Raw genomic sequence first — 487587 nt, forward strand, 5'->3', positions numbered from 1 at the left:
CTGGCATAGGGTTCTAGCACTTGGAGGGGTGGGGTGAACTTGCTTTCCCCTTTTCTTTTGAGCGTAGGTATCTTCACTCTCACCCAGTCGCCCTTATCCAATGTCACTCCTTGGACGCCATGTCTTCTGTTGAAATGTTCTGTATAAGTTTCCTGCGCTCTTTCCAGGTTTCTCTTGACCACCGCAGGAGACCATTTGCTCTGCACAACCATCTTCATCCACACAGCATTGTCCTTCGTGAAGGGTTCTCTTCCACGTAGCACCTTAAACGGGCTGTATCCCGTGCTGCCCGGAGTGATGCGGTAGGCCCATAAAATTTTTGGTAACTCCTTTTCCCGGTCCAATCCATCATTGATGGCCGCCTGAATGGTGCCCATGATCACCCTGTTAAAACGTTCCACTTGCCCATTCCCTGAGGGATGATATATTGGCGTGTGTTTTACCTCAATGCCATTCCTTGCCACAAACGCTTCCCATTTCGTGGACGTAAACTGTGGTCCATTGTCACAAACAATCACTTTCGGGATACCTTCCTTGAGGAACGCATTTCTGAGCAATGATATGACGGCTTCCGTGTCCATAACTTCCTGTACATCAATCTCCGGCCATTTGGAGTACTTGTCAATCAACACTACCACATATTTTTGTAGTCCTTCCCTGTTTAGAATGGGTCCCATGATGTCGACGGACACCATCTCCCAGGGTCCTTCTGGAATCGGGAATCGGCCCAATGGAGGTCTCATTACACTCTGGGATTTGTCTGCCCTTGCGCACGACTCACATTGTCTCACATACCTCTCTACCTGGGAGTCGATGGCTGGCCACCAGTACATCTGTCTAGCCAGGGCTTTGGTCTTTGTGATTCCCTGATGACCTTCATGCAGCAAAGCCAGTAAATGGTCTATCACCCCTTGGGGAGGCACTACCTTGTCGCCCCTTAGCAGGAACACAGGATTTTCTCCCAGTGACATCTCGTCCCGCACTTCCCAGTATCTTCGTAGCGTTTCTCTGAGATGTCTCTTCTCGGGCCATCCATGGACGACATACCCTTTTACTGCTTCCAGATCATCGTCCACTTTGTATGCCTCTTCCCATTCTTGGGCACTTATCACTCCTTCCATGTCCTGAATGGTGGCCACCACATACCCATCCCATTTGGGGGTCTCTTGTCTGTCGGTTCCTTCTTTAGCTGCCGCCCGGCTCAAGAAGTCAGCCACTTTATTTTGTGGCCCCGGTATGTGCTCCACCTCATACACGAAGTCCAACAGTCTCAATGTCATTTTGGCTATCCTGGGAGTGGCGTGAGCGTGGCCACATGATGTCAACACCTTTACCAACGGCTTGTGATCAGTTCTCACGAGGAATTTAGCTCCCCACAGATATTGTCTGAATCTCTCCATTCCCCACACCACTGCCAGCATCTCTTTCTCAATGACACTGAACTTTTCTTCATTCGGCCCCAAGGACCTCGAAGCAAAACTGATTGTGGACATCTCTCCCTTCTCCGACTTCTGCATCAGCACTGCCCCCAGGCCTTTTTCACTGGCATCTGTGGTGAGAACAGAGTAGGCATCAGGGTCAAACCCAGTCAGCGGAATCGTCGTACTGAGTTCTTGCTTGAGCTTTGCGAATTCTTCCTGTTCCGCCTCCTGCCATTGGAAGCCGTTCTTCTCCTTCAGTAGTTGTCGCATGCAATGAGTTTTTGTGGCAAAGTTGGGAATAAATTTACTATAGTACTCCGCCATCCCCAGGAATGATCTGACGTCCTCCCTTTTCTCTGGGGCTGGCGCTTCCACGATTGCTTGCATGTTGGCCCTCTTTGGCTCTATACCTCTCTCACTCACCTCATGACCGAGGTACGTTACTGATGGCACCCCCAGCTTGCACTTGGACCACTCTGCCGTTAATCCATTTGCCTGCAGCGTGCGTAGCACCTGATGCAATTTTTCCATTGTGATCTTGTTTCGATGTACCCATGATCAGGATGTCATCTTGGAAGAACTGGACGCCACCCATTTTTCTGAAAAGTCTATGCATTAGGTTTTGGAACACCGCCGCTGCTGATGCCAACCCGAATGGCATTCTAACGAACTTGTAACAGCCGAACGGGGTGATGAAAGATGTGAGGTGGCTGCACGAGGGATGTAGTTTCACCTGGTGGTACGCAGATGATAAGTCTAACGTGGAGAACCCCTTGATGCCTTTCGTTTTTGCCAACATCTCGTTGATGCGGGGAAGAGGGAATTTGTCGACTAAGATGTTTTTGTTCAATTCCCTCAGATCGATGCATAGCTGCACCTTCCCATTGGGTTTCTGGGCCACCACGAGGGGCGAGAGCCACTCCAAGCTCTCTATGGCTTGTATTACCCCGCTTTTCTCCAGTCTGTCCAGTTCTGCCTGGACCGCTTCTCGACATCTGAGCGGAATGTTCCTCACTTTATGCACAACTGGCGTAGCTCCCTCCTTCAACTTAATGAGGTGTTGGTATTTGGCTAGTTCTCCTATGTGTGCCCCGAACACCTTGGGGTACTCTCTGCACCATGCTTCGGTGTCGCAGTTCTGTTCCATGTCCATCAATAGAATCTTCTCCACTCCTCCAGGGTTGAGTTGTATCCCTAACGCTCCCTGGTCCTTCCAACTGAGTACAGACGGTCCTTTCTCCGCCACGTACAGCTTACACATGGCTTGTTGACCCCTGAACTCAAACAACAAAGGGCAATACCCTAACATCGGAATCCTCTGCCCTGTATACGTGACTGGTCGCAAGTCCATGGGACGTAGCTCTTCCTGCACTTTCGCCACAAATTCCCTGTCCCACACCTGTCTTCGTATTATGGAGATGGGTGCTCCACTGTCCGCAATCATTTCTATCGGCACTCCACCTATCTGCATGTCCAATCTGGGTTTGTCTGATTCCGTGCCTCCCACGTCTAGAATTTGGGCATCAATGTATAGAAACTCTTGCTGTTCGTCCTCATCCGTTCGGCTCGCCTCCTCTTCCTGTTGCTCCTGGTCCACATACCTGACTGTGGTCCCTCTTGGTTTGCGACGGCACACCTTCTCGTAGTGACCGAAGGTACTGCAGTATGCGCATTTCGCTCTAAATGCAGGGCACGCCTTGTCGTTCCCCAAATGCGCTATGCTCCCACACCGGTAACAACTTGGCCTGCCACCTCTGCCTGCCTTCTGCGCTGTCCCTCTGGACTGTTGCGGACCTTTCCTGTTGTCTTGATTCCTCGTCGTGTCTTTTTGCTTGGTCTTCTCACTTCTCTGGTTCGTCATGATTCTGCAAACTGTCTGAGTTCCCCCAACGTCCTTCCTGGCCGCTTGCGCACACCGTTTCGACATTTCCGCTTTCTTCACCATGGCCCAAACCTCCTTCAAGGGTGCATCACCATTCACCCACAGCTTCTCTTGGACGTGCGTGCTCGTTGTGTGCATGATGATTTGATCTCTGACGAGTTCATCGTGGAGAGGACCAAATTTGCATGTGAGGGCCAGTTTTTGGAGCGCTGCCACATATTCATCCACCGTCTCACTTACTCCCTGCTTCCTATGGGAAAAACTGTGCCTGTCAATTGCTACGCACACCACGGGTCTGTAGTGCGCGTCCAGGTCCGAAACAGCGTGGCTGAAAACATCATCATCGTTATCGTCTCTTTGCCCTTTGACGATGGTATCGAACACTCTGATGCCCTCCAGCCCCAAGTTGTGCAATAGTATTTTCAACCTTCGCTTACTTGAATAAGCCGCTCCGCTCTCCTCTTCAAGCGCCTCCAGATAGTTCTGGAAGTATCTTTTCCAGTCTTCCCAGGGCATCGCCGGCTCCCCTCTGGATGGAAGAAACGGTACCATCTGTGTGAGCGATGTGGATTGCGCCGCCATTTGCTTGACCAAGTTGGGGTTTGTTGGGACTGTGTTGTCGCAGTTGGGAGGACTGCCCGGAGCTTGGCGTTGGTCTGCGTCTACCTCACCGCTTCCTCCCGTCGTCGCACTCCCTGACGCTGCGGCTGTGTCTCTTTGGGGACGTGGCCCTGCGCCCCCGTCACTCTCCGACCGTCCGCTATGGACTGGTTGCTCCGCCAGCTTGCAAGTAGCGCCGGCTACGAGGTAGCGTGCCTGGCCTCACCAGCTACCCTGCACGGTTATAGATCATTCAGGCAGTGTGTGTTGCAATGCACTTCTCCCCCGTGCTCGTGAATAGGCCCTTGTGCCTAGGGCGAGGGGAACACGTGGCGAGCTGCCACCACTGCCAGGATAGGGAAGCAGGATTTGATGTGCAGTCCGTGAATAACTGCTACGGTGGCCCCCTGCGGGCTGTAGGCACCTCAGGTGTGGTATCAGGCGTGACCGGCGCCTCGCGCCATCCTCTGCCGCGCTCCGGGTAGGGATGGACTTCCCTCGCACTGGCGGGAACGTCCGATGCGTGAATCTCGGCACCACGGCGGGCTCCGTATGTTTCAAGAGCCGCCGCGGAGAGCACTCCTCGTCGCCACTGTGGAGGTCTGGAAAGATGAGGACCACACAAGGTTTATCAGGTAATTATCTTTTATTCTACCCGGAGCGCCGGGAAACACCGCTGATTACTATTGCGGTCGGCGCCAGCAAAGATGGCCGCCTTCCGCTTCCGCAAGCGCTCTTCCGGTTCCGGCCCGCAACAGCTAGACCGTCACCACAGACAGGCTTTCTGATACAACGGAATCAGTATTTTATCTATCTGAACAGACTATTTCGTAAGGCCACAGGCACAAACAGCGTACTGAAAGCTGGCAGAGCACGTCCCAAGTATGTCATCAACAGTATCCCTTATGGGGAAAGGAGGATAAGGCACAATTGTAGTGAGGACACAGATTTTTGGGACAAAATTCAGAGCTTAAAAACAGACTAAAGATAAAAGGTTATGATGATAAATCTTGGGGGTCAATAGGAGTACAACTTTAAGGAAAATGACCCGTATGGCAAAAGAAAGAAAAGTAGCATTTGTGTCAGCTTCCAGTGCTGAACATAATGAGGTTATACGAACTTACAACAGCATTGGGGACTGCTTTTGGGAGTATAGGGTCTGACCAATACACTCACAGAGAAACCATTGATGACCTATAGAAGAGAGTCACGGTCAGGAATTTGGTTACATGCAGTTACATACCTTCCATTAAAAAAAACAACAGCTAGCTACCTGGACACCCCAAAGGCAGCTTTACCTGTTCAGAATGTAATATATGCCAGCTGGGGATTATTACATTCAAAACCTTTTGTTATAACTCTGTTAGAAGGTATAACATAATTAAGTTTATAAACTGTAATAGTACATATGTGATTGTATGTAACTGTCAATTAATCTACATGGGCAGCACAATTTGAATGCTCAAGCTAATGATACAGGAACATCAGAGAGCCATCAGGAACAGAGATACTAGAAGTCCTATCTATCAGCATAGGAAAGAAACGCCTTCCAGTGACTTTAGGTTTACTCTTCATGATATCCAAAGAATGGATCCCAACCCCAGAGGGGGTGATCAAGAATTGATTCTAAGACAGAATGAGGCTAAATGGATAGCTAGGTTGAGATCAGTGGAGAACTGTCTCAATATAAAATGAACTTCACTATTTTCAGTGTAACTCAATATGGGGTAGAGCTGTGCTAGCTATACGGGAGATGGTGAACCATCTCACTAAAGAATCTATACCCATATCGGGTGAAATAAAGAATAACAACGTTCGAGGATCCATTGATAATGCAACAGTAGGATAGAATGATGCAATAATGCATTTATTTGTACAGTCCTGTATACATAGAGTTAAATGAAAAAGTAGATGCAACAGCTGAAATCAACTGAATATCCCATGTGGTTTAGGATGGTGTGACAGATTGGCAGTTCAGTATGAAGCCACAGTGGATGGAGTCTTGATGAATTTAGTATAAGAAAGACAGAATAAAAAAAATTATACATTGGTAAATTAAATATCGAATTCAAATATTGAAAAAAACAGCTTGTTGAGCGAATAAGATATTAATCTTGATTATGTGATCAGATAGAATGACAACATTGGAATATCCGCTGATAATGCAACAAAAGAATATGATGATGCTTTATGTGTATATTTGTATAGCCCCATATACGTAGAGGTAAATGAAGATTAAATGCAACAGTTAAAATCAACAGGATATCCCATATGGGCATGATGGTGTGATAAATTGCCAGTTTTAGTATGAAATCGTAATGGATTGAGACTTGATGGATTTAGTAAATCAGAGACAGAATAAAAAAGTTCCTAGATAACTTAACAGAAGTTTCAATTGTATTACGGACTCGGAGGGGAGGATTATGCTTCTCTTTCTCCACTTTAATCTTCACAGCCACCATTTTCACAAAGCATCAAAACCACAGTTTCCAAAACTCCAGGGAAATTGGAGAAAACAAACAACAGAAAAGCACAGTCTATGATGGGCCATTATCCAATCAGAGTCCAGGATCCATCCTATAGCCTCTCTTCAATGTCCTGGTCCTCCTCTTTCATCGCACGAGTCAGGCCCTTCGTCTTTTTCTATGCATCATGCTTTCCAGACTCTCTTCCTAGAACCAAAGAAGAGGGATCAGTACTAGAAGTGAACCAGTGATGAACTGAATGCATTTCAGACAACCGTCATTCAACACAGAGAGGAGCATGCCCTCAAATCATAACTAACTGTTCTTTAAATCGAGATACATTTCCATATGCCACCACTCAGGAATTATGAAACATGCAAGGATTCCAAGAAGACACTTTACTTTCTATCTACGGGCCGTGTACTCGGTAACACCTTCGCGGATGGGCTAATCCTCGTCTCTGAGTCCTTAATAGAATTTAAACTTTCCTTTACGTTAGCTAGGAAATGTTTCATTCTGTGTCAGGACTCGAGGCTTTGGATTTTCCTAGTTTAAAGCTTACTTACCACCAAATAGGCCATATCAATAATAGGCTTGAAATAGAACCCTTTGAAGGTTGAGTATGAGGACCAATCGGCCGCATTCATTATGTTTTCCAATCTCACCCCTAGAGTGAAGGTCTTGAAGGCCATCACCCCCCTAGCAGAATGGGCTCCAAATGCCAAAGATTAATGCCCGCCTCCTGCATGGCCTACTGCATCCAACGTGCAATAGTGGGGGATGAAACCCCTTTAAGAGGTTTTCAGAAGGCGATCAAAAGTAGCCTCTCTCCCAGAGATATAAGCTCTCATGGCATCTCCTCACATGCCTTTAAACAGTGCAGCACACACAACTTAGGAGAGTCCGGAAATGCAGGGTACTCGATCACTCTGGTGTGGCATTTAGTTCTACGACAGCTTTGTGAAAGAAACTCCAGTAGGGAAAAAAACCCTCCCTGTGATATCCAGGGCTCTAACATCTGAAACCCGTCAACATGAGATCAGACAGAGGAGCATCGCCAGTTTAGACAATTCTTTTCTCAACAAGAACTCATTTGTTTGCCAGGACAAGAAGAGGTTGAAGACCTTGTTCAAATCCCATAGCTCCGAGTACCGCGATTCAGGCGGCAGTGATAACCTGATCCCGGTCAGTAGTGACACACAAACGGATGTTCTCCAACTTATGACCGGTCCACTGGAACATGTCCTTCCAAAACGAATGGGATTGACGGAACGATTGGCCAATCCCTGCTGGGTCAGGCTCTCTAGAAAATTCAAGATCTGCACTATGTCCGCGCCCACGGGATCACAACCCCGTCGCACACACCAATGACACACCGTCTCCAGACTGACCGGTATCTCTTGACCTCCAAATTGAGGTGATGAGAACCACCTCCCCCTCTTTCCACCTGATCTCTGCCAATGCTCTTGGGATCATGAAAAATGCCTTGAAGGCGTAGGCGTGTTCCTGAGCCTAATCCTGCAGGAAAGCGCCCTTGGCCACTGCCAGAGGGTCCGGTTTCCAACTAAAGAACCAGCGAATCTGTTTATCCATTCTGGAGGTGAAAAGATTCCTGGAGAAAGAACCCTAAAGGCTCTGCAGTAAGGCAAAAACCCCTGGATGTAAGTTCCAAAGACTGGAATCTCGGAAATATCGTGAGTGCTAGCCCGCCACTTGATTCTCCCACCCGGGGAGATACACCCCCATCACTGAAATGTGGTGGTTGAGACAGAACTGCCGGAAATTTGTCACCAGGTCTGACAGTACCTTCGATTGAGTGCTCTCCAGGTGATTTGTGTACCTGACCGCCAAGAGATTGTCCACCTTGAGAAGGACACATGATTGAACACTGTCTCTGATGTGCAGTGTCTGTTCCTGCGGGGACTAAGAATCTCCTGTGGAAAAATCCCTGCAACTGGTGCCCCATATTGATCTGCTGCCATGGGACTCGATAACCAGGTATGGGGTGGAGCCAAATATTGCTCGGCCATTCCACGCTTCCATATGGGTGAGCCACCAGCAAATCTCTTCCAGCGCTTCGTCCGACATGGTCACTGAGTGAGAGAAAGGAAGGCTTTTCCGCAGATGCCCTGCTTTTAGTCTCTGTAGGGCCCGATAAAGCAATGGGCCTGGAAAAATGGCCTGTATGGAGGCCGACAAGAGCACAACCAACCAGGCAATCTGACTGTGTGGCACTCTCTGTTTGAAGAGCATACGGCGGAGCCTGTGCCAGATTTTGGACATCTTCCGTGAAGGAAGGCTGAGAGTCGCCTCGATCACTAACCCCAAGAAAGTGTTTTTTTGCACCAGAACCAACAGCGACTTTTTGATCCTGATGACAAAGCCAAGTCCTTCCAAAAGTCGACCACCTGTTGCAACTGCTGTCGCAATGGTCAGAGATCCCGCGGCAAAAGAAGCATGTCATCGAGGTAAATAATGAGGCGAGTTTCCTGTGCCTGAAGGTGTTCCATGACTGGTTTGAGCACCTTTGCAAAACACCCAGAAGCGGAGGAAAACCCGAAAGGCAGAGTGGTGAACGGGTATGCCTGTTGGCGGGAAAGAAACTGCAGGAACTTCCTGTGTGGTGGAAAATTTGGGATAGCCAGGTATGCATCCTTTGAGTCCAGACAGACCATCCAATCTTCTGGGCGTAAGACGTACCTCAAGAGGTTGAATCCCTCCATTTTGAAATGGCGGTAAACCAACTACTTGTTGAACTCGCGCAGGTTCAACACCGGGTTGAAGAACCGGGGTTTAACCCAGCGGCGTCAGGGGCACGCCTAAGATCTTCGAGTTCACCTGTCTTGGTATTCAAAGACACAGAATACTTCTGGATGGCGTCAGAGACCAAGTTTATTAGCTGCAGCTAGTAACAGTAATCCTAGAAATACAACACGGTTTAAATTCTCAGGAGACTGCTCATTTTACTAAGGCCAGACGTCTCCTTTTATACCCAATATTCACATTATAAATGTACACCCACTGCACAACATTCTAGCCAATAAGATACATTTTCAAACAAAGTATCACATAGCAAAAACTCAATTTACAGTTTCCCAACCCAAAAGTTAATTATTATGAATGTCCCAAATTCAATCTCCACAAGCCGGACAAACCTATAATTGAAAGCATAACCCATGTAATGAAGAAACATACAAAAAGAAACAGTAACAGATACTGAACAAGATAAGCACGAGCAAGGAAACTAAAAAGTTAACGATATCCTGAACATTGATTGGCAATCTCAGAAAAAAGATCGATCAGGGAAATTGGCTTTGCGAGGTTAGTTTCAGGTGAAGAGGTCAGTTTCTTACAGTTCATTTCAGAGTCAAAGAGAAACCTAGTTAATGTATACATGAACTAAGAAGGCCAGGCCACTTCGTTCGCCAGATTACCTTTACAGGCCTACGTGAGGGCAACACAAAATGGTGGCACAGAACAAAATGGAGTCAGACTCGAGAATTACAGAACCTCAGAACCCTCCTTTTGCCATTACGTAGGCAATAACCTAAGACTCATGTTAATCTGAATCTAGGTCTATATCAATATTCATTAGGTCATCAAAGTGTTGCTGTAGCATCATTTTATTATTCTCTACTTCTCTCGGAACAGATCTCCCAACAAACATAGTAGCACAAAGACTACAAATGGCGGGACCGCACTGGATGCAAAGACAACAAGAGAAAAGGATGGCTAAAACCATACCAAGGAATGTGAGAATCTTCCATCCCCACTTAGACAGCAGTTCCCAAAACCATCCCGTCAATGACCAGTCTCCTTCGTCTACATGGATAGACTCAGAGATCTTATGCAACCTATAGATGGCTTGGTATACTGTAGGGGCATTATCTGGTATGTAAACACAACAATTGGATCCAATCAATTTACATACTCCTCCTCGATCTGCAAGTATGATGTCTAATACCATACGATTCTGCAAAGTCATAAGGCGGTCCGCTTGAAGCTCACCTGTAACATTACTAAGAGCACCTGCTGTCTCATTAATAGTAGCTTCAACAACGCGGAGAAGCTGTCGAATATGCCTACTATTGATCATAGGACCCCAAAAGGGCAGGAAGCCCTTGAAGAAATCTCCTACTTCATGTGCTGCAGTATCTTCCTGATTGAAGACACCTCTACCATATCTCGTTCTATGATAGTCTGAAGCAGTAGTGTATGTAGGGGGAAACAAAAACGCCACATAACATGTTCCTGAAAAATCAGGTGGCAACCATGTGGAGGCTCTGTCGTGACAAACAAAATATGTGCCTTTAGAGCTGGTACGAATGGTGGAGAAGTCTGGGACGAATAGACATAGGTGTGAACACACACACTCTTACCTAGCTGAGCTTTCGGATTTCGACCAGTGCCTTGCAAACAAAAATAACCTTGATGGGGCACAATCCAAATCGGGGGAGACCTTTTTCGTCTCTCCTTCTCAGTCAAGCTGGTACTATATCCGGTCAAATTCCAACCAACATAAGCCTGCATCTCATCCTTGGGGATAGCATTATATGCATCGATATCTTGGATCATATCTACTATTCCCTTTATCAAGGCACTATTGCTGGAGTTATCCTTAAGGGAACGTGAAGGGCGTATCTAATTTGCATAGATAAACATAGTCTGTAAAGCCCACACAGACCCATTAAAAGAAAAAGGCAAAACCAAATATGGCATACCCTTATCGGTCGTATGCGGCATAAGACCACAAACCCAACAGTTAATGGTATTCACTACTAACTGATGCTGAGGCAACAACTGTATGAACGAGTTGTTGACAAATTCTGACCTCCTTGTCTGTTCATGTTCAGGCAACGTATAGAACTGATGCAAAGAAACAGTAGTGTAAGAAAGCATAGGTTGGGAAGTGGGTGCAAACGTCTGTTGTGTAGCATAGACAATCCATCCCACATAAGCTATCGTAATACTTAAAAACATTAATGTACAGAATTTCATTTTAAGGTCTATTTTCTCAACATCTCTCTCAGGTACAAAAGACTCCACCCTCTAACGTGCTGCTCACGGCAATTTTCCTTCTTCACTCAAGTGTGCGTCCAGGCGTCCTAGACAACCTAGAACCACAGACCTTTTGTCAATTCGCGGTTCACCCCTTAAGTCTTATATCACGACCCTGCAGCTGAACCCGGATGGTGGTTCGAAAAAGCAAAAAGAAAAATAGTCTCTTGTCTGAGAGAGCACAATACACAAAAAAATATTACTTTATTTGTCCTTTTTTAGACCTCGGCCTTAAACTATAATGTTCTTTATTCGGCACAGTTTGATCCTGGAAAAGAATCTCCGGATGCGTAGTGCCCAGTCTCAAATGCTGATACAAAAAGTGAGCAACCCAGATTACCCTTGAGGGCTTGGGTAATTCAATGAAAAGGTAAAAGTGCCTTCAAGGGAATTCGTTTAGACAAATATTTACACTTTCAGTATGACTTGTAAGAATCAATTAATAATCCTCATCAGAATTCAATTCAACTGAATGCAATTTAAATCAAACAAACAAAACTACATATATGACAAACATAAACACAAGCCAGGTGTATAAGGAAAGAAGTTTATCAAAAATTTTAAAACAATTCATCTGATATACAGAAAATAATATCATAGGACTGCAGGTTGACACTTAGTATATGTACAAACAACTCAACAGAACCTATTAACGCCTATCCCAAAAGCATAATGAAAAAGCAAACAGGATGAAGCGGAGGTCAACGTTTCGGTCTCCTACAGAATACTTGGCGAGACCATCTTCAGGACTGATGACACTTTAAATCTGTATATTACAAAGTGTAATAACGAGTATTGTGTATGTTGCAAATTGAATTTCGACAACAGGAACACGTCACGTCATTGGATAATGGGCATGGATACTCAAGTAAGTATATTGATATCAACCACTCTTTAATTATGGTGACAGCGTGAATGCAGAATAACGCTTTCACTGTAACGTCAGTCAGACAGCGCTTTAAAACGAATAAATCAAAGAAAGGAGAGACAATCCTATGATAGGACTTTCACTTGCATCAACTTCAAGTGGCTTCCGTCAGTGCGATAGCTTACTACCGGCGGTCCTCAAGGCGGGGATCCTGCTTCTATCAAATAGGCGGAACAGCTTCTTGCAAAATGTCATCATCCGCACGTTCCGACTGAGTCCATTTCAAACGAGCATCACTAAAAGGCACAAATCTCGGGACATATTCAGTCTCAGAATCGGCAACACCTTCCCGGACCCACTGATCATACGGTAAGGGCAGAGGTAACCTTTTCGTGTGGGTGGCATGCACCCAACTCTTTTTCCCGAAGACTTTCACAGCGGTCCTCGTTGCTAGCAGCACTTGATAAGGACCAGTCCACCTCGGCTGTAGGTTCTTGGACCTCTGGAAGATCCTGATCAGAATCCAGTCGCCGGGTTGGATCGCATGTCCCGCGTCAACAGAAGCTGAAGGTAAGGCATCATGAACCTGTTGGTGAAGAACACGCAATTTAGCAGTCAAATCATGTAAATAGGCAACCTACATAGGGTACTCAATATCGCTGTATTCTCTTGGCCTCGGCACACCCCAAACATTCGCCGGGCATCCAAAAACAATCTCGTATGGGCTAAGTCCCACGCGAGAATGTATTGTCGTTCTTGTGGACAAAAGTGCCGATGGTAGAGCATCGGGCCATGTGAAACCAGAGCTCGCTTGCACCTTGGCCAACTTCAGCTTTAACGTGCCGTTATAGCATTCGACCAGGCCTGCTGACTGGGGGTGATTCGCTGCGTGGAACTTCTGTCTAATTCCCAAACCCGCACACACTTTCTGCATAATCTGACCCACGAATTCACTTCCGTTATCACTCCAGACCATCCTCGGCAATCCATACCTCGGGAAAAACGCTTTGAGCAAAACCTTGGCTGTAGACAAGGCAGTATTATCCTTCAGGGGGTAGGCCTCTATCCATCTGGAAAAGGCACAAACAACCACAAGGACATACTTCAAGTTATTGCATCTTTCCATATGAATATAGTCTATCTGCAACACCTCGAACGGATACGTTGGAGGAGCAAAATGACCAGCTGGAGTTGGGGTTCCCTTGCCAGGATTATGCATCAAGCAAGTCATGCAGTGTTTAACCAAATTCTCAGCACAGTTGGGAATTCCACTATTCTGCCATACCGGAGCCAACAACTTGCATATCCCTTTTGAGCTGATGTGAGCCATCCCATGAGCCATAGTAACCACTGGAAGCACATACGCATCTGGCAACAACCATCGACGATGCTCTGACAACTCAACCCAACAGCCTGTCGAATCCAACATTCCCATACTCTCTCTCCACGTACTCAATTCTTTCTCAGTAGCTTCTGCCTGAATCATCTTCACACTTTCTATTGTATCTTCACACATTCCTCTTTCCACAACCCATCTTGCAGGACCTGCAACATACATTCGACTCGTCAAATCTCTCACTGTTTCTCTCGCTACTTCATCCGCAAACGCATTCCCTCGACCCACATCATCTGTAACCTTTTTAGGTGCACTACACTTTACAATGGCGTTTTGTGTTGGCAAAGTAAGCGATTCAAGAAGCTGACTCACTAATTGGCCATGCTGGATTTTCGTACCATGAGAAGTAAGAAATCCTCTTTCGTTCCACAATCGTCCAAAGCTATGAGCAACGCCAAACGCATACTGGCTATCAGTAAAAACATTCACTCTCTTTCCTTTTGACAACACACACGCTTTAGTCAAGGCTATCAATTCAGCTGCCTGAGCTGAATTCTGTGCAATACGCGCTGTTTCAACAATCGCGTGCAAAGTTGTGACAGCTTATGCTGCAGTCGTCTCTCCATTCGGAAGCTTAAAGCATGAACCATCTACCCATAGGGTACCATCAGGGTTTGAAAGAGGAGTATCTTTCAAATCAATTCTACCCTTTGTTTCCTCCTCTGTCCTAAGAACACAATCATGCTGTTCTTGATCATCTGTCTCTACACAAATCGGCAACAATGTAGCTGGATTCAATGTGTTGCACCTCTTAATGTGCACATGACTAGCCAAAAGCGTCAACTCGTAACCTGACAGACGTGCACTAGTAAGGTGCTGAGTCTTCGTCCTGTTTAATAAGGTATCCACTGCATGTGGGACCATCACAATCAATGTATTATCCAATACCAAACCAGCAGACTGTCGGATAGAAACAGCTGCTGCTGCCGTACCTCTTAGGCAACCAGTCAACGCCCTAGCTACCGGATCTAAAGTTGCCGAAAAATACACACATGGGCGCTGCTTGTCTCCAAACTGTTGTGTCAACACTGACAACGCACAACCTTCTCTCTCGTTCACATAAAGTGTAAAAGGTTTACTATAGTCAGGGGTACCCAACACCGGAGCAGAACACAATGCATCACGCAATTCAGAAAAACTCTTCTGAAATTCATCAGACCAAGGAAGAGGGTGTGGTGTTTCTTTGAGAGTAAGTGCCAACAAAGGTTTCGCTAGCAAAGAAAAGTTCGGGATCCACTGCCGACAATACGAGGTGATACCCAAGAAAGCACGCACTTCTCTCTGTGTGGATGGTACAGTCATTTGGGCAATCACTGGAATACGCTCTGGGGTCAATCGTCTTCCCTCCTTCGATAAGAGATGACCTAAGTAGGTCACTTCTTGTCGACAATACTGCAACTTGGAAGGGGAAACTTTATGATGAAGGTCAGACAAATGTCATAGCAAAGAAAGAGTAACCTCTTTACAAATCTCCTCATTATCAGCAGCCACTAGCAGATCATCAACGTACTGGATAAGAGTAGCACCAGAAGGCAACACAAGAGTATCGAGTTGAGTTTTCAAAGCCTGACTATAAATGAAGGGACTCTCACAATAACCTTGAGGAGCGCGTTTAAACCGGAAACTGCGACCTCCTAAAGAGAAGCCAAAAATATCCCTACTTTCCTCAGCAATCGGAATACTGAAGAAAGCGTTCTTCAGATCAATAACGGAAAACCAAGCAGCTGAGGCTGGGGTCATAGTCATTAAAGCAGTAATGTCTGGAACAGCAGGAAACTGTGGCACAACAATCTTATTGACCTCTCGAAGGTCAATCACAAACCGATACACAGGTGGCTGAGAAGAGTCAGTACGCTTAAGGACAGGCAGAAAAGGACTATTACACACATTGCCTCTCGTTTTTTCAACCACACCTTTCTCAGCCAAATCATAGATGATCGCTTAAAGAGCTCTTTCGCCATCACTGGAAATTGTGTACTGAGGAATGCGAGGTAATTTAGCTTTCGACTTAAGGGTAACAACGTAAGGTGGAATCTACAAGAGACCAATATCAATTTGGACCTGTAGCCCAAAGTGTATCAGGGAGAGAATGCAGTCCCAGTGGAAGGTGATCCTTAGACAGATACATCGGGGAAATCACTTTCTTACCCACTGTAAGATGTACTCCCAAAGGAGAACAATGTAATGTCGCATGCAATCTTTTCAATAAGTCCAAACCCAACAAATTCTCGCCACAGCCAGTCGTTAGAATAAGGGGAGCCTCCAACTCACAAGGACCAATAGAAAGGGGCAAAGGACAAGAAACCGGGTTACGAACTGGGGCGCCAGAAAATCCTACCGAAACATTAGTCAAGCCAGACAAGGGTGCGCCAGGGAGTTTAGAGTGCATGATAGAACTCTTTGCTGCACCAGTATCCAAAAGAAAAGGTTCTGCCACACCTGATGTAATCACTTCAACATAAGGTCCACTATGGTCTACTGGAACAGACACTACTCCCTCCCTTTGTCCATGGTTGTCCTAGCTATCATTAAAACCAGCACTCTTGCTTCCAACATAATAATCATCAACGTAGTACTGAGCAGACTGGACGTTCGGAACATTCTGTCGGTCAAAATAATTTGCAGAATTCTGGGGGGGAAAGGAACTTTCATTCTGAGGAAACGTACCACATCCCACACCCCTAGGTACTTGTTGGTAACTGTGGTTCTGAAAATCTGGACCCTATTGTTATCCCAATATCGAGGTCCAATACCCGTGTCACAAAATATCAACGTACCATGACGAATTTAGTGTCCGTGAACCGATAATGATTAGGACATCATTCCTATGTATTTGCGTGACAATCGAGGGTAGCCAACACCCCTAAATCGTAGTTTCCGTCCCAATCCCTTAGACTCCATTTTGTGAACGGCATCCATCTTACGTCTTGCCCTCATGTTAAGTCAATTAAAGGTCGAGCTTGATCCAAAAGGACACGTCCACCTTCCCTGACTTCCCCCTGACCTGTCCAAACTGACTCCATTGCCTTAAGCCAAACCTGTTTGGGCGGCTCCCCGCCCAGTGGCCGAATACGATACTATTGACACATAACATTCCACAAACCATTCACCCCATACAGAACATGCTTTCTACAAACATGCACCTGCCCATACTTCTTCTTTATGGCCAGTTTTATGACTGGGTGGTACCTGCCTTTATTGGTGTTTCATCGATATCTGATGGGAGTCCCGGATCTTGCTGGGTAATCTGTCACGAACTGGACATCTAAAATGTGGGTTTGCTTACGTGACGCCGCACTTTGTATTATTACAGAAATATGTTTACAGCCATATCATAAACTCAAGAATTCTTGCTTGAAGCCATTATTTCTGTATAAAAGGAGAAGACTGGTTCTGTAAAAACGAACACGTACAGTCTCCTGAGAATACATGACCCGTGTTTGTCATGCTTCTAGGACACGTGTTACTTGGTAGCTACCAATAAAACTTGATCTCTGACTGCGACTAGAAGACTCATTGTTTCTGTGGTCCGGAACAAGGGAGAACTCAGAGGTCATCGGGTGTTATCCCCTGGCACCACCGGGTTCCTAAAAACCCGGCACCTCAATTGGCGCCCAACTCGGGGCAATATCAAGCGGCGACGGTCCAAGCCAGATGTTCGTGAGGAGCTTCGTGTGAAAATTCCGGAGGACGGCCAGCCACTTCAGCGACCCCTGTATGTCGACGTGGTTCCGAAGGTCTTTGCTGCGAGGTTCCCCGCGTCCCGACGGCTACGAAGGACTGCTGCCCTGACTATCGCCTTGTTTTGGACCCAGTGATCCTTGGTAGAGCGAAACGATAGACGAGTCTTCTAGCGAAGTCACCGATCTTCAAATACTTCAGTTAAGTATAAGTGGAGCGTCTCCCAGTCCTTAGTTTGTCCTTAGTTTTTGGTATCCTGGAGATACGACTTGATTTGGCACTTGCAAGCCCCAAAGCCGAAGGACTCGTGTTTTCACGAGAAATATCATAATAGATAAACCTTTGAAGTTTGAAGCTAGACTAGTGAGCGAAGATGCCTGGTTTTAGCAGACTTGGAAACTTGTTTTGTCTTGGTTATAATAGGGACTCCCGATTAGAGGATTCGTGTCCGGTTCCTCCAATTGGAACTCCAACGTATGAGCTCTATGTAAAACATGGCGTAGGTCCTATCACATATAATGAAGTGTGGATAAAATACACCCGTAAAGATGGTGTTTTAAAATGGCCCCAATATGGTAGTTTCGACTCAGAAATTCTAGATAACCTAGAGGTCAAACTGTTCAAAAAGAAAGCCCGACCGGCGATGTTTGACTCTTTCCGCTTATGGCGTAAAGAGGCCAAACAAAAGGCAATTAAACTAGAAAAGAAGAATAAGAGGGAAAGGAGTATTTCAGTAATACAAGCCGCGATAAAATTTAAAGACAACGAAGAGGATCGAATAAGTGAACAGTTGCACAGGCAACGTAAAATGGCAATAGATAAATGCTATCCTGTTTTTACCATCTCTTCAGCAAGAGACAGTAAAGGAGCGTGAGAAAGATCCATTAATGGCGCATTTGCTGAGTTCGCCACCACCCTATGCGCAAAATGCCACAGCACCTCCGCAACCTTTAGTTGCACCTCTGGTAGCTGTTATACCAGCTCCTCTACAGCACTCACCAGCTACTCTTCAGCTGGCTTCTATTTCTCTAGTGCAGCCTCCTCAAGGCTCACCAGTCACATCTACTTCTCCTACTGTTCCTTCTACAACTTCGCCTAGCGCACCTTCTATTTCTTCCGATACTAGTTCTGCGAACGCTTCTGTTTCTGCTTTGCGTGACTCTGTTCTGACACCAGTTATTCCTCCACTTTCACCTTCCGTCTGGCATAAAACGGCCAGCATTATTACTAACATTCCTTCACCACTTTTTCGGTCGCCTACAACGACCCCTAATACGGGACTAAGACAGTTACGAAGCCAAATGCCTGATTATCGAGAGAGGGAATGCCTGAATAAGTTAGCACGGAATTGGGCTCTGGATACAGCCAGATATGATGTAGAGTCCGTTATGAACGTTTTCCGTCAATGGGATGAACCGACGCAAAGATATGTTTTTGAACAGATGTGTGTTTTTCTGTGTGAGGATTTGGAAGATAATGGTCAAGAGAGCAACTCTCGAGAGTTGTGTAGTATACGATTTAAATTCGGGGAAGGCATGATTGTAGGTCCCGATGTCGACAAAGCAGTTGAGGTATTATTATCATATCGAAGCACAGGTGGTAACTCTGGGTCATCGTCTGAATGTGGTACGTCTAGTAGGAAAAGAGCGAGACAGTACCCCATGAGAGAGGTTCCTCCTGTTTGGAGGGAAGGTGATGCGAATGCTAATCCACCAATTCTGCCCCATTTCCAGCGTGTATGGGTACATGTCCCATGGAAAAGATCGGAAGTATTAGCACTCAAACAGTCACTACCTGACCCTCGTAAGAACCCAACTGGGTATTATAAGGAGTTATCGCAAACTGCAAGCTCATGTATAATGAATTTAGCAGATGTAGACATGTTCTTTGGGAACGTTGTTCCACATCCTTTATGGAGCAAGATACGTCATACGGATCACGATCAGGAACTAGGTGACTCATGGGCGAACATTGCGACTACAGATGCTAGACAAGTCGGTGGTTTTAAACCTGAGCCGTTAATAGCTGAACTTCCCGGTAGAATTATAGCGTACATGAAGACAATAATGCCTGAAGTACGCGTAAATTGGGACAAGCTATCAGCATGTAAACAAAAGAAAGATGAGAATGTGTCTGACTTTTTCACGAGATTTGAGGAAACATTCACCGACCACAGTGGCCAAGATATGGCTACCGAGGGTGGCCAAAGATTGTTTGTGGACAAGTTCGTACATAATTTGTTCCCTGAACTATGTAATAAACTAAAAGACTCTGAGAGTGCTTGGGCTGTCTCTACGTCAGCACAGATTTTAGCTACAGCCCAGTACTATGAGAATAGGCGTAAAGACGAGCTAGACAAGGCAGATAAAAAGACGAAAGATTTGAAAACTAAGGTTCTCCTCCAGCAGGCCTATCCGCCTCGCACGGCTAGTCAGCCCGACTATCAACCGCGACAGCAGTATTCGAGGAACGCGCAAGGTAACGAGTTTTCCCACCAGCGTCCTACATATGGCCCGAATCAATGTGCGTATTGCAAAGAAGAGGGTCATTTTAAGGATAATTGTCCGGCTCTTGCGCGACGTTTAAATGGTGGTCAAGGTGTAAGGGGGAGAGGTGTTCAACATGCCCCTAGAGGTAGAGGCCGTGGAAATTTCACTCAGAATACAACTTCTTTTCCGCCTCAGAAGTCCATGAATAGCTTTGACCAACAGAATAATTCATCGTCTAAATCAGCTCAGTACTATGCTGACGACTATTACGCTGAACACGAAAATGAGGGTAACGATTGCTAGGACAGCCATGGACAAAGAGAGGGAGTTGTCTCAGTTCCGGTAGATCAGAATGGACCTTATGTCGAGGTAATAGCCTCAGGAGTGTCAGAGCCATTTCTGCTGGATACTGGTGCCACAAAAAGTTCTATCATGCACTCGAAACTTCCTGGCGCACCTTTGTCTGGCGAAATGAATGTCTCAGTAGGTTTCTCTGGCGCCCCTGTTAGAAACCCGATCTCTAGTCCTATATCCCTTTCTGTTGGCCCATGCGAATTAGAAGCACCCCTCATTTTGACAAAAGGTTGTGGTGAAAATTTGCTAGGTTTGGATTTACTAAAAAGGTTATATACGACTTTGTACTGTTCTCCCTCGGGAGTACAACTTACTTTAGGCAAGAAGGTAATTTCTTCGATGTATTTATCAAAGGAAAATATTCCAACTGAATTATTGTCACTTCCTGATATACTCTGGGCTAATGGTTCTAATGATGTAGGTCGTTTGGAGATAACACCATATGTCATAACGTTGAAAGCCGACGTTAGGTTGCCACGTATTCCCCAATACAAAATATCTAGCGAATGCGAAAAAGCGTTGTTGAAAATTGTTCATGATTTAATTGATAAAGACGTCATCGAAGAAACGACAGGAAATGTCTGTAACAGTCCGGTTTTGCCCGTCTTAAAACGTACTGATCCTTCACAACCCCCTGTGTATAGGTTCGTGATCGACCTCAGAGAAGTAAACAAGATAGTTATCCCACAGTTTCCAGTCGTCCCCGACATTACTGCTTTATTGACAATGGTTCCAGCTTCAGCAAATTGGTTCTCGGTGATTGACCTGAAGAACGCTTTCTTCAGTATCCCGATTGCCGAGGAGAGTAGAGATATTTTCGGATTTAATTTAGGAGGACGAAGCTTCCGCTTCAAGTGCGCTCCTCAAGGCTACTGCGAAAGCCCATCCATATTCAGTCAGGACCTGAAAACACAACTAGACACGATTGTTCTACAAAGTGGTTCAACTCTGATTCAGTACGTAGACGATCTGCTGATCGCTGCGGACACTGAAGAAATTTGCAGGAAAGCTACGTTATCATTATTGCATCACTTATGTGACATGAAGCACAAAGTCTCCCTTTCCAAACTACAATTTTGCCGACAAGAAGTAACCTACTTAGGTCACGTCTTGTCGAAGGAGGGAAGGAGACTGACACCAGAAAGAATACAGGCAATTGCAGAACTAAGTGCCCCAAGGACACAGAGAGAAGTTCGAGCTTTTTTGGGCATTACATCGTACTGTAGACAATGGATACCGAATTTCTCACTGCTAGCTAAACCCTTGCTGGCACTACTCCGTAAATATACGCCCAATCCTATGCCCTGGTCTGAAGATTGTCAGACGAGTTTTCACAAGTTGCGTGATGCATTGTGTTCAGCCCCTGTGTTGGGAAACCCCAACTACAGTAAGCCTTTCACATTATATGTCCATGAGAAGGAAGGCTGTGCATTATCAGTCTTAACACAACATTTTGGGAACAGACAGCGCCCATACGCGTATTTTTCGGCAACTCTGGATCCTGTGGCTAAGGCACTACCAAGTTGTCTGAGGGCTACCGCCGCAGCAGCTGTCTGCATTCGACAATCCGCTGGATTAGTCATGAATAATACTCTGATCGTTATGGCTCCGCACGCAGTAGACATTTTACTAAACAGGACGAAGACACAACACCTTACTAGCGCTCGACTATCCAGTTACGAACTGACGTTGCTAGCAAGCCACATCCACATAAAGAGGTGTGATACGCTAAATCCCGCAACGTTATTACCCATTCCGACAGGAACAGACAAGAGTGATAAACATGACTGCTGCTTTAGGACAGAAGAAGAGACAAAAGGGAGAGTAGACTTACAGGACACAGCCCCTTCCTGAATGCAATGATACTTTATGGGTTGACGGTTCATGTTTCAAGTTACCGAATGGTGATACGACTGCCGCATATGCTGTAACAACATTACACACCATTATAGAGACCGCACGTATTTCCCACAACTCTGCACAAGCTGCGGAAATTATTGCACTTACCAGAGCATGCGTGTTAGCAAAAGGAAAGCGAGTGAATGTGTACACGGACAGCCAATACGCCTTTGGCGTGGCTCACAGTTTTGGGAGATTATGGCGTGAACGTGGTTTCCTTACCTCACATGGTGCAAAGATACAACATGGTCAGCTAGTTAATGAGCTCCTTGAGTCACTGACCATGCCACTACAAGTTGCCATTATGAAATGCAGTGCACACAAGAAAATTCAAGACGATATTGGCCGCGGGAATGCATTTGCAGACGAGGTTGCGAAAGAGACCGCAAGGGACACGATGAGTCGAATGTATGTTGCGGGTCCCGCTAGATGTACTGCTGATGTGGGAATGTGTGAGGACACCATTGAAAGCATAAAATGCATACAAGCTGAGGCAACTGAGAATGAGTTGAATGAATGGAGAGAAAGTAAGGGTAGATTGGATGCGAATGGTTGTTGGGTCGAATTATCGGAACACCAGCGATGGCTACTACCTAATGCATACGTACTTGCAGTAGTAACAATGGCTCACGGCATGGCACACATCAGTTCGAAAGGAATATGTAAGCTATTGGCCCCAGTATGGCAGAATAGCAATATCCCAAAATATGCAGAAAATGTGGTCAGAAACTGTATGATATGCCTAAAACACAATCCCGGTAAAGGAACTCCAACTCCAGCTGGTCACTTTGCGCCTCCTACGTATCCGTTCGAGGTTTTGCAGCTCGATTTCATTCACATGGAAAGGTGCAACAATCTAAAGTATGTGCTCGTTGTTGTTTGCGCTTTTTCAAGGTGGGTGGAAGCGTACCCCCTTAAAGACAATACTGCTATGACAACTGCCAAAGCCCTTGTCAAAGAGTTCTTCCCGAGATTCGGTATGCCTAGAATTGTCTGGAGTGATAATGGAAGTGAATTCATAGGACGAGTGATGAAGAGAGTGTGTGAGTGTCTAGGCATACACCAGAAATTCCACGCTGCAAATCACCCCCAATCAGCTGGATTAGTAGAGTGCTACAATGGCACTTTGAAACTCAAGCTAGCCAAGATCCAAGCCAGTACAGGTCTTAAATGGCCTGACGCCTTGCCCCTAGCACTCTTGTCAACTAGGATGACCGTCCATTCCAGATTAGGTCTTAGCCCCCACGAGATCGTGTTTGGCCGCCCAGCCAACGTCTGGGGCGTGCCAAGACCAAAGAAACTCCGTGAAATAGAACACCCCGTACTGCTTGATTATTTGTGCGAATTGACAGCTAAATTGCGTGTTTTACACCAACAGGTTCACAGTTCCTCTCCGCCAGCCTCTGACGATCCAGGTCATACCATCGAACCCGGCTCGTGGGTCCTGGTGCGGAACTTCCAGCGCACCAACAACGGACAGCCGAGGTGGACCGGACCATACCTGGTACTTCTTTCCACGAGATCAGCGGTTCGGGTGGACGGCAAAAAGAACTGGGTGCATGGGACCCATTGCAAACGGGTCCCTCTGCCCCTTCCATACGACCGGTGGGTCGATAAAGGACTTGCCGACTCTAAGACTGAATCCGTACCTCGTTTCATCCCTTTCAGCGATGCACGTTTAAAAGAGACTGGTACCGAAAAGGAGTGTGATCGTATTTTGCAAGGACGTGTGTCACCATCTATGCAATTGGACACTACCGGACCTGAGACATTGTTTAAAGACCACACCGTACCTGAGAAGCGACGATACCACCTGAGATCCAGCCCCAGGGACTAATAAAACCTTGATCTAATGTGATTTCCCTTTTCCCCCAAGAACTATTTTTATCTTCCAGCTCTCTCGTCCCAGGGAACTAGCTCATTTTTGATTTTCGAACCGCCATCCGGTTCTGCTGCTAGGGTCGCGGTTGAAGTGTAGGGAGTGCAACCAAGGAAGTTTTAGGTCCACGGTTCTGGTTGGTCCGAGGGAGCCACCCCGGACCGAACAGAGCGCGCTCCCTGGCAGAATCGACCTACCACCGCGGGCAGCAAGTAGAGGATGGAGTTTCCAAGGGTAGAGAGACCTGTCAAGCTTACGAACTTTGAAAAACAATTGTGTACTATACTGTCCAAGAAAAGATTTTTAATAATATGTGTTCTAATGCTGTGTAGCACTGTGATGCTTTTGATTGGTTATGCTCTATTCGTATTTCAAGTTTCCCTACTCTCAAATGACACTCTGCCGACGCCTTCTCCCACTCTCTCCCCACATTCTTTTCACCCTCTACCTGAACACGAGTCTGCCAGAAGGCTCGAATTTGTAAATAACTCTTTCATCCAACTCCTACACCAACACCAGTCTATAATGAACACATCAAACTGTTGGATATGCGGACTCATGCCGCACACGACGGATAAGGGTATCCCATACTTCATCCTGCCATTTAGTTATTATGGTTCTCTGTGGGCTTTTCAGACCATGTTCCTATTCGCCCTAGAACCATACCCGACCCGTTCCACTGAAAGCGATTCCAGTAACAAGGCACTAATAGCAGGGATAAGAAATATGAGTAGAGAGTTCGACACATATCTGACTATCCCCAAAGATGAACTGACTCCATACACTCGTTGGAACGTAACCAAACATGGCGTTTACCTGATCAAGAGCCAGGCAGCAAAGAAATCCCGCCCAGTTTGGATAGTGCCCCACCGAGGTCACCTATGTTTACAAGGTATTGGTAGAGATCCCACTGCACAGTTAGGAAAGAGCATTTGCACAGAAACATATGTGCTCGCCTCCCGAACTTCCCCTATACTCTTAGCAGCCAAAGGCACGTATTTCGTCTGCCACGACCAAGCCTATACATGGTTACCCCCTGACTTCTCAGGCACGTGCTTCATCTCATTTCTGCTGCCTCCTACCTACACGGCCCGAGCAGATTACCATCGGACAAGGACAGCTAGAGGTGTCTTGAGTAAAGACGACACCGCGGGTCAGGAATTCGCTGACTTCGCAAAAGGTTTTCTGCCATTTTGGGGGCCTATGGTGAACAGCAGGAATATTCGCCAGTTAGCAAGGATAGTTGAATCCGCCGTGACTACAACGGCCGGAGCACTTGGCAATTTGACAACCGAGCTTCAGTCGGATCGACTTATGACCCTTCAGAACCGAATTGCCCTTGATATCATACTCGCCGATCGTGGTGGTGTGTGTAGGGTCATCCAATCCAGTTGTTGCATATTCATCCCTGATAATGCACCGACAGTATACCAGGCCATCTCTAAACTACATGAAATATCTGGTTCCATTCACGTTGAGAAAGGGGATTGGTCCTTGCTAGGGTGGTTCTGGGCACTGATCGCTGCCTGGAGATGGAAAACGCTAATCTTCATTGGGATGATCTTAACACTTCTGTTTATGTTCTGCCTATGTGTCCAGTGCGCTCCTGCACTCTGTGGCCTCTGTGCTACTTCATGTGTACGGAAGCCTGCGTCAAGGGACGAACTAAGCAACAGGATGATGTTACAGCAGCATCTCCACGAATTCCTTCATACAGATTTGGACTCGGATTAACATGAGTTATTGCCTTACATAAGGGCAAAAGGAGGGTCTGTGGTTCTGAAAATCTGGACCCTATTGTTATCCCAATATCGAGGTCCAATACCCGTGTCACAAAATATCAACGTACCATGACGAATTTAGTGTCCGTAAACCGATAATGATTAGGACATCATTCCTATGTATTTGCGTGACAATCGAGGGTAGCCAACACCCCTAAATCGTAGTTTCCGTCCCAATCCCTTAGACTCCATTTTGTGAACGGCATCCATCTTACGTCTTGCCCTCATGTTAAGTCAATTAAAGGTCGAGCTTGATCCAAAAGGACACGTCCACCTTCCCTGACTTCCCCCTGACCTGTCCAAACTGACTCCATTGCCTTAAGCCAAACCTGTTTGGGCGGCTCCCCGCCCAGTGGCCGAATACGATACTATCGACACATAACATTCCACAAACCATTCACCCCATACAGAACATGCTTTCTACAAACATGCACCTGCCCATACTTCTTCTTTATGGCCAGTTTTATGACTGGGTGGTACCTGCCTTTATTGGTGTTTCATCGATATCTGATGGGAGTCCCGGATCTTGCTGGGTAATCTGTCACGAACTGGACATCTAAAATGTGGGTTTGCTTACGTGACGCCGCACTTTGTATTATTACAGAAATATGTTTACAGCCATATCATAAACTCAAGAATTCTTGCTTGAAGCCATTATTTCTGTATAAAAGGAGAAGAACACGTACAGTCTCCTGAGAATACATGACCCGTGTTTGTCATGCTTCTAGGACACGTGTTACTTGGTAGCTACCAATAAAACTTGATCTCTGACTGCGACTAGAAGACTCATTGTTTCTGTGGTCCGGAACAAGGGAGAACTCAGAGGTCATCGGGTGTTATCCCCTGGCACCACCGGGTTCCTAAAAACCCGGCACCTCATAACCACCACGACCTCTCAGACCAGACATACCATTCACACGTTGTAGCAAGACCGGACAACTACCCTTGAAATGACTTTCCTCTTTACAATAAGCGCACTGATTAGGGCCTAGCGGGAATCGCGAAGCAAAAGACTCAGGCTTCTGCAACAGTTTCTGAAACTTTCGGGGTTGCTGAAACTGACGCTGATTAGGGCGAGGCGGATAAGCCTGCTGCAGAAGAACTTTTGTTTTTAATTCTCTAGTCTTCTTCTCTACTTTATCTTTCTCATCTTTATCTCTATTCTCATAGTATTGTGCAATATCTGGGCTGAAGAAGAAACAGCCCATGAACTCTCAGAGTCCTTTAACTTATTAGAAAGTTCAGGAAGTAAATTAAAAACAAACTTATCTACAAACAACCTCTGACCACCTTCTGTACTCATGTCCTGACCACTATGATCAATGAATGTTTCCTCGAACCTAGTGAAGAAATCAGACACACTCTCATCTTTCTTTTGTTTGCATGCTGCTAACGTGTCCCAATTCACCCGCAAAGGAGGCATCATAGTTTTCATTAAATTAATCATCCTACCAGGTAGTTCTGCAACTAAGGGTTCAGGTTTGCCACCTCCTACCTGCCGACCATCTGCAGCAGTAATATTAACCCATGTATCTCCTAACTCTGGCGCGTGGTCCTCATGACGGATCTTCGCCCACAAGGGTTGAGGGACTACATTACCCATCAACATATCTATGTCAGATAAATTCATAACACATGCATCAACTGTCTGAGACAACCGTGTAATAACCAGCAGGATTTTTACGGGGGTCAGGCAAGGACTGCTTAAGAGCCAGGACCTCAGCTCTCTTCCAAGGGACATGTACCCACACTCGCTGAAAATGAGCCGGTGCAGCCGCAATACCATGTGCGGCATCAGCGGCATCAGCCAAAACTTCTTCTCTCCATACAGGGGGAACCTCTCTGATAGGTTACTGCTTGACTTTTCTCCTAACAGAAGGGTCAGGTTCGAACAATAACTGAGGTGGAAGTCTAGACCTAAAAGTGAGTAGTGTCTCTACCGCTTCCTCAACATCGGAACCCACTATCGTTCCTTTAGCAAATTCAGACTGAACATTAATCAATTCCAATGGAATTGAACCCAACTCATTATCCACCCATTCCTGACGGTGTACAGTCATAATATCGAGTCAATTATTTCGACTGGACAGAATATCGAGTAAAAAATATAGAATGGACATAATATCGACTAGACATAATATAGACAACAAAAATATCGACTAGAGAAAATTAATATCGAATAGAATGGACATAATATCGAATCAAAAATATAGAATGGACATAATATCGACTAGACATAATATAGACAACAAAAATATCGAATTTAAGGTAAGTTAATAATAATTTTTATTTTTTGTGTAATATAAGTCTGTAGCGGGTTGTGGGTTTATAGGGGAATAGGGTGGGAAGTAATTTAATTCTAATTAATTAAATATGTTAATTTATTTATTGATATATATTTAGAATTAATTGTTAATTAATTATTAATTGGTAATTAATTAAAATATAATTGGTAATTAATTATAATTGATTAATTGATAAATATTTTAATTTTAGTAATTTATTTTCTGTAGCGGGTTGTGGGTTTATAGGGGAATAGGGTGGGAAGTAATTTAATTATAATTAATTAAATATGTTAATTTATTTATTGATAATAATTTAGAATTAATTGTTAATTAATTATTAATTGGTAATTAATTAAAATATAATTGGTAATTAATTATAATTGATTAATTGATAAATATTTGAATTTTAGTAATTTATTTTCTGTAGCGGGTTGTGGGTTTATAGGGGAATAGGGTGGGAAGTAATTTAATTATAATTAATTAAATATGTTAATTTATTTATTGATATTTTTAAAAAATTAATTGTTAATTAATTATTAATTGGTAATTAATTAAAAAATTATTGGTAATTAATTATAATTGATTAATTGATAAATATTTTAATTTTAGGGTTCAGGGTCAGTTGTCAGTTTTTGGGTAAAGGGGTATTTTTAGGGTTCAGGGTCAGTTTTCAGTTTTTGGGTAAAGGGGTATTTTTAGGGTTCAGGGTCAGTTTTCAGTTTTTGGGGTAAAGGGGTATTTTTAGGGTTCAGGGTCAGTTTTCAGTTTGTAGGTAAAGGGGTATTTTTAGGGTTCAGGGTCAGTTTTCAGTTTTTGGGTAAAGGGGTATTTTTAGGGTTCAGGGTCAGTTTTCAGTTTTTGGGTAAAGGGGTATTTTTAGGGTTCAGGGTCAGTTTTCAGTTTTTGGGTAAAGGGGTATTTTTAGGGTTCAGGGTCAGTTTTCAGTTTTTGGGGTAAAGGGGTATTTTTAGGGTTCAGGGTCAGTTTTCAGTTTGTAGGTAAAGGGGTATTTTTAGGGTTCAGGGTCAGTTTTCAGTTTTTGGGTAAAGGGGTATTTTTAGGGTTCAGGGTCAGTTTTCAGTTTTTGGGGTAAAGGGGTATTTTTAGGGTTCAGGGTCAGTTTTCAGTTTGTAGGTAAAGGGGTATTTTTAGGGTTCAGGGTCAGTTTTCAGTTTTTGGGTAAAGGGGTATTTTTAGGGTTCAGGGTCAGTTTTCAGTTTTTGGGGTAAAGGGGTATTTTTAGGGTTCAGGGTCAGTTTTCAGTTTGTAGGTAAAGGGGTATTTTTAGGGTTCAGGGTCAGTTTTCAGTTTTTGGGTAAAGGGGTATTTTTAGGGTTCAGGGTCAGTTTTCAGTTTTCGGGTAAAGGGGTATTTTTAGGGTTCAGGGTCAGTTTTCAGTTTATGGGTAAAGGGGTATTTTTAGGGTTCAGGGTCAGTTTTGGGTTTTTGGGGTACAGGGGTACTTTGTAAAAATAAGGTAAAATTACATTTAAATTACATTTATTTAATAAAATTAAATTATATTAAATTATATTATAATATTTTTTATTAATTTATATTCAAAAAATTATTATATACTTACCAATACTTATGTTGTAATGGTATGCGTTGTAAAGGTATATGCGTTGTAAAATCTTGCGTTGTAAATGTATGCGTTGTAAAAGTTTTTGCGTTGTAAAAGTTTTGTTGTAATGGTAGGCGTTGTAAAAGTATGCGTTGTAACGTCATACATCCCTGGAGTGGGAATAGTAATTTTAACCTCTACGCTATCCAGCGCTTTCCCTACTGTTGCACCCACTGGAGTGGGAGTAGTAAATTTTACCTCTACGCTATCCAACACTTTTGCTAATGTTGAACTCACTATAGTTGTAACAATAAATTTTAAACATTTTCTAAAATGTTATATATGTTTATTTAATAATATGTTTAAATATATATATATATATATATATATATATATATATATATATATATATATATATATATATATATGTGTGTGTGTAATTTTTGGTGATATAATTTTTTTAATTATATAAATTATTTATTAAAATTATATTTTTTTAATAATTATTTCTAAGTTTATATTAAATATATTTATTACTATATTAGTTTTAACTTACTTTTAAGACATTTTAAAAAATCGATATTTTGACAGTCTATATTTTTGTAAGTCGATATTTTGGAGTCGATATTTTGGTACTTACCTGTTTGAAGATAGGGAGTCGATATTTTGTCAATCGATATTTTTGACTCGATATTTGTGTATCTCGATATTTGTGTCGTCGATATTATGTCAGTGATCCATTCCTGACGAAGGAAGGTACACATGACATCAAAAACATACCTTTGTTTTGGTGTCTCCCACTGTAGGAAGATATCCATAACCACTTGTGGACCGTACTTGGAGGCATTCGAAACCCATCTACGAGCAAGGAGATCTAACACTGCCCGCTCTTTGGGACCAGAAAGCTGACTACATCTCTGCTTACATTCAGAAACAGAGGTCATATTTAGTGACCCAAAGAGAGGAGACAAAAGACTAGTGACAGTCTCAGTCATTCGTTGCCGAGCAGAAGGAGAAGAAGTGGACATGAGGACAGGAGACAAAGTGTTTTGAGGCAAGAGAGACGGAGGGACAGAAATAAGAGAAGTCGAAGATAAAGGAGTGTAAGGCAAAGGAGTTTGAGGCAAGGCTGGTGACAAAGCTGGTGGCCCTGGAGGGGGCTGCGCCGCGGAAGGAAGAACCACCTGTGAAGCAACAGGTGGCGGAACAACAACAGGGGGTTGAACGACAACAAGGGGTGCAACAACTGGAGGTAACGGAGGTGCAGTAGCACCCTGCACATAAGGGGGTGGTAATCTCAGTAAATGTGACATCAAAGGATCCTTTTCAGGGTCTTCAGTCACATTTGAAAGGGGAGGTGGCAAAGTCGGGTAACATTTGTCAATGGCCATGCAATGTTGTCTATCTGACACTTCAATCGCACGATCTTCTTCATCTTCCTTAAACTGCCTAGCAGCTTGCATTACCGACATATTCCTTTCCTTCCTATATCTCTTAGCTTGCTTAATTTCTCGCTGTTTGGCTTCCTTACGCCAAAGGCGGAAAGAGTCAAACATCACCGGCCGGGCTTTCTTCTTAAATAGTGCAACTTCTAGGTTATCTAAAACATCTGATTCAAAACTACCATGTTGGGGCTATCGTAAAACACCATCTTTCCTTTTATAACGGACCTATACTTCATTATAGGTAATGGGACCCACACCATGCTTTGAATAGAGCTCATAGGTTGGAGTTCCAACCGGAGGTATCGGACACGAGTCCTCCAATCGGGAATCCTTATTACAACTACAACAAAACCATTTCCTAATTTTGCCAAAACCAGGCATCTTTAGCTCACTAGTCTTGCTTCAAACTTCAAGGGGTATCAAAAAATGATACACCCGTAAATATACGAACCCCTCGGCTTTGACTATTGCAATGGCGGCCGAATCAAAACCAAGAAACAAAACAAAGTCGTGGGAGCGACCCACTTATACTTAACCAAAATGTCTGTCACGCCACCAGAAGACTGTCTAACGACTCGCCTTACAAATCATCACAAGATGGTCCAAGACAGGGCGACAGTCAGGGCAGCAGTCCTTCGCAGCCGTCGGAAAGGGGAAGCCTCGCAGAAAAAACCTTCGGTCCACGGCGACATGCAGGGGTCATTGAAGTGGCGGCCGTCCTCCAGAATTTCCTCACGGGGCTTCTCACAATCTTCGGGCTTGGACCAGTACCGCTGAAGTCGCCCCACGTTGGCCGCGCCAGTTGAAGAACCGGGGTTTAACCCAGCGGCGTCAGGGGCACGCCTAAGATCTTCGAGTTCACGTGCAAGGAAACTAAAAAGTTAACGATGTCCTGAACATTGATTGGCAATCTCAGAAAAAAGATCGATCAGGGAAATTGGCTTTGCGAGGTCAATTTCAGGTGAAGAGGTCAGTTTCTTACAGTTCAGTTCAGAGTCAAAGAGAAACCTAGTTAATGTATACATGAACTAAGAAGGCCAGGCCACTTCGTTCGCCAGATTACCTTTACAGGCCTACGTGAGGGCAACACAAAATGGTGGCACACAACAAAATGGAGTCAGACTCGAGAATTACAGAACCTCAGGATGCTGCCCCTCATCTGCTTTATCTACCAAGAACATGTTGCTTTTGAAACCTTGCGGATGCGACGACGTAGGGCAAATGGCTACTTTGTCGAGGAGGATGGCAACCTTCAACTCGATCAGCTCTGCCTCCTGCCATGAAAACTGGATAGGTCTCGGGCTTCTGTCCTGGGCAGAGTGCTGCAGAACTCTATACGAAAACATTGCACCATTTGTAACACCCAAGCATCGCTTGTGACTGTTTCCCACTCGTGCACTAAACTGTCCAAGAGGGAAGAGGTAAAAACACTTCCGAGAGTTTGAGTCATTGTTGCTTCCTCTCAAGCCACGATGCCTTGCCCGTCTTCTGCGGGTGGGGTAGAAGTTGTTATAGCGGGCTTGATCCTGAAACTGCCCATGCTCAGAGCCTTGCCCCCCGGAGTTTCAGAAAGACTGGCTGGTCGAGTGGCCCCTACCTTGAGTGGCCCAACTGAAAACCCTGGAGGAGAAGACCCGCTTTATAGATGACTGGGCCTTATCTAGGGATGTGAATGTATTTACAAATTTTATGAGCTCTTTAATAAAAAGGCTTGCAAAACAATCCTTCCTGGAGTCACCCTGGCTTCGGAATCAATTAAGTCACCCAACTTTGGGTCTACCTTGATAAGGAAAGAGCGTCTCTGTTCAGTAGCGAGCGGACAGTTGGTGTTACAGCTGTGCCCAGCTAGAGAAGGCCTACGGAGAACTAAGGGTACCCGAGGCTTTGGCATCCTCGACCATGTTCAGAATCATAGTGATAGGACCCAAGAAGTTCAAGCGTTTATCCTGGCACGCCCGCCAGGACCTATTGATCCCCTTTTTGGGGTCCATAATAAATTTGGCTAGGAAAGTGCCCATCCTGGGGTCCAACTCAGGGGTCTGGGCATCCTTACCATCTAGGGAGGGGCAAGGACACTCCGTTAGGAGGCGACTATGAGCCTCTTTTCCCATGGGGGTGCGAATCCTACTAGCTACATAGCTTGCCACGTTCAAAGATGATGTCCACTCAGATGACCAAGGGTGCAAGATCCGTTCCGGGTCTAGCATTTCTGACATCTCCTTTGCCCCCTGAGGGTCACTAGGCAATAGGGTTGGTGCCCGGCACCATGGCCTGGATGGATAAGCCTCCTCATCTGTATCTCCCTGGGCGTCGTCCCCGCACCCCTTGTGCTAGGCCGTTGGTGGAGGCAGAGCAGGTGGAGGTACAGGGTCCCTAGGCACTGTTAATGACTGGTTCTGGGCAAGAAAAGCCTCAGGCAAACTAGCAAAGGTGTCCTGGTCCACTCCGTCCACCTGGAGGTGCTTTGTTGGGGCTTGTGTTACCTCACCCTGTGCCTTTAGTGGGTTGTTAGTTGCATTCGCTGGAGGCGTAGCCCATTTAGCACATTTGAGTGCAATTTGCTGCGCTAAGCGCTCCACCACGGGGCCATGGCCTCCTTTACAGCCCTGTAGATTGACACGTCTACCCTGTCATAAAAATCATCACCCTTCAAATCTGGGCAAAGGGATCCTCATCCCACTGCATGTCTGCCTGCTCTGACATGCCTGAAACCCAACTAGTCTCACAGTGGTTAAGCTAGGGGCCCTTCTGACGCTTGAGGCAAGCAGGGCAGCATGATACCTCCCAGCAGTCCTCTGCTACTGATGCTGAGGACCAGCTAATAACAGGTATACGGCACAGCCCCATTTCCAGGGCGGTCTCAGCCCCAGGAACACTGCCCTGCTGCCGGTAAAATTGCAAAGAGGCACAATAACCCGCCTGGGATTGTGTTCCTGCCAGGTCAGTAGCGAGACCTGGCAGCAATTAAAGACCCAATGGGCACCTAAAAGGCTCACACAACACCTTCTCCAGTGTAACAGCCCAGGGGATTCAACTCAATGCAGGCTTCCCAGCCTTTACAGACCCTTAAGAAGGGCGTCACTCTCCAGGGGCTAAGGGAGGCTCTGGCAGGCGACAGGCGAATTTGGATCCTGACAGTAAAACAAAAACCTGGCCGCCATGGGCCTGTTCTTGTCTGTTCATACAGTAGTAAATCATAAAAAGCATAAAAATAAAAAAAATAGCAAGTCTAGTGAATAACATACAATAATGATGCCCAGTGAGAGTGAAGTGGAACATCGATTTGGACAAATGGGACCCAAAATAGTCTATTATTTGTTAAATTGGGACTATGTTAAAAAGTTGTAAATATTAAAAGTAGTAAGACATAATAGGATATGAAGCACTCCACTTTAATTGTGAAAGATAGGTCTGGTCTACTATCATAAACAAACTTAGAGTGAGGTATTTAAAAGTGGCGCTCGCCAGTGACTGGATATACATATTGCGCTAGGGCGGTTTAAAGATGTTGCATATGCATTTGGTTTTGGATAACAACAGGTTGTGATGCTGTCCCGTCAGCCGTTACACCTAATGTAAAAAGAACTCTTAAGTACAATATTGTATTAGGCAACGCCTGAAGAAATGTAAAATAAGACATTTAGAGCTGTCATTCAGTGAAATAGCATAATACGGATAGCGACTCTCCCTTTTTACCTTGTTGCCATAATAATATCATGACTGTAGCGAAATATACAGAGACAAAATGTTCATAATGGGGAGTACCAAGATGGCGCCCATTGGTGACTAAGATTACATTGTGTCTTAACGGAGCCCAGGTGTTAGACATAAAACGGATTCAGTGTGGGCTTTAAAAGTTGTAGCACACTCTGCGCCCTTGATACCGATAGGAAATGAGGTTGTCCCTTTGCCTAGCACACAAATAGATCTGAAATAAGTAGGCTTGAATTGTTACACAGTGTAACATCATCATATGGGTAGTGGCTTGCACCCCTGCTCTAACTGTTAGCAATACCATCCGATAGAGGTTTCTGTGCTTAGTGCACGAAGAACTCTGAATTAGTCTGCTAAAAATGTTGGGAAAGTATAACATCGTAATATAAGTAGTGGCTGGCCACCTTTCTGTAACTGGTAGCTATAGCAATGCCCCACAAATTGACTCCCAGCCGTCTACTGTTGCTAATATTTGTTGATTTGTATGGTTCACAAGAAGTAACAGTGTACTGGCAATCAGCTAGACTGCTATTGGCTACGTATAATGCAGCTGTAACACTGGGTTACGGTGCACTGCTTCTTGGAACATATTTCAGTCATAAAACATATATTTATAAATTAATACCATGTGGGTAATTGACATTTAAGTTGAGGGATATGTCTGATGAAGTGTAAACCACAATGGGATTATGATAAAATGTCGTTAACGTTTGCAAGGAGAGTATGCTCTTAAAATACAAGCCCAATGAAGATAAACACTATACCATGATGATGGGACGAACAAATGAATGTATGAGAGTTGCAATACATTGCAGGATAGAGAAAAGTGAAATGACAGTGTTATTAACAATATAGTTTTTATTGTAATTGATAATGACAGCGAGAACTGTATATGGATTTATTTGGCAACCATTATAACTAGAAGTAAGTGCAAGTTTGCACTAGTGTGATGAAAATGCTGAGTCCGTGTGAGATTTGTGATGATCTAAATATTTCCATAATATAGATTTTTGAAAGTTTGAAAACGATGCCAAATTTTAAAATAATATCATGTCCAGAAAGGTGATGGTTAGGATATATGAACAAAGGAATGCTTCTTTTCTTTCTTATATTAGTGAATATAAATAGACTTGAATAGAAAATATGCAAATTTGATGGAATTTTACAGGAAATTTCACTTTGTGAGTCATTTATTTTGTTCTCCTTTATAAATAAACTGCATTCATATACTTACCATGGAGTGATAATGATATGAAGAATGGATCAATTGTGTATTGATTGAGTTGTAATCAATGTTGTTAAACTGTTGGGGGCAAGGCTGGTCACTATATTATGGTCACAGAGTGAATTTGTGATAAAATTGGGGTGTTGAGTGATTCTGGATTTAGAATATGTATGCACTAAAGGTATATATTCAATTTCACATAAAAAACTAAAACACTTTTTAAATAAAAAATATTAGGAACAACAAGCAAAACATTTTAAATGTGTGTTTATATGTTGATTTTTGTACATATGTATTTTTAGACTCCCATGAAATCCCTTTATTGAGACGAAACGTGTTGGCTGGGTCTGCCAAAATTGGAAAACTGGTTTGAAAATAAAGAATATTTGAAAATTCCAGCACTTGGAGAGCACATTTTTTCAGACAGAAATAGACTTTGATTAATGACCATTTGATTACAAGTGATTACATTTAACACCATAGATGTTTGCAGAAATTAAATGATGACCGTTGCCCTCCCCTACAGTTAATTTTCTACAAGCTGATCAGGTTTTATTGGCAGTCAAAACTGAGGGGGTGTGCACAAAAGTGTAAAATAAATTGTGATGCTGACCACTGAGGTCTTTGAGAATCTCTACTGCCGTTGTTTTGTGTATTATTTAAGCATTGACAGATCGTTTTAATTGGGAATCTCCAAATGGACACCACACATTTTTTTACTGGTTCCGATTGTGGTTAAAAAAAGAGTTCTAAAATAAGAATAAACTAAAGGGGGTATTGTGGTCTTCCCTGTCGTACTCCTCTATGGAGTTAACAATATTCCAAAATCATATCGCTGGCAAAAACAGCAGTTTGAGGAGACCAGCAAAGAGGAGAAATTAGATTAAGAATTTTAGTTCCAAAACCAAACTATTTCAATGATTCAAACATAAATTGATATCCAACACAGTCAGAAGCTTTACCAAGGACATCAAAAAGGCATTGAGTTTTATGAGAAGCAAAACAGCCTTTTATAAATCTAACTTATTCCGGACCGATGATTTTAGACAACAAGGGCTCCATAAGGAGTATTAGATTTTTGGTAAACAATTTATAATCCACATTTACCAAAAATATGGGGTGACAATTTTTACATAGCTGTAAATTCCGGTTTTCTTTGGGAATGACACAAATAAGCGACTCTTGAAAAGTACCTGAGGGATCCTGGGAATTAATAAAATATTGGTAGAATTTAAAAAGCCAAGGAAATATGATTGTAGAAAAATGTGAATAAAATTCAGATGTAAATCCACCTGGTCCTGGCATCATATTAGATTTTAATTGTTTCACAGTAGTTGTGATCTCAGTATGGGATATATCGTTTTTATAGTTGGGAAAGTTTACATGTTCCAAGTTAGGCTTTTGGATGAAACTCAAATAAGCATTAATTTGATGGATCAATGTGTAATGTTCAGGGGTGTGTAAAGATTTGTAAAAGGTGACAATCTAATTTAAGCTGTCTTCCTCCTTAATAACTGATATGCCCCGAAAGTTTATAATAAATTCGATTTTTTTCATTCTTGCTTGACTTTTAAATAATTGGCTAAAAGTTTTCCAGTTTTGTTCTGGCGACCATAACATCTAGTATTTTTTCTTAAAGGGAGGCTTGTTGAGTGGTTAATTTATTGAAGTAAAATTTTGCTTGCATTAGGTCATGAAGGGAAAGTTGGGATTTTGAGATATAAAAAGCATGTTCTAGATTTGTGATTTTCTTTAGTAATGTTCTGGATTGCTTGTCAACCTCCATCCTTTTACGTTTAGCAAAATCAATGATAAAACCTCTTGCTGATATTAAAGGCATCCCAAAGGATAGGTAAAGAAGTGTCTTGCGTGGGATTAAAATTGAAAAATTCAGTCACAAAAGTCTTAAAATGCGCATTGAATGAAGAATCTAGAAGCAAAGAGTTATTAAGTTTCCATAGTCTTTGGTGAGGTGGAATGGGCAAAAAAATCAAAATCAGCAATAGCGGTGGCATGGTCAGAAATGAAGATAGATCCAATTTCTGCGATGAAAAGATTTTAAGCCAAGATTTAGATGCAAGCAAGTAATCAATTCTGGAGTGGGTATTGTGAGGAGGTGAAAACAAGGGATATTTTCTTGTGGTTGGATTAGTAACTCGTCATGTGTCTATTAATGTTTTTTTGGGAGTTGGCAGAACAGAAAGACATACATTTTAGTGGGGAGAAATCTAAAGTGAGAAGCCCTATCCAGAAGTGGATCAAGTACTACATCCTCCACCCATGTTAAAGTATTCTCCAGTAATGTTTAATATTTTGTTAGTGATATCAGGCCCCAAAAAAATATTTACTGTGGTGGGTTCATACACATAAAAAATTGAAAGAGGAATTTTATCTTTTGAAAGGTCAACTATAAACCATATGCCTTCTGTATCAATTGACTGTGATAATGTTGTGACAGTTAGGTGTTTATGAATTAGTATGTCTGTACCCTTTTTCTTGTGTAGTGCAGAAGAGAAATAAACAGAACTCACCCAATACTTTTAAAGTTTTAGGGCTTCAAACTTAGTTAAATGTATTTCCTTTAAAAGTGCGATATCTGAATGCAATTTTGGAAGATGAAAGAGAACTCTTTGTCATTTGATCAGATTATTCAGAACTTTAAGATTTCACAATATTACTCTGAATTAAAAAGCTGTAAAATATATATACTAAAATAATGCTCACAAGTATAAAATATTGTTAAATAAAAAGGATACGGAAATGAAAAAGTTTACGTGATAATGACGATCCAGACTTCTTCAACCCAGTTAGGCTCATTGATGTACTTTTTCGCATTGGTGTCTCTCCCAGACTCTTAACCTTCAAGGTTACACAAACATATGTCACTAACAAGGACAAACTTAGGTGTAAATACAACTAATAATGGCAAAACAGGAAAAAGTTATAGACAGTGTTACCAAATCACAAAAGACAGAAAACATTCAATGCTTCCTCTGATTTTTAGGTCTCGCCTAGTGAAGCAGCGCATGTGCTGCACGCCTTGGCAAGACCTATAGTCGTCGCTTTTGCTAGCGAAGGGAGACAGGAGATGGCATGCACCCGGAAAGGCGATGTGCATGCGCACGCACATCTCCTGCCGTGCTCGCGGCGTTTGAGCAGAACACGCGCCGTGCGCGCTTTCACTCTCACGGCGACAACTTGTTAGGAGAAGAAAGGGAGATTCCATTGACAGGGTTTTCAGGTTCTAATCGATAAACGGAACGCACGCTTTTGTGGCACGAGGTACCATCCAACCCAGCTATACAAGGAGTCTGTGGTGATTACATGCGCTGTAGCTAGAGCACCCAGTACTATTCACTTTTCTGTAATGAAATGTTCCTGTAATTAAAAGGACCCCTTGACGGAGTGACTCGGTTTTCACTACTCTACACTACTGGTAAATAGCGGGTAAAGTTCATGAGTGTGATTCCCTTTGGTAGAATTGCAGCAGGGCCAGTTGGTAAGCTTATGACCGTGCACCATAGTCTATAAAATTCTGTCTGCTGCCCATAGAACATTTTAGTTAACACCTATGTCTACTCCCCTTAATCTAGTCCTGCAATAAAGGTTACATTTGAATGAAATTAAAGTTCCCACGGGACCAGTAATAACACCTCACTGTTAGAAGGGATGTATGTTTTCTCCTGCTACCCTGGATGGCGTTAATCCATTTGGTGCACATATGATAGCAATCTGGGTGAAATATGAAGAGTCCAAATTTTAAAATCCTGATGATTTTCCTTTCACTCTTCCACAGTTGTTGAAATGAGTACCACAGAGTTGCTCGATAGTAACATATTTAGTCATATAATGTTTATGTTTTGTATAGGACCAACAGCATTCACATCTATAGTAATGGGTAATGGTCTAAGATTGCTGGCCTAAATATTTTGCGCGTACCTAATTTCCCTGTTAGGTTAGCTGACGCAAACTTATCTTTAACAAACAACTTTTGTTTAGGTTAGTTATATTTTCTACACTGCTCTTTCTTTATCTGTTTTTGTGTGGAGTGTTTCAGGTCCGCAGTATCCGGGGCTATAATTTACCAAAGTTGTTTACTTTCCACGTATGCAGCGGCCTTCGACAAACTGAAGTGCACATTTAGGCCTCACCTGGTAGTAAAACAGGATATCTGGGTCTGAGGACGCAATCATGACGCTGCAGGGCAAGGTCCGTACCCTAGAGAGTCTCACGCAAGGGTTGGCATTTCGAGTCAAAGATGCTGAAGGAAGAGCCAGACGCAACAACCTGCGCTTCTGGGGTACCCGGAGGGTTGTGAAGGCTCCGACATGTGCGCATTTTTAGACCGCCGGCTCAAATCATGGATTCTAGATGGGTCTCTTACCTCCTGCTTCGTGCTAAACTGTGCCCATCGAGTGCTCGTGACTAGACCACCGCCAGCGGCCCCCCCTCGTCTTGACATAGCGCGGATCCTCAACTATCATGATCACAATGTAATTTTGAGCCAAGCACAGTACCAGAAGATCTTGACCTATGATGCCCATCTGATCATGATCTTTCAGGACTATACTAAAATCGAGCAACAACAAAGGCCAAGGCGTGCCTCTGGGATCTAAAAATATCTCACATGCTCCTTTTTCCGGCATGGCTCAGAGTCACCTACAAAAACAGTACAATGTTCTTTGATACCTTGGAGGAGGTGCTCCAATGGACAGATGAGCGTATGCTGGTCAAAATACACACGCCACTGCCCCGAGAATCAGATTTGTTGTCTGAGGACCCTTGCCAGCAGAGATCGTCATTCCCAAGGACAAACAACATCACCGGTCAAGATCATCCTGATGTTCTTGTTCCTGTAGGGATAAACAACTCAGAACCCAACTGCTGGACTCGTGAGAGACGTCAATCTTGGTATTAACAGAATTACACGCTCATCGCGGATTCTTCAACCTCAAATAGATCACTAATTGCCAATGTCATAGGCTACTACACAGACACAGACTCCTTACAGGTCCCACGGACATGCAATAAAGATGAGACCCTTGGTGGGGGGTGGGGTACAGGTTCGACTCCATAGGCCCCCACCCCCAGTTGAGGCGGCATCAAAATGAAGTCTGTGACAGATACTTCAGTCTTCTTTGAAGTACGGGTACGAGGGGGGGTATGTTACTGTTTTATTTCTGGTTTATTGTTGTAGTTTTCCACATCTACAGAATGTTGTCTGATGGTGAATGCTGCGTCTTACATGCATCCAACTTTCACACCATATATGATGTCTCTGCCCTCGAATGCGTCTGCTCCCCTCGGTGAAGTGTTTTTTTTCAAACATACTTTATTGAAAGACCTCGTCAGCGTAAAAGTAGGATCATTTACAACACATAAGGTATTTTGTTTTTGTTGTTCTCATCTTATACATAATACGTAATTGACCATGGAATAACTACTGGTTACAATTGTAATTCGTCAGTTGTCCGCTGTTGCAGCATTATAGGTATTTTCACATAAGCGGACAATAACTTGACCTCGAGATCAGCAATACCAAGCATGTTTATGTTTAAACTAACTCTAACTTACTAACTGATCCCAACCCACCTCCAGCCCCTCCCCCTTCCTGGTCTGCCTGAGTCATATGTTCATCTAATGGGTGATTACCGTAGTACCGTTCGTCCTTCCCTGTCTGAGATCCATGGAATGTGGTCCGTGGTCCGTGTGGGTCTATCCATGTTTCCATGAAGAAGGAAAGTAGCTTATTGTGTAGGAGTGTGTTTTGTTTGAATTATATCTAGTTGTTTGAAGTCCTCTAACATAATGTCCCATTCCATAGAGATAGGCAGTTTCCGCAATCCCTTTGCCTCCTCCCTACACAGCGCCGAGCTCTCCGTGCCACCCCATTGTAACATGTCATCTTGCCAGGTAGTTAATGTCGGGCATCTGGGGGATTTCCATCTCATGGTGAGGGCCCAAACAGCTAGCAGAAGAGCCCCCTCAGTGAACTTAAGGTTGTCTCCTGGAATGTGTGAGGCCTCTTAGATAAGATTAAGCAGGGGGCAATACTTAAAAGTGCAAAGAGATTGGGGGCTGATGTCTTGCTTATACAGGAGACCCACTTATTGGGGACCCACGCATCTTGCCTTGTCTGCTATCGGTATATTGACGTTCATCGTTCAGGGTTTACAAGAGGGTCATGGAGAGTTGCTATAGCCATCCATCGTAGGATTCCATACACTCATACCCACACCTGGACTGATATGCAGGGTCGATATGATACCTGGGGCTCACTGCCAGATGTACTGTCACTATTGGGAGGCAATTGGAACTACGTAATAGACCCCGTTCTGGATAGACGTCGCTCCGCCTCGACACTTGTCCCGACGAGGTCCCTTGATTCAGACATTTGCATGGGCCAACACATGGCGGATTTTTCACTCATTAGACACTAGCTTCACATATTTCTCTGTTGTGTACGGTTCCTTCTCTAGGCTGGACTCCATTTTCGTCTCCAGTGCTCATGCCTCCAGGGTGTATGCGGTGGAGATTCTTCCAAGAGGCTTGTCGGACCATTCCCCGGTCCAAATCCAGCTACAAATCAGGCCTGGGCACTCAGCATTTCACTGGCATATGTCGCCCTGGAATCTACATAATCCCACTTATAAAACAAATCTTCACACTACATTGGTTGAATACTTCTCGCTCAATACGGAATCGGCACCCTCCGCTTCATCCCTGTGGGAGGCTATGAAGGCCACCATTCGAGGGTTGATATCAGCCACTGCACATCTACTAGATGTCAAAAGAGAGCGGCCCTGGTACAACTCGAGGCCTTGATCTTTAGAACAGAGCACGATGCCTTGGCGCCGGTAGGTAACAATGCCCGCAGACAACTGGTAGTACTGCAGAGGCAATACTAAAGTCTCCTTCTTGATGATGCTAAATTGGCCTGGTAGGCCACACAAAGCCGTATTTATCAATGGGGGGGTAAATCCGGGAAATCACTGCACAGATTGTGTCATCAGGCCCTAAAGCCAGTAAAAGTCCCCGTGATCACGTCGCCACATGGAGAGATGCTGTCAGACCCCACCTACGTTGCCTCGATTTTTGCGGAATTTTATCGCGAACTGTACTCTAAACGGGAGGTCATATCTCAATCCTTGATTGAGGAATTCTTCCTTGACATTCTGCCTCAGGTGTTTTCTGACTCGGTAGGAGATTCCCTAGACAAACCTATCATGCTAGAGGAACTCACCTCGGCAGCGGCGGAGATCGCGACTCTGGTGGACGCCCTCCACGAAAAGATTCTCCCCTTGGACTGGAGGCATGCAGAAATCGTGGTTTTTCTTAAACTGGGACATCCCCCAGACCTTTGCTCTTCCTACAGGCCTCTATCCTTGCTCAATTTTGAGGCCAAACTCTTTGCCAAAAATACTGGCAAATTGATTGCTCCAGCACTTAACAGACTTAATCCATCCTGACCAGGCCGGCTTTATGCCACACAGGTCGACCCGACACAACATCTGTAGAATCCACAATGCCATTGCAGCTGTAGACAGACTGGATGGGCCAGCCGCCTTGCTCCTCGTTGACATGGACAAGGCCTTCGATTCGGTAAGCTGGACTTACATGTTCATCTTGCTGAGACATTTAAATATGGGTCCCTGCCTAATGACATTCATCCCACTGCTATATACCGATTTAACGGCCACCGTACAGATATCTGGCACAATATCTGACCATTTCCCAATAAATTGAGGTACTCGCCAGGGCTGTCCCCTCTCACCCCTTCTATTCGCCCTGGCTGTGGAGCCGCTTGCACCCTGGATAAGATGCAATGCTCTTTATAATGGATTTGAGTGGACCGTCGGCATTTCTGACCACAGAGCCTTATATGCAGACAACATCCTATTCTTCCTGGCCCATCATCATCGCACTGGGCCCCGGATAATTCAGGTCATGCGTTTTTTCGGCGAGACAGCTGGTCTTTACGTGAACCCTACTAAGTCTCAAATCTGGCCACTTCGGGGCTGCTCATTGGGTGGAGGGAGATGGACAGACGACGGCCTGCAGCATGTATCACAGGACTTCACATATTTAGGTGTATTTGTATCTGACAAGCAATCACTCTCATGGACTGAGAACTATGAAAAGATTCCTATCAAAGTTAAGGCAGAGATGGAAAGCTGGGCTTCGCTCCCTCTTTCACTCTATGGTAGGTGGGCCATCTTCAAGAAGGTCTCCCTACCGAAACTACTGTATCAACTGCAATACCACCCATATCCGATTCCGATTACCTGGTTCTGACAAATAAATACTGCCCTTGGTCAATTTATGTGGGGGGGGCTCCACAGCTAGAGTCGCTCTGCATACATGTATGTAATTGACATACTGACGTAGCATAGCCACGGACAACATACACTCCTATTATGTGGCATCACAGCTACATGTACTGAATGAGTGGTGGTATGGGCCAAGGGACGAACCGGCCTATAGGACTGAGCGGTGGAAAATGGGGGAACCATTTCTATACCTCTACCTATATAGTAGAGCTATCCTGAGGGTTCTCCCCCCGCCACACTGGTGGTAATTCTGTCTTGGAGACAGGCATCGCAGCTCATGGGCTGGTGGGGAAGCCTCACTAGGGAGACCCCACTGTGGAGAAACCGCCTAATTCCTCAGGTAGCAGACTTACAGGGGTTTGTTATATGTGATAAACAGAGGAAGGAGACGTCATGCGGGGGCCCATCATGAAGTCCTTCCAAGCTCTCCAAGAGGTATTTTCTATGCCTCATTCTCAATTTTACAAATATTTATAGTTGTGCCATGACCTACAGCCCTACATTGGCGGCCTTTCGACCCTGCCCGAGTTCAGCCCACTAGAGGGCAAGCTCTACCACCCTAGCATACCTACGGGCCTCATGGGACACAGACATAGGGCCCATAGATGATGACGATTGGTTTGAAAGCACTCCAATCACCACGAGGTGCTGCAATCCCCACCTGACTCCGCTATATAAAATTGTAATACTTACACAGAGTATATTACACTCGACATAGACTATGGCGGACTGGGTTTATTGCCTCTCCCCTATGTCTTCGATGCCACCTAGAGTAGGGCACCTTCCTAAATACAGTCAGATGTGCCCTACCTTAGACAGATTTTGGCGAGGGGTTTTACAATGCTTCTATGAAGTTTTAAAATGAGATATTCCTCGATCCCCCAAACTCACACTTCTGCACTGAACAGATGAAATAGGAGTCCATCTGTATAAAATACATTTACTATTCATGGGCCTGACACTTGCTAAGAGAGACATCTCACAACACTGGAAAGCTGAAAATCCCCCTCACATATCGAATGGAAGGGTGGCTTGGACTAAGCCATGGAGCTTGAAAGGCCAGCATTCATTGCCCGGGGCTGTTCCTACAAGCACACTAAAATCTGGAAGCAGTGGGTCACATAAAGGAATATACCCTCTGAGACGCACAACGCAGGAGATCTTTTATCACTGCTCGATGTGGGTACAATCCGCTATTATTGTCACTGCACACTATCGTTTTACACCCGCAACAGAGACACATGCAATTACGAGACGTAGGCAAGAGCTCCAGCGCTGATCCCAGCCAGGTATGATGCGGTTGTTGATGTTGTTTTGTTCAATGCATGCTATCCTTTGATATTGGATATGCTGTGGAATGTCACATCTCTCCTTTCACAAAATGTCATTATTCAAATGTCCTTTATCGTACAGTAATCTTGTATTGATCTTCATAAAACCAATAAAATATGCTACTGGAAAAAAAGTGCTCCTATAGCTTGGGTTTGGGCTATATAAAAACTTCTGAAAAATGCACAAAGAAGTAAAAACAAAGCCCTTAACATAAGGAAAGACAAATACCCATTTCCTGGCTAATTTGTACAAAGGTAAACTAGAAAACCAGGATAAATTGTGGCTTCCGTGCCTAAATTGTGTGATCTTAGGCAAATGTGTTACACCAAACCTTTTTTTCTTCATTAATGCATATGAAAGCACTTTCAAATATAGCAGTTCTGAATGCCAGTTGTATAAAAACCTATTGTTTTTTTATTTAACAGACTTTAATGCTATGTATTAACATCAAGGCTTGACATGTTGAAGAAATTCACTTCTTTTGAACTATATCCCATTTTACATGATGTTTGTTAAATGATTTACACAGCAAACATATCATGGCATGGTTCATGCACTGACTATAAGATCTGAGCCAGACCCTTGGCTGTGCACTCCTAGTTATTTGTTGGCTCCTCCACCTCAAAGCTATTCAATGCAGCAGTTGAAATGCATTAAAAAAAAGTATGAATATTGCCTTGTGGACGGAGTTAGTAAGCGCAGAGGTGTAATCGAAGGATTGGCTAAAAAGAGCAAAATATTTTGTAACTATTTTGCTGATCTCTTACCGTCAGTTGTCTACATGTCAACTAACGTAGTGAAGAATGAATAAACATTAAACTAATCAGTGAGATTATTTTATGTTATGAAATCTCTATTGCTTAATGCGTTCACTACAGATGTATATCTGTGCAACCAGAGGGCCACAGAATTGAATCCTGTTTGGTGCAGCAGGGAAAAGGGGCGTGTATTTTTAGTGCTAGGAGGTCCCTTGAAAGCACTATGAATGTTTAAGTCATTATTTTAAACGTGCATTAAACACAGTATAATATATGCTGCTACTAAATGCACATATACATTTAGGTTAAAGATAAAAAGTGCTTCTAAACCATAGAATATATTAATATACAGAATATAACTAGTGCAAATTTTTTTTATAACTGTCCATTAAAAGCATAAACGCCGGGGGAGGAGCCATGCACCTGACTGAGATGGCTGCGTGAGCTCTCGGCTCCTCCGGGACCGTCCCCCGGCCTCAGCATCCTGCTCAATATCCTGCCACCTGAGCGTGGTGACCAATGACGGAAGACGCGCGGTGTACCTAGAGCCTGGTTTGACTCCCCCGGTACGTCGGAAGCCTGTGATACTGGCGGCGCGACCTTGGACCTGCTCCGGGACTGAAGCCGGGGCCTGGCGTGTTAGGAGCAGCTGCTGCGGAGAACGACAACAGCGGGGACCCGGACCAGAAGTCGCCGGTTGGGTCCACCCGCGTGAGTCAGCAACTGCGGGACGCGATGGCGGTGAGCGGCGGGGGTAAGCGGTGACTGCAGGGGTGGTCCCCCCGCTCAGCCGTCTGAAGGACATCGGGGGTGTGTTGGAGCCCTTTGCAGTCACCGTGGATGAGGGGGCAGCTGCGGAAGGGCGGGAGTGGCAGCGGGCTGCACCCTGTGAGGAGTCTGGGGGTGTGCTGAGCTGGTGCTCATTGGTCCTCCTCCCCACGTGGCAGTAGTGGAGAGGGGTGAGGAAAACAACTATCAGGCCCTGCTCCTTGGGTGGAAGGGGGTCCGTGAATGGGCACTTAGAGGAAGTGAAGTGCCTCCTGCCTGCATATAGGCCTGTGAGGTGAGACCCGAAGGATTGGTGCCCCCGACTGCAGGTGGAGGAGAAAGTGTTGCGGTCGACAGTGCTGGTGCTAGGAGTAGAGATGCGATCCTAGTGGGGATCCAGGCGCACGAGAGTCCCATATCGCAGTGGTTGTCTGCTCCTGGCCCCCCCGGCGAGTCACACACTATCGATTTTGAGTGGACTGGAGGACACATCTGGGTAGATTTAAAAGGCTATATCCCGCAATTAATTCTCGGATCAAGGATAGAGAGAGGGGCGAGCAGCTCAAGATATGGCGACCAAACTGGATAGCGAGAGGTACTCATCCAGGGTGTCGAAGGGGCCTAAGCACGTCCAGACCAATAAATTAGACCGCTACACTATGCCTAAGGGTTCCCCATCTGACTAGTCTCGGCATGGCGCGGTGCGCGAAGGAGATTAATCGGGCCCGGTGGCAGAATTGAAGCTGCTTGATGTCAGGGGGGCAATAGAGGGGATTAAGTCTTCCCTGGGGCAACAGATGGAAGCGCTGGACACTAAGCTGGACACGGTGTCGATAGAAGTAAACCTAATACGCGCAGACCTTACCAAAGTAAATAAAAAGGTCAAATCTCTGGACATTAAGTCTGCCAGTCTGGTGGAGGACGTGGCGCAGTTGCAGCAAGAAGTACGTGATCTTAAACTGTCTCAGGACAAGCGGAGCGTAAGCTGGATGAATATGAAGGGAGAGCACGGCGCAATAATATCCGCATCCTAGGTGTGCCCGAAAAATCCAAAGGCCCGGCCCCCGACCTGTTTGTGGAAGAGTTGGTTCTCCAGCATCTCAAGCCCAAGGGGATTTGAAAATTCTTTACAATCGAGTGGGCACATAGGGTTCCGGGGGGAAGACCGAGGCCCGGAGGGCCCCCGCGTCCCATGATCACCAGGGTCCTGAATTTTAGAGACAGAGACGCTATCCTGCAGGCTGCCCATCTGGGAGGTCCCCTACGTTACGAGAATGCCACATTCTCCTTCTTTCCAGGCTTTATTCAACTAGTACAGAAGCAGCGCTGGAATTTTGTGGCAGTCAAGAAAAAACTGCGAAAGAGGGGGTACAAATACGCCAAGATGTTCCTGGCGCGTCTAAGGGTGGAGGCCGGGGGAAGGGTGTGACTTTTTGATTATCCGGACACCGTATCAGACTAGATAGACAGCCGCCACCCCCCCCCCCCCCGATGGCCCTGTATCCCAAGTCCGAGAGGGGGAGGAAGCCGCTGAAGAAAAGGATTAAGTCCGAATATGCTTGAATGGATTGTCTGGACTCTGTCAGGTATTGGATGGGTGCACGATCGCCTGCCTGGTAAGATCCTCCCGGGGAGCTTGGAATTGTATCCAGACATGTGAGCTCAGATGGACAATTGTTGTTGTTTTTTGAGTGCGGGGTTGGGGGGGTGGGAACCGGTTGCCGGCACCTCCCTTTTTACTACCTTTTGTAGCTTTGTAGTTTTTGTGTGTAGGGCGACAGGCACTTTGCTAGTTGGGGATGGGCGTATGCCGTGGGCAGGGGTGCAGGGAGGGGGGAGGAGGGTAGGGGTTGTATTGCTTTTTGTGTTTATGTTAGATAGGTTTGACTCTGGGAATTTTTCAACACTACTGGATAGCAGCGCAGGGCTAGACTCTCATTTACGGAGGCGTTGGGTCGCTTGGTTGCGACCTTGCAATAGACACATTGATGTGCACTAAACAAGAATTAGGGATCAGGGTGCTTGCTTGGAACCTGAATGGCCTGGGGGACAAGATAAAGAGAGGCATGGTTAACCAATTTATTAGGAGGCACACTCCAGATGATGCCCTTTTGCAGGAAACACACCTAGTTGGGAACAAATGTATGGCCTTACATAGAAGAGGGTATAAGCTAGTAGCGCCCGCAGGGTTCACCTCGGGGTCACGGGGTGTTGGCATACCGGTTAAAAACTTGTTCCCCTTCACTGTCCAGGCAACGTGAGCAGTCAAGAGAGGCAGATATATTGAGGTGTCAGGCCAATGGGAAGGAAAGACGGCCACATTTATGTCTGACTATGTCCCACCAGCCTTGCAGACAGACACATTCAAAGACATAAGTACAATTTTCCTCTCACTCCCGATGGGTCCTCTGATCCTAGTGGGGGATTTCAATGCAGTGATGTAAGGAGAGCTTGATCGCCACTCACCACGGGCACTTAGACCCGCGCTGAGTTGGTTAAAGAATTTCCCAGAGACAATGGGGCTGGTAGATGCGTGGAGGATACACAACCCGGTTAGGTCACAATACACCCATGTGTCAAGCGTGTACAATAGTCTTTCTCGCATAGACTATGTTCTCGTCCCGGCGATGCAGGCGCGGACTATCCAGGAAGTTAGACACCTGGGTCGGGGCATATCAGACCACTCCCCAGTGTGGCTAAGCATCGGGATAGAACAGATGAGCGTTGGTAGGGTGGCTCCTCTCAGCCCCATGTACTTTAAGTCCACTCGTGAGAAAGTAGTCAAAGCCACAGACAATTACTTTTGGGACAATGTGGGCACAGTGGATTCTGCTCAAACCATGTGGGAGGCCTTTAAAACAGTCATCTGTGGTGAAACTCTCTCCCTAGTTGCGGGGAAAAAGAAGGAAAGGCAGGCAGATCTTGAGTAGGCGGAGGAGGAGATGGTGAAGCTGGAGGAAGAGTTAGCCAACGCAGTAATCCCTGAAAAAGTACACCTCCTCAAGCTGAGGCAAGACGAGTTTAACAGCATTGCCAGAGATAGAGCTAGGGCGCAGAGCAGAGAGGTCCAAGGTAGGATATATGAACATGGGGATAAAGCTGGAAAACTTATTGCATGGTTGGACAGGAGGGAGTGGGCGTCGCGATTGGTGACGGAAGTCCAGGGAATAGACTCCATTCCCACTACAGACCCGCAAGAGATAGCAGATACATTCACGGAATATTATCAAGGGGCGTATAGTTCGACGGGGAGATACACCGAGGAGGAGAATGGCGATCTACTCAGGGATATAGGGTTGCCCGTACTCTCGGAAGAAAACGTCCGATTCTTGCAATCCCCGCTGACAGATGATGAGGTGGCACAGGCAAATAGGGGGGTGAATTCGGGAAAGCAACAGGATCCAACGGTATTCCCATTGAATTATACGAATTGGCTTTGAATAAACTAGCGCCCCATATCCGCGCAATGTGGCTTGAAAGTAAAGACAAAGGAATACTCCCATATGATCAACGAGCCTGACCTGGTCAGTCCGGTCGCTCCTCCTGCCGCGTGACCCACCCCAAGTGTGGCCGTTGTCCTCCCGCTGCCGCCGCTGCTGCCAGGAGTAGTCTTGTGCCCCTGTTAGGTCTGGCCCCCTGCCCCTGACTTCCCTCTGTGCCTGCTTCGCTTGTAAATTGTTATCTGTATTGTAAATCGTATTCTGTATTGCTTCATCGCCGTTTTTTCTCTGGCCCCCTGCCCCTGACTTTCCCTCTGTGCCTGCTTCGTTTTGTAAATTGTATTCTGTATTGTAAATCGTATTCTGTATTGTTTCTTTGCCGTTTTTCTCGCGCTCCTCCTCGTGTTGGATTTTCCTGCCCCGTGTCGCCCAGTTCTCCCCTGCCCCACCCCGCTCCCTGCCGCTGCTCCCCGTGGCCCCACCCCGCTCCCTCTAGCATCACCGCATCGTTCCCCCCACTCGCCACCCCGCTCCCGCCTCCCAGCTGCTCCTCCCTCCCACTAGAGTACTTAAGGCGAGGCTCACGGGCAAGGAGCTGTGACCTGACCTGATCTGGTCAGTCTGGTCGCTCCTCCTGCCGCGTGACCCACCCCGAGTGTGGCCGTTCTCCTCCCGCTGCTGTCGCCGCTGCAAGGAGTAGTCTTGTGCCCCTGTTAGGTCTGGCACCCTGCCCCTGACTTCCCTCTGTGCCTGCTTCGTTTTGTAAATTGTATTCTGTATTGTAAATCGTATTCTGTATTGTTTCTTTGCCGTTTTTCTCACGCTCCTCCTCGTGTTGGATTTTCCTGCCCCGTGTCGCCCAGTTCTCCCCTGCCCCATCCCGCTCCCTGCCGCTGCTCCCCCGCGGCCCCAGCCCCGCTCCCTCTAGCATCACCGCATCGTTCCCCCCACTCGCCACCCCGCTCCCGCCTCCCAGCTGCTCCTCCCTCGCCCCGCCCCCCCACTCTCCATTTATGGCAGAGTGCACGCGTACGCGCAGCGGGCGCGCCGAAGGCGCGCCAAAGGTAAGCCCGTCTGCGCCCGTCCGCGCATGGACCGCGCCCAGCGCCAGGAACCCTGGCCCCCGACAATGCCTGCCCACATGACGGACCTACGACGCCGCCACCCTCATCGCACTCAAACCCGACCGAACAAGAGCCTGCCACCGAGCCACCCCGAGACGCACCCATGGACCCTTCACCTGCCAAGCCTGCAAGTTCACCTGCATCCGGACCTGCAGCACTACCACCAAGCCGAGTACCAACAACAGCCACCTCAAGTGCATCCTGCTCAACACCCGCTCCATACACAGACACGCCATCGAATTATGGAACCTGCTCGACACTACCGCACCAGACGTCGCCTTCCTCACAGAAACCTGGATGAACGCCTCCTCCGCACCCGCCATCGCCATCCCAGACGGATACAAGATCACCTGGAGAGACCGCGTCAACCAGATTGGAGGAGGCATCGCCATCGTACACAAGAACACCATCCGCATCACGACCAACTCCAACGACAACTTGGCCGCCGCCCAGCACCTCCACTTCCAGATACACACCGACCCAAAGACGACCCTCAGAGGCACCCTCGTCTACAGACCCCCAGGATCACGTACACAATTCAGCGAAGACATCACGGACTTCATCAGCCCACACGCCCTCCGCTCCGCTGACTACATCCTCCTAGGGGACCTCAACTTCCACCTGGAGAACAACAAGGACCACAACACCTCCGCCCTGCTGGACAACCTCGCGAACCTCGGACTCAAGCAACTGGTCAACACCCCCACCCACTACGCCGGCCACACGCTTGACCCAGTCTTCTCATCCAGCAAGCACATCACCTTCAGCCACTCCACCGGACTTCACTGGACCGACCACAGCTGCGTCCACTTCAGCTTCAGAAGAACCACGACCCACCACCACCCGCAACAGGTACCTCGTAGGAGTTGGAGCAAGATCACCACCGAGCAGCTCACCACCTCCCTCAGCCAGAACCCACCCGCCAGCACAACGGACCCCAACGAAGCAGCACGCAACCTCACGAAATGGCTGACCGACTGCGCCGACGACCTCGCGCCACTAAAGAACTCTACCAGCAGACCCAGAATCAAGAACGCCTCCTGGTTCACCGACGAACTCAAGGACTCCAAGAAAAACTGCCGCACCCTCGAGAAAGCCTGGCTCCTCGACCAGACCACAGACAACAGGACCGCCCTCAAACACGCCACCCGCAAGCACCACCAGCTTATCCGCACCACCAAGAAGAAATCACTGAAGGAACGACTGGACAACAACGCCCACGACAGCAAGGAACTCTTCAGCATCGTCAAGGAGTTCTCCAACCCCAGCACCGGCAACAACGACATCACCCCTTCACAAGATCTCTGCGACTCTCTCGCCTCGTTCTTCCACCGCAAGATCACCGACATCCACAACAGCTTCAGCGCACCATCCACGCACCCAACCGCCGAGCCAACGTCCCCCACCGCCACCCTCCGCACCTGGACCGCGGTGACCACCGAAGACACAGCCCGCACGATGAACACCATCCACTCCGGCTCTCCGACCGACCCCTGCCCCCACCACGTCTTCAACAAGGCTGAATTCATCATCGCACCCCAACTCCGGAACGTCATCAACGCCTCCTTCGACACCGCCACCTTCCCGGAGAACTGGAAGCATGCCGAGCTCAACGCCCTGCTGAAGAAACCAACAGCTGACCCCACCGACCTCAAGAACTTCCGCCCCATCTCGCTCCTCCCTTTTCCTGCCAAAGTCATCGAGAAGACCGTCAACAGACAGCTTGCAGCCTTCCTCGAAACGAACGGATCCCTCGACCTCTCGCAGTCTGGCTTCCGAGCTAACCACAGCACCGAAACAGCCCTCACCGCAGCCAAAGACGACATCAGAACCCTGCTCGACAATGGGGAAACAGCGGCCCTCATCCTTCTGGACCTCTCTGCAGCGTTTAACACTGTCTGCCACCGCACCCTAGTTCAACGCCTGAGCAACATCGGTATCCAAGAGAAGGCGCTGGAGTGGATCATCTCGTTCCTCACCGGAAGAACACAGAGAGTCCGCCTCCCCCCGTTTCGCTCCGAGGCCACCGAAGTCATCTGCGGCGTTCCGCAGGGATTATCACTCAGCCCCACCCTCTTCAACATCTACATGAAACCTCTTGCAGCCATCGCACGCCAGCACAACCTCAACATCATCTCCTACGCCGACGACACCCAACTGATCCTCTCCCTCACCAGAGACCCCACCACCGCCAGAACGAGCCTACACGAAGGGATGAAAGACGTCGCTGAGTGGATGAAGAACAGCCGCCTGAAACTGAACTCAGACAAGACGGGAGTCCTCATCCTGGGACCATCGCCCTCCGCCTGGGACGACTCCTGGTGGCCCCCCGCCCTGGGCGCCACTCCCAAGCCAACAGACCACGCACGCAACCTGGGCTTCATCCTGGACTCCTCCCTCTCGATGACCAGACAAGTCAACGCCATCTCCTCGTCATGCTTCAACACCCTACGCATGCTCCGCAAGATCTTCCGATGGATCCCGACCGAAACCAGGAAGACGGTCACCTAGGCACTCGTCACCAGCCGACTGGACTACCGAAACGCCCTCTACGCCGGAACCACAGACAAGCTACAGAAAAGACTCCAACGCATCCAGAACGCCTCCGCCCGACTCATTCTGGACATCCCCCGACGCAGCCACATCTCCGGCAACCTGAGGGACCTGCACTGGCTCCCCGTCAACAAGAGGATCACGTTCAGGCTCCTCACCCACGCACACAAATCTCTCCACGACCTGGGCCCCAAGTACCTCAACGACCGCCTGACCTTCTACACGCCCACCCGCCAGCTACGTTCTACAAGCCTCGCCCTCGCCGCCGTGCAACGCATCCGAAGAGCCACCGCCGGTGGCAGATCCTTTTCTTACTTGGCAGCCAAGACATGGAACTCCCTCCCCATCCATCTTCAGCTGACCCAGGACCATCTCGCCTTCAGGAAACAACTCAAGACCTGGCTGTTCGAGCAGTAGCGGACCCCTCCCCCAAGCGCCTTGAGACCCTGCCGGGTGAGTAGTGCGCTATACAAATGTTATGATTGATTGATTGATTGAGTTGCCAATATAGTTGTAATATACAAGGATGGAAAACCCAGGACCTGCTGTGCCTCATATAGGACAATTTCACTATTGAATGTGGTACCTAAGGTCCTGGCGAAATTGCTGGCGACACGTTTAGTCAAAGTCATAGACACCCTGGTGCACCCTGATCAATTGGGCTTTATGCCGCACCGTAACACGGCCCTTAACCTGCGTAGGTTGCACGGAGTACTCGGTAGAGCTCCCACAATACAAGAGCCGGCCACAGGGATATCGTTAGACGCTACCATGGCATTTGACATGGTCGAGTGGCCCTACTTATTCGCGGTCTTGTGCAAGCTGGGGTTAGGTCCGGAGTTTACGGGATGGGTTCGCCTTTTGTATTCCGGCCCCATGGCCCGAGTAGTGGTTAACAACCGCAAATCCGCAGATTTCCAGCTCACGAGAGAGACACGCCAGGGTTGCCCCTTGTCACCGCTTCTTTTTGCGTTGGCTCTGGAACCATTGGTGGCCTGGATTAGGCAAGATCGGGTAATCCGGGGAATGAGGTGGTCGCTTGATTGGGAGGATAAGATATCTCTATATGCAGATGATATCCTACTCTTCGTGACTTCCCCCAGGGTGTCGCTGATTGTCCTTCTGGATATACTGGCTATATTCGGGAGATACTCCGGGTTTGCTGTTAATTGGTCTAAGTCAGTGATTTATGTCATCTACGGGGACCCACCCAGGATTCCGTCAAACTGTCCAATCCAGATTGCACCTGAGGGCTTTCTGTATCTCGGCATATATGTGACGCTGGACTCGAGGCTCCGATTTGCCCGTAACTTGGATCCTCCTATGCAGCGCCTTAAAAGGGATGTGGCTCACTGGAGATCCCTCCCCTCTCTTTGTTAGGAAGAGCAGTCCTGTTTAAAATGATGGCCTTGCCTCGCTTCCTATATGCACTCCAAAATGCGATGGACCCGGTCCCAGCGTCTTCCTTTAGGGATGTGGAGAGCCTCCAGAGGCTACTCCTTTGTGAAGGTAGACCTCATATAGCGCCTTTCTAAACTAACTCTTAATTGGTACGACAGAGGGATCAGCCTTCCAGACCTTAGGACATATTATTGGGTGTCCCAGCTTGCGGCTATCAGTCATGGTATATATGGCCGTCCGGAGGACCCGGGATATGCTATGGACGGTGGCTGCTCCCTGGCGGTGACTATAATAGAGCTTTGTATTCCAAGCTGCGTAGATTTCCCCTGACTGGACCCACGGCTCATTCCACTCATGTATGGCATGCAGTTAATAGGAACATGCAATGGGAAAATAAACTCACTCTGGCTACACCACTGTGGGGTTCGGAGAAACTTGGAAGCCTTTGGCGTACTAGGGGGTTTGATTAGTGGGACACCATTGGGATAGCACGGATAAAAGACGTCTGGGGGGGAGGGTACCGTCCTTCCCTTTGCCTCACTGAAACAGCAATACGGTCTGGCAGAGAACGAGCATTACAGATACCTCCAGGTTCAGCATGCCTTACTCTCCCAGGTACCTAGGAATGCCACGCTCTCGGAAACTTCCCCTATGGAGGATAGAATATTAGACGGACATCTGCTTGAAAAGACAATCTCCCTTATCTACAGGAAACTAAGTAATAATATGTCGGATCCGCTGCAGGCCCTCAAGGGGAAATGGAACAGTGATGGGTTGAAACTTGATGAGGAAGACTGGCAGGTGGCGCTATCATCCCCACGGGTGCTCACAATTCCGGCCAGATTACAGTTAATACAACTTAAAATACTCCACAGAACGTATGTGACAGGTCCCCGTCTGGTCCAGATGGGGAAGACAGACAGTGCAGAGTGTAAAAGAGGGTGTGGAGAACCAGGAACGTTCCTCCACATACTGCGGGTAGTATTGGGGGTACACTTGCAACCAGAGGCGAGAAGGTGTATTCTAAACGTTTGGGAACCCACTCATCTAAATACAAATAGCATGCGGTGGTAACCCTGGCATAGATGATCGCAAAAAGGAATATTGCGCAGTTGTAGGGGGCGCACCAACCGCACCTCATAAGGAAATGGGAGGAAGATTTAGACTGGAGTATGTATAGGAAAAAGTCGGTCTATGTGGCCAGCAGATGCCCTGGGAAATGGAGCAGGGTGTGGGGAGCGTGGAACCACTACAGAGGTGACATTTGTGCCCCGCCGACTCGACAGGTTGAAGTAGGCACTCTAGAATCCCCTTGATTTATGTACTTCATTAATTCTGATTGCTATTGTAATTGCAATGTTAATATGTTAATAATGTGGAATGATGGGTCACTCGCCTAATTGTAACTGCGATGTTATATGTCGGAAGTGTTTAATAAAAAGAACTATTAAAAAAAAAGCATAAATGCCATAGCTCAGCTTGGAACACTCTTAAAGTACCTCACAAAAAGAAAATATCTTTCTGACAGTTTCAAGGGATTCCATCAATGAACAGCTCCTAAGCACCTTTTACATTTGCCAGTTAACCAATTGCACTGTGGTAATAAAAGGATCCTTGGAGCCAGGTGTATAAAATAGGTTGGACTTATTGAAGCTTAGTTCCAGGTTAAGTTCAGTATAAGAAGATGGGTAGATGGAAATTAACCCCACCAGGAGCAGCCTCCCTGCCACTCAGCCTGCCTACCATCAACTGCCACTCCACACACCAGCAGGCACCAAACATTCCATTGTGTCATCAGGCATTCTAACACTCACACTAGTTGAGCAACAGGGAAGTCACAGCCAGGGAAAGGAAAGACACAAGTCAAATATAACATATCCGGCTTCCTTAGGGAAACAACAATACAGAAGTGAAGGAAGGAAATGTAAAACATCCATCAATATATATACAATGCATTCTGAAAGGAAAGCATTTACATTGCATTCTAAAAACATTGTGATTAACCCCAAATAAAGACATCGAGATTAACTCCATCCCCCTCCCTTGGGGAAAACCCACAACACACCATACCGCACAGAGATGTGGGACAGGACACACCGCCCCATAACTAACGCATAACAGGGTACACACCACCCTGTGGAACAGCAGTGGGACACACAAGGCCCCCACTACCTACACGGGTACACACCACCCTGTGGAAAAGAACTGGAGCACTTCCACAACTTCACCGCAAAAGGGTACTTACCACCGTAGGAACAGAACTGGGGCACTTGGCTCCCAAAACCTTTTTCTGTTTTAAACTGAACTGGGGCACACAGCTCGTACAACCATACCAAAGTAATGGGTACTCACCACCTTAGGCACAGAACTGGAGCACTTAGCTCCCACAATCTCACCGCAAAAGGGTACTCACCACCCTAGGAACAGAACCGGGGCACTAAGCTGCCACAACCTCACCGCAAAAGGGTACTGACCACCCTTAGGAACAGTACTGGGGCACTAAGCACCCAAAACCTCACCACAAAAGGGGACTCACCTTCCTAGGAACAGAACTGGGGGACAGACCAACCCAAAACCTCACCTCAAAAGGGTACTCACCACCCTAGGAACAACACTGGGGCACTCAGCTACACCACCCCACAACCTCCCCGCAAGAGGACATTCCTAACGCAACCAGGACCAAAATAAACAAGCTAACAAAATAGTTCAGGATGCACACTAAGATGACATGCACATTATAATGACACCTAACACTCCTAGTTACAATAACAGTAAATGATGATTTGACTAAATAATTGCTAAGTACACCTTGATGACTGTTAATGTTGATCAGTAACACTGCTAGTTCATTCACTTTAAGTGGTGAATTAACTTAATAAATTGTCAAAGTGTTCAATAGTTGCTAACACAACAAACTAAAACAAAAAAAGTAGACACCGTTGTCATCATCGAGGGGTTGTACGAACAAAATTACCACCATTTAACAGTTTGAATAACAATCCAGTCGTAATGCTCGCTCCACACTCTGCTAACTCTGTTCACTGAGTGTGCTATCGCCTCCTTGCTGCCTCCCGGAAACGCGCTGCAAATCGCACCACCTCTGCGTCAGTGACAGAGACAATGTGTACTGGTTGTCTCTGAAAATCAGAGAACGTGTAGATGATACGAGTTTAACTCAAAGCTCCCCAATCTTTTAAAATGGCCGCCGAGTGCGTTGTCACGGTTAATGCGTCGTAGCGTCAGAAGCGTTCCTTTGTCAGACCCTGAAATCAGGATTCCTGGAAAACCGCATCAGCGATGGAACGTGGTGACACAGACCACAATGACACATTGGGGGAACTCGCACGACTCCACTCACTCGCAACTGCAATCTCTGAAGGCAACAGCCAAAACAAATTCAAATAATCACTAGTTTCCAGGCCAATGGCAAAGTCTTTAATTAAAGTGTAAATTTTCCCGCTTTCAAAATATTTGCTCAACACCGCAGCACTGTCTCCAAGACTCAAACAACTGACACATCTGCATACTTCCTCGCAGTTGCAGTTTTACCTTTTCTACCTCTTTTTGAAAAATCGATCACTGGCAGGTAATGCCTGTAGACGCTCCTCCAAAGCAGTAGAATGGCAGCAATCTCCATAGTGGCAGCCCGAAAACCGGCAGTATAAAGTCAAACTCCTTGGGGTGCAGGCTGTCCAGATGAGAGAGGACACTGGTGGGGTTGACCCAGGCGTTTCCTTTCTTTAAGGTTACAGTAGCTCCAATATTTTTTAGTGAGATCCTTACTTCCAGTAGGCTCCTTTAAACACAGACTCTTTCCTCAATGCTGTAGGTTCTTTTCAGTAGTTCCAATTTCTTTTTCTTTGTAGGTTCCTTAGTTGCAGTAGTTCCTAAGCTCCTTTAAACACAGTCTTATTCCTTCATGCATAGGTTCTTTAAATCATCGCCAAATGTGGTACGAAAAGGATCCTTGGAGGCAGGTGTATAAAATAGGATGGATTTATCAAAGCTTAGATCCAGGTTAAGTTCAGTATAAGAAGATGGGTAGATGGAAATTAACCCCACCAGGAGTAGTCTCCCTGCCGCTCAGCCTGCCTGCCATCAACTGCCACTCCACACACCAGCCAGGCACCAAACATTCCATTTTGTCATCAGTCATTCGAACACTCACACTAGCTGAGCAACAGGGAAGTCACAGTCAGGGAAAGGAAAGACACAAGTCAAATATAATATGCACGCATTTGCATTTCTTCAGGGAAGCAGATACCCTGATTAGAATATTTCTCTTTTTTGATGTCTGCCTCTCCCTCCGGCCTGCAGCACAGGAGATTCCTTCCCTTGCACTTCAGCAGGGGAATTTCAGTTGTGGAAATTAACGTTTGTACTTTAGCTGAGATGCTAAAATTATAGACAAATGCTGTTCATTAAGACATCAGTCATGGACAGATGACTTTAGGAAATGTAGGGTCAGTCAGTGAAAATTACGTCATCCTAGAGCAGAGGTCTTCAATCTGTGGGGCACGACCCCCAGGGGGGTCGTGGAGTCCTTGGAAGGGGGTCGCAGATTCTGTCAGAGCATGCAGTTCCTGGCGTTGGGCTGATTGAGGGAGCTCATGGCGGAGGCCTAATTCACACCGAGGGGTGAAAAACATCAAAGCCTCATTAACAAGTCCAAGGTCTTTTAAAGACCTGTGAAGTACTCGGGTGTGGCTGTGTGTGTGCCCCTGAAGCTGTTTCAGCCGGGCTCACATACATGAGCTGGGGGGGGGGGGGCTGGGGGAGGAGGCTGTAGTGTAGCCCTTTGAGTTCAATGAACGTTGCGCGCCTGGAGCTGTGGGTCCCGTGACACGTCCCATAAATCATTGGTTTAAGTCCCAGGAGCCCTCATACCTGGCGCCTGTGCGGGAGAAATGTGCCTGAGAGTCTGTTCTTCATGGTGAGTTGTTGTTACATCCTATCTGCCCCCTCCACCCCCACCCGCCCCCAGCAGAGAGGCACAGAGATGCCCTCCCATGAGCGGGAAAGAAGAAGGAAGAAGACGCAGAGAGATACTGACCCCCCCATGAGAGAGGCACAGAAAAGGTGGGAGGATTAATGATGGGTGGATGGATGGATGAAAGGGTGGACTGATGAAGGTTGGATGGATGGATGGATGTAAGGATGAAGGATGGATGGATGGATGTGTGAAAAGGTGGGTGGATGAATGATGAGTGGATGGATGAAAGGGTGGATGGATGGATGGATGAAAGGGTGGATGGATGAAGGATGGATGGATGGAAGGAAGGATGAAAGGGTAGATGGATGAAGGATGGATGGATGGATGGATGGATAAAAGGTTGCATGGATGAATGATGGATGGATGGATGTGTGAAAAGATGGGTGGAGGAATGATGGGCGAATGGGTGGATGAAAGGGTGGATGGATGAAGGATGGGTGGATGGATGGATGAAAGGGTGGATGGATGGATGGATGGATGAAAGGGTGAATGGATGAAGGACAGATGGAAGGATGGAAGGATGAAAGGGTGGACGGATGAAGGATGGATGGATGGAAGGATGAAAGGGTGGATGGATGAAAGATGGATGTATGATGAATAAAAGGTTGCATGGATGAATGATGCATGGATGGATGTGTGAAAAGGTGGGGGGATGAATGATGGGTGGTTGGATGGATGAAAGGGTGGGTGGATGTATGGATGAAAGGGTGGATGGATGAAGGATGGATGGAAGGGTGGATGGATTAAGGATGGATGTATGGATGGATAAAAGGTTGCATGGATGAATGATGGATGGATGTGTGAAAAGGTGGGTGGATGAATGATGGGTGGATGGATGGAAGGGTGGATGGGTAAAGGATGGATGTATGGATGGGAGGATGAAAGGGTGGATGGATGAAGGATGGATGTATGGATGAAAGGGTGGATGGATGAAGGATGGATGGATGTGTGAAAGTGTGGGTGGATGAATGATGGATGGATGGATGTGATGAGGTCTAACAGGCGCATTTATGGTTGTCAAAAGTTGAGGATGAGGAGTACCAGTTTCTAGAAGATTTTGGCGGAAGGGGGTCCTTATGCCTAAAAAGGTTTTACAAGGGGGTCTCAGCATCAAAAAGTTTGAAGACCTCTGCCCTAGAGAAAGGGAGCACCAGAGATGTGACATGGAGAGAGGCGGTGAAACAGAGAGAAAGAGGGGCAATGCAGTTGTGCTGACAGACCTGGTTTTGGGGTCCCGAAGAGCCCCCAGTGCCTGAATATTTCTGCTTCACCATCCAGTCTTTTATCCCCTTGCGAGCCAGCCAAGCATTCACCGGAAAATGTCCCCTGTGAGGAAACAACAAGACAGGCACTTCAGGGCATCGGTGAGGTAGACCATGGAAGCAGAAAAACAACAGTGGGGCAGGCAGAAAGAAGCAATGGGGCAGGTAGATGTGGAGATGCAGAAAACGAATCAGGGAGGACAAAAAGTGCTGGGGTTGCAAGTGATAACCCCCTTCGGTCCCTATTTCTTGGCCCCAATGTTCGTGCATCTCAGAACAGTTTACAGGGACCGCTGACAAACCATAGGCAGCTATCCGCACCACCTGTAGGTGCGTAAATTAAGGCATGTAACGGAAGTGACGTTTAATGGATGAAGACCTCACTTGACCCGGGTCTCTGAAATCATGTTTCCCGACGCTAGCTGCTGTTCAGTGTGTGGGTGTGAACAGGAGTTACAACAGGTGTTAGTTTAACAGGATTCAGTGTATTTTCAGTGATTTCCTGAGAATGAATTCCCTTGAAGTAGAGAGGCTATGTTTTTGCAAATCAAAACTGGGAACACAACTCAAAGGCACACTCACCTTTTGGCCGAATACCTACGTAGCTACGCCAATGTTGTAGATCGTTGTAAAAAAGTGTAATCTTACCACCTCTGTGTGTGCGAGCCCCGGGGGCAGAGAAACGCAACAGGCACTGCCAGCAACTCCATGATGTAAGCCCATGAACAGCGCAACTCTGGGGAGTTTGCTTTTGAATGGGGGGAAGGGGAGGGAGGAGCTGGTAAAATTCCCAATGAGGAGCCAGCGTTTCCGCTAGCAGCACACCCTCCTACGTCATGCCAAACAAAGATGGCGTTGGCCTGTCCACATGGGCCGTCCTAAAAGTGGACAAGCCGGTAACCCAAAAGCTGGATTTTCAATCATACGCCAGCGTTTAACATAAACAATGACGCAAGCCAAAGGAAAACAAGGGCGTGGCTTAAAGTCTTCTTTTGAAACTGTATCGATTACAAAAGGCCCTCGCAGAGCGTCCAGCGAATGCGCGCTGCAACGCCAGGCGAGACCTAAAAAAGATAAGGGGGTAAAGTTAAACTACATGCATTATATGATAAAAGACAAGGGAGAAGGCTGGTAAAATAAGAAGAAAAAAACACGGATCATGCTTGTAATAAAGTTGCCCTATATCTCTAAATTGGTTAGCAGTTCCAAAGCTCACACTATATGTGTCTGAAAACTCTTTATGAGCCACGCCTTGTCAACCAGTGAGGCAGTAGCACTGAGAAAACCTCTTTTGTGAGATTCGGCCATTATCCAAACAATGAAAAGTCTTGAGCCTTACCTGACGTGGGTCCTGAGCCCTTGGGAAAGATTCCTTGCAGCCATATTTCAGCTGAGAACCATTAAATCCTTACTTTGCTTTTCCCTGGGCCAATATGATAACGGATCTGTTTTCGTTTGGCCATGTGATGAGCCTTCTGTGCAATCCTTACAACACCTTGATTTTTTCTTCAAATTGTATTAATACAAAACTAGAAACTTTTTTAAACCTTTTATCAAATTTCATTGCTTTTGTCAACCAAAGGATGCATTGTATTTTTTTACGTATGTTGCCATACATTATGGTTTATTTTAATGTCGGAAACTGTTTTTATAGAGTCAGCACTTTATAAATGTAAACTATTACCTAGTTGATTCATTATTTTAAATGCATATTTCTTCTTCTTGATACCTGTATTTTTATGACTGCAATGCTTTCATTATTGTATTGCAATAATGGAATGAAGCTTTGAATTGAATTGTAGCTTTTATTGAAACCTATATTGATGACTGACATTTATTCAATATGCGTTATATAAAGAATTTAGATGTTACCTAACAATATAGGAAAACAAAGAAAGAAAAAGGCAAAGGAGATAAGAAATAGAAATGGAAGAAAGAAATCATAGGGCATACAAGAAGCTGAAGGAAGTCAAAACTTTAAGAAAAGAAAATAGACGCCACATCAGGCAGAGAAGAGTGCACCTTAAAGGCTCATTTGTGGAAAATTGTGATGGTTATTCGAACTATTAGAGGGAGGGAGTTGTTGCTATGAAATTTCCTTTTACAAATAAAAATGCACTCAAGTAGGAAAAGTGCAAAATGTCTGTTAAATAACACATGTAATAAGAATAAACATTTTAGGTAGGTAATCATACCTAAGACAATATACGCATACATAAGAAATAATATGGGCGGATTTAAGTTAGCCTAACTGCTGATGCTATATTAACTGCAAATAATACACTAGCATTGAAAGGCTGTTTTCCCCATTGAGCTGCTGTTTTGCACAATATGTTTTTCTCTTTTGCTGCAGATACTGTAACCAGAAGCTTTCCTGTTAGTTACTGAATAGGCACTTGTTTATTATTAGTCAACTGAGAGCAAGGTTCTCATGGGAAGAACTGTCTGAACCACAAAATATAGACAAAGTTTATTTGGAAGGACCTGTGTCTGTGGCCCACTGTAAAGATGTGAGAAACTGGGGAGTTTACCTACTGCCAAGGGATTACTGAAATCCTATTGGATCTTGTAAACACAGAAGTGAAATAGTTTGTGTTTATATTAGTGTGTGTTCCTAGACTAGAGGTGTCTTCTCTCTCTTGCATTTTCTGGACCATCTCTGGATTTCTTGAGACCATACCTCTCTTTATGAGGGATTACTTTGAGATTATCCCTTGCTTTTCTATATGCCTGCTGATTTATACCTGAGAATATTTTCCAGCTTGGCATTTTCTTTATTAGATGTGAAAATGCGTTCTGCTTATGCATTTACTCTCATCAGAACTCTTTATTGGGTTTCTTAATGTAGATTAGGGAAATCCCTTTATGGAGTACAATAAATATAGGAAATTTAGGAAAGTAATTAATAAAAACCTTTAACACACACAAATTCTCTTTATTTACTGTACCAAAGTCTTATTTTTATGTAATACGAGGGATTACTTTTTTGCAATTTATATCGACAATCTTCCTAATTTATTTTTTAAAATAAATTTCTAAGTATTTCAGAGTAGATTGATTCGAAATAATATTGGCATTACTAACCATATCTGGAGTATAATAAACATTGAGTGGCAAAAATTCAGTTTTATTAATATTCAGTGTTTATCCTGAGAGTGAAGCATAATCTTTTATAATGTGCTGAATACTGGGATAGTGGTTATGGGGTCACTAATATAGAATAAAACATTGTTAGCATAAGCAGAAGTATTTAAAATAACAATATTAACTTTAATTATTCTAGTAACTGACAAATTACGTAGGATACACACTAAAGGTTCAATGGCTAGTAAAAATAATAGCGGCGAAAGAGGGGAGCATTATCTCCTACCTCTATATAGTGCAAATGACTCAGAAGTGGTGCCATTAACATATATAGTAGCTTAAGGTGAAGAATATAAAACTTTAACCATTGAAAGAAATGTTGCTCCAAAATCAAATTTCTCCATAGATTTGAACAAAAATGGCCAATTAAATGTAGCAAATGCTTTTTCAGCACCTGGAGCTAAAAGACCAATGGGGTGCTTTATTTTAGATACTAAAGCAATAGTATGACAGACAAGTCTTTTATTATATGCTGATAAATGTTCTTTCATAAAATCGGGTTGGTATGGGTGAATGAATTAATTTAGTACTCAGGATAGTCTAATTGTGATGATTTTTGCATATATTTTGCAGGCTTGATTAATAAGCAAGATAGGGTGAAAGTTTGAAATTAGAGTATGATCCTTATCTGGTTTGGGGAGCACAATAATTATGGCATCTTTAAATGTACCCTCAGCAGAAGCATTTAAAGCAAAATCTTGAAACAAAAATAGGAGGACTAAGCCTAATTGAGTAGAAAATGTTTTGTAGAATTATGTTCCAATTCCATCAGAACCAGGTCCACTTTTAGAGTTTGAGGATTTAATTGCAGAGTTAAGTTCTTCAATAGTTAAGGGGGGAATCGAAAATGTTTCTGTCTGTAAGGGGTAGGTTACAATGGAACATGAATTGGGTAATTGTATAGTCAAGGGCATCTTGGGGTTTACTTTATAGGTTTGAATACAATTCTTGGAATTCGTGAGCTATTTCTTGGTGGATAAAAGCCGGCGACCATTTGAGGAACAAATGGCAGGAATGTGTATCTTATCCCTTTTAATACGTAGATATCTTGCAAAAATGTTACTTGCTTTATTAGCATTTAACTGTATATTAGATTTCTGCTTACGCATATAAAGATTCACTCTTTTAGTAAGCAATGTATTGTATTAATATTGAAGGGTTTGCAGCATTAGCTTGAATTGTATATCATTAGAAGATATAAACTGTTGTTCCGCTGTACTAATTTGTTTCTTAAAGTAATGATAATTTAGAACTAAATAATGTGTTCTCATATGCCATTATGGAGATGGAAACTCCTCATATGTAAGTTTTAAAAGTATCCATGTGATTAATTTTCAAAGTATCTTCAATTTAGTTGTTTTGGAACTAATCTGAAATAGCAGCTGCCAATTTGAGTTGATTTTGATCAGAAAGTAAAGTGTTAGTATTCATTCTCCACCCATATGTATTTTGAGGAACGCCAGCTAAGGTTAAAGAAAAAGAGATTAAAGCATGATCTGATATACTGATGGGTATTATATTAGATTTGGAAATCATATGAATTAAATGTCTGGAAGATAATAGATAGTCAAAGAATCTCTGACGTTACATAGCGGTCGTTACACCGCGGTATGTTACATCGCAGTTATTACAACGCAAGCCGTTACAACAACTTGCGCTGGAGGGTGCTGGAATTAAGAATAGTATAATTTACTATTTCAACTCCAGCCTACGTAACTGTAGGTAAGGTGTTGGAATAGTACATCATACTATTCCTTAGTGTATAGCGCCATCCAGCGCAAGTCATTGTAACAACTTGCGTTGTATTCACCGAGATGTAAAAGTACAATGGTGTAACGACCGCGTTGTAAAGGTCGTTCGCCATAGTGATTACATGAATATGTAGTATGGGCATTGGAGAAGAATGTAAAGTCTTTGTCAGTTGGGTGTGCGAGTCGCCAATGATCTAATAATTGAGTAGTTGACAGAAAGGTTTTAAACAATGCACTTGTTTTTGTAGGATAAAAGTTAGTTTTGGAAACTTTATCTAAGAGTGGATTAGAAATTATATTAAAGTCACCTCCCATAATATTAGGTACAGATCCTACAGCTAGGATTTTAGATGTAATTTTTTGCCAAAAATGGGGATCATCTTGAGTGGTAGCATAAATATTGACTAAACGGAGAGAAGATTTATCAATTTGAATATGAGCATAAATATAACGGCCATCTAATTCAGTTTTATGATTTAAAATGTTAACAGCAACAGGCTGAATAAGACTGCCCTCTTTCAGAAAACCTCCCTTAGTCAGCCTCTGGGAAAGCAGGCTTCTGACTGGAACTTTGAAAAAGCAGAAGCAAAGGCACCAAGGCAAGAAAAATAAATGAAAAACATTAGGTAGGTGCTAAAGTCCATGAAATATCAGAATGTATGCAGTAGCAAGTGTAAAACTGTCATTTATCAGTGAAAATCAGCAAAAAATTGCAGGCTGTGACAGAGCTTAACATGCGTCTACCATCTTGGATCGCACAAGTTCCCGCAGTCCCCAACTGTACCAAAGTCTTAAATGTTTTATTGCCATTGATGTTGATGATTGCTCCTTTTCACTTCTTATCAACAAAACAAATGTCCATGCAACCAATAGAGTGAGTTATTTAATGATTATACCCAAAGATTACAATATAGAAAACCCCACTCCGTCAGTCTCTTCCAGGATGCAAGCACAACTGCTGCCCTGTAAATGAAGGGAAGGTCCAGAAAGCTGCAAAGAAACATGTGATTTTGAGGTCTGAAGCATGTACATATGTTTGGAAGCACCCATGCAATGATTATTCAAGCTCTTCCAGAAGAAACCTAAAATATTTATATTTTTTTACCGAAGCTGAGACTATGAGAAGTTAAAATTCTACCATAACCCCACCCACACATCTCTGATAGATCTTAATGGTTTGAAGGGAAACTTATTAAGTGAAAATGGGGAAGCCTTGAAATCTGCCAACAACTATTTTGAGAATCTCTACTCCACTGAAAGGGCTGCAGAAAGATCAGGTGGGTAAGTGTCTCATGAAGTTCTCAGGGATAGAGAGTTCAAAAGAGAGAGAGGGGAGACTGAAACCCCCTTCTTATTGAAGAAGCTATTCCCACCAACAAAACTGATGGTCTGGCCTTTTTTTTTCACACCGCAATGTAGTAGTTTCCATCTTTTCACCAGTAGTATGTGGAGCAGTGTTGTTGCAGTCACAAAATTTTGGACCAGCAGGGGGTGCTATATACATGGTTCCCAAAGTCTGTTGAGCGAATTCTATTAATTTAAATGTTGCTGCTTTTGGCCTGTTTTTAGGTCTTGCCTGAGCCAGCGCGCATGCGCTGCTCTGCGATTCTTCTAGTTAGGACTTCAAACTCCGAAAATGCGCTCGTGCGTTTGCTTTTTCACGCTATTGGCCTTTGCGTGCGTCTTTCTAAGAAAGACAGCATGCAATTGGGGGCTGAGCTTGCTCGCGACCGTTATGGCCGCTTGGAGCCGAGAGCTCCGAAACACCGTTGCAATATCCGCTCATTATCCTGCAGCTAAATCGATTGTGCTACCCCTGACAGTTGTTCCTGGTCACCGGAATGCCACAGTTACGACCTTGTGTGCCCTCGGCTGTTATATGGCCTCCCTGTGAAAGTGAATCTGACATGGTAGGCCTGGCTAGGCCGCAGGCACCGGTTTCAAGTTAGTGCAGGGGGCAGAGCGCTCCTGAGTCTACGGCTTCGCGAGTGCGGAGCATTGTCACACGCACACTGCTAACCCTCGCCTCTGCCCACACTAGCATTGCCCCATGGGGTGTGGCAATTGAAGCTTGGTTGCCGCATTGATCGCGGCACAGCCCAAGAGAGAGCCTCGCCGAATTGCACTCACCAAGTGACGGAGACCTGTAACGAACAGAGGTGGCTCTCGCGCGCTGTATCCTTGGAGTTGCGCTGCCCTCCTTGGGCACATTGTGGACCTACAGCTGCACTTATCTGCGGCGGCTCCCTCTGCAATACTGCGTGACGCTGCTCCAGGGACCTTTGATTTTACAGAGTGTGCAGGGCCGCCATTTTGTCTACTGAGCGACTTGGATGCCCCTGGCCTGCACATGGGAGGTGGCTAATCAGCTTTGTAGTGGTGCTCCTGGTAAATCCTTGTTGGTGGCTGTGTGGTGCGCCAGGAACAGTGCCCGCTATCTAGGTTCTGCTTGCCTGGTGTGTGGAAATATCTTACGTCATCATTTGACTTCAGGAGCTGGGGCTTCTTGCTGGGACGCTTGCCTTGCTGTGCGCGGCTGAGATTGTTGAGCCTCAGCTGGGGGAGCAGTACAAAAGGGGGTGGTGATGGACGGAGCATCTGAACCAATCAAACACTCACACCCAGTCAGCTGGGGGAGCAGCCTGGACGCATCTTCTACAGCCCGGGGCCCCTCTTAGCTGCTGGCTGCAGTGCGAGGGCCCTGAGATTGCCTGTACTTCCCAAGTCTGTGCGGTTGCCATACTTTAATTTGCTGCAGTTGGAGTTGCTTCAACCCGTGCTACATAGTGCTGAGGAGCCTGCCTAAGAAGATCACTATAAGAACACACGATCGCGCCCGTGATCCTAGGGTCTAGCGCTGAAGACCTGAACCCACCCCGGAGTTTGCTCTCTCTCTCTGTACTACTGGTCGCCACTCCCTTTATCCTGCGGAGCTACCTGGGTTGCTTCATTAGGGCGCAGGCTGACCATAACGAGATGACGCCTCTCCTGTAGTGCCAAATCCCTAGTGCAGTGTAGTTGTGTCTATCTGGCGCCCCGCTGGAGGCTAGGATGGGCAGAGTAAACAGGCCGCAACCGAAGATATCGTTCGAGCAAAAAAGGACTAAATCCCAAGACACATCCGCCGAAGACGCCTCAAGAATGCAGGAGCAGCCTGCAGAAGACTTGCATCAGGATATCCCCGGCCTGCTGGTGGCAATGGAAAAAAACCTCCAGAGCGGTATCTCAGCCCTTGGCACTAAGATGGATGCATTATCCTACAGAATGGACCGCATGGCTGAAAGACTTGACAAGCATGCTGAGAGGTTAGACATGTCGGAACGGAGGCTGACAGATGTGGAGGAAGCACACACCGCCCTTGACTCAGAACATAAACAACTTGGCAGGGTGCTGCGGGTTTTGCAGGACAAAACCGAAGACATAGAGTCAAGGCGCTGCAACCTCAGAATTACGGGACTGCCGGAGACAACCCACACGGGTAACATGGAGCAATTCACTGAGAAGCTTCAGAAGACGCTGTTGGGCGAGAACTCGTTCTCCGCCATGTTCGCGGTAGAGAGAGCGCACTGTTCCCTGGGACCCCGGCCACCCCAGGGGCGCTTCCTCACCCGATTATTATAAAACTGCTCAACTATCGTGATCGGGATGTGGCGCTCCAACTGGCTAGAGAGAAGCAGCCATTGTGGTTTGAAGGCTCCGCGATCTCGCTATTCCCGGACTTCACGATCCGGGTCCAGGAGGCACGCCGACATTTTGCCCCAATGAAAAAACACCTACGTGACCTTGGTGTGGATTATGCTTTGCTGTACCCTGAAGAACTGTAATCTTCATTCTCAGGGAATACTTACTAATAAAAAGAGAACTTGGCACAGAAGCTGAAAATATGAAAAGACATCTTTATTAAATTCTAATAAGTGAGGCCACGTCACACAGAAGCCGTAGCAACTGAATGAGGTAGTCTGAGGAATACAGAGAACAGAGGCCTTTTATATGCTCTCAGGGTTACAAACTTCAGCATACAAGCAAGGGGCAGTCCTAGCTTTTGCAAGCATGCAAAATACCTAACATTCCTTCTTACACAAGCCGGCCAAACCCATAATAAAAGACCACAACCCATATCGTAAACAGGTCATAAAAGAAGGAACAGAAACAGATGAGAAGTAGGATAAGGGGTGTGTATGTGCATACCAAACTTTACAATCTCCTGTGCTCTGATCCTTAATCTTGATCAGCTACTGGGCAAGGAACTGGCCTAACAAGGTCAGCTTCAGGCAACAGGGTCAGTTCACTCAGGTCATCTAAAAGTCAGCTAAAGTCATCGGCCTACGTGAGGGCAACCACAAAATGGCTGCCATGCACAAAATGGAACCCAAGGGTTCAGAATAAAATCTTCAAATACACAGTGAATCCATCGGTGTAACATGACGAAAACACTCATACTTGCTGAGCTCACTGTTTACGGTTCGCTGTTACCAAAATCGTAACAGAACCACGACCTTTATGACCCAGGTTCAGAATTCACGGAACCTCAACCCGGCAAAACTGCGTGTCAACAGACAGGGGCGATCCCACATCTTCACGGACCCAAAGGCCCTCCAGAAGGCGTTAAAGGAATGGTTAAGGGAGCAGCATCACAGTCCGGAGCGGCAGCTGCTTGACGAGGCAGCGGGGGACAGTTAGATGAGCAGGACTGAACTCTGCTTGGTGCCTCTATGTGATAAGTATATTGATGCTCTATGATAGTGATGGGGGTGTTAACCCGAGGGGCCCAGGGGGTGGAGTTGTGTTTTTTTAGCTGTTCTTGCTCGTCATGGTGGTTGGGATCGCACCTCGGATGCCTCTGCCACCCCCAGGTGTTATGGAGGGTACAATGCAGGGAGGGTCTCCGCTGCTGATGAAGGGCTGAGTTTGTGCGTCACACCGTGGCGTCGATTCTATGTTGGGGGGTTGGAACTCGGGAAGTGGCGTCTGGCCTCACAGGCTTTGTATTCCAATGTAGTCATGCATGGCAGTCACGTCTACTGAACTGAGGTTACCTTTGGGTGGGGTTGTGAGAGATATCCTATGCTTTGTAGTTGCACAATATGTTTTTAGACAGTGCCATGAGAGGGGCCTTGTGCTGGCCTGTTAGATCTCCTTGTTTGGTGAGAAATCTCTGCCCACGTATAAAACACAACTGGGAATGTTCTAGGGGAAGTCTTTTTTTGGGAGGGAAGGGGAAGGTGGGGCGTTTGGGTACAGATGGGGAAGAATAGCAACCTTGTTGGGGATGGTCTGCTGTGGGAGGGTAGGGTTGGTTGTTTTGCAATGTGGTTTTCATTGTTTGACGATTTCTATCTGTATGCACAAGATGTACTAGTTGGCTGCTACATGCTTGGGTCAGACTGCGCAATTCACTTACGCGCACGCGATGACAGGACCCAATAACGGTGACGCCCCTATGTCAGCTGATACCCTTCAGGTCCTCATGTGGAATGTTAGGGGGCTTAACGATCACAGGAAGCTCCAAAAAGTGTTGAATAATTTACATAGACAGAATATAGATATAACCCTGCTTCAGGAGACGCACCTTCCCCCCAATAGCCAACTGCTTCGACATAGAGGGTTGTTAGAGAACACACACACTTCAGGCTTCACCTCTCATGCGAGAGGAGTGCTGACATGGCTTAACCCTAAATCTCAAATCTCATTGACACCATTAAGTACAGACAGCGATGGCCATTATGTTATTTCCAGGTGCTGTGTGAAAGGTATGGAATTAGTGATTGTTAATATATACGGCCCTAACTTCGACCGCCCGCAATTTTATAGAACACTAGCACACACTGTTGGTAGTTACACGGAGGGGAGTTTTCTGTTGGGGGGGAGCTGAACCTGGTCAGACACCCAAGTATAGATAAATCGGGGGGCCCTGCGAGACGTCCCTCTGCCACAGCTAGTGCGCTTGAGGATGCCATGGTCAACCATGACCTATGCGATGTCTGGTGCTCGCGGTATCCAGACAGGGGAGGTTACACTCACTACTCTGCTTATAATAATTTGCACACCCGGATTGACTACTGGTTGGCTTCCTCCCCACTTACTGCCCAAGTTAGAGAATGCTTAGTGCTTTCTCGCTCTCGCTCTCTATCGGATCACTCCCCAATGCTAGTAGTTATTGCTGCTGCCCGGAAGACTATTCCACCGTTCACATGGAGGTTTCCCCCTTACTCGCTTCTAGATCCGGTCTTTAAGGAAGACCTAACTGAAGCCATAGAAACTTTCTTCACCACTAACGTGGGGTCCGTAGTTAGTTTCCAGGTGGTTTGGGAAGCCTTAAAGGTATATATACGTGGCATAGCCATGGACAAACACTCTGGGGTTCTCCGCTATATTCAACAGCGACTAGCTGATCTGGAAAAGAAATTGGGAGTTTTTAGAGAAGCGTCAACTAATGCATTCCGATTAAATAATAACACGCAAAATAAAAGACTTGCTGGTAGAATACCATGATGCAGCCGATAGCGAAGTTAAACACTTAGGCAAATACACCTCGCTGCGGGTTTACGGCCAAGGAGATAGGCCAGGCACTGTTCTGGAGCAAATATTGAAGAAAAAGCATAGTAAAACACAGGTCCCCGAACTTTTATCGTCGGAGGGTAAAGTGCTTACGTAGGAAACGGAAATAGCGGATAAGTTTAAACAATTTTACACCGACCTCTACACATCTCGCTCGGCGCGATCGGAGGAAGAAATCACAGATTACCTCGCGCATATTAAATTGCCATTCCTCACCAACACTCATCATGAGTTTCTCATGAGGCCCATAGAAAAAGATGAAATTCAATTGCCACTTTCGGGTATGAAGGCCTCAGGGGTGCCTGGCGTAGACAGCCTTACGGTTGCCTTCTCCAAAGCATTTATCAAGGTCTTACTCCCGCACTTATCTGAACTTTTTGATGACATTTATGTCTCTGGCACAAAGCCGCCCACGATGTGAGAGGCAATCATAGTCGCAATCCCCAAACCAGGAAAGCCCACGGAGGAGTGTAGGTCTTATCGCCCACTCTCCCTGCTTAATGTGGACACTAAATTATTTACAATGTAATGAGAGGACCTGCACACTTATTAGTGTGTGCTGTTAGTGTCTTGTGACCAAACTTTAAAAAATACTTATTTCTATATGTGTGCGCTACCCTGATAAGAGGTTAAGCCCTAACCCCTGTGTCTAATCTAAACTAAAAGAGGAGTGGGGGAACACCCTAGACCTTCGTGAAGCACAGCTTTTGACCCTGCTGGTCTATACGTCCTTAGAACAATCATAAACAAAATATTTGCATTATATAACTGATTTTCAACACAATGTCAAATCTTGATTGTGTGTTTTTAATAACATTGTAATCTCAAAGTTTCATAATTCCATAATCATAAACAAAAATTTCATGCATTGCCATTCCCATTTGTAACAGTGTAATTACAATCTGTAACCATCACATGTTTCATTGCATAAATGAAACAAAAGGTTCTTATAAATCCCAATGCATTTCGGGTTCTAAAAAAACCTTCTTCAGGGGTGTCCTAGACAGTCGAAGTTTAGAACGTTTATCTTGTAAACTTGTCGGAGTCCTCCGTATCGAACTACAAACAAAAACAGTAAGAAGGTATTTGGTAGTACAAAGTAAAATAGGATTTGCACTCCAAGTGAAATCTGGTGTGTCTCACGCCAGAAAACTAATGTGTGAACCGTGTGAAGTGCACCATCATAAAGCGATTTCAAAAGTTTGCGATGTCATGCGTCACACCCGTTCTAATATTTAGAACAGGATCCAAAATAGTTATCACAATCCCAGACCTATATTTGTCATGAAAGAGACTGAGGTAGAATCTTTCACCCGCGTCACCCGATAAGTGTCAGTGAAAAGATGTATCAAACAAACTGAAAACCTGCCCAACATATGACACCCCAACTCTGAAAAAAGTGAGTGACAAATGATTCTTGTGGTAAACGTGTCCGATAGGAAAAACCACCAGTGCTGTAATGTGTACATATTGAATGCTCACCGATCATACCACGTCAATGCACACTATTGCATGTATGCCGAGATATCCATCAAACATACAGGTGTGCCAGAGCTACAGAAGAAATATCACGAAATGCATTAAAACATGTGTTGTCCTGATAGTCTCAGAACCATATTTTATCATCACAGCCAAATGACGCTTCTCTACGTCTCACCTGGATCTTCCTCCGTAAGTGTTATGTGTAACGCCTGTCCCAACAATTCACGTCTGTGATAAATATACCCGCTGCGCGTAGTCCCAATTCTAACAAGCATTTCCAATGCAATAGGTTTCGCATTTCCGAGAGTTTGAGCTATTGGCATTGTAAACGACAATCGCTTTTATTTATATGCTGTTTTTAAAACATAATAATAAATGGCATTGTCATTTACAATGCCAATAGCTTAAACTCTCGCAATTGAGAGAACAATTGCATTGCACATACAGCCCCCCCCCAAGCTTTGTGTACACTTGTGACGTGCATGCTAGCAACATACAAGGTATTAGGGAATGTGGAATAAGTGGATAACACAATAATCGATTGCGAACTACTTTAGTTACTCTCCATGGATATATTTGATTCCCCCCTCTCAACAGCTAGTCACCAACTGTTTGGCTGCAAGTAATTGTTTGCAATCACGGGTAAAACATCCACATGCTCTCTCTAAGCAAATTTAAACAATTTAAACGCAAGCTAAAGCTTATTTACATGCAGGTGATTTAGCTAGGATCAACATTTCTGGGGTGTCCTCGACCTGCCAACCATCACGTGGAACCCAGACCTCGAAAGATTTATAAAGTAATCGTATTCCTAAAAAAAAGGAGGCCCAAATTAAGTCATATTTAAAGTAAAAAAATAAAACTTCATACAATTATCAGAATAAAAAAAAATAACAAGAGGAAAAATGCGCAGGGAGTTTCCAAGATAGGTGACATGTTAACAGGCTAGTAAGCTCCCATTTTATAACTCAAGGCATATAAGAAAAATTAACTAGTGATTGGGAAATTAGACCTGACGTGGCAGAAGGGAGCTTACTAGGGATAACATTAGATAATATATTTTTTACATTATGGGTAGATAATGCATGAAACAGTCTCTCAGATCAAGTGGAGGACACACAAATGGTAAACGACTCAAACATGTAAGGGACACATACATGGATGCACTAGAAGTTACCAATCAAAGATTCAAGCAAACACCATGTAAGAGGGTTGATGTGCCTAGCTAGATTAGGCAAGGATAATGGTAAACCGGATTGACTCCGCAGGTTGAAGCTCCTTTCAAGTCCGGGTAAACCGGATTGACTCCGCAGGCTGAAGCTCCTATCAAGTCCGAAGTTCCTATTGGTTACCAGCAGGCCCCAAACTCACACTCCCCTTCATGGAAAACATACATAAGACTTGAAAGGCAGTGCTTCTATGCTTGGGAACAGCTGCCCCTTCTCAGCATCAATGACGGAACAGAACATGTAGCATTTATTAGCCTTTAAGGTAGGCCGGTGATACCAGCTCGCTTGAAGTTTTTTTACACATATAGCACACAACGTAGGAGGGATTGGCTTCGGTAGCAATCTCCTCCGTGGCTCTGCTCCTCCGTGGCTCGGCCTTTCACAGCCATTACCCTTTACTCCTGCTGCTAGATACAAGGGAGCCTTCATGCTCAAAATCCTGGGCCTCTCTGGAGAGACTGTCAGCAGGAGGGCCAATTAAGATTGTAGTTTTGTCAAAAATGAGGTGGGATAGAAAGGCTGGTTTTGACAATCGAAACGCGGACCATGCAACAGCAACAGAAAACGTATCACTGCCCTGTTTTTAAAGGCATGACTGACTACGGCGGCCAGGGGAAATACTATTTCGGCAACCAGTTTTCTGCACGTGCGTGCACAAGAACTGGGAATTGCCACATTTCTTAAAATCAAACAGCAAAACACTTTAGCAAAGTAATTCTCTTTTCACGGTGCAAGTGCATGTTATGAGTTTTCGTTGTCTGTTATTGCACATGGGGCACGGGCGCCATGCTGTAACCCAATTCTCACCTCTGCAGTATCATACAGGTCATTCCTCTGGCGATGTTGCGGACACTGCACAGGGACCGAAGCAAACTCTCTTACCGTAATATATATTTAGTGCCGGCAGACGCATGCTGAGCCATGGAGCAGTACCGAGGCGGCCGTATGTTGTGCGGCTGCGACCGGGATTTGTGTGCGCGCGAGCAAGAATAAAACAAGACAGGTCCCGGGCCGGCAGCCAATGACAGCGCGGCCCGGGAATGACGTCAGGGGGTGTCCCGGGCCGGCAGCCAATCACAGCGCGGCCCGGGAAATGACGTCACGGGGGTGTCCCGGGCCGGCAGCCAATCACAGCGCGGCCCGGGACAAAGGGGCGGCGCTTAAAAAAAGCCCGAGAAACGCCCCCGAATCGCGTTTTCCCCGAGAAAGCGCGATTGACAGCCTCTGTCTCCCAATGGCTAGCCTCCATTTATGGAGCTAGCCAATGAGAGACAGAGGCGGTGCCGACATCCATACTGTTGACAAAAGTTTTCGATCTGGCAGGGGCACTTCGTGCCCTCGCCAGGTCGAAACCTAAAAAGAAGTTGATAATAGCACCCGCATTAGTTTTAACAACACAGGGTCACTTGTCATTAGGCTAGACGGTCCCCATGAATCCAGAGTTTTTAAACTCACCGCTGTGTAAATGCCTGCCTCCGTAGCGTTCTCACTTTCCCAATACGCCCGCAATCTCGCTAATGTATGCTACGTGCCCCGTAGGCCCTCTTAAAGGGACTGTGCTCAATTAGCGCTGTCAACTAACTTTATTAAACCCTATACTCGTCATCTTTTATGCACTCTATAAACTATGAACAAATCCTCAAAACAAATTGTTGCTCCTAAAAATACATGACACGTGCATAGTGTTGCGTTAGGTATTCATGTTATGATATGAATACGATGTCATTTACATGAGGTTAGAAAATAGTCTAAAAATGGAAATAGTGGCATGTGGGATGTGCGTGATGTCTGATAATGAAACTGAGTGCAAATCATTTACAATGTTGCATACATAATCTAAAACATATAACCAAACAAAAAGGAAGTCTAATGGTATTTCTATTTAAAGCCATCATGAAGGATATGGAAGCTTCTTGTGTACAGTGCTTCTTTCATTGTATTTCAACGTTATAAAAAACATAAAAACTCGTAGTGGTCATTCAACCCACCCGGGATAACTGTCCCAAGTGATTTTATCCAAGCTGTTTCTCTTCTAGCTAACATAGTGTGATGGTCAATTCCCGGTACCGGCTCTACTTTTTCTAGTATTGTGAATCTTAACTGTGGTATTGTGTGTGCTGCAGTAACCCAGTGTGTCGCTAGTTTGGAACTAAGGTTCTTGTTTCTAATTGTGCTTTTGTGCTCAATCATCCGTGTTTTTACCTTCCTGGCTGTCCGGCCGACATAAACTAATCCGCAGGGGCATCTAATTGCATAGATTACCCCCTCAGTATTACAGTCAGAGGTGTGTTGTTAAGAGATCTGTTTGCCAGTGTGCGGATGTGAGAAAGTTTGTCCCAGAATCACATTACTGCATTGCCCACAGTTCCAGCATTTCCGCATGCCTTTGAACTGCTGTCTGATATGTGTGCGACCAGGTTTAAGTAGTTCTCTAAGATTTCTGTATCTGTTGTGCGCAAATAAAGGTTTGTTTGGAAATACATTCGCAAAATCCACTTCTTGTTCAATCACCTCCCATCTTTTTGTGATTATAGTTTTGATTTGGGAAGATTGGAAAGACTGTTTTAGAACAAACACCTCATGTTTAGAGGAAGGTTTTTTGGTCTGAATCAATAGATCTTCACGCTTCTTATGTGTTACAGTTTCGACAGCTTCTGCAAGTATGTCATCCGGGTAGCCCCTCTCTTTGTACCGTGTGCAGTGTTCTTCAATCAATCTCAAGGTTTTTTCAGAATTAGAGGTTATTCTATTGATTCTGATGAGTTGCGACACCGGTAGATGTTTTTTGAGAGAATAATGTAAAAAAATGTCAGATACACACAGATTCGGAAATAGTATTCCGTGAAAATGATGGCACCACGGTTAGTAGACTAGAGGATGATGTGGACGTTTGGATCAGACTGCCCCTGTCTCTCATAGGTAGAATTTCCATAATGAAAATGGTGGTACTGCCCAGGTTCTCTTTCCTTTTCACAAATATCCTCATAGTCTTACCTTGCTCCTTTTTCCAGAGAGTCACCAAACGTTTGATCAAATTGGCCTGGGCGGGTAAAAAAGCTAGGGTGAAATGGCAGATACTTTCTCTACCATATCACATGGGAGGGCTGGGTGGGCCAGACCTGAATTTATATTATAGAGCAGCACAAAGCGCCCTGGCTTATTATTGGATCCACAGATTGCCAGAAGTCCCGCATATTCGCTTAGAGACGATTGTTGCTGATCCGCTCCCATTGCCGGTCATGATTTTTGAAACGATAGATCAAAGAACAGGTATTAACTCGACCCGCCATGCGTGGCATCACCTATTACAACTAAAAGCAGGCGCCCTCTTGTACGCCCAGGCCATTCCAATTGAATGAACCTACTGGCTACCGCCACTCAGAGACAAAGGATTTATACACGCGTTGCAATCCTTAAACATCCAGATGGCTGGGGACCTGTTTACTAACCGGGTAGTTAGAAAAGGGGAGGATCTTGAGTCCCTGGTGCCAACTGTCTTGCTCCTACAGAGGTTCCAGTTCCACAGAACATGGCACGCATTGCAAGACATATTGGGGGAGGACCTACAAGAACACCCTGAGGTGACAGAGTTGACCTATATCATCAAAGCTAAGTCCTCCAGTAAGATCGTCTCTAATATATATATATATATAAACTATCGATGTCACATAGGGCGAACCAGTACACCAAAGCCAGGCTGGCCTGGCAACGGGACTTGCAGCTCACCATAAAGGACAACATGTGGACTTACTGTTGCACTAACACGCAACGTCTCTCCTTGAATGGCAGGCATAGGCGTGTCCACTTCAAGTTCTTAAATAGGGTATCCTATACCCCAGAGAGGCTACATAGGTATGGGCTAAGAGACTCCCCCGTGTGCGAATGGTGCCACGCTCACCTGGCTGACTTTTTACACCTGGCCTGGTTATGCCCGGGGGTACAAAAGTTTTGGGATTTAGTCTTCAGTGAGCTGGGGAACATCACGGATTCGACTTTGTCTCTGGACCCTGCACTGGCCCTTTTGGCATAATCCAAGCAGGTTCCCAGGAACATACAGAGACTGTTTGATATAGGGCTCCTCATGGCAAAACAGAGGGTGGCGATCAGTTGGTCTAGGGGCCCTACACCCACTATAGCACAATGGTCACGCGACATGCTTTATTGCAGTACGCAATCCAAAAATTTCAGCGAGTTACACCCCCCCAGAGTCGCCCCAAGAATTTCAGGGAGCTTTACACGACGTACCGGGTTACCAGAATAACTGACATGAACGAAAGGGGTAACACCACTCCGGATGACACTAACCCTCCCGTTCTCAAATAACCTGCTTTTGGATTTCCATCACCAGAAGCATATCTGGGCATTGGGTGGCCAGAGTACCCCCTGTATCACATATAACATACTTGAGCAGAGGTGAGGGTGTAGACTTTAGAATTCAGTTCATTAAAGGGGTCTGCTGCCTTTGTATTTATTTTATTTGCAGATGTCTTGTTTGGTTTTTGATATATCTGTACCTAACTGACCTCAGCTGACTGTATATATGCTTTTGTTATGATCCTACACTGTGCAACAAGACTGTTTCTATTTTTATAATTTACAGAACGAAAATAAATAAAAAACATTAAAAAAAAGACAGCATGCAATTGGCGAAAGGCGGGTGCATGTCCCGCCTTCTCTCTCCCCTGGCCTAGGGAGCTCGGGAACGAGTAGCAGCGCGGCCGGGTGCCAGGCAGCTGCATACTCCACATTCCTTTTGCGCCTGCGTGGCCATGCTTGTTTTGTGTCTATGTCTTTAGGTTGCGATGTGTCTCGTCCCCAGGCTGTCTCTTTTTGTAAAACATTTAATGTATGTTTTTGCACTTGTCTCTGTCATCTAAAGGGGGTTAATTTACAAGCCCCTTGTGCCGCCGGTGCATCACTTTGAATATGGGAAAAATTGACGTACCTGTGGCGCAATGGGCTTGTAAATAAGCCCCCCCCCTCTCTTTATCCTTCTATTTGCTTATCTTTATTCATTTGTTTGTCTTTTTATTGGTCTGAAATCTTCGTCTACTTGTATACAGCTCTGCACCTGCGTGTATCTCTCTATGTCGCTCTGTGTTTGTCTGGGTCTCTCTGCTCCTGTCTGTTTCTGTTTTTATCCGTCTCTCCCGCTCTCTTCTCCTGCCCCTGTCTCCGTACCTGGTCGTTGCTGAGCGCTCCTACGGCGCTGCTATTATTGCCCTGGGCGTTCATGCTGGCGGCCTTCCTGAGGGCTCCTGTTATATTTATCTTTGAAGAATAAATCCACTTGGAAATATTATGAGATCTACTTGGTATATATATCATAACAGCTCCCTCCAATGGTTTCTCTTCCGTGTTGGTCCACGGACACTCTGCCTTGCCGTCCTGCATGCTCTCTTCAGTGCTCTGCTAGAATCTGTCTTCCGTGCCCTCTCCCCGGGGTCTCTTCCGTACTCCGTTAGAGTCTCTCCACCGTGATCTCCTAAGGGCTCTCTTCCGCACTCCGTTAGGGTCTCACTTTCATGATGTATTGATGTCTCATATCCGTGCTCTACCGTGGACTCTGTACGTGCTCTCTTGAGTGCTGCGGGCTCCTGGCTGACACTTCCAGTCTGTGCTTCCCGCTCAGTCCTCTCTTCTCTACAGGGACTTTCCCCACCAGGGCTCTGTCAGGGCAGAGGAGGACGGGCAGCAAACAAACCTCTGACTGGGAAACCCCAGGGCACTCCCTCACTGCTCCCGCCCTCCCTGACTTCATTACATAACATATACTGTACAGCACAACACTGCAGTTGCAGGATAGGTCATACATTTCAACAGGATCTGAAATAGAGACAGGACAGGTTGATGCCAAAGGACAGGAGAAAAAAGACCAAGACACACTTACTATTAACTTTTGGAAAATCAGCATCTCTCAGTGCTGTGTCTGGACCACACACAACCCCATAGTGTTGGGTTTGGATCACACAAAATCCGAGAGTGCTGTCTCACGATCACACACAGTCCCCTATTGCTATTGGGGTCAAGATATTATGTGGACCCTTAGTTTTGTACATTCCAAAACCCCACAGCAGTCTTTATTTCAGGATCCCATTTTGTATGTCAGGATTTCACAGTAGTGTTGTATGTGTCACAGCCCCATAGTACTGAGAGATTGATTGATTTATTGAAGTTCTTGAGCGAAAACTGACACTGAGAACAGTATCTCATCACCCAGTCCATCAACAAGCACAGCTGCATCAATTGCTTCTTCATCACTGGGATTAACAAAATCAGATTTCACATTGATAACCACATCAACATCCACCTCCTTCGCTACACACGCCAGGTGGGCAGCCATCAGTCTTGTGTCACACACCAAACTCACCAATTCCTGAAATCACTGAAGGCCATCTCATATGAAGAGGATATCCCATCACCACCCCCTCAACATTGTCAATTTCTCTGTCAGTTTGGAAACATTCCCAGAAGCCATAAAGACAACACAGATCCATCCGCTGTTGGACCCAGACAACCTTGGCAACTTTCATTGCGTCACCCTCCTACCACTAATGGATAAGGCCATTGAAAAAGCAGTCTCCAACCAGATAGAGTATCAGATCAACAAGAACAATCTCCTACAGGACTGCCAGTCCGGGTTCAGTTGACTGCCTGTGTAATCCAGTACTCTTCAAACTGTTGCTGATGCCACACTCCTCCAGCCCCATTTTCAAAAACACAAAAATTGCCCTTCTAAAAATAGACAAGAAAATGGAGAACAGCATTAAAGACTTGAAATGGGAATCGCTCTGGGCTAATTGCAAGATCAGATACAAGGGGAAATTCCTAGCCCTCGACACATGGATAGAGAAAGGTATCTCCCACCCAGCCCAACTAGAGGAAGGGGGATATCCCACCACATTTGCCGTATTGAAATCTAGACATAACTTAACAGACATCGAATTCTACAACTTCCTGAAAATCAAAACAGCCCTATCCAAAGCCAAACTTTCACCTGCCCATCCATCAATCCCACAATACTTGACAAAGATCTATAGGCTAGGCCATCAGGTATTACACCTCTATAAACTTTCCAGTCCAAACTCCACCAAACTTAAAGACAAGACAATTAACTATTGGTTAAAATAAGGCAGGATCTCACTTAATGTACAAGAACTTGCTACATTATGGTCCTCTCCTTTACGTAATAAAATCACCCCGGTTCTATCACAAACAAAATTCTGGCTACTCCACAAGGCCTTCTGGACCCGCGCGCGATTATTTACACTAGGCCTCAGGGAAGATGAGATATGCTGGAACTGTTTCAAGGAGAAGGGAGACCAAGCGCATCTTATCTACTATTGCCCATCGCTCAAACCGTTCTGGGACAAAATCTTTGGGTTCATAAATAAGGTACTGAGCTGCACTCTAACAGCTGAATTCTCCTCCCTCGTCACCGCATTCATGACCACAGGACTAAGATCAGAGCACGACAGAGACCTACTTCTCACCGCCGCAGTGAAAATGGTCCTGACTAACTGGAAGGACACAGCCGAGACCTCATACAAAGGCTGGCTTAACTGGGTGGCGTACCTTAGAGGCGCAGATAACATTGCTCTGCAGAACTCACCCTGGAGGCTAGCAACCAGAGGGATGTGGGAGTCACTCGACACATACCTAGACTCTTAAGAACCCCCTTGAATAAATTCCAACTCCTTTGTCCCGCATCCCCTGTCGGCGGAAGGGAAAGTTCGAGCCTGGAATGCCCTCACCAAAGGCCGAAGCGACGCCATGGGTGGGGGACCTTGTTGGTCTGCTATTTTTGCCGCAGGTTAAGCAGTAGGATGTCAGATGACTATAACCCCAATTAGACTCATTGCTACAGAGCCTTTCCCGTACCCTCCTTTCACCCCTTTCTTTCCTGTCTCTTTCTTTCTATCAACCTGTGCCTATTTCCCCTGAAAGCTATGTTGAGGGGTTCAGCTAAACATATATCTCAAGTACCTGTAATCACTGCAATACATACTAAGGGGCTCATTAGGATGGCGGACGGAAACGGGTGCCGTCCGCCATGCTCGCGGCACAATTACTCCCGACCGCACCGCGGAGAATCCGCGGTTGCGATTAGGATATTTAAGTCAAGAAACTCCGACCGCGGCGGACGGATCACATCAAACACCGTCCACGGCGGACGGAACACATCATACACCGTCCGCGGCGGACGGAACCAAAAGAACACCCACCGCCACGGACGAACATGACCGCGGGAACAGGACCAACCCCCACTATACCTGTGGAGGGTCCGGCTGCGCGATTAGGATAACACCGCCATTCCAACGGAACTCACCGCCGTCCTCCACCGCCGCAGAAACAATGCATCGCCAAACGGACCATGACTGCGGAAGGACCACACAAACACCATCCCTGCCGTCAAACCGATTACAAAATGGCAGACGGAAGTAAATAGAAAACACACTAAACAGAACACCCAACCACCCGAAACACCCAACCCCAGCAACTACACACCCCAATGACACCCCCCCCAAGCACCGAAAAATGCACCAAAATCACCACACCCACAGAACACCTGATTGCCAACAACCATTGGGACACCACCACCACACAGAGTATAAAAAGAATCCCTCCCACTACCACAGTCCTTTGCATCACAGCATAGCTGCAAGCAAGAGCCACAATACCACGAACAGCAGACACACACAAACACACATACAACCTGCATACAAACACACACACCACACAAACCCACACAACACCATCCCTACACACCACACACCTGCACACCCCACCCCACCAGACACACACCTTGCACATCACACACCATGGCACCCAAGAAAAATCCCAAATTCACAGACAGTGAGTTGAAGGTCATGGTGGATGAAATCATCCGTGTCGAACCACATCTCTTCGGCTACCTAGTCCAGCAGACCACCTTGGCAACCAAAAACCACATGTGGGACAGGATAGTGACCAGAGTGAATGGGTCAGGGACCGTGCCACGCACCAAACACGAGATCCAGAGGCGGTGGCATGACCTCAAGGCAAGGGTGAAAGGCATCAGGGCGAAGAACCACCTGCGGGCACACCACACTGGCGGCGGCACTCCCCCGGAGCCCATACCATATGCAGAATGGGAGGAGAAGGTGCTGGGCATACTGCACCCTGAGAGCCTGGAAGGAATCGAGGAGGGACAAGAGGCTGGTAAGTACAAACCAATGACCACTATCACACTGACATGGTCTGCCATGCACAACTGCCAACACACATCTCCCTGGCCCCAATCCATGCATGTGGACCACACAGTCACCCAAATGTGAAGTCCTGGCCTCAAATGCACACACCATGACCAAACATAAATGTTGCCTCCTACCTTCCCAGCCTTGCATGTTGTCAAAGCAGCCAGCACTACAACTCCCAACAGGCCCCCATGCCAAAAGGGAGGGTGGTGGTGGGTGGGGTGTGTTTGCGAGAGGTGGGTGGGGTGTGTGAGAGACCAGCACTACAACTCCCAACAGGCCCCCATGTCCACAGGGAGGGTGGTGGTGGGTGGTGTGTGTGAGAGACCAGCACTACAACTTCCAACAGGCCCCCATGTCAAAAGGGAGGGTGGTGATGAGTGGGGTGTGTGAGCGAGAGGTGGGTGGGGTGTGTTAGAGACCAGCACTACAACTCCCAACAGGCCCACATGTCCACAGGGAGGGTGGTGGTGGGTGGGGGGTGTGAGAGAGGTTATTGATTTGTAATATTGGTACCAAAAACATGTCATGTCCACAGCATTGATCATGATAATCTTGTCCCTCAGGTGATCGCAACTTGACTGGCAAAAGTAGCAACCGCCAGCACCAGTCGCCCCCCTCACAGCACGGACTCTCTGGGGATGAGCCCATTGCCAGCTCAGGCGCAGAGGACGATGCGGGGCCAAGCAGACTTCCAGGGCCATCCGGCTCCCAGGACATCCCTGCCTCCACCACCTCGGCCTGTGTCACCACACCAACACCTGCCATTGTGAGCTGTGCAGCCACCACCCCCACCACCACTCCTGCCTGTGCCACCCTGCCTGACCCATCGGCCGATGATGGACCATCAACATCCCAGGCAAGCAGGGAGAGTGGACGTGAGAGGACACAGGTGAGGGCACAGCTCACAACCAGGAGTGCAGTTTTCAGGCGAGGTGGGGAAGGACACCCACCCCATCCTGGCGCCGAAACCCTGGAAGCCATCGCCAGAGTCAATGCCTCCTATGAGAGGTCGCAGGCACAGTCAGATCGGGCCCACCAAGACTCACAAGAGAGCAGTCAACTGTTGCGATCAATTGATACCCGCATAGGCCAAATTGTGGACCTCAAGGTCCAGCAAACTGCTCTGTGGAGGGACTGGCTATCTCGCGCCACACCACCACCCCCTCACCCAAGTGCCCAGCGGGACCGCTCACCAACACCACCGCCACCCACACCTGAGCCCACGGACAGGGAGGTGGCCCCTGACCAACCTGCCCCCACAGCTGTCTCCGCTCCGGCTCCAAGACGGAGGGGCCGTCCGAGGCTGGATCCAGGTGAGAGCAGTGGTGTTGCCCCATCTACCCGCTCTAAGAGGGGGCGCCAATGACTTCACCCTTGTCTGAGCCTGCCATTCACCCTGCAAACTATCCTATCCCACAATGCCAAGCATTGCCACACGTCTGTTGGACTAGCTGGACATCACACATTGTGGTGTCCCCACGGTATTTCATCTGCCATGACCTTCAACTCTCACTCCCCCACCAACACTTCTTTGTAAATATACACCAACATCAATCCTCAACCTGTAAATAAACATCACGTAAACACTCAATGATGTGTGGCCTCCATGTTTTAATCACATGATTGTCTTAGAATGTAACGTTACCAGGTGCAGGGATCAATGTTGTTGAGAATCATGCCTCTGTGGGAGTGACATCGGGATAATGAGAGAACAACAAACACAGGTCAGGAAAGAGATGCACACCCATCACAACACACTGTACTGCAACATCCCACAAACCACACTCATCACCAATTAAGTGGATCACAGGACACACATCAGGGAGCATTGCATGTGCACCATCTTCCACACACATTTGCAAACAGAACATACCAGAACAGGCATCATAGACACAACATATCCACACTCCACCACCAAACATACATCACGCATTGTCTGGCTGCACAAGCGGTAGTTACTCACATTCAAGGGAAATAGCGATCAATGAGCTGACGCCTCTGGTCCACACCTTCTTCCTCACCACTATCCTCATCAGTCGACATGGGTGGGATGGGAGGCCGAGCAACCTGTTGGTCTTCAGGGTCCATGATCAGTTCAATGTTATTGCGCAAGGCCAGGTTGTGGAGCATGCAGCAGGCAATCACGATTTTGCATACTTTGCCTGGTGAGTATGGCAGCGCCCCTCCGGTTTTGTCAAGGCAGCGAAACCTAGACTTCAGCAGTCCAAAAGTACGTTCTATCACTCGACGTGTCCTCCCATGGGCATCATTATAACGCAATTCACCAGGGGTAGTAGGATTCCTGATGGGGCTCAGCAGCCACGGCCGGTTTGGGTACGCAGAGTCACCTAGGTGGGGGGATGACAGACACAAATTTCATTACCAGGATTTGTGGGAACACCATGCCACACATACAACACAATTGTCCTCACAACACACTGACAACACAATTGTCCTTTCAGCACACTCACCTACAAGCCACGCACATTCTGGAAGCAGATTAGCCATCAGTTGGGGGACAATGCTGCTCCTCATGATGTGGGAGTCATGGGCAGAACCGGGAAATCTGGCACACACATGCGAGATGATGTTGTCAGCCAGGCACACCACTTGCACGTTGATCGAATGCTTCCGATTCCTATATACAGCTTCACGTGCCTGGGTGGTATGAGACCAATAAGTGTTTCATCAATGGAACCCACTACGTGTGGTAACTGGGCCAGGGCATAGAAGTCCCCTTTGACTGCTGCCAACTCTGCCGGACGTGGAAAATGGATGTAATCATCCTTGTAAAGCATCATGGCATTCAGAACATCCCGCAGTACCATGCTGAACATGGATTGTGACATCCCTCCGGCATGACCAACTGTGTACTAGAAAGTGCCAGTCGCAAAGAAATGAAGTGCCGCCATCACCTTTGCTGTGGGTGTGAAAGCTCCAGGATATGTCCTGCGTGGCTGCAGATGAGATGACAATTGTGTGACAGGCTCCTGCAATCTCAGTCAGTCAAGCCGGTTTTTGCGGAACACCTTCTCGTCAACCATGTTCTCCAGCACAGTGTATGGTCGATGCACATTTGGAGCCCTCCTGTGTGGGAGTAAATGGCAGCAGATGTCAAATGACCAACAACGCATAGCTGTGCAACACTATCACATCTTGACCAACACAATGCTGATAATACATGTTGCAGACAGTGATAATATGTGTGACCGGACCAATATATAAGGCAATACAGCTGACTACACACACAATGTACAACCACAAAGAACATCCTGTGGGATAACATGTACAATGTAACGTGCACACATGTTCAAACATCTTGCAACAACACATGACTGAGGGCCCATATGTGGACAAGCGTCCCCACAGACACACATGTACGTGCACACACAACATGAAATTGGAACACACCCTCCTTGTCTTCATGCACCCATGAACACACCTACAATGCCCCCTCAGCTGACATGCATGGGCACACAACAACAGACACGCATACACAGAATGCATGTACACACACATCATTGTTACTTGCACACACAAACCACACACTCACAACAGCTAATGAATGTGTGTACACACCCTTGCGGTACTGTGTAGATGTGTAGAAATGAAAACGTGTGTCCCCAAAACCAAGACGTCAACACGTCGCCATGCACATCTGACGCAACTTGGGCCCACATCACTAGCCTTTGTTAACCACTGGCAAGGTCAACAATATGAGCACACATGCAACAAATAGACATGAATGTCACACGTGGACACAGTCCATAGACTTCACATCAATATTCTTCCAGCATTCCGGACATGTCCTGACAAACACGTACAACTAAGAAGATTACATGTGTGCGGAGACAAACAGTGTGTGTACATACGCCATCTGGGGACGCCTTCCACCAACACAGAGGATGATCGTTTACACAGCAATTAAGCATGACATATGCCGTATGGTCAAGGACCATCCCAGTTACACCCCGCAAAATGCATGTGCGCACTACCGCGACGGTGCATCATTTGAAAATATCCACTCACTGGCGCCGCTATGGCGGTGCACGCATTCCGCGGGGGCGGTGCAGGCCAGCACATACATTTGATGATGCAATCTGAGATGGTAGTTGAGAAACCCCCTTACAGTGTTATTGCGGCACCCACCGCGAGTCCAGGCCGGTCACCCACCACCAGGACTGGGCGGTCACCCACCGCCAGGACTGGCCGGTCACTCACCGCCAGGACTGGGCGGTCACCCACTGCGAGTCCAGGCTGGTCACCCACCGCCAGGACTGGGTGGTCACCCACCGCCAGGACTGGGCGGTCACCCACCGCGAGTCCAGGCCGGTCACCCACTGCCAGGACTGGGCGGTCACCCACCGCCAGGACTGGGCGGTCACCCACCGCCAGGACTGGGTGGTCACCCACCGCCAGGACTGGGCGGTCACCCACCGTGAGTCCAGGCCGGTCACCCACCGCCAGGACTGGGTGACCGCCCAGTCCTGGCAGTGGCTGACCGCCCTGGACTCGCGGTGGGTGACCGCCCAGTCCTGGCAGTGGGAGACCGCCCAGTCCTGACGGTGGGTGACCGGCCTGGACTGGCGGTGGGTGACCGGCCTGGACTCGCGGTGGGTGCCGCAATAACACTGTAAGGGGGTTTCTCAACTGCCATCTCAGATTGCATCATCAAATGTATGTGTTGGCCTGCGCCGCCCCCGCGGAATGCGTGCACCCCCATAGCGGCGCCAGTGAGTGATTATTTTCAAGTGATGCACCGTCGCGGTAGCGCGCACATGCAGTTGTCGGTGTATGAACGTGACGGTCCGTGCACATGCAGCCAATGGGAACAGGTTACGCGTTGCGCGTAAGCGCATTCAAAAATAGCGGAAGACGTGCACCGCCACACCAGTGCGAGTCATTGGCTCTTTTTGAATGATGCATCCAGGGAAAACCAATTGCTGCAGACGTGTGCCACTGGTATGAGCTCAGGGCCCTATATATGTGTGAAGATTTTCTGCACACATTCACTGCTTCCAGCCACTGCTGCCTGCGACCGTCACCTCCACCTGCTGCTCCTGAGCTATCCAACAACTGCTGCCTGCGACTGTCACCTCCACCTGCTGCTCCTGAGCTATCCAACAACTGCTGCCTGCGACCGTCACCTCCACCTGCTGCTCCTGAGCTATCCAACAACTGCTGCCTGCGACCGTCACCTCCACCTGCTGCTCCTGAGCTATCCAATAACTGCTGCCTGCGACCGTCACCTCCACCTGCTGCTCCTGAGCTATCCAACAACTGCTGCTGTAGTGCCACAGTCCAGGACCTTGCCATGTCGAGAGTGCGAGAGATCCGGTCTCGTCCATTCACCGCAGCGGAGCTGGATGTCCTTGTGGACGGTGTGCTCAGCCACTATGAACGGCTCTACGGTGCCCCCGGACAGGTGGTAAGTGAAGTGGGTAACATGTTGGTGGTCACTGACTCCTTGCTTCTTCAAGCTTGGCGGTGTGGTGTGGGACCTTCACATGTGTTGTACTGCGCATGGATGCATGAAGATACGTGTTTCTGCAATGTTTATGAATGTCAAACAGTCCACTGACGTTCCCCTCTTGTCTCCCATCCTGGTAGGTGAAGCTGCACCTTCGCAAGGTCGTGTGGAGGACCATAGCACGTGATGTACGGGCAGTGGGGGTGTGCAATAGATGACATACACACTGCCACAAACGCTGGGACGACATATCCAGGCTCAGCAAGAATGTTGCGGAGATGACACTGGGGATCATTCCAAGAACAGTCCGCCTTGCCCGACGCACCATGACCCCTCTAATGCACCGCATAATTGCTGTGACGCATCCTGAGCTGTCCGCCCGGCTGAGAGGGGATCAACAGCAAACTAGCGATAAGCAGACTGTATGTGTCTGTAACTTGTGAGTGCATGCATGTATTCGTGCTCAGACACAGTGTTGACATCCGTGGTGCGTATCTTTTGCATATATTGCATGTTGGTGGCATCAGCGGAGTGAGCGGTAGCACCCATGTCCGCCAGGTGGACATACCAGTTGATTTGTATTTGAGGGTTCCTGGACATGCCGTTGAGGTCTGGTGTCCCATGGCATGACATGTGTGGTGGTCTGCATGCACTTGCCCTGTTTGTATGATGTACATGTTTCACAGACACACACGGATCTATGATGTGAGAATGTGTGGTAGGGGTGGTTCGTGTACAGGATGGGTGCTACATGTCAATCGACTGTAAGGAACGGTGTGACTTCGTAACCTTCAGTACGTGAGTGTGGCACTTAGGTTCACATCTCTTCCCTCTCTCTTCCAGCTGTGGCCGAGGGCACTGACACACAGACGACGGAGATGAGTGGTGGCAATGCATCCGGATCCGAGATGACACACACGCAGACTGACACTGAAGAGGTCAGCCACGGAGAGGGGGACAGGACCGTCCCTGAGGACTCACATGTGGAGACACCATCGTGCTCATCCTCAGAAAGTGTTGGTGAGTCAGCACTGTTGTCACAGACAGGGAGTGGGCAATCGACACCTTCAGTCGGGACACAGCGCACAGGGCCCACACTGCCACCCACTGCAACATGTACTGCTCGTGCTCGCCAGAGGAGGGGGAGCAGAGTTGCCTTCGGTGCAGGCACCGCGGAGCCTGCCCCTGTGACACAAAGTGCACTTTTTGCTGAGGCAGTAGATCTGCTGCGACAGCTGTGTGTAGGGCAGACCAACATGATCAATGCATTCCAAGACCACGATAGGAAGTTGGGGAAGGTGGTGGCATTCATGGAGGGGATGCATGGCGATGTTGCTGGTCTCCACAGAACAGTTCAGTTATTGGCAAACACTGTGTCTTCAGCCATTGTACAGTCGCATAGACAGGGTGCTACTTCTGTACCACCATCCACACCACTTGATGTTTCAGGGGAGAGTGATTTATCAAACCATGCCTCTTATTCAGGTTATTTCACTAGGAGCAGCCACAGGCAGCAAGGCAGGGCACGGAGGGCACAGACACCATCCCCTAGGACTGGGATATCTTTCTCCGAAGACGACGTGAGCTACACTGGAGTTGACACACAGGATCATCAAGGGGTGTTGGGGGAAATGGCTTCACATGCTACACAGGCATCCCCCACAAAAGGATCTCCCAAGGCAAGGGCACCTCCCAAGAGCAGGGACACTCCCAAGGACAAGGACACTACAAAGGAAAGGTCAGCTCCCAAGAGCAGGGACACTTCCAAGGACAAGGACACTACAAAGGAAAGGGCAGCTCCCAAGAGCAGGGACACTCCCAAGGACAAGGACACTACTAAGGAAAGTGCAGCTCCCAAGAGCAGGGACACTCCCAAGGACAAGGACACTACTAGGGAAAGGGCACCTCCCAAGAGCAGGGACACTCCCAAGGACAAGGACACTACAAAGGAAAGGGCAGCTCCCAAGAGCAGGGACACTCCCAAGGACAAGGACACTACAAAGGAAAGGGCAGCTCCCAAGAGCAGGGACACTCCCAAGGACAAGGACACTACAAAGGAAAGGGCACCTCCCAAGAGCAGGGACACTCCCAAGGACAAGGACACTACAAAGGAAAGGGCAGCTCCCAGGAGCAGGGACACTCCCAAGGACAAGGACACTACAAAGGAAAGTGCAGCTCCCAAGAGCAGGGACACTCACAAGGGCAAGGTAGCTTCAAAGGAGAGGGACACTACAATGGACAAGTCTGCACCCAGGGACAGGGCACCGCCCAGGGATCAGGGACATTCCAGAGACAGGACATCTCCTACGTCAAAGGCACATCCCATGGCCAAGGGTTCTCCCATGGACACGAGCTCCATCAAGGGCAGGCATATATCACCCCTGGCTGCACTGAGGCTGATGTTTAAGTAACGTACAACACATGTGTCAGTGGTGGAGTCCCCCCATACCTCTACTCCCATCCACGCCCCGCAGAAGCAGAGGAAGGAGTACACTGTTGTTGCATCCCCCATTACACATGATGCAGAGGGCAGAAGGCAGGCCCACAGCAAACGAAAGGCAGGGTCCAGCACGTCCCCAGAGAGCAGACCACCACAAGCACATGATCCACCTTTGATGTCTGATGATGCCACTCCACTTACCAGTCCAGTCATGTCCGGGGTGCCCCTATATTTCACAACGAAACGGAGGCACACACCAATGACACCTGGCCACCTCACTGTCGCTCCAGTACAGCTTTCCCCAGCTCCCAGGGCCACCCTGCCTCCTGGCCCATACAGCCCTGTGGCTCATCATTTCAGTGGTCCTAGTGGGTCAGCTGCAGTTCACTCTCATGTGTCAGATAGTGGCACTGTGTCTGTTGTTTGCTGTCATGCATCATGTAGTAGCACTGTGTCAGTTGTGCCCCCTCCTGTTGCAGGTACTGGCACTGTGTGTGTCCGCCACTCTCATGTGTCAGATGCAGGCATGGTATTTGTTGGTCAGTGTACAGGGACATGTCCTGGCAGTGTGTCTGGGTCTATGGCTCATGTGTCAGTCAGTAGATCTGTGGCTGTGTCTCACACTCCTGTTTCTGGTTCTGGCGGTGTGTCTGGGTCTAGGGCTCATGTGTCAGTCACTACAGCTGTGGCTGTGTCTCACACTCCTGTTGCTGGTGCTGGCAGTGTGTCTGGGTCTATGGCTCATGTGTCAGTCAGTAGATCGGTGACTGTGTCTCACACTCCTGTTTCTGGTGCTGGCGGTGTGTCTGGGTCTATGGCTCATGTGTCAGTCACTACAGCTGTGGCTGTGTCTCAAACTCCTGTTGCTGGTGCTGGCAGTGTGTCTGGGTCTATGGCTCATGTGTCAGTCAGTAGATCGGTGGCTGTGTCTCACACTCCTGTTGCTGGTGCTGGTGGTGTGTCTGGGTCTATGGCTCATGTGTCAGTCAGTAGATCGGTGGCTGTGTCTCACACTCCAGTTTCTGGTGCTGGAAGTGTGTCCGAGGCGAGTAGTTCAAGCACTCCACCAGATTCTGTGGTGTGAGGTTTAGTTGCCATCACTCACATGTCATTTTACTTTGTGTGTAGATTGACGAATGTACCCACCCTGACATTATTATTGTCCTTGTGACGGGTCGCTTAACACACGTACTTGGGTAGCCAGTGATGTACCTGCTCTGTTGGCCACAATGCCCTGTTGCTGTTCTGATACTGCATTCTGCCCTCTCACGTGCTGCTTTAGATGTACCTGTTCTGTGCAATGGACTGTTGATGCACATTGCCCCTCTCACATGCTGCTTTAGATGTACCTGTTCTGTGCAATGGACTGTTGATGCACTTAGCCCCTCTCACGTGCTGCCAATGATGTACCTGTTCTGTGCAATGGACTGTTGATGCACTTAGCCCCTCTCACGTGCTGCCAATGATGTACCTGTTCTGTGCAATGGACTGTTGATGCACTTAGCCCCTCTCACGTGCTGCCAATGATGTACCTGTACTGTGCAATGGACTGTTGATGCACTTAGCCCCTCTCATGTGCTGCTTCAGATGTATCTGTTCTGTGCAATGGACTGTTGATGCACTTAGCCCCTCTCACGTGCTGCCAATGATGTACCTGTTCAGTGCAATGGACTGTTGATGCACCTAGCCCCTCTCATGTGCTGCCAATGATATACCTGTTCTGTGCATTGGACTGTTGATGCACTTAGCCCCTCTCACGTGCTGCCAATGATGTACCTGTTCTGCGCAATGGACTGTTGATGCACTTAGCCCCTCTCACGTGCTGCCAATGATGTACCTGTTCTGTGCAATGGACTGTTGATGCACTTAGCCCCTCTCATGTGCTGCTTCAGATGTACCTGTTCTGTGCAATGGACTGTTGATGCACTTAGCCCCTCTCATGTGCTGCCAATGATATACCTGTTCTATGCAATGGACTGTTGATGCACTTAGCCCCTCTCACGTGCTGCCAATGATGTACCTGTTCTGTGCAATGGACTGTTGATGCACTTAGCCCCTCTCACGTGCTGCCAATGATGTACCTGTTCTGTGCAATGGACTGTTGATGCACTTAGCCCCTCTCATGTGCTGCCAATGATATACCTGTTCTATGCAATGGACTGTTGATGCACTTAGCCCCTCTCACGTGCTGCCAATGATGTACCTGTTCTGTGCAATGGACTGTTGATGCACTTAGCCCTTCTCATGTGCTGCCAATGATATACCTGTTCTGTGCAATGGACTGTTGATGCACATTGCCCCTCTCATTTGCTGCCTCTGATGTACCTGCTCTGTTGGCCACAATGCCCTGTTGCTGTTCTGATACTGCATTATGCCCTCTCACGTGCTGCCTCTGATGTACCTGCTCTGTTGTGAAGACTGCCCTGTTGCTGTTCTGATACTGCATCGTGCCCTCTCATGTGCTGCCTCTGATGTACCTGCTCCGTTGTAAACACTGCCCTGTTGCTGTTCTGATACTGCATTGTGCCCTCATGTTCTGCATCTGATGTACCTGCTCTGTTGTAAATACTGCCCTGTTGCTGTTCTGATATTGCATTGTGCCCTCATGTGCTGCCTCTCATGTACCTGCTCTGTTGTAAACACTGCCCTGTTGCTGTTCTGATACTGCATTGTTCCCTCATGTTCTGCCTCTGATGTACCTGCTCTGTCGTACCCAGTGCCCTGTTGCTGTTGTGATACTGCATTGTGCCCTCATGTTCTGCCTCTGATGTACCTCCTCTGTCGTACCCAGTGCCCATGCTCTTGGGGAGTGTACGATTATACCAATATTATGTTTAATAAAGCAAGTCAATCATGTGTCGTGGTTTGTCGTTGTCATTCATGGTTGTGTACTTGAATTGTTGATATATTGGTGCGATCGTAAAGGCAGTTTCACATACATGACACTCCCCCTCCCTACGTCACAGCCCTGGAAGGTATTCCCCTTCTGACGTCTATTGGTGTGTTGGCGTACCTGCGTCGTCGTCGGTGATGGGCCATGACTTGCTGGTGGTGGAGCACGAAGAGTATCGGAAATGCGTGTAGCGCTGGGTCCATGACGGCGATCTGCTTGTGGTGTGTATCTCCACTGTGGTGAGTCCGCCGTGTTCAGGCAGGTTGTTTTTCCGCAGCGATTTTATGTGTGTTTTCCGCCATCGTGATTTGGAGGACGGTCGGAGACGTCATTCCGTACGGCGGTGTGTCTGGATTGGGTGCGTCCGCCGCGGGGTCGGGTGTACTTCCGCGGCGGTGCGTGCTCTTCCGCCGCGTATGGAAATTTGACAGTGTTTCCCTTCCTAATATGGCGGACGGAGTGTCCGTGGCAGGCGGACAGAAAAAAGCCTTTTTCCCCCTACTCCAGGACGGCGGTCGTCCTTCCGTCCGCCATCCTAATCGACCCCAAAGTTTGGCTAACCCTGCGACAGAAATGCTAATGTATCTGCTAATTAAAAATCAATAAAATACTTCGAAATGAAAAACAATCATAACAGACAAAAAAAAGCATTGGCATAGCCAATAGGTCTCGCCATGCAACAGTTGATGTTGTTGCACCAAGGATATTGTGCTGGATAACTAAACACTTATAAGGTCCCAAAGGCGAGACCTATTGTGTAATAAAAGAGGAAAGGACTTCCAGGAAGCAATTCGAATTGAATAAGTAAGGAGAGCCTTTATTTGTGAAGCTTGCAGGTTGAGCGTAGGATCTTGAATGTCAGTCAACTGCTCGGCAACTTTACATCAGCAGTGCATCCCCGTTTGAACATCAACATACATACACGCGACTCTCACACGCGACACAGATACGCATGCATACATCAACATTCAAGAAACAACATCTCAGCTCGTGGCACGCGACAATTCACATTCAAACCATAACACGATATTTGTTGTTGTGAATGACGCGCATGAGCACACGCGCGTCATTACTAACAACAACCTCTTACTACATATTGGCTATGCCAATGCTTGTTTCACTTACTGTTGCTATAGGGGTTGATAGCGGAAGATGTAAATTGTCAATTAAGATTTATAGAGCACATGCTTGTGCTCAAAAGGGCATCATAGCTCTAAGAATTCAGCTACTTCAGGACAGCACATGCACGCACAATCAAAGTTAGAAAAGCCAGGTATAACTACATTTCGGAAATACTTCGCGTGGGCACTGTTGAACGTGGAGGGGTGGTGTGTTCCATATTTTGGGCACCAAAAACCTACAACAGTGACCTCCAGCCTGGCATGGTTTATATAGGGGTATTGAGCCAGCCTCCGGTTAGAGGTCCTGGGCGGGTATTATGGCTGAATTAAATCCTGATGTAGCACGGCCCCGGGTTTGCGAAGAGCTGTTACAGTCCTGCCACGCGTCACTCATCCCCGCCTTTGACAGATGTGTCACACATATTAAAGTCTTCCTTCCGAGGACCAGCTGTTTTGAAAAGTCACTAGTGCACGCAGACCGACGCTGGCTCCTCAAGGGTTAACCTAATTCTGTGCTGTACTTGACTAGCATTTAGCTGCTGCCCAGAAGGCGCGTGGAAGGTGGTTGTCATAGTTACAAACTGGGGCTGTGACTTGCGCATAAGAGCTCTCAAAAGTGAAAGCAAGAGGAAAGGGGAGCGGCTGGCTTCCTAGGAATTGCGCATGGGTAAAGAACCTTTAAAATTGTGTGCCTGTTTCTGCTAGACGTCTAGAGATGGTGAATGAATTAGGTCCTTCCTGCCAGCTATGTCTGTGCAACTAGCCCAACCTCGCACCCCAACAATCATCGTCAGGTTTGGTAAGCTGCCGCACTACTGCTCAAGTAACTAGTGCTGTAATTTCTTGTCTGGTCTGTGGAAGCTCTGGGTTCAATGGGTATGAAATCCCCCTTTTTTCCTGCAGCTCCTTCTTGTACCAGGAAATATTATCTGATGCCTGATGGGCTGGCACAGGAGCAGGTGGTCCTGATTGAGGCTGCTGCTGTGTCACGCTGATGTCAACAGAAAACAGAGATTCACAATGCTCCAGTGTTATATGCCATTTTCTTTATAACTCACTAAATGAACGAGTGTCGTTATTCCCACCACCTTCTGTTGTAATTGTGTGTTTTTGTCTTATTGATCAGACATTAGAACGCTGTTGGCAATTAACTTAGTTCACTGTACGAGGACCGCATGGCATTTTCCCAAGCCTCCCTGGAGGCTGCCTTTGCTTTTCATTTCTCCCAGGCCGCGCCAGTAGGCACTGTGCCACATGGTGATCTCAACAGAGACCATAGCCTGGCATGCTTTTAAGACACGGCTGTGCAAGGGTGCTCCCTGTTCCCGCCAATCAGGGTGTACAGATAAGGGACTGTGCTTACCAGAAACTGCCTGCAGGCCCTGACCATGTATTGTGGCCCTTCACACATGGTGTCAGCAACATGTACAAATGGGCTTCCTGGTGAGTGCACAAGATGCGGAGCATGATATCATGTTCAATAACACAACACATTCCATGTCTTCTTGTCTTTAAAGGAACTTTTGTTTATCATTGCTCAATCTGGCGTATCAAATATATTCAGCAAAGTCTTGCTTTTTAGTCAACAGTACACAGAAAAAATAAACGAAATTTCCCAGAATGCAACTTTATATTGAATAAATGTCATAAATGGCTGGAAATGTAACACAATTATATGGCTACTTTTGGAAAGCAGTTCACCTGTTTTGGCATGACTTAATGTTGCTTTACAGCCATCAGCGAAAGTCAAACTCCCTGACCTTCGCATTTGTGCACTGGCTCCCTAGATGAAACCGTCTAGGTAATCGAATTCAGCAATGCAGCTATGCTTGCACTTTATGCTACAGTTCATATTTGCATTTTTCCTACCGCTTCTGCTCACATCACCAATCCAGGACTGTTAATATCATGGTTACACATTTGTTTACTACAATCAGGCTACAAGGGCACTAGGTTAGTGTGTTCCATCAGTTTTAAGATCTTTGAGTTTCTCTTTGCTCAAACGTGTGTAATTTTTCATATTTATATATGTTTCACTCGTCTTCATTGCTTGATTTTGCTCACGAGAAAGTGTCACTCACAGTCGTTGAATGCCACTCATAATAACACTGAAATTATGAAAATGTAACACCTAAGCAATCTGAAACTTTGGCAGCTATGCTGGTGTGCACAGCCAAAGCTTTTAAATGTGATCTCTTTGTCCAAAGGCAGTCAATGCAGAGACCATAGCTGAGATGAGACGGACTGTGGCCCAGAAGTCGTGCTGCTGCATTTTGAATTAGTTGAAGTCTTTTTAATGATGCCTGTGTGATGCCCAGATATAAAGCATTGCCATAGTCTAAGCACAATGTTATTATGGTGTGGACCTTAGCTTTTTGGCTGGAAGACCAGCGTCTTTCTTTTGAGGTGCTTTCTGACTCCAGCCACAGCTCTCCGCTCAGGTAAACTGTACAGGTTTGGAGCACTGGCCTTTTTGCAAGGTTTACTCTTGCGCTTCTCTTCTGTGTAGCATGCACTGCTATCGCCTTTGAGGGCAGCACAGCAGTGGTAGATCTCACTTCTAGAGGAAGTGAGACCAACTGCCTTCAGCAAAGGGGGATCCTGGTTGCAGGTTATTGTGATGACGCAGTCCACAGGCACACACCTGAACTGTGGTTTAGACAGCGACTGCATGAGGAGGTGGGGTGGTTTTACTTAGCTTTATTATGCTATACTTGACTTGTATGACCTGTGCAATCAGGGTCAGAGTGGCCTAGAGAGCAATCAGTCAGTGCCGGACGTGCTGGTCTTACAGGTCCGTATCCTGGGGGATGTTTTTTTTTGTGTGTGTGTGTATATATATATATATATTACCTACTGACAGTCGCCAGTAGGTAGTTATAGTTAGGATTGATTTCCATAGGGAAATCGCAACATTCTATTGGGAATAACTTTGGCGCCGGTTGAGGAATCTGCCTGAATTTTTCCTCAACTTTGCCTCGCGGCTCTCCGCTTCTTCCCTGAAAGTTTGGGGGGGATTCGTCAATCCGGGGCTGAGATAAAAGGGGGGTCCCAAAACGTGTTTTCCCCATGTTAATTTCCATAGGGCGGTCGAACTCACTTTTAGCTCGAACGGCTGAATGGATTTTCACCAAATTTGGCAAAATTGTAGGGACTGGTAGTCCGATGTGCCTTTGCTATGTCTCAAGATATGTGCTCCAGAGGATTTTGAGTAATTTAGGTTAAAAAAAAATTATATATCTGTAAGCGCGCCCCGGTACGCGCACCGGGGAGCGCTCCGGGCGCGCCACGCGACTTGCGCACGGAAAGCTGATTGGCTCTCGGGTGTCTGTAAACATTCGAAACAGTCCGCAGCGGCCGCCATCTTGTGTCTCGGTAGGATCGAGACACAAGAGGTGGCAAAAAACAAAGGGGGAAATGACCAAAAGGGGGCAGGGTACACCCCCCCTGACCCCCTAGGTTTGATGTGGGGGCCATAATAGGGTCCCGCGGGACAACATTTTTTAAAAAATTTTTTACGATTTTCGCGGGGTGAGCGCCCGGTACGCGCACCGGGGAGCGTACTTTGGTGAAAAATAGTGGAAATAATAGTGTAAAATAATCATTTTGAGTGATTACAGGTAGGGTAGCTCTGAAAAGAGCTTTTGGGTTCTGTGGCTGTTTTAGGTACCTACAAGTACGTCCCACGCACACCCACACGCACACAACCCCACACCCCCACACCCACACACTCCCCACACACACCTCACACACGCACACCTCCACCCACACCGAAACACCCCACACCGACACCTTACACATCCACACCCACACCCACATCCCACACTCACACACACACCTCACCCCCCAACACACACACACACACGCACACACAGATACTTCACAGACACACCCCACACATCCCACACACACACCTCCCCCCCCCACACACACACACACACCTCACAGACACATCCACACATCCCACACATACATACACATTCTACACACATACCCCCCACACCCACACACACCCCACACCCACCTCACACACCCACCTACACCCAAACACCCCACACACTCACCCCCACACACACACCTTACACACCCACATCCCCAGCCACACTCACACCGAAACACCCCACACCCCCACACCGACACCTTACACATCCACACCCACACCCACATCCCACACACCCACACACCCACACTCACACACACACCTCACCCCCCCAACACACACACACACGCACACACAGATACCTCACAGACACACCCCACACATGCCACACACACACCTCCCCCCCCCACACACACACACCTCACAGACACATCCACACATCCCACACATACATACACATTCTACACACATAACCCCCACACCCACACACACCCCACACACACCTCACACACCCACACTCCCACCTACACCCAAACACCCCACACACCCACACCCACACCTTACACACCCACATCCTGAGCCACACCCACACCAAAATACCCCACACCCCCACACCGACACCTTACACATCCACACCCACATCCCACCCCCCCACACTCACACACACACCTCACCCCCCAACACACACACAGTCTCACACTATCTCTACTTTAGAGTTCTTCCTCTCTCTTCCTTTCTTTCGCTCTTTTAGTCATTTTACTTTTCTCACTTTCATCCAATTACACCTTCTCTATTTTTTACTATGTAATAAACAATCCCTCTGTGGTCATCTTGTAGCTCTTTTTCTCTTAACATAACTCTGTTTGTGTCCTTCCCTCATGCTAACTGCTTCATTAATTTTTTTTGGGGGGGGGAGGGCGCGCCCCCGTACGCGTACCCTAAGGACAAAAAAATTGACAGAGATCCTTTAAAAATATAGGTTTAATTTTATAAATGTGAGGTAGTTCTGAAAATAACATTTTTTTTATTGTTTTTGTAGTTTTATATTTTTTTATTATTTTACTGAACTTTTTTTGTATTTTTGAACAATTTTATATATTTTTTGTGTTTTTTAAGGGAACAAACAAAAAACAGGGAAGTGGAAATGGCTCAACAGGAGCAAAAAAAAGAAAAGAATTAGTGCTTCCTTTTCTTGTTGCATTGGTGGTTGTCCACAGCATTATTTATTAAGGTGACACTAAGTTCACCATAACATAATGTTTTGCCACAGAAAATGCAAACATGTTTTATGTTGCCAAATTTTGGTTGTATATTTGGCACCATTTGGCGTGCTTCAGGACCAGAAAGTGAGTTTTCAGTAGAGGAGGTGCTGGCCACAGGGGGTGGGTTGTTCTGAAGTTCCTGTACTTCAGCGTGGGCTAAGTTATTGGGATGAAACCTCTCCATGTGGCGGATCATGGTAAAATTACCAAATGAATATTTCTTTAGGGGATTGCCCCTGGAGAGGACTGAGCCACAAATTAGACTGGTGACTTTGGGGGCGTTCACCTTTTTTTGGCCTTCAGGGATGGAATAGAATTGCCAAATATAGTGCACTTTAACGTGCCTTTGCCTTCGTTCTTCAGGCAGGAAGGGCCTTGATTGTTGCTCCTCCTCCTCTTCTTCCTCTTCTTCTTCTTCTTCGTCTCCTCCAAGGAACTGTGGTGGTGGACCTTCTTTTCTTGGTGGTGGTGGTGGGGGTGCACCAGCTGCAGCTACAAGTGATGCCATTGCAGTGATCAAAAATAGCTCTTGCTCTCTCAATGAAGAAAGTTAGAATGAGGAAAAAAGGAGGGGGCTTTCATCATTTGGAGAAAAAAAATGATGAGAACCAATGAAAAGTGTTATTTTCAGGTCACATGACCCGACACATGACCCGGTGCGCTTACGTTACGCGCTCCGGCGCGCTTACGCTATGCGCACCGGGCCGCGCCGCGGAGCGCTTCCGGGTGCGTTTACGAAGCGCGTCATAAGACACATTGCGCGGCAACGCGATATGTCGCGCTTACGCGACGCGCCATAAGACGCATCACGTGGCTACGCGATACGTCACGCTTACGCCAAACGTCACAATGTGGTTGTTTCGATCGCGGCAATAGCGCTAACGGGACGCTCCCCGGTACGCACCCCGGGGCGCGCCGTAACATTGCGCTTACCCGTGCGTTCACCGGTACGCGCCCAGGGAGCGCCCCAGGGCAAAAAAAATAAATCATAATTACATAATTATACAATATAAAATTCGTTATAAAAAATATTACTTTTCATACCTATAGAGATTTGCTATTAAAAAACCATTGAAATTCACTGAAAAAACCATAGTCATGAGTGATGTAATATGTGACGTCATCAGCAGTGCATTGCACGCGCAAGTTATAGTGAGTCCAACTAACTATAACGTGGGAATTTCAATGGTTTTATGCGAGTAAAATTTCCAGCTAACTATAACTGGTGTAAAACCTATGTTTTTTTCAGTGAATTTAATAGGTTTTTTAAATGCTAATTCCTAACTATAACTGGTGTGAAACCTATGGTTTTTTCAGTGAATAAATATATATATATATATATATTCACTGAAAAAACCATAGGTTTCAGGCCTTATATAGTTAGGAATTAGCATTTAAAAAACCTTGCAAATTCACTGAAAAAAACATAGGTTTCAGGCCTTATATAGTTAGGAATTAGCATTTAAAAAACCTTTGAAATTCACTGAAAAAACCATTGGTTTCAGGAGTTATATAGAAAGGAATTAGCTTTTAAAAAACCTTTGAAATTCACTCAAAAAACTATAAGTTTTAGTGGTGTTATAGTTAGCTGGACATTTTACTCATACAAAACCATTGAAATTGCTCCTATATAGTTAGTTGTACTAACTATTTTTCGCGCACCCGCAATCCACTGCTGATGATGTCACATATTAGATCATTCATGACATGGTCAGTGACATCACTGATGACATCTCAAATGACATCACTGATGTCATCACTGATGACATCATCCAGTGAATGTGGTTTGCTTCGTTATTTAAATATGCATTATATATATAGCAATTTGCATTGAAGAATAAGTGGATATATATAAATAAATATTTGGATGGAGGATTTAGTAGCAGTGTAATTGACTGTTTACTTGACCAATTTATAATGTCTCACTAAATATAGTGGATAGTGACTAAACTGTGTGAATATCTGTATCACTTTGTCAGTTGTTGTGTAAACTGATTCTACAGTTGGTTACTAGCTATGTGAAAGTCTATATTAGTTATTGATTAGTTAACTGAGTATTTGTATGGGAGTGTGAAAGTGTGTGTGGTTCGGTGGGGGGTGTGTGACTGTCCAAAGATGTGTGAATAGTTGATTCAGTAGATATATGAAGTTAAAACTACATGTTCTAACAGTTGTTTGGGTGAGTGAATATCTTTATGGGTGTGGTGATGAGCAAATATATTTCTCAATGGTACAGGTCCAACAAACTAGAAAAATAAAAGGCAGTGTATGTGTCAGTTGTTGTATATAAATAAGTATACATAAGACACAATGATTGTGTGAGTGACTGTATGGATAACTGTATACTTGTAATAATGATTTTATAATTCACTAAGTATGACTTACTATCTAAATGAATAGAAGAAGTGGTGTTTGTATAAGTGTTTTGCTAAGTAAATATGTAAGTATGATCCATTGTTTGCATAAGTGAGTAGGATGACTTCATATGTGAATAGGATGCGTGCTGTTGTTTAATGTCGATATAGATGTATAAGTATTTTTGATAGTGTTCTATTGTTCATTGACAGCACGTATGAGTGAATCCATAGGTAAGTGATTAGATGTGTCTATACATCTATGAATCACTGAGTGGATTTTTAGATACTTGTATTGCTGTGACAATGGATTTAAATATGATACTCTGTATTTTACAAAGAGTGATGAAAAATTGTAATAGTGTATGAAAAGGTGTATGTGATTGTCACGTGGATGATGTCATCAGTGATGTCATTTGAGATGTCATCAGTGATGTCACTGACCATGTCATGAATGATCTAATATGTGACATCATCAGCAGTGGATTGCGGGTGCGCGAAATATAGTTAGTACAACTAACTATATAGGAGCAATTTCAATGGTTTTGTATGAGTAAAATGTCCAGCTAACTATAACACCACTAAAACTTATAGTTTTTTGAGTGAATTTCAAAGGTTTTTTAAAAGCTAATTCCTTACTATATAACTCCTGAAACCTATGGTTTTTTCAGTGAATTTCAAAGGTTTTTTAAATGCTAATTCCTAACTATATAAGGCCTGAAACCTATGTTTTTTTCAGTGAATTTGCAAGGTTTTTTAAATGCTAATTCCTAACTATATAAGGCCTGAAACCTATGGTTTTTTCAGTGAATTCGCAAGGTTTTTTAAATGCTAATTCCTAACTATATAAGGCCTGAAACCTATGGTTTTTCATTGAATTCGCAAGGTTTTGTAAATGCTAATTCTATTAGCGGATAACGTTTTTATATATTAAAACGTTTTTTAAATCTCAAATGCCTGCTTTGCTAACAGTTTTTAAGCACAGGCTCTTTTGTCTCGGGTGGCCATCTTGGGAGACTGCATATCAGAATTTTTTTAATGAAATATAAGAGGTTTTGAGAAGTCACTCAAAATGTGCCCTAATTTTTCTTTCTTCAGCACTAATCATAATTTCTATGGCAAAAGGAACCCCCTCATTTTGCTCCTTTGCAAATTAAATGTTTTAAGTGTTAACACTTTATTCCAATCAAGATGACTTCAGGTGTGCCATACTTTTGTCATAAGTAAGACTGTTAGCGCTCTAGTTGTTCTTTAGAACACTCTGGGACATTCTGTCATTGGGCTATAGTTGGGCTACATCTGGCTGATATTTGGGCTACATTTGTTTTTTTTTGTCTCTGGTGGCCATCTTTGGGCTACATTGGGCTACATTGGGCTACATTTGGGCTCTAACATATATATAGCCCAATGTAGCCCAATATATACTTTTTCAAAGTTAATTTTCGTAAAAACCACTGGAGCACATATCTTGAGACATAGCAAAGGCACATCGGGCTACCAGTCCCTACAATTTTGACAAGTTTGGTGGAAAACCATTCAGCCGTTCGGGCTAAAAGTGAGTCCAACCGCCCTATGGAAATTAACATGGGGAAAACACGTTTTGGGACCCCTCTTTTATCTCGGCCCCCGCTTGACGAATCCCCCCAAACTTTCAGGGAAGGACCGGAGCGCCGCGAGGCAAAGTTAAGGAAAATATCAGGAAGATTCCTCAACCGGCGCCAAAGTTATTCCCAATAGAATGTTGCGATTTCCCTATGGAAAACAATCCTAACTATATATACCTACTGGCTATCGCCAGTAGGTAATATATGTGTATATATATATATATATATATATATATATATATATATATATATATATATATATATATATATATATATATATATATATATATATATATAATCACTCCTGAGTCAGGTGGCACAAATCAGCCGGCAGAACCCAAACGCCGGTACTTGTAATTGTCAACAACCAAAAAGGATTTCAATGCGCACTCGGAGAAGTATAAGAAATCACCAGTTTTATTTCATAGATTATCGCTACGCGTTTCGACACCCGGCGGTGTCTTGATCACACGATACTTTTTCGTGAAACACCAACGTGTATAAATAAAGTTTTCAAAATACTTTGTGTAAACATAAACAAGGTACCAAATACCAATACAATAAGTCTGTAAATCAAAGCGCCATCTTGGAAGGGGAAACATAACAGGGGATTTGTTAGCAATTCCTTTCTGCAGTATTTCACCAATCAATGTAACATAGCTCATTTAAAATCAAAATGATATAATAAAACGTATAATTGATTAGATTAATAGCGTTATTAATTTCATTGCACCCCGGCCCCAACAGGCTAGATATTGCAACCTTTCCGAGTGCGCATTGAAATCCTTTTTGGTTGTTGACAATATATATATATATATATATATATCTATCAAATCAAATCAAAATAAGCTTTATTCGTTATCACAAGGATATCATGAAAGCATACATTACATTAATTAAATTGTAAAAAGGCAAATATAAGCCAAATGAAAAGCACAAGAAACAGGAGATAAAACATATATCATAAAAACAATATAAGTAACATGGATAAAATCGCAGATATATATAACCTATGCTATCGAGTTCCTAAATTTTAACAGCAATTTTAAGAACTTTTCCATGGTGGATATCACATTCCTATCCTCCAACTGTTGCAATCAGTCAAAAGCATCTTTACAAGACCTCAATCCCCAAATCTTCAGTAATGGCTTCAATAAAGATTTTCTAGGGGCTACGTAGTATTTACAAAATAATATAGAATGGATGTTGGATTGGGGTGAGGTGTCATCACATGGACAGGGGGGCCAATTTTGGGACCAGTCATTGCAGGAAGGAAAGGTCACTAGCCGAAAGAAGGAGCCCAGTCTAAGTCTGGAGAGGAGCATTCTTGAAAAACAAGGAATATCAGTTAAAAGATATAGTTGTAGCCCCTGGGTCAAAGTAATCCTTTGAAAGTCCAGAATCGATTTCTTAAGTTTCTGAGTAGTGCACCTCTTTGCTTCTAGATGGTCCATTAGAATCTTTCTCAGGGCTTTCCTTGTAATGTGCTCCATGGTCAAAGGGTCGGTAAAAAACTCTGGGCGCCCAATTTCACAGCAAACATTTTTAACATATAACATCCATTTTGTATGTTTTGCCCCCTCCAATTTTTGGTTATCCAAAATTATTTCTCGATTCAATGCAGTCTCAGTGGTGGTCCAAATCTTATGCCACAAAAGAAGGGGCTTAATTACGTCTGCAATAAAGGGTAACCCCAACTCAATGTGGATCATATAGATTGATGTTGACTTTCGCACCCCTAATAAATACCCAAGGAACTGATTTTCCACTATCTGAATGGATGATATAATATCAATCCCCCAGAGGCCAGCCCCGTAAATAGCGGTTGAGACACATTTTGCTCTGTAGATGGTAATGAGCTGCTTGACTGGTCTCCCCCCCAATTTACTGGCAAAGTCTCGGAGTGCCCCAATAGCTCTAGTAAAAGCAAGTTTCCTTGCTTTAACAGCAGACTGCCAGGTCACCTTTCTATGAAAGTGGATGCCCAAATATGGGAAATGTTCAACTGTATCTATTTTTTGGCCTTCAATAAATATTGGACATGGGGTTTTCTTTGTTCCCTTACTACAAGCCAAGGAGAACGTCTTACCAATGTTTACTTTCAGGCCCCTTTCATGCATAAAGAGTGTAAATGTGGTGACTGCCCTTTGCAGCCCCAATCTTGTTTGAGACAGTATAGCCGCATCATTGGCATACAGCAGGATTGGGACGGCATGACCCCCCACCTTCGGATAGTCGCATCCCACGCTCTGCAAATGATCACCAACAGCATTTATGTAGAGAGAGAAAAGCAGGGGAGCCAAAATGCACCCCTGCCTTACCCCTCTCATAATATTGAATCTTGGGGAACACTCCCCCCTCTGGCCATACCGCACCCTAGCCCCCGCATCCCTATACAAATTGATAATAAAGTTGAAAATAGATAAATTCATCCCCTGATGCTCAAGAGTACTCCATAGCTGTTCATGGTCCACGCAGTCGAACGCTGAGCTCAAGTCTATAAATGTTACAAAAAGATTACCCTTTTTTGCCTCCACATATTTCGACATTAAAAAGTATAAGTTCAAGCTCTGTTCAACTGTACCCCTACCCGTTCGGAAGCCATATTGAAGTCTGGAAAGTACATCCGCCTCCTCTGTCCATTTGTGGATGCGTTTTGAGATGATGCGTCCCGCAACCTTCATTAACGAGTCAAGAAGAGAGATAGGCCGGTAACAAGAGGGTACATGCCCATCTCCCTTCTTGTATATGGGTACCACAATCGCCTCAGCCCAAGTTGGAATCTGGCCATACGCATTTGCAGAGTTCAAGGCAGAGGTTAATAATGGGGCCCAAAAGTCTATTTCGGCCTTAAAAACGTCCACTGGAATGGCATCTGGGCCGGGTGCCTTCCCAGAAGGGCTCTCTCTTATAGCGAGCATAACTTCCTCACATGAAAAAACAATGCTAGAAGGACCCCTACTCAAGCCCAATGTGGTGCCGTTGGTAAAAGGAGTTGGGACCACTGAAGAAATATTAGAGGGACTTGGTTTGCTATATAGCTGTTGAAAGTAAGCGGCCCATGTGTCTCCATCAATTGCCAAGTCCAACCTCCTCTCAGGCAATGTGACCCACGGAAGTGGGGCATTCACAAATTTCCAGAATGCTGAGGAATCGCGGCTTTCACAAGCTAATAACATAGTCCGCCAAGCTTCCGCCTTCAGAGATTTTTTCCTATTTTTTATGGCAAGGCGGTATATATATATTGATTTTATTGTCGAAACATTGCAACAGAAGCAAAGAACACCATACATTAACACTGGCGTTCAACTCCCCTGATCGCCAAATAATAACAGTAACCATGAACGTCCCACTACCCTCCCCGCCCCATCCTCCCCCCAGATGCCAGTCAGCCCAAGAAGAGTCAGCCACACGATTAAACACCAAGATATATACTTCAGTACAATGGTCCACATCACACGTGCTTCCATCATTTCACCTCTTATCTCTGTATCCCAGTATTCTCTGATATTTCCAAAGAATAGTACTGTATCCATTTGTCACAGCACCTTACAGAATTTGCATGGACGGATATTTTTTATTGTTTATTATAGTAGTGGAAAAAAGTGGAAAGTAGGGGTATTCCCCCCCCCCCCCCCCCCTGCCCCGGATCCAGATTCTGGCAGCCAGTGGTGTAAGAAGACTTGAGGGGGCCCCGTGCAAAATACATGGATGGCTCCTCCAGGCTCCAGACCCAGCCTGGAGCTCTCAGACACTGCTCGTGCACAGTGCAGTAGCCCCCCCCCCCCCCGCCCCCACTATTGTTACGCCACTGCTGTCAGCTCTTTTCTGGGCATGATCTGGGATAGGGCTGACTCATGGAAACATGCTGAATATGTCCTAGTGTCATTTTCTGGCACCAGGACTTAATTCAGCAGTGCCTACATGTCTGCTTTTCCTCCCGAGCACCAATGTACAATTAGCAGGGGGGGCTTTCTTACATTAACATCTAGCTAGGCCTACAACCAAGACCTGATTTAAAGCGCCATCAGCCCTCATTTTGTTTAAGGTTCACACTGACTTGAAGCCATCTGTAGCCTAACACTAGACGCCAATGCAATGGAAGGAAACAAAAAGCACAAACGTATTACATTCACAAATGCTTTACAGTTCAAATTTTTTTTAGAGAAACTATGACTTGGAGGCTGGTTTTTAACGTTCTTCGGTTGCCTATGTAAGAGTTGTGATTGCACTGTAAGAATGCAAGAATTATCTGTCTGTATGAGTGATTACACAAATTTTGATTTAAACTGCACCTCCTATTTCTTTATTTAATTATTTTATTGCACTTACCATTCTAGTGTAGGGTGTAAGTCAATTTACAGGAAATATTACATAAAACAAAGAGTGTTGTTAGATGTTGGAATCACATTTCAGTCATACTTGTAGAGATTATGGGTCATTAGTAATAGGGATTACCAAATGTTGTCACTCGCTATTACTAATGTACCAAAGTTATTTCCTATTGAGTTATTTGTAGTGAGTCGCAAATAGACCTATCTTATGAATTTTAATAATGTTGGTCGAAATTTGTGACCCACTAGGATTCACAGGAATCAAAGGGATGGTGTCCTGCCGTGGTCCACAGACCCTTATGTCTGCGATTTCTTTTAAATAGAGCAATCTTTTTTTTTAAAATGCAGTCCATTTTCCTTAAAGGAAAACAGGATGTGTTTAAAATAAAAAAGTAGTTTTTTTTAAAAGCAGGCGGTGGTCTTTGGGACCACTGCGTGCTCCTACAAAATATGTTTTTAAAATATTTTTAAAAAGTGAAGGCGTCTCAAGGGGACTCCTACCCATTTGTGAATAGGTTACCACCAACTTTGATTTGGTGGTAAAGCACGAATGCTTCGCGACCTCATTTCGGTCACAAAACATTGGCACATACCATTCAGATTCCCTATTTGGAAGGGATACCCTGCACAAGCCTCTTTCAAATAGCGATTCTGTTTTTGGTCACCTGACTCTTTTGCGTCACGTTATCACTGGTTAGCTGTGGTGAAGTTTACAAAGTCCTAAAGCCACCAAAAAAGAAGTCGGCAAAACAGGAGGTGTGAAGGCAAAAAGTCAGTGGAATAAACCACGCCAAGGATGCCAGGTGTAACATGCACCACGTAAATTCTGTGCATTTACTCCACCCTTATTTATCATGCTCCTTAAATTGGAAGATTATCCCCATGTGGCAGTTGGTCTTCAACATTTACTAGAAGGCAGACTGTGTTTGCCAAGATTCATCTAGGTGAATATTTAAAAGTGCATATCGTCAAATCAGATGCAGCTGTACAATCAGAGGGGAAGAAATCTGGGTTCCTTGCATGCAGTTTTCCTCAATACAAATGAGGGAGAAGGGGCGCATATAGGTCCAGCCTACAGGCCCCAATAAATACAATGTAGCACCGAAGGAGTATGCAGTTCCTGTATGCTGGGGAAAGAAAAGGAGCTTGGTTGGTCAACACCCTTACTCAGTAGTGAAGTGTGGGTGTCTCCCAATTTGGGAAGTGGGGCCCTCACACACCCATTTGTGTGTCATGCTTCATCATAGGACTTGCTCCTCGTCAGGCTGTGTGTGTAGTCATGGTCAACATGTTTCTTGCTTTATGTGTGTAAATCACTCGGCAATTCTTCAGGACCTATCTTGATGCACTATACACAAAATGAGGCAGAGCGAGGGGTAGGTTCCTATCACCTGTTTTCCAGGAAAAATTTTGTTCTCATGATTCGTATTATTAAGGTACCTCATTGAAAGATCATCAGAGTGATTGGTTCATTTTCCATAACCAACCACCCGTGTAGATAGTACATCAAGATAGGTCCTGAAGAATTGCCGAGTCATTTACACACATAAGGCAAGAAACATGTTGACCATGACTACACACACATAGACACCTCCAAACATTATAATCTGTGGTATCCCATTTCTGGTTTTAATTAAGATGAGTGGATTTGTAGATTAAAATTCATTTTGGAGCACCACCTCGCCTCATTTTATTTCTCTTCACATCACCTCACAACTACACCACTAGGCCCCTCACACGCACCTCACCTATACGGCTTGGGAAAAAGATCTCCGACAAAGAGCCCCTGATAGAGTGCCCATCAGGCATTGCAGCGTGACTAGGAGCAAGCCCTATGATGAAGCATGACACCCAAATGGGTGTGTGAGGGCCGCACTTCACAAATTGAGAGACACCCAAACTCCCCTACTGAGTAAGAGTGTTGACCAACCTAGCTTCCTTCACTTCTTTCCCCACCCTACAGGAACTGCATGCTCCTTCGGTGCTACATTGGATGGAATTGTGCATGATTCCATCTAGTTGCAACCAAGTACTGTTTATTGGCTGCGCCCACGAGACAGTGATGTCCAATGGTAAGGCTTTGAACAGAATGCCACAGATGTCAATGGCCCTGGTGAGTGATGCTTAGAAGAAGCCTGGGGGTCCAATGTTTCTTTGGTCTTTCATAGCTCCAGAGATCCCAAATGAAAATAAAACCAAAACAAGTAGAATAGTACTTGCTTAAGGGCGAGGCACAAGAAGGTGATTTAACCAATGCGAAAGTACTGAGGGGACTTGGTGGGAGGGAGGGGGCAGAAAGACAAGAGGGACCAGTTGAGCATGAATAGGAATACAGCGCGGACTGCAGAATGCTGGGGAATGGCGGGGGCATGGTAGTATGCGTGTAAAGTGCATGGCTTATTTCCAACAGTGGTCGTCACACCATCGCCACCAGACTCCTGTTCAATCAAGGGCATGTCTATCAACAGTGCAGCGTGTGCAGTGGCACCATGGCCAGAGGTCCTAAGGGCCCTCTGCATCTCGATTATGTGTGTAAAGTGGACTAAATGCAAAAAATACATATTTACCTATAACATAATCACAGGGCATTGCAGCTAACTTGCACTACCGCTTTGAAATTTCAGCGAGTTCTCGACAAGAATTATTGTACATGCGGGTCAGTGTTCTTTACAAGTTGAACATTTGCCCCGATTTGCAAATGTGGGCCACTTTTTTAGCCAATTGATTTGCTAAAGGGGTTCACTTTTTTTATTTTGGTGCCCGTGCCAGTGGTGCTTGCTTACTTACATTAACCTGATTTTCATAAAAGGGAATGATATCACACGTTCATTGTCTCTGCGCGCTGTAAATGTCAATCGTTACTAATTTAATGACAGTAACGATAGTGGAAAGATTTTACCATGATTCGAACGTAGCTGCGACGAAGGTTTAACTCTTTATCCACCTGCACCTTACACTGTTTGGCGAGAACCGTAACTCCTCCGTTCCCATTTAAAGCACCGTGAGAACCCTCTTTAATCTATGAAGTCTGGCTACGTGAAGAGAACTGTCACGGGCTGCAAGGCGGGCGTTGCAGCGTGCAGGAACAGAGGAGTTGCAGGGCCTCGATGACGCCCACGTCCCTCGAAATGGGCTGTTTAATGTGGCTCCTCCCTCTAGCTGTCGGCCTTATTTCTGCTGCCTTTCCACTGAAGGTTTTCCAAAGGCGCGGGGCGGCGGCAATTTACGTGAATCATCAGGACTGACCCGCCTCTCCCATTGTCCGGCAGCGCTTCCAGAGGGGCTGCTCCTACAGTAAGTTTGTTTATGTATGGAATTGACTCGAGGGAACAGGGATCCGACCGATCCTTTTTACCGGCCATGCGGTTGGGAAGGACGTAGTTGACAGAGAAGATGAAAACTTTTTTTTTGTTGTGGTGTTGGCGAACAACATTCTTGCAGCACTTCTGTCTAGTTCTCTCGCACTGTTTGCATTGTTAGTCATGGACACCTAACCGCCAGTCTTCTAGGCGCGGACCGTCCCACTCCACTTTGTAAGCCGTAATATTGCTGATTGCCGGAGTAGCCTTTTATACAAGTAGCACGGTCATGGTAAAATATAAATCTGTATTATACACTTAATTACTCCGACGAAAACCCAACCTCATGCTTTGAGCAGACCGAGGTATTTTTCAATTGCACACTCCTTCTTTTTAATCCAAATATAGACGGTAACATAGCCCCAAATATACCCAGTAACAATAACAACATAAAAGGTGTTTTTTCGAAAGTTTCCCCCTTAACGCATACGCCCCAGTGAGCTTTTACAGCACACGCTGCATTTCACTGTATTGTCAGATTGTGGATTGTTTTATGCTGATAGTGGACAGAATTGTGTAAGAAATAATACGGTTGGTCATCATTGTCAGTTTGCAAATTAGGCCTTGTGCACGGCATGGAAAGATAATTCAGTGGGGTAATGCAAATCTTGCAGAGAGGTACGTGTACCATGCAGGTTCCAAAACTAGCAAGATAATACAAATATCTAATATAAATAGGAATCCTAGTAAAATAACTTAGGGGTTTAATGCACTTGCTGCAGATAGCCATTTCTAACTTGGAGGTTACTTATACCAATCCCAGATAACACAGCTAAAAGCAATGTAATTTTTGTTGGCATCATGTACAACATCAAGGTCAAGGGTTTCAGGTGAGCGTGTCTTTGTATGTGTGTCACATTTAAATCACAGATTACAATTCTATTAAGATATACTAGTAGGCTAATGTGCCTTGTGTCCAGAACTGTATGTAAAGTATAGGTCGCAGGTTGACATCATTGTAAGTCAGCTCAGTATATTAAAATAATTGCAGTAAGGACCGACTGCCTTAACTTTTAACTTTCAGTGTAAAATTGCCCAACGCCCCCCTCACACCACCCTTTGGCAGTGCAATTGGGCGCTTCTCATTTTCACCCTCCCCAACTCTAACCGAAATAAATATGCTCCTTTACACAATATTGAAATTACCTGTCACAAAGTCAGCAACAGCAATAGCACTAAAATTCTAAACATGCTTAAAAGTAAGTAGGTAGTTTGTCGAAGATAAAAATTGATTACAATACTAATGCTACTACGGGTGGTAGGGCTTTGTTGATCTGCAACCCCTGTGATGGACTAGAAAATATCCAACAGTTATAAATCTCTAAGTACATTTTGACTCTCAACCATAGCTTTTTGGAGGCTGAGTGGCCAAGTGACATAAATGTAATTTTAAATTGTTCTGGGACAGAAAAGTCCCTCGCATGGTGACGTACTTGTACCCCTACACTGAGTGCGCCAGCTCCAACGATATTTGGATCCCTGGTGCTGACTTTTGTTGTCATGGGTGAACACGGATCATGTGTGTGCGCCATAACATAGTCCTGTCTCACGGGTCTCTAGCTCCATTCCCTGTCCCTCACTGGGGACCTTTACTGACAAATTATTTTAATTATTTCTAACAAGGGCTCCTGTTCTACCTGCAGCTCTTAACTTCTGATGTTCTACCTTTATTTTTCTTTCTCTCTCCTTCTCATTGCTACATATTTGTATTCCTCTCCCTTTCAATTATATCCAATTCTAATTTCTTTCCGGAGTCTAGCCCTAATGATTTCACCCTACGTCCAATGTAGCAGCTCCATTAAAGAATCAACTTGCTCCAATTAATAATAACTCAGATAAAATACCATCTTTGGCCACCACATATATGTGTTTATCATTATCAGAGACCTACTAGTCGTTTAACATTTTATGAGGAAGGAACAAAATAATCATTCCCTTCACCTACACACATTCAAAAAGAGAAATTCTGCTATTTCCTGTGTCCTCGCATTCTTCTCATTGTTTTATCCCACTTTAACTATTTTTTTCTCTGCTTCTGAGACCCTCGTGTCCACAAACACCCACTTTGGTTCTGCTGTCTCCATTTTCCAATTTCTATTCAGTTCTTCATCGGGCTCATTTTCTGACCCCCCCACTGACCACTTGTCTCCCTTTTTTGCCTCTCTTCATTGACTTCCCTTTCACTCTTGTCTAATGTATCGTTTCTTCTTCTTGGTTTGAAGTTTGTTCATGGTTTCACCTTTCCCTGCCATTTGTCCCTCATGTTTGTGATTTATTACTCCGTTTCCTTGCACTCGTTTTTAGGTCTCACACCTGCGACACAGGGCGAAAGCCCTGTCGCAGCGAGACCCTATTGTCGTCGGCTCTGCTTACAACGAGCTAAAAGGGAGACAACAGATGGGCACACGCAGCATGCCGGAATCTGATCAGGTCGCGTGCCTGAGCACCCAGACGCGCGCGCACACACACACACGCACACACCGACGCACACACGCAGACACGCGCACACACATCCCCTCCCTCTCTCCCCCCCCCCACTCACCGGGCTCTTTCCGCGTGTCCCTCTCCTCTCCCTCCGCAGCGGGTCAGTCTCGGCAGCAGGCTCCAATTCAGACTCTGAGCTCGGCGTGTCTTCTCCGGCGATCCTCAGCTTGCACCGGGACAGCCGATGTGCACGCTCACGGCGACGGCGTCTCGTGCGCTCCCTCCGCGGTTTCAGTTTTGCGCCCGGTGATCCTCAGCTTGCGCCGGGACAGCCGATGTGCACACTCAAGGCGGCGGCGTCTCGTGCGCTCCCACCGCGCTTTCAGTTTCGCGCCCGGCGATCCTCAGCTTGTAGTTATGGGTAAGGGTGTACAGACAACGTTCGGTGGCGTCAGAGCACTTTTCATTTACAAAGGTTTTGAGAAACACAAGCAAATTAACATATATGCAGATGTACTTAGTCAAGCTAGAAAGTCAAATTATTTCGTTATATTTGTTCTTCATTTTTTTGGTCTAAATTCAGAGCCAGGCATTGCCCCATGCCAGTCACATACACTCCCTATGCCGGTGACAGGCACTTCATGTGCCGGTGACAGGCACTCATACACGCGACAGACACTCATCCTACCACCCGCAGCAGACACCACTCACGATCACCTGCATATAACCAGGAGCATCTTGAACTACAGACATCCAGAGCTGGTTCGGAGTCAGGTCTTCAGCATCCACAAAGCCACACCCTCAATTGTGTTGACCAATCAACACGCTCACCAGTGCCAGACACCTTCGTCAGTGCTAAACTAGCACCTCCCACACCACTAACAGACACCCAGTACCCCGCCCACGGCAAACAACCAGCACCCTCAACCGAGCTGGCCCTCACAAATGCAAAACAACCAGCCCCCACGAGTGATGAGTCAATGAGTACCCCGCCTGTGTCAGACACCCTCAGTAGGACACCCAGCGCCCTCACCCCAGACCCCTCAATATCCATGCTTTGCCAGACACCCTGCCCTCTATCAGACAGCCAGTGCCCTCACCTATGCCAGACCCCTCAATGTGCAAGCTTTGCCAGACACCCTGCCCTCTATCAGACACCCAGCGCCCTCACTTGTGCCAGAGCTGCAGACCCTCTCCTTTGCCCGATTGCTTGGCCTCCGTCAGTCACCAAGCATCAAGGCCAGTGTCAGACACTGAGCGCTCATGCATTGTGGCCTCACTATGTCAGCCTCATCCCCGTGCCCTCCCCCGTACCAGACACCCAGCAGCCCTCCGAGGTCAGAGCAGACACCTCTACATGTGTCAGATTCCCTGAGCTGTCAGACACCCTCGCCTGTGTGACCTCTCACATGTCAACACCTACATCCGTTGCCAGTGCTCCAGCACTCCTCCAGCGTCAGCTCCCCTGGAATTCTTCCCATGCCAAGCACCAGTGCCAGACACCTTCACGTGTGCCAATCATCCAAACCCCTCTATGGTCAGAACGCTCAGTATCCGGCCCATGCCGGAAACCCCCACCTGTGCCAGACACCCCCCACCTGTGCCAGACACCCCCCACCTGTGCCAGACACCCCCCACCTGTGCCAGACACCCCCCACCTGTACCAGACACCCCCAACCTGCGTCAGACACCTACACATGTCACAGTGAACCAGAACCCTCCAGCGTCCGTTCCCTCGGAATTCTGCCCATGCCAGACATCCCCATATGTGCCAGATGCCCCCCACCTTTGCCAGTCATCTAGAACCCCTCCAGCGTCAGATCCCTCAGTATCCTGCCCATGCCCAAACCCCCACCTGTGCCAAACACCAACATCTGCGTCAGACACCTACACCTGCGTCAGAGATCCATGACCCCTCCAGGGTCAGATCCCGCAGTATACTTCTCATGGCGGGCACCCCACCTGTACAAGACACCTACACCTGGGTCAGACACCTACACCTGGGTCAGACACCTACACCTGTGCCAGTGATCCAAGACCCCTCCAGGGTCAGATCCCTCAGTATCCTTCTCAAGGCGGGCACCCCACTTGTACCAGGCACCTACACCTACGTCAGACACCTACACCTGTGTCAATGATCCAGGACCCCTCCGGGGTGAGATCCCTCAGTATCCTGCCGTGCCGAGCACCCCCACCTGTACCTGACACCTACACCTGGGTCAGACACATATGCCAGTGACCCTGCCAGGGTCAGACACTTACCTACACCTGTGTCAATGATCCAGGACCCCTCCAGGGCCAGACACCTACCTACACCTGTGCCAGTAATCCAGGGTCAAACACCTACCTACACCTGTGCCAGTGATCCAGGGTCAGACACCTACACCTGTCTCAGAGACCCTCACCAGTGACCCCTCCAGGGTCAGACACCTACACTCACCTGTGCCAATGATCCAGGACCCCTCCAGGGTCAGACACAGGTGATGATCCAGGACCCCTCCTGGGTCAGGCACCTACACCTGCCTCAGACATTGTTATTTGTAATATTATTACATCTAAGTCATGTAAATACAACACAGATTGCATTACAAATGCTATAGGTGTCACGTTTGCGAAAGTTAAAACTATTGGCATTGTAAATGACAAAGCTATTAATATCGCTATTTACAAAACCAACACATAAATAAAATATTTGTCATTTACAATACCAATTGCTCACACTTTCCTAATGCGAGACCTATTGCATTGCAAATGCTTGTTTACTCAACTTTTCTCACCCTTACACTTTTAAATTCTTTTCCTCTTGGATTTTTTAATCCTGCTCACAAGGAGTGCCTCTCTGTCATCTTACCTTATAACTTTCTATGCTGTGGTCTATTGCCTGTTTTGCTGTTATTACACTGTTTATCGCCAATTCCATACAGCGCTTTGGGAAAAGTATTCTCTAAAATGCTTTGGAATTTTTTTTGTTGAGTTTTTAAACAAGATACAAAGCTTTGTAATACACTATATTCTGTGGTTCAGACAATAAGCTAAGGTAGTAAAACAGGAGTATTAGATCTGAGCAATTGCATCCGCGTTACTTTTAACACATTCTTGTTATACATTAGTCAACTTTCTACTAGACCTTATTTGACTACAATGTCATGAGATATCAACAGGTAGTTGCAAAATAATATCCAGATGTCTGTGGGTCGTGTCGCATCTGGAAGAAGGTCAATATAAAGTTTGGTCTGGTCATTACAGTAAGTACATTTGTGTATCCACTGGTTGGTGGTGGCGGATTTGCTACTTCCCCAGTACCACGTCACCAGCTGCTTCGCCAGTAATAAGGTTAAGGCAACAAACCTATGGTCTGTATATGGGATCTGTTAAACCATCCCAGTAGCACTCTGAGAGATTTTGGTTGAATGGTAACATTTGTCACTTACTTCCAAAATTAAAACATTTGAACGAATAGTTCTGTATGTTTCCAAATGGTGTGACAAAGGCCGCTTTATTGGAAGCAGGTGCACCCTAAAATACCAAACCTTGTCCTGTGCTGTACAAAACAAATTATCACTAAGTACATCCCTGCCTGTCAGCCCCCCACCCCCACCCCTAAGTGGTTCCCCAACATTGCAACAACAACACAACATTCCCCCTGCAACATGACTTCCTGCCTACCCAACTCTAACATAACATCAGTAGTCCCCACCCTCTGCCAGACAGCCCAGACCTCCTGCCATGTCCCCCCTTTTTAACTAGGAGGAACGCCACCTCTGGCTCTGCACACCAGCACCTGCTCCAGCGACACGAGCAATCCCCCACAACCGATCATCACTCTAGTGCACCAGCTCCCAAGAAAACCCCTCCGAAACAAAACAACCCTAAGACAAGCTACCCCCCCCGCTAAACTGCCCACCAAAACAAGGGAGGGAGGGCGGGAAAAAACTCGTGCCCCAGGGACCCTCCACCGGCTGCCGTGTCACTGCCACCAAAATGGTGGGCAGTGACACAAAATGTCCGCTTAAGTAGCCAGCCAGCCCAACAGGAGCCCAAATCTAGCCCAAGCCCCCCGGACCAGCCCTACCAGCCCAACGCTCCGTGCCCGTGCCCCGGGCACCCCCCTACAGGCCCCAAAAACCCCGGGGGAGGCAGGCCTCCCGTTGGTCGGCCACCCCCCCTAAGCCCCATTTGAGTAGCTTCGCGTTGGTGCAGAATAACCTATGAACGTATCTACAATGTATTAATCGCAGCCTACTGCTAGAGAGTAGTTCACTTATTTGTGCACAACACTAGGACCATGTATCATCTGGCAGTGATTGATCCAGGTCCGCCTCCAAGGCCCCCTTAGCAGTGTAACTTCTTTCAGGGAGCACCCTCGGTATGGCTCTGTACAGTATGGAGATACGTTTTCTGGGATGAGTAGCTGTATCTATTGCATCTAGTGGTCCAGAGCTGTCTAGCTCCTGGGGGAAGTTAGCTGTGAGTTTTTTGCCTGTAATTTTAATTATATGGACTAGATAGTGATGTAGTGGAGTTATAGTGGTTTGTTGAGCAATGTCGTTTAATGTTATGAATTTTTGTCTTTGTAGAGGTTTCTCCATTTGGTTATCTTAAGGCTTCCAAATTGGGAGTGTGCTTTATTCTTCAGCCAAGTATGGAGGGAGGTACCCTTTTACTGGAAAAGGAATGGGTCACACTATTAAAACAAATTTCCTTTTCCAAAGTTTTTTTAGAGGATGGAAAAATCCTGGCAAGTCGCTAAACTGTATAGCCACCTACCCTTCAGTGTGAAGAAAGTCTTTGCTCAGGTTACCAAATTTACAAAACTCTTTGTAACAATTATTCAACAGGAGCACATTATCACACATGAGCTTAAAATTTCAATTATTTATTAAAGGTCTTGTTAAAATATCAGTGCAGTACTGGAATCATGTTATGCATCATTTAAAAACAATTAGTCACAATTGTAAAAACATCTTTAGTGAAAAACATTCAAATTCACAATTTATTGCTAAAAAACCCCAAGCGATATTTTCATGGGTGGGATCCCTCATTTGCATGGGGGCGTGCCCCATGCAAATGAGGGAATCCATTTGCACCTACGCTGTGTACAGGCACAGAGGCAAAGAAGCCCTTAGCAGGTGCACTGACAGTGCGTCATCTAAAAGATGGTGCACTGTCAGTGCGCCTCCTGAGAGCAGCCTTCTGCAGGGGCCAAAAGGGGTCCTATGGACCCCTCAGACATCCCCTTGCAGGCGGGTGCAGTCACCGACTGCACCCGCCTGCAAGGGGCTCTCTAATCCCTCTTTAAAAGTGGAGGAGGGTTGTTGCCTGCTTGCAGCCGCTCAATCAATCAATCAATCAGGTGTTTGTTAAATGCTACTACTCACCCGTAAGGGTCTCAAGGCGCGGTGGGGGGGGGGGGGGGGGGGGGGGGGGGGTTCGCAGGTTCCAGTCCATCAAGGAGGGGTTCTGTTGAAGAGCCAGGTTTTGAGGTTTCTTGCAAAGATGGGGAGCGATGTTGTCTGTCTGAGGTGAAGCGGAAGGTCGTTCCAGGCTTTGGCCACGAGGAAGGAGAAGGAGCGGCCTCCAAATCTGTTTTTTCTGCTAGGGGGTACCACAGCATAGGAGAGCTGGGCTGATCGTAGGGTCCTTTGGGTGCGTGGATTTTGAGTCGGCTGTTCAGGTATGCTGGTACGGTGTCGTGGAGAGCGTTGTGAGCGTGGGGGAGCATCTTGAAGGTGAACTAACTTCGATGGGCAGCCAGTGGAGTGTGCGCAGGTGCTGGGAGATGTGGCAGTGTCTTGGAAGGTTGAGGACCAGTCTTAGGACGGCATTTTGGATGTTCTGTAGCTTGCGGGTGAGGTTTTTGTTTATTCCGGCATAGAGTGCGTTGCCGTAATCGAGTCTGCTGGTGACCAGGGCGTGAGTGACAACGGTCTTTCTGTCTTTGAGGGGGATCCATTTGAAGGTCTTACGTAGGAGGCGAAGGGTGTGGAAGCAGGAGGACGAGACTTAGTTGATCTGGCATTCCATTTTGAGCTCTGAGTCCAGGATGATTCCCAGGTTGCGTGCGTTGTCTGTGGAAGTGGGCGGGCTTCCGGGTGGGCCACCTGGTGTTGTGCCAGGCGTCTGGGTTTTGGGCCCATGATGTGTACTTCCGTTTTGTTGGTGTTTAGTTGTAGGCAGCAGTTTTTCATCCATCTGGCGACAGCTTCCATACCATCTTAAAAGTTGTGTCTGGCGGTGTTGGGTTCGTTGGATAGGGAGAGGATGAGTTTGGTGTCGTCTACGTATGACACAATGTTGAGTCCGTAGGTTCTGATGATGGGGGCGAGCAGAACCATGTAGATGTTGAAGAGCGTAGGGCTGAGGGAGGACCCCTGGGCAACTCTGCAGGTGGTTAGTGTAGGGTCTGAGAGGAAGGGGGGGGGGAGGGGAGTCTGACCCGCTGTATTCTGCCGGAGAGGAACGAGCAGATCCAGTCGAGCCTGAACTGCCGCTGACAAACAATAAACTAGTGTAAATCCTGGGAACTTCTCAGCCGACCGCCGGTGCACCTGAATCAAGCGAAAACCATAATACAAAATTGTTCCCCCTTAGTTCACCGGTGCCAATGGAAACGACCGGCCAGGATGGAGGAGACACCCTGCATTAATTACATTGTATGCTAATACTAAAGGAGGAGGGGAGGGTGAAGGACAAAAACCTAGCTGAAGGTGCCAGCCACCGTGCCACCACGTTAAAATGGAGACTGGCACTTAAAATGAAAGGATTATATAGCTGGGCTATAAGGTAGCCCAAATAAAGCCCAAAACCTGTGGTGCAGTCCTCTGGACTGCACCACTTCCCCAAAGACCCTGGGTAGCCGAGCTTTCTTCGTTCACCTGCCCCCCCAAATCCCCATTGGGGGAAGATGGGGGCAACACAAACCACTGACCACTGGGATGTGTGAAAAAGGCAGGTGCACATTGCAACATAACCTGGGCCTTTGCCTTACAAAACTTAATACCTCACTAATCATCATTACTCGCCTAAGATAAACTACCCCCATCCCTAAAATAGCCCTGCCTTCTTGATAACCTCTTCAAACATGAATAACCTATTTGCAACAGAGCTGCTCAATAGAAAGTGGGACACCTAAAAATCGTTCCCCTTTTCCTAACTCAACTACCCTTTGAACTTCCTACCTAACGTTTTTATATCCTATGTCGTTCAGGCATGAACTTCCTACCCATTTCCCTTCAGCATGAACTGCCGCTTACAAACAATAAACTTATGTGAATCCTGGGAACTTCTCAGCCGACTGCCACCCAGGGCCAGGGGCTATGCCCCTTGTTTTACACCCCCACCCCTGCCCTTCCCTCTGTCCCAATAGTGCTTGCTCCATACCTGCGGACCCTGCCACTCAACCCCTAACACTTTAGCTAACGCCAACTTCAACTGGAGCAAGTAAATCTCCATCCCCATAAAGGATAGGTGGACTCCGCCCCCCCCTAAAAACCTCCACATCCTCAAATCTTGAGTCTGAAGGCTGTATTCGGCCAATGCCGTTATCTCTGCAAAAAGCCCTAATTTCTTTATTCAGTTTCCTTCTGGCTTTGTCAGTGGCCGACGGTTTGACAGCTCCCCGCCAGACTCTCCTGTCCACATAGTGTGCTAGCCTGCCCACAATTTGCATGTCTATCTAAGGTCCCATTTCATTGCTTTCAATAACGCCAGTGCCTTTTGAGCTACCAAATTGTTCTCCCCTAAATGAATGACGAGCACGTCCGAACATTTCCCTCCCCCTATGTGCTTATTCAAAATTGGTATCAGCTCCTTCCACCGCATTCCACCTTTCCCTTTCCAGGAAATGGAATACAAGTCCCTATTAAAACCCAGGTTGGCACCGTGAAAGCTCGCCCTCGCATGCCGTTCGGCCCATTTAACAATACGATCCATACCGCGAAACGCGACTCCGGCGGACCAGCAACCGAACCTTCAAGAGAAATAAAGATGACAACCAGACAATTACAACCCTGCTTTACCCACCCACCTGACATAGGCCCTAAAACAACCTGATTTCCATCTACCCAGCTCCCTTATTCTGTCTAAACCCCAACCCAGTCGGCTGGCCTCTGTCTCAGCACCAGTCCTGAAAGAATTTCTTCCAAACTGGCTGGGGTCTAGGCCCAGTGTCCTTAAAGTCTTGCGTAGGACCACTAGCAGTTGAAACGCTGTTACTGGCTTACCATCCCTGTGGGTAAAGACTCTTCTCGCGCTAACCACCCCAATCCTGAATATTTTTGCGCAGCGTACTGAGCAGATTGCCTTACCCGCCGCTCTTTGGTCATTCTTGGACTTATATAGCCATACAGTAACCCCGCTATCCTCTATAACCACTTCCTCCCCGCATAAGCCTCTGCTGCTCTTGCCCCCAACTTGCTCTGAAACTCGAAATGCCCCAAAAAACAACCAAGACCTGATGGTCGAAAACATTCCTGTTTCCCCGTCAGAAGTGCTGCTTTAACTACCTGCTTTAATTAAGTATCTGTGCCAGACTGTGCCCCCGATCTCGCCCTGCATTGTTTTTGTTGATGTTTGGTGCCATTTTGTTGTCCCATCCCGTCTCTCCTCCCCGCTCCCCCCCGGGCTGCTCCCCGGCGCCCCCTCCCCCGCTCCCTACAGCATCGCCGACCGATCCCCTCCCCACTCGCCACCCCGCTCCCGCCTCCCAGCTGCTCCTCCCTCGCTCCGCCCCCCCTCCGCTCTCCACTTAAGGCAAAGACGCATACGCGCAGCGTTCACGCGCAGCGGAAGCGCCCAATGCGTGCCGAAGGCGCGCCAAAGGTAAGCCTGACTACGCCTGTCCGCGCCTGGTCCGTGCCCAGCGCCAGACCCCCTGGCTCCCGCAGAGGCCTTCCCCCCCGCCGAACCTACGACGCCACAACCCTCACTGCACTCAACACCGGCCGCCTCCACAACTGCCACCGAGCCGCCCCAGGACGTACCCATGGACCCTTCACCTGTCAATCTTGCAAGTTCTGCAGCATCAAGTCTCACTCCACAACCACAAACGCCAAACTGAGCTCCAACATCAACCACCTGCAGTGCATCCTGCTCAACACCCGCTCGGTCTACAAACACGCCATTGAACTATGGAACCTACTCGACACCACTTCGCCGGACATCGCCTTTCTCATGGAAACCTGGATGAACACCTCATCAGCGCCCGACATCGCCATAGCCATCCCGGACGGTTACAAAATCATCCGAAGGGACCGTATGAACCAAACAGGAGGGGGCATCGCCATCGTTCACAAGAACACCATCCGCATCACGACCAGCTCCAACGACACCCTCGCTGCCGCCGAAAACCTTCACTTCCAGATACACACCGACCCCAAGACCACACTCAGAGGCACCCTCATGTACAGACCCCCGGGACCCCGCACACAATTCAGCGAAGACATTGCTGACTTTGCCAGCCCACATGCTCTCCCTTCTGATAACTACATTCTCCTAGGGGACCTCAACTTCCACCTGGAAAATAACAACGACAACAACACCCCCACCCTGCTGGATAACCTCGCCAATCTCGGACTCAAACAACTGGTGAACACCCCCACCCACTACGCCGGACACATGCTCGACCCAATCTTCTCCTCCAGCAAGCACATCTCCTTCAATCACGTCACGAGACTCCACTGGACAGACCACAGCTGCGTCCACTTTAGCTTCAGAAAGACCACGACACACCACCACCCACAACAAGTTCCCCGCAGAAGTTGGAACACAATTACCACCGACCAGCTCACCACATCTCTGAACCAAAACCCTCCCGCCACATCAAAAGACCCAAATCTAGCAGCCATCAATCTCACACAGTGGATCACCCACTGCGCTAACGAACTAGCACCCTTGAAAAACCATCCCAACAAGACTGGAAGCAAAAAAGCCTCCTGGTTCAACGACGACCTCAAAAACTCCAAAAAGAACTGCCGCACCCTCGAAAAAGCCTGGCGAAGAAACCCAACCACAGACAACATGACCGCCCTCAAGAACGCCACCCGCAAACACCACCAGCTAATCCGCACCACCAAGAAATCAGCATTCAAGGATCGACTTGACAACAACGCACGCAACAGCAAGGAACTCTTCAACATCGTCAAAGAACTCACCAATCCCAACGCCGGCAACAACGACATCACTCCCTCTCAAGACCTCTGCGACTCTCTAGCCTTGTTCTTCCACAGCAAGATCGCAGACATACACAACAGCTTCGGCGACCAGCCCACTCCCCTCACCATTGAACCGAAGCCCCCCTCCGCGCCTGGACCCCGATCAGCACCGAAGACACCATCCGCTTGATGAACTCCATCCACTCCGGGTCGCCAACTGACCCATGCCCCCATCACATCTTCAACAAGGCCGACTCCGTCATAGCACCCCAACTCCGGGACATCATCAATTGCTGCCTTCCCAGAAAGCTGGAAACATGCCGAGCTCAGCGCCCTCCTGAAAACACCTACAGCTGACCCCACCGAACTTAAGAACTACCGCCCCATCTCGCTCCTCCCGTTCCCCGCCAAAGTCATCGAGAAGACCGTCAACAGCCAACTTGCCGCCTTCCTTGAGTCTAACAGTTCCCTCGACCCCTCACAGTCCGGCTTCCGAGCCAACTACAGCACCGAGACCGCCCTCATCGCAGCCACAGACGACATCCGAACACTGCTCGACAACGGGGAAACAGCGGCCCTCATCCTCCTGGACCTCTCCGTAGCGTTCGACACGGTCTGCCACCGCACACTTGTACAACGCCTCAGGGACGTCGGGATACAAGACAAAGCATTGGATTGGATCATTTCTTTCCTCGCCAGAAGAACTCAGAGAGTCCGCCTCCCCCCTTTCAGTTCAGAGGCCACCGAAGTCATATGCGTTGTGCCACAAGGATCATCGCTCAGCCCCACCCTCTTCAACGTCTACATGAGTCCCCCCAAAGACGCAACCACCGCCAAATCCAACCTACACGAAGGGATGAAAGACGTAGCCGAGTGGATGAAGAACAGTCGCCTAAAACTGAACTCTGACAAGACGGAAGTCCTCATCCTAGGATCATCCCCCTCTGCCTGGGTCGACTCATGGTGGCCCCGGCCCAAGGCAACGCACCCAAACCAACGGACCATGCTCGCAACCTGGGTTTCATCCTAGACTCCTCCCTCTCAATGACCAGACCGGTCAATGCCGTCTCTTCATCATGTTTCAACATCCTGCACATGCTCCGTAAGATCTTCCGATGGATCCCCACCGAAACAAGGAAGTCAGTCACCCAAGCACTCGTCACCAGCCGACTAGACTACGGAAACACCCTCTACGCCGGAACCACAGCCAAACTGCAGAAAAGACTTCAACGCATTCAGAACGCCTCCGCTCGGCTCATCCTAGATATACCTCGCCACAACCACATATCCGGTCACCTAAGAGACCTGCACTGGCTCGCCGTCAACAAAAGAATCACGTTCCGTCTCCTCACCCACGCACACAAAGCCCTCCACGACCTAGGACCCAAATACCTCAACACTCGCCTGACCTTCTACACCCCCACCCACCAACTACGATCGTCCAACCAATCCCTCGCCGCGATTCCTCACATCCGAAGAGCCACCATGGGAGGAAAATCCTTCTCCTACTTAGCGGCCAAGACCTGGAACTCCCTGCCCACCCACCCCGTCTTACACAGAACCACCTCTCCTTCAGAAAGCAACTCAAAACCTGGCTGTTCGATCAGTAGCGAACCCCTCTCCCTTAAGCGCCTTGAGACCCTCTGGGTGATTAGCGCGCTATACAAATTTCTAACTTGAACTTGAAGTGCACATCAATGAGAGTGCTTGAATCACCTGCACCAGACTATCTAGAGTCACGAGCCTACGCTTGGGCCCCACAGAGCCAGGCTCGCTCGCCCAACCCTCCAGGACTCTTTTTCCCAGCTCCCCAGCTGATGGGGGTACCCCCACCATAGTTTGCCCATAAAGGAGATGCTTGCCCGTTTACCTGAGATCGTCACCCTGGATTGCCCCTTCTCAATGAGCCCGAGTATGAATCGGACAACATCCTCCACCATCTCCCACTCGCGTTGCCTCTTCTGTGCCTTTCCCCCCCAAGAACTCCCCCAAGCCTGGAGATAAGCCCTCCTCGTTGACGGAGCTAAAGATCTGGCTACCAGATGCAGCAACCTCTCTAGCCTACGAACCATAAGTCTTGTGGCATGTGAGTCTTCTCCTGGTCCGCCTCCGTGGTCAGCCCATGGAACCTCTCCCACTGCGAACGAGACAAGACAAGGCATCAGCAATGTCATTGTCCACACTGGGCTCTGAAAGTGATATGAAATCTAAGGCAATGCAGTACAAAAATACGCATCAGCTGCATCAGCTGTGGCTCCCTGGCCATCTGTCTGTTGACCACTTGTACTACTGACATATTGTCTACCCGGAAAAGGAGTTTCTCTTGTGAGACAGCTGGTCGCCACATAGTCTGACAGCCACTACCAGGAAATAAGAATTTAAGAAAACCGGTTCTGTGCCTGCCCTCCTTCCATGCCGGAGGCCATTTCTCGGCACACCAATGCCCATGCCAGAAAAGACCAAAACCGCAGGTGCCCGTGGCGTCAGAGAAAATTTGCACGTCCCAGTCCATGTCCATCCAAGAGGTCAGGGGAATGCTATTAATGTCACCCCTGCTGACAGTCTGAGGTGATGATGAGGCAATGGGAGGTCGAAAGGGACAAACCTAGGCATCTGCAAAATGCCCTCCCCGGTCTGACCACACTACAGGCAGAGTTCAAATGACCTAGGAGCGTTTGCACCTCCGGCAGCCGGTCCTCCCCGTATACCGAGTCAATTTCGATACCCAAAAAGGCCAACTTGGTTTTGTGCCCCACTGTCTTCTCCGGGGCCAAGTACACCCTCAAGTCCGCTATCAAAGCCTGAAGTGCCTCCAGGGAGCCCTGGCAGTCACCAGTCCCTGCCGTCCCTACAAAGAAAAAATAATGTGAGTAGTGCTTGATGTGCTCCCTCCCTATGTGCCTGGTGAATAACCATTTCAGAAATGCACTAAAACCCTCAAAGAGGGCACACAAGATGGAGCAACCCATGGGGAGTGCCTTTTTCACAAACCATTGGCCTTCGAACTGAATGGCAAGGAGTTGGAAGCTGTCAGGGTGTACCGGCAACAAACGGAAAGCTGACTTGATGTCGCTCTTTGCCATCGGCACCCCCTGTCCGACCATCTCTACCAAAGACAATGCTACATCTACTGACGAGTATGTCACTGTCTCTTGCTCTGCGGGGATGAAGTCGTTCACTGGCTGGCCCTCCGGCCATGACAAATGTTGAATCAGGCGATATTGGCCTATCTCCTTCTTGGGCACTACCCCAATGGGTGACACCACCAGCTGATCCATGGACCAATCGTCAAATGGTCCTGCCATTCTACATTCCTGTATCTCTTTGAACAATTTCTCCCTGACAACCTGTGGATGCTCTGACATGGATTTCAAGTTGGGCGCCCAGCGACGTACTCTTGGGCCTTCGTAGCCCAGCCTGAAACCCTCCTTGAACCCATGTATCAGAACCGCTGCGTCATCTGTCTTGTGATAAAGCCAGATAACCAATTTCTCAATGTTAATGGGTGTAAGAGCATTTCCCTCCAGGTCCCTGTCCCCCCCCCTTCCTGAACCAAACCCTCCCCCCTGATCATACTGGTTACCTTGAGGTGTAATAGATGGGCTAGCTGTAGCCCCTTGCTGTTGCCCGTAGCCTGAGGCGTTGGCGGTGCCAGGCGAGAAACAAGGGACCAACGGGTTTCTACCCGTGCATTTGGAGCATTCGTGCCGGAATGTGCAAAGTTCCCGTGTACAGAGGCCCTTGTTGTAGTCCGAGCAGGCTGCCATTTGCGTGCCTTGTGAACTGTTGTTCTCCCCCCAGACTTCCTTGGATGGGCCGACATGAAAGGGCTTGTATACTATTTGTTGTCAACTGGCTGTGAATATAGTCTTACCAAATTTTGCTGGCCCCATAGTGTGTTGTCATAAATCCGTATCTATTTCACCCCATTGCGCATCCGAGTCTACCGCTAGCCGGGCTCGTAATTCTTCGTCGTATTGGGCCCAGGCATTGCCCCTGAAATTCAAGTGTGCCTTTCTAATGACATCCATATACTTGAATATGGCCACCACCCTCTCCGGAAACATTTCACAGGACTCTCTTGTGAATCTGTGGAACCCTGTGAGGGAAAATCGGCGCTTGAACATTTCACAGTAGATGCTGGCATAGATTAGGAAAGCTGTTGTCCGAGATTCAATAGACACGGGGACCCGCAGGCGTTTGGATAGCTCTAGCTCTTCCTCTTTGGAGCCCTCCTTAGATCGAAGTTCCCTGTGCAGTAATTTAAGAATTTCTACATATTCCCCTTTCCAGATTTTCTTCTTCATTGACGGCATTAAGTGTGCTCTCAACGGTTTTGTTGTGCCCGTGTATGGGAGCTTCTTAAATCTCACGTCTATACTCTCTTTTTTGTCCCCAGGGTCTACTTTGTCGCCCTTGTCCCTGTGTTGCACCCTAGTACCACTCGTGCGCCCTTCCGTCTTTGCTGGGTCTGATATTGTGTGCGCTGTGCGCACTGGACTGTCCTTTGTCCCTACACCGGTGTCCTGCACGTATCACCCTTTCCGTAAGCGGGCCTCCCTGCTGTCTTGGGTCTCCCCAGCCTCCACCCCTACAGATACAATGGCAAAGTGGACCTCTCCACTTACTAAAGGCTCTCTGGTCCCACTGAGACCGCATAAACGAGGGCCTCCCCACCATTCGTAGCACCCACCTCCCTGGGACCCAACCTACCCACGGCACCCGTCTGTGCTCCTTGCTTTGACCTCTTACCTGGAGCCAACGTCATAGCTGCTCCAGGGCCCGTCATTTCGACGCCAACTATGGACCAGAGCAGGGGTGTGTAATTAAAAAAAAAAAAAATCTACTTGGCCAAGGGACAGAATGTTACAGAAATCTACTTGCCCTCTGTAAATATCTGATTGCCCTACCTACTCCATAAATCACTAAGCTAGGTCTGCACACAGAGAGCCTGCACTGCAATCAATATAACATACGTGCAATTAATATTTTAAATGCCAGTACAATTGTGCAGTGAATGGTGATGCACACTTATATGTATATTTTGAACTGCCTACTTATACAGCATGTGTGAAGATGTCATCGTGCACTGCACCCACGTATCAGCAAGTTTGTCTGTGACAAATTTTCATACGTTAAGAAGTTGTACCTAAAAGCAGAGTGCAGACTGTTAATTGACTACATTCCTTGCTGTCTTTGGGGCCCGACTGTGTCGGAATATGAACCTGTAGGACAGAAGGGATTTCTCCTTGGTAGGGCCAACTAATAGCTCTCCAGCTTCAAAAATATGCAATAGATGTTCTGATAAACATGTGTGGATGAAAATAACTGTACTTCTTGGCTGAGCTTATCAACTCTTCATGGGGCGGCAAAATCACGTAGCAGAGGTACTGCGGTTCACTGACAATGTATCCACAATTCTTGTCAGGGTTTCTATACTTTTAATGGGGAAGTTAAATCAATTTCTCCTTTTACACTCCTGGTGAGGCGTAATGTGGTAATATTATGGTGTATGCAAGGCAACATCTACACAGTCTTCTCCCACACAAGGATCATATACAAAACTGGCAGTATCAGTACAAGGTTCTCGTGCACAGTACTGGTGTAGTAATGGCGGAAGCAGCAACGTAAGCTTCACTGACATGAACAGATCCAACTCTTGAGTAGATGTGCAAATTTTTCTAACTCAGAATAAACGTTATATAGAACATATAACACACGTGCTTACATAGCAGCAAATACAACTTCGTTCCCTTCTCACAGCAAAGGGAAGGACAGCTGAGTTAAAGAAACAGCCAATCTAGAAGTAGAGGGATCAGGATCATTGAGATGGAGGGGTAGTGAGTCACTGGAAAGAGTCAGCATTCCATGTCACACCTAGCAAGGACACCTGGGCTCAATCACAGTAGTGTTGAAAACCCTTTCCTGGGCTGATGGATATTCGAGGTAACTTTGATTAATTAAGATTATTTATGCTTCAGCTACCAGGATATCTAAATCCAATATTAACTGTTCAGCTGAACAAACATACAAAAGTGCCACTACTCGTTTTCATTTCTCTGTCATTGTGGTCTGTAACCATCATCTAAACCCTTCTGCAGACTGATCCACATCTAGTATTTCCCTGAAGGACCACAAAAGGCTGTAGGAGGAAGGGAGCAGGGGTACACCAAATCCATGTTTAGAGCACGGACCAACGCACTGCACAAATGCCAACATGTCACACGCCCATCTCTCCCTACTTCCTAGCCCTGACCATAAGAGGTTTAAGGGTATTCAAATACACACGTCCCCATCATGTATAGTGCATTTGATACTTTAGCAATTAAGGAAAATCTACAACTCCTCTCAACATGAACCTACCCACCATTTCAGACACAATAGAAACACGCGCCTTGCACTGCAGCAAATACAGTAAACACCCCTAATTAATAACTGGAACATAAAGCAATGTATATAGCACCTACTGCTGATGGTTGCAGGCTCAAGACCCTTCAGTAGTTGCCCCATCCTTCATTCCAGATAAAATGTAAATACAATAACCCACTAATGTGCTGCTGTTTCTTCACACACGTGACATCTTTAGCCAGAAGTGATTTGGGGGTAGATTGCTAAAATATAGATTCGTAGCAATCTAGGAAGCAATTAGATCTTAATAGCTGCCAAACACACTTTGGGAGTGAGCCTTTAGCTGGAGTGCTACTCAACCAGATCACATCCAATATTTCCGGGCAAAGGCAGAGAGAAGACATTGGTAATGTTGGAGCACCTTGTTAGAGTGCGGGTGAACTAAGCAATTACACTCATGGTGGCAGCAGGCGTGTGAACTCACTGAGCTTTTTTTCTTGCTCATTCACACTGTATTCCCATTCCTGCAGGTGCTCTGTTTTGCAACGTGAAGGATAAGTGATAGGGTGTACCAGGTTCTTCGACCTACATTTAAGAGATGCATAGCACAGGAATTTTACAACAGGTGCACTCACAGGCTGTGCTATCTTACTGGTGTGTGTTCTTCTCTCACACACCATAGAATGGCTCTTACCATCCCACCACTAGCCCTGCTCTTAATCAGCTACTACATTCTAATGTCGAAAGGTCCCAGGGTCAGGGCACAGCATTTCTTTTCAGTTGAGAGGAAGACAAAGTTATTAGGAACTGGCAGAAAAATCCTTGCACATGTGCGCATCAGCTGCATATTTGTTTTAATGGGTGCAGAAGCAATTGGGTTGACAGGCCAATACTGCAGCACTAAATAAACACAGTGGCCCTGCATCTGCACTTACATTTCAGATACCGCCACTGTCTGATGCACAAGGTTTTCCGAGGCAGGCAGTTTAAGTGAAACTGCAATGCATACCCTGACTGCTTCAGCCTCCGTGTCAGAGAGACAGCTGGGAAGTGTAGGCACTGTGAAAACTAACTTTCGTGCTTGCAGCACTACATGGAGCTTGTTGTATATCCTGTGAGCATTCAGCAATGTAGAGAGTGCCAAGGGGGGGGGCAGAACTCTGAGCACAGGGCCACACAGACTTAAGGGGACGACAACACAAAAAGACAGTAACCTACATTCCTAGAATGAGAACGGCGCCAAAGCAAATTACAAAGGGCAGAGGGCGAAATGACAGGAATGAAAAGCTCTCTCCCCATCCTCCCCTCCCCAGACTCTTACTAGTGAATGCTGAAAGTTCGTAGCATTGAAGTGATGTTTTCTAAGCATGGGCGTAACATCTGTTCCGCTTGCGGATTTTTGGCAAATTCGCAATCCGCGAACTCTCGCGAACTTGCCGAAAATTCGCAAATCCGCGCAAAGCGTTTTTTTTTGCTTGGTCGCACTTGCCAACTAGAATACTATACAATTTTGCGGCGCGCAGCGTTCACTTACCGTCATTCAGCGTTTGCAGAGTTGTTTTTCTCCATGTTTGCGTGTGCTGCGCCATTTTGGATCTTGCTGCGGGATTCCGCGGGAGTTTGTCGACGTCATCGCGGCTTGCCACCTTGCACAGCGAGAGTTTGGCAACGCGAGTACATCATAAACACTTGCGAACACGTAGATGCGGCGGGAAGCGACGATCTCGCAATTGCAAGATTGCAAAATTTGCAATTTCGCACAAGAAATCCACCAGCAGGCAGCATAAACCTTGAAAATTATGATTTTTATCAGAATAACTCCTCAGGTTGACATTTGCCTGCACTTTTTTTTGCAAGGAGTCCATTTTGGGAGGGGGGGTGGGGTGGGAGGAAGGAAGTGCCCCACAGTCTCCAACTTCCTGTTCCTGTCCAGCAGGCTCCTCCCAGTGTTTTCTTCATGTGCTGGTCACTTTGATTTGGATCTTGACCTGGAAGGAGTACTTTTTGTGGATGCTGCTGGATATTTGAATTTTTGCAAAACTGAAAGCACTCAGCAGGTGCAAAAGTTCAATCTTATCATTAGTAACCATTCCCTGTAGTGCTTCCTGAGGGGCCGCCCCCTTCAGAGTTCAGTTGCCTACTTGCAACTATTCTATGACCCTGCTCTGACCCTCACAGCAGGCTCAGAGAATAGCTACAAGTATGCCACAAAGGTCCTGCTAAAAAAAATTACACTGCAACAGAAAGTAATTACAGATAAGGAAGCAGGTGCCAGACTGGAAGTTCAAATTCAGTGACACATTAATCAATCAGCCCCTAATTCATTCATGTCAGTTGAGGCAGGGCAGGTGTGCTTTTCCCCCCATAATCTACAGTGATGAAACAGAGGGTGGCATGGGTGAGCCAGAGGGTGGCATGGGTGAGCCAGAGGGTGGCATGGGTGAAACAGAGGGTGGCAGTGGTTTAACAGAGGGTGCTGTGATGAACCAGACGTAGAAACAACATGGTCGTGACCGTTGCTACCCGACAAGTAAGTTCGCGTTTGCGAACTGGTAAAAAACCCTTGCGAAATGGCAGAAACACTTGCGAACACAAAAAGAAAGGAATCCGCAAAATTAGCGAGAGTTCGCGGATTTTGTGGATTGCGAATCCGTAAATACGCAATTTCGCGGATTGACAATTCCCAAAATCCGCCCATACTTAATGTTTTCCTGCTCCCCTATGTGCAGCTTTTCTGGGGCATCCAGATTTCCGATATTTCCTGACCTTGGGAAATGCACAGACCTTTTTTTTCTGCTGTGTGCCCCATAGCCAACGACCAGACTGAGGGAACCAATAGTCTTAAATCAATATCACCCAGAACCCCGTCTAATAATAAAAATACACTCTAGACATCACCAATTCCTCATACACAGACCCACTCATCTCAACTCGCCCACATAACTGTAAAGACCACGAACATCCTTTTGATACAGACTTCCGTTGCACTGGCAAATGATGTAGTGCAGTGTCAAAAATGTTAACAGCATTTCGGAAAAAACAGCCTAATCCTGAATTTTTCTTTATTTGTGATCCTGATGAAATGAGTTCACCTTTCAGTTGACCTGTCAGCTCTCCTGAAAACCGTTGAAAATCAAGCTAAATGTGTCAATGGCGCATTCTATAAATAAAGGACATTTGGAGTCACAGCCTTGAAAAAGCCCTGGCGCAATTCGCCACAGGGGCGAAACACGTGTCGGCTGTCTACGTTTTATCTATATAAATAAAGAGCAACTTTTCATAAAGAACGGACTCTTCTGATTCTATTCATATAAAAAGGATTGAGCCTAAGGACATCAAGATGTAATGTCCAACACACTCATCACCCCTTTCAAATACTTTACTGTTTGAAAACTCAAGAGGTCCAGAGTTTTCTTGAGTGTGTTAGTACTATCAAAAATTTGTGAAAACTAATGTGGACTTGGATTCCTTTGTGGACCACCCCTCTTCTGTATTAAACATTTGGAGTCACAGTTCACACACAAAAAGTGACACACAAAGTCTCCCACACTGACGGGTGGCACATATGTCTACGGCAGAAAAGGCTATGTAACACACTCAAGCAGGCTCACAGTAGACACCTACATGCCTCAGGAGCATGCATCCTCACAATCCTGGCCTCCCCACCGGCCTCTGCAACTCACCGCCAAGTTTCTTATACGCCTCGGTGCTCTCTTCAAAGCACAGAATATTAGAAGTGACGGCGGGAGGCTCGGGCCAGTGCACGGCTGACCTTCAATGCGGCAGGCACTTACTCCATTCCTTAGGGGTAACCATTTACTCCATTCCTCAGTGGTGGCGAATAGGGAAAGGCAGCCAAAGGGCAATGTTAACTTGTGTGTTGAAACGCGGAGTCGCGGACAGCGCTCAATTCATGTTTAAAAGGGGCAAGGGGTGCAGATTGTTCCTGTGCCTATTAGCATGATGGCGACGCGGGGAAGGGGAGCACGGTCCAGTGCTCATGTTGATCAAAGGCCTCCAAAGGTTCTCTGAGTTTTTGTTACAACCTGCCCTGCCGCCCCAAAGGTTTCCAGCTGCAGTGGGTGCCCGCACTTGACCCGACAAGGTAGAGTATGCCCGGAATCCTTCCCCCCCGGTGCACCGTCGGGGTTGCGCTGTACCCACATGTGGCAGTGATCTTTGAGTCCACAGTCGCATGCCAGCTAGCCTCATGGTGCTTCACTGACTTTTCTCATAGGGGCCGCCAAGCTGCATGGGACCCACCCAAGTCGGGCCCCCCGCACCCCTGCCACATTGTAAAATTTTAACATCTTCCGGTGTGCTGGTCAGTTCAATATCTAAGGAACCCCCTCAAACCCTGACGCACCGCTCTGCTTAGGGGAGAACTGGTACCCCGGCTGGTGTACCACTTCTTATCCCGACCCGCCCCCAACCCCCCGCCCCCTATTTCTCAATCAGCTGAGTGCCCTGACCCCTTGCTGAGCCATGAAACATACTCAGGGGCTGCACCACCCTCTACCTGCCCGGCGAACCCGCCCCACCCCCCTCCTCCATTTCCTCCCCCTCGCCCCATATAAGGTCCACTATCCCTCCGGACTGCCCACCAGGGCCCCAGGGCCCCCCAACCCGACGGCCCCCATGCTAGTACCCACCGGGCCTTCCTCCGAGCCCACCCCATCAAAACCCCTGCAAAACCCTGCCCGAGCCCCTGAAGGTGCCCTCTCCAGCCAAGAGTCCCACACACATCCCACTCCCTGAACTACCTCATGCCCAGAATTTCCAGCTAGCTCATCCCACTCTCCCCCTCCTTCCCACCAAGAGCTGGCCATAGGCGTCCCTGAAGTTCACCTCCTGACTGGGGGCTGCGCAGGACCTCAGTGCCCTGAGGTGGCTGATCTTGGCCTCCAAGTCCACCCCTTCCTGTGCATGGGGCTGGGCCTGTGCCACTTTCCCGTGACATGTGGTGCTGCCCTGGGCCATTGACCCCTCGTCTGCTTTCCTGCCCTTAATTTGGCCTATAGAGGCAGGCCCGGCTCCAGGAATTCTTCTTTGGTTGGGCCAAGGGTGCATTTGGGTGGGCCACTGCAGGCTCGATTTTTCGCATATATGTCTGGGCAGGCCTGCTTCAGGGCCCTCCTTTATTTCTTCTTAGTCTTACAAGGCTCAGTAAAACGCACTCTTTTCCAAATCTCTTTCTAAATATTATCACTCTCAAAAGTGTTTTTTCCATGTAATGTCCCTTTGATGGAAAGAGGAGGTTTCTGAGGTGGGAGTATCAGGCGAGTGACACTTCTCGGGCTCCCTCTGTGCGAGCCTTCAGGCAGAATCCCTCTTCATTACTACCTGCAGCTGACCACGGACTCTGCAACGCACTCCCTTACAGGCTTGATTATACCCACTTTTCTACAATGCACCTTATCTCACAGCTGACCTTGGGCCCCAGCCCCATATCAGGCACCATCGGGCTCCACTTTCATTTTTCCTGGTAAAAACATTATTAAAATCACCTTCAAACTTAAAACCTTGACTATAGCAGTAAATATAATTAGCAATGTTCCACAGTAGCCCTTATGACCAGACTGCTAATTAAATAAACAAAAACAGAAAGGCAATGACAAGGCTGGCTTCAGCGCTGATGCGAAAGTCTTTTTTGGCGCCCCACCACTGACCTATTTCTCTGTAAATACCTTTACTACCACCTTCCAACAGTGCTCCTCATCCCTCCATGCCCCACTCATTGACCTGCTCCTCGGATTCCCTCACTGCCACGCCACGTGCCAAAAGTGCCACTCATCTCCCCATAACCCCTCCCCTTATGACCTCCTTCTCAGATTCCCTCATTGCCACCCTCCACCAGTGCCCTTCATCTCTCTGTAGCCCCTCCCCCACATGATCTCCTCCTCAGACTCCCTCACTACCACCCTCCACCATTGCCCCTCATCTCTCCCTAGCTACCCCCTCCACCCCATGACCTCTTCCTCGGATTCTCTCACTGCCACCCTCCAACAGTGCCCTTCATCGCTCCATAGCCCCTCCCACTACCTCCTCCTTGGATTCCCTCACTGCCACCCTCCTCAAGTGCTCTCATCTCTACGTAGCCCCTCTCTCATATGCATTTCATTTGTTGTATCGCGCTACTCATATCAGTGTAGTGTGTGTCAGTACTTTACACCATGCACACATTAAACAGAGACAATGAATCATACAAGTATGTAAATCATTCTACAGGGAATGTCACATTAACCAATAAGAATTACAAGGTGTAGGAATCACATGTCATCTATAATGGTGGGCAGTATATTTTAAAAGGGTTTGGTCTGGGGAAACACAAACTTAGGATTTAACAAGCATTTGCAATGCAATAGGTCTCGCATTTGCGAGAGTTTAAGCTATTGGCATTGTATTTGACAATGCCTTTTGTTTATGTTTTAAAAACCAACACGTAAATAAAAGGCATTGCCATTTACAATGCCAATAGCTCAAACTCTCACGACTGCGAGACCTATTGCAATGCAAATGCGTGTTCATTTATCAAGTTAAGCATAGGCTAAACAACATCAAAATATGATGAATAATGCTGGTTTATAAACCAAGACTTCTGAAGTTATTGCATATCACAGATTCCCTTGGCAGTAATACATATTGCCAGGTCCATAAACTTTACCCAAGAGAGCCAGACTGTAAGTAACCCACTCGGTGTACCAAAGGGCACAAGTAGTGTTTCGGGGTATCACCCCTCGTCAGCAGGGATAGGCCGTGTACTGGGGTTGCCGATGGCTGCCAATATCTGCCAGGTATAGTACCACTCAGGCGCGTCGGTGCGGGATCCCAGGCTCGTCAGCCCACTGCTCACGGGAGCTTTAAAGTTACAAATGGTGGTGGGGTCGCACACTACTCACACACCGGCCCCTAAGGACTCTGGTCAATGTAGTAAAGTGTTCGCGATGCATCATCTTTCGATCTTCTGCTATCTTCGCTGTCTTCGCCATCCCTGGACACGTGTTTCGGGGTATCACCCCTCGTCAGCAGGGATAGGCCGTGTACTGGGGTTGCCGATGGCTGCCAATATCTGGTATAGTACCACTCAAGCGCGTAGGTGCGGGATCCCAGGCTCGTCAGCCCACTGCTCACAGGAGCTTTAAAGTTACAAATGGGGGTGGGGTCGCACACTACTCACACACCGGCGGTGTCGCCCCTAAGGACTCTGGTCAATGTAGTAAAGTGTTCGCGATGCATCATCTTTCGATCTTCTGCTATCTTCGCTGTCTTCGCCATCCCTGGACACGTGTTTCGGGGTATCACCCCTCGTCAGCAGGGATAGGCCGTGTACTGGGGTTGCCGATGGCTGCCAATACCTGCCAGGTATAGTACCACTCAGGCGCGTAGGTGCGGGATCCCAGGCTCGTCAGCCCACTGCTCACGGGTGCTTTAAAGTTACAAATGGGGGTGGGGTCGCACACTACTCACACACCGGCGCTGTCGCCCCTAAGGACTCTGGTCAATGTAGTAAAGTGTTTGCGATGCATCATCTTTCGATCTTCTGCTATCTTCGCTGTCTTCGCCATCCCTGGACACGTATTTCGGGGTATCACCCCTCGTCAGCAGGGATAGGCCATGTACTGGGGTTGCCGATGGCTGCCAATATCTGCCAGGTATAGTACCACTCAGGCACGTAGGTGCGGGATCCCAGGCTCGTCAGCCCACTGCTCACGGGAGCTTTAAAGTTACAAATGGGGGTGGGGTCGCACACTACTCACACACCGGCGCTGTCGCCCCTAAGGACTCTGGTCAATGTAGTAAAGTGTTCGCAATGCATCATCTTTCGATCTTCTGCTATCTTCGCTGTCGTTGCCATCCCTGGACACGTGTTTCGGGGTATCACCCCTCGTCAGCAGGGATAGGCCGTGTACTGGGGTTGCCGATGGCTGCCAATATCTGCCAGGTATAGTACCACTCATGCGCGTAGGTGCGGGATCCCAGGCTCGTCAGCCCACTGCTCACGGGAGCTTTAAAGTTACAAATGGGGGTGGGGTTGCACACTACTCACACACCGGCGGTGTCGCCCCTAAGGGCTCTGGTCAATGTAGTAAAGTGTTCGCGATGCATCATCTTTCGATCTTCTGCTATCTTCGCTGTCTTCGCCATCCCTGGACACGTGTTTCGGGGTATCACCCCTCGTCAGCAGGTATAGGCCGTGTACTGGGGTTGCCGATGGCTGCCAATATCTGCCAGGTGTAGTACCACTCAGGCGCGTAGGTGCGGGATCCCAGGCTCGTCAGCCCACTGCTCACGGGAGCTTTAAAGTTACAAATGGGGGTGGGGTCGCCCACTACTCACACACCGGTGGTATCGCCTCTAAGGACTCTGGTCAATGTAGTAAAGTGTTCGCGATGCATCATCTTTCGATCTTCTGCTATCTTCGCTGTCTTCGCATCTGCATCGCAGAGAACGGTACTACAATTACCATGGTCCTTAGGGGCGATCCCGCTGGTGTATTAGCAGTGTGCGACCCCATTTTGGTGAATGTTTATGCTCCTTCGAGCTTTGAGCTGACGAGCTCGCGACCCCGCACCTGCACGCCTTTGTGTGGTACTATACCTGGTAATATTTGGCAGCACGCAGCAACCCCAGAAGATAAGAAGATGGCCTAATCCCTGCTGATGAGGGGTAAATACCCCGAAAACACGTGTACAGGGATGGCGAAGATTTGAAGATACGCGAGAATTCGAAAGAAGATGCATCGCAGAGATCGGTACTACAATTACCATGGTCTTTAGGGGCGATCCCGCTGGTGTATTAGCAGTGTGCGACCCCATTTTGGTGAATGTTTATGCTCCTTCGAGCTTTGAGCTGACGAGCTCGGGACCCCGCACCTGCACGCCTTTGTTTGGTACTATACCTGGTAATATTTGGCAGCACGCAGCAACCCCAGAAGATAAGAAGCACTCTGTACCAGGTGCATAAAATATATTCTTGGAATATCGTCCCGAATTTGACAAAAACTGCACGTCACAAAAGATATTCTCTCATATTATAGAGGTTAGTATCATATAAATAAGGTAGTGTGAGAATGTGAGAAGGAATGGTATGAATGGAAAGAGCCACGTAAGATAAATTTGCTGATTACTAAAATGTAACGTGGGTTGTAAGGTATCTGTCAAAGAAACAATGGGAGCAATGTATTAGAATGTGCACAATGAAACTGTTTCCTCCTTAAAATAAGACGTATCGTATAAATTGGTGTTCTAGATAAAATTAGAGATGTTATCTTGGGCAAAAATAGGTAGGAAAATGCTCTATAAACCGGCCAGTTTGTAATTGCTTATCATAAATGTAACACATACTGTGAAATTTATGGTCTAGAGTTGGGCTGTTACCCAGATGAAAGGCTACTATCTGTAATAGGTTGCTGTACGCCTAAGAGTTGCATACTAGAGATCTCCCACTGTGGTAGAGTTATCGATATATAGAATGTACACCATGAAGTAATACGTACTAAGTGTATGTCTAGTACAGAATGTATCACATAGTAATTCACTGATGAATTTATTTTGGTCAAATGAAACATGAAGGCTGTTTCTCACAATTCAATGCTTATTCTCGTCTTTCTATATGTACAGAAGGAATCGAATATATTCAGAAAAGTGACCCCATAAGAATCACTGTCCTGAAGAAGGTGGTCCCACATCTATTGGCCCTAAACACTGAAACGCGTCGATGCATATATTTTGTATAAAGAATCCAAATAAAGCCTAGGAAGCCTCAGATACTCGGGAATTTGGGTACTGAGTGCTCCATACAAAGTATAGAGGGTTATTGGATCTAAGTAAGGTCTAGTAAGAGCATGAGATTTGCTTAACGAGGGGGGTAACTAGCATTAACTGTGATTTTGTGCTATACATTGTATGTTGAAAATCTTTTTATAAATGTGTTTTATGATGAAATGTAATGGATAAACTGTACTTCTGATATGTACTGTATTTTATTGTTTATTGTTGATGTAGATGTTTTCGGGAATATTTCCGGAATTTTAAAATTTGCAGAAAAGATAAAATCTTTTAAATAAAAAATATTGTAAGCGCTACATTTTAGTTGGCAAATATTTTGGAGACAATAATTTGGGTCTACAAGTCTGTGGCATGAAAGAGTGAGAGGATGATGTGAATAAGGATTTATTGTGGTTTCCATGGATTTCCCTTTTTGGCTTTATATGTCCTGAGTACCCTGTTCCCTGGAACTAGTGGGGTTATCTCTTTCCTTGGCTAATGTTATTTGCACCATGGTGATTCTACAACTCTTCGTACCTCTGAGTACAAATGACAGTAGCAATATTAATGATACCTTTTTAGTTGGAGCCTAACAGACAGCGCATGCACTATCTAATAGGATGTGTGCCCCTTGTTTTATTTCTAACATGAGGTCATTAAAGGGCATCATGTGCCCTCCTCCTACCTCATTTCACTGTTCCCTGCCCTGCAGTGAGTGCTGCACTCATGTATGACCGATAGTGCACTTCTCAGCACATCAGCGAATGGCAGCCCTTGTATCCAACAGATTTATAGTGCACGGATCCCTCGTGTAGTTAGTGTCCTGTCACAAAGTGCACACATTGTGACATGATACAATGCACATAACACATTACCCCTATAAATGTTCCTCTGCAGCCCTTGTTCTTCCTAACCAATGAGTGAGTGACTTCACTGTCAGTGTTTTGCTTCTTCTTTATTTTTATGGTTTTATGAATCTTCTGCGTAATACCTGTGAATTAAAACTAAAACAAAAACAAAAAAATTACATAAAGCACAGGACGGTTAATCAATCTCAAAACTTAAACTTGGTTCACCTGTTCCAAAGTCTGCTGCTTTACCTGTCACATTACTCCACTGCAAACAAAAAAGTAAAAAACATTTTTATTTATAATGCCAATAGCTTTAGCTTTCTCAAAGGCAAGACTGTTTGCATTGCAAATGCTTGTTCTTGTTTTAATTGAAGTTTCAGTGTCTTTTGGTTTTTTTCTTTATTAATAGTGTAATCAGACGAGCGTTGTGATTCCTTCTTCGGTTTTACGTACTCTTCCGATCTGCCCTCTCACCGTCCACCTCTCTCTGAATGTGTATTGAATGACTTGAAGGGTACGAGAGGAACATGTATCAGTATCCTGATACCTGTGAGGATTCCTAATGTTATCACGGTTTCTGGGATTATATCTTTTTTTCAGTGTCTTCCTGCTGAGGACACACACCCCTTGATCTTTGTTTGTCTTTATTTTATTGTTTATTATCCTAATTTTTATTTGTTGAAGAATCGGGTACTTGCTTGGAGTGCTCCTTTTCAGAATTTCTCTTAAATTGCTGTTTCCCAGGTCTGGCTCCCAAATTATCTCTACCCAAGGTAGCATAAGTTTCTTTAATAATTCACACTTCTGTTCTGCAGGAGTGAGATCCCTCGGGCTTTGGCGTATAGCCAATGCAACAGCCTCCCCTTTTATGTTACTTAACATAATGGCAGACACTGCGGCCACATTTCCCATCAGTTTCATTGCTAAGTCCAGGGCAGGGGGCTGCCCTGTACTCATTCTGTATTTGCTTCAACACATCAGGTAAAACAGCCAAAGAAGGGCTAACATGTGCTCTGGTATAAACAGCAGTGAAGCCTTTACCCCAATTGATGCAGTCTTTCACTGGGGGAGCCATCCCCATCAGCAAGCAGATAGTCAGTATTCTGTGTTTTTCTTACGAGTCCGTATGGAGAAATACTGCTTCAAGCTGGCTTGCTTTTTAAACAATTCAGAACAGAATTGTCTCACGATTGGTGGGAATCTTTCCCATAACCGCATTTAGTGTTTGTAGGTTGATACCCGTAGTAGCCAATTGGGGTTGTGCAAGCTGAACAGTCCGCTCAGAGTTTACTTTTGGTGTTTGCATTATGAATTGTTTGAGATTTCTGGATATTTTCACTAAATCTCTGTATAGTGACTGCAATTAAATTAGCACTGTTAGTATGCTGTGTCTATGCAGCTAAGACCGGCCATGTCGCTCCATCTTTACTGAGCGGACTGAGTCTCACATGCTCTACTGCGTGTGGGAGGGTGCCTTTAAACCAATTAATATGTTCTTGGTAAAACATAGTCCCCAGCACACATTGCAATAGTAGTTGATATGTATATCAAAGTTCAAGTATACAATAAATCAATCCTCTTTAGTTTAGTTTTTCTTTTAATTCTTTTTTTTCTGTTTACTTTTTTTTAAAGGTAGATACTTAGCCAACACGTGTTTCTTCGCCAGGTGGGCACACTGTCCTGTGACTTTTTCAAAGCTAAGGTAGGAAAAACAAACTGTTTTGGCACCAAACAAATATATAATATATATTGGGCAGATAATTCACTTCACAGTGATTTAATGGAGTCCAATCATAGAGTGGGAGTTACATATTATGCACACTCATGGTGAAACCCATGCATATGATCACATAGTAACTACCATATGTCATCAGTAATCACCATCAACATCAGTGTGAAGCCAAAGTTTCGCCTTGGTGACGTGTAAACTGAATTCATATTTTAAAATCCTGCAATATTCGTGACATATTGGTGGATCAGCCAGAGTGAAATTAAATCACAAGTACACATGGAGAGTGCTATGTTCGAGGCATGTGGGCTGCTAAATTCATATCTTAGCATTAGATCGCCGCCTAGTGTTGGGTCCGGATGATCGCACATTGTTGTCCTGGAAGAGTCTTCGAAGTATCCTGAGATAGGTGGCTCCTCCCCTGGACTACAGTGCGCATGGGCATCGGCTCCATCCCCAGATTGTTTTTTTCCGCCATTGGGTTCGGATGCGGTCTCGACTTCTCTCTGTCGGAACCGAGTAAAACTAACTTTTTAAGGCCAAAAGGCCTTGTATTCATAGCGTCGGTATTGTTTGCGCACGGTCTCGAGTTCTTCCGTCTCTTGGAGTCGGATTCAGCGGAGTTTTTTCACTCTTCGGACATCGAGGCCTTCTCATCGCGACACGACCGCAACTTTTCAACAGGGAGCGGAGTCCGTTTAAGTTCTGTCCGCTCTGTGGGTCTAAGTACCCACATATAGACCTGCACCCGGTCTGTAACAAATGCCTTTCACCGGACCATGACGACGGCAAGTGCAAGGCCTGCGCACAATTCAGGTCTAAAAGACTCTCAAGCTTCGGCGCGCGGTGCGCCTAGAGGCCAGACAAGCGGCCCCGGATCCAGAAAACATCTTCGGCGACCAAGAAGAAGATGAACAGGGTCATCATCTCCAAATATCCCCACCCGAAACGGAGGTCGAGGCGGATCCGGTAGACGACGACGGAGTCGTGGGTCAAGGCCTTGAATACGACGACGAGGTAGGGGACGTCGAAGAGATTTATGGGGCCGCGGCAGATAGCTCAGGGGACGAGCTATGCCCCGAAGGTTTCGAAGATCACGATCGGGTCACGGGATCGCCAGTTGGCCTTACCCAAGACCCCGTGCCGCAAGCCACGGCCCCGCCTTCAGGCCCGGCCACGGACATACTTACTGGGCAGGCTGGATCGAAACCGAAACCTACGGTATCGACTACACCTAAAATGGCCGACCCGAAAACGAAACCGAAACTTATGGACTCGAGCGTCCCTAAAATGGCGGCCGGGCCACAGAAAACTACTGCACCCGCTGCCGCATCGGCTCCGTCGGCCTCCGGTCCACAGAAGTCGAAGAAATCGGTTGATTCCACAGGGTCAAAATCGGCGCCAGAGGAGGGCTCCTCTAAAAAGGGTGGTCGGCACGGATCGACCACTGCGACACCGTCCAAGCACGCCAAGGCCAGCGGCACGGCTCCGGTTCCGACTGGGACTCCGTTAGTCGGTCGCGTAGTGGAGACGGAGGCGACACAAGCACACGGATCGAAGGCTGGCACGTCTGCGCATCGATCCAAGGACTCTGGGTCGGCGGCAACTGCATCAGCGTCCAAGACTCAGAAAGGCCACCATGAAGTCGGATCCGAGGGGAAGGTCAAGACATCCTCGTCAGCGCCGAAATCCACTGTAAGTGATGCGTCCCTCATCGCCGCTTCGCTACAAAGAATCAGGGAAAAGGACGCTGCTCCGTCGGCTCCGATGCCATCGCCTCCGACGCCGAAGGACACTCCGGCAAAGCCTAAGAGTAAGCTTCTCTTCCTTCTGCCGCCGAAAGAGGCTCCAAAAGCCTTTTCTACGAAATCGACGCCAAAGCCGTCGGATTCTTCTACGGCAGGGGTACCTTCAAGTCAAGTACTCGAATCAGGGGACGATTCTGAGCACTTCATCGACGCCAACACAGGCAAATTAACCCTATACAAGAGGAGGATCACTTCAGAGCCTGTGGACTCCTATGTCATCCCACTAAAGAAGAAAAGGTTTCCTCAGGACGCTTCTAGCCTCATAGAACCTACCCAGCCTCCTCCAAGAAGGAGCCCTACTCCCTCACCAGAACACTCTGAGGGTGAGGGATATAATGAGGATGACCAATACACCTTCCCCATCAATGAACCAGATGCACATCCAGATTCATATGATGACATTGGTGACCAAGGCACCCAAAGTGTGGGGCAAGACCCACAGCCTTTCAGTGCTCGTGCATCCCCAACGGAGGATTCTGCAGGTTTTCATGCACTCATTGAAAGGGCAGCTGCTAATCATGATGTGGACATGCATGCTGACCCAGTGGAAGAGGACTTTCTCTTTGATACTTTTTCAGTCTCTGAAAGAACTGTGAAAACGCTGCCTATGCTCAAGGGAGTCCTCAAGCATGCAGCTGACATCTTTAAAGAACCTACCAGAGCGAGAGTGGTCAATCCACGTATCGAGAAAAAGTACAGACCAGCACCTGCAGACCCTGCATACATTCGGGGACATTTGCCACTAGACTCTCTTGTGGTCGCAAATGCCAGAAAACGGTCCAACTCCCAGACGACGGGTGAAGCTCCTCCCCCCGACAAGGAGTCCAAGGTGCTAGAGGCAGGGGGCAAAAGAGTAGCTGCACAAGCTGCCAACTTTTGGCGTATTGCAAATACACAAGCACTCTTAGCACGTTACGATAGGGCGCACTACGACACCCTAGAGCAAGTTGTACAACATCTGCCTCCGCAGTTTCAAGAGGCCACCAAACTGCTTATAGAGGAAGGGAAACTGATCTCCAACGCAGCCATCAAGTGTGCACTTGACGCCGCAGTCACAGCAGCTAGGGCGATCAACACTAGCGTCATGCTGAGACGACAAGCTTGGCTCCGCATATCAGGGTTTAAACCTGATATTCAGACAACCATACTTAATCAGCCAGTCAATCCTGATAGACTGTTTGGTCCAGATGTTGACACCACCCTCGAAAAGATAAAGAAAGACACAGAAACTGCTAAGTCCATGGGAGCCCTACAATCACAACAGTTTCGTGGCAATAATTTTCGTCGCTCAGGTGCACGTGGAGTCACCAGAGGACAAATGGGTCAACAATCGCAATTCTCCAGGGGTGGAGCACAATCCTCGTTCACAAAACAGAACAAGGGAGGTTACAGAAATAACAGCAACAGAGGTCGCGGCAGAGGAAACCACAACTCCCGCTCCTCTACCCCAAGCAAACAGTGACTCTCTGTCACTGCCCCCCGACCACTTAACACCTGTCGGGGGGAGACTGCAGCAGTTCCTGCCCGTCTGGAGAAACATCACCACAGACAGGTGGGTGCGACAACTAGTCCAGTATGGTTATTGCCTAGAGTTGAAATCCACTCCACCCAACATTCCACCAAGGCAAAGGCCTATGTCCGCAGAGCACTTGCACTTATTGCAGCAGGAAGTAGTGGCGATGCTGCACAAAGGCGCAATCGAGCTCGTGCCGGTGGGAGAGGAAGGCACAGGGGTATATTCCCTGTACTTCCTTATTCCAAAGAAGGACGGATCTCTCAGACCCATTCTGGATCTGCGTCCCCTCAACCTGTACATACTATCAGAACATTTCCATATGCTTACACTGCAACAGATTCTTCCCTTGTTAAACCAAGGGGACTTCTTAGCAACCTTAGATCTCAAGGATGCTTATTTCCACATTCCACTACACCCGTCCCACAGGAAATACCTCAGGTTCACTATCCAAGGCAAGCATTACCAGTTCAAGGTCCTACCCTTCGGAGTCACCACAGCCCCAAGAGTGTTTACCAAGTGTCTGGCGACAGTAGCAGCGCACCTCAGGAGGCAGAACATCCATGTCTACCCCTACCTGGACGACTGGCTCGTTCAAGCCAAGTCGGAACAACAGTGCGCCGCGGACATGTCGACCACCATTCACCTCCTTCACAATCTAGGTTTCTCGTTGAACTACCCAAAGTCGCATCTTCAGCCGGCACATGTCCGGCAGTTTCTAGGTGCGACGATCAATACCCTGACGGCCATGGCTCAACCAAACCAAGTCAGGATAGACAGCATGCAGTCTCTAATCCAGAAGTTCAGACCACAACACTCGCTTCCAGCGAGAGTGTTCATGCAATTGATAGGCATGATGGCCTCCTGCATCTTCATAGTCCCTCACGCACGGTTACATATGCGCCCGCTTCAGGAGTGCTTAGCAAATCAGTGGACACAGGCTCAGGGAAATTTAACAGACCTAGTGTTGGTTACCAGTCGGGCATACGACTCTCTGCATTGGTGGACTCCACACAACCTTTGCAAGGGCCGACTGTTCCTGGAGCCAGTGCCACAGATTATCCTGACAACGGACGCATCTCTCCAGGGATGGGGAGCTCATCTGCTCACTTACACAGTGCAGGGACTATGGACGACGCAGCGACAGAAGATGCACATCAACTATCTGGAACTGATGGCAATCTTCATGGCGCTCAAGTCTTTCATTGTACATCTGTGCAACAAGGTAGTGTTAGTCCGGACGGACAACATGACCGCGATGTACTACATTCAAAAGCAGGGGGGCACACACTCGCCACAGCTGTCTCATCTGGCTCAGGGCATGTGGCGGTGGGCCATTCAGAGGAACATCTTCCTCATGGCAGAACACCTCCCGGGCAAGGACAATCAGATGGCGGATCTGCTCAGCAGATACAGCCATCAAATGCACGAGTGGGAGTTACACCCATCTGTACTCCACCCGTACTTCCAGCAGTGGGGTCATCCGGAGATAGACCTGTTTGCAACAAAAGAAAACGCAAAATGCCAACACTTTGCCGCCAGGTTCCCTCACCCACAGTCGCAGGGGAATGCGATATGGATGAACTGGTCAGGCAAATTTGCGTACGCTTTTCCGCCAGCCCCTCTGATACCGCTGGTGGCAAGAAAGCTAAGGCAGCACGCGATGACTCTCATCCTGGTTGCTCCAACGTGGGCTCGCCAAGCATGGTACACCACGTTCCTCGAACTCTCAGTGGTGCCGCATCAAAGACTGCGCCTCACGCCCAGACTTTTGACGCAGAACCATGGAGAAATTCAGCATCCAGATCCGCAACAGCTCAACCTGGCGATCTGGCTCCTGAAGTCCTAGAGTTTGGATACCTTAACCTACCTCCGGAATGCATGAACATCATCAAGGAGGCAAGGAAGCCAACTACCAGAGCATGCTATGCTGCGAAATGGAAGCGTTTTGTCATTTACTGTACAGCCAATGACATCAACCCGCTAGATGCATCTATCCCTGACATCATTTGCTATCTGTTGCATCTTTACAAGTGCAATCTAGCGTACACTTCCATTCGGATACATCTATCCGCCATAGCGGCTTATCTTCAGAACAGGCAGCATCTCTCTGTCTTCAGAGTGCCTGCCATTAAAGCTTTCCTTGAAGGTCTGAAACGAGTCATTCCCCCAAGAACACCACCAGCTCCGGTGTGGAACCTCAATGTGGTCCTCACCAGACTGATGGGACCACCTTTTGAGCCTCTGCACTCGTGTGAACTCCAGTTCCTAACGTGGAAAGTAGCTTTCCTAATAGCTATTACGTCACTAAGGCGTGTTAGTGAGCTGCAAGCGCTCACAATCCAAGAGCCTTTCATTCAAATTCATCCAAATAGAGTGGTGCTACGCACTAACCCCAAATTCCTTCCGAAGGTGGTGTCACAGTTTCATCTCAACCAAACTATTGACTTACCGGCATTCTTTCAAAACCCACAAACGGTGGCGGAAAGAATGCTCCATACCTTAGACGTACGGAGGGCGTTGATGTACTACATAGACAGGACACAACCCTTTAGAAAAACAAAACAACTTTTTGTTGCCTTCGCACCACAACACAAAGGCAACCCTATTTCCAAAGCAGGAATAGCCAGGTGGATTGTTAAGTGCATCCAAATATGTTATCAAAAGGCCAAGCGCACTCTAACGATACCCCCAAGGGCGCACTCCACACGCAAATTGGGGGCATCCATGGCTTTCCTAGGGAACATTCCTTTAGAGGACATTTGCAGAGCAGCCACGTGGGTTACACCACATACCTTTACAAAACACTACTGTGTTGATGTGCATTCCAAGCAGCAAGCTGCTGTAGGACAGGCTGTTCTCAAGACACTCTTTCAGGTTTCTGCAGCTGGCACGGGCAACCGCCGCTGATGGAGGGACTGCTATGTATTCTATGCTAAGATATGAATTTAGCAGCCCACATGCCTCGAACTGAATATGCTACTTACCAGTATGCATCTGTTCTTGGCATGTAGGGCTGCTAACATTCATATCGCCCACCCTCCTCCCCGGTGCCTGTTGCAGCTGCAGATATACTATTGTATTCAGACATTAGCATGGACATCCTTTACACTTTTCACTCCATCTTCTGCCACAATGGCGAAAAACAATCTGGGGATGGAGCCGATGCCCATGCGCACTGTAGTCCAGGGGAGGAGCCACCTATCTCAGGATACTTCGAAGACTCTTCCAGGACAACAATGTGCGATCATCCGGACCCAACACTAGGCGGCGATCTAATGCTAAGATATGAATGTTAGCAGCCCTACATGCCAAGAACAGATGCATACTGGTAAGTAGCATATTCAATACAGCTAACCAATAGAAAGCACAACATGCACACAGTAGAATATCAAGAAAGTTCCTCAATCTTTAATTTGTATTGCCTGTAAATAAGTACAAAAAGTGTAGTAAATATCTTCACTCTTTCACTACCTCCATCTAACTACGATTGGTACATTCGGCCAGGTTATCACCTGCTTCTCCTTTGGTGATAATTTCGTCCCAAAACGATATTCTTCCACAAATAGCTTCCGTATCAGGCAAATCAATCCTCTATACTTTCTACACTGGTCTTCCTTATGTATACATTTCTACACAGTATAAGGGTAATGAAGATATCTCCAATGTCAAACCTAAATTAAAATCAAAGATTTATCTATATCAGTATCGACATTTCACATAATGCAAACAGGCAGCCGTGAGACATTAAATGTATCCTTACTGAAACTAATTAAAAACCGTGAACGTCGTGTAACTTCTATAGACCCTTCGCCAATAAGCCTGGGCCTAGCACCGCCCCCAGCAAGGGGAAGTGAATCAGTCCTATTTCTGAAAGGGTGAACTAAATTGTATGAGATCATATACTTTAGGGCCATCCTTATGAAAGTGACAATACCTCTCAACCATACAGTAGTCTTTCACTTTAAAATTCTATCTTATCTTACCGGGAAACGATCAGTCCCTCTCTGTCCTATTTCCGTGTGTGTACACATGCCACAGTCGAGAATGATTTAAATATAGCCCATGTAAGTTTCTGGCAATAAACATAGAGAAGGGACAGGAATCCCACACAGCCTTATCAACAACCAATGCCATATTGTAATGTGCATCGGAATAATCGCATCTACTAAATCCGGCATCCACTTCAAGTACATTTCCTATTCGGTATATTAATACAAATAAAATAAAAATATAAAGCCCTAGTATCCAGGCAGGAAGCTACAAGCACCAAACCTTGAACTCGTTCTATGGTAAGATAGAGAAATCTCTCTACCTTCATAAGGAGTGTATTCCTCTGGTGTTTCACCTTCAATGTAATCCTGAAATAATTGTGTTTTAGCATGTGCAGCTGGAAATTCAGCCCAGGAATGGAACACCTCTGTCTTAAATGCTTTGTGTGTCTCAACCACGAAGGGAACGTCTCCACCCAAAGCCAGGAGACCAAAATGTAATAATTTGAGAGTAATGGCATGTCTGCAGTTCTCTGTGATGTTTAGTGCCTGGTCATCTTCGTCCTCAGGCATAATTTAAAAAAAATGAATTCCTGAGAGGGAATATGGGAAGCTTATCCTTCATCCTGCCAGCTTGAATAACTTGCAGCCAATACATAGGGTTTACCTACTCAGCTGAGGTGGATTTCCTTACCACAACGGACGTCTCCGGTTTTGAAGGTGAGAAGGAGTCTCTGAGAAGGCATGATGTAACCACTCTGTGAACCATAAAATAAGAACCCATCCAGCTTAGACTAATTCTTTGCACCCCCGTAGTATTTGTTGGCCTGGAGACCAGTTAGCTCACATTGCCCCTATAAACCCCCCCTAACCTAAACAGAGAGTGGTTGGCTCTGGTAACCACTGAACATGACAACCCTGTGATAACGGAACTAGCACCCTTTTGCTCAGTCACTCGTGTCCTCAGAGAAGTATACTGAGAATACACAGTGGGGTGTTTTAAGTACATTTATTGAACCAACGTTATTCTTGTATAGAAGACATGTGCTGCATTAATCAGTAGACACAAGCATATGAAAGTGATTACAAACACTAAAAAGAGTTAATAGTAGATCTAGTTCTACCATGGTGATAAAACTGTGTATATATGCAGCCACACAAAACAAGGTGGTTATCAGGCGTACTCCTACTATGCAATCTCTACTCCATGTGTGTCTAGTGTAGGTGTGTATATCTAGAGTTTAGAATCCCCCCACGGGATTATCCAACCTCATTACCTGGTGGAACAGAATGTTGGACCCAGTCTTGGTCATGAATTGAACACCCCTCATGGAGATGTCAGGCAGCTGCTTGGCGAAGCCTTAGCAGGTACCCCTCGATGTCAGCTGAAGTGTCTCCTCTGCTAACCCTGGGAAATGCTGCTTTATTTATGATAAAAAACATCCCTGCGATGTTATGCAGATAGACCTGTGGCCATGTGGATGACGATAGAACAACATTTGTACTGTGTGCGTAAAGGCTTGGTACTCCGTGTTCGAAGCATGTTGCGTGAAGTCAGATGTGTTAGCATAGCAGTTTCAAAGAAATTAATCCAACATTGTCATGCGCGCTAATATGTGCAAAAGGTCACAGTCAAATGTTATTTGTGCAGAAAGAGGACAGTGTTGCGTCGTTGTTACATGGGCCTAACCGGGGCATAACAACCCTACTATGCAAACCCAGGATTACAGAGAGGTCTGCAAGGCATGGACAGTCCATGTTAACCACCATACTACACACACAGCCATCATCTTCGAGAGAGGTCTGACAGGAGAAGCCGGTCCATGTAACACATCCCAATACACACAGCAGCCATCTGAAAGACACATCTGAGAAGAGGCCAGCCCATGTACACATTCTAATACGCACACCTGTAATCTCAGAGATATAATAATAAATGGATTTAAAGCAAAAAAAGGAGTATCAATGTGTGCTATCTACCAGTGTTGATCTCATGTTCATAAACCACATCGTTTTTTTCAAAATCCAAGTGATTTATTTTTCCCCACAATTGTATTATGGATTGCATTTCATTAAAATAAAGACTGTTACTATTCTGATGTATGTAAATTGTCGAAACTACATCAGGATATATTTAATGTAAATGGAAATTCCATTATAAAAAGTACATTGCTAGAGGCTCACAAGAGCAAACAAGGAAGCACTAACCCCCTCGGACTGCAAGCAAGGGATTGTCTCCCTGGCTCTTGCAAGAGCCGCTGGTTATGATGAGCTTCTCTGACTGCAGAGTTTTGCGAGTGAATTTAAGAACACAAAGAAAAGGGAAACGGTACAAAACAACATACATGATAAAACTAGAAGGTAGCTCTTATGAAAGGGACTCTACCTCCTGGTGGAGGTGAGACTTCGTGATGATGCTACTGACTAAAAGTACTCTGGTGGAGAATATATACCAGGGACAGCTTTCATCTGTATCAAACTTCAGACACACTCCAAACCTACATTACGAAATAAGGTTGCTATCAGTAGAGCACTAGTTGTGGAAACCGGGTTTACTCTATGAACAGAGTTGATTCTGTACTACACAGTTTGCAAACAGTGAAACTCTCATGGAAAATATATAACTGTGCATTCAAAAGCATCTGCTAAGAACAGTGTATATTCTATGCAACAGTTGTAAAAAAAGACACTACTTGTTAAAAAAAAAAAACAAGATCTGAAGGTGCTAAAAGATCATACTACCTGCTCGCTTCATACTGTATACTTTACAGATAAAACATTTTCTGAAGTAAAATAAGCATATGTATATAGTTTAGTATCTGGTGCACACACTCTCCTATTTTAAGTGTAAATTATTATGGCGATGCAGTTCTCTCTAATAACTCAAAAATGTTTAATAAACTTAGTATCTACTACATGGAGTGTTTCTCCTGTTTGAAAGGTTTTATGCAGAACCAAAAAATTGTATAGACTATAATGAATACAACTCAGCTACTCCTTGCACACAAAGTTAATCTTTAATGCAAAGATTTAGAATATGTTCATGCGTTTTGTACATACTTATAACCATTAGCTTGACCAAGGCTTTACACATTTAGGTAGAAAAATATTATTGTAGTCATCTCCCACTATGTAATCTGTAAAACAAACTAGGACACTCATTGGAGATGTTATCAGTGATGTCTTTTGAGATGTCATATATGATGTCAAGGAACACGTCATGAGTGACGTCTTCTGTGTGGTCATAAGCAGTGCATGGTGGGGTGCGCAGGTTATAGTTGGTGCTGTAACTATAATTGGTGAATTTCTGTGTTTTGTTTTGTTCAAAACGTTAACATTGTCACTGAGGAATTTACCTACCTAGAACATTACGTTAACCTTTGTTTTTTTCAGTGAATTTATAAATATATAAATTATCCATTAACTATCCTAATTCTTTCCCTTTTCTACGTAAGACCCCATTCCTTCCTAGGAAGTGTATTGGAAAGTGCATTTTCAGATATTACTGTATTCAGAGGGAACACCAGTGTTTTAAAACAAACATCTGGCTCTTATCAGCCCATTCTGTTAAATTACAACACTCGTAATTGAACTTTGCTCACTGTACTCTGTTCCTGAGCCTCATGACAGGGCTATTGTAATGAGATGCAATATTATCCTCATGTAGGTGGGTGAATATGTTTATCGAAAAAAACATATATTTGGCTAACTCTTGGCTGCTTTTAAGAAAGGAATTTAAAGAAGCTTCCAATCCTTCCATTCCCATTGGCAAACTAATCCTGCATCAGATCTTCCTTCCAGTTAAGTTGAGCGAAGATTTGCAATAATCTTCACTCATTATGCCAACTACAGGGAAATCACTCTAGAACCCAGTACTTCTGTTTTACTCATGTGCATGTCACGGCTACCTCTATGATAATCTACATGATAGAGATGAAGCACTTACGCAGGGCGGGTAAACAGAGTTGTCCTCAAGAATAGATGAGGAAATGTGCCCCTAAAGATATGATTCAAAACAGCATTTTAAATAAGTCTGCGAATAAAGATGGACTCGAAAGGGGCTTGAAATTAGTAAATTAGGAAGAAAACATGAAGGTTTATTAAGATATTAAAGTGCAAAACAGAAAACAACTTCTAGTTAATCTACATAAATCAGTCGTAATGATCAGAAATAAATTGCCATGAATTCTCTTAGGGTTTTAAAATAGATGCAGTAATGATTACTTTGGAAAATACATTCTATCATTGGTTCTGCCTAAATGTTTATCCCACAAGTAAGTGGGGGTCATAAACGTTTGTAAAATTCCATGTTATAGAATGGTCATAGACTATAAAGGAGACATACAGTTCAACGTAACAGCTGGGTTTGTTGGCTTAGTGGACTAATGCATCCACTGTAGGAGCCTGTGTTTCATCCTTCTGAGGTCGAAAAAATGAGCACAATTGAGTTGGGTTAGAATAAACTTCTGCTACCCAGTGGCAAGATACACTTTGTGGAAAATGTGCAAATTACAAATATTATTTATTTATTTAGCTTATAAGGCGCAAAGCTACCCGCAGTGGGTTTCCCGCCGCCAAGGGACAGATTAAGAGAGGAAAAAAGAGCAACCATAAATCATTACTGAAAGAGCCACGTTTTAAGTCCCTTGCGGAAACGAAGGAGATTGGTTTCAGTTTTTAAGACAGCGGGCAAAGCATTCCAGAACTTCGGACCCAGGTGGGAAAACGAGCGGCCGCCCATCTTCACCAACCTGAATCTCGGAGTCACAAAATCACCTTTCCCAGAGGATCTCAGTGAACGACTAAGATGATAGGCTTGAATGAGGTCATGTAATTATGCAGGGGCTAAGCCTTGTATAATCTTAAAAATGTAACAAAGAGCCTTGAATTTAATTCGACTGGCAATCCTAAACCAGTGAAGATCATAAAGTGCTTGGGAGACGGAGGCTCTCCGAGGAACATGACGTAGGAGCCGTGCAGCCGCATTCTGCACAACCTGAAGTTTGTTTAAAGTTGCTAGATCGGCTCCACTTCAATTATTCAGACGCCGACACCGTTCAGCCGCATCGAAGCCCTTGCGAATTTTTTAATCTTTTCTGGCTGTCATCCTCTGTTACCCTGCCTCTACTGGAGTATCGTCAAGAGTTTCTTTCAGTCCTTCAACTCTCTTAGTCTTTAATTTAATTAATTTTTCGACCAATGCCATCCAGCTTTGTGGACATCTGCCTTGAACCCCGTGCTGTACGAACACCTCCTGCCACACTCTTCTCTGGGGCATGATGTTATACGACGTGCAATGTGGCGGCCATCGTGGTGCAGTTTTTCCTTCATAACTGCACCAATAGTATTTATATTGTCGTAAACCCTGCTCATTTGAATCTATTTTGTCTGCAAGTGTATTCAGCCGTTTCTACTCGTCTGTGCGCTTTCATTCTTCAGCACACTGGTTTCTCACAAGTTGAATTTTTTAGGATTTAAAATAGAAAAAAAATTCTTATTTTCTTTTTGTCTTTTTCCAGATACTTTTTATTCATTTTTTTCTTTTTCTCTTTTCTCACAAATATGGCAACTCCTTGCAAATCACCCAGCTACCTCCTTTTTTAGCCAAACCACTTTAACCCGCCATCAAATGGTCAGAGTGGCTTAGACTTTTCAAACATTATCTTATAGTGATCTGTGCTGGCAATTACAATCCTCAAAGTAAGTCAGTCAATGATTACTTTTATTTGATTTTGTAAAAAAAATCGTAAAAGATTGTAAAAACACGTTAGACACAGTTTTTAAAACAATGATTTAAAAGGTGCAAAGAGGTAAAAAAAAAACACTGTCGTCATGACGCAATCCCCGTTAAAATTACAAATAAGAAATGTTATGTTTTTAGTCGGAGAGGTATTTAAATGGTAGGATATTTCATTTTGGAAACAATCAAAAATTAGTGCCTCAAAAGGTGAGGTCCAGTTAGTCTGTCTTGTGAGGGCCACTCACGTTAATTCTTGTAATTTACCTAGTTCTTTGGCTGCCATTTCCAAGAACGTGATAGCTTTGCAGGACCGTTGCACTGACAGGCCTCCCAGGCATTCTATGACAGCAGCTCTGCATGTCCTTAATTGTTTTTTCCTAAAAAACTCTCGAAGGCTGATTTTCCGGCTTTCTAAAAGCGAAGGGCAGATGCATAGGATGAAGTAGTGTCTCATCTCCCTGTCCACACAGTCTGCATTCTTTAGTCGGCCATGTGCGTTTCCATTTCGGGGTCAGATCCTTCGTGGGGAAGTGCCCCAACCGTAGCATCGTCAGATAGTGCTTTTTGTGGTGTGAGAAGTGTTCTGACAAGTATTGTTGTGGTTTCAGCGTCTGATAAGATTGAATCACTGCCCATGCATGTTTTTTTGTTGCAAATGCCGTTTTATCCATTAACAAAGACCGTTGTTTCGCAGCTGTGTTCGCCACTTTTTTGAACACGGAATGAGAGGTGATTGTATTCCAGGCCTCTTCAAGGTGTAGGTCTGCAAGTGATTCTTTTAATATGCTGACAATGGAATTATTTTGTCTCGCTTGCTGTTCAATTTCTGCCCAGCAAGAGTGGGCTAAGGTGTTTTCTTCTGCTTGCCTCATCCACCAGTAATATTTGACCACCACTCCTATATCGTGGAATTGAAAATAGATTCTTAAAAATACTCGACTGGGCTTGGTTTAAGGCGGCTGCATCTTTTGTATTCATCAGTTCTGAGCCATATGAAATAGTTGGAATGAATTTTGCTGCAATTACCTTTAACAGGTGACCCGTTGAGCAGCCTTTTACCTTCCTCTTTAGAATTTTAAAGGCGTAATGGAGTTGTTTTGCCTTTGTTTTTCCTTGGTTCAACTGGTTGTTAAAGTTGAGGTTGTGTTCAAGTTGAAACCCTAGGTATTTGTAGGAATTCACCTGGGATATTGGTTTGCCATCTAGATTCCAGATGAATTTACCTTTTGACCCTATTTTCCGAAGTTTGGAAAAACATAGCACTTTTGTTTTCTTGTGATTTATTGTTAGTTGGGCTGTGATCATGTATGCTCCTAGTTGGGCCATTGATCGCTGCAGGCCTATAGGTGTTTGAGAAAGGAGAACAATGTCGTCTGCATATTGAAGGCTAGTGATTGGCGTGTTGCCCAATTTTTGGGGGGTCGGTTCGAACTTGTTGGAGATGTTTCTCAAGGTCAGCAGTATAGATGTTAAAAAGACAGGGGGCCAACACACACCTCTGTTTTAGTCCATTTTTTGTGGGAATCTTGCTTATTATACTGCGTCTGTCTCATTTCTTTACTTGTACCCACGTTTTTGTATAAAGGTTCATTATCGCCGACAGAAGTTTGGTTGGTAACCCCCAATTTTGCATTTTGGCCCATAATCTTGCTCTTGGTACTTTATCGAACGCTGCTTTAAGGTTGATAAAGCACGCGTGCAGAATCCGGTTTGTGTATTTGTCATTAGATTTGTACGGCTCACCCATTCTTCTAGATCTACCAACAGGTTTGAAGCATAGATCTTCGCCTCAACGTCAATTAGTGCAGTCATTCTATAATTGCCGGGGTCCGAGCGTGGGCCTGATTTATGTATAGGATTGAAGATGCTTCCATGCTACGAGTCAGGGATAGTGCCTGATGTGAGCTCGTGTGAGAAGAGCGGAGTGAGAATACCTGACCAGAACGGGGGGTCGTGCCGGAATAAAGCGTTTGGCAAACCATTGGACCCTGGAGCTCCTTGAGGCCTTAGATTTTTTGTGATGTTTAGGACCTGCTCTTGTGCGATCTCCAGGGTAAAATCAGGGTGTTCTGTCTTTGCTTTGTCATGGGATATTCCTACATTAGAGACTCCGTAGTTTGCAATATCAGAGGGTGGATTGACGTTGTATGTATGTTCGATGTGTGCTCTCCAGGCATCCTCCATTATATCTGAGTTGAAATGGCGATTCTTGCCATTTGATTTCTGGTTAATGACATCCCAGAAGCGCTTGGAGTCTCTTTGTTTGGTGGCGTGATGGAGTTTTGCCCAGAGCTGTTCGCTTTAGTTTTTCTTAGCCACCTTGATGTCCCTTTTTAAGTTTTTCCTTAATTTTGATATTCGGGCGAGAGTGCCCTGTGAAGGGTCTGAACCTCGAGTTCGTAGTTGTCTTAATTGTTTATTCAGTTGTTTTTTTTTGTTTCCTTAAGTTATTATCAAACCACGCCGACTCTGCAGACCTTCCTACTTTGTGGCCGATGTCCTTTCTTGTGAATTCCATATTTAGAGCATGTGTGAAGGACTACCAGGCCGTTATACTTGATGGTTCGACCTTAAAGTTTTCCAAAAGGGCAGTACATGTGGCCATGATATCACCTATATTTTCCTTTTTCCAGGTGAGGCGTTTCAGGTTGTAACATTGTGTTTGTTGGGACATTGCTTTGTCTGGTATTGGAATTGCCGTGCTTGTGTGCAAGGAAAAGGTTTGAGGGTAATGGTCACTTTCTGTCCTTTCTATTATTTGGAAATTTGAGATGTGTGAGAGGATGTCGTGATCTGTTAATGTATAATCAATGATAGATCCTGTTTTTTGCGTGACTCTGGTGTATGCTGGGAGACACCCCGGCGGGACTTGTCCGTTTAATATGCACAGACTGTTCCTCCAGCAGGGATGCGCATCTATTACCGTGAGTATCACCTCACTTGCTGGGTCAAGTCTGGCCTGTTGATCTTTTTTTGCAGACTTGTAGTAGATTCATGTTGAAATCTCCTGACAGTATGATATTGGCATGAGGGTGGGCAAACTTGAGGGTAGCTAATGTTGCTGATAATGTCTCGATACATGCTCTCTTTTGTTACGGTGATGGATGTATGTAGACATTCAATATTATAAGGCTAAAAGACGGTGCAGCCTCTAGTTTGAGACATAACATCCAAGCTGAGTCGAGGTCTACTTCAGAAACTTGCCATGAGATGTATGTCGAGACAAAGATGGAAAGGCCCCCTTTTGCTCTTCCGTGTTTCGATTCCTTTTTCGCCGGAATTAGATATTCTTTATATCCCACCATTGGTGAGGGGTTTATCTGCCACGTGTCTTGAAAAAGATGAAGGTCATACTGTTGAATGAATTCCATGAAGTCGGGATCTTCTAGTTTTGCGCTTAGGCCATTGACGTTCCAGGAACAAATGGTACAGTCTTTATCTGGTTTTATTCCTCTGGTTGATTTTGTTCATGCCAGTCTGTCAATGGTTCCGGTTGTGTTTGTCTGCCTATGACCAGTATGCTTGTTTGCTTCAGGGTGAGCAAACATGATAGTTATTTTCCTTCCGGTTTCGATTGTGCTCTTTATTGTGTTGTGGTTTTCCGGGCCTTTCGCGCCTCTCCGCATTCTCTCTGGGGAGTTTGATAGTTGTAGTGTGCTTTTTTATTTCTATGCCCCATTTTGCAAATGACTCCTGCTGCCGCCAGATCTGCTCGTTGGTAGGATTATCAATGAAAGTAGCTGTGGTGATTTTGTGGCCTGTTGGGTCGGGATTAGGTTTAAACTCTATGCTTTCTAGATTACTGGTGTTAATGTGACTCAAGGAAGGAAGTGCTTTAAATAGTTTTAGTAATACACTTCTATTGAGAATATCGTGGGTTCCCCTTGAGACGTAATGAGGGATAAAATCCAACTTTTTATAGTCAATGATGAGGTCAGGCCAGACCGGCCACTGTTCAGTTTCCACGCTGTTACTAATTAGTTTCTCTTCCATGATTTGTCCTGGAATGATCGGATCGTGATTATGAACATTTTGATCATTAAATGTACTATTTTAGTTGTATGTGTCATTATAATTTACAATCGTTGCTGCGCCTCTTCCCCCACGGTGATTGGTTGTTATTTTATGTTTGGTCCTGGGCTCGTCGTCGCCCTTCTTGTGCGAGATAAAATCCTTTGCACTGGTTGAGGTTTCTTCTGGCATATTTAGGCCCATTGTATTGGAGGTTTTATGGTTTGTGAGGCCTGGGTTGATGCGTGCCGTTTCTTTTCCTTTTCTATGGGTTTGAATATGCTGTATACGTTTGGTGACTGTGAGTGTCCTGTTATGGGTTCAATTTGACTTTTAGAGATAGAGATCTTGTTGATGGATGGTGAAGTTTGGACCTCTAGGCTGACACCCTCAAAGTTTTTAGTTAATGTCTCAACTTCGCTTTGAGTCGCATCTTGCATCTTTATAATACTAGATGCGTGCTGTATCTGTCTTTGCTTTATCCTATTTCTGGCCTTTCTCAAGCGTTTTCTTTCCCGCTTGGATGGTGGGGCTGTTCTTTTTGGTGACTTGGTACTATGATCAGTTGATGGAGTGGCCGGGGGGGCCTGGGTTGCTTATGACTGCTTTTGGTGGAGATTTATTAGTGTTTCCTGGTGTTTGGGCTAGGTTTGACTCCAGTACTTCTGCAGTTTGCTCCTTTAGGGGGCTAGGACAAGCCGGTTCCTCTTCCCTCAGTGTTTCTTTCACTTTGTTGACCGGTGGGTTGGTCTTTAATGCGTTGTCCCTGGAGACCCCCAGTAGTTCGGACATAAAACCTGGGACTACAGCTAATTGATCTATTACTTGAGTGCAATGGCAATGACTTGTTTGAAAGGTGGTTTCTTGGTCTTGCCGCACCCTCATGATCATGTCGCTGAAGTTTTGCAACTTTTGTTCAACACCCTGTACGTGGGTTGCTAAGATGTTTAAAAGATCCACTTGGGTGTCTAACTTGTCAGCGTGAAAGATCATAGCTTTACCAATGGTGTTCAGGGTGTTTAGCAAGTGCGTCCAGACTATTGTCGGTGGTGATCTAGCTTTCTCCTCCTGTGGTAATTGGAGGTCCGGAGACAGTAGATTCAGTGAATCCGGATTCCCATTTGATTTTTCCCTTTTTTGTGACTATGGCACATTGGGGGAATTTTCAATGTTTTTGAAATTGAAGAACGTGTCATGATATTGGTTAGAAAATGGGAGATCCTGGCCACTTTGGTACACTGTTGCCAGTAGGTGCTGAGATGTGGTGTGTTGGTGTTGCTTTTTGTTATTTATTTCAACAGGGTCCAAGTTGTCTGTTAGCGTAGATATATGTTTGTTTCCAAATGGACTGAGGATGTTTAAACTCGTCTCATGTGTTGGAACTGCCTCATTGCTGCAGTGACGACTGGGTGCTGTTTGTTTTTCCTGCTCCAAGTGAGATTCTGAAATGAGTGGCTGATAATGGTAGTGTTTTAATGGCTTTGGTTTTGTGGCTTTGTCCCCTATCTAGGGGACTTTTGGTTGTGTGGACTTCCCTGTTTGCCGGATTTTGGTGGCCTGGACCAGTTTCCCGAAAATCCTCTATTTCATGATTTTGGCTCTCGCCGCTGCTTCTCTTCCAGAGAGGCTTTGTGGCGACTTCACTTTGAGTGTCAGAGGTATCTTTGCTGATTTTGTAATATTCAGGGCGTTAGAGTTCAGTCTGATCCTGTTTATTCTTGATGGTTTTTGTCGCCACTTTTAAAAAGTCAGTGATTAGTGCCCGTTTACTTCTATTTGGGCATGAATGATGCCTGGGTGGTTCCGGTGGAGTGCCTTTCTTTCCACCTTCGAGAGCTACGTGTGGGGCTGACTCGTTGAATTTTTTGCTTGTGATAGGCTCAATGCTTGTCTTTGCAGGGGTCCCTGTGTTGATCGTTGATGAAAGTCCAAACATGTTCTGCTTGTCACGGTTTATTTGCGTTGGCTCTGTTTGGCTCACTCCTCCCTGCAATGAGCCAAGTTGGCTGCTGGTTTCCTCCACGGTCAACACCGGGGTGCTTTCCTTTTCCGCTTCCTTTTCCGCATCTTTTTTGGAGTTGGCTAGCAAGTGTTGGTCTTTTTTCTCCCCACCTCTTGTCCTTCCTGACCTCATGGTGCGTTTGGTGCCCTTTCACCTAATGATCTGTGGTTGTGTGCTTGGTCAGTGTCTCTTGGGGAGGGGTTTGCTTGACAAGTTTTGGTGCTTGGGTCGCTTGCTGGAGCTTCCTGCAGCTTCCGGTGGCTCCCGCGATGCAAGGACTCTGTACCTGCTCCACCACCTCAGGTCTTTAAAGTGCTGAGGAAGTTTTTACTGAGTGTGATGGGGAATGAGATGGGGAACGTTCGGTGCTCACCTCTCCACGCACCACGGCACTTTAGTTATCGCTTGGGGTGTCCTGGTTAGGGCTGTGGTAAGGATTCCCCAGAGTTGATCTTTCCGTCTGCCTATCTGGCTGCCTTAATGCCTAATGGTTGTGCCACCAGAGAAGGCTGCCTCGTGTCCTCACAGGTCCTCATCTCCACGACGCTCCTCACAGCGTCTCTCTCTGAGGGTGCAAATCAGAAGGGGGCAGAGGTAGAGATTTCCAGTCTGTTATTTGTTCACTCCTATTACCCCTTGTTGCCCCGTAACCTCCCCCCAGTACGCTGCGCGGGGTGGTGGGTGGCTGCAGGTTATATCTATTCTATTTTCCTCCTCGTGCAGTGTGTCTTTAAAAAGTACGATTACGTTGTCAAAATGTGGCAGTTCCTTGTTGATAAAGTTTTGTTCAGAACAAAAAACATTTTCTTTCTTGCATTTTTGCAAAACCTGGCCTGGAATCCGCTCGTCGTTAGTCTTCGTTCAATGGAGTTAGTTCAACCCTTGCAGAGAAAAACAATGTATCAGCACAATCAAATATTTCCTTTCACATCCTCCATTTAACTCACAGGCTCCACCGGTGTGATACCACTTTTTGTCTCCAAGCGCGGTACCAGAGAGTTTTCCGGCGCCCTGGCGAGGCTTTGACTCACCGTTTATGCCTCCTCCAAGACGCACACTGTGTAATCTCCACCCCGCCCGGGACACGGCGAGTTTCCTCCCTTTTACCGGCGATGCCTACTTATCACTACCGCTTTCAGCCGAATGGCAGAGACAGGTCTCCACGTAAACTCCTTCGGGTCCACTCGAGGCCGGTCAGTGAGTCCCTTCTCATGCGGCAGATGCTTGTTTGTGTGCAATCCGGCAGCACGCCACCTTGACTGCGGTGTTCTTGGCTGTGGCTATGGTGTTCTCGGCGGCCGCGGGTGCGGGTGTGGCATTCTCGACCCCTGTTCCTCTCCTGCTCCTGGCTGCTTCTTATGTTTACTTATGCTTGCAACACTTGAGGTCTCCCGCCAGAAGATGTTAAAAATCCAGTTGTATCTGCTTTGCTTCATATAGTAACAAACGTCAATGGATGAAAGCAATCCTCAAAGGAAATTCGCTCTATTATTTGGCAATCATTGATAATTTACCACGTATCCAAGCCCGTGATGGCCGTTCCGGTGATTCGCAATGGAATATTTATATCAAAGCTCTTGAATGTTTAAAAAAACAATTTGCAACAGAACCCAACATAATGTTAGAGCGTCACAATTTCTTCAAAACCAAACAGGCCGGAGGAAAATGTGTGGAAGAATACGTAGCAGAACTCAGGATACTAGCGTCCACTTGCGATTTTGGTCCCACTATTTATTCCAGCATACGTGACCAGTTCATATTTAACTATGTGTCATGGAAGATACAGGAAAGAATTCTAAGTTGCCACAACCCCACCCTCGATCAGGTCATCGATTTAGCCAAGAGTATCAAACGGTCTCTCATTTCCACCAAAGCTTTGCATACTGATGCTTCAGTCTGCACTCTAACAACAGAGGTCCAACTTCTAGGTGATCACATTTGTGCTCTGAACACCAAGTACAAAAATACCAGACCTACTCAGCTTAAAAATGGTTGTTTTTGTTTCAGATATGGACCCAAAAGTCACATTGATAACTTTGCTGGATATCCAACTTCAGGAAAACACTGTATTTCTTGCAAGACATTGGGCCATTTTCAGTCAGTCTGCAGAAGTAATAGTAACATCATAGGAGTCAGTTCTGTTGACACACAAGTGGATGAGTGCACTGATTCAATCAACAATGTACTTTTAACAATAGAATATAATTCTGCAAGCGTTTCAATCAAAGGTCCCACTTGTGAAGCTAGCATTGATGGTATAACTTTGCATATGATGGCAGATTCCGGTTCCCCTGTTAACATATTGAGAGACACAACATTCCACGAACTCTGGGATAGAGAACTGTTCCCTTGTGACGTCAACCCAAAGGCATTTAGCGAAAAGAACATTGACATGCTAGGATTTTTTTCCGCCAAATTAGTTTGCTTCGGTAGAGACACTGTGACTAAGATTTACGTGGCTGTCAAGGGTAAAAATATCATCGGACATCGGAATTTAGCAGATGTGGGTATTATTCTGTAGCCTGGTTCCGATATTCCTATTATCTTTGGAGAATTACCTGTGAATTACGTATGTAACCTCACAGATCCTGTACAAGGCATACTCGCACAATTTGAGAATGTATTTTGAGAGGAGGTGGGCAGTGTAAAAGGTTTTGAGCATGTTATAAGGCTCAAGCCTCATGCTCAGCCCTTTGTTCATAAATTAAGACCCGCCCCTCTCGGTGTGAGAGTGTGAGAGAAGAACTCAAAGCCATGTTGCAAAGCTTATGATCTCAGTGGTTTATCGAACCATGTGATTCTTCACTTGTGGTTGCACGCAAAATGTCTGGAGAAATCAGACTGCGCTGATTCAAGGAGTCTCAGTGCCAACATTTTCATAGACTGCCATCCCCTTCCTAAGATACATGAGTTGTTGGCCAATTTGGGTAGTTCAAAATGGTTCTCATTAATTGACTTGAAGTCTGCCTACCAACAAGTTGCCCTAGACAAAGACTCACAGTAGCTCACCACGTTTATTACACCGTTCAGAGCTTACAGGTACCTTAGATTTCCTTTTGGGTTGGCGTCCGCTGCAAGCGTTTTTAAAAAAAACTGATTGATTATCTGTTTGGCCATCTCAGGGCCATACAGGCTTATCAGGCCGAGTTTCTAATTCATGCTGATATCCTAGAAGGACATAATTAGTTGCTATGTCAAGTTTAGGGCACTTTCTCTAAAAAAACATGACAATCAGTAAAGTTAAATGCAAGTTTGCTACAAACAAAATTAGATTACCTAGGTCATACCATTTCCTTCTCAGGCATGATACCCAAATTGTCACTTATCAAGGCCATCAAAGAAGCTAGAGCCCCCATTGACAGGGACTCTTTACGCTCCTTTCTGGGTCTAGCCGAATACTATGCCAGGTTTGTTCCCATATCTGCACAAGCTGTAGAATCCCTCCGGTCCTTGTTAAGGAAAGGAACTAAATACATGTGGTCACAAGACAAGGAAACTGCATTCATTGAGGTTAAAGCACTCATTGAGAAAGCTCCTGCCTTAAGCCCCTTTCAAGAGAGTCTCACTTCTGTTATTACTGTTGACGCAAGTCAAATGGATCTTGGGGCTATCTTCACCCAGAAACAGACAAGTAAAGAAAAAATGTTGCATTTGCCTTGCGTGCCCTCAAACAGTGCGAGACACAATATAGCACAATCGAACAGAAAGCGTTGGATTGTGCCTGGGCCGTTCACAAATTTAAAATGTACGTTTGGGGTTTTAAGTTTACAATTCAAACAGATCACAAACCCCAGGTGCAGATTTTTCCAATGGTATTAATACGATTTTTCGGCAAGATTGGTGTCCAAATGATGAGAATTTGTCTATGAAATTAGGCATGTCCCAAATGGAAAAAACTTTTGTGCATATTGACTTTCACGCATGCCTGTAGGAGATGTGGAAGAGGATTACTTTGTTGATGAAGTAGTCAGTGTGGCATCTGTGGATGTCATTAACCTCGAATTTTATGCAGGTTTGAGTGAACTGAACTGGGTGACTGCTTGTCAGCAGGATGAAACCTGGGGCAAAGTCTGTGAGTATGTGGTTCAAGGTTGCCCAGAAAAAAGAACACTACGTGGGTCTTTAAAATTACATGCACAAGTAGCTGATGAACTGTCTGTAGCCAATGGATTGCTTTTGAGAGGGGTTTTATATGTACCTCTTAAAAAAGCAAGGAATTCTATCATTAAACATGCACATCAAGGGCATTTAGTTTCTACCAAAACCATCATGAAAATTAAACAGTACTATTGGTGACCAGGTATTGGTTCCCAGGTAAGATTCCGGATTAATAATTGTCCTGAATGTTTCACCTCCGACAAACACCGGAAGAGACGTAATACTCCTTTGCATCCTGTTGAGTATCCTAATTTCACTTGGGAGAAATTAGAGTTAGATTTTTCAGGACCGTTCATCTTGTTACCAAACCATATGAGGTATTTGCTGCTTTTGATTGATTATCTCTCTAAATGGATGTACTTTTCTTTTGTAAAATCTGCGGACTCTAAGTCCGCTATTGAATTTTTAAGACCAGTTTTTTTTCATTGAAGGTTCACCCCCCAAAAAATTGTCACTGATAATTGTTGACACTTTACCTCTGATCGTATGTCCAAAAAGTACTGCTTTGTATGCTCCTTCATCCAATGGCTTGGTAGAAAGGGGCAACATATTCATCAAGGAAGGTGTACAAACTGCATTGGCAACATGGATGTCAGCGTGTTTACTAAACAAAAAGTGTGGTGTTATAACACATCACCACATTGTAACACAGGTGGTACACCATTTTCCCTGCTTAGAGGCAGAGAAGCTCACGCAAACCTGTTTCCCTCTTGGTTAGATAAGCAGTTAAATAAAGTTACTATTCCGAAAGGGAAACCGGTTTCCAAAGTGACACACTTCCAGTATAACATGGAAGAATATTTTGACTACAAACACATTGCGTCCTTTCAACCATTTATGGAAGGTGACTGGGTTCTTATAAAAAGTCCTTGTCACCAGTGGCCAATCCACCTATTCAGTCTCTGTCCAGGTGGAAAGGGCAGGCATAGCTTCTGTGTTATTAGTGGGCAGAGAGTGGTGGAACAAATGTTAGTCAAATTGACTCCTCAGTAGGCCAATATTATCATTAGCAGGACTAAACCCATTTTAGAATCTGATTGTGCAACATGGGTGCAACCATTTACTTTGGCACAGCCATCTTCATCTGAGTGCTGTGTTTCAGCCTCTACTGATAAGGGCATTTCTGGTAGTTCATTTGACCCATTGCCCATTTCAGGCAGTATCCTGGTGTCTAATCCTACTGACATATCAATTTCCAGGTCCCGCACCATAAAAATTCCTTCAAAATTTAAAGATTTTGTAATGTACTGAATTTTTGGTTTTAGTTTTCCCCATATTTAGGCTTTCAATACTGTATGATATTATACTTCTCAATTTTCCTTAGTAAGGTGTGATGTGGACACTAGTCGTAATGTGAACTGCTATTTTTTCTCTTTTTTTGTTGTATTTTGACATTGTAAAGGGGAATTTATTTATTTACTCATTTGTATGGCGCATCGAATCATCCCCAAAGGGATCTCTTGGCGCCTGAGAGAGGGACTCCAAAAGGGTAGTAGAATCTAAAATAGCCACATTTTGAGTATCTTCTTGATCCGTGCGAATGTAGAGCAGGCCCGAATATCCTCCTGGAGCCTATTCCAAAGCTGAGGGGCGAGATGAGCAAAAGCCCGGCCACCTATTTTGACCTTGGAAGGTAATGTAGTAAGTGTTACATTTGTATATGCTTCATGTAATGTTCTTTATTGAGGACCCGCGGCAGCCCTGTGCGCCCTCGCATGGGTTTACTTACAAAGCCTCCCGGGATTCCTAGGCAGCGGTTTGGTTCCACAGCAGTTCCTGCTGCTGGTGGATTCCGACTGGCTGCTCTGGAGCGTCGTGGGCTCCTCTCTAAGAATAAACTCTTTTAATCTACACACCGCCTCCGCGTGCATCGATCCATTACAATGACTTTGAATTCTTGTAGGATTTTGCAGTGCTTACTACTGGTGAGATGAAAAATGGTTTCCAGGACACTATATCCAGACAACCATGATCGTTAATTTTCTTCAGTGTTCTGTTGTATGTTCTGTTCTTCATCCTTACAGGTGTTGGGCCAATGCACACGGGTAATATGTAACTCCTGAACGTGCATCATTTTATGTCAGTCAATTTTCACTATTACATCACTAATAGCTATCACTGATACACTGAGTATAGGATATTGTCTCCACACTTAGGAGAATAAGATCTGCCAAAGAGCGGTCCTGAGGAAAGCCATGACACCAAGCTTGGGCCTAGGTGGCTGAAACATGTAGAACGTGATTGTTTGGAGACATAGGGGATCATTGATATGTTCCCAGTTAGCATCCCTTTTTGTTTTCAACTTTACCCAAATTCCCAGAAACTGAATCAATCATGTTGGGATATTTGAGTTAATTTTACATACACCACACATATCCCACTGACAATTTCACTAAGAAGTGCTCTCTTCTCAGGGATGCTTGGCCCACTCAGTCACACTAGGTGTCTTGAGTGTCGACCCGATGATGAAACATGACACTGGTGAATTCTAGTGGGTATGGGACTCTCTACAACCCCTGAGAGACTCCTGGTTTTTGAAAGGTGTTATTCGAGTCCATACCCCTTTGACTTCTATCTCTCCTCCTTTTTATTCTTACAGGCTCACTTGAAAAACCAGTGCTATAGCTTCTTGCGAAAGTCAAGAAGAGAGGAGGCGGCTCTGATGTCTTGTGAGAGGTCGTTCAAGCCTTTAGTTGCCAGTTATGAGAAGGGACGACCGTCCTGCTCTGCTTTTGTTCATACCTTGGGTGTGTGCTAGTGAGAGACCGGCAGAGCAGAGGTGTCTGGAACATTGTTGTAAATGAATACAGCTGTTCAGGCAGGCAGCACCAGTGTCGTGGGTTTGGTGCAGGTGAGGAGTTTAAAGTGTGCCTGCATGTGTATCAGGAGCCAGTGGAGTTCCCTAAAGTGTTGTGTGATGTGTGGATGGCATTGGAGGTTTGAGACTAGTCTTGCTGCTGCATTTTGGATGGTTTGCAGTCTTCTTGAGAGCAGGTTGGTAATCTCTCTGTACAGGGTGTTTTCATAGTCTAGTCTGCTGGTGTTGGGGCATTGAGTATTTGATTTCTTGGTGTTGTCTGGTAGCCACTTGAAGATTTTCTTCAGCATCCTTAGCATGCTGAAGCAGGCCGAGGCCACTGCTTTGACTTGGGTGGTCATGCCCAGTTTATTGTTTTATTCCAAGGTTTCTCGCTTGCCAGTAGGGCATGGGGGTTGAGCCAATGTCTGTGGGCCACCATGTGGAGTCCCATGGTGAGGCGTTCATCCAAAAACTACCAACTCTGTCCTATCCAAGTACAATTTGAGGCAATTTGATTTTATCCAGGTCAGGCCTTGATTTGGGTCTCCAATGTCTGTGGCGGTTTTTCTTACCATCCTGATTTCGCTAAGAAATTTTATCTTAAATATATTTAGGGCCCGTTTACCAAAAAAGTAGCAAATCTGCACTCATAGAAGTACTCTTTGAGTGTTGCAAATTTAAAACTTTTTAGAATTTACAGAAATTGTCAGTTGTAGGCTTGTAAAGCTATGCAAGTGTTAGCTTTCCAGGCATACTAATGGCCATCAAACACCCAAACGGCAATGGGATGATATGTTTATAGTATGACCACTGGGAATCCCTCAAAGTAGCATTCCAAACCATTGTCTTTTTCACCTACTGTGCCACTTAAGACAGAGGGCCTGATTTAGGATTTAGGCAGACAGATGGTGGAGGACTTTACTGTCTTTATGTCTGCAAAATTTAGAGATGTCCACCAGCCCTATGGACGTCTCTGTACATTGGCAGGAACCACCATCATGGCGATTCCTGTCCATGTGGTGCCTAAGTTGTACTGGAATGAGAGCTGGTGCCCAAAGCTCTGCTCAAAAGCTTTGAATTGTTGTGTGTCAAATACCAAGGCTGCATAGCCTTTAATCCACTGCCAGACACTCCCTGCCCCTTTATCTCACTCTTGCAGGTTCCTGCTTTCTCCCTTTGCAATAGATCTTTCGTCTTAATCTTCCTCCTTCTTTCCTCTTTGTGTGTTTTTCCCTCTCTTGATTTCTGGAACTGTTCAATGAGGAAAAATAAGTGCTGGTTCTCAAAAATGAGTGCCTGTAACACCCATTGGCTCCGATTAAGCACTGTGACAATGTAGGAAAAGTTTTGACGGACAGCTCCTTCAAACATGACTGTCAAACTTTTCGAAAGTGTTTAATTTTTCAAACACAAACTCTCAAAATGGGAATTTGTTTTTGAAAGGTAAAAAAAAAAGTATGACCTCCACACCGTAAGAGTTTTACTCCCAAGGCTACGGGGATCATTTTTCTCTTTTTTTTTTCTTCTGTCCCTTAGCGCCAGTATATACCTGGCAGTGACGGACAGTAAAAAAGCCATCTAGCCATCCACTGTAAATAGAGCAGACGGTCGGATGGCTTACTTCGGACTTCACCTCCGTCGGCCGATCAGAGGACTTTTTTTTTCCGAAACCAAATTTTATTGATTTTTGGCATATCCTGACAACAAAACACAATCAAACGCCACAGCCCACCAATTCACAACACAGTACAGTACGAGTATAGGCAGTCCCCACATCCGGTTCGTGGTTTGTGGTAAACCCACCATTTGCCCCCTAACTTCTCCTGTTTCCGGGGGCAGCCCGGAGCTTTGTAGATGGGCCGTTCCTGTTGAGCACACCAGTCTGCCCTGCCACTTTGCCACAGAAGGGGGGGGGGGTCAGAGAAGTACATTTGCAGGCGATATCATGCTTCCATCAGTGAAAGTTTTACACCATCAGAGAAAATTTTACACCGTTGCTGTAAAACCTGCCCGCTTGACTCAAAATTGGGCAATCCGATCTTGAGTTTGGCAGAAGTACCTGTCCCCTAAACTTTAAATCTGCCCCAGATTCCTATCTAATGCATATCCGTACTGACTCTTCTCATGGGAACAGGCAACACCAAACGTTGGTCACCTCACATATTCAAACTATAGCCCACTGATTTTTTTGTCGTGACATTGGAGATTTCAGAACATCTGTTGAAACCTGTTTTTACAGTTATAAAAGCAACTGTTATTCCAGCACTCTATTATGGGAATTAGGCCTTGTTTGGAAAATTAGGTCACTGGTTTGATTTAATGCAGATTAATTTCCGTAGACCCTTGTTTTTATTACAACATGCTTCAGTACCAGAGATGTTTGAAATAGAAGTAATTTGAAGCAGACTGTAAGAGCTTCTCCATCAAAGTGTACATTGTCTTGGTGCTACGTTTGTACCAACCAATATTGTTTAGAATGACTTTGAATTTTTCCTAATATGTGAGAATGATAAATGTTTATGCATGTGAGTACTCCTAGGAAGCTGCTGCAGTTACAGCTTCTGTTAAGTATTCTTGGAATTCTTTGGCCTGGATTCACAAAGGTGTGTTCTCATATCAGTTGATCTTATGTGCTGGATTACTCTACCATGTTGATTTATTCACTGTAACATTACAGATGTATATAGTAATTTGACATATCAATAAAACTGCGCTTGTGAGTATTCCTCTGCAGGGATACCTGCCAACATAAAGTTATATCTTTGGCAGGCACAATCCAGCCCTGAGGCGGTCAGAGATTTACTTTTGTCGAGGGAAAAGCACTACGCTATCCAATGTGGATATTGGCCGTGGTGTGTGGTAAAGATGTCTTGCACTAAGAAAAACATTGCCCCATTAGAGGATTAAAAAAGAGTTACATCTACTAATAAATGTACACTTACACATGGGAAAATAGACATTCAGGTCTGTGACCTGGAATTCATAAAGAATTACAGAAATCCTGTTCGGAGACTGTGATTATGAAGAAAGGATAAGTCTACAGAAGGATAAGTCTACAGGAGCAAATTTCTGACTTATGATGAATTGAATGTAATTCATGAACACAAACTAAAAAGCAGACTGTTAAAAAATGTAACCACTCGTTTTTTGCATTGACTTAAACAATGAAAAGTGCATTTTCTGAAAGAAGTGTTATGATTTTTCCATGTACCTTTGCAGAAAAGAACCATGAAGAAAGACTTTCCTTTTTGGGTTAGCAAACTTCTATGGCTGCTTCCATTATGCATCCTGTGCACTTCAGCCACAAATCCATGCAAGATCAGCCAGGAAATTGCCGACTGCAGCCACCTCAAGCTGAAGGTTATTCCGCCTGATTTACCGACCAACATATCTGTATTGAATCTTTCTCATAACCAGTTGACCGCATTACCATCAGCAAATCTTTCACGATACAGCCAACTCACTCAATTATTTGCCGGATTCAATGTTATTTCCAAGTTGGAGCCTGAATTATGTGAGACCCTGTCACTGTTAAAGGTATTGAGCCTGGAACACAATGAACTTCATCGACTGGGTGAAAAATATTTCAGATTTTGTGGGAACCTGACTGAACTCAGATTGGACTCCAACAGAATACCCGAAATTAAAGGGGATATTTTCAAGGACCTCAAGGTAAGGTTACAATTTTCAATATAGTGACATTATTTGCCTCTTAGTTCAATAATAAGCTCTATTACTTGTAAACTAATGTAGTGTATTGAATTGACATAGCTAAATACACCAGGTGAAACATCTTTGTTGTAAACCTCAATGCAAAACTCACCCTTGCCTGAAACAATGATTGGGCCAGAGACTTATTTGAATGAAGGATACTTCCTGGAAACCTTAGGAAGATGCTCCAAAGCTAATATTTCTTTTATGTAAATGTATATGATGACCACTTGTCTAGGACTAAACTGAAGGAAATACAATATAATTAGCATCCATCATCTTCAAACATTGTTCAAGTGGAGGTGGTTAAGAAATACATATATCTAGGCCTGTTATTTAGCCACAATCTGGACTTCAGGCTTATGTCTCGTTCCAAGAGTCTAGTGCAAAGTGATTTCTGTTGCACTCCAGAGATTGGGTTCTGCTTTGTTCCATAAGTCTCTTGAAGTGCTGAGGGAGGCCTATAATTCAAACATTGTTACTCTCTTGCTCCATTGTTGAGAGATTCTGCTAGGAAAACATGTTAAGCATTTGCAAATTATAGAAGCAACTATTTGGCAAAAATGGTTAGGATTGCCTCCAGGCTCAGTGAATAGTGCCCTGAGGCTAGAGCTGGGCCTTACTAAAATTCTTTTTAAATGCAGACAGAGGGTGCTCAACTATTGGACCGGTCTCTTAAAAGTGGAAGAAGGCTCCTTGAAGCATCACATAAAACTCCACTTACCAGGGACGCACTTAGGTCAATGGGTAAATAACATACAGGGTATCAAGGCTTCCCTTAATTTTCCTGCAGGGTATACTCCCTTAAATATGTTGGTGTTCCAACAGAAACAGGCATTATAATGCTTATAAAAGAGTTCGCTACACAGCGACTTTGCTGATGTTTGCAAGAGAATCAACTTGCAACATGTATGAGAGGCATATCACAGGGGTCAAATTCAGCCCTACCTGAGGGATATTAAGAGCAGATTTGTTAGACGGTGTGTCCTGAAGGACCGGTTGGGTCAGGTCCGATGACACTCCGCTGTTTCTCTTCTTCATCAACTAACCCAACGTCACCAGGCACAACTTCCAAGAAGGGATGAAAGCCGTTGCCACCGGGATGAAGAACAGCTGCCTTAAGCTCAACTCAGACAAGACAGAAGTCCTCATCCTGGGATCCACCCCTCCACATGCAACAACACCTGTTGGCCCTCTGGTCTTGTAACTCCCCACAGGACCACTCACGAAACCTCTGCATCATACTAGGCACATCACTCACTATGGACCACCAGATCAACTCAGTATTCTCGGCCAATTTCAATACCCTCCACCTGCTCCTCAGATGGATCCTCACCGAATTCATAAAGACCATCACTCACGCGCTCATCAGCAGACTCGACTACGGATACGCACTCCATGCAGCGTAACCCAGAAAAACCTCAGCAAGCTCCTGAATATCCAGATCGCCACAGCCAGACTTGTCCTCAACCCCCCTTGGAAGAGCCACATCACGCAACATCACGCAACACCTCTTCGAAGTCCACTGGCTCCTGGCGCACAGAAGAATAACCTTTAAACTCCTCACCCACGCTTACAAGGCCCTCCACAACACCAGACCAGCATATCTGAATAGCCGGCTCTCCTTCAGTGCACCAAAACGGCCCCTTCCCTCTGCCCAGCTTGCCCTGGCCACCATCCCACAGATCCGCAAGAACAGAACCGGAGGAAAGTCCTTCTCCTTCCTTGCAGCCAAGACCTGGGACACCCTGCCCCTCCACCTCAGACTATCTCCCACCCCACCCCAGCTCAGGAAGGACCTCAAGACCTGGCTCTTCGAATGACCCCAGCACTTAGATGGATCTGCTCCTCATCTCCCCCCAGCACCTTGAGACCCTCACGGGTGAGTAGTCCCCTCTTTCATCAGGTGGAGGGCCGTAAGGCAGGGGGGATTGGATAAGGATCCCTGCCCTCTCTGTAAGCTGGATGTATTGTCACTTTCGCACATTATTGTCTTCTGTGACTCTTTTGCCACAATTAGACATAGTCTGCTTGTAATGATTTTTAGCAAGCTGCAGGTATGCCATTTTAGAGATCTAGTGAGGATAATGCTGCAATGTAATAATATGTTGATATGCTGGGCTTTAGCAACATATTTGTCCATTGCATCAATAAGGTTAACTACTGCGCCCTTGTCTGCAAAATAATGGTATTTGCTTTTTGCGCAATACTGCCAATTGTGGGCATGTAAGCACTTTGGGGCCGATTATGATGGCGGACGGACCTGAGTCCGTCCGCCACCATAGAGCAGGAGGGAACCTCCGCATTGCCTGTGGAGTTCCCTCCTGTGCAATTAGGATGTGACCGCCACCCTGGCGGTCACATCCTCTATTTTTACCATTGCGGCGGGTGCGGCTTCAAGCTGCATCCGCCGCAATGGTAAAAATGCATACATTGCATTTGTATGCAGAAGCGGCAGGCACCATAGGTACCCCCCATGTGTACCCCCACCCCCCTTCACCTAGGGGGCCCGCAACGGGCCCCCGCAGTGAAGTTACACATGCTTTTCCACAGCAGAAAACCCGCCGCGTAAAAGCATTTTTTTAAAGCCCTTCCTAATATGGCAGACGGTGTCTGAGAGACACCGCCACCATATTAGAGCTTTTCCGCCGCGGTTGTAAGCCAACCGCGGCGGAAAAGCTGCGGACGGAAACCAGGACCCACCAGCCATCCTAATGTGGCGGTGGGTCTTTGGTGGGTCCGCTGCGGTTTTTCCGCATACTCCGGGCCGGCGGTGGCTTCCGCCGGCCCGGAGGATGCGGAAAAACCGCAATCATAATATGCCCCTTAATTCGGTTGCAAACTTTTAAACTCACGGCAAATTGTTATAATAATGGTCATATTTGTTGATAAATATCCGGTATCTCTTGGGTTTTGGGTCGGATGGCTTATATAGTATGACCGATATGGGGGGGATTGGGTATGATGGAGCTCAGATTTTATCTATAGATTTTATCATTACTGAATGACAAAAAAACTGCTTAGATATTCAGACACAAACTGGATTTTAAAAATGACACGCAGAGTTTTGGTGCATGTGCTTTCAGTCTAATGAATCATGTAAAACCATGCTCAATTAATGAATTCATTGTTATTTAATTATGTTTATTTTAGATTTAACCTCACTATAGAATGTACATTTTATTTAGAAAATGTGTTTTGAAATATGTGTGCTGAATTAACACGCATTTTACAGTGTAGAAAAACTGAAATACGGAGCTCGTGATTCATTTTGCTTTGGAAGGCTCACAGTACCAGGCCTTGAGATAGGAAATGGAATGTGCTCTTCCTCCCTGTTTCATGAAAGACCTTTCTTATAATTTACGCTTGTGGTTTACTTTTGATCAGCAGGCAGTTGTTTAGACAATGCTCTTTTCACTTCATAACGTAGAATGAAAAACTGCAAAGCACACATTTTTCTTATAATAATTATTCTCTGTTTCCGCATAATTAGTACTTTTTGGGTTGAAGAAAATGCAATTGTTTTCAGGATGTTACGAGATTAAGTAATTTAGCACAAGACTCAAATGTGTTACAATAAATCCACTGATTGAGGACGTGTCCAGTCAGCCCATGATGTGTCCATGTGTTCTGAAACTCCTATTCTACAAACAATGAAGACCAAGTCCTATGTGTTTTTGTTAGAAATATTGGTTGCTAGCTGAGATGTGAGGGCCTTTTTTCCTTATTTTTAGGGCTCGGCCTACGCCTCCTGCGTCAGCAGGAGAGGCGGAGCTCCGAGCTCCTTATGTTAGGGCTTCTGGCTAGCGCAGGAAAAATTCCTCAGTGCGCGAGATTTTTCAGTCGTTTAAATTGCCATGTGAATAGTAATTGGTCCTCGCGGTGCCCTATTTTTAGTAGCCTGCACGTAATAGGCCATATGTTTTTCAGCTTCAGCACTTCCGCCATATATTGAGTGGTTACGAGCACGGCAGTGCAATAAATTAACAATTAGAGCTATCAGGGCGCTGCGGTAATGGAATCCAGATGGTCTGGGCGCGTTCACCAGTCTGCCGTGAGTTTAGCGTGCGCGCGTCCCTTTGCCTCCTGCCTCTCCCTGCCTGTTCCTTACTGCAGCCCCCACCACTGGAAACCACAGCCTGGGAGCTCACAGAAGCCTCTATATATCCTCTCCCAGCCTGCTCGTCCTTTCAGCCCCCACCGCTCCTCACTGCAGCCCCCACCACTGGAAACGACAGGCACAGCACAAGCAGCAGTTCAAGCTTCACTCAGACATACATCAAACAGGTACAGCACAAGCAGCAGTGCAGTCTTCACTCATACGTACATCAAACAGGTACAACACAAGCAGCAGTGCAAGCTTCACTCATACATACATCAAGCAGGTACAGCACAAACAGCAGTTCAAGCTTCACTCAGACATACATCAAACGGGTATAACACAAGCAGCAGTGCAAGCTTCACTCATATATACATCAAACAGGTACAGCACAAGCAGCAGTTCAAGCTTCACTCAGACATACATCACACCGGTACAACACAAGCAGCAGTGCAAGCTTCACTCATACATACATCAAACAGGTACAGCACAAGCAACAGTGCAAGCTTCACTCATACATACATCAAACAGGTACAGCAGAAGCAGCCGGGCAGGCTTCACTCATACATACATCAAACAGGTACAGCACAAGCAACAGTGCAAGCTTCACTCATACATACATCAAACAGGTACAGCACAAGCAGCAGTGCAAACTTCACTCATACATACATCAAACAGGTACAGCACAAGCAGCAGTGCAGTCTTCACTCATACATACATCAAACAGGTACAGCACAAGCAACAGTGCAAGCTTCACTTATACATACATCAAACAGGTACAGCACAAGCAGCAGTGTAAGCCTCACTCATACATACATCAAACAGGTACAGCACAGGTACAGCACAAGCAGCAGTGCAAGCTTCACTCATACATACATCAAACAGGTACAGCACAAGCAGCAGTGCAAGCTTCACTCATACATACATCAAACAGGTACAGCACAGGTACAGCACAAGCAGCAGTGCAAGCTTCACTCATACATACATCAAACAGGTACAGCACAAGCAGCAGTGCAAGCTTCACTCATACATACATCAAACAGGTACAGCACAAGCAGCAGTGCAAGCTTCACTCATACATACATCAAACAGGTACAGCACAAGCAGCAGTGCAAGCTTCACTCATACATACATCAAACAAGTACAGCACACGCAGCAGTTAAAGATTCACTCATACATATGTACATCGATCAAACAGGTACAGCACGAGCAGCAGTGCAAGCTTCACTCATACATGCATCAAACAGGTACAGCACAGGTACAGCACAAGCAGCAGTGCAAGCTTCACTCATACATACATCAAACAGGTACAGCACAGGTACAGCACAAGCAGCAGTGCAAGCTTCACTCATACATACATCAAACAGGTACAGCACAAGCAGCAGTGCAAGCTTCACACATACATACATCAAACAGGTACAGCACAGGTACAGCACAAGCAGCAGTGCAAGCTTCACTCATACATACATCAAACAGGTACAGCACAAGCAGCAGTGCAAGCTTCACTCATACATACATCAAACAAGTACAGCACACGCAGCAGTTAAAGATTCACTCATACATATGTACATCGATCAAACAGGTACAGCACAAGCAGCAGTGCAAGCTTCACTCATACATACATCAAACAGGTACAGCACAGGTACAGCACAAGCAGCAGTGCAAGCTTCACTCATACATACATCAAACAGGTACAGCACAAGCAGCAGTGCAAGCTTCACTCCTATATACATCAAACAGGTACAGCACAAGCAGCAGTGCAATCTTCACTCATACATACATCAAACATGTACAGCACAAGCAGCAGTGCAAGCTTCACTCATACATACATCAAACAAGTACAGCACACGCAGCAGTTAAAGATTCACTCATACATATGTACATCGATCAAACAGGTACAGCACAAGCAGCAGTGCAAGCTTCACTCATACATACATCAAACAGGTACAGCACAGGTACAGCACAAGCAGCAGTGCAAGCTTCACTCATACATACATCAAAAAGGTACAGCACAGGTACAGCACAAGCAGCAGTGCAAGCTTCACTCATACATACATCAAACAGGTACAGCACAAGCAGCAGTGCAAGCTTCACTCATACATACATCAAACAGGTACAGCACAAGCAGCAGTGCAAGCTTCACTCATACATACATCAAACGGGTACAGCACAAGCAGCAGTGCAAGCTTCACTCATACATACATCAAACAAGTACAGCACACGCAGCAGTTAAAGATTCACTCATACATATGTACATCGATCAAACAGGTTCAGCACAAGCAGCAGTGCAAGCTTCACTCATACATACATCAAACAGGTACAGCACAGGTACAGCACAAGCAGCAGTGCAAGCTTCACTCATACATACATCAAACAGGTACAGCACAGGTACAGCACAAGCAGCAGTGCAAGCTTCACTCATACATACATCAAACAGGTACAGCACAAGCAGCAGTGCAAGCTTCACTCATAAATACATCAAACAGGTACAGCACAAGCAGCAGTGCAAGCTTCACTCATACATACATCAAACAGGTACAGCACAAGCAGCAGTGCAAGCTTCACTCATACATACATCAAACAGGTACAGCACAAGCAGCAGTGCAAGCTTCACTCATACATACATCAAACAAGTACAGCACACGCAGCAGTTAAAGATTCACTCATACATATGTACATCGATCAAACAGGTACAGCACAAGCAGCAGTGCAAGCTTCACTCATACATGCATCAAACAGGTACAGCACAGGTACAGCACAAGCAGCAGTGCAAGCTTCACTCATACATACATCAAACAAGTACAGCACACGCAGCAGTTAAAGATTCACTCATACATATGTACATCGATCAAACAGGTACAGCACAAGCAGCAGTGCAAGCTTCACTCATACATACATCAAACAGGTACAGCACAGGTACAGCACAAGCAGCAGTGCAAGCTTCACTCATACATACATCAAACAGGTACAGCACAGGTACAGCACAAGCAGCAGTGCAAGCTTCACTTATACATACATCAAACAGGTACAGCACAAGCAGCAGTGCAAGCTTCACTCATACATACATCAAACAGGTACAGCACAAGCAGCAGTGCAAGCTTCACTCATACATACATCAAACAGGTACAGCACAAGCAGCAGTGCAAGCTTCACTCATACATACATCAAACAAGTACAGCACACGCAGCAGTTAAAGATTCACTCATACATATGTACATCGATCAAACAGGTACAGCCCAAGCAGCAGTGCAAGCTTCACTCATACATACATCAAACAGGTACAGCACAGGTACAGCACAAGCAGCAGTGCAAGCTTCACTCATACATACATCAAACAGGTACAGCACAAGCAGCAGTGCAAGCTTCACTCATACATACATCAAACAGGTACAGCACAAGCAGCAGTGCAAGCTTCACTCATACATACATCAAACAAGTACAGCACACGCAGCAGTTAAAGATTCACTCATACATATGTACATCGATCAAACAGGTACAGCACAAGCAGCAGTGCAATCATCACTCATACATACATCAAACAGGTACAGCACAAGCACCAGTGCAAGCTTCACTCATACATACATCAAACAAGTACAGCACACGCAGCAGTTCAAGCTTCACTCATACATACATCAAACAGGTACAGCACAAGCAGCAGTGCAAGCTTCACTCATACATACATCAAACAGGTACAGCACAAGCAGCAGTGCAAGCTTCACTCATACATACATCAAACAGGTACAGCACAAGCAGCAGTGCAATCATCACTCATACATACATCAAACAGGTACAGCACAAGCAGCAGTGCAAGCTTCACTCATACATACATCAAACAGGTACAGCACAAGCAGCAGTGCAAGCTTCACTCATACATACATCAAACAGGTACAGCACAAGCAGCAGTGCAAGCTTCACTCATACATACATCAAACAGGTACAGCACAGGTACAGCACAAGCAGCAGTGCAAGCTTCACTCATACATACATCAAACAGGTACAGCACAAGCAGCAGTGCAAGCTTCACTCATACATACATCAAACAGGTACAGCACAAGCAGCAGTGCAAGCTTCACTCATACATACATCAAACAGGTACAGCACAAGCAGCAGTGCAATCATCACTCATACATACATCAAACAGGTACAGCACAAGCAGCAGTGCAAGCTTCACTCATACATACATCAAACAAGTACAGCACACGCAGCAGTTCAAGCTTCACTCAGACATACATCACACCGGTACAACACAAGCAGCAGTGCAAGCTTCACTCATACATACATCAAACAGGTACAGCACAAGCAGCAGTGCAAGCTTCACTCATACATACATCAAACAGGTACAGCAGAAGCAGCAGGGCAGGCTTCACTCATACATACATCAAACAGGTACAGCACAAGCAACAGTGCAAGCTTCACTCATACATACATCAAACAGGTACAGCACAGGTACAGCACAAGCAGCAGTGCAAGCTTCACTCATACATACATCAAACAGGTACAGCACAAGCAGCAGTGCAAGCTTCACTCATACATACATCAAACAGGTACAGCACAAGCAGCAGTGCAAGCTTCACTCATACATACATCAAACAGGTACAGCACAAGCAGCAGTGCAAGCTTCACTCATACATACATCAAACAGGTACAGCACAAGCAGCAGTGCAAGCTTCACTCATACATACATCAAACAGGTACAGCACAAGCAGCAGTGCAATCTTCACTCATACATACATCAAACAGGTACAGCACAAGCAGCAGTGCAAGCTTCACTCATACATACATCAAACAAGTACAGCACACGCAGCAGTTAAAGATTCACTCATACATATGTACATCGATCAAACAGGTACAGCACAAGCAGCAGTGCAAGCTTCACTCATACATACATCAAACAGGTACAGCACAGGTACAGCACAAGCAGCAGTGCAAGCTTCACTCATACATACATCAAACAGGTACAGCACAAGCAGCAGTGCAAGCTTCACTCATACATACATCAAACAGGTACAGCACAAGCAGCAGTGCAAGCTTCACTCATACATACATCAAACAGGTACAGCACAAGCAGCAGTGCAAGCTTCACTCATACATACATCAAACAAGTACAGCACACGCAGCAGTTAAAGATTCACTCATACATATGTACATCGATCAAACAGGTACAGCACAAGCAGCAGTGCAAGCTTCACTCATACATACATCAAACAGGTACAGCACAGGTACAGCACAAGCAGCAGTGCAAGCTTCACTCATACATACATCAAACAGGTACAGCACAGGTACAGCACAAGCAGCAGTGCAAGCTTCACTCATACATACATCAAACAGGTACAGCACAAGCAGCAGTGCAAGCTTCACTCATACATACATCAAACAGGTACAGCACAAGCAGCAGTGCAAGCTTCACTCATACATACATACATCAAACAGGTACAGCACAAGCAGCAGTGCAATCTTCACTCATACATACATCAAACAGGTACAGCACAAGCAGCAGTGCAAGCTTCACTCATACATACATCAAACAAGTACAGCACACGCAGCAGTTAAAGATTCACTCATACATATGTACATCGATCAAACAGGTACAGCACAAGCAGCAGTGCAAGCTTCACTCATACATACATCAAACAGGTACAGCACAGGTACAGCACAAGCAGCAGTGCAAGCTTCACTCATACATACATCAAACAGGTACAGCACAGGTACAGCACAAGCAGCAGTGCAAGCTTCACTCATACATACATCAAACAGGTACAGCACAGGTACAGCACAAGCAGCAGTGCAAGCTTCACTCATACATACATCAAACAGGTACAGCACAAGCAGCAGTGCAAGCTTCACTCATACATACATCAAACAGGTACAGCACAAGCAGCAGTGCAAGCTTCACTCATACATACATCAAACAAGTACAGCACACGCAGCAGTTAAAGATTCACTCATACATATGTACATCGATCAAACAGGTACAGCACAAGCAGCAGTGCAAGCTTCACTCATACATACATCAAACAGGTACAGCACAGGTACAGCACAAGCAGCAGTGCAAGCTTCACTCATACATACATCAAACAGGTACAGCACAGGTACAGCACAAGCAGCAGTTCAAGCTTCACTTATACATACATCAAACAGGTACAGCACAAGCAGCAGTGCAAGCTTCACTCATACATACATCAAACAGGTACAGCACAAGCAGCAGTGCAAGCTTCACTCATACATACATCAAACAGGTACAGCACAAGCAGCAGTGCAAGCTTCACTCATACATACATCAAACAAGTACAGCACACTCAGCAGTTAAAGATTCACTCATACATATGTACATCGATCAAACAGGTACAGCCCAAGCAGCAGTGCAAGCTTCACTCATACATACATCAAACAGGTACAGCACAGGTACAGCACAAGCAGCAGTGCAAGCTTCACTCATACATACATCAAACAGGTACAGCACAGGTACAGCACAAGCAGCAGTGCAATCATCACTCATACATACATCAAACAGGTACAGCACAAGCAGCAGTGCAAGCTTCACTCATACATACATCAAACAAGTACAGCACACGCAGCAGTTCAAGCTTCACTCAGACATACATCACACCAGTACAACACAAGCAGCAGTGCAAGCTTCACTCATACATACATCAAACAGGTACAGCACAAGCAGCAGTGCAAGCTTCACTCATACATACATCAAACAGGTACAGCAGAAGCAGCAGGGCAGGCTTCACTCATACATACATCAAACAGGTACAGCACAAGCAACAGTGCAAGCTTCACTCATACATACATCAAACAGGTACAGCACAGGTACAGCACAAGCAGCAGTGCAAGCTTCACTCATACATACATCAAACAGGTACAGCACAAGCAGCAGTGCAAGCTTCACTCATACATACATCAAACAGGTACAGCACAAGCAGCAGTGCAAGCTTCACTCATACATACATCAAACAGGTACAGCACAAGCAGCAGTGCAAGCTTCACTCATACATACATCAAACAAGTACAGCACACGCAGCAGTTAAAGATTCACTCATACATATGTACATCGATCAAACAGGTACAGCACAAGCAGCAGTGCAAGCTTCACTCATACATACATCAAACAGGTACAGCACAGGTACAGCACAAGCAGCAGTGCAAGCTTCACTCATACATACATCAAACAGGTACAGCACAAGCAGCAGTGCAAGCTTCACTCATACATACATCAAACAGATACAGCACAAGCAGCAGTGCAAGCTTCACTCATACATACATCAAACAGGTACAGCACAAGCAGCAGTGCAAGCTTCACTCATACATACATCAAACAAGTACAGCACACGCAGCAGTTAAAGATTCACTCATACATATGTACATCGATCAAACAGGTACAGCACAAGCAGCAGTGCAAGCTTCACTCATACATACATCAAACAGGTACAGCACAGGTACAGCACAAGCAGCAGTGCAAGCTTCACTCATACATACATCAAACAGGTACAGCACAGGTACAGCACAAGCAGCAGTGCAAGCTTCACTCATACATACATCAAACAGGTACAGCACAAGCAGCAGTGCAAGCTTCACTCATACATACATCAAACAGGTACAGCACAAGCAGCAGTGCAAGCTTCACTCATACATACATACATCAAACAGGTACAGCACAAGCAGCAGTGCAATCTTCACTCATACATACATCAAACAGGTACAGCACAAGCAGCAGTGCAAGCTTCACTCATACATACATCAAACAAGTACAGCACACGCAGCAGTTAAAGATTCACTCATACATATGTACATCGATCAAACAGGTACAGCACAAGCAGCAGTGCAAGCTTCACTCATACATACATCAAACAGGTACAGCACAGGTACAGCACAAGCAGCAGTGCAAGCTTCACTCATACATACATCAAACAGGTACAGCACAGGTACAGCACAAGCAGCAGTGCAAGCTTCACTCATACATACATCAAACAGGTACAGCACAGGTACAGCACAAGCAGCAGTGCAAGCTTCACTCATACATACATCAAACAGGTACAGCACAAGCAGCAGTGCAAGCTTCACTCATACATACATCAAACAGGTACAGCACAAGCAGCAGTGCAAGCTTCACTCATACATACATCAAACAAGTACAGCACACGCAGCAGTTAAAGATTCACTCATACATATGTACATCGATCAAACAGGTACAGCACAAGCAGCAGTGCAAGCTTCACTCATACATACATCAAACAGGTACAGCACAGGTACAGCACAAGCAGCAGTGCAAGCTTCACTCATACATACTTTAAACAGGTACAGCACAGGTACAGCACAAGCAGCAGTGCAAGCTTCACTCATACATACATCAAACAGGTACAGCACAAGCAGCAGTGCAAGCTTCACTCATACATGCATCAAACAGGTACAGCACAAGCAGCAGTGCAAGCTTCACTCATACATACATCAAACGGGTACAGCACAAGCAGCAGTGCAAGCTTCACTCATACATACATCAAACAAGTACAGCACAAGCAGCAGTTCAAGCTTCACTCATACATACGTACATCGATCAAACAGGTACAGCACAAGCAACAGTGCAAGCTTCACTCATACATACATCAAACAGGTACAGCACAAGCAGCAGTGCAAGCTTCACTCATACATAAATCAAACAGGTACAGCACAAGCAGCAGTGCAAGCTTCACTCATACATACATCAAACAGGTACAGCACAAGCAGCAGTGCAAGCTTCACTCATACATACATCAAACAGGTACAGCACAAGCAGCAGTGCAAGCTTCACTCATACATACATCAAACAGGTACAGCACAAGCAGCAGTGCAAGCTTCACTCATACATACATCAAACAAGTACAGCACAAGCAGCAGTTCAAGCTTCACTCATACATACGTACATCGATCAAACAGGTACAGCACAAGCAGCAGTGCAAACTTCACTCATACATACATCAAACAGGTTCCTCTAAGAGAAAATGTTTTGATAAATCACAGAAAGATTCAGAAAAAAGGCATTTAAAAACCAGCAGTGGTCGTGCCCACCAGTATTAATCCAGACAGACCTTATATTGCATTTTAGCCATGGTATTGCCTTGATGTATTCATTATTGTTAACAAGTTTTACTTTTGATTACATTTAAGGGGCTATCACTCTTGTGAAGCATAGTGGTGACTGTTTTATTCAAACACATCATTGGGTGTGGCCTCGAGGCAGCTTCAGCAGTTTCACCATTATTTGAGCCAAGAAAAATCATAAATTTCAGTGCGGTACTTGAAAACCAAAAAGCTTTTCGATACCAGTGCTAATAAACTTGCCTGCTAGCAAGAACCCACACTGTTCTATTAAATTGTATACATTTTCCTTATTGAAATTTGTTATCGCAAGCATTTGCTTCATTTTATGACCTATTTTTAAGAGTGCTGAACTCTCGAATGCCTATATTTTACCAAAGTGTGATAAAGTAAAAGTTCTGCTCATCAATCTGTTCTTGCACTGCTTTTGTTACCTGTTGGGCCACTGATTGTAAATACAGAGTTGGGGATCTCAAGGGGTAAACCATGCTTCTCAACTCCGACCCCTAAATGACATCCATGCTTAAAATCTTTGAATAGACCGTCATGAAGTCCCGGTTATTTAATAGAAGTTCTAGTATTTGGCATAGGCAAACACCAACACAACTGATTGTAATAAACTGTAAAAGACGTGTATTTGTAGCTGCAAGTTTATAGTTCAGGGTTGGTCCTGGGGCAGGACACACACTCAAAGGAGAGGTATGTGATGGCCTACAAAAGCACAAAATATGGTCTCTTCTACAGAGAAAGAAGACGACAAAATGTAACTTGGTATAAAATGCCCAAAACTGCTGTGGTACGAAGGCAGGTGCCCCCCTTTGTGATGACTGAAAAGCACTGTTCTTTGCTGACACTTTGTCTGATTCCTCATCAGGGTACTAGGGCATGCTTGGAAGCAGGCCTCGTTGTTGAGGGCGGACCACGCCTTCCCAAGGGAGCCCATTGGCCCTCCCAAGGCCAATCCAGAAGCAGAAGAGTGTCAGTTTGTATTGTGTGCCTGCAGCATGTCCTCTGTACCTGGTGTCTCACTTGCATGAGAGCTGAGGGGAAATCACTTTGTTGCTGTAACAAAGTGATTGCTTTGTTTAGTAGCCCACAAGGATGGGGGCATTCTCATTGTCAGTGAGGGGAAGTTTTTCCATCAAGACTTTAACCTGTTAACTACCAATTGAAAGGGTTGTCTCTTTTTTTGTGAAATAACTAACAGCAAGTTCTTCCCTTTAGGAGATTCTGTAAGGACCCTAAGCTGGTGTCTGCATATGATCAATCTGGAACTTCTTCCCTGTTTGTTTTAAAGTTCGCCTAAGAATAATATTAACAACTGTAAATCACTTTTAAAGTGATTTGTTCAAGCCTGGGCTGTTTTAACTTTGCCATGAAACAAAAACACAGTCTGTTTTCATTTTCCAATTTACTTTCCCAGCCTAGACATGAACATGCATGCTAGGCCAGGTAGTGACCTACCCATTGATGGTCAATGAGGAAACTGTGAATCTGAAAGATTGATAGGGCTGGGTGAGAGTCAATCACATGCCAGGGAATACTCAGTCATATTGTTGCCTGGCATGCGACTTGACCTGTTTCAGCCTGTGCCGTCTTACATAGGCCGCAAACTGTTATAAAACCTTCGTAGTTCTATGTGCATTTTAAATCATTCTCTTGTGTGCCTTTTTCTAAAACCCTATTGCCACAAGTGCTTTAAATGCACTTTACCTTTTTGTGAGTATTTCTTTGGGAGAAACTACAAGTCTTATGTAAAATGGTATTTAATTCCTATTGGGTTAAGCTGTGTTGCTGGCCCAGTGTGCATTGCAATGCACCATTCACTGGTGTTCTCATCAATGTTACTTGCCCACGTTGTTTTATAAAGCTCAATTATTAGTCTTCTCTTATACAACAAAACGTGAGAAATTGGCCAGTGGTAGATTGATGGATTCAGGAACTTTGATATAACAAGTGAAGCAGACTAGAGTCCTGCAAAAACTGATTTGTCTCCCCACATGATTCAAATCCCGACCTTGGCACTAGACTCAACAACGGATGATTCTTGGCAAGTCACTTAGTCTAACTCTCTGTGCCTAAGTGTGTGTAAAATTTATTTTTGTAATCCTCACTTAATGTGCAAGATCATTGTAAGTAATTGGATTAATATTGGGGTAGGTAACTGCCCACTTCATGTAATAATCACAACTCTTGTCAGAATGAACCCTCAAATTCACTAAACTAATCTGAGTTTGACCCCCAAATAGCTATGGCTCAGAGCAGTTGGGCTTAACTTAGGGCAAAGTGTAAAGTATTTATTCAGTACTAAAACAAAGTCAGATCAGCAAACAATAATAATCCTAAACTGAATTAAAAAAATAAAGTACATTTTAATAAATAAAATGACACCAAAACAACTAAAAGCAAGTATGGGGAACTGCTGTAGTTGCACATTTTAAAAAAAATATAAGGCAAAATTGCACTTCAAAGTGCAAACCGCCAACGGTAGTCAATTGTCTAGGTAGGCCAAGACCTAGGTGCGATTTCAGGGTGACCACCATGGAACGTAGGTTGGATACACCAACCGACTTGGTCAGAAGTTTCAGTTGGGGGTTTAGTCATAAAAACGGAAGACAAAATCCTTCAGCAGGGCAAGGCGGCATGCTGTATCCGAAGACGTATTCACAAAATCAGATAGACCTTGGTCGATGTCCAGCCAAAGCACTTGGTTTTGATGTAGAAAGCACAGAATGAGAAAATTCTAAATTTGGACCCAAGGAGATCCTATTGCTGGCTGGATAGTTTTGACACATTCAACCGGTCAAGGTTTCTATCTTCGGACTTAGAGCCTATTCAATATTGTGGGTTTGGCAGTAGGTATACTCACTTATAATGGCGATGGAGTATAGATACCACTTGCCTAATTTAAAAGCAGACAGACTTTAGGTAATCATGGTGAAGACTACTCCGTCTCAGCCATGATTAAAACCCGCCCATTTTCCTGCCACCTTTGCGGTACTTTCTAAATTTGATAGACGGCACCTCGGTCAGGGCGACCGAGTGATTTATTCCATCTCCTTGGCTAAGAAATAGGCTGCCCGCCAGAATATAAATCCGGCCCTTTGTCACCTCCGTCAGGGCGACAGAGTGATTTATTCCATCTCCTTGGCTAAGAAATAGGCTGCCCGCCAGAATATAAATCCGGCCCTTTGTCTCTTTTTGGCAGCTTTAACTTCCAGTCCCTAGGTGCACTTTCTAAACCAGTGGTTCTTAACCTTTGGCTTCTGTGAACCCCACTTAATCATTTTGTACACCCAAGGATCTCCAATTTTTCATTTCTGGAAGCCGGGGACCCTGGCCTAGGCATTTTCAATGATTTGAACTGCAGAACAAAACACTAAAAATGCAGAAACAGGGACTAATCAACAAATGCACAAATTATGAAATATTCACAAGCAAAAAAAACATTTTAATATGAATGGGAAGGTTGGAGCTTTTCTAAATTCAATTGAGGCCACACATTGTCCTTTCTGTATTTTATTTGATGAGCTTGCACTGCTCCACAAATCAATCTGAGGATACTAACTTCCTTTTTAGCCTCCGATTTCAAATTCCTTCACATTTACAGAACATTTCATTTTCATTTTTACATGTGGCTTCTTTATTTACATACACTTTATTCTGTTAATATTATTTAATTTTCTAAGCAGTCACAGACCCCCTGAGAATCTTTGCGAACCCTGAGGGGTCCCCGGACTACAGGTTAAAAACCACTGTTCTACACCACAGAAACGAGGTAATTTAACTATATGTACAGGGGGAGCACAGGCACTCTACTACTAGTTAGCAGTGGTAGAGTGCACAGAGTTCTAAAGCTAGCACTGCAGCAATATAGATAGGGCAAAAATCTGGGAGATATCAAACAAAAGATGGTATTATTCCACAATCATATAGATGTGCTCTGTTCTTACCTAGCTAGGTTTGTGCTATATAAATATCAATACATACATGGCGTCCTTGGGAGACACCATGGAGAAAAGGTAAATTGTAGAAGCTGCCGCTGGTGATGTTTTACCGCCATTAGAAACGTGTCTTTACAAATTTCAGCAGAGAGACATAAGAAGGCAGGACCTCCAAGTCTGAGAAGAAGAAATGTGCTCCTCTAGGCACAGAGACAGCACTGGTATGTTCCACAATCATATAGATGTGCTCTGTTCTTACCTAGCTAGGTTTGTGCTATATAAATATCAATACATACATGGCGTCCAGACACCATGGAGAAAAGGTAAATTGTAGAAGCTGCCGCTGGTGATGTTTTACCGCCATTAGAAACGTGTCTTTACAAATTTCAGCAGAGAGACATAAGAAGGCAGGACCTCCAAGTCTGAGAAGAAGAAATGTGCTCCTCTAGGCACAGAGACAGCACTGGTATGTTCCACAATCATATAGATGTGCTCTGTTCTTACCTAGCTAGGTTTGTGCTATATAAATATCAATACATACATGGCGTCCTTGCGAGACACCATGGAGAAAAGGTAAATTGTAGAAGCTGCCGCTGGTGATGTTTTACCGCCATTAGAAACGTGTCTTTACAAATTTCAGCAGAGAGACATAAGAAGGCAGGACCTCCAAGTCTGAGAAGAAGAAATGTGCTCCTCTAGGCACAGAGACAGCACTGGTATGTTCCATTATAAAAGACAGAAGGTGCATGGTAAGATTATAAATTAATTGAGTGGATTAAATGGTTACAATATATTCAGGTAAAGATACTTGTGATTGTGAGCCAAAAATATATATGTTCCTAGCAATAAATATTCACAGTTACGGTTTTAAAGTTTGGCAGTACCCGGCCTCACTAAATAAGCTAAAATAAATCGTTACTCATGGGTAATCTGCAGTGCATATTAAAAAACAATATTCTTCAGTTTAATAGGCTACCATTTACATCCTGGATTTCAATATGGCATCAAAAAATTTCCCAAAACTACTTGTTATTTGCGGGCATTGCCCACCTAACCAAGGAATTAATGCAAATGCACAGTTTAGATTTGATGCTCAGTCTTGTGAGGGGAGATTATCAATTCCTTCTTCATTCGTTTTGTAGCTTTCGAAAACATGCATGCATTGAAAACTCTGATGTTATTGTAGAATCTACAGCAACCTGTGTGGTTTGGGTTTATGCACGCTTGGCATTGTTCCTCCAATGAGAAAAGCCCAAGCCTTAATCCTAAAAGCAAAAGCGAAGAGCACAAGCCTTAATCTAAAGAAAAAAAAAACAGATACCTCTACACCTTACTGCAGGAGTATGTTAGCCCTAGCCCAACATGTTTTATTTCAGCAAACTAGTTAGTTCTAGTCAGCATGATTAGTCATTTAGATGTTTTGTCAGTACCCTTTTAACTACACTTTGTGTCAATCCAATTTACATATCTGCTGCCTATCCAATGATGTTATTATGCAAGTATGAATGTAAACCATGGGAACATTGGGGAAGACCTTACATTAAGTAACTCAAACAAAAACGGAGATTTTATTGTGTGCTATTGTGAGGAGTAACCTGACTAATCTGAGCAAGCTACATGGTTCAATATCCAACCTCTTTAACCACATGCGCGCGGCGGTTTTTCCCGCTGCGCGCTGAAGTTTTAAAAACCCCGCGGTTCATGACGAGCTCAGCTCGTCATGAGCGCACGACAGGTAAACCTCATGACGAGCTGAGCTCGTCATGAGCGCAGAAGGGGTTAAAGTTTTCCTGGATATGCCTCTGCACCACAAGCCAAGGTATTCAGAAGTAAGGCCTATGCAGCATCTAGGATTGGCTTTGCTGTTTAGTCAGCAAGGTGAGTAAATCGTTTGTGCAACACATATATTTAAGAAGCAGCTTTCAGGTTTAGAAATACTTGTTTATCAAGATGAGTTCCTTTTCATTGAACTGAACCAAAGTATCTGTAGACTGGTTTCTTGACCTTTCCTTCAAATGCTAAAACATTTGTGTTCATTGTTTTCACTGCTGTCTTGTTGTTTTTGAGGTATATGAAGAGCACTTAATTGATGCTGCCGGATGATACTAATTCTATTCAGTATGATTGTTTCTGCTCCGTACTATAATATTGGTGTCAAATTTCACTCCTACTTTGGAGATCAAGATCTATAATTAGCCAAACCAGCCCCCAAGTCTCCTACGTGGAGGCTGAACCAGAGAAGAGTAGGCATACATACTTGTTTCAACCTCTTATTAAAACGGATCAGTGGTTCACAAACGTTTTAGAATCATGACACACTTTTTATAACAACAAACTTTTTGCGAACCCAACTGCCTTTAATGGGCATGAGGCAGGAGATTTTTCAATGTAACTAAGGCATTGTGTGGTATTGCATTGCCATTTAGACATTACGGGCCAGATGTAGGTAGGCGAATACCGGTCGGTAACGGCCCAAAATCAGTAAAATCGGCCCTTACCGACCGGTAATTAGAAAACGGGATGTAGGTGTCTAAAAAGTACCGAATCGGAAAATATGAGTCGGTAAAATACCGATTCTGTATTTACCGATAACCTATTTACCGAGTCGGTATTCCCCGACACCTTATTTACCGAGTCCTTATTTACCGAATCGGTAAATAAGAAATTGGAAAAAATGCCCATCGAGATGTAGGAAAGGAAAAAAATACCGATTTCACCAAAAATCGGTATTTAAGAGTCGGTAATTACCACGGACTGAAAGCAGGTGGTAACCAGGTGCAGGCTAAAAAAAGGGCCCAAAATGCAACACTGTTGGCAAAATGGCGGCACTCTATGTGATTGCGAGGAGGAGAAGGCTACAGGCTGCAGGGAGGAGGGTATGGCAAAGGGAGGAGCAGGTGTACAGGCAGAGGATCACTCTGTTCCAATTGACTGAGCCTGAGATACTCCAGAGGTACAGGCTGCACCCCAGGACCATCATGGACCTAATAAGGGACCTCCACCCATACCTGGATCATCCAACACCCAGGGCCCACGCCATCCCTCCCCATGTCCAGGTGCTGTGTAGCATACACCTGCTTGCCTCTGGGAGATACCAGAGTGTGATAGCTGCAGTAGGAGGTGTATCCCAGAGCTGTCTGTCCCGTTTCTTCAGGACATTCCTGGATGTCATGACTCACAGAATGGGACATTACATACAGTTCCCTGACACACCTGCGGAACTTGCCAAAACTAAAACAGACTTCTATGTACTGGCACACTTCCCGCATGTGATAGGCTGCATCGATGGCACCCACATTCCCCTATGCCCACCTGCAGCCACCGAACACATATACCGAAACCGTAAGATGACGCACTCCATCAACGTGCAGGTGATATGCAATGCAGGGAACATCATCACAGACATAGTTGCCAAATTCCCTGGCAGCACGCATGACTCCTACATATTCCAGAACAGCGGAATATACACCAGGCTATTGAATGGAGATTTTGGAGATGGATATCTGCTAGGTAAAAAAGTTGTACACACCCTCAAGTAGACCTCATCTAAATGTGCAATGTGAATGTAACTCATGTACCTCTTGTTCACTCCCAGGTGACAGTGCATATGCCCTGCGTTCCTTTGTGCTGACACCGTACCTGAACCCAACCACCAGACCAGAAAGGCGATACAATGTGGCACACAGGTCCACCCGCAATGTAGTGGAGAGAACTTTTGGACTCCTGCCTGAAGAGCAGGTTCCGGTGCCTCCACAAAAGTGGAGGTGCGCGACAGTACACCCCATCCTGTGTTGCAAAATAATAGTGACCTGTGCCATCTTGCATAATCTTGCTACCAAGGAAGGCACAGAGGTTGAGATGACCCATCATGAGGACATAGATGACGACCAAGAACGTGCAGAGCCCCAGGCACCAGGACCAGCAGCACTAGATGGTAGAATGAGACGGACAGATATAACACAACGCTATTTCTAGGTAAAGTATGACACATACACAGGTTTACTACATGACATGTGTAGTTTAATCAGCACTACATCATCATTGTAACAACTGAAGAGGATCCATGAATGTACGTGACTGTCACTGGCTGCACCTTCTCAGTTCCAGTCACTGTGTGCAGTATAGTCAATCTCCCACATAGGTCAGTGCTTGCGTCCTCGCACTACATTGCGGGATTTTGATGCCTGACCTTCCAATTCCCTGCTGGTGCCTGACTCAGCTTGGTTGTGCCTCCCGCTCCTGCGCACCTCCTGTACAGGTGTACTAGAGCCACTCCTGCTGGTTGACCCCTCAGTCTCCTCCACACCCGTGTCACCAGCATTGACTGTGTTGGAGTTCAGCATCTGCTCCACCACAGAGGTCACTCTACCCATGCCCCGTGTTAAGTCTGTGCAGCAGTGCACTAATGCTTCCTGCATAGAAATTGAGCGTCTGCAGAGGAGAGCTGTATTGTTAGCAAACCTGTTCATGGCCTTAGTATGTTGGCGCATGTACTGATGTTCCTTGGCACGCTGGAGATGATCCCTGTCTAACTTGTCCGACAGGACTCCCAAGTATGTCGAAATGTCTGTGATCCCTTCTGCCATTTGCTCCAGGCTAGATGCCATTTGGCTTATGCCCTTGTACATGTTGGACATTTTGGTGTTCATACAACGGACCTGCCTATGCATGGCTTGCATTGATTTGGCCTGCTGGCGCTGGACTTTTACCATTGTGCCCTCCAGGCCGCAGAAGTGTTTGTGAGCTCAGGTGATCCGAACAACAGAGGGGACAGTGGGACAGGTGTTGTGGCTCGGACAGGAGTTGATGGCTCCTGGGTGTGATCGTTTCCTCCTTCAACTGCACTCTCACAACTTTTCCTCTTTGCTTTATCCCCTTTCTTAGTTGCTGCTGCACTCTCCTCCCTCGGTGGAACAGAACTGCGTGAGGACTCTCCTGTAGAAACAAATTGACATAGGGTCAATGTTGTTGTTCATGTGTTTGTGTCTCTCAATAAAATAGTCTGCACACCTTGCATCTCTGTTTACATGACTACGTCTACCATGATGCATTGATGTTAGTGAGTATGAGCTCATCTGCAGTGTGATGAGTGTACACAGTGGGGTAGGGGTTGGGGTTGGTGGGGGTGGATGTGGGAACATGCCTCTTACCTTGTTTTTTGGTTGCTTTCGCTGTGCTATCCAAGTCTCCAATCCCATGGATGCATTCTGCCTCCATGGTGCTTTCCACTAGCTCCTCTATCGGTGTAAGTTTGGGTGCTTTGCTCCTGCCACCTCCAGTCAGACCAGCATCCTTTTTCTGCCCAGCAATCTTCTTCTTTGTCACAATTCGCAGGTCGTACCACCTCTTCTTGATGTCCTCTATATCCCGGTGGGTGACACCTATGGCATTGACCTTAGCTTGAATTGCTATCCAAGTGTTCCTTTTCACAGTCTCTGCAACATGCAGAGACTGCCTCCCAACATTTTTTGGATAGTGGGCTACTATCTCTTCCACAGCCACCTGTAGTTCCTCTTGGCTGAACTTTGTCTTCCTTTTTCGCTCGCAACCTTCCTTTTGGCTTTCCTGTACCTCCATTCTGTCACTCTGCTTGCCTCTGGATGCTGTGCTCCTCTCACCTCTGAAGATTTGTTTGTTCTGTTGGTTTCCACCTGCATGGGTGTGGCCACACCCAGGTGCTGGGGTGGGGTGCTTCACTCTCATTGGTTGGAATCACAGGGCCTTGGTTGTGGGGTGTGTAGGCTGTCCCTGATTGGTTGGCAGGCTCACATGGCGTTTTTCAAAATCCCGATTCGGTAAATACCGAATCGGTAAATACCGAGTCGGTTTTTTCCGCCTCGGATTTCTCCGATTCGGTGACTCCCATTCATTCCTATGGGCCATGTGGCCCATAGGGGTGCATGCCTATCACCGACTCGGTATTTACCGATTCGGATTTTTCCGAATCGGTGGTTGCCAATTTGGGTTTCCGACTCAGACCGAGTCGGTATCTTTTACCGATTTTTTTTTTTTACCAACATACCATTTACCGATTCAAGAATACCGATTCGGTATGAGTCGGTATTTATGAATCGGTAAATGGCATTTACCTACATCTGGCCCTACATCTTTCATTGAAATGGCCAGTGAATTTGCAGACATACAGTCATAGATACAACTAAATAGCACACAAATGACAATGTATGGGAATCTAGTTTCTGTGAATATCATTTGTGCATTAGTAAGTAATTGTCTTGATTTGTTTTGATCTTAATAAAATCTGTTTCCAGCACACATCAGAATTACAAAAAAGTGCTTCATTTTTGCTTTCCTAACTGCTGAATGCATACAGTTCATTTAAAGGTATTTACATTTTGTTATGTATTGCAAAAACTACATCTTCCATTGTAATGGAATTCACTTAAAAAGCTCCTCCCACTTTGCAGTTAGAGAAAGAAAAGAAAGTAACCCTGGGCGAAGTACTACGCTACGCTCACGTACTTCGCATTACACGAATTGCACGTAGCACAGTGCAAACATGCGTAGCTGTAATTTTTTGCTTGCTCGCGGTTCTCAACGTCAAGTTGGCGACTGCGAGCGAGCAAAATGACATCCCGGGAGACTTTTTCCTCGTTTGCGATCAGCAACATCAAGTAGCCGATCGCGAGTGTAGAAAATAAACCTCCCGGCGAGATTCTCAAAGGAGGGAGGTCAGGTTTCTCACTGCGAGTGGTCGCATATGCTCGCGACCGCTCGCGATGAGAAACTACCAGTCCGCGTCGAGAAAGCTGCAGCTTGAGTAGAAATCTACTTGAGCGTCACAAAACGACCGCTTACACTATGCAAGATGCGGTTTGCACTGATTACACAGTGCGGACAAGCATCCGGCATCGTGCAATCAGGGCGAACAGCATTTTGCACAGTGCACTACGCAGTTCGCGTAGCTCGCGTAGGGCACTTCGCGTAGCAACGCATAGCGCTACTACGCGACCTACGCCCAGGGATAAAAGTAAGCACCAATCCCCATGTTAAAAGAATAAAGTAGCCTGACATTTGACCTCTGTCTTAGAATCCCCTGGCAAATGTGACATGTTAAACACAGAATATAAATGCATCTTTATGTATTGCTCTGACATCTTGACTGACCAAAAATCAGCTTGTGACCCTCCAGTAGGCCGTGGCCACAGTTTGGGAAACACTGATGTAGAGATCCTAGGGGATAAAGCAGTGGCACTGCTAAGCTTTATTTGAAGCAAGGTTCCACTGTATAGCTGCTGGAAAGCCTCAACCTGTATGGAAATCCCAAGCTATACATTTTACTGGATAATAATTCCTATCAACTCCAACAAATGTTGTTTTAAAGTCCATGAAACAAGCATGTAGTAGTTCCTCAGCAGTAAAATATTAGCGACCAATGAAGATGCTAAAATGTTGTCCTTTCAAGAAAGCCTGTTTAAACACTGGCAAAACATTTTGGTGTGCAACTCAAGTTTATAGTTCATGTAATAAATTCAACATCAAGTAGCCCGTCAGGCATTCAATAGTTTGGGTCTGTTCGGGAGACTCTTTTATATTGCGGGGGCAGCAATGCCCCCACCCGCCATGTAGCTGTATCTATCCCTTCACCTAAGCTGGTCCGAGGGTGTTCAGACTAAAATGCTCAATAAGACATGATTCTGTGCATCCAGAAACACTGGGATCACTATATGAAGCTAGCTTGCATCTCCATGCTAGTGCTGAGATAGTTTCGTTTATCCATTCCTTAAGTAACTCGAGTGCTTTCATCTCTCAGAAACCGGAACCAGTTCCTAGTCATTGCAACCGCAAATGTTTCACTTCCACTCTGGCTCGTGAACATCAGCAGTGTTTTCTGTAGATGGCCGAGCTAACAATGTTCTGTCTTTAACACTGAAGGAGGAGATAGAAAACGTTTTTACCAGTATTAACTAGTGTTGAGCACACGTTGATAATGAGGCAGACTTTTAATAACGCTTAGCTGTCAACCCAGACATAGAATAGTTCGATACCCTAGAAAGGGGTTTAAAATTGAAAGAAAATATGTAGCCAGAGATTGGAAAAACAACAACACATGAAGACTATTCAAATCCTAAATATAAATATTGTATTGCTTCCCTCTTTTTCATGACTCACTTCACTCATACCAGTATCCTCATGTGGTTAGGCGCAGTATTTTGAATTTGTCAGCAAAGTATATACCCGACTTTGATAGCCAAAAACCGGCATGGAACTTGGAAGAAACGTGAGAGAAATCATGTAATCAGGGTTCTTAGATGCAGTACAACATATGAATTTCTGACTGCATTGTGGCTTCTGCAGTGCAGATGCTCCACAGTCTTTGAGTTGACACAAAGCGATTGACTGCAAATACCTAGTGAGAATTTAGTGAAAGGAAAGAGAAGTATGAGGAATGTAATATTTTAGAAATATTTACTGGACACTGATTAGGGACAAACCAGAAGGAAGAGTTTGAAATAAACTGGTGAACCAAGGTTTCTGACAACCTTACAGTTTGTTAAACAGCTGCACTAAGGTAGGCCTTAGATTGACATAATAAGCCAGTCGGTACACCGGTTCAACTTTAAAACCATGTTACTCATCACCTATTCTTACATCACATGAATTTGGACACACGTAGCACCCCTTGAACATGCACCGTGGAGCCATGTGGCGTTTCTCACCGTCCGGGGGCTTCCTAATAGTCCACCGGAGGACTGCGTTGGGCCCGGCGGGGACGCTGGACAAAGTAGTGGACCAGGGCAAGAATGGTCAAGCACGGCACGGGCTGTAGGCAGGCAGAGACTTGCGGCCAGAACCGCTCTCCCAGGGGGGGGGGACGCCTACCTCACGGAAAGGCCCCTTTCACTCCTGCTGCCCAGATGGTTTTAGGGGTCAGTAAATAACTGCCCTAGGGGCTCATGAATGGCAGAGGCCAGTGATCAGTGGGTTGCCTCCTGAAGGGACACCGAGCTCTGAGTGTGGTGTAATCGCGCTGGAGAGGAACCATGTGTTGCACTCGCTCTCCCTGGGGATTCCTGGTGCGGCTCCCCGAGGACTGCACTAGGCTGACCGGGGATATCCTATTATGTGATGGGCCCCATTGAATTCAGTCCGGCAACGACGAGACAAAGCGGGCCAAAAGCACACAGAGTCTTGTGGCCTCCTCCACTCCCCTACACTGGTTATGCATACATCGCGGCAAGGAACTACTCCCTCCATACAGCCTAGACTGTGCTGAGGGACAGCAGGGGCCCAGGGCTGTTAATACCATTAGGCAAGACTAGGCAGCCGCCTATACTCACTTAAGTGAAGAAGCTTAAGTCTGAGAAAAATTCCCTTTGGAATATTCTATTGTCATACACTGTGTCCAATCATACCTCAGTATTCCACAACACTCAAAAACATAATTTGGGTCAGTACAATCAACACCAGAAAGTCAACAGCTAGACAGGAATTATTTTCCGTGAAGGAAAGAATTTTTTATTTTTGTTAAGCGTATTCATATAAAATGATTAAAAAATATCTTGCTAAAAATAGCACAACAATGTACACATTACATTTTTTTTTTAAACCAAGTCACAGAAATACAACAAAATTAATAACAACCTCCACAAAAATATGACATTGTTTGCTTATACCAAAAAAAAGTGTGCAAATACATTCAGCAGTTCATAAGCAAAAGATAACAATACATTTACTAGTTTGTGAGCAAAAGACAGGGATGCGTTTCGGAGGATTGAGTTGATCCACCTCCTTCTTCAGGCTTGCTACACATCTATTTCAACACTGCACATCTATATAAATATACATACAAAAACATTTTATTTATATTGTTTAACAACAGCAAAGTACATTATACATAATTCTTTTAATTTAATTTTTAGAGGTTTTCAGTAGATTTGTGGACTTAGTTAGACTGACAAACACTACTAAATTTTGAATTTACTGGTGTTGTTAATAAAAGGACCCAACTCAAGAAACTCTAGATTCATTCTAAACACACATTCAGCCTTTGATTTTTCTTTTATTACAAGAGTTTGGTATAAATTCCCAAACGTATATGAACTAAGCACCCAACTCACTCTTAGTTAATACTAATGAGTTGTTATGTCTGATAAAATACATTCTTATTTATGGGCTAGGTGTGGAAAAAAGGGGATTAAACAACCTCCTTCATTTGTACAAACACATAAAGTGTCAATAATACCCACCATAATCAGCACAGGTTGCCCAAAATAATCCTCAAGGGATATCTTCCCGATATTCAGTATGGTAAACTTTATTATCTCAAATTGATATTTGGAGAACACTTCTTTCAATTGCCTGTATACAAAATGTATAGGATCCGAGTAAGATATCTCAAATATTATTGGGAAATGATCAATCTACTACTCTACATTCTACCTATTAAAAATACATACCATGGCTAATAGGCCTTAAGCGTACTAGGAGTCAATTTCCACCAGTAATAGGCGAATAATCCTAAAACAAAAAATACACCTTTATTAATAGAGCTGTGTACATACATAGCCATAAAACTTATATTACTTGTTCTACATTTGAATTACCTGTGAGTATAAAATACCACGTCTTCCTTTAATTTTTCTCACATATGTGGTTAATTTTTGTCCTATTTTTATCCAACTCAAGTTTGGCAATCCAACCTAAAAACAATAGTATTCATGTGTTTAGGGGAACTGATCACAATTGTTTTTTATCAAGATGTTTTAACCAAATATAAAAAGACTTTAAATAATATGAATGCTCGATTGGCCTTTGTTCAAATGTTCGTCATTCTCAAGTCAATCCATACTAAAAGAATCTTTATCAATACGGGAAACTTACTGAGAACAGTAAATATGGCCAATATGCTCATTAATGTGCCGATTTCTCCTATATGTTACCCATGTTTATCGCTGGATTACAGCACATGATAGCACTCATATTTTCCATATGGAACTTTTTGTTAATCATATATTTTCTATAACAGAGCTCTAACATCTCTCCTATCTTAAGTTGAGCACCAGAACTATCTGTTAAAACAATATGCCTTACCTACCAACGAGCGCTACATGCACCTAGTCTACAAGTGTGCACTCCAATTTATATGTAAATAATACCAAAATGTTCTGCCACATTTTTTACCTAACTAATGTTACATTTTTAAAAACCCACATACTCGCGCTTTTTAATGTGCCATCCTCTAATCTTCGATTCTAAATGAATGGCATATACCAAGATGCTGCGGGGTTGTCAGACACAACATCCTCCAACGGTTATTACGCTCCACGCCCTCCTCGGCTATTATAGTTTATGGTATAATTCCCTTACTGCTATGCTCACTATACTTTTCTTATCAGCTTGTTTATTTAGCAAGCTGATAAAAAAGTCTTCACAAGGGCTCTCTGTTACCCCCACGCATTCCAGCCCAGGCTGACATTCTGGCAGGAAGAGCGCCTGACGGGCAGCTGAGGCCGAAGCCAAGGGGTCTCTGCAGCTGCACAGAGCTGGGCTCCTGTGCGAAACTGCCGCCTGCTGTCTCCCTCGTGTACCGGGATGGCTCCCGGAGTGCACCGTCCCCTGGGCTCTGGCTGCTGCAGGCCTCTCAGCTCTGCACCGGCGGTGGGGGGGCCTTAGACAGCCTGCCTGCGTGACGCGGAGCCTTCATTGTGGTGCCAGCCCTTCTGTGAGTACAGATGCGGCGCCTTCCACTGCCAAGGCTCTTAAAGGTACTACCACCTCCCCGTGCTTCATTTCTCCTACCCGTTCCAATTGAGAATGCAACTTAAGTATTAATAGAGGACACGGCCCCCGTGGGACATCTTTGCGATCTTTTCATACGGATACGTATTGTTACGCTTTTTTGCTTAATTTACATTTCATACGCACTTCAAAAGTGGTCTGCCTCCAAGGAACACGAGCAACAAATTACAAGTGGACAAATTACAAAAGCAAACGTTAAGTTACATGAATCAAAAGTGACAATAGTGAGCAACCAAAATACATGAGGTAGCAATCGGTACATTACAGGAGGAAAAAGTGATATGTGTGCAGGTGACAAAAGCGTACAAAGTACAAGTATAGAGGTATAATACTGCAATAAATGGCAGACACTCCAGCACAAGAACAAACGTTACGTAGGCAATGGTGGCACTTGTGCAAGTATCTAAAGCAAACAAAAGTGAGAGGTAGCATACAGTGTGATACCAGAGAAAAGTGACGTGTGCAAGTTACAAAATGGTACCATACACTGTAAAAAGGTCAGGCTACCAACCAGAATAAAAGATCCTTAAGTATTGCCCGGCGGTGTCGCCTCTTAAACCCACAAGATATTAACCAATGAAGAGGCAGGCGCTGGAGACTGGAAGGCAGGAAACAAAGGTTTATTCTCTCCGGAGGAGAACACATCAATTCGGACAGCATGTATCGTCACGAGGTGCTCTAACCGCATCTCTGAGGCCTGGCCTCTTATACACATTTTCATGATCTTTATTGCAGGTAACACATTCTTGTAATGCTTTGAAGTATGAAAGGACATCCTCTGAATCTCCCCTTCAGGCCCGTTCCCACACACATTTACAGTTGAAGTCCCCACCCCGGTCACAACAGGTGATGATTATCGCGCAGCTGGACATCCCGCCGATTCACGGGATGTGGGGGGTTGATCGGATCTCATAGGGTGGGGGCTTTGATCAACTCGAGGGTCCTTTGATGAGAGAAGCTTCCTACTATACGGGGGGGGCAATAAACAGTATCCGCAGAGCTAGGTGGCGGCCTGGGAACGAGGAAGACAAACGGGCATACAGGAAAGGGGGTTTGTATCAAAGGGCCTGGGACCATGAAAGGAATGAAGGGAGGTGTCGCGCTGGGAACAGGATGGGGTACTGAGGCAGAGCTGCGTTGAAGGGGGGTTTATGACCCAAGGCATGCGAGAGCGGGGGGGGTTTGTGAGGGCGAAGGGCTGTGCTGGGGCCAGCGGCGTGCAGAGGGTGGTTCTGATCGAGGCACCTAATAATGGCGGGTGCGCACGACAAAAAGTGTGGCATCAGGGGAAAAGGCACGATGGCGCAGATAATGTTTACCAAACCGTACTAATTTTCCACAGTCCTCCCTTTAACATATCTAGCCAACTTGCCTACTCAATGTCAATCTTCATCAAATTCCTAACCTCGACATCATATAATGCTCCCATGCGTTCATTTCCAAAGTCCACAGTCTTAGGGCAAATACAGTTTGCACATAATGAACACAGGGGTGGCAGACATTGAATTCCTAAGCATAGACCGCATATTACAACTACAGGAATCAGGATAATGGTGAACAGTCTCCAGCCCCAGTTCTTAACAGTGTTCCAGAACCAACCACCAAGCGACCATTCTTCCTGATCCTGGTGGACTTCTGAAGAGAGTCTGTGAAGATGTTCGATGGCTTTGTACACTGAGGGTGAGTTGTCCGGTATGTATGTACAGCAGCTGGACCCAATAATGCGGCATGCTCCACCACGGTCTGCAAGAACCACATCTAGGACAAGGCGGTTCTGGAGGGCCACCAAGCGGACCGCTTGAAGTTCGGCGGTGTTGTTAGCAAAGATACCAGCTGTGATGTTCATTGTTGTCTCAACTGCCTGAGTCAGATGTCGGATGGCACGGCTGTTTGCCATCGGGCCCCAGAGAGGAACAAGTCCCTTCATAGCATCGAGGAACTGTGCTCCTGTTGAGTCGGCTTGCTCAATGTCCTTGGCTCGTTTATGTCTATGATGATTCGCTGGGGCCACATAAGTCGGAGGGAGGATGAAGGAGATGAAACAAGTGCCCCCCCAGCCTTTGGGGAGCCAGGTGTAGGCCTTGGTGCCGCAGACGAAATACATATTTGGGGACGACACAAAGGAAGGTGGATCCGTGGAGTCCAAAGTTCTGGTAAACCGGCAAGTACTGCGGCCCACCAGCTGTGTCCCATGTCCTTCTATGCACATGTGGCCTGTGACGTTGATGACTGACAGGGCCACAGTCAGAGTGGCAGCCGTTCGTTTCCGCAGGTAGGAGAAGGTGGGTCTGGTTGGATTGTTGAACACCTGCATTTCAATTCGTTCTTTAGCAGGGATGTCCATGTGGATCGAGTCGTTGGAGGTCTGCGGGCAGAAGTGTGCCTTTGTTTTGTTCCGCCAGACCCCGTGGAAGAAATGCGTTACGGTTTTGCTGGAGGTGGCATTGTCCCTATAGCTTTCTTGCAGGAGGATCAGCCAAGCAAGGCAGGAGCCATGAACTGAGAAGGGGGAGGGGATGAATGGTATCGAGTGTCCAGTGGCGTGGGGTAGCAGCCCACAGATCCAACAGTTGGTGGCATTGGTGGCGAGATTGTGCTGGTGAAGGAGCTGTACGAAAGAGTTATTCCAAAACTCCTTTCGCCTCTCTCTGAGTTGAGGAGAGAGCGAAATCAGATAATGTTCCTTCATGGTGGTAGGCTGAGCAGTGGTCAGGAATGTTTCGTGAGCAGGCGCATTTTCTTCCACAATCCAGAGTGTGGTCATGAGGAGAAAGCAGAAAAGGATTGCGATGAAGAGTGCAATTGTCTTTGAGCTATGGAGTCTGTCTGTCCTTGGGTTTCTGTAGTGGGTATTTCCTGTTGCCTCCATCATCTTCTTATTTGGCGCTTCCATCGTCTTCTTATCTGGCGCTTCCATCATCTTCGTTTTCAAGGTGCTCGGTAGTGGGCAGAACCACAGACTTAGTTTAGCTTCTCTCCAGGTAACCCTTGGTTGCTTTGGGTCACCGTTCTGAGATTTAACTTAGTTCGTGGTCTGCTTAGCCGAAGCTCCCTCCTTTCGACGCAGGAAATACCCTTCTTCGGATGGCACAGTGGGATCAGAGAATTTTGAAAGTTCAAGTGTTTCGGTATCGGGATAGCAGGTTAGCGACGGTCGGTCTTTGTTCAGGAGCTCTTCTTGGTTGTCGATGCTTTCCGTCGTGGCCAGGGTCGAGGAGACCTTCTTACAGTGGTGTGCGTGCAGCCAGTGCCGTTTCCCCTCCACACGAAGAGCCGTCCGGGTGGTGATCAACACTTGCCAGGGGCCCGTCCACCGGGGTTCCAAACTCTTTGACCGCTGAAAGTTCCGGATCAGCACGAAATCTCCAGGTTGGATGGCGTGACCCGGACCCCTGGAAGCATCGGGGATGGCCTGCTGCACCTGCTGATGAATGACAGACAGAGTTTCAGTCAATTTATACAGATAATCAGACATTAGGACGTCCGGGACGTCATGAATGGAAGTTGGTTTCGGTGCAGACCAGACACTCATGGGTCGACCGAAAACAACTTCATAAGGTGTCAAGTGATGTCGGGTGGGGGTGGAACGCATCGATAGCAATGCCAGTGGGAGGGCGTCTGGCCATTTCAGACCCGTGGTAGCCACTATCTTGGCCAGTTTAAGCTTTAGTGTGGCATTGTGTCGCTCAACAAGTCCAGCAGACTGGGGGTGGAAGACTGCGTGAAATTTCTGGTTGATGCCCAACCCCTTTAAGATGAACTGGATGACTTCGGCTATGAAGTGGGGGCCATTATCGCTCCATAAAATACGACAAAGGCCGTAACGGGGGGAAAACTCCTTTAACAGTACTTTTGCAGTGGCCATAGCAGTGTTGTCACGGGTTGGATATGCTTCCACCCATTTGCTAAATGCGCACACCACGACAAGTACATATTTCAGGCCTTGGCACCTGTCTAGCTGGATGTAGTCCATCTGCAGGACTTCAAATGGGTGATTTGGGACCCCAAATCCCCCCCGGGGTACTACAGTTCCTTTCCCGGGGTTGTGTTGCAGGCATATCAAGCATTGTTGGACCAGACGTTTGGCGGAATCTGTGATTTTATCATTGTGCCAAACTCTGGAGACAAGTTCAATCATGGGGGCTGATCCTATGTGGGCAGGGGAGTGTGCCATAGCCAGTATGGGAATCAGGTACGAGTCAGGTAGCAACCATTTGTTTGTGTCTCTTGTCCGCCAACAGCCTTCATCATCTTTTAATCCCACCCGTGTCCATTCAATCAGCTCGCGTTGTGTGCTAGCCGTTTGAATGTCTTTAATAGTGTCCCTAGCGTCAGTCCATTTTTCTGCTTGTGACCTGGTCACGTACATACGTGTTGTCGTCCTATTTTCAGCTGTCGTTCGGGCCGTGATGTCGGCTAGCGCATTTCCCTGCCCAATGATGTCTGTCACCTTTTTGTGTGCCTGGCATTTGACGACTGCAAGCTTTTTGGGGAGAAGGACAGCTTCGATCAAGGCGGAGACTAGATCCCCGTGCAAAATGGGGGTGCCGTGTGAGGTCAAGAATCCCCTTTCCCTCCAAAGGAGCCCAAAATGGTGAACCACCCCGAAGGCATACTGGCTGTCGGTGTAAATGTTCGCTGTGGTTCCTGCTGCCAGAATGCAGGCTCGTGTCAGGGCAATCAGTTCCGCTGCCTGGGCAGATCGTTGCGTGATGCGGGCTGTCTCGACTACAGTTCGAGCTGTGGTGACCGCATAGGCAGCGGAAGTGGTGCCATCGGGGAGTTTGATGCAAGAACCGTCCACCCACAGCTCCCCGTCAGGGTCAGGGAAAGCCGTGTCTCTGAGGTCAACCCTGCTTCTAGTCTGTTCGTCCGTAAGAGTCACGCAGTCATGTACAGGGTGCACATTGGGATCGTTCTCTGGCAAGGGTAACAGAGTTGCCGGGTTCAGTGTGGTGCATCTTTTCAGGGTGATATGGGGTGCAAGCAAAGTCAGTTCGTATCCAGTCAGTCGTGCACTCGTCAGGTGTTGCGTCTTGGTTTGGTTCAGGAGGGTGTCAACTGCATGGGGTACCAGTACCGTGAGGGAATTCGAGAGTACGATCCCCTCACTCTGTCGGATAGAGATTGCAGCAGCAGCAGCAGCTACAGCTCGAAGGCAGGCAGGCAAGGCTCTGGCTACAGGGTCAAGAGTGGCAGAGAAGTAAGCGCACGGTCGTTGCTTTGGGCCAATGGCCTGGGTCAGGACAGATAAAGCGCGCCCCTCCCTTTCGTGAGTGTAAAGGGAGAAGGGCTTTTTGTAATCGGGGGTACCTAGGACAGGGGCCGAACAAAGGGCATCTCGTAGTTCCGTGAAGGAGGTTTGACACTCAGGGGTCCAAGGGAGTGGGAAGGGGCCGTCTTTACCTAGCAGAGAAAGCAGCGGTTTCACAACGAGGCTAAAGTTCAGTAACCACTGTCGGCAGAAGGAGGTGAGGCCTAGTAGGGAGCGAACCTGTTTCTGGGTCTTAGGGACAGGAGTTTCGAGAATGGTTTGGATTCGATCAGGAGTGAGTTTCCTTCCTTCTTTGGACAAAAGGTGGCCTAGGTAAGTGACCTGGGGTTGGCAGAATTGCAACTTCTTCTTGGAGACCTTGTGGCCATTTTCCGCAAGGAAGTGCAGGAGTTGAATGGTGGCTGTAACTGCTAATGGAGTGGTGTCGGCTGCCAAAAGGATGTCATCGACATATTGCACTAACACCACTCCATCGGGTAACTGGACTTGATCCAGTTGTCTCTTGAGGGCCTGGCTGTAGATGCTAGGGCTTTCGGTGTAGCCCTGGGGTGCTCGGCAGAACCTATATGAGCGGGCCTTTAGGGTGAAGCCGAACAGATATCGGCTGTCTGGGTGGATGGGGATGGAAAAGAATGCGTTTTTGAGGTCAATGACAGTGAAGGTGGTGGCAGTAGAAGGAATCAACGTCAGGATGGTGGTGATGTCTGAGACCACAGGGTACTGGGGTACCACCACTTTGTTGATCTCTCGAAGGTCAATGATAAAACGGTATGCTTTCTCATCTCCCTCTCCCTGTTTCTTGATGATGGGCAAGATAGGGCTGTTGCAAACGTTGCTAACCACTTCCTCTACCACTCCTGCGTCTATCAGTGACTGAATAATCTTTACCAATGCCTTCTCGCCCTCGGGCGATATCCGATATTGTGGAAGTTTTGGGAGTGTTGCGTCTGGTCGGACAGTAATGTGCACTGGGTCAATCAACATGCGCCCTACGTCCGAATCCGCCTTGGCCCACAGATACGGAGGCAGAGTGTCAAGCAGGGATGTGTCAACGTCGGTGATGGAAAACATGCGTCGGGGAGGGCAATGTCTAAGCAGAACGGGGTTGTCGTAAAGGAAAACTCGAACTCCGTCTTGAGAACATCTGATCGTCGCTCGGAAGTGTTTCAATAAGTCAAGTCCCATAATGGCGTCGGGGCTATTGGAGGAAAGTAAAAACGTGGTGTCAGTGGTGTTGTTTTCCACGTCAAAGAGGATCGGGCGGACAAAGAGTTAGTGGAGGGCGTTCCATCGAAACCCGTTGATGTTATAAGTGAGCCAGACAAGGGTGCCCCCGGAATCAGTCGTTTAGATAACGCACTACGTGTTGCGCCAGTGTCTACCAGAAATGGAGATTTTGTACCTAGGACCTTAGCAGTGACGTAAGGGCCTTGCTGGTCAACATAGAGCTCGACTGGATCCCTCCCTTGCCCTTGGCAGTCCTATGCAAAGTTGTGGGCGTCATCGTAGTCAGATTGCTGGTATTGGTTCTGTCTGGGTCGATCAAATGTATTTGGTCTGCCTGATCTGTCGTTAGTCGTGTCATATGGGGGCCCTCGCTGTTGTCCCTTATTTCTCGGTCCACTTGTTATGTCCTTGGGGTCTTTGTTCCTGATTATTTCCAGAAGAACTGGGCACTGGGATTTCCAATGGCCAGTTCCTTTGCAGAAAGCACACTGGTCCTCTCTAAGGTCTGTACGTCCACTGTGGGGAGTCAAAGTGCGGTCCTGGGGAAATGCAGCCTTAGGGGCGTTTGTCTGATAGTTTCCCCCGGTATTGGTCTCGCCCTATAGTCACCCCTTGCAGTTGGGCCATCATCACCCTCTCTTTCAAGTCCTTCTTCTTTTTCTCTGTTGCCCTATCGTTTTCATTTTTCTGATGTTCATAATATTGGGCCATCTGGAGGATAGCCGTAGGTTTGGAGGCTGCCCAACTACTCTCGCTAGCCTGCAGTTTCTGGGAGACCTCCGATGACAGACCCTTAACATAATTCTGGACAAACAGATGGTGTCCGGTTGCAGTGGTCATGTCCTGGCCGCTGTAATCGGAGAACACCGTTTCAAACCGGGAGAAGTATTCCGATACATCCTCCTGGGGTTTCTGGCGACAGGCCGTTACTATCGACCAGTCCACTTTCTTTTCTGGGATCAGGGTTTTTAATTTCTGTACGATTTTATCTGGAAGGTCTAGAATGGATTTCAAAGGCTTTTGTCCAGGTCCTCGTTGTTTATCGATGTTATCGAGTTGTGACCAGGTATGCCCAAACAGCTCAAGGTGGTCGACTTTCCGGATTTGCTTCCACACATCAGCTGGTAGACATAACCCGAAAAACAAGTCGATGTCAGCCAGGGTCATGATCGTTGAACCTAGGGCTGTACCCAATTCAGTGTAGAAGGCCGTGGGGTTTTTACGTAGGTCAGGCAGAGATTTCCGGAATGTCAGAATCTCTTGCCGGTCCCATGGCTGGTAGACCCAGTTGTACACTACCCTTCCCTTTGCATCTGGGTGGTTTGCATCATCGTTAGTCCCTGCACCTCGTGGAGGAACCCAGTAAGGGGCAGCCTCTCGTATCGGCATCATGGTGTTAGATTGCTCAGTTTGTGGCTCGGTCGCTACGGAGGTCGTGGGTTTAGTTCCCGATTCCCGTTCAGTGAGGTGGCGGAAAACCTCAAGCGTACGCGTAAGGAGGTCCGTCACATCACACTCGCCCTCATCCCCGATATCGACCTTCCGGTACAGAGTCGTTAGGCTCTCGGGACCTTTGTCTCGATATCGGTCCTCGTATGCGTTCAAGACATGGTAACACAGTCGTACGGAAAAATGTTGTCTGTGACTCCCGGTATACGAGTTAAACATATCCGTGATGTACTCTTCATCTTCCTTCCTTTCTACCAGTGTCCTTGCTATCTTGTCGATCCCTGTTCGCTCATCTTTGCTTAGTCTGTTTGTTCTTGCAGAACCAGCCCTTCGGGTCTCGGGGTCGCCCGACGTTGTCGTTTGTGTAGTATTTACTACAAGGGGTTCGGCCGGCACAGAGGCCATGGGGGCCGAAGCTGTGGCGCTACCCTCGTTTGTACCTGGGGGTGGGGAGTGCTGTGCTAAAGGTTGGGAAGGGGCATATGGAGGGGGCATGTAGATGGTCGGAGGACCTAACAGCAGATCATCGTTGGCTTGTTGTCTCGAGGGTAAATCGGGGTAGAGCATGGAAGATGTTCTAACCGGACACTGACTTGATGTTTCCATTTCTAGTTTCTGTTTGGCTTTCTCTCTTTCCTTTATCTCTCCTTCTAGTTTCTGAGCAGCTAGGTGGGCTGCTTTTCGCAGCTCTTTTCCCAACCTACTCTCAGTTTTCTTTTTACGTTGTTCAGTTTCTTTGCGCCACATGCCGAAACTATCAAGCATAGTGGGCGTTGTCTTGTTTTTACCAAGGGCTGTTTCTAGCGCATTTATTTTGTCATCATCGAAGGATCCTATCAGTGGCCACTGACTTTCTCGGTCCTTTTTCGTATATCTATGCCACAGCTTGTTATAGGCTATAGCGGTCAATCCATGCTTCATGAACATGTCCTTATTAGGGGTGCCTTCCAGTGGAGCCGGATGGTTCATCTCTAATAAGCGGTCCGGGCTAAACAGGCTACCAATCAGTGGGGAGAAGACAGACATGACGGAGCACAACGGGGACAAAAAGTCAGCACTGCCTATCTTATCACTGCGTGCAAAGACTAGACAGAATATTCCTATTCTACGTTGTTTGCAGGCAGTGAATACCTCATGAACCAATATCAAATAGTCAACGTTCGGTCAAAACAATTCAGTGGGGAGAATAAGTAGGCCCGCAAAGGTCTGCGTCACCTACCCTTTCACTATCTGTAAAAAGGGGGGAGGGGGGCTCTTTCCTGTATGCAGACAGAGAATCTCCAGAAAACAGTCTGCGAACAATAGTTCAGTTTCAAGTAATTAATCAGTGGGGGAGAAAGATAGGCGCAACAGTTGCATTACCTATCCTCCACTGCTTGCAAAGAGAGAGCCTGTTGTTTCTCCGTTCGCAGACAGTGGATCTCCAAATAAATTAACAAAGAGTAATACTAGTATTTTCTAAACAATTCAAATAATCATTTCGCAATTCGTCGTGTTTACACGACCTTACCCGGACCGCATGGACAGTTTCTTGTCTTCCGAATCCAGCGCCCGATCGTCCTCTTTTCTTCGTAATCCTCGCGGCACTCCTGATGGTTCCCAGTCAGGACCGTAGATCACTCGAGAGAGGTCTGTTCGGAACCAGTGAAGTTCGGATGATCGGCTGTCAGACGAGGGTCTATCGGACAGGTGCACTCCCGATCGTTGCAGTCATTCACTCCGTCGTCAGGACCTCTCCCACTGGACCCACGAGTCACTGATGGGCCCCACGTTTGGGACGCCAATTGTAAAAAGGTCAGGCTACCAACCAGAATAAAAGATCCTTAAGTATTGCCCGGCGGTGTCGCCTCTTAAACCCACAAGATATTAACCAATGAAGAGGCAGGCGCTGGAGACTGGAAGGCAGGAAACAAAGGTTTATTCTCTCCGGAGGAGAACACATCAGTTCGGACAGCAAGTATCGTCACGAGGTGCTCTAACCGCATCTCTGAGGCCTGGCCTCTTATACACATTTTCATGATCTTTATTGCAGGTAACACATTCTTGTAATGCTTTGAAGTATGAAAGGACATCCTCTGAATCTCCCCTTCAGGCCCGTTCCCACACACATTTACAGTTGAAGTCCCCACCCCGGTCACAACCGGTGATGATTATCGCGCAGCTGGACATCCCGCCGATTCACGGGATGTGGGGGGTTGATCGGATCTCATAGGGTGGGGGCTTTGATCAACTCGAGGGTCCTTTGATGAGGGAAGCTTCCTACTGTACGGGGGGGGGCAATAAACAGTATCCGCAGAGCTAGGTGGCGGCCTGGGAACGAGGAAGACAAACGGGCATACAGGAAAGGGGGTTTGTATCAAAGGGCCTGGGACCATGAAAGGAATGAAGGGAGGTGTCGCGCTGGGAACAGGATGGGGTACTGAGGCAGAGCTGCGTTGAAGGGGGGTTTATGACCCAAGGCATGCGAGAGCGGGGGGGGTTTGTGAGGGCGAAGGGCTGTGCTGGGGCCAGCGGCGTGCAGAGGGTGGTTCTGATCGAGGCACCTAATAATGGCGGGTGCGCACGACAAAAAGTGTGGCATCAGGGGAAAAGGCACGATGGCGCAGATAATGTTTACCAAACCGTACTAATTTTCCACAACACAGGTACAAGGGTAATACTACAGTAAATGGTAAACACTCAAACTGCCAGAACACACTGGGAAGGCACTTCCCATGCACCAGCTCCACCTCAGCCTCCCCCTGGCTACCTGGCTACCTTGGATGACCCAGAAAGCTGTGTTTTGTGCTCCCCTGCCAGGACATTTTCCGGAGGCCTGGAGGGCTGATTAATTTACTAATTGCAGGGGCCTTACCTCTGTTCATGTGCTCCTGAGCTGAAGGTCTGGGGAGGGCTAAGTAGGTTAGTAATAGCAGGGGCTTTGCTGCTTTTCAGGTGCCCCTGTGCTGGAGGGCTGGAATAATTTTGTGACAGAAAGGGGCCTTGCTATTTTTTTTAGTTGCTCAGCATGTAGGCCATTGTCACCTTGGCCCTGTGTCCTGTGCAAGAACAGTATCCTCCCACTTTCATTCCTTGTCTGTGCAAATGGTGTTTCATGAAAGGGCACGCCCCTTGAATGTGGGCCTCGCCCCTTAAATATGGGCCACGCCTCTTGAATGTGTGCCACTTTTTTCGTCAGTGCCCGGGCCGAATTGTGATCCCAATCCGACCCTGAACACAAGGATGTGATTTGTGGCATTTGCAACCCTCTTACTCTACCACAAAAGCCTCCCCACCTTCGACGGTTCTCACAAAAGCAAGAATGTAAGAACGTTTTTCAATATAGGATTTGTCAAGCGCTGCTTATCACCCCTGAGGGCACCCACTCTCACTATTCTAGAGACCCTCTGAAAAAGAGTGGAAATGCTTCTAAAAAGTAAGCTGGCTTTCCTGCGTCCCCCTACCTTTGCACATGAGAAGAGACAGATAGAGCAGTATGTTAGTATGCACGCGCATGGTGTCTCCTCTCTGCCACACACTCCTCTAGCTTTAGGGGCGTGCAGCAGCGATGCTGTTGTTATTCCATGAAATAATAAACCACAGCTGGGCTTGATGGTTCACTGACTCGCGCCGACCCCCCCCCCCCCCACCCCACCCCCCCCACGCTCCCCCAAACATACCCACAGCTGACCCGGACTAACAGCCAAGGCAAGTATATTAACAATAACAATGCATCCCCCTGGGCCCCAGTAGAGGAGCGCCGAGCGCAGCAGCCACGCACCCACCTTAATTTTTATTTTACTGTATAAAGCATACTGTGCAGTGGCTGATCTTTCGTGATTCTGTGATGCAACTATGATACTCTCTGCAGTCAGAATTAGTTTCTTTAGTTAACAGGCCAGAACAGCAGTCAAGAAAAATAAAATACATTAGGTTTAAATATAGCCACTCCTAAATAAAATCGTTAAGGCTAGAATTTCGATTAGCAGTAGCAGTTACAATTACTGTGGTGATTCTGATCTAATAACAAATGCCCCATACATCTGCCACAAGCACACAGTCCATGAGCGTCCAAGTGATACTTGATGAAAAATGTGTCTTCTTAACAGGTAATGGGGGAGCTGTTTAGCCAAAGTCCTTATTTGCTGGATTCAATGTCCGATGATAACTTTATTTGGTGTATGCAGAGCTATAAGGTCTGATCAAGAAGAGACACAACGTGTGCATAGGGATATTTAAAAAGTCTCGCCAAATTTGATCTCCTGGCGTTTGGATAGGAAAGATGATTTGTCAAGAATGGTACTCTGACACATCACAGGGCTAGAGGTTCAACTACAGAATTTGGATGCCAGCACAGTTTCACCTCACTGATCTAATCCATATTAAGAGCATTTTAAAAGATGTATATTTCTGTTGCATAACCGGTTTATGCTTTCAGGGAGTAGGTTGTGTAATAAGTGAATGGACAGAACTTACTTAACAAGCGCTTTCAATCTCGGATTTTGATTTCTCCTATCCCTTTTCATCTCTAACCCAGTTTCTGAAGGTGGACCTTCTTACACGCTCTGTCCCTTTTTGCCAACACTTTAATTTTCACGGCGTTGCATCCTTTTAGCAAAGGCAGTCTCCTGACACAACCCTTGGTTGCATAGCTTTTCAGCTCCAAATAAAGTGTGTTGTGTTAAAGGCTAACGTTGCCACCATCCAACCGATAAGATAAATGTTCATGGCTGGCTGAAATTTGATCTACACCATATTGAAAAGGGAACAAAATGCATATTCACAAATGCAACGTTAAAGTGTACTGATTTTTTTTCTCCCTCTTTAAAACATGCTCTTTGCTGCACAAGCCTACATTTGCATTTTCCGGATGCGCACAAAATACAAACTTTCCCTTAACGGAGTTTGTATTGTAAGCAAGTGTGCACCTCCGACTTAAGGTACAGTTTTCCTTCCAGTTCAGACGAGGAGATGCTCCTTCCTTGGTAGGAAAAAAAAACAAGGATTTTTACCTCGAGCCGAGATGGCTTTGCCTGTGAAGGCAGTACTTAGTAGTGTGTGATAGTTGGAATGGCAGATGAGGGAGACAAACCTTTTTATCTTTTCAGGGTGGCACTGGTGCCCTTCAAGAAAACATTCCTTCTTTAAAATATTAGACCCTTAGCAGGAATCCTAAGTGGGTATTGGTGTTAGCCATCTTTACTCTGTTACTATCCTATTGTTCTAGCTACCTTGTGTGATGGACCCACTGACACTGAAGCCCCCAACTGCATTATAATCCTCATACCTTCATAGGGTAGTATATGAGTAAGTCAGGCGATAATACTGAACAATATGGTGTTAATCTGATAGTCTTCTAACCATAGACTGGGCCGGGACAAATATAGGATTTGTCAAGCGCTGCTTATCACCCCTGAGGGCACCCACTCTCACTATTCTAGAGACCCTCTGAAAAAGAGTGGAAATGCTTCTAAAAAGTAAGCTGGCTTTCCTGCGTCCCCCTACCTTTGCACATGAGAAGAGACAGATAGAGCAGTATGTTAGTATGCACGCGCATGGTGTCTCCTCTCTGCCACACACTCCTCTAGCTTTAGGGGCGTGCAGCAGCGATGCTGTTGTTATTCCATGAAATAATAAACCACAGCTGGGCTTGATGGTTCACTGACTCGCGCCGACCCCCCCCCCCCCCCACCCCACCCCCCCCACGCTCCCCCAAACATACCCACAGCTGACCCGGACTAACAGCCAAGGCAAGTATATTAACAATAACAATGCATCCCCCTGGGCCCCAGTAGAGGAGCGCCGAGCGCAGCAGCCACGCACCCACCTTAATTTTTATTTTACTGTATAAAGCATACTGTGCAGTGGCTGATCTTTCGTGATTCTGTGATGCAACTATGATACTCTCTGCAGTCAGAATTAGTTTCTTTAGTTAACAGGCCAGAACAGCAGTCAAGAAAAATAAAATACATTAGGTTTAAATATAGCCACTCCTAAATAAAATCGTTAAGGCTAGAATTTCGATTAGCAGTAGCAGTTACAATTACTGTGGTGATTCTGATCTAATAACAAATGCCCCATACATCTGCCACAAGCACACAGTCCATGAGCGTCCAAGTGATACTTGATGAAAAATGTGTCTTCTTAACAGGTAATGGGGGAGCTGTTTAGCCAAAGTCCTTATTTGCTGGATTCAATGTCCGATGATAACTTTATTTGGTGTATGCAGAGCTATAAGGTCTGATCAAGAAGAGACACAACGTGTGCATAGGGATATTTAAAAAGTCTCGCCAAATTTGATCTCCTGGCGTTTGGATAGGAAAGATGATTTGTCAAGAATGGTACTCTGACACATCACAGGGCTAGAGGTTCAACTACAGAATTTGGATGCCAGCACAGTTTCACCTCACTGATCTAATCCATATTAAGAGCATTTTAAAAGATGTATATTTCTGTTGCATAACCGGTTTATGCTTTCAGGGAGTAGGTTGTGTAATAAGTGAATGGACAGAACTTACTTAACAAGCGCTTTCAATCTCGGATTTTGATTTCTCCTATCCCTTTTCATCTCTAACCCAGTTTCTGAAGGTGGACCTTCTTACACGCTCTGTCCCTTTTTGCCAACACTTTAATTTTCACGGCGTTGCATCCTTTTAGCAAAGGCAGTCTCCTGACACAACCCTTGGTTGCATAGCTTTTCAGCTCCAAATAAAGTGTGTTGTGTTAAAGGCTAACGTTGCCACCATCCAACCGATAAGATAAATGTTCATGGCTGGCTGAAATTTGATCTACACCATATTGAAAAGGGAACAAAATGCATATTCACAAATGCAACGTTAAAGTGTACTGATTTTTTTTCTCCCTCTTTAAAACATGCTCTTTGCTGCACAAGCCTACATTTGCATTTTCCGGATGCGCACAAAATACAAACTTTCCCTTAACGGAGTTTGTATTGTAAGCAAGTGTGCACCTCCGACTTAAGGTACAGTTTTCCTTCCAGTTCAGACGAGGAGATGCTCCTTCCTTGGTAGGAAAAAAAAACAAGGATTTTTACCTCGAGCCGAGATGGCTTTGCCTGTGAAGGCAGTACTTAGTAGTGTGTGATAGTTGGAATGGCAGATGAGGGAGACAAACCTTTTTATCTTTTCAGGGTGGCACTGGTGCCCTTCAAGAAAACATTCCTTCTTTAAAATATTAGACCCTTAGCAGGAATCCTAAGTGGGTATTGGTGTTAGCCATCTTTACTCTGTTACTATCCTATTGTTCTAGCTACCTTGTGTGATGGACCCACTGACACTGAAGCCCCCAACTGCATTATAATCCTCATACCTTCATAGGGTAGTATATGAGTAAGTCAGGCGATAATACTGAACAATATGGTGTTAATCTGATAGTCTTCTAACCATAGACTGGGCCGGGACACTTTTATGGTAATTCCCTTGCATGTCGACAGGTGGTGTCGTGCAGTTTTGCATTGGGTGTGGCCTGCCCCAAAAGGTGATGTCAGGTCATCTATGCACCATATATGTATGCTGGCGTCCGTTTTTTTTCCTTTCCTGCTGACTAGGATCTGGAGCTTTTTTTTACAATTCTGTCACTTGGACAGAATTTTCCTTCATAATTTTTAGTAAGTGTGCAAAAAGTCTGCCCCCCTAAGACTACAGGATTCAAATTGTGCATGGACCTGGCAGATGTGTGTATGTTCACCCACAATGTCTGTGTATGGAGCCTCTGCTCCAGGTATGACTGTCATATCTGCGCTGCGCCAAGATGACTAACAAGCAGACCACGAGGCAACACTTGTGGCGCTACACTCCATCGGTCGAAAAAGCGATTTGGGCTTAAGGAAAGGATATATGCTTCAGAGGAGGCTCCCTGAAGTCAAACGTGACACAAAAACCACAGGAAAAGTGTCCTTCCACTGTTCAAAGTTGTGTGATTGTAGGCAACTGAGTCCTTCAAAACACTGAGGCAATTGCAAAGCAGGTCCTGTTTTAAACCTACCCAGAGCAAACTGGGACACGGACTGCTCCAGCAGCAAAGGTTGGACATGGTCCAGATCATGAGTACATCATCTGAACCTTCTAGAGCACTTCTGGCCCCATTGAACTTGGGGAGCTCCCAGTTGGTTTACTAGTCACTGATCTGTGTCCAGTGCATTGTGCTCATGACTTGTCAGAAGCAGCCGCTTTCAACGGCTTCGGTGCCACCCACAATTTCACCATTGCTGCCTTGACTGGCTCTAATGTCTGCCGATACTAACATCAGACACTGTAAATGGAGCGGATAGTTTTATCAGACTTTGGAATCCACGGCCCACTGGCCAAACCTAGATTTTATGTCCACTCTAAACCACACTATGTCCTAGAGAATAATATTGGGTACAATGCTGGCAATATTTTTGGTGACTTCTAGGATACTTTGCCAGACGGTGTAGTCCTAATCCCACTGTGGCAGCTGCCTTTACTACAGTAACTCTGAAAGCGACTGAGGTACATGACCGTATTCTGAGGCCAAAACTAATATGCTTATTGTGGTCCTTAACCCAGAAACCTCAGCTCCCCTTTACTCAGGCCCTGACTGATCCGGATAGCAACTAGGATCTGCGTTTCTCTCTTCTTCCCGTTTTGGAAAAGATCATGAAATAAAGGGCCAAAGTCATCCTAGTGGCTCAATCAGGTGAAATGAGTGGTACCTGGACCGTCTGGTTAGCAGCACAAGTTTCCCAATGTGGCTGAGTTTTCACCCCCGGAAGCAGTGACAGTTAAGGGTTTTCTATCGCCTTCTAGTTATTGTCATCCTAGCAGCCAGATGTGTTCTTCCAGTAAAGGTCTGCTGGTGAACGATCAATTGTCTGATGTTTTCTTGTCTTTGGTGTATCATTGTCAAGCCTTGACACTTACTGGTGGTGGTTCTGACCTTTTGGCTTATGCATGCTCGATCAGCCAAAAATATTCCTGCCAATATCCTTTGTGACACCACAGTGGGACCTCAATTTGGTTCTTTCCTACCTATCTTCACACCTTTAAAACTGATGCCCTCTTAGCCCGATAACTATCAAGCAGGCATTCCTCATCACATCAGCCAGATGACGGAGTGAACTCCATCATACACTTCGTTCTTCCCAGCCAAACTAGTTCACTGCGTGAAAACTATTACTGCCTTTCCACATAGGGCAATCCATCACTTGGCTGTCTTTCTATATACACCTCAATTGTCTTGAGGAGGAAGATGGGCTACGTTCTTGACCCAACAAGGCACTCAGCTCGGTGATCAGGCCAGATTGATCTGCTGCTCCAGAGTGATAAAAGGTGAAGCAGTTAAAAAGAGAAGTGATGTCTGCGAACAGAGGTGGTGCATATATAGGGGTCCTGATGTCACAACTGGGATGGGATTTACCTGACTCGGAACTGTGGGATGTAATTGCTGCAAAAGTTTCTAGATCTATTGTGGACATCACAAAGTGCTGAAAGTTATATGGGTTTTTTCTCTCTCATGTTTTATATAGCGCCAACTAGACCCGAGACATTGGTTATCAGAGTGGTTTAAATGAGCACCCGTTTCGTTACACATGGACCCATTCATGTTTTTGTTAGGCATGGGGAGATTAAGTGATTGCCCAGAATGACAGGATGTTGAGCGTCGTTGCCGAGACCCCAAACCTGTTCCTCATCTTCAAGGTCAACCGCTCTAGCTGCATGGCTACATTCTCTCCCCAATATATAGTCTCTACCAGAAAAGGTGTTATCAATGGTAAGCAGCTGGCTCTTTTGGGCAATTCAGTGAAACTCCCTTTGTCTGCTCACACTGGAGCAATTATAAGTTGATGGAGTCAGTAATTTCCAATCTGCATTCAATAATACAAGGTTCACACGCCTTCCTCCTTTCCATGCTCGCTTGGTCATTGAGGTATTGAACAAGCACTGGCAATGCCAATAGGTCAGCCTTATGAATGGAAATGTCAGACTGATTTGGGCGTTTATGTATAAGCTATCCCTTATCTTTGCACTCATTTTGTCAACTAACTTATTCTTGCGTTCACCCTCTTTAAAGCCACATAAAATACGCAAGCTCAACATGTGTGAGACATAAAAAAAGATGCAAGTAAAAGAAAATATCCAGGTATCTAAACGTAGCAGTAATATGCTTGCAATAATGAAACAAACATGACTGCGGTATGTTTTATACTGACAAACAGCTAAATCGGGTCTTCTGAAGAGATTCTATCTGGAATGAAGTATAGTGCTTTATTTAACATTTCCACATGGAAATGGGGTGTATCGTATGGTGTGGCTATATGACCGCAGTGTCTTACACTTACAAACTCCTTTACATCCAGTAGGTTTTGTGTATAAAACCCTCAGCTCAACCCTATGTAGCTGTGACACTGAGCTGCAAGGCTTCCACAGATGAAGCCAGTGTAAAGCATTTAAACAGCACCAAAACAAGTTGACATGACAAGAATTCTGACACCAATTTATAAAAATAGACTTTTAAAAATAAGAATTTAGAAACTAGAACAAAAAAGATCTGCTGGAGCGCCCTAAAGTGATTGATTTTACAAGCAATGATGAAGCAATTTTAATCACCCGCGAACAAACCCTGGCATGGTTGGCAAATTGGACACGTAAGAACCTCTTCCAGGAACCTCTTCCAGCTTGGATAAGTGGTCAGTTAGAAGTACTTGGGGTGTCCAGCTCCTGCAGGGCGATCAACCAGGTCCTCTAGAATAGTTACCTTCACAGAAGAAGCAGTCCTTCAGCAGTTCCAGGCACTTTATTCACGTTGCAATGGAATCCTATAAAGTGGTCCTGATACAAGGGATGAAAGATACTGTGCATGGAAGGTGGTCAACAGGTTCTTTCTCGGTCCATGAAGATGGTGAGAGGGTCCTGGTTTCAGGGTCGACCTCATGAAGTCCAGTCACCACTGGACTACCAGTCTCCTGTTGTCACAGGCTAATCCTTTCTCAGTTGATAATTCCCCTGAGGATCCCAGCAACTCTTACCGCACTTCCGGGCTCAGTGAACTGTGTTGGGTCTTGGGCCTCGGTGCTGCGGGGTTAGCAGCTTGATGACTTTGGGCTACACACTTTCCCTAGCAGACTTCTTCAGCTGTTGTGTGCCTGTGCTGTGAACAGGAGACCAGTCAGCTGGCCCTTGGAATTCTCTTGGCTTGACTGGGCTCTGAAGGCAGCTACTCCTAGAGCAGAACATGGCAGGCACAGCCTTTGCTTTGCTAGCAACCAGGTACTGCCTCCATTTGCTGGACCCTCTGTACAGCACAGCATTCCTCCATTGGTCCTTCCATGTTGGCTGAAATGGAGGTTCTGGGTGTTTGGAGTGTCTTATTTATGGTCAGAAAATGCCCTCTGGGTATGATACAGTTGGTAGCTGTTGGGCTACTAGGTCCCATTCTGCCTGATAACCACTTCCTTGGAATTGTGGCATGTGGTTGTCCTAGGGTGCACCATTCTGCCAACTCCCAACATGACTAGACCCCTCTCCCGGCACTCGAAGCTTCTTAGCCAGAGGTGTGGCTACACGCCCCTGCCCCTGCAATAAAGCGGTTTGACAACTTGCTTCTCATCTAAAGGTCCTATTGCCAACCTGTATACCTAAATAATTGAGTGTGCCTCTCTTAAGTGTTAGCCATTTGCCCTTTGAAGTTGCCTTCTTTGACGCTTGTTGTGTATTTGGAGAAAGATGGAGAATTAAGGACATAATTTAATTTACAGTGTAACCCTGGTAGCATTTCATATTGTCTTGTTTGTGGTACAATATAGCAGCTTCTTCAATTTCTGATGCTAATACAGCAGACATTTTGCAGGAAGGAGTTAGTGTGGTTCCAACATGGTTGCATCCTCTTCCACAGCAGTAGTCACCGAGGGAATACGCTCCAGTCTATAGGCATTCAACAAATGATCCTGATCCAGCGGCCTATAGGAAATATGTCATAAGCTACGCTACCCAACTCCACAACTTACACTATAAATCACTAATCAAACACAAGGCCCATTATCAAACATGACATATTATGACCAACTGAATCATGTGGCTTAATTAACCTATTCACAAATTATATACATTTATATACAATCGCGGTAAATGAAAACCATCATTTTAACAAACCTCACTAACTATTAAGCCACTTATGGCGATAGAATCTAGCTAATGGTAACCTGAACCCATGAAATAACAAGACCAGCTTGTTTTCAAAAGTAAGATTTTTATTAGCTACTTATTTTGGAATTGTAATTAAAAATCTTTATTAATGCATTTTTATTAGAATCATTGCAAGTAAAATTGACAGTATCATGATATTTAATATTTATTATTGCAAATGAAATTATTAGTTTGGCATTTTTCAAAACCTAAGTCCCTAACTAAGCTAAATAAATGGAAATAAAAAGTAAAGTTTTTGAGGGTTCTTACGTGCTCCAAGTAAAGTCCGTCAGCATGACACCCTCATCCAAAGGTCAGTTAAGCAGCAGCGTAACCCTTCCACGGGGAATGGGTTTTTATACCTTTCTGAGCTAAGCTAATCTAAGTAAAAGTAAATCTTTTCTGCAAAAGTCGGAGTCCCATTGGTTCACGAGTGACAAGTGACATGTCACCACATTTTTCAAAACATCAGTTCAGTCACTTTCTTAGAGTCCATTGTCTCTAGTATTCGAGCAGCGAGGCTTCCTCAAGTTGAAACATTATTTAGAAAAAATTTCATTAAGTCATTTGCTTCCTCGGATGCAGAATAATCGTACGTTCTTTTGCCGGTTGCTGGCCTTGGCCTTGTCTGACTAGGAAACAGTCAGAGACACATTTCTTTTGCCAAATGTTGTTACAACAACGGAAACTTTTCTTTGTGAGGACTCTCTCTTGCTCCGTGCAGATTTTTAACAGACTCGAGTAAACTAGGCCCAAAGCAGTCAAGTTAACGAAAACTAGCATATAAACAAACAGAAAAGAATAATTAATGCAAGAAATATAATTTGTTCTGTTGCCACCCACCGTTGCTAATTATTAACCCATTAGTCTAAAATTACCTAGCTGAAGCGTACAAATAAAGCAGCAATTATATCTACCATTCTTCATTAAGTCCAACAAAATTCTTTATGCACCTGTAGAGAATAGAATGACACCACATAGACAAGGAAAGCAAAATAAGCACATGTAACTTTTTAAATCAGCCGCAATTAATTATGACATGACAAATGGACAGAATTAATTTATTATTTTGCACGAACAGAAAGATGCAACAATAATGCACGTTTATGAGCACACATGTTAGTAACCCACGTGTAATGTAATCTAAATCTAGGTTGAAATAATACACTCACAGTACAAAACGTTAATAAAGTTATTTCTTATTATGGAAGTGTGACTTCACGAGTTGAAATAAAAATTATTTCCAAATCTCGCTCCATCAACTCCCTCATCTGGTGATTACCAAATCACCACACCACACCCAAAATTTAGCAAAAATGTTAACTAAATGAAAATTGTTCGAATTCACTTGTATTAGTATTTCTAAAGACTTGTTTCAGCAAAATCTTTACAACTGTCATATTGAGCTCTACGTAACTCCTCCAGCTCAATTTCCCTCTCCTGTTCCTTTTTGATCTTATAAATTCTTTTCTTTTCTTTCATGTGTTTCTTTCTCTTGTGTAAAATGCAACTGATTATTGTCAAAACTATCACAAATATTATTACAAACAAAGGTGTCAAAATCTTGCCAAGAATTGAACCACCGATTTCTTGAAACCAGTTTTTAATAGCTTGAAACCTTTTTGAAAGTCGTTCTGAAAAATCATCCTCTTCTAAGGGGACTATTTCAGAATGCATCTCTGTGATGTTCTTAATGTACATCTCAATATTCTTACTTTCATCAGGGATGTAAGTACAGCAGTGCTGAACATGTAAAATACCACAGACTCCTCCCTCTTTTGCCAGGAGTATGTCTAATGCAAGGCGATTTTGCATCACCATTGATCTAACAGCAATAACCTCAACATCCACTAATTGAAAACCTCCCGCTGTGTCAGTTGATAATCTGTCAACAATTGTGGATAATTTTCTGATTCTTCCTGCATTTAGGGTTATACCTACTAAAGGTATTACTGCTTCAAAAATGTCTCCCAAAATTTCTGTGAAGCTTTCTCTCTTATACCTAATTGCATGGTTGCTAATTTCAAATGCTCCATCTGTATTTCTGTCAACATGAAACATTTTCGGGAAAACGAGTCCAACAAAACATGTCCCGTATAAATGATCAGGGAGATTATAGTAAGCTTTGTCACCACAGATAAAATAAATCCCAGGGAAAATTGGATCTTTGCCACCTTTGAATCCCCAACCCCCCATGATTTGGTAAGTATCTTCACAATTGCTAGCACCTACAAAGTAATTATCAAATAAAGTATTATCTCTCCTAATGCAGAGTTTACCACTAATTGGTTTGTCTATGTGAATTGCAACATTATCAAAAGTTTTGCCATTAAGCTTCTCATCCTCTTTTTGCCAGAATTTGGATTTGGTCTGTTTGACCATTTCATTTCTTTTATAAATTGCCCTTCTCTCTTCAACCAAGTTCAGAAAAGTCTTTTCCTCAGCTCTCAATTTGCAGGTTAAATTATTTTTGTAAGCATACTCATAGGTGAGTTCATTAGTAACTAAAAATAATTCCCTCATCTGTTTAGCTCTTTTATGTTTATTCAAAGCACTCTCAATTTTCAAATTTGCAAAAATTTCATCAAAATTAGAATAGTAATATTCTAGGCGACCAGTTTGATAAAATAAGCTAGCTATCACACTACAGGTCATTCCATATGTAAGAGGAAGCATATTGTATGTTACTCCCTCAGAAACAGAAGCTGGTAGTTTTACACAGATATAACAGTCTTTGACATCCATTACTTTAAAATATTCTCCTAAAAGCCTTGAAAATGTATTGCTTGAAAAATCACTAACAGACCTATCCTGATGAACCTCAGGTTTGTGATCAATAACTTTGTTAGCTTTGCCTGTTGCACTATGCTTGTTTTGACTAACTGAAGCTTTGCTTGTCATGTTGCCCTTATACAACTCCTTATTGATCTCAAAAGGAACATCAACAGCTAAAATCAACCAGAGCAGAATTAATATGAGTACACACACCAGTGTCATTTTGCAGCATTTCTTAAAAATGGAACATTTTGAAGTACCACACTCCATAACATAAGGCATTTTTTTTTTATCCCAAAGAAGTAAAAAGAAAAAACAACATTTTAAAATATGTAAAATATATGACAAAATCTAAACTAAAATATACACCCCCCCTTTGAAAATCTTTTTTATTTTTTTAAACCTTCTAACAACTTTTCTTCGACCTTGCGTCACAAGTTATTATCCAACTAAACAAAATTTCTTCGACCTTGTGTCACCTAACACAATTTCTTCAGCCTTTTGCCAAAAATATAGAAACCAAAAATTTAACAAATAAGTACCTCAATCATTGTCACTGTTTTCCTCAACCTCCTCTTGACTGCTACTGTTGATTTCAATAACAGGAGGTATTATCAGATAAGTCCACTCAGGAGATTTATATTTCTGATTAGGTCTCAAAACCCTTTTCGTCTTTCTAGTCACTACCTCTATTTTTCTTCTCTTTTCTGGTTTCTTTTCAGGATCCTCCTGACTAGTAATCTCGTTCACCTGCTCCTTTGATCTCTTAATTAACCTGACTCTCAATCCTCCATTTTCACTTGGCCAAGTTTCAACTTTTCTCAGGATTTTTCTTTTAGCCTCAGTCAAATTAGATTCTGTTTTCCAAGATCTCTTTTTCACACTTTCTCTTTGACAATCTTCATCGCTTTCTCCGGAATCACTGTCAGAAATTTCAATTCTTGACTCAGGAACTTTTCTAATCGGCAGTCTCACTCCGTTAGGAACTATACTCTGTCTTCCATCACTGGTACTTGGCAATTCGTCTTCCTCCTCCTCTTCAATTACCTTCAACTTCCCAGTTTCTGGTTTCTTGTTCCTTCTTCCAGAGCTCCTTTTCTGCTTTTCGATACTCTCCTGGTCAGAAATTTCTATTATTTCAACTTCTTTTCCTTTAATTTTATCAGTTTCTTTTATTCCATCTGCTTCATTATCAGACTCTTCTGCTGATTTCTTTTCTAGCAGATCTTCATCATTTTCAGAGTCTATTTCAATGATTTCTAAATCTTTTCTAGTCAGATTTCTATTTACAGGTACATTTTTCAGATGTCGACCTCCCTGTCGATCTTCAATATCTGGAACTTCTTCACCATCTACTTCAGAATCTGAATCAGCTGTTGTATCACTCTCTTCATCAGAGTTTTCAGGTGTAGGTATTGGAATAGTGTGACTTGGATGAATCCACCTTTAAATTCCTCTACATTTCACTGCATTCGTTGTTACAAGAATTACCTGTCTAGGTTTCTGCCACCTTGGTACCAGACAGTTTCTTCTCCGATGAACTTTGGTTCTGACCCAATCTCCAGGTCTCAGATCATGTGTTAACACTTTGTCTTTCGACTGTACTTCAGTTCCAACCTGATTAGATACAGAAGCCACGACGTCAGACAACTGTTTGCAGTATTCCAAAATTGCACTGTCATTAATGCTCAACAGTTTTCCTACAGGTACAAAAGCTTGTCTCATGACTCTGCCCATGATAATATCATGTGGACTCAAACCTGTCTTTTTATCAGGTGTACTTCTTAGAGACATTAGAACAAGTGGAAAAGCATCTGTCCACTTTATACCTGTATCTAGAAACATTTTTCCAATTCAGTTTTTTATTGTGCCATTAATCTGCTCAACAATTCCAGAAGCCTCTGGTCTGTATGCACAATGTAACTTCTGCTCAATGTTTAATGCTTCACAAATCAAACTCAACAATCTGTTGTCAAAATGTCCTCCTCTATCACTCTCAATGGTCACTGGAAATCCATACCTAGGGATTATCTCACGTAAAAGTAACTTTGCTACAGTGATTGAATCATTGTGACATGTGGGGAATGCTTCTACCCATCTTGAAAATAAACAAACAATCACTAAGACATATTTTAATCTGTTATGTCTGGGCATCTTTATGAAATCCATCTGTAACCTAGTGAAAGGACCACCCTCCCGACCTATGGTTCCCGTTCCCACAACTGATTTCCTGTTTGGGTTCATTTGTTGACAGACCAGACACCTTTGGCAAAGAGATTCTGCAATTGTTCTGAATTTGGTATTAAACCATGTTTCTTTAACACCTTAGGAGCTAGTAAACAAACCTCCCCAGTGCTGCGCTGTCCATTATCCAGTGCTGAACTGGACGTCCAGCGGTCGCACGCAGCACTGGGGAGGTAGTGCCCGTGACGACCGTTGGCCGACGGCAGCACCTAAAGGGTTAAAAAGCCGAATCATTGAATCCCTTCCAATATGACCAGGACCATGATACAATCTAGCCATGTCAGCAATCATGCAATTTGGTAAAACTACCCTGCCATCTTTGTAAGGCCAAATTCCATCCTCATCTCGTTGTCTGCATTCTGCTTTTAACCATGTGTTTTTCTCTTCATCATCAGCTTCATTTTGTAAATCTCTAATTTCCTGCCATGTCTCAACAATTGATGTTAGCATTAGTGAATTCGAAACATAATCTCTGTTTTTCCCCGATTAAGTGCATAATTTTTCCTTGCGCAATACTTTGCAACTTCATCTGCATAAGCATTGCCTTTGGTCATAAAATCCTCACCTTTTTTATGTGCTGCGCATTTTACGACAGCAATTTCTCTTGGCAACTGTATGTCATCAATTAGTCTTTTAATGAACACTGCATTTATAATCGGTGACCCTGCTGATGTTAAATAGCCTCTCTGAGACCAGAGCTGTCCATAATCATGAACAACTCCATATCCGTATTGACTGTCAGTAATTATGGTAACTCTCAAATCCTTTCCCAATTCGCAAGCACGAATTAAAGCAATCAATTCAGCCACGGTGCTGAACGAATTCCTTCAAGACATGATGCTTCTTCAACATCTGCCACTGTGCAGACTGAGTACGCTGCTTTTAAAACACCTCCCTCTGATCTCAAACAGGAGCCATCTACAAAGTAGACAAAATCTGATTCAGGCAAAGGTTCATCTTTAATTTCTTGCCTTGGCTTGGTACAGTATTCCATAACATCCAAGCACTCATGCTCCACATCATTTTCATCAGTTATTTCAGTATCAGGTAACAGCGTGGAAGGATTTAAATTCACACACCTTGTTATTGACACATTATCTGCTCCCAGAATAATTTTCTCGTATTTTGTCAATCTGTTACTTGTCAAATGCTGTGTCTTACTCCTTGTTAGAAGAATTTCAACTGAATGGGGAACATAGACTTTTACAGGGAACCCCATTATGATTTCTTCGCTCTGTTCGAGGCTTATGCTTGTTGCAGCAGCTGCTTTCAAGCAACCTGGTAATGCTTTTGCAACTGGATGAAGAACTGCTGAAAAATAGGCAATAGGTTTTCTCAGATTCCCATGTCTCTGTATTAACACAGACAATGCACAACCTTCTCTTTCGCTGCAATACAGCTCAAACCCTTTCTCATAGTCTGGCATGCCCAGAGCTGGAGCTTCACATAAGCTTCTTTTTAATTTTTCAAAAGCTTCCAACTCAGTTTCAGTAAGAACAATTGGGTCTTTTACATCTGCTTTTGTCAATTTCTGCAGTGGTTTCGCAATTACCGAAAATCCACTTATCAATTGACGACAGTAACCAACCATTCCTAGAAACATTCTGACCTGTCTTTGTGTTCTTGGAGGTTGCATTGCCTGAATCATTTTGATTCTCTCAATTGTCACCTGTCTCATTCCTTTTGCAATTCTATGACCAAGATATTTTACTTCTTGTTTACAAAACTGCAACTTTGCAGGGGACACTTTATGTCCCTTATCTGCCAGATGATTCAAAAGAGTGATTGTATCTGTCACACACCTTTCTCTTGTTTTTGCTGCAATCAATAGATCGTCAATATACTGTACTAATGTCGATCTGCCAGGTAAATTTAGATCATCCAATGATCTTTTCAACAACTCATTAAAGATAGAAGGACTCTCTGTATACCCTTGAGGAATTCTGCACCATGCGAGGGTCCTACTCTGGAACCTGAAAGCAAAGATTTCCTGACTCTCTGGATGCAATGGAACAGTAAAGAACGCATTGCAAAGATCAATGACAGTATACCATTCTGCATCATGTGGAATCTGATAAAGAATAACTGCTGGGTTTGGAACAACTGGACAACAAGGAACCACAATTTGGTTAATCTTTCTCAAATCCTGAACAATTCTGTACGTTCCATTTGGTTTTTTGATTCCCATAATCGGTGAATTACAAGGACTGCTCTCAATTTCTTTCAAAACACCTTGCTTAATGAATTTTTCAATCACAGGAATAACACCCTCAATTGTTTCTGCTTTCATTTTATACTGAGGAACGTTTGGAAATTCTATTCCCTGCTTCACTGTAATTTTGACTGGATCGACATGTTTCATCAGACCCATCTCATTTCCTGTTAAATCCCAAATCTCAGTTTTAACTGTCTTTTTTAGTTTCTTCTGGTAAAATTTATTTTTCAAATGCAGGAAACAATTTTGTTTCTTCTGCCTCCACCAACAACATTGTCATTCTATATAAAGCATCTTCCTCCATTGTTTGCAATTCAACTCCCCCAGGAGACCAATATATTCTACAATTCATTTTGCACAATATATCTCTCCCCAGCAAATTCACTGGACTGCTGTTACAAACCACAAATCTGTGTTTGTCTTTAAAATTTCCAATTTCAACCGGCACTGGATCAGTCAGATCCGTTTTAATTTGCTGATTACTCACTCCGACTACTTGGATGGTATCCCCAGAGAGAGGTAGGTTTTCAATTTCCACTGATCTAACAGTAGAACGGGTAGCACCAGTGTCCACTAGAAATGTAATATCTACATCATTTACTTTCCCATTTACAAATGGACCAGACTGGTCAACCTCAAGAGTGGCTCCAATAACACACTCTTCCCCCTCTCTCGGGCACCATCAGAAGCAGTCTTCAGAATCACTTCCGCCTGGCCGCCTAACCTCGAGCTCCGCAACTCAGGAGAACGACTCCATCAGTTTCCTGCTGACCCGCTGTCCTATCCAGCAGCAAAAACGGTGATCCTGATGCCTCACACCTTGCTGAGCCCTCCGGTGCCTTGATCTCTCCTCTCGAGGCTTCTGACGAGGAGTTTTGCATTCTTTGGGGCGATCGCGCGCCAGCGCCGATTCTGCACAAAATGGCGCCGCGCCGTCACGGCGGAGATGCCTGACGACCTCTCCGGTCTCTTGTACCCAGCAACACCTGGACGAGTTTATCGCAGCCGGGGGTGTCAGCTGCTCCCCAGTTTTCCCCTCATGCCGGTAAGAAGCGAGAGCTAACACGCTTTCACAGCGCTGTGCTGCCACTCTCTGCCCTTCTCGCCTGACCTCAAGATGGCGGCTGCCATCGGAAAAACGCTCCGATTCCTACTTGCTCCAAATAACTGCAATTCAGCATGAAAGCGCCTGTAAAGAGAAGCGGTTCTCCTCTGCCCTCATGCAGAAGACCACCTGTCTACTTTCTGTGAGGCTTTCCTCGATCCTTGGGGGGTCGCATTTCTAAGTTACCTTGGCATCGTGCCCCTGGCCAGCACCTCACTACCAGCACCTAACTTTGCTTCTCCTATCAGCTATACAGGGTGGCCTTGGTTCGAGAGGTCAAGAGTCAGCACAGGAAATAGCACACCCACACTAACAGCGTCAATCAGCTAGCCAGCACTAGGCTCGCCTGGCGCTGAGAGAATCACCGCGTGGAGCCAGCCTTGAGCGTCTTAACAGCCCTAGCCTGTTTGTCAACTCCCTGTCTGATCCCACCATCGTTGACCCAAGACAGGTGTTCCTGACAAGCTAACTGATAATCACATCTCTTCTCAAACCTCACGTCCAAAATGGCGGGCAGAGATGAAAAGACAAATTCTAAGAAGGTGAAACCTGGGCCGCATATTTCTGACTCCCCTATTAAGAGCAAACCAGACATGGCGGACACGATGGAAATGATTTTGAAAAAATTAGGAGACCTCACTGTTATCTCCAAATCCACTAAGGCGAATACTGATGCTATGCAGCTTGAGCTAACGGCCATCAGAGCTGATATACATGACCTAAAATCCGGGCTGAACACAGCGGAACAGCGCATCAGCGACGTGGAGGACCTCGCACGTCAATCAGCTACTAGAATACAGCGCCTTGAAGACACCACTAACACCCTCAGACGCCAACATGCTGAGTTGGAAGACCGCAACAGGCGAGGGAACATTAGAATTTTTGGCATACCCGAAAACGCAGAAAAAGATGCAGACTCTTGCGTGACTTTCCTGGAAGCATGGATCCCCATGATCACCGGCATTGCTTTCCCGCATGGTCTGGAGCTAGATCGTGCGCATAGAATCCCCACATTCACTACTAACCGCGAGAAGGGCCCCAGACCAATGATATGCAAACCACTGAGATATCAGCACGTCGATCTGATCCTACAATGCGCAAGGAAGCAGCACTCCATCATTTGGGAAGGTCAGAGGATCATCTTTACACAGGACTACTCCAAGGACACAGTGGAGATTCGCAAGGGGTTCCTGGAAATCCGCGCCAAGCTTAGATCCAAGAGCATACCCTACTCCTTTGCAGGTCCAGCCAAGTTCAAAATCACAATAAACGGCCGCGCAAAATTCTTCACGGACCCGAAAGATCTGGAAAACTACCTGCAAAATGGCCCACCTCAGGAAATGGACCAATCGAATGGCCCTTCCAACAAAAGGAAGACCACGTGACTATCATGACAAAGTAGAGGTCTATCGGATCTCTATCCTTTCCAGGTCGCACTATTGTGTACTTGTGTACTTATGTACTTGTGTACTTGTACTTGTAGTTTTGTAATAGCTTTGTAATAGTTGCCTTCTCTAGTTGTTTGCTAGTCCGCCCACTCGATAAGTGACGTTTTATTATCTCCTTTGGTTTGCAACAGGGTTGGTGGTTGCTTGCATAATGTCGAGCAGGTTCTACTCTTGATCCAGCGGGCTATAGAAAATATATCATAAACTACGCTACCCAACTTCATAACCTATAAACAAAATTTCTATATTATATACGGACCCATCTATGAACTTGATATATTTTGGGCCTACTGAATCAGGTGGTCAAAATAAATCTATATATACATTATTTACAAACTATAAACATTTTATACATTTGCAGAAAGAATATTGTCATTAGAATAAAACCCAATCATTTAAATGACCACTATAGGCGACGTGATCTAGCTAAAGGTAACCTATACTTCTAAATAACCAAGACCAGCTTGTTTGTCAAAAGTAAGATTTTATTTTCTAAATTATGGTATATATGTTGTAAGTCTTATAAATGAAATTTATTTGCAATAAAGCAAGCATGATGGTAAGAAATAAGAAAAATACAATTTAAGCAATTGAATTAACTTCAAAGAATTATATAAAGTTTAGCATTTCTAAAACATATTTTCCTAACTGAGCTAAATAGACAGAAATTAAAGTAAAGATCTTTGAGGATTCTTACGTGCTCCACGCAAAGTCCAGCAGCACATCACCCTCATCGGAAAGTCAGAAAGCAGCAGCCAGTCCAACCCTAAGGGCATGACTTTTTATACCTTTCTACGCTAACTAAACTAGCAAAGGAAAGTTTTCAGAAATACTCGACGTCCCATTGGCTGAGAGTGACAAGTGACATGTCACCCGATTCTTAAAAAGTTCCACAAAATCATGTCTTACAAAGACCATTGTCTCTTCCATGTGAAGCCAGAGGCTTCCTGCGATTGCAACTTTGTTTTAAGTCATCCTCGCAGCTTCCATAGTCTTACGGTGCAACTTCCGCGGATGCCAAGTTAAGGACTGACAAAAAGTTCACTTTCGACCTTGGCCATGTCCGACAGAATGATGTCAGCTCATCAGTTTTTGCTTTGTGAATGCAGCTTCAATAAACGTTTTAATTCAGAATGGGCGTCTCGTGACTTTCTGCAGAATTATAGATCAGCTTTTATTTTGCGGCTCAAATAGCTAGGCCTCAAAAGCAGGCAACTTATGATTTCTAGTATAAAACAAACACAAGAAAAGTATTAATGTAAGAAATAAAGTATTTTCTGTATTCACCCCATGGTTTACTAAATAATTTGCCCACCCGATTAATCAAAATGTTACCTAGCCATTGCAAACAAATAAAGCAGCGTTTATATTTACCAGTCTCCGTTTTTCTATGAGACCCATATGCACCTAGAATAGTAGAAATGACATCACACAGACAAGAAAAAGCAAAACAAGCACATGCTTATTTTAAATATGCAGCAGTTAGTAATGACAAAAACGAAAACAATAAATTATTCTATTATTTTGCACGAACAAAAAGATGCAACATTTATGCACGTTTATGAGCACACATGTTAGTCCCCCCACGTGTAAAGTTTAATCTAGGTTGTATTAGCACGACATATCACAAATCATTAATAATTTTATTCATGTTATGGAAATGTGACTTTGCGAGTTTAAACAAAATTTTGTTTTCTATCTCGCTCCATCAACTCCCTCATCTGGTGATTAACAAATCACCACACCAGCACTCAAAATTTTGGTAAATTTAATTTATAAGAAATCGATTCAAATTCATTGTATTAGTAAACCTAAAAGTCTGTTTCAGCATAATCCTTGCAATTAACATGACGCTCTCTATGTAACTCCTGCAACTCAATCTCCCTTTCCTCTTCTTTTCTGAGTTTATAAATTCTCTTCTTTTCTCTTAAATGCTTCTTTCTTTTATGCAACAGACAACCTACTTTAGTCAAAATAAAAATAAATATAATTATAATCAAAGGTGCCAGAATCTTGCCAAGAATTGAACTTCCGATATTATGAAACCAGTTTTTAATTGCTTGAAACCTATTTGAAAGTTTCCCAGTAAAATCTTCTTCTTCTAAAGGAATTATTTCAGAATGCATTTGTGTAATATTCTTAATATACATTTCAATATTTTTACTTTCATCCGGTATATATGTACAGCAATGTTGGACATGTAAAATGCCACAGACTCCTCCCTCTTTTGCTAGGAGTATGTCTAAAGCAAGACGGTCTTGAATTACCATGGATCTAATTGCAATAACTTCAACATTCACTAATTGAAACCCATCAGCAGTGTCAGTTGATAATCTATCAACTATAGTGGACAATTTTCTGATTCTCCCTGCATTTAGGGTTATACCAACAAAAGGTATTACAGCTTGGAAAATATCTCCCAGAACTTCAGTAAAAGTTTCTCTTTTAGCTCTATTTACATAATTATGAATTTTAAATAATCCTTCTGAATCTCTGTCAACATGAAACACTTTAGGAAAAACAATTCCCACATAACAAGTTCCATACCAATGGTCTGGAAGGTTGTAGTAGGCTTTGTCACCACAAACAAAATAAATTCCAGGAAAGATAGGATCTTTTCCACCTTTAAATCCCCAACCTCCCATAATTTGATAAGTATCTTCACAGTTGCTTGCACCTACAAAATAATTATCAAAAAGTGTGTTATCTCTTCTAATGCAAAGCTTTCCACTAACAGGTTTGTCTATGTGAATTGCAATATTTTCAAGCATTTTGCCATTTAGTTTCTCATCCTCTTTTTGCCAGAATGATGACTTAGTCTGCTTGACTAATTCATTTCTCTTATAAATTGCTCTTCTCTCCTCAACCATATTCAGAAATTTCTTCCCTTCAGCACTTAATTTACATGTTAGATTATTCTTGTAAGCATACTCATAAGTGAGTTCATTAGTAACAAGGAAATATTCTCTCAATTGTTTAGCTTTCTTATGCTTATTTAAAGCATTATCAATCTTGACATTAGCAAAAATCTCATCATAATTTGAATAGTAATATTCTAAACGACCAGTTTGATAAAATAAACTAGTTAATACACTACATGTAACAGCATAAGTGAGAGGAAGCATATTATATGTTACTCCCTCAGAAACAGAAGCGGGTAACTTAACGCATACATAACAATCCTTTGCATCCATTACCTTTACATATTCACTCAAAAGCTTTGTGAAAGTATTGCTTGAAAAATCACCTATTGATTTATCTTGATGAATGTTAGGCTGATGATCAATTACTTTTGCAGATGCACTATGTTTAGTTTGGCTAACCAGAGCTTTGCTTGTTAAGTTAACTTTGTGTAATTCTCTATTCATTTCTAAAGGTATAATCACAGCTAGTATCAACCAGAGCAGAACTAAAATGAGCAGACACACCAGAGTCATCTTACAGCATCTTTTAAAAACAGAGCATTTTGAAGTGCTCTCCTTAATGTAAGGCATTTTTAGGTTAGTTTTAGCCTCAAAAATAAAATTAAAAATAAATTTTAAAATTTATATACACCCCCCTTTTAAAATATATTTTTCTTTTATAACCCTAAACAAGATTTCTTCGACCTTATGTCATACATAAGTTTTCTTCTATTAGACAGTTTTCTTCGACCTTGTGTCAACTAACAGGATTTCTTCAGCCTTATGCCAATTTAATAAATTTGTACTTCAGTCATTGTCACTAATTTCTTGGATTTCGTTTTCTTCTTCACTACTATCATATATGTCTATAACAGGTGGAATTACTAAGTAAGTCCACTCAGGAGACTTGTATTTCTGGTTTGGTCTAATTATTCTCTTCCCTTTTCTTGATATCACTTCTATTTTCCTTCCAACTCCAACCTCTTTTCCAGGACTCTTTTGACTACTGATTTCTTCAACTTGTTCTATTGGCTTTTTAATCAATCTGACTCTCAATCTTCCACCAGGCCAGTAGTCTGCTTTTCTCACGTACTTTTTCTTTGGTTCAGAATTATTCGATTCAGATTTCCAAGTCCTTTTCTTTCTGCTTTCACTTCCACCTTCCACGTCACTTTCCTCAGTTTCGTAGTCTGAAATTTCAATTGACTCAGGAACTTCTCTATACGGCAATTTCACTCCTTCAGGAACTTCACTTTGTCTTCCATCACTGGTACTCGGTAATTCGTTCTCCTCCTCTTCCTCAATTACCTCTAGCTTCCCAGATTTCGGAATTTTGTTCCTTACTTCAGAGCTTGTTCTCTGCCTTTCGATACTCTCCTGGTCTGAAACTTCTTTTGGTTCAGCTTCTTTGTCTTCAATATAGACAACCGAATCCTCAGTTATCTTTCCTTTTAACAGATTCTCTTCACCTTCAGAATCTATTTCAATTATTTCTAAGTCTTTTCTTGTCAGATTTCCATTCACTGGCACAGTTTCCAGATGTCGACTTTCTTGTCGATCTTCAGAATCTGGAATTACTTCACCTTCTGTTCTGTCTTCTGCTTCAGAATCAGAGTCATCTGTGGTATCACTTTCAACATCAGAATTCTCAGGAGTTGGTATTGGAATAGTATGACTTGGATGAATCCAGCGCTTCAATCCTCTGCACTTTACAGCATTAGTAGTGATCAAGATTACCTGCCTAGGTTTCTGCCATCTAGGAGATAGACAATTCCTCCTCCGATGTACTTTCGTTCTGACCCAGTCTCCAGGTCTCAGATCATGTGTCAAAACTTTGTCATTTGATTGTGCTTCAGTTCCCACCTGATTAGACACAGAAGTTACCATATCAGATAACCTTTTACAGTAATCCAAAATTGCACTGTCATTTATGCTCAACAGTTTACCTACAGGTACAAAAGCTTGCCTCATAACTCTTCCCATCAAAATTTCATGAGGACTCAAACCTGTCTTTTTATCTGGTGTACTTCTTATTGACATCAAAACAAGTGGAAGAGCATCAGTCCACTTCACTCCTGTCTCTAGACACATTTTTCCAATTCTGTTTTTGATAGTTCCATTTATTTGTTCAACTACACCTGATGCCTCTGGTCTGTATGCACAGTGTATTTTCTGCTCAATGCTCATAGCTTCGCAAATTAACTTCAATAGTTTGTTATCAAAATGACTTCCTCCATCACTCTCAATAGTAACTGGAAAACCGTACCTTGGGATGATTTCTCTGAGCATTAGTTTTGCTACTGTAATTGAATCACAATGTCGTGTAGGAAAAGCCTCTACCCACCTTGAGAATAAGCATACAATTACAAGTACATATTTCAAACAGTTGTGTAAGGGCATTTCAATGAAATCTATTTGTAACCTGGTAAAGGGACCACCCTCTCGACCAATTATTCCTGTCCCCACCACTGATTTTCTGTTTGGATTCATTTGTTGGCATGACAAACACCTTTGACAAAAAGATTCTGCAATGGTTCTAAATTTGGTATTGAACCATGTTTCTTTAAACAGTCTGACCATAGAATCTCTTCCTAAATGTGCAGGACCATGATATAATCTGGCCATGTCAGAAATCATGCAATTTGGTAAAACTACTCTGCCATCTTTGTAAACCCACACTCCATCTTCATCACGTTGTCTACAATCTGATCTTAACCACTGGTCTTTTTCTTCATCATCTGCTTCGTTTTGTAAATCTCTAATCTCATTCCATGTTTCTACAATAGTTGTTAGCATTAATGAATTTGAATCAGTTTCTGTACTTCTATTCCGATTGTAAGAATAATTTTTCCTTGCGCAGTACTTTGCTGTTTCATCTGCGAAGGCATTTCCTTTGGAAATATAATCAGTCCCTCTAGTGTGTGCTGCACACTTGACTATGGCAATTTCTTTTGGCAATTGTATTGCTTCAATTAATCTTCTAATGAAAACTGCATTTTTAATTGGTGATCCTGTTGATGTCATGTATCCTCTCTGTGACCAGAGTTGTCCATAATCATGCACAACTCCGTACCCATACTGGCTATCAGTAATGATGGTAACTCTTATATCCTTTGATATTTCACATGCACGAATTAAAGCAATCAATTCAGCTACTTGAGCTGAACGAACTCCTTCAAGACATGATGCTTCTTTAATGTTTTCGACTGTACAAACTGAGTATGAAGCTTTCAAGACACCACCTTCGGATCTTAAGCATGAGCCATCTACAAAGTAGACAAAATCCGATTCAGGCAAAGGTCTGTCTTTGATGTCTTTTCTTGGTTTTGTGCAGAATTCCATGACATCTAAACATTCATGTTCTGTCTCGATGTCATCAACAATTTCAGAATCAGGCAGTAATGTAGAAGGATTCAGATTCAAACATCTTGAAATCGAAACATTATCTGCTCCTAGTATGATTTTCTCATACTTTGTCAATCTGCTACTTGTTAAATGTTGAGTCTTACCTCTTGTCAGTAATATTTCAACTGAATGAGGCACAAAAACTTTCACAGGAAATCCCATAATGATTCCTTCACTTTGTTCAAGACTGATACTTGTAGCTGCAACTGCTTTTAAACAACCTGGTAATGCTTTTGCAATTGGATCAAGAACTGCAGAGAAATATGCAATAGGTTTCTTTAGGTTTCCATGTCTCTGAATTAACACAGATAATGCACATCCTTCTCTCTCACTGCAATACAGTTCAAAATCTTTCTCATAATTTGGCATACCCAAAGCAGGAGCTTGGCATAAGCTCTTTTTCAAGTTTTCAAAAGATTCCATCTCAACATCATTGAGAATAATTGGATCTTTTACATCTGATTTGGTCAGTCTTTGTAGTGGTTTCGCAATTACTGAAAATCCACTTATCCATTGTCGACAGTAACCTACCATTCCCAAGAACATTCTGACCTGTCTTTGTGTTCTTGGCGGTAACATTGCTTGAATCATTTTTATTCTCTCTATTGTTACTTGTCTTTTTCCCTTTGCAATTCTGTGACCAAGATATTTCACTTCCTGTTTGCAAAACTGTAGTTTTGCTGGGGACACTTTATGTCCTTCTTCTGCAAGGCGATTTAACAGAATTATTGTGTCTGTTACACAATTTTCTCTTGTCTTAGCAGCTATTAACAAATCATCAATATACTGCACCAACGTAGACCTACCTGGTAAGTCTAAATCTTCTAATGATCTTTTTAACAGTTCGTTAAAGATTGAAGGACTTTCTGTATAGCCCTGAGGGATTCTTGTCCATCCAAGGGTCTTACCTTGGAATCTGAAAGCAAAGATTTCATAACTGTCTGGGTGTAGAGGAACAGTAAAGAATGCATTGCAAAGGTCAATGACTGTGTACCATTCAGCATCATATGGAATCTGAAATAGAATCACTGCTGGATTTGGAACCACAGGACAACATGGAATAACAATTTGATTAACCTTTCTCAGATCTTGTACGATCCTAAATGTTCCGTTAGCCTTTTTAACTCCCATAATTGGTGAATTACAAGAGCTACTCTTCATTTCTTCCAATACACCTTGCTTGATTAATTTTTCAATTACAGGTGTAATACCTTCAATTGTCTCTGTTTTCATTTTATACTGTGGAGTGTTTGGAAATTCTATTCCCTGTTTCAATGCAATTTTAACAGGATCTACGTTTTTCATCAGACCCATCTCATTCCCAGTAAAATCCCATATTTCAGATTTCACTGTTTCTTTTAGCTCTTCAGGTAAATCTTTTTCTTCAAATGCAGGAAACAATTTTGTTTCTTCTGCTTCCATCATCATCATTGTCATTCTGTACAAACCATCTTCCTCCATTGTTTGTAATTCAACTCCTTCAGGAGAACAATATATTCTGCAATTCATTTTACATAGTATGTCTCTACCTAATAGATTTACTGGACTACTATTACAAACCACAAATCTGTGTTTGTCTCTGTAATTTCCAATTTCAACTGGTACTGGATCAGTTAAATCTGTTTTAATTTGCTGATTACTTACTCCGACAACTTGGATGGTATCCCCAGAGAGAGGTAGGTTTTCAATTTCCACTGATCTAACAGTAGAACGGGTAGCACCAGTGTCCACTAGAAAAGTGATGTCTACATCATTAACTTTCCCGTTTACATAAGGACCAGACTGGTCAACCTCAAGAGTGGCTCCAACAACACACTCTTCCTCCTCTCTCGGGCACCGTCAGCAATAATCATCAGAATCACTGTCTTGGCTTTCTGTCAATAAAAACTGTTGTGAAGCATTTTGCATTTGAACCCTTTGCTGCTTTTGCTGTTTTTGTGGTTTTATTACCTGTTCACATCCCTGAAATCCCACGTTTGGATTATATTTTTGAACTCCCCCACAATTCGGAAAAGGTGGTTGTGGCAACTGGTCCTGACGATTATTCACCTGTTGTTGTTGCTGTTGTTGTAATTGTCGCTGAATATTAAATTCATTTAACCCCTGTTGCATCTGTAGCTGTTGCTGCACGTTAACACCATTCTGCATCTGTGGATTCAATAAGGGATTCTTTAAGTTTCTAGGAGGATGAGGACACTCGTCCCTCCAATGTCCAATTTCGCCACAATTAAAACAAGGTAATCTTTGTTTCAGCTCTTCTATCTTTGGGCTAAATTTCTTTTGGAAATTATTACTTTTAAACTTTCCTTGTATCTGGTTCGTATTTCCAGTTTGAACAAAATTAGTGTTCTTATTTCCCATGCTGGCAATCTGTTGCTCAGCCACTTTTACCTGTGCCCACATGGCTTTCTCCTTCAGCTTCTTCTGTTTTACTTCTAATTCATCGCTACAATATTTTGCCTTTCTCAGAATATCATCAATAGATAGTGCTTGCCATCCGACAATACTAGTTCTGATCATTTCTCCAATTTCAGGTTTTAGTCCATAAACAAATCTATAGATAAAATGACTCATGTCTTTCTCATCTAATTTTTCATAACCACTGTATTGTTTAAAGATTAACAGTAGTCTTTCATAAAAAGAATGAACTGATTCTTTTGTTTCCTGCTCTGTTCTTTCTATTTTAACCCAATCAACTTCTTTGGGTGGAATTTTGTTTTTCATCCAAACAATTACTTTCTCATAAAAATCCATTACGAGTGGATTTGGGGCACCTGTTTCTTTAATTCGCTCAGGTTCTGTTTTTGGCCAACTAATAGATATTTTACATTCTGTCCAAAGATCAGATGGAACAACAATGTCAAAAAATCCATCCAAATCAATCCACAGAACTTTTGATACTTTGATAAATCTATCGACTTGCCTGTACCACTCAACAGGTTTCTCTCTTAATTTAGGAAAATCATTTGTGAATAACAGAATGTCTTGTCTCGACCATGGGACATGAACATATCCTCCACCTGCAACTTCTCTCATTGGAAATTGTTTTGACATTCTTTCTAATCTTTCATCTTCCTTCCTTTTAGTCCATTTCACTCTCCATTTGTTCAGTTCTCCTAGCTTTTTGATATAGACAATTAAATCTTTAATGTGAACTATTCTTCCCATTGAGTTCAAACTCTCAATGTCGCTTTCTGAGAAATCTAATCTGTAATGTTTTGCAAAATTCTTTTGTTTACTCACATCGATTTCAAGTTCTGCAGCTAGATCCTCTAATTGATCATATTTATTTTTCGTTTTCCATTGAATACTTTTGCAAATGAATAATAGTTCATCATCCCGATAGTAATTTAAACTATCTGGGCCAATTGTTCCAATTATTAATTCTTCAATATTTGCTTTTAATTTGGCCACATCAAGCTTTGGTGTAGTTACCCTGACTTCAGGACTTCCTACATCTGACATAGCACCCATTGGTGTTTTTGGAGATAAATCCTCATTAAAGGTTAAATCAGGCATTCTCGATCTAGAAGTGTTTAATTCTGTCAAATCTGAATAAAATTTTTCAGCAGGCTTTTGAATTTCTGTATTTAAAGGAATAGTTAATCCAGTTTTGTTTGTATTTCTTTGATCAAATACAGGCTGAACAGGACCTATTGTTACTGGAACTGTGACAGCTTCCATGCCTTTTGTCATTCTTTTAATTAATTCTTCTTTAGACCTTAAGTATTCATTATAATCGACATCATCAACATTTCTTGTCTCTCTTGCATAATCTTTTGGAGGTTCCCTTGCTCTTGGAGTCATTGAAAAATGTCTACCTTCATTTCGAGCATTCTCAAATTCTGATCTTCTAGGAGTTTCAGTGATTTCACTATTATTTGGGTAAAGTTTAGGAGCTTCGCTAATTGGAGGTGCACTCGGTGAAGTTTCAGTAGAAACCACCGGAGTAGACCATGATCTAGGAGGTCTCAAAGGCTGATTAGGCTGTTTCTTTCTAGCAGTTGTATATATTTCTTCCATAACTGCATCCTCAGATTCACTTTCCATAGATTTTCCTGTAGGAGAACCCATTACCATTTCATGAATTAAATACAATCCTTCACTCATGTTTCCCTGTCTCCACATTCGTAATCTATCTTCATAAGTTTCTCTTTTCCATGATGGATTTTTAGAAGGTCTTTTAAATCCACTAGCTTCTCTTTGTAACTGATACATTTCATCTTCCCACTCAACTAAAGCTTCAAATTGGGTTGGTCTCGGTTTTGGAACAAGAGCATTCATTTTCTCTCGTAAGTTTCTTAAAACTCTTACATTAAATGAACCATCATCAGGCCAAGCCAAAACACCATCGTTTTTAGTATAACGTTTCCAACTGTCGAACCATAAGACAGTATGATATCCGTATTCACCTTCCATGTACGCTGCAGGTGTTTTATACTTATGAAGTAGTTTACCACCTCGCGTTTCGATTTTCTTGTCAGGTGAAAATAAATTCTTAAATTTCTGAAATAATGTTGTCTTTTTCTCAACATGTTTAAAATGATAACTCATTTTTAAAAGTTAAATTTAATTCACAAAATCGTTCGTAAAATATTTCCGGGATGTTCCGCAAACAACCAATCCGTGCGCGAAACACACCAACAAGCCAATGGCAGTTGAGCTACGTCAGTTTCCTGCTCAACCAATAAATTTGGAGAATTTCCGAAGGACCAATCAGCTCACAGGCCGTCAGAGACTCAGGAGCCAATCAGAAAACAGTTTGTGACGTAGGTCACCCAATCCCAGCGCGGCTCTGTGACGTACACAGCAGCTGCGGTTTCTCGCTTCTCACTCCTGGCGCTTACCCCTCCTTCACAAAATCTTTTCACAGCGCCATTTTAAGAACACTTTTCAGTGTAAATTAATTCTTAACAATGACTTATAAAGACAACATCTGTTCGTTTCACTAATTAGGATAGTTTACATACATTCAAGTATCCACACTTCGGAATAGACGGCGCTATTCACACTAAGGATAATATTCAATTGTCAGTAGAGTATCCTTACCCCACCCTTCTAACACGTATAATTATGAACTCGCTTTGCTCTGAACCCACCGCGAAGTGAAAGTTCTAAGAGTTCCACTTGAACATAAAATACAACTCAAACTCGCACTTTTACACGGAAAATTCCCTAAATTCAAACACACACGAAATCCGTACAGGACTCTCACCTGTTTATAGAAATCATGCACCGTTAGCAAAATAACGACGTTATCCGTACAGGGCTCTCACCTGTTTATAGATATGAAACATGTACCCGTACAGGACTCTAACCTGTTTATAGATAATCATGCACCGACGTTAAATTTTACCCTTCACTCAAGCTTGGATATAACTAATACTCTCATCACAGTGAGTTTTATGGAAGGCGCTTTGTCCCTATTCTCATGCTGCTTTGATTTCTTAGAAAATCCTCACTATACAAGATTCAGACCTAGCCCTAAAACTGTGCTGCTCGGCGACAACACTATGGTACACGGCGATACCTCTTGTGATACTCGGCGATATCACTACAAACTGAACAGATGGCTTGCGTGACTAATTTCTCGCCACACAATCTATACCGGTATAGCTTACAGATAGGCACGAAAAACGAACTTAACGAGTGTTAAAACATTGATCCTATTTTCATACCATGACGCAATCCTTAGCAACCAACATGTTACCTTGGTTACCGCTTAGCAACCATCAATTTCTGCTACCAGATAATTGATCCAGCGGGCTATAGAAAATATATCATAAACTACGCTACCCAACTTCATAACCTATAAACAAAATTTCTATATTATATACGGACCCATCTATGAACTTGATATATTTTGGGCCTACTGAATCAGGTGGTCAAAATAAATCTATATATACATTATTTACAAACTATAAACATTTTATACATTTGCAGAAAGAATATTGTCATTAGAATAAAACCCAATCATTTAAATGACCACTATAGGCGACGTGATCTAGCTAAAGGTAACCTATACTTCTAAATAACCAAGACCAGCTTGTTTGTCAAAAGTAAGATTTTATTTTCTAAATTATGGTATATATGTTGTAAGTCTTATAAATGAAATTTATTTGCAATAAAGCAAGCATGATGGTAAGAAATAAGAAAAATACAATTTAAGCAATTGAATTAACTTCAAAGAATTATATAAAGTTTAGCATTTCTAAAACATATTTTCCTAACTGAGCTAAATAGACAGAAATTAAAGTAAAGATCTTTGAGGATTCTTACGTGCTCCACGCAAAGTCCAGCAGCACATCACCCTCATCGGAAAGTCAGAAAGCAGCAGCCAGTCCAACCCTAAGGGCATGACTTTTTATACCTTTCTACGCTAACTAAACTAGCAAAGGAAAGTTTTCAGAAATACTCGACGTCCCATTGGCTGAGAGTGACAAGTGACATGTCACCCGATTCTTAAAAAGTTCCACAAAATCATGTCTTACAAAGACCATTGTCTCTTCCATGTGAAGCCAGAGGCTTCCTGCGATTGCAACTTTGTTTTAAGTCATCCTCGCAGCTTCCATAGTCTTACGGTGCAACTTCCGCGGATGCCAAGTTAAGGACTGACAAAAAGTTCACTTTCGACCTTGGCCATGTCCGACAGAATGATGTCAGCTCATCAGTTTTTGCTTTGTGAATGCAGCTTCAATAAACGTTTTAATTCAGAATGGGCGTCTCGTGACTTTCTGCAGAATTATAGATCAGCTTTTATTTTGCGGCTCAAATAGCTAGGCCTCAAAAGCAGGCAACTTATGATTTCTAGTATAAAACAAACACAAGAAAAGTATTAATGTAAGAAATAAAGTATTTTCTGTATTCACCCCATGGTTTACTAAATAATTTGCCCACCCGATTAATCAAAATGTTACCTAGCCATTGCAAACAAATAAAGCAGCGTTTATATTTACCAGTCTCCGTTTTTCTATGAGACCCATATGCACCTAGAATAGTAGAAATGACATCACACAGACAAGAAAAAGCAAAACAAGCACATGCTTATTTTAAATATGCAGCAGTTAGTAATGACAAAAACGAAAACAATAAATTATTCTATTATTTTGCACGAACAAAAAGATGCAACATTTATGCACGTTTATGAGCACACATGTTAGTCCCCCCACGTGTAAAGTTTAATCTAGGTTGTATTAGCACGACATATCACAAATCATTAATAATTTTATTCATGTTATGGAAATGTGACTTTGCGAGTTTAAACAAAATTTTGTTTTCTATCTCGCTCCATCACTCTCACACTTAGACTCTATTGCACGACGCAAATAGTCGCTACTAGTTTGTCATTATTGCTATTATATGCTTCTGTGCACATATATTGCCCTTACTACAGGGAGTTCAATCCACTTTAACGATTCAAGTTTTCTTGACGCAACATTTAGCTGGTTCTAACCTTCTTACTGCTTTCGTCTGCACGTTGCAGACAGTCACTCCTGGTTTAATACAGCATATTATTGCGCACAAACACTATCATTACGCACGTATTATTGCTGCAGTAAATATTACCCGCTGCCACACAGTCTGGACATCTAAATCCTCTTACGTTTTGACATTGGAACTAATGAATATCTATTGCTAATGTTTAATAACTCCTGTTTTGCCTAGCTAGGTACTGTCGTCGTACTCCCTACGTACGTATTGGGGGGGGAGGGGGGGAGGGAGGATTGGGAGGGCTTGCATGGGGATTGGGAAAAAGAGAGAGTTTTCAGCAGATAATGATTGTTGGTACTTTATAGCATTGTATATCTTTTTGTGTTATTTTTTGTCCCTTTTTCTGTCTGTTTCATTCCGCTACAACACAAGGACGCTAGTTATATCCCTAGCCATTTCGCTAGCTCTGTCCACTTGTTATTGTATTAGCACACAGGCTCCCACGGGGATGTTTGTCTAATTGTTCTGCCCACCACCAGATCACCACTTAGCGATAACCTTGCCCACTAATGTCTAACACTAAGTCAATAGCGGATGACCTCAACATAGTTTCGTTAAATGTTAAGGGTCTTAACCACCCTGTAAAAAGGAGGAAAGTGTTCGACTACATCGCCAAAACTAAGGGGGATATTATCCTCCTACAGGAAACTAAACTATCGGAAGAGGACACACGTTTCTTAAACGTCCATTGGTCTTCCCATATACTGTCATCCCCTGCACCGCACAAGAAAGGAGGTCTAATTACCCTGATATCAAAGAAGTCAAACATAACACTAGTTTCACACACTCATGATACGGAGGGAAGGGTTCTGGTGGCCCATCTACGCAGGGAAGATGACCCAATACACGTAGTGAACATTTACGGCCCTAACTCAGACGACCCCGGGTTTTGGGACTCCGTTTCCCGCTCGATGGAGCATATCCCTCAGGACGACCTTCTCATTGTGGGAGGCGATTTTAATCTTCCTCTAGACCCCTTACTAGACAGGCAGTCCAAATGCGCTTTTCACCCATCACGCTCACATGAGGCACTCCTGCGGCTATGCGAAAGGTACTGCCTTAAAGACTCATGGCGTCTACAAAACCCTGATGGGAGAGACTTCACCTTTTACTCCACTCCCCACAACTCCTACTCGCGTATTGACTTTATCCTAATATCCTCCACATTTGCACACCTAATCGAGGAAACCGACATCGCCCCTAAACTGATCTCCGACCATGCATGTATCCACACCAAACTTGCAGGCTCCCGCTCAATCAGACCGCCCAGAAGATGACGTTTCAACGATGAAACGCTAACCAACCCTGACGACAAACTACAGATTACTAAAGCCATTGAAGAGTACTTACTCTTAAATAATGTCCCTGACACAGACCCAAACATCCTCTGGGATGCGCTCAAAGCCACGATCCGTGGAGTTATTATTAATATAAGAACCAGAGCCAACAAAGCGATAAACAAAGAACTGGAGCAATTGGAGCAGGAGATCAGATCACTAGAATCCTTACACAAAACCAATCCTCAAGACTCCAAACCCCTTGACCAACTCATAAAAAAGAAATACGAGTATAATTCCATTGTGAGCAAGAGAGCAGGCGTGTGGATCAACCGCTTCAAAGCCTTGAAGCTGTGTGAGGGAAACAGAGCCGGGAAGCTGTTGGCCTCCTACCTTAAACACAAGCAGAAACTAACAACCATATCCTCTATAAGAGATCCCGCTAATAATACGCACACCAACCAGTCCAAGATTCTTGATACCTTTAAGCAATTTTACGAAGAATTATACAGGAATGATAAGCCCCTGGACCCACAGACATGTATAGAGTACCTAAAGGCCCTAGACCTCCCCAGACTCTCAGAGATAGACGAATTAAATCTAGGGTCCCCCATCAGCATCACAGAAATCTCGACGGCCATAAAAACACTCAAAAGCAACAAAGCCCCGGGCCCTGATGGCTTCTCTGCCTCTTTCTACAAAGCCTTTGACAGCCAACTCTCCCCGACACTCCAAACCGTGTTCAACTCCACCGCCACCAGTGGGAGTATCTCTCCCTCGATGAGTGAAGCCACAATAATTGTTATACCCAAGGAAGGGAAAGATCCCCTCCAGACAAAAAATTACCGCCCCATTTCACTCATAAATATTGACTGCAAGATCTATGCCAAGATCTTAGCAACTAGACTAAACGCCGTACTGCCCAAATTGATAAGTCCGTCACAAGTAGGATTTTTGAAACACAGGATGTCGAATGACAACACCAGACTCCTATGCCACATACTTGAAAAAGCGAAAAACTGCAAAATGCCGATGGTTGCAATAACCCTAGATGCTGAGAAAGCATTCGACAAAGTCTCATGGCCATTTCTTCAGCATTGTATGGGCGCATTCAATCTGGGTAACTCTTTCATTAAAATGGTGATGGCCTTATACTCCGCCCCCTCTGCCCGTATATCTATGAATGGAACACTCTCTGACCCGTTCCGCCTATTCCAAGGAACTAGACAGGGTTGCCCACTTTCACCGGCTCTATTTCTGCTGGCTCTTGAGCCACTACTCACCGACATCAAGAAAAATGAGGACATCGCAGGTGTCACATTCGGAAACACTCAGATAAAACTAGCGGCATATGCCGACGACATCTTAATAGCCACAGAACACCCAACCCTATCAATTAAGGGGCTTATGTCCTCCATCAGTAAGTACTCGGCATTGTCCGGCTATAAGTTAAACAAGGACAAATCCGAAGTTAAACCCCTTAATGTACATACTACCAAAGAGGTCCTTGGAAATTCAGGTCTAGCCTGGCAACCGGATGTCATTAAGTACCTAGGAATAGAATTCACCGACAACATACTAAGTACACTCAAGCACAATGAATCGACCACACTAGCGAAAATTAAAAGAATCTTGGATGGTTGGTCGCCGCGATTCATTACATGGTGGGGTCGGATAGAGACGATAAAAATGATGATCTCCCCATTGGTCAATTACCTGAGCTCGATGCTTCCCCTAACGCTCTCTAACGATTTCCACTCAAAACTGGATAAGGTAATTACCTCCTTCCTCTGGCAGGGAAAAAAAGCCAGGATCAGCATGAAAAAGCTACGACTAGATAAATCCTTGGGTGGCGTCAATCTGGCCGACTTTAGACTATACCAGACCGCCTTCCTGGCCAGGCAAGGTGCGATCTGGCTCACACCACAGCCTGATTACACACCTGTGTGGTTACACATCGAAAAATCCCTAGTGGAAGGCCTTGACCCCTCCTCCCTCCTTACCATCAAAGTGCGTCCCGATATCGACTCTAATATCATATTTAAAAACACTAAGAACTCCCTCCTCCATATAAGTAAATCTCTACCCCATCAATTTCGCAATTCAAAGTGGGAATCTCTATGGCGGAATAACGCTATAACATACAAAGGTAAACCGCTGTATAATCCTTCTTGGATCAGGAAGGGAATACACTTCCCTCACCACCTCTACGAGGGCCAAACACCACTCACATTCAAGGAATTACAGGATAGATTTCAACTCGAGAACATGGACTTCTACTATTTTCTACAAGTTAAGGTGGCCCTAACCAAAGCAAACTTGGGCAACACATCCCCCTCACTCCCTGGCCTTTTATCCACCCTTAATAGACTTGGCCACCAGGTATCCAGAATGTACAAAATGATCAAACCACAGACATCTAACCTGGTCTCTGCATTACAATCCTATTGGGAAGCATTTTCCTCCACTCCCACATCTGATAACGAGTGGGCCAGAATTTGGGAATCGACCACAAGACACAAAATTAGCCCAACTCTATCCCAAACTAAATTCTGGCTCTTACACAAAGCCTTTTGGACCCCCAGGAGACTTTTTCTGCACAACATCAAAGACAATGACTCCTGCTGGAACTGTTTGGAAGCGGGAGGAGACCTTGAACATCTAATATTTAAATGCCCCCGGGTTGCCACATACTGGGACAGGATATTTGACTTTGTTAACAAAGCCCTGCACGTTTCTCTCCCGAGAGAATTTGCTACTCTAGTTATGGGTTCTTCCAAAGCTGTCACTTTAAATGAAAATGACAAAGCCCTACTTGATCTTTTACTGACGGCGGCGGTTAAAGTCATAACGTCCAACTGGAAAAATACAGCCAAAGCCTCCTTCCCCCATTGGCTCAACTGGGTTTCTAACCTCAGGGGTGCCGATACCATTGCACTTGCCTCTCACCCATGGCGCCCACAACACAGGAAATTATGGGTCTCACTTGACGCTCACTTTGATCTCTTCAAACCTCCGTGAGACACCTAAAACTTTGTTGTGGCAAGCAACTTCTCAATATGTCATTTGATGGTTGTGATTCACCCTGCTGTGCTATATGACCGATCTATCTGCCGGCTGACATATCCCTTCGTGTTGTACGGACTTGATGCTTAATTGTCATTTTCTTTATTTACCTGTTTACTTTTTTCCCCCCGCATGTTATGTTTACTCCATATTATGTTACTTCACCGCTTCTCGATTTATTATGTACTTGTACCATGGACTTTATCTGCTATTATTTGTTCTGTTCATATCACTACCAAACTCTCTCAATAAAAATTTTGTGAAATAAAAAAATAAAATAAAAAAAAAAAAAAGAATCACTTCCTTGGTTTCCTGTTAACAAAAATTGTCCTGAAACACTTTGCACATTTTGTCTTTGAGTCCTTATTACCTGATCATCTCCTCCAAATCCCACACCTGGATTATATTTTTGACCTCCCCCACAATTTGGAAACGGGGGCTGTGGAAATTGATTCTGCTGTTGAATTAACTGATGCTGTAGCTGTCGCTGAAGACTCAGGTCATTTAGTTGACGTTGTAGCTGTAGCTGTTGCTGCAGATCAACATCATTCTGCATCTGTGGGTTTAATAATGGATTTTTAAAATTTCTGGGTGGTTTTTTACACTCATCTTTCCAGTGTCCAATCTCGCCGCAATTAAAACAAGGCAATTTCTGTTTTAGTTCCTCAACTTTAGCATTATACCTTGGTTTATTATTATTACATTTGAATTTTCCTTGGCCCTGATTCTGGTTCTGATTCTGAACAAAATTTGGATTTTTATTTTCAAGACTGGCAATTTGCTGCTCAGCCACTTTCACTTGTGCCCACATCGCTTTCTCTTTCAGCTTTTTCTGTTTGACCTCTAATTCATCACTGCAGTATTTTGCTTTTCTCAGGATATCATCAACTGAAAGTGATTGCCATCCGACAATATTATTCCGGATCATTTCTCCAACCTCTGGTCTAAGACCGTAAACAAATCTATAGATAAAATGACTCATGTCCTTTTCATCTAATTTTTCATAGCCACTGTATTGTTTGAAAACCAACAATATTCTTTCATAAAATGAATGAACTGACTCTTTTGGTTCCTGATTAGTTCTGTCTATTTTAACCCAATCAACTTCTTTTGGGGCAATCTTTCGTTTTAACCAGTAAATCACTTTTCTGTAAAAATCCATGACTATTGGAGCTGGAGCACCTGTTTCTTTAATTCGCTCCGGTTCCTCTTTTGGCCAACCCACAGCAATTTTGCATTCTGTCCAAAGATCTGATGGGACAACAATGTCAAAAAATCCATCCAGATCAATCCACAGAACTTTCGAAACCTTGATAAACCTGTCTACCTGTCGATACCATTCAACAGGTTTCTCTCTCAAACGAGGGAAATCATTTGTGAACAGTAAAATATCCTGTCTCGACCAAGGGACATGAACATACCCTCCACCTGCAATTTCTCTTATTGGAAACTGTTTTGACAATTTTTCCAATTTTTCATCTTCCTTCTTTGTTGTCCACTTCACTCTCCATTTACTCAACTCAGCTAACTTTTGATGTAAACAATCAAATCTTTTATGTGCATTATTCTTCCCATTGTGTTTAAGTTTTCAATGTCCCTCTCTGTAAAATCTAATCTATAGTGTTTTCCCAAATTTTTCTGTTTGCTCAAATCGATTTCCAGTTCACATGCTAGTTCTTCCAACTGATCATATTTATTCTTCGTTTTCCATTGAATGCTTTTGCAGATGAACAGGAGTTCATCATCACGATAACATTTTAAACTGTCAGGACCAATTGTGCCAATTATTAATTCCTCCAAATTTGCTTTTAATTTTGCAACATCAAGTTTTGAATTTGATCCTCTTTTTTCAAAAGTCTCAGTATCAGATTCTGCACCCATTGGTGATTTGTTAAACGAACCTTCATTGAAAGTCAAATCAGGCATTCTTGTTTTCTCACGATTAATTTCATTTAAATCTGAATAAAGTTTTTCAGCAACTTTTTGAATTTCTGCATTTAAAGGAATCGTTAAACCTGTCTTGTTGTTCTCTTTCTTTTCAAAAACAGGCTGAATAGGACCAATTGTTACTGGAACTGTCACTGCCTCCATGCTTTTCGTTATTTGTCGAATTAATTCTTCTTTTGATCGCAAATATTCTAAAGTATCTGCATCTTCCTCATCTCTGACAGTTCTCATTAAATTTTTAGGAGCTTCCCTTTCTTTTGGAGTTATTGAAAAATGTCTGCTTTCATTAACACTAGAATTTGTTCCTGCTTCTAATCTTTCTGAAGTTTCAAAAGAATTAGAATTATCTGGGTACAATTTGGATGTCTCAATAATTGGAGGTGCACTCGGTGTGGTTCCAGTAGAAACCATCGGAGTAGACCAGGAATGAGGTGGTCTCAAAGGTTCTTTCTTTTTATTAGAAGTAAAAATTTCTTCTAAAACTGCATCCTCAGATTCACTTTCTGTGATCACATTATTTTTCTTTTCAGTTCTTTTTTCCCCTGGAGACCCTAAAACCATTTCTCTAATTAAATAAAGGCCATCGCACATGTCTCCCTGTCTCCACATTCGCATTCTATCTTCATGCGTTTCCCTTCTGTAACTTGGTGTTTTCGAAGGCCTTTTAATCCCACTCGCTTCCCTTTGAAGTTGAACCATCTCATCTTCCCACTCAACCAGAGCTTCAAATTGTGTCGGTCTAGGCTTCGGTACAAGAGCTGACATCCTTTCTCTCAAATTTCTTGCAATTTTCATATTAAATGAACCATCGTCTGGCCAAACCAAAATGCCGTCGTCCTTTGTATAATGTTTCCAAACATCAAACCACAAAACAGTATGATAACCATATTCACCTTCCATATACGCTGCAGGTGTTTTGTATTTATGAAGTAATTTACCACCTCGCGTTTTTATTTTCTTGTCAGGTGAAATAACATTTTTAAACTTTTGAAGCATTGTGGGCTTTTTCTCAACATGTTTGAAATAATAACTCATTTTTCAAATCAAATCCTCTTAGTGGAAATGATCGTGAATTATTTCCTGGATGTTCCGATACACCAGCCAATCCGTGCGCAAAACACACCAACAAGCCAATCACAGTTAAGCTACGTCACCACCTTGCTCAACCAATAGAAATAGTGCTTTCTCAAAGAACCAATCAGCTTACAGCTCGTCAGAGACACGAGAGCCAATCAGAACACAGCCTGTGACGTATGCTACCCAATCACTGCGCGAACCTGTGTGACGTACACAGCTGCTGCGGTTTCTCGGTCTCCCTCTCCGCACTCACCCCTCCTTCACAAAAACTTTTCACAGCGCCATTTTAAGAACGCCTTTTCAATTGAAAATTTATTTAACAACGACAAGAAAGACTCATCTGTCTGTTTCTCTAATAAAGTGACAGAATTTCAAACGTACAAGAATTCTTTTGCGTGGAATAGACGACGCTATTCTCACAGAATATACATTCGCCGATAAAGTAATCCCTTTACTCTACACTTCAAACAGGTAAAATTGAACGCGTTTCCCTCTGAATGCACATTAAAGTAGCAATTCAAAGTTTGACTCGAACGAAATTACAAAATCAATTACGCACTTTCAAACGGAAGGTATCCCTAACCATACACACATGAAATCTTTACAGGACTCTCACCTGTTTATAGATAATCATGCACCGTTCGTAAAATAAGCCACGTTATCTTACCCTTCACTCAAGCTTGAATATATACTATTACTCTTTTCACAGTGAGTTTTAGAACGGGCTCATTGTCCCTATGCTCATGCTGCTCAAATTTCTTAGATAATCCTCACTATACATACATTCGCACCTATGCCCTAACTTGTGTTGCACGACGACAACACTTGTGATACACGACGATACCACTACTCTGAAACAGATCAAATGTACTGTGTGACTACCTTCTCATTACACTATTTGTACCGGTACAGCTTACGTATAACACGAGAACGAACTCAACATATGTTAGACATCGATCCTATATCAATCAATCAATCAATCAATCACAGACATTTATATAGTGCACTACTCACCCTAGGGGGGGGGAGAGCTGCTACTGCTCGAACAGCCAGGTCTTGAGCTTCTTTCTGAAGGAGAGGTGGTTTTGGGTCAGGCGCAGGTCGGTCGGAAGGGAGTTCCAGGTCTTGGCGGCCAGGTGGGAGAAGGACCTTCCTCCCGCTGTCGTTCTCCGGATGCGGGGGACGGCGGCGAGGGAATACCATATAACATGTTGGTTACCATAGCAACCATCAAATCTGCTACCAGGGTAATTGATCCAGCGGCCTATAGGAAATATGTCATAAGCTACGCTACCCAACTCCACAACTTACACTATAAATCACTAATCAAACACAAGGCCCATTAATCAAAAATGACATATTATGTCCAACTGAATCATGTGGCTTAATTAACCTATTCACAAATTATATACATTTATATACAACCGCGGTAAATGAAAACCATCATTTTAACAAACCTCACTAACTATTAAGCCACTTATGGCGATAGAATCTAGCTAATGGTAACCTGAACCCATGAAATAACAAGACCAGCTTGTTTTCAAAAGTAAGATTTTTATTAGCTACTTATTTTGGAATTGTAATTAAAAATCTTTATTAATGCATTTTTATTAGAATCATTGCAAGTAAAATTGACAGTATCATGATATTTAATATTTATTATTGCAAATGAAATTATTAGTTTGGCATTTTTCAAAACCTATGTCCCTAGCTAAGCTAAATAAATGGAAATAAAAAGTAAAGTTTTTGAGAGTTCTTACGTGCTCCAAGTAAAGTCCGTCAGCATGACACCCTCATCCAAAGGTCAGTAAAGCAGCAGCGTAACCCTTCCACGGGGAATGGGTTTTTATACCTTTCTGAGCTAAGCTAATCTAAGTAAAATTAAATCTTTTCTGCAAAAGTCGGAGTCCCATTGGTTCACGAGTGACAAGTGACATGTCACCACATTTTTCAAAACATCAGTTCCGTCACTTTCTTAGAGTCCATTGTCTCTAGTATTCGAGCAGCGAGGCTTCCTTAAGTTGAAACATTATTCGGAAAAAATGGACTTAAGTCATTTTCTTCCTCGGATGCAGAATAATCGTACGTTCTTTTGCCGGTTCCTGGCCTTGGCCTTGTCTGACTAGGAAACAGTCAGAGACACATTTCTTTTGCCAAATGTTGTTACAACAACGGAAACTTTTCTTTGTGAGGACTCTCTCTTACTCAGTGCAGATTTTTAACAGACTCGAGTAAACTAGGCCCAAAGCAGTCAAGTTAACGAAAACTAGCATATAAACAAACAGAAAAGAATAATTAATGCAAGAAATATAGTTTGTTCTGTTGCCACCCACCGTTGCTAATTATTAACCCATTAGTCTGAAATTACCTAGCTGAAGCGTACAAATAAAGCAGCAATTATATCTACCATTCTTCATTAAGTCCAACGAAATTCTTTATGCACCTGTAGAGAATAGAATGACACCACATAGACAAGGAAAGCAAAATAAGCACATGTCACTTTTTAAATCAGCCGCAATTAATTATGACATGACAAATGGACATAATTAATTTATTATTTTGCACGAACAGAAAGATGCAACAATAATGCACGTTTATGAGCACACATGTTAGTAACCCACGTGTAATGTAATCTAAATCTAGGTTGAATTAATACACTCACAGTACAAAACGTTAATAAAGTTATTTCTTATTATGGAAGTGTGACTTCACGAGTTGAAATAAAAATTATTTCCAAATCTCGCTCCATCAATCCTCCCTGTCTTTTGAGCCAAAGCTGCTGCCTCTGCTCCTGATCTGAATCACCATACTACATGCCACTTTGAAAAATGCATGTTTGTGCATTTTTCAAAACTTGCACATGCTTACTATCGACTTGGAGTCGATGCTAATAGCATTTTGCTAAATGCACAGTTTGCATTTAAAAAATGCTTTGTACATGTGCTAAGGGAATCGCAAATTGAGATTACCTACTTGTAGTCGCAATTTTACGTAATAGCTAATTGTGCGATTGCCTAAAATTGTGACTGAAAAGCCTTTCATATATTTGAAAGGCTAATTTAATTCACAAACGGACGAAATTACTGATGCGCACTGTTTGCGAATGCAAAATTATTTGATACATGTGGCCCCTTGTTACTTACCAGATGCACTAAATAGTTCTGACTACCAGTGCTTGTTGGATGTTTGTATTTTTACCTACAAGTTGAACTAATGACTTAGCCAATGTTAACAGGCGGAGGCACAGGAGCTGCAAGGACAGACAGAATGGCACACAGGGGCTGCACAGAGATACGCCAGCACCTTATTGATTGCAAGTTGTCTAAACCTAGAAAGCTTGCTGAAGAGGCGGACCGCTGGGTCTGCACCAGGGTCGACAAGGGTCTTGTGGGAGACTCCGCCAAGGGTGGGCAGGGTCCCCAGCAGAAGAGTGGGGGGACAAGGGTAAAAAGAGGGAGTTCAAAAAAGGTCCCCAAAGTAATTCCCAAGGGAACCAAGGTAAGGGTTCACAGCCTCCCCCTGAAAAGAGGCCAGGACCCCGACTGATAAACCTGTTCATAGGGGGCCTGTTACCTGCTTTCACTGTAAGCAGGTGGGACACCGTTGGTATGATCCTCAGCAAGGACAGTATGTGCCACCCCGTGCACCACCCCGTCAGATAGACAGTGTAGCCCTGGGTGGGGAGGAGATGGGTGCCCAAAGTGGGTGGGGGCCCGCACAAATATCCCTTGTCTCATTAGGAGACTTTGAGATGGTCCCTAAAACTCAGCTGCCTGAGAACACAAAAAAATACAGGCAGTGGATGACCACCAATGGCCATAGAGTGGAAGCTCTCAGAGAGCTGTCAAGTGTCACTTGATCTCTGAAGAGCAGGTAGTCCCTCCTGCATTCTTCCCAGTTGTTGCTGCTGACAACACAGAGGGCCATTGCAAAGTGGCTCAAGTTCCCTTTGAGTGGGGGGTGGTCTCTGGTACTCTTCAAGTAGCTGTGAGGCCATCCATGCCTGTTGACTGTCTGTTCGGCAACAATATAGAAAGCTCCTCTTGGGCTAAGGTGGAGAGGAAGGTGCATTTAGAGATGTTTGGTCTGCCTGAGTGGGCATGTGTGACCACTCGGTCTATGGCAGCTAAGGGTGTTCAAGAGACCCTGGAGCCTGAAAGTATGGCCCAGGGACTTGCCTTAAAGAGAAGTGGTAGGGGGCGCGGGAAACCAGCCCTCATTGTTCCCACGGTCCAGGAGGAGGCAGACCTTGAGGGGGATGCCCTGGAGCCTACAGGGGAGCAAGTTTCTGAACCTGGGAACCTACCTGAGCTGACCCATTGGCAGCAAGAAGGGGGTCCCTCCAGGGAGGAATTTTGTGAAGCGCAGAAGTGCCCTTCTCTTGTGGGTTTGAGGCAACAGGCCACAAACCAGGTAGCAGGTGATCGGTCTGGATCACATTGGATCTACTGGTAGAATGGTCCCCTGTATAGCGAGCCTAAGGTTGCTGAGCCTGGGTCAGCCCGTGTGCTGGTGGTAACCCAGCGTTCAGAGCCTTCCAACTGGGTTTGGCTCATGATGTTCCTTTAGCTGGTCATCTGGGGCAGAACAAGACCTTGAAAGGCTTGTCTCCCCCTTTTATTGGCCCCAGTTGCGGAAGAGTTCAGATACTCACTCATTGTAGGACCTGTCAAACTAGCCAGGCAAGAGGGAAAAGTGGAAGGAGGCACAAAGCCCCTCTCCAACCTTTCCCTGTAGTCAGTACCCCCTTTGAACGGGTTGGGGTTGACATTGTGGGGCCACTGGACCCCAAGACAGCCATGGGCAACAGGTTAATCCTGGTCTTGGTGGACCATGCTACCCGGTACCCGGAATCCATTCCGCTCAGGACAGTGACGGCCCCGGTGGTGGGACGTGCACTGATGGGGATCTTCTCCCATGTGGGGTTCTCCAGAGAGATTGTCTCTGACCGAGGTACAAACTTAATTTCCAATTATATGAAGTCTCTGTGGAAGGGGTGTGGTGTTACTTACAAGTTCACCACTCCTTACCACCCACAAGGAAATGGGCTGGTTGAACGATTCAACCGGACCCATAAGGGCATGATCATGGGTCTTGAAGAACCAATGAGGCGTAAGTGGGACGTCCTATTGCGATGCCTTCTGTTTGCCTACCGTGAGGTGCCACAAAAGTCTCTAGGGTCAGCCCCTTTGAGCTTTGTATGGTCACCCGGTAAGAGGACCTTTGAGTCTGGTCATGGAAGGCTGGGAGCAATCTCCCAGAAAACCTCCCCAGGATGTGTATAGTTACATGCTGGCCTTCAGGAACCAGACTCGGCGTTTCAGGGATCTCGCTCAAGCGAATCTGGAAGCCAGCCAAGAGGAAATGAAGCAGTGGTACGATCCGAATGCCTCTCTGATTGAGCGTCAGCCTGGACAGAAAGTTTGGATCATGGCCCCCGTGGAGCCTTTGCGCTCCAGGACAGGTGGACCGGTCCATATGAGGTGGTGGAGCGCAAGAGTGATGTCACTTATCTGGTGAACTTGCGGTCTCCCAGGAACCCCTTGCGAGTCCTGCATGTTATCCGCCTAAAGCCCCACTTAGAAAGGTCCGAAGTGGGCATGCTCCTTACGACAGATGATGAAATGGAGGAGGAGACCGAGCCTCTTCCTGACCTCCAGTCTGCAAAAGAGCAAGATGGGTCCGTGGATGGTGTCAGCCTCTCTGCCACACTGACCCCTGATCAGCAGCAAGATGGTCGCCAGCTGTTGGGGCAATTCTCTGATCTATTTTCCTTGGTTCCTGGTGTCACAGAGTGGTGCGTCCATGATGTGGACACTGGTGACAGTTCTCCTGTCAAGCACAAGGCTTACAGAGTGACTGACCAGGTTAGGGCTTACATTAAGGAGGAAATCTCCAAGATGTTTGCTTTAGGGGTCATTGAGTCCTCAAACAGTCCTTGGGCCAGCCCAGTGGTCTTGGTCCCAAAGGCTGCCTCACCGGGTGCCACACCCGAACTTCGGTTCTGTGTCGACTACATAGGGCTCAATTCAGTCACCAGGACTGATGCACACCCCATCCCCAGAGCTGTTGAGCTTATTGATCGGTTAGGGCCTGCACGGTACCTCAGCACGTTTGATTTGACATCTGGGTCCTGGCAGATTGCCTTGACTGATGGGGCTAAGGAGAGGTCAGCATTCTCCACACCAGATGGGCACTACCAATTCCGGGTTATGCCCTTTGAGATGAAGAATGCACCTGCCACCTTTCAAAGGTTGGTCAACCAGGTGTTGGCTGGGCTGGAGGATTTCAGTGCCGCCTACCTGGATGACATTGCAGTGTTCAGCGCCAGTTGGGAAGAACACTTGCAGCACCTCTGGGAAATGTTGATGGCACTGCGAAAGGCAGGCCTCACAATCAAAGCAAGTAAGTGCCAGATCGGGCAGGGCTCCGTTGTGTACTTGGGTCACCAGGTAGGAAGCGGCCAGGTGGCACCCCTACAGCCCAAGATTGATACCATCCTGGCATGGGAACCCCCAAAGACTCAGACACAGGTGTGAGCCGTTTTAGGACTCAAAGGGTTCTACAGGTTTGTCAAGGGGTATGGTAACATTGTTGCACCCTTGACTGAGCTGACTTCCAGGAAGCAGCCCAAGAAAGTGAACTGGACTGACACCTGTCAGAAGGCTTTTGATGCCCTGAAGACTGCCATGTGCACAGCACGCATGCTTCAGGCGCCCAACTTCTCAAAAGAATTAATTGTACAGACAGACGCTTCAGAGCATGGTGTGGGGGCTGTTCTATCACAGATTAATGAAGAGGGCCTAGACCAACCTGTAGCCTTCATCAGTAGGAGGTTACTTCCACGGGAAAAGAGGTGGAGTGCAATTGAGCGTGACGCATTTGCTATGGTCTGAGCACTAAAGAAGTTGAGACCATACTTGTTTGGGACTCACTTCCGGGTTCAGACAGACCACAGGCTCCTCAGATGGCTGATGCAGATGAGTTGTTGAGGTGGTCCATTTCCCTACAGGGTATGGACTTTACGGTGGAACACCGCCCTGGTACAGAACACACCAACGCTGATGGTCTGTCCAGATTTTTCTGCCTTAGTGAAGAGAACTCCCTGGGGGAAGGGTAGTTCTCCCCACATTTCAGCTGGAGGGGACACGTGTTAGACCTGAAATCATTGGCGTGAGTCTCCCTTCCATTTTGATGGATTGCCTCCTCTGTTTTGATATGTTTTTGCTGGATTTATGCCTTAGACACTGTGCCACTGGTAATTAGTGCCACAGTGCAAGTGCTCCCCATGTTAAATTGATATACTAATTGGATTCCATGATTGGGTTATTTGATTTATCTGTCAGCCCCTAGTACAGTGCACCATGTGTGCCCAGGGTTTGTAAATCAAATGCTGCTGGTGGGCTTGCAGCACTGGGTGTGCCACCCACAGAAGCAGCTTGTAAAGTGTGTCTCAGGCCTGTCATTGCAAGGCCTATGTGCAGTCTAGCACTGCCATGTCGACTTGGCCAAGTGCATTGAGGAAAAAAGGGAACCCCCTCTAGTACACTTACTTTCTGGGTCAGGGAGAAGAGGGGAAAATAACAAACAAACCTGGAAAAAATTCTCCCTCACGACCCATTTATGTTTAAGGCTCTATATTCAAGATTCCATCTAGGGCACACAATTAACCAAGAAGAAAAACCAATTCTTTCTTTCTACTTTGTTATTTCATTTTATTTAGTTCTTCCTTATTCATAGTGATTCTTATAAACTCTTTTTTCTCTGTTTTAGTCTTTTTTTTAAAAAAACATTGTTTTCTTTCATAGAACAATTTTTCTTATAAATCAGAGACAATTACTTTACAATTTTTTTTTACTCTATGACAATATTATTTACACAAACAATTTCTATCAATTAGCATCCATACCTGGGTAGAGAAACCATGCATACCCCCTCATACATACATACTACATGCACCCTATACATACAACACATTCCATCTACACGAGCTAACACGTTGCGGTTGTTTGTCTATAGATCTCGGTAAATTCACTACATTCCGTAGGATTCAGTAATAGGCTTGGTCAACATTGTTCGGTGGGATAAGCGATGTTGACAACCAACTTCTTCAGGACCCGTCAGATAAATGCATAGAGATCTCTAACCCAGGAAAATCTATAAGAAGAAATATATATATATAAGTAACAATTCTTTTATGGTAAAGTGTCCCTGTAATACTAACAATGTGACATCCTATTGGACCAAAGTGACACACGTGTTTTGTGCTGTACATATCCATAGTCTCACTCGTGCTGCACCCAAGAGAGTTTACATCCCCCAAATTCATTCCATTTCCATTTCTGTGCATCTATATACATTCTACCTCATCCATTGGCCCTTCTTACTTGGGTCAAGGGCAGATTGTATCAAATAATCACCTTTAACATATTCTAGGTTTTCCTGCTCTACGCAGACCCCCACACCTACTTGGGGCAATCGCTCAGTAACTTATTGACATGGGTCCTTTATCTATAGCTCCCTCTTCCTACATGTTTAATTTACATCATCCTTATACTGGGAAAAAGGTTTGCTACACACTTACTCTTGTCTGTGTCTGACAATTTTCTTGTCCCAACTTGGTATTCTGTTTCTAGTGCTCTTTTTCATTTTCCTTTTCCTTACTTTCTAGCTGAAAGGAGATATATATTACTATTATTATAGATATTGTTGCCTTATTCTATTTGTATTTATCCATTCAAACTACACTACTCTTCTTACCTCGATTCAGCGTGAATTGAGTATAAATTCGATGTGGTTTTGGTCTCTTTCGTAGAACACTCTGTATACATGGATAAGAAGCAAAAATCTGGCACTCTACCTTAGGCATTCACTGATATCTGTTGAGATGCAAACTATAGAGCGAGGATACCTTTCATCGGAGTTTCTCCCGTCACACTGATGTTCACCCAACCATCTGTTGCTGAGTCTTGAATTTATTCTACTTTCTGTCTTTTTCTTTTTCTTAGGTTATAAATCCAAACTTTCTCCGAAATATTTAATGATTCCTAAAAGGACATATATCATTTTCTGTTATTAGCAATGTGACCTCTTCCCTTGGTCGACATGCTTTCAGCAAACCGATTCTGCTTTTACTGGCCACCCCATATTTAGTCTCAGCTTACATCCTTGTAATGAATCTGTTTTATCTACTACTTTTACAGGTAAAACCCCCGACTATAGTAATATCCTACGCTCATTTCCTTTGTTAATTTAACCAACACAGTAAAGGAAACAAGTTTGTTTAGAATTAGCCACCAGTGTGTTTCAGTTTACCCACTAGTCTAATCACGGGTCTAGCGGGGAAATGCTTCGGCATTCTTAAAATGGTGAGGAAATTTCTCCCATTGCTCTCCCTACAATACCGCAAGAATATTGTTCAAGCGCTTGTGGGATCGCGTTTAGATTATGCTAACGCACTTTTTGCCGGACTACCTAAATATCTGGTGTCCAGATTACAAACTGTCCAAAATTCAGCGGCCAGAGCAATTTTCGGCCTTCCGCGGAGAGTCAGTGCCTCTCTGTTGCGTGGTAGGTTGCATTGGCTATCAATGCATTGCAGAATTAGGTTCAAAATCCTCACGCTGGCATTTAAAGCCCTCCACTCTACGGGCCCTGCTTACCTCAGGAAGCGTATTGCATTTTACGTTCCCCGGAGGAAATTGAGATCTGCTGATTTGGCGAAAGTGGAGGTGCCAGTGATCAAACGAGTGCGGATGGGAGGCCGGTCTTTTCAGTTCATGGCAGCTCGCTGCTGGAATGAGCTCCCTCTTTCACTTCGCAACGCTAATAACCTTCTGGCCTTCAGGAAGGAGCTGAAGACCGTCCTTTTTTCTGCCTAACCTGCGCGCCTTTAGTGTTTCCGCCTCTGGGTTTTCTTGGTTCTGTTCAGGCCTCTTTTGCTAAAGCGCCGGGACACCCTTTCCGGGTAGCCGTGCGCTCAAAAAGTTTGGTTTTAACATAACATAACATAGATACTTAATCCCCTTTGAATTAAAAATACCCTCAGCAGAATCCTAGCTTGTACTTACTTTTTATCCATACGATCGTCAGTGCCCGTGATACAGCATCCATCCACACTATCGACTTACTGCTAGCTGACATCCACTATTTATACCGTTGCTGCAAGAGCCTAATCAACTCGTAATTGATTTACACCGAACACCTGTAACGGGATGCGGAAGATCCAAACTTAGTTTGCAATCACATGATAAGTTTTGGCCAATCCCTTTTCCTTATATGAACATGCTCCCTGCATCATAGTTGTTATGAGAATATCCCCGCCATTTTGTAAGGGAGGTTTTGTGAGGTATCACACTATCCTCTATTGTTAAACGAGCCAAAGCAAGACATATTATTTACTCTATCACAACGGAAAATCATATCTAGTTATTCCGTAATAATTAATCAATACGAGAGACCTGTTGACGAATTAGAAAGTTTCTACTTGATTCACAATCACGTGGTACATTTTAGCCAATCCCTTTTCAAGGTACGATCAGGTTCCCTACATGTTTGCTATTGTGAGAGTAATTCCGCCATTTTATAACGGAAATCTATGGCATATCCTCCACTATCCTATATTACTAAAAGCTCAAAAACGGTGTCATTTTTATTCACTTAATCACAAACGCATCTACTAGTGACTGTTCCGTTATTAATCTGATGTTCATCAGGGTATTTGATATAAATGATTGCCATCAGTTTACTCCTCTACAATATTCTGATTCTACCCATATGAATATATAGATCATAAATCGCCAACATATTTATGGCTTATACAACCATTTCGTGAGATTACTCTTCCCTCCCCCCGATCTCGTTGTTAATGAGAAACAGAAAAGAGGACAGTGTGGTAGTGGCCATCTTGGATCGGGTCCAACGATGTGTTATGATATATTATAAAGTATAATCTCCTGCAGTTAGCTATTAGCGAAAAATACCTTTTCCACCTTGATTGTGATCCTTTCCTATATCTAAGGCACTTGTAGATATAGCAGTAGTATCTTTTATTCTCTTTATAATATTCACACGCTTATTTCACTTAGAGGTAAAATAAAGAGCATGCTGCGTCAGGCTTCTTTGATAAAATTTCACAGCCTATTAATAGGGAATCTATTTCTATATGTAAAATTACAAAAGGGTAAATTACAATGAGCCTAGGTCATACGTGTCCATTATCTCCCAGATTGTTATAAGCAATAAGAAGAGCATAGCATTCAACTTTATCTTTTTCTATTTCATTTTAGACAGATATATTGCTATCTTTCTTCATGTAACCCCTACTTCAATCCTAAATTGAGGCATCATAGTCCCTATCTCTGTCCATCCAGGCAAATGGAACAGATGTCTCATGCATACTGAGGTTACCATGTCCTGGTAACGTTCCATTGTATTTCTTGATTCAATCCCTGTTTTGCACTATCAAGGGTGAATATCCAGAAGGTTTCCCTTCTTTTTCGGATTTCCTCCATTGGTGTTCCAATCTGTCCTTTAATTTTTTCAAGAATACACCATCTCATCTCCAACTCTGAATGTCCTTGTGTCAGAAAGTGTTGGGTCAATGGCACTTCTGTCCTGCTATTTCTTATTGATGATTTATGTTCGATGTAAATTTCAGATTGGCATCGCTAGCATTTAACCACAGGATATATTCCTGTAGGGAATCGTTGTTTCTTTTCCATATGAATAAAATGTCGTCAATGAAACGCCTCCACGTCAAGACATTGTCATAAAATGGAGCCATCTCATTGAAGACATTCCTTCGTTCCCATTCTACCATATAGATGTTCGCAATGCTAGGAGCACAGGAAGCCCCCATGCTGGTGCCCTTAATTTGTTGGTATAATTCACCATTGAATTCAAAAAAGTTATTCATGAGCACAATTTCCAAACACTCCAAAATGAATTGGATAGGTCTCTCTCCAGGTGTCCTCTGAAGGAGGGCAGCCACCGCTTGTAACGCTTGACATTGAGGAATGCTGGTGTACAAAGCCTCAATGTCAAGCGTTACCAAGATCTCAGTACTGGGATTAAATTGCATGCCCTCCAATCTGGTTATCATGTCCCCGGTGTCACGGACATATGAAATATAGGTTTTCGTAAGGGGGCATAAAAAAGTGTCCACGTATTTAGAAAGTGGCTCTGTACTGGAGCCAATGGTGGAAATAATGGGCCGCATAGGTGGATTTAGCGTATCCTTGTGAGTCTTTGGGAGGCCATAAAGTACCGGAGTCCTGGGATGGACATGTTCAAAAAGTCAAATTCCTATTGACATATGTCACCCCGTATTAGAGCTTTTGATGTAATATCCTCTATATCACACTTCACCCTTCTAAGCTCCCTGAGATGAGCTTTTTTGTAATGGTAAGGTATGGCCAACATTTCTTTTATTTTCTCATCGTAGTTTGTTTTACTCATTACAGCAATACCCCCACCTTTATCACATGACTTTATCACGAGGTCCTTGTTAGTTTTAATCATATCCAAGGCCTCATTTTCTTTAACTGATAAGTTAAGCTGTACTTTCACAGGATATTTAAGTATATGAGTGATTTCTTTGAGAACTTTGTCTGGTGGCAGAGGGCCAGTGCGCGATTGCTGGAGCGCTGCTACTAATCTTTTTAATCCTTGTCCTGCCGATTAGGAGCAGTGACATTCATTTTCTGTGATCACCGTCCTGCTGACAACGAGCAGCGACACCCATTTTTAAATACTTTGTCTATTGTCCCGCTGATTACTAGCTGTGACACTTACCTCTTAACTTTGGTTTTCACCCTCTTCGAAGGCAAGCTGCCTGCTGTGGGCTGACCGCTTAACGGGCTCCCCAGCGGCCGCGGGCGCCATCTTGGGTTGGGGTGGTGGCGAGTTAGAGCTTCGCCACACCCCCCTCGTCATTCTCCTATTTAGGAGTGATCCCTTTCCCTACCAAGTGATCGCAAGCTGCCTGGTGGCAGAGGGCCAGTGCGCGATTGCTGGAGCGCTACTACTAAACTTTTTAATCCTTGTCCTGCCGATTAGGAGCAGTGACATTCATTTTCTGTGATCACCATCCTGCTAACAACGAGCAGCGACACCCATTTTTATATACTTTGACTATTGTCCCGCTGATTACTAGCTGTGACACTTACCTCTTAACTTTGGTTTTCACCCTCTTCGAAGGCAAGCTGCCTGCTGTGGGCTGACCGCTTAACGGGCTCCCCAGCGGCCGCGGGCGCCATCTTGGGTTGGGGTGGTTGGCGAGTTAGAGCTTCGCCACACCCCCCTCGTCATCCTCCTATTTAAACGCCCACCATGTGTCAGCGCAGCGGACGAGCGCAGCGGGCGCGTCGTAGGCGCGCCGGAGTTGCGCCTGAGTTAAGCCCGTCTGCGCCCGTCCGCGGCCGGCCGGGGCAAGGGGCATGCTACTCTGCTTCTTTCCTCACATATTCCCGCTCCTCCCTTATTATGTGTCACGACCTTGCACTTCCCCCACCTGAGTCATCCCCTAGGCTTGCCTCACTTGGCCTGTTCACGGCCAGAAATCTCTTTCCAGAGATTATCCTCCCCTCACCCACCGCCAGGTCACCAGCCTCGGGGCCTAGGTCCTGTACTCCTCCACTGGTAAGAGCCTTCAAATCATCTCTATCAGTGATGTACCTTAACACCCGGTCCCTGGTCAGCCACCAGTCAGACATCTTTTGTCCTCCTGGGGTCGGAACAGCCGGACATTTTGTTCCTGACCGAGACCTGGCTCACAGACGACTCTTCCCCCGATATCCTGGTGGCCATCCCCCCTGGATACTATATATTGCAAGTCAATCGTGCCTCTGGCAAAGCTGGTGGGGGGGTTGCAGCCATTATTAAGCACCCAATCCGTTTTTTCCCAGCGCCTACTATCACCATCCCCATGACTGATTGCCTGGTACTTAGACTGGAACAGCCAGGGTCATCTCTCATATGCGCCCTAGTCTATCGCCCCCCCCAATCCATGCCCAGTTTTTCGGCCCAGTTTGGTGACCTCATCTCCCAGCTTACTATCAACAACGCCAACGTTTTGGTCCTGGGAGACTTCAATTACTGGCCGTCGGATGCTCATGAAACTCCAGGCTCACTGGCCTTCTCAGACCTTATGCTAGGCTTAAACTGTACTCAACACATTCACTCACCTACTCACGTCAAGGGTCACACCTTAGACCAGGTTTGGACTTCCTGCCTGGACATCTCTGCTCCCCTCATTCTCCCCTGCCTTTGGTCAGATCACTTTTTAATTACTTTCTCCTTAGCTATGCCCCCCCCTGCTACCAAGGTCTGAGCAACTAATTTCTTGGCACCTAATTGGAACAGGGCCGACTTAAATGAATTTACCTCCCTCCTCAGCTCATCTGCCCCACCTACCACTGGATCATCTGTTCCTATCGATTCTCAGACACAGGCCCTCACTCATTGGCTTACCACTGCTGCTGACGTGGTAGCCCCCTTAAAACTAGTCAGAGCGAGGCGCTGTCATGACGCACAGAGGTGGTTCACCGAGGACCTCAGAGCCCAAAAACGTGGTCTTCGCCAGGCAGAACGGTGTTGGCGCCGGGGGTACTCCCCCGAGACCAAAGTGACATTCTCCTCCCTGCTTAGAAAGTATAAATCAGCCATAGCTTCGGCCAAATCCCTTTATTTTTCTAACAGAATTTTGGACTCCTCGAGCAAATCCAAGGACATATTCTCAATTGTCGAGGAATTGTCTAATCCAGCGAGAGTCACCATTGCGCCTCTCCCCTCCCAATCCCTGTGTGATTCCTTGAACCAATTTTTTGTGGAAAAAATTGTCAAAATTAAAACCAGTATCTCTGTCCAAGTCCCGCTGGCCCCCTCTCCGCCTATTGATTCCAGCCATCATCTCAGTGCCCATATCTTAACTCAGATTCCCCCCATTTCAACAGCCAACTTTCTCTCACTCTTGCACAAAGTCTCTTCTGGCTCTCCTCGCGACTGTTGCCCTCCCTCGGCCCTTCGGGAAGCTTTCACTTCCTGCTCTGAACCCCCCTTAGCCCTCTTAAACAACTCCTTGGCCACTGGGGAGGTTCCTTGTTCTTTTAAACAGGCCGAGGTGGTTGCCATCCTGAAAAAACCTTCGGCAGACCCCTCCATCATGAGCAACTATCGCCCTATATCCCTTCTCCCTTTCCTTAGCAAAGTCCTGGAATCGCATGTAACCCATACTCTCAGTACTTTTGTTGAAGATTCACGCGTCTTGGACCCCCAGCAGGCCGGGTTTAGACCTGCGCACTCCACAGAGGCAGTTATACTCTCTGTGATGGATGAACTGCGCAGAGGGGCCGACGCCAACATCTGTCAGGCCCTGGTCCTCTTGGATCTATCGGCCGCCTTTGACACGGTCGACCACGGTATTTTGGTCGACCGTGTCAAAGAGGCTGGCATCCGGGGTACCGCCCTGGACTGGGTTCGGTCTTTCCTGACCAAACGCCAACAAGCCGTCAGGCTGTCCCAGTTCTCTGCTACTCAGGTCGAGCTGACCTGTGGCGTCCCGCAGGGCTCATCCTTGTCCCCTCTTCTTTTTAATTTGTACTTGGTCCCTTTACTTCGTTCCCTTCGTGGGTTGAGTGTCACCGCGTTTAATTACGCGGATGACATTCAACTGGTCTTCACCATTGATTCCTCTGCCGATTCCATCACTACTTTCCAAAACACGCTCTGCTTCATTAGTAATTGGATGAGCTCAAACCACCTGAAGCTCAACCCCGACAAGACCGAACTGGTTCTTGTCGGGGGACTCTCCAATCCTTGGCAACCCTCTTTCTGGCCTGCAAGTCTGGGTAGTCCTCCTTCCCCAGTTAATTCAGCCAAAAGCCTGGGAGTTGTCATTAGCAACGATCTTTCTATGACACCCCAGATCACCGCAGTAGTGTCTTCCAGCCATTTCCAACTCAGGAAAGTTCGCAAAATCTCTCGCCTACTCACTACCGAAGCCCTCACTTTGGCTTTGCTTGCGTTAGTCATTTCTAGGCTTGACTACGCAAATGCATTGTATGTAGGCATACCCGACTACCAACTTAAGAGACTTCAGTTGATCCAAAATCAGGCTGCTCGCCTGATCTACCACCAACCTAGAGATCAACATGTTCGCCCTCTCCTAAAAAGTCTCCACTGGCTTCCGATACGTGCTCGCTGTAAGTTCAAGTTAGGTTGCATCATCTCAAAATCTCTTGCAGGCCAAGGCTCTCTTTTCATTTCCTCTCTTCTCCACCCGTATGCTCCTTCTCGCAATCTCCGGTCATCTCACATGGCCCTGCTATCAGTTCCTAGATTTAAGAGGAAAAAACATGGCGGCCTCAGGTTTTCATTTTTAGCTCCATTTTTCTGGAATTCCCTTCCCCTCTCTCTTAGGCTGTCTTCTTCATATTTTGGGTTCAGATCCCTTCTTAAAACCTTCCTCTTCACTGAGTCCTATATTTAGTCTCTGTCTCATGCTCTCTTCACTGCTCCCCCAGCATAAGCGCCAAGAAACCTAATGGTGTTAGTCGCGCTCAACAAATTCTTTTAACATAACATAACATAACATAACATTGTTTTCAAAGATTTGAACTTCAGGGCCTACCATTTCCAAAGTCGGTGTAAATTGAGAAGGAGGTTTACAACTCGATTGATTAGCATTTTTATTTTCTGTTGATCTATCTGAAAAAAAATTTTTTAGTCTCACCTTCCTAAAGTAGGCGAAAAGATCTTCATGTAGTTTGAACAAATTGGGTCGTGTGCTAGGGACAAAAGATAGTCCTAGACTCAGAATGGAACATTCATTCTGGTTAAGTTGTATAGAGGAAATATTAAAAATGGGTAAGGTTTTCCATTTTATCTTCATGCTGTCCCTCTAGCGCCAGTATTGCTGATTCCTGGTTTTTACTTATGGTTGTTGATGTGGATGGGCCATCTGGGGAGATTCCCCTTGATCCGGCGTCCATCTCCTGCCTCTCCCTTGATATTGGCCCCTCGGTAAAAAAATGTGATGACCTTGAGAGGATTGAAAGCCTCTAGATCTACCTCTATAGGGACGGTTGTCATATTGGCCTTCACTTATATCCTGAGCCACATCATTATCTGAGTCAGATGAATATGTATCTGAAAAGTTTAGTACTCTTTAACGAAAGTTGTTCGGATGGCCTTGATACCCCTGACTATATGTTGAGTCTTGATAGTAAGTGGCATTAAGGTAAGGTTAGGCTTTTTCTTGTGTATACCAACAGATGTCTTTTTTTAACTTTTCTGTTTTTTTGTTGGTGAGATATAAATCAAAGTCTTTCATATCAAGATTTATTTTGTCTAACCTTGCCTTTGCCTCATCTAGGGCTGTAGAGGTATTCAGTTTTTCTTCCAAGGCTGCAATCTCCTTATTTAGGACTTCCATCAAGTCCTTTCCTGTTTCAATTATGAGGATCATCCAGTCCCTGGAGCAGCGGTTTGCAATCAGTGACCACCGCTCCAGGAACTTACGGACTTCCACAAATAAAGTAGGGACATTACGTACTCTTAGCCCTGATGGAATCACCCCTGATCGTAGGTATTGTAACATGTAGAAAGCATGAGACTCCATGCGTTTTAGTTTTTTTTTTAGGTTGAGTAAATTCGTCCACTCACCACTGTCACTAGTTGATAAAAGGGTCGAGCTACTATCAGTTAAGGCTCTACCAATTAGTGCTGAAAACTCGTCATCTGAAAAACCAAATGTTTTGATACCCTCCATGTCTTTCAGTACACCACCATGCACATCAATCAGAAAAGAAAAGAAAGGTGGAAAAAGAAGGACACTCACCTCGTGAATGGAAATTTAGTGCTCCCCACCACCTACAGAAAATTTCAACACAATAAGTGAGACTTGGGTCCATAAAACAGATATCACAGATTTTACAAAATTTCCAATATTCAGAAACCCAATTACTATTCTGGGTATTGAAATCCCACAGTTAAATAACCGCGAATACCTTGAGGAAAAAAGGGAACCCCCTCTAGAACACTTACTTTCTGGGTCTGGGAGAAGAGGGGAAAATAACAAACAAACCTGGAAAAAATTCTCCCTCACGACCCATTTATTTTAAGGACTTGGCCAAGTGCACCCACTTGCCAGTCTCTAAACCTTCTGTTTACTTCATATTAGACACCCCTATGGTAGGCCCAAGAGCAGGGTGCATTGTAAGTATAAGGTAGGACATGCCCTGATGTGTGTAGCATGTTCTAATAGTGAATTACAGCCATTTTCTTTTTTCACTACTGAAGGCTACTTGTTCTCATAGGCCAGAATGGGCAGTTAAAATTATTACATCCTTATAATCCTAACTGACTCAGGGAACATGGTAGAAATTCGAATTTAGTATGCCTGAACTCAGAATAATAAAGTACATCTTTTAGTAAAGTTTATTTTAATATTCTGTGTTTGCAGATACCACTTTTAGAAAGCAGGTATTTGTTTGCCTAACCATTTGAGCCTGCCTCTGCTGGGTTGTGTATTCCTTGTCTGGGTTTGTGTGTGACAGGGCTGGGGGATTCCAGGAGACAGGCTGGGGCAGCCCGGTGGTGAATAGAGAGATCTGCATCTAGATGGGAGGGAGGAGTTGCACCTGGGACCTGAATAGGGCTGGGTCTTCCCTCTACAATGCTGGCTCCACCACCTATGGTGTGGCTGATGTCTCTGCCCTGCACTATGAAAGGAGAGGAGGAATCATGTCAACAAAGTGCTCCAGAGCTGTATCTTCCCTCCCCTGTGCTGGCTCCACCTCCTGTGGGGTGGCTGATGTGAAAGGAAGAAGAGAATCATGTCATCAAAGTGCTTAGGAACTCGTTTGAATTAGGCAGAGGCCTCTCCGCCTCCAGAGAACAAAGGATTCTGGGGTATAAATATTGGGACCCTTATCCCAAGAAATTAGATCACTTCTGGAACAAGAAACATTTCTGCCAAGGAGAAGAACCAAGGAAGCTGCAGGAGTTTTGACTGCCCCTCTGCCAGTGTGCTGTTTGCTGGGTTGGCCTGCAGTGGTTGCTTCCTTGCCAAGGGAAAGGGGAAGGAACTTTGTAAGGACTTTCATCTACAGAATATTCTCCAAGGGCTTGAACTGTGCTTGCCTCCTGCTGAAGTCTCAGGGTCAGGGATTCCGGATCAAAAGACTTCACCTCCAGCTCCCTCCTGAATTTCCTTGCTGGGAATTCTGACTCCAGTCACTTGCGTGCCGCTGTGAGCTGGAAGAGCGATGCATAGAAGCGGGTCCCCGCCGCAGCTGAAATCGTCGCAACGCCCGAGAAGCAAGCCTTCGCCGCATCTCCCTTGAAGCGTGTGTTCATCGAAGCTGCCTGCTGTCGCATCACCGGAGAAGCGCGTCGCAGGGCCTGTCGCGGCTCCAAAGTACAGAGTCCTCGCAAGGCTGCCAGGGCGTCATCGCATCGTCATCGCATCGCTGCATCTGGGGCGCCTATTCTTGCATCGCAACCGGATCATCGCATCAAGGCGCCATCTTGCACACCACAACGGGCCTGCAGGCCGAGAATCTACACATCACCTCCGCACCGGTAAAGCTCAAGACGAGTCCCCTGCTCTGTGCAAACATTGAGGAAGGATGCAAGCGTTCCCCTGGGTCATGGAACCGACGCATCTCCCCTTTTGCGAGCCTTTTGTTCACGTTGCGTTACACACCCAGGTACTTTGTTGAGAACTCTGTCGCATTTACCAACACATTTTATCATCTTTTAAGTAACCTTAAGTGTAGTATTGTGGATTTTTGTCGTTTGTGATCTTGTGTTTAAGTCTATAAATAATACTTATTTTTATAAAATTTGTTATGTGTCCATCTGTAGTGTTTTCACTGTATTACTGTGTATATTCACAAATGCTTAAGACTCTGCCTCTGAGATAAGCCTGTCTGCTCGTGCCAAGCTACCAAGGGGGTGAGCAGGGGTTATTAAGGAGTGTAATCCCCTTATCCTGACTTAGAAGTAAGGGTCCCTATTTGGACAAAGGTGAATACCATTACCAACTAGAGACCCCCAGATCTAACAGTCACACAATCCTACATCCTTTTACAGATTTACAAATATAATAAACAAATCCTTCTAACACATCACATTGCAAAAAGCTTACTCAAGTAATAATATAGATGAAATAGCCTTCATCCTACACCCCCACAGTCATAACTATATATCAGCATAATCTAAATACACACACAACAACCAACATATGTCTGCACCAACACCATTATATACCGATGCACCAACCACCATGCACTACTCCAACACCATTTAAAAGTGTCAGTTCAAAATCATGCCATAAATGTTTTGACTATAAACATAATCAAATAGTCTCTAAAACACATGTATATCAGCTCACATTTTATTGAGTAATGACAGTATGGTTGACTTAGTATGGTTGCGCTGCAACACGTGGAAGGTATAAACTTAACTTGGGAATTTCTTAACTTTTTAGTTAATGGGAAGACATTTTAAAACATATTTAGCAACCCTAACTCCTTTTTGACTTTAGGTTACCTGCCAACTACTAAAACAGTCCTATGAAGGTTTATCATAATGGGCCAAAGGAATATATGACGTTACAACGCAACTTTTACAACGCACTACCATTACAACGAAATTTTTACAATGCAAAAACTATTACAACGCATGTTTTTACAACGCATGTTTTTACAACGCAGATACCTTTACAAAGCATACCATTACAACGTAAGTATTGGTAAGTATATAATAATTTTTTTAATGTAAATTATTTAAAATTAATATAATTAAATTTCATTAAATTAATTTAATGTAAATTTAATTTTACTTTATTTTTACACTGTACCCCTGTACCCCAAAAACCCAAAACTGACCCTGAACCCTAAAAAAAACCCTTTACCCAAAAACCCAAAACTGACCCTGAACCCTAAAAATACCCCTTTACCCAAAAACCAAAAACTGACCCTAAAACCTAAAAATACCCCTGTACCCAAAAACTGACCCTGAACCCTAAAAATACCCCTGTACCCAAAAACTAAAAACTGACCCTGAACCCTAAAAATACCCCTTTACCCAAAAACTAAAAACTGACCCTGATCCCTAAAAATACCCCTTTACCCAAAAACTAAAAACTGACCCTGAACCCTAAAAATACCCCTTTACCCAAAAACTAAAAACTGACCCTGAACCCTGAAAATACCCCTTTACCCAAAAACTAAAAACTGACCCTGAACCCTAAAAATACCCCTTTACCCAAAAACTAAAAACTGACCCTGAAACCTAAAAATACCCCTTTACCCAAAAACCAAAAACTGACCCTGAACCCTAAAAATACCCCTTTACCCAAAAACTAAAAACTGACCCTGAACCCTAAAAATACCCCTTTACCCAAAAATTACAAAAATTTACATTAAAAAATTATTATATACTTACCAATACTTACGTTGTAATGGTATGCATTGTAAAGGTATCTGCGTTGTAAAAACATGCGTTGTAAAAACATGCGTTGTAATAGTTTTTGCGTTGTAAAAGTTTCGTTGTAATGGTAGTGCGTTGTAAAAGTTGCGTTGTAAAGGATGTTTCCCGGGCCAAATAATGTAATGTTGCAGCTATTGCTATCACAACTTTGGGATTTTCTCCAAAAATGGCAATTTTCTACTGTAAATGAAACTGATGCTTGTAAAAAAGCAGTGCTGCAGAATGAAGCTTATACATGTCTGTTAGAAGTGGGGTCGAAGTATCATTCTCCAGACCACACACTTTTTCAAGGTCAGTCACTGGAGCTACAGCGTTTAGTTTTAGATATTAGAGCAAACCTGCCCTATTTTTTTTTTTTTTTATAAATCTTTTTATTATTTTTAAAACCAGAAAATAAACAGACATATCCGGTGCCATACATACATACAATGATAATAGGGTGGGTTGGTACAATTTATTTATTTATATTCTTATATAGCGCCTGAATAGACCCCCGAAGGGGTATCTCCGCGCTTTTGCCAAGGAAGAATTGAGCTCATGCTAATCCATGGTCAGAAGAAACAGTTGGGTTATGATCATGGGTTTAGATGTTCATAAAAAAGTGAGTTTCAAGGGATTTTCGGAAGGCTAGGTGATTAGTGATTTGTCTCAATGTATGGGGCAGTGAGTTCCAAAGAACAGGTCCAGTGTGGGCCAGGGCACGGCCTCCCTGTCTCGATTTTTTAATTCTGGGTATCTGTATTAGCTGTTGATTGCTGGAGCGTAGGGATCGTCCGGGAACATAAGGTGAGAAGGCTTTCGTCAGATACTTGGGACCAATACCTGACAGACAGGTGTGGATAGTACATAGGATTTTTTATTTTTTTTATTTTTTATTTTTTTTAAAACCTTTATTTGTACAGATAGGATATACAAGGCTGGGCCTACAACCGATCTGGCCGGCCACGACATGTTAGAGCAGTCAAAAATTCCAAAATAATAGTCACAGAATCTGAGTAAAATTGTACATTCAATATAGTCGCTAAAAAAGAGGGGAAAGTATGAGGATCTATACGGCCAGCAATCAGGAGTAATATAGGTTAATTTTATAATATAACGATAGGGCGCATGGCAGGCTCAGCGAGAACAAAACAGTGTCCGGATACCCCACACAAATCATTAACAGCCGTAGGATAAAGGGCAGCAATGTAAAAATGTCAGTACTATACACATCAGTAGAAGGACAGACGTAGGAAGCACAAACCAATATGCAATCAATAATAACTTGGCGTACCCACCACCCAATAGCACTCGGATACAGAACAAGGGGGCCGGAATAGTGATATCACTAAAACTAGCCCGCCATACTAACCTAGGGAGAAAAAGAAAGGGGGAGGGGAAGAAGAGGGAAAGGAAAGAAAGGAAGAAAAGAAAACACAGATTAAAAGAGAGGAATGCCGCGTCGGAACAAGCTCCCCATAGCAAGGAACACACATAGGAACAGGGGAATCACAACGATGAGGGCATGGGAGTCGCATCGGAAGCAACAGAACTGTAAGAAGAGGAACAGCGACGTCACATATCCCACCCAATCATACCACGGGGGGCAAAGGATAGACGCGGCACCCTCATAAAGATATACAAAAGGGCCATAGAACTAAAAGAAAAATAAAACGACAAAAGAGACCCAACCCACCCATCACCCCTGCAGAAGGCTACGGCCTACCCTCCAAACAGCGCGCCTGTCGCCCTAAACCAGAACCCGAAATATAGTGAAGATAAGAGAGAAAAGAAACGGAAGACAAAAAAAGGTTCGGAAACAAAATAGTAAATAGGAGGGAGGAGTATAAGATCAGAAATAAATACGGTCGGCCACAGCCCTCCACCCAACCATACTCTACAGTACATGTATACCAGAACGATATAGACTCGAGCACGATAAAACTTTCAGAGAGATTTCACATAACACTATGAATATGGGCGACTCCGCCATGAATTCGTAGACCAAAAATCGTTCGGGGGCCATGCATCTCACCCCAATCCCTTCTTCACTGCATTTACCACCCACCAAACAACAGCCTGAAGCGTGCAATACGATGCGAGGCAAGCACACAAATGAAAAAGAGTACGATACAAATGCTGGTCAGAAAGGTCAATGAAAAAGCAAGTGAATAAAAATTCGAATAAGCAATCCAAATATATCAGCGACAGCAACAGGGGCAATAAAAAACAAGAGTGCAGTCTCGCTGTTCGAAAAGGCGGGAGTATACTGGCAAAATAGAAACAAGACCTCATCAAAGTAAAAACAAGCAGCAGTCCGCCATCTTTCTCAGGGACCCGGGGATGATCGGGCCCTCGCACAGTAACTAAGTCTCCAGTTTCCGAACATCGAACAGGAGGTTCTGAAGCCGCCGATGTACAAATCCGTTGGTGGATAACAGCGCCATATTTCGGAGCCATCGAGGGGGGTGAGGCAATGGTATCATCGAAGCAAGAGGGGACCTTGAAGGAGCGTTCATCCAAGATGGCGGTGGATCGGGACAAGTCCTCAGGAGCACCGGGGGCCAAGGTCGCGTGCAAAGATCTCAAAGCTGCAAGAACGTCGCCGATCGTAGGCTCACGTCCACATGGCCATATTTCCGCGCAATCGAGCAACCGGAGATCGCCATCAGGAGGAAATCCACAGTTCCAAACCGCGGCAGCCATTTTGTAAATTCAACCCCTTCCTCACTCTCCGTCACCCCCGGAACAGTCCACAAATGTAGGCCTTTACAGATTTCTGAGGGGGTCCCGGCAATGACCACCGCGGTGCAGAAAAGAGAGCCCCGCCAAGCGGAAGGTCGCACACGCTCGAGCCGGCGCTCCTCAGAAGTATAGCTCGAGCGCGAGGGGCCAGGGTCGATGGACGGAGCGGCGGCGGGGAAACCCCTCTACACGGTTAGCCCATGGAGCACCGCGCCCCGCACCAGCCTCACGGCCGTCAAGGCAGGCCCGGTTCAGGATCACCGGGGATTTCTCACAGCGGCTCTCTCTCGTGATGCAGTCTCTCGGCCGGGGCCAACAGTCACCACAACGCCAGGCCGGATCCAATAGGCGAAGCCCCGGTCTCAGCCTCACAAGGGCCCCGGTTTCGGCGAGAGGGCACGACTCCGGAACCACCGCAAGTTGGAGCCTCCAGGCCAGACGGTGAGTGGGAGCGAAGTGTTGCGTTTCTCTTTCTTCGAAAATGTATCGTCTCTGGGCAGGATATGTAGCAGGATATGTGAGTCAGGCCAGAGGGCTGACGGAGCCGAGCTACAAGGCGACCATTTCGCTCGCGAGCTTGGCTCCTCCCCCGTACATAGGATTTTAAACTTAGTGCGTTGCCGCATTGGGAGCCAGTGAAGTTTAGTTAGCACAGGGCGGGAGGGAGTCCTAGGTGGTAAATTAAGGACAAGCCTCGCCGCGGTGTTTTGGACTATTTGCAATTTGTTTATCTGTTCTTCATTAGCTGATAAGAGAAGACCATTGCAATAGTCCAATCTGCTGTTGACTAACGCCTGGACCAGTGTCTTCCTGTGACTGTCAGGAATGGAAAAACCCTTCTCAGCAATCCAATGGCACGCAGGATAGTCGTAGAGCAACAAAGAATCTGCGAGAGGTCCGCGGAATTGTGTGCAAAATAAGATTTGCATCCGTATAATCGAGAAACATTTTAGATGCGGATCCTCAAAACCCTCCCACCCATTAAATCAGAGCAACAGGAGAGTCAAAGCAACCAGATACTAGAATTAAGGACCAAAGTCAGGAGATTATACAAAGATTACGAGTAAAGAAAAGGCTAAGAAAAAAAAGAAAATGAGAAAAAGGAAAAAACCATATGGGCGATAACAAAAAGAAAACAAAAAACCCATCCCCCCCCACTCTGCACCCCTGCAAACGGATATCGCCTAATCCCCAGTAGCAGCGTACCTGTCACCCCAACTAACTAAGTTCTAAAAGAAGAGACCTACAAAAGTAGAGAAGTGGAGGAGGGCAGATTTGTACGGGCTCCCGGTCACCCCTCCCCCCGCCAGAACTAAGAATCCCCAGAATGAAGTCAAGATCTATCTGACAACGAATATTTTTCACAATAAGGGAAACTTCAAACACCGCCCAGCCATCCGAAAGCATAAGTTTAGCAGACCCCGTGTCCATATTACTTGAAGTCAAACCCAGTCTTTCAATTTCATCCTTGTCCCTTCCGATCGAACGTGTGAGCCTCCTCCGGACAAACCCCTTCTTCAACAGGACAGTCCGAGTACAAAGAAGCTGTAATAATAATCAGAGCAGGACACAGCAGAAGTACGTAAGTGCCGTGAACATCGTCAGGTCCAGAGACTCCCCTCTCCGTTATGAACTCCCGACGTTGAGCCGTCCGCCATCTTAGCGGCGCCGATGTATAGGGAAGTGACGCAGTTTGAGTCCGATTACAGTTCTCATCAAAAGTCTCTGGAGGGGGAGCATCAATTAGTCCTTCCATTGTCGGCAACGATCGTAGGCTTAACAATCCACGTGTGGCATCGAGCTTGGTCTCACCGCCCAATACACTGGTCAAAGACACCGACACCTCCCATAGTACGGGGTCTGCTTCCTCCATCAATGCGGCCATCTTGGGTATCTCGGTCTTTCCCATTTCTGGTGGTGGAGTAGGGTCCGGTCCAATTCGTACAGTCTCAGACAAGCGCGCTATCTTCTTCTGAATGCGGCCTTCGACGTACCCATGAATTGACTCTATGGCTGCCAACACAGTTCGTAGTGAAGGGTCACTCTCGGTCAGTGCCTCCGCTCTTCGCTCTGTGTCGGTCATAATGGCTTCCCCCAGCGAGCTCGATCTCTCAGAGGGGGATAGGTGAATAGGGAACAGACGACAGCAGAGGGGGACCTATCGGTTGTCTCGACAATATCCTGGGTCCGCCACCGTAGGTGGAGATCCCAACCCAGCGAACACCAGCGGGCCCGTTACCGGGTCACCAGGCAGGACCCCCGTTCACAGCTGCAATCGTAGGTCGTCACTCCTCCTTCGACTTTCACCAAGGCAGCCAGACGTCATCCACATCAGTCCGAAAGAATAATAAAAAAAAAAAAAAAAAAAATTCGCCTCAGTTGACCGGACCCAATCACACCACCACAGCCGATGTTGTTGAACTGTAACCCGGATGGGCCAGTACTCGAGACCCCGGCTTCCAAGCAGATCAGGGCCGCAAACTTCCACTCGACATATCTTCATCTGCCGAACAGGTAGAAATCCCAAGATAGCACCATTAGTGTCACGGCAGGTTCATACACACGGTGGCTGGGCGCAAGAACAGGATAAATGACAGGATTTTCAGGCGGGAGACGGAGGTCGGAGGAGCCGGGAGCCTACGCGGCCATCTTGGTTGCTAGCGTAGCTCCTCCTCCCTGACCCTATTTATTAAGAATGCAGTAGCTAATGCATATATCAATCAGTCAATCAATCAGACTACTTTTAAAGCACGCTACTTACCCGTGAGGGTCTCAAGACGCTGAGGGGAGGGTGTGCTGCTACTGCTTGAAGAGCCAGGTCTTGAGGAGTCTTCCGAAGGTGAGTAGGTCTTGGGTCTGCCGTAGTGGGTAGGGAGGGTGTTCCAGGTTTTGGCGGCGAGGTAGGAGAAGGATCTGCCGCTGGAGGTCGTTCGTTGGATGCGGGGGACAGCGGCAAGGGCAAGGCTGGCGGAGCGGAGCTGGCGGGTGGGGGTGTAGAAGCTGAGTCTGCTGTTCAGGTAGGCTGATCCGACGTTGTGGAGTGCTTTGTGTGCGTGGGTGAGGAGCTTGAAGGTGATCCTCTTGTCGACCGGGAGCCAGTGCAGGTCTCTCAGGAGGGGGGGGGTGATGTGGCTGCGGCGGGGCACGTTGACGATCTTAAGACGGTTGAAGCTGCTGAATCTACTGTGTTATGTGTTTGCCTGCAGGACATGTATTTATAAACCAGTCATCGCAGCACTGCTTGAGTTAATTTACCTAGGCCAGGCAAACCGTTGTGACTTACATTAGTGTATACCAACTACTTCCAGACATTACCCTTTTTAGGCTGCTATATTTAGTAAAACAGAATCTCAAAAAAATCTTTGGCAAATGTAATTTACTAAAATGCAGCCAATGAGACAATACAAGTATAAATGTTAAAAGAACGCCTCAGAATTATAAGCTGGTTAAGACATACTTGCATACAGAACAAGCATTTGCAATGCAATAGGTCTCGCATTAGTAAAGTTAGAGGTATTAGTATTGTAAGTGACACATTTTTTATTCATGTTTTTGTTATGAAAATAGAGAAATTAATAACTTTGTCATTTACAATGCCAATAGTGTTAACTTTTGTAAACTTGACACCATTAGCATTTGTAATGCAATATGTGTTGTATTTACATGACTTAGATGTATTAATATTAAAAATAACAATGGGTTGTATTTTTTCAATAATTAATAAGTAAATAAAAGTAATTGTAATTTATAATGGCAATAGCTTAAACTTTTTGGAAGATTATGTTTAGTGTATTTTATTGTGATGAAAATATAAGAACAGAAATGAAATATTAACATTTTTTTGTGACATTTATAATAAAGTTTGAAACATTGAGAGAACATATTTGAATCAGTTGTTGTTGAATGGTTGCACAGATTGATGCTGTGGTGGCTCTGAATGATGTTGTGGCGGCGATGAGTGATGCTGTGGCGTTCAGTGCTGCTGTGGTAGAGCATAGTGATGTTGTGGTGCCCCTGAGTGATGCTGTGATGATGCGATGAATAGTGAGGGCGATAGATAGGTAGAGGGAGGGCGAAAGATAGATATAGGGAGGGCGAGAGATAGAGGCAGGGTGATCGATAGAGGCAGGGCAAGAGGGCGAGGGATGGAGTGTGGGGTGTGGGAGGGATGGAGTGTGGGGCAGGGGAGGGATGGAGTGTGGGGCGGGGAGGGATGGAGTGTGGGGCGGGGAGGGATGGAGTGTGGGGCGGGGGGGGGATGGAGTGTGGGGGCAGGGAGGGATGGAGTGTGGGGCGGGGAGGGATGGATGGAGTCGGGGGAATGGATGGATGGATGGAGTGCGGGGATGGATGGATGGAGTGGGGGGATGGTTGGATGGAGTGGGGGATGGATGGATGGATGGAGTGGGATGGATGGAGTGGGATGAATGGATGGATGGATGGATTGAGTGGGATGGATGGATGGAGTGGGATGGATGGATGGATGGATGGATGGAGTGGGTGGATGGATGGATGGAGTGGGGGGATGGATGGATGGAGTGGGATGGATGGAGATGGACAGATGGAGTTGGATGGATGGATGGATGGATCAATGGATGGAGTGGGATGGATGGATGGATGGATGGAGTGGGGGGATGGATGGAGTGGAACGGATGGATGGAGTGGGATGGATGTATGGAGTGGGGGGATGGATGGATGAGTGGGTGGATGGATGCATGGATGGAGTGGGGGGATGCATGGATGGATGGATGGAGTGGGATGGATGGATGGATGGATGGATGGAGTGGGATGGATGGATGGATGGATGGATGGAGTGGGATGGATGGATGGATGGAGTGGGGGGGATGGATGGAGTGGGGGGATGGATAGATGGATGGAGTGGGGGGATGGATGGATGGATTGATGGATGGAGTGGGGGAGCAGAAGGCAAGAAAAACGAGTAAAATCAGGGAAGCAGAGAGAAAAGAGGGTGGAGAACGATAGATAGCGGGTCATAACTCAGACAATTCTTATTAGAAATACGGTATGATATCTAATAGTAAGTCTGCTGTATGTTGGTACGTGATCAGTAATGACATCCAGCTATGTCATCATCTCTGAGAAATTTAGATGATAACACTCAATGTAAGTAAATAAGGCACATTAAGTAAAGGTAATTACTTTGCTGCACAGAGAATATGGCCCCTCACATCCCAGGAAATTGGCAGGACAGCAGATTAGAACAAAGCTGCAGAAAAATCGCATATTGTGAGTGAGCGATCTTGTGGCATTCAAATTTTAAAACGAGTAAAATCACCCAGCACGTACCTATTTGGCGTAACGTTCTGTCATATGCAACGGTTGGATGACCAGCGTAATCTGTCCAATAGGATAAGGGAGAGCAAACACTATAGTGGTCGAAATACAGTGTAGCATAGGCGAAGGAGCTCTTCAAAACAAGGTATGTAGCACTTACTTATAGGGCGGCAGCGTTGTGCCGTGTACACTAAGTAATGGACCAGCTGTATCTGCCCAAATTAAGTAAACGTATACCGAAAAGGAAGGATCAGCGAACACAATTTTCTGTCAAAACCGCACGCAGTTATGTAATGTAGAATAGGCGTGGCCACTTACTTGTGTAAATCTGCGACCGCGCCACGTCTGGAAATGCCCTTCCCGGTCTGGGTATGGACGGCTACTAAGCCCGTGATTAAGTAACCAAATGCCGGCTCCGTGTAATTAATTAGGACTACTTGTCATGTTGCACTGCTCGCTAAACAGTTCTTTTGGTGATGTAGACATAGAAGAGGTATTTCTGCTGATAAGTTAATGATACACTCAATGTAAGTAAATAAGGCACATTAAGTAAAGGTAATTACTTTGCTGCACAGAGAATATGGCCCCTCACACCCCAGGAAATTAGCAGGACAGCAGATTAGACCAAAGCTGCAGAAAAATCGCATATCGTGAGCGAGCGATCTTGTGGCATTCAAATTTTAAAACGAGTGAAATCACACAGCACGTACTTATATGGAGCAACGTTCTGTCATATGCAACGGTTGGATGACAAGCGTAATCTGTCCAATAGGATAAGGGAGAGCGAACACTATACTGGTCGAAATACAGTGCAGCATAGGCGAGGGAGCTCTTCAAAACAAGGTATGTAGCACTTAGTTATAGGGCGGCAGCGTTGTGCCGTGTGCACTAAGTAATGGACCAACTGTATCTGCCCAAATTAAGTAAAGGAATACCGAAAAGGAAGGATCAGCGAACACATTTTGCTGTCAAAACCGCACGCAGTTATGTAATGTAGAATAGGCGTGGCCACTTACTTGTGTAAATCTTCGACCGCGCCACGTCTGGAAATGCCCTTCACGGTCTGGGTATGGACGGCTACTAAGCCCGTGATTAAGTAACCAAATGCCAGCTCCCGTGTAATTAATTAGGACTACTTGTCATGTTGCAATGCTCGCTAAAGAGTTCTTTTGGTGATGTAGACATAGAAGAGGTATTTCTGCCGATAAGTTAATGATATTTATAAATGCGATATTCCCAATTATTTTGATCTCTTAGAGTTGTAAAATTGAACAAGAGCACGAGAGAAAGTTATATGCGGGCATTTTGCAAAGAATTCACAAAAGAAAAAAAAAAGACGGCCTGGTGCCCGTGAATAATTAGGGGGGGAGGAGAAATGCGAGACACGGCCTGGCGGCCATGAAAGTGAGTGCGATGTGCAGGTGGGGGCGGGGAGCGGAGCCTTTGAAGTGTGCGAGGCACTGAGAGACAAATGGTGGTTTGTGACGTAGCTGGTTTGTGAACGCGCACAGAGCACGTGCACTCGTCGAAATCCGCCGCCTGGTTTAGCTTTCCTGATCCAACACTATAATTTTACCCTATCCATTCCTTGCAGAATGGGATAGGCGAGACCTAAAAACACTTAGGAAGGCAACAAACTCTGAATTGTCATCACATTTCTAAAGTTATTTTCCAAAGTATATTTACACTATAGCACATGCTAGATTTAGACATTCACTACCCACTTGTACATAGTTAGGATACAGAGGCTTAAATAAATTCATTCATTCGTTCATTCGTGGTGAACAAGCACTTATCTTCTAGAATCTCTTATTTTTTTATAATACATGGCAATAGTATTCTTTAGCAGAAATGATTAAATATTATGAATGTATTCACATCATATTTGCCTGGAACAACTGAAGAACCAAACAACTTGTTGGTATTATGACTTTCATGAAATCACATTTTTACATTTGTTGATTATTTGATAAACCCACATTTCATATCAAAATCCTCAGAGGGAAAAAATAGACCATTTACGACAACAATCTATACCTTATATCTAACGTTTCATTGATTACCCTGCCATCCCATGTACAGCATTTGATATTCCTCTATTGCTTTTAAGTAAAGCCATCTTGGAAAGCACAGAAGTACTTATAAATTACAGAGAGGGGCTAATTGAGATTTTAAGATTAGATGAGCAAACAACACTGCAGTGGGTTAGACACATGCGTATATGGTTCCGTAAACTAGGTCTAAATTATTTCTGGGATGCTCCTAGCTCACTAACACCTCTTTCAAACAAGCATTGGAAATGCAATCGGGCTCGGATTTATTTGAGTTTGAGCTAATGGCATTGTAAATGGCAATGTGTTTTCGCCATGTGTTATGGAGTGTGTGCATGTGGTGTGTAGTGGAATTATGTGAGTTAGATTGGAATTGTAGCAATGGTGGAATGCTGTGCTTTACATGAATATGTTTAAAAGTAACGTGTCCCATACTGAGATTGCTACAATAGTTAATTGTGGATGCGTTAACAATTGATGCATGCACTGATGGCTGGTGGTGTGTGTGACTGCCTGTAGAAATTGTGCACTGATGGCTGGTGGTGTGTGTGCTTGGTAAAAGACTGCACTGCTGCCTGGAGGTGTGTGTGCCTGGTGGAAGGGTGCACTGACGGCTGGTGGGTGTGTGGTTGGTAAAAGCGTGCACAGATGGCTGATGGTGTGTGTGTTTGGTGAAAGCGTGCACTGACGGTTGCTGGTGAGTGCGCCTTGTAAAAGAATGCACTGACGGCTGGTGTTGTACGCCTGGTGGTGTTTGTGGTTCATGAAAGCGTGCATTGATGGCTGGTGGTGTTTGGCCCTGGTGAAAGCGTGCACTGACGGCTGGTGGTGTGTTGTTGTGTGTGTGGTTGTGTGTGTGTAGTGGTGAGTGTGTGGTGGTGAGTCTGTGGGGGTGAGTGTGTGGTAGTGAGTGTGTTACACCAATGTGGTGCACTGGTGCCACTGCACCTGCTGCAGCAATGGTAGCTACGCCACACTGGTGCCACTGTACCTGCTGCAACAATGATAGCTACACCACACTGCTGCCACTGCACCTGCTTCAGCAATGGTACCTACGCCACACTGGTGCCACTGCACCTACTGCAGCAATGGTACCTACGCCACACTGGTGCCACTGCACCTGCTGCACAATCATAGCTAAGTAAAACTGATAACACTACACCTGCTACACAACGCCATCTACCACACACTGGTGCCACTGCACCTGCTGCACAATCATAGCTAAGCAACACTACCACTGCAACTGCTCCACCTATGGTAGCTACCACACACTGGTACCACTGCACCTGCTGCACTAAACTGGTACCACAGCACCTGCTCCACCAATGGTAGCTACGCCTACGCCACACTGGTAACACTGCACCTGCTCCACCAAATATACTTACACCACACCGGTACCACTGCACATGCTGTCCCAATGATAGCTACGCCACACTGGTGCCACTGCACATGCTGCACTAAACTGGTACCACAGCACCTGCTCCACCAATGGTAGCTACGCCTACGCCACACTGGTAACACTGCACCTGCTCCACCAAATATACTTACACCACACCGGTACCACTGCACATGCTGCACCAATGATAGCTACGCCACACTGGTGCCACTGCACCTGCTGCACAATCATAGCTAAGTAACACTGATAACACTACACCTGCTACACAACGCCATCTACCACACACTGGTGCCACTGCACCTGCTGCACAATCATAGCTAAGCAACACTACCACTGCAACTGCTCCACCTATGGTAGCTACCACACACTGGTACCACTGCACCTGCTGCACTAAACTGGTACCACAGCACCTGCTCCAACAATGGTAGCTACGCCTACGCCACACTGGTAACACTGCACCTGCTCCACCAAATATACTTACACCACACCGGTACCACTGCACATGCTGCACCAATGATAGCTATGCCACACTGGTGCCACTGCACCTGCTGCACAATCATAGCTAAGTAACACTGATAACACTACACCTGCTACACAACGCAATCTACCACACACTGGTGCCACTGCACCTGCTGCACAATCATAGCTAAGTAACACTGATAACACTACACCTGCTACACAACGCCATCTACCACACACTGGTGCCACTGCACCTGCTGCACAATCAGAGCTAAGCAACACTACCGCTGCAACTGCTCCACCTATGGTAGCTACCACACACTGGAACCACTGCACCTGCTGCACTAAACTGGTACCACAGCACCTGCTCCACCAATGGTAGCTACGCCTACGCCACACTGGTAACACTGCACTTGCTCCACCAAATATACTTACACCACACCGGTACCACTGCACATGCTGCACCAATGATAGCTACGCCACACTGGTGCCACTGCACATGCTGCACTAAACTGGTACCCCAGCACCTGCTCCACCAATGGTAGCTACGCCTACGCCACACTGGTAACACTGCACCTGCTCCACCAAATATACTTACACCACACCGGTACCACTGCACCTGCTGCACAATCATAGCTAAGTAACACTGATAACACTACACCTGCTACACAACGCCATCTGCCACACACTGGTGCCACTGCACCTACTGCACAATTATAGCTAAGCAACACTACCACTGCAACTGCTCCACCTATGGTAGCTACCACACACTGGTACCACTGCACCTGCTGCACTAAACTGGTACCACAGCAGCTGCTCCACCAATGGTAGCTACGCCTACGCCACACTGGTACCACTGCACCTGCTCCACCAAAGATACTTACACCACACTGGTGCCACTGCACCTGCTGCACAATCGTAGCTAAGTAACACTGATAACACTACACCTGCTACACAACACCATCTACCACACACTGGTGCCACTGCACCTGCTGCACAATCATAGCTAAGCAACACTACCACTGCAACTGCTCTACCTATGGTAGCTACCACACACTGGTACCACTGCACCTGCTGCACTAAACTGGTACCACAGCACCTGTTCCAACAATGGTAGCTACGCCTACGCCACACTGGTAACACTGCACCTGCTCCACCAAATATACTTACACCACACCGGTACAACTGCACATGTTGCACCAATGATAGCTACGCCACACTGGTGCCACTGCACCTGCTGCACAATCATAGCTAAGTAACACTAATAACACTACACCTGCTACACAACGCCATCTACCACACACTGGTGCCACTGCACCTGCTGCACAATCATAGCTAAGTAACACTAATAACACTACACCTGCTACACAACGCCATCTACCACACACTGGTGCCACTGCACCTGCTGCACAATCAGAGCTAAGCAACACTACCACTGCAACTGCTCCACCTATGGTAGCTACCACACACTGGTACCACTGCACCTGCTGCACTAAACTGGTAACACAACACCTGCTCCACCAATGGTAGCTACACCTACGCCACACTGGTACCACTGCACCTGCTCCATCAAAGATACTTACACCACACCGGTACCACTGCACATGCTGCACCAATGATAGCTACGCCACACTGCTGCCACTGCACATGCTGCACTAAAGTGGTACCACAGCACTTGCTCCACCAATGGTAGCTACACCTACGCCACACTGGTAACACTGCACCTGCTCCACCAAATATACTTACACCACACCGGTACCACTGCACATGCTGCACCAATGATAGCTACGCCACACTGGTGCCACTGCACCTGCTGCACAATCATAGCTAAGTAACACTGATAACACTACACCTGCTACACAACGCCATCTACCACACACTGGTGCCACTGCACCTGCTGCACAATTATAGCTAAGCAACACTACCGCTGCAACTGCTCCACCTATGGTAGCTACCACACACTGGTACCACTGCACCTGCTGCACTAAACTGGTACCACAGCACCTGCTCCACCAATGGTAGCTACGCCTACGCCACACTGGTACCACTGCACCTGCTCCACCAAAGATACTTACACCACACTGGTGCCACTGCACCTGCTGCACAATCATAGCTAAGTAACACTGATAACACTACACCTGCTACACAACGCCATCTACCACACACTGGTGCCACTGCACCTGCTGCACAATCATAGCTAAGCAACACTACCACTGCAACTGCTCCACCTATGGTAGCTACCACACACTGGTACCACTGCACCTGCTGCACTAAACTGGTACCACAGCACCTGCTCCAACAATGGTAGCTACGCCTACGCCACACTGGTAACACTGCACCTGCTCCACCAAATATACTTACACCACACCGGTACCACTGCACATGCTGCACCAATGATAGCTATGCCACAGTGGTGCCACTGCACCTGCTGCACAATCATAGCTAAGTAACACTGATAACACTACACTTGCTACACAACACCATCTACCACACACTGGTGCCACTGCACCTTCTGCACAATCATAGCTAAGTAACACTGATAACACTACACCTGCTACACAACGCCATCTACCACACACTGTTGCCACTGCACCTGCTGCACAATCAGAGCTAAGCAACACTACCACTGCAACTGCTCCACCTATGGTAGCTACTACACACTGGTACCACTGCACCTGCTGCACTAAACTGGTAACACAGCACCTGCTCCACCAATGTTAGCTATGCCTACGCCACACTGGTACCACTGCACCTGCTCCATCAAAGATACTTACACCACACTGGTGCCACTGCACCTGCTGCACAATCATAGCTAAGTAACACTGATAACACTACACCTGCTACACAACGCCATCTACCACACACTGGTGCCACTGCACCTGCTGCACAATCATAGCTAGATTTTGGCAGAAAAGATTCCCCGAACACTTGCAGTGTTCTAAAGAGGATGAAAATGCATTTATGCAAATAAAAGAAGGTCAGACCTAAGCACCCCCCTCCCCGCCTTTTGGGCTCCCCGATTATGTAAAACCCTTTATTCTAAAATTAAAAGTTTTTTACAGAAATAATGAAGAAAGAAATGTGGACAGCGGTGGGGACTGAAAGGACGAGCAGGCTGGGAGAGGCGATGTCAGAGGCTTCTGTGAGCTCCCAGCCCGTCGTTTCCAGTGGTGGAGGCTGCAGTAAGGAGCAGGCGGGGAGAGGCAATTTAGACGCCTCTGCGAGCCGGCATCTGGCGAAAGGCCAACACTTAAACATGAAAGGAGGCAAAGGGACGCGCGCACGCAAAACTCATAGCAGACTGGTGAACGCGCCCCGACCATCTGGATTCTATTATCGCAGCGCCCTGACAGCTCTAATTGATAATTTATTGCACTGCCGTGCGCATAGCCACACAGGATATGGCGGAAGTGCTGAAGCAGAAAAACATATGGCCTATTGCGTGAAGGCTACTAGAAAGAGAGCACCGCGAGGACGAATTACCATTCACATGGCAAAACAAACTACTGAAAAATCTCGCGCACTAAGGAATTTTTCCTGCACTATCCAAAACCCCCTAACAAAAGGAGCTCGGAGCTGCGCCCCCCTGCTGACGCAGGGGTGACGTAGGCCGAGCCCTAAAAAGATCTTGAAAAATACATATTAGGGATATGTGCAAAACAGCATTCACCACTGCATGTAACTAGGCAGGGTAACATCAGGGTAACATCTCAGTTCTTATTAATAAAACCGCTCCCTCTCTTTGAACAATATTTAATTGAAGTTCAACCTCAATTGGCCATGTATTTATATATGAAGTTTTGCTTTGACGTCTTACAGGTCAATTGCAACACAGCCAAATGGTTACGCAATAACCTTGATGACAGAGAGGTCTACAGTCCTTTATGCCAACCTAAGGCAGTTGAAAATGACGCATCAGTTATTTTTTGCCCAGCGCACACTATCTCTAGGAAAAAATTGATTAAGCCTATTTCTTTAAATCTGGAAATGAGGTCACAATCTGGAGCTATTATAATTCTTAAAACGGATACAACCCAGGAAATTATTTTTAGTGTAAGCAGATATCGATATGCTGTTAATCTAATACGCAAGGGAAAAGGCATGACATTTTGAATCAGCTGCTGCTGTCAATATTTTAGATGATTTTAACATTGTATACTGCTGAATATGTAAAAAACACTTTCTTGCACTTCATTTATTAATTTCTGCCTTTATCTGGCATTATCCAAATGATAGGAAATTATACAACTAGTATCATAAATGATAGGAAATTATACAACTAGTATCATAATTTATTTTTAATATTTACAATTGTATCCGTTTATTTATTAATTCACTTCTCTTAAAAAAATTATGAGTCTACTGATTGTGATTGGAAGATCATGGTTGGTGTATGTCGTTTTTAAATTTCTATGCATATATGGATTGTATAAACTTGTATCTTTTATGGTTTCTTTTTTTAAAACACATTTTATTGTCAGACTACACACATTATGCAGGGCCCTGTAACCCAGTGACGGCTGCAGATCGCAAACATGACAGTATCAAAGGGCTATCAACTTTTCACTTTACATGCTCAAAATAACGAATAGATAACCAAGCACTCTTTGAACAACCTCCTTCCCTCCCTACTCCCACCCCCAACCCCGGCTCCCTTCAACTCCCCCCCCCCCCCAACTACCCACCCCCCCCTGAGTCACACATCCTACGCCAGGCCCTACCCACCCATATCGAGCAACACACAACAAGAAAAGGTAAAACATGCTCAAGCACACCCTCCGCCCTAACCCCAAGTCCCTTAGGTCCACATCACCTGCCCTATCACCCCTCCCCGGGAAGGTCCTCCTGCTCCACAGGGGGTTCAAGCCACAGACCCCTATAATCTGCCCAGCGCTTCCAGATTTTATAATGTTTCCGCGGGCACCCCCTGGCCACAAACATCGGTGGCTCCAGCCCCATGAAACCGCTCGGTGACCGTGCGTTATACAAATGCTTTCAACTTCAACTTCAACTTCCTCCCTATTGCAGCGGAGGCAGTTCCGGCCTCCAGAGCCGAACCCTGGTAAAATAGACTCTGTGGAGATACTTTAATTGGATGAGGCGGAGATGCATGGCTATGGCGACACCCCTGGGAGCAGCCAGAGCCTCCCTCCAGTCCTCCTCCTCTAACTCGCCTACGTCTGCCTCTGCAGGGTAGGGGACCAGTGCGTGGCTGGTAGATGCAGGATATTTTCTTCGTCTCCAGGTCCCCCATGAATACTTTCGCCTCCAGCGGGCTGAACTCAGGGAGGGACTCCAACCCCTCCAGACTGGGGGACAATGCATGGCGAAATTGGAGGTACCTAAAAAACTGGGACCGAGGCATAGCAAATTCCTGGAAGAACTTAAGTGTCGTACCCCGTAGTACATCCCCCAGAGTCGAAATGCCTATGCTGTCCCATCCCCTAAAGCCCTGTAAAGTCTCCAGGCCAGGAAACCGCCCATTGTTCCATAGGAGGGTCTCTGCCGTCAGGGTATTCCACCACCCATCCGGCGCAATGCCTGTCACCAGATACGAAATACCATTCGAGTGGCCGCCAGCAACACATTCCGCACCGACGCCGTGTAAAGGAGAGTGTGTAGCATGTGGGAGCCCATCAAGTAGCGCTCCATCGCATACGCCGGTTCACCCCTGTCGCCATACCACCATTCGTTCAATACCAAAAGATGGGATGCCTGATAGTAGGAGAGAATATCAGAGGTTGCCAGTCCCCCACAGTAGGTGGATAGAAAACAAGAGCGCAATGCAACGCGCACCGCGCCTCCACCCCACAAAAACTGCCCCAGGGCGGAGTCCACTTGACGGAACCAACCCAACAATATCGATACGGGTGATTTTGCAGTTGATACAGCAGGCGGGGGAGCACTACCATATATACATATATAGTAAGCGGCATACGCGACCAGGTTCTTAGGTCAGCCGGCACACGTTCCCAAACCGGCGCCAGATTTCGCTCCCAGGACACAGCCGGGACCTCCGACAGGAAAACCCCCAGATACTTGAAACCCCCCACCGCCACCTGGAGTGAAGATGCCCAACTGCCCACTTCTGGTGTCCGCTACCCCAGCACCCATAGTGTGGACTTGCGAGGGTTCATATAGAGCCCTGATGACTCACCAAAGATCGGCATTATCTGCAGGAGACGCGGCCCCGATCTATTAAGATCTGTAAGAAAGAAGAGGACATCATCTTCGTACAATGCAATCCTGTCAGTCGGCCCCTGTGTCCACTCAAACCCGCTCAGCTGCGCATCTATGCGTACCCATACCACCAGAGGCTCCATGGCCAGGGCGAAGAGGTAGGGCGAGAGGGGGCACCCCTGCTGGGTACCACGCGGAATCGGAAACCTGGATGTTACCGCCACTCGGACCGAGGCCGTCCAGTCACTGTAGAGAAGACGCAGATAGGACAGGAAGTGAGGCCCATGATTGATCTGGGTTAGCAGCGCGAACAGATAGACCCAGCTTAAGGAATCAAATGCCCTGTCCATATCTGCAAGGAGGAGTGCAGCCTGACACCCCATACAGCGGATCGCTTCCACCGCCACGTGAGCCCGTCGAATATTGTGCCTGGTCGCCCAATGATTTACAACAAGGGGTGGTGAGGGACAGAGTCTCTGAATTAAGCAGAATACTCTCACCCAGTCCAAAGATCAGGGCTAGATCCAACACCGTTTTTTAGCTCATTGCACCATCCCAGTTTCAGAACCTGGCTGTATGCAAATTAGTCTGTTCCTGTCCCAGTGCATGATGGGAACAGGGCAAACCAAACTACAAAAGCCAATTCTTACACTGGGAAGGAAACAAGCTTCCGGGGACCGGTTTCTGGCATTACAGCCGTCTTCGGCCCGGCTTGCTTGAATCCTGATGGTGCAATGAGCAAGGGACTCATGTCTGAGTATACCCTTCCACGCTTAGGGTGGACAAAATAATTTACAACAAGGGGTGGTGAGGGACAGAGTCTCTGAATTAAGCAGAATACTCTCACCCAGTCCAAAGATCAGGGCTAGATCCAACACCGTTTTTTAGCTCATTGCACCATCCCAGTTTCAGAACCTGGCTGTATGCAAATTAGTCTGTTCCTGTCCCAGTGCATGATGGGAACAGGGCAAACCAAACTACAAAAGCCAATTCTTACACTGGGAAGGAAACAAGCTTCCGGGGACCGGTTTCTGGCATTACAGCTGTCTTCGGCCCGGCTTGCTTGAATCCTGATGGTGCAATGAGCAAGGGACTCATGTCTGAGTATACCCTTCCACGCTTAGGGTGGACAAAATAATTTACAACAAGGGGTGGTGAGGGACAGAGTCTCTGAATTAAGCAGAATACTCTCACCCAGTCCAAAGATCAGGGCTAGATCCAACACCGTTTTTTAGCTCATTGCACCATCCCAGTTTCAGAACCTGGCTGTATGCAAATTAGTCTGTTCCTGTCCCAGTGCATGATGGGAACAGGACAAACCAAACTACAAAAGCCAATTCTTACACTGGGAAGGAAACAAGCTTCCGGGGAGCTCGATGGAAATAGGCGAATGCTCAGAAAGGCCTCGTGGAAGGATTGCCGCCGATTCTACCCGTCCAGCCGCCACCCCGGGTACGAAAATATAGTCCAACCTGGAGAAGGATTTGTGGACGGCAGAGAGAAATGTATACTCGTGTTTATCCCCTTGAAGGCGCCGCCACGTGTCCACCCAGTCCAGCCTCACCACCATGTCCCGCAGGTTTGTGGAATGGCCAACACTCAGGCCCGACCCTGGCCCCCCCCCCTCCCCCTGGCCTGTATCAATCCTTGGTGACATCTAGAACATCGTTCCAGTCTCCCCCAATTGCTGCTAGCGCGTCCGCGATTTCCGCCCAAGTCGCTAACAATTTCTCCAACAAAGACCACTGCAGTGGCGGCGGGGCATAGATGCAGCCTAACACTAGAGGGTCCTCCCCCAGCATGCCCTTGACAAACAGATATTTCCCCTGTGCATCGGCCCATAGTTTCGTGTGGATGAAGGGAATTCTACCGTGCACCAGGATAGCCACTCCCCTGGACCCTCTCACAAAGCTTGCATGAAAGACCTGCTGAAAGGCATAGAGGTGCAAGCACGGGGCCTTAGTGCTTAGTAAGTGCGTTTCCTGCAGCAAAAGTATGTCAGCCCCAGCTTGTTTCGCTTGGCGCAGCACCGCTCCCCTTTTGATTTTGTCTAATACCCCACGCACATTCCATCTAAGTATACGGAGGGTATTTTGGGAGCCCGAGGCTTTATCCATATAATACGCTATCAGAAATCAACCCTGTTTGCCACCCAGATGCCGGGGCGCGCGAGCATGCATACACCAGATGGAAGGAACCCCCCGTGACTGTACGACTCAACCCCAACCAGAATAAACCCCTCCCCAAACAACGGACCCCCTCTCCCCATACATCAAAACAGCTGAAGTACCGGTCACGGCAAGGTTGGCTTCCGACCCCCAACGAGAGGCCCAAAGTCCCCCAAGCCAATGGATCCCCACCCTACAGCCCATACTTCCTAGGTCCACCCCCCACCCGTACTAAGCCAGGCAAAGGTGGGGAAATCAGCCCATATCTCACCTCCCTCCCTCTTACAGGGAATCAGACATAGCTATCAAACCCCGAGGAGGAGGAACCCGACATCACTTAAACCTTAGGATACAAGAGTCATGGCTCCGCCATTTGCTGTCCAGAGGCAGTGGATTCCTGGGCCGAGGCCCCACCGGATGCAGAGCATCGTCGCGACCGGGACCGCCAGTTTCCTTCCCTGCGAGGCCCCCTGGAGTATCTCAACTGGGCCTCGCTCACGGAGGAGTCCGAGTCAAGCCCCAGCGGTGTTTGGGGACGCACCCTCACCGTCTAATCAGTCCACTTAAAAACTTCCTCCGGCGTGTCAAAGAAGTGGGTACGCGACTGGAACACCACCCGCAGGCAGGCTGGGAACAGCAGGCCATATGGAAGCTTGAGATCCATCAGATGGGCCTTGGCCGCCTGGAACGACTGACGCTGTTGCTGCACCAGGCGTGTGTAGTCCGGTAAGATCATGATGCAACAGTTCTCAAACAGCAAAGGTTCCTTGGCTCTGGCCTGTTTCAGGATTGCGTCGCGGTCGTGATAGTTCAACAATTTCGCGATCACCGGCCGTGGACATGCCCCTGCCGGAGGTTTCTGGATAAGAGCTTTGTCGGCCCGCTCTACCACAAAGCATCGGGACACAGCATCGGGGGGGGGAGCCAACCCTCAAGCCACTGAGTCAGGAACTGCCCCATATTGTCTTTCAAACAGCCCTCCGGAAATCTGACAAAGCGCAGGTTGTTCCGTCGCGCCCGTCCCTCTGCATCTTCAGCCTGCTGCGCCAGGCCCTTCTGGACGCTTTCCATCTTGGCCACCTGCTGCTTCAGGGCCACGACATTATCTTCCACCCCGAGATCCTGGTCTCGGCCTCCGTAATGCGGGACAAGGCGTTCCGTAGATCCTGTCGCAGGAGCGTGACATCCGCACCCACCGCGCCGATCTCTGCGTGCAACATGTCTCGGGATTGCGTGATGGCCGCCCGGGCTCCTGCTGTCCCCCAGTTGCTCCAGTCCCACAGCCAGGCCCGGTAAATTTATCGATAGGCCCATGGGCTGTGGCGCCACTGCTGCCCTGGCCCCTCATCATGACCACCTGCCTCAGAGCGCCACTGATTTGGCTCAAGTCCAGAACACTGCCTCCACCAGACCTCACTTAGCAAAGGCATCCCCACAGTCCGCGCCGACCGTGATCCACCAGCAGGCCCCCCGCTGTGAGTCGGCACCTCCAGTCTCTCCGCCAGTCACCGGTCGCTCACTAGGCCTTCTGCCAGAATTCCACAGGCACCGGTGCGGGACCACTGGACACCACGCTGGCCCCACCTACACGCTTCTCTTCAGCGAGGCACGGACCAGTCACCGCAGGGCCGTCTCCAGTCCAGCGCCGCAGGTCAGGCCCTCCGCAGCCACCACTAGTCCGGCCAGACACACTGCACCCCACTCCCTGGATTCCCAGTTAGGGTGGCACCGACATCAATGTTCGCCACGGGGCGCTGCTCCGACCCTTACACCACACCCCTCACCTCTGCAGCCCAATACGAATGCTGCCGGGCGTGCTTCAGGCCAGTGTCACCCGTGGGGCCACCACTCCGCCTATACCACCAGGCCCGATGTTGCTCTGCAGGCCCAGTCCACCTGTGGGACCACGACCCCCTCCGCTCAGGGCCAGCTGTACCCCTGCCTCGCTGCGGTCTTCCCCAGAGGGCCAATGCGCCCCCGAGCACCTCTCTGCTGGCCCACAGCTCAGGGACCCCACCAGGCAGAGTGCGAGCACAGCGCCCTCACTATGCTCCCTGGCCGTGCCAAACTTCACCTCCCGGTTCCTCAGCCAGATGCTGGGCCCTACCTCACGGAGGCCCTAGGATACAGCAGAAGGCCCTCCACTCCGGGACCGCTGCCCCTCTGCCGCACTGCGGGAGCTGCCGGGGTGGCCGATATGCCCCTTGATCACCTCTTGGGGGGCCCACTTCCCCAGGATCCTGCCAGCCGAGAGCGCGTCTCCGTCCCAGCAGCACGCCACTCTCCCGGGGCACTCCAAACTCGATGCCCCGGCTTCTCCGGACCACACCAGGCCTCACTACGCCAGGACCACAGCTCCGGGACCTGGCCACGCCAGACCACAAAAATGCGGTAGGATAAATGTAGGATAATTGATAGGCTGGACGGAGCGTAGCTAAATCACGTCCGCCATGGTGGCTCGTCTAGCCACGCCCCATCTTTTATGGTTTTTAAAACGGAATTAAGACTATTGAATTGAAATTGAATTGAAAGCACAGTGGTATTCATATTATGACTATAATTTTTCTAATTCTTTTTAGGTTTTGCTTAGAGATAGCGTCTAGCTGTCTGTGCTGACGATCTATCCTGTACAATACCCGGGGTGTGGCTAGGAGCTGAGGAAGATGGTTGCTTGCTAAAAGGGCGCCGTGTTGCCCGGGATTTATCCCCTGAAATCAGCTAAGTAATCCTACTGTGTCTTGTCCGGTTCAGAGAGAATTGGGGTGCTGTGACCTTTGGCTATTTGACCCGTGGGCTGCGGTGGGCTGCGGTGTGGCTGGGTGGCGTCGCTGAGGCACAAAACTGCCTCATAGCTGGCTGAGCAATCCCAGGAAAATGGCAGCCGGGTCCCCTTTAGATGGAAGGCTCTGTGACTTGCCCACTGTCCCCACACATGGTACACCCACTGAGCCCGTGGCCGATGTCAAAAGCTGGCAACGTGGGCTGCTTACCTGTCGCGATTGCAGGAGGCCAGCCCATACCTGGGAGTTGGAGGTGAGAGTTCTGGGCGGGGCCTGAAGACGTTGAAGGAGGCGGGCGGCAGGAGGGGTGTCTGGGAATGAGGGTGTCGCTGTGGACCCTGCCCCTGTCTGCTGTCGAGACAGGGAGCTGTGGACATCTGCGAGAAGCCTCGCAGCCTCTGAGATGGACGCGGGTGGCCAAGGGGCCTGAGGATGGCAGTCTCGAAGCCGTGGCCCACATGGACGACGAGAGCCGCCTGGGTGGACCCTGCCGGGAAAGGGCCAAGCGACTTGAGCAGCTGGGGTAGAGAGCAGAGGTGGACTCAGCCCAAGGTAACAGAGCGGTGGAACGGGCGGCTTCCCCTCCCCTCTCTCCTCAAAGTGGCATTGTGATGGACGGATGGACCCTGGTGTGCCCCAGGGGCCGGGCATAGAGGTCTGCAAGGCCCCAGCTTTGCATGTGGAGTGATCTCTGCCAGCTGTATGGAAGTTCTCCTGCCCAGGAGCCTGGAGTGGTAATAATCCTGTAAGCAGATAGGTCGGTGGTGATTCCCATTGTAGGAATTGGTTGGAGTATAGCTGAGGTAGCATGATTAAATGCACTCCTGGACCCTGGCGTGTCTAGTAACCCCAGAGATGTAGACTGTGAGCTGGATCCTGCACTCATTGCTAAGACTGAAGTCAATACTACAGTGGGAAATGAGAGGATCAGCAGGGCTGGCGAGCAGGGCGAGGTGGGAGGGAGTTTAACCCGCTTGTGTCCAGGGGGGTCAAGTCCGGCTGTGGGGTGAGCAGGTGTGGAAGGGGCCCCTAAAATGGTGAAGGTCCTCAGAAACCCCTGCAGCAGAATAACCTGGATAAAAACACAGTGAGGATGTCTGCGGCGGGGACTCTGTCCAAGGAAGCAGAGAGTGTGGCTCTGGGAGGACAATCGCATCAAGAAAGGAAATCCTCCCTGCGCTCAATTATGGTTGTCATACAGAAGCTGCAAGGCTCCATTGCACCTATAGAGTCCAAACTTGATGCCGTAACGGTGGATGTCAATCTACTCCGGGCTGACTTTCACAAAATTTCAGAAAAGGTAGCACTGGCAGAAAGCACATAAACAGACTGCTTTCCACAACAAAACACATGGAGGAACAAGTACAGATCTTAACCAAACAGAGGACGGCTATGGCCTCAAGACTGGAGGATCAGGAAGCAAGAGCGAGAGGGAACAACATAAGAGTGGTTGGTGTTCCTCAGGGTTCTGAGGGTCCCAGTGCAGATCTAATCCTGGAGGACTTTATCCTCAATAAGCTGGGTATTGAGGTGTTGGGGATTTAGGGAGTTCACTGTTTTGAATATTGTTTATAATGGCTTTACAATCACGTAACCCTTGCTTTCACAGTATTTTGTAGATTACTCTCAGGTGACATGGGAGGATGGTGGAAACCAATGGCAGATGAGAGTAGACATCCTTGAAGCTTATAATAAAAGGAACCCAAGACACTTCCCGGGGCTGACAATATGGTCCTGGAATGTTAATGGTCTCAGAAGCAGCATTAAATGCATGTTAGTTCTACAGCATCTGTTACATCCTGACCCTGACATAGTACTACTACAAGAAATACACCACCGGGGCCACAACTACAAGACTTTAGATAAAATGGGATATGTGTTCATGGCCCATGCTGGATACACAACTGACTCACAAGGAGTGGGCATCCTTGTCAGGAAATCATTACCCTATATCTCCCAGGGATGTTGCATGATATGCAAGGTCGATATGGCCCTTAACGGGATGTTGGAAGGGGTTGCTCTAAATCTTTGCTCGGTCTATGTTTCACCATGACTCCTGGGGACAACTCTCCCTGACCTGGGGGACTTACTGTTGAAGCTGCCCCCTAGAATATTGCTGATGGGAGGCAACATGAACGCAGTCCTAGATGTGGACGCGGATAGAATGAGTGGTGCAGCTTGAGGGGGAAGGGTGGGTTCCCTTCCCCAGTTCATGCAGCAATGGGTTGGCGGATCAATGGAGGGAGCATAACCCTGAGCGTTGTCAATACACTTAATTCTCGGCCCCACATGACAGGTTCTCCATGATAAACTACTTGTTAACACTACAGACTCAGGTGCTTTGGGTTCGAGCCGCAGCATACCTGGCATGTGGTATATCGAACCCCTCTCCGATGGAGGTCCAGCTCTTGGGTCCAACTACGGGCTTCCGGATATCACAGAGATTGGTTACTTGGTATCTGAAAGATAGAAGGATATGGGAAAAAGTACATGCTTTTGCGGAACAGTTTTTCAAAGAAAATCAGGGGTCGCTGAATTCGGCAGTGATCCTGTGGGAGGCAGTCAAGACTGTGATCGGGGTGAGGGGCAGGCATTAATTGGGGGAAGGAAAAAGGAAACCGGTCTGAAATGTGCAGACGCTGAAAAAGAGATAGTGGAGCTGGAGAGACTGGTGCAGGAGGAGGGGGTAGAGGAGTACAGCCACCGACTGCAACTTTGCCAGCAAGACTTACGAGCCCTAGGGGAACATCTGGCACGAAAGCATGCACTAGCGATGCAGCGTCGTCTATACAATGAGGAGGAGAAGGCAGCCAAACTCTTGGCGTGGCTAGAAAGCCGAGAGAAAGAGAGAAGATGGGTACTTGAAATACGGGACGAGCAGGGGGAAACCCATACCACAAACGCAGGTATAGAAGAGACCTTTTCCTCCTATTATGAGGTTCTGTATGCATCCTAAACCACCATGACAAACATAGGCTATACAGACTTCCACAGGGATGTAGCTCTCCGGGTGCTCTCGGAGGAGGAGCATGGGACTCTGGAGACAGACCTGACTGAAGACAAGCTGTAACAGGCATTGCTCGAGATTCAGTCGGGTAAAGCACAGGGACCTAACAGTCTGCCGGCTGAATTGTACAAAGTGTTGGCAGATGGTATAATCAAAACAATGTTAGCAATGTTCCACGAAGCAAATACTAAAGGCTGCCTCCCCGTAGAGCAAAGGATGGTGACAATAGTGGGAATACATACAAGAAGGCAAGCCCCTTACCGACTGTAGATCATACAGACCAAAAATACTGGTTAAGGCCCTGATGACCAGATTGAGGGAGATCATACCCTTGATTGTTCACCCTGATCAGTCTGGGTTTATTCCCAAATAAGTGCCCGGCTTAACCTCCATCGCCTGTACGGGGTACTTCACCTAACTGAACGGTACCAGGAGACGCAGACGGTTGCGATTGCTTTAGACACCAGGATGTCATTTGATTCAGTGGTGTTTAACTACATGTGCATATTGCTAAGGAGGCTGGGCTTTAGGCCAAAGTTCAGTGTGTGGGTCAGGCTGCTGTACCCGGCCCCATGGCCAGAGTCAAAGTCAACAGAGCATCATCGCAGTTTTGATCTCAGAAAGAGTACTTGACAGGTATGCCCGCTGTCCCCTTTGATGTTTGCCCTTGCGCCACTGGCACCTTGGATCCGACAGGACTCCTTTAATTTGGGGTGTAGGGGCACTGGGGTGATGAAAGGAGAGGATCTCTTTTTATGCAGATGATGTCCTTCTGTACGTCACACTCCCCCAATACTCAATCGTTAGGATTACGCAGATGTTGCGTATTTTTGGGGATAAATCCGGTTAAACAATCAACTGGTCCAAGTCAGTGATATACCCCCTGTCTTGAGAGACTCCCCGCCTGCCCGGTACTGCCAGGCCTTGGTGAGGCCTGAAGGGCTCCAGTATTTAGGGATCTCTGTCACGCAGGACCCACAAGAGATCTTCCACAGAAATATCGAGCCACAATTGTAGAGACTCGGAGTGGATGTGACGCATTTAGGAACCCTTCCATTGACGTTAATGGGTAGAGCAGCCCTGTACAAATGAGGAGTCAACAAGGCTGCTATACATAATGCAGAATATTCCCTACAAGATTCCGCTGGCAGTGTTCAAAGGCATAGACCAAGAAGTTTGCAGATTGTTGTGGAGGGGGTGAGCCCCAGAATAGCTTTGACCAAATTGCAACAGGGTGTTTATGATTTGGGGAGGGGGGGGGGGGTGCAGTCTTGAGTCCCTGATATATTGAAGTATTACTGGGCCTCTCAACTCCTGGTCATTAACGAATGGGTATTTGCTGACCAACAAGACCCAGCTTTGAGAGTAGATAGAGCATCCATGGGCCGGAGTAGGTACAAGGAACATCTCTATGGCAAAAAAGGGAATAGGTGCATGCCACCCCATACACAGACCATAATCAATGTAAGCCACCCGGTTTCTAGGTTGGAAGGGGAACCTTACTGGTTTGACGCTGCTTTAGTGCAGTGACCAGCTGTTGGAAGTGGGAGGACTGAAGGGATTCCGGAAATGGGAGCTCAGGCATAGAATATCTGGGAGACATCTGGAGGAACCAAGTCTACATAAGATTTGAGGACTAACGTGGAGTGCATAACCTGGCGGAGTCGGATCGTTTTCAGCATTTGCAGCAAGAGCACTCCCAGCACGGCCATCTGCTGGAGGGCCAGCAGATACCAGAGTCCTCACCTCTGGAGGACTGGATATTGACTGAGGCATTGGCGCATAGGAGTATCACTGATTTGTAGGTAACTAATAAATAATTCCCCTGACATATTGGGCCCCCTAAGGTTGGCATGAGAGGAAGACCTGGGTGAGTTTGAATATACAGATTGGGTGGAGGCCCTCTAGGGCCCACGGGAAATAGCCATCCAGGTATGGTTCAGACTGATCCAATGTAAAGTACTCCTCAGGGCCTTATTGTATATCATAGGTAGGGCAGAATCTCTGCTGAGCAGCAGAGGGTGTGCGAGCGAGGGGACCTTCTTTCATACCCTCTGAGAATGTCCACTGGTGCGGGGTTACTGGGATAAAATGACAGCTAAATTGTCATGGTGATGGAGGTCTCTCTTGATGCAAAAGGCTTACTCCTGGGGATAAAGGGGGAGCAGGACTGTCCCAGATACACAGAGGCTTGGTTGAGATTGGCATCAGGAGTCACTAAACGAAACATAGCAAGACCTTGGGGGGCCATTGCCACACAGAGAGAAACTGAGTGGGAGGCTGACCTTGACTGGTGCCAGAGGGTGGTACAAGTGGTATATAAGGCGAGAGGTTGCCCCAAGAAATGGGAGAACGTTTGGGGCATGGAGAGAGTATAGATGACTGGGACGACTAGATGTTGAAGTAGGAACCAGGATGGGAGCGATCATGAAGGTGGTAATTGTTGTAGGCTCTACTTGATTGGCCATAAGCCTTCTGAACTATCAAGGCTCAGTGTGTATGTATTTATTGCAAGTTAACCCTTTTATCAGGCAATGTGCGAAGCCTATGTTTTTGTTTTCAATCAAAAAGAATAAAAAAAAAATATTTATATGTATTCTGTACAATACCAAAACTTAAAGAGGTATTTGGTCGGCCCATTTCTTATCATTGGTTAGCTTTCTTGTCAGTCTCATTGCTAATCTTCTTGTTCTGTGGCTTACCGTAATCCTCTTGTTTTTGTTCCTCCACTGGAGCAAAACTTCTTTACCATCATTTTGTTTTGATCACTTCTATCCTTCCATGGCTCACATCAGGAAACTAGCTTTTTTTTTTTTTTTTTTTTTTTTAGCAATTAATGATCGTGGATATGTTTTTGTGTCTCATCCCCATGTGCTTCTTCCTTTTACATCCCTGGTGTCATGCTCTCTGTTTCTCCACTCGCCTCCCAGCTTCTCCATTAAGGCACAGCAACAGGAATATTTTTTCGGGGGTTTTACGAAAGAGCAGACTTTATTGGGTTGATTTTGTTTTATCGCCTGCTTTCCAAATGTCGCATTAAAGCTGCAGTAATTTCTGGTTCTGAGGCAGGACAGGCTGGTGCACTCATTCAACATGGTTTGAGGCAGAGGTTTACTTAATGTGACTAGAATTGAGATGGTTTCTCTCCTGCAGGGCAATAAACGTGCTTGGTAGGCTGCTGCAGAGCACCAAATGGCTGGTTCAATTGTTTTACTTTCGAGTCATGTGGATAGTCAGATGGACACTGCCACTCATTTTTGGGTTTCGCCTGCCGAAGGCTGCGCTCTGCGCAGCTTTTCGGCGCAGGCGAAATCCTTTGTTTACAATAAGGACTTAGGGAACGTCCCCCGGCTCTCATTGGCTAGCTCCATAAATGGAGGCTAGCCATTGGGTGCCGGATCTGTCCGTTAAGGCCGGACCAGATTCGGGGGCGTTCCCGAGAATTTTTCTCTTTTGGCCACGTCATGCGGCGGTGGGGCGGGGCTTTTTTTTTGGCTGGTTGAGGTTTGTTTGGGGCATTTGGCGGCCGACCGCCGGCCGAGGAAGTCCAGGTGAGTGGTTCCTTTCCTGTCCGTTCCTTTAGCTGTGTGGTCCTGCCTTCCTCCGTGTCCCCCCTCCCCCCCTCCGTGTGCCCGTCCCCCCCCTCCCGCTATCCGTGCGCCGTTCCCGCCCCCCTCCCTCCCTGTGCTCGTGGTGCTTGTTTTCTCTACACTGGATATCTGGATATACTTCAGGAAAAACATTATACACCAGGTCACCAGGATCATATGGGGGTAATCACGCACTTCATGGAGGTCTCGGATTGCTGAGTGGGGCATAAACAAGAAGTGCACAAAGTGGCGTAAAAACAGATGACGCCCTCTTTTTATGAGGCCTCATACACCTGAACAAGGCTCTTCCTGCCCATTTTCCTTCCTTTCTGCGTGTGCCGGACTCGTCGTCAGGAGGAGCCCCAGATACTAATTGTGTTCTTTCGACGCCGCGTGAGCCCTGACAGAGGCAGATAAAACACAAAGGTGGCGGCCAGTCAGCAGAGCCGCAGCCCCGCTTTAATGGCGCGGGCCCTCGCGGCGCGCGCCATCTTTTAAGTGTCAGTGTCTTAGCTTGAGAGTGGCTTTATAATCATGCCTCACGCGGCTTTATTGTACTACACTGCGCAAACTTCCAAGGATGGCAAAAAAGGCCTGCCATAAATAGTTTACGCACCATTTACATTTCATTAATCTGCTAAAGCCTTCAAAGTGATACCTGCGCGCGCTCCCTTTCAAGCCGGGCTCATTCCCTCCCTCCCGCTGGCGCCTCATTCTTTCAAGGGTACTCAGCTGGGGGAAAGCGTCTCTTGAGCAGTTTAAATCCAGCGCGTCTGCCAATTACCCGCGCCTCCAGGGCGTCCCCCTGCGGGCGGCAGGGGCCCGCGGCGAGGGGCGGCCCTCGGGCTGTCCGTGGGCCAGCCACGGCCGATACAGCAAGAGCGGTGCTGTTTGCAATCAAGGGTTTCCGCAGGGGACAGGATTGCAGTATTCTGTAACGAACAAACAGTCCTAGATTCTGATCTCACTGGGGCAAAGACAGCAAACAAGTGTGACTGGAAAACCGGCCCCGGATCACACATTCCGGAGATGAAATCCGCCATCGTACAACTAATTGTGTTCGTAAAGCATTTTAGGCTGAGATCACCAATAGGCTTAATCTCAATACTTTAATTAATCTGAGGTATATGCAATTTTACTGCTCACACTTGATTTTGTTTAGGTTTGCAGTGTATCGACCATGCGCTATTAATGACAAACTTTCTACTAAACGCACGTATTTTAAGGGGTTTTGAGTCTGCCTTTGTCAGCCATCTGCTTTTTTGCACCAGAACCATCAGCCATTGCCTTCAGACATGGTCCATCTTATCTTGGATCAGCCCGCAGGTATATTTTTAGTCTCACTGTTATTCTATTGCCTGGCTGGGTGTCCCCTTCCTCTGCCACTGGAATGCATGAGGTACTATTTTCCATCTAAAGTGAGTTGATAAGCAGCCAGGCAACAATGGGTATCGGGTGTTGGCAAAATCACCTTAAATATGGAAGCTACAGACAAAAATGATGACCTCTTTCGCTACAATCCATTTTTCTGATGCTCCGGTCTATGCTTCAGGCCAACAGAATTGATATTTGTATAATATGCACACAGCTGATACACATACAATATATGCGTCAAGCCTATTGATTTTGCAGATGCTTACATAGATTGTAGAACCCTTTACAGTCAATGACCCACCAAACGCAAACCAGTCCTGGGCCAATCCCAAACGAAACACCAGCCTGAACTGCTGGGCCATGTCTCATAAGTGAATACTTGGGTCCACAAATTGTTGCCCCATACGATTATAGGTGAAACTCAACGAGTCGGTCCTAAAAGGCTAAATGTCTAGGCTTGCGGTCTAGTTATTCATTTTGTTGTGGGAGTCATGACTGATTTGTGTCTGGTCGTTGCAGTGAATGAACAAAACACGCAAGACTGGTGAGCGGACCTGAATAGTTACCGGTGGCTAGCTGAGATTAATTCATACTTTCCATCCATCATTTGTTGTCCTCAGAGTGGAAAGCAAACTCCGGTATGAAGCTTCCACTATTAAACTAGAAGCGAAAGCTCTTGGAAAGACTGGGGAAAGAAAAAGTATATACGCCAGAAAGTCCAAGGGCAGTGCTCATTCACAGTGGTTGTGGTTGAAGGTTTCGGTTTGAATAGTTTCTTCTCACCGTTTCCTAGAAAGACGAGTTGTCTCTGGGCTCCTTAATGCTGGATGAAGATCATTTTTGAGGTGGGGACCAAGTCACTTTATGGTTCTACCTCCATGCCTGTTTTGTGGAAGGTTTGATTAGGACAAAGAGACCTGATCTGGACAATCCAAGGCCCCTGGTGGAGTGGTAGAGTGTGCCCAGATGACGCAGATAAATGAGACCACCGACACAAAGGCTTTGGTATGAAGGTTATGAACACAAGGGAGGTTTAGCTATTGGTTCTGAACCCGGAAGCCGCCAGTTCCTTCGGCACTTATTCAAACTGGTCAACCCTATGACAGTAAGTCGTGTCGACGATACATACAGTCACCATACATACATACCACGACCCCCTAAGCCCCTTTCACCCAGCCCTTCACTCTTGTGTCGGCTCTATACTTGCCAAACCTTCATTCCAAGATGCCTTCCAGTTACCCCAATCTCTCAGTCCACCTCCCCTTCATTTCCTCCTCCCTGCCTGTCTCTCCTGAGTCCGTCTTCTCCTCTGGTGCCCCTTCTTCCCACCATCAGTTCACGACCCTTCGCCTCACCTACCCCTCCATCACTCCACACAGACCCCCGCTGCATCCCGTCTGTTATTCAGCTCCAGCCCCTGCCGAGCCTCAGCCAGGCTCCATTCCAACCCTCTCATCCTATCCTTCTCACATCTCCTTCACTTCGTCCCTCCTTCTCTCCACTACCCGCTTTCACTCAGCCATTCTTCCCTCTGCAGCCAGCTTGTCCGGCCCCCTTCCTTCAGCTCTCCTGACGTTTCTTCTCTTCATCTCCTCCCTCGTCTCCCCCTTCCATTCCGGCCCCTTCCCTTCGTACCCACTTCCTACGACCCTCCCTATCCCTACACCCAATAACTCTATCCCTCCCTCGTCCTTGTATACCACGTCCACCATCCGTCCTTGGCGCCCCACCCCCCTCCCTACGACCCCCTCGTCCCTCCTTCACCCCATCTCTTTATGCCCGCCATTCCCCATCCACAGCATAATCTGAAAAAGTGTGGGCAGAAGGTGAGGTGGGGAGCAAGAAGGGGGAAGGAAGCGAGAGAATCGGGTGCTAGAAAAGTTTACACTATATAAAACTGCATTAAGTAAAATAAATACTTGCACCCATTCACAGCATTATCTGAAAAAGTGTGGGCAGAAGGTGAGGTGGGGAGCTAGAAGGGGGAAGGAAGGGAGAGAATCGGGTGCTAGAAAAACTCGAGGAAGATTACTTCATATCATTTTTTTACACCTCGGTTTATTTTATTTTAATTGTAACGGATCTTTGTGTAGAGTGCGGAGTAGTGAGTGTGCAGAGTAGTGAGTGTGCAGAGTAGTGAGTGTGCAGAGTAGTGAGTGTGCAGAGTAGTGAGTGTGCAGAGTAGTGAGTGTGCAGAGTAGTGAGTGCAGGAGAGTGCAGAGTAGGGAGTGCAAGAGAGTGCAGAGTGACTAGGGAGTGCTAGAGAGTGCAGAGTGACTAGGGAGTGCTAGAGAGTGCAGAGTGACTAGGGAGTGCTAGGGAGTGCAGAGTGACTAGGGAGTGCAGAGTGACTAGGGAGTGCAGAGTGACTAGGGAGTGCTAGGGAGTGCAGAGTGACTAGGGAGTGCAGAGTGACTAGGGAGTGCAGAGTGACTGCTAGGGAGTGCAGAGTGACTGCAGAATGCTAGGGAGTGCAGAGTGACTAGGGAGTGCAGAGTGACTAGGGAGTGCAGAGTGACTAGGGAGTGCTAGGGAGTACAGAGTGACTAGGGAGTGCTAGGGAGTGCAGAGTGACTAGGGAGTGCTAGGGAGTGCAGAGAGACTAGGGAGTGCAGAGTGACTGCAGAGTGACTGCTAGGGAGTGCAGAGTGACTGCAGAATGCTAGGGAGTGCAGAGTGACTGCCAAGATTAAGCTAATGGCAATGTAAATGACAATGCCATTTATTTATCTGTTTTCAAAACCAACACATAAATAAACATTTTGTCATTTACAATGCCAATAGCTCTAACTTTTCCAAAGGCGAAACCATTGCATTGTAAATGCTTGTTTAGGTTTTGCCCTAGCAAGCGTACGAAGTACGCATGCGCTAGGAAAAATCTTATGTTTTGCAGTGGGGAACAGGGACTCGCCCCCTCCTCCCATTGGCTAGCTCCATAAATGGAGGCTAGCCATTGGGAGACGGCTCTGTCCGTCAATCCCGGACCAGATTCGGGGGCGTTCCCGAGATTTTTTCCCTCTCCACCCTTTTTGCCTCGTCATCGGGCGGTGGGCGTGTTTATTTTTTTCTTCTTTCTGCAGCATCCTTCCTCACACCAGCTGGACGGCTCTCCGTGTGAGGACGCAGACCTGACCGGCTCTCTACTCCGAGCCGACACAATGGAAGTGCCCGTTCCCTCCCCTGCCCCCCCCCGCTCTCCATGTGTTCGTTCCCGCCCCCCCCTCCCGCTCTCCGTGTCTTCGTTCCCGCCCCTGGCCCCCCCCTCCCGCTCTCCGTGTCTTCGTTCCCCCCCCCCTCCCGCTCTCCGTGTCTTCGTTCCCGCCCCTGCCCCCCCCCCTCCCGCTCTCCATTTTCGTCCGTGGGCGTTTTCACTCCAGCTGGGCGTTTTTTTGCTGTCTGTTTCTTCCGGCCGGCCAATCCCTGCGTGGCCGGCCGAAAGTCCCGCCCCCCCCCCCCCCGCAGCCCGGGAGACAGGAGAACAACCCATGAGCTGAGGGAGCCCGGCGGCATCAGAGGCGGGAGAGCCCTGTAGCACCAACACGCCGCCCGCAGTGGGCCTTGGACAGGAAATGCTGCTGGGATCTTCTTGCGGCAGGTCGAAGGATCCCAGGCATGTGTTGTGGGCGGGAATGGGACCAGGCGGGGAGGGGGTTGCATTGATGAGTGCTGTCGTCATGCCCGAGCTCTGACCCTAGATTAAACGCCTGCTTCCAGGGGTGGGGGGGGGGGCGCTGTGGACACCACATACATTATACATCAGGGCTGGCGCTGCAGCATCGCGCTGGGTCGATACCTGCTGTGAAGGGGCGCTAGGGAGGGGCCGAGGTGAACTCAAGCGCATTCACCCTACACCCGCGATAAATGGAAGGCATTTACAGAGTCAACGGTTATCATGAAAATCTGGCACGGATCGGGCATTCCTTGACCCTTGCTGGACAGCTATTCTTCCTCGCGGCAGCACACAGGAGACTTTTAAAGGCTGAGGCTGTAACAAGAGGTCAATCCTGCTGTGTCACTGGGGTCACTAGTGAGTGAGGTCACCCCCGCGGCGCTAACCAGCGTCTGCTGCTGAACACACGCCGACAGGGCTAGGGCAAGGAAGCGCTCCACTCTCGACATATTTGTTTAAAACACGTGCGGCACGTTGTATTAAAGCTACTGTAGGAACATCGGACTACCTGTGGTATTCAGTGTCTTCACGCCAGGATTGGCGGCCACCATTGCACTGGACCTGTCTTAACAGCAGTGACTGACGGTCACATTTGCACAGCCAGGAACACAGAATCTTAGCTTCCAAACTGTCCCGTCCTTTTTTTTTTTTTTTTTTTTTTTTTTTTATCCAGGAGCACTTTACAGGCTTGGGAGTTTGAGCACAGACTTTAAATTTCAAAAGTGGAACTACGAGTCCCATAATGCAACATAGTGTAGTTTACATAGGTGGTGCTGATTGGCGCCGTCAAACATGGCATGGGACTACTTGTCAGCTGAACGGATTTCAAGGGATTAGAAGGTTTTACCACTTCCCCTCCACCCCACAACTCTAACTCTACCCTCACGTAACACCCCTTTCTGTCCGTCACTCCTTTGCCTTGTAGCCAGGTTTGGGTTATTTAAATTTCCATGCATACGTATGTATCTTAAACCCAGGATTACAATATATAGGCAAGCATCTAAAAAAAAATCAGCTTGCTCTACATAATCATGGAGGAACACATCTTGAGACAGGGCGCGCCGGGCATAACACGGCAAGCCCAGCGAGTGCTTGCAACATGGCTTGGCAGGCACATCAAACGGCTGAACTTCCCTGGGCGTCCAGCAAAACCAGCGAGTATGGAACCACAGCGAAGACGTCACAGCCATCCATAAGGAGGGAAATTCTTACATGGCTCAAAAAGTTACCAAAAAGGTTGAGCAAAATGATTCTCCCTTCGTTTTTTCATGAGTCTTACTTACTTGCCCTCTTCCCATCCTAGGGTTCTGGGAAATCGGACTTCATAACTAAGCAATCTAAACGAAAAACTTTATCAATTTCGCTCAATTTAAAAACAAAAGCTAAACGCCTGCTATTGCATGAGAGCAAAATTTGTATAATGCATATTTTGTTTGAAAATGTTCCCTTATTCCTGGAAAAATCAAGACAAGTGTTAAAGGGCAAAATAAATACTGTCTCTATGAGTGTATGTCCGGGAGTACCGACAGTAAAGAAAGAAGGGCTCCCCATTGACCAGAGATGAGCACCCCACCTTGATTCAGGTATTCAATTGTGGAGGAGACGTGATCTTAAAAAGCAAGTACAAAAAGCAATTCAAAGACTGAAAGGGACAGCTAACCCCTGCGGGTCACCAGCATTAGTACGTAGGTTTAGTGCAAAATAACCAACACGGAAACCAACAAAAACTGTTCTTAAAGATATGTAAATAACGGCTCCGAGCTCATACACTGAACCAAAACACTTCATCCACCGCAACTCAATTTCATGACACAACTATCGATTTTACTTGAAATCGAGGGGAACCTGGACCCACTCTGCCATTTATTTATAGGTGTATATATTTCCCAATTCTCCGCAGTACGGTCTCTATGTTTAAGGTACCAGGCAGAACAAAGCTGGTTAGGACCAACACATTTTTTAATTGCAATTCAGATCCAACTATGTATTGTCTTGTGTGTCCCTGCAGTAAACAATACATTGGAAGCACCACATACATCCAACCTAGACGAGTATTCTAGAACATGTGTACACCATAACCAAGGGGGATTCTTCATACCCAGTGGTTAGGCGCTTTCCGGCACCTCACACCAGTAGTTGGAATATTTTGAGGTTTTCTACTGTGTAGAGTAGTTCCCAATGAGGTGGTAACCGGGCTTCGGCGCTACGAAGACTTGAATTGAAATTAATTTTTACCTTGCAGACCAACATTTCCCATGGGATGAACATTGATGACGAGCTGGCAGTGCATTTGGGGTAGTGGGTGTGCCTTACCAATTCTAGGAAGGTTGGCGGCACCACCAGGAAAGGTAGGGAACCATGCAGGTCAAGATCGCCAACGTTTGCCCATCAGGGCTTGATATGTAGCAGCGACCGACTTTGTATAGGATGATAGACAACCAGGTGGGCACATATACGAAATCCGATTAGAAATGATTTGGGGTCTGGTCATAGTGTATCTGTGGGTGAGCCTTAACACCTTTCTATTTTTCTGTTCTGTTAAATAAGTATGATCAAAAGGCAAAATAATTTATTGTGTTTCAGGGGTTTTATTATTCGTCAAATGATGGTATGGGATCTTCGAGATAACAATCAATGAGTGAGTGAAGAATGACAGTGTGCGAGAGTGACAGTGAGTGAAGAATGACAGTGAGTGCAGAGTGAGTGCGAGTGACAGTGACTGCAGTGTGTGAGTGTGCAGGGTGCACATTGTGTGAGTGTGCAGGGTGCACATTGTGTGAGTGTGCAGGGTGCACATTGTGTGAGTGTGCAGGGTGAACAGTGTGAGTGTGCAGGGTGAGCAGTGTGTGAGTGTGCAGGAAACAAACACTCAAACTAAGTCCACCACACACTACTGCATATACTAGTGAATACAGTCATCTCTATATAGCAAAAAAATGAGTTATATTTAGAGGGGTCAGAGTGAGTCACGGTGGGTGGGTGGATGGATGCATGATGAATGGATGTATGCATGATGCATGGATGTATGGATGGATGGGTTGTTGGTTGGTGGATTGCATAAATTGTTGAGGGATTGGCTGTATATATGCATCTATCCATCCACCCATCCATGCATCTATCCATACACCCATCCATACCCCCATTCATGCATGCACCCATGCATGCATCCACCAACTCATCCATGCAAGCATTACAACAAGAGCCCGCAGCTCTCCTTCGTCTCTCCTCGCCCCCCTTCCCTGTGCCCTGCCATTGTAAATGACAATGCCATTTATTTATGTTAAAAAAAACCATAAATAAAAAAAAATGTCAAGAGCAATGCCAATAGCTCTAACTTTAACAAAGGCAAAACCATTGCATTGTAAATGCTTGTCTTTAAATTCTGACACTGTTATTCAAGGCTTACATTATTTTAAGTACCTGCATTCTAGTTCACTTGAAACAGTTTTTTTTACATTTTGTGCTGCGTTTCCTGCATGAAAAGTATTTAAGAAAGATATCCTGTTGTTCAATCATCAGTTTTGAGATACTTTAGGGTATGTGTTTGCTTTTCCTCCAGTATTTAATTTTTTGTTGTTTATTTTTTGGATCATTCTTCACAAAAAAGCACTGCCAAAGCCAGTAATTTGGCACTTGGATTATGAGGGCAAAACCTATTATCTTTCCCAGTGCTTGTTTATAAACACATTTTGAACAGACTGACCAACGAAACCTCCAGTGGTGAAACAAAAATGTTGAGACTATTTTGTTGTGATCTTTAGTGCAGAACATCCTGGGTGGAGGGCAGATAAACCATATAATTTGATTAGCACACGGCCTGTAGTTCATTGAACACAGTTGGCAAAGAGAACATCTGCCAACTGTAAAAACATCATGAACATGTAAACAGCACTTGATTGGCCAACCTTTTAAAAAAGAAAAGTTCACATGGCTATACTTGATTAAAAAATAATAAATGTAAACATATATGTGAGGATATACTTGAATATCTGAGATTGAAGACCTTTGAAACAAAGATGCTAATAGACCAAACTACATACATTAAGGAGGGAAAGAAGAACTAAATCTAGCCAGAAAAGAAATCCAGAAAAGTCACCTGCTTTACCACAAGGAGAGGAAACACAAGACCGCTGTGAAAAAAAACGTTCATTTTAACAAGAGGAACATGACTGAAATACAAATCTCCCCTGAAACCAAACTGTAGCAAACAGAAATGATAATTGATACAGTACAACCACAAGAAATGTATAAACCTTCTAAAAACCAGCACAGGTTTGAGTTTGAGGCAATATTAAAGAAACCGTAAGAGCAAAAATAATGAATTACCTCGGAAATGAATAGCCTGATCCAGATGAGTGACCAAGAATTAGCGCAAATAATCCAGTTCAGAAACTGAATTAGTTTAAATGTATGCGTGAAGATCTTAACACACTCTAACGGCATTAGACCACGTAATGCTATTCAGTTTCCGGAGGCTAATTAAAGATGGGATTATGTTGACTCTAAAGTAATGACAATAAAATGTAAACAAGAAAACGAGTTCCCAAATCTGGAAATGCATTACTGAAATTATAAGTAACACATTAAGGACAGAAGTGCAATATTATTAAAACAAACTGTTTAACAGCATCCAAAGACCCTATACAAAAGAGTAGTACTACACATTAATTATATCTCTTAATGCAAACAGTTACTTAGCACTTCTGTGTTGATGTTGAGAAAGTGAAAAAGGCCATGCACTTACACAACACCGTCATGCACATCACCACTCAAAATACAAACAATACCTATAAAAATGCAATTTCAGTACCATGCTATACCAAAAGCATGTTTTACTCATGCGATTTACAAAAAAACAGAATGAAACGCAGGCCAGATGTGTGTTCCATAATCCCTGGTGTCCCCCTTTTTCCATGAGCACCACGGGCAGCTGGGGAGCAGGATCAGTTTTTCACTAGTATTACAGTCGTTCCATGAGATCCTTCTTACAAACACCCAGCACCAGCCACCACCTGTCTCTCCCACCCACCACATAATCTTGCCCTGATATGGAGAGATGCAGCGGACAAAGACAGGCTGTCCTCCCACCAGTCCAGCACCAACCCTCCTGGATCTGTTCCCTCTTCCTCCCCATTACCTGCTGCGAGTGACTGGCTCTGCGTGTAATGTGATTCAATTTATATAGAACCTTTATTTGAGCACACAGCTCCTCTGATGGTATCTTCAATTTATCTGTAGCCCCGTATGTGAATGAATTATTGCCCTGCCATCATTGGCTGGACTATATCATCTGATGTTCACCCCACATTCAGAAAGGGCCTATCGGGCGGCCAGCTTAATTTATTCTGTAGTCGTGCACCTCACCACTCTGCCCTATGTTATTACTCTCCCTTCCATTTAAAATATGTATGCATCAGTTAAACCATATAATTTCATTTGTACCCTCCCCCTGCACATTTGAGCGACTAGGCAGGCTTCAAACGTTGATTTTATCCATAATCGGATGTGAATGTTGTCAATAAATGGTCACGCGTAGCTTAGAGGCAATTTGGTTATGTTAAGCACATTGAATTTAATATTAAGCACATTGAAATTAATATTAGTAGTAGCAGTATTATCGATAATAATAAACATAATTTCTAAAACAATAATTCTCATTCAGTAGCAGAACACAAAATATCTGTTTTGCCCTTCCGGTAGTTATGTTTCAGATGCAATTCTTGGTAACGCCCCTGAAGCATTTATGACCCTCAGAAATGCCTTAAAAAAAAAGAATGGCTCAGTCACAAAAAATGAACAAAAAATGTAGAGGTCAGATTTATAATTGGACTGGGTTGCTCTTGCATCACACATGGCTCACAAGGGTAACTCTATTTTAAGTCTGATTTACCAAGCAACAAAAGGCCACCTTGTGTGACCCTGCGCTGCTTTATAAATCTGGAATAACGCAAGGCAGTGAAAGCAGCTACCTTGTGTTACTGCCCTGGGAAGGTGTCCCATTGGTGGAACGTGGGAGTGTACAACCATCCACCCATAGATTTTGGTACATTCCTGGATTTACCAAGATTGGTAAACCTTAGAATGCTTCAAAATGTACGCCTTTCTGATAGACGCAGCGAGGAGAAATATTTTTATTTCTCCTTTTTTTCTCTTTTATTTTGCAGCACACTTAGAAAGAGCAAAGCACCGCCAAGATTTGTTTTGGTGCAGAATGGTGCCAGAGCAGGAATTGTAGTACCTCAAACGTCGGGTGTAATCATCAAATAACCCCGCAATTGGTCGTACAGACCTTTGCTAGATGAGAAGGAGAGATGATAGTGCCATCATTTACATCAAACACCATGAACAGTGAAGTCCAATTGGGGCTTCACAAGAATCGATGAAGAGATTCGGTATGAGTTGGAAGGGTTTTATTAGCAAATTAATTCAAATCGATTGATCCATTTATAAATACTAAATTTAGTCATACAAATTCAAATAGTTTGATATTTCAGAACAAGATAAAGAATTTCAAATAAATAAAACGGAGAAAATGCAGTGTGTGTTACATAAAGGAAATCCCTAATCTAACATAGTGGAAAAGAATGTTGTGTGAGACAACAGCCTAATACAAAAACAGGTCTCTTATCCCATAATGTGTAAAGTCGACATTTAGCATGGAATCAATAGTCAGGCTAACTTAAGTCAACAAAATATGTTAATTTGTTCGTTTGCTTTTAATATCTAAGTGTGATTACTACTAATTTACATCTATTGTGCGTGTTATTCTGCGTAGGGATTTGCACGTTTCAGTTTAATGCGTTTAATTTGAAAAATGAGGACATTGGCTCTATCAAAGGTGTCCCTTCCTGCGCAATAACAATCCTGCCTGCAACGCAGGCACCCTTGCATCATGACACAAGTGTGTCTGCATTGGCACTAGGCAGCACGAGGTGCACAGCGCAAGGATAGAGCAGGAATGCACCATATATTGGTGGATATGGCACATTCCTGCAGTGCAGCAAGTTGTCTTGCTGCGTTGAGCTGCATCAAAGTTTGATGAGTCTGGTCCTAGATCTGTATACTTAAGTGTACTTTCGATCTACATGTACTATTCTTTTAAGAAACCATTAAGCTCCAGTGAGTTCCACTTGAAAATCAATGCCATTGAAACACTTCCATGAATGTGTTCTAACACTGCAAGTTTATTTATGTAGCATAAACCCATTTCTTGATCAAGAAATGTGTGTCCAAGAAATAGTCAAAGCAGTTAACAGTGTGAGTAACTTCCTCATGCTCACTTCGCCCCTTCACAAACTCCTTAGCACTCTCTGAAGTATCAGTCATTGCTACTGTAAAGGACACTACTTCAGCCATTATTGAACCGCATGGTCTCCTTTATGTTTAGTTACCTGTAACAGGCTGCCCCCGCTCAGTTTCCAGTGTGGCTTCCAGTAAACTTTTCTAGCCACTGTAACCCCGTTTTTAGGTTTCGCCTGGCGTCCACTGCGCAGGCGAAATCTTATGTTAGACAGTACGGGCTTTGTCCCGCCTCACTCTTCCATTGGGTAGCTCCATAAATGGAGGCTAGCCATTGGAAGAGAGATGCGTCAATCTTCGCGGAAGCAGATTCGTTGGCGTTCCGTAGATTTTTTTGCATTCCGCCCCTTTTAGAACGTCATGCGACGGTGGGTGTTGTCTTATTTTATTTTCCCAGGATGTTTGCGGCTGCCATTTTTTTCTAGGAGCTGGGGCGGGCGGGCGGGTGTGTTCAGTTTGGACTGCGCTGCCTCGGATTCGCCGTTTTAGCGAGCCTGCCGGGCCTTACCGTCATGTGCGCGAGGTATTGCTTGCCAGACAACCGGACCCTCTTGAGAATAATTGCGCGGAGAGAAGTTGCCTTAAAGCCCCAGCCGCCGCCGTTCGTATACAGCAGCGGCATGGGGAAAGAAGGAGCACCCCCTGTGCTCATCAAGGCTATGCTTGTGCCTCACTCTGCTGCCCGGGGCCCCCGCCCCCCTCTTTCCAGTACCCGAGGTGCTTTGCCCGACTGACCCGCGCCGCAACGCCGACCTTCTGACCAGACCCGAGCCGTCGCTCGCATCAGCCAAGGACGACACCGCGACGCGGGACCTTGAGCCGACCCCTGCATTGTCGCCTCGAACCTCTCCTAAATCCTTAAGGTACTGTACTGGTGCGCGGTACGAGCCGCATTAGAGCGAGGCTCGCACCGCCCTTTGTCCATCAGAAGCCCCCTGTGAGCCCCGCAGCGTGTGAGGACAGCCGTGGTACTAGCCGCATTTACAGCAAGGCTCGCACTGCCCTCTTTCCCTTGGGAGCCCCTGGTACGCTCCGCAGCCTGCGCTTTCTACAGTACGAGTCGCACATCAGCAGTACGACTCATACCTCCTGATAGACCCGGCCGCGCCGTACGCGTCTCACGCGAAGCGCGTGAGCTTTGGCAGGCCAGGCTAGCCTAAACGAGCACGAAGCGTACAAAGGCGCTAGGAAGCGCACGGGTGGCCGCGAACTGTGACTTCACCTACGACACGTAGGAGCCTGGGGAGGACCGGGTTAACCCCTTCTAAACTGTGATATTGCCTGCAGAACTTTAAAGTCATACTGGAGAGCCTTTAACCCCTTATAAATACTAAAGGGGCACAAACAAGAAATGTGGCCTCCTAACAAGTAATTTGTGTTGTGTATTGAATTAATAAACAACTGTTGTGCTCTTTTCTGAAGTCCACTGTATGGCAGACTGTCATTAGTTCTGATGTTGATAATTAATTTCCAGAGCCGAGCACTGGAAACCACCGGCTCAAATTAAGCATTGATTGGTTGTGAGGAGCGGGGCCCCTGTGAGAGGTTTGGGCCCCCTACGCCACGCTCCAGGGGTGAGGAGAGGGAGGAGGGGCTGCTTGGATGCCAGCTCACATCTCTTCATTCTGAAGTGTCTGATTGATGGAGCTTGTCCGTCTCGCCTCCTATCCAGCCAGCACCGAGGACTACCGTCGACCTTGGGGTGAGACGGGCTGTGCTCTACAGGCCGGAGTGTGCGCGCCTCCCTGGTTTCCTCTGAGTAGGGAAAAGACTGCAGGGCTGAGCCACGGACCCGAAAAGGCGCCCTTTATCAGACGAAAAAGCCTTGAGTGATACGGGGTTATTGTGCCTGTCGGCAGGACCTGGGGCGACGGAACAACCTTTCTATTTATAAATCCGTTTTTTAACAAAATATACCAGTGTTATCTTAAAGTTCTTTTTGTCCTCCGCCCTACTCATTTTTAACATCAATGTATACATTTTACGAAGTGTTATTAATGAACCCAAAAGTTTGACAGATAAATGCTCAGAAGGAGAAGTTATCATTTTGAACAGCGCCTTAAAGCCCTTCCTGTGGTCACCCGCTAAGTCCACGTTCCGGCAATGCTATTGGCATTGTAAGTGACAATGCCATTTATTTATGTTTTTAAAAAAATAATGTCATGAGCAATGCCAATAGCTCTAACTTTTGCAAAGGCGAAACCGTTGCATTGTAAATGCTTGTTAAATTAGATGTGGCCTTGGTCTCAGAAGGGCACCACGCTTATTTCCCCTCTGAACTTTTTCTGATTAACAGCTACTTAAAGACAATGGTTGCCGTGCAGACCCTAAAGTGATGGTTCCCAACCAGTGATCTATGGGCCCCTGGGAGTTTGTGACACCTACTAGGGGGATCTGCGACTGGCTAAAAAGATAAATTAGAATAAAAGAAAAGAGTATTTATAAATAAAGAAGCAAAATGTAAAATTCCAAATTTTAAAACATTCCGTAAGTGTGAGAACATTTTAAATTGGAGGTGTCCTTAGGTTGATTTGTGGGAGCAGAGCAAATGCATCAACCAGATTATATGGAAAATGAGTGGATTCAGTTGAATTTAGAAAAGCTCCAACCTTCCCATTAAAACTGAATATTTAGAATTTTCATTTTTGTTTTTGAACTAAAAATAGTTCATCGGTCATGTATTTGTGTGATGAATGCTTGTTTATGTGTATTGATTTCAGGTTCAAATCATCGAAGCTGCTTAAACCAGAGTCCCGGCTTCCAAAACGACTCGATGGGTGTCCCAGTCCCAGGATTCCAATAATGATCCAGTGTGAGTCACTGGATTCTATTAATGATTAAGAGCAGGTCCACAGGAGTCAAAAACGTTCTTAACAACTGCCTTAAAGAAACCCATCATTCTCCCCTTTAGGAAAAAAATCCACTTCAGACATTGATTACCAAAAGACGTTTGCCATGTTTTAGGACTACACATTGTTTTGGGATTTCTGTAGAGTTTATCACTCCTTCATCCTTATGGTAGTTTGGTGCATGATTCCCATCAGTCAGGTTTAGATGTTGGCAAAGGCCTATGGTCAGGGCCCATGGAATTATGTGATGCTTTTGACCTTTGCATTTACAGCATAATTATGAATTTGCCATATAATACATCATGTGTTTCATAATTGTCCGATTTTATCATAAAACAAAAGTGCCTAGCTCAAACAGATCAAAAGGTTTACTAAAAGATAGGGGGCAAACTTTATTGCTGTGCAGTACAAGATACTTTGAAAATGGATACGCTGAAAAGGTCTGCGAGGCACTTATCATTGACATCCATACACATGTAAGGAATCTCCACCCCTGGTGGTTTCATAGCATGCATAGAGCCACAAACAAAAGGCTACGAAAGGCGCTCAGCAGTAAGCCCAATGATAGACTGAGGATAAAAAAGGCCAATCTAGTTGGCAATTAAAAACAGGAAACTGGAGGCTAAGAAAGAGTAGTGATAGAACTTTGTTCAGTCATGGTAGAAGAAAGACACTGAAGTTCTGGAAAGCAAGATTCACAACCGGGATGACAGAGGGGCTGGGATCTAACATACCTCCTGAACGCTTGTATGAACACTTCAGTTGAGTCTATTCTTATGGGGGGACTCAGGGAGGCTGGGTTGTTGGCTGATAGCCCACCATCCCTTGAATATTAGGTTTTGCCTAGAGAAAGTGATAGCAGCTACCCAAGAAAGTCTGTCAGAAAAGGCACCTGGCCCTGATGGGATGCCAATGGACTGTTATAAAGAAAATGTCCATCTGTGGGCACTGGGCACCCGTTATCACTAACTTCCTAAACGTGGCTGCAATACTATTCCTCTCCTGGCGAATTGCATGTATAGTTCCTATCTATACAAAAGGTAACATAATTGACCCTAAATGTTACAGGCCTATCTTGTTGCTGTACTCCATGTTGAAGGCCCTGGGGCACTTTATCCTGTGCAAAATAGAGAGTTGGACCCAAGTGACATTATGAACCCAGATCAATACGGGTTTCTAGAAGGCCTGTGGACTCAGGAGCAGGGTTTAAACTTGCCTAGAGGAAGTGATAGCAGCTACCCAAGAAAGTCTGTCAGAAAAGGCACCTGGCCCTGATGGGATGCCAATTAACTGTTATAGAGAAAATGTCCATCTGTGGGCACTGGGCACCCGTTATCACTAACTTCCTAAACGTGGCTGCAATACTACCCCCATCCTGGCAAATTGCATGTACAGTTCCTATCTATACAAAAGGTAACAGAATTGATCCTAAATGTTACAGGCCTATCTTGTTGCTGTGCTCCATGATGAAGGCCCTGGGGCACTTTATCCTGTGCAGAATAGAGAGTTGGACCCAAGATAATGACATTATGAACCCAGATCAATACGGGTTTCTAGAAGGCCTGTGGACTCAGGAGCAGGGTTTAAACTTGCACTTGTTAATTGGGAAATGCACGATTGCCAAGAACAAAACATTATACCTGTCATTCATGGACCTTAGTAGTGCATTCAATAGGGTTAAGCACACAAAACTCTGGAGAATTCTACATGGGCTGGGTGTGCCTTACACCATAGTTGATTTTTTTTCCAGGTGCTCCATGATGGAGTTAGTGCTCAAGTCAGGTTTGGCATGGAGGAGGAGTGCCCTGATTTTTTTTATTTTTTGGGGTGTTCATCACAGGTGTGTTCTAGCTCTAGTTTCTTTTATATATTAATGGACTGGACTCCTTTATAGTCCCCGCGTGTAACGATATACCAGTTGTGAATGGCAATGGCGTGCCGGCTCTGGAGTATGCGATGACTGTTTTACTGGAGCTGTTGACTCCTTTGTCAGATACACGGACAACCTGGGCTTAGAGGTTATTATATCTAAAACCCACTGTAGGGTGTGTGGTAAACCCCAGAGTAAACAAGGTCTACTGGTTATCGAAGGACTGATAATTAGCTATGTTCATGAGATCTTTTATCTGGGAGTAACCTTTGATGCCAGAGGAAATTGGTTACCGTGCATTTCTAAGCGGTGTGCTCATTTTAAGCCTCAGTGAGTGGTGTTTTTGAACTTTCACCTAGAAATGGCATTGTAAACTAATTTTGCCCCTGTTGGAGGTGTACAAACTGAAATAGCTACTGGATCTAACCTTTGGAGCTGCCATTTGGGTATATCGTTATAGCCACACTATGCAGCAGGAAGAGAATCGGTTTTGTAGACGTCTGCTTGGAGTTGGACCTAGCAGCCCATGTTTTGCACTACATGAAAAATTGGCCTTAGAATATGATAGATTAGATACTATACAGCTCACCCCTCTGCGTCTCTGGATTTCGATATAGGGGAACAAGCATGCAGTCCTTCATAGGGAAATTATCTCTGTTTGTCTGTCAGGTGATCTGGGCCTGAAAATACCCTGGCTGATTCATATTAGAAATGGCCAATAACCTGAGTTGATCCAAGTTATTTTCTTCCCCACAGTTACTGAATAACAGGGAGGCAGGGAGGCGAGCTGGGCCAAGAAGGAGTTCCAGAAATTGGTTGTGGCTCCTAGGAATTGAAGGAACTAGGGAAACCGTCTGTGAGAGACTTTGTTATGGTTAAGACATTCCAGGGTTTAGACTAGAGCCCTACCTTTCATAGATTAACAATGCATGGGAGAGGTCGCTTGTAACTAGGTTTCAGATGGGCACCATCAGGTGTAATAAGCTGTTTTTATTGTAAATTGTTGCTTGTTTTTGTGTTAACGGTGAAATTTGGAAAGCGAGCGTGTGTTTTTAGGTCTCGCCTACATATCTCGCATGTGCTGCATAGGCAAAAGAGACCTTTAGCTATCGATTTGGCTTTTCAGCCAAACACGTGCACGTGTTCCATTGCCTTCAATGGCAACGCGTGCACGTGTGGAAATTCACTTGCAGGAGCGAGCACCGCCATATGGTAGCAATTATCGCTCCCGCAAGTGAATCGCGCAGGCTCCCGCAACTCCCCCTGCTGCAGCACGAGCATGTTTCAGGTCGAGAGGGAGACACATACTGGACTGTAGCTGTAATACACATCACCCACAAATTATGCACACAGAACCCCGCTGGTGTCGAGGAAAGAACGCAGTTTTTTTTTTTTACATTTTCCCTCACTTCATCATTGCCTTTGTAATTTAAATATCTTGTTGTTCAAGGGTAAAGGCAGGAAGTGAGTTACATAAACCGTTACAATAACAGAGAGCAGATGTTCTCGTTTTGGAGGGCATTTTCTCATCTTTTCAACTTAAATGCTCAGATGGCTTCCAGTCAATAATAAAATGACGCGAGTCGTCGGCTGTGTGCTTTAGCCATTTATTATTTGATCTCTTTTCATTACACGAGAAGCCTATTTGAATGCACCGAGCTGTTGCCTAGACTACTCGCGTGCTATCTCTTATAATGCAAATGAAGTGCTTTTTAGCATAAGCATTCTTCACGAGATAGGCGTGTGTGGTGCCCAAATCGCAACACTTTCTCTGAATTAACAGCAGCTGGCAGTAGTACTTCCTTCTCTGGGGCGAGATTTACGCTCTTTGGAGAAGTGACTAATTTTTTTTCTTTGCACCTGTACTGTCATTAATCAAACAGATCTTTACTGCTTAGGCGCACAAGCCGGTTCATGCTCCTAAATGTGAGAGACTCACTCATCACTGAAACGTTTGCTAACGTTATCTCCCAGATGAAGCTCCGTATTTTTGGAACGGACATCTGAGATTGAACAGCAGGGAGATGGAAACTCTCTCCTTTCGCGGGCAGCCTGTCTCCCCATATCTCTGCCCGTGCCAAGAGCAGAACTTTTACTGTCCTGATGGTGATCGCATAGCGGCAGATTAGCATGGCGGCGTACAGGCTTGCAATGCGCATGGCTTGCGGCCCGACCCCTCTTGTAAAAGCGTTATAGCTAAAAGTTCCATTTCATTGGTCATTTGTGAAATGTAGCTCCATGTCTGCCCTTTGACCCTCTGCCATGTCTGTGTCAGTCCGGTTGGAACTCCTCATTGTGGAACAGATGGGCGATGAAATGGTGAAGGGAATGATTGGGATATCTGACAATTATCCTGGATATTAGGAGAACAAAGTAGGAACAATATACACACTGGAAGTGAAAATGGAGAACAAGTTAATGCCAAGCAACACGCCCACTGTAACCCAGTAAGGGGAACCCACCCATTGTGCCATGCACAATGCTAAGTTAATAAAATGTGTCATTCATTCCTCGATTAGGCACGCGTGCCAGGTTACCGACACTTTCTCAACAATACTGACTTTTAGATTTACGTTCATTTTGGGAAACTGCCTCATAATGCTGTAAGAAGGGCTGTTTCTGCACTCTCCGGGTAGATGCATATTTCTCTCCCACTTCATACTCGGGTATCCAGACTTGATAGTCCTGTGGAAAGGAGCCTGCAAAGAGGGTGGAATATGGAAGCAAAAGCACCCATAATGTTCAGGCCACCCTTACATTGGACTGAGTAAATCAAGCAAAAGCTTGTGTGCACAAGAAGAAACACTGGGTGCACAGCGCGCAAATGTATTTGGCGCGTTAAAGAAGCAGTATCAATTCGATACAATGCTCCAAGGCAAAGAATCCTATGTCGAGGTTCCTGGTTTCAAAGTCTGCAAAATAGCTGATAGACCACATCTCCTTTTCCAAGGAAATAATAATGCAACCCACAGCATTCTCTGGAAAAGTTAGATTCACAGAAGGATGGCTATACATTAAGTCTACTATGTTGTTTGAGGTGCTTCCTCACTGATATTGAGGTTCTCCAAACTTAGCTGTTTTATTCTGGTGAATGTTCAGTATTTTAAGAATAGTGGCAAATTTCCCGTAAAACGTTCTCAATGGAGAAATACATTTCTAGCATTTTCACCCAATTCTGTCTTAATAAGCATTGGCATAGCCGATAGGTCTTGTATGTTCTATACAGTAAAGAAAGTGATTTGTAGAATGCTTGAATGAATATTGAGCACTGTAAATTCATCTGGGTAGAATTCCATCGTATAGGTTATTTTCTCAAAGAATCATATGCAAATCCTGTCACTCCCTGACCCTCTTGCCACCCAGCCTTACCCTACCTTCACAACCACTCCTGGAGTACCTATATTGTACCCCTCTATGTCTACCGACTTCAGCTGTCTCCTAGCAACGTTCACACTTTCGAAATCGTTACATACATATTTGCATTAGTACACACAAAGAAGCGCCAAACCTAGTATTCTAAAATGCTTCAATAGATTCAATTTCAGTTTGACTCATATTCTCAGGAGCAGGAACTATCAGCATAGGAGATGAGCTATACAGTGCTCAACTTTGTCAATGTCAAGGTTACCAACTACAATGAACCACAAATACCGTTTGCCATTTATGCCAATTTGAACACCCAAATTAACATTATGATCACTCAACTCGTTTGATGAATTATATTCCTGCAATCCTAGCACCCGAATTCCTGTTGCTTTCCAAATTGCGGCCCAACATTTATCAGAAAGTTTGATTAGGTAAAGGTTTTCTGTGGTGTTATTCATTTTTGTCACAGTAAGAGATTATGCAATAACTTTTGTTATACAGAATATCTGACCACATCTAGGTATCACTTTATCAGAGATTATGATTGCAACAATTTTGTTGACCACATAACATTTTGATCCATCTCTCTCTTCACATTGAGTGGGCAATACCACCGCTACATACAATGTAGCGGTGTATGTAGCGGTGGTATTGCCCACTCAATGTGAAGTAGCTACTTGTTAGAACAAAAATGAAAAATCCAATGGATGGTCCACTAAAAATAAAACATCTTTTAATTTAGAGAGATCACACCTTGTCAATTGAACACGGCATTTTGTGATTCGTCTTCCACTGAAAATCCCATAGAAAATTCTTGGGTATAGCCAGCGCCCTCCAGTAGAGCCATTTTCACTCCACTTGGAACAAGGTAGGCTGGTAGTAGACATTTCTTGGTAGTGGGTACTACAGCTGTGGAGTAAGAACTCCAAGGGAAAGGCAAACAAAATTGAATTGTTGAACCAGACGGGGAAGGGGTAATATGTACATGATACCATGAAAAGAAGAGTGTGGTATTGTTTGGTTTAAGCAAACGATTATTGACATAAGTGGTTGAGAGAACTGAACAGAACCTTTATTTTAAAAAATATATGCAACTGTTAACAAAATGTAAATACAGAGATATTGCGGGTGAATGCTGTATAAACGTGATAATGGATGGTAACTCTGTGTCTTTTAACTGTTTAGAATCAGTCCTGAAGAAGAGAAAAACCGAAACGCCGCGTCGACTTTTGTGATTCTTCTTGTTTTTAATGGTTTTGTATAAAAAGACAAAAAGATTTTTTTATCAATGTTAATTGTATATGTCCAGTGGGACATGGTTTTATAATTGTTTTTTTAATGACTATATGAATTGTAATATTGATTTTGTTAATAAATTTGAAACCAGAGTTTTACCAAACATGTGTTGCGATAAGTTTCATATGATGTTTATAGCCTAAATAATTTGTTACTTTTGTTGCAAGTCTATAACTGTCCCCTTAGGGAAACGGTTAACATTGTATAACACTACATTGTACCTTTGCCTTTCTCGCCCATGATTGTGGCATGCTGTTTTTAGTTAGACACCCCCAGTAGTAATATTGAAACTGGACATATCCTCTGTTGTCCATTTGTGATTGGGACCTATTCCTTTTTACACTGCCCAGTTATGCGCCACAATGTCACGTACTTAGTTCCTAACTTAGCTTATCACCCACCCCCCTTATTTTTTTGTTAGGACTTGTTCCCTATTTGCACGTTTCTAAAACCCATTCACCACATGCTGCGTCTGCAGAACAGAAATACGCAATCACACAATTGCTACAGCATTCCGACAACTATCACTAATGTTGACTGCGAAAGCAAGGGCTTTGCTCCCCTTGATCAAACTGTATGATCCTAAGCAAACACTGCCCCAGTTCCCTGTGCCTCAGATTCCCTATGAGCCAGCACTGGGTTGGGAAATGCAGCTTACAAAATGTCAGGTTTTAAGTGCTACATACAAGGTAGGCATCGAGAGCATGTGAAAAGTATATTGAAGCATATCATGTTATCCCATGTCATCTGAATTGCTGTAGTACCGAATTTGCATGTGAAAAACGTTTATAATGCAAAATTGGGAGCTAAATAGGACCAATGAACCATCTACACACCAGACACAGACACCGTGAGTTACATATGCTATACCATCAGGAGCACAATTTCTCACCCAAACTGCATTCTGGGGGTTGTAATTTGAGTTTATTTCAAGATGACAATAAGGCTGACACCTGAAAAGTCATGTAAAAGGAAAGAGTGCATGACGGGAATATGGTGTCCCTAATGACATAATGTCATCAAGGTAAGTTGGTGATGAGGTGGCTAGCTGTCTCTCAGTAAAGCTTGCAGAGAACTACTAGTATTTAAAAAGTATAGAAGAATACCTTAAAATAATACAGCTGTTACGGACCCTTCAAATGCGCGCTGCCATGAGATGAATCCTTAACATGTGTAATTAAACACGTCAAATAAAGAAAATAAGCGCTTTAAATTTGTGCAGCCAGGAGAAGACCTCATTGGAGCTCAGATGCAACCCCCCACTTGTGATCTTGGCACTGCTCCGACATTGACTGGGACTCAGATGCAGCTAAGAAGCATGCTTGAAATGCGTGCAGTGGGGAGATTAGGTAAACCAAGAAGCACGCTTGAAATGCATGCAGCTGGGAGATTAGGTATGGGGCAGACGACCAACAAAGCATGTGGTGCTCTGCAAAACATTAAGAAAAGAGTCCCCCCCCCCCCCCCCCTCCCCAAAAAAGCAGATAAAACAGTACTTGGGCCTCGGGAGACTGATAATAGCAGACACACGAGGAAGCACGCTACTGCCAATAGAAATGGAGGAAAAGAAAGTGGGAATCACAGGAACCAATGAAAATCAAGGGGGCGGGATGTAAGCTTCTTTTAAGATTTATATTGAATACAATAGATTTCACAAGGGCTGTGCAGGCCAAACCTAAAAGGCAGGGGTCTCTGCACTGCAGTCCAGCCTTTTATTTTCTGTGCATGGCAGCAGATGTTACCATTTGTCATGCAGTGGGAGCTTTTCCCAAAAACGCAATATGTTGATATAACTCTGTGATTATTTTATGTTTTACTTATTTATGCTTATTTTTTAATTGATTGTAATTTGATTGCATATTTTATGAGATGTGTGGCTGTTCTTTTATGGCTATTTCTAATAATCAAACAAAGAGAAGATTGATTGATTGAACAAAAGAAAACGTGACTAGCTCAAACAGATAAAAAATTACTAAAAACCAGGGCAGCACTTATTGCAGTGCAGTACAAAGTCCTTTGCAAAGGTTGACTGGTCACCTTTCAATTGTTTATTGCTGTATTTAGGTGTTAAACTTGTACAGATTATGGGAAACCTTTGCCCAAAGAATGTGTGAAAAAAGACAAAATCATTCGGTAATACTATGACAAAATGTGCAGCATTATGCTGCACAATTTTGCTTTTCTTACTACATAATTTAGTCAACCCTGCCATATAATTTGGTTTTTCCCATACTGCATAACTCCTGTGACCCAACTAAGATGTTCTTTTGGAGACAAGGGACAATGTCTCAGGGGCAGTGGATGACAGCCATTTTTCTGGACATCACTGCTTCCTTCCTGTAGTGCCTCAACCCACCTTTCTGATTCCCCTTCAGCCATTAGTAGCTGTAAGCATTTATATTATTGGGTATTTAAGCTTTTCCTCCAAAGTTGAGCCCAATGCATTAATCTAGGGACATTGTCACTATATACTACTTGATTTACACTGTTTTATACCACAATGTTGCATTTTAAATATTGCCCTGCTATAACATTCTATCCAGAATATCGACTACCACAGTATTGTAAAGGTCATTATATATAGGTAAGGATAGGTTTACTATTAACTTCACATATATGTACCTTGATGATATATATATATTGTCAAAGTATGCAGGTGTGGAGTTGGGAATAGTAAAACTACATGTATATACATACCTTCACTATATTGTGGTAGACTATGGGCCTGATTTAGATCTTGGCGGGACCACCGCCATCCCGCTGCTGCAGCAGTTCCAATTATTCTGTCAAGCTGACGGCTGTCCGCCCGCCTGCCATAATTGGATGTGGCATCAACAGACTATGTTCTGTCATGGCGGCGGTCTTCTCTGCTGGCTAACAGTACTCCATCAGACTTGCGGGTTTATGATGATTTAGATTTTCCCGTTGTGCTGGTGAGTCCTGACTGAGTGGGGCCATGGTGGTGTGGAGACACCTAAGTACTACTCACTACACATATATGTTGTGACTACGACAAAATGTAAATGTAGGTAATGTGTAATGTCCTTGTTTTTACATATAGCAATTCACACCAACAACATACACACACTATTGAGTGTACACCCACAGCACAACCCCCACTATAAAATAAATATTTTTTATGCGTCACTATAAGCGTTACATTTTAACACGATAAGTCGTAAGATGAACACTTACGCATGACACATAAAAAAGAAAATTGCATTGAACAGCAATGTAAAAATTCACGAGACGAAAGCTAATGTTAACACACAATCAATAGTGAGACAAGTGACATAGAAGCTTAACTTAGATTCCGGCGACAACAGGGTTGGTAAGCGTTATAGTCAAGTAGCAGCAGCACAGGAAGGACATCGACAATGGAGTTCAAGACAGACACGAAAGTGGGAACCCGAACAATTGTAGGTTTTGCCTCTTTTTCTTCATTTCCTCCAACCTGAGTTTGGATGGAGGTTTCCCCACCACAGTTGTCTCAACAGAAGGCACATAGTAATTGGTTTGACGTTATTCTTGGCGGGACTCCCTCCAATAACCCCTTCTGCCTATTACGCTGTTGACGTGGGAGGAAAGTTCTGGCAGAGCCGGCGGGACTCTGTCGGTCTTCCCTCCAATGATCTGCCAACATTTAAATACAGCTGGCAGACCGCCAAGCCGGCAGGCAGGAAAAACGAGGGGAAAACACCAGCAGGACCAGATCTGTCAAGATCTAAATCGAGCCCTATATTATGGGGAGGATATTATGGGTGGATGTTAATTCGTCAGTTGATATTGTGACAAACCTCCAAATTACACTGTCGCCAAGCAATGTAAGTGTGGTTTGACCAAACCTGACCCCAGTAAAAAGCTGCAAAATGTCCATTTCTTATGTGTTTTTACTGAAAGAAAAAATATCTCTTTACTCCTTTATCAAAATATTTTTAGGGGGAAAAACCACACTAATTCCTAGGTTAAGTATCTGGGAGTTATTTTACATGAGAACCTTATGATAACCCCAAGTCAACAAGTTAACCCAAAACATTTGTGACCCTCTCAAATTTGAAAACATAAATTATGCAATCAGTCTTAATTTGAAAGCCACAGGTTCCAGAGCTGTAGTTTATTCAAATATTGATTAAAAATAAAATCAACCACTTCCAAAGTACTCAGAATTCAGAGTCCTTCTAAATACATATCTTGAAAATGTGACTTCGTATCAGCCACAGTGTTCTCTACTTTAGGTTTTAGTGTAATCTAGATTTTTTTAGATACTTGCCACACAATACCTAAAGTAGATTACAGAGGGTGTGTCATGATTCGGCTAATTCATTGTTTCAACCACCAGTTGTTTATACCACACTGTAAATTCAGTATTTTAACCTCTAACAGTAGAACTGTCTACCTCCAACCCTGTGTGGTAAAGTTCAGAGTTGTTCTTAAAGGGACAATATTTTTCATCAGACAGGCCTGCTCATTACCAACGACAAGGGGTCGTATTTGAGAATGGTTACCCAAATATAATGTGCGAGTGGAGGATTGATCCTGGCTTCCAGCAACTCTTGCGAATGTGCACAGAGGAGAGGGAAATTGAATGTCTTTAGCTACAGATGATAAAGCTGTTTAACCACTTCCATGCTAATGACAAGGCCAGCTCGTCATGGGTGTTACCTGCTCTGTGCTTATGACGAGCTGACCTTGTCATGAACAATGGGAATCCAAGCTCCTCAGCACCCAGCGGGAATTGCCTTAGCATTGAAGGTGTTAATTACGACTGCGCTCATGGAATGTTCATGGGCTGATCCATCTACTGTCTGTCCCAGATACAATATTATTCCTACATTATTTTACAATGTATTATTTCAAGAAACATGGAGTGAACAAACGACACCCCTGCTTGGGTTCAATGAGTATAGTTTCTGGGCAGTGCTCGCTAATAAATCAAGCTGTGCAAAGTGTGGGCTCTCGTGCTACCTAAAATTAGTAGTAGAAGTGGTGGATTTCGATCTGGATTGGCTACAATGCCTTGTGTTACATAATACAGAACTTAGTTTAATTATACTTGATGTATAGCTAAGTGCCAGGAAAAATAACACTACGCAGCTGTATGTCTTGCGGGATATCTTAAGCACATTAATAATCCGGCACCCTGAAGCCGGCTGTATAGTCTGGTGATTTTAATTTGCATTTGATTCTGTTTCAATCAGTAAATGGCAAGACGAACGGCATTGCAAAAGAGGGGTGTGATATAATATTCCAGGCTGGGTTTAATTTGTTAATAGAAAAATCTAGGCTCATTCCATTGTTTAAAAATTCATCACAAGGTTCTATTATTGACTATAGGTTTAATTCAGAAAACGTAAGACCGAAATTGTCTGAATATACGGTAATCCCCCGACTCAAAAGTGATCCTAATCCTCGGATAGTAACATTAAATTCTTTAGTGAAGTGTAGCCCTTGACCAAATGATCTTCCCATCATGGCCTACTCCTCATACAATCTGAAGAGGTTAGTTTGGCATATGGATAAAGTTGCGGAAATAACACGAGTGGCTAAAACATAAATACAGTAAGGTGATCAGTGCGAGTTAGGGAATGCAAATATGAGCAACAAATGGAATTACATAACAAAATCCCTGATGGGGAAATTTGCAGTTCAACAGCATACGAAACCAAATAATTTATTAAGATCTTCGAAGATATGGTTCACTTCTAAGCTATTTAAGTTAAAAGAATTACTTAACGGAACCGTACTGGGGGCTTACTTTCACAGATTCCACCAATCCTATTCTGTCTATAAGGATAAATGAAGGCACTTTCAAAAGTTTATAAACAAGAAGTCTGGAAGGCTAAATTTAATTATCAAACAAGACTTCGGAACAGCGTATTATCTGGCTCCAAACAAAATAAGGCAAAAAGGTTTTGGGCAGTAATTAACAAGCTCGAAAGGGGAGGCAGTAGGGCATTCTAGGTAAATATATCGGGAACTGGTTGGGTAACTTGTATTACTAATCTGTATGGCACGGTGGATCAAGCTGTAAATCAACCAGATACGTGTTATGGTTATGGGAAAAATAGTACAGCAATGACTGATATGGAGAGCGGTATGTGCCAGGGGATGAAGCTTAGTGATTCCAGTTTTGATTTGAGTATTAATCTAGAATGTATAAGTTGTAATAAAATAATAACTCTTTTATGTGGGTTTTGTACAAATGGTGCTCCTGGTCCTACTGGGTGCCTAATGCCTTGTTCCGTGCCAATACTAAGACATGGGCTGGAATTTTACATAAATTGTTTAATGAAGTTTTGACATTGGAAATTGTGCTAGCAGCATGGCAAGGTAGTATACTGCAGCCTATTTATAAAAGTGGTCTAGTTGACAATCCTGCTAACTACCAGTTAGTTTAATTAACTGATGTTGATGCTAAGGTGCTGTGTAGCTCCTATATATATTTCCTATACAGAATCTGCGCATTCGGATTACATGAGCTGTGGGTTTGGTGGCAGACTGACTCTAAGCACCTCCACCGGAAATGTTAGCCTGTTTGCATTAGCTAGCTCACAGTGCCACTAGTATCTCCTCTTATCGGGGAGAGAATAGTTTCTGGCAACCTTAGAACAAAACAACCCTGATCCCTCAGGATCATGGAAACAATGTACTACTTTTCGCTCAGTCACTCGTGTTCACTTATTCGGTCTCAGAGAGTTACACAGAAGAAACAGTTGGGCTTGTTACAATAAGTAGTTCTTATAGTGTAAAATAATGTGCTGCCACAACCGTTAGACCGTAGCAGATATATATAATCAGCAGTACAGTGAATAAGAATAGATAGTAGAGGTCTACCATTTTGCAATATTCATAAATGCATACATGGATGGAAAATGCATGATAACAGAAAGCGCGTACTGGAAAGGGGCGACCACTCGGTCCCCCCGAACGTATGGTGGAGTACCCCGATCCCCCCGGGAAACCATTTTGGGCGGGAGGCGTGGCTTGGCTGGTATGCCCGTAGTGGCGTAGCCGGGGCGCGCCTTTTCCCGCCCAAGAGGGGTTGTCCTAGACACCTACACCGTTCGAACCGCCCCGTAGGCGTGTTGGGGAAGGCCCACGCCCTCCCGAAGAAGGATAAAAGGAGCATCTTGCCAAGGAAGCATCCTCTTGTTCCTGTGCTTGGAAGCTGCACCTCCTCGTTGCTCGTGAGCCCGAGACGGAACAAGGAGCCAATTTTGAACTTGTAATTTTTGTGTTTCTCTTTCAGTGAGTCCGAAGCTTTGGATCCAGGACCTCGTTTGAATACCCGTGATACGATGCCTGGCAAGAGGGTCGGAAAGAAAGTTGGGACTGAACAACTGCTTCGCACGCTGGTGAAAGATATGGCGGACATGAAGAAGCAGACGGCGGCAATGAATGGTAGACCGAAGAAGACCATCGGGCCAGCATTGCCGGGAATAGTCCCTGCCGGGAGAGGTAAAAGGGTCAGGAGTAGGGCGGCAGGTGGGGAGGCCCCGGTTCTTGAGTCACCACCGGCGAGCCCGGTCGGTCCAGTGGGGGCCCCAGTTCCGATCCCGAACGCCGGACAGCCGATCCCTGTGGTAGTTACGCCCGTGAGTGAGGGGGATATGCCTCCCGAACTGACCGCTCAGTTGGCGGCATGGTTGGGCAAAAACAACGAGAGTGCTCCGGCACCAAGAGACACGGCGGCAGAGGCCAGGTTGATAATGAAGCAGTTGCGGCAATCGAGAGATGCTGCGAAGGCACCTTGTCCTCTTGTTTCCCCGCAGGTTCCCGCGGATAAACCGGCACCGGTCGCTGGAACAACAGCTGCAACAGATACGGCTCATGGTTCTGGTAAGCAGCCGTTGCCGATAGCAGGGGAGGGATCGTTACCCTCTAGGAGGGAAAAAATTGTTCAGCATATCCCGATGGATGTGAAAGAGAGGATTTGGGCCGATAAATATGTGAACATGTTTTCGTTGTTGACCGATCACTATGAGATAGAACACGTTAAAAATCAGAAGGAGTTGTTGCATCCGAGTGTATGGCGTGCAAAAATGGCGGGTTTCAGGGTGGAGGAAACAATCGCTAATTGGGCCAGGGCGTTCGGTATGTTTACTGCAATCATGGGGGAACGTAGGCCTGAAGTATTATCAGAATTGGCCTGTTATCAGACACGTATTATGGAATTTTTTGAAGCATATGAAGGTAATCAGTGGATGGGTTATGATAACAAATTTCGTAAGGCCAAGGAGCACGACTCATCCCTGACGTGGGATTGTTTCGACTCCATTTCCTGGCAGAAGCAAGTTATGCCGAACACGGCGAGGTCGTCTTCTTTTGGCGGGAATGGCGCAGAGCCTCCCCGCCATTACTTGGCGGCGCCCTTTCGGGCAGGCGCCAATGGGGATTAGCACAACAAGAATAATGGGAACTCAGGTAAAAAAGGGGTGTGTTGGAGCTTTAACAGAGGCAAGTGCACTAGGCCACAAGGAACATGCAAGTTCAGGCATGAGTGTGCAGGGTGTGGACAGTCCTCACACCCCGAGAGTTCGTGCAGAGCAAAGAATGGTGAGACGGGAGGTAGAGGGGGGGCCAAACAGGTCTAACATCGCCCGAGGGGCACAGTTACCTACTCCTGTTGACATCATGGCATTGATCCCTTGGCTGAACCGATACCCAGACCATGTCTCCGCTGGGGTGTTGCGAGACGGTTTCTCATATGGTTTCCGCATCCCGGCGGGGGGTTTACGGGGGGAAGCACAGTGTAAGAATCAACTATCTGTGCAACGTAACATGACGGTGGTACAGGCGAAAATTGCAAAAGAGGTGACCCGAGGTCGGGTTGCGGGGCCGTATGTGCACCCGCCTGTTGTTAATTTTGTATGTTCACCGTTGGGAGTAGTCCCCAAAAAGGACCCAGGTGAGTTTCGGTTGATCCATAATTTGTCTGCTCCTAGGGGTCTTTCGGTGAACGATGCGATTGACCCGGGACTGTGTTCGGTGCGGTACGCATCCTTTGATGAGGCCGTCGCCATGTTGAATCGCCTAGGGCCCGGAGCGCTGATGGCTAAATCAGATATTGAGTCAGCGTTCCGGTTGCTCCCGGTACACCCACAGGATCAGCGCCTCTTAGGTTTTGTGTTTCAAGGACGTTATTACATGGATAAATGTATGCCGATGGGGTGCTCCATTTCTTGTGCATATTTTGAGAAGTTCAGTACCTTTTTGCAATGGGCGTTCACTAGAGCCACGGGCCTCACACAGGTAATGCACTACCTTGATGATTTTCTGTTTCTGGGGGCAGCCGGGGGCACGGAATGTGAACAGGCTTTGGTGGAATTCTGTAATCTCATGAAAAGTTTTGGTGTGCCATTGGCACCGGGCAAGACAGTGGGGCCATCTACGCCTCTCGAGTTTCTTGGAATTGAGCTTGATTCAGTAGAGGGGTGCTTCCGTCTGCCCAGGGAGAAGGTAATGAAGTTTAAGGCCGCACTGGAAGTATGCATTGGCGAGAGAAAAGTAACTCTCCATCAGCTGCAACAGGTTGTGGGTCAGCTTAACTTTGCCCTCAGAGTAATACAGATGGCCCGCCCCTTTTCCCGCTCTATCGCACAAGCCATGGTGGGTCTCAAGGAAGGACACCACCGCACAAGACTGTCAGCCGAGGTTCGCCAGGACATGCGCATATGGTTGGCATTTCTGGTGGATTTCAACGGTCGTGTCGTGTGGAACAAGCCAGCAGTTTCCTCCGAGGAGCTGGGGTTGTGGACTGACTCGGCAGGGAGTGGGGGTTTTGGCGCCATATTTGGTGAGAAATGGTCGGCACAAACATGGCCGGCGTGGTGGCACGATAGTGGGCTCACAGGTAACATCGGGTTCCTCGAGCTGTTCCCCATTCTGGTGGCCTTGAAAACATGGCCAGAGGGGTTGCATGATCGGGCTGTGGTGTTCTGGTCTGATAATATGACTGTTGTTGAATGTATCAATAATCAGGCAGCACGCTGCAAATGGATTTTGAGATTGCTGAAAGAAATTGTCCTGCTATGTATGAGATTAAATGTCCACTTTAGGGCAAGACACGTGCCGGGGGTACTGAACCAGGCAGCTGATGCACTCTCTTGTTCCCATATGCAGGCCTTCAGGGGTTTTCTGCCCTCAGCGGACTTGGTGGCGGCACCATTTCCCGAAGCTCTCTGGTCTCTCGGTGCCCCGGATTACAAAACCTCGTGGGAGAGAGTTTAGCACCCAGGACAAGGAAGGCATATGAAGGAGCGTTCCGTTCATATTGGTCATTTTTGGGTTCAACGGGGGGGGAGCATTGGGGACAGGAGGAGTCTGTTCTGCAATTTCTGGTAGCACTACATCAGGCAGGCCGATCACTGGCAACAGCCAACAGGCACAGGGCCGCCATTGCCTTCATGGCACAGGCGCATGGCATCCAGGACCCCACATCGTCCTTTCTCGTGAAAAGAGCGTTGCGTGGGTGGCAACGCCTGGAGGGTCGGAGAGTGGATGGAAGGCACCCGATAGATCTGGCTAGGTTGTCCCTGTTAATGTCCGTACTCCCTGCGACTTGTTCTTCTCAATCAGAGACGGTGCTGTTCCGGGCCGCTTTTGCATTAGCATTCCATGGGGCTATGCGGGTGAGCGAGCTGGTAGCAAGGAATAAGTGGGATACGGGGGGAAGTCTGTGTCGAGACCACATTCAGATCAAGGGTGACACAATGGTGGTCACAATATCCAGTTCCAAGACCGATCAGGAAGCCATCGGGGACAGTGTGGTAGTCCAGCGGATCCCGGAGTCTCCCATGTGCCCGGTAAAATGCGTTGAGGAGTATTTAGCGCAGAGGCCGGCATCATGGGGGGGGAGTTTGTTGAGACACACCGATGCCACCCCACTGACGAGGTTTCAGTTTCAGCGGGTGTTAACAATGGCAATCGCGTCAGCGGGCTTGGACCCGAGCGATTTTGGGACCCATTCCTTCCGGATAGGGGCTGCTACGGAGGCTACAGCCAGGGGTCTGAGTGTTGAAAAAGTGAAACAATTGGGGCGTTGGTCCTCGAATTGCTATGAGGTATGTGCGGTTACACATGTTGTGAAGCCTATGTCATGCACTCACGCTTCTTGTTTTCTGTTTGATTTTCAGTTGCACGAGCAGGCATTGCGGGGCGGTCAGTGCTGTTGACCCGACACCTGGGGACCAGCGGTCAAAGTTCACCGGCTGAAGAAAGAGTGGTGTGGGTCGTTGGCCACTCATACGTGAGGCGCGCCGCGGATGTATTCAAAGCAGGTGACATGATTCACGTTGCGGGGGAATACGGGTACAGGGTGACCTTCCACGGAAGGGGCGGGCTCTGTATTGACCAGTTTCAAGGTTTTATGGAGTAAAGTAAAAGTAAAGTCCACATTTGTAAAGCGCACAATCACCCGTAAGGGTCTCTAGGCGCTGGGGGGCCGTCGGGAAGATTAAGCGAGCTATTGCCCAGAGTCACATGGTGCTGGGCTAACCTGCCGCCGGAGCCGGGGATCGAACCGTGGTCCCCAGATTCCAGCGTCAGTCGCCCTGGCCGCGGCGCCACACCTCTCCCTGCTGGAGGGTTTGTTAGGGCGGACAAGGTCACCGCCGTCCGTAATCATAGTACATCTTGGGGGCAATGATTTGGTGACCATTGGTCGACGAGTACTTCTTGAGTTAATCTTGGCCTCGGTAAGCTGGTTGGCAAGGAGGGTTCCGGGGTGCACGATCGCATGGTCACATATGATTCCTCGGAAGGTGTGGCGGGGGGCCCTCTCTGTGTCAGCTTTGAATCACTCGGTAAAGAAGGTTAATAGCAAATTAGGTAGATTGTTTCGCACAGGAAAATTGCATTGTGTACCACATGGATGTATTCGGGGGGACCATATGTATCTGGAGGATGGGGTCCATTTGTCCCGGGAAGGAAATGTCTTACTCATAGGGGACTTCCTAGCTTGGTTAAAAAGTTTGAGTAGCCATGACCTATAGTAGGAGTTTTTGGGGGGTCCGGATAGCCGGTCAACTATCTGGCCTGTGGCGGTAAGGTCATGATCGGTGAGCAGTAATTGGAAGATCCCTAGAGGTGGGGCGCCACCCATTATGGATGGGAGCGCCCGGGGTGAGGCGGCCATTGGCCCCTCACACGGGGAGGCGGTACCCTCTAAGGATGGGGACGCCGAAAGGGAAGGCGGTCATCGGCCCCTCCCTGGGGAGGAGGGGCTACGGGCCCCTCCTGGAAATTTCCCGGGGCCAGGACATCCGCGACGGCGGATGTGGTAAGCAGTGTGGGGTGGGAGGGGGGTCTACGCTACCTTCTAGACACCTCACACGAGTCCTCGGACGACCACCAATATGGCGCCGAGTAAATATGGGGCCCCCGTTAAGACAAGGGAAATTGGAAGTTGGCACAGAGGTACAGTCCTCTGTGCACCCGCCCCTCACAAGTGAGGGGGGAGTTATGGTATTAGGGATCTGACACCGGTTACGACCTTGCCGTTGGCCCGTAATGCTAGGATGTACAATTTGATTTCGAGAAAATGCATCGTAATGTGTAAATGAAATTGTACATGATATGAAACTGTTAATTTAATGTTTTAATTTTTGTTTCATATTTTAATAAATACGGCCGGTGAGGGTAACTCCCTCACCGCCTTCCAAAAGCTCAAGAACCGTTTCCGTCTTCCCATTCTTGGGGATTGTGTTGGGAGGGGGTGACGGGTATCCCGCCCATATGGAAAGGGGCGACCACTCGGTCCCCCCGAACCTATGGTGGAGTACCCCGATCCCCCCGGGAAACCATTTTGGGCGGGAGGCGTGGCTTGGCTGGTATGCCCGTAGTGGCGTAGCCGGGGCGTGCCTTTTCCCGCCCAAGAGGGGTTGTCCTAGACACCTACACCGTTCGAACCGCCCCGTAGGCGTGTTGGGGAAGGCCCACGCCCTCCCGAAGAAGGATAAAAGGAGCATCTTGCCAAGGAAGCATCCTCTTGTTCCTGTGCTTGGAAGCTGCACCTCCTCGTTGCTCGTGAGCCCGAGACGGAACAAGGAGCCAATTTTGACCCACCCACCAGCCCCTGATGACAGCGATTTGTATTGCAATAAAGTCAATTGACATGGATATTATCTCTTCTTAGGTTGTTTCGAAAAAGTTGGGATGGTCGTGATATGACAATAAAATGGTTGTTCTTTTTTGGCGAAGTATCACAGCTAAGTGTAAAAAGTGTTATGGCATAGTTGGAGGTTTATGTTTTAAAATGCCCAGTATAACTGTTATTCTCTTTAGTTTAAAAAACTGTCGTATTTATTTTCTGGTCGGGCGGTAAGGTCATGATCGGTGAGCAGTAATTGGAAGATCCCTAGAGGTGGGGCGCCACCCATTATGGATGGGAGCGCCCGGGGTGAAGCGGCCATTGGCCCCTCACACGGGGAGGCGGTACCCTCTAAGGATGGGGACGCCGAAAGGGAAGGCGGTCATCGGCCCCTCCCTGGGGAGGAGGGGCTACGGGCCCCTCCTGGAAATTTCCCGGGGCCAGGACATCCACGACGGCGGATGTGGTAAGCAGTGTGGGGTGGGAGGGGGGTCTACGCTACCTTCTAGACACCTCACACGAGTCCTCGGACGACCACCAAGATGGCGCCGAGTAAATATGGGGCCCCCGTTAAGACAAGGGAAATTGGAAGTTGGCACAGAGGTACAGTCCTCTGTGCACCCGCCCCTCACAAGTGAGGGGGGAGTTATGGTATTAGGGATCTGACACCGGTTACGACCTTGCCGTTGGCCCGTAATGCTAGGATGTACAATTTGATTTCGAGAAAATGCATCGTAATGTGTAAATGAAATTGTACATGATATGAAACTGTTAATTTAATGTTTTAATTTTAGTTTCATATTTTAATAAATACGGCCGGTGAGGGTAACTCCCTCACCGCCTTCCAAAAGCTCAAGAACCGTTTCCGTCTTCCCATTCTTGGGGATTGTGTTGGGAGGGGGTGACGGGTATCCCGCCCATATCCTACGATGCCTATCTAGATGTACCTAAGTGTACCTAGCTTGTGAGCAAGTGTAAAGCCAAGAATACCTCTAGGATTCAGTCAAACCCCTTTAACTGAAGTTTGAAACTGTAGGAGCCCGTCCTGGTCTCGAGTTGGACACCCCGCAAGAGATGTTCAGACCACTGTCAGCTGGAGCGTCTGCATGCAGGAGCCTCAGTGTCTCTGGTCAGTGGGTCGGCCTGGAAGTTTCGGTTCTCTCTGATGTGCTGTATTTATGCAGAAAGCTTAAGTATCTAGGGTTCCTTTGTCCCTTGTTTCTTGTGTTAGCCATTGTTGGATTTGAGGATGACGTATGGGATGAACCGTGTACGTAGATATGATGGGGTAGGTGGTGTAGCCCCTACCTGGTTTCCAAAAACTATTATGAATATTCATTCATACTGTGTGAGTCTATTGATGAAGTTATAGGACTCTATTGTTTAGGAGAAACCCTCCTTCTGCACCCAGGACTAGAACTAGATAAAGGTTCAATCCTAAAGGCTCGTTACTGTGTAGTATAAGGGAGATAATATAGGTGACGGTGTATATTGTTACTCGGGCCTAAATTAGGCTACCTATAAGAAACATAACAAAGGCTTTGCCTCAAGTTTGTTGAGAGAATGGGAAAAATGGGCTACACGGCAAAGTATCATTCCCCTTAATCAAACTGGTTTTCAGAATGGCCAATCTACCACTATCAACCTGTTGGCACTTACCTTAGTTGCGGAACGGGCTGTCTTGAAAAACAAAATGTATATATTGTTTTTATAGATTTAAAGGCATCTTTTGATTCAGTGCCTCGAAATATGTTATGGGAAACTGTCAAGGCTATTACCCTTTTGTATACGGACACCTGGGTTCAAGTCAGGTTGAGTGATGGTAGCTCTTTTGTCAAGGAAACTTAGAACATATACTGGCCTAAAGCAAGGTTGTATTCTTGCTCCGTTCCTTTTTTTATTAATCTATTTTTACCAGATCTTTTGCAGCATTTCGATTCTGTTAATGCCTATGCTCCAAGGCCGAGAGAGGTGCAAATTAGCTACCTCTTATATTCTGATGATGGTATACCTCTGACCCACACCCCTATTGGCCTACAAACACTCATAAATGCTTTTGATTATTTCATACAAACAAATGGCTTTTAAGTGAATGTTAAAAAACAAACTAAAATTATGTAAATCGGACTAGCAAAACAAAGTTTGATTCATGGAGGGCCAAAGCAGGGACAATTGAAGGTATTAAACATATAGATATCTAGGGGTGATGTTTGATAATAGTCTCTTTTAAATAATATTTTAAAGACTTTAATTCACACTTTTAAATGTTTGCAAAAATCGTTGAATTGTAAATCTTATGAACATATTCTTAAAGTCATGAAAGCCACGTTACAGCCAACACTTTCATATGGCTCACCCATCACTAGAGGGAAAGATGCGAAGCTTCTGGATTTATTGGTATTCAAGCTGAAATAAGCTCGGAGTTTGGTCTCCAAAGACTGCGTTTGGTGTTTCAAGGAGCTTGTTTGAAATGTTTATATTCTACGTTTTCCTCTACTCCTGCTTCCCTAGGGAATAACTGCTGGCTATACATAAGTCAGCTTATGCTGCTAATAGGAGGTCCCATATTTCAACTTGCCTAAAGGATATTCGTCTGCAAACAGCGCTTCATGAATCGAAAATGTCCAATTATAAATTAATCCTAAAAAAATAATCAAAAATGTTATCCCTAAAGATGGATAAAAACGCATTAGCAGTGAAAAATCATGCTTGGTATGTTATTAATTCATACCAGTTTTTACGCATTCATCTATACCAGACTGCTCATTTCTCGGCAAAAATAAATAATATAATTTTAAATTTACGAATGGGAATAAATCTAACAAAAGAGGGCATGCCACCTTGGACTCAGCAGTGGCGGGATACTAATTGTAGACTTTGCGGTTGGCCACAAGAATCTTTACTGCATATAGTATCCGTGTGTCCTAAATTATTTAAAATTCAGCGTATCTTCTTGAAATCCCTATTTCTGAAGATCGGAGTCAGATCAGCTTGCCAGGCCCCTATAAGGTCCTAATCGGGTGAGCCGATTCCGTTGCTATGCCAATTGATAACATTTTTAGATGTAGCCAAAAGATTTTTGGTAGAGTCTCTTTGAGAGGTATTATATTTATATCCCTAGGCCTCAAGAGAATTTTGCACTGTTTGATATTCTGTAGAACATAGTGTTCATGCTGCTAGGGTAATATTTAGTACTGTCATATCTGAAAGTTATCCTGTTATGGTGATTATTGATGCACATTACAATTGGTTTGCACAATGGAATTGCTATTTATTGCACGTTTGCACTTTAATATGTAATGATCTAGCCCATGTCAGATAAGGTGTATCTTTTCAAAACCCCTATTATTTTTAAAGATTTGGGTTAGGTCAGTTGACCAGGCCCCTATTGGGTCCTTATTGGTCAAGTCGATTCAGTTGCTATGCCGATTGATTACATTTTTAGATGCAGCCAAAAAATGTTTGGTACTGACTGTTTGGGATGTTATATTTATATCCCTTAGCCTAAAGTGAATTTTTTTAACATGCCCATTTGCACTGTTTGGTATTCTGTAGAACTTAGTGTTCATGCTGCTAGGGTAATAATTAGTATTATAATAACTGAAGTTATCCTGTTCTAGTAATTATTGAAGCATGTTATAATATAGCCTTATAGCCCGCCGTAGAGGGCTATACCGGCTATTAAAGGCCCTCTCCAGCGTTAAAGGCCCCGAGCCGAAGGCGAGGGCCTTTAACAAGGGAGAGGGACTTTAATAGCGGTATAGCCCATCTACGAAGGGCTATAAGGCTATTAGAACATTCTGTCACTAGAGGACAGAATGTTCTAACAAAAAACAAAGCCTTTTAGAAGCGTGAGGGGATTGGAATCCCCTCAGGCTCCCTGAAGCCTTTGTTCACAGCCAGAGCTGTGAACAAAGAAACATTGGAATGTTGGAGCTCCAGACTTATACCAGCCATTATAAGCCCAGAGCAGTCCATTGTTTTCAATGGAGCTCCCAACATTCCAATGTTCTAATTGTTTTTCACACTGGAATTACTATTTATTGCACATTGGCAGTCTAATATGCAATGATCTAGCCCATGTCTGAAAGAATTGACAATTGCATCATTTTTTTGCCTGTATGATGTTTGATGAACTTGATTGGTTTTATGACATAATTATGAATGTTTTGATAAATTGTTAATATTTTCTATGGTATAGTTTTTTTAAAAATATTGTACTATTGTGAAGATGTTTAATTGCAATGATTTTTGTTAATCAAGCAATAAAGATTTTTACTTACTTATCAAAAGCTAAAGATTTTTTACTATTTTTCATCTCCATTAAAGAGTGGTTAGTAACATTTCAGGTTTCCAGACACATTTTAAGTCCATAAAAGATGATATAATGCCTTTATACTCAGTAACTATCGTTATGTTTGATATGTGTCTCAGTACAGTAGAGGTTGTGTAATGGTGTTACGTTAATTTATTTTATTGAGTGTACTCCCATGGGCTTCTCGGCGCTAGTTAGTTGAATGGTTGCTTTTTTGATGATATTTGTCCACCAGAATTGGCCCTAGAATGCTTGCTTACTGGGACATTTGTTTGAGAAGACTACTGACAATAGACTCAGTTGCTTTCGAAGCGACAGAAAGCACATCATTGCACTTGTGCCCACTGGCCAGGAAAATCTACATTCTTTGTGTACAACTGAATGCACTGTATATTTTGTTACTGAGTGTTGCAGCACCAAGAGAATATTGTGTTTATTTTTTCTTCTTTGGTGTTTCGTTCTAGAATTTGAGAAAGCTCGATGTATCTAAGAACAAGCTGCCTTCTGCTCAACTGGGATCGCAGCAGCAATTGCAGAATCTTCAAGAGCTTAGGTTAGCTTCCAATAAGATCAGTCAGACAACTAAAGAGGATTTTTGGTTTCTCAGCAACACATCCTTAGCCTTACTTGACTTGTCATCGAATCCTCTGCAAAAGGTAAGGCATGCATTTTATACGCAAAGTGAATTTCTGAAAACACTACTATGGTCATAGGTGAATATATTATTAAGGGCGGGGATTCGTATAAGCATGCATTGGAGATGACGTGAATTAAGCAAAGTATTTGTTTTGTTTTAGTTTAGGATTAGGGAACAAGTAATTTTAATTATTCCGTCATGGGCTACTTTGATGCCTGAATAATTGAGTTTTGTTGTGCAAATTAGGTTTGAGCTAAAACACCCTTAATCGCTCCCTGGAAAATAAACAATGTAAGTAAATTGTTTTATTTGATATATTTTACACCACAGTCAGTACTTTTGTTTGATTCTAGCGAGTAGTATGTTGTTAATGAGTAAATGTATTTATTGCAAAATTTCCAGTCTCGAGAGGACTCTTTTGTTATAGCCTTTCTCTACCCTGTGCTTCTAAACCTCACTGATTTTATTGCTTGTAGATTCATTTGTTTGTGCCTATTTTCTTCTCTCCGTTCTATATATACTTTTCAGTTGTTGTTATAAAGAGCAACGTCTGCCAGTGTCTAGTCACACCTTTAAATTTAATGCAATTTTTCGACTTTTTAGGTCGCAGCAACATATTGCTGGGAAACAGGCCTTTTCTATTCAGTATAGATTTAGCACGAGCTTTACGTCAAATCCTATCGCATAATTCCTCCTTTTTAGTCCTTACCCCACATCACTGCAGGAGCAGGTGACCGCATAGGCCCTCTCTTCTCTATCATCAATGCCTTGCGCCTTCTTCATTCATTGGTAGACCAACTGGTGTATACAACCAATAATCGCTATCAGTCTCGTCTACACTAGCATAAAAGATACTGTAGGGCAGTATCACTTTGTTTACTGAGTGCAACCAATCCACATCGTAAGGAAGGTGTAAGTTCAACTGACGGTAAGTGGGGAAAGCTAAATTTGAGCATAACATCCTGCCATCTTTTTCGGAAAATGAATTTCCTTTTTGTTTCAGGACTTGATGGAAGTATAGCTCTGAAGTAAATGTAATAGTAGAAAATATACTGCTGGTATGTGTTAATAATTTGCCATTTGAGCTCATAACGTTGCTACTGTGAACGTCTGAAAACAATATTATTTCAGTAACATGTTACAGAATCCCTATCTGTGGGGCTAATAATGCACATATTATCCTTAATGACTCTGCAAAGATGTCTGTTTCTTCTAAGTTCTAAAAAGAAAATTTTACTTTTTGCTGCATAATGGTACTGCGCAATGAGACTCAAACCGGCCACCCTATTGTCTTATGATGTATAAAACAAATGTCAATTTTGGGACATGTTGTGTAGTGTTGTATTAGTAGATACTCTAACTGGGCATGGTCTGTTTTTATTACGTTATTTAAAAAGTTACTTTAATGATGCATAGTGTCAACGGGGTAATATAAACGTTTAAAGGTTGATGCATAGGATCGATCTATGTGACCTCAAAAGACAGCAGACCTAGGACAATGAAAAAACCTTTATAGTACAAAATTCAAAGTCAAAACTGTTAAGGTTTATTTGAGTCATTACACAAGTCAATAGTTAGTCATACTAAGTATCAATAATGAATCAAATAAAGTCAATTAATTGCAAGATGTAAAAAAATAAGGTCACCCTGCAAAACAAGTAGATGGGTAGAACCAAACTATAGTTCAGCAAAGGACCAGTACAAATCTGCTTAGTTTAAAAGTCAAGGTAAGTCTAAGTATGAATAAAAATAGACCACTAGCGCAGAGTCAGAATTTGTGAAAGTAAGCAGAAACTCTTTCACACATCCTAAAAACTGTATAGGTTTTCAGTGAAAGGTATACTCTTGATGTGGTGTCAATACAGATCATAAGGTTAAGGACAAATTTGTATAAGCATGATGCACAAAACTAGAAAGATTTAGGAATACCTACTTTGGATGCATAATTGAATTTAGGAAATTACGAATAATATTGTGATATTTATGCAAGAAGTAAAAAAAAAAATACACAGTGCAAACCTAGACACCGTATCTTGAATATGTTGCAAATACAGCAGCATTCAGCACACTGCTTCCTTCTTGAGAAAAACAAATCATTGCGTTTCCCCACCACAACATAAATTCAATTTTTTTTATATTTGTGAAAAAGGAAAAACACAGAAGAGAAAGCCTGCACATAGAAAAGCCCTTTCACAAAACAACTGTGCATTCATCTTCAGAAGTTTAAGATGTATGTCTTTGGGAGCTTTGGGAGCAGGCGAAGGACAAGTAAAGCTAACCAGAGGTCTATTTATTTGAGCTTGTGGCCTACTGATATTAACCAAACCTCATTGAGATAAACTTTATTTTTAATTATCAACATCGCTCATAGTTGTGCCTCACATGGTGATGCTGCAGAGAAGGCCACAGCACTGCTGACGTTAAATATCTGAAATAGAAAAGTGCAGAAAAATACCACCATTTTTGTTGATATCTGTGATTACCTGTAATGGCAAGTACCCCTGTTTCCCTGTGCCGCAGTGTTTTTTAGGTCGAGGACTGCGTCGCACTACGCAGCAGTGTGGGCGGCGCTCCGAGATTTAATGTTTCTTACTAGGGGGCTTGAACCCGCCCCTCTTCTCCATTGGCTGGCCTCGTAAATGCTGGCCAGCCATTGGAGGAGAGGGACGTTACTCCCTTTAAGCCCCGTCTTTTTTGGATTCGGGGGCGTGTTTTTTAGGTTCTTTCTATCTGTGACGTCATCCGTCACTCAAACCTAAAAAACACGACCCCAGTCTGAAAAGGACGGGCTCTTTCACGATCCCTCCCCTGGTGTCCTCCTCCTGCCCTGTCTCTTCCCACCTCTTCTCTTTCCCTCTGGTGCCTCCCCCTTCCTTCCTCCCTCCCCCGCCCCTCGTCGGAGCCTGCCGCAGTCCGGGATCTCCGGCAATTATCCGGCAGTGATCGAGGCAATAATTGTTTAAAATATTTAAGGTTTATTTTTGTTAAAGCCACCGACATCACCACTGGTCCGCGCTGGGATTGGCCCCAGCTGCCCGGAATTCCCTTCGCACCATCGAAGGGCCGCGCCGTGATTGGTTCCAGCGCCCGTGAAACCTGCAGCGTCATCAACCTGCCGCGCTACCATTGGTCCAGGTCTAAGGGCTTCCCCCGCGTCCAGCACGGAGAAGGAGAGAGCTGCACTGTGGACAGGAGACGGAGGAAACGACTCTCGCATTCATCGCACCCCCCGTCTCGACCGGAGCGAGAGGATCTGCAACGGAGGCCGGGGGAGTGCTGAAAACAAGGAACCTGTCCCCAGTGAGCTGCCCCGCGCCCGCCTTTCAGGTACCAGGCTCCAATTCCTTTGTGGGAGCCCTCGTCTGCCGCCGTGCGTGTTGTGTGCACTGCGGGCGGACTAAGTGGAGTGTTGGGTGTGAGCGGGCAGAGAGACCGGCATTGCAGGCCGTGGGGGCTCACGTGAAGTTGGAATCTCCCCTGTGAAATCACGCAGCACCTCATACTCGCTGCGATAGGGGAACACAGAGACAGCCTCATGCTTTGGAGTTAAGGCCCCTCCCCTTTGTTTTGGGATGTGTTCTTTTTACAAAGACAAGTGAATTATAAGTGATAGAGATCCTACCAGACATCGTTTTTGTCTGGCTACAAGAGAACCCTTTTTCTGATCATCTACCACAGAAGTGCTTGTGTATGTTGGCATTGCCCTATTGATTTTTGATCTTGCCTAAACTAGATAAAGATATATATTTTTACATAAATACCTGTGTGGTGTCCATTTGTGGCCTCTCTCTCTCTCTCTATCCTGGAGCCTTTATGTGGTTTGATCTTGTGCATGTCTCCTCTTGTAACATAGTCTCTCACTGTGCCTTGCGTCTATTTTGCTTCTCTCTTCCTCAGAATCTCTCTGTGGCTTGGACCCTTTGTATGTTTCTTCGCGTCTTGGGGTGTCCATGGTTTAGACCGCTTATGTCCTTTAACTGCTCTTTGCTCTCCCTCACATCTACCCGTTGCTATCCTGAGTAGTGTTTTCTGACAAACACCTTATTCCTCATCAAATAATAACCATTCCTCTAGAATTTCAGATTTTCCTTTCGAATGTGTGCTTTTGTTCTCTTCTGTCTCAACATGGATAGATCCTGTCTGCCAGTGCGCATGCTCCTGCTGTGACACCACTGTTCCACTCAGATACTACTGTTATGAGCCCATACTTTGCCTCGTCATCCCAGGTTTTAATCCAAGTCTTACTCCCTCCACAAAGCTCTCTAGTCTACATCTTACTCCTGGTGTGCCCACTGCCTTTGTCTTACTGCTTCCATGAAGCTCTCTAGTCTGCTTCTTACTCCTGTTCCCTGCTTGTCATCCCGGTTTTTCTCTGCCTCTGTTCCCCCGGTTTTTCTGTGCCTCTGTTCCCTGCTTTTCATCCCGGTTTTTCTGTGCCTCTGTGTGCATGGCTCTGTCTGTGTGTGTGCGTGGCTCTGTCTGTGTGTGTGCGTGGCTCTGTCTGTGTGTGTGCGTGGCTCTGTCTGTGTGTGTGCGTGGCTCTGTCTGTGTGTGCGTAGCTCTGTCTGTGTGTGTGCGTGGCTCTGTCTGTGTGTGCGTGGCTCTGTCTGTGTGTGCGTGGCTCTGTCTGTGTGTGTGTGCGTGGCTCTGTCTGTGTGTGTGTGTGGCTCTGTCCGTGCGTGTGCGTGACTCTCTCTGTGTGTGCGTGGCTGTGTGTGTGTGTGTGTGTGTGTGTGTGTGTGCGTGGCTCTGTCTGTGTGTGCGTGGCTCTGTGTGTGTGTGTGCATGGCTCTGTCTGTGTGTGTGCGTGGCTCTGTCTGTGTGTGCGTGGCACTGTCTGTGTGTGGGCGTGGCCGTCTGTCTGTGTGTGTGGCGCTGTCTGTGTGTGTGTGTGTGCGTGGCTCTGTCTGTGTGTGCGCGGCTCTGTCTGTGTGTGCGTGGCTCTGTCTGTGTGTGTGTGTGTGCGCGGCTCTGTCTCTGTGTGTGTGTGTGTGTGTGTCTCTGTGTCCGCGAATACTCTCTACTACTCTGTAATGCTCACCTATTGCCATTGTAAATGACAATACAATTTATTTATGTTTTAAAAAAAAAGAAATGAAAAAAAATGTCATGAGCAATGCCAATAGCTCTACGTTTGTGTGTGCGCGGCTCTGTCTGTGTGTGCGTGGCTCTGTCTGTGTGTGTGTGTGCGCGGCTCTGTCTGTGTGTGTGTGTGTGTGTGCATGTGTGTGTGTGTGTGTGTGTGTGTGTGTCTCTGTGTCCGCGAATACTCTCTACTACTCTGTAATGCTCACCTATTGCCATTGTAAATGACAATGCAATTTATTTATGTTTTTAAAAAAAAGAAATGAAAAAAAATGTCATGAGCAATGCCAATAGCTCTACGTTTAATAATGCCGAGACCATTGCATTGTAAATGCTTGTTTTAACATGTCTTCCATTGGTTTTTTGGTAGATTGTATAGTTCTTTGACTGGATCAGGCCAGCAATAAGCTCTATGATAAACGAAACAATACTTTTGTCGTTTGCACCAGTAAAAGTGGGTTGTTTAGAATGAAAGATTTGTGATAACAAAGTGAGTTATTGCTGCTACAAAGGATCTATTGTTGCTGCCTTGTCTACTTAAATACTTCGACTTCCTTTAAGTAATCAGATTCAATCTGTCTCATACCCCCTTTGCTGCTAGGCCTCCCCCCCCCCCTCACCCCCCCTGTGCTAGGCCTTTTTTTTGGCTATTTGGGGTAGTTTGCGCTTAGGCCCCTGTAACATTTGGACCACATAAGGTATCCACACCAAATTTGCGTCCTTTTTTTCCAACATCATGGGGATTCTAAAGGTACCCAGGGTTTGTGGATTGCCCTTGAGGGGATCCAGAAATTAGCCAAAATGCAGCGAAATTTTTTTTGGGGGCGGGGGATGAGAAACAAAAGGACTACAGATGAAAGTGTCTGTTTTTGTCCCTGCAAATGGTATGAAAATAGGGGTTGTGGTGCTGAAATCACCATCTTTCCTGCTTTCAGGCACATGCAGACTTTTGTTAGAAAACCACATTTTTTTACACCGTTTTGTCATTTTTCTGGGGCATATCCTATTTTTGCTATTTTTTTGTTCTTTCAACCGCTTTCCAGTTAATGGTAGAAATGGGTATGAAAGCAATAATGGATCCTGGAAAGCTATACAAGCTATACATTTTAGAATTACAGACAACATTCTGAATTCAGCAAGGGGTCATTTGTGTAGATCCTTCAAGGTTTCCTTAAAGAAACTAACCTTTGAATATAGGAAAAATGGAAAATTAGTTGAAAAAACAGCCATTAGTGTCAACGTTTATACCTGTAACTTCTTCTAATTATGACAGGTGTTTGAAAGCAATATACCATTACATCCGCAGGACCATTCTGGTTATGAGGATATATAGGACTTGTAGGTTCAGCAAGAACCGGACGAACCCAGAGCCAATAACTGAGCAGCGTCTTGTGATGGTTTCTATTATGTACCAAGTATATAGCAATTAATTTGGGAAAATATATACGTGGAAAAATCGGTATGAAAGACACCTATGTATTTCTGAAATTAGAACACAATAAAGAGTTTAGAAACAGTAGATATTTGCACATTTCCAAAATTGTGAGTACCCATACTAGCATGAGAATTATAGGTCATTTTTTTAAAATGACTTCTTTTTTACATATTGCCTTTCATTTGGAAAGCAGAAATGCATCGAAAGTCAATAGGTAATAATAGTTGCTCTACAATTCTGTGTTACCCCAAGTCTCCCGATAAAAATGGTACCTCACTTGTGTGGTTAGGCCTAGTGCCCGTGACAGGAAACTGCTCAAAACGCAACGTGGAAACACATTATTTTTAGAGTAAAAACTGACCCTTTTTTTGTAAAGTGCCTAGCTGTAGATTTTGGACCATAGCTCTGCCGGCACCTAGGGAAAACTAGCAAACCATTCTGTCATGAGCACCGTGGGGGTTAACTAATTGCAGAAATTGCAAAACATAGCTAAAGGGAAGATTCACTTCTAAAGAGATTTCGAGTAAGGGTTAACAAGGTATGAACATTTGCTTGTTTGAGTGTATTAAAAAGAAAACAAGTTTTAGCCAAACAAATCTGAAGGGGAAATAGCTTTTACAGCGCATCCCGGACTATGCGTGCCGTTGCATCACAAGCGTTAGAACAAATGCGTTTTTACCATGCATTTCTTTACCACGCATATCATTACACACAACATGTCTTAAGGAAAAGGGCATTGGACTTGGAAGTTAAACACTTTCCCTACTATTGCACAGACTGGAGTTGAAATAGTAAATTATACCCCTCTAAAGTCCAATGTTTTCCCTAAGTAATGTTGTTGTAACGATATGCGTGGTAAAGGAATGCAGGGTAAAGACGCATCCATTGTAATGCCCGTGGTGTAACAGCATGCATAGTAAAGGCAAACGTTGTTCTGACATACAACCGTCTGAAGAAAAACAACAGTCCGATTTACTAAATCTGAGTGCCCCTGATGCCTACGAGACCAGTAGTTCTTCATTTACTTACCTGGTAATTACATTACTCCAAGTCCTACTCCTTCGCTTCAGTTCATAACGGTATGACGCAGTTTTGCCTCTGTAGACACCACATGCCGTAGAACTTTGAACATAAATGCTACCTCCACCACTCCGCCTAATTAGTAGCCAACCTAAGCCCAAAACTAGACTTAGTAGACTAGCCTGAAGTGGGAGGGACATATGAATTGGAGAGATGGGTAGGGTTCTAGTAATGTAACAACCAGGTAAATAATTGAAGCATTACCCCAGCATCCCTCCCTCACAGATAAGGATATGAGATTGATCAGGCAATTAACCCAGGCAGACAACTGAGGTGCAATCACAAACTCAACACCATATGTTCATTTAAAACAGATACCAAAAAATGCAAACCTCAGAATTGACCTCTATTACTTCATCGAGGCCAACACTTTTAATCCAAAAACAACTCCTGTGCAATTTTCTACTGATATACAAAAGTTGATGGGGACGCCCATGTTGCAACGCTACATATAAAAAATATGGAAGCCCCCTGCAGCTCTGCCATAGAAGATGACATGCTATGAGTGGACTTTCCTTTGACTTCTAAAAGACCGCTCTGCAGTATGATCAAGGTTCTTACACAGCGACTTAAGGAAGCTGTGGAAGGCATCTGCCCTTTCTTGGCTGAACTATAATTAACAAACAGAACTAACAACGCTCTAAAGGAAGCACTTTAAGCAAATATATTTGGGTTGCCACCCTAACGTCTAAAGAGTGAAGTTTCTTTTCTTCTAAGGAATGAAGAGGAAAAAATTCCGGCAAATATTAACTTTTGATCCCCATGAAAGGGAGAATTAATTTTCGATCTGAATGATAGTAATAGCCTCAAAACTACTTTGCTGTGTAAAACTCTACAGTTTGGGTATTTACAACATAAAGCTCCCAGTACCCCTAGCCTTCTTGCTGATGTTATTTCTACTGAAAAGAAGGGTTTCAGCGTTTAATACCTGATATCAACCTCTTCTAGAGATTCAAAAGGAAGACTAGATAAGGCTCCCAAAACTAACTGGAATTGCTTTGAAGGAGGGTTGATCTTGATCAAGGCCTTGAAAAGCCTCATCATCAGACCCTTGTCATCCCTAAGGTCCCCCCAGGAACTTGTAAATGCTCCAATGGCACCGCAACAGAACTCTCAGTTTTGCTATCTTCAGATCTAAAGGCTTGCCATCTTTCAAGAATTGCTAAATCTGAACTAGACTAGCTATTGTAGGAGCTAACTCCATTTGTCTACACCAAGCGCTAAAGGACCTATAATGCTCGATATCAGATTTTAGGGCTGACGGTCTCCTAGATGCCTGAAGAGATGAGGCAAGTTCTTCAGAGAGTTCTTTTTCTCACAAATATCCTCCTCTCACCTCCCAGTCCTCAAATTGAGTTACTTCCATGACTGTTGATTCCAGGCTGGAAAAGGAAGAGGAGAAGGGCTCACTGGAACACTCCTGTCCTCTGATTCCCTCAGATTCATTAGCAGAGGAAACAGTTGAAGCGGGGCCAGGCCATAGCTGTTTAATGACGTGAGCTGTTTAATGACATGAGCTCTCTCCCTTCTAAGTCTCAACATAAATGACTGAATCACGGGGAAAAAGCTTAGAGGAGACCCAACCGTCATCTGCATGAGAAGGAATCCACTGCCAAAGCTTTATTCTCTGAACCTTTGCATTGGTCTCTAATGCAAAAAGGTTCAACACTGGTATCCCCTACTTCCAAATTCGTGACTGAAGATCCAAGGACAAAGTGAAAAGTGAACTGAAGAGGGCATTTCCAGATTTAAGCTGTCTGATATAATGTTATTGACTCCCTCAATATGAATTGCTGACACAGAGAGCACTGTCTTCTTCCCACTTTAACACCTTGTCGTTACTTTGTCCAGTTAGAAGAATTATGTTCTGCCCCGGTCTTTTTAGGAAAGCCTTGGCTGTAATGTCTGTTTTGATTAGTACATGTTTGTCCTGAATCAAGTGGGTGAAATCTTTCAAGGTTCCCCTATTCCCTCCAGTTGAAGAATGTTCGACTTTGTGTTAGAGGTCAAAAATGTTTGATTTGCTGTAGTTCCAACCAGTCACCCCAATCTGTCAGGCTTTCATCTGTGGTGATCATCACAGGTGGAGTAGGAGATAACCAGACCCCATTCCGTATATTTCCACTGTCCAAACACAATGAATGCTCTGTCTTCAGCTCCTGAATCATTGTTCTTTAGTGGGGGATCTCTGTGTATAGTCATAATCTGTGAATAGTCCCGCCCATGTGCGTGGACCCGGGAGCAATCGAAATAGTCTCTTAAGTTGTCCTCTTCTGCACTCCTGCATAGACACTTAAGAGAAAATCAAAGACAAATAATGCAGCCTGCAATTAACAAGGCTACACTGGCCAGCACTTCATCTTGAAGTGAAAAGGATAGCCAAATAATATTAAAATTTACACATTTTGCTAAGTTTCACACATAGAGAAACTCCCCTTCACAAAAATCCTATCATGATAGAGAGGAAGGGTTGGACAGACAAGCCCCATAGGCTGCCATTATGTGTCTGGAAAAGGGATACCGTGCCTTTAAGGAACCCTCCAGAGATCCTCGGTATCCCATGATGCACAGCCAAAGGCAAGTTACTTTCAGTTCTTTTTTCCGGCTCCTGCTAGCAGGACCCTGGAGCATTGAGCTCTACCTTTATTGTTATTTCTTTAAGTTTTTGAGCTTTTTTGAAAGGTTTAGAGTTTCATTCAACGTCTGGGGCCTTTCTCTTCCATTTGCTGCCTTTTTTGAGCAGCTAAGCCACCCATTTCTTGTCAAAATTCCAGCTTTATTTGACAAGTGCCCTGAGTGTGGCAGCAAGAAGGCCAAATCAGACTCACACAGGGTTTGCATACTCTGTCTTCCATCCTTGCATGTACCTGACTCCTGTTCCATCTGCAAATCTTTCTCCAGAAGGGTCCTGCGTGACCGGGAGAAGATCCGGCTTCAAGGCCTAGAGCAGAGGAGACATCAGGATGCAGGTGGGACCTCTGGGCGTGGAGGTACTCTTTTAACCTCCACTATCAATGCTTCGGCCTCTGGGGGGCTCCCCAGTCACAAGAAGGCCCAGAAACGGCACCGGTCCCGATCGACGTCGATGGCTATGACATCGAAGTCGAAAGGTATGACGACGATATGCTCCCCGTCGACCAAGGGCTCTGGGTCTAAGCGACGTCGACGTTCAGCGTTGAGGGGAAGGACGTCGAGACCTCGGATGAGGTCGACGTCGAGGACATTGCAGACGACGTCGACACATTATCATCGTCGTCGGTCTGAGTCCCGAAGGCACCGGTGCTCGCCGTCGAGGCGACACCGCCATTCGCCGTCAACGTCGACGTGCAGATCGCTGTCGAGAAGGCGATCATCGCCTTCCAGGAGCAAGTCGAGAGGGAAGAAGTCGACGTTGAGGCGGAAGTGGACGTCCAGAAGGAGCTTGTCGTCAAGCAGCCGGTCACCCTCGGTGGTCAGCATTTCCTTTTCTGACAGTCCTAGATCACGGCGGCACCGGCGTTCGTCATCAGGAGCGCCTTCCTCAAGGCCGGCCCGCAAGAGGAGAAGATTGATTCGTACCTCGGACTCGACTACTCCAGGACCTGTTCACCATCTCGGTCTCCGGAGACAACAACCACCACCTCAACCTCAGCCTGTGCCGGTGATTCCAGCTGTACCCAGAAGGCCGAGATCTCGCTCTCATACGAGACATCGCTCTCGCAGTCGGCACAGATCTTCGACCAGATCTCGACATCGTCACCGCCACGACAAGTCGCGGTCCAGGTACACCAGGGACACTGATTCCTCTAGTTGTGGCAGATATTCGCCGAGCCAGTCAGACTCTCCACCAGCGAGGGTTTCACCAGTCAATGACATCGCCACGTTTCAGGACGTGCTGTTGCGAGGAGCGGCGAAACTGGGGATCGCACTGGCTGTGCCTGCCCCGTCCACCTCCGTAATCTTTGAGACGCTGCAATGGAAAAAACTGTCTCGACCTCTCGTTCCGTTAGTGCCCGGTTTGGAGGAACCGGCTATGGAACTGTTTCTGACGCCTGCCTCTGTGAAGTCAGCTCCATCTCATCTTCAGAAGAAGTACAGGCCCCCGGATTCGCATCCTGCATTTCTTCGAACGGATCCTCCGCCGGATTCGGTGATAGTGGTGGCAGCTAAGAAACAGCACTCTACAGCGCCATAGTCCACTGTTCCACCGGACAAAGAAAGCCGCAGACTAGATTCGTCGGGAAGGAAGGTCTGCAGCACGGCAGCCACTTCCATGAAGGCAGCAAGATCGACTGCTCTCTTGGGCCGATATGACTTCTTCTTATGGGAGCCTCTCCAGTAGTTCGTTGAACTCCTCCCTAGGGACAAGCGAGAGGACTGTCAGGAGGTTGTGAAAGAGGGCATGATGGAATCAAATCAGATCATCAGTGCGGCTACGGATACCTCTCTCCTGGCAGCCCATGGATACTGTCATGGGGTGACTGAGGCGCTACTCCTGGTTGCGGCTTACCTCCCTGAAGCCAGAGGCACAGCAATGGATTGCTAACCTGCCCTTTTCGGGTTCCACACTCTTCGGTGCCCATACAGATGAGGAAATGGCTTGCATGAACGCGGAAAACGCTCAAGGCTGTAGGCTTGGAGAAGCCTAAAGAGTAGCACAAGACTTTTCGTCCATACCGACGACGCTATTCTTCTCAGCGTTTCCAGCGCGGACAGGGTCGTCAGGCCGGACAGCAGCAACACCAGCAGTTTCAACGACAGCCCTTCCAGAGACGACAAAGGGACAGAGGCAATCAACAGTCAAGATCGGGGAGCAAAGGCCCGGCTGGGTCTAAGCCCTGAGAGATTACTTCCCCCTCTTCTCTTGCCCCCTGCCCACTCCGGTAGGGGGGAAGCATTCAGAACTACTTGGCAGAGTGGAGAAAAATAACTCCGGACAAGTGGTACTGAATATCGTTTGCAATGGATACAGTCTACGTTTTGTCAGCCCTCCTCCAGCTATTCCACCAGTTTGCTCACAATACCTGCTACGCGAACTCCAAGCGGAGGCCGTTTGAGAAAAAGGACGATAGAACCTGTTCCTCAGTCTCAAAGGGGAAAGGGTCTATACTCCAGGTTCTTTCTTGTGTGCAAAAAGGCCAAAAAACGAGTTCAGGCCCATTCTGGTTTGCGGCAAGCAAACAATTGGATTCGCAGAGAAAAGTTCCATATGCTGTCCCTGCATCAGATTTATCCTCCGCTGCATCGAGGAGACTGGCTTTGCGCCATAGATCTGAAGGACGCTTACTTCCTTGTCCCTGTTGCAAAGAAGCATCGGAAATTCCTGCGGTTCCTAGTCCTCACCAACCACTATCGGTGCACAGTACTTCCGTTCTGCCTGAAGTCTGCGCCCAGGACTTTTTCAAAATACATGGTCGTGGTTGCAAAGCACCTGGGAAAGAACAAGGTGTTTGTTTATCTGTACCTGGACGACTGGGTGATCAAAGCATCCATGTTCCAGGAAGCGCAACTACATTTCAACAGGATGACTGTTCTGTTGAACCAATTGGATCTGCACATCAACCTATCCAAGTCTGTCCCGATTCCTGTTCAGTGTCTGCAGTACTTGGGAGCCTTCATCGATACTCTCTAGGCAAGCGTGTGTCCTAGGTAAGCTACGCTTATCGATCCTTCAGAAGGTTCAGGCTCTCATGGCCGTTCCAACGACAACTGTGAGGACGGTATCCTCTCTCCTGGGGTCGATGGCCTTGTGTATCTTTCTCCACATGCACGCTTCCACATGAGGCCGCTGCAGGAATGTCTGGAGGATCTGTGGGACCAGAAACATGGGAGCTGGGAGGACAGGATCCCTCTGTTTCAGCACGCTCTACAATCCCTGAAATGGTGGTGTGCACCAGTGAATCTCCTCATAGGGATTCCGTTCCACAAGGAGATACCGAATCAGACCATTGTGACAGATGCATCTCTCCAGGGCTGGGGAGCGCATTCGGACCGCCTTCAGATACAGGGCACGTGGTCTCAGACAGAATCCACATATCACATCAATTTTCTGGAACTCAGAGCTGTTCATCTAGCGTTGAAGGCCTTCCACCCGTCCTTTCGGACCAGTTCCCTGCTTTTACAGACGGACAATACAACAACAATGTATTACCTTAACAAGCAGGGGGCCTCAAGATCGCGCACACTGTCTCTGGAAGAGCAAGCGATCTGGAACTGGCTGTTGGCCAAGGGACTGACGATAACAGCAACACATCTGCCAGGTGAGCAGAATGCTCAGGCAGATGCGCTCAGCAGGCTCGTTCAAGAAAACCACGAATGGGTCTTAAACGACAAGGTGTTAAGAGGCATCTTCGCACGATAGGGCACTCCAGAAATCGATGTTTGCCACCGCAGAAAACAGCAAATGCCGAGACTTTGCCTCCAGGTTTTACCAACCAGGGACGCTGGGGAAGGCACTGTGAATCAACTGGTTGAACAGCTTTCTCTACGCTTTTCCACCCATTCCCCTGATCCTAGCAGTGCTAATCAAGCTGTCCCAATCCAGGGCCAGGATGATCCTCATTGCTCCGGAATGGCTTCGGCGGTGGTTCACCGACCTCCTACACCGGTCTCTCCTGCCGCATCTTCGACTTCTGTGTCGGCTGGATCTTCTCACGAAGTTCGGTGGGCAGATGGTGCACCCCAACCTCTCGTTGTTGAGTTTGGCACCATGGCTCCTGAGCTAGTGCAGTATTGACATTTAAACCTGCCTTAGAACTGCATGGAGACACTAAAAGAGGCAAATAGACCGTCTACAAGGACTTCCTACGCCTACAACTGGAAGAGATTCTGCATTTGGTGCACTTTCAAAAATGCGGATCCTAAGACCTGCAAGGAGGATGTCATTCTTCCGTACTTGCTGCATTTGGCTCAATCTGGCCTAATTTACATTCTATTAAGGTTCCTCTTGCAGCTTTGACTACATATAGGAAATGCCCTTCACAAACTTCCTTTTTCCAAATCCCTGTCATCAAAGATTTTTTGGAAGGTTTGAAGAAGGTGTATGAAGGTTAAGCGTCCTTCGCCTCAGTGGGAGCTGAATGTGGTGCTCTCTAGATTGATGATGGAGCCTTTTGAGCATATTCATAAGGCTTCTCTCCAGCACCTATCCTAGAAGGCAGCTTTCTTTGTGGCTATAACATCGGCTCGCAGGGTGAGTGAGATCCAGACCCTGTGTTGCCAAGAGCCCTATACTGTGTCCATGCATCTATGGTTGTCATGAGGACACCCAAAGTTTCTCCCTAAGGTGATCTGTGAACCAAACGATCACATTACCAATGTTTTCTCAACATCCTTCCTCTCTGGCGGAGAGGTCCCTTCATTCTCTTGATGTGAGAAAGGTATTGAAATTCTACTTAGACAAGACCAAGGAGATTCGTAGATCGGATCAATTATTTGTTAATTATGGATCGGTCAGTACTGGTCTTGCCACCTCTAAACAGTCCATCTCTAGATGGATTGTGTCCTGTATCCAACTATGTTACCAGAAGGCTAACAAGACTCTAGGGGGTAAGCCTAAGGCTCACTCAACCAAAGGCAAAGCTGCTACAGCGGCTTTTCTGCGTAATGTTCCCATTGCATACATCTGTAGAGCTGCCACTTGGAAGTCCGTCCATACCTTTGCTAAGCATTACTGCCTGGACTCTGACGCCAGAGCAGATGCTCAGGTTGGGCAGGCTTCGCTAAGGAATTTATTTGCACAGTAGTGGTTTTGTCTGTTTCTTCCACTGTTGGGTTGGTTTGTTTGGGCTGGCCTTGCCATTCTATTCACAGATTATGACTATACACAGAGATCCCCTACTACAGAAGGAGTAGTTTCTTACCTGTAACTCCAGTTCAGTAGTAGAGGTATCTCTGTTATAGTCCTAAGCGACCCGTCCTCCTCCCCGGTGGATGAAACAATGATATCCTGAATGCTACATGCCTGGCTTTATACACCTTCAAAAAGAACTGAAAGTAACTTGCCTTTGGCTGTGCATCATTGGATACCGAGGGTCTCTGGAGGGTTCCTTAAAGGTACGGTATCCCTTTTCCAGACACATAATGGCAGCCTATGGGGCTTGTCTGTCCAACCCTTCCTCTCTATCATGACAAAGGATTTTTGTGAAGTGGAGTTTCTCTATGTGTGAAACTTAGCAAAATGTGTAAATTTTAATATTATTTGGCTATCCTTTTTACTTCAAGATTAAGTGCTGGCCAGTGTAGCCTTGTTAACTGCAGGCTGCATTATTTGTCTTTGATTTTCTCTTAAGTGTCTATGCAGGACTGCAGAAGAGGACAACTTAAGAGACTATTTCGATTGCTCCGGGGTCCACGCACATGGGCGGGACTATTCACAGATTATGACTAGGGCTCCCGGTTTTATGGTATTTTTTTTTTCTTCACATTTCCGTCTGTATTTATCCATATTTATTTTTTGGTCATTTTTTCTGTATTTATCCACATTTATTTTTGACGCAAGAAAAAAAAACGCTAAAGCTAGTATTTTTCCACATTTATTTAAGTTGGCATGCTCACTTGCACTAGGTTGTTATAGCTGTTTTTTAAATTGGAGCCTATGCTAAGTGCACTTTACATATTGGGAGCAAATTTCTTCCCTGTCCTCTAAGAAAAGCTGCGTAGAATTAGTGATTTTGAGTAGGTCTCATTTGCGCATTTAGCTATCTTTCCAGGAACAGATCTGCTTCACAACTTTTTCTAGGGGCATCTCTCTTTACTGCAGCCGTCTCTCTTAAGGCACATCCCACTACTTTTGGGTATCTATCTAGGGTATGTCACAGCCTACAGATATGTTTCTCTCCCTAAGGATGCATCTCCAAGCTCAAAGCTTTCTTAGAGAGCACCAACCCCTGCAGATCTCTCTCTCAGGTCAGGCCTTGCCTCCTGCGTCTTTCGTTTGTAGCACACGTGCAGCTCGCACCATTCAGATCTCGCTCCCAGGTTGTCTCACCCCTGGAGCTCTCATGCAAAGCACATCAACCTTGCCGAATTGTATCTCCTGGATGCGTCCACATCTCTTCTGGGCCTCTCTCTGTCTCCATGGCACCGCACTTCCTCTGCAGCTGTTTCACTTTTGGAACAACACTCCCTGAACCTTTCTCTCCCATTGCACTTCACCCACTGCATCTCTTTCTCCCAAAACTCATCATTGCTTGCAACAAACCCAGCCTCCGAGGACATTCTAGCGAGCAGTTTCTGTACCAAGTCACCACATACTTGCAGTTCTCGATCTCTGCCCACATACCAGCAAACATGTCTCTCACTCCTCCACTAAGCACAACACCGCCTGCAGCTTTCTCCCATACCAGCCCCTCCATCCTCCCTCAAGGAGCAAATTGCTGTCTCTGAACGACCCCCCCCCAATCCTATCACTGCTGTTAGCGTTCGCTCTCGTGTCATATTCACCTTGCACAACTCTCTCCAACTATTTAGCAAAACAGTGCATATTTCCCAAGACATATTTTGCCAATTGCTCCCAGTGCACATCGCAGTTTCTAAAAATCGCTTTCCTACGGCATATGTAAACCCCTGTGGATTGTTCTCCCTTGGCACATCACGCCTTGCAGCTCTAGCTCCCAATCTGTGCGTCAAACGCCGATTAACTAACGTTGCTCTTCCCTGCCTGTAGTTCCTATGTGCCACAACACTTAGCTTATGTCCCCAGGCGTTTAGATCACATTGACTACACCCACGGCTACCTCTTTCAAAAAACGTCCAGTCTTTCACTAAGCAACCCACCCTTCTCACAGGCCCACTCCGATTTGTGGCAAAATACTTCCAATTCAAGTTGTGCCCTATATCCCCCACACATGAGACCTTACAAACAAAAGGTTGCTGGAGCTGCAGCCGATGTCCTGGGGTGTTTTCACACCTCTTAATGGACATCGCTGCTTGCACTGCTCCATCAATTATGTTGCGTGAACTGCCGCTGTGAGGGGGTGCTGGAATGTCTCTGCAGACATGGCAGCCACCCCTCCCCTCCCCTCCCTGTCTCTGAAGCAGTTTCAGGGCAGCAGTTTCCCATTTCTTTTGGACGCCCCTGTGCACCTCTGAGGCTCTGACTCAGATTTGACAGAGGAGCACAGAGGCAGAAGGAGCATTTGGCTTTGTTAGTATTTTCCCGTTTTTATATATAAATACAGACAAAAACCAAAAAGCTTTCTGTCTGTATTTATATGTAAAAATCCGGAAAACCGGGAGCCTTAATTATGACTATTACAGAGATACCCCTACTACAGAACTGGAGTTACAGGTAAGAAACTAATCCATACTCTCTTGCTCAGACCTAGAGAAGATGCAGACCAATTCTTCAACGGGAACCTCATTAGGTGATTAAGTTGGATTCTTTCCCAACGCACAAAAAATACATTGACTTCCAAATCTCTTGGGCCTTGCAATTAAGACACTATTCTTGGAGCCTTTTGAGATATCAGATTTCCTATAGAATTAATCATATGAATTTGTTTTTCTGGTAGTGACACTATGCCCAGGCCTGTTTGGTCTTTTTGCTCCTATGAAGGAGGGATCCTGTGAAGGGAGCCAGATATGGATGCCCATTTATTCCCTCTTGATGGAAATGGAGACCAAAGGAGCCAACACTTTCATGAATACCCTTGGCCTGGACTTTAAACTAAAGTAGAGCTCCCTGAACCGAAAGTCTTGATCTATGACAAATGGTCGAAATCTTCAATGATATTGTCTATCTGAAAGAGACAATTAGTTATGGATTCCTCACCTTAGAATTACCCCCAGGCGTCAGACTGGATCAGTGGATTTTTTTCTTCAGCAGCATCGCCCCTGTACGCTGATGTCAGTTCTTTCTTTTTCTGTGCCAGCCAGCGCAGATCCGGAGAGAGCTGTATCTTGAGTGACTTTTTGACTTTCTTTTTGGGCTTTTTGTTGACTTCTTTTCGAGTTGTTCGACTCCTGGTGCACATAGGGATGTCCTGTCCTCGAACCGGCTTCAATGCTTGTGACTCCTGGCACAAGCTGATGTCTGTTACGGATCACGCACCTTGTGCGCCTTTGGTGTTTGGAGAGGGACCACGACCTGAAGTTGTGCTCTGACTGCTGGGCCATGAACTTGAAGTCTTTGTGAGAGCGGTCCCGAAAGCTTCTCGAGCCCGGCAGTCCACTCCGTGCTGTTCGGGATCCGGTTCGAGAGGGAGGTCATGGTTCTGGCCGCGGAGTCATCACCACCACTCCTCGTCGAAGTCTTTGTCTTCAGGTAAGTCAAAGCACAAGAAGAAGGCAAAGAAGCACCGTAGCTCTTCGCGTTCTCCCCGTCCCTCAGCCAAAGCAACGCGGGTAGCGGAAGGTAGTCATCGGCTCCACCCGCGGAGCCTGTTGGGTCGACCCCAGCCTTCCCTCCTTTCCCGGGAGACGGGGCGACCCCTGCCCAACTACGTAGCTTTTACGAAGCCCTCCATTCCATCATTAGGCAGCAAGACTCCGCTGGTGCGCCTTTGGTACCCGCAGACTCGGCTGTGGGTTCTAGGCCTTCGATGCCGGCAGCTTCGGCTCCGGCGCCGCAGGGCCCCCAGGGATCTAGGCCTGGATCGGATCAGCGCCGGTCGACCTCGTGAAACCTCCGGCACCGAATCCAGTGTCGACACCTCTACCCCTTCCGACGCTGGTCTTGTCCCCAGCCAACATCGACCCCGGCCTTCCCCTCGATGTGGACACAGAGCTGGACCTGCATGGACCGACGCTGGTGCGGGCGTTGACCGGTACTTTTGTACCACTCTTCTCCCCTGGGTTTCCCTATTGCCCTGAGTGGCTACCAGAGGAGGGTGAGGAGGACTGGTATTGGTCTGTGGACCCTTTGGTAGACCAGTTGGACAAACCTGACTCGTGAGAGGATTTTGGTGAGGCCAGTGGTCTGGACACCTCCCTAGAACTTGGTATGCTGTCTCCCCCTACCGTGGCTATGGAGGAGAGTGCATCTTACGCAGTGGTTTTGGGTGGAGCACCTGAGGCCTTAAACCTCGAACTTCCTACGGTGGCGGTTAGGACTAACCTCCTGACTGAGGTGCTTCAGACGGCAGCAGCCTCTTCAGAGCCCCTTCTGCCGTTCAATGAGGCCCTTACCAACATCCTTTTGGGCAGTTGGTCCAAACCCAACACAGGGGTTCCTGTGGACAGGATGATTGCCCGACGTCACTGCCCGGCCCCAGGCGACCTTATTTTACTCTCTAAGCATCCCAACCCTGTGAACTTGGTGGTCCAAGCCTCAACTTCTAAGGGCACATTCCCTACTGCACCACCTGATAGGGAATCCAAGAAGCTAGACCACCTTGGGAAGAAGATGCTTTCTTCCTCCAACTTAGGACTGCGTTCGGTGAACACCGCATGTCTCTTGGGCCGTTACTCCCACTCGGTGTGGGACTCGGTCTTGCAGGTGCTGCCACAGTGACTGGAGGAGGCCCAGGGCCGTGCTCACCCATGCAGTTTCCGAAGGGAGCAACGCAGCGAAATTTGACATGAGATGTGGGCTTTATACCGCATACTCACTAGGCAGGACAATTTCAACCTCAGTAGCCCTGAGATGCTACTCCTGGCTGAGGTCCACTGGCTTTTCGGGTGGTGTCCAAGCAACACTTTTGGACATGCCCTTTGATGGCCGTCGCTTGTTTGGCGTCAAGGCAGACAACGCGCTCAAGCGATTTAAGGACTCCAGGGCTACGGCCAGATCCATGGGCCTCGCTTCCACCTCCCACGGGCCTCGCTTCCACCTCCCACCCAGCGCAGTCTACTTTTCGCTCCGTTAGTGGCTACGGAAGGGGTGCACCGCCACGTTGCGCCCAGAGCCACAGGCCTGTGCAAGCAGTCCAGCCTCTGCATGGCTGGGGACGTTGGTCCCACCGTCCTGGTTCTGGGGGTCAGCGGGCTGGCTAGTCCACCAGCGCTCTCTCTGCAGCAGCCTCTACACCCTCTTAGTCCAACCTTTCAGGGCCACCATTTGCCAGTGGGCGGCAGGATTCGCCATCACCTCCCCCACTGGCTCAACATCACATCAGACAGATGGGTTTTGCAGTTTGTCCGCAGGGGCTACTACCTCCTCTCCAAGACTACCCCTCCCTCCATGTTTACCTCAATTCCATCGCATGTCGGAGGATCACTTGGCCCTTTTTCAACAGGAATTTATGGCTCTCTTGGCCAAGGGAGCCATCGAGCAAGTTCTTGCCCCAGAAGTAGGTTGTGGTTGTTATTCCCACTACTTTCTGGTGCCCAAGAAGGACAAGGGCCTGCGTCCTATCTTGGATCTCCGGAACCTCAACCGCTTCCTCCTGAAGGAGAAGTTCAAAATGTTGACTCTGGATCAGGTCCTGTTTGCCCTCAACCCTGGAGACTGGATGGTAGAGTTTGACTTGCAGGACGCTTATTTTCACATCCCCGTCCTGCTGGCCCACCGGTGTTACCTACAGTTCACAATAGGCCACAATAGGTCACAATTTTAAAAAACGGATGAAATTTTAAAACGTGTATTGTAAATTGATTTAATTGTATCCACTCATTCGCACAGATCCGGTAGGGAAGTCTGGGCTCAATTACTAGCCTGCACGCCTCGGTGATTGCAACCGTTGAGCGGAGGGCGGACAGGCAGACCCAGTTACTTCCGCATCACGAGCGGTTAGCGCTCTAGCTTTTTCAGCTGCGAGGGCTACATAGCCCTCTCGTCACTCCGAGGTGCGCAGCGGTCGCGCACAGGGGTGCGCCTAAGAACGCGCCTAAGACAAGCCCAAGAGAAGCCCGTCTGCGCCCGTCCACGACTGGACGGGGCTAGAGGCTATGGCTCTTACATCTGTCCATCCAGCTGGCTACATTACACCTCGGGTTAGCTACACATCACTGGATCTGTTAGGCAAATGGAGGCCCCCCCAGTTGGGTTGCTCAGGAGGAGGGGGAGTACCCCCTGGGGCCCCTTTCTCCTGTCGAAAATGTCGATTCCAGGCCCTACATGATAAACCATCAGTTGACCTGTATATAGCCCCCGCTCCAAGGGCAGTTTCACAGGCACCTTTGAGAGGTAAGAACCTTTTGTGTAATATTAGATCCCTATCTAAGCATTATAGTGAAGTATGGGACCTGATTTCCTCTGTGCAACCAGATCTCTGCTACTTAACTGAAACATGGCTAAAACCTCATTCGGTCCCGGCTATTACCTTAGGGATCCCAGAGGATTATAAAATAGTCAGGTTAGATCGTCCAGTTAAAACTGGGGGAGGCATAGTGATCGTATATAGACATAATTTGTCAATCTCCATTTTAGAGGAAAATAGTACTCCTGATTTGGACATTTTGGTTTTTAAGGTCTGTATCTCTAATAAAATCAGCTATAAAGGGGCATTAGTCTATCGCCCACCAGGCCCCTGCGCTAATTTCTCTATCTCACTGCTGGAGATATTAGCCAGACACATTAATGCTGAGAGTGAATTTATTCTCTTGGGAGACTTCAATGTACACAGCGATTTGAATGAATGTGTGGAGGCACAGTCCTTGTTGACTAATCTTTCCTTATTTGGACTAACTCAGATGAACACTGGTCCCACACACCAGGCAGGACATATCTTGGACCTTATTTTCTCAAATAAATCCAACACTATTGAATGTTTTCCTCCCACACAAGTAAATTGGACAGACCATTTTGTCATGGAATTCCATACCTCACATTTAGGTAAAGTTCCCGTTCAGGCACAAGCCTTGCCTAGCAGACGGAGGCAATGGCATATGGTAACCTCTGAAGCCTTTCAGGAGCGGTTTGTTGAGCCTCCCATCAGCTCTTCAGAGGGTGTGGAAACGGTTTTAGCCAATCTTAATCAAGCTATTTTCAAAGCTGTTGCTTCCACTGCCCCTATGAAAACGTTTAAACCACGTTCAGCACACAAACAGAAAGTATGGTTTTCGGAGCATTTAAGATCTCTTAAACAATCAGCTCGAAAGCTGGAAAAGGTGTGGAGAACCACCCATAGTGAAGCTGACAAGAATCATTATTGGGCGGCCCTTACAACTTATCACAAAGATATTCGACGTGCGCGAAAAGCGCATATTGAGTCTTTACTCTCAGCTGCGGGTAATACCCCTAGGGTTTTATATCAAATCCTCCAGTCCTTTGTGAAACCAGCTGCCTGCGAAACCCCTGAACTATCTTCACAGCAACTGTGTGACGAGGTCGCTCAGTTTTTTACTAATAAGATAGATAGGATACATGATCATATTACTAATGCAAATTCATCTTCCATAGGAGGAACATTTCTATCCCTGTATGATGAAAAAGAACCAGGCCTTGGACATACTTACCCCCATCTCTTTGGTAGAGGTAGAATGCTCTCTAGGCCAGATTAAGAGTGGTAGTCCCTCAGACTCTATCCCGGCCAGAATTATGTCGGTGGTAGGGAATACTCTGAGCCCACAGATTCAGTGCCTTGTGAATCTCTCATTGATGGAAGGTCAGGTTCCTGGGGAATGGAAAAAAGCACTGATTAGACCTATCAGGAAAAATCCTTCTATCCCCTGGACTGACATGTCTAATCTTAGGCCCATATCTTTGCTTCCTTTCATGGGGAAACTTATGGAGAAACACGTCAATAAGCAAGTATCAAATTATATTGAACAGGCTGGTAGGCTAGATTGTTCCCAATTTGGTTTTAGACCAAAACACAGCACCGAGTCTGCCCTACTATCGGTAACTGATGACCTCCATATGTACCAGGACAGAGGGTACTCTGTTATCCTGGTATTATTAGACCTGTCGGCAGCGTTCGACACGATATCTCATAAGATCTTAATCGAACGACTGACCATGATCGGCATTGAGAGCACAGCATTAGCCTGGCTAAAGAGTTTTTTATCTAACCGTACCCAAGCTGTTAGCATGGGCTCATTTCAATCGGTAGAGACTAAGATCACCAAGGGGGTGCCACAGGGCTCTTGTTTGAGCCCCACTCTTTTCAATATCTACGTGGCACCCCTGGCCAGAATCTCGAGAGAGTTTGGGTTCATCCCCGTTTCTTACGCGGATGACACCCAGCTCCTGTTTCCTTTAAGAGTCTCTCCGACGAAGTGAGGACGTCCTTTTCTGAAGGCATGAAAGCTGTGGCTAAGTGGATGTCATCAAACTATCTCCAATGCAATGTAAATAAGACGGAAGTCATGCTTTTCGGGGAGGCTAGGATCATGTGGACGCCGGACTGGTGGCCGCACGAGCTTGGCCTAGTGCCAGAACCCAAACAGGTTGTAAAAAATCTAGGGGTACACCTCGACCGTGAGCTCTCCTTTAAACAACATGGCAACTGGGTGGTGGGCCAATGCTTCCATGTTATTGGTCTCTTACGAAAAGTCTTTCCTATATTACCGGATTCTACCAGAAAAACTTTGGTGCAGGCGTTAGTATTGAGCCGCTTGGATTATTGCAACATACTCTTGATGTCAGCCAATGAGGGTGTACTAGCAAAACTCCAGGTGGTGCAAAACACTGCAGCGAGGCTAGTACTGAATGCCCCGCCAAGATCACCATCTAAACCCCTCCTGGACAAACTACATTGGCTCTCAGTTCGTAATAGGGTTAATTTTAAGACATGTTGCTTGATTCATAAGAGCCTACATGGACTTGGGCCATCTTACTGGATACGCAAATTCACTCCATACAAACCAGCTCGGTCTTTGAGGTCAAGTAGCCAACTTTTACTGAAAGTGCCTGCCGCAAAGAGGGTCAGACAAGGCGGCAAGGCTTTGTCAGTTGTCGGACCCACTCTGTGGAACAAACTCCCCCTCGCGCTTAGGCAATGCTCAGAACATCTAAGTTTTAGAAAAAAACTTAAAACATTTTTATGTCAGACCTAACTTATGTATCCACTGATTATACTGAACTGTTTACCTACTCTGCGCTTCTGGCTTGTCTCTGTCTGTCTTTCTTTTTTCTGTGCGCAGAGATACTCTGCATAGAGTCGATTCTAGAGCATTATAAACCCGCAAATAAATAAATAAATAAAATAAACACTTTCAGTTTACTGTGCTCCCCTTTGGCCTTGCCAGCGCCCCTCGGGTGTTCACAAAAGTGATGGCAGTGGTAGCAGCTCATCTGCGCAGATCAGGGGTCCAGTCTTCCCCTATCGTGACGACTGGCTGTTGAAGGCTGGCTCGCCCCAGGCTGTCGTCTTCCACCTCCAGACTACGGCCGACCTCCTGCATTCGCTGGGGTTCTCCATCAATGTGCCGAAGTCACACCTGATTCCCTCTCAGAAGCTGTTTTTCATTGGAGCGGTTCTGGACACAGCGCAGTTTCTGGCTCATCCTCCCAAGCATAGAGTCCGGGATATTCGGGCTATGATTCTGATCTTTCAGCCTCTCCTGGGTTTCGGTCAGAATGACCCTGAGGCTACTGGGCCTCATGGCCTCCTGTATACTGCTGGTGGACTATGCCAGGTGGCATCTGCGGGCTCTGCAGTGAGACCTGAAGTTCCAGTGGGCACAGCATCAGGGGAATCTTTCCAATCGCATTCAGGTCTCAGAGGACACTGCACACCAATTGCAGTGGTGGCTCACAAACTAAGATTGGGTCGACCACAGATCCCTCTCCCTTCCCCAGCCAGATTTCACAGTGGTGACAGATGCATCACTTCTGGGGTGGGGTGGCCACATGGGGAGGCGGAGATCAGAGGCCTCTGGTCTCCAGTGGAGTCCGGGCTCCACATCAACCTTCTGAAGCTTCAGGCGATCCGTCTTGCACTGAAGGCATTCCTTCCTTCTGTCAAAGGTAGAGTAGTGCAGGTGTTCACAGACACCACCACCGCCATGTGGTACTGCAACAAACAGGGTGGGGTGGGGTCGTTAACCCTATGTCAGGAGGCACTTCGTCTCTGGAAGTAGCTGGAACATCAAGCATGTGCCTGCTGGTTCAACACCTGGCATGTTCTCTGAACGTCAGGGTGGACAAACTCAGCCACCGGTGAATGATGGATCACGAATGGCATCTTCACTCTGAGGTGGTGAAAGGTATCTTTCAGTAGTGGGAAGAGCCTTGGTTAGATCTATTCGCCACCGAAGAAAACACGCAATGTCCGCAATTCTGCGCATTGGAATTGCCAAGGCGGCACTCGTTAAGCAACTCTTTTCGTCGCGAGTGAAGTTGCGGTCTTCTATACGCCTTTCCGCCTATATCATTTCTGTCCAGAGTACTGAAGATCAAGCGCGACTGGGGCCAAGTCATTCTTGTGGCCCGGACTGGGCATGAAGAGTCTGGTATCCGAATCTTCTGCACAGTGCCATTGATCCTCCTATCAGACTTCGGGAAGATCTTCTGTCGCAGCAGCAGGGGATGGTCCTCCACTCGCTCGAACTTGTCCAGCCTCCACATCCTTGCGTGGAGATTGAGCGGTGACAGTTGACAGCTTTCGACCTTCCTCCCGAAGTCTGTAATGTTATCTTGGCAGCCAGGCGTCCCTCCACCAAAACAGTATAATCCTGTAGATGGAACAAATTTGTGGCATGGTGCGCAGCAAAGGCTGTGGATCATCTTTCTGCACCCTTGTCCTCTTCCTTCGCTCTGCTCTGGTCATCTTCAAAGACTATCTTTCGGCATATCGGACTTTCGTTGGCTTCCTGATCAGCCATCTCTTTTTATGTCCCCTATTGGAAATCGCTACCTTAAGGGCATTATACACGCGTTTCCTCCAATTCCTTTCATAATGCCCCTGTCGGACTTGAACCTGGTTCTGACCTACCTTATGTGCGCTCCTTTTGAGCCGCTGCTTAACAGTCCTCTCAGACTTTTAACTTTAAAGACTGCCTTTTTGGTTGTCATCATCTCTGCTCTCAGAGTGTTTGAGCTTTAGGCTCTTTTGTTCCAAACCTCCTTTCTTGGCTGTTCATCCGGACAAAGTTGTCCTTCACACTAGGCCTTCTTTCCTTCCCAAAGTGTTTACCTCTTTCCACATAGGAAAGACCATCACTTTGCCCACCTTCTTTCCACCTCCTTCTAAAGAGGAGGAGAGGCTCCACCGTCTGGATCCAAAATGTGCGCTTTCATTCTATCTGGATCACACAAAACAATTCTGGGTGGATGACCAGCTCTTTGGTGACTACATGGGCGCCAAGAAAGGTCGGACCGTGCAAAAACAAACCATCTCTCGATGGTTCGTTCTTTTTATAAAAATCTGCTATTCCTTAGTGAAAAAGGAACCTCCAGTGGAGTTGCTGCCCATTCTACCAGGCACACGTTTACCAAACACTACTGCCTGGACATCCAAGTCCGGAGAGACCGCTTCTTTGCCCGTTCAGTTCTCCAGGACTTTTCTGGTGTGACCTTGGTTCGCAGACCCACCTCCGGGGTTGGTATTGCTGGGGTATCTAGTCTAAGGTGAGGAATCCATAACTAATTGTCTCTTTCAGATAAACAAGTTACTTACCTTCAGTAACACTAAATCTGTAATAGACATAGGTTCCTCACTGCCCCACCCATCCTCCTGGTTCTGCAAACTGACTTCTAGGATAAGGGACTCCCTTTCAGGGCCCTAGTTTTGTGCACCAGTGGTCAGTGTCTATCATGGCTCTGTGCTTATGGCGTGGAATGTCGTGGACAGAACTGACGTCAGTGCTCAGGGGCAGCATCCAAGTAGATACCGCGACTTCATTGTGGCGACCACAATGCCATCGACGAAGGCGGAGTCGACCGACTCCAGCCATCGACACGCAGGGGTACTGCTGAAGAAAAAATTCTCCAGATCCAGTCTGACACCTGGGGGTAATTCTAAGGTGAGGAATCCTTAACTGATCTATGTCTCTTACGGATATATTGTTACCGAAGGTAAGTAACTTGTTCGATTGGAACGTGAAGGTTTGCATCTTGTAACTCTTATTGATGTAAGAAAATTGTCCTTGTTCTCCAAAGGCATGATTGATAGCAGAGTCGCCATACAAAAGTGAGTAGTTCTCACCCAGGTATTCTCATTGTAAGTCTCGCACTGGTTTGAAAGTCCCTGAAACTTACAAGAACAAAATTAAATAGGCTCCTATGCCAATTTATTTTTTTGAAACTGGCACTTTTGCACCTTTGTCTAATAAGGACTGTATCTTCCATAGAAGGGCTTTCCTATTATTCGTTGGCATGTGGGTTACAGTTAACCCTGTGTCTGGAGGCCACTGCTAAAGTTCACATAGCGTATGGCGTGTGGTCAGCATCATTCTAATTTTTTCCTTCAACATCTCTGTTAGACCTGGCACCATTGGCAAGGGTCTCCCTTCCATTTTTTTGCTGTTGCCTCCTATTTTTTTGCTGGTCTAGATGCTTTGGGCACTTTGCCACTACTGTTCAGTGCCAAAGTGCTAGTGCTTCCTCTGTAAATTGTTGTAATGGATTAGTGACTCCATGATTGGCTGATTTGACTTACTTGTCAGACCCTAGTACAGTGCACCATGTGTGCCCAGGGCCTGTAAATCAAATGCTGCTGGTGGACTTGCAGCACTGATTGTGCCACCCACAGAAGCAGCCTGTAAAATGTGCAGTCTGGGACTGCCATGTCGACTTGGCAAGTGCGCACACTTACCAGTCCCTCATCCTTCCCTTTTCTACATGTTTGTCAGACCTAAGGTAGGTCCAAGGTACCCCTGTGGCCAGGGTGCATTGTATGTAAAAGGTAGGACATGCCCTGATGCGTGTGGCATGTCCTGATAGTGAAATACTGCCAATTTAGTTTTTCACGATTGCATGGCTATCTGTTCCCATAGGCCCGAATGGGCAGTTCGTTTATAACAGGCCCTAGGAACAAGATAGGAAATTAAGTTTAGTATGCCTGAACTCAGAATGTTGAAGTGCATCTTTTAGTGAGGGTGATTTTTACATTCTGTGTTTGAAAATACCCCTTTTAGAAAGTGGGTATTTTCTTGCCTAACCATCCATTATGCCTCCGCTAGGTTTGTGTATTGCATGGCTGGCTTGTGAGTGACAGGAGCTAGGGAGAGGGCTGCGGCTCCGGCAGTCTGATGAATCAGGGCTGGGCTGACTGGGACCTGGGTTGAATTTAGAGTAGGGGGAGGAGATTTCCTTTCACCTGCCTGGGCCAGGTCTGCTTTCAATAATGCGGTCTCCACCTCCTGCCAGGAATCTACACCAGTGAGGACATAACTGGTTTTGGCTCGGTACAGACACTCTCTGCCTTCGGAGAACAAAGACTTTGTGTGTATAAAAAGGGGGACCCAGACCCCAGAACTTTAGATCACTTCTGGGAAATCAAGAGGAAACCTTTGCCAAGGACTCTGGTACACCGCTATGACCATCATCTTCCCAGACGGACCTCGGACGTATGTCTCGTATCTTTCTCCACTGCTGACTCCCTCCCGTGGACTCCCTGCTCTCCCAGGCCTTTTTCTTTTTTCCCCCTCTCTTTTCTGTGGATCTTGTTTTTTATGGTCGCTAATAACTCCTGCATTGAATTTGTATCCTCTTAGTAATTAATGTGATCATTTTTGTAATTTGTAACACAATGTTTCCTTATGTTAAGCGCTAGACCTAGTTTTTTGGCCGATGCCCGGTGGAGCTACCTGATAGCTATAGAGGATATGGCCCCCTTGGCCGTCACCTACCCAGCCGGACTTTGGGCAGACCTTCTTCCTCTCTCCTTTGCTTTCTCCTTGCCACCCCTTTACCCTACCTCCTTTCCCCTGTTATGCTCCTTTTTTTCATCCCCTATGCTTTTTAAATGTTTTTCCGTTGAGACCTAGCTATTTGGCCGATGCCCGGTGGAGCTACCTGATAGCTATAGAGGAAATGGCCTGTGGACTTCCCCCTCGGCCGTCACCTACCCAGCCGGACTTTGGGCAGACTCTACTTCGTCTCTCCACCCTATTTTCCTCCTACCCCTTTACCCTACCCCCTCTCTTCTAAGCTCCATTTATCTTGTCTTTACGCTCTTGAAATGTTTTTATAGAAACTGATGTAACTGGTAACTGATGTAATTTTGTAACTTTGTGGAACCCTTTGTAAAGCGCTCTGATACCTTAGGGTCTAGCCAGTGCTATATAAAACTCAAATAAAAAAATAAAATTTAAAAAAAGAACAAGAGCCGGAGAAGCTGAGGAGGAATACTGCCCCTGTGCTGTTTGCTGTCTGGGGTTGGCCTACAGCGGCTGCTTGCTACCAAGGAAAAGAGAAGAAGGACTTTGCTGTTTTGCTTTGTCACCTGCTTGAAGAAAAGATCTTCAAGGGCTTGAAACTGAGCTTGCCTCCTGTTCTGAAGTATCAGGAACACAAAGACTCCACTCCTTCTGTGTGCCTGCATCTGGAACTGCTGTTTCAGCTGCTACAGAAGGAAATTGCAACACCGACGCCGGCGAACGGCACCGTAACCTGCACCGAAGCCGTGAGCGCTGCTCTGTCTTGTGACGTAGGCCAGACGGCCGCTGCCGTGCCGCATCGACTCCGAAGCCGACTTAATTATCGTGGAGGCAATTCTCAACGTGGATGACCACGAATCCATCAACATCACGACATCGTAAGGATCAGTGGTTTCGGTGCCATTGTGACATCACCGCCCCAACGCATTAAGGAACAGTCGTCTCAACTCCCCTGCGCTGTAGTAAGGAACAGAGTCTACACTTCCCCTCGGGTCTTAAGGAACAGAAGCCGCGCAGCGCTAACGAAGCCGCACCTCCCCGGCGCTGTGAACTGTCTTTGCTTTCATCAATTCCAAGGTACTGTTCTTTGTGGCTCTGCTTGACTCCGGGCCCGACGCCACGCACCTCGCGGTCGGCGCCGTACTTTGGGATTTCCACTGTTGTGATAACTCCAAGTGGAGTTATTTGTTGCTACAAGCTTTATTTAAGTGAATAACCTATTTTTGAAGATAACCTGATAAATGTATTGTGTATTTTTGGCATTTGGTCTTGTTTAGATAAAGATGATTTATTTTTCTAAACTGGTGTGGTGTCCATTTGTAGTGTTTTCACTGTATTACTGTATGTGTTCACAAATGCTTTACACACTGCCTCTGAGAAATGCCTGTCTGCTCATGCCAAGCTACCAAGGGGGTGAGCAGGGGTTATTTTAGGTGTGTATCTCCCTTACACTGACTAGAAGCAAGGACCCCTATTTGGACAAAGGTACCTACCTCTGCCAACTATAGACCCCCATTTCTAACAATCTCATAGTCTCATTCATGTAGCGGTCATGTTTGGAAGCAGGTGCTGTATAGGCTGAATAGTGACTCTACCCCAGGAAGTCAGTGTCCGATGGGGATGTTGAGGCTTCCCTATGCCTAAGCCAATCTGGCAGTGGAGCCCATTTGTCTTTTGGCCTGGAAGCAAGAGGCATCATTTCCCAGAAATTGGAGAGTTGTTCCTAACAATACGCGATGTCCTTTAGCCAGGAGTCAGTGCATGAACCCTGCCTTGTTCCCCATTTCTTTGCAGGCTCTCACTTAGCCAGTACTAGCAACCTTGTCCCTCACTGTTCTGGTCACTTTTCCCCAGTACTCTGCTATCAATGGGCATTACCACACCAAATGCAGAAAAGTGTCATCTGGTGCTCTACATTTCCTGCAGTTGCTGTTTGCCCTTAGTCACATTTTTTGGAGCTGCATTGGAGTTTTGTATAGTTGGTGTGGTAACTTAAAGTGGATTATTTTATTCTGTAATTGGGGGAAAGTTATTCCAACTGGCCACAGCAGTACAGTCATTGTTCCATTTTAACCGGAGTTTCAAGATTAGTGTTCCAAATCGCCAGTGCGGGTAACTAGTTTCCGCGTTGACGGTTCTGTCAGCAGGTGCTCCAGAGGTGACAGAGTAGATGGTGAGGCCCAGAATGTATCATGCAATTTCTTACAAGTGGCTATAAGCTGATAGAGCAAGGTGTCTGACAAACTCGGGGGTCATCTGACTGTTGCAGGGGGGTAAACACCCATCTTCTGTTTAGAGGTCATCGAATCGAATGATATGAAGTTTGCTCGCACGCTTATTGGTATCCCTACCCTTCAGCATGGGGAAGTTTGGGTGGAGTGTCATTGAGATAGAGGGGGCATATAAGACTGACAGTCCCTTTCTTCTCTTTAATCCATTCCACGCCCATTTTAAGTTCTCCATTGTGTCTATTTCTTTTTTGATACATTTGTATTTTTGGTACAAGGTTGCAGTCTGCAGTACTGGGGCAGCATTATTTTGTTCTATGGCTACATGTGGCTGGTATGAGGTTGGATATAGACAGTGATATAGAAATTAGGCTTTCGCATAATACGCGTATAATTGAAAATCGTGTGCTCCCATCCCTCCCTGTCTCAATGGCAATGTTAGGATTTCCCAGGCGATTCTGGGTTGTTTTCCAGCCTAGACAAAAGTTATCATATTAGATCTAAGGGCCAGATGTAGCCCAATACCGGTCGGTAACGGCCACAATTACCGAATTTTGGCCGTTACTGACCGGTATTTAGGGTTTGAGATGTAGGAGGCAGGTTTAAGGATTCGGTAATTTACCAAATGGTAATTTAAGGAATCGGTAAATTACCGAATTCTTAAAATACCGATTTGGTAAATTACCGAATCCTTAATGTAGGGAGCACTCAAGTGAGTGCATTTTTCATTTAAGGATTCGCTATTTACCACCAACTACAAGTTGGTGGTAAATACCGAATACCTTTAAAAAAGCAAATATTTGCTTTTTTAAAAGTGCCATGTGTCAGACATACATGCCCTTAGGGCATGTATGTGTGCCACATGTCCCCCCATTCTCTATTCAGGGGTGCAACAGGGTGTCAATGTGACACCCTGCCACCCTTGAAAATGTTCCCCCTATTACCAATTCGGTGTTTACCGAATCGGTAATAGTGAATGGCTTCCCATTCATTCCTATGGGCCTCCAGGCCCATAGGAATGAATGGGAATTACTGAATCTGTAAATACCGAATCGGTAATATCGAATATTACCAATTCTGTAAAATTTACCGAATCTTTATCTACATACCATTTACCGATTCTGAAATACAGAATCGGTAAAATTCGGTATTTTAGAATCGGTAAATAGAAATTACCTACATCTGGCCCAAAGTCCTTTAAAAAATGGTATGGGCAGGTTTATAAATAGATACACTAGTTTGGGCACCACCACCATCTTTGCAATGGTTATTCGTTCTGCCATCGAAATAGGCAGTTTAGTCCAGATTGGTATTTTCTCCTCTAGCCACATCATTGCGCAGCCATAGTTTGCCTCACATTGCTCTTTCATATCTCTACTTATCCACACACCCATGTACCTGACAAGTCCCTCTGCCCACTGTAGTGGGAAGTCCAGTGCAAACGGCAGTGTTGAGTCTGTAAGCGGCAATAGTATGGACTTGGACCAGTTTATCTGGATACCGGCGAATTGGCAAAACTTTAACAGTCCCCCTATCATGGGGTTTAGATTTTCAGATGGGTTGGCTATGTAAAACGTGATATCATCTGCATATAAGGATGCCACCAGACCTCTAGTCATGAACCCCAATCCCCTATGTGCGTGCTGTTGCGCCAGTCTCGCGGCCAGCGGCTCCATTGCTATGGCAAACAGCAAGGGCAACAATGGGCACCACTGATGTGTGCCGTGTGAGATCTTAAATGCCTCAGTCACTGTACTGAGGAGAAGTGTGGCTCACTGGTTAGAGGCGGCAGACCCGTAAGCAGAGAACGGCCCGGGACCAGGGTTCGATTCCAGACGCGGCAGGGTCGTGGACCAGGGTCAGCGGACTCGATAATTCTCGGCTCGGTGCCTACTCTAGTCAGAAACCACACTCGGCAACTCTGGGCATCAGCTTGCCTCATCTTCACAATGGCCCCCCCAGACCGCCGGGGATGCTTGGTCGCACCTTAGAGATACCCATCAGGGACCATCTCTCAGGGTGAGCCAGGACGGGTTCCCCAGCGGTTGAAGCGTGGAGATACTCCTCCGGGAGTCGATTCCTAGCGCTATATAAACCCACAATTAAATTAAATCAATTAAATTATCAAATCTGATTTGGGCCGTAGGCCTTGTGTATAGCAGTTTTATCTGTGGTATAAGTTGTGCGCTGAGACCGATGCGAGCCAGTAGAGCAAACAAGTACGGCCATTTTAGCATGTCAAATGCCTTAGTGGCATTCAGCAGTGCAGCGATTGCGGAAATGTGTGGGTGTAGGTACTGTAAGACTGCAAAGAGCGCCCTCAAATTGTGAGATGTGGATCTGCCCGGTATGAAACCGGATTGATCTGGGGGGAAACATGGCGGCAGCCTGCTGAGCTGCTGCAGTGCTCCGTACCTGGGTTTCCTGTCCGTGACGTCTTCTCATTGAAGCCGGGTGCAATTTCTGGATGTGGTTCCTGAGGGAGAGCGTTGTCTGACACTGCATGAGCCGTTATGTTTTTTTTTTTGCATCTCCTTTTTGCGGAGAGGTCGGCGGAGTGACCGGCGTTTTCCGAGTTGTTTGCCGTCTCCATTACACTCCATGTGTCTGGGAGGGGCGTGCTCTTCAGCTTGCTCCTCGGCGGTGCCTCCCGCTGATGCTGTCACAGGCTCTGCGCTTCAACCAGAGAGCCCGAGTCCTAATCGGAGCCGGTGCCGGAGCTCACTTACAATTCCACCGCTGCAGGCGTGGGGCTTGGAGCCTTGCCGCCGAGGGGGCGTAGGACCCGCAGTCTTCTCCCGGGTCAGCGCGGAGTAGCCGCGGGTCCCGTTTTCGAGAGCACTGAGGTGAAGGTGAGAGCAGTTGCAACGGAGAAAGGGGAGCTGGCTGCCAACTTCCGTAATCATAATTTCTGTGAAGGAGAAGGTGAAGGCGGTCCCAAGGGAGACGGAGGCTCAGTACTGACTGCGGGGGCCAGTAATCAAGGTGAGATCTGTCCTTTACTTCTGGGCAGCGGGTTATCTAATTCTGGCGCAGGGGCACCAGCGCATACAAGGAAGGGCAAACATAGGGGGCCAAAAAAAGGTTCGAAAAAGGGAAAGGGTGTACAAGCCCTAGTACAACCTAACTCAGCCCATGATGCATTCCTAGAGGTGGCTGCACCTTTGGTTTCTGCTAACGCTGGCAATGCGAAAAAGAAAGTTTCGTCCTTTCTGACAGGGCAGGTCAAGGCCAAGCGAGCCTATACGTGTAAAACAACTAGGGAGTCGAAAGACTCTAAATCCAAAACTGCTAGCTTTACTGGTGCCGGGTCTAAGATAACCCCTTCACTTAGATCTTATTTCAAAGTGGTTCCGCAAGTGTTACTACTATCAGACAAGCTCTCCCCTAGGGACTGCCCAGAAGAGTTATTAGCAGAGACCTTGGCCCCTGACCCAGTTGTGAATATTGGGGTTTCGTTAAACAGCACCTCATTCGCTATGGCAACTGAGGGGGGTGCCACAGGGCTCATGTCTAAGCCCCACATTATTTAATGTGTATGTGGCCCCCCTTGCAGCGATTGTGAGAAGGTTTGGGTTCACACCAGTGTCATACGCCGATGACACCCAGCTGCTCTTCCCTTTCAACTCTCTTACGCCCGATGTGAAGAACAAATTTGCCGAGGGCATGAGAGCAGTGTCCCACTGGATGGCTACCAACTGCCTCCAGTGTAACGTCGGGAAGACCGAGGTAATGCTATTTGGGAAAGCTAGCATGCTCTGGTCTCCCGACTGGTGGCCTTTAGATCTTGGCCCCGTCCCATGCCCAAAGCCAATTGTTAAGAACTTGGGGGTAAAACTGGATCAGACCTTGAGTTTAAAGGAACATGCTAACTATGTTACAGGAGCCTGTTTTAGAACAATTGGCCAGTTAAGGCGAATCTTCCCTATGCTGCCTGACAATCACAAGAAGACCCTTGTACAGGCACTGGTGATAAGTCGCCTAGACTACTGCAACGGCCTCCTCATATCAGCAAACGAGGAGGCGTTAAATCGTTTGCAGGTGGTCCAAAATACGGCAGCCAGATTAATTCTAAATGCTCCCGCAAGGACCCCGTCCAAACCTCTGTTAAGTCACCTTCATTGGTTGCCCATACGACAAAGTGTCACATTTAAAATCTGTTGCCTAGTGCACAAATGTCTCTATGGGCAAGGCCCCAGATATCTGGCACAAACATTTCAGATATACAAACCTGAACGTTTATTACGTTCTAGCAACCAATGTCTACTGGAAATCCCCTCTGTAAAAAAAGTCAGACAAGGTGGACGTGCCCTATCATTTATAGGCCCAACCATGTGGAATAAACTTCCATCTGACCTAAGACACAATGACAACCATTTATGTTTTAGGAAGGCCTTAAAAACTCTTCTGTTTCAGATAGCATAACCCTCCCTGTGGCTTCCGCAGAGACAATATACTTTAGAACTTTTGCGAGCAAAGCGCGGAGATACCTCATGGGTCGATTCTAGCGCGATATAAGCAATTAAATAAATAAAATAAAATAAACTGCGGGTGTGGTGAGCTCTGATGTATCGGGAGATGTGGCAGGCATTGATATGGATGTTAACATGGAGCCTGACGTGGAGCCTGATGTGGACAGAGATGAGACCGTGGGCGCTCCCGCTGAAGTAACTGAGAGCTTGGCCTTGGTGTCGTAAGCCCCTGGTTCCTCTGGTCTTGCCCCTTCTAGTTTTTCTAGTCCTTCTGGTTATCCACCGCCACTCGCCCTGGTCCTGGCTCCGCCACTTGTGCTGGCTCCACCGTTCTTACTAACTGGCCCCCTTGACAAGGGGGTACCACAAGGGGGTGGTATGCAAGATAGCATTCAAGATGGTGCATCTGCTCTTTTCTCCAGTGCCCTGCCTGTTAATTGCGACAATGCAACCATGGCCGCCTCCCTACAGGCTTCCCTACAGGTGATGTTCACATCTTTGTCTGCTGACATGATAAAAGGCTTCGAAACCTCTGCAGCTAATCAGGCTGATATTAGATGCTTTTGCCAGTCCCTTGATGATCTTACCCTAAGAACTGAGACATTAGAAAATACGGTAACGGGTTTGTCCTTACATCTGGATGAAGCAAAACTGGACATCACTACGCTCAGGAGAGAAGACCAAGTGTTGGCTGATAGGATGGAGACGCTCGAGAATAATGCTAGTCGGAATAATCTGCGCATCTTGAATATCCCGGAAGATAAAGAAGGCTCAGATATCAAGCAGTATGTCATCCTGTTGTTGAAATAAGCGTTACGTTTAGACCAGTCTGTGGAAGAACTAGCTTTGGATATCCAACGTATCCATAGAGAGCCTTTTAGAAAGAACCCCCAAAGGACCAAGCCTAGAAAAATTCTGGTTAATTTCAACACGTACTCTCTAAAGGAAACCATCCTCAATCTGGCCCTACAGCAGAAATCTGTGAGTGGTAAGGGATTCAACTTTCAGATTCGCTCCGACCTGTCTAGTGCCACTCTTGATAAGCAGTGGGAGTTTGGGAGGAGGCTTGAGGCTTTTAGAAGTTATGGTGCTGTAGCCCAACTCGTTTTCCCGGCTTCACTGAGGGTTATGTATAAAAACAGCATGCATAATATTAGGTCGGTGCAGGCAGCGGATGAGTTACTGCTGACTATGGGTAAAGATAAGGCAAAGACATAGGAGTATCAGACTAGGTTGCGCTTTTGTAAGGCTTTTGTAGTTCATTAAAACTGACATTTGGGGGTCTTTTCGGGATCTACTAGGAAGGTATCCAATGACAGTAAGAAACTTTTCCATAAATCTGATAAATGAATAGAAGATAACGTTAGTTCAATATGTAACGGAAGAGAAAGAGAGGAAAGAAAAGAGGGGGGAAATAAGCACGTTTTTTTTCTTCTTTTTTTTTCTTTTTCTCATAATCACTGGTAGTGTACCTATAGGATATAGGGTATGTTTGGAAAGAGATTTCTTTTCTTTTTCCTTTCTCTTTTTCATTTTTCTCTCTTACGTGTCACGGATGGGGCGGGAACCTATGAAGGGGTGCTATCTTCTGGTTCTACCAGATAGATAGTGCAAGGGTTTCCCAGGGGGGGTGGAAAATTTTTTACAAAATCTCCTCATTTTCGCTGTGGGTTCGCTTTGAATTTGAACTTGTTGCCGTTCTTCGAGGGACATGTGATTACTTCTTTATATTTGCTGGGTGTCTATTGGTGGGTTTGCCTCTACAAACTTTGTGGTATTGGTGCAGGCATTATTGCTCTGATGTTGAACGTAAAGGCCACGGTGGGGGAACTCGATTACAATGAGTAGGTTGTCGATTCTCTCCTGGAATATTAATGGACTATGCACTAGTCGTAGAAAAAATAATATAATGCAGTATCTTCATGACATAGATGCGCACATTATAGTACTCCAGGAGACTCACCTGGCCGAAGCGGAAATGCTTTCATTGGTTAAAAAAAGGTGGATTGACTCATGCATAATGACATCGCAATGTGCACACATTAGAGGTGTGGCAATAATCTTTAAAAAATCAATAAAGGCGAGATTGGTGTCTAAGTTGGTCGATCCTGGTGGTAGGTGGGCAATTGCATCAGTGATCATAGCAGGGTCTCCAATTACTATAATAGGATACTATGGTCCAAACCAGGATGACCCTTCAGCTTTAAAGACCCTCTTTTCTCACCTGTACTTATTTCCCGAGCCGGTTATTTTTGCAGGAGACTTTAATATAGTTTTGGATCCTCTCTTGGATAAGTCTCCTTCTAATAGAGCCAAGACTCTATCTAAAACTAGGTCTTTCCTGATTGATAGCATGAAGCAGCTAGGGTATATTGATATTTGGAGATTGTTGCATGGGCAACAAAGAGGGGTTACATTCCGCAATTACAGATACCACTATCAGTCAAGAATCGATTTTATTTTGACCAGTCAAGTATTAGTTAATTTGGTTAAATCGGTCTCCCACCTTTCCTTCCACTTATCAGACCATGCGGCTATCTATCTAGAGCTGGAGGGGTTTCCTAAAAGCTGTTTGAGAAACTGGTCATTTGATCGTTCATTGCTCTCTTCACTGGAAGTTACCACTGCGCTTAATGTGGAGGTGCAATATTTTATGGACAATAATATCGGTACAGCCTCCCCTGGGTGTGTATGGGACTCATTTAAGGCCTTCCTAAGAGGCCTTATAACAAACAAGGCCGCATATAAGAACAAGATCTACAGGGAAACTGGCTTCCCTGGAATTGGAGATGGCCAGGGTGCAAGCAGAAATAGCAGCGCACCCAGAGGTCCCTACCACCGTAGTACAAGAGTGGCAAAATAAAGTAACTTCTTTAAAAGGTGAGTTGGGATCGGTTTTAAACGCTCGGGTCCTAGAGAGGTGGGAAGCTAGCAAATTGGCCCATTTCGAGTATGGTGAAGGGGCTGGAAAGTTGCTAGCATGGAAGACAAAGACCGATCAGGTTAGAAATAACATCGATTCAATCATTTCCGGTGGTAAAACATACTCTACCGATGAAGATATTAGGGGGGCTTTTCGGGAATTCTTTAGTGAGATATACCGTGAGGACAAGAACATTGAAGTTAAACAAGTTGAAGATTGGTTGGCAGGTATTTCTCTTCCGGTATTGTCATTAGAACAACGTGCTTCCTTGGAATTTTCGATTACCCATGAAGAAGTTAGACTGGCAATTACCAGCTGTAAAAAGGGTAGGGCAACTGGTCCAGACGGCTTGCCGTCGGAAATCTACAAGGTTTTGAACTCAACGAACCTCCCTTTTCTGACCCAACTCTTCAACCAGATCCTCCAAAAGGGATTGCCCCCTCCTACTTCTTGGAACAGTGCTTCAATAACATTGATACTTAAACCAGGGAAATCTGCAACTTGCTGTGGGTCTTATAGACCAATTTCTATTTTAAATACTGACTATAAGATCTTTGCGTCAGTATTAGCAAACAGGCTGGGGGCGGTTGCTACAAGTATCCTGCACGTAGATCAGAAGGGTTTTGTAAGGGGTCGCCAGATATAGGAGTTGACTTACAATCTCATAGGTGCCATTGATATGGCATCTGTGGAGTCACTCCCCCTGGCTGTTTTCACATTGGACGCCACCAAGGCCTTCGATAGGGTTAATTGGATCTACCTGTCGGAGGTCTTGGGGAAATTTAACATCGGTGAGAAATTCAGGCGTGCTGTGAGGCTTCTGTATCAGAATCCATCTGCCGCTCTACTTGTAAACGGGGAGCTATCAAACCCATTTAGCATCACGTGCGGTACCCGTCAAGGGTGCGCTCTCTCTCCCCTCTTATTCGACCTATATATTGAGCCCTTTGCTCAACGGCTACGGGAGGACTGTAATATCAAACCCTTCATTTTTGAAGGATGGGAGAGGTAGTTAGCCCAATACGCCGACGATCTCCTCGTCTTTTCCTCTGAACTGATTTCGACCTTTCCAGCTATATTTGCTCAGGCCCACGATTTCGGCAATGTGTCTGGTTATGAAATCAATGCCACTAAGACGGACATTATGGTCTGGAATGATCCTGACCCGGTGGCAGGGGCTCAGTTGAGTTCTGTCTTACGCTATTTGGGCCTTAATATATATAAGGATATAAACGAAATAGTTCCATCAAATTTTTCGCTTGTTGCCAAGGAGTGTCGTAGACTGATGAAATCGTAATCTTTGCTCCCTCTATCTTTATTGGGTAGAGCAAATTTAATAAAAATGTCCATCCTCCCAAAAGTTTTGTTTTTGTTTAACACCATTCCCCTTTTTTTGTAACCCTCTATGTTAGCCAAATTTCAAAGTGATATAAGTTCTTTTATTTGGAACAACCATATTCCTAGAATAGCCTGGAAGAAAATTAGGCGTCGTAGAGAAAAGGGTGGGTTGGCGGCTCCTGATTTATAGCTTTACGCGTGGGCTTTTCAATTCTCCCATGCCAGGATGTTGCTAAAATCGCCCATTAATTCTGGATGTGGGAGTATGTTTGCAGCAATGCTTAGAGGGGAAAAAATAGTTGAGCATGCGTTTTTGCTTAAATTTAGTGACCCCAAATTAAAAAAATAAAAATAAAACTGAAAGTATTGAGGGATATAACAAAAACATGGGTGAAGCTTAGGTGTTGTATAAAAATTGACTATTACACCAGTAGAGCACCACTGTGGAACTCTCCCGGGTCTCAGAGTTGGCTTCTAGATAGCCTAGCAATACCTCTGAGAGAGGCAGGATTGGAGGTCTGGGGGGACCTCTTTGTGGAGGGTTGCCTACTTTCCTGGTAGGTTTTACTCTTTAAAATAGGGGGGGGCTTTCCAGGTTTAAATATTTGCAAATCCAAAGCTGGGCGCACTCACAGATTTCTGCTAAGGGTAGATTTTTGTTAGGTGATGATAATCACATGATGTCCCTCTTACTGGATAAACCTATTAAGAAGGAGGTCTCATTCTGGTACAATCTACTATTGGAGGAGTCAGAGGATGAGTTCCACCTTTCAGACTTGCTGTGGGCATCACATATTACCAATCATAATGTTGAGAACCCGTGGTTTGAGTCCTTTAAGATCATGTGGAACATAGTTAAACCTTCTTGGCTGCGCAGGAACCACCTTTTCACTTTACATAGGGCCTACTATTCGCCCAGAGGCTTTCAAAGTTTCCAAATAACTCATCAGTGGCATGCCCTAAATGTGGTTTGGTTGCTGCTTCTGATCTGCATATGTTCTTCGATTGCCCATTGCTACTGCCTTTCTGGAACATGGTTTGCCCAACGCTGACGACCGCTTTGGGCTCTCAAGTTTCGCCAGGTTCCGCTCTTATAATCTTTGGGGTTGCACCAGGGTTCCAGAGTCCGGCTATATAACCTACTTTTTTATGGCATCCTGTTGGCCAGAAGAGAAATTTGTAGGAAATGGAAAGACCACTACCTCCTACCTTGCAGGACTGGCGTACTTCTGTTTTACAAACTTCTAAAATGGATTTATTAAGATCAGGCAATCAGTGCAAGAGAAACTTCTGGCTTTTATTAAATTGGTGATAGCTGTGTACTCGATCATGGTTCCCCCCCCCCCCCCTGCCCTGCAGCATACTACCCCCTTGGTTGTTCTGAGGCGGTGTCCTTGGAGCATGGTGAACATACTGAGGGGCGATCCACCACGTACTATTTAATACCCCTACCAGTTTATCTGAGACAGTATGTCCCTCTCCTTGCACTACTATTTGGTCACCAAGGGCGAAGATGAGGACAAAAAAAAAAGAAACCGGATTGATCTGGACATACCAGTCGGAGCAGAAGCGGCTTCATGCAAGAGGCTAGTAGTTTAGCGTATATTTTATTGTCCACATTGATCAGGGACAGCAGGCGATATGAATCGCAGTTATTCTCCAGTTTGCCAGACTTTAACATAGTGGTTATTAATGCCTCATGTATGGACGGTGGGCGGATACCGCTTTCATACGCCTCTTTCTATACTTTGAGTATGTGTGGTGCCAGCATCTGGGCATATGTCTTATAAAAGGAGACTGTGAGGCCATCCGATCCTGGGGCTTTTTCACCTGGTAGGCTCTGGATCACCTTCACAATCTCCTCCTCCGTGTATGTGACATCTAAGTATTCTCTATGCGCTCTTTCTAGCCTGATTAATTCTATTGTGTCCCAATATTTGTTTAGTGTTTTTAAGTTGTATGATGTTCAAGACATGTATAGTTTCTCGAAGAACTGTGTAATAACTGCTGGCAGAGCGTTCGGTTCTCTTACTAGGTTGGAGTCCTCATCTATTAGTTCAGTTATGTATGTGTGGGGATTTTTCAGTATAGTGGCTAGGGTTTTGCCAGGCCGGTCTCCTCCCCCGTATCTCCAAGCTTGCGTGTGTTTGCCTAGGAATCTAATTTCCCTGTCTGCCTCCTCTTCGTAAGTCGTGATCTTTTCTCTGATTGTAGCCAGCAGCCTAGGATCTCGATTCTGGTAGTATTCTCTTTCAGAGCCCCGAATATCGTCCTCAATTTTACTTAGAGTGTGTCTAATATCTCTCAGGACCCCACCCTGGTTGGCTATTCAAGCCCCCCTTATTACCACCTTAAATACCTCCCATAGTGTTGTCTGGGATCGTACTGAGTTCTCATTAATCACAAAGGATTCCAGTATCTCTTTACAGATTTAGTCTTGGAATACCTGGTCTATCAGCGACTCTCAAAGGAGCCGCCACATGGAGGCTCTCGGGGTGTCTGGGGTAGGATTAGTTTAAGTAATACCGGCGCATGGTCCAACAGTGGCACGTGCTTTACATCTTTAGTCCAGGTAGTCATGTCCCTCGTCAGCAACCAAAAATCTAGTCCGGACCATGTTTTATGGCATGTGGAGAGGCAAGTACCCGCCATGGTGTCTGGGTGCATTTGTTTCCAGATGTCAACAAAATAGCTTTCCCTCATTTTGGACTGTAATTGGGCCGGGGCTTTTGGATGTAAAGATTAGGCGGTGCCAAAACTGTCTTTTTTGTTTTCGAGGACTACTTTAAAAACGCCATTAATATCGTTGTGCCTTCACCCATCTGGGCAACCTCGCCCTTATCCTACAATAAAATTCAGGGCCTCTGTGTTTGGGCCATAAACTGCCACCAGCGTGATGCGTCTTCCGCCAATGTGACCATGTAGAATTGTGTATCTGCCTTCCGGATATATTGTGTTCCAGCCAAGGACTTTACGGATGAGTATTGACACCCCCTGGGAGTCGTTGGAATACAGCGCTGTATATACATAGCTCCAGCGCTTTGAGCATAGCCAGGTCCATGATGTCGCCGTAAGTTGTGTTTTATGTAAGAAGCAGATGTCAATGTTGTGTCGGAGCAGGTAAGCTTGCACCAGCCGCTCCTTTCTGTGGTCATTAGGGCCACGGATGTTCCAGGTTAGGAACGTGATTGGTTTTATCTTTGAGTGAACATTGTGTGATTTATTTCGCCCAGCCTATGTGTCTTGCCTGTGATTAAGGCCTTTGTCGCCCTTTTCCAGTTTATCGTGCAGTAACTGATGCATATTCTCGCAGATTGCAATGAGTGAATTTCCATGTTCAATGTGATCTAATTGTAGGAATGAATCATCGACTCTCGCCTTATACTAAAACTAACTTTAAGAACTGATCTTACCTTTCACCCGTCCACACCAACACCCCAACCAGGTTGTGAACTCAGACCCGCCCCTGCATCAAAACATTGTTCATACAAACATGTACGTGGGAGATCCCCCGTGGGCTACATGGTGTCGCTGGCGAACTGCCTCACTGTAAGCTGAGGTGGCCAAATATATCAATTGTCCAGCATCCTCCAGTTGCATATTTAGCTATGTTACACCATTTTTAGTGAGGAAGGTGGCCCTACATGTGCAGCCGCTTGACTTTTCAACTACTGCTTCCCCACATTTTCCTTTTACAGTCTTACCTGTTTCTTTGGGCAGTACATCTCCAGGTGCATTTTAGTTTGCACTTAGTCATTGTCACTCAAGTTTGCGTTTGTCCCAGCCGCACATGTTTTGGAGAAGCAGTTTTCGAGCCCCCTATGTGCTTGGCATATTTCAGTGCTGACTTTGTATCCGTGAAGTACTGTGACTTCTCCTCTTGCAAAATGTACAGTTTCGCTGGGTACAGGGGGGCATAAAGGGTGCCCGCTTTTTGGAGAATTCGCTTTGTCAGAAGAAACTCTCTACCCACAGCTCGTACTCCGGAGGTGAAGTCGGGGTAGAAGTCTAAGGTGTTTCCTTGATGATTGATAGTGTCTCTTTCCCACGCCAGGTTAAGGACCGCGTCCCGGGCTCTGTATTTTAATATACACGCAATGATCGGTCAAGGAGTGGATAACCGCTGGTTTAGGTGTTAGTGTGCGATGGACTCTTTCCACTATGAACATCGTGGACAAGTCTGCTCCAAACAATAAGCAAGGACTCAACATATTGTTCCATGTTGGACATTGCCATTGTTTCAGGCACTCCCATAATGCGCAGATTGTTTCGCCTCCCACAGGCTTCTAAATCTTCGTTCTTGGCTTTTATGACTGAAAGGATCTTCTACATATGCAGCATCTGTTCTTTAGTGTCCACTTGGAATTCGTGCATGTCCTCTTCTTCGTTTTCTAATTTATCTAGCCTGGATTCATGGGTGACCACCTTTCCTTTAAATGGATCTAGCCTTGCAGTCAGGGCATCTAGTTTCTCGTCAATTGTCTTGAGGCTAGATTTCACTTTCAATAGGATAGTGTGCAGATCTGGTTCCGACTTCCCGGATTCTTCCCTAGATTATGTCTCTGTCTCATATATTGCCTCCACGTCCATTTGTCTGGTCTGCCGTTTGTTGTCGAAGCTGAGCTTTGACTGTTTAGTGTCTGTTTTCCCCATCGTGTGGAACGTGTGGCTGGGTGTGCTGCCACAATGGCTTCGCTATGTCTGGCATCCGATTTGTTGCGTGCAGTCAGTAGGGCAGCTGGCTTCAGGTTGTGGCTACACACTCTTTGTGCGTGGGGCAATCACCACGTGCTAATCGCTTGGTGCACCTGTCTTGGTTATGGTTTTAGCCTGCCAAGTGTTCAGTTCAGTAGTGTCTCCCCTTCTCCGAGATGTTATAGGATCACCCGCTAAGGCCTCTGATTACAAGCCCGCTGGTGCATGGTAGCATCACAGTAGCAAGTGTTGCTCTTTTCTCTTGCGCTTCCAGGGTGTACGTCCCATTAACGTCACCAATTTGTACTGGGCGCCATTTTGTATAGGCAGCCGATAGTCGTCATACATGTAGCAGCCTCACATCTCTGTTTCAAATATCTTGTCAGTACACTTCCCAAGCTAGCCTTCTGGTCACTTATTTCCACTGCTCACTTGATTTCTTCACTAGTGCTATCCTTTTTTCGCCCAGCGCAGCTCCCAATCAGCAGATCTCTCCAACTCCAGGCCTCGCTCGTCAGCCGCTACATGACCTCCGGGGTGGTGGAAGGGAGCGAAAGGCAGGTTCTCCTTCACACACACTCTGTGGCTCAGCTAGGCCACCCCCCTCTTTTCTTCAGCCAGCGGCAGGGGGTTCCGCTTCGCCGCCGCCGCGTCACAGCCCGCTTGGATTCCAGGGCCACGCCTGCTCTGGCTCTTCGCTACCGCGGGCCACGCAGTACTCCTTCCCTGTTCCGACCTAGCCGTCCCCAGCTTGAGGCAGAGGCCCCATATGTCCGCAGCCGCCACTTTCACTATCGGCTTTATTTCGGTGGAACGAAGCGCCGCTCCACCTCTCGTTGCCTCACTATACTCGTTGGTGGTTTTGGAGGTCACCTGATCAGGCATACAAGTGCAAGATTATCTTTTTGGCCAGGGGAGCCCTCTCAACGAGCGGCCATCTTGCTGCTCGCCTACGCTACGCCCCCCCATACTTGCGATCTTTAAAGACATTAGAAAATATATCTATTTTTAAGAGAGCAGTCTTCTCTGATGATTCCACTTTTCGTACTCGCATCCATACCTTTTTTCACGCTGAAACCACAGACCCAGCTGCCATGGCTGAAGTTTTGATTATGTCCAAGAGAATGTCAGCCAATAGTTTCTATTGTTTTTTCAATGCCATTAATAACCCAGCACAGTCCATACCTTTCTGGATGGCGTCTAATAACTTATCAAAGCCTCTAGCTATAGACTGTGCCATATAAGCTGAGTAGGTAACCACCTTTAAAGTCAAATTCTTGGTGGAAGAAGCTATTCACAAATCTGAATCTACTTTCTTCTCTGTGGCCTCTGTTGCAGCACAACCCTCAAGATTCAGTAAAGTTCTTCTAATCAAGGGGGCCAGGATGGCATCAACCTTAATGGAATGAGGTAATGCATCATATGATTGTTCCATCATGTACAATTTCTCAAGGAATCTTGGAATTTATGCCTTATCCAGTCCCTTACATTCAGACAAGACCAGATCCCTAATCTTGCTGTGGAAAGGCATTGCAGGAGAGGTCGGCTACGCATATTGCGAGAACAAATACCATTCCTCCCTGCCCACTTGGGATGGTAGGGAATGCCACATTTTCTCTCACAGTAGCCATGATGGCAGCCATCTCCTCCATTTGTATGTACTTCCCAGATGATGTTAATGGGATATTGACATAAGAATGTGATGATGTATGTGAGGAAGGAGATCTCGGTCTTTTAGCTCCTGACTTTTTTTTGTCTTCTGTCCTGGATTGACCACTGGAGCCTTTGCCATCACTTCTATCATTTGTCGTGTCTCTGCAAGAGTCATGCGAACTGGTACATCAGAAAGAGGGAACCTCGATCTTGTTCTCCTTGCTCGAACGAGTCGCTCCTCGTCCTCCTCCGATGAAGAAGAGAAGACATCCTATCTCTTTGCTAGTCAGATACCCTCTGTGGTGTACACACAAAAGGCAAAGGATGAAAAACATGCAGGCTTAAACACCCTTATGAGGCAGATGAGGTTAACCAATTATATCTCTTCCTTTTCCTACTAAACAAACTGTCCCGCACAAGCATTCCTCCAATTACCACTACCATGGCAAGCTTCCACTCATTCCTCAACTCCTGCAATGAAATCCAATCTTAAAGTATGCCAAGGTTTGCCTGGGTCAGATATGTGACCCATGTCAGATTCTGCTGCCACCGTCCAGCTTTTCTCCCCTTCCTTACACACTTTGCAGTCCTGTATACATTTTTCAACTTGAACATCCATCCCTGTCCGCCACTAACTCTCTCCCAACCTCCTCCTGGCTTTAGTTTGCCCAAGGTGTCACTCTTGCGCCATCCCTACCAACTTAGTTCGAAGGCACCTGGTGGTACACATTTCTCACCTCTCATCAACCCCATGTCACCACAAAACGACAATTCCTTAAGAATATTTAAGTATGGTCTGACCGACACTGACACAGCGCTTTCTCATCTACTGCCTAGCAACTGCTTCACTTCTTTGATTGTGGGATCCAACGCAATTTCCTCGACCCATTCATTGTTAGTAATGGTAATACCTCCAAGCTCCAATACTTCCTGAATAGAGGCTACCACTCCTCCTTTATCTTTGGCCTAAAGTGCCGATCCATCCATAACCTGCCATTCGAAAGACAGCCTAGACAATCAATCTTCGTGACAATTCATCTACCCTTGAATGTGTTCAATAGTATAACAATACTCGTGAAGTCTCTATGCTAACTTTGCAAATCTGGCTGAACCATTGCTTGTCCCCTCCCCCCCGACTTAGTTCCCCAAAGGATACTCCGCTTCCTAAGCCGCTGTTAACACTTCCTGTTCGATCACAGAGTAATTCCTCTTTGAGGTAGTCAAAGCGCGAATGGAAAATGCAACAGTTCTTTCACCTCTGTTATGAACTTGGGACTGCACTGCTTCAATGCCAGTGACATCCACTATTAGTACTGATTTCAATATGGTGTCAAAAGAATACCAGCGTTGCCGATTTAATTTTGAATCGCCTCATAACAAGCTTGTTGTTCTTGGCCTAATTAAAGGAAATTCCCTTCTTCATCAGTCACCTCAAACACACTATTTTGGGTAAAAAACAAACTTGGCATATTACTCGATGAGGCCCAAGAAAGACCTCACCATGTCTTTATCTGCGGGCGAAGGAGCTAACCTGATGGCACTCAACAAATTCTCTTTGGGTTTGACTCCACCAGCAGTAATACTATACCCATGATAATCCACTTATTCAAGTAAGAATTTGCATCTCTCTCAGTGTAGTAAACCCTCTATCCTTTACTCAATGCAGTGCCTGGCTGAGACGACACAAGGAGATGGACGGACGCCGAAACGATTTAGACACTCACCCCCAGTCACAGATCTGGGTTGAATCAATCATCGTTCTTTAGCTCACTTCGCCACCCCAGTTCAGACCCAGCAATATGCAAATCAGTCTTGACCCTGTTCCTCATGGGAACAGTCCAGTTCGAACTGCCAAGCCAGGTCATCCCTGGACTGTAAACAAGCTTCTGTAGTAGGGGATCTCTGTTATAGTCCTAATCTAGTGAATAGTCCCGCCCATGTGCGTGGCCCCCGGAGCAATCAAAAATAATCTCTTACAGTGTCGAAAAATGCAGACCTGCACAGACACTTAAGAGAGAATTAAAGACAGATAATGCAGCCTATAACACAGGCTACACTGTCCAGTACTTCAACTAGAAATTCAACCAAAAAAATCCACAAAACAGCAAAGCCTGTACAGATTTTCCTTGCTTCAGCAGCAAAAACCCTCTGGAATGATAGAGAGGAGGAACTGGACAGACAAGCCCCATAGGCTGCCATTATGTGGCTCAGAACAGGATACTGTGCCTTTAAGAGAACTTTCCAGAACTTCACAGTATCCCAGAATGCACTGCAGGTCCCTTTTACTTTCAGTTCTTTTTTCCGGCTCCTGCAAGCAGGACCCTGGAGCATTGAGCTCTCCCTTTTCAAAGGTTTATTGGTGATTTTTCACTATTAATTTTGTTTTGAGTGCTTCTAAAGTACTTTAGTGCTGTTCTTCTTGGTTTTTGCTCCTTTTTGATGTCAAATATGCCTGCATTATTTGACAAATGCCCGGAGTGCTCCAGGAAGAAGGCCAAATCGGATTCCAATGAGGTGTGTATCCTCTGCCTTCCCTCTTCCCATGTCCCAGAGGAGTGTGAGATTTGTCAGTGCTTCTCTGGCAGGACCCTGAAGGAAAGAAAGAAGATCAGGCTTCAGGGACTCGAGGAAAGAAGGCTGAAGGCACAAGGTGGGTCTGGAGGGGCTCCTTCTGCCCATGCTAAGGCCTCTGGGGGGCTCCCCAGGGGCAGGAAGACCAGCAAACGTGCCCACTCTCCGTCTGGGTCGATTGCAGCGACTACGACGTTGAGAGGAATGACTACGGTCTGTTCCCCGTCCCCCCAGGGCTCTGGGGCGAAGCGCCGTCGGCGCTCGACGTCGAGGGATGTGCACAGACCGCCGTCGAAGTCTCCGGTGATGATTTCGTCGTCATCCTCGTCGTGATCGATGTCGAGTGATCGACGTCGAAGGGCCCGGCGTCGGCGCTCGCCGTCGAAGCGGCTTCGCCGTCGGCGAAGAGGAGGAGAACATCGTCGTCGAGGGGATCCTCGTCGTCGAGGAGTGGTCCGCCGTCTAAGCGGAAGAGATCGCCGTCGAGGTGCAAGAGGTCGCCGTCAAGGCGGTCGAGGTCGCCGTCGAGGCACAAGAGGTCGCCGTCGAGGCGCGAAAGTCACCGTCGAGGCACAAGAGGTCGCCGTCGAGGCGCAAGAGGTCGTCGTCGAGGCGGTTGAGATCGCCGGCAAGACACGAGAGATCGACGTCGAGGCGTACGAAGTCGACGTCGAGGCATGGAAGGCGGTCGATGCCGAGGAAGAGATGCTCGACGTCGAGGGGCCGACGCTCGCCGTCTGGTCACCGTTCTTCGACGTCGAAGAAGCGGGAGAGGAGGCCTGATGCCATGGGAGGCTCTCCGACGTCCCAGGCTGGTGGTGGATCGCCGGGCTCGGTGTATTCCGAGGTGTATAAGCCTGCGCAGGTTACGCCTCCGCTGCCATTACCGAGGGGTCTCCCTCCGAGGATTCCTACCCCTCCTCTTTTGCCTCCGATTCCACAAACCGTTCCTCAACCTCAGGTGCCGCTGAAGCCGCCTCCGGTTCCTCCGAGGTCGTTTTTGTTGCCCAGGTTTCCGACACCTTCCAAGGGGACTCCGAAGCCGCAGGCCCCGGCCAAGCCTAAGACTCCCGCGCCGATGGAACCAGCGGATCGCCCGAGGCCTAGGAGGTCCAGATCACACTCCGGACGGAGTGGAAGATCTAGGAGTCGGCGCAGATCCTCCACTAGATCTAGACGCCGCCATTGGAGGCGAGGATCCAGGTCCCGCACGGACTCCTCCAGGACGCGATCCTATTCGCCGACCTTGTCGGATTCCCCGGGGATAAGGGTGTCTCCGGTGGACGACATCAGCACGTTCCAGGAGGTTCTCCTGAGGGGGGCGACGAAGTTGGGCATCACGGTGACGGCTCTTATACCTACGACGTCCGTGATATTTGAGACTCTTCACAAGAAGCATCTGTCTCGCCCTTTGCTGCCACTAGTGCCAGGTTTGGTGGAACCTGCGGAGGAGCTGTTCCTTACGCCAGCGGTGGTGAAGGCCGCTCCCTTCCGCCTTCTGAAGAAGTACAGGGCCCCGGATTCGGACCCAGCATTCCTGTGAATGGATCCAGTACCCGATTCCGTTATAGTGACGGCGGCCAGGAAGTTACACTCTACCTCCCCGTCCTCCACCGTGCCTCCTAACAAGGAAAGCCGATGGATCGACTCGGCTGGGAGGAAGGCTTGTGGGACTGCTTCCACTACCATGAAAGCCTCCAGTGATTCGGCCTTGCTGGGGCGGTACGACCGTGCCCTGTGGGATTCCCTGCAACAGTTCACGGAACTTCTGCAACGAGACAAGAGGGCTGGCTTCCTAGAGATCCTTAAGGAAGGGATGCTGGTTTCAAACCAGGTCATCAGCGCGGCTGCGGATATCTCTCTCTTGGGGGCCCATGGTTACTGTCATGGGATCAACCAGCGACGTCATGCTTGGCTCATGCTTGGCTCAGGCTCAGGCTCACGTCACTCAAGCCGGAGGCCCAGCAGCGAGTGGCCAATCTACCGTTTTCAGGAGAGACTCTGTTCGGAAAACATGCCGATGATGAGATGGCCCGCATGAAGGCGGAGGCAGAGGCCCTGACTGCAGTGGGCTTGGAGAAGCCCAAAGAGAAGAAGCCCTACCGACCGTTCCAGAGGCGGTTCGGTGCTCAGGGCAGAGGGCGAGGACAGTCTTCGGGACAGCAGCAGCAACAACAGCAGCAGTTCCGGAGACCCTTCCAGAAACGCCAGAAGGGTAGAGGTGGACAGCAGTACTCTACAGCTAACAAAGGCCCGGCCGGGTTTTGACCCTGAGCGGTTACTTCCCCTTCATCCGTTACCCGCTCCGGTGGGGGGAAGCGTTCAATTTTTTCTGGCAGAGTGGAGAAAAATTACTCCGGACAAGTGGGTGCTGAATATTGTTTGCAATGGATACAGTCTTCGGTTCACCAGCCCTCCTCCATCGATCAATCAATCAATCAATCAATCAATCAAAGCATTTATAGAGCGCGCTACTCACCCGGAGGGTCTCAAGGCGCTGGTTCCTCCAGTCAGCTCGCAGTATCAACTGCGCGAGCTCCAGGCGGAGGCCGATATCCTGTTAAGGAAAAGGGCGAAAGAATACGTACCTCTGTCTCAAAGAGGAAGAGGTCTGTACTCCCGGTTCTTTCTGGTCCGCAAGAAGGACAAGAACGAGTTCAGGCCCATTCTGGACTTGCGACAGGCAAACAAGTGGATTCGCAGAGAAAAGTTTTGCATGCTGTCGTTGCATCAGATTTATCCTCAGTTGCAACAGGGAGACTGGCTATGTGCAATAGACCTACAGGATGCGTACTTCCATGTGCCCATTGCACACAAACACAGGAAGTTCCTGCGATTTCTAGTCGGCACCAATCACTATCAGTACACGGTACTTCCGTTCGGGCTGAAGTCCGCTCCCAGGACTTTCTCGAAGTGCATGGCAGTGGTAGCGGCACACCTGAGGAAGAACAAGGTGTTTGTCTACCCATACCTGGACGATTGGTTGATCAAGGCCTCCTCCTTCTCGGAAGCTCAAGCGCACTTCCAGAAGACGTGCGTTCTCTTGAACAAGCTGGGGTTCCACATCAACATGTCCAAGTCTGTCCCGACTCCGGTCCAGTGCATTCAGTACTTGGGGGCCACCATCGATACGATGTCTGCAAGCGTGTCTCCTTCGGAGGAGCGACGATTATCACTCCTTCGGAAGGCTCAGGCTCTTATGACCACTCCATCTACAACAGTGAGGACGGTGTCCTCTCTACTGGGATCGATGGCCTCTTGTATCTTCCTGACGCCACATGCGCGGCTGCACATGAGACCGCTGTAGGAGTGCTTGGAGGATCAGTGGGACCAGAGGAGAGGATCTTGGGACGACAAGATACGACTGTCTCAGCATGCTCGATCAGTCTCTGAAGTGGTGGTGTTCAGCGGAGAATCTCCTCAGAGGGGTTCCCTTCCACAAGGACATTCCCACTCAGACTATCGTGACGGATGCTTCTCTCCAGGGCTGGGGAGCGCATTCCGGAGACTTACAGATTCAAGGGACGTGGTCCCCGACGGAGTCCACGTACCACATCAATTTCCTGGAACTCAGAGCTGTTCACTTGGCACTGAAGGCCTTTCACCCGTCCTTCCAGACCAACTCTCTGCTTGTACAGACGGACAATACGACCACGATGTATTACCTCAACAAGCAGGGGGGCTCAAGATCACGCACGCTGTCGCATGAGGCGCAGGCGATCTGGCACTGGCTTCTGGCCCGAGGACTGACGATAACGGCTACCCATCTGCCAGGTGTGCAGAATGTTCAGGCAGACGCACTGAGCAGACTGATTCAGGAAAACCACGAATGGGTCATAAACGACAAAGTACTAGGAGAAGTCTTCGCAAGGCGGGGGACTCCAGACGTAGATCTGTTCGCCACCGCAGAAAACAGCAAATGCCGAGACTTCGCCTCCAGGTACTACCAGCCGGGGACGCTGGGGAATGCGTTTTGGATCAACTGGTCGAACAGCTTTCTGTACGCTTTTCCACCCATTCCCCTGATTCCGACGGTTCTCATCAAGCTGTCCCAGTCCAGGGCGCGGATGATACTGATTGCCCCGGAATGGCCCAGGCAGTGGTGGTTCACGGACCTGCTTCACCGTTCTCTCCTTCCTCACATGAAGCTGCCGTGCAGGCCGGACCTTCTCTCGAAGTTCGGGGGGCAGATGTTGCACCCCAACCTCTCGTCTTTGAGTTTGGCGGCATGGGTCCTGAGATAGTGCAATATGGCCATCTTAATCTCCCGGAAGATTGCATGGACATACTGAAGGAGGCTAAGCGACCTTCCACTAGGACTTCTTATGCTTACAAGTGGAAGAGGTTTTGCATCTGGTGCAAGTCCAAGAACTATGACCCAACGACATGTAAGGAAGATGTCATCCTTCCATATCTTCTACATCTGGCGCAGTCTGGCCTTAATGTCCATTCCATTAAGGTTCATCTAGCTGCATTGACTGCCTACAGGAAATGCCCTTCACAGACTTCCTTCTTCCAGATCCCTGTGATCAAAGACTTTTTGGAAGGCTTGAAGAAAGTGTTCCCTCCTGTCAGGCTTTCTTCGCCTTCATGGGAATTGAATGTGGTGCTGTCCAGATTGATGAAGGAGCCTTTTGAACCTATTCATAAGGCTTCGTTGCAGCACCTGTCCTGGAAGGCGTCGTTCCTCGTGGCCATTACATCAGCCCGCAGGGTGAGTGTAATTCAGGCGTTGTGTTGCCAAGAACCTTATACTGTATTTCATGCTGCTAAGGTTGTTATGCGTATTCACCCTAAATTTCTTCCCAAGGTTATTTCTGATTTTCATGTCAACCAGACTATAACTTTGCCTACGTTTTTTCAGAATCCTTCATCTCCAGCGGAAAGGTCTTTACATTCCCTGGACGTTAGGAGGGTGTTGACATTTTATCTGGATAAAACCAAAGATATTCGTAGGTCGGACCAATTGTTTATCAATTATGGATCAGTCAGTCCATCTCGAGGTGGATTGTGTCCTGCATACAATTGTGTTACCAAAAAGCTAATAAGACCTTAGGAGGTAAACCTAAGGCTCATTCCACCAGGGGCAAAGCTGCCACGACTGCTTTGATCCGTAATGTTCCAATTGCAGAAATCTGCAAGGCGGCCACTTGGAAGTCGGTCCATACCTTTGCTAAGCATTACTGCCTGGACACTGATACCAGAGCAGACGCTCAGGTTGGGCAGGCTTCGCTGCGAAATCTGTTCGCACAATAGTGGTGTTATTACTCGTTTCTCCACCACTGCTTTGGTGTGGGGATGGGCTTGCCATTCTATTCACTAGATTATGACTATACACAGAGATCCCCTACTACAGAAGGAGTAGTTTCTGTCCTGTAACTCCAGTTCTGTAGTAGGGGTATCTCTGTTATAGTCATAAGCGCCCGCCCTCCTCCCCGGTGGAGAGAGATATTCATGTAAGGAATGCTACAGGTCTGGCGTGTTACGCCTTCAAAAAGAACTGAAAGTAAAAGGGACCTGCAGTGCATTCTGGGATACTGTGAAGTTCTGGAAAGTTCTCTTAAAGGCACAGTATCCTGTTCTGAGCCACATAATGGCAGCCTATGGGGCTTGTCTGTCCAGTTCCTCCTCTCTATCATTCCAGAGGGTTTTTGCTGCTGAAGCAAGGGAAATCTGTACAGGCTTTGCTGTTTAGTGGATTTTTTTGGTGGAATTTCTAGTTGAAGTACTGGACAGTGTAGCCTGTGTTATAGGTTGCATTATCTGTCTTTAATTCTCTCTTAAGTGTCTGTGCAGGTCTGCATTTTTCGACACTGTAATGTAAGAGATTATTTTTGATTGCTCCGAGGTCCACGCACATGGGCGGGACTATTCACTAGATTATGACTATAACAGAGATACCCCCTACTACAGAACTGGAGTTACAGGACAGAAACTACTCCATCCTGGGACTGGTTTACGTTAAAACCCCTTATCATCCAGGCTAGCTTGAATCCGGTAGAAAATTGAGCAAGAGATCCACATCTGGGCATACCCTGCCAACCTAGGATGAACGAAACAAACACAGGGAGAAGATGGACAGGGAACCATGTCGTGTTTATCGACTGTGTATTGACTGTGTCACTAAAAATTAAGATATAATTCTAGAAATACAGGATGTTGTTCATGCTCTTAAACACTTCCCTCATCATTCTCTGGAATGCACTTGCCACCGGGGAAAGTTCAAACAGCATTCGAGTGAACTGAAAGGTGCCCTGCATAGTGATAAAGGCTATCAGTGGTTTGGATTTCTCATTTAGTTTGATCTGGTGGTAGGTATTTTTCAAATCCAGCTTGGAAAAGTACCTACCACTGCCTTAAGCCAAAATGAAAATGTTGATCTTGGGTAGGAGATACATATCCATCACTACAGTCTAAAGTCCACACACAACCTGTAACATCCATCTGATTTCTCTGTAATAACGACCGGAGACAACCAACTAGATGCCTCTACAGGTTCAACGACCCCACTCAACACCAACTCATCCAACAAATCCATCACTGCAGCCTCAGACACCAACAGGATTCTTCTCACTTTATCCTGAATGGTAACAGCATTAGCAGTGCTACATCTAGTTTTTCTGCCAACAACATTCCATCCACCACCATCACTTGATTAGCCCCTCTTGAGTTTATGATGATGTTAAGCTCATACTGGTGTGCCCATCCCAAAATTGGTGACCCGTCCTCCGCTACATACATCTTCCCTTTAGTTTCTTTACCACCAAATCATGAACTTGGTATCATATAACTTACCAAGTCAATGGTCTCCGCTTGATAGCCACTCGGACTAATATCCTTGGGTAAAAGATCAAATCCTGGCCAATGCTTCACAAACATATTTTGAAGATAATAGTGTACATTGAACCACAGTCTATCAGGAGGTTAACTTTTTTCCTTTGTTTACAATAGTAGCATTGAGCCTTGTCCATTTTCTATCCATAGTGGCAGCGCCTTCCAAACCAAGAATGCTATCTTTGTTGACTCTGAAACCACTATCACATACACCATATTACTCATCTACTGTAGCCACTTTCAATTTTGTACCTTTCTTGCAGACTGACGCAAAGTGACCCCCACGACCACACTTTCTGCACTCCTTGTTGAGTGCTATACATTTCTTATAATCTGCAGTATGATAATTGCTATCACAGCGGTAACCTATTTTGTTAAGACTTTGATTTCACAAAGGTGCCACTGGACTTGATGACTGCGCCCACATCTGAGTCCCTTTTAGATACATTGGCCACATCACCCCTCAATTTCCATTTCCATCTCCCTCATGCACCACCAAATCATAAACTTGGTATCATATAACCTACCAAGTCAATGGTCTCCCCTTGATAGCCACTCTGACTAATATCCTTGGGTAAAAGATCAAATCCTGGCCAATGCTTCACATCCATATTTTGAAGATAATAGTGTGCATTGAACCACAGTCTATCAGGAGGTTAACTTTTTTCCTTTGTTTACAATAGTAGCATTGAGCCTTGTTGAGTGCTATACATTTCTTATAATTTGCAGTATGATAATTGCTATCACAGCGGTAACCTATTTTGTTAAAACTTTCATTTCGCAAAGGTGCCACTGGACTTGATGACTGCGCCCACATCTGAGTCCCTTTTAGATGCATTGGCCACATCACCCCTCAATTTCCATCTCCATCTCCCTCATGCACAATTGAGATTGTTCCACAACTTTGGCCGTGTCAATAGCATCCTTCAAGGATGGCTTTGTCACAGCCAATAAACATTCCTGAATTTTTTTGGTCTTACAATGTACAAGGAATTGATTGCGCACAAGCTCATCAGTCATCGCCCCAAATTCACAGTTCGTTGACAGTGCTTTCAGTTTTGCTACAAATTCTTTAATAGTTTACTTCTCTTCCCGAGGACACTAAAGGAACGTCTATCTATTCATGACATTTACTTCCTTCGCATACCTGTTTGAGGCATTTCTTAGACACAATATACACATCTACAAAGCGATTACAATTAGGTCTGTAAACGCCAGGAGACCTTTAAAGACTTTTTGTCCCTCCTTACCAAGTGTGTTCAAGAGTTCGGCTTTCTTTCTCGCAGCACTGAACTCTTGCTCATCTAGAGCCTCAAAGGAAGTCTCAAAAATTCCCATTCAGTCTTCCCATTGCACATTCAATGTACCAGATTGAGCTAGGAAGGGCGGTGGAGTAACAATTGCGCACTCTGTTAGCATAATGATTGGACCTGAACATCAGTCAAAGTAGACAAAGTGGTAAGCGCTCTCTGACTGCTTGAGCTAAAATGCGTCCACAGCACTCTAGTGCAGGGCGGCCTAGAACACAGTGATTTTGGCCCCAAATTTCCAGCAACTCAGCAGGAGACTGCAGCGATGATGGTGCACTCAGCAGCTTTCCGTAACAAATTGCCACACCGCTGTCAGGACAGGTGCACATCTCAGGTGGGTCCAAGGCTACCTCAAGATAGTGTAAAGTCCTGGCTGGCCAACTCATCGCTAATTCTTGCACCCAGGAATGACGGCACAGCAGATTAAGTGAGTTGAATAGTTTATTAGCTTAGGTTTTCTCCCTACAACAAGAGCGCAGCTATCCCTTGGCCAGCACAAAAGTAACTGACATCAATGTAACACTTCCGAGTCATCAGGAACATGAAATGCAAGCTAGTCCCACACTCCATGCTCTTCCAAAAGAGTCCTACATAGAAACTTCCTGAGTTCAACACAAAGATGTAACTGCTGTGTTCATCTGCAGCATGAATCATGTAAGCTGATGCTCCTTTTACAGTTGGACTGTTTTATATTGTTCTTATTGCTAACCATTTTGGCAAACCACAAACTTTTATATGCTGGCGATGTGCATACTTCATTGCACAGGCGACCAAGTATACACACTGCTAACCTAATAGTTCATCTGCCTGATTTAATTGAGGGCGGATCATATGTTTGGCTTCATCTGTTTGGCTTTGTAATGCTCCCCCGCCATGACTGCCATGGCGAGGGGAGCATATATACTTTTTTATTTTCAAAAAGATAATGCTGTTTTGGGATTTTATTTTTTAAATAAAAACAAATACTATTTGGTGCAGGGTTATGCCATGCTGACACAGCCCTGCACCATACAGTGAGATGCATTAACTGGAAATGCCATCATGGCAGTTCCTGCCAATGGTTTGTAAATGATTGCCTGCTTAGCGGTCATTTATAAATTTGGTGGGCGATCCCTCTGTCCTCGGGACGGAGTAATTTACACCGTCCCCTTGGTAGAATGGCAGACTATCCACCAAAGTATAAATGAGGCTCTTAGTTTGAGAATGTTCTTTTACACAAATCCTTGCAACATGGGAAACAATTATTAAACCGTGTTTGTAAATATGTGTCATACAGCATTTGTGATCTTTGTATGTGCTGGTAAGAAGTGATATATGTAATTGATGCAACCTGGTAATACAGCAAGGGCACGTTACATTTCATACAATTAGCTACCTGAATGGCAGCACAAATAGGCAGTTGCCATTTAATGCAATGAGGCATTTACTAGTTGCATTTATGCTGAAATAAAGTACAGAATATAAATGGAGAGCTTGTGCAATATCAGTATGGAAATGAGTTCGTATTGTGCTTACAAATACCAGTAACAATATGTTTATCAGAAAATGTTGGTGTGAAAGGTCCATTAGCTAATGTGACGTATGCTCGAGGCAACGGTTTGAGGTTTGAGTAACCATCCAGGATGTGTAGAGTGCACACACACTTTCTGATTTGAAATATGTAAAAAATGCACTTAAGATAAAAGCAGTCAAGGTTTTACTGCTCATTTCTAGTATTAGTTTATAGGAGTATCACTTGCATGTACTTGATGCAACATATTTTATTTACAGCAAAAACTCATCACTTTCAACTAAACATTCCTTTCATTTACCTCAAGCCAGAACGATTGGCATTGCCAATGCTTGTTCATTTATTGTTCCACATTCTAAACGCCTTTTAACAATTATACTTAGTAAAGATTGGAGAGCTCCTTCATTGTGTATTAGTTCAAATTTGTTGATTCCTGATAACATTATTTTCAATAGAAATGTTTCACCAGGATTGGAATTGGGCCAGGTACCAAAGGTGAAATAACAAAAAAAATGTGCCAAGTTTAAACTTTTATCAAAGGGACAAGTCACTCCTTCCAGCTGGTTTCTTTATACCCCAACTTAATTTTCTGATCTCACAACGTTATAAAGCGAGCTAGTTTTTCTAACGTGACAGTGTACTGTATGCACCGATGCTTGTAATAGTTACTTGTTCACTATCTTTTTTTACATAAAGTCCGATTTTTTTTTTGTCACCGTTCTTGCTATGATGGGCTAACCAATCCCCTGAAGACGGGTTCCTTGTAATACAAAATTAAATAGAAAATCAGAAAATAACCAATTTTTTTCAAACCACTACCGCAAGGGTAGAAATAAATAAGTGAAATCTTCTTCCCAAAATACTATCAAGCAATGAGACGAGAATCAAGTACTTCAACTTACCGCTTTTTACAGGAATGTGACAAGGTTATTTGGAGCTCATAAGATATAGATTACCAGTAAGTAATCTTGGCATTACCAATAAGTCCTGCCTCCTCGCCACAGTGTCTTCGATGTGAAAATGAAGAAAGTAGTACCAGAACCTTAATCCGAACACAAATGCCCAAAAACCACTGTGACATCTATGATGAGAAGATTACTCAAGTCAAGCCCATGTTACTGAGATCCTACCCTCAGCTTAGTGGACCCAGAAAGACACAAATGTAAGCCAATATCACTGGTAGGTGGATCCACAAATAATAGTGGGTGCCCGTGGATTAGAATGCCAAATATTCTTTAAAGGCAAGCCCAAACCCCTGCCTATGAGTTCAGAATTCCCCTTAAGGAACATATCTGAATAAGGAGATCCTAAGTAGCCAAGCCTAATGCTACAGGAACATCAATGTGGACCAGTCTTTTAGAGGAGACTGTAGAGGGTGCCATCCCTCTTAAGCCAAGTGCACTGGAGTATGACCGGGAATGAGAAACTGGACAATACTCTTTCACCCTAGTGATAATTTAATCAGAATCAAGACAGCTAGAGGAATCATCATCAGGCTCTGTTGGAACACCTGCCAGTGAGGTAATGACAACGTCTTTGTTTGGACGACAGTAAGAAACCATCCAGGGTTTTGAAATTCGAAATAGGAGAACCACACCCCCGAGAAGGAAATATACTTAATGTTCATCACAACCCTGCTAAATTATCATTTCCAAGCAAAATGAAAGCAGGGGCGGCCTGTGCAGTTAAGAGCTGTGGGCCGGGGGGGGGGGGAAGGGTGAGTCAACATACGACATTGATGGAAACTTAAATTTAAGAAAAAGAAACCCATGTTTTTTAAAATTTTATTTAAGTTTCCCTCGCTGTATGTCGACTCACCCGCCTCACCACTTTTACCTGCACGGGCCACGCCTGAATGAAAGGTGCCTGGATAGATAACCTGTCACGGAGAATAGGTTTACACAAAGCTCCTATGTCAAGAGAACTTTTAAAACTCAGAAGTATCAGGAACCATCTACGGTAAATGCTCAAAAACACTTATCACCCCAAAAGCAGCAAGCTAATACTTAAGAGCTGACACCAAGAGGGCCAATGGCAACCCATCCTGAGGAACCTCAGGGCTTTCATTGCAACACAGTTGCAAGAGACCAGGAAAAGCTATGTACCCCCAGAATCTAAAGGAACCCCAATGCCAGTAACATGCCTGAGTATCAGTGTTCAATGCCTACATGTGGACTCACCCACACATTCAAAGCACTACACAACATGGTCCACCCTACCTGAACAGCCACATACACTTTCACCAACCCTCCATGCCCTCTACTCAGCTGGTCTCCTCCTAGCACACCTCATATATTCACAGAACCTGAACCGGAGGTTGATCCTTATGCTACATTGCGCCGAAGGCATGGAATGACCTCCCTTAAGTCTTTAGAGCCTCCTGCTCTTGTCTTGAATTCTGCAAGAAACTGAGGACATGGCTCTTTGAGAAAGTACTCTCCACATTCCCAGGGCTAGCCTTGCATACCTGCACAATAACAGGATACCCTCACCAATGATAGTTCGCTATATAAATGCACATAGCATCAGCAAATGTAGGGCTCCCGGGCCACCTTTTCCATGGTGGTAAAAGGTAAAGACAACATCTGTCCCCACCTCTCTTGAATGTTAGAGTAGATTGGTTAGAATGCAGAAGGGAAAAACAGTAGCCCCGGAGGCCAATTAAGGACTCCAATCTCCAGGCTTGAGGTTTCCATCCCTAGTCCACTATGTCGCCATAAAACCTTAATTTATAAAAGCAAAGAAGTTTAGGAACAAATCCCCTAACATCCGGCGGACTGTGTAAAAGTGATTAAATATCTGGGTGACGGCAGAAGGAAGACCTGACATGGTGTCCACCATGGCACTCAAGACTATCTGTAATAAGTTTGCCTGAAATGAGAGGCAAATCCACTTACGACAGAATTCCCTCACCATTGCAGCCAGAGTTGATGATCGTTTACCTTGAATATGTAATCCATTTGCAAGCACATCATCTTTCTTTCTCTCAGAACCAACTTCCTCAATAGGAAAAACCAAGACCAGCACAGCTTTCTATACTGGTTAGAGTTGTACACTGGAATGAAGATTCTGATACCCTTTCAGGAGTGTCATTGACAAAGGATATAGTGAGGTAAATAATCCATAATCTGTAAATTCCATGTGGGCAGTTTCACTTCAACAACTAACATGGTGTATTATATGTTGTAAGGGGAATCCTGTCCAAAATGGTGGAACAGAGATGTATCCACGACTTCTCATTTTTGCACAGCGTTTGACTTGAGAGCCTCATGTCTACTCCACAGGAGTAGATGAGCTACTGAATCCCAGAGGATAACTTTCATGTGATTGTGAAGGAAAAGAATGGGAAAGTGAGGGATCTCTCAACTACACCTGTACAGCAAAGCACCTAGCTAGACTCCTGCCAGGTACAGTGCCTTGACTGACCAGTCTTTAATAGTTTTCAAAACTATTCGCTAATTGAAAGCAAAAACAGGTCCTTAGTACCCCCCAAAAATTAGTACAAGATAGGAAAATACCTGTTTTAGGCAGGAAGGTCAAGACGCCTGCCATTTAGTGAGACAGGAATTACAGGTGAACTACAAGAGGGTACATTGTCTTGTACTTCGTTCCCCTTGAAGAGGGGCTTTAAATGATGTGAGGACTGGTGTAAATCTAAATGTGTTCAGTGATAAGAAAGTAAGCATCTGTTCAGTTTGCCACTCTTCTGTTAACCAAAAGTACTGACAGGCAATTTGCAGTGTTATATTCTATGTGGGTGCTGCAGAGAGTGAAGCAGCCCTGCAACATCATTAATAAGAACTGCTCCCTCCCTTTTGAGTTTTCGAAAGTCTCTAAAAACATGGCTTTTTAGGAATTCAATACCATGGTCTTCTATCTCTACCTTATTATGTCAGCACCAAGACGCCTCCTCGTAATTGTTTGTGCTATATAACACTTAAAATCAAATCAAACTGTAAGTCTCCTGGGTCATTGAATCCATTACCCCAGGAGAGCTTCCATATTTTTTTAAAGCAATCCGAGTTGGAGTTGTATTTTCTTCAGCTGGAGTGTAGGGTCTCCTTTTGGTTGGCTCTATGACTCTGCTTTATGGCCTAAAAATGTTCAATGTTTAATGTTGATTTAAATAACACTTTAGAAAAAATATTCTATGGCAATCACTTTTTGACAAAGGCAATAGGTCTGCTCTATATATTTTGATGTGCTGACTGCTTGAACAATTCAATAGGCCAACCTTTTATATTTTAGTGTACAGAGGTCTGCCTTTCTAAAATGCCACAGTTTATATAGTTATGTCACATAGTCAGCCCTGCGGGCCTGCCTGGGTTTGGTTGCCTGGCCGCAAGTCCTTCGCCCAACCCCTTATCATGCGTGACAAAAGGCTGTGCGTTGAGGCTGGTAGGGCGCCCAACCCCAAAGCATACATAGCCAAATGCCATGCACAGCTAGGTTTGGGTGCCAGGGTGCTGGGTGCCTGGAGAGGGTTGGACCCAGGGTCAGGCCACTGGCCAGACCCTGTGCCTAATCCCATGATGTGGACGTGGCGGGGTGTTGGAAGCCTAACCTCATGCCGCCTACGGTGATGGGCATCTTACTTAACGTTAAAAAAACATAGAATTTCACTGACAAAAACCAAAGGTTAAAGTGACATTATAGTTAGGAATTGTAATCATATCCTACTTTATATTAAAGGAAAAAAAAGTCGAAATACACATATACGATCGTTAAAGGGACGTTATAGTTAGGTGTATGTATCCGTTAAAACATACCATTATTAATTACCAAAACCCATTCACATTGACAAGGTATAGTTATCTCATGTAACTATAACTCATGGCCTCGAGTAACTATAACGATGTCTTCGTCATGCTTTGCTAATTACCTCACATATTACATCACTCATCACGTTATAAGACATCATTGATAACACTGCAACAGCTGAAATTACATAATTGATGAGAACTTTGTGCATGGCAAGGGCACGAGTTATAATTACTATAGGACATGAGTTATAGTCATGTGACCAAGGCCACTTGAGGCCGAAACATGTCATGAAATGCTGTTGGAACAAAGCACCTGTTCACTGCAACTGATCATGAGTGAGTCTAACTTGGATGACTCTGACTTAAAGGTTTTCTGCTGGTCTTGTTCTTCCGGCATTAAGCACCACCCGCAACAGACAATTGACATAAAAGGCTGATTCTTCCATGTAATGCTGTTTGGAAAGCACTGCCAATTCCTTGGGTTTTCCATCCCTGCTTGACAGTGTCCTCATCAGTTTCGACCATTCCGAGGCTACTTCAGAGAGTTGGCGTGTAGACAACTTCCGGCCCTGCAGCCACTGCAACAGTCACTCCAGCTCTCTTGTGACTGGGGTTGGTGCTCAAGCAGGCATTGTGAAGGTCAACAGGGACATCCTTCTGCTCAGTCCCCCCCGCCCCTGGGGCATCAGCCCCAAGCGGTTTCAGTTTACCCATAGCTGCGCAAACCATCCTGTGGGAGGCAGAATCAGACATATTATACCAAGATGGCACTCCATCACATCTGACAAATTAGTGGGCTAAACCCTCTTGTTTCCTTTAGATCCACTAAAGCTGCCCCCCCACATCAGAGAGGCTTTCAGAAGAGCACTGATCCATCTTGCTGCAAGAGGTGCAGGCTCTACTGGCCAAACAAACTTGGAAGTAAGATCAGGAACTTACTTTTGCTATTTCCTACTGAAATCATTGGGGTTCTTGATCAATGTGTCAAAGTCACACCTGACTCCTTCACAGATGCTTCCTATTATAAGAGCTGTTCTGAACACAGGTCAGTTCAGGTCTTTTTCTAAGTTACAAAAAGACTAGTATTATACTAAGTGCTCCTGCGGTGCCACAAGCATTTTTCTCCCCAGGGCACTTTGTTATTACAGAAGGGGCCACAGACTCTTGTGCGGCTCATTTTGTAATACAGATATTGCTGGTGCACATATAGCACCAGTGATATCAGAGGGCATTCCCTCATTTGCATGGGGGCGTGGCCCCATGCAAATTATGGAATCTCTGCACCCTTCCGTATTATAGACGTGGGCACAAAGGTAAAGAAGCCATCAGGAGTCATGCTGACAGGGCCCCATCTAAAAGGTGGCGTACTATCAGTACGCACCCTGATGGCAGCCCTCTGGAGTGGGTGAAGTGGTCCATGCCATCTTCTTGCAGGCATGTGCAGGCACTCACTGCGCCCGCCTGCAAGGGGATCTCTCACCCCTCTTAAATGTGCAAGCTGGTTGCTACCTGTACAGTGAAACACAGAGCGGCTGCTTCAAAGTCAATCCAAATTTCACTTTAATGCTCAGCCCCAGGACAATACAAGGTGCGGCTGACCTGAGAACAGCACATTCAATCTAATAGGCACACTCTCCTTGTTAGTGCTGAAAACACCTGTTGAAAGGTGCGCCTGGCGCTAACATGGAAAATGCACTGGATTGTATAATACGACCCCAGGACCTTTGAGCATCATCCCAATCTTTCATGGCAGTCCTGTATCTCGGTGAGAGAAGCACCAAGGCTACTTGGCCTGCTGACCTCATGCATCCTGCTTGTCCACTGCACCAGGTGGTATATGCAGGCTCTGTAGAGGGATCTAAAGTCTCAGTGGGACCAGCGCCAAAGAAACTTCTGAATTGTCATACAGGTGTCGGAGAAGACTACACAAGATCTGCAGTGGTGTGTGCTAGACTGTGGCCCAACCAGCAGCAGAATCCCTCTCCATTCCCTTCTCAGAGCTGGCAGTGGTGACAGAAATGCTAGCCTAGGACAGGCTCTCACAGATTACACTGCTACCATGTGATACTGCAACAAGTCTAGTTGGATCCTGGGTCCTGTGCCATGAGGTGTTATGACTATAGAATGTGCTGCAGCATAAAGTTATCTCCCGGATTGTGAGCCACCTGGCAGGATCTTTAAACTCCAGTATCGAAAGCGTATCCTGTGACACCTGGCTGATCACAAATGGTGGTTAGATCCGAGGTGGCTCAGAGCATCTTTCGGCAATCGGCAGAGCCCTCACTGGATCATTTTTCCAATGTCGAGAACGGACATTGTCAAAACTTCTGTGCATTGGAGTTCCCAAGAATGCTCTCTCTCGAAGATTCATTCAGGCTAGAGTGGAGTAAAGGTCTCCTGTATGCCTTTACACGCCTACCTCTCCTGCCCCGACTTCTGAACAAGATCAGGAACGACTGACCCAATTCAACAGAGTGGCTTCAGATTGGCTCAGGAGGGTGTGCCACCCAGACTTATTGAGCATGAACATCTGTCCTCTGATCAGGCTACCACTCCAGGAGAACGTTCTTTCGAAGCAGCAGGAGGGAGTCTGTTCCCAAACCTGCACAATCTACACATCCAGGTAGGGAGATTAAGCAGTAACATTTGAATACGTTCAATCTACCACCTGAGGTTGTGGATGTGATCCTCGTAGCAAGGTGTTCCACTTCAAAAGCCATTTATGCTGGGCGCTGGAACAAATATGTGGCCTGGTGTGGAGTCTGCAACATACACCTCTTACAAGCTAAATTGTTGAACATCTTATTGTTTGTTTTGCCGAGTGCCCAGCAAGGTCTTGCAATAGACACCATAGGTTATTTATCTGCCATCTCTGCATTTTTGCATTTGCTGGACCAACTGTCCATGTTTAAATCTCCTGTTGTGACGTGTTTTGACTGATATGTTCCCTCCCAAATCGTTTGTGATGCCACAGTGAGCTCCTAATTGGGTCCCGACGTTCCTCATGTGCACTTCCTTTGAGCCAATGCACAGCTGCTCGTTGGGCCTTTTGATTCTCAAAACTGTCTTTCTCATCGTGATCTCTTCTACTCCTCACATGAATACGCTTCAGGCTCTCTTGATGCAACTGCAGTGCACCACATTTTTCCCAAATTGGTCTTGAGGACCAAATGTGTGACTCCTTTTCACATTGGGAAATTCATCACCCTCCGAACACTCTTTGCTCCACCTCATTCCTCGAATGAGGAAGAGTGGCTCCATTGGTTGGACCGCAACATCAAGCGCACTAAACGCCATTGGCTGGACAGTCAGCTTTTCGTGGTGTTCTCTATGGCTAAGTAGAGTTAAGCGGTGCAGAAAAGGACATTGTCAATGAGATAGTCCTCTGCAATAAGACCTACTACACACTGGCCAGGAAGCAGCCTCCGGAAGGCCTGAAGGTTCATTTCACCAGGGCCTCTACCACTGGCACACAGATTGCCTGTTCTTGACATGTGTCGGGCTACAACGTAGGTATCAGTGCACATGTCCACGAGAATTACTGCCTTGAGTGCAAGGTCTGACAGGAAGTCTATTCTGCCTGATCTGTCCTGCATACCTAAGCAGTGCATCTTGGGATGCACTGCTTAGGTATGTACTCTTAGCAGTCAATATTCTGCAGTCCGATGTAGCCATCAGAAGAACAAGTAACCTTCGTATAATAGACTACCCCTGTTGATTGTCTACTATACGAAGATTTCTCACGGGCCTCCCATCTCCCCTTTTTGTTAAATGGCCTATTTTTATTATCTAAAAAGGTCCCAGGTCTCAACACTGGTACCTCCAATTGTTTTTACTCCGCGTCAGAGGGTGTGGTAGCAGTCCAGCAAGAAACTGAAGTCAAAGAGTCGGGTGGTGGCGCTTCTATGTGACTGAGCTCCGTCACTTTTGGGGCATAATGAGGAGTATTGCAGTGAAAGTTTCTGGATCCAGTCTTGTGCCTGTACAATATTCTAAACGTGAGGATTCTATGTATATAGAGATAACTCTAATCACTAGTATAGGCAGTAGACCTTTGTACTCTCTACCATTCCTATGTGACTCTTAGAGTATATCCATTCGTATCCCTTCACTATGTATATAGAGATAACTCTAATCACTAGTAAATGCAGTAGACCTTTGTACTCTCTACCATTCCTATGTGACTCTTAGAGTATATCCATTTGTATATCTTCCTTGTGTGACTCTACATCTTGTACATTTGCAATTTTTATCTGTATGTATCTTTTATGTAACACATGTAATCCTTAGTCCTTATGTTTTGCAACTGGTTCTTATGTAAAGCGCTCTGACACCTTCGGGTAAAGTTCGCGCTATATAAAACCGCATTAAATAAATAAATAAAAATTCTGCAGCTAGAGTGTCAACCTGAAAAAGGGCTACTGAAGATAAGTAAATTCTTCTTTATGCTCAACTGATGTATGTTTTTTGTTATTTTATGCATGGAATACATAACGATTTGTCATTAACAGGTTCAGCAAGGTTGCTGAACCTCATCCACAAGTACATGTAAAACCATTTTATTTTCACTTTTACATAAGTTTTGCCATTCTCCTAACTTTAGCATCTTTAGATTTATGTCATTGTTTTAACGTAGCTCGTTGATGCAACACATGATGGGGCCATTGATTAAAAAAACACATGTGCATTTAAATATTGATTTATGAAATGCAATTGTATATGCTTGATAAAATAAGAGACGTTTAAGCTGAATTTGTCTTTTGTTTTAGTTTTTGTCAGGCTGTTTTCATGCAATTGGATATCTTCACACCCTGACTTTGGAAAATCTTCAGCTGAGCCCAGATCTTACCGAGACACTGTGCTCAGAGTTATCTGGAACAGGAATTCGGACACTCATGCTACGTAACAGCCAGCTTTCAAAAATCAGCAACACAACTTTCAGAGCACTTCAGAAAACCAACCTCACAGTGTTAGATCTTTCTAAAAATGGCTTGTCTGTAATTGAAAATGACGCTTTTACTGCTCTAACACATTTAGAGTATTTGAGTTTGGAGGAAAATCTCATTGCTCACTTAACACCACGGACATTTTCTGGCTTATCAAATGTGAAATTTTTAAATTTAAGAAAGTCTTTTGGAGGCGGAAAACATTCCAAAATTGAAGACTTCTCATTTCAGCCCCTGATACATTTGGAAAATTTAATTATGGATGACAATATTTTTTCAGGAATTACAGAACTTATGTTCATTGGGTTGAGCAGCCTGAAATATCTGAGTTTATGCAGATGCTCCATAGGCTTAAAAACTGTAACAAATACAACATTTTCATCCCTTGCTGACTCTCCTTTGATTTCACTCAATCTCACGGGAAGTGGAATTTCAGAGTTACAAAGTGGAGCTTTTTCCCATTTGAAGCATTTGAAGGTTCTTGAAGTGGGACGTAACAACATTGACCAAGAGCTAACAGGCGACGAGTTTAAAGGCCTTGACAATATTGAAGTGATTTATATATCATACAACAAACGCCTCATATTGACAAGTGATTCCTTCCGATTTGTTCCAAGTCTTAAACGGTTGTTGATGAGGAAATTGGCAATGACCAATTTGAATCTGAGTCCGTCCCCATTTTATGCTCTACAAAATCTGACAGTTTTAGATGTAAGCAACAACAACATAGCCAACATGCAAGAGGATATATTTGATGGACTTTTGAATCTCGAAATCTTAAATTTAGAGCATAATAACTTGGCCCGTCTTTGGAAGAGTGCAAATCCTGGTGGCCCAGTTCTGTTCTTAAAAGGTCTCTCTGGCCTTAACATAGTTCGCCTAAGCTACAATGGGCTTGATGAGATACCTATAACGGCTTTCAAGGGCTTGTCTCAATTAAAGCAGTTGGAACTGCAATCAAATATGCTGAATTTACTCAGACCATCTTTATTTGAGGACCAAGTCTCTCTTAGGATGTTAAACCTCCAGAAGAATCTTGTCACAACTGTAGAAAAAGATGTTTTTGGGCCAGTTTTCAAGACCATGGAAAACTTGTACATGGGGTTCAACCCATTTGATTGTACATGTGAAAGCATCTCCTATTTCGTTAATTGGCTGAATAGCACTAAAGCAAATGTTCCTCGACTAAGTTCGGATTATGTTTGTAACACTCCATCAAAGTACTATGGAATTTCAGTAATGAAGTTTGATAATGCTCCATGCAAAGACAGTGCCCCATTTAGACTACTTTTTATAGTAACTGCCAGCGCCGTCTTTGCAATCCTATTTGTGGTAATGGTCATCCACTTTCAAGGATGGAGAATGCAATTTTACTGGAATGTTTCTGTTAATAGAATTCTTGGCTTTAAGGAAATTGATAAAAGAACAGAACATTTCAAATATGATGGCTACATTATTAATGCCAAGGCCAAGAAGGACACTGACTGGGTAGACAAGAATTTGATTCCGCTGGAAGAAAATGGCACTCAAACCCTAAAATTTTGCTTTGAGGAACGAGACTTTGATGCTGGTGTCTCTGAGCTTGAAGCCATCGTAAATAGTATGCATAGCAGCAGAAAGGTAATTTTTGTTGTAACTCATCACCTCCTGAAGGATGCTTGGTGTAGAAGGTAAGGGCGTATTTTTTTGGCAATTTGATTTGTCAAAGTGTTCGTTTATTTACCATGTTTCAAAGTGTGAACAATCATCAGATGGACATAAAAATCTCACAGAGAATCTGGGTATTCATAAATAATTAAAATAATAATTAGACATTGACTGCAGGGATTACTATTAATAGCACTTTTCAGGACAGGTTTAGAGTATAAAACGTAAACTATGAAAACATTGCTATGACATCAAAGCTGGGAAAACGAAATAATGAAACAAATCGACACTTAGGTGTGTCACCTTTGCAATTGTGAATCTTTTTCATGTAAGAAATTAAATATTTTGATGTTATCAATTTAAATTTGCCCTTTATACGCAGTCTTAATTCAGTTAAAACATGTATCATTTTTTGGAGTTACTGTTGGTGGAAAGAACACCACAAGCACCACAGCCACTTAATGCTTGTTTTCAGAAATCAATACATTAGACATTACAGAAGGATTAAAAGATATGCATACAAGTATTTTCATGTTTATGTCATTAAAGAAAAACTACTGCTGGTGTGTTTATAACAAGCCTTGTAAGATTTGCTTTTATACAATGTACAAAATTATGAACAGGTCAAAATACCGTGTTGCTAAAGTGTCAACCTATAGTCTGTTTTCCATTATTCCTTTTTATGTAAGTCTAGAATAAGGTTATTGTGGCAATCTTCCTTCAAGTAGATGCTACGCTCTCTGTAGTTTATGTTGTTACAAGTTTATTGCGGTTGGAGTTGCCCCAACGTACCGCCTCTCAGCACCAGAGAACCAACCTCAATTGTCAAAACACTAACATTCCATGACTAGAGTACTACAGCAACCTTTAAAGAACTTCAGCTTCAAGGGGAACTGCCATCTTGGGGAACGGAAGGATATTGGGGCATATGTAGGTAATTTCCATTTTGCGATTCTCAAATAGCGATTTTTAAGGAATCGCTATTTGAGAATAGCAAAATGGAATGTAGGTAATAATTCGCAATTGTTTTGCGAATCTCTAACATTCCTTATTTGCGATTAGCAAATTGCGAATCGCAATTAAGGAATGAGTGTCCCTTTCATTCCTATGGGCCAAAAGGCACATAGGAATGAATGGGAGTGCATTCTCATTCATTCCTATGGGCCAAAAGGCCCATAGGAATGAATGGGAATGCATTCTCAAATTGTGATTTTCTGTGAGAAAATCGCAATTTGAGAATCGCAATTCCAAGGGTGCACCCCTGGAATGTGGCGCACATACATGCCCTAAGGGCATGTCTGTGCGCTACATGGCAATTTGAATTTTAAAAAAAAATGCATTTTTAAAGGAAATTGCAAAGTAACATCTGCTTGAAGTAGGTGGTATTTTACGATTCCTTATGCCAAAATCCCAATTTTTAAGGCACCCCTACATAGCATTTAAGGAATCGCAAAATTGCGATTCCTTAAATGCTATAAGCAAAAAAGGAATCGCAATTTTTGCAATTCCTTATTTTGCTAAGTGCCACCTACATACCAAAGGGGCGTTTGCGAATCGCAAACGAGCACCTACATATGCCCCTAAATCCATGAGGGTAGAGGTACTCTTTAACTCTTCTGTTGTTAAGAAAGTAGAGTCATTTCTTATGATTATCTATAAACCACATTGCTCTCTCTGTAGCACCTTGTCAGGGGTTTCAACCCAGAACACAGGTGCAGTTTGATGGGGTGCTAGGCAAATAGAACCCAAATATTTGAGATGTATGGCCAGCAAAGGGTAAACAACAACAGACAAAACAGCAGTACCTGCCCTGTTTGTGAGGGAAGCTTCCATTGCTGCTGTTGTCCCTTCCTGTATTTATCTAAAGCCCTTTTTCCTGAAGTGCAGATGTACTTAGGTCAGTCCCTTGGGCCTTCAGGTTTGGTCCGGGGAACAGTAGCCGTAGAATTCCAGACGGCTCCTGGCAAATACTCTCCTCACGCTGTCTTGTAGCATTTCTGTCAGAACGTCATTGTTTCAAAGTACTACTTCTGAAGAGCTATTTTTTACACTAAACAAGGGCTTCTAGGTAGAGACCACTCTTTTTCAACATTTGAAGTTCAAATGGACAGCCAAAGAGTGAACGAGCTCATTTTTCATACTTCCTATACTGTGAGAATGGGTGGAGCAAAGGAAGACAACCAAGGTTTCTCTTCTTGGATGAGTCTTAGGGCACAGTACATTCTGGTCCCCTCCAAACAAGTGCCCAACGGCGGTGTTAACAAAGTGCAGAATCCAAGAACAGCTAAAGGGCAGAGCCAGTGGAGAAACACCATCTGGCGATGTAGTCATTGTGCCCTTTCAAAGGTGCCATTCCTCAACCGAATGCTTGCACCTGCACGTGTACACACATCACATCCACCAGATTTTTATCAGATTTCACTCCTCTTTCTGGGGTTTCAGATAAAAGAACAAAATAGGATAGGACACGCACTACCAAGTTCTGCAATGTTGTAGAGATGTAGCGTGCTACTGGGGATTCACTCTCTACTCCATATAGTGTTAAACATGTATATGACCAAGTAGCATCTCCTGATTAAGAGATGTCCCCCCTGTGCACAACTTTGAAGACCCAAATGAAATTGGGTAAAGATTTAAACACAAATAGGAAGTCCTCAGTAAACAGTTCTGTTCTGGTGTCGTAGTTTATTTACATCAGAAGATGATATTCAATCATATCAAATTTCGTGCTTGTTGAAGCGAGACTTCAAAAACATAATATTACATCAATCCCGATGCATTTCGGGCATCCCTGTGCCCTTCGTCAGGGAAAAACGTGTTACCAAGCTGAGCAACCATAAACGAGTCTCGTCCAACCAACATACAGCCGCGAAGATAAGAGTCCTGCGAGCATGCGTGCGCAATGGTCTGTAGCCGGCAATGTACACATCACCGGCTACAGACCATTGTGCACGCACGGTCGCGGGACTCTTATCTTCGCGGCTGTATATTGGTTGGACGAAACTCGTTTATGGTTACTCAGCTTGGTAACACGTTTTCCCCTGACGAAGGGCACAGGGATGCCCGAAAAGCATCGGGATTGATGTAATATTATGTTTTAGATAAAAGGCCAGTGGCTGACTAGAAGCTGTGTGCCTTAAGACTCAGTACGCAAAAAACACAGTTGATGGACAGAATGTAGAACAATGTCATACATTCACCCCAGTACAAGGATCTAGGCCTAAATCCATCGTTTTTTTGCACTCCACACCACCCTGGGTTAGACACTGGCTATATGCAAATCAGCTCTGACCCTGTGCCTCATGGGAACAGTCCAGTCCGAACTACCAAGCCATGTCTTTCCCAGACCGGAATCCAGCATCCAAGGACCGGTTTCTGGCTATCAGCCTTCATTCAGCCTGGATAGCTTGACTCCAGTGGTGTGGAGAGCCTGGGACTCACGTCTGAGCATACCCAGCCCACTCGGGGTGAAAATTGCAAAAAACAGTTGATGGACAGAATGTAGAACAATGTCATACATTCACCCCAGTAGAAGGATCTGGGCCTAAATCCATCGTTTTTTTGCACTCCACACCACCCTGGGTTAGACACTGGCTATATGCAAATCAGCTCTGACCCGGTGCCTCATGAGAACAGTCCAGTCCGAACTACCAAGCCATGTCTTTCCCAGACCCGAATCAAGCATCCAAGGACCGGTTTCTGGCTATCAGCCTTCATTCAGCCTGGATAGCTTGACTCCAGTGGTGTGGGGAGCCTGGGACTCACGTCTGAGCATACCCAGCCCACTCGGGGTGAAATTTGCAAAAAAAAACAGTTGATGGACAGAATGTAGAACAATGTCATACATTCACCCCAGTGCAAGGATCTGGGCCTAAATCCATCGTTTTTTTGCACTCCACACCACCCTGGGTTAGACACTGGCTATATGCAAATCAGCTCTGACCCTGTGCCTCATGGGAACAGTCCAGTCCGAACTACCAAGCCATGTCTTTCCCAGACCGGAATCAAGCATCCAAGGACCGGTTTCTGGCTATCAGCCTTCATTCAGCCTGGATAGCTTGATTCCAGTGGTGTGGAGAGCCTGGGACTCACGTCTGAGCATACCCAGCCCACTCGGGGTGAAAATTGCAAAAAACACAGTTGAAGGACAGAATGTAGAACACTGTCATACATTCACCCCAGTACAAGGATCTGGGCCTAAATCTATCGTTTTTTTGCACTCCACACCACCCTGGGTTAGACACTGGCTATATGCAAATCAGCTCTGACCCTGTGCCTCATGGGAACAGTCCAGTCTGAACTACCAAGCCATGTCTTTCCCAGACCGGAATCAAGCATCCAAGGACCGGTTTCTGGCTATCAGCCTTTATTCAGCCTTGATAGCTTGACTCCAGTGGTGTGGAGAGCCTGGGACTCACGTCTGAGCATACCCAGCCCACTCGGGGTGAAAATTGCAAAAAACACAGTTGATGGACAGAATGTAGAACAATGTCATACATTCACCCCAGTACAAGGATCTGGGCCTAAATCCATCGTTTTGTTTGCACTCCACACCACCCTGGTTTAGACACTGGCTATAATCAAATCAGCTCTGACTCTGTGCCTCATGGGAACAGTCCAGTCCGAACTACCAAGCCATGTCTTTCCCAGACCGGAATCAAGCATCCAAGGACCGGTTTCTGGCTATCAGCCTTCATTCAGCCTGGATAGCTTGACTCCAGTGGTGTGGAGAGCCTGGGACTCACGTCTGAGCATACCCAGCCCACTCGGGGTGAAAATTGCAAAAAACACAGTTGATGGACAGAATGTAGAACAATGTCATACATTCACCCCAGTACAAGGATCTGGGCCTAAATCCATCGTTTTTTTGCACTCCACACCACCCTGGGTTAGACACTGGCTATATGCAAATCAGCTCTGACCCTGTGCCTCATGGGAACAGTCCAGTCCGAACTACCAAGCCATGTCTTTCCCAGACCGGAATCAAGCATCCAAGGACCGGTTTCTGGCTATCAGCCTTCGTTCACCCTGGATAGCTTGACTCCAGTGGTGTGGAGAGCCTGGGACTCACGTCTGAGCATACCCAGCCCACTCAGGGTGAAAATTGCAAAAAACACAGTTGATGGACAGAATGTAGAACAATGTCATACATTCACCCCAGTACAAGGATCTGGGCCTAAATCCATCGTTTTTTTGCACTCCACACCACCCTGGGTTAGACACTGGCTATATGAAAATCAGCTCTGACCCTGTGCCTCATGGGGACAGTCCAGTCCGAACTACCAAGCCATGTCTTTCCCAGACCGGAATCAAGCATCCAAGGACCGGTTTCTGGCTATCAGCCTTCATTCAGCCTGGATAGCTTGACTCCAGTGGTGTGGAGAGCCTGGGACTCACATCTGAGCATACCCAGCCCACTCGGGGTGAAAATTGCAAAACACACAGTTGATGGACAGAATGTAGAACAATGTCATACATTCACCCCAGTACCAGGCTCTGGGCATAAATCCATCGTTTTTTGCACTCCACACCACCCTGGGTTAGACACTGGCTATATGCAAATAAGCTCTGACCCTGTGCCTCCTGGGAACAGTCCAGTCCGAACTACCAAGCCATGTCTTTCCCAGACCGGAATCAAGCATCCAAGGACCGGTTTCTGGCTATCAGCCTTCATTTAGCCTGGATAGCTTGACTCCAGTGGTGTGGAGAGCCTGGGACTCACGTCTGAGCATACCCAGCCCACTCGGGGTGAAAATTGCAAAAAACACAGTTGATGGACAGAATGTAGAACAATGTCATACATTCACCCCAGTACAAGGATCTGGGCCTAAATCCATCTTTTTTTGCACTCCACACCACCCTGGGTTAGACACTGGCTATATGCAAATCAGCTCTGACCCTGTGCCTCATTGGAACAGTCCAGTCCGAACTACCAAGCCATGTCTTTCCCAGACCGAAATCAAGCATCCAAGGACCGGTTTCTGGCTATCAGCCTTCATTCAGCCTGGATAGCTTGACTCCAGTGGTGTGGAGAGCCTGGGACTCACGTCTGAGCATACCCAGCCCACTCGGGGTGAAAATTGCAAAAAACACAGTTGATGGACAGAATGTAGAACAATGTCATACATTCACCCCAGTACAAGGATCTGGGCCTAAATCCATTGTTTTTTTGCACTCCACACCACCCTGGGTTAGACACTGGCTATATGCAAATGAGCTCTGACCCTGTGCCTCATGGGAACAGTCCAGTCCGAACTACCAAGCCATGTCTTTCCCAGACCGGAATCAACCATCCAAGGACCGGTTTCTGGCTATCAGCCTTCATTCAGCCTGGATAGCTTGACTCCAGTGGTGTGGAGAGCCTGGGACTCACGTCTGAGCATACCCAGCCCACTCAGGGTGAAAATTGCAAAAAACACAGTTGATGGACAGAATGTAGAATAATGTCATACATTCACCCCAGTACCAGGATCTGGGCCTAAATCCATCGTTTTTTTGCACTCCACACCACCCTGGGTTAGACACTGGCTATATGCAAATCAGCTCTGACCCTGTGCCTCATGGGAACAGTCCAGTCCGAACTACCAAGCCATGTCTTTCCCAGACCGGAATCAAGCATCCAAGGACCGGTTTCTGGCTATCAGCCTTTATTCAGCCTTGATAGCTTGACTCCAGTGGTGTGGAGAGCCTGGGACTCACGTCTGAGCATACCCAGCCCACTCGGGGTGAAAATTGCAAAAAACACAGTTGATGGACATAATGTAGAACAATGTCATACATTCACCCCAGTACAAGGATCTGGGCCTAAATCCATCGTTTTGTTTGCACTCCACACCACCCTGGGTTAGACACTGGCTATATACAAATCAGCTCTGACCCTGTGCCTCATGGGAACAGTCCAGTCCGAACTACCAAGCCATGTCTTTCCCAGACCGGAATCAAGCATCCAAGGACCGGTTTGTGGCTATCAGCCTTCGTTCAGCCTGGATAGCTTGACTCCAGTGGTGTGGAGAGCCTGGGACTCACGTCTGAGCATACCAAGCCCACTCGGGGTGAAAATTGCAAAAAACACAGTTGATGGACATAATGTAGAACAATGTCATACATTCACCCCAGTACAAGGATCTGGGCCTACATCCATCGTTTTTTTGCACTCCACACCACCCTGGGTTAGACACGGCTATATGCAAATCAGCTCTGACCCTGTGCCTCATGGGAACAGTCCAGTCCGAACTACCAAGCCATGTCTTTCCCAGACCGGAATCAAGCATCCAAGGACCGGTTTCTGGCTATCAGCCTTCGTTCAGCCTGGATAGCTTGACTCCAGTGGTGTGGAGAGCCTGGGACTCACGTCTGAGCATACCCAGCCCACTCAGGGTGAAATTGCAAAAAACACAGTTGATGGACAGAATGTAGAACAATGTCATACATTCACCCCAGTACAAGGATCTGGGCCTAAATCCATCGTTTTTTTGCACTCCACACCACCCTGGGTTAGACACTGGCTATATGAAAATCAGCTCTGACCCTGTGCCTCATGGGAACAGTCCAGTCCGAACTACCAAGCCATGTCTTTCCCAGACCGGAATCAAGCATCCAAGGACCGGTTTCTGGCTATCAGCCTTCATTTAGCCTGGATAGCTTGACTCCAGTGGTGTGGAGAGCCTGGGACTCACGTCTGAGCATACCCAGCCCACTCGGGGTGAAAATTGCAAAAAACACAGTTGATGGACAGAATGTAGAACAATGTCATACATTCACCCCAGTACAAGGATCTGGGCCTAAATCCATCTTTTTTTGCACTCCACACCACCCTGGGTTAGACACTGGCTATATGCAAATCAGCTCTGACCCTGTGCCTCATTGGAACAGTCCAGTCCGAACTACCAAGCCATGTCTTTCCCAGACCGAAATCAAGCATCCAAGGACCGGTTTCTGGCTATCAGCCTTCATTCAGCCTGGATAGCTTGACTCCAGTGGTGTGGAGAGCCTGGGACTCACGTCTGAGCATACCCAGCCCACTCGGGGTGAAAATTGCAAGAAACACAGTTGATGGACAGAATGTAGAACAATGTCATACATTCACCCCAGTACAAGGATCTGGGCCTAAATCCATTGTTTTTGTTGCACTGCACACCACCCTGGGTTAGACACTGGCTATATGCAAATCAGCTCTGACCCTGTGCCTCATGGGAACAGTCCAGTCCGAACTACCAAGCCATGTCTTTCCCAGACCGGAATCAAGCATCCAAGGATAGCTTGACTCCAGTGGTGTGGAGAGTGGTGTGGTAGTTCGGACTGGACTGTTCCCATGAGGCACAGGGTCAGAGCTGATTTGCATATAGCCAGTGTCTAACCCAGGGTGGTGTGGAGTGCAAAAAAACGATGGATTTAGGCCCAGATCCTTGTACTGGGGTGAATGTATGACATTGCTCTACATTCTGTCCATCAACTGTGTTTTTTGCAATTTTCACCCCGAGTGTGCTGGGGATGCTCAAACGTGAGTCCCAGGCTCTCCACACCACTGGAGTCAAGCTATCCAGGCTGATGAAAGCTGATAGCCAGAAACCGGTCCTTGGATGCTTGATTACGGTCTGGGAAAGACATGGCTTGGTAGTTTGGACTGGACTGTTCCCATGAGGCACAGGGTCAGAGCTGATTTGCATATAGCCAGTGTCTAACCCAGGGTAGTATGGAGTGCAAAAAAACGATGGATTTAGGCCCAGATCCTTGTACTGGGGTGAATGTATGACATTGTTCTACATTCTGTCCATCAACTGTGTTTTTTGCAATTAAGACTCAGTACGTCACCACCAGCAACAAAGCTATTTTGACACAGATTAGGGAAACCATCTCAGAGTATACTGAAACGGCACCACCCGCTCAAACGTAACTGAAGCCGTTCTTATATAATCGAGTTGGAGACTCAGTCCACTGCTCCACAGCGGATATCATGCAGACTATGACACATTATTACTCCTCCCTGTATCAGTCTACTGTAGCTGCATCCTCTGACAACTTTGCTGCATAGCTAGGCTCAATTCAATTGCCTTCGCAGGATGAGGCACAAAGGCAATACCTAGATGACCCATTTTCATTATGAGGATATCATTCAGGTAATCTGCAGCATGCCCGGAGATAGGGCACTGGGGCTAGATGGTCTCACAGCCCTACTTTAAAAGTCACATGCCAAGATACTGATCCCATTATTTCACGCCATGTAGAGGAAGCCAAAATGAATGCTCATCTCCCGCAATTGCTCAGGCCCTCCTAATCTGAAAGAAACAGGTTAGTATTAGATTCCTTACCTTAGAATATCCCCAGGCGTCTGTCTGGATCCGGAAACTTTTGCGTAGCAGTACCCCTGCGCGTCGGTAGGCGTCGTCTGCAGGCGTCCCCTGCGGCTCCGCGTCGTCGGCGTCGTGCGTCGTGCGCCGTGATGACGTCGCTGGAGTATATAGACGCCGCCTCCGCGCGCTGACGTCAGTTCTTCTTTTTTCCGCGCCAGTTAGCGCAGATCCGAAGAGCAGTACTCCGGTCTTTTGACCAAGTGTTTGTTAACTTTCAATCTTTCTACGGTGCCGGTAGGATGCCTGGGTTTAAGAGTTGCGACGAGTGCGACCGCCTGATGTCGGTCACCGACCACCATCGACTCTGCCTCCGGTGTCTGGGCGCGGACCACGACGTGGAGTCCTGCGTCGACTGTCGGGCCTTGACTGGTAAAGCTAGGCGGGAGCGGTCCCGCAAGCTTCTCGAGCTCCGAGTGTCGGCCCCGCGTCGAGAGCGGTCCCGGTCCGGTCGGAGGTCGAGGGAGCGGTCGAGGGAACGATCGCGGAGCCGCCATGAGCGCTCCGGGAGTCGCCACCATTCCTCCGGTTCGTCAGGTAAGCATCACAAGAAGTCGGGGCGTCGTCATCGCACCCCCGACTCCCCCCGACGCCCGCGTGATGCGGCCGGGGGCTCGGGTGGCCCCACCCCCGCGGCCCCGCGTGGGTCGCCGACGCCGTCTGCCCCATACCCGTCGGTCCCTGGGGAAGGCGCGTCGCGCGAGGAGATCGAGGAGTTCCTCCAGGCTATGAGGGCGAGGTCTCCTCCGGCGGGGCCTACGGCGCCTGCGGGCCCGTCGGTCCCGTCTGGGGGCCCGAGCGGTTCGGGTGCTCCTGCCCCGACGCCGCCGGTGGCTCCGGCCCCGGCGCCGCTGGGCCCCTCAGGTTCGTCGCCGGCTGGTCTACCGGCCTCTCCGGCGTCGGTTCCTTTGGGCCAACCCGTGGTACCGCCTCCGCGCGGCGCAGTGACTCCGCCGTCGGTTCCGGCCGGCGTCGGGTCCCCGACGCCGCGCGGCGCCACCCCCATTCCCCCTCTGACTCCTGACGCGGAGTCGGACCGGCGTCGTCCGACGCCGGATCCGGCGCCGATGGGGCCCATTGACCCCGAAGTCTATATCGTCGACCCAGAATACGGCGATGAGGACGAGTATGGAGAGGGTTGGGAGGGGTCTGAGGACCCTTTATCCCGTGCCTGCCAGTATGATGTGGACTGGGTAGGTGACCTGGGTGATGCCAGTGGTCTGGACGAGTCGCCCAACCCTGGGTTTGTCGCCCCGACCCCTGTGGCGTCTGAGGCGGGAGCTGCCTATTCGGTGGTCCTGCTGAGGGCTGCCAAGACCTTGGGCCTTGAGCTCCCCGTCGCTAAGGTCAAGCCAAACATTCTGACGGAAGTGTTTAAACCGCAGTCATGCCCTCAGGAGCCTCTGCTGCCGTTTAATGAGGCTCTGACGGATGTCCTTTTGGGCACCTGGTCTAGGCCCGCTTCCGGTGCACCGGTTGACCGGAACGTTGCCAGGCGTCACCGTCCGTGCTCGGACGACCCTGCCTTCCTCTCCACCCATCCCTCCCCGGAGAGTCTGGTGATCCAGGCCTCCACTTCGCAGTCCGCATTTCCATCGGCCCCGCCCGATCGGGAATCAAAGCGGTATGACCAATTTGGGAAAAAGGTCTTTTCCTCTTTGAGCGCTGGACTGCGGTCTTGTAATACCGCATGCCTCTTGGGCCGCTACACCCACTCCCTGTGGGATACGGTCGCGGAGTGTTTGCCGCAGTGCCCGCAGGAAGTGCGGACAAGCTCAACCAGGCTTTGGTTGAGGGCCGGGATGCGGCGAGGTACTCGATCCGGTGTGGTCTTGACACGACTGACTCGCTGGGACGGGCTACGTCCACGACTGTGGCGATTCGGCGCCATGCTTGGCTGAGATCTGCCAACTTCTCACCGGACGTCCAGAATGCCCTCATGGACATGCCATTTGATGGCAGTCGCCTGTTTGGTGACAAGGCGGACCACGCGCTGGAGCGCTTCAAGGACTCCAGGGTCACGGCCAAGTCCTTGGGTCTTTCGACCCAGCGCCAGCAGACGGGTTTGTTTCGCCCCTTTCGTGGCCAAGGAAGGGGCGGTCCCACACGTGCTGCCAGCCACGCGCCGCAGAACGCTCCCCAGCGCGGTGGCGGCCGTGGTTTCCGCCGTGGTGGCGGTAGAGGGCAGCGGCGAGGTCAGTCCACACCTCCCCCCGCTGCTGCATCCAAGCCTTCCTAGTCCGAGCTTTCGGGCTCACGTGACGCCAGTGGGTGGCAGGGTTCGCCATCACCACTCCCGCTGGCGCGCGATTACATCGGACAGGTGGGTGCTGCAGCTCGTCCGAAGGGGCTACTCCCTCCCCTTCGAGTCCACTCCTCCAGCCATGCCACCGCAGAACCACCGTGTGCCGGGGGACCACTTGACACTTCTGCAGGAGGAAGTTTCGGCCCTCTTGGCCAAGGGGGCCATCGAGCGCGTTCCTGGGCCAGAAGTAGGGTGTGGTTGCTACTCCCACTACTTTCTGGTGGCCAAGAAGGACAAAGGAGGCCTGCGTCCTATCTTGGACCTACGGAACGTCAACGGCTTCCTCCGGAAGGAGAAGTTCAAGATGTTGACTTTGGCTCAGGTCTTGGCTGCTCTAGACCCACAAGACTGGATGGTAGCGTTGGACTTGCAGGATGCGTATTTTCACATCCCCGTCCTGCCGGCCCACCGGCGTTACCTGCGGTTCACGGTAGGCCAGGAGCACTTTCAGTTTATCGTGCTCCCATTCGGCCTTACCAGCGCCCCACGGGTGTTCACGAAAGTGATGGCGGTGGTCGCAGCTCATCTGCGCCGGTTAGGGGTTTCAGTCTTCCCCTACCTCGACGACTGGTTGTTGAAGGCGGGCTCGCCCCAAACAGTCGTCCGCCACCTTCAGATGACGGCAGACCTCCTGCACGAGCTGGGGTTTTCCATCAATGTGCCGAAATCACACCTGTGTCCCTCTCAAAAGCTCCTTTTCATCGGAGCGGTTCTCGACTCGGCGCAGTTTCGGGTTTATCCTCCGGAACGGCGGGTCCGGGATATTCAGGCTCTGATTCCCATCTTTCAGCCGTTATCCCGGGTTTCGGTCAGGTTGACGCTGCGGCTTCTGGGGCTGATGGCCTCCTGCATCCTACTGGTGCATCACGCCAGGTGGCGGATGCGGGCTCTGCAGTGGGACCTGAAGTTTCAGTGGGCCCAGCATCAGGGCAACCTATCCGACCATGTCCTGATCTCGGAGGGCACTGCGAGACAGTTGCAGTGGTGGCTTACGGACCGCGATTGGGTCAGAGGCAGATCCCTCTCCCTTCCCCAACCGGAGCACGTGGTTGTGACGGACGCGTCCCTCCAGGGCTGGGGTGGCCACTTGGGAGAGGCGGAGATCAGAGGCATCTGGTCTCCGGCGGAGTCCCGGCTCCATATCAACCTGTTGGAGCTGCGGGCGATTCGCCTAGCACTGAAGGCATTCCTCCCCTTTGTCAACGGGAGTGTGGTGCAGGTGTTCACGGACAACACCACCGCCATGTGGTACTGCAACAAACAGGGCGGTGTGGGGTCGTGGACCCTTTGCCAGGAGGCTCTGCGTCTCTGGCAATGGCTGGAACGTCAGGGCGTGACTCTGACGGTTCAACACCTGGCAGGTTCTCTGAACGCCAGGGCGGACGAACTCAGCCGTCGGTGCTCGGTGGATCACGAATGGCGTCTGAACTCGGACGTGGCGAGAGGCCTCTTTCCGCAATGGGGAGAGCCTTGGTTAGATCTATTCGCCACAGAAGAGAACGCGCAATGTCATCAGTTCTGCGCGTTGGAGTTTCCAAGACGGCACTCGCTCGGCGACGCCTTTCGGCGCGAGTGGAGTTGCGGTCTGTTGTACGCCTTTCCGCCTATACCACTTCTGCCCAGAGTGCTGAAGAAGATCAGGCGCGACCGGGCCCAAGTTATCCTTGTGGCTCCGGACTGGGCTCGAAGATACTGGTATCCCGAGCTACTCAGCATGACAGTCGGTCCCTCGATCCGCCTGCCCCTTCAGGAGGACCTTCTGTCGCAGCAGCAGGGGACGGTCCTCCACCCGAACCTGTCCAGTCTCCACCTCCATGCTTGGAGATTGAGCGGCGACAGTTGAGGCCATTTGACTTGCCTCCTGAAGTCTGTGATGTAATTCTGGCAGCCAGGCGTCCCTCCACAAAGTCGGTATACGCCTGCCGGTGGAACAGATTTGTGGCATGGTGCACAGCAAAGGCTGTGGATCCCCTTTCTGCCCCTCTGTCTGAGGTTCTCCTCTTCCTTCTTTCCCTTGCCCAGCAGGGCTCTGCTCTGGGCACTATCAAGGGCTATCTTTCTGCCCTTCCGCCTTCTTGAGGCTACCTGATCAGCCATCTTTATTCAAGTCCCCTATTGTGTTAAGATTCTTGAAGGGCATCACGCACATGTATCCTCCTACTGCGTTCGTGATGCCTCAGTGGGACTTGAACCTGGTTCTGACATTCCTGATGTGCGCTCCCTTTGAGCCCCTTCATTCCTGTCCTCTCCGTCTTCTCACTTTAAAGACGGCCTTCCTGGTGGCCATCACCTCTGCCAGGAGAGTGAGTGAGCTCCAGGCTCTTTCTGTTACACCTCCTTTCTTGTCTGTTCATCCTGACAAGGTGGTTCTTCGGACTAGACCTTCTTTCCTGCCCAAGGTAGTCTCTGCTTTTCACATTGGGCAGTCCATCACCTTGCCCTCCTTCTTCCCGCCTCCGCATCCTTCAAAGGATGAAGAGCGGCTCCATCGTCTGGACCCAAAACGTGCGCTTTCATTTTACATGGATCGCACACGCCAGTTCCGGGTGGATGACCAACTGTTTGTTGGCTACGTGGGTGAGAAGAAGGGAAGGGCGGTACAGAAGCGGACCATCTCTCGGTGGGTCGTCCTGTGCATCAAAGCATGCTACTCTTTGGCTCGGAAGGAGCCTCCTGTTGGGCTGAGGGCCCATTCCACTCGGGCTACGGCGGCTTCTACTGCCCTGGGCCGGGGAGTCCCCTTGCAGGACATTTGCCAGGCGGCTACGTGGGCCTCGCTGCACACCTTTGCGAGGCACTACTGCCTGGACAGTCAAGTCCGGAGGGACGGCTTCTTTGGCCGTTCGGTCCTCCAGGACTTTCTGGTGTAGGTTGTATTGGTTCGCAGACCCACCTCCGGGGTTGGTATTGCTGGGGTATCTATTCTAAGGTAAGGAATCTAATACTAACCTGTTTCTTTCAGATGAACAAGTTACTTACCTTCGGTAACGATATATCTGTAAGAAACAGTAGTTAGTATTAGATTCCTTACCGCCCCGCCCATCCTCCCCGTTCTGCGAACTGATACCTAGGGTTAAGGACATCCCTTTCAGGGCCCTAGTTTCAAATGGCACCAGTGTTAGTTCTCACATGGCTCTGCGTGTTCTGGCGCGGAAAAGCTGTGTGCAAAGAACTGACGTCAGCGCGCGGAGGCGGCGTCTATATACTCCAGCGACGTCATCACGGCGCACGACGCCGACGACGCGGAGCCGCAGGGGACACCTGCAGACGACGCCTACCGACGCGCAGGGGTACTGCTACGCAAAAGTTTCCGGATCCAGACTGACGCCTGGGGATATTCTAAGGTAAGGAATCTAATACTAACTACTGTTTCTTACAGATATATCGTTACCGAAGGTAAGTAACTTGTTCGTCACCCTGCTCAAACCTGTCAAACCCCTTACTAAATGCGACTCATATTGCAACCTTTCCATGATAAACATCGCTAATGTTCCTTGCCAAGGTATTGGGAAACTTATTACTCCCTTTACTTCCACTGATCGTTCTCCCAGATCCGTCAGGTTCGTGAGTCCCTTGCTCACCTTGCCACTGGAGTCAAGCAAGCCCGGCTGAAGATGGAGTGGCGGAGTGAGCTAAAGAACGGTGATGGATTAAACCCAGATCAGTTGACTGGGGGTGAGTGTTTGTAGTGTCAACGCTCCGTCCATCACCACCTTTGTTTTTTCTTTGTTCGCCTTAAGTTGGCAGGGTATGCTCAGACGTGAGTCCCTTGCTCACTTTGCCACTGGAGTCAGGCAAGCCCAGCTGAAGACGGCTGTAATGCCAGAAACCGGTCCTGGGAAGCTTGATTCCGGTCCAGGGAAGACATGGCTTAGCAGTTCGGGCTGGACTGTTCCCATGAGGCACAGGGTCAGACTGATTTGCATATGGCCATGTCTGAACTGGGGTGGCGAAGTGAGCTAAAGAACGGTGATGGATTAATCCCACATCAGTTGACTGGGGTGAGTGTTTGTATTGTCAACGCTCCGTACATCACCACCTTTGGTTTTTCTTCATACCTGGCAGATCCACGGCTAATGATCTTTTGACCCAATTTGCGGTCCTTCACTCTCTAAATCCGCAGCTCAAAGCGACAATGTTTTTGTTGGACCTGACATAAGCTTTTCATTCTCTGGAATGACCCTGCCTACTCCACTTGCTGAGAAGGATTGGACCGTCCTTCATCCGGTGGATTCAACTCCTCTACAAAGAACCAACCACACACAGCTGCATCTCAATGGCACAATTTCCTCCCCATTCTCTATTAGTAGAGGTGCCCTACAGGGCTGCCTCTGATCTCCCATCGTATATGCCATAGCTATGGAGCCATTTGCGGCCCAGCCGTGGCAGCACCATGCACAAAAATGAATAAATGACTTTGCCTGCAGAATCATTGTTTCCATTTATGCAGACAATGTGACCATATATGTTCTAAACTTTGCCCAAAAACCTGGGCCAGATATTGAGAGAGAACCTCAAATTCTGTGGGCTCTCTGGCATCCAATTTAACTGTGACAAATCGTTCCTCTTCCAGTTGACCCTTGTCAAGACTAGAGTTGAGACAATGTACCAATTATGGTGGTCTGGCCCGATGATTTAATACCTTGGTATCTGGGTTAACAGAGACATGGACAAGCTCTAGCGTGAACACTATTTTATGGCCATGATTTGGCTAGATTGCCCCTTTCTATGGCTGACAGGATTGCCATTACGAAAATGGTGATCCTGTGGGGGTGAGCCTTTTCAGGGGACCACCGGTGCAGGGGTTCGCTCTTGTTGGCGCACTGGTCCTTTAGACTGACAAAATAGAGATTGGCATGGAAGCTGTAATATCAAAGAAATAGTTTATTAGGACTCATGAGTGGAACTACATCGATTCATAACCCTTAGTCCATGTATGAGGCAGCACATGGAGTACAGAAACCATGGGCATTTTATACTGTGATAGATGCAGTGTAAGCATGGAGGTTCAAAAAGAGGCAGTACAAGTGTACACACAAATAGTTAGTTACATATAAGGATACATGAGAATCACTTAGTCAACAGAGTTGGAGGAGTTACAGAACTGCTGACATCAGTTAAAATAGCCTGACAGTTAAATCTGTAACAGGTGCATTCTAGCAGCTACAGGCCTTTCTGAGCATGTGCATTGCTCAGGCTCAGTGCTGAAGGAGTTAACTATAGATGATGACTCAGATAAAATAGAGAAGCAGGCAACAGCGAAGACGAGGAAGCACATGGCAAACACATGGCTAACTAAAATGGATGCCACAAACAAAATGGCTTCAGCTCATGCTAACGGTGATCTCTGCCAAGTTTCCACAATCCTCCCCAAGATTGTCTGCCACTTCGTCAACATCCCAATTCCATTAACCAGGGCTTTCTTCCTTCGCCTCCAATACTTACTGATCAGCTTGGCCTGGGCTGCTAAACAACCAAGACTGAAATCGAAGTGCCCATGATGCTGTTCATGCAAGATGAACTGTGCGCACCAGCCGTTGAGCTCTGTTATGACTGTGCACAGGCACAGTTCTCCCACCACTGGCTGTACCCCAGGGCATTTCAACTGCATGTTGCAATCGAGGTGGACACCGCTTGCGACGGCAATATGCTCCCTCCCAAAGCACCCCTCAGATTGTGTAAATGCGGTCCTGTGCAAGATATGGGCATGGAATATGCTCCAGGGTGGGGTTGACCTACCCTGCTTGTATTCACGAGGACTGACTTTAGCACATAACCCATCCTTGCCCCTCACCATGGACTACTAAGCCCTTGGATGACTCTGGCAAATGGGACTCTCTACGCTTGGTGACCTCTACCTGAAGAGACATTTCTCACTCTATAGACCATCATGGCGAGAGCCGACTGCACACCCGTAGACACTTTTGTTTACTTGCCCATGACGGGAAACACACACAGACTACCCTAAGGAATACCATACCCTCTTAGCTCTGGACTGTGTGTAGGCCTCACCATCCCCCAGAAAGCAGATTGCCCAGCCGTATTTAGCCTCGCAGGATAAGTCCCCCTATCACTGTGTAAAGGGCGCTGCTGACTTGGCAGGTTACCTTGAGCACCAACATATTGGATGATCAATGGAAATATTGTTGGGCCTACGTGGGCAGGTTGTCTCCCAAATACAAATTGCGCCTTATTCATAGTAAATATCGAAACCAACTCTACCGTACAACTACATAAGATGTGTTTATTGATTATCTCCTGGTCTGCCATTTGTGGGGCAGATGACGCAGACCTATTCACACCTGGTGTGGCTCTATCCCAGGACAGCCAAATACTGAATGGAAGTATGTTCTGCGGCTCATCAGTTGCCAAAATTCCAGTTAGTGATTCTACCGAGCTTTACCACCGGGCACCTGGAAACTGGTGGCAGTGCTACTTCAGTTGGCTAAGCTGAGGGTGGGGATAAACTGGCACAAAAGAACATCCCCCATGCTCAAGAGCTGACTTCATGATGTCTCCTACTGCCAAGAATAGTTCGAAGTGTACTTGTCCCTGATGCCTGTCCCCTCAAGACTCAATGAAACATGGGCTCCTTTCATCCTGTATATTACCTCCAGGGAGGTCCCATCTTTGATGGGTGACTCGGGCTGAACTAGCTTGGAATCCAGATACTTTTGGATCTATACCTTGCTGCCACACAAACACGCCTATGGTCAACACTGCCCTGGGTGCCCTAACCTGCACTCAGCACCCGGGAATAAGCATCTGTGACCCTGGGAGCATACAACCGCACTTCTTATACTTTATGTTCACCACTGGCAAACCACACCGTTCACAGAGCATAATATATGCTTTAATTGCTCCAAAACAGAGAGAAATATTGCATCTGCAGTAACTGTGTTTGGTTTCTGATTTACCTTCAATATAAACTCAATCAGAATTTTCTTTTATAAAAACATCAATGGAAGTGTTTGAAATTTGGCACCAAAGTGGGTTTCTAGAGACATATATTTACAGAGTGCAATTGGGTCTTGGAATTCTGAGAATATTTCAGAGCAAATTCATGTGGATGTAGATAGCATTACCTTCATCTTGCCATAACTGTCATTCAACAGAGGATCTAGAATACATTACTAATCATCGAAAAAGCACCAAAGGAAAGCGGAAATGCCAGACTGAAAGAAACAAACATGTCCTCAGAATCCTGCCTTAATTAGGAGGAGTGTCCTTTGTGACAAAACACAAGACATGTTTTTGCTTTCTATTTGGAGAAGTTAGTTATGCCTATGTGATAACATGTTATTTGCCTGTGACTTTTTGTATCGGTGTCTCTATAATCAAACAGCCTGTTCAGTGCCTGTGCAAAGGCACAGAATGGCATATTGCCCCTTTGAAATAGTGCTAGGGACAGCATACATGCTCTGTAGTAAGCTGTGAAAGTGAGTGCCACTGGGCATCAGTGGTTCATTTTTGCTGGAGTCTGCCAGTGGGCACCACCAGCACTTATGTTTGGAGACTAAGACATATTTTGCATCATTTCTGCCACATGATCATCTTGTCCGCCCGAGTTTGGTGTATTAGAGACGGGTCACGCAGCCCCAAAAGAATTCCCGCCATGTCAGTAGGGATAGGGTAGCCCAGCATCTCCTTTATGTGCGCTAAGATCTCCTCCCAATAAGGTCTGATAGAGGGACAGTCCCACCATATATGTCGAAAATCACCTAGCTGTCCACACCCCCTCCAGCATCTGTCTGAGGTGGTAGGGAAGATCCGCCGGAGTTTGGAAGGATGTAGATACCAATCCATCATAGTTTTGAGGTGGGTTTCTCTGAGGGCAATGAAGTGATTGAAGCGATTGGTATCCGCCCAGAGATGAGCCCACTCCTCGTCTGAGATGGGGCATTGCAGTAGGTCTTCCCACATCCCCATATACCTGGGCCTTGGAGAGCTGGTGGTTTTGAGCGGAAAGGCGTATATAAAGGAGATCACTCCCTTCATTGAGGATGATTTGGCGAGAAAAGCCTCAAATTTGGTCAGAGGGCGTGTAGTAGCATTCCCTGACTTGGGGATGGAGTGCCCAGTGCATAAGTTGTGTGTAATGGTAGGATTCTGTATCTGGTAAATTAAATACGTCCCTGCACTCTTTGAAAGTGAGAGGTTCGCCATCCCGGAACAGGTGGATCAGAGCTAGACAGCCTCCCTGTTTCCAGGAGTCAAAGGGGCCCTCATGGAGAGCTGGAGGAAAGATTGACGTGTGGTGGATCGGGGTGTATGGAGATGGGAAGGTAGTCCACCTGCGCGTATCAAGAGAGAGAGAGAGAGGACTAGAAAGCTAGTCCGAGTCCCCGTAGTTTATATGTGTTATCAAAAGAGACTAGCTTTAATATGACCAATATCGTTAGGACTCTGATTAGATTTGTCATGGGCACCTCGTTGGTGAGTTCATGAAGCCCTCACACACCAACCTGGTTGGTGGCATGCTTCATCATCGGGCCCACCCAGTGACACCTAATGTGTCCCGGGTGTGCTGCGACGCCTGATTACAGCGGAGCTGGTATTTTACTGAGAGTGCAGTGTGAGGTGTAAAATGAAGTGTGAGTTAAAACGGCTTGGCGAGGGTCCCAGTACCCGAGGGTAAATTAAATTTTAATAACTGGGCCCCCGTCAGCGGTTAAAATAAGGCTTGGGGATGTTTGAGGGAGGCGAGTTACTACCTCCTACATTCATCAGTTGGTCTACATGTTTCAGCCAGTGCCTTAAACTAAATCTGGCTTTCCTCAGGACCTTTTTAAAATAGAGTGTAGTGCAGGTTAAAAAGGAGTGTAATCCAGGCTATGTGTTACACTCACTAAGGTGTTTCTCTAAGTGTGAGAGGGGGGATTCCCTTCTCATATATGTGCTTAGATTTTGCAGCCAATGCTTCCAGGAGTGAAGCGGTAAGGGGTTGACCAGCTTTTCTGGTCAGAGCCTGCCTTGTACCTGTTGCACGGGCCTCGTACTCCGGTAGTCCACCTATCATCGCCTGAAACTGTGTCCCATACCTAGTAGTACTTGTAGGGGTGCTCAGGTATATGTTCGAAGGCCTATCTCTGCGAGGGCGCCAAACCAAATTCCATATGGTCCGACCCGTCACGCTTCGATCCATATAAAGCCAATGTTTCTCAGAGTCCTTCTGGGACCACTCAACCAGTACCCGTAATTGGGCTGCTTTATAATACATCTGAACGTCTGGTAGGCCTACCCCACCCTCTGTGCGTGGGCGACGAAGTAGGTTGAAGGAAAAGAGCGCCCGACCTACTTGCCAGATAAAGCGCAGCATCATGGTTTTGAGTTTCTGAAAGAAATCAGAGTCCAATCCGATAGGTAGAGCTTGAATTAGGTAGAGGAGTTTAGGCAGAAGGGTCATTTTGATTGCGCGGAGACGGCCCAGCCAGGAAAGGAAGAGCGGTTTCCATTTCGCAACATCTGCCTGAATTTGAGCGAGTAGGGGGGAAAATTGGCTCTAAAGAGCACCTGGAGCTTCGGGGTCCAGGACACCCCTAGGTACTGGAGCGACTTGAAGGCCCAAGCGAGCGACGTTGAATAGCGAAATTGGACAGCTCTCTCCGAAGGGAGGGAGAGGTTAAGAATGAAGAATTTCCCAGAGTTTACCTTGAAGCCTGACAATAACTCGAAAGGGGTTAGCTCTGTATGGAGGCTTGGCAGGACCAGGGGCCTTGTTGGTTTTCAGTGAGGAGATCGCCGAGGTGACCTCAGCGGGGGCAATGGGAGCAGTAAGCAGGTCATTCCTCGCTTCAGAGACCTGCGGAAGTGCTAGGGAGTCTAGGAACGCCTGTTGGGCATCGCCATCCAAGGATTCCCCTGCGTAAAGGTTCCCATAAAAGGAACCAAACAGAGCCGCCTTCTCCTCTTCCCTGTGGTTGATCTGGCCAGTTGGGTCCAGGATACCTCCAATATATTCTTTTTCCCTTTTATCCCTTAGTTGGCGCGCTAAATGTTTGCCTATTTTATTGCCCTGTGTGTAAGAAAGCTGCCGCAGCTTAAGGAGGGAGAGTTCTGTCCTGCTGGAATAAATAGCCCGGAGTTTGCCTCTGAGAGTAGTAAGCTGCCGTTGCTTTTGTCGAGTGGGATCTGCCTTGTGGGAGAGCTCCACAGAAGCAAGCTCGGCTCGAGAGCCTCGCGTTCACGGGCACGTTGCCTATTTAGAGCAGAATTGAGGGCGATACACTCTCCGCGAATCACCGCTTTCAGGGTATCCCGGTTAGTAAATTCTGACATGTCCTCCGGGGAGTTAGTCTCGAAGAAGCTAGAAATGGCAGTTCGAAGCTTATTGCATGATTCTTTGTCGCGCACGAAGGAGGGCGGGAAGTACCACTTAGGGGCAGTCGGCGCAGGTCCTCGCCACTGCAGGCAAATCGAGTAAAGGCTGTGGTCTGAGAACGAGATAGGAAAAATGTTTGCCTCCTGGAGAGCGCACCACAGAGATTGGCTGATGAAAATGTAATCTAGGCGGGAGTTTGTTCTGTGTACGTGGGAAAAGAATGTGAAATCACGTGTCTGTGGGTATAGTGCCCGCCAAGTGTCCAAGAGGCCCAAGTCTTGAAATTGTTGTTGTGTCTCTCCTGTGAAAGTCCCCGCATCTGACCTCTGTGTGTGTGGCTTGTCAATTGAATTGAAGCTGTTTTTGCCAGATAAGATTGAAGTCACCCAGGAGGAGAAGGGGGCCCTCTACAAAATCCGCTATTTTCCTTAATAAGCTGTAAAGGAAGGGTGTTTGACCAGTGTTGGGAGCATAAAGAGCTACGAAAGTGCAGACCCTTCCCCTCAGGACCCCCTTTACCATGATCCAGCGGCCCTCTTTATCCGCCTGGAGTCCTAGTGGCTGAAAATGAATCGCAGAGCGGAAGAGCAGGGCCACTCCCCGGTGTTTGGTGGGTGCTGAGGATCGGTAAATAAGTGGAATAGTTTGTGCTTGAGGCGTGATTCGTCTGCTCTGTCTAAGTGGGTTTCTTGTAAGGCGACTACATCTAGATGGTGGTCTACCATATATTTCCACACTTTAAGCCGCTTCTGCGGCGAGTTTAGGCCCTTGACCCCCAAGTGGCTATTGAAATAGGTGCCATGGCATTAACGGAGAAACATCAGTCTCATCAAGGCTAAAGGGATCCCAACTAACCCGCGTCCGGCCACTATACCTGAATGTACATCGGAACTAGCATACACCCCAGTGCATAAAGAAATGAAAACCCCAAAGTCAAAAAGCCGCCACGATGACCCCCCCACCCACCATCCCACCAACCCACCCATGAACCCCAAACAAACCGAGAACAAACTGAAAAATAAGGAAAAAAATAGCGTAAGCCATGGTCTCCATTACGGACCCCAAAGATCCAGGTATGACCACGGAGGACTTCGGGCCCAAGGGCCCGGTCCACGCCCGTCCCCGCATGCAGCATATTAACCAATCAGCGGAGCTGTGAAGGCAAACAAATGGTAACAAAGATATTAAGAGGACGTCGCCTCCCGGCCAGTAGGTGAGGGGCGAAGCATAAAAATAACATGGGGGTAAGCTGCCACTATCAGTCTGAGATCTCACTGGGCCCATTGTCTCTAAAAGGTGACCGCAGTGGAACAAAAAGTTAAGGTGGCAATTGCAATCTCACCCACGTGGAATAGCATTAGTGGATCCGCAACAGTCCCAGGGGATCTGCAGGCATCAGAGTGGGGGCCGCAGCGGGGCTGAGGGATCAAATATCCCGGCTCACCCGGTAGATGCAGGCCCCCTTCGCATAGCAGGCGACAGGAACAGTGGCAACAGAGTTCAGTACAGGCCATGATGGAAGAGAACGTTATAGACAAAAGGGTCCCAGACTGGGAAGAGGGAAATAGATTTAAGAGAAAATCATGTAAATAATCAAAAAAGATAATCAAAAAGACAGTACGATGTTTTAATTCACAAGGTACCAAACAACCACAAACTGGGTTATTACACTGCAATTTTCAATTTTTTTCATTTTATTATGTGCCCACATGCACAACGCGAGGGGAAAGGGAGTGAAAGTGCTGTGAGGGGATTTCAGTGAAAGATAAAAAAAGTGTTCTTATTCGTAACAAACAATTAAATTCAATTCTTTAAGTTTGTTAAAACATTATTTCAAGTGGTTCCCCGTCATGGGGCCACATATACCAGCTTAAGTCCAACGATTCTCCAGAACCAGACTTCTATTGTAGCTGTGTCAATCTTGCTTGGGGGTAGAAGCTGGTACACGGGGGGCAAGTGGTCTACGTTTCGACCCTATGGTGGGTAGGGAAAGTTGCCCTTACATAGCGGGTCTTCATCAGGACAGAAGGTTGGAGTGGGCAGACTTCCTGGGGGGGGAATTAAAAACAGAATTACACTTGGAGTCTATAGGAAAGATCCCTGCATAGCCCTGGGCGGACCACAACCTACTCGGGTGAATGTTGGAGAAATTTCACGTACAAAACAGAGTGCTAACACCCATGGAACAAGGTGTATGTATCAACAATGGTAAGAAAACTACCGAAATAAACGTTTATCTAAAAATCATCACGTGGGTATATACGCCCCAAAGGCAAAAATGTTTTTTACAATGGATGGTATCACACGTTATCTCACCTCCAGGACCCCAATATCGGGTTTTCCCTGGAACCTCGTGTAACTCGCAATTTCAATTGTCTAAAAATCAAACAAAGGGGGGAGCGTGTTAAAAAAGTTAAACCGACTCCTCCATTAGACATCAAGGAACATATCCTGATTAGGCTTCTGCATACTTATTTGAAAAAATTACCTGTACTCCCAGGTTGGTGTGTCGCCTCAGGGCGTAGTTGGGTAGGCGGTGAAACTGCCGGTGCTGTAATGACGAGATGGAGCGTCAAAATAGGACCCGGGATTTCTATCATTAGCTGCCTGAATGTTACGTGTGGCTAACAAGTGAAACAGAAACTCGACGACACTCACCTCGGAACGGCAGATAGTCTGAACCAAGGGGGGGACTCGGCAAATAGCTCAGAGTTTCTCCTCACATCATCTATTCCCGTGCAGATCCCTACACAACTGGCCGGTAACTAGGAAATGTAGTTAGGGGGCGTGTCCTACCCGAGGGGATCGACACCGTAGAAAGACTCAGTACTACGGGTCACTTGGGAAGAGAGGTGCTCTCTCACAGTTCTCAGGGCCAAAGGATGTGCGTTAAAAACTCGGAGCTCAAATTGTATACCATAAAAATTATTGAAAAAATTGTTGAAGAAATTCACCGCATCATCATTGTTATACAACAAGAGAAATTGTGGAAAAAATTATGAAGGAATTAGCAGCGCACTCGCCTCACAGGGCAGTGAAGGCTGCTTCAATCATAAGGTACATATACTCAGTTTTCGCTTACATATGATCATATTTATATAGTGCACCTACCATCACAGGGTGGTGAAGACTACAACCTTGAAAAATGATGTGGACTGGATCGATATACACTTGCTAAGCCACAGTTGCATTTGATGTATTAAGCATTACGACATTAAGCTCTATATACTTCCAGTCTCAGTTCCGAAAGGATAGAAAGGATTAAAGATACTTGTTGAGAGACAGGAGAGGAGCGTTAGATTACAGGTTAGCTAGTTGTGCAAAACTGCTTTCTGAATCATTGAGCCCGCTTTGTACTGATTTAAAAAATGTAATCCACTTCAGCTCGCGCACATTGAGAATAGAGGTGATGTTACTCCCCCTGGGACCCAGATTCACATGTTCGAGGACAATCCATTTTAGGCTATCTGGTGCATGGTCCTTGCTCTCACAATGTTCCACCATGGCGCCCCAGTTACTTTGCATCTAATGCGACTACAATGTTGCAGAAAACGTGATTTAACCCGTTGTTGTGTCTGCCCAACATATATTAAGTCGCACGGGCAGATGATACAATACACGACATTCGTGGTGTTACAATTAGTGTGTGTTTTGAGTTTGATCTGATGTTGTTTGAAAATGAATTCCTTAGTCTGGATAGTTTGTGGACAGGCCTTACATTTTCCACACTTGTAATGTCCCAAGAGGGGTGCCAGATTCCACATTGACGTTAGGGTGGGTATTGGTGGAGCTTCCAAGTATGCACATTCTCTTGTTATATAACAATGATGATGCGGTGAATTTCTTCAACAATTTTTTCAATAATTTTTATGGTATACAATTTGAGCTCCAAGTTTTTAACGCACATCCTTTGGCCCTGAGAACTGTGAGAGAGCACCTCTCTTCCCAAGTGACCCGTAGTACTGATTCTTTCTACGGTGTCGATCCCCTCGGGTAGGACACGCCCCCTAACTACATTTCCTAGTTACTGGCCAGTCGTGTAGGGATCTGCACGGGAATAGATGCCGTGAGGAGAAACTCTGAGCTATTTGCCGAGTCCCCCCTTGGTTCAGACTATCTGCCGTTCCGAGGTGAGTGTCGTTGAGTTTCTGTTTCACTTGTTAGCCACACGTAACATTCAGGCAGCTAATGATAGAAATCCCAGGTCCTATTTTGACGCTCCATCTCGTCATTACAGCACCGGCAGTTTCACCGCCTACCCAACTATGCCCTGAGGCGACACACCAACCTGAGAGTACAGGTAATTTTTTCAAATAAGTATGCAGAAGCCTAATCTGGATATGTTCCTTGATGTCTAATGGAGGAGTCGGTTTAACTTTTTTAACATGCTCCCCCCTTTGATTTTTAGACGATTGAAATTGCGAGTTACACGAGGTTCCAGGGAAAACCCGATATTGGGGTCCTGGAGGTGAGATAACGTGTGATACCATCCATTGTAAAAAACATTTTTGCCTTTGGGGCGTATATACCCACGTGATGATTTTTAGATGAAAGTTTATTTCGGTAGTTTTCTTTACCATTGTTGATACATACACCTTGTTCCATGGGTGTTAGCACTCTGTTTTGTACGTGAAATTTCTCCAACATTCACCCGAGTGGGTTGTGGCCCGCCCAGGGCTATGCAGGGATCTTTCCTATAGACCCCAAGTGTAATTCTGTTTTTAATTTCCCCCCCCAGGAAGTCTGCCCACTCCAACCTTCTGTCCTGATGAAGACCCGCTATGTAAGGGCAACTTTCCCTACCCACCATAGGGTCGAAAGGTAGACCACTTACGCCCCGCGTACCAGCTTCTACCCCCAAGCAAGATTGACACAGCTACAATAGAAGTCTGGTTCTGGAGAATTGTTGGACTTAAGCTGTTATATGTGGCCCCAGACGGGGAACCACTTGAAATAATGTTTTAACAAACTTAAAGAATTGAATTTAATTGTTTGTTACGAATAAGAACACTTTTTTTATATTTCACTGAAATCCCCTCACAGCACTTTCACTCTCTTTCCCCTCGCGTTGTGAAAAAAATTGAAAATTGCAGTGTAATAACCCAGTTTGTGGTTGTTTGGTACCTTGTGAATTAAAACATTCTACTGTCTTTTTGATTATCTTTTTTGATTATTTACATGATTTTCTCTTAAATCTATTTCCCTCTTTCCAGTCTGGGACCCTTTTGTCTATAACGTTCTGCTACCCAGGTCCCTCTGACTTTGTTTGGGTTAACCCTTTTTCATAACATGATGGAAGAGAAGGCAAGGACCCAGAGCAACCTCGGGACAAAACAGACAGCGTTGCGACCTCCTAGACCATACGAAAAGTGGGGCGGGTCTTGCCGATGTCAAGTTCTTCGATGGACCCGGTGCCTGTTCCCCCGCATCGGGGGCAATGCCCAGTAGTTCCAACCCTTCCCGCAGCTCCGTGACAAGACGTCTTTTATTTTCATATTCGAAGCTCAGGCCGAAGGGGTAAGTCCAGCGATACCTGATGTTTTCGTAGCGTAGTTTGGTGGTGATAGGCCGCAGTAGTTGTCTCCTAGCGAGCGTGGCTGGAGCTACGTCTTGATAGATGGTGCAGGTGAAGTTTTGAAAGGAGACGGTATCTTTGGCTCTAGCGGCCTGCAGGACGGCTTCTTTGGTTTTGTAGGAGTGGAATTTAGCTAGGACGTCGCGGTGGCGCTTTTTCTCCCAATGCTGCAGTGACCCCACACGATGCACTCTGTCCAGCTTAATCTTAAGTGTCTGGGGAGCCATGATTTCCGAGAAAAGGCCCACCACAAATGCCTCGTGCCAACCGAATCCACATCTTGTTGGAGCGATGAGAGGCATTCTGAAAGGTCAGAGCGGAGCTGATCGATGGGGGATTTAATGTCCTGCCCTATGTGCTTCCGCAGGTCCGCCTTAAAATCCTTGAGCATCACCAGTAGGTCTGCCTTAGTGAGGGCCCTCTCTGGAGCGCTTGTGACCCCTCGCAGTGAGGCCTGCTTTTTAGCGGCGGAGAAGAAATCCGAGACTTTAGTGTTGGCCTTAGAGAGTGATTTCTTCGGAGGCATAAAGTGGCCCTCCCGAGGGCTGCACTGAGAACGGGCGCGCGCTGAGGCTCCAGCGAACAGTGCAGAATGCCACGCAGCCCTCTGTACAGTCGTCGATGGGGTAAGAAAGCAGGCCCACCAGGATCGCAGGATCACGTCGCAGGAGTGAGGGCGGCCGGGGGAGATGCTCCGCGACAGGAAGGGAGGTCTCAAGTACTTCACAGAGATTCAGGTGATCGTAGAGGGTAAGCGTGGGGTCCCAGAACGCTTCTGCGCAAACATTAGTAGGTAGGTCGGCATCTGTGGGTCGCGAGAGTTCCTCGTCAGTATGAAGGAGTAACCAGATGGTGCCTTCCTCAAAGGGGAAATCAGACTGCCGTGAGGAAGCTCCAGACCTCCGCCGTAGGCTGTCTGCAGTCAGAGGGTAGGCAGGTATGGCGGTCTGCCTGAGTTGTTAGGCCGTTGGCAGTACTCGGGCATAGAGTAGTATAGTGCGTGAAGTAGTGTTTGCCCCAATGTGGAAACGGCGCCCCAGAGGATCCAGTGGGGAGTATGCGCTGAGCAACATCGGCGTCACGGGGCCCCTCGGTGCATAGCAATCATTGAGCTATGAGGATTTCAGGCAGCGCCGCCATTTCGCGCTGGTAGAGGCGCCATCTTGAAGTCAGGCACCGGGCTCCGGCGGCGCGAGAAGGCATCTCGAGCAGGTGGGGGCCTCCAGGAAGCCTCCGTCACGCCAGCACTCATCCGTGAGGTCCGCGGTAGCTAGTTGGGATGTCACCCCCCCCCCGGGGACCGCAGCGGCTGGTTGCGTTGCGGCGCGGGTGCGCCTAGTCTGCCATTTTAGGTGCGGGCATCAGGGAGGGCCGAGACACCAGAACCAAGCAGCCGGAATCCGACGTCCTCAGCTAGAATTCAGGTACCCCCCGCAGTCCGGTACCTTCCTCCACAGTTGCCTGTCATTCGATCGCCTGAAAGCCGCCTCAGCGCCGAGTAATCCGGGCGGGAACAGAGCGTGGACCGGGAGCCGCAGCAGTCTACGTCTGTGCGGCCATCTTGCCCGGCCACGCCCCCCAGGTATCCAAGCCATGCAGTGTTGCAAGGTGGTCTTGCATTGCTTGGTAAATTTAATTCTAGGTTTTGCATCGCCCTGCGTCCCTCTGTATGGCGCAAGAGCGATGCAAAGCCTTAATAAATCTGGGCCCTAGTGTCTAAGATTTGCTCAGGCTTTCACCGTTATCACATACAAATGTTTTGTTTTGTGACCTGAACTGAGACTAAAGAGGGAAGGTGGTAAATGCGTTCATTCTTCACGCACTGTGCACTGTCTGATTTAATCACAGTCTGTTCATCCTGCTGCAGGGTCTCCAACCGCACTTGCGTCCGAGGTTCACAGGAGGTTAATAAATTACTGAAAGGTATCACCAAATTCCAATACATCCAAGCCGTCCCATTGGTAGACGTCCAAATTGTTTTTTTTCCCTTCAAACTAGGACAGGCATCCATTGAAACAAAGAGCTGTGGTTTGCTATGTGCTCTCTGCTCAAGAGCCACATGGCAGAATAAAGAGCAGACGATTAATCTCGTTGTTGTAAGGCTCTATCAACAATTCATGTGCTTATGCTCTGCCAGAGTGTTTTCACTCTTTTATTGGCCCACATCACTTTTGACATAGCCTGTTTGCATTTGCAGAATGCGGTGTGTGACTATTGGATAAGAGTCACAATTTTACCATCTTAAACTTACATTTTATAAAATCATACACTCTGCTATAGTAGGCATGCATCAAATTTTCATTATTCTGGCATAATCTGATGTAAATTTGTGTTACACTTGTTCTGCAAAATTCCAGAAATTATTCTTTTATACCACATTGGCTAATTACACACTGTTCGTGGCAAAAATGTAACGCAGTCATGCAGAAACAATGCGAGCAATCAGAACTCAAGTGATTGCTATATGCACCACTTGCTTTTTCGATATATTTTTTGATCAATCTATCAAACAGCCTTTGTATAGTGTAGCACTGTTCCCCATAGGGGTATCATGGCGCTGCTGGTGCAATGGCTCCGTTGAAGAGCCAGGTCTTGAGTTTCTTTCTGAAGTCCAAGTGGGAAAGTGCTGTTTGAAGATGAAGGAGCAGGTCGTTCCAGGTCTTGGCAGAGATGTATGAGGAGTGGCCTCCGCTGTTCTGGTGACAAATTCGGGGGTTGTGCGCAAGAGCTAGTGAGGAGGAGATAATGTGTCTTGTGGGTAGATGGAAGTTGAGTCTGTGGTTGATGTAGGCTAGAACTTGATAGTGTGGAGGTTTGTAGGTGTGCATGATGATCTTGAACTCGCATCTTTTCTGGATGGCTAGTCAGTGGAGGTTCCTGATGTGGGTCCGTTTGGGGAGGTCAGGATGAGTCTAGCTGCAGCATTCTGACCTCTTTGTATTTCCATCTGTCCGGGATGGCTGCTGTGGTGATGGAGATGTTAATGGCGCTCGTGAGTACTGTGCTGATAAGATTGGTTCTGAGGTTGAAAATACGGTGGGAACAGGGGTCGGTGGGTGGCCTGAAGTGGATGATGGCCGTGGTTGTCTGGGTGGTGAGCGGAGACCAAGTGGTGATTGTTCGACCGGTGTTCATTGGTTGGTCGAGGCTGTTGAGGTTGGGACCAGTAGGTTTGGGGTCGAAGTAGATGGTGGTAGTCTTGGTGTGTAAGTAGTCCTAGAGCGTGTCGCAAAGTTCTTGGGAGGAGTGGATTGTGATCTCTGTTTCTGCTGGGTTGGAGAGGACCTATTTCGAAGAGTTCTTTCGTGTGGCTGAGCCACTATGTCAATGTGGGCTGTGATTGCTGCTCTCTTGGCTTCCTTGATGAGCAAGTGGTAGTTGCGGAGGGCTACTTTGTTAGCGGCTCTGTTGAAGGGATTTCTTGTGGCGCACCATCAGTAGTAGTGGCGCTTAGTGGTTCTGAGCTCTGGGGTGTACCAGCTAGCTTGTTTTGTTGGTTTTTGCCAGTTTAGTCGGGGAGACTCTATCGGGCCATTTGGTAATCCAAGCAAAGAAGTTCTGGACAGCCTGGTCGAGATCTGATGAAGATTTGGGTTGGGTGGGTCTGAGTACCTGTGTTCACTGTGTCTCCGTTACCTTACCCCAGCTCAGTGGAGGAGCTGTGATGCTTGGTGATGGCGTGCTGAGTGCTGGAGATGGTGAAGTGAATGATGGAGTGATCAGTTCAGGTGAGTTCTGTGACGTGGCTGAATTTGATTCTGTCACTGGAGGTGAAAATGGGGTTGAGCGTGTGTCCGGCTTTGTGAGTGGGTTCGGTGACCAGTTGCCTGGGGCAGATGTAGTTCAGGTTCTCCAGGAGGGTGGTTAGTTGGTGTTGTTGGGTTGTCAACATGGAAATTGAGGTTGCCGAGTAGGATGTTGTGATAGGAGCCGATGGCTACGGGGGTGATGATGTTGGAGATGGCATTGCGGAAAGCTGGTCAGGTCCCAGGAGTCTGTATATGAGGGTGCCTCTTATCGTAGTCTTGGCATCAGTCGGTAGTTGAAAGTTGAGGTGTTCCATGAGGGTGTGGGGTCATTGTTGGTGCCGATGCATCAGATGGTTTCCCTGAAGATGATGGCAATGTCCCTGCCGTGCTTGTTGGTGTGGTCTCAGTGTATCATCTTGTAGCCGTCTGCAGTTGCGATGGGGATGTCTAGGTTTGTTCATGTTCAATTGTATTAAATTCCTAGGCAGTTTAGAAAAATGTATGTTACTCGGGTTTTGTTTTGTACCAGTTGACATTAACGATTTTAGAAGTAGCTTTCAAGTTCAAGTTCAAATATTTATAAAGCGCACTACTCACCCAGAGGGTCTCAAGGCGCTGGAGGGAGGGGTTTACTTTTAATCGAATAGCCATGTTTTCAGTTCTTTTCTGAAGGAGATGTGATTCTGAGTAAGGCGGAGGTGGGTGGGGAGTGAGTTCCAGGTCTTGGCAGCCAGGAAGGAGAAGGATCTGCCACCCATGGTGGTTTTTCGGATGCGCGGGACTGCGGCGAGGGCTTGATTGGATGATCTTAGTTGGCGGGTGGGATAGTAGAAGGCCAATCCTCCAAACCTTTTGTAAGTTCTTTTTATATCCAGATCAGTTTTCACCAAATGCTTTAGATCCAGTATACTTGAACATATACAGTTTAATTCTCAAATAATTCCGCTGCCGAGAGTTGTAGAACTGTCCATGCAGTTTTTATCCCAGACTCCATAAATATTTATTTATTCTAATGCATTACTTTATTTTATGTGAGGTAGGGGCCAACACTGGCATAGCAAATAGATCAGAGGTTTTTATGTTCTGCCTTATTTTGTTCTTTTTAATTGAACACACAAGCAAGGAAGGAGCAACTGAATATCCCAGGTTTTTTGGGGGGGCTGGTCTTCTTAGTATGGCAGCTCGTCTTCTGTCCTAGTCTGATGTCCACCAGCTTCCCCTTTGGTACAAGGAATATAAGTGGCAGGTAAGTACTTAGCACACTTATCATGACCCTAAACCTTACATTACGTGATTTAGTTATTTATTTATTTATTTTATTTATTTATTTGAGTTTTATATAGCATTGGCTAGACCGGGAGGTATCAGACCGCTTTACATAAAGAAAGATCGTTTTACAAGTTACAAAATAATAATCACATCAATTACAGAAAGGTTACAAATTCAATACAGGAGTTATTAGCGACCATGGGAAACAAGATCCATAAAAAAGAGAAAGGCCAGGGAGAGCAGGGAGTCCACAAGAGTCAGCAGTGGAGAAAGAGACACCACATAAGTCCGAGGTCTGGCTTGGTAGGTGACGGCCATAGCGGTGTGCCAGAGCCTGTCTCCCCTATAGCTGCCGGATCAGCTCCACCGGGAATCGCTCATACATTTCGGACTCCACCGGATAAAAATGAGGATCAGGAAGGGACCAAAAGTCTAGAGTCCAGAGCCGGGCTGGTGGATCTGGCAAGGGTGGCAGGATAGGAAGGGGAGTGTAGCTTGGCAGCCATCTTAAAGTCATGCAAATTGAGTCTGTTGACTCTGTATGTGGTATTGTCTCTAGATCTTAGGATTGTTTCCTCAGCTAAGCCCATTGTCCTAGTGGAACCTCTGGACCCCCTTGTCAGATGGGACATCTTCCCATACCGGTGAAAATACATTGGTGGGTGCCATTTTAGAGTCAGGCTCCATGGGCTCCGCTTAGAAAGTAAGTGCCTAGTTTAATGGGGGTTAAATTAGGCGCCAGCAGGATCTCAAAACCCGAGTTCAGGTCATGAAAGGCTGTTTTACGCGCCTCCACTTGGCACCTCAGGAGAGCGTCCGCTGAGAATCACGGAGGACACTGCCGCTAGAGTTTAAGTGCTCCTCCTACTCCAACTGTAGGCAAGCGATGTTTGCAGAGCGTGGACACGAGATGGGTCGAAGCAGCGGATTTCACCCCTGCGGAAGCAGCAGGCACTTAGGGGTGTGGGTCGAGTGGTGGGGGCTTAGATTGCTGGTTGGGGTGGTAATTGCTGGTATTACAGAGCACTTCATTCAGCACCAGGCCCTAGTTTGCAGCTCCCCGGGCACCAGCTGACAGGACTGTGCTACGGGGGGCGGGGAGTGTAAGACTAGCGGCATCACATTACCTGGCTCCCGGCCTCCGAGTGTGATCGTGTAGATCTCCGGGCGCCATGTTAGATCACTCCCCTTTGGGGACTCCGCAGGTCATATTGCGGAGGATCAGGGTCGCAGAAATCGGTTTTGTGATCAGAGTGATCAACCAGCATTCCGATTGCGGGATTTGTGAGTCTGGTGACCTTGGGGGCATATTGAACTCACCCTGTTGCCGCCACCGCCCTCCCTGATTTCGCGCTGTTCTCCTTCCCGCCGCCGCAGCTCCTGGTCCCGTGTTGGCCTCCCTCCCGCCGCCGCAGCTCCTCGCCATCGTAGCGCGGCCGCAGAGAGGGGGGGACTACACTACCCGGGAGCCTTCGTGGCAGGAAGCCGCCACCGCCCATCCCGCGCCCGGAGTCGCTTAAAGCAGACCAGAACCCCCACGTCGCAGGGCCGCGCCAGGCTGAGCCCGGGCAAAGGGCGGGCCATCTGTGGCCATCAGGGGCCAGAGGAGGCCGGGCTGGGCCAGCCCCCTAATTTCACCAACACGGACTGGGACTCAAGCTTAGTTAAGTAAGCTGCAAGACTTTTATAGTTTATATTACTGTTAGCCCCAGAATAGGAGTGATATTTTATCCTGACACCCATATAGAATCTGTATAACTATATAACATACCCAAATTTTAAAGTATATTAAGTAGGGGTGCAGTGCTTAAATTCTTAAGTTATTACCTATCTTGTATTATGAGCAAATTCACCCGTAAGGGGGGGACAAGGGCAGGGGGTGTGGGGACCTTGGATACTTTTCTCCAACGGACTGAATCAGTGTTGATTAAGGAGATAGAGCTCACAGAGCGGAAACTCTCACTTGACCCACTTAACCTGATTCCAAATTTGGTATCAGGGACAGAGTCAATGAGAGTTAAACAAGTCTGTCCCCTAAACCCGCATGTGTTAATATCCTCTTTTCATGAAGACTCTACACAGCCTACTCAAACGGCCAATACCCCATGTTCATCTTCATCTGGTTCACCTCCTTCTCCTCCCTCCACACGCACAAGACAGTCAAAGGCTCCACTGGTTAGTAAAGGTAAAGAACCACCTGGGAAAAGGAAAGCACATAGCGCTCCTAAAGGAAGTCGCCAGAACGCGAAACAGGCAAGGAATAAAAATCCTGCTCTTGGGTTGGGGACACAAACAGAAAAAGTTGTGGATTTGGGAAACAACCCTAGGGCGCAGGGAGGGACAAAGCATATGGGAACTATGCCAGGTCCTAGCTCCGTAGGTAACAATTTTGATCTTATTAGGCTATTGGAGGAAAAGCTTTGGGCATTTATTGACCCAGTCTTGGCGAAACTTGACTTAATTGACCGTAGACTAAATACTCTAGAAAGGCATTTACTTAAAGAGCAACCTACTATAAACGGGATACAATCTAGCGATGAACGTTCCACCAATGATCATATTACTCCTTCTATTGGTCTGAGTAGCTCCCTCTGGTCCCAACTGCCAATATAGCGGCCCCTGCATTATGTAAAGATTCTGGAGCAAAGTTGCGACCCCGGGGTCCCGTAGGGAGATTAAACGGAGTGGATAATAGCTCTCCTAAGGAAGTGTTTCTTCATCTCCCTCCGGAGGCATGTCCCTATACCATTATTCTGGCAAACGTCCCGAAAATCGCAGATGGTGAGGAGGAGCATTGGTCCTCTCTTAAAAATAAGGCACTTAACTTCTTGAATAAAAAACTGTGCTAGGAGATCATCTCTTTAAAGAGTTTAAAATGGTGAGAAGGGTTGCCTGGGTAGGACAATCACGAAAGGGCATGGAAGGAGATTGTGTAGTCTTGAGTTTTGGGTCTCCGGAGATGGTGGGGCAGGATCCTTCAGGATTCGCCCAGACTGTAATAATGTACTACCCCTGGTTTATTTTTATCATCCACGATTCATTCAGGAGCTAACATAAGATGAGATTACCCAATTCAGGAAGGCCACCTCACTAGTTTTGTCCCAGCAAGTAACAGATATGAGGTTTTAAGTACGCTGATGTCAATGATTGACTGCCATGCAAACGAGACAAGAATCTTACTGGATTAAGCCTTGCTCGTGTCCAAAGAGTGTGTTCACCCCTATGTCTCAGCTCACCTGAAGCGAAATCCCTGGCCCTGGCAAATAATGTACCATTGGGTAGATCCTTTAATAATAGTCTGATCCAAAAGTCTTCTCAAATTGGGCAAAGAGCATCAAATAGAGGGCCAGGTGATAGTGGGCCTCAGGGTCATGATAAAATAGGTATTGGTCCCGATCTAACATCCTTGATCTCATGGAATGTGGCTGGATTGAGAAGTAAGGTAACATCACAAGACTGGCTGTCTTTCTCAGATAGTAAGGATTTAGTATTGCTCCAGGAAACTTGGCTGGTTGCATCAGAGTATAGACCAGGTTATCTTAACTTTTTTAAACCAGCGATTCCTAGTTTGCGGGGAGACCTAAGGGGGGTTTAATAACTTGGGTAAGACAGGATAGTAGATATACAGTTAAACAATTGGATACTAATAGTAATGATATTCTACTAATACAAATTCAGTGCCGGGGGGTAAACCCTGGATTATCATTGAACAGTTAGATGCATTTTATAATGAGAAAGGTAACATTTTAGTTGCGGGAGATTTCAATTGTTGTTTTGAACCCCTAGACAGTAATGACATAGATCTTACCTTGGAAGAAGATTGCCCATGGAATATTCCACAACTGTCGCTATCGCCTATTAAAAAGTGGACAGAGGCTGCGCTCCAGCTCAAAATTGTTTTCGTTTAACAAGGGCTATGGGCGACAAACGGTAGAACAGTTTCTGATAAATTAGGGGCTTTTACTTTTAACAATGGTATATGTAAGAGCCGTATTGATTATATCCTCACCAACAAAGAGAATTGACCCAACATTAAGGATATGATGGTAGTTGAAAGGGTGGAAAGTGACCACGACCCACTGCTCCTATTCTTTCAGCTATTTACATCTAATTACCAACCGGCATCCCCAGATGGTGTCAATATTGTCCTCTCAAATGACACTAGGAAAATTAAATGGGCAAATTGCTTAATGAAGGAGGATAATATAGTGGCAATGAGGGAATTGACAATACAGGCAACAATTGATCTCCAAAAATGCAATACACAGGAGAATGTGGTAGCAAATGTCATTCCGATCCATACTAAACTTTTTAATCAATTAAGGGAATTTGTTATAAAAAAGGTTTCTATTAGACAGAAGAGGCCTATAAAAAAGGAAGAACAATGGTATGGGAAGTCATGCAGGGCCGCGTATAAAGCCTTGGCAGAGGCAGTAAAATCAAAAGATAGGGGCAGAATTAAGAACGCCCGTGCCCTCTACAAAAAAGCCCAATACGATGCTAAACGAGCTTGGGATGAGGAGTACTGGAGGGAGTTGTATTGTGCTAGTAAAGAACGATCCATGGGCACTTTTTGGGATATGGTCAAATGGGGTCGGGGGATTCAAAGGGGAGAACCAACTAACCATGTCCCGCCCAACCTCTGGGTCTTTCATTATGCGACACAGTTTGCCTCCTTGGAAACTGTTAGCGTGATGGATGAAGATCCTGTCCTCTCCTACAAGGATATTATTCTGCTACATTTTGAAAGAACCGAGGTTGTAAAAATATTGAAAGATATCCCGAAGGGAAGAGCCCTAGGTCTGGATCAAGTATTAGCTGATCTTTTTATGCACGATAAGGAGGTTTGGGCACCACATATTCAATCCCTAGCAAACGGTATTGCTAAAGGCTCACCCATACCTGATACCTGGAAGGGTGCCGAGATCATTCCGATTTTTAAAAAGGGGGAGCGCTCGGATCCAGGAAATTATAGGCCGATAAGCCTAATAGATTGCATACTGAAGGTGATAGCAAGGCTTGTTCTGCAGAGAATCCAGGGGTGGATTGACGAGGAAGAAATATCGTCACCTCTTCAAGCAGGGTTCCGCAGTCACACAAGCACCATAGACCAAGTTTTTAGATTTGTTTTAATTTACTGGCGTGTGGTATTGCTGGGGGGGGGGGTGCGCTTTTTGCGGCATTTGTTGACCTCAAGTCAGCTTTTGACTTGGTGCCACGGGCCAAAATGTGGAATGTTTTTATAGATCAGGGCATGCCACTAGATATTTTGTCCTTTCTAATGAAATTACATGAGGACAATTATGCCCAAGTCCGTTGGAATCAGCAAGGGAGTGTAACAGACAAGTTTCCGATTGCTTGGGGAGTACGCCACGGGTGCCTACTGGCCCGACCCTCTTTTCACTTTACATCAACAGGGTGATCAAGTATTATGAGCACCACCCCACTAATGCCCCCAAGTTGGATGGTAAATTGATTCCCCTGCTGATGTTTGCAGATGACACCTTATTAATTTCTAAAACACAGCAAGGCCTGCAAAAGGCTGTAGATCTATTTGAGGTATTCTGCAAGGACCATGGACTCTCTATAAACGTGAATAAGACCAAGTTTATGGTTCTCTATAAGTCTAAGTATGTGAGAGGGAGAGTGGGCATGAATGGGGTCCAGTTGGAACAGACCCGGGTTTTCTCGTATCTGGGTATAACCCTTGCCTCGAAACTGGATTGGAAACATCACACTATCCAGTTGGTCACAAAGCATGCCCAGTTAGCAGGTGCCCTAACAAAAGAGTTATTTCTCTCCCATACGCGTCCAATTGCCCCAACACTTAAGATCTACGATGCAAAGGTTGGTGCTGCGGTACTTTACGGGGCTGAACTTTGGGGTTACAGTAATCTTGCCCTATTGACTAATGCCCAAAATAATTTTTAAGGGGCATAACTGGCCTCCCAGCATCGACCCCCCTTGATTCCCCTCTTTTACAATTTGGGATGCCAACGCTTGGAGGATTTGGCTCGGTATAGACCGGTAGCATACTGGAGGAGACTATGGGTTACTCCTGATCTCGCCCCGTACCCACGGGCATTCCTCAAAGTCAGAGATGCAGATAGGGCATACAAAATCCCATGGATGAGGGAGGCAAGGGCAACTTATATTGCCATGGGTCTGGGCTGTCTGTGAGAAGATCTAACAGCTAACTCATTTCCACCTAGGAAAGTTTTTAGAGAACTGTACTGGAGCATGGTTTCATTGAGAAGGTTTAGTAATTGTACTAGCCCGTCACTCACAGCGGATTTCTTGGAACTAAAACACTTAACTGCTCTAGAAGGTTATTGAGATTATATTACCGTTCCACGGGATAGGAAGAGGTACCATCAATTTAGAGTTGGGACCATTCTTATAAATTCCTTCACTACCAAATGGAACAGTGGTTATATACCCAGCTGTCCCTTTTGTCTTACACACCGGGAAAGTATCGCCCACATTCTATTTATCTGCCCAGAATATAAAGCCCCAAGGCAGACGTGGTTGGAGCTTATCTGCTTGCAGATGGGTCTCACCACTGGCTGTGAGTCTCTAAGAGTTCTTAAAACAAACAGCTCTCAGCCTGTGGTCATAGTTGTTGCAAAGTTTCTACACTGGATGTGGATAATTCGAGCATGCAAATTAAGTTCACAATGATTTTTCTTATGGTATTAAAAATATTTTATGATTTGGCTGCTAAAAACATTAATTGTGACATTAATTGCATATGGACCTTCTTCTTTCCCTTTTCTTTTAATCCTTTTAATGTATTTAAATGTGTATATAAATGATGTTTAAACGAATGTCATACACAATTCAATGCACTTAAATATTTAAAAAAAAAAAAAAAAAAGATGGATGGACAGTCTTAACTACCATATCCCCTGATGGTATTTGGTGTAATGTAACTGGGCAAATGAAATGTTATGTTATTGTTTTTTTACTTGTTATTTTAAGATATATAATGTTTGTCTTTTATGATACAAAAATCGAAATAAAGACTGTATGAATGAATGAGTCTGGTGGGATTTGAAATAGGCGAAGCGCCACTCTGGGTACTGGAGAGCGAGTTCACCACGAGGTTTCAGTTCAGAGCGGCCATCATAGTCGCTGGCTCCTCCCACTCCCTCTTATTTAGCGTGTGGATGTAGTGAAATGAAAGTGAACAAATAAACAGCCCAGTCCGTGTACAGAGACAGTCTTGTGTGATACACACTCGGTTTAGTGACAGGATGACCAAGCATTTCTAAGGTGCCTGTGGTGCTCTAATAACAAAGGAAATGAGTTCCCAAATCTCTCTTTCGGGTATTTATATATGTCGGCATTAGAAGGCAAACTTTCCCTCCATTCACCTGTCGGCCACTCTAGGATAGCTTACCTCCTGCTTTTGCTTTCCTTCCCCATGCTCGCAAATGGCTACCCATCTGAGAGACACGATCCTCCTGAAGCGTGGCTGGCTCTTTCTTCGGACTGCAGCATCTCTCCTCCTGTGCTTCTGGGCTCTCCTGTCCAGCACAGCACTTCACTGTTGTGGCTCTTGTGGGGAAGGCGGGCCAGTCTCACTAACAGGTCTCCAAACACGATGTCTCTCCCCCTCACTGGCAGTCGTTACATTCTCTCTCCGAGGCATCCATCGACCTTCTTCATGGGAATCGCCGACCCCAAGCTCTTCCTGCCTCGGGGCTTTCATGTCTTCTTTTCTCTCAGCTCTGCCTGACAGCCATGCCCATTGCCCAAAGGAGAACTAATTTTTAAAGGGGCCGAATGTACTTAATATGGCACCCTGCCTCGTGATATTGACAGGCTGAGTTCTTGAGTTCAAAGACCGGGATGACCATGGTAGGACTCCCGGTAAATCCTCGTCCCATGGCCTCAGAGTCCTTTGAGGTGCAGCTAGCAAGGTAGTTCTTTGTAGAACATGGCAGGGTGGAAGCAGTTAAATCCTCAAACCAGGGTATGTTTGCAGAACATACCCACTGTCAGATAGGGTCAAATGAGGTCACTCTTTATATTTACACAGCAATACCTACATTTCATTAGGCTGGGAAAAAGATCAATCCTGGTAACTTCATTTCTTTTTAAAGAACATACATGCATTGACTTTTACTAAATGAATTACATTTTAAATGCATAAATATGTAAATTGTGAATACATGTACCTCCCAGGACTTTGGAAAGAACCTCTTAATCGTACCTGTTGAATTTGTTAAAAACATTTGAGCCCTGATCAGTGCCAGAGCACTGATTGTGCCACCCACACGAGTTGCCTTTTAAACATGTCCCTGGCCTGCTATTGCAGGGCCTGTGTGGGAAGTTTACTGCCACTTCGACTTGGCATTTAAAACTGCTTGTCAAGCCTTAAACTTCCCTTGTATTACATATAAGTCGCCCTGAGATAGGTTCTATGTAGCCCTAAGTGCAGGGTGGTGTGAAACTAAAAAGTAGGACATTTAATTTTAAGTTTTACATGTCCTGGTAGTGACAAACAGCTACATTCATTTTTTACTACTGTGAGGCCTACTCCTCTCGAAGGCTAGCATGGAGAATTCCTTAAAACACCTTTAAGCGATAAGTCCTGATTAGAAAGGAGTAGCTGCATCCTGTTTTATATCTTTGGAATGGTAATGATAAATCCTCTTTATGGAAAAAGTTTGATTTACCATTACTGTTTTAGAAATGTCACTTTTAGCAAGTGGACCTTTCTCTGCTGTTACTGCTGTGTGCCTTGCAGACTGTCTTCAATACACATCTGGGCTGGGTGACAGCTACACTTTGTGCATTCTCTCTAGACGCCACAAACACAGCAAGGGTGGGGTTGACAGGGGACTCATCTGCATCCATCTGCATTTTGATCGCTCTTCCTCAGCAGGAAGGGGGAGGGGTGCTGACACACCTGAATAGGCAGTGTCATGTGTCCCACACAAAGGGCGGATTACTCCCCACAGATAGCCTGGCAGACAGGGCTGGGATGAATGGGGACATGTGCACTTCAAGGGTCTGCTCTGAAGTCACCCCCACTTCAAAGGCTTATTTGGGTATAAGTACTGGGGTTAAGACCCTACCAAGACAGTACACTACTTGACCTGTGAAGAACTCTGCCAGGAGTAAAGATTGATGTGCCACAATTATTGCCACTCAGCCTGATTGCTGCTCTGAAAGAACTGCTTTCTGCTTTGCTGAGCTGCCCTACTACCTGCTGATCTCTGCCCTACCGAGGAAAAAGACTGAACCAATTTCACTTGAACCCAGAGTGACTCCAAGAGCTGGCTGGCTTGCCTCCTGTTCTGAAGTCTTGAGGCCATCAAACACTTTCTTCAAGCCTACAACAGCACTGGGACTGCCGCCTGTGAGTCCTGCCTTGCAAAAGTGGTACTAATCCAGTCCTGGGCCCTTGAAAGGTGATTTCTGTTGTGTTTATCCATCAAAACCGACACATTGATGACTTTGCGTCAATCAGATCCAACGCATTGCCTTTTGACACCGATACAGCTGCTGTTTGACATTGCTTCGACAGCCTGCACAGCTCGATGGCGACGAACTTCGCTGCTCAATGACAGTGCATCACCTACATTGTGATGGGCCCTTACCAAAGCCTTCACCGACTGCGTGGATCTGATTCGACGCATCACCTACATCCACTGGATCGATGACAATGCATGCTTCATCCAAGGTACTTTTTCATCGGGACCTCTAGCCAGCATACCCTTCATCGCCATTCGCCTGAACTTTAGATTCACCCTGGTTCAGTGCGTCCTCAAGTAACCCCTAAGCTTTGTTTGCTCTGAGCACTGCTTTTTGATTTATTCTTTAAAAAATGATGACTCTGGTTCTACTTATTGGATTTTTGTTGTTTTGATCTTGATTTTCTCATAAAGTTAAAATATTCTCTAATTTTCTAAACCGGTGTGGAGTATTTTTGTGTTGTTACATTGTGCTACTGTGTATGTGTGTGTTATGTTATGTTATGTTATAGGGGGGATTTTTATAGCGCTCAGCTACTCCGAAGAGTGTCCCGGTGCTTAAGATCCTCAGTGGCACAGAAAAAAAAGGAGAGCAGAAGCACTTACTGAGAGAAGAGCAGAGTCTTAAGTTCCTTCCTGAAGGCCAACAAATTGCCATTGGTTCTAAGGGAAGGGGTAGAGTGTTCCACAACTGAGAAGCAAGGCGTTTAAAGGAGCGTCCGCCACACCGGGTGCGCCGAATCGCTGGTACGGCGGCCAAGGCCAAGGTGGAAGATCTAAGTGATCTGGAAGGTTGGTAGAACGTCAACCGTTTCCGAAGGTACCTGGCACCCAAGCCGTGCAATGCTTTGAAGGCCATTGTCAGTGCCTGGAAAACAATACGCTTTCTGATTGGGAGCCAGTGGAGGGATTTGAGCAGAGTACTGGCACTGGCTCTCCTAGTGAGGCCGAAGATGGCTCGCGCGGCAGAGTTCTGGACAACTTACAGGCGTGAAAGGAGAAGTTCGAGAAGGCCCAGATACAGTACATTGGTGTAGTCAAGGCGGGAACCTATCAGCGCCTGCACCGTTACTCTTCTGTGGTCCAGCGACAATAGGGGCAGAAACTTCCTAGTCATCTTAAAGATGGCAAAGCATTTGCCAACCAAGCCGAAGACCTGGGACTTGAGAGAGAGACCGTTGTCAATTTGTACTCCAAGATTTTTTGTGACCGCCGAGTCGCTGACGGGAGGAAACATGGCGCCGGACACCAGGCCTTCCACCTGGGGTCAGAGGGGCAGCCGAAAAAGAGCACTTCCGACTTGTCGGAGTTGCACTTGAGGCTGTTCAGCTGAAAACAGCCTCAAGGCAGCCCCTGATGTTCTCGCCATCAAAGTCGGAGTCTCTGTCGCACGTGAAAAGAAGCTGGGTATCATCCGCGTACGACACGATCCGAGCTCCGTGGGCCTCTGCCAGTGCCGCCAAAGGGGTCATATAGATGTTAAAGAGAGTTGGGCTCAGAATGGAGCCCTGAGGAACTCCCACCTCCAGTGGCGGCATCATGGCAGAGAAGGGAGGAGCCCAGACCGTTTGTTGGCGATTGGCCAGAAAGGACTTAAACCAGTCAAACACCAACCCCCTCAGACCAATCTCCCAGAGTCTAAAAAGGAGACGGTCATGGGGGACGGTGTCGAAGGCCGCCGAAAGGTCAATCATCACCAACATGGCTTTGCCCCCTGAGTCCAGGGTTTCCTTAATGGCCCCTGTGACTTCGAGCAAGGCAGTTTCGGTGCTCATGTTGGATCGGAACCCCGACTGCGATTGGTGAAGAATGTTATGCATCTCAAGGAAATTAGCAAGAGTGACATGGGCATGCTTCTCCACCACTTTCGCAAGTGCTGGCAGAAGGGAAATGGGTCTGTAATTTGCGTAACCCTTGGGATCAAGGTTAGATTTTTTTAGGAGTGGCAAAATAAGGGCCTGTTTCCAAAGCTGAGGGACCACCCCTGTACTAAGAGAAAGGTTAAGCACTGGGTTAACTAAAGGATTTAGTTCATGTGCCACTTTGGCAAGAAATTTAGCAGGGCAAGGGTCTAGGGGGGAGCCTGATTTTAATGTGGTAAGTAGGTCCAAGGAGGCCTGAAAGGTAAAAGGAGGAAAGACCCAGAGAGAGGGGCCCTCAGAGTGGGAGAAAGCTAGGGGCAGGGGCACTTCCTGAGCTGTGGCCACACCATCGGACACAAAAGAAGCCTGGATAGACTTGATTTTGTTAGCAAATAAATTGGCAAGCTCAATGATCCAGCGTTCGGAATGCAGACTCCTGGGGGTGCACCAGGAGGGAGAGGTGAATTCCTTCACTACCCTAAAGATTTCTTTGCAAGAGTTGGAAGCAGTTTCGATTCTTTTTGCAAAGTAAGACTTCTTTTCTACGGTAATGTCATGGTGGTATTTCCTAATGGAGTCCCTATAGGCTTCCTTGGATCTAGAGTCATACTGCCTGCGCCATGCTCTTTCTGCTATTTTGCACTGCCGCCGCTTCTCTGCCAGCGCAGAAGAAAACCAAGGGGCAGACACTCGAGAGGGATTGGTCCGGGGTGCCAGAGGAGGAGCAAGTTCGTCCAGTTGTAAGGTAAGCCAGGTCTGCAGGAGCTCCAGAGCAGTTTCCAGCGCCCCTGTCAGATGGCAAGGGTGGGTACATAATGCCTGTGCCAGCATGGCGGGAGAAACGCGGTGGAAAGCTCTGACATCCTGCGCTTGGCGGGCAGGCCCACTGGAGGAAATTTTTCCGAGGTGAATGATCTGGAATTCCACTAAGAAGTGATCAGACCAGAGAACTGGAGCAGGGGAAGACATATCAATCGGAATGGTTGAGAAAACTTGGTCCAGAGTGTGCCCTTTACTGTGTGTGGGGGCCAGAAGATGTGGGATAAGCCCCAGTGACAGAGTGATGTCGTTCAGCTTAATGCTGTCAGGGGCATCCACAATATCCATGTGGATATTAAAATCTCCTAAGAGTAGACAGTGTTTGGATCTGAGACAGAGCGCGGAGATTGCAGAGTGGAGCTCTTCATGAAAGGAGCCCATCGGGCCCGGTGGCCTATAAACGAGCAGTCCTGAGCACGCTTGGTGAGGCGAGAGGGATAGCGAGAAACCCAAGGTCTCACATCCCTGAATATCGTCCGTGGGTATGACTGAACAAGCAAAGCGCTTGTCGACCACCATGGCGACCCCACCTCCCCTACCAGTGGCTCTGTCTTTCCTAAGGATCACGTAGCTGGGTGGGATCGCTGTAGCAATATCCGGTCCGGAGCCCTCTCCCAGCCAAGTTTCAGTTAGAAAAAGACATGTGGGTTTTATATCTGTCAGTAGAATATATACATCCAGCGCATGTTTCCCCAGGGACCTGGTATTAAGTAAAAGACAGTTGCTATAGTTGGGGGGGGGGGGGGAAAGGGGTTTGGTGGACGAGATGGCGCCCTTGGCTGGTAACCAGGAGCAGCTGGGACAGCGCGCGCCTGTTACCTTTAGGTGGTTTGGGGAAAACCGAGCGGCAGGTGTTCCTATGGTTTCTGAGAGCCTGAAGCTCCTCCTTGGTGTATGTAATCATCCTAGCCGCTTGCCCCGCTGCTCGCGTCCGCTGCGCGGAGAAGAGGGCAGCTAGTTTTAAGGCGTCGCTGGCCAGCGAGAGGCAGCACCACTAGACTGCCGCCCCGCGAGCCTGCCTACCCCCAAGATGGCCGCTGAGGAAATGCGCGGCCCACAGGTCCCACAGTACCCTTCAGCACCTCATCGGCTGAATGGGAGAGGACACTGTGCAGAGCAGCGCGGCGCGGGCCAAAGTGAGTGAGAGATAACAAAGTCCAAAAGAGCGGAGAAAGCCTAAGGTCACCCTGCTTTCCGCCTCAGGTGCCTATAAGGAGCAAGAAAGTGCAATATGCAATGAAAGGGGGACGCAAAGTAAACTAGCTAGTAGTCAGCCAATAAAAATACAAAGCTAGTAATCAGCACGAAAAAAGCAACAAATGAAGTACATCAGTTAAAATCACTTTAAAAATCAGCTCGTAGTCAGCGCTGTAGCAATCACTCGCCCGCACCCGGCGTCTGCCTCAGGTGTAATGGGAGGAGTGAGGATCTAACCAGGGCAGCGCTCTCGCAGAGTTTTAAGGCATCGCTGGCCGGCGAGATGCAGCACCACTAGACTGCCGCCCCGCGAGCCTGCCTACCCCCAAGATGGCCGCTGAGGAAATGCGCGGCCCACAGGTCCCACAGTACCCTTCAGCACCTCATCGGCTGAATGGGAGAGGTCACTGTGCAGAGCAGCGCGGCGCGGACCAAATTGAGTGAGAGATAACAAAGTCCAAAAGAGCGGAGAAAGCCTAAGGTCACCCGGCTTTCCGCCTCAGGTGCCTCAAAGGAGCAAGAAAGTGCAATATGCAATGAAAGGGGGACGCAAAGTAAAATAGCTAGTAGTCAGCCAATAAAAATACAAAGCTAGTATTCAGCACGAAAAAAGCAACAAATGAAGTACATCAGTTAAAATCACTTTAAAAATCAGCTCGTAGTCAGCGCTGTAGCAATCACTCGCCCGCACCCGGCGTCCGCCTCAGGTGTAATGGGAGGAGTGAGGATCTAACCAGGGCAGCGCTCTCGCAGAGTTTTAAGGCATCGCTGGCCGGCGAGATGCAGCACCACTAGACTGCCGCCCCGCGAGCCTGCCTACCCCCAAGATGGCCGCTGAGGAAATGCGCGGCCCACAGGTCCCACAGTACCCTTCAGCACCTCATCGGCTGAATGGGAGAGGTCACTGTGCAGAGCAGCGCGGCGCGGACCAAATTGAGTGAGAGATAACAAAGTCCAAAAGAGCGGAGAAAGCCTAAGGTCACCCGGCTTTCCGCCTCAGGTGCCTCAAAGGAGCAAGAAAGTGCAATATGCAATGAAAGGGGGACGCAAAGTAAAATAGCTAGTAGTCAGCCAATAAAAATACAAAGCTAGTATTCAGCACGAAAAAAGCAACAAATGAAGTACATCAGTTAAAATCACTTTAAAAATCAGCTCGTAGTCAGCGCTGTAGCAATCACTCGCCCGCACCCGGCGTCCGCCTCAGGTGTAATGGGAGGAGTGTTGCACTAATACTTTACACATGGCCTCTTTAGATACACCTGACTGCTCTGTGCCAAACTACCAGAGGGTGAGCACAGGTTATCTTTTAGTTTGTATCTAGCTTACCCTGACTTGCACTGTGGTCCCTACTTGGACGGGGTGCATTCCTGTGCCAACTAGAGACCCAGTTATATCCTTTGACTGCATGAAAAACAAATGTCTAAATAAAAGACAGTTGCACGAGCAGGATCCGCATTATTTTTGTAAAGCACCAACATGTCAACTGGCAGCTACTGCAGATCCCTGAATAGAGTAGAAAGAGTAGAAAGAGTCCAAAATACACATACAAGATAAACAGAGGCCAGCCAAATGCAAGATGAAGCACTGTGCTGATACTATCATCACTGCTTTCGTCATCACAAGTGTTCAGAGAAATGCCAGCCTTAACAGTTTGTCTTTGAATAGGACATGAGTAGGCTTTGCTCTTCTACTGAAGTTCAAAGTCTTCTACTGTTTAGGGCCTGGACGTCTGCGTATGTTAGCATGCAAATGTTGCAGTAGTAGGTGGGAGAGCAAGAATGCCCTAGCGGCATTGCAAGTCACTCTTCCTATTGATTATTCCTTTGATCTAGTAAAAACTTCAGTTATGGCGGCAGTAGTAAAGTTATTGTAAGGAAATGCCAAACACCCCAGTTCATTCACTGAGTTTTTTCAAAAGGATCTCTTCGTTCCATGGTATCGTAAAAAAAATGTAATGAATCAAGGTGTATTGGGCTTCTTGTGGGGAGACTCACTTAATGTTAGCAGGTGTGTAATTCCAATTCCTTAGAAAAGAAGCCTCTTTCTCTGAGATTTTTCTGATGCCGTGCAGGTTAAAAATTGGCTAATAGCTACTGGGTCTTTCAAGGTTTTCGGATATGCTTAGGAAGTTTTTAAGCAGGGGATAGTGATTGTTTCTTTCAATGAACAGGAGCAGTTGCCTTGGTCATGGTTCATCTATGATGTCAGCCAGGAGCATAGCAAAAATGTGGTCTCTAGAGCCAAGTTCATCTTTCAGGTGCTCCTTAGGGCAAGCGTAGACACGATGTGTGGATAACACCCACAAATCTCATACTTCGATTCCAAGCTTTGCATAATAGTTTATTTTATATAAGCCATAAATTGTCTGCATATTAGGTTTAACAGATTATTTCCGTGAAGTTTTAGGGAAAGAGCACACACAGTATTAACTTCCATCTCACTCTATTTTCTATGATCTGTAAAATCCTTTGTCAATGCTAGAAAGAAATAATGGGTTCATCAAGTGAAGTGTTTTCATATGTCACAATGCAATAGACATATTAAAAGTAATCTGTAACAATTACAATCTCACCTGGTACATAAAATGCCTTTCCTCAAAAGTTTAAAAGATTACTTCCGCCCCCAACTTATTTTACTTCTAGATCTACATCTCTTGTCAGAATGTGCTCAGGCACATTGATGTTAATGGCCTGCCTGGTACCTGCATACCGATATTTCTTACTTCTGCTTCATATTATGTTTAAAGCTGATCAGTGCCTTGGAGGAGGTTACCACAGTCCGTCCTTCTTCCTCACAGTATGCTAAGAATAGCTGGTACCTTACGGCAGATGTAGTTGACTATCCTCATGAACCTTACTTGTCCAGCCAATTTGTCAAATGTGGCACATCCAGGAGAAGACGCACACATATTCTGTGGCAACATATGCACGTTGTCGCCCCTGACATATATCAGACCCTATCTAGCTCTCCTTCTGTTTGGTTACCAGACAACTTTTAGCAGCCTTTATTTAAAGAAGGGCTGGTGCTAAATTAGCGCCATTTAAGTAAGGTTTCTTATGGCTCCACCACAAAATGCAGTAGGAGGGTGCCAATTTGTAACAAATGGCTTTACACATGTCTTGTTGCTAGGACAAGGTAGGATTAGGGGCTACACATTTTTTACATTGGAGCTGGCGATGTGTCTGTGCATGTTTCACCATCCCATAATTCGTGTGCAGCTCAGCACTACAGCTTTTTCCCAGACAACCACACTGCATCCTCTCTGCAGATTGGGCCGTTTCTACTATTAGACAAGACTAGGCGGTTGCCTAGGGTGACAAATGGGGAACAAATATTGAATACAAGTTCTTTTATATCTAATGCAGTCATACTTCTAACCTGGATGACAGGGGGAGAGAGTGATGGTAGTAAAAGGGAGGGGAAGGCATTTTTCAATTCTCGCCTAGGGCAGCAAAACACCTAGAAACAGCCCCTCTGCAGAACAAATGTTAAACATACACCAAGCACCAGTCTATTCATGTGGTGTCTCTCCAGCCCAACAGAAGACCAAAAGCAAACCATGCAGGTTCTGCTCCACATAAGCTCCAAGGGGCAGCCAAATTAAGCCATGTGGGTATAGTCCTTCTCAAAACCGCCTGCACCACTTAGTGAATGTGCACAATTAGCACCTTTACATTCTTCCCTTGGATTTTCTGTCCCAGCACTATTGGGGTCTAGAGGAAACAACATATTTCATTATGCACGGAGTTTGTGCAGTACACTCTGCCACAAGGTTTTTAAGAACGAGTTTCCCTAACTTGCACAACTGTTCAAAATGCGTTTCAGTTTTTTGTCACCGATGTTTAAGTCCATGTTTGGGTGGAACCAAGATTATAAGTGTGAGAGCTTCAGTTATTAGTTGAGAAGGGTAGAAGCCCCGCTCAAATAATAAACGCAATCCTTGTCAGGGTGAACCACCACAGTTATTATATAAAGCTGTGCCTAACCCTCCAGTAGCTTGTCACAAAAGCAGTGGGGCTTAATGTAGGGGCAACCTGTAAAGTATTTATGCAGCATTCAAACAGTAATAATGTGAAAAACACAACACTGAAAAAATCCCAAACCACTTTAAAAAAAAAGAGTTAAACTTTAATCAATAAAATGACACCAAATTAACAAAAATCCAAGAAGAACCAGAGTTGTGAGTATTTAAGTGAAAAAAGCACCACAAAGCGCAATCGCCACACGCGGATATCTGGTTGCATGGGCTCGGTCAAAGTTCAGACAGTAAATGAGCATGGGTCGTATACAGGGACCAGATTTGCCATGGTGAGTAGTTTACCCAGACACCAGATACACACTGGGAGCCTTGGCTGGAGGTTTGCATTGGAGGGGGCTCTAAGGAGTTTGTTGTCGGCGCATGGAGCAGATCGCCGCTGGAGCTTCACACTGGGAGTCAATGCAGTCGGTCGCTGTTGGGCGTAACGAGCAGGTAGTCGCTGGAGCTTAGCATTTGCAGGAGTTGCTGTGGTCGTGGGTGTTCATCGCTGAAGCAAAGAGCGGGTTGTCGCGAGCTTTGCATTGGCGGCATCAAGTACAGTAGTTTCTCAGTGCGAAGAGTCCTGTGTGGTTAAGAGGAGCTGCAAAAACCTCTGGATTTTCGCCTGGAGTTTCAGGAGGAGTACACTCCGATGGCAGCTAAAGGTCCAGGATCCAGGGGCATCTTTTGAGGGTCAGGACTCACTCAAGCAAAGACTAGCAGCAGAGCTCAGACAGGTTCAGTTGGGGCTGGTTAGCTGGGCAGTTGCAGGGAGACTGCTGGAAGCTTTTTGTGTCCCTGTAGCTCAAACAGGAGGTCAGTCAACTGACTCTTGAAGTCACTTCTGGGGAGCCTAGGTTCAAAGCAAGCAGGTCATTCTTTAGACTGCAGGGCAGTCCTTCTTCTGAATCTTTCTCAGGCCCAGGAGTGTTGTGATGAGAGATTGTGAAGGTGCTATTCTTATATCCAATGCCAGCCTGTGGGTGTGGGGTGTCCTCTTTGACGAACCGTCCCACTTTCCTGGGTTTTACTTCAAATTGTCTAGGGTAACAAAGGGCAAATAGGCCTAGGTGTGAGCTGCAGCCCTGCAAAATCAGGAAGGGGGTGGGCCTAGCCCCGAAGCAAGCCTATTGAAGCTCAGATGGCTGACTACAACCCCAAGACTTCCTGATTAGAAGAGGAACACCCAGCCAAACAACCTTCAAGGGAATACACAACACCCCACTAGGGAGAGCCATTGACAGTCAGGTGTCCCTGAACACTGGCAGAAAGGCACATTTGGTTTAAGCAGAAAAAAGCCAACTTTCTAACAGTTGTATTTGTAGAATAGTTACTTATAACCCAATGTCACCATTAAAGTGGGTTTTAAAATTCGATTTAAAGGAGAAGAAGAAGCATTTCTCTATCCGTTCCCAAACAGAAGTTATCACTTATTAAGTGTAATAAGGTAACCCAGTGTTAGTCTATGGGAAAGATGGCCTTACAACAGTGAAAAACAACTTTAAGAGATTTTCACTGCCAGGGCATGTAAAACTTAAGTACATGTCCTACTTTTTAAATACCATGCTCTCTGCCCTAGGAGCTGGTAGTGCCAACTGTAGGAGTGACTTATTAGTATTAAAAAGGAAGATTTACGTTTGTCAAAAGGATTATTTTAACAAAGACCAACCCTCAGAGGAAGGGAGGAAGGTGTCAACTGCCAAAAATGATAGATTTGGACGGATCTACGTCTCTAACTGATAAAAGAGAAATAGAAAAGTGTCCAGGGAAAAACTAAAACAATAATAGGGATCCTGACAACAGTGAATGAACACAGATACAGATGACTGTTGGTTTCAAAATAGGAACGTGATTCCAAAATGTACAAAATAATTTGTTATTATTATTATTATATTTAGTAATCTTTTTTATTCTTTTTTACCTCTCATAGTTAAGTACGGAGCCAAAGGAACAAATCATAAACTCGGTACAATAGCCATATACATCAATAGAACAGAATGATCAAATGCATAAACACAAGAATACCCCCCACAATTATAGAGCTCGATTAAAATTAGACACAGAGAAACAAATACATGTACTTACAACAATCAAACCATCTCCAGAATTGAGCCTAATTCCCCCTTTAGAGTGATTAACTTTTTCTGCCAATCTTGTAAAATATCGGGGGCCGTATCCGGATGCAAAATTATTTCAGCTTGTATCCTAGCTATCTCCGTTTCCTTAGATGTAACTGCCTCCCTATAGATCTTTTTCCTATATGTAACCTTATTGGTTATCAGGCCCCTTAGGAAAGCCTTTAATGAATCCCATATGCACCCCGAGGAAGCTGACCCAATATTGATATCCATAAAACTCTGAGCTTCGATTGTAAGAAAAGTGATATCTTCTAAGGATGAAAGTAATGAACGGTCAAACGACCAAATTCTCAACGGAACTTTAGGGAAACCTACCAGTTCTAAAAGAAAGGCCGAGTGGTCTGATAAATGGAATGGAAGGTAAGAGCTGTTTTGCACTAAGCTAACCAGTTTTTGACTAATCAGCATAAAATCAATTCTAGATTGATGATGGTGTTTGTAATTGCGAAATGAGATGCCCTGTTGTTGACCTGATCTTATTCTCCATATATCCACATAGCCTAATTGCTTCATAGTCTCCAACAAGAGAGCCCTAGTTTTAGAGGAAGTTAAAGGCCTGATAGTCTGTGTTTTACCAAGATACGGTTCTAAAACTATATTAAAATCTCCTGCCAGTATAGTCGGCTCCGGAAAAGAGAGTAAGTGGGGAAAAAATGGACCTCAGGACCAAAGGATCGTCGTGATTTGGACCGTAATATCCCACTATAGTAATTAAGGCTCCTCCTATGTTTACTGATACAATCACCCATCTACCCCCCGGGTCAACTAACTTGGAAACTAATCGTGCCTTTATAGATTTCTTAAAAATAATAGCAACTCCTCTAATATTCATGGATCGCGTCGTTGAAATACATAAGTCAATCCACCTATTTCTTTTAACCAGAGCAAGCATCTCAGCTTCGATAAGATGTGTCTCCTGGGGCACAATGACCTGCGCATCAGAATTGTGAAGATACTGCATTATCTTATTCTTTCTAGGGCTGGTACGCAGGCCATTGATATTCCAGGAGAGAATTTTTAACCTATTCATAGAAAGCAAATCCTCCCCACATCACCAATCCAATTACCGGGAACCCACCAAGTGACCTTCCAATATATACCAAGAGACACACATCTCTCCAATAACATCTACAAAAAATCGAGCCAAAAATGAGGACATTTTTACATTTTTCACTTTGCAAACCCCACCCGAGCCCCAACCCCCCCCCCCCCCCCCTCCATGGGAAACCCTTGCTCTATCTATCCGGACTAAGTTCAGCAGATAGTGCCCCCTCCGAGCCCCCGTCCCGCCATCAGACGTTGGGTGTACCAGGAGCAACAGGTCATCCATTTATTGATGTATTCCCTTCATTCCTTTCTTCCTTATTATATTTTCCTATTCTTTCCCACATTCTCCTTTCCATTTGTTGCAATTATTATATAAACACCCTAATATATCAGTGACATAAACTTCTCTTTTTTTTCTTTTTTAAAGAGTTACCTAACATGTTTAACGAGAATAAAAGGAACTCTCCCTAAAAATGAAGGCTAAGCTTATTTAGCCACTCCACTATCCCGAGGGCCCTTTGCCATTTCCCAAAGTCATCAATAGCTCATCTGCTACTTGTACCGATCTAATATTATACATTTTATTATTATGCATAATCTTCAAGGCAGCAGGGAACATTAATTGGGCAACAGCACCTTGGTTCCTAAATCCCTCAAACCGCCTCCCGAACTCCCACTGTTTTTCAAGAGTGACCCTGGAAAGATCTGACCTGATCTGGAAATTAAAGCCCTTCCCACTCACAGATTTCTGCTTAAGGGCCAGATTAAGAATAGTCTCTTTGAGTGCATACGTGTGAAAATTCACCAGGATTTTCCTTGGTTTTGATCTTTGCAGATTTTTTCTGAAGGGGTCTCTATGGATATGTTGGATGTCGGTGGCTAACTCCTCAACAGATTGATCCAATCTTAAAGAATCTTTTAGCAGCGAGATGCTATACTGCTTAATATCCGATCCCTCGCTTCCCTCCGGGACGTTGAGGATGCGGAGATTATTGCGTCGGGCATTGTTCTCCAATGATTCCATTCTCTCAGCCAACATCGGATCTTCTTTCCTAAGCTTAATGATGTCAGACTTAGCTTCATCCAAGTATAAGGAGAGACCAGCTACTGTATCTTCTAATGCTTCTGTCCTTACAGTAAGGCCACCGATTTTGTTATCGAGAGACTGACAAAAATCTCTAATTTCAGATTGATTGGCTGCTGATATCTCAAACCCTCTTTTAATATCAGCTGACAAGGACGAAAACATAGACTGCAAAGAGGTAGCCAATGAAGCATTATCGCAGCCCTCTACTAAGGTGCAGGGGTCAGTCCTGTAAACCCTCTCTTTGCGATGCTGCCCCAGTCAAAGCCTCTGGTAATGGGGTTAATGAGGGTAATGAAGGTAGTGAGGGTATGGGTGGAGTGGAGGGTGGAGGTAAAAGTGGAAGGGAATGTACAGACTCTGGATTTAGAAAGACAGAGATCTCTTCAGCTTCTGCTAACCCCACAACAACAGTAACCTCTCCAACCACCGCAGTAGCCATATCCACTTCCAATGCGACCTCCTTATCGACCAACATACTCTTGGACGCAATGTTAGGATCCAGGGATGCCATAGGAAGGGGCATATTTCAAGAGAATTCATGGAAGAGCGCTCTTCCGAGAGGTGTAGAACTTGCGGGATTGCTTTGAAGTAGGACCGAAGCGACGGCGTTATCTTAGAACCAGAATTATTGTCAGCCTTAGACCCCCTAGCTGATTTACAGTTGTACGCTCGCTTAGCTTTAACCTCGCCGCTCAAATAGGTAGAGAGTTTCTTTTTGGGAGGTAAGCTACTGGGGCTCAAGTCCGGAATAGGGGAATTAATGCCTCTTTCGGGACCAGTCTCAATACGTTTACTTCTTCCCACCTCGTTACGCTTTGCTACGCGCTTACCTTTCTTTTTTTACAGGAGCTTGCACAGGAGCTAGCAATGCTTTGGGTGCCTTTCCAGACTTTGAAACCACGGACCCCGCGGAATCAAAACAAGCCTCACCATGGTGTCCCGCTGCAACTAGATCGCAGTCACACTCCTTGGCCCCCTCCTCCTCCTCCTCTGTTTTACTCGGGTCACTAGCATTAACACGAGAAGCGGCAGGCAAACCGCGGGGACCCAGAAGGAGGCTACGGGTCCTTCTCCACCGGCGAAGCTCCAGGGCGGCAAGGCCCAACCCCGCAGGCCCAGAGAAGCCCGCAGCAGCACCCTCGGCAGGATCGATGGAAGCGTTGAAAACGGAGCCTCAGACGCTGGGGGAGAGGCAGAGAGACACGCCCCGTCTAAGCACATGGGAGGCAAGGCGGAAGTTGTACCGGCAAGAAAAATATCCCCAAAATATCCTCAAGGAAAAGGAATCAGCAGAACCAGGGAAAGCAACACCTCAGGAAAAACATTGTGACCTGTCTCAGCCTCCCGGCACCATCAGGACTCACTGCAACGGCCGATGATGGGAGCCCAGGTACAGAGCACAGCGGCAGCTCAGCTCACTGCCGCCATGTCACCCTTTAGCAGGTGGCACAATCACTGCTGCAGTCCACTAGTAGCATATAATTTACAAGCCCTAGGTATATGTAGTACCATTTACTAGGGACATACAAGTAAATAAATGTACCACTCAGGTGTAGGCCAATTTTATTATGTTTGAGGAAGTGAGCTTAAGCACTTTACCACTCGTTGGAAATACTAAAGTGTAAAGAGTCACAATGCCAACAAAAACGAGTTCAGCAAAAACAGAGGAGTGAAGGCAAAAAGGTGTCATGTCTAACGACAAGCCATTGGGCACTGTACAATGAAGGGAAGGGATGCTTTTCAGTTTGGGCGGTGAGTGGAGGGAAAGATGAAACGGGTGTAGTACTGTGGCATGGAGGAAAGATGAGCAAAGCTGCCAGAAGAACATGGGGAGGGCAGTTAAGAGGAGTGTGTGGATACATGATGAATTCGGGCGTTGTAGGGGGTTGTGGAGTAAGCAGGGACATAGGCAAAAGAGAGCACAGATTACAGAGCATATTCTTTAGTCTGGTAGCTGTGTGTTTACCTGCCTACCTAGCAGTCAACGAGACTAAGACCTAAAAGTAGAAAACTATGCTAAAGAAAATTCATTTTCAAAATGTTAAGAAAGTTAGATGTAGAAAGCACAGTGCAGTCTCCTCTATTTTATATCAGAGATCAAAAGCAAAAATATTTGATAGCGTGCAAAACAATTTGACAACTAAATCATTTTAGACAGCAGAGGGATCTCATTTCTTTATAAGCCTGAGTTTAAGTCAGTAAGTAAGTAGAATGTATTTCAGTTAATTAAAACCATATACATTTCTTTGCAGTCAAAACCAATTCATTGTATAAAACTTTAAAGAAAACCGTATCATTAGATGTAAGCAAAAACAGACATTATGACCGATTCGCCGTATAAGTAAACTGACAGTGAGAAAAGTGGACCCGCATTACCTCCTTGTCCGTTTTCCTCGCCACCGTAATTACCCATGAGCCTCCGGCTCCACACAGAACTCCAAGCCTAAAAAAAGTGCTCTAGTCTCCCTCTCCCTCCTCCAAGATGGCCCCCAGTGGCTACAGCCAATACCCTAAAGGGATACAGAAACCACCAAAATGACCTGTTCTTTTTTTCTGCACTACTCCGAGTGCTGTGTTCCCTGCTGGTCAGGTGAGTGGGGCTGGGGTCTTGCTTGAGCAGCCCTGTGGGTCCATTGGTATCTCGTCAGGGGGAAGTAGTTTTATTGTATGTGTTGTTGTGTTTACTACATTTCTTGGATGTATTTTTGCTATGGTTCTGGCTTCTCTTATTGGACATTTACGTGGGGAGGGCGTTAGTGTTTTTCCTTATCTGTACGATATTTTATTTCTGCTTCTTCTCTTTTGAGGGCGGAGTTGCATGTCCAGAGGGTGTGACCTGTCCTGGAGCGTCACGGGTTCCTGGTATGTGTTCTGTAGTCCTCCCTGGTTCCTGCGCAGGAATTGACTTTCATTGGGGCTCTGTTCAGGCCTCCGTTGGGAATGGTGTTCCTGCCCCCTGCTCGGATTCTGTCGCTGATGTCTGCTGTGCGGTCCCTGTTGTCGGGACCTTCTCATCCTGTGAGCCTGTGATTGTGGGTTCAGGGGCTTATGTCTGCATCCTTGTTGTTGTCCGTACCATGGGCTCGCCTTCACATGTATCCAGTGGTGTCCCACATTTTGTTGCATTGGGACCTCTGTTCCCTAGATGTGTGTGTTTTGATACCTATGTCCGCGGATGTTCGAGTGGTCCCGCCCTTTCTTGTTGTTCCCACCCGGGTTCTCACTGCCGTTGCCAGCCTGCTGGGGTGGGGTGCTAATCTGGGGGATTCGACGACTCAGGGAGTTTGGCCTGGGTCTGTGTTGTCTTGTTCTTCCACCTACAAGGAGCTAATGGCCGTCCTTTTGGGTCTGTTGGCCTTCTCGGATGTTTTTCAGGGTCACTGTGTGCAGGTCCGGACGGACAATCAGGTGGTGTTGTCCTATGTCGGCCATCAAGGGGGGTGCAGGGTTCGTTCCCTCAGTTGCCTCGGCCGTCGGATTTGTTGTTGGGCGGAGGTGAACCTGGCGTCCCTAGCTGCGTTTTACCTGCCTGATCGGGTGAACACTGGCATATTGTCTGTGCTGTGTGTTTCCGTCCATGGGGTCTTTGTCCCTGACGCCCTTGATGTTCAGGATGTTACGGAGGATGTTTGGGTATCCGGTGGTGGTGGACCTCTTTGCTTCCCAGGCCAATGCCAAAATCCGCTGCTTTTGCACGTTTATGCCTTGCCGGGATGCTTGGGGGTGGATGCTCTGTCATTCCTGTGGCCATGGGGATCAAGAGAGAGAGGTCCTTTGTCCTTCTGGTCGTTCCGGGGTGGTGCCGTCGCCCTTGGTATCCCCTCTTGTTGGAATTGGCGGTGACCCCGGGGTGGGCCTTGCCATTCGTGCCTTACCCTCTGTTGGGCCCTCTGCTTCCTCTGCCTGTGTTTTGGTCCCTCGGTCTGAGGGCCTGGCTCTTGTGAGGGATTCGCTGATGCGTGTGGGTTGTTCTTTGGCTGTTGCTGGGGTCATTCAGCTGTCCCGGCGGCCTACTACGCTTAAGTCCTAAGCTATGCATTGGTATTCTTTTGATGCTTGGTGTGTAGGTCGCGGGCTGTCGATGGCTTCTTTGGACCCGGCTCGCATTCTGGAATTTTGAATGATGGGTTTGGGTTGGGCTTGGCCATTTCCAATCTCCGGGCTCAGTGGGCCGCCATTAGGGCATTTCATGTCCTCCCTTTGGTTCGGTTTCCCCTTTGGTGGCACGGCTTTTAAATCTCTGTCTTTCCACCGTCCACGTCCTTTCCTGTGTCCTCCTCCTTGGGTCCTTCCTTTGGTGTTGAGTTCCTTGCAGGTGGCTCCTTTCGAGCCTTTGGAGTCGGTGGACTTGAAGTTTTTGACACTCAAGGTCGTATTTCTTGTAGCTTTTGCTTCTGCCCGGCGTATTGGGGAGTTGGGTGCCTTCCTGCGGTCTGCTCTGTTTTTTGGTTGTTTTGGCGGATCGTGTGGTCTTGCTCCCTCATCCTGCGGTTGTGCCTAAGGTGGATTCTTATTTTCACCGGTCTGCGGAGGTGGTTCTTCCGGTTCTTTGCCCTGATCCTTCCTCGGCTGCGGATTGCCTTTTACATCTCTTGGATGTTCGTCGTGCCTTCTTGATTTATTTGTCACGCTCTTCTTCCTTTTGTGGAAGTGGACTATTTGTTTGTCAATTTTGGTTTGTCCCGTCAGGTCCTGAAGCCCTCCCTCTTCACAGTCAGTCGTTGGATCGAGGTGGTCATTCTGTTGGCGTATGGTTCTGTTTCTGTGGTTCCTTCTCTTCCTGTTCGGGGTCGGTCCACCAGGTCTGTTGCTGTGTCTTGGGCTGCTTTCAAGGGGGTCTCCATGGAGGATGTTTGCAGGGCTGCCACTTGGTCGTCTCCTCATGCCTTCATGTCCCATTGCCGCCTTCAGGTTGGGGGTTGGGGTTCTGGTTGAAGTTGGAGAAATTTGTAGAGCGCACGTATACCAAAAAGGTTTCATGGCGCTAGTACCGTGCAGTTCACATAAATAACAACTTAGACCTCAAACGCTCTGGTGAATAACCAGGTCTTTAAACCTTTGCGGAATTCCAAATATGATGGAGAAAATTGAAGGTTGTCAGGGAGGGCATTCCAGAACCTGGGCGCCAAGAAGGAGAAACACGACCCCCCATGTTTCTTCCTGACAAAGCGAGGGACAACCAAAAGGTTTTTAGGTGAAGACCGTAGGTTTCTAGAAGGAGTATAAGTTAAGAGCCTGGATGCCATATAATGGGGAGCTAAGCCCACCAAGGATTTAAAAATGAAACATCCTAATTTAAATTGGCATCTATGAGTAACTGGCAACCAATGCAAATGCCTCAGAAGCGGAAGGGCATGGTGGAATCTAGACCGACTATATATCAGCCTTGCAGCCTGATTTTGAATAAGCTGGAGTCGGCGCAATTCATAGGTAGGGATGCCGATATACAGAGAATTGGCATAGTCCACCTTAGAGATGACAAGGGCAAGGAGGATAGACTTCAAAGCGTCAATGGTAAAAAAAACGGGAAACCTTCCGAATAGTAGGGAGAGATAAAAAGCAAGAAGAAACAATCATGCTGATCTGGGTGTGCATCACTAATTTTAATGCCCAAGCTTTTCACAGATTTAGACACAGAGGGAGCAGGTCCAAGAGAGGGAGGCCAAAAGTTGGAGAACCAAGGATTGGGCGAGCCTCCGATCAAGACTAGCTCCGTCTTTTCGGGATTCAACTTTAGATGGTTCGTGCACATCCAATCTTGGATGAAAATCATAGTGTTCTGAAAATGGGAAACAGAATCAGGGGAAGCAGAAAGGGTAGAAATAAGTTGGAGGTCATCAGCGTAATTAAACACTGTGACCTCCCGATGACGCAAAGCATAAATTAAAGGAAAAACATAAAGATTAAAAAGAAGAGGAGAGAGAGCAGAGCCCTGAGGAACACCGCAGGTTACCACTCGGGGAGGAGAAGAAAAAGGGGACAGCTGGACCGCCTGTTGGCGGTTCTCCAAAAAAGAGGAGACCCAATTTAGGGTAACATCTGAGATGCCAGCGCATCTGACACGGTCGACCAAAAGAGAGTGGTCGACCGTGTCAAACGCTGCTGATAGATCCAGCAGTATCAGAGCCTGGGAGGAACCATGGTCAGCGCTCATTTTTAAATCATCCAAGACCGAGAGAATAACCGATTCGGTCGAGTGAGTAGGCCGAAAACTAGCCTGATAAGGGTCCAGATGGTTGGAGGCTTCGATGAAGGAACTCAAACAATGAGTTACATGTCTCTCTAACACCTTGCCCAAGAAAGGAAGCAAGGAGATGGGACAAAAGTTAGAAGGGACAGTAGGATCGGCCCCAGCCTTTTTCAGAACCGGTACGATCTTGGCGGACTTAAAAAGACTGGGGACAACACCTGATGCCAGGGATTTATTAAGAAGAGCAAGAGGTGGTTCGGGGCAAATTGAAAAGATCTTCTGAAGGATATGTGAGGGACAGCTGTCTGTAGGAGAGCCCGATTTCGTAGAGTTCACTAAACTGAGAAAGATCTCGGTAGACATAGGAGGAAAGTGCGTAATCGAGTATGTGCTAGGAGGCGGAAGAGGGGGATCGAAGGAAGAAGAAGGGAGGGCAATGTGTTGTTTTATTGTAGAAATTTTTGTGAAAAAGAAATCATGGAGGGAGTCACATAAATCTTGGGACGGAAGGGTTTTAGCAGTCACTCTATCAAGTTTGGACAGACTGTTGAGAATGGAAAAAATGTCCTTAGGCTTGTTAGGGTAGGATGCAATCAAAGCAGAAAAGTATTGAATTTTAGCAGAAAGGATGTCTTTTTTATATTCCCTGAGAATAGTGGAGTAGGACAACTTATCAGATGGTGCCTCTTCTGTTCTTACTGCTGGTATTCCTTGAGGTGTTTCCTTTTGGTTGCTCTGCCTCTTGTGATTCGACTGTTTTTCACTGCATTCGTGTTGTGCACTGTTTTCCTTGCATGAAGCTGATTTGCTTTGGTATCGGCTCATGGGTAATTACTGTGGCGAGGAAGACGGACGAGGAGGTAATGCCCCGGTTACTTACCGGTAATCTTCATTACTCCGAGTCCTTGTCTTCCTCGCCACAGTATAGTTTCCCTTCACTCCCGGCCCTGGTGGTGGCGTCATGTCTGCGGCTTGGTTTTTCAGGTCGTTTTGGTGGTTTCTGTATCCCTTTATGGGATTGGCTGTAGCCACTGGGGGCCATCTTGGAGGAGGGAGAGGGAGACTAGAGCGCTTTTTTTTAGGCTTGGAGTTCTGTGTGGAGCCGGAGGCTCATGGGTAATTACTGTGGCGAGGAAGACCAGGACTCGAAGTAATGAAGATTACCGGTAAGTAACCGGGGCATTAGGTTGCTGTCATTTAGACTACTTCACTGTGCGCTGTTGTGAGCAACATCTTTAAAAAAAAAAAAAAAAAAAACTTTTTCAACGACCTGTCCCTACCAAAGTTTTGTAGCGACTGTAGTATTGAGCCAGCGTGGAGCACGGAGGGCAGTTAAAAGAAGGCCGTCTGACTGACGGAACTGCTGTCTTCCTGCACTAATCATGAATTTCATAAAGCGTCACAGGGGCAAATTCTCCTCTCATGCAAAAGATTAGCGCTTGCGGGAAAGTGTTCATTCCATAGCAGTTTAAAACATTCCAAAGCAGAAACCTGCCGTAACTTAGCGAGAAAGTGCTCGGTCAAAACCGGAATCATGCTGTCCTTTTGCTACAGGTGCCTGACAGCCGGCAGAATCTCAATTGTAAAAGCTTTATTTTGTATTAGCCTTTGAATGTATCAGCAAAGAAAGCCTGTGACAGTAAGTATTTATAGGTATCAATTGAGACAAGCAACGCTTATATTGCTGAAATCTTGTTTATCACTGGCAAACGAGGGAGATGTTTTGCCCGTTTATTTAGCTGTTTTTTAAAAGCATTACACGAAGGGGCGTGTTCGCATAAGAATTTGGCTTTTAGATGCTTCAGGCAAGCTGCTAGTGATATTGCCCAAGCATTAGAATTTGCCAATTCCTCAAGTTGTATCTCTTGCTAGATATAGGAGCTTACAGAATCAGAACCTGTTTGCCTTAATCGGAACAAATATTTAGGGAGAGAGGCTTTCTGGGTCTCTTCTTGAATTAATAAATGAATGAGAGGGTCTCATAGAGCGCTCGGCTGCTCTGGCGAATGTCCCGCCGCTAACAGGCGGAGCTCAGGAACACAACCTCAAATAGATGTCTTACTGCCCCCAGAAAAGAGCGATGTTTTGAATTTATTACGGAAATTGAGCTCAGAAGAGACCAGGCGCACTTCGCTTGGGAGCTCATTCCACGCCTTTGCTTCAAGGATGGCAAAGGTTTTGCTCCCCCTTGTAACAGGTTTGAAGCCGGTGATTATCAGAAGAAACAGAACGCAGCGCTTTACCGGGTATAGACTAACCGAGTCTCAAAGTCGAATAGGCAGGACTAGACAGATGCACTGTCCTGTGAACCAAAACTAAGGCTTTAAACAAAATCTGTTTCGTAACAGGCAGCTAGTACAGTGCTTTAAATGCAGCTGTGGTTGGAGAACAACATGGCAGATGAAGAAGTAGCCTGCCTGCCGCATTTTGGGCCACCTTTAAATGATTCACCTGAGCTTCCACTGCTCCGAAATACAGGGCATTCACATAATCTATATGCAAAGTGATCTGGGCATGGATCAAAAGTCTTCTTGCCTCTAAAGGTTAGGAGGGGGAGGAATTTCTTGCTGACCAAACTGCAAATTGTGCAGAAGGTAGCTGCACGGCTAATTTGTAACCTTCCAGCAGGGTCCTCTTCAGCCCCTCCTAAAAAAAACTGCATTGGTTGCCTATTAGGAGACTCCACCATTATCAGCCCTCCAGACAGTTAAAGACTGCAACTAAAGCTGATCTGTGCATGGATCACAACTCTTCTTGCCTCCAAAGGTTAGGAGGGGGAGGAATTTCTTGCTGACCAAACTGCAAATTGTGCAGAAGGGAGCTGCACAGCTAATTTGTAACCTTCCTGCAGGGTCCTCTTCAGCCCCTCCTTAAAAAAACTGCATTGGTTGCCTGTTAGGAAACTGGCAATTTTCAAGTTGTACTGCCTGATGCACAAGACTCTAATAAAGGCCCTTCCTGTCTATCTTAAGTCGAGACTCCACTATTATCAGCCCTCCAGACAGTTAAGGTCTGCAACTAAAGCTTTCTTGCAGATCTCACGCATACGCACCTCCATATATGGCAGCAAATCTTTCTCATATTTGGCCCGTATTCTTTGAAACAGACTCCTTCATATCAGCACCTACCCTGATTTCATGAATTTCAAGATGTTAAAGACATGGATGTACTAAAGTGCATTCGTTTCTGAGCAGCCAAGCACTGAGATACTCCTTCAGTAGTGAGTTGTGTGATATATAAAAAATAAATAACATAGCATATCACAAAGCATTGGCCTACCATGGCAGAGATCTGCCACTTCATGGAGAGGGTGTTATCCAACTTCACCCCTAGATTTTGGATGTACGTTGTTACAACGTATGCTTTTACTACGCATGCCTTTACAACGCAGGTTTTTCAACGCAAGTCGTTACAACGACTTGCGTTGGGGGGGTGCTGGATAGTGAATAGTTTAATTTACTATTCCAACTCCAGTCCCCGTGGATAGTAGGGAAGGTGTTGGATAGTAAATTAAACTATTACCTATCCTAGATCGCCCCCCAGCGCAATTCGTTGTAATGACTTGCGTTGAAAAACCTGCGTTGTAAAGGCACTGCGTGGTAAAAGTTGCGTCGTAAAGGATGTTTACCCTAGATTTTTTTCTACCAAAGAGGGCGGAGGCATGGCAGGCAATGCAGAGGGCCAGAGATCTACACACCAGATGGACACATGTGACCAAAATGGAACAATTTCCGTCTTCTCTGTGTTGCATTTAAGTTGGCTACTCTCTATCCAGTCAAAAACGGCACACATACAGTTGGTGAAGGAAGCTACAATAAAGGCGTGAGAGCCCTTGAAGCTAAAGAGCAGTTGAGTGTTGTAATTTGTGATTTTACATACGAATGGCTCGCCAACTGATGCCAAAGGGACCATGAAGACATTGGAAAGGGTACGGCTAAGAGAAGAGGCCTGTGGGACCCCTTGGTTGATTGTCTTGACCTCAGAGGAAAAAGGAGCGAGCCAGACTGACTGGCCTGTGGTGGCCAGGAATGACTTACATCAGTTGCCACATAGTAACCCCGACAACCAAGATAGAAACACGGTGCAGGAGGATATAGTGTGGGACAGTGTCAAAGGCAGCGGACAGATCGAGAAGGATCAAGACTGCATTTATGCCTACATCCAACAACCGTTTAATTTGATCAAATATTTACAGAACCAATACTGTACCATGATGGGGATGAAAGCCAGATTGGCTTGGATGTTGCTACCAGCTTTTTCAGTATTTTTGTAAAGGCTGGATGAAGAGAGATAGGCCTATAATTACAAAATATATGCTTGTGTCCGAAGCCGGCTTCTCACGTAGAGGGATCACCTTGGCAAGATTCCAGGCGGCCGACAGGACCCCCGAACCAAGGGAGAGATTGAAGATAGAATTGATTACCAAATTAATAATGTCCACTGCCTTAGCAAACAGTGTAGAGATCCAGAAGAGACCCTGATTTTCATTTCAGGATGACTCTGTGGACTGTTCGAAAGAAATATGCTTAAATTCAGTAAGCCTATTGCTGAGCTTGGATGGATCTAGGTGACCAACAGAAGGGGGATTTTTCTACAGGCCCAGCAAAATTCTCTGAATATTGGAAATCTTGGTTTCAAAGTCTGTTGGCAGCCCTTTGCAGAGCTCTTGGGAGGGAACAATAGATCCTTGGCAGGACTGTGGTGAAATAAATTGCTTCACGATCTGGAACATAGAACGGGAACTATGCGCTGCAGAGTTGATTTTTCTCCGTGAAAAACAGGCTCTAGGCCTCTTTAAGAGAGGCGTGATAGGCACTAAGGGCTGATTTATGTATGACTTTACTATCCGATGAATAGTCCTCGCCACAGATAAGTTGACACTTTTTGCAAGCTTTGCATTCCTCGGCCAAGTCCAAACATAATCACGGAGCAGAAGATCTGCCCTTTCTCCTCTTCTGCTCTTGTAAGGGAGCTAGTGAATCCACTGCTCCCAGAAGCCAGATGGTAACAAGCTCAACATTTTGATTGATTTCATTAGTGAAGCGGGGGTAGGTAGACAACCCAGTCAAGGGTTTTCACCTTCTTCCATGCTCTGAAGGCACAGTGGTCCACCATCCTACCCTGCGAACAGGGTTTAACTGAGGTGCAATAAAAAAAATCAAATAATGATCAGACCGCAGGGTGGCTTAGCAGGGCAGATTGGTAACAGGCAGTTGGAAGAAATCAAATCGATAGCGTGCCCTGCCAAGTGCCAGAGCCAGTTGAGGAAGATTCAGAGTGAGTAAACACTCATTGAATGAAGAGGCTAGCAGGTCCTGAGGGCCTTCCACCTGCAAGTTTAAATCCCCAAGGACAGTGAAGTTGGCCCAGTTCAAAATATTAGAGGCCAGGGCTCCTTCTAGGAAATCAAGTAAACTCCCCAGCTGGGCCCAGGGGACCATAAATTAGTGCCCCTGAGAATGAGATTTGGGCAGATAGCAAAAGATAAAAGCCTAGACTCTTGGCTCCCTGAGATCGATAAGCTCAAAAGTGGAGCATGATAGAGGCTGCTTTAAAGCCATCACCGCCCCTCCACCCGTTTATGGCATCTTTCACAAATGTCAAAAGAATACCCCTTAGGGACAGCAGGTACAATGCCCGGAGCGGTAGACTCAGTCAACCAGGTTTCCATCATAAAAAGCACATCTAATCCCCACTACTTAGAAGATCGAAGATGTGGCGAGCAGGTTTGTGCAGCGCCGGGGCATTAATAAGGAGGGTAGACAACTCCTTCCCTTGGTTGCCCCATAGATCTGGGTTGTTTACTGAGCCAACAATTCTCATTCCAATCAAATCGAAGCCTGCTACACCGTATGAGGGAAATGGAATAGGATGCGGTATTCTTTGCATTATGATGTGTTGAGGAACTAACCAAATCTGCCTGGGAAAGCAATTGAGGAGATCAGCTTTGCCTTTGTCACTTTTAGCAACGGAGTGAATTTTGGGGATGACCTTCTTCGTGAAAGGAAATAAAAGGCAACTAGGAAGCATTTAGATATAGACGATAGGTGCCCCGATCTTGTAGCCACACTCCCAGGTACTTATAGCTATTGTTTCTCAATCTCAAGAATGGTGCCCCCCCCCCCTCCCCCTAGATGCCAGTTGCTTTTTTTTTTTTTTAACCTTTTTGAAAGCAACTGCATTTGTTTTAGTGAAGTTGGCATCCATCTAATTTTCGGTGCATAATTTAAAATCAAGACAGATGTATACCTTTTTACAAATGAAGTTGTTGCTTATTAAACCAGTTTTCGTACATTAAACTATTATTTTGAAATAAATCCGCCTACCTGGTGGTTTCTAAGTGAACTCTATTGTGAAGATTTGTTCTGCCCTGATGAAGTCTTCGGGTGATTTTTCCCCAAGACGAAACACGTTTCTGCTTTCTGGGTACATTATTGGTGATGTCAATCAACTCATCAACAAGATTCATCATTGTTTGAAATCTCTGCAACTGTGAAGAAAAAATAAAAGGATTCATTGTTTGAACTTTTTAAAAACTAGATATATCTTTGGACTATTTATTCTTTAAATTGATTTATTCTGAAAAATGTATTATCTGTGTTGTGCTCGGGAACAATAATTTGTTTACTGACACTAAAACAGGTAATAAATAAGAGAGTCCATAGATTTTCCCACCTTTTGAAAATAATTGTTAATTTAAAGAATAACAATAGCTAGTAAGGTGGAATTTTTTTAGGGGGTTAATTTTGTTATAGCAAACCAGAAATATTTTACAGTTAAAAAAAGTTTACTTGGAATGTTGATCCTTTTACGGGCATTGGCAGAATTTTTACAATATTGACTAAAATCAATTTACATAAATACACTTCATATGCTTTCATTTTCTTCATCAATCTCTGTCATTTAATTCTTATATGCAGCATATGATGAGAAGTGTACTTTGGTAAAATGGTATTTTTGTAAATGATGACGCTAAGCCATAAATTGGCATGAACTTGGAGTGTCTACAAGAATGTCCACACACTGCCTCCTGCAAGCTCCACACAAGCTCCCAGGGCTGTCTCTTGCGATATCAACCTCCCTCCTGGTGCTGACCTATCTTATGTTTGACAGAACATTTTCACAGTAATATGAGGTTGTTTATCTCACTATTCCTTACTTCCGCTTCAGTCCATTACAGAATATGACAAATATAAGCAGTTTGTTCAGGAGTCATGCCTTTGCCTCTTTGTCTGTAATCTCAGCAGATTTCAGTTTAGTTATTATGGTTGTAAGCTGCTTTTCCTGTTTCTCCTGCAGGTGCAGTACTGAATTATATTGTAAATTAGCAGACACACTTTAAATTGAGTTGGGTATTAACTACCCTTAATACCTTTTATCACCTCTTTCCAAAATAAAAAAGCCAATTAAAATCTCTCTGTATTTCACAAAAAACGATTTCGTTCTATGGACAAAAATTTAAAGAAACAAAGGGTACCTAAGACCCAAGTGAACTTCAAGTGTGTCTGCCAATTTACAAATATGATACCTAGGGCCAGATGAACGACTGGTATTTGCAGGTGCAAACAGGTATTTTTTAAGAGCAGGCAGGGTTCCCAGGGACCTCTATCTGCCCTTAATGAAATCGTTAATTTTTCTTTTTTTAAATGCATCCTGTTTCCCTTAAGGAAAATGGGCTTCATTAAAAAAAAAAACAGTTTTATTGAAAAGCAGTCCCAGACATGAAGGTCTGCTGAGCCTAGCAGGCCACCATAACTGGGAGGGTCAGCCATTCCCAATGGGGTCGCACATTGCCAGTGCCTCATGAATATGCAGGAGGCCTGCAATTTGCGACCCAATTGGGAATCGCAATCACTGTCGCAGACACTGTTGTACATACCAATTTGCGACTCGCAAATTGCGAGTTGCTATTGCGACAAAATTTGCGGGTCACAAATTCCTTGGTCGTATATCTGGTCCCACATCTGTCCAGCCCCACTTTTCTGTAAAAGCGGCCTAAAATCCACATCAAATGCTCTAGCCCTCACAAAGTTTCCCCACTGCTAAAACATAATTCTTCATCTCCGCTGTGCTCATTTCAACCCCTGTCAAAAACTAGGCTATCTTTTCCGTTTTCAATCTGCCAGTCACCATGGTAATTTTGTAATTTCCGTTTACTAACAACAGGTATGTCGTCTCTCTGCCCATCACTTATGCGTCGGTATTTTTCAACACCATTACCTTGCTGAAGTACTCTCTTGATATACTCCAATTGAGCCATCAGATCCAAATCCCTCTCCCAACTTCCACATTCTATTTTCCCTGCTCCACCACCAGATTCTGTATATCCACCCAGCTTACACTCCAAGCATGTCACCCAATGACCTCTCTGAATTTGCTGCCCTCTTTCTTCAAAAAGAACATCACAGGTCTACTCCTTCAACATGCAGGTACACCAAGAATCACTTTGACCCAAACTGGGACACCGCCGTGACCTCTTATTCATGGTCTAAAACTGAATGTGTTGCATGCTCGGTATTACTCCCATGTCTGCTACATTGTACCACCATCCATTGCAAACACACTGACAATCTATCAGTTACTACCTACTGCAGTGCTCCACCACACTCCCCTAAATAGTGCATAGTGACATTATGTTCAGCATTTGTGCTAGAAATGCACCATTCACTCTATGAATGGTACTTGATATGTAGTCTCATATCTAATAGTTTTAAGCCTCATGAACAATTTCTGATTTTGAATGCTAATTGTTAATTTTGTTTTTGATGAAGGTTCAAGGTGCATCATGCTTTATACCAAGCTATTGAACAAAGTCGGGACTCCATCATACTCATCTTTCTTGACGACATCCCCGATTACAAGTTGCATCAGACATTACGCTTGAGACGAGGGATGTTTAAATCCAACTGCATTTTGGATTGGCCTGTTCAGAAAGAACGGTTGAATGCATTTTATCAGAAGCTAAAAGTAGCGCTCGGCTCCAGTAACACAGCAAGTTGAATATTGCAAAATTACTTGTATACAGTATTCCACCCGTAGCTTTGTCAAGCTCTGAGATGGTTAACATTTGAAACATGTCTAGAAAGAAGACATACTCAGGGGGTCATTTATGCATCTATTATGCACATTATGCCATAAATGGATCCATATGTCTATTTGTAGCTATTCTTATCTGCCACCTTCTGTTTAATAATGTAATGCTTTTTTCTACATATGAAAAATACACGTAACAGTGCCGAACATATCTCAAAATGATTACAGCGTATTAAAGTAGTGTGAAGTATATTTTGACTGAGGAGGAAATGTTTTTACTGATATTGTAGAAGCCTTTGTTTCGTACAATTCATTGGAGTAGCAGATTTGCCTATGCATTTATGCAACAAAACAATCATTATCCGTTCTCACATTTATTCTGTAAGGCGATCGCTTTAATGCTCCAGGCAAGAAAGAAGCCTGTGTTTTGTCGATTTTTTTCATGAGACTATATAATTTATGCATAACCCCAACACTGATATTATTTGTAAGGCCTGAATGACTGCTTCAGATCATTTTTCCAGATCTTATTTTTTTTTTTTTTTCCTCGAGCTACTTGCCAGCGTTATTAAAGCGTTGTGGTTTAATGCATTGCACGCACATCACAGAATTAAATGTACATATTCGCTCTATATAAACACAATTGCACAACAAAAACCCAGTTGTGGACCAGTGCAGTGCTGTGCATCTTTGTGTGGTTATGATATGATTCAATATTGTAAATATGTTTGGCTGTTAATAATGCGCATTACACTTTTTTTACGTTTCACAAAACCTATTTCAAATTTGGGACTTTGAATTTGGCCCAAAATATTTTGTTATTCTGGGCAAATTGTTTAATCTCCCAAAGGTCTTTAGCTTCTAAGGTCTGTGATTTGGCCACTAGACAACATCTTTTTTTCCTCTGTAGAATACAGTGAGTAAAACGAGAATGCTAGCAGCTTTAAAGCTATTTAAAATGTACAGAATGCAAACATTTTTTCCAGATAAAGGCATTATTTCATATGTGTATCACGGACAACCTTTAATAAAAGATGGTTTCTTTTGTTTAGTCTTGCGTGTTTATGACCTGTTGTTTACTATACCAAAACTTATAGTGGACTTTGGGTGAGCCACTTGCTTATGAATTGCTGGCTTTCTTTTCAGTCTAATTTGCGTGCTTCTTAATTATTGGCTTTTCTTTATGTGTTCATCCTTCCCCTGCTGCATAGCTCCTCTGTCATCCTTCTGAATGAATTGCACTGTATGTTTCTCCTGCTTCTATTCAGGCAACAACTTTCCACCTTTGGTGTTAGCTTTGCCCATTTCACTAGACTCTTCTTTTTTAAACGATGCATACATAATATATGTACAAAGAGGGGCTTTTGGTCAGTAGGCTCTATTCATTTGGTAGGCTCTATCCATTGGTCTGTTGATTCTCATTCACATTTTGCTTCCACCCACCGCAGCGTACATCATGTGGCAATGGGTCAGCCTACGTTACCTTATTGTCTCTCTTCACTTTAAATGCCTTCACCAAGCTTGTGCACAGGTGCACATCTGTAAGACATTGGGTTGTTGCTTGACTGGGGTGTGAGCCCTCGTCTATCAGCAACCACAATTTTTGTCAGGGTGAAGCACAAGCCAACCCTAAATTAACCTGTGCTCAACCCTCTGGTAGCTTGGCACCAAACAGTCAGGCTTAATTCAGAGACAATGTGGAACACTTCAAACAGTAATAAGGTGATGAACACTACACAAAAAAGGATGCCACACTAGGTTAGAAATTTGAGTTTTTTAGATTAAAGAAAAAAAGACCAAAATACAAGTAGTAGGACCAAAGAAAGGAAGTTTGTAAGATTTTAGAGAAAAAAGCAATAAGTGTGAATATAAGGTCATGCCAGACCAGGAGAAAGTCACAAGTTCAGGCTGACCACGATGGAGCACAGACCACCTACAGGGATCCAGTTAGGCTTGCTGAACAAATTACCTTAATTTCTGGTTTGCGGAGTGTTGCAAGGGTCCCCATCAAGGATGTGTTATTCAGCATCAGGTCCAAGATGCCGCTAGGTCTGTGGTGTGAGGGTCTGCATCATCATCGAGGATCCTGTCAAC

At 45.9% G+C, this 487587-nt stretch overlaps 1 protein-coding gene across 10 annotated transcripts; it reads left to right on the forward strand.

The window, feature by feature from the left end:
• The first annotated feature begins 97885 nt into the window (after window positions 1–97885).
• On the forward strand, window positions 97886–486544 carry TLR3 (toll like receptor 3). 10 transcript variants are annotated; one of them, XM_078678078.1, is made up of 6 exons: window positions 97886–98093; window positions 145265–145330; window positions 174601–175053; window positions 345762–345953; window positions 414228–416074; window positions 485232–486544. In XM_078678078.1, exons 3-6 carry the CDS (start codon window positions 174610–174612, stop codon window positions 485458–485460), a joined length of 2712 nt encoding a protein of 903 aa, XP_078534204.1. In that variant the 5' UTR covers window positions 97886–98093; window positions 145265–145330; window positions 174601–174609; the 3' UTR covers window positions 485461–486544. The 10 variants fall into 10 exon arrangements, with proteins under 10 accessions (XP_078534204.1, XP_078534199.1, XP_078534202.1 ...); XM_078678076.1 differs by having other exon boundaries at window positions 97913–98093; window positions 145261–145330; XM_078678079.1 differs by having other exon boundaries at window positions 97946–97961; window positions 145261–145330.
• Window positions 486545–487587: the final 1043 nt, after the last annotated feature.

The sequence above is a fragment of the Lissotriton helveticus genome, chromosome 2_2, assembly GCF_964261635.1.
Source record: "Lissotriton helveticus chromosome 2_2, aLisHel1.1, whole genome shotgun sequence".
NCBI lineage: Eukaryota > Metazoa > Chordata > Amphibia > Caudata > Salamandridae > Lissotriton > Lissotriton helveticus.

Bases quoted from the DNA above. Each gene is read 5' to 3' on its own strand.
- TLR3 (XM_078678078.1), top strand. From the start codon at position 174,610: ATGAAGAAAGACTTTCCTTTTTGGGTTAGCAAACTTCTATGGCTGCTT. The intron at 175,054-345,761 runs GTAAGGTTACAA...GTTTCGTTCTAG, and splicing joins ATATTTTCAAGGACCTCAAG to AATTTGAGAAAGCTCGATGT. The intron at 345,954-414,227 runs GTAAGGCATGCA...CTTTTGTTTTAG, and splicing joins CATCGAATCCTCTGCAAAAG to TTTTTGTCAGGCTGTTTTCA.